At 39.3% G+C, this 576,716-nt stretch overlaps 6 protein-coding genes and 2 pseudogenes across 11 annotated transcripts; 2 read left to right on the forward strand and 6 right to left on the reverse strand.

Annotated features, from left to right (window-relative positions):
- Window positions 1-71,365: 71,365 nt before the first annotated feature.
- SIX1 (SIX homeobox 1) lies at window positions 71,366-76,854 on the reverse strand. Its single transcript, XM_080807631.1, has 2 exons — window positions 75,283-76,854; window positions 71,366-73,244 (listed from the first exon to the last, which is right to left on the reverse strand). The coding sequence occupies exons 1-2, from the start codon at window positions 75,840-75,842 to the stop codon at window positions 72,950-72,952; spliced, it is 855 nt and encodes a 284-aa protein (XP_080663757.1). The 5' UTR covers window positions 75,843-76,854; the 3' UTR covers window positions 71,366-72,949.
- Window positions 76,855-79,022: 2,168 nt separating this feature from the next.
- On the reverse strand, window positions 79,023-84,150 carry LOC308345463 (uncharacterized protein). Its single transcript, XM_080807632.1, has 3 exons — window positions 83,202-84,150; window positions 82,300-82,717; window positions 79,023-79,832 (listed from the first exon to the last, which is right to left on the reverse strand). The coding sequence occupies exons 1-3, from the start codon at window positions 83,334-83,336 to the stop codon at window positions 79,804-79,806; spliced, it is 582 nt and encodes a 193-aa protein (XP_080663758.1). The 5' UTR covers window positions 83,337-84,150; the 3' UTR covers window positions 79,023-79,803.
- Window positions 84,151-130,960: 46,810 nt separating this feature from the next.
- On the reverse strand, window positions 130,961-139,496 carry LOC308345458 (homeobox protein SIX4-like; the record flags this gene model as incomplete). Its single annotated transcript, XM_080807624.1, is given in 5 exon segments — window positions 130,961-131,762; window positions 133,942-133,982; window positions 133,984-133,994; window positions 135,241-135,929; window positions 138,628-139,496. Coding segments are annotated over 5 exon segments (2,412 nt in total).
- Window positions 139,497-147,334: 7,838 nt separating this feature from the next.
- Window positions 147,335-357,517, forward strand: MNAT1 (MNAT1 component of CDK activating kinase). 2 transcript variants are annotated; one of them, XM_080807630.1, is made up of 9 exons: window positions 147,339-147,560; window positions 210,848-211,000; window positions 213,225-213,298; window positions 225,306-225,409; window positions 232,944-233,084; window positions 238,188-238,313; window positions 280,816-280,937; window positions 346,035-346,120; window positions 357,055-357,513. In XM_080807630.1, exons 1-8 carry the CDS (start codon window positions 147,472-147,474, stop codon window positions 346,099-346,101), a joined length of 876 nt encoding a protein of 291 aa, XP_080663756.1. In that variant the 5' UTR covers window positions 147,339-147,471; the 3' UTR covers window positions 346,102-346,120; window positions 357,055-357,513. The 2 variants fall into 2 exon arrangements, with proteins under 2 accessions (XP_080663755.1, XP_080663756.1); XM_080807629.1 differs by lacking the exon at window positions 346,035-346,120 and having other exon boundaries at window positions 147,335-147,560; window positions 357,055-357,517.
- On the reverse strand, window positions 310,473-310,925 carry LOC308345465 (large ribosomal subunit protein uL15-like; annotated as a pseudogene). The gene has a single exon. The product of its transcript is annotated as a large ribosomal subunit protein uL15-like (transcript).
- A 5,848-nt stretch (window positions 357,518-363,365) lies between the features above and the next one.
- TRMT5 (tRNA methyltransferase 5) lies at window positions 363,366-372,909 on the reverse strand. Of its 3 annotated transcripts, none has more exons than XM_080807625.1 (5): window positions 372,764-372,909; window positions 370,437-371,086; window positions 368,078-368,202; window positions 364,396-365,050; window positions 363,366-364,026 (listed from the first exon to the last, which is right to left on the reverse strand). In XM_080807625.1, the coding sequence occupies exons 1-5, from the start codon at window positions 372,892-372,894 to the stop codon at window positions 363,980-363,982; spliced, it is 1,608 nt and encodes a 535-aa protein (XP_080663751.1). In that variant the 5' UTR covers window positions 372,895-372,909; the 3' UTR covers window positions 363,366-363,979. The 3 variants fall into 3 exon arrangements, with proteins under 3 accessions (XP_080663751.1, XP_080663753.1, XP_080663752.1); XM_080807627.1 differs by having other exon boundaries at window positions 372,703-372,840; XM_080807626.1 differs by lacking the exon at window positions 372,764-372,909 and adding an exon at window positions 372,198-372,332.
- A 93-nt stretch (window positions 372,910-373,002) lies between these two features.
- On the forward strand, window positions 373,003-436,368 carry SLC38A6 (solute carrier family 38 member 6). The gene is made up of 16 exons (XM_080807628.1): window positions 373,003-373,183; window positions 374,258-374,388; window positions 377,392-377,465; window positions 391,025-391,077; window positions 394,857-394,896; window positions 406,908-406,986; window positions 417,376-417,458; window positions 417,930-417,988; window positions 425,164-425,229; window positions 425,464-425,517; window positions 427,112-427,191; window positions 427,849-427,949; window positions 433,702-433,826; window positions 435,001-435,145; window positions 435,254-435,348; window positions 435,530-436,368. The coding sequence occupies exons 1-16, from the start codon at window positions 373,079-373,081 to the stop codon at window positions 435,608-435,610; spliced, it is 1,371 nt and encodes a 456-aa protein (XP_080663754.1). The 5' UTR covers window positions 373,003-373,078; the 3' UTR covers window positions 435,611-436,368.
- Window positions 422,135-424,986, reverse strand: LOC308346050 (large ribosomal subunit protein eL15-like; annotated as a pseudogene). Its single transcript has 2 exons — window positions 424,974-424,986; window positions 422,135-422,730 (listed from the first exon to the last, which is right to left on the reverse strand). The product of its transcript is annotated as a large ribosomal subunit protein eL15-like (transcript).
- Window positions 436,369-576,716: the final 140,348 nt, after the last annotated feature.

Below are 576,716 nucleotides of genomic sequence, written 5' to 3' on the forward strand. Positions count from 1 at the left end.
ACAGAGCTTGATCCCAGTACCACTGGGATCATGATCTGAGCCGAAGGCAGCCACTTAACCGACTAAGCCACCCAGGCATCCCTCTTTTCCTACTGTCCTACATAATTTTCATATTTTCTTGTTCTTTAAAAACTTAATAAAACCTTCTCATAAAAATATCAATGCTTTCTCTGTGAGAAGATTTTAACTATTGTTTCAATTACTTCAATTACTATAATAGTGTAAAATTATTCAAGCATTTTATTTCTTCTGGTAAATTTTTTTCATAGGGTTTTGTCCTCACCTATATTTGCAAAATCATTGGCATAGAGTTGGTAGTGTTTTCCTATTTGTTAATCTCTACTTTATCTTAGTTATGTTCCCCTTTTCATGCATAAAATTGTATCTTCTCCCTTTTGCTCTTGATAAATCTTGTCAGTAATTTGTTTATATTGTTAGTTGTTTTGAAAAATCAACTTTGTCTTTGTTGGCCTGTGCTGGATTTTTTTTTCCTACTTCATTTCTATTGTATTTTCATATAGATAGATAGATATATCTATATCTATATCTATAGAGATCTATCTATCTTAAAAAAGATATATCTATATCAATATAGATATATTGATATAGATATATCTTTTTTTTTAAGATTCTATTTATTTATTTGAGAGAGAGAGAAAGACAGAGAGAGCATGAGAGGGAAGAGGTCAGAGGGAGAAGCAGACTCCCCACCAAGCAGGGAGCCTGATGCAGGACTGGATCTGGAAATCCAGGATCATGACCTGAGTCCAAGGCAGTTGCTTAACCAACTGAGCCACCCAGGTGCCCTATATATATCTTGATCAGTGATGCTGAGCATCTTTTCATGTGTCTGTTGGCCATCTGTATGTCTTCTTCGGAAAAAATGTCTTTTCGTGTCTTCTGTCCATTTTTAATTGGATTATATGTTTTGGGGTGTTGAGTTTTATAAGTTCTTTATATATTTTGTATATTTATCACCTTTATCAGCTATGCCATTAGCAAATATCTTCTCCCTTTTAGTATTTAAGTTTTGTTAATTGTTTCCTTCAGTGTGTAGGAGCTTTTTATTTTGATCTAGTGCCAGTAGTTTAGTTTGTTCTTGCTTTTTTTGTTTCCCCTAAAAATGGGCAAATAACTTGAGAAATGCATCATTTCATCAGGGAAATGCAAATTAAAACCATAAAGAGGGGCACCTAGGTGGCTCTGCTGGTTAAGCATCTGCCTTCAGCTCAGGTCCTGATCCCAAGGTCCTGGAATTAAGCCTTGCTTCAGGCTCCCTGCTCAGCGGAGACCCTGCTTCTCTCTCTCCTTCTGATGCTCCCCCTGCTTGTGCTTTCACTATCTCTCTCTCTCTCTCTCTCTGTCAAATAAATAAATAAAATCTTTAAAACACACACACACACACACACACACACAGATATCACCTCATGCCTATTAGAATGTCTGTCATCAAAAAGACAAGAAATAAATGCTAGTGTGATGTGTTGAAAAGGGAACACTTGTGCACTGTTGGATTATAAACAGATATAGCCACTATAGAAAACAGCATGGAATACCCACAGAAAGTTAAAAATAGAACTACCAAATGACCGAGCAATGCCACTTCTGGAACTATGTCCAAAGGGAACAAAAACACTAACTTGGAAAAAATATATGTGTACGCATGTTTATAGCAGCATTATTTACAATAACCAAGACATGGAAGCAAACTAAGTGTCCATCAGTGGATGAATAGATAAAGAAGTTTTTATATATTTATCTATATCTATCTATATATACCCACACACACACATTTACACATATGCACAAATGAGTATTATTCAGCCATGAAAAATGAGGAAATCTTACAGTTTGTGACAACATGGATGGATCCTGAAGGCATTATGCTAAGTGAAATAAGTCAGACAAAGAAAAACAAACTGCTATATGATCTTATTTATATGTAGAATCTAAAAACAAAACAAACCCTCTAAAACCCCACCAAATGCATACAAAAAGAGATCAGATTTGTGGTTACCAGAGATGAGGGATAGAGGAGAAGGAATTGGAGGAAGGTGGTCAAAAGGTACAACTTCTTTTGACTTATAAGATAAATAAGTACTGGAGATGTAATATACAATATGATGACTATATAACACTACTGTATGATACACGGGAAAATTTTTAAAAAGTCGATTCTAGGAATTCTCATCACAAGAAAATTTTTTTTCATTTGTTTTATTGTGTCTATATGAGATGATGGATGTTAACTAAATCTAGGGTGGTAATCATTTCACAATATATATAAATCAAGCCATCATGCTGTCTACCTTAAACTTACAAAATGATGTATGTCAATTATCTCTCAACAAAATGAAAAATAATCAACATATCCATCACCTCACATATCTTTTGGTCTGTGTGTGTGAGAGCACTTAAGTTCCACTCTCTTAGCAAATTCAATTATTGGTTTAAAGAGGTTCATGGTATTCTTTTATCATCTTAATTTCTCCAGAATGTGCACTAGATATCTGTTTCATTATTAATATTGTTTATTTATTCATCTTCTCTTTTCCTCATCATCTGTCCTGCCAAAGATCTGTCTACTTTATTAGACTTTCCAAAGAACCAGCTTCTGGCTCTGTTGATCCTCTCTATTTTATCTTTATTTTTTTCTATCTTATTAATGTCTACTCTTATTTTTCTTTCCTTCTATTTCCTTTGGTCTTGCTCTGCTGATCTTTTGCTATCTAAAGTTAGATGCTTACCCCTTTAATTTTTCAGCCTTCCCTCTTTTATAATGTAAACATTCAAAAATAGACATTTCCTTCTGCTTTGGCTATATTTCATTAACTTTGATTTAGTATTTTCCTTATGGTAGTTCTAGGCATTTACAAATTTCCATTTTGACTATACTCTTATTCATAAGTTACTTCATAAATGCTTTTTAATTCCCAAATATAAGAAAGTCATATGGGTTTAATTTTAAGTTTTCATTGAAGAATAATATGCATACACAAAGTACATATTATAAATGCACAACTCAGTGAATTTTTACAAACTAAATACAGCCATGTCACCAACACCAAAATCAAGAAATAGAACTTTGCCAGTACCCCAGAGGCCACCTTTATGCTCCCTTCCCTTCACTACCTTCCCTAAGAATAAACACTACCCTGATTTCTGACAGTATAGTTCTGCCTGCTTCTGTACTTAATATAAAAGAAATCAAACAATATGTACCCTGAAGGTCTTCAACCTTAAGTTTGTGAGCTCATCCATATTGTTGTATGTAACTATAGTTTGTTAATAGTCCTTAATGTATAACACTTCATTTTAAGAATGGATCACAATTTCTTTATCCATTCTACAGTTGATGGACATTTGAGTAGTTTCTAGTTTAGGGCTCTTGTGAATAGTGCTGCTGTGAACATTCTAGTACATATTTTTAGTTGACTGTATGTATGTATGTATGTATGTAGTTCTGTTACAGGAAAAGAATTGCTGGGCCAGAGCTTATGTGTATATTCAACTGACATGGCCAAAGTGGTTGGGCCAATTTTTACCCCTCTAACAGGGTTGGTTATTTTTGGTACTTGACTTCCGACTTAAGTGCATTATGGTCACAGAGTATGATTGGTATAGTACTGACTCTTTGAACTTTATTAAGATTCCTTGATGTTTGCTTTTTCGGAACTTCCTATGTGTCCTTGAGAAAAATGTGTATTCTATATTATGAAAATCTATATACCAAAAAATTGACAACCTAGAAGAAGTGGATGCGTTCTTAGAAACATACAAATTACAAAAACTGAAACAGGAAGAAATTTAAAAACTTGAACAGACCAATAACCAGCAAAGAAATTGAATCAGGAGTCAAAAAACTTCCAAGAAACAAAAGTCCAGGACCAGGTGGCCTCACAGGCAAATTCTACCAAACATTTAAAGAAGAGTTAATACCTATTCTTCTCAAATTATTCTCCCCCCCCAAAAAAGAAGTAAAATTTCCAAATTTATTCTATGAGGACAGCATTACCCTAATACCAAAACCAGATAAAGATGCCACTAAAAGCAGAACTATAGACCAATATCTCTGATGAACATATATGCAAAAATTACTAATAAAATACTAGCAAACCAGAGTGTCTGGGTGGTTCAGTTCGTTAAGCATCTGCTTCTTGATTTTAGCTCGGGTCATGATCTCAGGGTTGTGAGAGAGAGCCCCATGTTGGGTTCCACACCAGGTGTGGAGCCTGCTTAAGATTCTCTCTCCCCTCCTCCGCCCCTCCCCCACCTTCCCCTATCTAGGGAAAAAAAATACTAGTAAAACAAATGCAACAATACATTAAAAAATCATTCACAACAATCAAGTGGGATTTATTCCTGGGTTACAAGGGTGGTTTAATATTCACAAACCAATCAATGTGATATATCACATTAATAAAGGAAAGGATAAGAACCATATGATCTTCTCAATAGATGCAGAAAATGCCATTTGACAAAGTACAATAACCATTTATGATAAAAACCCTCAATAAAAGGAACATACTGCAACATAATAAAGGTCATATATGAAAAACCCACAACTAATATCCTTAATGGGGAAAAACAGATCTTTTCCTCTATGGTCAGGAAGAAGACAGGGATATTGACTCTCACCACTTTTATTCAACACAGTGCTGGAAGTCCTAGCCACAGCAATCAGACAACAAAAAGAAATAAAAGACATCCAAATCAGCAAGAAGTAAAACTTTCACTAGTTGCAGATGTAGGATGCTATATGTAGAAAACTGAAAAAACTCCACCAAAAAAACCTATTAGAACTGATAAATAAATTCAATAAAGTCACAGGACACAAAATTAACATACAGAAATCTGTTGCATTTCTACAAACTAATAATAAGGCAGCAGAAAGAGAAATTAAGGAATCAACCCCATTTACAATTGCACAAAAAACCATAAAATACCTAGGAATAAACCTAATCAAGGAGATGAAAGACTTGGACTCTGAAAACTATAAAACACTGATGAGAGAAATTGAAGATGACACAAAGAAATGGAAAGACATCCCATGCTTGTGGATCGGAAGAAGAACTATTTTTTAAATGTCTATACTATCCAAAGCAATTTACACATTTAAAGCAATCCCTATCAAAATACTAAGAGCATTTTCCACAGAGCTAGAACAAACAATCCTAAAATTTTTATGGGACCACAAAAGACCCCAAATAGCCAAAACAAACTTGAAAAAGAAGAAGTTGGAGGCATCACAATTCGGTACTTTTAATTATATTACAAACCTATAATAATCAAAACAGTCTGGTACTGGCACAAAATAGACACACAGATCAGTGGAACAGCACAAAAAAAACCAGAAATGGACCCACAACTGTATGGTCAACTAATCTTTGACAATGCAGGAAAAAATATCCAAAGGATAAAAGACAGTCTCTTCAACAAATGGTGTTGGCAAAACTGGACAGCCACATGCAAAGGAATGAAACTAGACTACTTTCTCACAGCATACACAAAAATAAATTCAAAATGTATTAAAGACCTAAATGTAAGACCTGAAACTATAGAAATCCTAGAAAAGAACACAGGAAGTAACTTCTTTGACATCAGCAGCACCAGCTTCTTTCTAGATAAGTCTCCTGAACCAAGGGAAACAAAAGAAAAAAATAAACTATTGGGAATACATCAAAATAAAAAGCTTCTGCACACTGAAGGAAATAATCAACAAAACAAAAGGGCAACCTACAGGATGGGAGAAGATATTTGCTAATGACATAGCAAAGGTTAGTATCCAAAATATATAAAGATCTTATAAAACCCAACACCCCAAAAAACAAATAACCCAATTTAAATGAGCAGAGTATATGAAGAGACATTTTTCTAAAGACATACAAATGGCCAACAGACACATGAAAAGATGCTCAATATCACTGATTGTTGGTGAAATGCATTTCAAAATTATAATGAGATAACACCTCACACCTATCAGAATGGCTAAAATCAAAAACACAAGAAACAAAAAATGTTGGCAAGGATGTGGAGAAAGGGGAACTCTCTTACACTGTTGGTGGGAAAGCAAACTGGTGCAGTCATCCTGATAAACAGTATGGAGGTTCCTCAAAAAGTTAAAAATAGAATTACTCTATGATCCAGCAATTGTACTACTAGGTATTTACCCAAAGAATGTAAAACACTAATTCAAAGGAACACATGCCCCTCAATATTTATAGCAGCATTATCTACAACAACTAAATTAGGGAAATAGTCCAAGTGTCCATTGACTGGTGAATGGATAAAGATGTGTATATATACATATATATATAATGGAATATTACTCAGCCATAAAAAGAATGATATCTTGCCATTTGCAATGATATACATGGAGCTAGAGAGTACAATGCTAAGGGAAATAAGTCAGAGAAAGACAAATACCATATTATTTCCCTCATATGTAGGATTTAAGAAACAAAAACAAGCTAAGGAAAAAAGAGAGATAGAGAGAGACAAAGCAAGAAACAGACTCCTAACTATAGAGAACAAACTAATGGATACCAGAAGGGAGGGGTGGGGTGGGAGGATGGATGAGACAGGTGATGGGGATTAAGGAGTACACTTTATGTGATGAGCATCAGGTGATGTATGTAAGTGTTGAATCACTATATTCTATACCTGAAACTAATATTACACAATCTGTTAACTGGAATTTAAATAAAAACTTAAAAATAAGTGCATTCTGTAATCACTGAATATATGGTTTTATATTTGATCATTAGACCTATCCTTATCAATTGTTAAAAGCTCTTATGCACTAAATTATTTTTCTTTGCTTTATCTACCAATTACACAAATAGATGTGTTAAATTACCATACTGTGTATGAACAAGGTCATACTGATACCTCTGATTCCAATCCAACACCATGAAGTTCACTTTTTCCCTTACCCCTTTTCTTATTTATACTTATTCCAACAGTGAGAAATCACCCTGCTCTTATTATCTACACTCTATTTGTTCTATCTTAGTGTGTACACAATGTACTTTCAAAATTGCTTATCCAGGAGCGCCTGGGTGGCTCAGTGGGTTAAGCCTCTGCCTTTGGCTCAGGTCATGATCTCAGGGTCCTAGGATCGAGCCCCACATCGGGCTCTCTGCTCGGCGGGGAGCCTGCTTCTCCCTCTCTCTCTGCCTGCTGCTCTGCCTACTTGCAATTCTATCTCTCTCTCTGTCAAATAAATAAAATTTAAAAAAAAATTGCTTATCCAGAGCCATGTGAAAAACAAATCTAATAACCAAATAACAGTATTGTGTACAGCTTTTACAGAATCTAGTCAAAATATTATATTTCTTACATTACTTACATTAGCTCTTTTCTTCCCCACCTTTCCAATGTAGCAATATTATTTATTAGTAATATCATTCATGTTATTTATCTGTAACTATTTGTACTTTGTTTTGGATTCTCACTTATTTTTTAGAGAAGTATGTGAAACATTATTATGGTTCCATAGAGCTATAAAAAAAGGTATACTCAGAGAAGTGTTGATTTTTCCACATGCCCACTATTCTGTTCTCATTGTTACCAAACTTTTTGCACCCCTTGCCCACCATCTCTATTTTTTTTAAATTTTATTTATTTATGTATTGATTTGAGAGAAAGAGAGAGAGTGAGCAGGGTGGAGAAGGAGAGAAAATCTGGAACCAACTCCACACTGAGCACAGAGCCCAACATGGGGCTTGATGCCATGACCTTGAGGTCACGACCTGAGCCAAAAACAAGAGTCAGACGCTCAACCCACCTAGGCCACCTAGGAGCCTTCCACCAATCTCCTTAATTTCTGATTTATTCTTCCTGTATTCCCTTACACAAATTAGCAGATTCCTGTATATTTTCTAATATCTCTTTTTTCTTACATAGATGTCATGTCAATTTTCTAATACCTTTTTTCTTACATAAATGCACTTTCTAAATGTTCTTTTTCTCAGTTTTAAGAAGTTTATTATAAACAAGTAAAGGTTTATGTAATCACAAAAAGCTACATTCATTTACATTGCTGAGTAAATTATAAGAACATAAATAGAATGAGACCAAATTACAATAGCAACACAATATTTGGAAGCCCATTAAAACACAGTATTTTTACTCCTTAAAATGATCTTATTAGAGGCTCTGCTGCACAATGAATAGTGCACTGGACTTCTAAAATAGTGCATTGGACTTCTAAAATATTCTTGTTAGAGACAAGAATAATGCTAAATTAAGTTTCTTCTAACAGTAAATTTTCTTGTGAAGAAAACAACCAGAATAAAATTAGAGCAGGATAAAAACCTCCCATACATATAATAGAAATAAAAAGAAATCTCTCACAGGGGTGCCTGGGTGGCTCAGTCCCTTAAGCCTATGACTTCAGCTTGGGCCCTGGTTTCAGGATCCTGGGATTGAGCCCCACAATGACAGCCTCTTTGCTCAGGAGGGAGTCTGCATGTCCCTCTGCCCACCCCACCTTGTTCACTCTCTCTCCCTCAAATAAATAAAAAAAACAAATAAAATATTTTAAAAAAGAAATCTATAACAGTTCTAAAATAATAATACAAGAGACATGTAATACTGGTATGATTTGATGTGGGGTTTGGGAGCAAACAGTCAAGAAAGAATTCTTGAGACATTTTTGGTGCAAAAAGGTGGTTTTATTAAAACACAGGGAGAGGACCCATGGGCAAAAAGATCTGCACTGTGATTGTGAGGAAAGAGTGATTATATATTTTTAAGTTGGAAGAGGAAGAGATAAAGAAGTTTCCAAAAGGATTTTCATATGTTACAGAAAATTTACAGGATCCTGGAAGCCTGGCTATTGTCAAACTTAGGGGTTTTTTGTGGGTTTTGTTTTGTTTTGTCTCTAGCAAAGCATTAACATTAAGGCAGTTGGGAATTCCTGGAGGAATGTTTTACTTGGCTTATCTTAAATATTTGTCAATGGGCTGCAAGTTGTAAGAAAATTTAATTTTATCGACATTTCCTTTTGCCTTTGTTCTCCACATCATTACACCCTGGACAATTTTGACCCTTAAATCTTTAAGGTTGCTGAGGGTGGAAGGTCTTATCTTCTGTAACTTCTTCCAGCTGAATAGGGGCATAGAGATGTCCCTACCTATGGCTCAACATTGATCAGTTGGGGAATTTATATATAGAAGTTATGAAAGGTGGAGACAGCCAAATCCAAGGTAGACAACATATATGAATCTCCTTGAGTAGAAAGGATCATCTGTTGGTTTAAAGTTATGGCAGTGAAGGAGTCACAGCACCAGACATTGGAAAACACAGCAAAATAAGGTTGTTATTATTATTATGAGAAAGAGAAACCCAAATAAAAGACCTTTGCTAGTTGACCAAAATCTTCCTCCAGTCTAGGAATTTAACCACAGAAGGAAACAGAGGGATCCTTTAAAGTACCAATTTGAGTATTCATGTCTTTTAATAATCCTGTCACATTTTTTGTGGTAACCTGGAATATATACATAACACTCGGTTTTAATAAAATATAGGTTCCTTCTTGAGCTGCAGTCAGGATATCAAAGGCTACTCAGTTTCGAAGGGCCACCTTTTGAATTTATGGGTGACTGCATGTTGGGCTCAGTTAAAGATGGCCTCCGTATGCTTAACTAAAGCCTCTATTTACAATTTTACATCAATAGTGGCAGCTTCTAGGACAAATGTGGCTAAGGGATAAAACCATCAAGAAGCCCTCTTTGTTTTATGTCTAATCTTAACAATATCCTAATTATGAGGAATCACTGGTAAATGGGAGAAAACCAACTGTCATGTGCATGATCAATAGGAGAAAGTTAAATGTTCTATTTCTCTAAGCTTATTTTTTCATTGCTTTTACTATCTCATTTTGGACTAAGGTTTTTTTTTCCCCCTCTCACTGTGATGAGAAACGTATAACCTCTATTTCTATACTTTTAGTAGTCACCCTTAAAATTTCAACTCATGTATTTGGTTATTGTCTAAATATAATCAGTATGTCAGTTTTACTCTAAACAATCTCAGGACCTTTATAATCACAAAACTAATGTCTACTCAGTGCCTACTATTTACTATAAAAGTGCTCTTATAAGCACTTTACTTGCAAGTCATTTAAGGCCTAAGAGGTTAAGTATCTTTTCTTTGCTCACAATTCTTTATTGTATTTCAGACCTTTTATTTATTGCATTTATTTATTGTATTTTCAGACCTTCCTTTGGAGATCATTTTCCTTGTTCTTGAAGTGATCCATTTATGTATGTATGTATGTATGTATGTATGTAATCTCTGCACCCAACACAGGGCTCAGACTTGTGACACCAAGATCAAAAGTTGCTTACCTTTCTACTGAGCCAGCCAGGCATCCCTAAAGTAATCCTTTTAGAAGTGCTTTAGCATCTGCTTAAGGTAAAAGAAATTCTCAGTTTTTGTCAGAAAGTGTGTTTACTTAATGGTAACTTAGCTAAGTTGACAGTTATTTTGTCTCAGCACTCTGAGGATATTCCACTGTCTTCTAGTTTCCATGTCAAAGATGAGAAGTCTGCTGTAAATGTGATTGTCATATCCTTTGTAAGTTGTTTTTTTTTCCCTCTCTGCTTGCTTGTGTAACTTTCTTTTTGTTTTCAGTGCTCTACAATTGATCCAAGATGTATCCAACTGTGAATTCCTTATTGAATAATTGGAATTCATTGTGTATCCTGAACCTGAAAATTCATGTCTTCATATTTCTGGAAAATCATTAGATGGGATCTCTTTGAAGAATGTCTCTCCCATTCTCTCTATTCTTGCCCTCTGGGACTTCAATTAGATGGATATTAGGCCTTCCCATCTTATCCTTAGTTATTGATATTTTTACCCTCAAATTAGGTATTATTATTCATTTATTTAATGTTTGTATACCATATTTCATTCATTTCCTTATATTTTTTTAAATAAACATATAATTTATTTTTATCTCCAGGGGTACAGGTCTGTGAATCGCCAGGTTTACACATTTCACAGCACTCATCATAGCACATACCCTCCCCAATGTCCATATCCCCACCACCCTCTCCTGTCCCCCCTCCCCCCAGCAACCCTCAGTCTGTTTTTTGAGATTGAATCTTTTATGGTTTGTCTCCCTCCCAATCCCATCTTCTTTCATTTTTTCTTTTCCTACCCCCCCAACCCCCCACATTGCATCTCCATATCAGGGAGATCATATGACACTTGTCTTTCTCCAATTGACTTATTTCACTAAGCATAATACCCTCTAGCTCCATCCATGTCGTCGCAAATGGCAAGATTTCATTTCTTTTGATGGCTGCATAGTATTCCATTGTGTATATATACAACCTCTTCTTTATCCATTCATCTGTTGATGGACATCTAGGTTATTTCCATAGTTTGGCTATTGTGGAAATTGCTGCTATAAATATCCTGGTGCATGTGCCCCTTCGGAGCACCACATTTGTATCTTTAGGATATATACCCAGTAGTGCAATTGCTCGGTCATAGGGTAGCTCTATTTTCAACTTTTTGAGGAACCTCCACACTGTTTTCCAGAGTGGTTGCACCAGCTTGCATTCCCACCAACAGTGTAGGAGGGTTCCCCTCCCTCCGCATCCTCGCCAGCATCTGTCATTTTCTGACTTGTTAATTTTAGCCATTCTGACTGGTGTGAGGTGATATCTCATTGTGGTTTTGATTTGTATTTCCCTGATGCCGAGTGATGTGGAGCATTTTTTCATGTGTCTGTGGGCCCTCTGAATGTCTTCTTTGCAGAAATGTCTGTTCATGTCCTCTGCCCATTTCTTGATTGGATTATTTGTTCTTTGGGTGTTGAGTTTGATAAGCTCTTTATAGATTTTGGATACTAGCCCTTTATCTGATATGTCATTTGCAAATATCTTCTCCCATTCTGTCAGTTGTCTTTTGGTTTTGTTAACTGTTTCCTTTGCTGTGCAAAAGCTTTTGATCTTGATGAAGTCCCAATAGTTCATTTTTGCCCTTGCTTCCCTTGCCTTTGGCGATGTTCCTAGGAAGAAGTTGCTGTGACTGAGGTCGAAGAGGTTGCTGCCTGTGTTCTCCTCAAGGATTTTGATGGATTCCTTTCTCACATTGAGGTCCTTCATCCATTTTCAGTCTATTTTCATGTGTGGTGTGAGGAAATGGTCCAATTTCATTTTTCTGCATGTGGCTGTCCAACTTTCCCAACACCATTTGTTGAAGAGGCTGTCTTTTTTCCATTGGACATTCTTTCCTGCTTTGTCGAAGATTAGTTGACCATAGAGTTGAGGGTCTATTTCTGGGCTCTCTATTCTGTTCCATTGATCTATGTGTCTGTTTTTGTGCCAGTACCATACTGTCTTGAGGATGACAGCTTTGTAATAGAGCTTGATGTCCGGAATTGTGATGCCACCAACTTTGACTTTCTTTTTCAATATTCCTTTGGCTATTCGAGGTCTTTTCTGGTTCCATATAAATTTTAGGATTATTTGTTCCATTTCTTTGAAAAAAATGGATGGGATTTTGATAGGGATTGCATTAAATGTGTAGATTGCTTTAGGTAGAATAGACATTTTCACAATATTTGTTCTTCCAATCCATGAGCGTGGAACATTTTCCCATTTCTTTGTGTCTTCTTCAGTTTCTTTCATGAGTACTTTATAGTTTTCTGAGTATAGATTCTTTGCCTCTTTGGTTAGGTTTATTCCTAGGTATCTTATGGTTTTGGGTGCAACTGTAAATGGGACCGACTCCTTAATTTCTCTTTCTTCTGTCTTGTTGTTAGTGTAAAGAAATGCAACTGATTTCTGTGCCATTGACTTTATATCCTGACACTTTATTGAATTCCTGTACAAGTTCTAGCAGATTTGGAGTGGAGTCTTTTGGGTTTTCCACATATAGTATCATTTCATCTGCAAAGAGTGATAGTTTGACTTCTTCTTTGCCGATTTGGAAGCCTTTAATTTCTTTTTGTTGTCTGATTGCTGAGGCTAGGGCTTCTAGTACTATGTTGAATAGCAGTGGTGATAATGGACATCCCTGCCGTGTTCCTGACCTTAGCGGAAAAGCTTTCAGTTTTTCTCCATTGAGAATGATATTCACTGTGGGTTTTTCATAGATGGCTTTGATAATATTGAGGTATGTGCCCTCTATCCCTACACTTTGAAGAGTTTTGATCAGGAAGGGATGCTGTACTTTGTCAAATGCTTTTTCAGCATCTATTGAGAGTATCATATGGTTCTTATTCTTTCTTTTATTAATGTATTGTATCACATCGATTGATTTGCGGATGTTGAACCAACTTGCAGCCCTGGAATAAATCCCACTTGGTCGTGGTAAATAATCCTTGTAATGTACTGTTGGATCCTATTGGCCAGTATTTTGCTGAGAATTTTTGCATCTGTGTTCATCAAGGATATTGGCCTGTAATTCTCTTTTTTGATGGGATCCTTGTCTGGTTTTGGGATCAAGGTGATGCTGGCCTCATAAAATGAGTTTGGAAGTTTTCCTTCCATTTCTATTTTTTGGAACAGTTTCAGGAGAATAGGAATTAATTCTTCTTTAAATGTTTGGTAGAATTCCCCTGGGAAGCCATCTGGCCCTGGGCTTTTGTTTGTTGGGAGATTTTTGATGACTGTTTCAATCTCCTTACTGGTTATGGGTCTGTTCAGGTTTTCTGTTTCTTCCTGGTTCACTTGTGGTAGTTTATATGTCTCTAGAAATGTATCCATTTCTTCCAGATTGTCGAATTTGTTGGCATAGAGTTGCTCATAATATGTTCTTATAATTGTTTGTATTTCTTTGGTGTTGGTTGTGATCTCTCCTCTTTCATTCATGATTTTATTTATTTGGGTCCTTTCTCTTTTCTTTCTGATAAGTCTGGCCAGGGGTTTGTCAATCTTATCAATTCTTACAAAGAACCAGCTCCTAGTTTCGTTGATTTGTTCTATTGTTTTGTTGTTGTTGTTGTTGTTGTTGTTGTTGTTTTGTTTTGTTTTTGTTTTAAAGATTTTATTTATTTATTTGACAGAGAGTGAGAGAGATCACAAGTAGGCAGAGAGGCAAGCAGAGAGAGAGAGGGGGAAGCAGGCTCCCTGCAGAGCAGAGAGCCCGATGCGGGGCTCGATCCCAGGTCTTTGGGATCATGACCTGAGCCGAAGGCAGAGGCTTTAACCCACTGAGCCACTCAGGTGCCCCTATTGTTTTTGTTTCTGTTTTTGTTTTTGTTTGGTTTCTATTTCATTGATTTCTGCTCTGAACTTTATGATTTCTCTTCTCCTGCTGGGTTTAGGCTTTCTTTCTTGTTCTTTCTCCAGCTCCTTTAGGTGTAGGGTTAAGTTGTGTATTTGAGACTTTTCTTGTTTCTTGGGAAAGGCTTGAACACTATATATTTTCCTCTCAGGACTGCCTTTGTTGTGTCCCACAGATTTTGAACCGTTGTGTTTTCATTATCATTTGTTTCCATGAATTTTTTCAATTCTTCTTTAATTTCCTGGTTAACCCATTCATTTTTTAGAAGGATGCTGTTTAGTCTCCATGTATTTGGGTTCTTTCCAGATATCCTCTTGTGATTGAGTTCTAGCTTCAGATAATTGTGGTCTGAAAATATGCAGGGAATGATCCCAATCTTTTGATACCGGATGAGACCTGATTTATGACCCAGGACGTGGTCTATTCTGGAGAATGTTCCATGTGCACTAGAGAAGAATGTGTATTTTGTTGCTTTAGGATGGAATGTTCTGAATATATCTGTGATGTCCATCTGGTCCAGTGTGTCATTTAAGGCCTTTATTTCCTTGTTGATCTTTTGCTTAGATGATCTGTCCATTTCAGTGAGGTGAGTGTTAAAGTCCCCTACTATTATTGTATTATTGTCAATGTATTTCTTTGATTTTGTTATTAATTGGTTTATATAGTTGGCTGCTCCCATGTTAGGGGCATAGATATTTAAAATTGTTAGGTCTTCTTGTTGGACAGACCCTTTGAGTATGATATAGTGTCCTTCGTCATCTCTTAGTATAGTCTTTGGCTTAAAATCTAATTGATCTGATATAAGAATTGCCACCCCAGCTTTCTTCTGATGTCCATTAGCATGGTACATTGTTTTCCACCCCCTCACTTTAAATCTGGAGGTGTCTTCCGGTCTAAAATGAGTTTCTTGTAGGCAGCATATTGATGGGTTTTGTTTTTTTTATCCATTCTGATACCCTGTGTCTTTTGATTGGGACATTTAGCCCATTAACATTCAGGGTAACTATTGAGAGATATGAATTTAGTGCCATTGTATTGCCTGTAAGGTGACTGTTACTGTATATTGTCTCTGTTCCTTTCTGATCTACTTTTAGGCTCTCTCTTTGCTTAGAGGACCCCTTTCAATATTTCCTGTAGAGCTGGTTTGGTGTTTGCAAATTCTTTCAGCTTTTGTTTGTCCTGGAAGCTCTTTATCTCTCCTTCTATTTTCAATGATAGCCTAGCTGGATATAGTATTCTTGGCTGCATGTTTTTCTCGTTTAGTGCTCTGAATATATCATGCCAGTTCTTTCTGGCCTGCCAGGTCTCTTTGGATAAGCCTGCTGCCAATCTAATGTTTTTACCCTTGTATGTTACAGACTTCTTTTCCCGGGCTGCTTTCAGGATTTTCTCTTTGTCACTAAGACTTGTAAATTTTACTATTAGGTGATGGGGTGTGGACCTATTCTTGTTGATTTTGAGGGGGGTTCTCTGCACCTCCTGGATTTTGATGCTTGTTCCCTTTGCCATACTAGGGAAATTTTCTACAATAATTCTCTCCAATATACCTTCTGCTCCCCTCTCTCTTTCTTCTTCTTCTGGAATCCCAATTATTCTAATGTTGTATTGTCTTATGGTGTCACTTATCTCTCGAATTCTCTCCTCATGGTCCAGTATTTGTTTGTCTCTCTTTTGCTCAGCTTCTTTATTCTTCTTTTTGGTCTTCTATGTCACTAATTCTTTCTTCTGCCTCATTTACCCTAGCAGTAAGAGCTTCCATTTTTGATTGCACCTCAATAATAGCTTTTTTTATTTCAACTTGGTTAGATTTTAGTTCTTTTATTTCTCCAGAAAGGGCTTTTATCTCTCCGGTGAGGGTTTCTCTAATATCTTCCATACCTTTTTCGAGCCCGGCTAGAACCTTGAGAATCATCATTCTGAACTCTAGATCTGTCATATTACCAATGTCTGTATCAATTAGGTCCCCAGCCTTCGGTACTGCCTCTTGTTCTTTTTTTTGTGGTGAGTTTTTCCGCCTTGTCATTTTGTCCAGATAAGATTTGCTTTCTACTCCTCTGGAATTCCGCTGTTCTCTTGATGAGTGAAGTTGGTCTTGGCTGGGTTTCTTGTTGATCTTCTGGGGGAGGGGCCTATTGTAGTGATTCTCAAGTGTCTTTGCTGGAGGCAGAATTGCCCCGCCCTTACCAGGGGCCGGGCTAAGTAATCTGCTCGGGTTTGCTTTCGGGAGCTTTTGTTCCCTGAATGGTTTCCGTAGAGTTCCGGAGCACGGGAATAAAAATGGCAGCCTCCCAGTCTCTGGCCCGGAGAAGCCGAGAGCTCAGGGTCCCACTCCTCAGTGTGCCCTCAGAGAAAAGTGCCCAATTGCTCCCATCTCCCTGGCCTCTGGTCGCACTTGGAGAAAAGCACTCAATCGATCGCGCTTGGAAAAAAGCGCTCAGTCGCTTCCATCTCTCTGGCCTCCAGCTGCGCGCTTGGAGAAAAGTGCTTGGTCACTCTGTCTCCCTGGCCTCTGGCCGCGCTCCGAGCTCACCCAGCCTGTGCTCGGTTCAAGGTAACCCCGAGCTGAGAGCTCACTCCTCAGCTTTGTCGCTGTAGCTGGCTTCCCCGCTGTAATACCTGCGAGCTCTGCGACACTCAGACACCCCCGGTCCTTCTGTGACCCCGTGGGACCTGGGGTTATGCTGACCCCGCATGGGCTTCCCCCCGGTTTAGCCTGTGGAGCGATGTCCCTCAGTGGAGCAGACTTTTAAAAGTCCTGATTTAGTGCTCCGTTGCTCCGCCGCTTACCAGGAGCCGGCCCCTCCCCCCGCAGTCTATCTTCTCGTCGCTTTGGATTCACTTCTCTGCAGGTCCTACCTTTCAGAAAGTGATCGATTTTCTGTTTCTAGAATTGTTGGTCTTCTCTTCGATTTCCCGTTGGATTTGTAGCCGTTCACAATTCTTAGATAAGCTATCTAGCTGATCTCCTGCTACCTGATGTCATCTCAGCCTGCTACTTCTCCGCCATCTTGACTCCTCCCTCATTTCCTTATATCTTTAAAACTCATTTGTATTTATTTTCTATATATGCGTGAACATGGCTTATTGGTTTGTGTGTGTGTGTTTTTTTAAGATTCTATTTATTTATTTGAGGGAGAGAAAGAGAGCATGAATGCATGAGTGGGGGGAGAGGCAGAGGAAAAGGGAGAATCAGACTTACCACTGAGCAGGGAGCCCATCGAGAAGCCCTATCCCAGGATGCCCAGATTGTGACCAAAGGTAGAAGCGTAACCAACTAAGCCACCCAGGCACCTGGTATTTGTTAATTTTTAAGGGATTTTATATATTAAGAAAAGATCAGCCATTGTTACTCTTTTAAAACCTATTTTCTTCAGTTTATCAGTTTTTCTTTCACTTTGTTTATGTTATCTTTTGTAGTACAGTTATTTCTAATTAATATGTAGTCAGATCGAATAATTTTTTACATTATGGGTTCTAAATTTGGAATATTGCTTGAAAAGTCTTTTCTCTATCCCAACTCATTAAAAAAATTCGTCCATACTTTTGTCTCAAAATTTATGATTTAATTTGTATTTTTAAATATTAGATCCATTCAGAATTTATTTTGGTAGAGAGTGAAATTCATTTCAGAGATTATTTTTTTCAAAAAACCAAGCAATCACCTTAAAGTAATTCATTCATCAAATAAGCCATCTTTCATCCTACTTTTTTGGATTGATTTCTGGATACTTGCTTTTGCTCCACTGATCAATCCCTTCACAAGTACTAACAGTGTCAGTTCATGTAGTTTTATAATTTTTTTTGTGAGATTCATCTATGTTGTTACACATAGCTGTAGTTTATTTATTTTTGTTGCAGTGTGGTATTTTACACATTCACCATAATTTATCCATTTTTCTGTTAATTAACATTGGGTTATTTGCAGTTTTTATCTATGGATATTCTTGTACATGCATCTTGGGCATGTGAATGTAAAGATAGCAATAGAATTGTTGGATCATAGGATATACATGTTTTTAGCTTTAATAGACAGTCAAACTGTCTTCCAAAGTGGTCATACAAATTGGCATTCCTACCAAAAACATTCTGTAAGTTCCAGTAACTGTATATCCTCACTAATACTTGGTATTGCTTTTTTTATTATTATTATTATGTTCAGTTAACCAACATACAGTACATCATTATATAACATGTTTTAAATATCTGTTGGGGCTAGTTTCCCCTTACTATCACCCATTACTCTTATTTTTTCATACTTCAACTAGACTTATATATTATATGTTAGCTAGTAATCTTAGAATTAGCCTATCTTGTTTAAAAAAAATCATAGGAGGGGCACCTGAGTGGCTCAGTTGGTTAAGCGACTGCCTTCGGCTCAGGTCATAATCCCAGGGTCCTGGGATTGAGTCCCGCATCTGCAGGGGAGCCTGATTCTTCCTCTCCCTCTGTTTGCTGCTCCCCCTGATTGTGCTCTCCCTCTCTGTCAAATAAATAAATCTTTTTTAAAAATCATAGGAATTAACCACTCTACTGCAATTAATTTTTTAAATATCTTTCTCCAGTTCTGAGATTATAAAGTCTGTCATGTCAGAGACCGAGTCTATCTTGTTCACCATTGCCAGAATCTAACATAAAGTGCATAGTAAGTACTCAATGAATTTGTTGAATAAACTAATTAATGAGTGGGGCCAAAATCACTCTCTCCTGTTTTGCAACTAATAATTTCACTAATTCATCTCAATTCTCATCTAGCCCCTTTGGTTTTGGTGTTGTCCCTGGTGTGTGGGACAAGGTGTGTCCTTGGTGTGTGGGAAGCTTTTATACTTTCACTGTCTGTACAGTAAAAACTACCTGAATCTAGAAGTGGCTCATTGTACATTTATGACTAAATCAGTCAGGCCTTGGCCCTACCTTGTCTTGTGTGTACATGACAGATATTCATAAAAAAAAGGGCAAAACTTGATCCCTTCCTCACATCACACATAAAGCTGATTTGAGATGGATTGTAAACCTAAATGTGAAAGACAAAACAATTAAGCTTGTCCTTTCTCAAGACTTCTTTGACACATTGTTTATTTAGTAGTATGTTATTTAGTCTCCACATATTTTGGAATTTTCTAGCTTTCTGTTTTTTTATTTATAGTTTAATTCTATTGTGGTCTAAAGAACACACTAACGTTCTTTATATATTTTCTATTCTAAGTTTGTTCAGGTGTGTTTTCTGGTCAGAATACGGTCTATTTTGATGAATGTTTTATGTGAACTTGAAAAAAATGTGTATGCTGCTATTGGTTGAAATACTTTATAAGTGTTAATATTAGATCAAGATGATTGGTGGTGTTTTTCTTTTTTTTTTTTTTTAAAGATTTTATTTACTTATTTGACAGACAGAGATCACAAGTAAGCAGAGAGGCAGGCAGAGTGAGAGAGGAAGGGAAGCAGGCTCTGTGCTGAGCAGAGAGCCCGATGCGGGGCTCGATCCCAGGACCCTGGGATCATGACCTGAGCTGAAGGCAGAGGCTTTAACCCACTGAGCCACCCAGGTGCCCCTGGTGGTGTTTTTCAGTTCAACTATATCCTTACTGATTTTCTGCCTGCACGATCTATCAATTATTGAAAAAAGTGTTTTAAAATCTCTGACTATAGAGAAGGGTCATGATTGGGCTGTGATCTTATTTTTCCTTGTAGGTGAGACAGAAAGGCTAGAAGAGGTTGGAATTGGGTAATTTTCTTTCCCTCACTTCAGATAAAGTTCTGGTAATCTTTCTGTTGCTAATTATGCCTTCGTTAAGGAGAATACACTAGGTGTATTTCAAAATGGTTGCTTTTCCCCTTCCCCTGTCAGAAATATGAAGGGTTTTCTTGGCTCTTCACTCTAAAAAACTGGTAGAGGGTGCCTGGGTGGCTTAGTCAGTTAAGTGTCTACCTTCTGCTCAGGTTATAATCTCAGGGTCCTGGGATTGAGCCCTGCATCAGGCTCCCTGCTCAACAGGGAGTGTGTGTCTTCCTCTCCCTCTGCCCCTCACACCTGCTCATGCCCCCCCACTCTCTCATAAATACATACATATATTCATATATACATACATAAATCTATCTTTAAAAAAAAAAAACCTGGTAGAATTCCGGAAGGTGAAACTCATGAAAGTATGAGGGTTTCTTAGGACTGCATCAAACTAAAAAGTTTCTTAAAGCTTTTGAAAATAAAAAATGTGAAAAGGTAACCTGTGGAATAGAAAAAAAAAACAAATTAAATAGAAAAAAAACAATTGTAAAATTTGTTTGGAACCACAAAAGACCTCAAATAGCCAAAGCAGCCTTGAGAAAGAACAAATCTGTAAACATCACGCTTCCTGATTTCAAATTGTATTACAAAGTTGTAGTAATCAAAACAGTATGGTATTGGCATAAAAACAAGCATATTGACCCACGGAACAGAATCAAGAGCCCCCAGATAAACCCAGACATATATCATCAATTAATACTTGGACAAAGAAGCCAAGAAAATTCAATGGGGGAAAGGATAGGCTCTTCAATAAATGGTGCTAGAAAACTAGATATCTATAAGCAAAAGAATGAAATTGGACTAAGTTTAGGAAATTCTGAAAAAAGTTACTATAAACATCCATGTGCAGATTTTTTTGGTGCTTCTGTCCTTTGGGAAAATACCCAAATTCAATTGCTGGATCATATAGTAAGAATCTGTTTAGTTTTGTAAGAAACTGCCAACTGTCTTCTGAAGTAGCTGTATCCCTTTGCATTCCCACCAACAAAATAGGAGAGGTCCTATTGTTCCTCATCCTCACCAACATTTGGTGTTGTCAGCGTTTTGGGTTTGGGCCATGTTAAAAGGTATGTAATTGTACCTCATTGCTATTTTACTTTGCAATTCTCTAATGACATATGACGTTGAGCATTTTTTCATATGCTTATTTGCCATCTGTATCTCTTGTAAGGTGTCTGTTCAGATCTTTGGCCCATTTTAATCAAGTGCGTTTTGTCCTTATTGTTCAGTTTTAAGAGCTCTTCTTATGTTTTGGATAACAGTACTTTACCCATGTGTCTTTGCCAAATATTTTCTTCTAGTCTATGGCTTGTGTTCTCATCCTCTTGACAACGTACTTTGCAGAGCATGTATATTGCCTTTTTAAACTAAAATAATATAATAAGCATTCCTAATACTATTATAAGGAACTTGCAATTTGTTATTGTGATAAAATACATGTAACATAAAATTTACCATTTTAATCATTTTAGGTATACATTTCAGTGACAGTAAGTAGTCACATGGTTGTGCAACTATCATCACTGTTCCAGAACTTTCATCTTCCCAAAGATGAAAACTGAAACTGAAACTCTATACCGATTAAACAATAAACTTCCCCCCCAAAAAAAAACAAAACAAAACAATACAAAACAAAACAATAACAATAATTTCCCATTACCCATACCGTGCCCCAACCCTGGCAACAACCATTCTATTTTCTGTCTCTATAAATTTGACTGTTCTGTGGCACCTGTATGGCTCAGTCAGTTAAGCATCTGCCTTTGGCTCAGGTCACCATCCCAGGGTCCTGGGATCAAGTCCTGCATTGGGGCTCCCTGCTCTCCAGGGAGTCAGCTTCTCCCTCTCCCTCTGCTACTCCCCCCTGCTCGTCCGCTCTCCCTCTCTCAAATAAGTCTTTACCAAAACAAACAAAAAAACAAACCTGAAACTAGTACATTGCCCAGTTAAAAAAAATTTTTTTTTACTATTCTGGGTAACTCATATAAATGGAATCATGCAATATTTGTCCTTTTGACCTTGCAATTTAACATTACAATATTATTCAATGATGAGATAATATTAAATACAGTTGATCCTTGAACAACACAGAAAGGCTAAGGGTGCCAAACCCCACACACTCAAAAATCCGTATATAACTTTTGACTCCCCCAAAACTGAACTACCAATAGCCTCCTATTGACTGTAAGCCATACTAATAACATAAACACTCAATTAACACATTTTGTATGTTATATATATTTTATACTGTATTCTTACAATAAAGTAAACTAGAGAAAATGTTGTGAAGAAAACCATAGGCAAGAGAAAATACATTTACAGCACCGTACTGTACAAACCCATGTTGTTCAATGCTCAACAGTACACAGAATTTATTGACTCTTTTCCTATCATTGAATATGTCTGTTGTGGTTCTAATATTTCACTTTAGATTAGTGTATTTATGTATTATATGCTTTATGTAATATTATACTCTTAGAATAAATCCCTAGAGGTGTAATCACTGAAAATGAAGAATATGAGTATTTTTAAGAAGCTTCATAGAGTTTTCCAACTCACTTTGCAATGCAGTCTCTTATTAATTTGTGCACTCAAAAATTATGTGAGATAGTACCTATTTACTGTACTCTCACCAATATTGTAATCTTCCCAATGCCAATTTGGCCTAGGAAAAAAAAAGCATCTGTTATTGCATACCTATGAAGACTGACCAGTTTTCCATGTTTGTTAATTGAACTCTCTCTTTTGTGAATGTTTCATATTATTTGTATGATGTTCATATCCTTTCTTCATTCACCTAATCTTAAAGATTTTCTTAGAAATTTGTATAACATAAGTAGCAATCTTTTGTCTATCAAATGTTCTGTGAATACATTCTCAGCATGTTTGCTTTTAAATTTTTGTTTCTTTTTTAACATAGAGTGGTTTCTAAGAATTTTTTTAAAAATAGGAAACAGGAGAAAGAATGGTCATAATGAACTTTAGAATTCTCTTTCATACATGTGACTTCACAGGACATTAATTATTCACCCCTAAGAGAGTCAAATTCTCCAAGACTAAGTTTTCTACAACTAAGCCAATGCTTTCGCATAATATTTAAAAGCAAATTGACAATTAACCTTGGACAATAAAACAATGATGTAAAATGAGCTTTCCAATAAATACCGTTTAAGAGTCAGGTGGCTCCAGTCAGCACCAGCTGGAACTACTCTGTAGAATAAAATGTGTATTACTCTCTGCTGTTTTCAATGCCAAATACAACTAAGGTGATTACTAATTTGTACCAAAGATTTCAGAGCAACCAAGAAACCATAACCAAGATATACAATTCTTATCTTGTGAACAAAGACCTAACAATTTGAGTGATCACTGATTTCACTACGTGGAGCCTTATTTTTCTTTATCCATATTTGGAGAAAAAGCATCTTTCCTTGGAAGGCCAGATAACAGAATTTAGGGAAGGAGACCAAAAAAGACCTCAAACTAGAAAATTTAGAAATTACTACAACTTAGAACAAGCCACAGATAGTCCTAGGACATTTGTTTATGCACCTGGGCATTTATGAAAACGAGAGGAAAAGAAAAGGTGCATTTGTTGTGACAGTAACTCTCCACTTTGTTTTGCAGGAGGAGGGAGTTCTACCATAGTTTCTCTGCCTACACCTGCCATGGAAGGACATTTTGCAAAAGAAATTAGTGAGGATGAAAATCTAAGTCACTCAGGGTCTACATGACTCATAAGGCAAAATAAGTCTCAGCTTCCTCTTCTACCCAAATTGGAGTAAAGATTATAACTCTGTGGGCCTACAGAAGACAAGACTCTAATGATACTGTCACAACCATAGTCGCCACAGTTTCTGACATCATAGAATATGAACCGAGTCCAAGCTTATTTCCTGCAGTTCCATAAGCCCGGGGTTTCTAAAGGTGCAAAGTTGAAATGATTTCACCTCTATGCCAAACAAGCAATAGGAAAAGATGAATTGATTTTGGTTTTTTTTGTAACAATACTAAAATGTTTGCTTTTACTTCACAAAGCAGCTTTCATATAAACATATTATCTTATTAATTTATTTGAATCTTGCCACCACTCTGGGAGCCAGGCACCTCTGCATCTCCCATACCTCTGCAGGTGACCTGACTGTGGAAGGTACTCAGTAAATACTTTTTGAATAAATGCATATGTAGGCAAACTTCCTTCTTCAAAACTGACCACAAGAATAGGTCAGTCATCACATCTGAAATGTAAAGAAGTAGAGTGGTTTGTTTCTTGATAATTCTCATACACACAAACAAACATGAAGTAGCATGATTTATTAAGATAAAAAGGGTTAATTACATTTTACGAAATGAGTCACATCAGTTACCAAAACTTTCCTGTACTCAAACCCAACCAATTCTACTTTTTTCCAGTTTTATTGAGAAATAATTAATATATAACACTGTATAAGTCTCAAGAATACAAGATGATGGTATAATTTACATATATTGTGAAATGACTACAATAATAGGTTTAGCTAACATGTATCTCCTCATATAGATGTAATAAAAAGACAAGAAAGGATAAAAGAAAAATAATTTTCTCCTTGTGATTTACCCTCTTAACAACTTTCCTGTATATCACACGGCAGTGTTAGCAATAGTCACCATGTTGTATATTACATACCTAGTGCTTATTTATCTCATAATTGAATATTTGTATCTTTAACTATCTTCCTCTAATATTCCCTTCTGGGCACCTGCCTGGTTACTACTTTTTAATGCTATAACAAGATCTTCTGAAATAATATTTTTTTAAAAAACTAAGTAAGCATAGGGTATAGCATCTAACTGACTAGTTATCCCTGGATCAGGTGGATTATAAGGGGAAAGGGACAGCATCTGGAAGTCCAGGAGGATGACATGGTGTTCCACTGAGGTTTGCCATAGTGATGAAAGGGGAACCCAGGAAGCAGGATTCAAAAATCTACTGCAGTTCTCCCCTGCTCCAAAGTGGTAATTCTGGGTGCATAAAATTGAAAATAGGAGTTTTTCGCAACGACTTGTGGGTGAAATGTGGCTAAGAAAGGATACACATTTAAGAAAATCAAGAAATCTTATGTCAAGATGTGGGCAAAATAATAAGAAGGCACAAAAGTATGTGAATGAAAAGTAATATGAAATAATGCATAACAAATCCACTTCAAGACAAACAAATGAGAAGGTATTAGATATTTGGATTGAGAAACTGAAACCATTGACAAAAATTACTTTGTGTTATATATATATTTATTTTTTACTTTGTGTTATGTTTATTATATGCAATATGTCTTCCATGGCCCTCCTTCAATTTTTCCCCTGTACTCTAATATTTATGATTTTATCCCCCCCCCCTTTAAGTTTTTAGCTCTTGTCATGTAACCATGCTTCATACATCATTTATTCTCAGGAATGGGAACACTGAAGATTTTTTTTTATTTCTTTTTTTTCCCCCAGATTTTTCTCCATATCTTTTAATATAAAGATGTTTATTTCAAAACAAAACAAAACAGACAAACAAACAAAACACTAGATTTTAATCCCAATTAATTCTCTGTGAGATTTTGGGAAAATTACTTAACAGCATTTTTGAGCCTTGGATTTTCATTCTCACACGATGATGACAATGATGATGGCCCTAGCTATTAATTATTTAGTTGCTGGGATGCCTGGGTGGCTCAGTTGGTTAAGCATCCAACTCTTGGTTTTGGCTCAGGTCATGATCTCTTGGGTCATGGGATCAAGCCCCACATCCAGCCCCATATCCAGCCCCACATTAGGCTGTGCATTCAGCAGAGAATCTTTTGAGATTCTCTCTCCTTGCCCCTTCCCCACTCATGTGCACTCTCTCTCAAATGAATAAATAAACCTTAAAAAAAAAACTTAGTTGCAGGGTGTCTGGGTGGCTCATTCGGTAAGGGTCTGCCTTTGGCTCAGGTCATGATCCCAGAGTCCTGGGATTGAACCCTGCATAAGGCTCCTTACACAATGGGGAGCCTGCTTTTCCCTCTACCCCTCACCCTGCTTGTGCTCACTCTCTCTCTCTCAAATAAATAAATAAAATCTTTAAAAAAAATACTTAGTTGCTGCTATATACCATGTGGTATTACAATTTCATGACTGATCCTTGTAGTAACCACTGAAAGTATGTATTATTATCTGTATTTTATAGAAAATGACTCAGAGTCTCAGATAAGAAGTTAAGAAATATATGTAGTTAATAATTTGAGAACTAGCAATTGGACCACAAGTTCTGCCTTTAATGTCCATGATGCACCTTAGATTTTGCACCCTACTGCCATTTGTAATATTCCTACAGGATGCATTGCAGGTCTTCATTATTCTTCTTCTTTATGCTTTTCTAATTTGGAAGACCTTACTTCTTTTTTCTTTTTAATGCTTCTACATATGCTTATTTTTTTCTTTCTACAGATTTTTATTTAAATTCCAGTTAATTAACATACAATGTAATATTACTTTCAGGTATAGAATTTTGTGATTTCATTACTTACATTCTACACCCAGTGCTCATCACAATAAGTGCCCTCCTTAATACCCATCACCCAACTACCCCATCCTGCCACCTTCCTCCCTCCAGCACCCTTCAGTTTGTTCTCTATCATTTAGAGTCTGTTTCCTGGTTTGTCTCCCTTTTCCCCCCCTATGTTCATCTATTTTGTTTCATAAATTCCATACAAGTTAATTCATATGGTATTATCTTTCTCTAACTTACTTTTTTTGGTTAGCAGAGTACTCTCTAGCTCCAACCACGTTGTTGCAAATGGCAAGATTTCATTCTTTATTATGGCTGAGTAAAATTCCATTGTATATACATATCACGTCGTCTTTATCCCATTCATCAGATATTTGGACTATTTCCATATGGAAAAAAAATTTCTTGAAGGAATAAATAAATTCATTTTCCTTTTTATGCCCTGCCTTTTCTCCACCACCTCATTTTTTCCTTTATCCTCTTTATCTCCTTTCTTCTGTTTTCTTTTTCTCTTGTTAAAATAAAAGCAAAACACCTGTGTTCCAGCCCTAGTTCTGATATTAACTCTGTGGATCATTGTTTTCCCAAAAATGGTAATAAGAGCACCTATTCTTCTCTAACTCACTGACAGAAATATCATGTGAATTCTAATGAAATCACACATGGGACATCAATCAAGAGAAAGGAATTAGATAAATCAAAGATACTGTTTTGATAATTTTTATCTACTAACTGAACCAGAGACAGGCCTACAAAATTAAGAAACAATTAGGAAAACCTAGAAGTGAAAAAATAGGTACAAGGGAAGGGGGATAAACTCTCTTAGTGGTACGCAAGGACCCATTAGTGCACCATCAACCTGTCTTTCTCTCCCAATTAAAAATATAACATTATGAGGGGCATCGAGATGGCTCAATTGGTTAAGTGTCCAACTCTTGATTTCAGCTCATGTCATAATCTCAGAATTATGAGATCAATCCCTGAGTCAGGCTCTGCACTAGGTATGGAGCCTGCTTAAGATTCCGTTACTCAGAATGTTCTCTGGAGGTTAAGCAAAACCTACACCAAATTGGACAATTGCCCTTAGGATATATCTGAATTTACCAAAGTCTCTGAAGGAGTTTAGCCCTTTGAGAAAACGAATAATTTACAGAAGCAGCATTTTTCAACTTTGTTTAAAAATAGGATTAGAAATATCATCCCCATCATACTCAAAGGGTCTGTCCAACAAGAAGATCTAACAATTTTAAATATCTATGCCCCTAACATGGGAGCAACCAACTATACAAACCAAATTAATAACAAAATCAAAGAAACACATCAACAATAATACAATAATAATAGGGGACTTTAACACCCCCTTCACTGAAATGGACAGATCATCCAAGCAAAAGATCAACAAGGAAATAAAGGCCTTAAATGACACACTGGACAGATGGACATCACAGATATATTCAGAACATTCTACCCCAAAGCAACAAAATACACATTCTTCTCTAGTGCACATGGAACATTCTCCAGAATAGATCACATCCTGGGTCACAAATCAGGTCTCAGCTGATACCAAAAAATTAGGAACATTCCCTGCATATTTTCAGACCACAGTGCTTTGAAACTAGAACCCAACCACAAGAGGAAAGTTGGAAAGAACTCAAATACATGGAGGCTAAAGAACATCTCACTAAAGAATGAATGGGTCAACCAGGAAATTGAAGAAGAATTTTAAAAATTCATGGAAACAAATGAAAATGAAAATACAACTGTTCAAAATCTGTGGGACACAGCAAAGGCAGTCCTGAAAGAAAAATATATAGCGATATAAGCCTTTCTCAAGAAACAAGAAAGGTCTCAAATACACAACCTAACCCTACACCTAAAGGAGCTGGAGAGAGAACAACAAAGAAAGCCTAAACCCAGCAGGAGAAGAGAAATCATAAAGATCAGAACAGAAATCAATGAAATTGAAACAAACAAACAACAACAACAACAAAAAACAACAATAGAACAAATCAACGAAACTAGGAGCTGGTTCTTTGAAAGAATTAATAAGATTGATAACCCCCTGGCCAGACTTACCAAAAAGAAAAGAAAAGAGAAAGAACCCAAATAAATAAAATCATGAATGAAAGAGGAGAGGTCACAACCAACACCAAGGAAATATAAACAATTATAAGAACATATTATGAGCAACTCTACGCCAGCAAATTTGACCATCTGGAAGAAATGGATGCATTCCTGGAGACATAAACTACCAAAACTGAACCAGGAAGAAATAGAAAACCTGAACAGGCCCATAACCAGTAAGGAGATTGAAGCAGTCATCAAAAATCTCCCAACAAACAAGAGCCCAGGGCCAGACAGCTTCCCAGGGGAATTCTACCAAACATTTAAAGAAGAATTAATTCCTATTCTCCTGAAACTGTTCCAAAAAATAGAAATGGAAGGAAAACTTCCAAACTCATTTTATGAGGCCAGCATTACCTTGATCCCAAAACCAGACAAAGGCCCCATCAAAAAAGAGAATTACAGGGACACCGCGGTGGCTCAGTGGGTTAAAGCCTCTGCCTTCAGCTCAGGTCATGATCCCAGGGTCCTGAGATTGGGCCCCGCATCAGACTCCCTGCTCAAGCAGGGAGCTGCTTCTCCCTATCTCTCCCCATTGTCCCCCCTACTAGTGCTCTCTCACTCTCTCTCTCAGATAAATAAATAAAATACTTAAAAAAAAAAAAGAAAGAAAGAAAGAAAGAAAAGAGAATTACAGGCCAGTATCCTTGATGAACACAGATGCGAAAATTCTCACCAAAATAGTAGCCAATAGGATCTAACAGTACATTACAAGGATTATTCACCACAACCAAGTGGGATTTATTCCAGGGCTGCAAGTTGGTTCAACATCCGCAAATCAATCGATGTGATACAATACATTAATAAAAGAAAGAATAAGAACCGCATGATACTCTCAATAGATGCTGAAAAAGCATTTGACAAAGTACAGCATCCTTTCTTGATCAAAACTCTTCAGATTGTAGGGATTGAGGGTACATACCTCAATATCATCAAAGCCATCTATGAAAAACCCACAGTGAATATCATTCTCAATGAAGAAAAACTGAGAGCTTTTCCACTAAGGTCAGGAACATGGCAGGGATGTCCATTATCACCACTGCTATTCAACATAGTACCAGAAGTCCTAGCCTCAGCAATCAGACAACAAAAAGAAATTAAAGGCTTCCAAATCGGCAAAGAAGAAGTCAAACTATCACTCTTTGCAGATGAAATGATACTATATGTGGAAAACCCAAAAGACTCCACTCCAAATCTGCTAGAACTTGTACAGGAATTCAATAAAGTGTCAGGATATAAAGTCAATGGCACAGAAATCAGTTGCATTTCTTTACACTAACAACAAGACAGAAGAAAGAGAAATTAAGGAGTCGGTCCCATTTACAGTTGCACCCAAAACCATAAGATACCTAGGAATAAACCTAACCAAAGAGGCAAAGAATCTATACTCAGAAAACTATAAAGTACTCATGAAAGAAACTGAAGAAGACACAAAGAAATGGGAAAATGTTCCACGCTCATGGATTGGAAGAACAAATATTGTGAAAATGTCTATTCTACCTAAAGCAATCTACACATTTAATGCAATCCCTATCAAAATCCCATCCATTTTTTTCAAAGAAATGGAACAAATAATCCTAAAATTTATATGGAACCAGAAAAGACCTCGAATAGCCAAAGGAATATTGAAAAAGAAAGTCAAAGTTGGTGGCATCACAATTCCGGACATCAAGCTCTATTACAAAGCTGTCATCCTCAAGACAGTATGGTACTGGCACAAAAACAGACACATAGATCAATGGAACAGAATAGAGAGCCCAGAAATAGACCCTCAACTCTATGGTCAACTAATCTTCGACAAAGCAGGAAAGAATGTCCAATGGAAAAAAGACAGCCTCTTCAACAAATGGTGTTGGGAAAGTTGGACAGCCACATGCAGAAAAATGAAATTGGACCATTTCCTCACACCACACATGAAAATAGACTGAAAATGGATGAAGGACCTCAATGTGAGAAAGGAATCCATCAAAATCCTTGAGGAGAACACAGGCAGCAACCTCTTCGACCTCAGTCACAGCAACTTCTTCCTAGGAACATCGCCAAAGGCAAGGGAAGCAAGGGCAAAAATGAACTATTGGGACTTCATCAAGATCAAAAGCTTTTGCACAGCAAAGGAAACAGTTAACAAAACCAAAAGACAACTGACAGAATGGGAGAAGATATTTGCAAATGACATATCAGATAAAGGGCTAGTATCCAAAATCTATAAAGAGCTTATCAAACTCAACACCCAAAGAACAAATAATCCGATCAAGAAATGGGCAGAGGACATGAACAGACATTTCTGCAAAGAAGACATTCAGAGGGCCCACAGACACATGAAAAAATGCTCCACATCACTCGGCATCAGGGAAATACAAATCAAAACCACAATGAGATATCACCTCACACCAGTCAGAATGGCTAAAATTAACAAGTCAGAAAATGACAGATGCTGGCGAGGATGCGGAGGGAGGGGAACCCTCCTACACTGTTGGTGGGAATGCAAGCTGGTGCAACCATTCTGGAAAACAGTGTGGAGGTTCCTCAAAAAGTTGAAAATAGAGCTACCCTATGACCGAGCAATTGCACTACTGGGTATATATCCTAAAGATACAAATGTGGTGCTCCGAAGGGGCACATGCACCAGGATATTTATAGCAGCAATGTCCACAATAGCCAAACTATGGAAATAACCTAGATGTCCATCAACAGATGAATGGATAAAGAAGATGTGGCATATATATATATATGTTATATATGTATATACACACACACACACACACACACACACACACACACACTGGAATACCATGCAGCCATCAAAAGAAATGAAATCTTGCCACTTGCAACAACGTGGATAGAACTAGAGGGTATTATGCTGAGCGACATAAATCAATCAGAGAAAGACAATTACCATATGATCTCCCTGATATGAAGAATTTGAGAGGCAACGTAGGGGGTTTGGGGGGTAGGGAAGGAAAAAATGAAACAAGATGGGATCAGGAGGGAGACAAACCATAAGAGACTCTTAATCTCACAAAACAAACTGAGGGTTGCTGAGGGGAGGGGAACAGGGAGAGGGTGACTGGGTTATGGACATTGGGGAGGGTAATTGCTATGGTGAGTGTTGTGAAGTGTGTAAACCTGGTGATTCACAGACCTGTACCCCGGGGCTAATAATACATTATATGTTAATAAAAATTAAAAATAAAAAAATATATATCATCCCCTCCAGCCCCACCACTCCCTTCCCGCCAGTCTCATTCTATTCTACACCTACATACATTTGGGAAAATTTGTTTTGGGATCTGACTCTTCAGATAATGTTAACAGTTTTCTAATGGTTTTTTATGTTTTTATTTTTTTTAAATTTTATTTATTTATTTGACAGAGATCACAAGTAAGCAGAGAGAGAGGAGGAGAAGGAAGCAGGCTCCCTGCCAAGCAGAGAGCCCAATGTGGGTCCTGATCCCATGACTTTGAGATCATGACCTGAGCCAAAGGCAGAGGCTTAACCCACTGAGCCACCCAGGAGCTCCTCTAATGGTTTTTTTAATGGGTTGGAGAGGTATGTTCCTGTGTAGAAATTGCTATATTCTAATTCCAGAGGAATCTCCCTCAATGGAAAGTTGATCTAACCAGTAACTGGCAAAGATGCATCATGAAAAAGAGAAACCATAAATAATAGGAGAAAATTAAGGCACAGTTGGCTCAAAAAAAGTCTTAGCTACTGCCAGAATCCTTCAGTATTTGCAATAAAAAATAAAAAGCAAGGGAAAGGTAACTGCTTTCCTGTAAAAATGAACCTGCTCATTTGTGAAACAAATAAAACAAAACTTTGGTTTATATGAGTCCTTGTTTCTCACAGGTATTACAGCTGTGAAATGTTTGCATATGGTGCAGCAGTAACACAATTATATAGAAAAACCAAAAGGTGAACTACTTTTTTCCACCAAACTAATAGACGTACACTCATGTCTCCATGGGCTCCAGACTTTAATATTGAACTGCATTCTTTTTTTTTTTTTAACTGCATTCTTGACATCACTTCTTAAATGTCTCAAAGGTACCTTAAAGTCAAACTCAGTGTGCCCAAAACCAAAAATCATTATTTCTTTCACTCCTTAAAACTTGGTCCTCTTCCAGGGATTCCCAAGTGAATTAATCTACCATCCATCCAGTTCTACCACTCACATACCTTTCATGTTTGACATCATCTTCTTACTCTATCACATTCAATGGATCACCAAGTCCTGTCCATTTTACCCCTCCGGTGTCTCTCAAGATATCTACTCCCTTCTATCTCTACCACCACTACCACCCCTACCCATTGTCTCTCATATGGACACGCCATTGGCCTCTGAACACCCACTGTATTTTTTGTACATCCACTCTGGCCCCTTCCAATCTGTTCTTTACACTTTAGCCAGAGTTATCATTTCAAAATACAAAACCAATCATGTCACAATACATATTCTGTTTAAAAAGCCTCACATGTCTCCCTGTTGCTCTCATGATCAGGACAAACCTCCGTATGACAGTCTACAATGCCCTGCATGATCTGGTCTCTACTTACCTCATCAGCCCCAATTCACACCATACTCTCCCTCACTAGGGAGAAAGGGAGGGTAGTAGAGTTCCTTCCAGGACATAATCTCCAGAAGAGATAACTTTCTAACAATTTTCTTTGAGATAATTTGTTGGCAATACAGTCATTATGACTGATGACATAATTATGGCAAAAACAAGACAAAAAAGCAAAAAGAGAAAGTAAATGCTTGTTCTAAACTTGACACAGCCAGCCTCAAGTACACCAACCCCATCCCCACCCCCAAACATGCACATAGAGATGTTATAAAGCTGCCATATCTCTGCTCTTGCCATCTTTGCTCTTGCCATGTTTCTTTCTTCTCAGGACCTTGGGGTGCAGGTGAGATTCAAATCACATTTGTCTGACTTCTAAGGTAGTGCACTTTCTATCATTTCTTCTTGTCCCACAAGAAGTGTTTCTCCACATAAATTTGGATATTCTAGTGATAAAACTTAAACATACTTAAGACCCAGTGTTTTAAGAAAAAGCTGAAAATATGCTCTTTTCTCTATTTCCTTTCTAATATAAAATTTCAAATGCATGAGAACAGAATAGATAATAACCCACCATATGCATATCACCCATACTCAAAAATTGCAAATGTTTGCCATTATTTTGTCTATTCTTTTTGGTTTTGTTTTTCTTTGCTGAAGCAATTTAGATAAAATCTAAGATGATAAATAATTTTACCCCCACATGTTTCAATATGCATCTCTAAAAAATATGGACACTTTCTTATGTAACCATAAGGCTATTATTATATGTAACAAAAGATTAGTGCTCAAATATTATTATATTTAACAAAAGGCTATTATTATATTTAATAATTCTTTGGTATCATCCAGCATCCAGTCTCTAATCAAATTTCCACAACTGGCTCAGTTGGTTAAGCATCTGCCTTGGACTCAAGTCATGATCCTGGGGTCCTGGGATTGAGCCCCACACTGCGTTCTCTGCTCATCAGGGAATCTGCTTCTCTCCCTGCTTCTCCCCTACCCAACTCATTCTGGCTCTCTCTCTCTCTTTCTCTCTCAAATAAATAAATAAAATCTTTTTTTTTTTTTTAATGTAAACAGGGGGATACCTGAGTGACTCAGTCAGTTAGGTGTCTGCCTTTGGCTCAAGTCGTGATGCCGGGGTCCTGGGTCCTGGGATCCAGCTCCACATCAGGCTCCCTGATCAGTGAGGGCCTGCTTCTCCCTCACCCACTCCCTCTGCTTGTGCTCTCTCTCAATCTCTCTGCCAAATAAATAAATATTTTTTTTTAAAGGAAAGAAAAAATGTTAACAGGGCACCTGGGTGGCTCAATCGGTTAAGCTTCTGCCTTTGGCTCAGGTCATGATCCCAGGGTCCTGGGATTGAGTCCCACATCAGGCTTCCTGGGGGCCTGCTTCTCCCTTTGCTTCTAGCTCTGTTTCTCGTGAATAAATAAATAAAATCTTTTTAAAAAAAATGTAAACAGAGAGACACACAAATGGGAATAGTGGCCTGGGTTCTGATAGCTTTTCTAACTTCTGGTCATTTCCTTTCCTGAAACCTTATTTAATCTGTAACTTCTTGAATTTCATAGCCTATCTCTATGGGGGTTTTTTTGTTTTTCTTTTTTCCCTTTCCTTTTCGGCTAAGCTATTCCAAGTTATTTTCTGTTACTGGCAATCAAAAGAACTTTACAACATTGACTATAACACAGTGTGTGAGAGAGATCAGATGTCATTGTCAAATAATGTCTTTCTTTTCAAGTGAGCACTTTCTCAATGCCTTTGGACATAAGCCTTTCAGCCAGCCCTATGTGTAAATGAAGTAAGCTACTGAGCTGATTAATAGTTACTAGACTCAAGACAATACCTATCAAAAAACTGCCACCCTAGTTTGCCAGAGTGTTTCCTTTCCTCCCTATGAATTCCCATCCCTCCAATCATTCTATTTATGGAGTAATAAAGGTGGAAGAATTATCTTCAGATGCCAGCTATGTATTACCATGCAGGGGATAACAGATTCTTAGGAGGAGGACCTTAGACCTTCCCTCTTCCCTTTCATTTAACATAGCTAAATAATGTATGTATCAACTTAGCAAACTGACAACAAATTCCAGTAAAGGGTACATGAGATTAGTGCTCAACATCACTACTCATCCGGGAAATGGAAATGCAAATCAAAACCACAATGAGGTATTACCTCACGCCTCTTAAGACGGCTCTTATCAAAGGATAACAAGTGTTGGTGAGGATATGGTGAAAAGGGAACTTTGTGCGCTGTTGGTGTGAATGTAAATTGATGCAGCCACTGTGGAAAACAGTATGGTGGTTCTTTTCCATATGATCCTGTAATTCAACTTTAGGGTATATATCCACAGGAAATGAAATCAGTATCTCAAAGAGTTATCTGCACTCCCATGTTTCTCATAACATTATTCACAATAGCCAAGAAATAGGAGAAAAAACCTAAGGGTCTATCAACAGATGAATGGATAATGAAGATGTTACACACACACACACACACACACACACACGAATATTATTCACCCACAAAAAAGAAGGCAATCCTGACATTTGCATCAATATGGATGAAAGCATAGGACGATTTGCTAAGTAATATAAGTCAGGTACAAAAAGACAAATACTGCATGTTCTCACTTTTATGTGGGAATCTAAAAAAGTCAATCTCAAGGAACCAGAGAATAGATGGGTGGTTGACAGCGGCTGGGGTGAGGGAAATGTGGAGATGTTGGTCAAACGGTACAAATTCCCAGTTATAAAATGAATAAGTTCTGGAGATCTATTGTACAGAAAAGTGACTATAGTTAATAATACTGTATTGTATACTTGAAATTTGCTAAGAGAGTAAATCTTAAGTGCTCTCACCACACACACACACAATAATAACGGCAAAGTGATGGTTGTGTGAATTAACTTGATTGTCATAATCAGTTAGCAATGTATGTATATATTAAATCATTACATTGTACACCTTAAATATATGCAATTTTAATTTGTTAATTATAACTCAAAAAAGCTGGAAAAAATAAAAGAAAAAAGAAAGTGTGACAACCTCCAGTGCTGGCAAAAATGTGGAACAATTAGATCATTCATGCATTGTTGGTGGGAATGTAAAATGGTATAGCCACTATAGAAAACAGTTTGGCAGTTTATTTTAAAAAACTAAACATACAACTACTATACTACCCAGCAATTTCTCTCCTGAACATTTATTGCAGAGAAATAAAAATGTATGCTTACAGAAAACCTGTGCACAAAAGCTTATTCCAGCTTTATTTCTAATAGCCAAAACCCAGAAATAATGTAGACATCCTTCAACAGGTAAACAGTTAAACAATGGTTATAAATCCATAGCATGGAATATTGTTCAGCAATTTAAAAAAACAAACTATTTAAAAAAACTATTGATAGAACAACCTGGATGCCTCTCCAAAGAATTATGCTGAGTGAAAAAAAAGTAATCCCAGAAGTTTACATACTGTATGTTTCCATTTATATAACATTCTTGAAATGAAAAAATTATGGAGATGAAGAACAGATTAGTCATTGCCAGGGAGGGGAGCACTGAAGGGAAGAGAGTACGGTTTTTAAAAGGAAGCATGATAAATCCTTTTGGTGATGGAAATGTTCTGTACCTTGATTATATCCTAGTACTATAGTTTTGCAGGATGTTACCATTGAAGGAAACTGAGTAAAAAGTGTATGGGACCTCTCAGAATTATTTCTTATAGTTGTGTGCAAATCCAGAATTATCTAAAAATAAAAAGCTTACCAGAAGAAAAAAAAATTATTTCAGTAAAAAGAGAGAGTGAGGAAGCCATGCCAATAATTATGCCTTGAGAAGTTAGAGGGCAGGATGGGGAAGGGGTGTTTATGATTAAAGAATAGAGTATGAAATTCTTGTTTAAAAATTGCAGCTCTAGGGGCGCCTTGGTGGCTCAGTTGGTTAAGCATCTGTCTTCAGCTCAGGTCATGATCCCAGGGTCCTGGTGTTGAGCCCTGTACGAGGCTCCCTGCTCAGTAGGGAACCTGCTTCTCTCTCTCTCTTCCTCTGCCACTTCCCCTGCCACTCCCCCTGCTTGTGCTCTCTTGTTCTTTATCTCTGTCAAATAAATTTTAAAAATCTTTTTAAAAATTGCAACTCTGGGGACGCCTGGCTGCCTCAGTAAACTGAGCATCTAACTCTTGGTTTCAGCTCAGGTCATGATCTCCAGGTCAGGAAATTGAAATCAGTCTCGCTCCATGTTCAGTGGAGAGTCTGCCTGAGATCCTCTCCCTCTGCCCCTCCCTCCACTTGTATGTACTCTCGCTCTTTCTCTCTAAATAAATAAATAAATCTCTAAAAAAGTTAAAATCAAATAAAAATTAAACTCACAACACTACAAAATATGAGTGTTACCAGTATTCATCTACACCAGTGATGGTGCTTGGGTTGCCAGCCGATAGGCTGGTGACCAACTCTAAAATCCTATTTTACGTTCTGCTTGCTCAGAGAGCTCATAGTATCAACTGTCTAGGTCAGGTTTCCCAGGAACTAGACTCTGACATGGTGATTTGTGCGAAGCGTTTTACCAGAGAGCAGGCACAGGAACATACCCAAAGGGAGTGAGGGGAACAAGTTTGGGCAAAAGAAGAAATTGAGCTGTGATATCATCACAGACATCTCAGTCCTACAGGAAGCTCTAGAGTTGAAATAGTCCTCCAGAGGTGTCCTAAATGGAAGCAAGAAAACCAGACCTTCTTACTCTCTAAACACTCAGTCATTGGATGCGTGCTGTGGGTCTGACAGCTACAGGAAGGAGTACTTTGGTCATGAAGAAGCGATATGGACAGCACACCACAACCACTACGTCAAATTTCTACAAGAAGCAATGGTGTGGAAGGAAATGGAGGGGGCCTATGATGGAGCAAGAGATTTGAAAGGCGGAATGACCAAAAGTAATGTGCGGGCTTTGCTTTAATCTCCATCCACCCAAATGAACTATAAAAAAGCATCTTTGAGACAACTCGGGGAAAATCTGCATGTGGAAAGAATATTGAAGGAAATTACATAATTATTATTGATTCTGTTTCATGTGATAATGGCATGATAGTTATGTAAAAAACAAAGTCTTTACCTACTTGACATGCAGACTGAAATAAAGGTGAAATGACAGGATGTCTGGAATTCACATGAAAATATTTCAGGAAAATAGTGGAGGAGGGAGGAGCTATAACAAGATCGGTAAAATGATGATAACTATTAAAACCGAGGGATGGGTCATAAACATTCATTATGCTATTCTCCCTACATTTGCTTAAAATTTCCACAATAAAAATATTTAAGGACACTAATGGGTAGTCGTGGTATGCCACCAACCATTGCCCGCAAGCTCGAGATCTACTGTTGCCACTGGAGCCACAGGCTCCCTTCCATGGTGTTTCCTGATAGAAAACTCGCTCCAAATTTAAAATACTCAGTATGAGTTTCAGGGAGACTCTAACTCTTTAGAACACAACTATAATCCTCAAAGGCTGCTAAAGACAACACCTTTCTGTATATTGGTCATCAAATGATACCCAAAGTGTAGCTCACTTGTTGGCCCAGCATAGGTGATGAATAAATGTTTGTGGAAATAAAGATGCAAGAAATATTCCCTGGCTTCTCCTTCCTGTCACCACTCACCACTCCCTTAGCTTGTTTCCATCCTTTGGACTCTGGATTCTATTAAGAATCTATGCCCAGGGTCATGAGTTCCTGCTGTCTTGTTTTTGGCCTTATGTGAACAAGCATCAGTGCTTTGTATGCAACCCTTATTCTTATTGCTGTTATCAATAATGACCACCCCCTCTTCAAAAACATCTCCCCTTCCAAGTGGGTGTTCCACATAAGTGAAATATTGGAGAGGAGCAGTAATAGGTAAAACATGTTTCAGAGAAAGCCAAACAGCCAGAAGTCGGGGAGGGAGAAGCAGAGCTCTACTCCAACAGATAGAGAAACAGGCAGGGAAGAAAAAGAGAGTGAAATCCAGGCAGATTAAAAAAATTCTGAGGACCTGCGGGACAAAGCCTCAGTCTTCTGGCCATGAACTGAAGTGTGTGTCTGCAAAATATGTATGGCCAAACAACGAACTGCTCCAACCTCCCAATAGCCTTTCTCTAGCCTCTGTAAGAGTGGTTTTCCCCACACCTTCCACCCTCCTTTCCTCAGCAAAGTCCAAAATCAGCAGTCGGTGTTGACATCAATGTGCAAAGGGCTAGAGCCCCAGGTAAAACAAAAGACGCCTGCGAAAAGGCAAATGAGAAAGGAACTCAAGGAAAGTTCACGATGGAAAAATAAACACAGGCAAAACAAACATCCACAGAGAGTAGAGAGAGGGAAACCAAAGAGACAAAATCAGCCAGAAAAAAATAAGAACAAAAACAATGAGAAAAGCCAAGAAGGGGGGGTAAAAAAAAAAAAAAAAAAAAAAAAAGGATGGACTAAAATAAAATACAGACATAATCCTCCAAAGAAAAGTGGAGGAAAAGACAAGGACAAAATTAGCACAGCCGGGCAGTGGGAGGGGAGGGGGGACACAGTTAAAAGCTTTTACACACATCATCTCATTTAATCCTCACAGCATTTTGAAAAGTGAATGGTGGTAATACTCATTTTGCAGAGGTAAAAATAGAGGCTTAGAAGCTTAGCAAGTTATTTGTCTAAAGCTTTGCAGATAGAAAATGGTAGAGCAGAATTTGAACACAGTTCTGCTAATTTCAAATTGTACACTCTCACAGGCTATCTTAGGTTTGAAAATATGAAAAATATGACTTCTAAATTTGGTTGACTTCATTCATTAGTAGTAATAACCATATGTTCAATCATTCCTTAATTTGGGGTCATTTCTTGAAAGAGATCCCAAACGTTTTTATTCCATCAAAGACATTGTCCTTCACGCCTCACCCGAACTGCTACATTTGACGTAGAAATCTCTCCCGTCAGGCGCCTGGGTGGCTCTGTCGGTTAAGCATCTGCCTTCAGCTCAGGTCATGATCCCAGGATCTTGGGACTGAGTCTCACACGGTTCTCCCTACTCAGCAGGAGTCTGCTTCTCTGTCTGCCCTTCCCCTACTCATGCACCCTCCCCCTCTTTCTCTCTTTTGCACGTGCAAAAATAAATTTTTAGGGGCGCCTGGGTGGCTCAGTGGATTGAAGCCTCTGCCTTCGGCTCAGGTCGTGGTCTCAGGGTCCTAGGATCGAGCCCCACGTAGGGCTCTCTGCTTGGCGGGGAGCCTGCTTCCTCCTCTCTCTCCCTGCCTGCCTCTCTGACTGGTTGCAATCTCTATCAAATAAATAAATAAATATTTTTTAAAAATAAATAAATAAATAAAGTTTTAAAAATATTTTAAAAAAGAAAGAAAGAGGGGCACCTGGGTGGCTCAGTGGGTTAAGCCTCTGCCTTCGGCTCAGGTCATGATCTCAGGGTCCTGGGATCGAGCCCCACATCGGGCTCTCTGCTCAGCGGGGAGCCTGCTTCCTCCTCTCTCTCCCTGCCTGCCTCTCTGCCTACTTGTGATCTCTGTCAAATAAATAAATAAAATCTTTAAAAAGAAAGAAAGAAAGAAAGAAATCTCTCCCTCTGTTGATAAACCATCAAACTACATCCTAACAGCTAAGGTAAAAGGAGACAACACTACCCACACCTGTTTAGGTCACTCTAAAGCTGTTTTTAAAAAAGTCCTTTAAGTCTGCTCTGAGAAGGCTTAAAATTACAGAAGAGTCAAGGGCAATGAGTGACTGAAACTATCTCCCCTATGAAAATGTCTTTGAAGCTGATGAAAGAGTAGGAGCCATGGATATGTGGATCTGGTGTGCGTGTCGGCGGCCTGGATGCAAAATATCTTACATCCCGATTAGATCATAAGCTTCTAGAGGGCAAGGTCACATTCTGCACCTTTATTTTGTCCTTAAATTTTATTTTGTCCTTAAAATTCACAGGTACTCAGAGATGAGTCAAATAACTAAATGAATATTAGGTGTCACAGCCTTGTGCATTTGGGTAATATCAAGACACCCTTTTCCTTTTGAAACAAAGTTATTCTTAAATTTCATTTTTAATTCTAGATGAAGGAAGTCATGACAATGCCATGACTAAGTTTTGGAACTAACCTAGCTCCTTTTTTAGCAAAAAAGAAAGTAGTGAAGGTCTGGGGCACTTAGGAGAGATCAGGAAGAACTGCTAATCTGACAGCATTCACAAATGTTAAGTTCCCTTTATCCCTTCAATTTCTTCCCTCCCAGGTTTTCAGTATGTCCTCCCCTCCCCCACCCCCTGGAATTCTTATATTTCACATTTAGTAGGTATAGGACACATACGTAGGATACAGAGTCAGTACAGAAAAATGACTAACAAGTCTGGTCTTCCACTGGGAAGTCTTGAGTCTGTGGAAGTTTAGATCCTTCCACAAAGAACCCCTTCTCCAACATGACTTTACAAGCCCCTCAGATTTACTGGCGAAGCTCTGAATACAGTGTTGATTTTCCTGGTTCATAAAGCCAGGCAGAGTTCCTGTTGCCAGACAGGTGTATTTGTTTTTGAATGATAAGGACACTCACTTGCTCTCAGTTTAGCTAATAATAAACACTTTAGATATCCTTCTAAGTCTGAAAGAGGAAAGAATAAAAAACCCTCAGGCGGCAAAGTCTGTTAATAGACTCCCATCCCTTAGAGAACATATGGCCTCATACAAGAGGTGGGTGCTTGCTGGCAAGCACACACTCTGAATATTGCTTTTGAAAGATCTCTCCCATCAGCAGAGGACCAAGGTTAGTCTCACCCGATTAAAAAGAAAGGAGAGGGGCCCCTGGGTGGCTCAGTCATCAAGCGTCTGCCTTCGGCGCAGGTCATAATCCCATGTCCTGGGATAGAGCCCCGCATTGATCCCCACACTGAACCCCGCATAGGGCTTCCTACTGGGCAGGAAGCCTGCTTCTCCCTCTCCCACTCCTCCTGTTTGTGTTCCCTCTCTTGCTGTGTCTCTCTCTGTCAAATAAATAAATAATAAAAAAAAAAAAAAAAGAAAGGAGATTTCGGGAGTCAAGAGAAATAGAATAATTAAAACGAGTATATTGACTGCAGAGAAAAACCAGAGGATGTCAGTGCCAGTGAGGGAACCTTTTTCATCACTTTTAGCCTTGCAGCCTACAAACACGCTACCTGTGAGAGTACAGGTTTGATGAAACCAACAGTAGCAAAAGCAGACCCAAGTGGGGCGACCTGGGAAAAGTAAGTGTGACAAAGGAAAGTTCAAGAAGAAAGAAAACAATTTTGCTTGTCCTTCAAGCAGCTTAAAAAACCTAATCTCTCAAACAAGGTGGTTTTGAAAGGGATGTACACCCACATTCACAAGGGTAGTGCCTTAGCTATCAAGCTAACTTCTTGGATCAAGGGGTCCAACAACTTGAAGAGGGGTAGAACAAAGCCATCGGCATCCTGGCCACTGATGCTGTAATCCATTCCCACCTCGGGTGGACTGAGCTTGAACCACTCTTGGTTCTCAATCTACCCCACTGTGGGTTTTGTTTTTGCTTTTACCCCCACACTCACCTGAAGGGAGCTTGCTCTGGCTGGAATCTGATGGGCCCCGGCTCTACTGGCTGTAGGTTCCCTCAGAGCTCCTGATGGGCTCATGGTTTATCCCGTGAAGGAGGAGGGAACAGGTCTGCCCCCAGAAGAGGTGGGAGAGGGAGTGAGCACCCACCATCTCCTGCACTGACCGCAGCTGGCCGGCAGTGCTGGCCACGAGTGAGATTTGGGCTTTTCTGCTGAGCTCTGGAACTCTGACACCAGGGGCAGAAGGAAAGGACAGCTCTATTCATGAGGGAGGCATGAATGAGTGCCTCCCTCATGAATTTATCTTCTTTTGTCTTACTTTTATCTTCTTTTTGTCTTACCCTTTTCATGGAACTTCATTCTGAGGATTTTAAGTCTCCACAAATCACACTAACCCCTCTCTTTCTCCATTGTTCTACCTTCTTTTAATTCACAAAACATCCTTTCTCTGGAATATTTTACTTACACGTACCTCATTTCTTTCCCTCCAGTACATTTTCACTTGAAGATTAAGATTCGTTGTTCTTGGGGTGCCTGGTGGCTCAGTGGGTTGAAGCCTCTGCCTTCGGCTCAAGTCATGATCCCAGGGTCCTGGGATTGAGCTCCACATCGGGCTCTCTGCTCAGCGGGGAGCCTGCTTCCCCATCTCTCTGCCCGCCTCTGCCTACTTGTGATCTCTGTCTGTCAAATAAATAAAAAAAAAATCTTTAAAAAAAAAAAAAGGATTCGTTGTTCTCTTTTCAAAAGGCTGTTACCTTGAATTCCCATTTTAAATTCTAGGTGGCACATACATGAATATTTATGTTAGCAAATTTTCTCTAACTTTTTTTTTTTTACAGATCACTTTTTTTCTTTAAAGATTTTATTTATTTATTTGACAGACAGAGATCACAAGTAGGCAGAGAGGCAGGCAGAGGAAGAGGGGGGAAGCAGGTTCCTTGCTGAGCAGAGAGCCCGATGCGGAACTTGATCCCAGGACCCTGAGATCATGACCTGAGCCAAAGGCAGAGGCTTAACCCACTGAGCCACCCAGGTGCCCCAACTTTTCTTTAACTTTTAATGTTTTCATAATTTAAAAGGAAAGAAAAGAGTAGTAGAAGAAGTTGAAAATGTTTCACATTCTGACTTTTTTCTCTTCCTCAAAGTTAGGATACCATTAGAAAAATTACTATTTAGAAAATTCAGTTTATGTTTCTGAGCCATGCCTCTCTCTGACGTAAGCTTTGTCCACAGAGAATACAATGTGTTTGGCAGGTATTCCGAAGATAATTTCATTTTTAAGGATGAACTATGTGGACACTCCCCATTCTGTCCATACTTGTTTCATAAATTCCTCTTGCCTCAGTTTCTTTATAAATCATGTTTCTTTTTCTTCAGTCTTTTTACCTTAGCTCTGTGCTGCAATTACACATCCACAAAGAAATACATCCTTAAGAGATATACACTCAAGTATTTAGGGGTAAAGAGTCTACAACCTGGGGCGCCTGGGTGGCTCAGTGGGTTAAAGCCTCTGCCTTCGGCTCAGGTCATGATCCCAGGGTCCTGGGATCGAGCCCCACACCGGGCTCTCTGATCAGCAGGAAGCCTGCTTCCTCCTCTCTCTCTGCCTGCCTCTCTGCCTACTTGTGATCTCTGCCAAATAACTAGGTAAAATCTTAAAAAAAAAAAAAAAAAAAAAAAGAGAGTCTACAACCTGCTTAAATAGCTCCGAGGTAGGGGTGCCTGGGTGGCTCAGTTGGTTAAGCATCTGCCTTCAGCTCAGGTCATGATCTGACGGTCCTGGGATCCAGCCCCGCATCTGGCTCCCTGCTCAGGGGGAAGCCTGCTTCTCCCTCTGCCCATTCCTCCTGCTTGTATTCCCTCTCTCACTGTCTCTCTGTCAAATAAATAAATAAAATCTTAAAAAAAAAAAAACCTTGCATTAAAAAAAATAGCTCAGATGTAGATAGATATGTAGATAGAGATGTGTATACATGTGTATGTGTATAGGTGTATATGTAGGTGCACGCATGTATACACATGTACATATGTGTATATGCTCATAAACATGTGTTTAATGATATTGTATATAGAATGGAAAATAAGGTAAAATAGGTACATAATAATTTATTGAAACTTAATGGGAGGAATGTGGGGAATTCTTTTCTCTTTTTCTGTATGCTGAGATTTTTCATGATTAAAAACTTAAACATATGGGTGCCTGTGGCTCAGTCATTAAGCATCTGCATTTGCCTAAGGTCATAATCCCAGGGTCCTGGGTACAAGCCCCACATTGGGCTCCTTGCTCAGTGGGAAGCCTGTTTCTTCATCTCCCACCCCCCACCCCACTTTTGTTCCCTCTCTCACTGTGTCTCTCTCTATCAAATAAATAAAATTTTTTTAAAAACTTAAACATATGAATAGAAGGAAAGAAGAAAAATGGAAAGAAAGAAGCAGAGTGGGGGAAGGAGGGAAGGAAGGAATGAAGGAAAGAAGTCTTCCTTAAGACCCTGAAAGAGGGGCACCTGGGTGTCTCAGTGGGTTAAGGCCTCTGCCTTCGGCTCAGGTCGTGATCCCAGGGTCCTGGGATTGAGCCCCGCATCGGGCTCTCTGCTCAGCGGGAAGCCTGCTTCCCTTCCTCTCTCTCTGCCTGCCTCTCTGCCTACTTCTGATCTCTGTCTGTCAAATAAATAAATAAAAATAAAAATCTTAAAAAAAAAAAAAGACCCTGAAAGATGTGGTTTTAGCTGATTTTCTCATTCTGAAAACTTTAAGGGTCAACAATGGCTCATAAGCTTACATTTTAACCATCCCATGCCCAATTTTTTTAGTTTACACAATTGCTTTGTGATCTGCTGATACCATCTCCCCTGGACTTCTCCGTGAACTTTCACAGAGAACCTTCTCTTTGAGAATCCTCTCATGTTTAGCTGTAAGGCTCTACTGGCCTTATTCCTTGGCTCTGATTTGTAGGTGAGACCTGCCTTAGCATGTACTCAGCGTGAGTACCTCACACCTGCTCTTTTGTGCAGTTACATGGTATCCTCTTATTGTTGACCACCTGGCTTGAGATGAAGGTAGATATTGTTGACTGGATCTGCTGGCGTAGTCTTCTGGTTAAGCTCTTGTTTTCTGCATGAAATGAATCTCTTCACCATTTTGCCCTTAAGCCTTTGCCTTTTACCCTTCAGCTCCTTTTCTCCTTCTTCCTGTATGGAACACAAACATGATGTCTGAAACCACAGCAGCCATCTTAAGATCCTAAGGTGACCATAATAAGAATGTGGAACAGAAAAAAGAAAAAAGACTAGGTTCCTTATGGTATCAGTGAGCCACCATGCCAGTCTCAAAATTCCTATTGAGAAAAACAAGTAACACCCTATAAGACTGAAACCTTATAGAAGGGTTTTCCACAATTTGTAGTTGAAAACATGTCCAACTAACTTGATGGATTTGCCACTTTCTAGTACATTTGGTCCTGGCATAATAAAAGTCACTCCCAGACTCATATTACTCACTGATAATGCCCTAACCAGAACTCAGTCTGCCCACAATTTGCCGAAGGAAAGTCTGTCATGAGTCCCATTTCCCACTCTCCACTGGGGGGCAGGTCTTAGGCTCTGAGCTTGAATGTTTCTTTTGTTTTCTTTGAATTCTTATTCTGAAAGTACAACATGACTTTTTCAGATTAGTGGGCTGGGCCCAATTCTTTCAAAGTAGGCGACCTTGCTACTTTTACCCCAAGAAAATTACCTAAATATTGAAGTGAAGAAATTGAATATAGTCTATGAGTGCTGGTAAATGCAGGCATGAAATTTTTCAAAAAATCAATCTTCTTGTGGCCTAGAAACATCTGGAGACTCTGGGAGAAGAATCCTGGTCTTCTTATTAGGCAGAAAGACAGGGACAAAAGACATACTTTGGTTTTGTAAACTTCCAAAGAACAGTTTAAGTAAATAAGGCTCAGCTAGTAACTGGAGATAAAATCCCTCACCTTGTCATCGCTGAAGCACAAACCAACACGGAACAACTTTCCCTTACCCTTATTCTCTAAGTCTCAGCTTTGGACTGGGCCCCAAAATGCTTTCTGTTTTGGAAACCCCAAATCATACAAAATTCAGTAGGTCTGGGGTTTGAACATATGAATAAAACAACCCAAGTTTCCGCCTGACCTTAGCTAACCTTGAAATCGATCATTCTTCCAGGGCTGGTCTGGCTAACAGTGAAACTTGTGGTTTCATCTTGGTTTTACCACAAAACTTTGTGATGAAACACTAAGACCCGCTGAGATTTGCACTTCCCTTCCTGTCCTGTTTCAAACTCTTTTTGCAAAGTCTAATGACTTCTATAGCATATGACTTTGTAAATCTGCCATTTCTCCTCTGTTCCACAGAGGCTCAGAACCAAATTTCTGCCCAGCAACATTTTTGAAAAACTCAATGATGAAAAAGCGGAGAATACTAAAATCCATTTAGTGTAATATCAAGAAGAGTCTAAGATATAATACAAATCTACATGCTAGCTCTATTAGACCAACAATAACAACACCTCAGTTTGAAAGTCACATTTGAAAAAACTGGGGGTTGCATATCATGGGGTAGAATTGCTGGACGACAGAAACCCAAGCATAAGTAAATGTTGTCCCAGACTATAAGAGTGCAAGAAACATAGAAATGGTACAGCATCTTGAGAGGTCCAGAGAAGCCAAAAATCTGAACATGCAATCATTAGCAGGAACAAAATACCTCAGTCAAGTGAGCTGAGGGTACCATTGTAGGTCTAAGAAATAACATTTTCATTCTGTGTTCTGGCTTGCCATTGATGTAGGTACAGACAAGAGTGATAAATGTCATGTAATCTCATATACTACAGTTCTTTTTTTAGTTGAGATATATCTGCCATATAATACTATATTAGTTTCAGGTGTTCAACATAATGAACCTGTAATTGTATGTATTACAAAAATAAGTCTAGTTAATATTCACAACATAGATTCCTGTCAAGGATCCATTATTTTCCATAAAATACTGAATTCCAACACCACTGTGTTATCATGGTCCTGAGCTGCACATACCCAAAAATAAAAACAGAAAGTTCTATCTGCCTTGAGCCCCTTCCAAATCTGAATCCTATTTTGTAGTTTTAGAAATTTTAGCCACAAAAATCCATTAACCGACTTAGCAACAAAGAAAGAGAATTTTTGCTTGAGCTCAAAGACTCTTTTGTGAATTATGCATGATGTTTTTCAGTGCTAGGAAAAGGGAATCAGGGCAGGAGATATAGATGCCACCAGCTTTTGTAAAATCCTGAAAGCAGATTACTGGCCTTATGTCAAGAATACACTAAAGACAATCTTTGGGTCAGTAATAACCTAGGGACAACTCCCCCCCCCCCCCCAAGAGCTCAGCTTTTTATTGAACAGGTTACAGAAGAGGTGTGGGGCACCTAGGTGGTTTAGTCAGTTGAGTGTCTGCCTTCGGCTCAGGTCATGATTCCAGGGTCTTGGGATCCAGTCCTCACATGGGGCGGGGGGGGCGCGGGGGGTCCCGGCTCAGTGGGGGGTCTGCTCCTCCCTCTGCCTGCCACTCCCCCCTCTTCTGCGTGCTATCTCTCTCTCTCTCTCCCAAATAAATAAGTAAAATCTTAACAACAACAAAAAAAGACCAGAGCCCATGTCATCCTCAGACTGCTCTGATTCTTCTTCTTTACTTCCACTTTCTTCACCTCAGCTGGAGCAGCAGTGGTGGAAGGAGCAGGACTCCTGCTGGTGTGGCACCAGCAGCTGATCAGGTCCACCAGCCCCCACACCGCAGACGAGGTTCCTGATGTGGACATCGTCCAGGGCCTTTGCAAACAAGCCTGGCCAGAGAGACACAACATTTACACCTGCTGCTTTAATGAAGGCATTGATTTATCCCCTGTGACTGTTACCTCATCACCATGCAGGCGAGTTCCTAGACAGAGGCCGTGGCCTGGCGAGTGCTGAGCGGGCACTGTGCGGGACACCATGCTAGTCATTGGATGAAATGAGGGCCTCACCCCAATGCAGCCTGAGCTTCCTCAGAAGCACAGAGTACCTTAGTGGAAGCTGAAGAAAGGCCCAACTTAAAAACTTTCTGCAAAAACGATTAAAAATGATCCAAGGAGAAGAAGGCTAGATGATTGTCCTTTTCCCCCTACCTCCCCTGGGCAGCTACCACACAAACAATGCTTTGCAATTTTCATGTCCTTCCCAAGGATCAATCTGGCAGAAATTCATGAAGCTCTAGATAGACCAAGACATGTATTTATTTCCTCTAAAGAGCCATTTCTACCTTCTTGCCCTCCATGGAAATCGCAAGTTGTCCCAAAGCTACTATGAGCCCCCATCTATTGAGTCCATAAATCACAGATTAAGGTATTGTTGCAGAGCTCATTAAAGTGAAACAAACAGGGGTGCCTGGGTGGCTCAGTGGGTTAGAGCCTCTGCCCTTGGCTCAGGTCATGATCTCAGGGTCCTGGGATCGAGTCCCACATCAGGCTCTCTTCTCAGCAGGGAGCCTGCTTCCTCCTCTCTCTGCCTGCCTCTCTGCCTACTTATGATCTCTGTCTGTCAAATAAATAAAATTTTTTTAAAAAGTGAAACAAACAACAACAACAAAGAAAACCACTTTTCTCCTAAGCCCCAAGCGGTGGGTATGGCACCAAAACTAAAATTGATGAGATTTTGTATTCAGTATTGAAGCCAACACATAGTCATGGTCATAGTCAAGGGTTCCCTAATTTCTCACCCTTCTGCAAGATATAGGTACAGGCTCCTTAAAGTAAAAAGCCACCCACCAACTGCCTGTGTCACCTAATTTCTTACCCTTCTGCAAGATAGAGGTACAGGCTCCTTAAGGTAAAAAGCCACCCACCAACTGCCTACGTCACCAATGTATAAAACTGAGTGAGCTCATAATATAAACAGAGAACTATTTACTATATTCTTGGCACAGGCAAGCTTATAAACAATAGCTCAGTGGAATATTTTTGCATTGGATTTGTTTCCTCAGTGTGTTTTTCCTTATAAAATCTACACGTTTACTAAAAGATTACATTGCTCATTAGGCATTACAGATGTCCTTGTGACCTAAAATCAAAAGGGGTGTTGCCTGGGCATTTTCCCATTAAGAATTGAAACGATTGGGGCGCCTGGGTGGCTCAATGGGTTAAGCCTCTGCCTTCGGCTCAGGTCATGATCCCAGAGTCGTAGGATGGAGCCCCGCATCGGGCTCTCTCCTCGGTGGGGAGTCTGCTCCCCCCCCCCCCTCTGCCTGCCTCTCTGCCTACTGTGATCTCTCTCTGTCAAATTAAAAAAAAAAATTTGAACCGATTGACCCTTCTTGGGTTGAGGTAAAGGAAAGTTTTTGTGTACAGTATCCAGCAGGTGGCGCTCACATCCAAGGATACAAGGAGATTTGCCACCGGCCAGGGAAATCTTTGTTCACAAAAGATGGGTTCATTACTACTCAGTAAACAGTAGAAAGATGACTTCTTAATAAAAGACCATGAACTTCACTCCTAGTGTCTTCTTAAATGAAGTTTTGACATTGGATGTAAGCAGCCAGTCAATTTATGTGTTTTTTTGTGCGTGTTAAGTAATCCAAGACTGGAGAAATTCCATATTGAAAATATAGCTTTGTAGACATTATGGACAGAATGTTTATGGCCCCCGAATATTCATATGTTAAACTCTAAAGCCCCAGTGCGATGGTAATGAGTGGTGGGGACTTTGGGAGATAATTAGGTTACAAGAATAGAGCTTTTAGGGTGCTTGCCTGGCTCAGTGAGTGGAACAGGCAATTCTTTTTTTTTTTTTAGATTTTATTTATTTATTTGACAGAGAGACACAGAGAGAGAGGGAACACAGCAGGGAGAGTGGGAGAGGGAGAAGCAGGCTTCCCGCTGAGCAGAGAACCTGACCTGGGGCTCGATCTCGGGTTCATGACCTGAGCAGACGCTTCACCAACCCAGCCACCCAGGTGTCCCCGTCTTGGCATCCTGATCACAGCCTTCCAACCTCCACAACTGTGAGAAATAATTCTCATTGTTTGAGCCACCTAGTCTATGATAATTTGGCGTAAGATATTTCTGTTGCCCCTTTCCTGATTTGACAGTATTTGGAATAGGATTAAGGAACCTCATACCACTTTGAATATTAAAAAAGCAAGCCAAAACCATTTTGAGTAAGAATGAATTGAGCAGAGGTGGCTCAGTCAGTTGAGCATCTGTCTTCCACTGGGGTCATGGTCCCAGGGTCCCGGGATAGGGTCATCGGGCTCCTTGCTCAGTAGGGAGCCTGCTTTTCCCTCTGCCTGCCATTCTGCTTGCTCATGTGCGCATTCTCTCTCTCTCTGATAATAAATAAACAAACAAATAAATAAATATAATAATAATAAATAAATAATAATAAATAAATAAGATCTTTTTTAAAATTCTTACTGGCTGCCTAAGATTGGGTAGACTAATACTACCTAACAATGCCACTTGCTGAGCACTTATATCTACAATGAACACCTGCAACATAAAGCAATTTAGTCTACAACAACTCTATGAGGCAGGTAGGACGATTATCTCCACTTTGTAAGAAAGAAAAAATAAAGTTTATAAGCAAACATCATAACCCGTTTTTGCCTTATCTCCTTATCTGCAAAGTGAGAAAGAAAGTATAAGCTATTTCTTAGGGTTGTGAGAATCAACTAAAAGAATCCATACAAAGCACTTAGCCTTATAAGAGTAAATGCTAAATATGTGATTCCTAACACTGTTGCTGCTACTATTCTACTACTCCTGCCACTGGGATTACTACTTCTGCTACTATTATGTTATAATATGATATGTTATATTATTTTGTTATACATATAATATGGTGTCAATTACATTAATGTTCTATATTATAATTTATTATTATTATTATTATTGAAGTTATTTGTTCAGAGTCACACAGAGAAAATATGATGGTCAGAATTTGAACTCAGGTTCAAATTCTTTTTGGATTCCAGAACTTGGGTGCTTAGTATATAGAAGGCGATGCTTTTGAATGACTAAGCCAGGGTAATTCTGAGAATAAAATAAGACTTCTGGAAATATGGAAATTCCTCCCTTTAATGGAGAGAATATATAAGAACCATCACCACCTCTTCAAGTTTCTTCTTTCAGACCCAACACGCACATGAACAAGCAAATGCTTTGCCTCCCCCAATTCATCCTGTAGGTCAGGATGACCTTTTATCTTTCTGACCAAAATATGATATCTTAATGGTCACAAAATTACATCCTCCTATTAAGGGAGGAACTAAAATTTAATGAAGAACCATGACTGGTATAAACCAGAACTACCCAGCATTGAGCCAAGATGACCACACCATAGGATGCAGAGCCAAGTCTTGGCCTGGCTTATCCAGTATCAGCGACATGGCAGAGTGAGCTCTAATCCGGGCATATCAATCAGAGTGGACGATGGTGCCAAACCATGGCATTAAGGGACAGGTTCTCTGGCTAGTAACATTAATAAGCTTGGCGTGGGGTCACCTAGGTGGCTCAGTCAGTTAAGCCTCCAATTCTCGATTTCAGCTCAGGGCATGATTTCAAGGTCCTGAGATAGAGCCCCAGGACAAGCTCTGTGCTCAGTGGGGAGTCTGCTTGAGATTCTTTCCCTCCTTCTCCCTCTGCCCTTCCCCCTGGTCATGCTCTCTCTCTCTCTCTCTCTCTCTCAAATAAAATAAATAAACCTTTAAAAAAATATAAGCTTTGGCTCAGTGGGTTAAAGCCTCTGCCTTCAGCTCAGGTCATGATCTCAGGGTCCTGGGATTGAGCCCCGCATCAGGCTCTCTGCTCAGCAGGGAGCCTGCTTCCTCCTCTCTCTCTGCCTGCCTCTCTGCCTACTTGTGATCTCTGTCAAATAAATAAATAAAATCTTTTTTAAAAATTTAAAAAATATAAGTTTGGTGTAATTTTGAATATTTCTTGATATTGTTCTGGTCCATCCACCAAGTTAGTTTCAGTCATTTGCCATTCTTCTTCTTTTTTTTTTTTTTTCTTTTTTAAGATTTTATTCATGGACTGAGCTACCCAGACATCCCTTATTTGCCATTCTTTTAACTGTCTTGAACATATATGTGAAATTGTTTGGGAGTAGTATGTTTTAATACATTGCACTGAAATCCCATCCCTAGTTTATAAGGATAAAATGAATCAATTTAAATGATATTATTTTGGGTTTTATATTCCTAAGATTTCTGTGAATGTCTGTGTTTTAAGCTATCCTTTCTTCAACATCTGTCATGTACTAGGCATTATGCTTAGCACTTTACATACATTAATATGTCATTGAATCTTCAGGTGATTAGTGGAGGTCAGGAATTCTTTCCCTCTGCCCTTCCCCCCACTCATCAGCTCCTCCAGATATCTCAAAAAAAGTAAATCTTAGAAAAAAAGAAATCACAGATATCTCAACATATCACTTATACTAAACACCTGAAGAGGTCTTTGGGTGTCAAAAAACTGCCTGAGGTATACTTGGTACAGAATGGAGTGAGAACCCCAATCAAGAGATGCCTGGGTGGCTCAGTTAGTTAAACGTCTGCCTTTGGCTCAGGTCATGATCTCAGGGACCAGGAATCGAGTCCCCCGTCAGGCTCCTTGCTCAGTAGAGAGCCTGCTTCTCCCTCTGCCTGCCACTCCCCCTGCTTGTGCGCTCTCTCTCTCTCTCTCTCTCTCTCTGTCAAATAAATATATACAATCTTAACAACAACAAAAGAACCTCTGGTCAAAGGTAATCATAATAACCCCACTTCCCTCCACCAGTAATTGGCTTACAAATTAGCATATGACCCAATTCTGGCCAACAAGACAAAGAAAAATCTGTCAGGGAGAAGCTTCCTCCTTCCTGTGGGCTCCAAGAAGAGAAAGTTGGCCTGGCCCCTCCGCTTGCAGCTACGCCTAGATGAGATGGCTAGAACTGCTGGAACCATCTTGCAACCCCATCTAGGGATGGATGACATTGACATGGAGAAGATGGTCTGCCTGGCAGGACTGCTGTGAGCCAGCTGCCTGGAGGGTCCTGCTTGGGGCCTGCCCTAGTGTTTTAGCCAGTTTGGATTGTGGTTTTTTGACATTTGCAGCCATATGTACCTTAATTCCCCTGCTATACTTAGAGAAAAGACCTCTCAGAGAAGTAACACTCAAGTGGCAGGAAGGATTAGGCAGGAGAAGAGCACTCCTAATGGTTAGAGGAAACAATGTCTGCAGTCTTTGAAGAGTGAATGACTTTGGCTCCTTTAAGACACTAAAAGCTCATAGGACTGAAGTATGGTGATTAAAGGGGAGTATGAAATAAGACTAACAAAATAGATTCTGCAGGACCTTCAAGGCAACAGCGAGTTTAGACTTAATTTTTTAAAGATTTTATTTATTTATTTGAGGGGCGCCTGGGTGGCTCAGTGGTTTAAGCCTCTGCCTTTGGCTCAGGTCATGATCTCAGGGTCCTGGGATCAGCCCCACATTGGGCTCTCTGCTCAGTGGGGAGCCTGTTTCCTCCTCTCTCTTTGCCTGCCTCTCTGCCTACTTGTGATCTCTCTCTGTCAAATAAATAAAATCTCTTTAAAAAAAGATTTTATTTATTTATTTGAGAGAGCAAGACAGAGCGAGAGAGAGCACAAATGGTGAGGAGAAGGGAGGGAGAGGGAGAAACAGAATCCCCACTGAGCAGAGAGCCTGATGTGGGACTCAATCCCAGGACCCTGGGATCATGACCTGAGCCGAAGGTAGACGCTTAACCAACTGAGCCACCCTGGTGCCCCTAGACTTAATTTTAAGTATAATGGAAAGTCACTGAAGGACTTAAAGCAGTGACATAATTCAAGTTCATTCTGGCTGCTTCTGTTTGAAGAATATGCTGGAGAGGGAGTATAACTGTGGGGAGATGGAGGGCTATTATAGGAATCCAGGTAAGAGATGATGATGGCCTGGGCAATATAATGGAAGTATTATTTGGAACCATTAATCTCAAACTTTAGTTTGTGAAAGAATCACTTCTTGTAATTGTTTACAATACAAGAAAACACACCAGTGGGACAGGAATACAGAAAACATTGCATCTTTGACTCTCTAGATAAGACCACTTTCCAAAAATAACCATCTTCTATTCTTTAAATGATCCCAATATAACGGCTTACAGCTTTCCCAAATAAAGTGTTCTTGTGTCCTGAACTCCTTGGAGTCACATGGTTTTTCCTATAGTCTCATCTCAATCTTGCCCAGCAGAGCCTATCTGTTCCCTCTTGTGCTGTACATAGAAATGTTCCTATCATTCACTGAACATTATTCTTACATCCACTCAAAGTGCATCTATTAAGCATCATCTAGGTGCTTGAACCTGACCTGGGCACTGGTCATACCAAAACAAATAAAATGCACCCTCTCATATGAGAGATGTTCATCATTTTCCTTATCTTCCCTTGGATGCCATTTGTGCTCTAAAACTTAGCATTATGAAGGAGAAAAGAAAGAACACAAAGGGAAATTAGATTCAGTAGAAAATAGGAGCAGGGGAAGAGTCAAGAACAAGACTTTGGAAATGTACAGGCTGACGAGACTATCCTCAGATCCTGCATGTGGATCAGGTCTTATTATGAATACCTTACCTGAACCTTAAACAAAGAACAGGCAGCCTCTGATATCAGCTTCTGACAACCTGAGAGCACCCTAGAGACGTGGATTGAATGCTCAGAAGGAAAATGATGTGTGTAGATTGTCTTATAAATCACTAGGGTCAAGATTTTCTTGTCAAGGGGAAGAAGAAACAAAAAGGAACTCTAATGCCATCTTCTGAAGTTGTCCAAGACAAAGTCCTCAAATCACTGTATGCCAATGCCATCTGAAAGGTGGACAATTTCAGAATCCGTGAGGTATATTGGGATTTTTAGCCCCAGTCCTAGACCCTTTGATATCTAATATACTAGACTCTCTAACCCTCTCCTAATAAGACGAGAAGGGACATAATCATTGCTTCTAGAAATAATACCAGAAATTCTTTTTGAAAAGATAAATATTGAGTTATTTGGAGTAGGCATCAAAGGTGACAATAAAGCTTTAAACACCAAGAGCCTTAAAAGCAACAATCATGCTGTAAGTCATGCTTGCTCTCATGAGTTATCTAGAACCTCATATTTTTTTCCTAGTCATTCTGATCTCTTAACAAGGTGACAAACAATAGGTTAGACAATTGCAATAAAGGAAATTATGTATTATACATAAGTTACACTCTCAATAAGTTGACTCTGCCAATATGCTGGGCACAGAAAGGCATTCAGGTTGCTAGCATATCTCTTTAACATATAGAAAGAGGGCACCTGGGTGGCTCAGTTATTGTGTGTCTGCCTTCGACTCAGGTCATGATCCTAGAGTCCTGGGCTCAAGCCCCACATCTGGCTCCCTCCTGGGCGGGAAGCCTGCTTCTCCCTCTCCCACTCCCCCCTGCTTGTGTTCCCTCTCTTGCTGTGTCTTTCTCTGTCACATAAATAAATAAAATCTTTAAGAATAGAAATAAAAATAAAATAAAATATAGAAATAAATTTAAAAGTGTAGAAATATGGGGGCACCTGGCTGGCTCAGTCCAGAGAGCATGCAACTCTTGATCTTGGGGTCAAGAGTTTGAGCCCCATTTGGGGATAGGATTTATTTTAAATAAAAGGTTTTTAAAGATAAAAATAAAAGCATAAAAATAGAGAATAAAATAAATATAAAAATAAAAATAGGAATATAAAAATAAAAATAAATATAAAATATTTATTTTATATTTATTAAATATATTAAATATAAAATTTATTTTATATTTATTAAATATATTAAATATAAAAATAAAAATAAATATAAATATAAAAATAAAAATAGGAATCCTGGCAGCCTAAAACAACCTTAACACACTTACGGCTTACTGAGGGGTGGGGGAAAGAGGGCAAGGAAACTGCCTGCCTAATTTAAATTTACAAACTATTTATAAAATTGGAACAGTCAGTTTAATAAGCATTTTGCTTTCCAGACTGCCAAATGGCCAGTTTCACTGGGTCTGGAGTAGTTTTTTGTTTTGTTTTTGTTTACAGAATTGTAATGCTAGCTTTATGTAGACACAATCTTAGGCACTTGGAAGAATCTGGTTTTAAAAGTTAACTTTGGCTCATACACATACTTATACTTGTTAACCCATCCAACTACAATTGTTCCCTAAACGTACTCTGTTTACACTGGATGTATTTTCCTGGCTTAATACACAGTTTACCAATAAATTCACCAAATCTAGTTAGATAAAAATCTTTCTCTCATTAACTTATGAATATTTACTATTAACACCTTCCTGGGGTGCCCTGGTAGCATTTTTGTTTGTTTTTGTTCCTTTTTTTTTTTTTTTAATGAAAACCATTCCTAGAAAAGCCTAGAGTCACATGTAAAAACAAAGATCTTCTTTTTAAAATTTTTGGAATAAAAATGTTTATCCTCCAAACATGAGTGCTAATGTAGGTTATATGCAACTCAGTGAAACCAGTCTATACTTTCGTTATATAATATGTGATACTACCATGATGCTTTCTATGTGATTATGCTTCCCATTTCTCAGGGACAGTCTATCTCAAGGGCAGTCATTCAGCTACCTGAACAGTTTTCAGTTTCCCCCAGCACAATCTCACCAGAGAGACTGGGCAGGGAGATAAGGCTATCCTATATACAGTTGCATCCCACCGTTAGTGGTACATTTGACCCAAGAACCATTTTGTGGATTGCTCATGAATAACATTTTTAACCATAATTCTGCACTCATTGTTAGAAAGAAAAGCTTTCTTTGTATTTAACTGGTCAACTGTTTTAAGTAAATGTGACCTCAATTCTCTGAATTAGCTGGTGGCCATGGGCAGATTCTCTCTGAGACAACCACTTTAAATTACGCTAGTAGCGGGAGAAAGACCTTTCTCAATGGTGGTTTTTTAACTACTGCCGAATTCTCAAGGTAGAAAACCTTTCCTACGAGAGCTAAAGATACATCCCTCCATCCCTTAACCTTGCATCCATCATAAACAAAGACAGTACTGAGTTTGAAATTTCATGAGAAGTTTATTGTTTTAAACTTTACATTTATTATCATTTCTTGTATATACACGGCTATAAATTTCATTTTTTCTAAGATTTCATTCTAGGCAAATTTTCTAATTCAATTGTAACTGAGAGCATATCTAAATATTTGGATTCATTTCTGGTGAAAGCAAAGGGGCCAGACGACGTTTAGCCGAGATCACCGTGCTGACATGTCTGGTTTCTATATGCAAAGTGATTGGCTCAACCAAGCAGCACAAGCCCAGAAGAGTTCACTCAATCATCTAATCCCTTCTAGCATTACCTTTTTCCGTTTTTAAATCTTTGGCTAATTAGAGGCACAACCTTATCATGAAAGAAGAGAAAATATTTCCTCTTATCCTTTTTAATCCACCTTCATTACCAACTGCAATGTCTCCTCCCACCAGCCTTAATTAACTGCCCACTGTTGATGAACAAATCAATCATTCAATAAAGATAGTGCTTATTTCTATTTGTAAGGGCAAGTGCATCAAATCTACCTGCAATATTTACGAAGATGTGTGCAAAAGGAAGAAATAATGAAAAGGACACAGGTTTTAAGAGAGGAGTACATAAGTCAAATTGCTGAGAAAATAAGTAAGTTACAGTGATCGCTTACTTTCCATACATTACCACTAGAAATTCACTGCTGGTCTTGTCTATTTTCTCTAAATAGCTGATCCAGGGTCGCCTGGGTGGCTCGGTGGGTTAAGCCTCTGCCTTCAGCTCAGGTCATGGTCTCAGGGTCCTGGGATCAGCCCTGCCTTGGGCTCTCTGCTCAGCGGGGAGCCCACTTCCTCTCTCTCTCTGCCTACTTGTGGCCTCTCTTTCTCTGTCAAATAAATAAATAAAATCTTTTTAAAAAATAAAAAATAAGTTAACAGCTGACCCAGCATAAGACCTTTTTCAACACTGAGTTGAGACATGGATGTACTTTATCTGAGATGGTACTTCATTCATCCTGATGATCCATTGATTTCTATAAAATCTAATAACTGATTTTTTTTTCCTTACCAAAGAAATGTACCAATCTGGTAGTGCTTGTAGACATACATATTTACATGTAGCCATTAATATCATAATCTCAATAATTTACCCAAAATTTGGAAGTTTTTATATTTTTCTCCCATAAGAAGAATTTGAAGTTAATTAGAATTAATTTGTTTGGTCTTAAGAGGTTAAATCAATGAAATATGCCTAAACAGAAAATCTTCAAAACCTCCTCAGCCTTCAGTTTAACAGCAGTCCACACAAAAAACATAATAATAATAAATTTTTTAAAAATACCACACTGGGTGCACCTGGGTAGCTCGGTGGGTTAAAGCCTCTGCCTTGGGTTCAGGTCATGGTCCCAGGGTCCTGGGATGGAGCCCCCGCATTGGGCTTTCTGCTCAGCAGGGAGCTGCTTCCATTTCCCTCTCTCTGCCTGCCTCTCTGCCTACTTGTGATCTCTGTCTGTCAAATAAATAAATAAAATCTTAAAAAAAAAAAAAAACACACTAAAGTCTAGAACAGGAAGTAAAGAATAAATACCACTTCCAGTTATGGCTGGAACATAAAGGAGCATGGGAAGGTCTTAAACTTGAATTTTCAGCCAGGATACCAGATTGTTGATACCATTTCCAAGAGAACTAAAGAAGATTAAGGTGAATTATGTGGTCAGAACTTAAGGTTTTCTTTCTCAGCTAAGAAATGTGGCATGTTAGAACACTCTTCTCTTAATGGATGAAAGATATAATTTCAAATTTTAACCAGTTGGTATGTTTAGTCAAAGAAGGCCAGTGCTGGAATTACAAATAATAATCTGCATCAAATTAACCTTCACGATATAGACTGGCCTGTAAACCAACAAGGAGCTATAGATTAGGCTTGGGACCTTCTACCTCTGTATCCACTCTTTAGAAGGGAATGCAATCACTAAAAGAATTTCCCACGGGAAACCATAAACCCCCAAACCTCTGGTACCACCTGTCCTTTTGAACAAGGGTTGGCCCACCCCAACTCTGTTTAATTCTTGAGAACCAATGTATATTAACTGTACCAAAAACCATGAATTGGAGCACCTGGGGGGCTCAGTGAGTTAAGCCTCTGCCTTTGGCCCAAGTCATGATCTCAGGGTCCTGGGATCCACCCCCGCATCAGTCTCTCTGCTGAGCAGGGAGCCTGATTCCCTTCTCTCTCTCTGCCTGCCTCTCTGCCTACTTGTGATCTCTCTCTGTCAAATAAATAATTAAAATCTTAAAAACAACAACAACAACACTGTATTTCACAACATACCTCGAAACAAACTGAATCTGAAAGGCTATTTTATGGACATTTTACCTCTACTTTGACAGGTAATACAATCCACCGGCGTCCCCACCCCCCACTGACTAGCAGTATTTGACTCTCCTAATCCTCATTACCATACTTCCGTTGGTATACTTCTCAAGGGAAGTATGGCTGAGAGCATCAGCAAAGAAAATAAGTCTTTCTTAATCATTTGTGTTGTTGATAAGAAGTGTAATGGAAGATTAGATTCAACCTTGAGTCTTGTGAGTTTTGTTCATATCTTCACAAAAATTTGGTACTTTTGTTTTACTATACTTTATCCATCTTTTTTAGGTAATCATTCAAATTCAAGTCTTTATAAGTCCAAAGTCATGCATGGTTTGTTTTTTTTTAAAGGGGAGATGATCACAAATTATAACATTTGTCATATGCATGTTTTTACAGTAAGTTTACCACCACATAAATGCTAAAAACTTGAACTTTGAAAAGTGAATTATTTGTATTTCATTTCATTCCTTGCTTAGCTCAGCTAATGCTGAAATCTTCAAATTTCTTGGGTGGCTCAGTGGGTTAAAGCCTCTGCCTTCGGCTCAGGTCATGATCCCAGGGTCCTGGGATGGATCCCTGCATCGGGCTCTCTGCTCAGGAGGGAGCCTGCTTCCCTTCCTCTCCCTCTGCTTGCTTCTCTGCCTACTTGTGATCTCTGTCTGGCAAATAAATAAATAAATAAGTCTTTTTTTAAAAAAAGGAAATTTACTTATTTTTCCATTGTTTTTTGTCCTTAATCAAAAGGAAAATAATGCTTTTAGGAGTTAAAGGACTGGTCAAGTATTTGAAATTGACCTATAATTAAAATCATAAAATGTCATGCATAATGAAATATAGTTGAAAACATCCAGCACGTTATCTTCTGAGTACTCCATGAGGGCTAACTTATTGTAGCTATAACTAATTTCCAGTGGAAAGAAAGTTACTATACTTCTGAGCATATTGACAAATAAGTCTTTCAGCTTCGTGAAGGTTAAGTGGTTGAACAGGAAGTACTGCCTCAGCATATATATATCAATCCTTTAGAGAAATTCTAAAATCAAGGGGCCTGGATTTCCACACGTATTTTATTCCACGATGATACATCTGTAAAGCAGAAATAAGACTCCACTCTTGATCCAGCCTTCAAGTTCACTCATATATTTTTTTATTTGAAATGAACTAAAGCTGATTTAGAGCGGACATGCCTTTTGGAATGCCCTGAGGCCTTTCATTTCTTGAATGATATGCTAAAGTTTGGAATCTACCCAAACCTCCTTGAAGCACCCTCTGCGAAGTTTAATCTAATTTAAATTAACTTATTCCTCGGCATAAAATGCTCTTACTTATTTCTCTTCATTTCTTGAGCGAACACATGGACATATTTTTGTTTCTAAACATGTAGATGCTGAAAAAACTTGGAAAGAAAAAAAACCCTACATTTTTTTTCTTTCAGTCATGTTAAAAGCAGTGACAGAAAGCATAATTCTGAGAACTCCTGGCCCTGGTACTATGCAAATCATTTCATAATATGCAAATGATCTAGCACCAATATAGTCATAGTTCCTACCAAATGTTTCTCTGATCATGGGACACATTCTTAAAAGTAATGGGTCTGAACTCCCACTTTTTCTATTTGTTTCTGTGTACTGCTTACATCCAAGTCTTTACTTTGCAAATAAAAGTAATGTTAGAACATGTATTTCCCAAAAATAAGCACTTTTGTGGACAAGTGCAATTCTGCAGACATAAGATAGAGTACATGTATATAACAGACCTTTCTGGTAAATTCCTAAACACTCATCTCTCTCTTCTTCTACCTCAAGGAAATTATGAATGTAACATAGGGTTTATCACTAAACAAACAAAAAAGAGTTGAACTCTTCTTGAGTGTGTATAGTAATAGACTACAAATTGATCAACTTCTCTAAACTAAAACTTAAAATATTTACAGTCCTTAGTTGGCTAGGATACTTGAAAAAATGAAAATGCTGAAGGAGGGGCACCTGGGTGGCTCAGTGGGTTAAGGCCTCTGCCTTTGGCTCAGGTCATGATCCCAGGGTCCTGGGATCAAGCTCTGCATCGGGCTCTCTGCTTCAGCGGGGAGCCTGCTTCCCCTTCTCTCTCTGCCTGCCTCTCTGCCTACTTGTGATCTCTGTCTGTCAAATAAATAAATAAAATCTTTAAAAAAAAAAAAAAAGAAAGAAAGAAAGAAAATGCTGGAGGAAAAGTTAGTGTTAAAGAATTGAATACAAAATGCTTCTTCCAATAATGATAATGAAATCATTGTGAAGGGATTGCGGTATATATCCATCCTTAAAGACATCTACCACATGGATGCATCACCTACTCTTTGGGCTCTATTGTTATTTTTGCTGGGGTTATTCCACCTATCAGTAAAAGTAAATCTCAACATAATACCAGAAAAAAGTTCTTTCTCTCTCTCTCTCTCTCTTTCTGTCTCTCTCTCATTTACCCATGCAAATTTCAGCTATGCACTTTGCTTTCAATAATACCTGAATGAGAAAGTCTTTGAAATCAGAGAAGGATGTGCAATATGTCAAAATGAGCTATTTATCCCTGGTGATTATTAGAGAGTGTCACAAGAGAAGAAATGTACCCAAGAGGGTCCTGCACAATTCCAACTCTGGGAATTGTGTTCTATCTAAAGACTCTGTCATTTCAGCAGCCCATTCATTTACTCAAAAAATATTTATCAGGTGCTATTATATCCAGCACTGTGTTAACATCAGCAAAGCATTAAATCTTCAAAGTACTTGCTTACTCTACACTTATGTTGACACATTTAGGTGGGGCCTTAAATTCTCTACTCAGCTGAATGCTTTATTCCCCTCTAAGTAATTTGTCATTTTCAGGCACATTTAAGTGGGTTTTATTTTTCGTCAATGGAATTCTACCATATATGATGGCATCTACATAAGTGTTCAAATCATAAAGAATAGAGATGACAAAATTCAAGCATTGTAGATATAAATATCATCCCAGAATTAAATTAGTTGAGTTAAAAATAGAAGATTCTAAACTCAGAGCTTCAAGAAATAAATTTCAGCTTTGACTACTCCCAAAGGCTAATCAGACCTTAGGTCTCCATTACAGTAACTTGTGCCTCTTTCGGTGTTTCAGACAAAAGGAGGAAGGGACCATAATCCTCCCTCACTGGAAACGCTAGCATCATGGGAATTCTCCCAGGCGGCTTTGTGCAAGTCTAAGGAGGCTTCAGGCATGTTATAATTATAGCTACTATTCATTAAATGACTATTGTGCCAAGCACTTCACATTTAATACTTCCGCTCATTTAAGCTTCCCAGTACCCCTGCAGGGTAAATTATCATAGTTCGTATTTTCCCTGTTGAGGATCAGAGCAGTTAGGTAACTGGTGCAAAGTCACACAGTTTGCAAGCGTGTCTCAGTGATGGATCTGTAGACAGTGCATTACTCTGATTCCTACTTCAGTTCTCTCTGTAATGTCTTTCTACTTTAAAAAACAAAACCAAAAAACCACCTGCCTAGACTCCATGAAGGTTGGAGAGAGAGATGATAAAAGAAAATTCTGTAAGAGAACAAGCAGTCGCAGCAGTCCAGGTTAGGGAGAAAAACGCGTCTTTCCGGGCCTGGGGTTTACTTCCTTCTACCAACCCCGAGGGTGCGCGGGCACAGGGCGCGGTGATTGACAGGAGAGTACGGCCCAAGTTTGGCGGGCCGCGTGGGAGTCTGAGCGTCCACTTCTCAGCAACGTTTTCTCTCGTTACCCCCACCCTCCCCACCCCATCTCCCAACAGCGGCCGGGAAGCTTCCACTGCCAGTGCGGGTGAGGCCAGGAAGCAGATGGATGCTGCTGACTGACGGGGGCTGCCGAGCGCGAGGGCGCTGAGTGAGGCCCGCGCCTTGTCGCCGCTCGGCCTCAGGATCCCGGCAGCTCACCCTGCGCGGGCCTCGGGTGGGGTCGGAAGGGACACTTCTGCCCAAGAGCTGGAGCGGGGTGCCAAAGCCTCCGCCCAGCCAAGCCTGCGCCCAAAGCTTGGGCCGGGGCCTGCGCAGCCGCCAGCCCGAGGCTCTAGGCCCGGATGGAGAGGCCGCGCTACAAGGCAGGGGTCTGTGCTGGGCCTGAGGCCGCGGGTTTCCCTTCTTACTCAGAGTTGACCCTAAAGACAGACGGGACCGTGGCGGCGGCGGCGGCCCACGCGGTCTGGAGGCGCAGGGCGCTTGGGACGCGGCGTGGAAGTCGGCCCCGGGCGGCCCCCGGGCCTCCTGCGGCCAGCTCTCTCCCCGCTCACCTCTCCTTCCCCAGCTCAGAAAGCCGGCCCGCCTCAGCCCCAACCCTCTCCTCTCTCCTCCCCCAAGCCCGCGCCGGTCTCCGCTTTCCCTCCATCAACTCTAGGCCGAATTCAATCCGAGAAGGCTCCTTTGAGCTTTTGTGTTTGCTGGGGGAGATGTGGGCGCAGGAGGGATCGCGTTACAACTTTCATTTCCTGAAATGTTTGAGGGAACATCCAGGGTTTTTATCCCCCCAACAGGCCAGGCGATGGGCTCGGGTTTCAGGCCTTGTCACTCAGCTGTCACCAAACAAACGAAGCTCTCAGAGCCCTGGAGAGGGAGTGCTACCTGCTATTCATGACCCCTGGAGCAGGTGATCGCTCATGGGAAAAACAGGTAGAATTAATCACAGGGCTGTTCTCTGTTTCCTCTCCTTTTGGCAGACCTGCCCACAGTGTGAAACCTGTCAGAAAACAAATTAACTCTTTCTTGTCCCCCAGGGGAACTAAAAATAAATTTTCAGAAAACCCAACACACATTCACATCAAATGACCCGAATGAGAATTGGAGGGGACCTCTTTACATCTGGCTCAACTTGGCAATTTCTTCGTTTGTGGGGTTCCCATCTTAGTGGGACTTGGAGCATGAAGGAACCAGGAGAGAATGGGGCATATTCCTGTCACCTGGTTCTACCTACTGAAAGAAGCCACAGGTGTGGTCTCTGAACTTAGGTAGATTCCTCCTTCCTTCCTGATGTCAGTGTAGTTGGGTTTAACTAGTTAAAAGAAAACCTTTACCTTATCATAGGTTTCTATGAAATGTCTGTAAATGGGTGTTTTCCCTCTCCCAGACTCTTCCCTACGTCAACCTTGTTGAACATCCATGTTGGGCTCTGTATTAGAAATTCCAAATTAGGGGCTCCTGGGTTGCTCAGTGGGTTAAAGCCTCTGCCTTCGGCTCAGGTCATGATCTCAGCGTCCTGGGATCGAGCCCCGCATCGGGCTCTCTGCTCAGCAGGGAGCCTGCTTCCTCCTCTCTCTCTGCCTGCCTCTCTGCCTACTTGTGTTCTCTGTCTGTCAAATAAATAAATAAAATCTTTAAAAATAAAAAAAAGAAATTCCAAATTATCTCAAAAATTCCCCCATTTATTTTATTCCTAACATAGTTCAGAAGTAATTTTTTAAAAATTTAATTTTAAAAAATTGTCTTAGTTGCTCAAAAACAGAAAGTTAGCATACTAGTGTTCTTTGTTGTGTGTGTGGATACTGTTTAACTGCTACTTATTAAATATTATAGTACACATTTTAAATTATATCTTTATTTTCTATTCATCCTACTTTTCTTTGTCCTATTAACTCTTTCCCTTCCTGGAAAAAAAATTTTTTTAATTAGAAGGAAAAGGGAAATCCATACAGATTTGCTTCTAAGATACATTAACATTGGAAAAGTTAACAAAGACAGCTTTGGAGTCTTTAAACAGACTGATTTTTTAAAACAGAAGTTCGGTAAGGGGACGACATTGTCATTCAGGCTTTTAGTTTTTTCATAAGAGATTTTTTTTGTGTGAGAAATCTGGAGATATATTGTATGTAAAAATAATCCTTCTGGCTTTCTTTATGAAGATTTTGTATGTTTATTTTGAAATCAGCCATTGGTTCCAGATTCCCAGAACTGATTTTCTTAGATTAGCTATTTGTACTCAGAGGTAGAGCCCTGAGCAATATTATTCTTCAATTAAAATGAAGAACTTGACTTTAGGAGGAAGCATGTTATGTTTATATAGCATCAGCAATGCATAGAAAATATTCACCACACATATCTGCAGACAGACAAGGCTTCAATTGTTTAAATGTTCTTTTCACTTCGTAGATACTAAGGCACATTGACTTTCTATCTGGCTTAATTTTTTTAACTTGTTACCTACTTTCACATTCATGGCATTCTAAATAAATACGAGCTAATGCTTCTTCCATATAACTATCCCCTTGATTTAGAGGAAAAGTTGCCTTTTCCAAGGTATTGCAGACTATGCCGCCTCCTCTCAAAAATGGGCATTTTCTGCACAAGCGCTGTAAGTTTTTGCTCCCCTCCACGAACCACATCATTCCCCATCACTACCCCTGCATAACACACACAAGCTCCAAAAGTTAAGGGAGCATTACTACATACTGATGCTTCTAGTTTAAATATAATATCTGTGTGAGGGCTAACTAAAGATGTCACAGCTATGTGGTTTTGGTTTGGTTTGTTTGTTTGTTTTTTCACAGTCCCATTGCCTTTTCCTGGTATTTAGATTATTTGGATAAGTGGCAACTCAAATTAGAATCGAAGTGTTGCAAAGCAGCTAAAGTCGTGCCTGGGGTAGGGGAGCAAGAGAGAGAGTAGTTGAGTTTGTTTAAAAAAAAAAAAAGTAAAACAAAAAACACTTAATATAAAGTAAAGAACGCCTACAAAGTTGGTTTTGCAGGCTTGCTGACAAGAACCTGCAGGTTTTGTATCAGGGATGCTGACTGGCCATCTCTATGAAATGTTAAAGAAGGTTTCAGTGCTCTTTAAGAATCCTAAAGCAGTTTAATGCCCTATGTTTAGTAAAATTTTGTAGTCTAGGGTTCTTCTTTCCTTTAAGATCTCACATCCATAGCAGCTCAGGTCCTGAACCACTGCTCCCCCCAAAAACCCTTGTATCTGTTATAAACCATGATATTTTAAAAGCCATAATCAAGTTTAAATCCTAAATTAAAATAAATTATATAGCAAATTAAAATAAATTTGACTTGTGTTAATTCATGAGTGCTTCTATTTGGGTCTGCCTATACCAGTCCTATAAAAGATTTATCTCTAAGTTAGCACAGGAAGAACAGGGGACCAGATGGAGGGAGCTAGTATGCATATCTATGCCTCCTTACTAGAGTAAGTAAAGGGCCAGAATCTATCTTTCTACTTACCTGTCCTTTTAATGACAACCACTAAAGGCAGTGAAGAAAGGAGAGCAACCAGTGTCACCTAGGACTATTTTAATTACAATTGGGTAGCCACTTCAGGTAAGTTTAAGCCTGTGTTAAATCTGAAGTTAACCTTTTTCTCCAGAAAAGATTTTTTGATGTTTGATTTTCAGTTTTTTGGCTTTGTTTTTCTTTTAATTTTCCTGTTGGATCCAGGGGAAAAAAATGTGATTTTAAGCCTATTTTAACGTTATGACAAAGGAAAACAACAAATGAGCACTTCCCCAAAAGGAGAGGGAGGGGGGGAAAAGACACCCAGGTAACAAAGAGGGGAGCAAATTCTGGCTGGTTGTGCTCTACCTGCTGAGAACGGGGTCTCAGCTGTCCATTATTACCAAGTTAAAAGGAGAGAAGCTGAAACTCAAACTGGAGAGTCCGGCGTCCACGCGCCTCAAGCAGTCTCTTTCTCTTTGTTTTTAAACGCTACTGTAGTGTTGTTTTTCGCTGTCTGAAAGGACCACAGCGTCTAAAACACTGATTGTCATCCTCAGTGGGAGAACAGGTTTCCAATTTCATCAGCTGGAACGAAATTGTGAGTGTATACTCGGCTTAAAACACTAGAGAAAACGCGGCCTTCCCAGGGCAGCGCTTTTTCTGGGCGTACAGTAAGCCAACAATTCGCCCAAGAGTTTGACTCTCCTTGTTCCTGGCTGGCTCATTCATCTCTCGGGAGAATCTTCCAGGTGGAGCTACTGGAGTCCGTCAGACTGGGGGAGGGGTCACTATGTTCTTGAGGGGCTCCGAAGTTCCCAGCTAAGGCCGCAGAGCATACCTGCTGGCTAAGGGACTGAGCCCTCGGGTAGCCTCGGTGCGAATTGCCTTTTGGGGGTGAAATGGGCACAGGGACCCACCCGTTCCGCTGGCTTCCGGCGGCTGGAGGAGGGAGTTGGAGAGAGTTTTTTAGTGTTCCCCTCCTGGGGAAAGCTCAGAAAAGGGAAAAACAGCTCAGAGAGTGCACGTGGGCCACCAGCGACTCTCCTCACCTTAACCCTGACCCTGCCGTCCCTGTCAACGCCACCTAACCCACGGGAGAAGGGCAGAATGCGCGCGGCGACAGCCGGGTCCGAAGCGCAGCGCAGGCCCCAACTGGGGCCTTCCCTGCTGGGGCCCCGGGCCGCGCGTGGGGAAGAGGCTGCTGCCCAGCACAGGGCCGAGGGGAAAACGTCCGACCAGGCCCCGCCGAAGAAGGGGAGCTGCCCGCCCCGCCGGCCCGAGACTCTAGGAACCAGAGCCGCTCTCCTCGACCGTCGACGTTCTAGCGACAAGCGGGGGAAGAGACACCTTCTCTGGCCCGCACTCCTCCGCCAAGGGCGCGGGTGAAAAGCACAGATCCGAAAGCCGAGGCCAAGGCCTCAGGAAGCAAAGGAGACGGGACGAATTTGAAGCAAGAAGGGCAGTAGGGACCAGGCGGCGGGGCCTAGGCCGCCTCCCGACTGGGCTCTGAGGCCCCAGGCAGCTGCCCTGGACCCAAAGCGCGTTGTCCGAGAACCCGGGAGCCTTCACACCTGCGGCCCCGCCAGGCTCAGCGAGGGGCCAGGACCGCTTCATCCCGCCGCGCCCGGCCCGCTCCAACCCGGCAGTCGCGCGTCCGAGGTCACCTACGTGCCTCAGCCAGAATTCAGCTCCGCTCCACCACTCAAAGCGCGAGACCCGGGCTTCGGCCGGGGAGGTGGCTCTGGGGACACGAGGCGATGTCAGGTCATCGTCCCACGAAGCTCAGGCTCCCGCCTCCTTGACTGGCCCTTCGAGGACAGTCTCGCAGCCTCTGTTCTCAAGGTCTCCGCGGGCCGGGCCACCAGGCCCCGTGCCTGGAGCTGAGCTGTGATGGGGAACCCGCGCGCGACTCTCTGCGAACTGGTGGAGAAGAGGCCCGGCCAGGGCTGGGAGGAGAGAGCAGCGGCGCCCAGACTCGCCGCGCCTCGGCAGGGCAGAGCGGCAAGAACTGCCTCTGGAGTCCGCTGGTGGCGGGAGGAGCTCCCCCAGTTTTCTGCAGCCCGAGTCGCGCGACATGGAAGTCTTTGGATTCCCAGGACCTGGAGGTCTGCCTGCAGACTTGACCAAAGGCCTCCGGGCGGGGGAGGCGGTAGGAGTGAAGCCCCCTTCAGCCGCAGCCGCTGCCCGAGTCGCGGCGGCGGAGCAGAGGAAGGGCGACTCTGCGTGGGTTCAGTGCCAGGTGCCCGACTGGCCCTCAAGGTGCGGGGGAGAGAGGCGTTAACGAGGGTCACCGCACAGCAAACAGACTTCGCCCATAAAGGCCAATGCCAATGCCTCTTCCTGGAAGTTTATTTCCACTTCAGCTCGGGGTCACCACCAAGCTGTCCTTGCCTGGAGAATTGGTTCAAGACCCGCAGCGCTCTGCCCCGGCGGCGCCAGTCTCCTTGCCGGCAGCTCGTGGGGCTTTGAGCGCTAACTGCCGGCCAAGTCTCTTTGCCTCCGAATATTTAGGAAGCTTCGTTCTCAGCCAAGAGGTCAAGACGAACAGGCAGCTGGGACCCGAACAATTGTGTGTTCAGATTTAAAACGTCAGGGGGAAAAAAAATCGCCCTCGTTTTTTTTTTTTTTTTTCCATTTTATTTGGCAAAAGGCTGTAAGGTTTCGTCCTAAAAACACTATTTATAAGCCGTTGTTCATTACTTTTGGCTATCATTAAGAAAACTGCAGAGGAGAAACGAAAAGTGGCTTTTGATTCAGTTAAACTGCAACGCCGAGAAGATAAATTGGAGGTCCCTTAACAGCTGGTCCTCGAAGATTTCCTCAAGGAAAAAAAAAATGTGGTTAGTTCCCCCCAATGATCTCTCTAAAATGATTGCCAAGAAAACTCACAGCAATATCCAGCTTTCTCGCCTCTTCCTGCTTGTCCCTAGTTTAGCCAGACTGAGCCAGGGATGGCGGAGGAAGGCATATTGTGCAATTTCTTATTAAACACATCTGGAATATGCGCACTCTGAATCGAGTGCCAGGGATTTTACAAAGAGTTTATGACTGCGACAGAAAATTGTCCTTTTAACGAGTTTACAAGCAGTAATCACAGGGGTTTTTTACAGGACTGGCTCACTCTGCTCCTCGCCAGATCTGCAGACATTTCTTTCCAAGATTCACCAACCAAGGGAGCAGGAAGTGGGCCCGGGTGCCCAGGGAGACAGATCTTCCACGAGTCTAAAATTATACCAAGCAGAGCTGGAAGAGTGGGGGGTAGTCATCGGAGTAGGAAGAGAGGGCATGTAAGAAATTAAAGTAATTGGCCCTTCCTTATTTTCCAGGGAGATTTCCGCGGTGTCCTTTGAAGCCTGTCAGGGTCATTGAAAGCTATCTTTGTGCAGGGTGTTTGTTTTGGGGAGTGAATGTGAAGAATGTGTGGAGATCCCCTGTGAGAGCCCCTCCTGCAGAGGGTGGCATTTCTCCGTGGCCCAAGACATGGAGAATAAACACCCTAGTGACTTAAATAAACACCAACTTAATGATCCAAAACACTAACAAGGGAGATTGGGACCTTGAGCTCCCAATCCAAATGATGGTCTCCCAGCGGCTGTGTGCACATCTGTCCATCACTGAGGGGGAAAAATGACTTTATAAGTAAAAGTGACTACAGTTAAGTTCAGTGATCCTTTCTCCTTTGAACTCAATCAAAGCTATTTGACATTTTTAAAAACCTCATAATAAGATAGGCCTAAATTCCACTCCCCACCCCATACACACACCTCACTCTCCTAGATCAGGACAGAAAAGATAGGAAAGAGTAAGAAAGAAATGAATACATTAATAGTGATACGGATGGGGGAAAGTCAAAATTATGAAACTGTCACGTCAGAAAATAAATAGACTCTCTCTGGGGAGCAATACTTTTACAAAGCACAAGCAAGCCAATCCTGTTATCCTGAGTAGAATTTTAATAAATAATGCCATTTGTTTCACTAAATTTAAAAGCTAAATACAAAGATACATCATTTTTGCCCCAGGCAAAAATAATATGGAGCCTACATGATTACTGGGATTTTTCTGGACACTATCCGGCAGCAGTGCAAAGAGCTCCTGTCCTACTGGTCTGCTTTCTATTTATACAGATTAATTCACAATGTTGTTATCCTTGTTCAAGTGCCCCCCTTTTCTTCCCAAGCAGATAAATTATTTTACTTTCACAGTCTTGTCATAAACTCGTTAATACAAAAGAGTTGAGTTCACATATGAACGCGGTGGAGAAGAGCTAGTGGTAAACAAAACTGCATATCTAAATAATAAAAAAAATAAATACCCCAAAGCTAACTTCACTCTTTTTCTGTCACATAATCAATTCAGTCACCATTCTTGGTTCAGGTGGTGGCCTTCAAAGTACCCTGCAATTCACAACCACCATTAAGTAAGAAAGCTTTAAAAAAAGGGAGGGGGGGCCAATGACAGCAATACACAACTCACCTTTCAGAAACAGAATCGTACTCCTGGTGTTCTACTAAGTTTTAATTTAGACTGATTTAGGTACAATAGAAAAGAAACCTGAAAACACATGCTGTTTTAGTAACAAATACCAGGTTGCCAGATTTGTCATATATTTTTGCAGGCTAGAAACTAGGAACAAGGGAAACCCTTAACAGGAGTAGGCTACAGATATGAAAGCTTCAAGGGCATGAGAAGTAATGGCATTCAGGAAAGTGTTGTGTTTTTGTTTTTTGTTTTTTTCACATTGGTACATTTCTAAAGTTTGCCATTAAAAAAACCCAAGAAAACAAACAACAACCAAAAACCCTCACTAAATTTGACAAAAATAGTTGTATTACTAATGGTCACTGCTATTTCTAACTGCCTTACACAGAGAGCATTAAGACATTTAGGCACTTGTTTTTTTTCCCCCTAATACTGTTCTTTCATTTTAATCTACATAAAAGTGTTTAACACTAAATAATGAAAAATGTAAACTTAATTTTTCCCCATCAAAAAGTTGTAAAATCATATTTTTTCTATTCACCTTAAGAATGCAACCAGTTCCTCCCGGCTGGAGGGTCTTATTTTCACTATTTTGACTTCTCTCTCTCTTTCTTCATTTCCTTTTCCTCTTTCCAAAAAGACTTTTCCATAAATAAATTAAAAGGAAATATTTAAAATCCAGTTGATTTGTAATTCCCATTCACTGAAAAAAAGAAAGAAAGAAAGAAAAGCTACTGAAGCTGGCACATGGATTGCCCAGAACCGAGACTGGGTGACTGGGTGCTTTTGTTTGTTTGGGTTTTTTTGGTTTTTGGTTTTTGTTTTCCTGATCTCTGCACTGGGATGGGAAATGCAAGAGTCGGAGAGAAGAAGGCGACTAAGCTTGAGATTGCTGTTGGTTTTGAGTTTTAAAAAGATATTTGTGAAAGTCCACCATTCCTTTATGCGCAGAGAACCCCAGAAACAAGCTGCAAAAATGTTCCTGATTTCTATTTACAGGTGTCCCTAGTCACTGCTTCCAGGCCCAGTCCCTCCCCACTTAAGACCCCAAGTCCACCAGACTGGAGGTGAGGGGGCCCAGCAGGGAGTCCTGGAGCTGATGCTGGTGGGCTTGCAGGCTGTGGCTGGGCTGCGAGGCCGTTAAGCCAGGGAGAGAATAGTTTGAGCTCCTGGCGTGGCCCATATTGCCCTGCAGCAGAAGTACCGAGTTCTGGTCTGGACTTTGGGGAGGTGAGAATTCTTCTTCTGAGCTGGACATGAGCGGCTTGCCCCCTTCCAGAGGAGAGAGTTGATTCTGCTTGTTGGAGGAGGAGTTATTGTTTTCGGTGTTCTCCCTAAGAAATAGAGGACAACACCATATGGTTAAAAAAAAAAAAAAAGTAGGTTACAAAAAGTGTGAGTGGAGGGAGGGGAGCTGGAAGGAGGAAAGGGCCATTGTGCAATCAGTCATATACCCAAATGGAGGAGCTGTGCCCTCCCACCCATCCCAAGGGCCCTGGGGGAAGTAAGGAGGCAGAGGAGAAATGGGGAACTACAGACAGAGCAAGTGGGGAGCCAGGTCCTTTCCTCTTCCATATTTTAGAAAGCCAGATCAGTAGGACTTACTCGAAACACAAAAATTATTTTCAAAATTCTGTTCAAGCAGTTATTTTTGAATACCTCTAAACTAGCACCACATTTAGAAGTAATTAAGTTTGAAAGTCTTCCAACAAATGGTTGTTGGTGATAAAGAAAATGATCAGAGGACAAACAGAGCCCCACGCGCAGATGTCTAGAGTGAATCAAGTCAATTGTCCTGTTCCCATCTGAGGAAACAATTAAACGTCGAGTTTCCCTGCCCCTGCCCGGAGGCTGTGGTTTCAGAGGCACAAGACAGGTCATGGGAAGTGGTGTCCGGAGCGGCCCGGTGACCTGAGTAAACACAGGGAGCGCAGCCAGTCTCTCCGATTTCATCAGGGAGTGGGCCCTCAGGCCTGGCTTATAGGACGGCCGTTTTGTAACTAAAGTCTAACTGGAACCGTATTGTCCCTGTCCCCGTGTTAGTCGCTCAGTCCTGAGTCCGTCACAGGCCCCTCTCAACCCCCTGTCGGACATCCACAACAGCGCACCGTTTCCCAGCAGAGGAAACTTCGAGAGCCCGCACAGCCCGAGAGCCGGTGCGGCGTGCCCGGGCGTCGGTCCGGATGCCTGGTGCTGGTAAACCGGAGGATTTCGAAGCCCTGGCCGCTTCCGCCTTCAGAGTGCTGGCCCGTCCTCCTCGGCCCCAGCGCCTGCCAGTCTCCCCCTTTCTCTCCCAGCCCTGCCCTCGCAGTATCTCGCCCACTGCCGCCGAGGGGATCCAGGCTCCGTGCTGTTCCACCCAGAGGGGAAAGCAGAGGCGACATCTGCGGCCCCCTGACTCGGAAGCGAACAAAGGAAACCCAGCCCTCCCGGGCGCTCAGGCTTCCCCCAAAACTCCTCGGCTTCCCGGAGCGCCCTAGCCGCCGCCGTCGCCTCCCCGCGCTCTTCCGAATCTCGTTCGGAAACTCTACAGCAAATGGATGGAGCCGGGCCAGGTGGACGCGGGTGTTCGCGCGAGGAGGGCGGAGGCGGAGACGGGTTAAAATAAGCTCTCCTTCTGCGTGCCGGAGAAAAGTCTGCGACTGGAGACCCCTTCCCCATCCCAGGCGGCAGCGCGGACCGCCAGACAGACCCGCCGCGGCCCCGAGACACGCGCGAGGCAGCCGGAAGAGGAGCAATCCTTTCTGGGCGTTGGGCACCAGATAATGCAGCGCCAACTCTTCCAAAGCCCTCTTTTCTGTGGATTTCTTTTGAAAGACTCCTCCCTTTATACAGCTAGCGCGGAATGAAGCGGCGACCTCTCGCCCAAAAGCCTACCAGGAGAGAGCGAGTAAGGAACGCGGCGGGAGTGGGGCCAGAGCAGACGTCTCAGGCCAGCTCCACCCCTCTGGGGAGCAAGAGGACAGAGGTTCGCTACCCTCAGCCCCCACCGAACCCCTTTCCTCGAGACACCAATCAACACTTCCCTTGTAGTGGATCTCGAAACTCACTCCGCACCCCCCACCCCCGCTCGTCACCCCAGCCAACCAGGGAGGCATGAAAAACAAACCTAGCGCCAGTATTTCCTATGACACTCACACCCCAAGAAACCCACGCGCGAGCGCTCAAATCAAATGACTCCCCATCCCTAGCAAGCGATCGCAGAGTTCATGAACTTTGCTGCAGTACCGCGGAAGCCTGGGCGCCGCCCCGCGGACGGGCTCCAGCCGGCCGGGGAGGACGCGGTGGCGGGTGCCAGCGGGGGCGAGAAGGGGCGGAGGGGAAAGGAAGGCTTCCCGGGGTCGCCCGCGCAGCGGGAAGCACGCCGCGTACCTTTCCTTGGCCTCGGCGGCCCGGTCTCTTTGCCTCCGGTTCTTAAACCAGTTGCTGACCTGGGTGGTGGTGAGCCCAGTGGCCTCGGCCAGCTCCCGCTTCTCACGAGGCGAGGGGTACGGGTTGTGCGCGTACCACTCTCGCAGCACACCCCGGGACTTCTCCTTGAAGCAGTAGCTGGTCTCCTCGCCATCCCAGATGGTGCGCGGCAGCGGGAATTTTCGGCGCACCCGATATTTGCCCACCGCACCCAGCGGCCGGCCGCGCAGCTTCTCGGCCTCCACGTAGTGCGCCTTCAGCCACAGTTGCTGCAGCTTGGGATGGTTGTGTGGCGAGAACTGGTGGCTCTCCAGGATCTTGTAGAGCTCGCGGAAGTTCCCGCGGTGGAAGGCAACCACGGCCTTGGCCTTGAGCACGCTTTCGTTCTTGTGCAGGTGGTCGCAGGCGGGGAGCGACCACAGGAACCTGCCCAGACGCTCCAGGTTCCCGCCTTGCTGCAGAACTTCGCACACGCACGCCACTTGCTCCTGCGTGAAGCCGAACGACGGCAGCATCGACATGGCTGGGGCCTGCCGAGGTGCACTGCCCGGGCGCACGCGGCAGGGAGCAGCGCCGAAAAGTCAGGGGGCGGCAGCTTCAGAGAGGGGGGCGCAGCTGCTCCTAACCCCCTCCCTAGGATTTCCGCAGGCGAAAAAGCTGGTCGAAATTTAGGGCTGGGCGGCCGAGGAAGAAGGAGGAGGGGGGCGCGCTGTACACTGAGCGGCCGGCTCTCTCCGCAGCCTTTTGGGCCTCTCTGGCTCCGGCCTCCCGCCGGGTTGATGCTGCTCGTTGCCGGGGAACTTGGTTTCTGTTCTTCCCGCAGCTGCCTTAAAGCGCGCAGCGTCCCCGGCGCGCTGATTGGCTGCGGGCGGCGCCTATCCGGGGCTGGCCAGCCCGCGCGCCGCTGGGCCAGGCAGCGAGGCCGCGCCGCCCCGCGCGGGGAGGGCGCGGCAGTGGAGCCCAGGATAGGGAGTGGTGGGAGGAGAAGGACCCTGAGAGGTGGGAAGCAGGGTGAGAGGGGGGAGGAGAGATCCGCGCTGCCCAGGGGCGGGGGATGTGAGTGGGTGAGCGCGTCAGGACCCTGCAACGTGAGCCCCCTCTCCAGTGTCACCTAAGGGCAGCCGTGCACATCTCTGCACAAATCAATGAGTCCAGACCGTATAATTCCTCTCCTCTCCCTCCGTACCCCTGTCCCTGTCCCTTGCAGACTTGCCCTTTCCCGGTGAGCTCATATTTAATTACCTTAATGTTGGAATGAATAAATAATGGATTGATGAATAGCTTAGGGAACGCGATAAATAATACAAGATCAGAGCTGGGCTCCGGGCTGTAGCCTCTGGAAGAGTGGCTTCTCCCCGGCTGACTTCAGCTCTAGGAGCCTAATTTCCTCCGCAGTTCTTCCCGTCCCCACCGCCCTCCAAAGGGCACAAGTATTCCCAGTGGATAGCTCTTCCCTCATTTTCAAGAGGCCGCGACTATTTGGGACTATGCAAAGAGCTGTTTAGTGCATTGTTGCTGGGCAAATAAAGATTCTGAGGGCTCATTTGTGATTTGGTATCTTAACGTTCTGTGGTTTAAGCGGGCAGCCTTTTGGACTCAGTTTCCTCACTGGCCGTTTGCGTTTTCCAAGGCCACCTCTGCTACTGAGGAATGCCGAGAAGCTTTACTTGCTATTAGCAAAAATGCTTTGGGAACCTCCTACGAAAGGCGCTGGAAGGGGTGTAAATTAAATAAAACTGTGTCCGGCTCCAATAGCCATCTGATTGTAACCTAATCCTTGCCCTGCTCTGAGAGGGACACTGCCCTCAAAGCCAGGATGACAGCGGCTCCAGGAAGATTAAATAAAGAGGGGTGTGTGTGTGTGTGTGTGTGTGTGTGTGTGTAGGTTGCAATGCTGGCCTATTTTACTGCCAGGGAAGGAGACATGTCCTGCAATTTCAGTCCCATCATCTGTTATTTTGTGTATATGTGGAGAATGTTTAGTAAAACTGTACTAACAAATGAAGCTGTAATTATCTTAAGCCTCATTTGCACACCTTGTTCCAAAGCAATTATTAAAAAGATTTTGAAAACAATTAGCATCTCTAAACAAAGATAATCTATTGTCAGTAGCTGAGACTGGCAGCAGATAAGAACAATGCGGGAAGATAAGGGGAGCAGAATGGTAGAAGGAGAGTGACTTTATAACTATACTTATCTCTGATTAGATAAGTTCAAAACAGAATCTTAAGTACACTTCAAAAATGCTTTTGATTTAAATGCACCCTCTTAGTGAATGCGAAGAACAAACTGTAGGCTCTTTAAACTTGCTTGTCTTCTTCAAATATGTTTTGATTACATGAGCCAGAGCCCAGCTCCACAGAACCATTTATATATTAAGACATAAGTGGGAGAAGGAGCACTGCATAGGTTTCCCCTTGTATTATTTATATGGTTTCAAAATAATGTGCCCAGTTCAGTGCACCCTGAAGCATTTTAAACTCATGAAGGGCTTCACCTTCTTGGCTGTCTCTCCAGAGATTCCAAGTAGAGAGAAGCTGCTTCTCCCCTGAACTTCCACACAATGCATTTTTTTTTTTTGCATCCTTAAAATTCTGCAGTATCCTATGCAATTAGACCTTGGAAATAGATGCTGGTATTTCATTACCATTAGAGTTATTTTTTAAAATGCATTTGATGGGTGCATAGTATTTCTTTTCTTTCTTCTTTTTCTCTTCTTTTCTATTTCTTTCTTCTCTCTCTCTCTCTCTCTCTCTCTGGTGCATATTATTTCAAAAGAGCCCCTACCATATGGTGTGCCTAATGACTTACTTTCTAAACTGGAAGCCTGGCATGGCTGAGCCCAAGTCCATGTGTCTGGTAATTTTCCCTCGCTGTCTTATTTTAGTGCTCATGATGTTTCAGATGAAGTCTTAAGGAGCTGCAGTGTCCTGCCAGAAGGAACGTCTCTGCTTGGAATAGTCCTTATTGACATGGCAGCTGTGTGAAGACCAGAACGGAGGCTTAAACTCCGCTCTAAAAATTAGTTAATCCGTGCTCGCTTCGGCAGCACATATACTAAAATGAGTTCATACACTGAAGACTGGAACAAGTGCACAGAATTAAAATGTGTGTGTAGGGGGTGGAGGGTCTGTGCGTACAGCCACGTCTCTTAGAAGACAAACGGCAAGTTGTGTATGGGGTGTACTTTATAATTAACAATTTTGTATGAGGAAATGAGGCGTAACTTGGACAAATAAGGGCAGGTATAAATTTACAGGGGATGACGAGGAGCAGAAAGATGGCAATTAGACACCAATATGACCACCTTTTTTCTGCTTCCTCCAGACCTCTCTGCCCACTTTTCATCTTTCTTCAAAAGGAACAAGGACGCGAGGACGTTGGCGACAACTGGGGAGATGACCACGTGGGTGCCGCGAGTTCGGGCACCAGGTTGATGAGATGTGATGCTAGTCCTCAGAGGCCATACCGGGGCCGCCAGCCTTTCTCCTGGCATTTAATCCAATAGATCGCGGAACTAGAAAGGAGAAGTGCTATCCGCTTTGTACCAATGAGCCTACCTACTATTTCGATCCCTTGGTTAGGGAAACCAATTGTTATAAATGTTAATTGTTGGCTCGGATATATAAGGTTTCCCAAAATGGAGCCTTTCAGCGAAAACCACTAAAAGAGGTAAAATGACATGAATTTACAAACCACATAAACCAAATGATCCATTTTAAATCGCACACAGAAAGGTTTGAGTTGTTCTAGTAACTTAAAACCTTTGCTGTCAATGCAAATCACACGAAAAACAGAGATGCGTCGGAGATTTAAAGGGAACGAACAACTATAGTTGCTGCCCTCACTGCTTCCCGGCGGCTCCCGAGGGTAACGCGGCCGGTGACCGGCGCCCGACGCCAGGTTTCGGCTCTTCTGTGCCTCTTCTGTGCAGGTAACGGCCGGGTGCGCACAACTGCTTTATGGAGAAGGCCAGTGCCCTAGTTGCTGGTGGGGTTTCTCGGCTTGGTCGTTATAAGGCCTTGGTTTAAAAACCTCTGTGTGGAGCCCACTTGCTTCTCTTCTGGCTTGTAGAGAGATGCTTTGGGGCTCCCGGCCAGCTTTCCTGGCATTCCTTCGCCATCAAGAACTGCAGCGGGAATCCTACTCTATCTACAGATATTTGGAAGGGAAGAGCACCGCGAGGTGTTTCTTCAACAAATTGGCGTCGTCGTTCTAGGGCACTGCGGAGACTCCCCAAATCCTGGCTGCAGTGACAACATTCATCTTTTTCCTCTGCTTGGTTGGAAACTCCGGGTGCCCTCGACCCTTGGGATCCCGGGCTCCGACGGCCACCGCGGCGCCGGAGCAGCCGCCCACCTGCCTCCTGGGGGACCGTGCTCCCCGCGAGGTCTGAATAGGCCGAGGACTCAGGCAGGGAGATTTGCGGACCCCGGGAAGAGAAACTCAAAACCAGTCCATTAGTAAATGAGTTTTGTGTTGTCAAGGTTCTTTCCCATCCACTTGCTGTTCTGAAAAATAGATCACGTTTCGTTATCTTTAGTGGGAATCTGCAACGTGACACCGGATCCGCGCGGCCCCCGCCTCTCTCCCTCCCTCCTTTCCAACCTCGTTCAGCAAGGCCAAGGGGAGCCGGCCGGCCTCCTTGGCTTATTTCTGAACAATGAAGATTTGTCTGTTCCCCTAATATATTTATGTATGTATGGAAGGAGGGAGTTTTCTCCTGGAAGCGGGAAGCTGCGAGCAGAGCCTCCCGCTTCCTTGGTGAGAAAATCCAGCGCCAGCCCAAGACTCCGGGAGACCGCCGCCCCCCGCCCACACCTGGACAAACAGAGCGGGCTGCTCGCCGGCTCGCTGCTGAAAACCCTGCCGCCCCGCGCGACTCCTGCAAGTACAGGCTCCACATTGTCCCAGGGGCGGGGAAGGGAGAGGAAGACCAGCACTGAGAGACAACGCTACGAGGGAACTCAAAGTGGACGACAGGGCTGGGATGTGTGCTTGGAGAGCTCCTGCTCCCCTGTGTGTGTCCTTCCGCGTCTGGTCTCTATGTGTCCCTCTGACTTCTCTCTTTTCATTCTGAAAGCGGAAACTCGTTTATTTTGTGTGCGAACCTCCTCGTTTCTCATTTCTCGTTCGTTGTCTCTTATCGCTCTCACCCTCTCTCCCTCTTTCCCTCACAGCCTCAATCTCATTGTTCTGTTTCTTTCTGTCCCTGTCTTTTTCTCCGTCCCTGTCCCTCCTGACACACACACACACACACACACACACACACACACACACCTCTCCGGATCTCTGCATTTCTCTCTCTCCTGGTCCCCTCCCTTCCGCAAGGCTCTGGGCGCCTGCGCCTGCTTGTTTCTGCGGCGGACCTGAGGTTTCACAGACAGAGGGTGCTGGCGCGGGACAAGTAAACTCTGAAGTGCGGGCAGGGGCGTCTCGCTCATCGGGGAGACCAGCTAAGCGGAGCGGTGGCGTCGTCAAAACGTGGGGAAGCTGGTGGGTAGGGCGGAAGAAGGTGGGCTGGCCACCTGGAGGAAAAGGGCCCTCTTTAGCTGCATTCTGAGAAGGCTGTGGCTCGGGGATTAGCCCCTGACTGTATCTGAGCCAGAAGATGCCACTCAACATCAGCTGGCAAGCACCTTTCTAGAAAATGAAGGGGAGTATTACCAGAATCCATTCTTAAGAATTTAAGACACTCTTGTCACCTCTCTTAATATTGCCTTAGTGCAAGTTTACAAAAAATACTCAAGAGTCCTTATCTTCCATTGAATTTCCAATCAACTCTGTTCTCAACTAATGTACATCCTGAATACCGCATCTGTCTAAGCTAAGAAGAATTTCCTTTTGGGAGGTGAAAGCCTGCAGCTCCTCCTGTTCAGAGGAAAGTGCTAGTGACGGTAATGCAGGGTGACACTAAATAAACAGTTAGGGTGGACTGGAAAGATGGAGTTAATTATCCAGTGAGCTGCATTTCAGCCCAGACCATCAGGGGCTGATTTGTTTTGGCTCATAGTCCGAGGAAGGAGACAAACCACTCTCTTCTCTACATCTCTTAGGGATCCTGATCACTGGTGTCCCAAACAAAACAAAAAACAAAAGCCACTACTTAGGTATCACTATTTCAATTAAAATCTGGGTTTTTACACCTCTACAGACTCTGCAGAAAATGCCCACTCCATTACTCCCTAGCCCTGGAGAGAAGACCCAAAGTGACCCGAAATTGCACTCCTCAAATCCGGTCTTTTTTTTTTTTTTTTTTTTTTTTTTTTTTTAAGAGGCCCGCTGGTAAGGAAAGCGAACATCCAGCATCCCCACCCCATCTCTTCACTTAGATTCTCCCAATTTTATATAACTACATGTTTATAAAAACTAATAAATTGGCCTGGTTTTCACGATGGTTTCACTCCTCCCCCCCCCAAAAAAAAATCAGGCTTCGTGAAATTTAAGATGCAATTAGATTTATTGTTTGCGTGATTCACTGACTATCCGGTTTCTTCAGGTAAGCCTGCGCTTATATATAAATCCTAGTAACTTAAAACTTCTCCCTCCCCACTTTACTCTTCCCTCCCTCCGCTCAGCCCCCTCCTCCCCGGCACATTCTGATATTAATAATCCCCGGCTGCCCCTCTTTCCGGGTCATTACGGTACTGCTGGTCTCTAATCAATCCTAATGCGATGGCAATTGGAGTCCCTGATGACTGCGGCTCGGGTTTCTTGTAATGGCTCTACCACATTTTCCTGGACCTCCTCCTTTAACCTGAGATGCCAGGGGGACGAGTCCCTTCTCGGCTGCTGATTACTTCAAGATGTGGGGGCTGGTTTGAGCCGAACGAGAAAGAGACACCCGCACAGCGTGGCTACCACTGTGGGCTGGGCGGCTGGGGTGAGCAAAGGCGGCTGCACACCCGGCGCCGGCACCCGAACGCCTTTTGCTACTCTCTTTTTTCTTTACTCCCCATTTTCCAGGTCCGAACTCACCCTGGCGGACAGAGACGAAGATTCTTAAAAGCTTTTTTTCCTTTTTTTTCCTTCTCCCGGTACGGAGATGCTTCGTGGTCTCTGGGCCTCTACGGTTCTCGCAGGTTCCCAAAATGCAGCGTCCACCTGGGCTCCGAGGCCAGGCCTGACCCTTGCTCAGGAGTGAAAGCCTCTCCCCATTCTTGAGAGCCAACTCTCTTTGCTCGTAGTTATTTTCTCCCAGTGCAATTCCCTTCTCCCCAATTTTAGTGTACTTGTCCCTAAGAGGAAAAGGAGTCTTACCCATCTTTCCCGCTGACCCTCGACGTCTCTTGCCTTCGTTACTCCAGTAGTGCCTGAAGATCTCAACCGGTTGCTGATCTAAAGCCGAGGTTTCTCTCCCAACCTCTGAGGATCCATCGCTCAGAATCTTTAAACTCTAGGGACAAAGGCCCGACACTTCTTTCTGGCTGATGCCATTGGGAGAGACAACCAAGAGTTGGAACTTGCGCCGGACCTCCTTCTCCCCCATACGAAATCTCGCTAGCTTCCCCTGCCCTGGTCCAGGCCCCGCAGCGAGATGGTCAGCACCGTCTCGGCATTTGTATTCTTCCATTTCTCAGCCTAAAGCCATTTAGCGTAACCCGAGCCCAGGATAATTGCCACGTTTCTGCCGCGATACTTCTAAAACCAAGATAATGCTTCTGAATTGCGGAAGAAAGTGCTGTGGACAAATTGGGCGCTGAGCTGCATAGATGGATCGCTTTGTTAGGGCGGCCGGTGGTTTGCGACTCAATTAGTGCATTTCTGAGAGCAGCTTGCGCTCTGGAGCCGGGTCAGCTCGAGGGGAGCTACCCCTGTGGCTCCCGGGCGCAAGAAGTTTGCGGGGGGGTGGGGGGGGTGAAGGTACTTCAGTCCTGTACCTGCGTCGGTGCGAATCCACGCCATAGGAAATGGTTTTGTAGTTCCACACGAATACATTGTTTGGGTTCTAAAGGATCCAGATTTTTGCGGACAGAAGCTTGACTGCCTCTGCTCCCGAATGGGCCGAGTGGCATTTGTCTGAAGCACTAGTCCTCTGAGCTGTGCGGAAAAAAACAATGGGTGGAGGGAGCTGGAAATGTGCCCACTCAGGCCGCTCCGCGCGTCTCGCCCTCCCCCCCGCCCCCGCCTTGGGTTTGGATTTTGCAACAACTTTTCTAACACCAGGGCTATGCCCTTCTGCAAGCCCGCAGGGTGAGGCTTGCAGATCTCGCAGACCGCGAGGGACGCGTTTAGGACTTGGAACAAGGCTATAAGAAGTTTCCCTGCCTCCACTCAAGTTCACTCGCCACCCTCTCATCACCCGCCTTGCAGGCCCAGGTCCACCTTTGGCGGGCCCATCTGGGCGACCGGGATAAGACGCTCTGCCAGGTGCGCGCGCGCGCGTCCAAGTCGCGGCGCGCGCGCGGAGGAGAGCTCGCAGCCCCGCCCGCTCGCGGGCAGTGCCTTGGCCTGGGAGCCAGGCCTCCCTCCGGTACTGCCGCCTGCGCCAGGAACCCTTCCCCGGGGCCACGCGAGAGCTCTCGGGCGCCGCGTATGCGCTGGGGACAGCTCCGCCCAGTGCTGCAGCCAGAGGTCGGGTGTTCCTGCCCGGCTAAGCTCAGGCCTCGGACCCCGCCGCAGTCTTGGGTTGCTCCCCGAGGCGATTATTGGGACCGAGAGGCGCAGGGTCGTGAAGGAGGGGGCCGGGCTGAGGAGGGCAGGGGCAAAAAGCAGGCGCGCGGAGGTCAGCGGAGCAGGGAGGGGGTTGCCGGCGGACGGCGGGCGCGGCCGCAGGAGAGAGAGGGCGCTGTCTTCCTGGCAAAGGATCCCCGGGCTGGGCGGCAGGAACTGAAACAAAAAAAGAAAAGAAAAGCTGCCGACTGAGTCCCCCGGGTGAGGGACGCGCGGCGGGGAGGGGCTAGGTTGGCAGGGCGGACTCTCGGCCCACCGCCGGGGAGCCGCCTGCCTGCCGCGGACCTGCCGGCACCGACTAGCCCCGAGCCGGACTCGCAAGAAAGGGATCTTTCCTGGGTTCCTTTAGCTTTCCCCACAGTCGCCTTCCTTCAGGGCCATCCTTCCCTCGCCTTCTTCCTCAGAGAACTGGAGGTGTTGGGTAGGGTTGGTGAGGCTTCACTGACGACTGAGGTGCTCCAGTTTCCCCCGAGGCGAGCAGGGAGCGGAGCCAATCCGGATCCCCTGCCCGCAGCGGGGCCGGCTTTTCGGTTTCCAGAGTTCTCCAGAAGGAAACCCGGACGCCAAGCCATCTTCTATGGAAGCGCCATCGCAAGTGGCCTCACCTGGTCTGGCCGCGCCTTGCCCGGGAACAACGAAGACAAGACCCTTTTGTTTACTGTCACCAGTTAGCCGGGGCGCACACTCAGAGACCAGGGGCTCCGGAAGACGACTGCTATCAACCATTCCCCACCCAGACCCACAAATCTTAAAACTGAATTTATATGAATTCAAGAGAAAGTGCTATCCCTCCATTCCAAAAGTACATACTTCTCTGTCATCTACGAAGGATAATGTGTTCTTGTCTTTCCGTGCTCGTAACAAAGAAGGCAAAGCAAACCAAAAAGTTCCCAAATTCCCTCAACTTCTGTCTTGAGAGGTCCCACTGTTTTAACAGATGTAGTAGTTAAAAGGCCCTTCTGCTTTTTACATAGATGACCAGAATCGAACCTCTCCTTACACGTCCGCCACCCGTCTCAAGCTCCTGTCTCCATGTGAATTTCTCGGGGAGTGGAGACTCTTCCATAGCCCTTCCAGCAGAATTTAGGTGGCCCTGTAGTTCCGCCTTTGGCAAGAGAGCAATTTCCTAGGAGTAACTGGGTGGGCTGGCTGCAGTCCGCCTGCCTCTTCACATTGAGAAACGCTTCTCTTGTGGGAACGTCTGTTTCTATTCATCCGATTTTCTAATTTCTTTGATCAGCTTAAATATTTTCTTGGCAAACGGAAATTGACCATGCCATGAATATGATAACAACCTGCTTGGAAAAAAAGTTATTTTGTTTCCAAGCAGCAGGGAAAAAGGGGGCGGAGGGAAGGAGCTGGCTGGTTAGGAATGCCTGTAACAGATTTCTGCACAGACGTCTTTGCAGCCTGAAACAGCTTTGTGAAGCTGCCTTTTCCCCCGATATAGTTTCTTCCCTTTCTCTCCTCCCCTCAGATAAACACACACCTGGCCTCCTAAAAGTCTTTGATAGTCTTTATAAAAAAATAGAACTTCAATAGATGCCTCTGGAGAATTTCCCTTTAAAACATAGATGAAAGGCAAGGTTAATACAATGTTCTCTTAATCCCTTTGCCTTCTGAGTCAAAATAAATATTTTCTTCTGCATATGATTGTACATCCTGCCATTTGGCTGTGGCTATAAGCAAATCGACCGGTAATAAAAGTGTTTTGAGACTGTGTATTAAATGCAGCTCTCTTGAAAGCAAGGGGATTGTGAGGGAGAGAGGGAGGAGTCTTACTTCACAGGCAAGAGTTGGTGGGTTTCTGAAAAAGCTGCAAGAAAAGGACCTTTCACCTCTCATTAGTGATGGCATCAGTGCTCGGGCAGAGTGGAGCTGAGGTCATGTTACATATGGCTCACAGTCTGCTCTGCACTTGAAACGTCAGCTTTGAAATTTTAGAGAGGGGAAAGGTCATCTTTAATAAGCTAAAGTCTGGGGCTCCCATTGCCCTCCTCACAAATTGGGTGGGTGTCCATATGCTTCAAACCTTCTGCACAAGTTTTTTTTTTTATTATTATTATTAAATTTGTAGTTTTAAACTGATTTTTGTTTCACATCTTCATTTAAGTCATAATGTTTTCGGCTGTTAATACTCCAAAAGGACTTTCATTTTTATAGCAACCCTGTCATCTTTCCTTTTCTTTTTATGTAACCATAAAACCGTCTGTTCTGAGTGATAGCTTTTAGAACTCAACTTCCCAGGAGAAATGAAGTGTATCTGTCCATCTGCATACATGGATCCAGACATGTGTGCTATAGGGTTACTCTTCCCGGTGGGTAATTTAGACTTCACTCTTATACACTATATAATTTACTGAACCTTCAAAACATTAAAACTTTCGAATTATGTAAAAGCTCTAGTTTCTGAAAACTTCCTGGGTACTACCAAAATTTTTCATGTCCGTTACTGAAATTTCACATCTTATTTTTACCATGTGGGGGAAACTCTCAAATCAGAATGTATTGATTCTTCCATAAGGCTTAAAGTTAAGGCTAACTGACGTGCTATAATGGTAGATACAGTACTGAAAAAAAAAGTGCTAATATCTTACTTCCTTGTTCAGAAAATATTAGGAACATTTGTGAGTGTTTAATCCTCACATTTGTTCAAGAAGTGGTCAACCAAACCCAAGCCACTGAACTATACTCAGATCTCTTTGTGTCACTGTCAAGATGGATATAAATATTTTTCTTCCATGTAACTCTGCAAGGAACTTCTCAATAGTGACTCAGTTCCAAAACTTTTTCTCCATGTGGCCCCACTGTCCAAGAGAGTAGCCCTACCACACCAATACATGCATTCCTCACTTTCTTTTCTTTGTATCTCCCAATCTTTTGATTCTGTTTATCACAGATCCCAGATTTAGGTTGTTTTTCAGGTTTTTTTCCTTTCTTTGCATAAAACTTATATATTTTATCTTTGTAAAATAAACTTTATAAGAAGGTAAACTCTACACCTAAGGTGGGGCTCAAACTCAGGACTCCTGAGATCAAGAGTCACATGCTCTAACTGACTGAGCCCGCCTGGGATGCCCTGTCCTTATTAAATAAACTTTAAAATATAAGACAACTATGTATGGTAATCAGGATCAAATAGTAGACTCAATTTTTAGAAATTTCTTCTCCCACTCTGCAAATTGAAAACGTGAGAACTATCTTCAAACATCCTTTTGAGCAAATAAGGGGTCCTCATTACTAAGGAATTTAATGATTGTGATATGCGGATAAGTGTTAGTTTTGCTTTGTTTCTAGACGGAGTCTCAAAAATCCTTAATTTTGGATTAGCAAAAATTTAGAAGAACAATCCACAAACTAGCAACTGAAGCTATAGCTGAGTAGAATGATTTCACAGCCACGAATGACATCAAGTAAATAATTTATTTCTAATCACTTTCCTACATTAGGGTCTCCTGCTAATAAGCAAGTGGACTTTGTAATACTTCAGCTCATCCAAAGCACTTGAGGTTTGATGGCCCAAATGGTTTATTAAGTTCAATCAATCTAGTCGATAGAAAGTCAAGATAAAGATGTAAACACTATATAGTCTTAGGGAATGCATATGTATTTGGGAGGGAGGTAATGTTGCTTTTTCTGTTTGTTTGGGGGTTTTTTGACTAAACTTTAAAGCTTCTAAAAGCACTCCAGGAAAATTTAAGAGCTGATTATGTCACCCAGTAAGCCTGAAAAACAAGAAGTGAAATATTTCAATAGGCAGGTTCATCACTGACAGGTCAATAACTCATTAAAGGCCTATAAAAGGAATACTAATAATTTACATTTTTTATGGGATCCCTCACTCAAGAAACTTTAACATTTTACAAGCCTGATCTCACTCGTGTCCTCAGAACTTTGGGAGATATTATCCTTATTGCAAAGAGTAATTATCCCTATTATAAAAATATGGCAAAGAGGTTGTATAATTTGCCTGTGGAATTATAATTCAGAGGCAGTGTGAGGATAAGAGCTATGTATCTTGGTTCCTTCCCAATTTGCTTTCCCAAAAAGCAAATTTCCAGAAAAAGCTCAATGACTAACGTGGTTTAGATTTAATGAGTTCTTGGAAAATTTTATTTTCCTTAAGATAGACTCTAAAATTCAGATTCCAGACTTGTGAGAAATTTCATAAATGTCTTTAAGTTATCAAGAAAAGGAAAATATAACATGAAGTGGCCTCAGTCCACATGGACCTGGTAGTTCTTTCAATCTGTCTGGAAATAAGCAATAGTCTTAGTTGGTACAAATGTCATGTGGGAGGAGACATACAGATTACAGAACCATGAGGTAATTAATACAGCTTAACTGTCCCACAGAGAAACTATTAAGTGTTCATAAACAGGGTTACAATAGAATGCATACTCTATGACAAGATTGGCCTGTACTTTCAATGCTTATCATTTTTTTTCTTCAGCTTATTTAAGAGAATATTAGAAATTCCAGAAAATTAAGGATTTAGTTCATCTTAAGAGCAGTGTTTCACAAACTTAGTGGGCAAGCAAATTACCTGACGCACTTGTAAAAATTCAACTTATGGGACCCTACCCCCAGAGTTTTTGATTCCTTGGGTTTTGTCTTTTGGTTTTCTGTTTTTTTAAAGATTTTATTTATTTATTTGACAGACAGAGATCACAAGTAGGCAGAGAGGCAGACAGAGAGAGAGGAGGAAGCAGGCCCCCCGCTGAGCAGAGAGCCTGATGTGGGGCTCGATCCCAGGACCCTGGGATCATGACCTGAGCTGAAGGCAGAGGCTTTAACCCACTGAGCCACCCAGGTGCCCCTGATTCCTTAGGTTTTAAGTGAAACCCTGGAATCTGTATTTTAACAAGCACCCTGGGTGATTTTAACGCAACTGATTAATGGGCTTTTCTTCGAGGATAAACATTCACTCTACCTGAGGTAGGAGTATTTTTTTTTTAAAGGAAGGTTTTATCAGCATGAATAAAGTTTAAACTCCAAATTTTGACCTAGCCAGAATTTACTCTTCTCTGTACAATTTCAAAAGAGGATCTTTAGATTAGGTTTTTGCTGGTGGGAAGGATTTCTGGGTCTCTGGAGAGTTTTGTTGGCATTAAAATGTTTCCGGGTGCCTGGGTGGCTCATTTGGTTAAGCGTCTGCCTTCAGCTCAGGTCATAATCCCAGGGTCCTAGGGTTGAGCCCCACCTTGGGTTCCCTGCTCCTTGGGGAGTCTGCTTTTCCCTCTCCCTCTGCCTGCTGCTGCCTCTCCCTATGCTCCCTCTATCTCTCTCTGTCAAATAAGTAAATAAAATCTTTAAAACAGAATGTTTAAAAATTAAAAATAAAATCTAGATAGTAATTAGATAGAAATTTCTGTTTGGGCTAGTAATTTCTAGCTAGTGAGTAGATAGAAATTGTCCTCTTTAAGAGATTGCTTCTGCTGAATGTGTTAGCAGAGAAGTGGCACCAGACCAGAAGAATAAGACAAGAAGCAAAAATCTTTGAGGAAAATCTAAGCACCAGTCACAAAAATAAAGCAAATCTCATTAGCCAAAGAACAGTGCCTAGGAGTGTGACAGAGAACAAGGAGCCACTATTGCCTCCTGAATGTCATCTGAAAAACCAAAAGGCTTTTTAAAACATTTCTCAGTGTGCATGACCTCTTAGAATAGTGTAACCCAAATGGGCCCCAATCCCTTAAGATCTGCAAGAAATGAAGACGCTCTGGAGAGTTAGCACAGTATGATACAAGGAATGGAAAATAAAATTTAGGAGGAAATGAAAAATGGTTGTCTACACTTCAAATAGTGGCCATTTGTTGCTTATGAAAGTATGGAAGACTTTTAAAATAAATAACACAACCATATAAATCATGGCTTCTTGCTTGTAAGAGGGAGATTCAATATTGGAAAAGGTTCACAATAGCAATTTATTATTTTTCTCCTTTGAAGATCATTTGAAAATGAGCTCATGGAAACACAGACACTGGACTCCTTGCCACTGAAAGGGGCCAAGAGGTCATTAGCTGAACCTGACACTTGAGGAAGCAGAATCCCTCCAAAAACGTTTTTGATGGGACAACCCCAGCGCTGCTTAAACACTTGAGTAATGGAGAACTCACTGCCTCACCTCTCTTTCGGACATTTCGAGCATTGCCAAAACAAGAAAGATATGAATGGTGGTAAGAAAGTCCCTTGGAATGCATGGTCCTGTACAAAGTAGATAAAATGTGAGAGAAACATGAAGGGGATCTTCTAATTATTTATTGGCCAAGTAGAAAGAGTAAACTGTACTAGCTAAACTGCTTTCTCCAGTTTCCATTTTAGGCATTTATGCTGTTTGCCCACTGCCTAGTAGGCTGCTGGAGTTCACTATAGGAAAAGTAAATATTGTCATTTCAAATAAAGAACTGTTTATTATATAACAGAACAGAAGCTGCCTTCTATTTTTGAGACTCTGCTAAGTTAATTGGGGACAGTAGCCAAAGCAGCTGCCCAGGAGATGGTGTTTTCCAACAGCTACAGTCCTTCAAGCTAAACTGGGTTCACGTGTGTCTACAAAGTGGCAATCACATTGTTCTTGTCGTTGAATGTTCTTTGGCTCCTGTTGGGAATGAGTAAATGGGGGCACCATTTGTACTATTTTACCAGCCCTTTTGATGCCTGCAGGGAGAGCAAACTATTAGGCAAGACAGATCAAAGCCGAACCTGACGGCCTGCTACCAGGAATGGGAGTTAGCCCAGGCTCCTCTTAAGGAACGGGGAAAGGTTGACTTAATGCCTATTTCCGTCTAACTCAGTAGTTCCAAAATGTTGGTAGATTTGGGTCTGAGCTCAATTTCTTTTGATAACTTCTCCACATCCACTTTGATGATTTGTCTGCTGCCCACATTTTGAGAAACATTGGTTTAAGAGCATGATAGGGAAAAGAAATGTGGGTTGAGTGTGATTTAAGATAAACACAAAGTTTTGGTTAATGAAAGAATGTTTTTCAGGAAAAATAGTTTGCACATTTTTAATGCTTTCTGTTTTTCCAGGGGCTTCTTACATCTGATCCTCACTTGTGAGATGGACAAGGAAGCACAATATTGCTAACTCCATTTTACAAATAAAGAAACTCAGATAATGAGTGTATAAGTGATTGGATATGTGGTAGAATGGAGGCTAGATGCCTGAGTTTTCCCATTTTTTTTTTTACCCACATTGTAGTCTCATTTCTAACAGGTCAAAATATGTAGATATTCCTTAAACGTTTTAATGGATGTAAGACATTTCAGGAACTTAAAAAATTTATCTAATTGGAGGCGCCTGGGTGGCTCAGTGGGTTAAAGCCTCTGCCTTTGGCTCAGGTTATGATCCCAGGGTCCCGGGATTGAGCCCCACATTGGGCTCTCTGCCCAGCAGAGAGCCTGCTTCCCTTCCTCTCTCTCTGCCTGCTTCTCCACCTACTTGTGATCTCTCTCTGTCAAATAAATAAATAAAGTCTTCTAAAAAAAAAATCTAATTGTTCTTTTATGAACAGACATGTCTTTTTTTCCTCCAACATTTTTTCTTCCATAAGTAATGACTCTTGTGACTATCTTCACACATATCTTTGAGTATTTGTGTGAATATTTCATTAGGGTAAATGGCTAAAAGTGAAATTGCTTAGTTAAATGGTGTGAGTTTTATTTTGTTTATGTATTATTATTTAAAGATTTTATTTATTTATTTATCAGAGAGAGAGCACAAGCAGTAGGAACAGCAGGCAGAGTGAGAAGCAGGCTCCTGGCTGAGCAAGGAGAATGATGTGGGACTTGATGCCAGGACTCCAGGATCAAGACCTGAGCCAAAGACAGGTGCTTAACCAACTGAGCCACCCAGGCATCCCAAGGGTATGAATTTTAAAATTTGGGTGTATATTGCTAAATTGTCTTTCAAAATGTATACCATTTGCACTCCCTTTGACAGGATACAGTAGACTACTTTTCTTTAGATGCCTATCAATACTATTTAATCTTTGCCAATCTGGGAAAATGCGACTAATTTTTAAATTTTCATCTTGTTGTTATTAAAGTATAGCATATTTTAAATTATGCCTACTATATATATAATTAGATAAGAACGTGTACAAATCTGAATTATATGGCTCAATAACTTTTTCCATAGGTATACATCTGAGTAACCACTATCCAGATCAAGATACAAAACTTTCCCTTTACCTGAGAAAGTTCTTTTTCACCGCTTCACCTACCCATCCCAGGGATAATGACTCTCTGACTTCCATCGACACCAGTTCATTTTCCCTGCCTGTTCTTGAATTGAATATAAATGAAATCAAACAGTTTTATGATGTCTTCCTCTGCTCAGTATATCTGTGGGATTTATCCGTGTTGTTGTATGTAGCAGTAGTTCATTCCTTTTCGTTATTGTTTTATTTTTGTAATTAAAAATTTATGTATTCAAGAGAGAGAGTGGCACATGTGCATACACAGTTGTGCATACACACAGAGAGTGCAAGGTAGAGGGACAAGCAGACACCCTGCTGAGCTCTGAGCCTGGCTTAGAGCTCTATCTCATGATCCTGAGATCATGACCTGAGCTGAAACCAAGAGTCAGACACTCAACTGACTGAGTCACCTAGCCACCCCTTTTGTTATTGTTTCATATTCCATTATATGAATATACTGTAGATTAGTGATCCATTCTCCTGTTTATGGACATTTGAGTTGCTTCTAGTTTTTTACTGCAATAAATGAAGTTGCTGTGAACATTTTTGAACATGTCCTTCATTAGATATATCTACTCATTTCTCTTAATTGTATACCTACAGTAGAATTGCTGTCATAGAGTGTAGCTTTAATAGATACTGCTTAATAGTTTTCTAAAGTTACACTCCCACCATCAATTGTATGAGAATTCTACCTTCCCTATATCTTTCTCAATTCTCAGTGTTTTTATGCTTTTATATCTTAGACTTCCTGATGGATGTATAATAGTAACTTGTGTTTTTAATTTGCATTCTTCTGATGAATAATGATGTTGACCATGTTTTCATATGTTTATTGGCTACTTGGATATTCCCTTTTGTGTGGTGTTTGTTCATATCTTTGCCCCCCCCCCCTTTTTTTTTGGTCTTTTTGATTTGTATGAATTCTTTATACATTCTGGATAAAACTTTTTTGTCAGATGGATGGATAGCTAGCTAGCTAAATTATTATTTTAGTTTGTGACTTGCTCCTTTATTCTCACACTGATAATTCTAACAAACAAAAGCTCTTAATTTCAATTAAGTCCAATTATGTTTTTATTCTTCTTTGGTTATCATCTTTTGTATCTTATATAAGAAATCTTTGGGGTACCTGCCTGGCTCAGTTAAGAGAGTCTGTAATTCTTGATCTCATGGTCATGAGTTTGAGCCCTATGTGGAGGGTAGAGTTTACTTAAAAAAAAAGAATCTTGGGGGGCTGCTGGGTGGCTTAGTTCCTTAAGCTTCTGCCTTTGGTTCAAGTCATGATCCTAGAGTCCTGGGATCAAGCCCTACATTGAGCTCCCTGCTCAGTGGGAGCCTGCTTTTCCCTCTCCCTGTCCCTCTGCCCTCCCCCTGCTCATGCTCTCACTCACTCTCATTCTGTCTTTCAAATATATAAATAAAATCTTTAAAAAAATCTTTGACTACCCCAAGGTTAGAAGGATGTTCTCCTATGTTTTCTTGTACAAATTTGAATATTTTAATTTGACACTTTGGTACTTTTAATTTTGACACTTTTATATTTGTGAGCCATCTTTAATTTTTGTCTATGGTCTAAGGAAAGAATTAAGTTTGTGAAGTTTTTTTAATCCCCATATGCATATATAATAGTTTTAGCATCACATGTTAAAACAAACAAGCAAACAAATAAACAAATAATTTTCTTCTGCAGAATTACATTAGCACCTTAGAGAGAAAATATTCAGTATTTTACTAGTAAATATGTTAGACGTGGTTTTTGGCTTTTTGTAGATAGCTTTTGCCAGATTAATAAAATTTACTTCTATTCTTAATTTACTGAGAATTTTTGCCTCTAGTGCGTGTTTATTTTATCAATGCATTTTTCTGTATCTATTGAGATAATTATATGGTTTTCTCTTTTCTTCTGTTAAGTGGTGAATTACATTAATTATTTTATTTTAATTTTTAAAGATTTTATTTACTTATTTGACAGAGAGATAGAGAACACAAGTAGGCAGAGCAGCAGGCAGAGGGAGCAGGAGAAGCAGGTTCTCCACCGAGCAGAGAGCCTGATGTGTGGCTTGATCCCAGGACCCTAGGATCATGACCTGAGCCAAAGGCAGCCACTTAACCTACTGAGCCACCCAGGTGCCCCCATTAATTATTTTATAATGTTAAACCAACCTTGCATTCCTGGGATGAACATATTTGCTTATTGCATTTTTTTTAAGTCTCTGTCTTCAATTTGCTGATGTTTTTATTTAGAATTTTTGCATCCATATGCAGAAAGGATTTTGGTTTTGGCATCAGATTTATGTTAAACTCATAAAGCAAGTAGATAGATTTTCCTTTTTGTCTAAACTCTGAAAGAGCTTGAGAGAGGTTATCATTATTTCCTCCTTAATATCTGGCACAATTTATCTTGAAAGGCCTCTGGGCCTGGATTATCTTTATGAAATTTTATTTTTGTAATTTTTTAAATTTTAAATTTTAAATTATTTATTTATTTATTTGACAGAGAGTACAAGCAGGGGGAGCAACAGGCAGAGGGAGAGGGAGAAGCAGGCTCACCACTGAGCGGGGAGCCCGGTGTGGGCTTGGTCCTAGGACCCTGGGATAATGATCTGAGCCAAACGCAGATGCTTAATGGACTGAGCCACTCAGGTGCCCCACCATTTACTTCTTTTTGTATCTGTTTTGCTAAGTTGTATTTTTCAAAGAATTGTCTACATTGTCAAATTTATTGACATTAAGTTGTTCATTGTATTCTCTTAGTATCTGTAGAATGTATACTACATCACATTTTGAAACTCCTGATATTGGTCGTTTGTGTTTTCTCTCTCTCTTATTGATTTTTTAAAGACTTAATTAATTAATTAATTAATTCATTCATTCATTTATTTGTTTTTTTATAAAGAATTCTTTTTTTCTTAAGATTGTATTTATTTGACAGAGAGAAACACAGTGAGAGAGGGAACCCAAACAGGGGGATGGGACTGAGCTACCCAGGTGCCCCTAAAGAATTTATTTTTAAGTCATCTGTATACCCAAGATCAGGAGCTGGATTCTTCACTGACTGAGCCAGCCAGGTGCCCCAATTTTTGCTTCATATATGTTAGAGCTATGTTATTATGTCTATACAAACAGGATTACTGGTTTTTATGAAATATTATTTCTTATCTCTAGTAACAATTGTCTTAAAATACATTTTGTCTCATAAATACAGTCATACCAGCTTTCTTTCATTAGTGTTTTCATGCTATTTTTTTTCCAACCTTAGATTTTCAGATTGTCTGTGTCTTTATGTTTAAATGTGTTTCTAATGAACAGCATATAATTTAGTTTTTTTCTGGAAACTGACATCTACTTACTTTTAATGAGATTATTGATACAATGGGGTTTAAGTCTACCATCTTCTATTTGTTTTCCATTGGTTTTATTGTCTTTATCCTTCCTTCCTGTTTCCTTTTATATTAAGTCTCTATTTTTTAAAGATTTTATTTATTTACTTAAGAGAGAGAGTAAAAAGAGAGAGAGAGAAGGAGCAGGGGCAGGGGTAGAGGGAGAGAGAGAAGCAGACTCCCCGCTGAGCAGGGAGCCCATTGTGGGGCTCAATCCCAGGACCCTGGGATCATGACTCTAGCCGAAGGCAGCTGCTTAACTGACAGAGCCACCCAGGCGCCCCACATTTCTGTTATTTTAAACCAACCAGTTTGTGGTGATTTATTATAGACCCCAGGAAATGAATACAAAGCTTTTCAAGAAAATTAAAGAGTTTATTAAGATAAATATTGTCAAATTCTTAATACATCTATTCCTGGGTTATTGGATTCTATATTTATTTATATTAAACATTTCTTACATTATTTATAAAATTTTTCAATATTATGTTTTAAAATATTTATATATTTTATATAAAAATGTTTTTAAGATGTTATTTACTTATTTAAGAGAGAGAGAGAGCACAAGTGCGCAGAGGGACAGAGGAGAACTTCGCTGAGTCTCTCTCAATAAACAATAAAATTAAATCTTTAAATAAATAAATAAATAAAATCCTTAAAAACAAATAAAATAATAAATAAATAAATCTTATAAATAAATAAATAAGTCTTTAAAATAAATTAATTAATTAAATTTTTTAAAAAAGACCTAGGCTGAAATGGACCCCTAGGTGGCTCAGTCAATTGAGTGTCTGCCTTCAGCTCAGGTCATGATCCCAGGGTCCTGGATGGAGCCCAGAGCCCTGCATTCAACATCCTGCTTAGTGGGGAGTCTGCTTCTCCCTTTGCCCATCCTCCACCTCTCATGTACATGTGAACAAGAACTCTCCCTCTCTCGAAAAAAATAAATAAAACCTTTAAAATAAAAAGACTTAGGCTGAAATAAAGCAATACTCTTGACTTTTTATCTGTCTATCATCTTATCCATCCATTCATCTATTGTGGTTTCTTGGGCCTGCGTAGCCTGAATGGACCTGAATGTCTGGATGACCAATAGAGAAGGTTTAATGACTGTTTCTCCCAGGCAGTTTGAGGCAACAGGACCCAGAGTTCCCAGGGCATTTCAACTGTGAAAGAACAATTTCTGTTGAACTGGATGAGGACAGACTCATTATCCTCAGGAATTTCTGCTCAAATAGTGCCCAACTTCTTTCTCTCTGATGGACTCCAAATCCTGAATGAAATGGGGGAGAAACTGAGACTTCTAACTGGTCTTTAGCTAAAGATCCCCCTCTTTGTTTTCCAACATAATGGAGGAAGATAAGAAATAGCATTAAAGATTGGTTTTGTTTTATTCATAGTCATAAGGTATATGAAGTCTCCCATATTCATAAGGGTGGAAAATGTACATTTCTTTTACCTTTGAAACTAGAAAATTTGTCTTTGATCCAAGTCACAAATATCTCTCTTAATGTCTTAAAATGTCTCTGTCTTGAAAAACCAGCTATTGCTTTATCATTTTATTTATTTATCATTCCTATTGTTACTCTGTTTTTCCCTCCCTTATTAGTTTTTACTCTCATCTTTATTAATTCTGCCTAATTTCTTTGGACTTGTTTTCTTTTTCTTTTTCTGGCTTCTAGGTTGAAATCTTGGCCACCTGTTATCAATCTTTCTTATGTAATAATTATATAATTATTGCCATGGATTTTCCTCTGAAAATTTCCTATAGGTTTTCCTATGTAGAATTCTACTTTCTGTTTATGTATTAAAAAAACAAAACAAAATACCTCAACCTTCAGATTGAGCAGTGTGTAAATTGACAAGTCTAAGTCTCTCTTGCTCTCTTCCTTACAGCCTACAACCATTTGTTCTGTGCCTTGGAGTTAACCACTTTGGAACATTTCTGGGTTTGATCCTTCTTATGTATCTACCTAGAAGTCTAAAGAATCTGCTTTGTCTCTATTATTTGGTTTATCAACTATCAGGAGTACTCTTGACTCCCTTCAATGAAACGTACAGAGTGCAAGGGTGCCTTGGTGGCTCAGTCTGTTAAGCAATTGACTCTTGATCTTGGCTGGGGTCTTGACGTCAGGTTCGTGAGTTCCAGCCCCACACTTGTCCACATGGGCCTTGCATGGGCCCTGGATCCTACTTAAAAAAGAGAGGAGGGGCACCTGGGTCGCTCAGTTGGTTGGGTGCCTGACTCTTGGTTTCCGCTCAGGTCGAGCTCTCAGGGATTAAGACAATCTCGTGGGAATGAGCACCGCATAAGGCCGTGTGCTGTGTGTGGAGCCTGTTAAGGATTCTCTCCCTGTCTCTGCCCCTCCCCCACTCATGCCCATGCTCTCTCGCTCTCTCTCTCTCAAAATGAATAATTAAAGGGGTGCCTGGGTGGCTCAGTTGGTTAAGCAACCAACTCTTGATATCGGCTCAGGTCATGATCTCAGGGTCATGGGATTGAGCCCTGCTTGGGGTTCTGTGTTCAGCATGTAGTCTGGTTTTTCTTCTCCCACTCCTTCTCCCCCATTCATGCTCTCTCTCTTTCTCTCATTGTCTCTCTCTCTAAGATAGATAGATAGGTAGATTAATTAATTAATTAAAATCTTTAAAACAAACAAATAAATACATAAATCTGAAATGCAAAAAAAAAAGAGAAACATAAAGTGTAGACCACTTAACACCCCTCAGTTCCCCACCCTTTCATACAACTTTGATCATTTTATAAATTACTATAGAACTTACAAAAATATAATTAAACCTCTTTTTTCTTCATCTATCAACTACTTGTAAAACTAAATCAACTAAGATTAAGAAAAGTTTTTGATTTACCTTCACTTATTCCTTCTCAAATACTCTTCTTTTCTTTACATAGATCTGCATTTCTGACTTAAATCATTTCCTTCCCTCTGAAGAACTTCTTTTAACATTTCTTACAAAACATGTCTACTGGTAGCAAAAAAAATATATTTATATATTTATATCTCTCAAAATATTTTTTTTAAGTTTTATTTATTTAAGTAATCTCTACATCAGTGTGGGGCCTAAACTCACCACCTGGAGATCAAGAGCCACACACTCTTTTGACTGAGCCAGCCAGGTGCCCCTGTCTGAATATTTGTTTCTCTTTCACTTTTGAAGGATAGTTTCTCAGGATACAAATTTCTAGCTTGGTGGTTTTTTTTTTTTTTCTCCTAATGCTTTAAATATTTCATTTCACCCTCTTGTCTTCATGGCTTCTGAAGAGGCATCAAACGTAATTCTTTTTTTTTTTTTAAGATTTTATTTATTTATTTGACAGACAGAGATCACAAGTAGGCAGAGAGGCAGGCAGAGAGAGAGAGAGAGAGAGAGAGGAGGAAGCAGGCTCCCTGCTGAGCAGAGAGCCTGATGCCGGGCTTGATCCCAGAACCCTGGGATCATGACCTGAGCTGAAGGCAGAGGCTTTAACCCACTGAGCCACCCAGGGGACCCTCAGATGTAATTCTTATCTTTGCTCCTTATAGGTATTTTTCCCACTCTAGCCTCTTTCAAAATTTTTTCTTAATCTTTGATTTTCTGCAGTTTGAATATGATATCCCTATGTGTGATTTTGGAAGCATTTATCCAGCTTATTATTCTTTGAGCTTCCTGGATCTGTGGTTTTGTATGTTACATTAATTTCAGGAAATTCTCTTTCTGGTATTCCCATTATGCCTATGCTATAACTTTCGTTGGCCCATGGATCTTGAGTATTCTTTTTCTTTTTTTCAGTCTTTTTTGTCTTTTCCTTCAGTTTTGGAGGTTTTTATTGACATATTCTCAGGCTTCTTTCCTCAGCCACATCCAGTCTACTAATTGCCCCTCAAAACCCTTCAGAAATCATCAAACTTTTCATTTCTGTTATAGTATTTTTGATATCTAGCTATCTTTTTTATTCTTTATTTTTTTAGAATTTCCGTCTCTCTTCTTACCTATCTATTCTTTCATGCTCTCTGTTTTACCCACTACAGTTCTTACCGTATTAATCATAGCTATTTAAAATACTCAGCTTCATGTGATATGATGAACACTGGGTGTTATATACAACTGATGAATTATTGAACACTACCTCTGAAACTTATGATGTGCTATATGTTGGCTAATTGAATTTAAATTACAAAAATAAATAAAATAGTCAGCTTGATAATTCCAACATCCCTGCCATGTCTGAGAACTGTCTTCATTTCATTTTCATGATTGATAGTATGGTTGTGTATAGAATTCTATATTCAAAATATTTTTTCTCTAGCCATTTGAAAACATTACTCCATTGCTTGCTTGCTTGCTTTTCGGTGTTTTTTTGTTTATTTTTTTTCCCCATGGATAATATCTTTGTTACATTGTCTGGTTTTCCCTAGAATCTACTATCTCCATGTTCCAGTACTGCTTTAACCACCTCTTGGTGTCTCGGCTAAGAATGCCGGTTTCAATTCCATCTGGAAATCCATCTCAGGTACTTTTGGCTGCTAGATTGTTTTGGGTACAACCAACACTCTTGGTGGTTCAGTGCGGCTATACTTCAACGTGTAACTTGGACTGTCACATCTGGCGGGTGCTGGTCTGTAGTCTGTCTTGAGAGAAAGTGGCCCTGGCCTGCTCCGCTGTAACACAACCACTCCTCAACCCAGAATGTCGGGCAACCCCCATGACTGCTCCATGCCACCCCATCTCTCATGGTGGTAGGTTCCCTGAAATCATTCTTGTTTTGTAACAACCTGTTTCCTCAACCGTGCCCCAAACACTTTTTGTGTGTCTCTTTATTCATGATGTTGTGAAATTTTAGAATGTGTTCAGGCATAAATCTTTTTTTCTTTTTTTACCTATTGTGTACCTAATAAGCCCTCTCACTCTGAGGTTTTACGTCTCATATCAACTCTGGGGGATATTCTATTATTTTTACAATTTTTCCTCTGTTCTCTATTCCGGAACCCCTATTAGACAGATATTGTTTCTCTTGGTTATACTCTCTCTCTTCACCATTTTTTCCCTTGTGTGATCTGTGTTTGGTCTTTTTGCTCTATGTTTCTTGGCTTTTTCTTGCATTCCTTAGACTTATTTTTTACTTTGGTGCTTGTATTTTGAATCTCCATGAACTCTTCATTGTTTTCCAATTGCTCCTTTTTCATAGTAGTCTCTTCTGGTTTAAATGAGTACAATATCCATGACAGTATTCTACTGAGTGAAATAAGTCAGTCATAGAAAGACAAATACCATATGATTTCACTCATATGTGGAATTTGAGAAAGAAAACAAATGAACAAAATAAAAAAAGAGACCAAAAAAACCAAAAACCAAACAACAACAACAATAACAAAAAACCCCTAGACTCTTAAATACAGAGAACATACCTGTGGTTACCAGAGTGGAGGTGGCCAGGGGGATGGGTGAAATAGGTGAAGAGGATTAAGAGTACATTTATTGTGGTGAACACTGAGAAACGTATAGAATTGTTAAATCATTATATTGTACACCTGAAACTAATATAACACTACATGTTAACTGTAGTTGAATAAAAATGAATGAATGAATGAATGAATACAATATCTTCTTTTTTGGGACACTGATTGGAATTTCTTGTAGCTTATTATGTTTTATGAATTATCTATACTTCCACCATCTGGGGCAGGTCTTTTGGTGTTTGTTTTGGTTAGTCTCCCTTGAGCTACAGAATTTTCTAACCATCCATGATCTTTTACTTAACTTATCGTGAATCAAGAACAAGTTTGATTGATATAGGTGGCTTGGGATGGGTTTTTCCTGTGTCCTGCCCCTGAATTAGAGCTAGGTTTTGCGTTTGTGAGTAGGAATGTGAATGATGATTCACTTTAGGGTGCTGGGGACATGCGATCAGGCTGGTCCTCTCCCCAAAGGCCAAAGAAAAGCGAGTCCTTTCTGGTCCTCCAACTACTACTCTGAGTTGCTAGTGCACAAATACCCTTACATTCACTAACTTTCTTCAGAGATGATGTTTCCAACTTGGCTCAGGGGCAGAAGCCATTGGCACATAGAAAGGTAAGAGAAGGGGCACCTGTGGGCTCAGTGGGTTAAAGCCTCTGCCTTCAGCTCAGGTCATGATCCCAGGGTCCTGGGATCGAGCCCCGCATTGGGCTCTCTGCTCAGCGGGGATCCTGATTCCCCCTCTCTCTCTGCCTGCCTCTCTGCCTACCTGTGCTCTCTTTCTCTCTCTGTCAAATAAGTAAATAAAATCTTAAAAAGAAAGAAAGAAAGAAAAGAGAAGGGAACCAAAGACCCAGGGCAGCAGGATTCCATACTCTGGCTCCATCAGTCCTGGTATCTTTGGAGGTGGAGATGAGGCCACCAGGACTCATAACACTATGGATTGAGTAGGGAAGTTGCATTCCTCAGAGGAGACTCAAATGCTTTTATCTGAAGATTAGGACAAAAGCAATAACTGTCCACTGTAATAGACAAGTGTGATTCACTTGCCCATTTTATGAGTGCATGTGGTGAATGAATTGTGGAGGTTAGGAATGAGGAACAGCATGATGCAGTAAATGAACCTAATATAATCAACACCATCGCTGATCATGGTGCTGGTCACTGAGGGAAAAGCTAGAGAGAATGGTTAAGTATTTCCATCCACTTAAAGGCCGGGACCAGTTGGGAGTGGATAGGAAGAGACACTGGAGAGGAAGAGGCTCTGTAAATCATTAACATCACAGCAAAGATGCTGCAGGCTCCACTTGAGACCATCTTCTAGTTTCTGATACACTGAATAGCTTCCCCTTAAAATGAGCCTAGAGTAATCACGGGAGGCGAATGTGGCTGTGAAAAAGACATTTGGAATCTTACAGTTCCAAAAGCCTTGTTCAGTCCATTTGTATTCTCCCTTCATTTGTATAGTTCTTATGCATTTCAAAGGCTATTCTCAGTGCTGACAGGGAAGAGGTTCTGCCAAAATGGAAGCTTTTAAATAGATCAAGATTTTCAGCATATTCCGAACGTGGGTAGATTTGATGCAGATAAATCTCAGCTATATCATAATGTTGATGATATTGTTCATTTCCTTTCTTCTTAGCAGAGAAACTGTCATTCCCAAACAGAGACAGGCATTTAGCCCTCACAGTTGGTAAACAAAATAGAGAATGATCAGCTTATCTCGTTTCCCATCTGCCCTTCAGTTGTGATATTTAATTATCATTTCCTCCTTTCCACTGACATCCTAACCCAGCCGGGGAGGTCTGATAGCCCTTTCCAGGGGATGTTGTTACTTCCTCATTCTTACATAAGAACCGGAATTCCATTTGGAAAGAGAAATTACACTGGGCATAATCAATAACCTCAAAGAATTAAGAGAAAAAAATTACCTGTTATTTGACTTTAATATGTATTTGACGGCCATGATTTGTGCTCTTGTGTTAATTGTAGCATCCTAGAATTAGATTAACTATTGTTAACATCTAAAATTGATTTAAATGCAAAGGGAATCAATACATAAGCTAAATGTTTAAATATCATGATGCTAAGTAGAGACTGAGTCTTCCTAATTCAATAATTCTTTGCTTTCTGAATTTTTTTAAAAAGTAGACTCCACACCCAGTGTGGGGCCCCATGCATGGCTTGAACTTACAACCCTAAGATCAAGACCTGAGCTGAGATCAAAAGTCTGACGCTTAACTGATTGAGCTACCCGGGCGCCCCACCTGCATGTGGGGACAACGAACCTTTGGAAAAGAGATGAAAAATACTGACTGTTGTAAAGGACAATGTAAATAACTTGCTGTGGTCTTAGAAATGAAGGTGATGGTGCAGGTAGTGTAGCCGGGGCACTGGGTGTGAAGCGCCTGGATCCCAGGGCCCAGGATCCCAAATAGATCAGGTTTGCCACTCATTCCTGACAAAAGGCAGAGGAATGAGTGGTGGTGAAATGAGAAGGGGATTTATTTCAGTGAAGCCAACACTGGGGAAGACCGTGGACTAGCAGCTCAAAGACTGTCTCCAAAGTGCTGCACATACTTCCAGGTTTATATAAGGAAAATGTGGGGCAAAGGTGGGTGAGTACCTGCAGGTACACAGTGAAGGTCCAATTGATAGTTGTCTTGGAGTGAATCACAGACAGGGTCTTACTGGCTCAGGGTAGTTCGTAGGGCTCCAGCGGGTAGTTTCTGTTAGGGACAGGAGATGCTTTGCCCTCAGGGTCTTTTGCCTGAACCAAGACACAAGCTGGAAAGAAGAACCCAGCTAGAAAGTCTGAGGTCAAAATGGAGGCAGACCAGTCCCATTTCAGTGGGAGGAATAAGGAGTAAGTATAAAAAAGAAAAAATGTTAGCATTAAATTTGGCAAAAGATTATAGTAATTACAATTGCTGATATTTCTAAGAACTTACTGGACGCTCAACACTGTTATTTTTCTTTCTTTCTTTCTTTCTTTTTTTTAAAGATTTTATTTATTTATTTGTCAGAGAGAGTGAGCACAGGCAGACAGAGAGGCAGGCAGAGGCAGAGGGAGAAGCAGGCTCCCTGCTGAGCAAGGAGCCCGATGTGGGACTCGATCCCAGGACGCCAGGATCACGACCTGAGCCGAAGGCAGCCGCTCAACCAACTGAGCCACCCAGGCGTCCCTCTTTCTTTTTTTTTTTTAAAGATTTTATTTGAGAGAGAGAGAGAGAGGGAGAGAGCATGAATGCAGGAGAGGGGTAGAGGGAGAGGGAGAGGGAGAAGCAGACTTCCCGGTGAGCATAGAGCTTGATGTGGGGCTCAATCCTAGGACCCTGGGATCATGACCTGAGCTAAAGTCAGACACAACCGACTGAGCCACCCAAGTGCCCCACTGTTATTTTTCTTCTTCTCATTTAATTTTTGCAATGACCTTACGCAACATGTGCCAAGAAAGTCTGGAAGGATCTGCCTCCACCAAGTCACAGATTGGGTTCATTAAAAATAATAAAAGAAGACAATTTAGGTAACACAAACAAACTTTATTTAACCCTTTGTGAAGCAGCAGTCTCCATTAACAAGAGTCTAGAGAACTGCAAAATGGGGTGAAAGGCCAGGAGCTTTTATTGGGATAAAGAACAAGAAAGGGAAAGATGAAAAACAAACAAGAAACAAGGCTATAAGTATACAGCCCTGAGCTGGTATGGCACTTGGGGATTGGCTGTTGGGATACACTTCGTTTCCGTCAAGTGGAGCATTTACAAGGACACAAGAGTTATCCAAGTTTCTGTTTCCCCATGTGGCATCCTGGACCACAGTGACTCCATCTTGGGCCTAGAAATTTATTACAATAGGGTTGAAGCCCAGGTCGGCTGAGGGCAGATTCCAATCCCTTAACCTGCATGCTACATCTTAGCAATTGTAATTCTAGATATTTTAAACAAATGGAATCTTGATGGAGCTTTAAAGTGTGGAAAATCCAAAAGAATGCTGTATTCAGAAAGATATGGGAAATTTGCCAATGACTTGCTCTTTTGAAACTCTCTTGTTAAATTTGATACCCCCATAACCCTGAATTTTGTTTGTTGAAACAAATTCTACAATTAAAATAGTGACATTCACAAAATTTGTTAACATGTTTTAATCTTTACACTCTTGAAAGTTCTCTGAGAACCATTAGAATGTATCTACAGTCATAGGCCATAGAAATATTTATGGATCTGAGTTGGGAGAACTAAACCTAGCTTAGTATGTGTGATTGTGTGTGTGTGTGTGTGTGTGTGTGTGTGTGTGTGTGTGTGTGTGTGTAAACACCCACATGTGAAACTGACAGTGTGAGGTTGCTGCATTAGATGGAACTTTGGCCAAATAAATTGCATTTAAACAGTGTCTGTGTTTAAATACAGGGAGACCCTTTGGTGCAGATTCTCTTTGTTCTTTTTTTATTCTAAAGTATCACTTGTAAAGTCAAACATAGTTATGCAAATGTGTGTCAAGCAGGGCCCCTGGGTCCCTGGGGAAAGTGTATAACAGGATCTTTTGTTGCTTGACAAAGGCTACTCCTACCCAGGAGCCTGTGCATTTGTAGAATTGGACCCTGGAGAGTGAAGATGGAGTTGAAATGAGTGTGTTTTCGGAAATTCTCAAAAGCTAACATCTTCTTTTTGTCTTCTTTTATTAGAACATCTCTGTATGGTGGAGATAATCTCCATCAACAGCCCCCAACTGTAAATTATCCCAGGCAAGAAAGTCTCACCTGGCAGCTTGGTTCAGCAGCCACACTCAGGGCCTGGGTGGTCTTGGTACAGTGTGCTGGTGAGGTTGGATGGTCCTCTTGACATTGTCCCCTCGACACAGAGGATGTGTTTCGTAGCAAATGACTGAGCATGTGAGGGTAAAACAACATGGTTGGTACCCCAAACCTATAATGTTCTGGGCAGAACACAGCATTGGAAGGAGTGATTCATCCTGTCCTCATCCAATGATTTCAAAACTAGATTTGTACCTCAAGCTATTGGAGTGTAAATAGCAGCTAAATTTTAACACGCACTCCAACTTTCCCAAACTAATATTCAACTTCAGATATTTATGCTTTGACTACATTGACAATTATATTTGGAGTAAAATTTCACTTTTAGTGAATGTATGCTTTATTTGGAAGTATCTTAATAGTCTTAACATTTCTTAAAAAGATTTTATTTATTTATTTGAGAGAGAGACAACACACAACAGGCAGGGAGAGGCAGAAGGAGAGGGAGAAGCAGAGAGCCAGATATGAGGTTTGATCCCAGAACCCCCGGATCATGACCTGGGCTAAAGGCAAACGCCTAACCTACTGAGCCACCCAGGTGCCCCTTAACATTTATTTCTTTTGAACTTGATTTGCTTTGCCAAAGATTATTTCAATTTTGGAATAATTCCCACCATTTTGTCAAAAATATTTGTGTTGGATCTATTCAGAACCTCAAAACCCCCTGCCCATCTTTTTCTATCTTTCCTGCCGTGGAAAGGTCCTTCTGCAGAAGCATGTTTGCAGAAGTGTTTGGGTTGTTAAGAATCACCGAAATTGCACTGAGACAAGTGAGACAGGGATCACTCTTCTCATTTGCTGGCTGAGGAAAGTGGGATGACTTGTGAGTTGGAGAACTCACAGCTGGACAGAAGTGGCATGGGAATGGCTCTCCCTGACTTTTAAAGGAGCAGGTCCTTCCTACCCATTGTTATGTGCCGGTGGCCTTTATGAATAGTTTTCTAGACTGAAACGTGCTCTTCAAGGTGAAGGCAGATCTGGGTTCAAATCTTGAAGTTTCCACTTCTCATCTTCATTTGGGCAAAGTACCTAACTTCCATGACCCTTAGTGTCCTCATGTGTAGAATGGGGGAAAAATTATATTATAAATTTTGCATGGCTACGAGGATTACTGAGCTGTAAGTTTCAAGTGCCTGGTACTGTAGTGTCAGTATAAGAAACACCACATGGTCTCTCTTGATGGTCTCTAACCTTTGCAAGTGAGAAAATATTTTGCCACTGACTTTTTGTGTGTACACAAAGGATTTCAGCAATTTTTAGGTTAGCAGGGAGTGACACAAAAAATTCCAATCAATAGACTAGTTCTAAGTCCTGTCTACCTCTAATAAAAACAAGGGCTTAACTTGCACGCATTCATTGAACAAATATTTACTTATAAATATTTATTTATATTAAACATCTATTATATGCCAGGTATTATATATTTAGAGCACTAAGCCCTGGGGAAATAGCAATAAAGGAAAAAAGACAAAAATCTGTCCTTAGAGAGCTTATATTCTAGTGGCACTTATTACATACGAAGCATTGTTCCAGTGATCAATTGTTGTGTAATTTAATATTAAAATTAATTATGTAAAAATAATACTTGGGGAGCACTTGGCTCTCAGTTCTTTTGCTCCATGTGGTATTGACTGGGTTCACTTGTTCCTATTCAGCGGACAGCTGGTTTAGTCCGAAGGGTCCAAAGAGGCTCGCTCAGAAGCCTGACACCTTGCCAGGATGGCGGGAGAGCAGAGCTCCATGGAACCCCCCTTCCTCTCTGTGTAGTTACTGGGTCTCTCCATGGGGCCTTTGCCGTGGGATAGTGGTACTTCTTACAAGGCAGGTGATTTTCCTCAGAAGAGAGTGTTTCTGGAGCCCACGGCAAAATCTGAACGTCTTCTTCTGACCCAGAGTTGGAAGGCAAGCAGTGTCACTCCAGCTGCATTTCGTGAGTGACAGGTGAGTGCCTCTGGCCAGTGACGGTTCAAAGGGAAGGGAATCAGATTCCACCTTCCCATGGGAGGAATGTTTAGGAAATCTGTGGCCATCTTCAGGATGCACTTTAAGTGTATTATCTCATTTAGTCCTTACAACAATATCTCTATGAGGTAGGTACCCTTAAATTGTACTCACTTTACAGACAAGGAAACTGACAGAGAGAAGTTATGTAACTTGCCCAAGGTTACATCGTCAGTCAGTGGCAGAGCCACAATTAGAAAGTGTCAGTCTAACTCCAGAGTCCAATGGTTTTTTTGGTTTGTCTTTGTTTGTTTAAGATTTATTTATTTATTTGAAAGAGAGTGAGAGAAAGCACTAGAGAGAGAGAGAGCCTGAGCGAGAGCACGAGCAGGGGATGGGGGTAGGAGGGAGGGACAGGGAGAAGCAGATTCCCTGCTGGGTAGGGAGCAGAGTTGGGGCTCTATTCCAGGATCCTGGGATCATGACGCGAGTGGAAGGCAGATGCTTAACTGACTGAGCCACCCAGGCGCCCTGAAAAAAAAATTTTTTTAAATGACTGGGTCTCAGTTCCTTATGCATAATATGAGAATCTAAAAACAGATACTTTGGGCACCTGGGTGGCTCATTGGGTTAAAACCTCTGCCTTCGGCCAGGTCATGATTCCAGGGTCCTGGGATCGAGCCCCGCATGGGGCTTTCTGCTTGGCGGGGAACCTGCTTCCCCCTCTCTCTCTGCCTGCCTCTCTGCCTACTTGTGATCTCTGTCTGTCAAATAAATAAATAAAATCTTAAAAAAAAAAAAAAACAGATACATTTTCCACCTCATACCCATTAGGATGGACACTACCAAAAACCAAAAAATCAAGTATTGGTGATGATGTGGAGAAATTAGAACACTTGTGCACCGCTGGTAGGAATATAAAATGGTGCAGCCTCTATGTAAAACAGTATAGTGATTCCTCAAAAAGTTAAATATAGAATTACTATAGGGGCGCCTGGCTGGCTCAGTCAGTTTAATACGATACACTTGATCTCAGGGTTGTGAGTTCAAGCCCCACACTGGGCATGGCGCCTACTTAGAAAAAAAAAAAGAATTACTATATAAACAGCATTTCACTTCTGGGTATAAACCCCAAAGAATTTAAAGCAGAGTAAATGGGTATTTGTATACCCATTCTCCTAGCAGTATTGTTTACAATAGCCAAAAGATGGAAGCAACCCTAGCGTTCATTGTTGAATGAGTGAATGAGGAAAATGTGGCATATACATACAATGGAATAATACTCAGTTTAGAGAAGAGTGAAATTCTGACACATGCTACAACACAGATGAAACTTGAGGACATTATGCTAAGTGAAATCAGTCAGACACAAAGGGCTTATTAACAGTGTATGATTCCACTAGTATGAAGTACCTAGAGTAGTCAAATTCATAGAGTCAGAAAATAAAAGGGTAATTACAAGGAGCTATGGAACAGAAAGTTATTGTTTAATGCGTACAGAGCTTTAGTTTAGCGAGATGAAAAAAATTCTGGAAATGGTCCCACGACAATGTGAATGTTCTCAACACTACTGAACTGGACACTTAAACATGGTTACAACAGTAAATTTTATATTATGTGTCTTTTACCACAATTAAAAATAAAAGTTTCATCTTCAACTTTTTATAATTCTAGGTAATTTTTCTCTTATATCAAATATATGTATCTTAATATGTCTAATATGTATCTTTTTTTAAAAAAAGATTTATTTATTTATTTATTTATTTGACTGATAGATCACAAGTAGGCAGAGAGGCAGGCAGAGAGAGAAGGGGAAACAGGCTCCCCACTGAGCAGAGAGCCCGATGCGGGACTCAATCCCAGTACCCTGAGATCATGACCTGAGCCGAAGGCAGAGGCTTTAACCCACTGAGCCACCCAGGCGCCCCTCACGCAGGATATCTTAACTCAGAGTATGACAAGTAAGCAGAGAGGCAGGCAGAGTGAGAGAGGAAGGGAAGCAGGCTCTGTGCTGAGCAGAGAGCCCGATGCAGGGTTCGATCCCACGACCCGGGGATCATGACCTGAGCCGAAGGCAGAGGCTTAACCCACTGAGCCACCCAGGCGCCCCTCTAATATGTATCTTTTTAAAAAAGATTTTATTGATTTATTTGAGAGAGAGAGAGAGCGCATAGGCATCAGGGAAGGGCAGAGGGAGAAGCAGGCTCCAAGCTGAGCAGGGAGCCAGACAAGGGACTCGTTCCCAGGACCCCGAGATCATGACCTGAGTGGAGGGCAGCCACCCAACTGACTGAGCCACCCAGGTGCTCCTCTAATATATATCTTATATCTAATATAACAGTAGCTCCTTCTGCTAGAGTTAGAAATAAATTTGTAACAAATATTCCAACTATGGGTTGGCATAGTCTCATAATTTTACAGAAAGAAGTAAATCAAGTCATAAGAAAGTAAAGTACATTTTATAATCTCTTTTTTTCCTAAACATTGAAATAATGAGTCATTAAGAAAGGTGCCTAGTGATGTATACAGAAAGTGACAAAAACATACAATAGAATTAGCAAATCAAACAGGATTTTGGACTCCTTACTCATCCGTACAGGCCAAAGCAAACAAGGGTGTTTTGTACTGTGCTGTAAAGGTCAATAAATTCATACTTGGCCAATTCAGGAGAAGCAGAGAGATGAAGAAACCAGGGCCTTTAGAACCGAGCCCCACCCCAAAATTCAAACCACAGAATAGGACTCAGATGTACTTTGTGTTTCTGCTGACTGGAAGGTGTCTTGGGGGAAAAAAAACTCCCAACCAGGTGCTAGGTTTCAGAAAACTATTTTACCAGGCCATTTCAGGGAGAGCAAGTTTGATTTCAAGTTGTAATCGGAAGACGGATACCTTTGTTTTTTGAAAACGACCAGAAAGCCGGTAAGGAAATATTCTAGAGGCACCAGTAAACCTCAGGGCAAGAAGGAAGGAGGGGGAAAAAAAGGAAATGCTGGGGCTCTTTTCTTTTCTTTTCTTTTTAATGTTATTTATTTGACAAAAAGAGAGAGAGAGAGATAGTAAGGAGGAGAGCACAATTTGGCAAAGTAGCAGAGAGAGAGGGAAAAGCAGGCTCCCTGCTGAGCAAGGAGCTGGAGGCAGAGCTCCACCCCAGAATCCAGGGATCATGACCTGAGCGGGAGGAAAGCAGATGCTTAACTCACTGAGCCACCCAGGTACCCCTCCTTCTTTCTTTCACTTGAAAAATGTTTTTCCTGATTATCCAAGTTAAACATGCTCATTGACCACACAGCTCGACGGACAGTTCTTATTTTGATGGTCCAACAGCTTTGCTCTTTTCTGGGTACATCATACTAACCATCTGGCCCTAGTGGGTACTGATGTCTTAAAAAAAAAAAAAAAAAGAATTCTGCTACAGCATGGGGTATATAGGCTTACTAGCCTCAAATTCAAGCAGAACAGACTCTGTCATCTCCCCTTGGAGCTGTCTTCTTTCATAAGCCTGCCTCCCTTTCCACAGTGATTGGTTTAAAAATAGATAGCTGACCCAAGTTGGTCAGTTCTCTGGTTACACACATCCTGGCCACTGTGATTGGGCAATGGCTGGACATGTGATCTAAAATGGTCAATGAGAGGGGCGTCTGGGTTGCTCAGTGGGTTAAAGCCTCTGCCTTCCGCTCAGGTCATGATCTCAGGGTCTTGGGATCGAGCCCCACATCGGGCTCTCTGCTCAGCGGGGAGCCTGCTTCCCTTCCTCTCTCTCTCTGCCTGCCTCTCTGCCTACTTGTGATCTCTGTCAAATAAATAAAATCTTTAAAATGGTCAATGAGAATTTTTATTGGGATTGCTTTTGCTGAATCTGTCCCCTCCCAGTGTACACTCCCCACCCCCTGCCACCTCCGAGCACACACACACACACACACATCCAAAAACTGGGGGGGGGGGGGGATCATTCTCTAGTAGCAAAACTAGAAAATGTGAACCCAGGAACTATTGGCAGTAGAGTCATAAGGCTTATGGAAAAGGCAGATATTTGACCCCAATGTGCAGAGACGAGCAGACAGCAGAGATAAAGAGGAGTCCCTTGTTCCACTCAGCTTGCAACTGGTTCAATGAGACAGTAAGTATTCTTTTAATTAAGCTGGTTGGATTAGGGTTTCTGTCACTTATAATCAGAAGAGCCCTGACTGATACCAAACAAAAAAGTAGAAAGAAGCAGAGTAACACAGATCCATGGTAGGCTATCCCCAGTGGCAATAATTGATAATGTTCTATCAAATGTAATTTTCCCCCCCCTTTTGAGATTTTCTTTATGTCATTTCCAGTATCATTGAAAATTTTAATGAATAGTTGTAGTTTCTGCAACTGTTCCCATAATATTAGACTTTTAAGTTATTTCCAAGTTTTTGATGCATTGTGGGCATACATTTTTGTTTGTATCTCAAATTATTTCTTTGGGATATATTGCTACAAAGAGAATTACAGAATCAGAGTATGAATACGGACTTTTAAAGTTTGTTTTTTTTTTTTACTTTTGCTGAAAAAGTGATATATGATAAAAATTAAACAAGTTAAAATGTTATAAAAGTGAACAAGTTTCTGTCATATGTGAAAATATTTGCCTTATTGCATTTTTGTCAGCATTAAGCATCATCATTATTTTATTTATGTCTTAAATATTTTATTTATTTTTTAAGAATTTATTTATTTGAGCAGAGGGCAGAGGGGGAGAGAGTGAGAGTCTCAAGCAGACTTCCCACCGACCACAGAGCCTGACATGGGGCTCAATCTCACAACCCTGAGATGGTGACCTGAGCGAAAACTGAGTCAGATACCCAACCGACTGAGCCACCCAGGCCCCCCAAGATTTTATTTTTAAGTAATCTTTACACTCACCATGGGGTTTGAACTCATGACCTCAAGATCAAGAGTCACTTGCTCCACCAACTGAACCAGACAGGCATGCCAACATCATCATTATTTTAAATCTTTATTAATTTAAGGGCACCTGGGTGGCTCAGTTGGTTACACATCCAACTCCTGATTTTGGCTCAGGTCATGATCTCAGCATTGGGCTCTATGCTGGGTGTGGAGCCTGCTGGGGATTCTCTCTCTCTCTCCCTCTGCCCCTCTACCCACTCTTAAATAAAAAATAAATAAATAAATCTTCATTAATTTAATAGGAGATAATAGTATCTCATATTAAAAGCTTGCATCTTATCCATTCATGCAATCATTTGTTATTCAAGCACTCATAGTGTGCAGATAGTCTTCTGATCTTCTGACAACAGCGGTAAGTCACTTTCTTTGTCCTCACAGAGCTTTCGTTTCTTTGATTACTAGTGAATCTAAACACTAAAACAGGAGCAGTTTCAAGTTATATTTTAAACTAGGAATTGTGCATTGTCTCAAACTGTATTTATCTATTTACTAAGTAGGCTCCACAAGGAAGGTGGGGCTTGAACTCATGACCCTGAGATGAAGAGTCTCATGCTCTACTGACTGAGCCAGCCAGAGGTCCCTTATTTATTTATCTATTTGTTTATTTACATTGTCTCCAACTTTTTTTTTTTTTTAAATTTATTTATTTGACAGACAGATCACAAGTAGGCAGAGAGGCAGGCAGAGAGAGAAGGGAGGAAGCAGGCTCCCCGCTGAGCAGAGAGCCCAATGCGGGGCTCGATCCCAGGACGCCAGGATCATGACCTGAGCCGAAGGCAGTGGCTTTAACCCACTGAGCCACCCAGGTGCCCCCCTGTCTCCAACTTTTTAAGGAGACAGGAGACAATGGTAATTTAGAGATGATGTGGGGGCACCAGGGTGACCCAGTCCATTACCCATCTAACTCAGGTCATGATCTCAGGGTTGTGAGATTGAGCCCCAGGTTGGGCTCCACATTGGGCTTAGAGCCCACTTAAGATTCTCTCTCCCTCTCCCCCAATCCCTCCCCCCTTTTCCCTCTTGAAATAAGTAAGTAAATAAAAATAAATAATGAAGTTTCTTGGGCTCCTGGATGGCTCAGTCAGTTAAGGGTCTGACTCCTGATCTGGGCTCAGGTCTTGATCTCTGCTCAGGTTTTGATCTCCGGGTGGTGAGTTCAAGCTCCCTATTGGGAGCCTACTAAAAAAAAAAAAAAAGGAAATGATGTTTATCGTTCATTTCTCTCTCTCTCTCTCTCTCTTTTTCAAGTAGGCTCTGCACTCCATGTGGGGCTTGAACTCACCACCCTGAGATCAAGAGTTGCATGCTCTACTCACTGAGCCAGCCAGGTACCTGGTTGATGGTTATCATTCTGATTGCAAGTGGGATCCGTGGATCTGGAGTGGAAAAGCGACATTTCCTGACTCATGTTTATGACTACTTCCATTCTATTATCTAGGAGGGAAAGTGCATAGGCTTTAAGAAAGTGGACTAAATATAGGGGCAAGTACCACTAACTGACTGCCAGTGTCTTTTGTCACCTTTAAGGAATAGGATTATCTCATTTTTTCCTAGGACATATGACCACTCACCTAGAGACTATGTTTCCCTTGGAGAAAGGTACTAGGCATGTGACTAGCTTTGGGCCTGTTACATCTAAGAAGTGATATAAGCAATATCTTGATTGTTTCTTAGGAGGAAGCTCCTACTCCAGACTTCTTTTTTTCCTGTGAGTGGGAAATGACAGAGATTGGAAATCAATGTTGAGGGTCACAAAGACCACCTGCCGGCTGGGGATCCTGGATGACCTGATGAGGTAGAAGTGCCTTGTCAACCTCGACTGGTCATCTCTGGATTGTTACCTGAAATAAATAAACTTCTTATTGAAGTCACTGTAATGTTGGGTCTCTGGACCAGCAGACTGGCCTGTACACTAATTGGTATACTTAGATAATGGAATATAGTATAAGTGCTACAGAGGCCTGAAACATCTGTTCTAGGTGGCCTGTACAGTGCCTGAAGTTTGCTTGTTAAAGAACCCTCTTTCTGAGTTAAGTTTTCACAAAATAGCTTCTCAGATAATAAGAGATGTTGGGATAGTGCTAGAATTAAAGGGCTAGTGTCAAACTAGGATTGGGACAGGGAAGGTGCTATCACATTTCTTTACCACAAGCTTTCTCTAAGAATCTTCTATGCTTGTGTGCATTATGAAAATTCAAGAGTGGCATAAAATAATTCTTTGGAAAATACATTTCCAGAAAAAGCACTTTCAAAATATAAGTGGTCATAATAAGTGGCAAAAATTTAATCAATTTTTGTGGATTTTGTGAGGATTTCAAAGGACTGATATTCTTTGAAACACATCTTAGGAAAAGCAATTATCATACGATATTCCAAGAATCCTTTTTAAGGGTTCTTAAGGTGTGGTTAAAAAAGTAAGAGTTCCTGGGCATGAACATTTTTCTCTCCCTTCCTTCCTCTCTTTCTTTCTCTCTTTCTTTCTTTCTTTCTTTCTTTCTTTCTTTCTTTCTTTCTTTCTTTCTTTCTTTCTTTCTCTCCCTCTCTCTTTCTTTCTTTCTCAAGATTTTATTTATTTATTTGACAGAGAGAGAGTGAGCGAGCATAAGCAGAGGGAGTGACAGGGAGAGGGAGAAGCAGGCTCCCCACTGAGCAGGGAGCCTGATGCAGGGCTCAATCCCAGGACCCTGGGATCATGACCTGAGCTGAAGGCAGACACTTAACTGACTGAGACATCCACGTGCTGAGCATGAACATTTTTTGTAATAGATTTGGAAGTTTTTTAATTTGACAGTAATATTAAAAATGGAGCGAGTTTATATATGGATTTGATAGTTTGGAGGAAGGATGATAACAGGCTTGGTACTTTGAGGTTCCTGTAAACTGATTAGGTTACTGGAATATGTCCAATAAATCTGGATATCTCATCTCCCTGGGTACCATTCAGTTATAGTTACAATAATGTTGCATAACAAATAAACCATAATATCTTAATGACTTATAAAACATGTATTTTTCTGATGCCCAGATCTGAGGGTTGGCTAGGGTAGCTCTTCTTTGGACTGTGAGTTGGGTTCAGATCTGACCCACATGTTCTTCATTCCAACAGGTACCAAGGGCATGTTATTGTCATGACAAAAGTATGAGAGGGCGGAATCTCCAAGGCAACAAGTCAAACCACAATAGGCACATTTAAAATTTTGGTTGATTGTTATACCCAGTCACATTCTATATTGGCCAAAGCAAGTTACACAGCCAAACCCAATATCAGTGAAGCAGAAAGAAATACAATCACCTCAAGGACAAGATGTTGCAAAGTCGAAGAGCAAAGGATGTGGGTATATATGTATTGAAAGCTTTGGTTGTCTGCTTATCTAAGTGACTTCAGTTATAAGTATTAATTTTATTTTTATTTTTTTCTTTTTAAAAAGTTTATTTTTTTTTGTCATCTCTACACCCAAAGTGAGGCTTGAACCCACGACCCTGAGATCAAGCATTGCATGCTCTTCTGACTGAACCAGGAGAGCACCCCAGGATTAATTAATTAATTAATTAAGCAATTACGGTTGCACCCAAAGATGTATATCATGGATATACCCACAAAGATATTCTTTTTTTTTTTTAAAGAGGTTTTGTTTTTTGTTTTTAAAGATTTTATTTATCTGTTATTTGAGAGTGAGAAAGAGAGCATGAGAGGAGAGAAGTCAACGGGAAAGCAGACTCCCTGTCAAGCAGGGAGCCCAATGTGGGACTCGATCCCGGGACTCCAGGATCTTGACCCGAGCCAAAGGCAGTCGCCCAACCAACCGAGCCACCCAGGCGCCCCCCCACAAAGATATTCTTGAAAGCATTTCTCATATTAAAAAAAAAACAAAACTCGAAACAAGTAAAATTTAATAGTAGAGAATCAGTTCAACAAATTTTAACACATTCAAACAATGGAATCCTATGCAGTAAGTTAAAAGATTATTAGTAATAAGTAGCAATTATTATGTGCTTTGCTTACATCATATTGTATAATCCCTGTAAAAAAAAAAAAGTCTATGAGGCAGGTTGTATAATTATTCCGTTTATGGTTGAGGAAACAGATGCAGAGGGAGTTGGAAGTAATCTGCCCAGGGTCACTCAAATCCTAAGTGGCACTGTGTGAGGATGTTCTTTTGTTTTTTTTAAGTAGGCTCTATGCCCAGGGTGGAGCTCGAGCTCATGGCCCTGAAATCAAGAGAGTGTCATCCAGGTGCCTCTGTGATGGTTAATTTTAGATGTCAAGTCGACTGGGTCATGGGATGTCCAGGTGAAACATCATTCTGTGTGTGCCTGTGAGGTAGTTTTGGATGAGATTAATATTTAAATCAGTACACTAAGGAAAGAGGATTGCCCTCCATAATGTGTGTGGGCTTCATCCAATCAGTTGAGAGCCAGAAAACAATAAAAAGTCTGACTTTTCCTTTCAGTAAGAGAGAACTCCTGCCTGGGGCACCTGGGTGGCTCAGTCCATTAAACATCTGACTCTTGATTTTGGCTCAGATCATGTTCTAAAGGTCATGATCTCAGGGTCATAATCTTATGGTCATGAGATCAAGCCCCATGTCAGTCTGGTCTCCAAGCTCAGTGGGGAGTCTGCCTAGGATTGTCTCTCCTTCTCCCTCTGCCCTTCTCCCCCACGCTTTCTCTCTCAAATAAATAAATAAATCTTTTTAAAAAGAGAGAAAACTCTTGCCTGATGGTCTTTGAACTACGACATTGGCTTTTTTTTCTTGTTTTTGGTTTTTTTTTCTAAGATGTTATTTATTTGGCGGAGACACAGAGAGAGAGAGCACAAGCAGGGGAAGCAGAAAAGGGAGAAGCAGGCTCCCCACTGAGCAGGGAGCCTGATGTGAGGCTCAATGTGGGGTTCGATGTGGAGCTCGATCCCAGGACCCTGGGATCACGACCTGAGCCAAAGGCAGATGCTTAACCACTGAGCCACCCAGGCACCCCATTTTCTACTACTTCTATACTTAAACTGAAATATTGGCCCTTCCTGGGACCTAAATCTGCTGGCCTCCAGACTAAAACTACACCATCAATGCTTTTGGTTCTCAGGTCTTCAGACATGAGACCTAATCCATTGGCTCCTCTGGCTCTCGGCTTGCTGAGTCACCCTAACCATCTTGGGACTCGCTGATCCCATAATCAAGTGAGCCAATTCCTTATAATGCATATATATATATATATATATATATATCTTTCCCTCTATATATATAAAGGGAAAGCTTTGCTCAATGGAGAAAGGGCAGTCTCTTTATCATAGAGGGCTGAGAAAACTGGATTTCCCCTTCCAAAAAACAAAAAACCAACAAAATGTGGACTCTTATACTCTTATACAAGAAACAGTGCAATATACTGAGGACCTACATATAAGACCCCAAACTCTAAAACTCCTAAAAGAAAGCAGGAGAAAAACTTCACAATATTGCATGTGGCAATGATTTCTTGGATATGATGACAAAAGCACAGGTGACAAAGGCAAAAATAGACAGATGTGACTACATCAAACTTAAAAACTTTTGTTCATCCAAAAGGCACAACAGAGGGAATGTAGTTAATGATATTGTATAGTGTTGTATGGTGACAGGTGGTAGCTGTGCTTGTGATGAGCGTATCATAGTGTCTGGAGTTGTTGAATCACTATGTTGTACACCTGAAACTAATGTGACATAGTATGGCAACTCTAATAAAAAGAAGGAAAGAACACTGTTCATCAAGGGACATAATTAACAGAATGAAAAAGCAGTCTATGGAATGGGAGAAAATGTTTGCTTGTCATATATGTGAAAAGAGATTAATATCCAAAATATATAAAGAATTTCTACAATTCAAGGGTTGCCTGACTGTCTCAGTCAGTAGAGCATTCAATTCTTGATTTCAGGGTTGTGAGTTCAAGCCCCACATTATGTGTAGAGATTACTTTAAAATTAAAAAAAAAAAGAAAAGAATTCCTACAATTCAATAATAAATAACCAGATTAAAAAAGGGGCAAAAGACTTGAATAAACATTTCTCCAACGATGATACGCCAATGGCCAACAAGAATATGAAAAGATACTCATCATCACTAATCATCAGAGAAATGCAAATCAAAACCACAGTGAGGGGCACCTGGATGGCTCAGTGGGTTAAGCCTCTGCCTTCAGCTCAGGTCGTGATCTTGGGGTCCTGGGATCAAGCCCCACATCAGGCTCCCTGCTCAGTGGGGAGCCTGTATCCCCCTCTCTCTCCGCCTGCCTCTCTGCCTACTTGTGATCTTTGTCTGTCAAATAAATAAATAAAATCTTTAAAAAAAACACCAAAACCGCAGTGAGATAACACCTTACACCCAGTGAGATGGCTGCTACCAAAAGAGCAGAAAATAAGTTTGGCAGGGACACAGAAAAATTGGAACCCATGTGCACTGTTGATGGGATGGTACAATGGTGCAGCCACTATGAAAAATATGACCTTTCCTCAAAAAATTGAAGTTGGTAAATTTTATGTATTTTTTTACCACAATTAAAAATTTTAAAAATAAATTAATAATTTTTTTAATTAGAAAAAAGGAGGGTCATACTTTGGAGCCAGCTCAGCTACTTACTTGCTATGAACATTTAGGACAATTACTTGTGTCCTCTGTGCTTCAGTATCCTGCAAAACTGGGATTGTAATTATACCTACTTCACAGGGTTGTTTTAATGAATAAAGGAAGCAACACATGTAAGGGCACTTGGAAGCGTACTTAGCAAATAGTAAATATATATTTAATGTTAGCTATTATTATCTCCAGGTGATGGGATTATGTATAAGATTTTTGTGTCCTGTGTTTTCTAAAGGAAGTAATCTTTCTTGCAATAATAAAAAGAGAAGTTTTTTTTTTAAATAATGCTTTTCATGATGACCCATTGCCTTTGAAGTTTAAAATCCTTCTTAGAAAAGCTGTATCACCCACCTAGAACATTCTTTCTCTCTGCCCTGCCAGACTACTCTTACTAATTTTTATTTTTTATCTATTTACTAAGATTTTATTTATTTATTTGACACAGAGAGAGCACATGTAGGCAGAGTGGCAGGCAGAGAGAGTGGGAGAAGCAGGCTCCCTGCTGAGCAGGGAGACAGCATCTCAGGACTCCATCCCAGGACCTTGAGATCATGACCTGAGCTGAAGACAGATGCTTTACTGACTGAGCCACCCAGGTGCCCCTTAAAATACATTTTTTAAATGCAATATCACCCTGAATTTTGGGTCTTGTACAGTGCTTCTGGACATGTTCTACATACTTCTTTTGTAGTTCTTTAGCTGGGATAATTTGTATGTCCCTATTAGTCCACTTAACTTAGTTCTTAGCTTTTAGAGGGTGGCCTCTCCATCTTTGAGTCCCCAGTAATGAGCCTAGCACTTGACCTGTGAATGCTGAGGTTTGCTTTAAATTAAGTAAACTTCGGGCACCTAGGTGGCTTAGTCAGTTAAGCATCTGACTGGATTTCAGTTCAGGTGATGATCTCAGCGTTCTGGGATTGAACCTCACGTCAGGTTCTGTGCTCAGCAGGGAGTCTGCTTGAGAATTCTTTCTCTCCCTCTCCCTCTGCTTGTGTGCTCTCTCTCTCAAATATATAAACAAGTCTTCAAAAAAATTAAATAAACTGATTCAAGCAGAGCTTTGGGAGCTTTTCAGGGTTCCTGATGTTTCCAGAGGCTGAAAGTGGTCCTTCAGCACAACTTTGGCCTCTGGTACAGGAACTTGGGCCCAAACCACAAGTTTGGTCTTATGTTTATATACAAGTGCATTGTCATTGCCAAGATTTGTACTTCATCGAATTGGCACCCGGAAGCACAAATCTCTGCTGAATGTTGCCATATTCTCCACAACGGTGAAAACTAACGGTGGGCATCTATGACTCTGTTCCCCCAGACCTCTGGGAGGAGGGAGTATGCATGTAAGGTAACACAATCATCGGGCATGTAAAGTAGTATTTAGGGTATTATATCAAAGGTTGCACTTAACTGTTTCCTTTTCTTTATAAAAATTACTTTGGTTTACAGACACATCTAGAAGTTTTCATGGAGAAACCTAACTAACAAAGACTGAAAAGAGGTCTGCTAGTGTCAATTAATGAAAATTTTGGAGTACAGGAAAAAAAAAAACTTGAAAGGCAGCTTTATTTATAGCCCTTATAATAGCTTAGAAAATATTTTCTTGTAGGAGCCATACGGGGATCTGCTGTGATAAGCCGAAATGCTTTGTATTTAACATTTCAATAGCTAATGTATTTTAGAGTGCTTCTTAGGAATTTAAAGTGTTTGATAGTCTCTCACCTTCGATACTTTACATAGACACCCAGTCTTGTTCATTCATTTAATTTACATTGTTAATATGCACCATTAAAATAAAATAAAGGCACATTTTAACCTGATTTATTTCTCCTTGGAAAAACACAAATCCTATATTAACATAGCTTCACTCGTACTAGGAGCTCAGTGTTACAACACTATCAACTTGTTACTGATGTGAAAATCTGTGCTTGTCCTTGGGAAGAGAGATGCGTGTTTGTTAAGACAGTAGAATATGACTGTATAGTGAGACTAGAAGTAAGGGACTCTTGGAGACTGTATGTATTCTGAGAACTATTATGTGTCCATTGGAGAGATTTTGGAAAATCCATCTGGGATGATTGGGATAGGATCCTTAATCACTTTAGGATTAAGAGCACTAATGGTTATTCGTGCAGGGGCAAGATTTCAATAATCTTTTTTCCCCCATTAAATGCTAACAAAATAAATTTGCCAAGGAATGAGTAATACATTTATAGTAAGATAGTCAAGGCCATCCATCTTTTAAAGAGCACAGTAAGAATGTATTTATTAAATAAATAAAAATGAACACAAACTTGTATTAAATTCCCTTATTTCAACCAAATGTATATTTTGGGTTTTCTTTGGCACATCTCCTATATAGCTCACATCTTTTTTTTTTTAAAGATTTCTTTATTTTAGAGAGAGAGAGAGAGAGCCTGCAGGGGAAGAGGCAGAGGGAGAGAGAATCCTGAAGCAGACTCCCTAAAGAGCACAGAGTCAGTCGTGGGGTTTCAACCCAGGACCCTGAGATCATGACCTGAGCCCAAACCAGGAGTCAGTCACTCAACTGACTGAGCCACGTAGGTGCTCTCCTCTTATATTCCCAAAGCTTGCTATTTATTTATTTATTTATTTATTTATGAGAGAGCAAGCAGGGTGGGGCAAGTGGTGTGAGAGAAAAGGGGCAGAGAGAGAGGGGGAGAGAGAGAGAATCTTAAACAAGTTCCATGCTGAGTCTGGAGCTGAATTCCGGGCTTGATCAAGACCCTGAGACCATGACCTGAGCTGAAACAAGAGCTGGATGCTTAACTGACTGAGCCACCCAAGCACCCCTATAGCTCACATCTTAAAAAGCAAAACAAAACAGGAAAAACCCAGAACAACCTTTGTTTTTCTATAATTAATTTTTATGGTTTCACTACAGCTAATGACTTTTCAATGCAGGAATTCTCTTGAAGGAAATATCTCAAGCTCTGGATAAGATGGGTGTGGGGAAAACTACACTGTTTATTGTTGTCAGAGAATCTAACAGCTCAAATTCCACTCTCTAGTCCTAGATATCCAGTAGGGAAGTAAAGCACACGAAGAAGAGAAATGGAGACATTCTCTCTTTTCCTCTGCTCATCTATCCTTCTCTCCCTATTCCCAGCTTCACACACACACACACACACACACACACACACACACACACACACACACATCTACTGCTCTTAGAAAAAGGGAACACCTTGCTCAGTTTTATTAATCTGAGATTTATCATTTATGATTATAGCTTGGTTCTTTCGTGTTTTTAAAAGCCTTCGTGGGCACCTGGGTGGCTCAGTTAGTTGAGTGACCGCCTTCAGTCAGGTCATGATCCTCGAGTCCCGGCATCGAGTCCCACATTGGGCTCCCAGCTCCACGGGGAGTCTGCTTCTCCCTCTGACCTTCTCCCCTCTCATGCTCTCTCTTACTCTCTCTCTCAAATAAATAAATAAAATCTAAAAAAATAAAAAAATAAAAGCCTTCCGCAAAATGCAAATTCCCAGGAAGAGGGGAGAAGTAAAAAAAAAAAAAAAGCAAAATCGTGGGGGTGGGGGGTTGGGCTCATTTTATCTTACACTGTTAAGCACCTACACCAGGGTTATCACTTAAGGTGTTTGGGGAGGTAGGGCAGTCTGTGAGAGAAGAGCAGAACGCTTAGGGAGCAGAGTAGATACAGGTTAAGAAGGTGGAAGTGTTTAGAGCCAGACCTGCCTCCTCTCTACACCTCTAAATAATCCTAGAGGGTCAAAGGTCATTGACTTAGTAGCCATTATTTTATCTTACAATTGTAGTCCTCTGCAGGTGACAGTGTATTTTCATTCTGTAATTGAGTTGACCTTCTTAACCTGTGCAGTGGGGGAGAAAAAAATGCATTTTATTAACCTTTTTCTTCTCTTAAAGCGACGTGGATCTCAAATATAAGGATACCCAACATACCCATTTCAAAGGAAAAAAATAGGTTCCGTAGTGGTGAATTGATGTTTCCCAAATCTAAAAGCTAATTGGAATCCAGATTTCCTGATGTCTAAAACTCTACGTTCCATTTACTATTCCTCATAGACTTTTCAGACATCTACTCAGTTCACATACAAGTAATAGGAATACATCCACAGAGAGAATATTTTTAGAAAGTATATCTATACATAAGTATAAATAGCTTTTCTGTACATCATGGCTATTTTGAAACATTGATCTAAAAAGGCTTAGTGACTGTATTTTGTGCTAATGGCCCACTTGTCTGTCAAACTTTAGTCAACCTCTATCTTCTGGAACCCAGCCTCCGTTTGGAAGTAAGTGGAAAAACACCTTGGCTCAGTAAGGAAAATAATGACCATAAAGACCATCCACTAATGCTAGAAGATTCCAAGAACCACTTTCGGGCCCTACCCTCCAATGTATTGATTTTTTTTTTTTTTTTGTGCTCTAAATAGGGATAATGCTTTAACTAGTTTAGCAATGAAGTTTCTTTTTTTAAAAGATTTTATCATTTTCTAAGTAATCTCTACATCCAATGTGGGGCTTGAACTCACACCCCCAAGTTCAAGAGTCACATGCTCTACTGACTGAGCCACTCAGGGGCCCTAGCAATGCAGTTCCTTGATCCAGAGCAAGTGAAATGATTTAAAGGAAAAGATAACAGAGTCGCTGTTGATTCAACAAATATTTTTTAAATGCCTACTCTTCTCCATTATACTGAATGCCAGAGAAACAGAGATGAAAGTGCAGAGAAGCAAACTCATAATAATGTGATAGGTGTTACACTAAGGGAAGACAAATCCTCGTCAAATCACAGAATGGGCCACGCAGCATTCTGGTTATGGGGGTGAGACGGAGCTTGCTGGAGCACTAGCTCTGCTAGTGATGTCTAGTGAGTCTTGGAGATTGGGTAGAAAGGACCTTGTCCCTTTGGGCAACAGATGTGACTAGACAGAGAGGTAGGGCCTGGGTCTTGGGGGCTTTGTATCTTAAGGGATTTGTTTTTTTACTTTTTGAAAGATTTATTTATGTATTTTAGAGAGTGAGCAAGAGCAAGAAAAATCCCAAGCAGACTCCGCCCTGAGCATGGAGCCTGACACGCACCTCGATCTCATGATCCTGAGATCCCCACCTGAGCCAAAACCAAGAATCAGATGCATAACTGACTGGGCCACCCAGGTGCCTCCGTTAAGGGGTTTAAATGGTATTTCAGGGCTGCATGGGTGGCTCAGTCATTAAGCATCTGCCTTCGGCTCAGCTCATGATCCCAGGGACTCATGATTGAGTCCCGCACGGGGCTCCCAGCTCAGCACCCCTGAGCTCTCCCACTCCCTTTCCCTCTGCCTGCTGTTCCCCTGCTCATGCTCTCTCTCTCTCTCTCTCTCTCAAGTAAATAAATAAATAAAATCTTTTAAAAAAATAAATAAAATCTTTTAAAAAAATAAATAAATGTCATTTCGTAGACAGTGGAAACCATTGAAGGTTCTAAAGTGGAAAGCAAGGCTGAAATAGGTCTTGAATTCTGAAAGTTGCATCTCAGTGTAATTGTAATGTAGCCTGGAATGAGGACCAGACACTGAGATACCAGGTAGGAGGCAGTTGTAATAATTCAGTCAAGAAAAGGTAAATGGCAGCACGCCTGGCTGGCTCGGTCAGTGGAGCATGAGACTTGATCTCGGGATTGTGAGTTCAAGCCCCATGATGGGTGTAGCGATTACTTAAAAATAAAATCTTAAAAAACAAACAACAACAACAAAAGCGGTATGTGCCTAAACTATGGCAGTAACTCTAGAAATGTAGGGGAAGGAATTGATTCAAGAGACAGTAAAAGAGCAGCCATGGAGAGATGCAGTGATCTGGTGGAGGAGGTGGGAAGAAACGGAGAGAAGACTCCAGGGTGAGTCCCAGATTTTTTACTTGGCCGGTGGATAAATAAGTGCTACTATAGAATGAGGAGCACCGAGTGAGAAACAGGCTTAAGGCAAAGATAATAGTTTAAATTTTTCATATGTAGAGTCATAGATGACTGGGACATTCTGAAAATATCCATTAGGGAACTGGATCTACCAGACTGGAGTTCAGGGCACAGGTTCAGACTGGGACAATCATAGCAGGAAGCTGGCAGCTTTGGCTAACAGCAAGAGGCAGAGCAGACAGAAGGCTTCAAGAGCACAAAATTCTGGAGACATTTAGGAAAAAAACTGCCATACATGCTTCAACAGCTCCTGAAATATTTCCTGTCCAACAGCTTAGGACAACATGACATAATTTCCTAATTCCTTCCCTCACAAGAATGGCTTCTTACAATGCCATTCTCCGAAAAAATAGGCAGAGTGACATTTTAAAGTGTAAATCAGGTTATAGCAACCCTTGGTTCTCTGACTCAAAGCCAAACTATTTAGCACAGACCAGTAAAGTTCTACTTGTGATCTGGCACCTACCTGCTTATCTCTCTGACTGGATCTCCTTCTAAATGACCCCTAGCGTTCACACTGTGATCCAGCCACTCTGCACCTCCCTCAGGGCCTTTGTACCTGCTGTTCCCTGGGTCTGGAATGCTCTTTTTTTCTAAGTCTTGTGGGCTGGTTCGCTCTCATCATTCATGCCTCTTTGTTGAAAGTTTACTTCCTTGAGACTTTCCTTGACCAATGAATATAATGTGTGTCCCCACTTCCACCATTCCCCGTGCTCAATCTCATTACCTTGTTATGGACTTTGTAGTACTGGCCATTATCTGAATCTATATTTATTTGCTATCTACTTTCTGAAAATGTGATGGTGTAAAGATAAATTTCCACATTTATTATTTTTTTTTCTAAGTAAGCTCTACACCCTAGGTGGGACTTGAATTCATGACCCCAAGATCAAGACTCACATATTCTACTGAGTAAGCCAGCTGGGCACTCCACATTTATTATTTCTTCAGGGAAGCAGGAAGAGGGGGTTGAAAGTCTTGAATTCCCCTTTAAGGTTTTTATTTAGTTTCCTAGATTCTGCAGAGCCACAGATGTTTGAAGTAGGTCAGTGACCTGTCAAATGTTTTAAAATATTTGTTTGGTTAAGATGTTATAAAATGTAACCACTCCACAATACTCTGACCCTAGACTCACTGAGACACTATCCACTTCAACTGGTTCAGCTACATAGAAAATCACCAAACAAGTGAAGCAAATGACAAGAATATAAAAAAAGTTGAGACATAACTGAAATTAATTTGATGCCTTTAACTGGTTTTGTAACATGATTGTACAGTTGGTATCAATCTCCCTTATCCAAACCCCTCTCATTTCAGTGTGGGAGGCACACCTCTTCAGAGATAATGTACTTTTAAAGGTGGGATCAAACTGTAGCAGGGCTGAGTCATCAGTGGTGCAGCCCAGTCCGTAACTTCAAGTCAGTGCACTGGTGGACCCAAGTGCAGTGTGACCAGACTTCGGCTGATGGGAGTGTTTGAAAGATGCATTATATTGAGCTCATCCAGTAAGGGTAGGAATAGAAAGGCCTTTGGATCATTGAATTTAATTCCACTAAACCTTATAGAGTATGAGAATCAGATTTTGGAATATCCAGATGAATAGGAAATATTTTTTTACATTAAGGAGGATGAAATCTAATCATTTAGCTCAGGGTATGCAATACCATTAAGTGAATTGCATAATTTTGCACAAAAACCAACAGAGATTGTTCTAAAATGACTCCTGTTGTCCTTGTGCCTGCCAGCCTATGAAATGTTTGTGTGGGTTTTGTTTTTCTTTTTCCCTCCTTTTCTCTCCCCCACCCCCCCGCCCAGGGATAAATAAATTTTATTTATTTATTTATTTTATTATTTTTAAAGATTTTATTTATTTGACAGAAAGAGATCACAAGTAGGCAGAGAGGCAGGCAGAGAGAGAGAGAGAGAGAGAGGAGGAAGCAGGCTCCCCGCTGAGCAGAGAGCCTGATGTGGGGCTCAATGCCAGGACCCTGAGATCATGACCTGAGCCGAAGGCAGAGGCTTAACCCACTGAGTCACCCAGGCGCCCCAGGGATAAATAACTTTTAAACACAATGTATGTATAAATATAAAGTTTATTTAGCATAGTGTTTAGAAAAATAAGTTCACATCATTTCAGAAAACAAATAAAACACTTAATTGTCCAGGCGTAAACCCCTATTACAGTACAACATACATACTTTAGATCTCTTTGGTTGGGTAATTAAGCACAGAAATGTTCTGGGACATGCTCTGTGTGCCATCACCTAACAGTGCAGTAGAGACTCTGTTACCCCACCCCGTGATATACATTCTGTATAGATTTTCTCTTTGTGTAAGGCACAGTAAAACCATATTGAGTATATAACCAGTCTCCTCTAAACATACAGTACATGCAACAAAAGAACAAAAATTGAGAACCCTGAAAGCCAAAAGAGTCACATGCTACATAATTTTGATTAATAAAATGAATGGTTGTAATATTAAATTAACATGAAATGTATCAACTAGATACAAAATAACTCTTAGGCTCTATCATCTAAGTTCTAGGAAGACTTTGAAACATCTTTCGTAAAATGTAATTCTTTTCCCCACAAATGTCCTGAATTATTTATATTTTTATGATGAGATGATCTGTCAAAAACATTGTAAAAGAATGAAGAACTTCTGACTATGTACTAACGCACACTTGCCTAACATGTAGCAGGCAGGCTGCAACACATGCCCAATAATCCAACTTTTGACATGCAAGATGCACGGGCATATACAGGGAGATTTAAGGTCAGTGTGCAATTTAACTACACATTTTTACCTATGGCTATAACGTCTACTTGCCTTTCCTAACACAAGAAAGGCACTGAAACATGTGTACGAGTCAGTCTTTTCATTACTATAAATATACACGAGCTAGGAAACACTACAACACAGGTGTTCTTGCTTGCTTGAGGAACAAATGCACCGCCTCTTTAAATGAGATAACGGTTCTTTACTAGCTGTAACTAAGAGCTAAATGCCACATTCTGGCATAGAGTGCATCGAGAGCCTCACACCAAAAATCCTACAGCCAGCAGCAGGGGTTGGGGTTTGCAGGGAGAGTTTTTACCCCTATTCTGATTCCTCTTTGGGGATCATTTGAGGGTCATTTGCAGCATCTTCAAGCATTGGTTTATGTAAAAGAAAGTCTGCCACATGAACTCCAAGGGTTCTGAGTCTGGCCCTTGGTATTGCAAAAAAATATTTGCAATTCTGTGCAAGGAGATCATGGGGTTTATCTTATTTCATTCACATATGTATGGGCTATAAACCAACTGGCCCTTATTTTACTGAAAGAATAGAAAAGAACAGTAAGTTCTTTATGATGTGCATTGATTCTTACCTGGTATATTGTGTAGCTACCTGGAGTCATTATAGGGGTATAATTACATCATGTGGAGTATGAATGGGTTTCCTAGGTAAGTCTTAAGCTTTGTGCTATCTTTCCTTTTTCTTAAGGGAAAAAAAGAAGAAGAACTGTAAATAAAAGAGAGGCTTATTATATTTTTGGAAGACATATAAAACTTTTCCAGTTATATATATGCTATATATAACTTTTTAAACCTTCCTATTTCCCTTATTAGATTGGTATTGTAAGATAATGAACCGAAACTCTCGATATCTGCAGCCATCAACTGAAAAAACATCATTTTCATGTAAACTACACTACAGAACCATATAATCTCAGTAACATGATCAGCACACACCTACAGAAAAAAAAAATAACAACAAAAAAAAACGAAGCTGAGTAAGGAGTGATGGAGTAGAAGAGAACTCTAAAACACCTGACTTTGTTAAAAAAAAAAAAAGACGAAAACCTGTAGTTTCAGCAGTTTAAGAACATTCACTAATTCCATAAAAAAAGATGGGATCTAAGTTCTTTAACAAAACGATGGGAAGAAGTCTTGATAGGGCTCTTCATCTACGTCTGTGATTTCCATTTGGAATAACAAGAAAAGTGAAGTCCTCTATGGCCCTTATTCAACATGCTCAGCGGATGGGCCTGTTGGGATCAAGAGTATATACTCTTTGCTCTGATCTTGAAGAGAGCAAGACTGGTAACAGCTTTATGTTTGATGACTTTAAGCCGTCTTCGAAGAGATCATTTTCTCCCATTTCTTGGCTTTGCAGTCACCAAGCGACTTCACTCCCTACCTAAATGTATTTGCATTGTTCCATTTTGTGTTCAGTCCTGATAGATAGAAACTATAACCACAGCTCACATTATCAAGCAAGCTTCTCAAAGAAACCCCAAAAGATTTACTTTTAAACAAGACATGATAATATAGTGCAAATAACAGTTGTATGTCATCATGTGACAACTGATTCAAAACACCTAGAACTAAGTTTCATCATGGCAGAGTTTTGCTCCAGAGAATTTACATAATTCTTTCTGTAGTTTAAAAAGGCTGTTTTTATAGTCTACAGAATTCATTTTACATGGTAATCTATGATTGTTATTTTCGTCATAATGAAAAGCATCAACAATAATCAGTTGTTCATCCATTTACATCATAAACGTACATAATTACATAAGTGAAACTTAATTCTGCAGATTTAAAGCAATTTTGTGGTGAAAATAACCCTGTTAGATAGAAAAGAGCCATCAGTGCTTTTGTTGACACTTCTGTACCTTAAGAATAATTAAAAGGCCACAAGGTAAAAAGGCACATAGAATTCTATAGAAAACATATTTAAATGAATCAGAGAGTTACTAAATAAAGAACAAGGATGTGAAAAAAAGTACCAAAATTCCAATATTGGGAGTTAGATTGCCTGTTTCAGTGTTATTAATATTGACCATAATAGACTCCTGATAAAAATCATTACTTTTAAAATCCTACAAAAAGTAAAACTTTGTTGGAAATAACTATGTTCACTTCCTGTTCAAGCAATAAAAATAAATTAAACAGTAAGAAAACATTTTTCTTTTCAGTTCATAGTGTCTGAAGTATAAGAGAAACATATACAGCATAAATAAAATTCACTGTAATTCCTCAAATCCTGGCTTAGAGGACTAATATATTTACACTCATACTGAAGTTTGTTTCAGCGTTTTTAGTGGAGTTGCAAACTTTCTCAGCCCCACTGGACTATTAGCAAGCACATTTGGAAATGTGTAGAGACAAACCAAGACTTTCACAAAAAAGGCTGAAAAACAGAAATGCATATATTCAAAAATAAACCCTTACAATAGTGCAGAGTACCATTTATGCTTCTTAACCTCATCAATGCCCATGGAGTAAAAGTAAACAAAAGTAACTGTATTGTTTCTAATGCCAATGTCAGGTGTATACAGTTAAAATTTAAAGAACTATAGAGTTCCATTTGACCTTAGAATTATATTAAGTCAACCAAATGATGCACTTTGACTTGGTATATTTCATCTTGTTCCTTTGTCTCCATCTATTTAAAAGAGAACATACGCGAACGAAAAAGCTGCAGCAACGCAGTTCTACTCTTGTATATTTAACTGTGATCTTCATGCAGATCAATCCAGTCCCTTGAATGCATTTACTCACAAAACTAGTGTTTCCCTGTAAATGGGAAAATGCTTCATGTCCTCAGGGCTTCATGAAAAGATCTGCCTGCTGATGCCAGAAAAAAAGGGCGGGGGCGGAGGGGTGGGCGGGAACTCAAGTTTATAAGTCTTGCATATCTTCATCCAACTGGACAGTTTGGAGCTTGGCAAGCTCTTTTTTGTCTGTTTCCAGCTCTTCACAGACAGTCTCGACCATGCCCTCTAGGACATACTTGGATTTTGAGTCCAGCATCATCAAGTTGCTTGTGGCTTTGCCCTCAGAATTTGTTAAGAAATTCTCTTTTATGTTAGCTACTGATTGCAGAACCAAACGATGTTCTCTGACAAAATCCTGGTGTACTGCTGGGGAAGGGTGACCCACCTGGTCTTCAGCTGTAGGAACAATTTCCCCAAGGGCAGCCTGGGTCATGGGGACTGACAATAGATCTTGACCAGCAATGAGGGAACAGTTCTGAAGAGTTGCATAGTTAGTGTTGCTGACAGATGTCACAGTAGACTTGCTTGCCACAGGTGCAGACATTGGCTGGCTCTCAGTAATGTCAGGGTTTAGTTCAGTGGGATTTAGTAAGGTAGGGGGAGTCAGGGAAAAACTGTGAGTTGGGGATACATTAACTAATGAGGAGGCCAATGGATGGAGGCCACTCCCCGAGATATTTTCAGAAGACAGGTTTGCATTTATTTGTGCATTCTGATTGACAGGCATCAACTGAGAAAATACCAGGCTCCTCTCCAAGCCCTCCTGTTTAACAGATCCTATAGTCTGGCCTGAATTAGGAACAGTGTATACCACTGCACTGGGAGCAAGAGAGCTCAAGAAAACCTTTCCTTGCTGGACTGTGGTAGACTCACTTGTAAATGTGCTCCCATCTGAAGTGCTTGAATTTACTGAAATATTACCTAAAAAAAATAAAATACAGATTATCATTGATGAAATTGATAAGGAAAGGGAAAAAAGATACTTTTTACACACACGATTTTTCTCAGGTTCAGTAGAATCACCTTTAGCACTTAAAAGTACAGATTCCCAGGCTCTACTCCTGAAAATCTGACTCAGTAAGTCCTAGGACAGGTGTATTTTAAACTCCCAAGTCTGATGACACAGTGGGAGTGAGAACTACTGGTTTAGAAACCAAGTGTGAGAATCTCCCCCCCCCCCCTTTTTTTTCCAGGTTCTACTTTCAGTTAAGTTTCTGGTTCATTATTACCAACTTGATTTCTCTCAATCAGTTGATGGTTGTACCTAGCTCTGCCAGTTAGAACTAGAAAACACAAATGCAAAATAAAATGCCTTTGTTCAAGACAAGTTCAGTAACCGACATATATAGAAATGTAGAAAATCCCTGTAAAATGAGTTGCCCTGGGGCTTGAAGTAAACCATATAAACCTGTACAGACAAGTTTCAAACTTTCACCAAACTAACCATAAAGTAATGTCAACAAAATATTCAATAGTTTTTTCTTTTGTTGTGCCAGTTCTGGATTTTCAGGGTTGTGGTGATAGGAAAAATTAATGATAATAATAAAGTGTACTTCTAAAATTACAGATTAATGTAAATAACTAGAGCCAATGCTTCTCTAAAAGGTTCGTATTTTTTGGCTCTCATTATAATGGTCTACAGAGACCAGAAGCAGAAAAAGAAACACAAATGGAAAGCTGAGAAGATGTTCAAAAATGAGGTAACTCAGACCATGGAGATGAATTAGACCCTTCCCCTCACTCCTGTTATGAAATAAAACACTTTCCTTTTGGAGTCTTTACATAGGCACAGTAAAATGATGGCAATGATCCTGCCACTGAAAGAAAGGTGGACCTGAGGGAATTTTGTGACAGAATAATTCAGATGGGTTGTTTACTCTGATCTCAAATTAGATGTTCAGTAAACTATTATTTTGAGAAAACAGCTCAATATTAAAGGTAATTCACTTGAAACATATCCCTTCTTGAATTAGAATAACTGTTACCAAATAATTAGAACAATTTTTAATAATATATTACCACCTATATTGATAAATAAATGTCACAGGGCTGTTTATACGTCTTACAAACACTTTTTAAGCACCTTAAATTCAAAGAAATGTCTTTAAATGAAAAAAAAAAAAAGACTGCATTTAAGCTTTAAAAAAGATTTAACCACTAGAAAGTATTCTTCGTGGAAATATTGGTGTTAATAAAAACATTTCTATGTATGTCTGGGCTCTTCCCTAACATAAATGTTTGTTCCAGGCCAAACAAATGAAAAGGCTTTTATTTGACTTCAACTTAAGTATGCTTTAAAATTCCTGCTGGCTGCTAAGCTGTAGCAAAATCATCTGAAATATTTATTTTGTTATGTGTTACGCATTTGTGAAAGTATTTGCCTATGTATATGTGAACAAAATGATTAGTTATTTTTTGAGAGAACCATAAATAATATGACAGGACATTTTCCCCAACAGCTACTGAAATATATAAATAAAATAATTTTGAATGTGTAGAAATTATAACAGATCTGAATGAAGAAAAGCAGATGTGATCTAAAACTTGATATTTAAGTGTAACTGCACCTGAATTATAAATTGGACAATAATTTCAAAATCAGTTAAAAAAATCCAAATGAAAAAAGGACATAGGTGAAAAGCCTAACGTTGTAATGATAGTAAGGAAAACACCCCTTATTTTCTCAGATTATAAAGTGAGTAAAAGATGTAGATATTCTGGATTTCCATATAAATACTAATTATTGAAGGATAATCTACCTTGTCTACACATTTTAAAGCAAGCCTCAGTATCCATTTTTGAGAAAGCCTAAATCCCTAAATGCTTTATTGAGAACTGCAGTCCATAATTACTCTAAAGGAACGTTACTTCCTGGACCCATGTGGTTAAACTTATGCCTTTAATGCACACAGACAGTCTAAGGATTGACAGCTCTGTCATTTGATCTTAGATTTTTTAACTGAAAATGCTATTCTTATTCACATTAAATGATTCACATTTTAAAAATCAGCTATTAGTTTGCAATGATTTTCTATGGTAGCATATTTCTAGATTACATATGAAAACTATTTTTGCTTTTCTTCTTCCCCAATGTACATCTCTTACTTTTTGCTCAAATTTGTTGTCTTTAAAATGTTACCTACTGTTTTGGAAATTTCCTGAAGAGAGAAAAGGGGTTAGATCCACATTGAATTACTATAAAATGAAGCACTTTGACTTTCCTTGTGGTTTCCATATTTTTGCCTTAGGTTGGATAGTGACTTGACTTAATCCTTTCCAGAACTTGGAACAATGAAGAAATACATGTTGTGCTGAAAGAGTTTTGTGTTTTATTGCCCTTCTACTTGATAATTGATTCTACAGAATGAAATGTGCTCAACAACATTTTTTCCATTAATGCCTCCTATAAACTGAAGCAGATCATAGTTGTGAAAACAAAAAAAGTTGTGCATAAACGGATATTTTTTTGGATAAAGCCATTTTATAGGAAGCTGATCTTTAAGGCAAACAACTACTTATTTTGGTTTCATAGAAGTCTGGACATTCAGATTCGCTTACAGGAAGGCAAACCTGCATTGACATCACCTACTCCTAAGTTTAAGGGCCTCTGCCACCTCCACTGAGATTCTAACCATTCCTGTTTCTATACACAAAAAATGACACAGAGTCATCAGACTTGCTTAAAGTCAGTGAAGAAGTGGCCTATTGGCTTCAGGCTTCCCAAATTTCAGATCAGTGTTTTCTTTAGAATACTGCCTTTGGTAAAGTCACAAACATACATATAATAAGTCTTATAGTTGCCTTCCTAAATAAATCCACACATTTAGGGGGGTGGGCATACACGCAGAGCAACAGACTCCCAGTCACATATTCCTCTGGTTTTCCTTTAGTGAGTTTTTCTGTTAGTTTTAATTATAGGAGGAACATGATTCAAACACAATTGATTCAGTCTTTTCAGCTTGCTCTTCTAAAACACTTTTTGGTCAAACAGAAAATGCTTAGGTAAAGTGTACACATTTCATACCAATTGCTTTGACTAATTTTGTGTTCTTAGCAATAGCATTAATTTTTAATCTTAAAATGTCAAGCAATGGGTTATTCTGTAAGCACCAATTGGCTTATCATATTTCTATAATTGTAGAACTGGCAAGATTTGCTCTGAACTGTATTTTTCCATTCAGTTAGGAAAATAAAAGCCCATCTCCATGATGCCAGAGAGCCAAACAAGCAGGATATTACACTGCTGTGGCAAAGGAGGAGAGACAGACCGGGCTCTCTGCAGCTGTGGCGGCCAGTAAGGTACCTGAAGAGTAACATTAATCTATAGCTCTCACCAAACGCGTCACTTACAGCAGCTGGCTAAAACAGTCACTGGTGCATTATGGTACCGAATGAGACTTTTACCTTGTGAAGCGGCTACGGATACAGAAGGCAGCTGCAGTGGAGAGAATCCAATGCTCCCATTAAGGAACTGGCTGTTCGTTCCGGAATTGGGGATCTGGACAATGCCATACTGGTTAATTTGCACTGGTGTAGTAAAAGTCACCACAGAGCCTCCATCCTGGGAAGCCACTGTTTGAACACCTTCTCTTTTTACCTCAGTGCTGGGGATGAGCCCTGGGAATGACACAGGGGCACTGGAGCTGTAAGACGTGGTGGCTGCTGAGTTAGCTGAAGAACTCTGGAGGACTTTGAATTCCTTCACATCCTGGGAGGTAGACCCCAGTATGTCACTCATGGATATACCATTGCTCACAATGTTTGAGGCCATTTTTGGTGGGTTCAATGACACAGTCTGTGTATTCCCCACATTTAATCCATTAAGGATGACTCCATTGGGTCCCTGAATGAAAGAATTACCATTAAGAAAGACAGGTGAAGTACTAGCGGGCACCAAGCTTCCGTTCAACAAAACTCCAGAAGAGCTTAATGAGATCTTAGCATTTCCAATTTGTTGCATGTATACTGGCTCCATGTGACTGGGAAGGCTGAGGTTGGCAACACTATCCGAGGAACCGGAGAGTGGATGAGGAGACAAGTCCTCATGGCCCTTGCTGGATTCATCTTCAGTGCTGGGATTGCCATCTGACTCACTGCAGAGAGGGGGAAAACCAAGACATTCCGAAGGTCAGAGGGATGACTTCTACATAGTGCCATTTGTTTAGAAATCCAGCCTCTAACCCCATTAAAGTCAGTATTTAAGGAAAGCAGAGCAGGAAGCCTTTGGTTCTGTTTGAGCTATGAGACCCTCTAGCAGATTCGGACCATCCAGAGAATGTGGAAAGATAAACTCTCCTGTGCCAACCATTTTTACCAATAATAAATTCAGGCAAAGTCCAGAGATCTGGAAGATGTAAATTCAGCTAACAGGATTTACTATGAGAATTGTATATACATTTTTTATAGCATTGAAGTTATTCCTTCCTGTTAAACTCGCTGCTACCTACACCACAGAAAAAACTCCCTAGATGAGGTGGTGGTCAGTGGTCAGTCCTTCCTCATGAGGAACTCCTTCCCCTCCCCTCAAAACCAATTCAGATTAGTGTGATCTTGGAGGGAAATGAAACTGCCAAAGGAGCAGGAGGTGGGAAGTGTTTTGTTTGTCAGTTAGTTAACAAGAGATCATTTTCTCACCTGCTCCCAAACTTCTACTCCACCAGACTGACAACTCTCTCATTCAACAAAGTGGCTGTCCTTGATGTAGGAAAGGCACTTTCAACCCAAGAACTGTTATGTGCAGTCGCCTTTGAATCCAAAAGAAGCCATAGGGGCCTATTTAACATACACCATCCAGTGCCCTGGTGAGGTGGGAGGGAAAGGGTGTGGGTCACTCAGCAGCCTCGTAACCCCTTCCCCAGCACCCTCATTCCTTCTGCTCCAGGCGGAACTGTGTTCCTCACTCCTCCACTTAAGGGGAAACACCAAATCCGGGAAGGGTGGTGGGAGTTCCCATTTGGTCTCACGCTGGGAGGGGGAGAAAGGGTCAGTTAGTTGGCAGCTGGGAAGCGTGGTGCGACTTGGCCCCGTAGAAGATCCACGTCCCTCGCAGTGCCCGGCGGTCGGTTCGCTTTCAAGGGGAGGGGAGGGGATTACCCGGGCTTTGGGCTGCGGGGCCAGGAGCGCAGAAAGCGCTTTGATTTACGAGCTGAGGCTGAGCCGCCGTCGCCGTCTGCGAGGGTGACTCACCGGGGGTGCGGGTGGGAGGTAGATCCGGAGAGGGGCCCAAACCAGGCAACTGGGCCTGGGGGTGTGGAGTTGGGAGGGGGGACGTACAAAGCCGGCAGAGTGTGGCTAGGGAGACGCGGAACGCGCTCAGCCGGGGAGTGGGGGCTGCAGGGCAGCTGGCCTGCGTGCCACGCCCGCTCCCCACCCCCTGCCTCTGGCCCTGAGGATTCCGACGGAGCTCCGAGCGACAGGATCCGCTGCCACAAGCAGGGGCCTCCTCTGGGTCTCCCCTAAAGTCTGCGGAAGGATGCATGCAAGTCACAGTGCGCGTTTTGTTTTGGTTACCGCGAGGCCCGGCTCGGACACAGCGCCTCCCTCCCTGCCTCAGGCGAGGAGCGCCGGAGCCAGCCGGCCCCGGGAGGGGCACAGGGGCAGGAGCCGCAAGGGCGGACCGCGGCGGACTCTGGAATGCGCGGGGTGATCACCTTCGCTCGGCCCGGACGCGCTCCCCGGCTCCCAAAATCCCAACCTGCGCAGAACCTCGAGCTGTAGGGTTCTTTCTGTCCTATGCCCGCGTGGCTTGAGATACCTTCTCTTTAGGCGATCTTCTCCATAGTTCGCTCAACAATAAACAAAATACACCCTCCAGGTGTCTGACTCGAAAGGACGCACAAAAGAGGTGGAAACCCTGACATTTTCTACCAGTTGGGATCCAAAACTCTGCCAGTCCAAAAGTTCAAACCCGCCAGGGTGGGCACTCTAGGAGGTGTGGAGCTGATAGCGCCCCCACCCCCAGTCGCTGTCCTAGGAGGGAGCCACGCAGGGTTCGGGGGGCCGAGGAAGCAAGCCCTCCAGCCCCACTGCCCCGGCGGCGCTGAAATCCGATCCGAAGGAGTTCAGAATCAGGTTTCAAAACACGGCAGAGCCCAGCCGCACCATCACCCCACGTTGCCGCGGCCGCGAAGGGAACCACAGCGGGCAGGGTGAATGATTAACTCTGTCACATAAAACCTCGACGTCTCCAGCCCCCCTTCTGAAACGCTAGCCCCCACCAACACCCTCATTCCTCCAGAGCGGCCAAGGCGACCTCCAACGCAGGTTGCAGCGCGGGGGAGGGGGGGGCGGGCAGCCGAACCGGGGCGGGGGCGTGAAGGAGCTCGTGCACACGCCCGGCCGGTGTAACCCGCTGGAGGTGCAGACCCGGGCCCGCGCTGGCAACCTCCGTGGGCCTCGGGCGGCAACCAGAGCTGCCTTTCCGGCGCCTACACACGCTCCTGCGCCCCGCCAGAACCCGGGAGAGAGTGGCAACTTCAAAGCCAGCGGGATGGGGGTGGGAAACTGGGCGGCAGTGACCAGCCGAGGTGGGGGCGGGGACTGGGACCTAGGCGGGCGACGAGAAACTTCTGGGGGGAGGAGGGGGAGGGTAAGGAGGGAGGTTCCCCCGCCTCTCGCCACCGCCGCCCCCCCATCCCCCGGTCCGGGAGAGGTGGGGGGCGGGGAGAGGTGGGCAGCCGGACCAGGCTGGTGGGGAAGGTAAGCGCCATGTTTGCGAGCACTTGGAGGAAAAGAAAGCTGGGAAGGGGGTGGGGGAGAGGAAGGGGGAGGCGGAGGAAAGTTGGCGCTCACCTTTTGGACTGGGTCTCTGAGGGGTTCCGATCGCGCTGCCGGCGGTTCTTGAACCAGTTGCTGACCTGGGTGAGGGAGAGGCCGGTGATCTTGGCCAGGTGCCGCTTCTCGGCGGGCGAAGGGTAGCGATTCTGCTTGTAGAGCTCCTTGAGCGCGTTGCGCGACTTCTCCTTGAAACAATACACCGTCTCCTCGCCGTCCCAGATGGTGCGGGGCAGGGGGAATTTCCTGCGCAGCCGGTACTTGTCCACGGCGCCCAGTGGCCGGCCGCGGGCTCGCTCGGCCTCGGTGTAGCGCGCCTTGTACCAGAGCTGCTGCAGCAGCGGGTGGTTGGCCGACTCGAAGCTGTGGCTCTCGAGGATGCTGTAGAGCTCGGGGTAGATGCCCTGGTGGAAGGCCACCAGCGCCCGCGCCTTCAGCAGGCTCTCGTTGCCACGTAGCAGGTCGCTCTGGGGCAGGGACCACAGGAACCGGGCCAGACGGTCCAGGTTGCCCCCCTGCTGCAGCGCCTCGCACACGCAGGCGACATGGTCGGGCGAGAAGGCCAGTGGGGTCTGCGCGGCGGCGGCGGCGGCGGCGACGGCGGCCGCGGCGTGGTGGTGCCTGCCCAGAAGTTCCGAGTGGAGTTGTACCTGATCCGCCGCCGCTGCCGCCACTGCCCCTTCCTCTCCGCTCACCCTTGCGGCGGCGGCCGAGGCGTCCCCCGGCTCCAGGGGGAAAGGGGCTGGAGCCGGGGGGCTCAGCCCCGCCGCCGCGCCCCCCGCCACTTCTCGGGGCGCCTCCTGCCCTTCCGAGGCGCTTTCCATCCCATTCTCCTGCTTGATGTCCGCCGCACTTGCAATCTGCCCGGTGGGGGAGGAAGAGGACATTTTTTGTTGTTTATTTTCCTCCCTCCCTCACTCCCTCGCACTCTTTTCCTCTTTCTTTCCCCCTCTCTTACTCCTCCTTCTTCTTCTCCCTCCCTCCTCCTCCCCTCCGGAAAGCCCACTCCCTCCCTCCCGGTTTCGGCTGGATCTGGCCGATCAGGTTTCCCCCCGGCCACGCAGTCACCATTAAGATAGCTGCTAGAGCAAAGTAGTGTAAAAGGATAGCTGCTTTCTGCTGTTCCCCCAACGTGACTCCTCGGGTTGCTGCATACTATATGGCACTGGCGGCCGGGCCGGCCCGGCCGCGCTACCTCATTGGCTATTTCACATTCAGAGGGAGGAGGAGACACGGTTTCTATCCCTGTCGATCACCCGCCTCCCACTCCACCCCTTGCCTTTCCCTCTTCCCCTGACCCCCAGGCACCTATACCTGAAGGGAAACACCGACATTCTTTTTAGGCCATGCTCCTGGGCGGGAAATTACCTAACGTGGACTGAAAACTGGACAACAGGCTCTTTCAAAGAGAGTCCCTAGGATTCCAGCGGGAATATTAATTGTGTGGCCTTAAGGTCCAGATGCTAAACTCTTAACAAAGAGACCACCGTCAAGCATCCAGATGACAAAATTTCAAAGGAGACGATTGAGAAGCTTTTCTGTGTTCCTGTTTCCCCTTTACCTCCCTTTCCAAGATGACTTTATCAAGGATTTTGTATTCAAAAGGGTCCAGAATAGAATGTCACTAGGGAATGTTCCAAGGGGAAAACGTTTATGGTAAACTAAAAAGGGGGAAATATTTGAAAATCTTAGAATAATAGATGTATGAAGAGCCCACCGAAAGGACAAAAACAAGAAACCTTCAAAAGGCATTTAACCTTCACTCACCTGGAGGTCTGGCAACACAACAAAGTTGAACAGGGTGCAACTAAGCATATAGACTGTTTAATCAATGTGTTTATCTCAGGGAATAGGGTGGAAGAGATCTAAGCTTTAGATTATAATGAAGTATGGAAATTTAAGTCTTCCGTATGGACATTTTTCATGTAAGTGTATGAATAGTTCTCTGGAGGTGATATTCTTGGTGGAAACACCAGTTCTAAGTGCAGGTGTCTTCCAGGAGATCAATGCAGGATCAGCAGCCCTTTCAACAGCACAGACAGATGGAAGACTGCCCTCTGGTTTGAGGTGAAATGGCTGGGGGTGGAGTCTGCTGCTGTTTGCAGTCATGTCTCTTTTATGGTTTGCATGAGGTCTTAACACAGAAAAGGATGAACCCATTTCTGCTTCTGTGATTTCTTTGGGTTAGTTAGGTCCATCTGCTGGTATTCTTTCTCAAAATCCAACATTTTAATCGCATCGTCCTAACATCATCTTTCAAGGTGGCTTTGTGTTGTTTCTGCTTCCCAGTTACCTGTAACTGCCTATTTCAGCATATTATAAAGCAGCTGTTTAGGTTATCTGCTGTCATGATCAGCTTGGTGAGATTTTGTTTTTGGTGGACAGGTTCGTTTCACTGCTGTCCAACCAAGATGTCATTTGATTTTGGACTTGCTTTTTTTCTGTCCTAATGAAGACAGCATTGAAATCTCTGGCAGATTTAAAAATTCATAGTTATAGAAAAGACCACGGGTCTGCACCCCATGGAAATACGCAGTTAGGTATCCAGCTTTAGGACAATATCTGAGATTCACAACTTCCTTGAATTAAAAAAAAATTTTTTTTAGAATAATTTTGACTTACAGAAAAGTCACAAAAAGAGCTCAGAGTTTTCGCACCTACCCTTTACTTAGTTTTCTCTAATGTTGACATTTTACATTACAATGATAAATTTGTCCAAACAAATTAACATTGCTGCAATATTATTAACCAAACTGTAGACTTTATTTGCATTCACCAGTTTTTCCATTGATGTCTGTCTTCTATTTCACAATCCAGTCCAAAATATGACACTGCATTTTATTCATTGAATTTTTAAATCATATTTATCAGAGCAGAGTAGACGGGAGGTAGTATGGTTTAGTGGAAAAAATGTGGACTTGGGGATCAGCTAGCTAGATGTAGGTTTGTTTTGTTTTGTTTTGTTTTTTTAAAGATTTTATTTATTTATTTGACAGAGAGAGATCACAAATAGGCAGACAGCAGACAGAGAGAGGGGGGAAGTAGGCTCCCCACTGAGCAGAGAGCCTGATGTGGGGCTCCACCCCAGGACCCTGAAATCATGACCCAACCTGAAGGCAGAGGCTTAACCCACTGAGCCACCCAGGAACCCCTAGACGTAGTTTTAATCCTAGTTCTGCCATTTATTAGCTACTTGACTATAAAAAGTGGACAGGTTTGTTGTGAGGATTAAATGAGATAAGGTGTGCCAAAAAGCACCTGGCACGTGATTAATCTTTGTTAAATGTTTGTTACCTTCTTCCTGATAGTGCAAAGTAGGAAACTTTTTCAGTTGCATATAGCTAATGAAAACTCATTTGGCTAAATTATAGGAAGATCCAAGTTCACTTCACAGGGCTCTTCTTCAGGCTTGTTATCCATTAAATATAGTGCGTTTATTTGGAAAACCACTTATTGGGTTTCTGCATGTCTTCTGAGCATATCTTTTGCCTCCAGAGCACCAAGTTCAACAGATCATATAGAAGCAACAGTGACCTTTTGTGAATTTGCAGCCTGTAGCTACAGTGGTATTGTATAGCCCCAAGAGGAGATTCCTGTAGAACCAGAAGTGAAATGCAACACCCAGCTCTGGATTCCTTTAGCAGGCTGAGCCTCAGGCTCATTCTGGCAGCAATTCGAAGTGGGACCGGAAGTCCTCCACTTCAACAGGGTCAGCTCCTTTGGAATGGAACACCAGACTTGAGCGTCTGTGGCATCAATCTCGGAGCACTGGTTTGTAAAATCGTTGACTGCTTCTACTCCCCACGTCTGCCATGCTGTAAACACTTGAGTCTGCTGTATTGATATGCAGTCTAAAGGGGTGTTATGACTTGGGAAAACAGAGTTGAGGCTGGGGTTGCGTGAGGGTGAAAACCAACCTGCTTGCTTCTGGATCTTTTCCTTCCAGCCTGAAGATAGCAATGAGCGAATATGGAAAACTTTTGCTATTTTAGTGTATTGAAGAAAATCTGGCTTGGCACAAGTTTTTACTCTTTGCTTGAGTATATTTAACGGTGTTGCCAAGAGCAGAGATGTCCTTTCTCAAGGCTGACTTTGGCTGCCTTGGTAGAAGGATAGTTAGAGGGAAGGCCTATATAACTGTGTGGTGTTGGGCTCTTTCCATTTCTGAAGCTCATGTACTGGTACTATTAAGAAGTTAGGTTGGAAAGTAATCTCTCAGGTCGAGGGGGCGTTCTATTGTTACTTAGTGACCAATAGTTGGTGATATGCAGTCAGCATTTCTGAAGGATCATTCATTTGCCAAATATTTATTCGGTCCTGATTAAGTGCAATTTATTATATTAGGTACCAGATGATAGCAAGGTGAATATTTTGAGGTCTCTGAAGGGCTTAAAATCTGGTGGGAGAGATAAAACACATCCATTAGGAAATACAGTAGAGGGGATGGGAGTAGTGAGGATAAAGAGGTTAATTTTGGGAGGATGAGAGCAATAGGGAGTGGATTTTTTTTTTTTAGATTTTATTTATTTATTTATTTGACAGAGAGAGAGAGAGACAGTGAGAGAGGGAACACGAGCAGGGAGAGTGGGAGAGGGAGAAGCAGGCTTCCCGTGGAGCAGGGGGCCTAATGTGGGGCTTGATCCTAGGATCCTGGGATCATGACCTGAGCCAAAGGCAGATGCTTAATCACTGAGACACCCAGGTGCCCCTGGGGAGTGGATTTTTTCCCTAGGTCTTTAGAGAAGAATTTTGAGAGGACAAAGATAGAGATCGATAGAGAAAGAGGGAAGAAAATGAGTAGGGCATGAAGCCATGAAAGTATGTGTATATTTCTGAAAATATTGAGTAATTCATCCTGTCTGGGTTGTGGGGTTTATATGGTTGTGTGGTGGGAGATTAGCTTAAAAGGCATCTTGGGGACAGATTTTGAAGGCCTTTGAATGATATGCTCAGTTTGCTGCGGCATGAAGCACCCAGTGGTCCATGTTCACAGTAGTCTGTGTGTAATGTCATAGCCATGACACATAGCCAAAGTGTCCAGGGATGGACACTTTCCACAAACCAAAGCATTCAGAATCCTTTTCTGGGGTTTTTCACATTTTAATGAAGAAAAAAGTTAAGACTGGTAGAGGGAGCCTTGGATGTAATGCTTGGGAGTTCTTAGTAACCAAGCTATCTACCTGTGGAGAACATGGGTGAGCAGCAGGTAGGAGGGAAGGTGACTTAGTGAGTCTCATGGGTGATAGTTGAGGGAGAAGATCCCTGCAGAGACTGAGTGAGTGCCAGGTTCTAGTCATCTCCCAGGTGAAGCAGCATTCTTACCTTTTTGTGGTGATGCGGATTTCCCTAGGAGCCAGAAACCCCTCCTTGAGCTAGACTCGACAAAAAGATGAATTTGTTGAAATCTGATACCAAACAAGGTAAAAACCTGGAATGCAACTGGTTAAACTTAAAAGACCTGTTGTCCCATGTCACTTGCCCCTTCTCTTTTGTTGTCAAGTTAGTTTTAGCCTTTCAAAGGGCTTTACACGGAAGTTGGGAACCAGGGCTCCCAGGAGTTTTCAACTCACATTTTCCAGCTTCTTAAAGGGGTTCTCCTGCTTTTCCTTTAATGTCAGTTTGAAAAATTCCAGGGAAGATCTCTGATTGGCCCAGTAAGGGTTGTATATCAACCCCTAGGCCAGAAGGCCAGGACCATGATTGGCAAGCCCATTAGAACCGCAGAAGCCTGTTGGGGAGGAGTTGTTTTCCATTAGAAAGGGGAGGATGCTATCTTTAGTCAAGGGACAAAACAATAAATTAATGTCACCTGAAGATGAGGAAAGCCCAGTCTGGATCCATAGCCTGGGGGCTAGGAAAGGAGGGTCTGCATTAGAGAAACATTGCCCCAGGGAGACAGGATCTGCAGACATGGTAATGCTAGAAGATGAGCAGATATGGGAAGAGAAATAGTGGGCCAGTTGGCTCACTGTTGGGCTGCTGCTGTCTTAATATCCATAGGAAACCTGACAGTTTAGTAGTTTTTACAAAGGCTAAGAAGTTCCATTAGAATCAGAAGTCAGGTGCTGTGAGGGCTTTCTTCTTCAAAGCTTTCTGATCATTCTATCTTAGTGAACCCCACAAGTAATAATGGTATACATTTCAGAGTTTCTATTATGTACAAAGCATTGCAGTAGGGCCACATGTTATGTAATTTGATAATTGTAGCAACCTTGTGAAGTGTATTACGTGGAGGAAAGTAGCTGAGGTAAGGGAGGGTAAGAAATTTGGCTCAAAAACAGGTTTGGCTCATTTAAGAGGAATCTAAGTTCTTCCCATTACATTACCTCTTTTAGATACTCCTACTCTTATAGTACTGTTAATAATGGCTAACAGTTATTGAGCTCTTACTCTGTGCTAAGCATTTTAAATGAAATAACTCAATTAATCTTTACAAATACTGCCTTGATTTATAGTTAGGAAAACTGAGGCCTGAAGCCCTGCAACTAGAAAGAGATGAAGACAGCACTTGAATCCAGGTCTCTTGGAGCCAGGGGCCAGATCTCTAAGCACTACTTTCTACTGTCTCCAGCTGCATGAACGATGCTCATCCAGTAAGAGTTCCAAGTCAGCCGTTGCTACCATCCTTCTCTGATAAGTAGTTCACAACCTGGGAAAAGGATAAAGCTGGTGGCAATGTTTCCTCCCACAGTCTTCAGTGCTCTCTTCGCCTTGGTGTCAAGATTTGCACTAAAGGCAAAACAATTCACAAAGTGATTGGGGTCTCCTTTTCAAGGACATGATTAAAGGTGTCCTGGTGGTAATAATCAAGAATGCCAACTTAATGGATGATGTCTCAGTGTAGTATTGGCTTAAAAAAAAAAAAAAAGAAAAAAATTTAAGAGAAAGGGAGAGGGGCAAAGGAAGAGGGAAAGAATCTTAAGCAAGCTCCATGCCCAATGCAGAGCCTGATATGGGCATCAGTCTCACAGCCCTGAGATCATGCCCTGAGCTGAAATGCAGAGTCAGGCACTTAACTGACTGAGCCATCCAGGCACCTCTTGGCTAAAAATTTTATTTGCTCACTGACCACATTTACTCTTTAACCAGAAGTTTCCTATTCTATTAAAATATAAAGATCAAAAAACTGTCTTCATTTTAATTTTATTTATTTTTTAAGATTTTATTTATTTATTTGACAGAGAGAGAGAGATCACAAGTAGGCAGAGAGGCAGGCAGAGAAGGGGAAACAGGCTCCCTGCTGAGCAGAGAGCCTGATGCAGGGCTTGATGCAGGGCTCGATCTCAGGACCCTGAGATCATGACCTGAGCCAAAGGCAGAGACCTAATCCACTGAGCCACCAAGGCACCCAAAGTTGTGTTTATTTTTCAAGAGCTTCACTCTGAGTCATGTATCTGGTTTGGATGTGGTCTTTTTCAATAAAACAATAGCAGTACAATAAGCCTCCAGGTCAGCATAGCATTTGCATTGCCTATTTTAGTAAACTTACATTTGGTTAGCTCCTGTTAGTGAACAATACTATGATCAAGCAGATGACATGATTTGTTTATTAGGCGAATCCCTGATGTCTGCATTTTAATATAAGCCCTGTGTTGCTGTAGCTTGCTTTGGTCCACTGGTTCCTAGATGTGGTATCCAGCTGTTCGTCAGGTTCCCCCTCTGTAACCCATGGAAACCCCAACTGTATTACCACACTATGGATTTTCTACTGAGTTCACCGTTTAAAAAAGTGGGAGTTGGAATGTTCCTTTTTATGTTTTTATTGAAAAGAGCAAAAGTGCTATGAAAAGGTAAAATGACTATGTGTGTATATAGCTGATATTCTTTGTATGGGTTAATTTGAAAAACTTTGCATGCCTACTTCTGATGGAATTTGGGTCAGATTACAAGATAATGCTTGGCTTAACATTTTTTTCACAGTAAACTAGTATTTGATGCTCATTTATTCTTCACTGTATTTATTCAATAAAATATCAACAAATCCTTATTATGTTGTTAAACATGTGTCCCTTATGGAGGGAGGAGTTTATCCAATAGAGCTCTTTACAGACTTTGTTCTGCAATCTTGATAACTGCAGTGAATGTGGCTTAGAATTGCCAGAGAGATTCAGGCTCTCAGATCGTACAATTGCTGAAATAAAGTGTATATTCTTGGGGGTATTGGGAGGGGGGTGTAAGAACCAGGTGACGTGGTTAAGTATGCTTGACAGTCTTGAAGCAAGTGGCTATCCGCAGAGCAGATGCCAGATACTATGTATAGAAGTATCTGACATTTAGTGAGAATCTGTAATATTTAGGGTCGGTGTAGGGCTTTTGTTCTAGATCATTTTCCCAAACTTTTATCTGCCAATACATTGTATTTTCTGTGCTTGCATGACTGTGCAAGTATAAAGGAAAGTATAAAGCACAGGCTATCGAATTGTTCAAAAGAAAATGCCAGTCTGAATTATTGATTATGTACACAGGGCATAAATCTTTGAAATCATGGTAATGTTTCCAGACAGTACAAGATGGAATCCATGTCTTAGATTTCCTTAAAAAATACTGCTAGATGCATGGAGATGGAGCTTTGCGTACAATTTACCATTTTAATAACCCCAGCCGGAGATCTAAGGTAGTGTACTGGCCTACAGAAGCTAAGACCAGCTAAGACCGAGCACCCGCTGCAGGACCGGAAAACTTGCTGCCGGAACGTTTGTGCTGCAGTGTCTCGCCTCCGGCCGGTGCTCATTCTCAAAGGGACCGTCTCTGCCGAGTGCCTGTTGGTAGAAACCCGCTTGGCGTCGGGTCTGTGGAGGTTTGGGGGTGCTCTGTGTGTAACTGAAGCAGGCGTCGGGGAGAGTCCATAGGAGAGACGGCGCCATGGACGATCAGGGCTGCCCCCGGTGTAAGACCACTAAGTACCGGAACCCCTCCTTGAAGCTGATGGTGAATGTGTGCGGACACACGCTGTGAGTCGGGAGACAGTGGGTTCCGGGGCGGGGGTGGTGGTGAGACCCGCAGGGTGGGAGGAGGGAGCAGGGAGATGCTTGGCCTTGGCTCAGGGGAGAAAAGAGGGCGTCGTTTGTTTCGACACTGGGGAGGAAAATGGGAAAGGGAGCATTGTTTCTGTGAACAGACTCTAGCCGCCAGCCCCTGAGCCGCGCCGGCCTGCTTTGGACTGCTGGTGCCCAGATGTAGTACCCAGCGGTTTGCCAGGCTCCCCCCTTCATAGCCCATGTATTTCCATACTGTGTTGACAGCTAGGGTCCAGCCATGTCGCTGGTGAAAGGGTGGGGGATTGGAGTGTTTCATTTCACGCGCAGTATTTTTATTGACGAGGGCGAAACTGCTATGAAAACAAAATTACTGTGAGTATATACTTCTGTTTATTATGGGGGTTGATTTGAAAACCCCGTCTGCCAACCAGTTTGTCTTGACGCAGTTTGGTTAGATATTCTCATCGCTGAAAGGGAGAAAGTCTAGATTCTCGGCAGTTAATTTTGGAGAGAGAATCGTGGCTGGCATTTAAGGAGGGCACATTGTGTGCCAGGCACTCTTCTAAGCTTTACCATGAGTTGTTTCCCTTCATTCCCTCAACAGCCCCATGAGGGAAGTACTAGTATTTTTCCCATTTCACAGAGAAGGAGGCGGAGACTGCTCAAGGTCCCTTATTAAGTGGGCCCTGCTAGAATTGGAACACACCATGTTTGGCTGTGGAACGCTCATTTTGGGGAAGGGGACAGGAAAGAGGGAGGTTGAGTTTGCGTATTTTGAAGAGTAAGTGCAGGAATTGGTCAACGTATTTCTTGTCACATTTAAAAAAATATATATTTTATTTATTTATTAGAGGGAGCACGCGTGCCAGCACGATGGGGGGTAGGTAGGGGCAGAGGTAAAGGCGGCCAGTGTGGGGGGGAGCAGACTCCTTGCTCAGCAAGGAGCCCGATGTGGGACTCATTCCCTTGATTGATGGATCCTGACCTGAGCCTAAAGCAAAGACTTAACCGACTGAGACACTCAGGCGCCCCTTCTCACCACATCTTTATGGTCACATGTAGTATAGTAAAGGTGGTTTTATAAAGCACTTTGGGATTAAAGGTGATATATTATGGTGAGCATATATTCCTGTAATTTCTCTGAGGTTTCTCAGAAATAAAAATGACGTATAATCTGCAGTGTGATAGACTAAGTCTTTGGGTAAGCAAAACTTGCACGATCAGTTGTAGTTATTATAATAAGGTTTATAAACTTGCTTAATTGGTACTTTTTCTTATTTTCATTTTCTTTTGCTCTATCCAGTAAAGGGAATGCAATAGAACTGTGATTGAATGGTTTAAGATTAGAAATAAGGTAAAACTAATAAAATAGAATGCATGGAAAAGGGAAGTGAGATAAACAGTGTATAAAGACTATTAGGTTTTTAGAGAGATTTTGTTCAATTTCTCTTCATTTGCCTGTATCAGGTGTGTTGGTGCTCAAGGAAAGTGAATTTGCTTTTTTGAAAGGATACTAAATGTAATTTTCTGCCAGACGTTTCTGCCTAGTGGAAATTAGCTAGTCAGAGAAGATTATGATTTCAGTAAGATAAATGGCATTTTTATTAGACAATTATGAAATAATTTATTTTTAATTAGAGATTGTTTTTGTTGTTTCCTTAGTCCTTTTTGTTTTCTTGTAATACTTAAGAATTATCTAAGTTATTGGGGCCTGGCTGGCTCACTTGGTAGAGCCTGTGACTCTTGATCTTGGGGTTGTGAGTTTGAGCCCCACATTGGGTGTAGAGATTACTTAAAAAATAAAATCATTAAAAAAATTGTCAAAGTTATTCTTGTGTTTCATTTATTTTGGTTTAGTTGCTAACTTGTTAGATGTAGCCCACATTTTATAGTTCTTTTTTGACTTGATATATGAACAAAATGAATAAGAGAATTATAGAGTATTGGCTAAGAGAATAAACTTATGATTTTGAATTCTTTGCACAGTCCCTATATAGGGCTTTGGCTTTGGGCAAATTACTTCTTGTACTCATTTTTCTTATTTGTACAATAGAGGTAGCAGCACTACCTATATTACAGTGTTTGAGGATTAAATACTATATGTAAAATATTTGGAGGTGTTTTATAGAGTTTCTGTCTCTACTGTAAAATACAGTATTTGTTTAATACTATCTATAGTATTTGTTTAATGCTATCATATTCTTACTTGTGGGTAGTATGTGTGCTAAGCAGAAATGAAATTGAAACAGGAGTCATTTGGGCTACTATGAAGGACTTGCACAATAATGATTATATTTAAATGAATTCAAGAGACTATAATATGCTAAAATGATAGGTTTAATTATAGTGACCCTATTGTGATAGAGTGAATAGGAGTAGTGATTCATGAAAGATAAGTGTAGGAGTATGGAAAGATTAATTAGAGTGTACGGTTTATGGGAGAAAATACAGGAGCAAAAAGGAGAAAGGAGGTGAAACATTCCGAAAATACTCCTCCCTTACCTGCTAGTAGTTGAGGAAGCATATTCCCTTTTGTATCAGTTCAATCCAGCAAATACCCAAATGAATTGATTACATGTGCATGAAAGAAGTTTGGATTCCATGTTTGTTTGTTTTTCAATTCAAGGATGAGCTTTGTTTTAATTACAGAAAAGTGTGATTTTTTTTTTTTCTTTTTCAGGACCACCTGTTTTAAGAAACAGGCCTTTCATAGAAGTCTTTCATAGAATTCTGGAGCCATACTGAATTAGATCGAGTTATATCTAATTCTCATTTAACCAGGTCTTTAATAATAATTTAATTTTAATCCGAACCATTCCTGGCAAAACTCATCTTTGGAAACTAGATGTATTTGATTTTACTAAATCCACTTTTTTCATTTTAAGCATGCATAAGACACAGAGTAGTAGAATAAACAAACATGTCCTGATATATAAAAGTCAGCATTTGGCCATATTTACTTAAGACCTTTTTCTCTTCCCTTTTTCTATTCCTGCTTCTCACCTACTGATGAGTTTCTGAGAGTTACTACTATGAATTTTGCTCATTGCATTTCTGTGGTATTAATATGTTCCTCTGTATTTTCTCTAAATTTTTGTTTTATTTATTTATTTAAAAGATTTTATTTATTTATTTGACAGAAAAAGAAATCACAAGTAGGCAGAGAGGCAGGCAAAGAGAGAGGGAAGCAGACTCCTTGCTGAGCAGAGAGCCTGATGCGGGCCTCAATCCCAGGACCCTGAGATTATGACCTGAGCCAAAGGCAGAGGCTTAACCCACTGAGCCACACAGGTGCCCTATTAGTTGTTTAGAAGCTGTATCAGGTTAAAGTTCAATTTATTTATTGCTGGAAAGAATGACTCATAAGTGGCATTAATTTCTTTGTTCTAACTGATATTCTGGACTAACCTTTATGCAAATTAGGAAACAGTGTCTCCTTTGGGCAGGAAAAGTAGGAAAAGGGACTCATTCTTGGTAAAAGAACTTGAAAAAGGGGACTTTGTAGATATATTATTGTTAATTTCTAATTTTCTGTTGTGGTAGGAGAAGATTATTAAATTTCAGTCTTTTGAAATTTTCTGAAAACTTATTTATGGCCCAGCAAATGGTCTATTTTGGTGAGCAGTCAGTGTATATTTGAAAAGAATGTTCTGTGACTGCTGGTTGTATTATAAATGCCGATTAGGTCAGTTTGGTTGGTGGCGTTACTCAGATCATCTATATTTTACAAATTTAGTTTGTCTACTCATTTTATCAATTACTCCAACTAGATTGTGGATCTGTCAGTTTCTCCTTTTAGTTCTGTTATGTTTCATGTATTTTGAAGTTCTCTTATTAGGTAAATAGATATTTAGGATTCCTGTGTTTTCCTGATGACGATCTCCTTTTGTCATCATGAAATGTCTCTTTTTGTCTCTTGAAGTATTCTTTATTCTGCAGTTTTTGTCTGAATTAAATAGTCATGTCAGCTTTCTTATATTTACTGTTTGATGGTATATCTTTTTCCATCCTTTTACCTTCAACCAGTTTATATTACTAGTTAGTTAACATCTTGCTCTTTTATCTGGCCCCCAAATTTCTGCCTTTTAATTGGTGTATTTGTCCTTTTATATTTAATGTGATTATTGAACTCATTGGGTTTGGTCTACTTGTTTTCCATTTGTTCCTTTTGGTTTTTGTTCTTGTTCCTTTCTTTCCTTATTTTGATTAATTGCATATTTTAAAATATTGGCCATTAGCAATAGCTCTTTGTTGTTATTTTAATATTGTAAATAGTTTTTGAGTGGTTTCTCTATGTATAACAATGTATATCTTTATCAAAGTGTATTTAGAGTCAATATCTGACACTCCCCATTTTTCACTTCCCATTTAGTAACTTCACAAACATGAACAATATAATTCTGTTTACTCACCCATCTCATCTTTTATGCTGATAATGTATCTTTTACTTCTATATATGATTCAGTATTGTTATTTTTGCTTTAAACAGTTGTCTTTAAGGAAAAGTAGAAAATTAAAAAATAGTCTTTTTAAAAACATATTTTTTGAGATGTAATTCATATACCATAAAATTCATCCATTTTAAGTGTAGAGTTTGTGGCTTTAAGTATATTCTCCGAGATTGCTTCCATTACCGCAATCAACTTTAGAACATTTTTGTCACTTCATAAAGAAACCCCTCATCACTTAGCCATCACCCTCCAAACACTCCCTCTCCACCATTGCCCCCCCTCTAGCCTGAGGGAACCATTAATCTTTCTTTCTTTCTTTCTCTATAGATTGCCTGTTTGGGGTATTTCACATAAATGGGATCATTCAATATGTGGTCTTCTGTGATTGGCTTCTTCATTGCATTTCATTTAATTTTTAAAAAGATTTTATTTATTTGTTTGACATAAAGAGAGAGAGAGCACAGGCAGGAGGAGTGGCAGGCAGAGGAAGAGGGGGAAACAGGCTCCCTGAAGAGCAGGGGAGCCTGATGTGGGACTCGATCCCAGGACCCCAGATTCGTGACCTGAGCCGAAGGCACTTGCTTAACCAACTGAGCACTCAGGCCCCCTCTGTGATTGGCTTTTACTTAGAATTAATATTTTTATGGTTCATCTATGTTGTAGCATGTATCAGCACTTTATTTCTTTTTGTTACTGAGTAATATACCATTGCATAGATATATCACTTTTTATTTATCCTTTCATTAGTTGATGGACATTTGGGTTGTTTTCACTTTTTGGCTATTATGATAATGCTGTTAGGAACATTCATGTACAAATTTTTGTATGCACAAATGATTTTGTTTCTCTTGTACTTAGGAATATATATATATATATTAAAGATTCTATTTATTTATTTGACAGAGAGAGAGATCACAAGTAGACAGAGAGGCAGGCAGAGGGAGGGAGGGAAGCATGCTCCCTGCTGAGCAGAGAGCCTGATGTAGGGCTTGATGTGGGACCCGATCCCAAGACCCTGAGACCATGACCTGAGCCGAAGGCAGAGGCTTAACCCACTGAGCCACCCAGGCACACCAGGAGTATAATTTTTGGTTCATATGATAACTAAGTTTTACTATTTCAGGAAGCGTAAGACTGTTTTTCAAACTGGCTGCAGCATTTTACATTCCTGCTAGCAGTGTATGAAGGTTCAGTTTCTCTACATCTTTTGCCAGCACCTGTTATTTAACTTTTTTGGATTATAGCCATCCTACTGGGTATAAAGTGGTGAAAAGTAGTCTTTTATATTTACCTACTTATTTACTATCTTTGGTGTCCTCCTTCTCCCCCTCCCCTTTTTTTTAAAGATTTTATTTATTTATTTGACAGACAGAGATCACAAGTAGGCAGAGAGGCAGGCAGAGAGAGAGGAGGAAGCAGGCTCCCTGCCGAGCAGAGAGCCTGATGTGGGGCTTGATCCCAGGACCCTGGGACCATGACCTGAGCCGAAGGCAGAGGCTTTAACCCACTGAGCCACCCAGGCGCCCCCTCCTTCTTCCCTTTGCCTGAAGAATTTCCTTAGCATTTCTTGTAGGTCTGTTGGTGAACAATGCTCCTAGATTTTGTTTATCTGAAAGTGATATTATTTTGCTCTACTGTGTGAAGGATTATTTTTGCTGAATATGAAATTAGAGGTTGGCATTTCACCACAAGAAAGATACTGTTTTCTGATCTCCATTGTTTGTGATAGGAAATTGGCTGTTACTCAGGTCTTTGGTTCCATTTACCTAAAAACCTTTTGGGGCCACTTTTAAGATTTTTTTCTTTAATTTTTGTTTCTGGCAGTTTGAGTATGTTCTAGTTGTATTTTTGTTTGTTTGTATTCATCCTAGTTGAGGTTTGCTGAGCTTAGTAAGTCAGTATTTTTTATCCTATTGGAAAATTTTAGTGATTCTGAACTATTTACACTTTCTTCTTATTTTGGAACTCGAATTACATGTATGTTGGACTCTTTGATATTCTCTAAGTCCCAGTGGTATGATTTATTTTTCATCAGTCTTTTTTTTCTCTGTTCTTTAGTTACTTTCTATTGATCTATCTTCAAGTTCACTGACTCCCATAGGCCATTTCTAATCTTCTGTTAAGCTTGTTCAGCGTAATTTTGTTACTGTACATTTTGCTCTAGGGTTTTCATTTTATTCTTTTTTGTTGTAATTTTCATTGCTTTGATTGGATGTCCTATTCATACATTCATTAAGACCATATTTTCTTTTAGTTCTTTGAATGTATTTTCCTTTAATTCTTTGAACATATTTTGTGTTAATACTCTTAAAATATTTATAATAGCTGATTTTAAAGTTTCTATTTGCTAGATCCAGCATCTTGGCTATTGCAGGGTTGGTTTCTATTGACTGTTCTTTTTGACCATGGGTCACATTTTTCTTTTTCCTTTTTTGAATGTTTAGTACTTTTTTCAAATGTAAACTGGATCATGTAGCTGCTACATTTTAGAGATACCGGATTTTATCTTTCTCTGTGTGTGTTTGTGTCTGTGTGTGTGTTTTAATTTTGTAGGTAGATCATTTACTGGCTGATCACCTTGAACTTTGTAAACTTGGTTTTAATATTTGCTAAGATGGATCTGCAGAGATCCCTGTGTGTTTCCTTACTTTAGTGCAACTCAATGTCCTAACTTTTAATTCCTTGCAAAATTTGTTGTGTCCTGATTTTAAGCTTTGTTAGGGGAGTCTGAAATAAGTCTTTTTCTAGGTTTTGGTCCTTACTCTTTTTTTTTTTTTTTAAAGATTTTATTTATTTGACAGAGATCACAAGTAGGCAGAGAGGCAGACAGAGAGAGAGAGAGGGAAGCAGGCTCCCCACTGAGCAGAGAGCCCGACGTGGGACTCGATCCCAGGACCCTGAGATCATGACCTGAGCCGAAGGCAGCGGCTTAACCCACTGAGCCACCCAGGCGCCCCTTGGTCCTTACTCTTATTTGGTACCTTTTTGGTATTTCAGCTGGATGTCTAAAGTGTTAAGCTATAATGTGGTGTCTCTACTCTGACTGGGTGGGAACTTCACAGAATATCCACCACTCCCTTTTTAATTTTTTTATTTTATTTATTTATTTTTTTATTTATTTGAGAGAGGGAGATAGACAGAATGAGCTGGAGGAGGGGGAAGGAGAGAGGGATAAGTAGACTCCTTGCTGAGCAGGGAGCCTGATGCAGGGTGTGATACCAGGACCATGAGATCATGACCTGAGCCAAAATCAAGGGTCTGATGCTTAACTGACCCAGCCACCCAGGGGCACCTCATATATCCACCACTCTTAACTACCTTTTATTCCTCTCTCATCCACTGTTCTTTAAGCCTTGATTGGTTTTTCCCTGCACAGGTATAGCCTTTCTGGCCCAGGACTTGTGGGGGGTTTCCTATATAGACTTCTGGACCTTCTGCTTTGCAGTTTTCAGCCATATCAACTGCACTGAACTCTGATCTCTGACTCCTCAGTTTAGCATAACCACTGTGCCCTTCTTAAACTCTTACTTGCTGGTCATGATCATGGAAATTGTGCCAGGTAGAAAACCGAGGCAATTGTAGGGCTCGCTTTGTTAGTTTCCCATCTCTGAGGGATTATAGTGTTTGTGTTGCCTATTGTCCAATGCCTGTAAACCCGCGTCTCATACATTTGTTTGTTTTATGGTTGCTTATGGTGAGAATACTAGTCTGGCATCAGTTGACTCCATCATGTTTTTAAGGAAGAGCTGGCCTTAACTATTGTTGAGTCATTTGCTTCCTTAGTCGTAGTTCTATATGTACATGTTCATTTTCTTACCTCAAAATTGGCAATTGCTTGTACCTATTTAACATTTCTTTTCTTTTGTAGTTTCTAATTTTTTCACTACCTTAGTTTTTTCCCTAATACTTTTCTAAGCATTCCTTTTTTCTTTTTAGTGGAGTGAATATTTTCAAGCTGATTAGAATATAATATTGCAGAACAGCTTCAGAAAATTAATGTCTCATATCTTTTGAATGACAATTGCAAAAACATCTCAAGATTATTTTTGTAGGGGAGATGGTTTTTGCTTTCAATATGAGTTGATGTTCTGTATTTTCATAATCCAAATCTATTGAGTAGCAGAAAGGACACTGAGTCACAAGTTAGAAAATCTAGGTTCTTGGTGCACCTGGGTGGCAAAATCTTTTAAAGGTCTGACTCTTGGTTTTAGCTCAGGTCATGATCTTAGGGTCATGAAATTGAGCCTTACCTAGGGGCTTCTCGCTCATTGAGGAGTCAGCTGGAAATTCTCTTTCCCTCTCCCTCCCACTTGTGTGTGCACTCTCTCTTTCTCAAATAAATAAATCTTTTTTTTTTTCTTTTAAGATTTTATTTATTTATTTGACAGAGAGACACAGTGATAGAGAGAATACAAGCTGGGAGTGGGAGAGGGAGAAGCAGGCTTCCTGCTGAGCAGGGAGCCCAATGTGGGGCTCCATCCCGGGACTCTGGGATCATGACTTGAGCTGAAGGCAGTCTCTTAACCAGCTGAGCCACCCAGGCGCCCCACAAATAAATACGTCTTAAAAAAAGAAAAAGAAAAAGAATATCTGTGTTCTTGGTTTGCCATAACCAGCCAGTTTTATGCCAGCCATTTAACTTTGAATCGTTTATTTGTTTGGAATAGATAATTTTTTTCCACCTTTAATCTCTTAAAATTTGGATAGTTTAGTCAATAGTTAATTAGAAGATTATTGTGGTCAGTAGTTTTGGTCTCTGGATTCACATCATTAATAAAACTCAAGATACAAAAGATTTAGTTATTTTTGTTAGTTGTAATTATTCTTTTCCAATATGGGGGAGAGTGCTGATCATTCTATTTACAGAATGTGAGTACTTCAGTATGGATTGATTTTGTTTTATGGCTGTGATATATATTTTTTGCTTTGATGAGAAGTGATTATTAGTGTACTTCAGTCTTTAAGATGCAATGTGTGCTAATATATGTAGTTCCTTTTCTTATCTGGTGTAACCTAATGTTATAGTTCTTTAAAACTACAGTTACTAATATTTAGTAATTATGTTCTTTGTAATGTGTCTCTTTGTATCTTATCTCCATGCTGCTTCTCTTCTCTAATTCTCTTCTTACCTTATCTCTGTTCTGTTCTTTTCTAATCCTTTTCTTCTTACTGGCAGTCCTTTTTAAAGATTCATTTTACCTGGTCTGTGGCTTTTATATATGTCTCTCTCTCTCTCTCTGTTTTTTTTCCCTCCTGTTTTGGAGGAAAATTTTTGTGAAATTTTGCCTGTAGGTATCAGAAAATTGCATAGGAACCTTGGCTTCACAAATGAACGTTCTTTAGGATTTCTTTCTTTAGAAGTTGTATTATCAAATTTGTGTTGTAAGATTCAAACAGGTAATATGAAGCTGTTTTTGAGATGTTCACACTCATTTGTTAAAATACAAGTTATTTTTTTCTGCAAGAACCTGAAATAGTAGCATATTACTTTCCTTTAGGAATATAAGTATAAACAGAGATGGAATTATTTTTTTTTAAAGTAGTTCTTTTTTTTTTTTTTTAATTTTATTTAGTTATTTGACAGAGAGAGTACAAGTGGGGGGGTGACAGGCAGAGGGAGAGGAAGAAGCAGGCTCCCTGCTGAGCAAGAAGCTGGATGCCAGGCTTTATCCCAGGACCCTGGGATTGTGACCTGAGCTGAAGGCAGACACTTAACTGACTGAGCCACCCAGGCACCCCCAATTTATTTTCTCATTGCTTTTTTTCTGCTTTGGGCATAAACTATTAAGTCTAATGAATGGTCAGTGATGTCTGCCTGAGTTTGAATCCTAGGTTTGCTACTTATTAGCTGTGTGATTGAGGGAAAATTAGTCATATTCTTTAAGCACTTGATTTCTCACCTGTACAATGAGTTTACCAGTAGCCAGTACCTCACAAGATTACTGTGAGGATTAGATTACACACAGTTCAAGTAAGTTTAAGAATTCAGGTAAATTTAAGAGTAAACTTAATCTGTAATCAACTATAAGGAGTTATTTTTAGTATTCTGAATGTACATAACACAGTTTTTAGGTTAAGTGTCAATCTTTTTGGCAGTTTACTTCCTTGTTTACCTAGTAGCTGGTCGCTGAGATAGTAAATAGAATGAGAATAATTGAAAATTTAACCTGTAAATTTTAATGGTTTCATTCACATTTCAAACTTGTTAAGTCTGTTTTCAAAGAGAGAAAAGACTCAGTAGTAATTTATTACTACTTGTTGCTTACTATTAAATATAAGTTTGTAGTCTTTCTTGTGTACACTCAGTAAAATTTCCAGATGACTGTTACCCAAACTTGCCTCATCCTAAGAATCATCTCGGTTGCCTAATTAAATTACAAATTTCTGGGCTCCACATAGATCTTTGGGGGAGAGACCTTGTATTTTATGCAATCTATCTAGGAGAGTTTTGTGTTCAAGCAGTGTTGGAAAACAAGGTGTGCGTATACAACAGTGAGTGTGACAGACATGGTTCCTGCCTGAATTAGTTTTACAGTGTTTGAGCCCTTTTGAGTCATTAAAAGGAAATTAGTTTTTTTCTCTTTGCAAGGAAGACAAGGGAAGTTTAGAGTTATAAAAATATACTTTGTAATTAAGGTGTGAAAGTGAGCTTTAACAGCTATGCCCCATATTTGTTAAACTATTTGTGGAAAAAGTACTATTACAGAAACAGAAACCAGGGGCACTAGGTGGTGCAGTCTGTTAAGCATGGTACTCCTGGGTTTAGCTCAGGTTGTGATCTCAGGGTTGTGAGATGAAGCTCTGTGTTCTGCTCTGTGTGGAGTCTGCCTGAGATTCTCTCTCCTCTTTCAGCCCCTCCTGCTTGTGCTTTCTCTCTCTCAAATAAATACGTAAGATCCTTTTTTTTTTTTTTTTTAAGATTTAATTTATTTATTTGACAGAGAGACCGTGAGAGAGGGAACACAAGCAGGGTAGTCAGAGAGGGAGAAGCAGGCTTCCTGCTGAGCAGGGAGCCTGATACAGGGCTCAATCCCAGGACCCCAGGATCATGAAGGCAGATGCTTTTTTTTTTTTTTTTAAAGATTTTATTTATTTATTTGACAGACTGAGATCACAAGTAGGCAGAGAGGCAGGCAGAGAGAGAGGAGGAAGCAGGCTCCCTGCTGAGCAGAGAGCCCTATGCGGGGCTCGATCCCAGGACACTGGGATCATGACCTGACCCGAAGACAGAGGCTTTAACCCACTGAGCCACCCAGGCGCCCCTGAAGGCAGATGCTTAATGGCTGAGCCACTCAGGCACCCCAATAAATAAAATCTTAAAAAAACAAAAACAAAAACAAAAAACAGAAACCTGAAATCCTGGAACCTAATTGTCACCATTCTGCTGATTTTTAGGGGAAGCACATATTTTTTGTGGATATATCCTAAAGTTTGAGAATTTTTCAAGATTAGCATCAAGTGAACAAAAATGTTTAGATGGTTAAAAATGCATAAGTGTTTTTGTGAAGTAACCACTGAAGAGGAAAGATCTAAGTATTAGCCCCATTAGGAAGGTGGAATGTGATGTCTGATTTGGCTGTAATGCTGTAATTCTACATGGAAGCCTGTGTAAAAGTACATCCCTCAAAGTGCTATTTGTTTTGTCAAAAGGATTGATAGGAAGTTGGCAAAGTCAGTTAATTTAAAATTGGGAAGAGTCTAGTAATCATCTTTTTAGTTCTTTTATACCTCTCTCCCGTCTTGTTTTTTTTTAACAGATGGGAAAAACAAAGCCTGTTTAAGGTTAAATGGTTGCATTGCCCACCTGGTCAGCTCTACTTTTTTCTTTCTGTGTAAATCCTAGTTAAGAATCATTCAATTAAATTTTAATCACATTTGCTAAATAAAATTCTTATTGATGTAATGCAACTAGATTGCATGTCAAACCCTTTTATTTATTTTTACTTTTTAAAAAGATTTTTATTTATTTATTTATTAGAGAGAGAGAACGCGCAAGCACATTGCAAGGAGAGGGCCAGAGGGAGAGGGAGAAGCAGACTCCTCCTTGAGCAGGGAGTCTGGCACTGGGCTCCATCCCAGAACCCTGGAATTATGACCTGAACTGAAGGCAGATACTTAACTGACTGAGCCACCCAGGTGCCCCTCAAACCCTTTTAAAAAATGAAAATACAACAATATTATCAAAATCAGTTGGATACACTTAGAACAATTTTCTTTTTATATTTTAGTTTCCAGGATGTTAACATAAAAAAAAAAACTTTAAATGTTCAATAATGATTTTTCTGCCAATCCTATATTTTGTTATATCTTTATTTGAATGATAATATATAAACAGTGTCATAGTGTTTGGCTTTTGAGGTATAAATGTGCAAATTGGGAAGCCTAAATGTATTGTTTGTACAGTGAAATGATTTATTTATTTATTTGTATTAAAAAAAAAAGATTTTATTTATTTATTTGACAGAGGTCACAAGTAGGCAGAGAGGCAGGCAGAGGGAGAGCGGAGGAAGCAGGCTCCCCACTGAGCAGAGAGCCCGACGCAGGGCTCCATCCCAGAACCCTGAGATCTTGACCTGAGCCTGAAGGCAGAGGCTTAACCCACCAAGGCACTCAGGCACCCCACAATGAGATGATTTAGAGGGTAACTAATTTTATAGTATTTTTACTTTGTGTATTTCATTTTTGATTTGTATCATAGATATATGCTTGTACAAACAAGTGTATTCTCCGCAAAAAGAGAAGAAAATGTAGTATTCATGGACTTTGTTAGAACTGTTTGGAAGTATTAGGTTTTCTTACATTCACTGTTAGAATATATAGAAAAACAGAATTTTGAGATGAAGAAAAATGGTTGTATACCTCATTCTGCTTTCTTTAGAACATAAGTATGATAGTGGCTATATCATTGAAAATTAATGAAGGCTCCATCAATATGGTGCAGTGCCTCTGCATCACTGATACATATATATTTAATGAGTCTGCTGTTGTAATTTCAGGTAACTGAAGCAATCTGCATCTAACTCTGATTTACTTAAAAACAATTCATTCCAGGGGCCCCTGGTGGCTCAGTGGGTTAAGCCTCTGCCTTTGGCTCAGGTCATGATCTCAGGGTCCTGGGATTGAGCCCCGCATCGGGCTCTCTGCTCAGAGGGGAGCCTGCTTCCTCCTTTCTCTGCCTGCCTCTCTGCCTACTTGTGATCTCTATCTGTCAAATAAATAAATAAAATCTTTAAAAAAAACAATTCATTCCATTAAAATATAAATGTCTTAAAATCTTCCAATATTAAGTATAATTTCTTCATAAATAATTCTACAGTGTTTACTTTTAGGCTATAATTAAGTTGTTTCTAAAGAGGGCATCATTTTTTAGGACCGTTTCAGATAATGTAACCAAAACATGTCATTTGATCTTATTTCTTGTTACTGATCTGTGGACTTGGAATAGAAAATATGGGGGAAAAGTTTTTTAAAAGTTATAGGATTGTGGTATGACATGGAAGATGTTATATTTTTGAGATCTATTGGAGGATACATGAGGAACATTTTAAGGGTATATTTCTGTATTCTTTGATGTTAGGAATATAAGTATTTATATTTATATTCAGTCTTATTTTAAAATGCTTTTATTTAAAAATGTGTATTGTGTTAGTTTATTGAAAATATAATATTAAAAACATTTCTAAAAATTAAAACTTTGTGACAACAGAAAAATAGTTGTGAATATAATACTTCTACAGAGAATTTATTTTTATTTTTACCTTCTGATTCTTGTGAATGATTCTACTTAGAAATCAGTTTTATATAATGTGTGGTTTTTATAGAACTAGAACTTGCTGAGCTACATATTACTTTATTTTTTAGAAATGTTCATATTGCCAGTCAAATGAATACATAATTGATATCTTACAATTTAATAAAATACTGTGTTAGCAGATGAAGATTCTTTATCCATGTTTTTTTATCCATGTTTTTTTAATGCCTAATCAGATCATAGTAAAAGGAGTGAGTTTCTTTTGAAAGTTGAGGCCAATAAGCAAAGTTTTAAAGACAAAAAATTCTTACTTTTAAGGTAGTTTAAATATATTTCTAGGATCTAAACTGTAGTATGTTACAATAGATCTCTGCATTATTTGGATTATGAATGTCTTATTTCTCATAATTGTGTTTGGTATATTCATTAATATTTAATTCCTTATGGAGGTTAATTGCAAAAAGCAATCTATGTAATGTGTTGCAACTAAATGCAAAAACATACAATTTAAAGTAGGAATGGTGTCAATAATAATAAATTGCTACAGCTAGTAAAAGTTTAGTGCTTGTAATTTCCCCTTGGGAAATACATTATTTGTGCCTCCTGTTTGCTTTATGTATTTTGGGTTTATATTATTTGGAATTAGCATAGAAACATGTTACATGTAGAAGTTAGAATGTAACAAGCTAGAAATTACTGAACTCATATAGGCCAAGTGGATTGATTACTAAAATTCCTCACAGAGGATAATTAGTTACTTACGCAAATACTACCCAGGATGTTTTATTTTGTTTTCTGTCAAAAGGAAGAGCCAGAAATAAACTAGTGCTTTTTGACTGTTCTTTTTACTAGCACTGTTCCCAATTATTATGTTCATTTATGGGTTTTTGTTTTCTAGATTTTGCTTATAGAGACATTTTGGTACAGTGGTTAAAAGCATCAACTTTGAAATAGAAGAAACTAGAGTTAAATCCTTGTGCTACCACTTACTAGAGACCTGCAGCAAAGGCTTTTTTGACCCCTTGATTCCTAAATCTTAAAAATGGTGCTAAAAATAATGCTACCTGATTTACAGGCTTGTTGTGGAGATTAAGAAAAGGACAACTTGTACATTTGCTTGGCATTATTATTGCCTGACATATAGCAGCTAATATTTATTGAGCACTTACTGTTATTATTATTAAGAGCAGTAATATCAATCTTAACTGTTCTGTAACGTTTCTTTCTGAAAAATTATAAAATAGTTGTAATAATAGAGAATCTTCAGTGTGCTGAGGGTACTGGTCAACCAGATGTAATCATAGTTTCTGTGCATATGTATTTGTTTTTTTGAAAATTAAATACAAATTGGATTGTGTTACATGAATTTCTGTGCAACTTAGTTCATTCATTTATCAATATATTTTGAATAACTTATGTTTGAGTATATAAATAGGTCCTTTTCATGGTTGCATCTTTTGAGAATGCATTGATCTATGTAGCCAGTCCTATATTAATGGAAGTTTTGGTTGTTTCCAGATATTCAGTATTACAGTTTTTCAGTACACATCCTTATCTTTGTGCAAGTGTATCTGTGGAGTAAATTTCTAACTGCAAAATGTGTATTTAAAATTTTGTTAGACATTACTAATATTTTGTTTATTTGTTTTACTTATTTCAACTTTCCTGAGGTGGAATTGACATTCATTAAAATGCATATATTTAAAGTGTATAATTTAATCAGTTTTGACATATTAATAGACCCATGAAGTGATCACTGCAATTAAGATAACAAATATTCTGTCATCCCCCAGATTTGCTTATGCCTTTTTGTAATCTGTTCTTCCCTCTGCTCCTATCCCCAGGCAGCAACTGATTTGTTTTTTCTTATCTTAGAGTAGTTGGCATTTGCTATTATTTTACATAAAGTCATAGAGTCTGTTTTGTTTTCCTTTTTTTGGCTTGGCTTCTTTGACTCCATTATTCTGAGATTCATCTCTTTTATTGTATCAGTGGTTCATTCCTCTTTATTACTAAATAGCATTCTTGTGTAGATACGCAGCTTGTTTATCCATTTACTAAAGGGCTCATTACTTGTATTACAAAAGAGCTGCTATGAACTTTCATGTAAAAGTTTTTGTATGAACATGTGCTTTTGTTTCTCTTGGGTAAATACCTGAGTATTTACCATGTCTGGCTTGCATGGTAGGTGTATGTTTAACTTTTTAAGTTTTATAGTTTTAGATTTTACATTTAGATCTGTGAGCCATTTGAAGTTAACTTTTGTGAATGGTGTGAGGTAAGAGTTTTGGTTGGTTGGTTGGTTGGTTGTTTTTCCTATGAGGATATCTAGGGTATCTAGCATTATTTGTTGAAATGCCTCTCCTTTTTCATTGGATTGCCTTAGCATTTTTGTCAAGAAGCAATTGACTAAATAAGTATGGGTCCGTTTCTGAGCCCTTTATTCTGTTCCATTGATTTATACCTGTCTTTGCTAGTACAACCGAACTGTTTTAATTACTGCAGCTTCATGGTAAGTCTTGAGACTCCGAAGTGTAAGTTTTCCCACTATGTTTTTTATTTTAAAAATTGCTTGGTTATTCTAGGTCATTTACATTTCTGTATAAATTTTAGTATCAGTTTGTCAACTTTTGGTAAAAATGCCTGCTAGAATATTGATTGGGATTGTTTTAAATTGGGGGAGAATTGCCATCTTGACAATATTGAGTATTCAAATCAATGAATTTGAAATATCTCTTCATTTATACAAGTCCTTAATTTTACTCAGCAGTGTGTTATAGTTTTCAATTAGAGGTTTTAGACAAGTTTTATTATATTTATTTCTAGGTAATTTTATTTCTTGTTTCTACTATATGTGTTATTTTTTTTTAAAAACCCACTTCTCAATCATTTGCTATTAGTATGTGAGAATACAATAGATTTTTGTATATTAACTTTATATCCTGCAATCTTGCTAAATTCTTTTATTCTAATAATTGATTTGTAGGTTCTCTGAAAATTTCTTATTTATTTATATATTGTAATTTCTACACCCAATGTGGGGCTTGAACTCACAACCCCCAAGGTCAAGAGTTGAATGCTTCTCCAAATGAACTGGTCAGGCCCCTCCCCGCTAATTTTCCGTGTAAACGATCATGTCTGGAAAGGAAGGACTGTTTTACTTCCTTCATGCCAACTTTATTTATTTATTTCTTTACTTGCTTACTTGGCTGTGAGGCAATGCCAGAACTTCTATGATAATGCCAAATAGAAGTGCTGAAAATGGCATTCTTGTCTTGGTCTTGGGAGGACGAAGTTCAGTCTTTCACCATTAGATATGATATTTTATAGGTTTTCCAAATATTTCCTTTATTAGTTTTAGGAAGTTTTTATTATTCCTAGTTTGCTGAGAATTTCTCTGTTTTCCTTTTTAAATCATGAATTGGTTTTGAATTCTGCCAGTGCCTTTTATGAATCTGTTTAAATGACTGTGTGATTTTTTTTTCCTTTATTCTGATAATATGGTGAATTACATTGATTCATCCTTGAATGTTAATTCAATATTGTATTCCTGGCTTTAGCACTAACATATCATGGTATATCATTATTTATACATATACTATTAGATATGGCTTGCTAGTATTTTGATAATCATCTTTGCTTGGATATCTTATAACATTTTTTTGTAATGATCTTTGTTAGGTCTTAGTATTAGAAGTACTTTGGCCTGGGCACCTGGGTGGGCTCAGTCATTAAGCAGCTGTCTTTGGCTCAGGTCATGATCCCAGGGTCCTGGGATCAAGGCCCACATCGGGCTCCCTGCTCAGCGGGAAGCCTGCTTCTCCCCTTCCTGCTCCCCTGCTTGTGTTCCCTCTCTCTCTGTGTCTCTCTCTGTCAAAAAATAAATAAAATCTTAATAAAAAAGAATTATTATGGCCTCATAAAACCAGTTGTATTGTATATTAGCTACCTATTTCTTCGTAACAAATTATTTCAAAATTTAGTAAGTGAAAGCACAAATGATTTCTCACAATTTCTGTGAGTTAGGAGTTCTTTAGTGGCTTAGCTGTGAGATTCTGGCTTAGGATCTCTTACAAGGCAATGATCAAGGTATGGACTGTGTGCTGTAATCATTTGTAGACTACTGGAGAAAGATCAGCTTCCAAACTTCTGGCATGAGCTTGTAGTCTTCTGAAGGCACAAATGAAGCTGTGGAGGATAAGTTCTAAGCCTACTTTTGAGACTTTTATGAGAAGTCCTGATTTCTTTACTGTTTGTTGGTTAGAGGTCTCAGTTCTTTTTGTCCTAAGGATTTTAGTGTCCTCCCAACATAGTAGCTTTTAAGAGAAAGAGGCAGAAGACACAATATCATAAGCTAGCTTTGGATGTCTGACCCTGTCATTTCTATCACATTCTTTTTGTTAGAGTCCTAAGTATAGTTCATATTTAGGGTGGAGGGGAATTAGGCTTCACCTTTAGGTAAGAGAAGTATCAAAGAATTTGTGGATATATGTACAACACATCAACTATATATCTGTATGTTCATCATTGTTAGAGCCTAATAAATCCAAGAGAGCTCCTGAGGATTCTTGCCTCCTGATCTTCATGCCCTTGCAGAATTTCTTCCCAAATGGTTATCAGAGTTGCTTGGGTCATCAATTGAATACGGTAGAAGTGATGGTTTGTCATTTCCAAGGGTAGGTCTTAAAAAGACTCTGCAGCTTTCTCATGGATCATTTGTTCTTGGGAAGGACAATTTATGTGTTGTAAGCAGCCATATGGAAAGGCTTATTTGGTGAAGAACTGAGGCCTTCTGTCAACTGCCATGGTTGTAAGCGGTCTTAGATGTTCTGGCTTCAGTCATGTCTTCAGATGACTGCAGCCCTGGCTGATGTCTTGACAAATAACCTGCTGTTGGATTCTTGACATTCAGAAACTGTATGAGATAATAAATGTTTATTATTTTAAGCTTGTAGGTTTGAGGGTATTTTGTTACACAGTAACAGATAGCCAGTACAGTCACTTCACCTTTATTGAAACAAATGACACATTACCAAAAGTTGTATACTATTAGGGACTCTTTTTATGATAGTGGGGATAGAGTTCCAGAGTCCTGTGTCAGACAAGCCCTTTTTCATTATGTAGAGAAGTATTTCTTATTCAAGGACATACAAACAACTTTGGTTTAGAAGTAATCTAGGGAGAAACCAATGATACTGTTTATTGTAATTAAATTGTAAAGGTAAAAAATTTATTATCTTTAAGTTTTTAATAGTAAATCAGTGTTTTTAGTGATAACTTTGTAAACTTCCCATCATTGTCTAAGGTCTTGAATAAACTTTATTAAAATCCACAAAATAGCAATTTGAGGAGCTAATTCTTTATAAAAATAGTCCAGTTAGTTAGTTAGTTAGTTAATTAATTTATAGTACAGTCCATGCCCAGTGTGGAGCCTAACACCAGCCTTGAACTCACAACCCTGAGGTTAAGGCCTGAGCCAAAATCGAGTTGGATGCTTAACCGACTGAGCCACCCAGGCACCCATGTAGGTTTATTTTTATAAGTGATAAATACAGTAGTGTTGAATCTTGTATGAAATTTTTATTCTCAAGTTGTGTAAGTTAGAAATTATATATAGCAAAAGAATTACCTTTGATAAGACCAGAAATTGTCAGTATGGATAAACTATTTTTTTTATTTTAATAAACATATAATGTATTTTTATCCTCAGGGGTACAGGTCTGTGAATCGCCAGGTTTACACATTTCACAGCACTCATCATAGCCCATACCCTCCCCAATGTCCATTTCCCCATCACCCTCTCCCGTCCCCCCTCCCCCCAGCAGCCCTCAGTCTGCTTTTTGAGATTGAGTCTTTTATGGTTTGTCTCCCTCCCAATCCCATCTTTTCATTTTTTCTTTTCCTACCACCCCCCAACCCCTCCCCCGCGCCTTGCATCTCCACTTCCTCATATCAAAGAGATCATATGATAGTTGTCTTTCTCCGATTGACTTATTTCGCTAAGCATGATACCCTCTAGTTCCATCCACGTCGTCGCAAATGGCAAGATTTCATGTCTTTTGATGGCTGCATAGTATTCCATTGTGTATATATACCACATCTTCTTTATCCATTCATCTGTTGATGGACATCTAGGCTCTTTCCACAGTTTGGCTATTGTGGACATTGCTGCTATAAACATTTGGGTGCACGTGCCCCTTCGGAACACCACGTTTGTATCTTTAGGATATATACCCAGGAGTGCAATTGCTGGGTCATAGGGTAGCTCTATTTTCAGTTAATTGAGGAACCTCCACACTGTTTTCCAGAGTGGTTGCACCAGCTTGCATTCCCACCAGCAGTGTAGGAGGGTTCCCCTCTCCCCGCATCCTCACCAGCATCTGTCATTTCTTGACTTGTTCATTTTAGCCATTCTGACTGGTGTGAGGTGGTATCTCATTGTGGTTTTGATTTGTATTTCCCTGATGCCGAGTGATGTGGAGCATTTTTTCATGTGTCTGTTGGCCATCTGGATGTCTTCTTTGCAGAAATGTCTGTTCATGTCCTCTGCCCATTTCTTGATTGGATTATTTGTTCTTTGGGTATTGAGTTTGATAAGCTCTTTATAGATTTTGGATACTAGCCCTTTATCTGATATGTCGTTTGCAAATATCTTCTCCCATTCTGTCAGTTGTCTTTTGGTTTTGGTAACTGTTTCCTTTGCTGTGCAAAAGCTTTTGATCTTGATGAAATCCCAATAGTTCATTTTTGCCCTTGCTTCTGTTGCCTTTGGCGATGTTCCTAGGAAGAAGTTGCTGCGGTTGAGGTCGAAGAGGTTGCTGCCTGCATTCTCCTCAAGGATTTTGATAGATTCCTTTCTTACATTGAGGTCCTTCATCCATTTTGAGTCTATTTTCATGTGTGGTGTAAGGAAATGGTCCAGTTTCATTTTTCTGCATGTGGCTCTCCAATTTTGCCAACACCATTTGTTGAAGAGGCTGTCTTTTTTCCATTGGATATTCTTTCCTGCTTCGTCGAAGATTCGTTGACCATAGAGTTGAGGGTCTATTTCTGGGCTCTCTATTCTGTTCCATTGGTCTATATGTCTGTTTTTGTGCCAGTACCATACTGTCTTGATGATGACAGCTTTGTAATAGAGCTTGAAGTCTGGAATTGTGATGCCACCGACTTTGGCTTTCTTTTTCAATATTCCTTTGGCTATTCGAGGTCTTTTCTGGTTCCATATAAATTTTAGGATTATTTGTTCTATTTCTTTCAAAAAAATGGATGGGATTTTGATAGGGATTGCATTAAATGTGTAGATTGCTTTAGGTAGAATAGACATTTTCACAATATTTGTTCTTCCAATCCATGAGCATGGAATATTTTTCCATTTCTTTGTGTCTTCCTCAATTTCTTTCATGAGTACTTTATAGTTTTCTGAGTATAGATTCTTTGCCTCTTTGGTTAGATTTATTCCTAGGTATCTTATGGTTTTGGGTACGATTGTAAATGGGACTGACTCCTCAATTTCTCTTTCTTCTGTCTTGTTAGTGTAAAGAAATGCGACTGATTTCTGTGCATTGACTTTATATCCTGACACTTTACTGAATTCCTGTATAAGTTCTAGCAGTTTTGGAGTGGAGCCTTTTGGGTTTTCCACATATAGTATCATATCATCTGCAAAGAGTGATAGTTTGACTTCTTCTTTGCAGATTTGGATGCCTTTAATTTCTTTTTGTTGTCTGATTGCTGAGGCTAGGACTTCTAGTACTATATTGAACAGCAGTGGTGATAACGGACATCCCTGCCGTGTTCCTGACCTTAGCGGAAAAGCTTTCAGTTTTTCTCCATTGAGAATGATATTTGCGGTGGGTTTTTCATAGATGGCTTTGATAATATTGAGGTATGTGCCTTCTATCCCTACACTTTGAAGAGTTTTAATCAGGAAGGGATGCTGTACTTTGTCAAATGCTTTTTCAGCATCTATTGAGAGTATCATATGGTTCTTACTCTTTCTTTTATTAATGTATTGTATCACATTGATGGATTTGCGGATGTTGAACCAACCTTGCAGCCCTGGAATAAATCCCACTTGGTCGTGGTGAATAATCCTTTTAATGTACTGTTGGATCCTATTGGCCAGTATTTTGGTGAGAATTTTCGCATCTGTGTTCATCAAGGATATTGGTCTGTAATTCTCTTTTTTGGTGGGATCCTTGTCTGGTTTTGGGATCAAGGTGATGCTGGCCTCATAAAATGAGTTTGGAAGTTTTCCTTCCATTTCTATTTTTTGGAACAGTTTCAGGAGAATAGGAATTAATTCTTCTTTAAATGTTTGGTAGAATTCCCCTGGGAAGCCGTCTGGTCCTGGACTTTTGTTTGTTTGGAGATTTTTGATGACTGTTCCAATCTCCTTACTGGTTATGGGTCTGTTCAGGTTATCTATTTCTTCCTGGTTCAGTTGTGGTAGTTTATACATCTCTAGAAATGTATCCATTTCTTCCAGATTGTCAAATTTGTTGCCATAGAGTTGCTCGTAGTATGTTCTTATAATTGTTTGTATTTCTTTGGTGTTGGTTGTGATCTCTCCTCTTTCATTCATGATTTTATTTATTTGCGTCCTTTCTCTTTTCTTTTTGATAAGTCTGGCCAGGGGCTTATCAATCTTATTAATTCTTTCAAAGAACCAGCTCCTAGTTTCGTTGATTTGTTCTATTGTTTTTTTAGTTTCTATTTCATTGATTTCTGCTCTGATCTTTATGATTTCTCTTCTCCTGCTGGGTTTAGGCTTTCTTTGTTGTTCTCTCTCCAGCTCCTTTAGGTGTAGGGTTAGGTTGTGTATTTGAGACCTCTCTTGTTTCTTGAGAAAGGCTTGCACCGCTATATATTTTCCTCTCAGGACTGCCTTTGTTGTGTCCCACAGATTTTGAACTGTTGTGTTTTCATTATCATTTGTTTCCATGAATTTTTTCAATTCTTCTTTAATTTCCTGGTTGACCCATTCATTTTTTAGAAGGATGCTGTTTAGTCTCCATGTATTTGTGTTCTTTCCAAATTTCCTCTTGTGATTGAGTTCTAGCTTCAGAGCATTGTGGTCTGAAAATATGCAGGGAATGATCTCAATCTTTTGGTACCGATTGAGACCTGATTTATGACCCAGGATGTGGTCTATTCTGGAGAATGTTCCATGTGCACTAGAGAAGAATGTATATTCTGTTGCTTTGGGATGGAATGTTCTGAATATATCTGTGATGTCCATCTGGTCCAGTGTGTCATTTAAGGCCTTTATTTCCTTGTTGATCTTTTGCTTAGATGATCTGTCCATTTCAGTGAGGGGAGTGTTAAAGTCCCCTGCTATTATTGTATTACTGTCGATGTATTTCTTTGATTTTGTTATTAATTGGTTTATATAGTGGGCTGCTCCCATGTTAGGGGCATAGATATTTAAGATTGTTAGATCTTCCTGTTGGACAGACCCTTTGAGTATGATATAGTGTCCTTCCTCATCTCTTATTATAGTCTTTGGCTTAAAATCTAATTGGTCTGATATAAGGATTGCCACCCCAGCTTTCTTCTGATGTCCATTAGCATGGTACATTGTTTTCCACCCCCTCACTTTAAATCTGGAGGTGTCTTCGGGTCTAAAATGAGTTTCTTGTAGGCAGCATATTGATGGGTTTTGTTTTTTTATCCGTTCTGATACCCTGTGTCTTTTGATTGGGGCATTTAGCCCATTAACATTCAGGGTAACTATTGAGAGATATGAATTTAGTGCCATTGTATTGCCTGTAAGGTGACTGTTCCTGTATATTGTCTCTGTTTCTTTCTGATCTACTACTTTTAGGGTCTCTCTTTGCTTAGAGGACCCCTTTCAATATTTCCTGTAGAGCTGGTTTGGTGTTTGCAAATTCTTTCAGCTTTTGTTTGTCCTGGAAGCTCTTTATCTCTCCTTCTATTTTCAATGATAGCCTAGCCAGATATAGTATTCTTGGCTGCATGTTTTTCTCGTTCAGTGCTCTGAATATATCATGCCAGTTCTTTCTGGCCTGCCAGGTCTCTGTGGATAGGTCCGCTGCCAATCTAATGTTTTTACCCTTGTATGTTACAGACTTCTTTTCCCGGGCTGCTTTCGGGATTTTCTCTTTGTCGCTAAGACTTGTAAATTTTACTATCAGGTGATGAGGTGTGGACCTATTTTTATTGATTTTGAGGGGCGTTCTTAGCATTTCCTGGATTTTGATGTTTGTTCCCTTTGCCATATTAAGGAAATTCTCTCCAATAATTGTCTCCAATATACCTTCTGCTCCCCTCTCTCTTTCTTCTTCTTCTGGAATCCCAATTATTCTCTTGTTGTGTCGTCTTATGGTGTCACTTATCTCTCGAATTCTCTCCTCGTGGTCCAGTATTTGTTTGTCTCTCTTTTGCTCAGCTTCTTTATTCTCTGTCATTTGGTCTTCTATGTCACTAATTCTTTCTTCTGCCTCATTTATCCTGGCAGTGAGAGCTTCCATTTTTGATTGCACCTCATTAATAGCTTTTTTGATTTCAACTTGGTTAGATTTTAGTTCTTTTATTTCTCCAGAAAGGGCTTTTATCTCTCCGGAGCGGGTTTCTCTAATATCTTCCATGCCTTTTTCGAGCCCGGCTAGAACCTTGAGAATCGTCATTCTGAACTCTAGATCTGTCATGTTACCAATGTCCGTATTGATTAGGTCTCCAGCCTTCGGTATGGCCTCTTGTTCTTTTTTTTGAGTTGAGTTTTTCCGCCTTGTCATTTTGTCCAGATAAGATTTGCTTTCTCCTGCTGTGGAATTCCGCTGTTCTTGGTGAGCGAAGTTGGTTTTGGCTGGGTTTCTTGTTGATCTTCTGGGGGAGGGGCCTGTTGTAGTGATTCTCAAGTGTCTTTGCCGCAGGCGGAATTGCCCCGCCCTTGCCAGGGGCCCGGCTAAGTAATCTGCTCGGGTTTGCTTTCGGGAGCTTTTGTTCCCTGAATGCTTTCCGTAGAGTTCCGGAGGATGGGAATGAAGATGGCGGCCTCCCAATCTCTGGGCCCGGAGGAGCCGAGAGCTTGGGGTTCCGCTCCTCAGTGAGCCCCCAGAGAAAAGCACCCAACTGCCCCACCTCCCTGGCCTGCGGTTGCACCTTGAGGAAGGCAGTCAATTGCTGGAACCTGGAGAAAAGTGCCGGGTTGCTTCCTTCTCCGTGGCCTCCGGCCGCGCTCCGAGTCCACCCAGCCTGCAACTGGCACAAGGTAACCCCGGGCTGAGAGCTCAGTCTTCGTCTCTGTCGCTGTAGCCGGCTTCTCCGCTCCAATACCTGCGAGCTCCGCGGTCCTCAGACACCCCCGGTCCTTCTGTTACCCGCGGGACCTGGGGTTATGCTGACCCCGCCTGGGTTTCCCTCCGGTTTAGCCCCTGGATCGATGTCTCCCAGTGGATAAACTATTTTTCACTAAGCTGAGCACAGCCAGTTTTTTCTTTCAGCATAGGAATGAATCACTGTTTTTGCTGAACATCAGATGAAATATTTGACTCTTCTTTGGCATTGTGTTGAAAAGACCTATCTTTCTTTCTTTTCTTTTTTTAATATTTTATTTATTTATTTGACAGAGAGAGACGGTGCAAGCAGGGGGAATGGCAGGGAGAGGGAGAAGCAGGCTCCTGCTGAGCAGAGAGCCCAGCGTGGGGCTCAATCCCAGGAACCTGGGATCATGACCTGATCTGAAGGCAGCCGCTTGACCAACTAAGCCACCCAGGCACCCCAACACTTACCTTTCAATGCAGTCAGATACAGTCTTATTAAAATAGAAGTATTTGGAAGTGAGTGCAGGTGAAGAAACAACTGAGTAACATCTCTCATTTTATGCTCACTCTGGATTGTGGACATATTTGAGAGGAAAGGCTGGTGATACAGGCTTCTTTTAAAAAATGTCTTTTTGCTGAACACAGAAGTAAATTTATGTATATAAATGTGGGTATAATATACTGCCATTGTATAATAGAATACTTGTGAAACTTAGGCTTTTCTTTTTGAGGAAAGCATACACTATTAATTGTGATCTTTATTTGATAGACTATTTAGTGGGATGTGACACAAAAGGTTAAATTTTGTTGATTTCTGTATAGACAATATGGAAACCTGTTTATAATGAGGAGTCTCTGTCACTGAGAAGAGTTTCAGTTGTACTCAGTACACAACCAGCACACACATTTGTTGAAGACATGTATTATAGAAAGAGTAACATAAAAAAGTTTAAAATAGAACTTCTGTATTTTGGAGTGTGCTACAGTTGTCTGGAAAATTTACTGTCGGATTATTTGTCATTACTTTTGGAATATGCCTTATTATACATAAATTCTGAACTTTTATAGTAGATCAGTTAAGAAGTGATTTTTCCCATTGCTAAAGAGGCTGAATATTCAGAAATGACCACCAAGGAATTTCTTTAAATACTACATTTTTATATTTTACAATGTCTTATGGATTGCTCATCATTTAACAGTTAAGCTAAAGGATGGAAAGATCTGGATGCCAGTAGTAGGAGCTTCTTTTAATTAGAAATCAATTAAAGTAAAATTAAAGGAAGTGCAAATTTTTGGTATTACTGGGAGGATATAATTAACTTACTAAGGTGACATTCATGTTCTCTTTCAGGCTATACACCTGTGGCCTAAAGCTGTAGTCTTGTGGGGGCTTTAGTTATTAATACAGAAATGTGTTTTATAAAATACAGATGTGTTTACTTTAATACCATATAATTCCCTTTTAAAATGTGTAAATGCCTTTGCAAATTTTGGATGAAATCTGTTGTACTCTTTTGTATTTGGAGGTAGACAGTTTAAAAAGTATTATAGGGTTTCTCTTCAATTTAGTTTTGTCTTATTTAAAGCATTAGTATAACTGTTTCCAAGGGGTGCTTGGGTGGCTTAGTTGGAATTGCATGCCACTCTTAATCTTGGGGTTGTGAGTTTGAGCCTCATATTAGGTGTAGAGTTTACTAAAAAAAATTTAAAAAAATAAAGGATTAGTATAACTGTTTGACCTGGGCTGGAACTTGATTTTAAGTTGTCATCAGCTATGAATTCCCCAGTGATTGGCTCTCAAATTTCACTAAGAGATCAGGCTATGTTACCTGTCAGTTTTAAGAAATCATGTGTAGCTTTCTGCTAATGCAGAAATTTTAAGAAATCATGTGCAGCTTTCTGCTAATACAGAAATAATTCTAACATTGAGCTTCAAGAACATGAAAATTTCCTGTTTGAAACTAATGGTTTAAAAAAAAAAAGAAACTAATGGTTTAGAAGGTAGTTTATTTTGTTATCTATGGGAGAATTAATATTTGAAAGTGAAAATTCACACTGATTAGTTAATTTCTTACTCTCATTTAGCTCTTTCCTCATTTTTTGGTTATTATTCCAATTTATATCAATTTATAGACCGTATTCAAGTCAATAGGAAAATTTTATCCAAATGAAGTTCCAAATTTTGCAGTATTTTTGTGCATTTTTTTCTTTACTATCTACACATACATGCGCGCGCTAGACTGACATTTTCTAGTGGGCAGTTGAAATATGACATTGAAAGGCATTGTAGGGGGTAGGGGAGCTCCTGTGATCTCAGGGTCGTGAGTTTGAGCCCCACATTGGGCTTTATGCTGGGCTTAAGCATCTGACCCAAACAGCAGCCATGAGTTTGGGGTTTTAGGGCAAGATTTTATTTCCTAGAATATCACTTTTGTTATTCCTAAATTATGTCAGAAAAATATAGGAGATAAACTGCAATTTGATTTTATTTCATACTTGTAAGGTATTTACACCCTTGTTATCTTAGGAATTTTGGTTATGAGTCATAGAGCTTCTCTTTCTATCCTTAATCCCAGAATATATTGAGAAAAAAGTTAGGAACAGAGAATATGAAATAGGAGAAGCTGTTGATGCATTCCCTGGGTTTTAGGTTTTTTTGTGTTTTTTTTTCCTCCCTCTTCCAGGTAGTGCTCTAAGTTTGGTGCTTATTTCAAACTTTCTGTCCTTTTGGCACTTACTCCTAGTAGAGGTAATCTTTGCCTAGAGGTCTCATAGCTATGTATGGAAGGTAGACAAATAAAACAAAATGTTACAATACAGTTCAGTAATTGTTATGATAAGTATTGGAGTCATCTGAGCAGCATAATTCAGATGGTAGGGTGTGGGGAATATAGTGGCACCAGGTATACCAGAGGGTCCAAGTCAGAAATATGGAAGTCATCCAGTTTATGCTCGTGGCTTATATCCAAGCATCATAAAGTCTTGCCCATACTGTCCCTAAATAACTTTCAGATCACATGTTTTATAATCATTCTATGATTTTAAAAGATTTTTTTTGTTTACTTATAAGAACAATTTCTACTTATTTAGATATTTTGTTCTGTTAAGGGAATATACTCTCATGTGGTTGTAAGTCCTCTAGTTAGATTTTATTTAAATAATAGAAAATTGTAACCATTTGGGATAGGGAGAAGATAAATGAAACTGAAATGTGAAAGATTAAAGTTGCATACAACTTTCATGCAGTTAGATAATATATGTATTCCAAGTAGGTAATACAGATTTATACCTTAATGAAATCATATGGTCATATTAATTTGAAAATTGCACAACTGCCATCATAGTACGCTTTAACCTTGCTTTCTTCAATTAGTGGTAGGTCTTGAGTATTAGCGAATACTACTTTACCTCCTTTTTAGCACTTAATTCTTTGTATGGATGTTTTGCCTATTGATGAGTATTTAGAAATACGAAATTTTGGTAGCTTTCTAAAATTTTTTAAAATAAAGTGTACTAGTTTTTTCCCTGCAATAGTATATAAAGGTGCCTGTTCCCACCCCACCCCCCCCCCCCGCCTGCTCTTGTAACACTGAGGATTTCGTGAAGGCTAAATTGGTTTTAATATACTGTAGTTGCACTTAGACCTATTGCATTTCATATCTGTATTGAGCAGAAGGTCTCCAATATGATTGTAAGAATATAGAAATAAAGTATTTTTTTCTTGATGTTTATACTTAAATTAAAGCAAATGCACTGGGTCAAGTTGTAGTTTAAAATTGTTTGACTTAGGGACGCCTGGGTGGCTCAGTTGGTTAAGCAGCTGCCTTCGGCTCAGGTCATGATCCCAGCGTCCTGGGATCGAGTCCCACATCGGGCTCCTTGCTTGGCAGGGAGCCTGCTTCTCCCTCTGCCTCTGCCTATGCTCGCTCACTCTCTCTCCCTCTCTCTGTCTGACAAATAAATAAATAAAATCTTTAAAAAAAATTGTTTGACTTAATGAGTAATAAAAATTTGAACGAACATTTAGAAATATGGTTGTATGAAATAACTATTGTTTGTAAGCACTTTATCTACCTCTTATTTTTATAAAAGAGTCATATTACAGTTAGTATAGGATCTATTCTTTGGGCAGCTGGAAAGCAGGACAAAGAAAAATCATTCTCCTCTTGTCTAGTAGAAAGTACATTGTGCCCTCTGGTACCAGACGTGGGTTTTTTCAGAGGGTAATGGATTCCACACAGGTGAGTCAGTCTTTTGTGTTCTTACCAGGTGCCTTATTGGTTTTCATGATGGCAGTCTGGGTGTTCTCATTCATTAGCAGTTTCAGCCAATTCACCAAAAGAGCACAAAAAACAGATTCTCTCATTTTGAGTGCAAGAAGTGAATTTCCTGAACTTTTGGCTATTGTACTTTTTCTTGCTAGGAGTTTATGAACTGTGACTCCTTTGAAAAATATATGCAATATATGTAGTTTGTCCTTCCTTCCTCACTTCCTCTCTTTCTTTCTCTCTTTCTTTCCTCATGGACCCTGTGTCATGATCTGTTTATGTAATTTAGAACATGAAGCCAAGTATGTTGACTTAGAAGTTCTTTTCTTGCCCATAAACTTAGTTAAGTAGAGTGGGAAGGATCCCCTGTTAGAGAAGGTTATCCATGTCCCAGATTCTAGGAATAGGCAAGTTTAGATAGTCATCTAAGGTTACCAGTCATTTGATATTAACTTGGTCTTCTCATCACAATACTAAAATACATTTTGGATTTTAGCTAAGGAAAACATTTCAGAGTAATCTTAATTAAGAATTCTTTGAAAAGATTTCTGAGTGAAAACTATAATCTACCTGAGGGTCCTTAATAATTGAGGAAAAGAAAGTACTTGCTACTTTAAAGTTTGGGGTTATCCTTTTTTCAGGTTTGCAAGTTGTTTGTTTTTCACCAATTGTTAGCACTAAGGTATGAGTTTAAACTATCTAGCACCAAAGAGCTTATTTTATGTCCATGTTTAGTAAATATTTCAAACAGTTGCAGTGAAATGTTATTTAGGTTATATTTCTTCTTTGGGGGTACATTTCTTTTTAGGGTTATATTTTCCTTTAAAAGTTTCATTGCTTTCATTAAAAAAATACTGAGTATGTGGCAAGCATACTCATGGTTACAGAATGATACTGTCTTTTGTCATGGTCATTAAGTTTCTTCAGTTATTGAATATAACTGTAAAGGTTTTATGGGTTGCTTTTCCTTTTTTACATCTTACTTTTTGTAAATAATAGCTTAGTTTAAAAGTGTTATTTAACCTTTAGTTGTATTTTTAGTATATGTAAATAAATGGCCCAATGGCTAATTGTGGGATCAAACCATCTAGATCTGTGAGTTGATAAATACCAATTCTGGTACTTTATATTTCGTAGCATTTTTTCAAACATTCATATTTTCCTTTATTCCCCTATGTTTTATTCTGTTTTTCTTCAGTTTTTCCCTTTATGTAAATCATTTTCTTGCTTCTCACATAGCAAATTGTTGCTTCAATTTGAGTCAGTGACTTGAAGTTTGTAGTGCATCAACTGAAGACCATAATCTCCTCTTTCTTTTGGAAATCTCATGCTTAATTCTCAGGAGAAATAATCCTATAAAATTATTTGGTGTGATTACTGTACTTTCTGGGTAAGTCTCATCTTTATGAGAAAATTTTTAGTTCTTTACTCCAATACTTTGTAATGGATTATAGTTGGTTTCAAATAGATTATCAAGAAAGTGAACGTGGAAGGTATTTTAGTATATTCTCTGGTAAAATAGTTCTATGTTATGATATTTCCTTAAGTGGTTTTCTATGAGTTTTTTTATATGTTTCACTGAAAAATGTGGCTATCATTTGGCTAGAAATTTATATTGAGCACTGGTATTATATATAAGAAAAATTAAAAAAAAGAAAATGAAACAAGTTTCTTCTAGCCCACTTTGTAGTTTGGCTTATCAACTGCTGTATAGAGATAGCTTATTCTCATGTATAGACTTCTTAAAGCCAAAAATAACCTGTAAATCATCTAGTACAATTTCTTGCTTTTATTGGATGAGAGAACAGATTTTTCTTTTAAAGCTTTTCTGGCACTGAAATTTTCAGATTGGCCTCTTTCTCAATTAAACTTAAAAGTTAGTGATGTTAAAAATAATATCTAAAGAGTTGATTTATACAGTTCTCATTAGTGCTAATGAAATTTCTTACTGAGGTTCAAATGAGGTTCTTACTGTTATCTTTTGTTTTTTTTTTAAAGATTTTATTTATTCATTTAACAGAGAGATCACAAGTAGACAGAGAGGCAGGCAGAGAGAGAGGGGGAAGCAGGCTCCCTGCCAAGCAGAGAGCCTGATGCGGGACTCAATCCCAGGACCCTGAGATCATGACCTGAGCCGAAGGCAGAGGCTTAACCCACTGAGCCACCCAGGCTCCCCCTTACTGTTATCTTTATCATTCATCTTTAATTGTTAATTTATGAATGAAATGGCTGTCGCTACATTGCTGGCTACTACTTCATATTTTAGTGAATGCAGCAGCTATAGCCTCTATCATTTTATTTTTTAATTTTTTGAAATAATAAAAGATTTTATTTATTTATTTGACAGACAGAGATCACAAGTAGGCAGAGAGGTAGGCAGAGAGAGGCGGAAGCAGGCTCCCTGCTGAGCAGAGGGCCCGTTGCCGGGCTGATCCCAGGACCCTGAGATCATGACCTGAGCTGAAGGCAGAGGCTTTAACCCACTGAGCCACCCAGGTGCCCCAGCCCGTATCATTTTAAATGAATAACTAAAGAGGAATGGCTTATACTTTCCTAGAATGTACTTGTATGTTAATTTCTTAGAATCATATTGTTATGTTGGAAGAGATCTTAGAGAGTATCTAGTTCATGTTCCTATCTTATAGATTAATAAACTAAGGTACAAAGTGGTGGAATGGTTTGTCTAATCTTCCATGACCATAAAGTATTTTGTATGCTTGCCTCCACTGTGTTTTAGTAAAATTAGTGACCTTAATGCTAATTGACTTCAATTTCATTTGGTTAAATTCCAGTTTATAAATGTGTTATATCATCTGCTTTCCTATTTAGTGTCAGTTATCAAGCAGTAAAAACTCAGAATTCATGGTGAGTAGTAATTGAGCAGAATCATTTCTGTAAACCTATCATTATCTATAATTTAGAATTACAATGACCAGGAAGCAGTGTTAGGGTAAGCATAGTTTAATACATCCGTATTAATCCACCTGGCAGAATATAACATTTTAACATACCTTTTAGATCCACAGTGATGGAAAAAATGATTAAATTGCTTATTGTCAAAACAAAGAACTGTTTTAGATATGGTCATTTAATAAGCTGTTTGGCTTCATGTAAACTAGTTTTGCTTAAGCTTCAGAGATATAGTCATATGGATTTATCTTTCAATGACAGTTGTTTACTGTCTGGGTTTATGTTTAATGCAGGTGCTGGTGACAGTTTGAGATTCTTGACTCATTGCCCAGCATGGAAAATGATTGGTTTTGTTGGCTATACAAAGTACTGTCTTTTAATGTTCACTTTTTAATGCAGTTAAATCTGACTGAATTATTCTGTCTTTATAGTGTTATGAAAGTGTTATGGTAGTATTGTGATCTACCTGTTCAACTACTGTATATACGTAAAATGAAAAGTTTATACATATGTGATGTTTATTGCAGTAATGTGAAGTTTGAAAATAGAAAATAAATATATCAGATTTATACATTTATACACTTAAATTGTACAATACCATTATACCCCTCTTTTTCTGGAAGGTCTCTTTGTGTCAGTACATTCTTCCCTTTTTCTTTTCTTTTTTTTTTTTTTTTTTAAGATTTTATTTATTTAACAGACAGAGATCACAAGTAGCCAGAGAGGCAGGCAGAGAGAGAGGAGGAAGCAGGCTCCCTGCTGAGCAGAGAGCCTGATGTGGGGCTCGATCCCAGGACCCCAGGGTCATGGCCTGAGCCGAAGGCAGAGGCTTTAACCCACTGAGCCACCCAGGCGCCCCTGCCCCCTTTTTCTTGTTTATGATTTTATATCTGCAGTAACAGTGACCAACTGCTAAGGAAGCCTCTCTTTTTTATTTATTAGATAGTGAAGCTCATTGTCTTTTTTTAAAAAAAGATTTTATTTATTTATTTGATGGACAGAGATCACAAGTAGGCAGAGAAGCAAGCAGAGAGAGGAGGAAGCAGGCTCCCTGCGGAGCAGAGACCCTGATGCGGGGCTCAATCCCAGGACCCCAGGATCATGACCTGAGCCAAAGGCAGAGGCTTTAACCCACTGAGACACCCAGGCGCCCCTCATTGTCTTTTGATATTGTACTGCTTACTAACTGTCAGAGTCTCATAAATAGATAAAGCTTACCATAAACAGTTACGAGTTAATTGGTTATTTGGTTTTAGAACCTATACTTTAGCCTCTCTTCTTTTATGTTGAATTAATGAATGGGAAGAGTACCTTAACTAAGGCATTAGAGTTGAATCGAAAGTAGGGAAGATTTGGGGGGCGCCTGGGTGGCTCATTGGTTGAGTGTCTGCCTTCTGGGCAGGTCATGATCCCAGAGTCCTGGGATCGAGCCCTACATCTGGCTTCTTGCGCGACAGGGAGCCTGCTTCTTCCTTTCCCACTCCCCCTGCTTGTGTTCCCTCTCTCACTGTCTCTCTCTCTCTCTGCCAAATAAATAAAGTCTTAAAAAAAAAAAAAGTAGGGAAGATTTAAGACAGATTTAGGAGGTAGATTGAAAGGATTTGGTGATCTGTTGGCTACGAGGGTAGGAAGGAGTAGTCTAGGGGTGCCTGGGTGGCTCAGTTGGTTAAGCATCTGCCGTGGGCTCAGGCTATGATCCTGGGTCCTGGGATTGAGCCAGGAGTAGGGACTCAGTGGGAAGCCTGATTCTTCCTCTCCCTCTGCCACTCCTGCTGCTTGTGTTCTCTTGCTCTCTCGCTCTCTCTCAAATAAATAAAATCTAAAAAAAAAAAAAAAAAAGGAGTCGTCTAGGATAATTCTCACATTTAGGATATTGATGTTTAGGTGAAGAATGGAATTTTGAAGATTCAGTGCATTTCTTTCTGGAACAAGACAGGGAAATATATCAGTAAATAAACAGGCAATAAATTAACAAATGGTAATAGCTGAAATAGTGGGTTTTGGAAGCTAGGTTGGTTATGAAATGTAGTGTAACTAGGAGTTAGCTGAAATTAAGAGAAAAAGGAAGTATCAAAGTATTGGAGGTCTGGGTGAGATCAAGGAGAGCAGTGTAGGTAATGAGGGATTGAGAACTGATAATTAAGCTTATGGCCAGAGTTTATAATATTTTTTAATTAAATTAATTAATTAATTAAAATTTTATTTGTTAATTTGACATAGAGGGAGAGTACGTGCATGCAAGCGGGGAGCAGTAGGCAGAGGGAGAGGAAGAAGCAGGTTTCCTGCTGAGTAGGGAGCCCTACTCCTGGTTCGATCCTAGGTCCCCAGAATCATGACCTGAGCTGAAGACAGATGCTTAATGGACTGAGCCACCCAGGTGCTCCCAGAGTTTAGAATATAACTAAACAGGCAGATATTGCTGGAAAACTAGAGACAAGAAAGCCAAACACCGGACAAAAAAAGTTTAAGAGAGTAAAAAAATAGAGCTTCTTAAAATTACGGTAACTTTGGAAACCGGAGGCATAGCCAGAGTAGTTTATTGCTGAAGGCTTATATTTACAGTTAAACTGAACATGAAAATCTTGCCTCCTGTCCCACCCAAGACATACTGTGCTGTGTTAAAATTTTTTAAACTTCATCATGTGACTGGTTTTGGCAGAGGTTGGATATAATTTTCTTTTAAGTGTAAATACTTTTCTGCATCTATACAACTTAAACCTGCAATCTTAGAAATAATATATATTTTATGATCCATCCATATTTTATATATATATATTAAAACTTGACATACAAAAGTAGAAATATAATTTGAAAAAAAAACTTTAAATGAGGGTCTTAACTTTCCAGTATTTATTTTTAGTGATGTTCTAAGGTGAAGATTCAGTTAATGTAAAGGAATTCCATGTGTTAAATAATACAGACTACTCCCCCTCCCCTTTCTGGGTACCCATCTTGCTTTTCAAAATCTTTTTGAGAAACTTTCAGATACAGTACAAACAGATTTACTGAGCACTTAATACCACTTATTATATGACTATTTGGATTTCATTTTTGGGAGGTTTATTAACATAGTTTAATAATTTAATTATTAAAAACAAATGTATTGGGCAGATTCTTGTGAGAACTTAAAATATATTACAGTTGACATTTGAAACAAAAAAGAATAAGCATTTTTTAAGAAATAGGAAATGTTTTGAGATAATATGGAGAGAGTGTAGGGAATTACAGTTCGGTAATGAAAACTAATGTTTGTAGGTAAATCAAGTTTGAGAGTTTCTGTTTTAATAAGTTGTTAAGGTTTGGGTTCAGAGATCTGTTTCTCTTATAGTAAACATTTTTAATATAGGAACAGATCAGGGAAATGGTTTCCATATGCTTCTTGAGGTGTTAACAATGCACTTTTGGATTGGGAATGCAATATAAACCTAAACTACATTCTGGAAGGTGAGTGGAGGAACATTTCAGTGGTAATATGTACAAGAAACCCTTGTGCTTTGTGGATTTGTGACTTAAGGTTTTGTGAGTTTCTGGTACATGAAAATTACTCCCCCAGAAAACTGGAGTCTAATACACCTTAACTCTGTCTGGCCAGGTTACAGACTTAGTCTGGCCCAGTATTTCTTTTTACTACAGTTCATCCCTTTGGAATCTTTCTTGGATACACTTTCTTGGATACACTTACTTTTGAGAAAATTGAGGCCAGTTTTGGGGCATAATCTCAGGGGCATAAGATATATAAAACAATGAGGATGGCTAGGGGAAGCAAAAAAAAAAAAAAAAAATCCAAGGGTTAATTCATCTCTCAGACCCTTCTGGCATTTCTAATGATCTTGGAGGCAAGAACAGTTAAGTTTTTGAATTATGACTGACTTTATCCTGCTTGAGGTTGAGTATACAAGTATTATTACCTGTTTATTAAGAGCTCTAAAATATATCCACTTAAAAATAGGATGATTGTCCTTAATGGTATTTATAATTTTGAAGAGTTGCATGTTTAATAATTTTCTTCTTGCTTGGCTTTTAAAAGTCTTGATTAACTTTAAAAAAAAAATTTTTTTAAATCTTTGTAAGTGATGTGATCCATAAAAACACAAGGAAAAATTCTAGTGGGTTTTAGAGTTATATCTCTTAACAGGATTTTTCTAATCTTTCTTTCAGGATAACAACAAAGTCTTTCAAATGAAGGTGGGACAAGAGAAGGATTAGAATAAGCTAGGAAGTTTTTAAAAATTACTGTCACTCCTACAGAAATGCTTACTGTGTCCTGGGCATAGTACTAAATGCTCTTTATTCATTATCTCATTTAATCTTTATAATAAGTCTAATTGGTAGGTACTGTTAATATCCTCTTTTTATGGATGTGGGAATTAAGGCTTAGAGACTTTAAGTAACTTGCCTAAGGTAACAAAACTAGTAAATGGCTCAGCCTGGATTCATCTAGGTCTAATTGGTGACAAATCTGCTTCTAAATCACCATGCTATAATTTACTTCCCACAAACCCCATTTGTCTTTCTCTTCTCTATCAAAATGGGGGTCAGTGGTAATGCCATACATTTTCAAAAAGTTATCCTAGTACCCAAGGCTCTAATGTTGAGTTTACATTAAAAAACCTTTTTTGCATACAAAAATATGTGTATAACATGTTTAGCTTAATAAATAATAACACCTGGGTACTTACCACCTAGAGTAAGAAATAGGGTATTATAAAAAAAAGAAGTAGGATATTGTTGATAACTTTGAAGACTTTGTCCTTTTAAAAATTATTTTATTTTTAAAAGATTTTTAATATTTAATCTTAAAAATTAAAAAATAATTTTAATTAAGTATTTAATTTTTTATTATTTTATAAATTTTTCTAAGTGAGCCTTATGCCTCATATGGGAGTTGAACTCAAGACTCTGAGTTTGAGAGTTGAACGCTCTATGGAATTAGCCAGCCAGGAGTGTCAAGTTTTTATTTTTAATTCTGATTGTAACAAACATACAGTGTTACATTAGTTTCCAGTGTACAGTATTATGATTCAGCAATTCTGTACATTACTCAGTGTTCATCATGAGTGTACTCTTTAATCGCAGTCACCTATTTTACCCATCCCCCCATCATCTCCCCTCTGTTAACCATGTCCTTTCTTTGTCATATTTCCTTCTTCTCCCACAGAGATGTTTGCTACCCTGAATTTTGTGTTAATCATTCTTCCTTTTTTCTTTTCTTTATAGATTTGCTGCATATTGCTGGATCTCTAAGCAGTATATTATTTAGTTTTGAATTTTATGTAAGTGTATGTATTACATATATGTGATTTTTTTAAAGGGTTTTTTTTTTTTTTGGTGGTAAAAAATAACATTAAGTTTGCCACCTTTTCATTGTTAAGTGTCTAGCTTAGTGGTGTTAAGTATGTTCACATTGGTGTACCGGAGATTTCCAGAGTTTTTTCGTCTTGCAAAACTGGAACTCTTATTGATGCTCATTCTCACTTCACCCACCCCCCAGCCCTTATAGACACTTTTCTATTTTCTGTCTTTCTGATTTTGACTACTTTTGATACTTTATATAAGTGGAATCATATAGAATCTGTCCTTTTGTGACTATCTTATTTCACTTAACATACTGTCCTCAAGGCTCACCTGTTTTTAAGGCTGAGTTCCCTTATATACTACATTTTGTTTATCCATTCAATCATTGGTAGACATTAGGTTGTTTCCATATTTGGTTATTGTGACTCATACTACAATTAATGTGGTAGTCTGGTTATCTCTTTGAGATTTGGATTTCAGTTCTTTTGGATATATATATCCAGAAGTGGGATTGCTGGATCATCTGTTAATTTTTAATTTTTTGAGGAACCCCCATACTGCTTTCCATAGTGACTATACATTTTTATGTCCCTACTAGCAGTGTACAGGGTTATAGTTTATGTATGTGTTCTTTTTCAAGTTTGTTTATTTAGCATTGTTTTTGAGTTGTAATTTTGAGATTCATCCATGTTGATATATATTGTTGTAATTTGCTCATTTCCAGTGCTGTACAGTGTTCCACTACATGAGTATGCTATATCGCATTTTATTTATTCCATTCTGTTAATGGAAATATGGGTTGTTTCCAAATTTATTTTTGCTACAGGAAATATATTTCCATAACATTTTTGTACATGTCTGCTGTGTGCACATGGTTAGGATTTCTGTAGGATATACCTTGATTAGAATTATTAGGTCATAAGGCATGTGTATGTTTTATTTTACTAGGAAGTGCCAAACAGTTCTCCATAGAAGTTGTACAGTCTACCCTCTTATCAGTAGTTTGAAAATCTGGTTTTTATATCTTTGCCAGGTTTTGGAGGTAAAGAATGTGTCTGTAAAGAGACATATCTGATAGGTAAGGTCAGGTTAAGATCTTTTAAGATGGAGAGATCAGTTTCTAACAAGAATTGTGGCTATTTTATGGCACAAGTAGAGGACTTAGCCTTAGATAGGAGTAGGGACAATTTTTCAATAAGAGCCTTTCTGAACAGCTGACTTTTGGTTTGAGACTTGAGTAATGAGAGGAGATAACCATAGGAAGATTGGGAAGAAGAGAGCTTTTGGTAGAGAACACAAGTGCAGTTGTCCTAAAACTTGAATGACTGTGGCATGTTGGAAGGGCAGGAAGAAGACAAAAGTAGATTGATAGGACTTGAGGCTGGAGAGTTAGGTAGGGGTCATGTTATGTAGGGTCTTTCAAGCCTCTCATAACTGAATTTTATGCTATTTAACGTGAGGTGCCATTGGATCATGAACAGGGAATGAATGAAATGAGCCAATTTCTAATTTAAAGAGAATATTCTGGCTGTTCTGTAGAGAATAAATTTTGGAACAGAGGCAAGTGAGAGTTGGGTTGATTCAGGAGAGGAAGAAAGTCATAATGAGGGAGAAAAGAGAAAGTTGCAGAACTGAAGTATTTTGAGTAGAGATTAAAAAGTGAGATGCAGAGCGCAAGTAGAGGGGAGAGGTTGGCTCTAGAGCAGGGATGCTTTTTTCATTTTAATATAAAGGAATACAGTTAATATGGTTAAAGAAGCAGATTGATGGAATTGGTGTTCAGAAATGAGATGAGTTTTGTCTGATTATATCACATATTAATATAGTATGAGCCTAGGTCACCAGCTATGATTGAGGTGAGAACAAGAAATGTTGGAAGTCTAAGGAGAGAAGAGAAAGTATGAAATCGTTTTCTCAGAGATTGGGAAAATGAATATATTTGGAAATTGTGGAAGGAATGTCTGGTGATGTTGAATGCTCATTTGAGATCTGTGGTGATAATTTTTTTTAAAAAAGATTTTATTTGTTTATTTGACAGAGAGAGAGATCACAAGTAGGCAGAAAGGCAGGCAGAGAGAGAGGGGGAAGCAGGCTCCCTGCTGAGCAGAGAGCCTGATGCGGGGCTCGATCCCAGGACCCTGGGATCATGACCTGAGCCGAAGGCAGAGGCTTTAACCCACTGAGCCACCCAGGTGCCCCATGGTGATAATTTTTAAAGTGAATTCAGTCCATAAGGTTATGAGACGTTTTCTCCAGCAAAATTCAAAAGCTCAGATATAGGCGTGGACTAGTGGGTAGTTGGGTTCAATCACAGAGAGTGGAGAGAGTGACACGTGAGTTTAGTGTATTTCCAAAGGATTGGTTATAATACTAGATCCTGGAATGTAAGCTTATGTAGGTTTGAACCTTGAAGGGGGTGATGAATGGAAGAGTAGTAGGGCCAGTGGATGGGAAGTCTTCTTGGGGTCAAAGGATAGAGTGATGGTACTTAATACAAGTCGTCCAAAAGGAGTGGAAGAAGTGTTGGGAGAGTGGATGCTAGAAATAAAGAATTCAGAGATAGGTCTATTGATAATGACAAGATTGAGGGTTGAAGGTATGAGGTTGGGTGACATAGCGGAATGGAACAAGAGATCATTGAGGTTAAAGAAGTCAAGGAATTAGGTGCCTAGAATAATGGCTGGCTCATTTATGAGGATGTTCAAGTTGCCAAAAATGATGATAGGAACGGTGGTTAACAGGAAGATCATAAGCCAGATATAGGAAACTATATGTGGGAGAAAGAGGAGTTGATAATGTTAGGGGAGTCCATAACTGAGGGTAAAGATGGTGCGATTCACAACTAGTATGGCACTGGTTGAAGTGTGTGGACAATATGAATACATATTGGGACTACTGTGGATCTTATTCACCATTCTGTGGAGGACATGAGAATAGAGTGAGTGTGATCATGACAGGAAAAAAAGGTATACTGCATTTGAGATAGTTTAAGGGATTGCATAGTGTTTTTTTTTTTTTTTTTTTTTTTTTAAAGATTTTATTTATTTATTTGACAGACAGAGATCACAAGTAGGCAGAGAGAGGGGAAGGGAAGCAGGCTCCCTGCTGAGCAGAGAGCCAGATGTGGGGCTTGATCCCAGGACCCTGGGATCATGACCTGAGCTGAAGGCAGAGGCTTTAACCCACTGAGCCACCCAGGTGCCCCAGGGATTGCATAGTGTTTTAAAAAAAATTAATTTGGGCAATTGAGTAAGTGTGTGTGCGCTTATTTAGCTTTGGGAATTAGCTTTTTAGGTAAGATATGTGTTCATTCTCTAAATAATCCCATTCTGACACTAATGCATACAAGATTATGTTTTTGGTGGTAGGTATGCCAATTGGTTAGAGATACTTCGTTTATGTAATTTTTTTGGTGGAGTCCAGATGATCCAAATGAAAATATTTGAATTAATGTCATGTGTTTTCTATATACTTTTATTATTTATTTATTTATTTATTTTTAAAAGATTTTATTTGAGAGAGCGAGCACAAGTAGGGGGAGTGGCAGAAGGAAGGGGAGAAGACTCCCCGCTGAGCAGGGAGCCAGGCGCAGGGCTTGATCCCAGGACCCCAGGATCATGACCTGAGATGAAGGTAGACACTTAACTGACTGAGCCACCCAGGTTCCCTTTCTCCATACAAATGGTTAGATGGTTGTGCCTAGTCTGCTGAGTTTAGTGGGCTTGGTGTGGGACTATACCAAAGAAATCTGAGAGTTCATTTTTTGGCAGTTGTCCAAGGATCGCACACAGGCCTCAAGGTCTTTTCTGAACATAAACTGATGATACTGGGTCTGTTTTGATTTGTTTATAAGGTCCTTATTCACTTTTCAGCCCATTTTCTGCTTTATTCTCATTCTGCCCAGACACTTTCAGTGATTTATTTTTGGCTGCAGATCTTTTTTTTTTTTTAAGATTTATTTATTTGAAAAAGAGAGAGCACATGTGTGAGCCAGCACATAGAGGGGGAAGGGCAAAGGAAGAGGGAGAGAGAGAAAATCTCAAGTAGATTCTCCTGAGTGTGGAGCCTGATGTTGGGCTTGATCTCACAACCTTGAGATCTTAACCTGAGCCCAAGGCAGCTGCTTAACTGACTGAGCCACCCAGGTGCCCCTCCATTAGTCTTTATACCATACCTGTTGTCTGGTTATTTTGGATTCTTGGGTTCAGAGGACAACAGGGAAGAAAAGGAGTCATCATTCTGGCAAGAGTAATTGATTCTGATCATCATCATAATGAGGGTAGGGTAGAGTATATATGGCATTCAAGGGATTCACTGGGGGTGTCTCTTGGTGTTCCGAATTCCATTATTATAGTTAATGTGTAAGTACAGCAGACACAGCTTAAACAGAGAATAGTAAATAGGGGTTCAGATCTCTTAAGAGTAAGGGTCATCTTGATCAGCAGAGGTGCTGTTGGTCAGTGAGGGGAAATTAGAGTGGGATGATGAGGATCAGTTTTGGCCAGGAAATCAGTGGCAGCATTGGGGCTGCAATTTGTCCCTTTCTCTAGGAAGTTTCTCATGGAAGTAAAATAAATAGAATCCTAACGAGCAGTTTCCAGCTAGGGAACTTATCTAAGAAGCAAGTGCATTTGTATGGTATAATTTGCCTGTTCATAGGATCCATCCATTTTTCTGTAGCATTTTTTGTGTTATTGATTTATGGAACCTCTTCATATAGTCTGAATATTATCTTTAATGTGTGATGAAAAAAGTAACTTCCTCAGCTGTGCTGAGTCTTTTGGTAGTATTGTGTCTTTCTCCCCATATAGAAGTTTTTAATTTTGATAAAATGAAATTTATTGGTCTCCTTTGTATGTTAAAGATTTTTAGTCACTTTTAGGGAATTCTGCTCTGATGTCATAATATCCTCTTGAAAGTGAGTTTTCACTTTCATGTTTAGATTATTTATTCATACAGAACTTCTTTCTGTGTACAGTGTAAGAGAGAGGGATCTAGTCCCCCACCCCTTTCATCTAGCAAGTCAGTGGTGTCCCAACAATTTATTGAGTCGTCATTCCTTTCTACATTGATTTGTAATACTATTCTTTCCTATGCAGATTCTCAGGTATACACGGAATTTTTTTGGTGGGGGGAAGGGCATCCTCTCTGTTTCTTTAACTAAAGTATATTTGATTCTTGAAGTGTGCTGGTATATTATTGGTACATGAATCTATAGACATCTTTTTGGGAAATCAATTTTACCTAAAGAATATGAAAAAAATTTTGAGTAATTGAATTACTAGTAATCATTTAAGGTGGGTTTTTTTTCCCCAATGAAAATAAATAGGATTATATTATGGTGACAAATTGAACATTTCTAAATTTTTAAGATAAAATATGTAATTTGAAGAAATGTTGACTTAGTGGGAGACCATTTGAGACTCTGTCTCCAGTCTTCCAGGATATACGTTTTTCTCTGCCATTTGAGAGTACTTTGGTGGGAAAGGATAAGAACCTGCCTTGCATGCTTACATGAACTCTTTTTTTTTTTCCTCTTAAAGTGTTCTCTTTATTGATCTGTGTTTAAATTGTGAGTATTGATACCTTTGTTTTTGCTTGGTTTCTGCCTGGAATGTCATCCTTCTTTTGTACTTCGAAGCCATCGGATTTTTCATTTCCTTTGTCTTCTCAGCCTGTTTCCTGAGTCCTTTCCCCTTGGTAAACTGTGATACTGGCTTTTGGTCCTTATTGGTCATTCCTTGCATTAAGTACTAGTTTTAATAGCTAATATTTATTGAGAGTGTACTATGCCTGGTATAGTTCTAACATTTTTATCTGCATTAATGGGTATAAATCTTACTAGCTCTGTGAGTCTGGATCATCCATCCCCCTCCCCATCAATCCCAGTCCCTGGAAGGTATTATTTTTCTTTTTCACAAGGAAATTAAGGCACAGTGAGGGTTAATAATTTGTCTAGGGTTGCAGGCCTAGCAAATGACTAAAGTTAAAGGAGGCAGAATAGCTCCTGGAATCTGTGTACTTAACTGTGCCTTCCTTCTCAGTTGCACAATAATTAATTGTTCAAGGAGTGAATCTATTATTTTTACACTTAGACACAAATTTGTACTATTGTATTGTGGGCGTGTCCTCTTGCCCTACTACCTAATATATACCTGAAGATAGTGATCAAATCTTATACTTCTTTATAATGTGACTTTATGTTTTAGGTAGAACCACTACATATAGTAAGTGCCCAGTACATGTTTGTAGATAAGGGTCTGGTAGTGGATTCAGTTTGACCCTTAGACTTGGCATAGAGTAACATAAACCTTGTAAATTCATTGTCAAATTGATCTAAGAGTTTTCATGTTAAGTAGTATCTGATGGTTTGTATATTCTAGTGCCACTGATAGCACTGTGAGATATCCTGGTTTGGGCTCAGTGGGGCTTAGCTAGATCTGGAGCATTTCATTGGTAGAAAGATATGCTTAGGAATTAGGTGAGACATATTTCTGGCCCTTAAATTATGACCTTTTGAAAAAAGATCTATTTATTTATTTGGGAGAGAGAGTGAGAGAGTTTCATGAGCCAGTGAGTGTGAGTGAGAGGGCCGAGGGATAGAGGGAGAGGGAAAGAATCCTCAAGTGCACTGTGCTGACTGAGGAGCCTGACACAGGGCTGGATCCCAAGACCCTGAGATCATGACCTGAGTCAAACTCAAGAGGCACCCAGGTGCCTAAAATTATAACCTTTGACAAGTCATTTGTTTTACCGCCTGTAGAGATGGGAAAATCTAGTTTAGCCTTTATTTCTGAATCATGGTCTTTGTATAGACTTTTAAGCTTTCTGGAAGAAAAGTTGTATGCATTCAAAGTAGTATCATATTCTTATACTTTGTTTTAATAACTTACATATCGTGATGTTGGTACAAATGGAAAAGAATGTATTATCAGCATAGCTATGCTTTTATTTTTAGTATGAGAAATTTAAGACTAAGAAACTTAGTTTTTTGTTTTTTTTTTTAAGATTTTATTTATTTATTTGACAGGAAGAGACAGGGAGAGAGGGAGGCAGGAGTATGAAAGGGAGAATCAGGCTTCCTGCTGAGCAGGGCCCTGGGATCCTGACCTGAGCTGAGGGCAGACGCTTAATGACTGAGCCAGCCAGGCACCCCAAGAAATAAAGTTCTTAAAAAAAAAGTTCTTAACTAAATATCTTTTTCCTCTGTCATAGAACCTTATATATCACATCCCTATAATAGAATATCATATGTTACACTTGATGGAATTAAAGTTTTAAGGAAAAGTCTGTACCATATATAAAGTTCGTAATTATAGGTGGTAGGGACTGATAATCATCAGTTACACTGAAAGAAAATGTATGTATTCCTATTTGGAAAAAGAAAAATTAACAGCCTTTGTAACAACTCAAGGTATCTAGAATTATCAAACTTGGAAGAAACCTTTTCTATTTTATAAATGCATATTTGACTTCCTCAAAATTCCCTGTTTGATAAGAGACAGAGCTGGAACGGCAACCTAGGTTTTCTGATTGCCAGTGCAGATCTAATTATATCGTTGTGTCTTTGATAAGTGACTTTTATGTGGCTAGTCATAGCTTTACCTTTTTAAAGAAATAGATTCTAGAGTAAAGGAATTATCTTTGTAAGAAAACTAACTTTTATGTGGTAAATGTTGGATTTATCATTTAAGGAAATGCATTCTAGAATAAGAAAACGTAAGTGGCTTGATCTTAGGGCATGTAGGTAGTTTTCACAGTGCTTTCACATATGTCTCTCATTTGAATAACATTTTTGGGAGAGAGTTAATTTAGAGATTATTGCTTTTGTGGGTAAGGTAATTGAAGACAGAGTTTGTTTTTGAAAGGTCATTTAGGTAGTATATAATTTTAGATGCTTTTGTTTGTAAATAACAGGAAACTCAACTCAGGCTATCTTAAAAATTTACTGACTTATTACTGAAAAGTACAGCTGTAGATAAGGCTTGATCCAGCTCAATAATGTAACCATTATTTTGTCTTCATTCTATATCTTGGGTTCTGTTTTCTCTTCACAGTGCCGTCTTTCTAAGTTTGCATCTAGATAAACAAAATAGTTGCTTTCTCTTATAGGCTTAGAGGGAATGGCAGGAACCCAAAGAATAAGAAAATACTAATTTAAAAGGATACATGCACCCCTGTGTTTATTGCAGTGTTATTTACAATAGCCAATTTGTGAAAGCAGCCCAAGTGCCCATAGATAAAGAAGAATTAATTAATTAATTAACATGGATAAAGAAGAAGCCGCCAGCGCACGCACACATGAATGTTACTCAGACATAAAACAGAATGAATCTTGGCATTTGTAACAACATAGATAGGGCTGGAGAGTATAATGCTAAGCAAAGTTAGTCAGAGAAAGACAAATACTATATGATTTCACTTATATGTGGAATTTAAGAACCAAAACAAATGAACAAAAGAAAGAAAGAGAGAGAAACCAAAAAGCAGACTCTTAATTATAGAGAACAAACAGATGGTTACCAGAGAGGAGGTGGATAGGCGATGGTGAAGTAAGTGAAGGGGATTAAGAGTACACTTACCTTGATGAGCACTGGGTAATATACAGAATTGTTTAATCACTATATTGTACCCCTGAAACTAATATAACACTATATATTAACTTTACTGGAATTAAAATTAAAAAGAAAAAAGGAATGATGGGGAAGTTTTTTTCCCTGCTTTTTTGTCTCCTCATATCTCATAGGGGCGTATTGAGTTGCTTGCTTATCTTCAACCAACCATACTGTTAAAGAGGAACACATTCACTGCTTGGATTAAGCCAGTCAGTGATCACCTCTTGATTTAGGAGTGAGGTCAAACTCATCCAAATTGTGTGACTAGGAAATTCATAATTTTATTAGTTTATAATAGGAGAAGGTGTGCCTTGTTAACTGGAGAGGCAAACAAAAGATGCCCCCCCCCCCGCCATTCCTGCAGCAAGCTAATGTTAGAGTAAGAGTCCAGGTTTTTCATTCTTTGTTGAAAATGATAAATGAATACATAAACTTGACCTTATACTAAGAATATATAACTTTAGTTTCTAAGTTTTTTTTATTGATGTGAAATTCATATTGTGTAACATTAACCATTCTAAAGTGAGCAGTTCAGTAGCATTTTGTACATTTAAAAAGTTGTGCAACCGCTACCTCTGTCTACTTCTGAAACATTTTCATCACTATAAAAGAAAACCCTATACCCATAAAGCAGTTACTCCCCATTTTCCCCTCATTCCCAGTACCTGGTAACCAATAATCTGTTTTTCGTCTCCATGGACTTACCTATTCTGGATACTTTATGTAAATGGGATCATATAATAGGCAACCTTTTGTGTCTACCTCTTTTCATGTGGCATAATTGTTTCAAGGTTCATTCAAGTTGTAGCATTTATCAGTACTTCATTCTTTTTTATGGTTGGATAGTTCTATTGTATGTATATACCACAATTTGTTTCTCTGTTCATATGTTGGTGGACATCTGGCTTCTGTCCTCCTTTGTCAGTAGTGCTGCCACAAACATGTTTCTGTATGCATTTGTTTGAGTATCTATTTCAGTCCTTCTGAGTATATACCTAGGAGTGGAATTGCTAGGACATATGGTAATTCTATATTTAACTTTTTGAGGAACCATCAAAATGTTTTTCACGGCATCTGAACCATTTTTCGTTCCTACCAGCAATGTATGTTTCTCCAGTTTCTCCATATCCTCAGCAATGCTTGTTATTGTTCTTTTCTTTTTTTTTTCCTTTCTCTCTTCTTTTTGAATAGCCATCCTAGTGGGTATGAAGTGACATTGCGTTGTCATTTTAATTTGCATTTCCCTGATGTCTGATGATGCCCAGAATCTTTTCATGTTTTTGTTGGGCATTTGTTGTATATATCTGTTTTGGAGAAATTTTGTTCACATCTTTGTCCATTTTTTAATTGGGTTGTTGGGCTGTAATAGTTCTTTATGTGTTCTGAATATTAGACACTTAGCAACTGTAAGATAAGCAGATATTTTTCCCATTCTGTAGGTTGTCTTTTCACTTTTTTGATAATTTCTTTGATGCACTAAATTTAAAAAAAATTTTAAGAGATTTTTTAAAAAAAATGTATTTATTTGACAGACAGATCACAAGTAGGCAGAGAGGCAAGCAGAGAGAGAGGAGGAAGCAGGCTTCCCACTGAGCAGAGAGCCCGATTCAGGGCTCGATCCCATGACCCTGAGATCATGACCTGAGCCGAGGGCAGAGGCTTTAACCTACTGAGCCACCCAGGCTGCCCTAAATTTTTAAATTTTAACGAAGTCCAGTATATCTTATTTTTTCCTTTTGTTGTTCATGCATTTGGTGTTGTATCTAAGAATCTATTGCCAGATCCAAAGTCAGGAAGATTTTCTCCTAGATTTTCTTTTTTTTTTTTTTTTTTTTAAGATTTTATTTGACAGAGAGAGATCACAAGTAGGCAGAGAGGCAGGCAGAGAGAGAGAGAGGAGGAAGCAGGCTCTCCGCTGAGCAGAAAGCCCGATGCGGGACTCGATCCCAGGACCCTGAGATCATGACCTGAGCCGAAGGCAGAGGCTTAACCCACTGAGCCACCCAGGTGCCCCTCTCCTAGATTTTCTTCTTAGAATTTTTCTTCCAAGAGTTTGTTATGTTTAGGTCATTGGTCATTTTTAGTTAATTTTTCTAGATAGTGTGAGGTAGCAGTCCAGTTTCATTCTTTTGCATATGGATATAACTTTGATTTTTTAAAATAATGAATTAATATTTTTAAGGTTGTAAGTTTTTTACAAATATTTCTGTTACATACTTTGTAAACATACCATTACAATTTATAAAATTTATAATTTTTTATCTGTATAATTAGTTGTAATAGGTGAAGAGTATTGCATAAGATAGCATATTACTCACTGGTGTTTTATGTAGAATGAGTAGTGAATTTTGCTTCACCTTAAGAACGTTTCAGAAAGCTATTTTGTATTTTGTTATAAAAATAATACTTCATATTTGAAGATAAAAGGGGCATTGTTAATATATAGACTATCTTTGGAATTAATTTCAAAACAGCAATGAGCAAGTGTGAAGAAATAGGTGATTTTATCTTAAATTCTTGAAAATAAACAGTGGGTTTTTTTGTTTGTTTTGTTTTGGGTTTTTTGGTTTTTGTTTGTTTGTTTGTTTGTTTTTTAAAGATTTTGTTTATTTATTTGACAGAGAGAGATCACAAGTAGGCAGAGAGGCAGGCAGAGAGAGGTGGGGGGAAGCAGGCTCCCCGCTGAACAAGGAGCCCGATGCGGGGCTCCATCCCAGGACCCTGAGACCATGACCTGAGCCGAAGGCAGAGGCTTAACCGAGCCACCCAGGTGCCCTTGGCCTAGCTGTGGTATGTTTGAAAGAAACAAATCTTCAAAGTTTTGATAATGTAAACGCAGGCATCAGCCATAACCTTACTGAGGTTTTCTTCTTTATGCTGAGTTCTAACTACTTAGATATTTCCATCCTTAGTTTAGGCCTTTTATGAAAAAAAAAGTCTTAAATTCTGTTGGCTACATATATTTGAATAATTGGACAAATCACTAAGGTAGCTTTTATTAATGGAGTTAGATAACTTACCCTCTCCTAAAAACTCAAGAATACTTATCAAAAGTAATGCTTATTTGTATTCAATATTAAAATTTTTTTTTCAGGGGCGCCTGGGTGGCTCAGTGGGTTAAAGCCGCTGCCTTCGGCTCAGGTCATGATCCCAGCGTCCTGGGATCGAGCCCCGCATCGGGCTCTCTGCTCAGCAGGGAGCCTGCTTCCTCCCTTCTCTCTCTGCCTGCCTCTCTGCCTACTTGTGATCTGTCTGTCAAATAAATAAATAAAATCTTAAAAAAAAAATTTTTTTTTTTTCAGACAAACCACAAGAGACTCTTAATCTCACAACACAAACTGAGGGTTGCGTGGGGTGAGCAGGTAGGGAGAAGGTGGTGGGGTTATAGACATTGGGGAGGGTATGTGCTATGGTGATTACTGTGAAGTGCGTAAACCTGGCGAGTCACAGACCTGTACCCCTGGGGCTAATAATACATTATATGTTAATAAAAAATTTTAAAAAATTAATAAAAAGAAAAAAATTTAAAGAAAAAAAATTTTTTTAGATGTAATTGTTTTAATTTTACTTTTAACGGTTTTTGAGAACTACTTTCCCCATAAATCCTTGTCTTAGAATATGCTCTTGGTATCAGTGAAAATGGAAGAAATATGTACCAATTTTATAAAAATATGAGAATTCAGGATGTTGAAAATTGCTGGAAATTTAAATGATAAGTGGAGGGGTGCCTGGGTTGGTTAAGTGACTCTTGATTTCAGCTCAGGTCATGACCTCAGGGTTGTGAGATTGAGACTTGGATTGGGCTCTGTGCTGGTCATAGAGCCTGCTAAGATTCTTTCTCCCTCTCTCTCTGTGCCTGCCTCTCCACTGCTCTCATGCGCATGTGCATGCACTTTCTCTGTCTCTATCAAAAAAAAAGGTAAGTGGAAAATAATATTGTGTCTGGACAGTTTAGGAATTATTTGGTCAGATGGAAAGGACTTGATAAATGTAGAGATACAGCTAACAATTGAGTATTTACTATGTGCCAGACACTGGTTTAAGTTCTTTTATATATAATAACTGATTTCATTAAGTAGATTATTGGGTGGCCATTTGGTTTTTAAAAGGCTTGAGTTTTCTCTTTATTAGTGAAATTAAAAATAATTGTCTCTACTATTTAAAAAGTAAAAATCACTTACAAATTTAAAATATGATATGGGTTTTAAAACAATCTGAGGAATAGGTCTCAAGCTTATCTGTTATTTTATTAATTGAGTTTCTCTAGTGTTTATTGGATATTTAAAGTGATTAATTGAATGGGGCACCTGGGTGGTTCAGTGGGTTAAGCCGCTGCCTTCGGCTCAGGTCATGATCTCATAGTTCTGGGATCGAGTCCCGCATCTGGCTTTCTGCTCAACGGGGAGCCTGCTTCCCTCTCTCTCTCTCTCTGTTTACTTGTGATTTCTCTCTGTCAAATAAATAAAATCTCAAAAAAAAAAAGATTTAAAGTGATTAATTGAAAATGTTAATAAATGTTGAACAAACATTAGTGTACTTTGCTTTTCAGAAACAAAAATGTTAACATTATCATTGCTTTATAGACTTAATTTTTTAGAGCAGTTTTACATTTACAATAAGAATTGAGAAGGCAGTACCGAGATTTCTCATATACCCATTATCAACATCATTTATCAGAAATTATACTTTTTTTTTTTTAACCAAGAATGCACCTACATCGATACGTCATTATCATCCAGAGTCCATAGTTTACTTTAGGATTCACTCTTTTTTTTTTTTTTTTAAATATGTATTGCTTCAAGAATTTGTGTGTCATCCTTGCACAGGGGCCATGCTAATCTTCTCTATATCTTTCCAGTTTTAGTAGATGTGCTGCTGAATCGAGCACTAGGATTCACTCTTATTCTTACACATTCTTTGGGTTTGGACAAAAGTATAATGACATATATCCATCATTATAATGCCATATAGAGTATTTTAACTGCTGTAAAAATCTTCTGTTCCTCTTTCTCCCCGCTGCCAGCCACAATCCCTGATCTTATTGTCTTGAATTTTGCTTATTTTAGAATGTCATATAGTTGGAATCTTATACTGGGTAGGCTTTTCAGATTGACTTTTTTCAGTTAGTAACATACATTTAAGTCTTTTCATGGTTTGATAGCTCTTTTCTTTCTAGTCCTGAATAATATTTTATCATCTGGATATACTACAGTTTATGTATCCATTCAGCTACTGAAGGACATCTGGGTAGCTTCCAGGTTTTGGCAATTACGAATAAAGCTGGTATTAACACCATGTGCAATTTTTTGTGTAGACATAAGTTTCTACCTCCTTTGGGGGTAAGTACCAAGGAGCATAATTGCTGTATGGTAAGAGTATGCTTTATTTCCTTACTGATTTTCCACTTGCTGGATCTGTCAGTTTTTGACAGAAGAGTGTGAAAGTCTCAAATATAATTGTGAATCCTTTTATTTCTCTTTGCAGTTCTGTCAGTTTTTGCCTCACATTTTGACACTCTGTTGTTAGGTGCATGTACATTAAAGATTGTTCTCTTCTTAGAACATTGACCATATTATTATTATGTAATGCCCTGCTTTATTCCTGATAACTACTTACCCTGAAGTCTCCTGTGTCTGAAATTACTCCTGCTTTCTTTTGATTAGTGTTAGCATAGTATATTTTTCTCCACTTGTTTACTTTTAAAGTGTCTTTCTATTTAAAGTGGGTTTCTTGTAGATAACATATAGTTGGGCCTTGTTTTTTAATCTACTCTGACAGTCTCTTTTGTTTTTAATTAAAAAAATTTATTTATTTATTTTTTTATAGGTCATAGTATCTTTAAATTTAAATTCAGTTAATTAACATATAATTAATTAACAATCATTAATTAACATATAATGTATTGTTTCAGAGGTAGAGTTCAGTGATTTATTCATCTTATATAATGCACAGAGCTCATTACATCACAAGCCCTCCTTAATGTCCGTTACCCAGTTATCCCATCCCCTCCCCATCCCCACCCCCAGCTACCCTTGGTTTCTTTCCCGTGATTAAGAGTCATACAGTTTGTCTCCCTCTCTGATTTTGTCTTGTTTTAGTTTTCCCTTTCTTCCCCTATGTTTTATTTCTTAAAACCCACATATGGGTGATATCATATGATAGTCTTTCTCTGATTGACTTATTTTGCTTAGCATTATACCCTTTAGTTCCACCCATGTCATTGCAAATGGCAAGATTTCATATCTTTGATGGCTGAGTAGTATTCCATTACACACACACACACACACACACACACACAGTTCTTTATCTATTAATCTGTCAAAGGGTATCTGGGCTCTTTCCATAGTTGGGCTATTGTGGACATTGCTGCTATAAACATTCGGGTTCACGTGCCCCTTCAGATCACTACATTTGTGTCCTTGGGGTAGGGTAAATATCCAGTAGTGCCATTGCTGGATTGTAGGGTAGCTCTATTTTCAACTTTTTGAGGAACCTCCATACTGTTTTCCAGAGTGGCTACACCAGCTTGCATTTCTACCAACAGTGTAAGAGGTTTCCCCTTTCTCTGTATCCTCCCCAACATCTGTCTTTTCGTGACTTGTTAATTTTAGCCATTCTGACTGGTGTAAGGTGGTATCTTATTGAGGTTTTGATTTGTATTTCCCTGATGTTGAGTGACGTTGAGCATTTTTTCATGTGTCTGTTGGTTATTTGGATGTCTTCTTTGGAGAAATGTCTGTTCATGTCTTCTGCCCATTTCTTGACTGGATTATTTGTTCTTTGGGTGTTGAGTTTGATAAGTTCTTTATAGATCTTGATATTAGCCCATTATCTCATGTGTCATTTGTAAATATCTTCTCCCATTCTGTCAACTGCCTTGGTTTTGTCAACTGTTTCCTTTGCTGTGTGAAAGCTTTTTATCTTGAAGTCCCAGTAGTTCATTTTTTGCCTTTGTTTTCCTTGTCTTTGGAGAAGTGTCTAGCCAGAAATTGCTGTAGCTCAGGTCACAGGGGTTGCTGCCTGTGTTCTCCTCTAGGATTTTGATAGATTCCTGTCTCACATTTAGATCTTTCATCCATTTTGAGTCTGCTTTTATGTATGGTGTAAGGAAATGGTCCATTTTCATTCTTCTGCATGTGACTGTCTAGTTTCCCCAACACCATTTGTTGAAGAGACTGTCTTTTTTTTCCATTGGATAACCTTTCCTGCTTTGTTGAAGATTAGTTGACCATAGAGTTGAGGGTCCATTTCTGGGTTCTCTATTCTGTTCCATTAATCTGTGTGTCTGTTTTTGTGCCTGTACCATACTGTCTTGATGATCACGGCTTTGTAATAGGGCTTGATGTCCAGAATTGTGATGCCACAAGTTTTGGTTTTCTTTTTTAACATTCCTTTGGCTATTCATGGCCTTTTCTTGTTCCATACACATTTTAGGATTATTTGTTCCAGCTCTGTGAAAAAAGTTGATGGTATTTTGGTTGGGATTGCATTGAATGTGTAGATTGCTCTAGGTAGCATGGACATTTTAATGGTATTTGTTCTTCCAATTCATGAGCATGGAACGCTTTTCTATTTCTTTGTGTCTTCCTCCGTTTCTCTCATGAGCGTTTTGCCTATTTGGTTAGGTTTATGCCTAGGTATCTTATGGTTTTGTGTGTAATTGTAAGTGGGATCGACTCCTTAATTTCTCTTTTTTCTGTCTCATTGTTAGTGTATAGAAATGCAACTGATGTCTGTGCATTGATTTTGTACCTTGTGGCATCAGTTTTGTTTTGTTTTTTTTAAGATTTTTATTTATTTATTTGACAGACAGAGATCACAAGTAGGCAGAGAGGCAGGCAGAGAGAGAGGAAGGGAAGCAGGCTTCCTGCTGAGCAGAGAGCCAGATGCGGGGTTTGATCCCAGTATCTTGGGATCATGACCTGAGCCGAAGGCAGAGGCTTTAACCCACTGAGCCACCCAGGCACTCCATGTGGCATCAGTTTTAACAAGATGTATGCAGATGTGCCTGTGAAATGAGACCTGCAGCTTCTGTCATAGGCACTAAGAGCTGTGTAGGTGGGGTGTGCAATTTTAACAAGGTACAACTGAGGTTTCTGTAGGGACTGGTGCGCCACTATGGCCACCAGAACGGAGGACCCATAAAGCTGGTTGGGAGATGTTGTGATGGCAAGGTTTGCACAGGTCTTCTGGGAGAGGGAACCCAGAGCACCTGGAATGATGGAAGCATGACTGGAAAGGGCCATCTGCTGAAGCATGAGAAGGTTGGTCTTGGTGTAATCAAGTTATGTAGTGAGTGTTGGCCCACTTGTTCCTGTAGGTGGTTGTGTGTTTATGCTTAGGGGCAGCAGAGGGAAAAGGTGCTTGATAGCTCCTTTGTTCCTGGCAGGGGTCTTCCTGTGATCCCTACTCCTCCAGGATACCTCTGAGATGAGTAAATAGCTCTTCCTCCTGTATGCCACCCATTTTTCAAACTGCTTATTCTACACCATATCTCCATGAGCTCTTTGTTGTGCTGTCTTTTTTAGGGTGGCAACTCAGTTTGCTGTTCCCTCTGGTCTGTCCCAGAACCAAGCTTGCTGATTTTTGAAATTTCAGGTTTTAGGTCCCTGTGGTTTTAAGAACTCAGGTGGGGCACCTGGCTGGCTCAGTTGGAAGAACATGAGACTCCTGATCTTGGGGTCTTGAGTTTGAGCCCCATGTTGGGTGTACAGACTACTAAAAGAAATAAATAAAACTTAAAAATAGAAAAGAACATATGGAAGTTGACTCCTGTTGTTTTCAAAACCAAATATTATGGGACTTTGTCTTCCTGGTGCAGGCTCCCTGATGTGACAGTCTGTTTCTCACTTTTCTTTCTGTGGGCAGTGCCTTCTAACCCAGATGTCAGCAGTCATTTTGGCTCCCCATCATGTCTCTGTCCTTCCTATCCTCTTTGCTGTGGCCTCTTCTCTACCTTTAGTTGTGGAGTTTGTTCTGCCAGTCTTAGGGTTGTTTTCTGGGTTATTTATGTTGATATGAGTGTTACTTAGTTGTATTCATGGGAAGAGGTGACCTTAGGGTCCTCTTACTCCACCATCTTCCCAGCCTCTGCCTGTTGTGGTTCTGAATGAGTATTTTATGTGATTCCATTTTCTCTTTCTTAGCATATCAGTCTTACTTTTTTTTTTTTTTTCAATTTTTGATAGTAGCTGCCTTAGAGTTTGCAATAATACATTTACAGCTAATCCAAATCCGCTTTCACATAACACTATACTACTGGTGAGAGTCTTGTAATAACAAAATAATTCCAGTTTTTTTATATTATTGCTGTTGTTCATTACACTTATATATAATCATACATTGACACATATATATGTGTCTGCACATAATGTATATATGTAAGCTTACATAATCAAATATGTTGTTGCCATTTTTGTTTTGAACTAAATATTATTTGTTAGATTAAGAATAATGAAGTTACTATTTTACCTTGATTTATTTCTTCTTCTTCTTTTTTTTTAAGATTTTATTTATTTATTTGACAGACAGAGATTACAAGTAGGCAGAGAGGCAGGCAGTGAGAGAGAGAGGAGGAAGCAAGCTCCCTGCTGAACAGAGAGCTTGATGTGGGGCTCGATCCCAGGACCCTGGGATCATGACCTGAGCTGAAGGCAGAGCCTTTAACTCACTGAGCCACCCAGGCACCCAAGTTGAATGTAATTCTTATCTTTGTTCTTTTATAAGTGAGGTATTTTTCCCTCCTGTCTTTCATCATTTTTTTCTTTATCTCTAATTTTCTGTAATTTGGTAATGATCTGTCTGGAGTTTTTTTGTTTTGTTTTGTTTTGTTTTTTGGTATATGTCTTCCTTGGTGTTCTCTGAGCTTTTTGGATCTATGGTTTGGTGTCTGTTGTTAATACAGTGGAAATCTTCAGTTGTTTCAAATATTTCTTTGCCTTTCTTCTCCTTGTGGTATTCCAGTTGCACATACCTTACACTTTTTGTAGTTCTGTAGTCCTTGGATATTCTCTTTGTTCAATCTTTTTCTCTGGTTTTCAGATTTCGAGGATTCTGTTTGTATATTTTTTTGCTCAAAGATTATTTCCTCAGCTGTGTCCAGTCTACTAATAAGGCCGTCAAAGTCATTCTGCATCCCTGTTTACATGCTCACCTGTTCTTGCATCTTGTCTACTTCATTTGTTAGAACCCTTAACATATTAGTTATAGTTGCCTTATGTTTCTAGTTTGGTAATTCTAACATCCCTGTCATGTCTGTTCTGAATTTGCTCTGTGTCTTCCAATTGTGTTCTTTCGCCTTTTGGTATGGCTTGTAAGTTTTTCTTGATAGCTAGATGTGATATATAGTGTAAAAGGAATTTTTCTAAGTAGGCTTTTAGTAATGTTGTGGTGAGATATTATGGGGAGGGCAGTGGTCTATATTCTTGTGATTGGATTTCAGGATTTTAGTGAGACTATGCTTCTGGACTGTGCAGTTCACAAGTGTCTCAAAGTTGTTTTTTCTCCCTCCTAGTTAGGTGTACTGGATGGCTAGAATTGGCTACCTTCTCCCAGTTTAGTTAGGCTCCGGTAATAACCCAACTGGTTAGGCTTTGGTTAAGTAATTTCACCTGAGAGCAGGCCGTACTGAGAAGACTAGAGTGCACTGGTGTATTTCAAAATGGTTCATTTCTATACCTCCCTCTTCACAATCAAGTTGTCATTGTATTTCTTGATAAATAAAGCTTTATTGATCACATATAACTTGGTTCTCATTTTGGTCTCAGTACCTTAATTACTAAGGACTCCCTGAGAGCTTTTATTTATAAATATCATATGTTATTATTTACCATATTGGACATTAAAATTGAGAAAATTTGAAAATATTTATTCATCAAAAATTATAAACATATTACCTATTAATATAAGTATTTTATAAAGTACATTTTCTAAAACAAAAATTTTGGGATAGCATTTTTTACATTTTTGCAAATTCCTTTGTTTAAGGTTAAGAGAAAACAGCTAGATTGTGATATTTGCTTCTGTAGTGATCTATATTGTTACATGTTATTTCCATTGAAATACATGGAGATGATATGGCCTCCCATAGATACGTAGTTGAAAAATGGAGGAACCTGTTGATAGCTTTTCAGATAATATAAATATTCTTTGGTCTACTTAGGTAAATTTTTATTTAGTTCCTTTGAATCATTGTGAAAGTAAAGGGGATGTCTTACTTAGTGTAGGACCTGCTTTTCTGGATATTCGTAGTACTAACTGAATTTACCCTTAGCTTTCCCAAGGTAGACTTATAGTAATGGTCCCTATAAAGATACTTCCTGGCTTGGTATATGGCAAGTTGTTTTCTTTAAATTCTCCAAAGCTCTGAATGTTCTTGGTGGTCATGTTGTGTTCCTTTACTATTCATATAATTGTTTATCAGGTCTCCCAATGTACAGTATTATTTCTGAGGCCCTTCATAAAGTTAGCTAGAGGACTTTCAATTTCTAACTGACCTTCACTCTGTTTCTTCAACAGATTTGAAGGGGCATTGAGCCTCTGCAAAACTTGAATCTCAGCATCCAATACTATAACCTCCACACACTTTTTGGCTATTCTAGGTCAAAACTGTTCATCAGTGGCAACAAGAATGGGTTCAGAAGAGTAAAGTCCACATATTTTAGGAAATACTCCACTTAGGATAGTGCATTTGGAACAGTCATTGGCTTGGAGCATTTGGAGTGTGATGTGTTAATGTTTGCTGGCCTAGAATGTGCAGTATAATTTGTTGGGCTATTGCTTATTGGCTGAGAGCTTATGATAGTATTCAGAATATATCTTTATTATAGAGTTTTATTTTTTCTTTCTATTTCGATCACTGTATTATGAACCCTTATGCACAAAGTTTGTGTTATTTTCTCTGTATCCTTAATAGAGAGAAAGATACTGGTTTTGGATATATTGAGTTTGAGGTAACTTTTTTCTAAATAAAAAAATGTACCCGTGGGATATCAAAGAAGAATTGTGCAGTAGGCAGTGTCTAATAGGAAGTCAGGAAAGATATTTGGGCTGGAGGTAGATACTGGGGATTATTACTTAGGTTACTTAGGTTATGGTAAAAGTTTTGAGTAAGGATAAGATTGAAAGAGAAAATGTGGAATGTGAAGCAGACCATGGTCACTTCTTGCTAGTTATATGATTGTAAGTCAGTTATTTGACTTTGTAGTGCTCAGTGACCTTATCTGTAGGGTAAGGAAAATCATAAAGATCCCTAATACATGTTATCTTTCTGACTTCCTTCATACTTTTCCATCCTTTTTCTAGAAAATATATACAGTGTTGTTCAAGAAAGCATTTAAATTTGGGTTAGGAGTTTACGGACACGAGGGCCAAAAGGGAAATTAGATGTATTCCATGGTCCTTGCTATCTGTAAGGAGGATACAAATCCACTTTTTGCTGTGGGGGGTGGGTGCTCATGTTTTCTTGGCACAGCTATACTAAATTACTAGCTTTTTCCTTTTCCCCTGTATATAGCTCTGTTTTTCTGGCTCAAAATGGGCTTAAACATAATATTTGAATTTTTGCATTGTATTATTTGCTTTTTAGATGTAAATTGCCATGCTAAATGGTAATAGCCAACAGAAGATCAAATAGTTATTAATTTTGAGTTCTAAGACAGTGGAAAAAATGGGTTTACATAATTTCTTTCTTTTTAATTTTGAGAGTAAATTTTATTCCCCAAAGTCTATGAGGGGAAATTTATAATGTTTTATAATGTTTTAACACTTGCAGTTCCAGGCCATCCCTTCTGTTTTTATGGATGAATTCTTTGTTTGGTATCTTGAAACACTATGTTGCAGTAGTTTTTGTCCTTAAGCTTTGGAATAGATAGATTATGAATTCCCTTTTAGGTATAAAGTGATACATACCAGTGTAACCCTAGGTTACAAAAACGTTATTTACTGGTCTTAGAACATTTAGGTAGCATATTTTGAGAGAAAAAATTACCTTAATTAATATGTAGCTCCTACCCTGTAGAGTTCAGTACACATGAGTTTATGGAATAATTTATTACAGGGAAAATTTTTTCTTTAACAGAAGTTATTACTTGTTTATCTTTCAAGACCATAAACTTCTTTTAATTTAACTTAATTTAATTTAATTTATTTTTTGAGAGAGAGTGCATGCACATGAGGAGGCGGGACTAGTGGGGCTGGCAGAAGGAGAAGGCAAGGAGCCCCAAGTGGGGCTTTATCCTAGGACTCTGGGATCATGACCTGAACTGAAGGCAGACTCTAAACTGAGTACGCCAAGACCGCAGACTTCTGTTTTGAGTTGTTTCAGGAAGCCAATGAGTGAAAGAAGAATGGAAAGTCCTGATAAAACTAGATGACTTCAAAGACAGTCTTTAAATATAAAATGTGTAATTATTTACCTTTTTTAAGTCAGCTAATCTATTTTAATAGGCATTGAAATTCTGCATGAAATAATAATTCCTTTTGAAAAAGAAAAGCAAGTAAGTCAGTTAAAAAATCTTGACAAAGGAATATAAGCAGTTAAATCTTCATATAAGAAAACAAAATCTAAAAATACGTTGTTTAGAATGAGAAGAAGGTGGGCACCATTCTGGTTTTTTAAAACAAGAGAAAACCATAATGATATCTTTGAGAGTGGGTAATGACTAAGGATTTCGGCTTTTCCAGCAAATTTTCCTGTGCTCTGGAAAATACCAGATTTTGTATGAAAAACTTTCTTGCACTCTTGGAGGCCAGAGATTGTCCATATGCTGCTGTTTTGGTTGCTCTGTTGCCAGATGCAATGAATTAGCAATTATTAACTTTTTCTTTTGTTCTTTTTTTATATAACTAATCTTTGTGTAAGTACTTTATAAGTATATATTTTATAAATATGTAGAAAAATTGGTCATATAAACTCTAAAAGTAGTATGTTAGTTGTGGGAAGTGAGATAGAGAATAGAATGAAGTAGAGCTTTAAGTTTTTTTCTCTGTGTGCTTATATATTTGAGCTCAAGAAAAGAGTTATTCTTATAGCAGTTAAATCAGAAAGGCAGAAAGTTGTATAGGAAAATAAATTATTTTAAAAATTCTTAAATACTGTTGAAATCCTTATGATTTAAAGCAGATTTTTAAAAAAGTAAAGATATAGAACTGATTGTGGAAACAAATAATATATCTAATATACAGTATAACTTTTGGAAATACCTTAGTGTTCTGTATTGCCTTGTTTTAAAAAAATTTTTTTTAAAAGATTTTATTTGTTTATTTGAGAAAGAGAGAGAGAGAGAATGAGTGGTGGGGAGAGCAGGGAGAGAAAAGAGAGAAGCAGACTCCTTGCTGAGCAGGAAACTTGATCCCAGGACCTGGAGGTCATGACCTCAGCTTAACTGACTGAGCCACCCAGGTGCCCCTGTATTGCCTCGTTAAATGAATTATCAACTGAATCTACTCTCCAAGACCTTGAAATATAGAATACTATTTGTGGTTTGATATTTTTGAGTATTTTTGGTGGCTTCCTGCTTATACATACCTTTAATCAGTGTAGTTTTATTTATTTATTTTTAAAAAGATTTCTTTATTTATTTTGAAGAGACAGAAGGAGTGGAAGGAATAGAGGGAGAGGAGAGAGAAAATCCTAAGATGACTCTGGCTTAGTGCAGAGCCCAGCTTGGGGCTCAATCCCATGACCTTGAGATCATGACCTGATTTGAAACAGAGTCAGAGGTTCAACTGACTGAGGCACGCAGGCATCTCTAGTCAGTGTAGTTTTAAAGTATGCTCATTTTCAACTTCTATAGTTAGATTTCATTTTCTCTACCCACAAAGATTAGGGGAAATGCACCATTCCCAATCTTCTGAATCCTGAAATGAATTTTCTGGGGTTTTGTTGATCTTGATAATGACAACTGTGATCTGTGTTCTCTTAGGATTTTTTTTTTTCCTTTCTAATATTTGGTGGCACTGTTAAGATAGAAACATGCAGAGGTAAATGTTATTATTTTACTATAGCCAACCTTAAAAATTCTTATTTCCTTGTGTCCCCTTATTCATTAGATTTTCTCTTTTCACCTCTTATATTCATTTTAAAATTATGTATAGTTTTTTGAGTACTTACTATCTGTCAGGCACTGGGGCTAGAGAACAGATAGGCCAGATTCCTGCTCTCATGCAGTGTAAATACATCCTCCATCTTCATAAAGGTTACAGAAAATCAGCACATAAATAAATAATTTCAGGGCACCTGGGTGGCTCAGTTGGTTAAGCATCTGCCTTTGGCTCAGGTCATGATCCTGGCTGGGGTCCTGGGATCAAGTCCCCTGTTGGGCTCACTGCTCTGTGGAAAGCCTGCTTCTTCCTCAGCGCCTCTCTCTGTTTCTCATGAACGAATGAATGAATGGGTGAGTGAATGCATAAATAAAACCTTAAAAAAAATTTCAAATAATGCTAAGAAAACAGTGATTAGAACCTTGTAGCCCTCATGTATGTGGAGTTGGGGAAGATTACAACTAGAGGACTGACTGTATATCAGAATGTTTAAATATTAGTTAAGAATTAAGCTACACCCTTGGCATAGTCTTGAGTTCCCATGCTTTCTACTTACTTCCCAGGGCTGCAACCTCAAGACCCAGAGGCTGAAGGAACTGTTATTTTCTTATAGCCAGGCTTTCTACTTTTTAGTCTGATTAGTAGCATGGATATCTTGGGACAGGGCAAGGATGGTTGAGTGGTGAGGACCTATCAAAAACAGTGTGAACTGATCCTGTCAAATCCCTTGGAATCCAGTATAGAGAAGCTAACCTCTCTAGGTCCTTGTTTTTCCAACTTAAGACTTCAGGAAATTCTATACTCTTTCCCAAATTGTACTTCCCAAGAAGAAAGGAGGGAATGCAGTTCTTCTGGTGGATTTGGGGCAGCCAACTTTAACTGATTAAAACTTTCATAAGAGACCATTCCTTCTATGATTTCTCAGAGCAGAAGCTGTGGTGATTTTTTCCCTTTATCCATAGATATTGGGGTACCATCAGTTCCTTCTCCTTTGGCCTGGGGCGGGGCAGGGTAGGGAAGCCCTCTTTCAGCTAGCACCTCTCCCTTGTAATTCCTGTTTGTTCAGTTGCTTACTGTACTTTCAAAAAAAAAAACAAACCAAAAAACCTCAAGACAAAAAAACAACTTCCTTATAAGGCTGAAAGAGAAAAAAAAAAGTCTTTGTTTTAGTGATTGTAGTCTGCCGAGGGCTTTAAAGTGTAACCTTTCTTTGGTAGAGGCCTTTGGTAGAGGCCTTTCTTGCTTAGATCTAAGAGTATTGCTGGACTGAAAATGGAGGTGACCACAGACCATTATTTTACATGCCTCTTTGACTTTTCCCTATCCTGCTACCTCTGAATCTGCCTAGCCCCCAACTCAGTTGTTTTAATTTGCAAATTTATTTAATTTGTAAAATGGAACTGGCATCATTTGGATACCTGTATCTAAAAACTAAGCTCCAAATGTAAATAAATACTATCTAAAAGTTTTTTTGTGTGTGAGAATTTTATGTAGCAATGATTAATTTTCCTATCTCTGCTCCCCTGCCAGAAAAACACACCCAAACAAAAAACTACCAAAACAACAAAAATGGTAAAGTATATTCAAAATTGTTCTGGATTTGAGTATTGGCTTAAAGGTTACCTTGTATTTTCTCCTTACAGATGTGAAAGTTGTGTGGATTTACTGTTTATGAGAGGAGCTGGAAACTGTCCTGAATGTGGCACTCCACTTCGAAAGAGCAACTTCAGGGTACAACTCTTTGAAGATCCTACTGTGGACAAGGAGGTTGAGATTCGGAAAAAAGTCCTAAAAATGTAATTGTTATTGTTTGACTGATTCAGTATACAAAGAGGACTTTCAGTATTATTTCAATAATTGCTATAATTATTTACTGATGGAAAGATGGAAATATGGACAGTTAGGCAAGTGAATAATTATAAATTCATCTATGCATTTGTTAAACAGAAATTTATTAAGTATTTAGAGAATATCTAGCCTTGGTTAGAGAAGAGTAGATCATTTTGATTGATAGCTTTACAATTTGTTTATTTACTGTTTGTTTTTTAATTTAGTTAAATACATATTGAGTACTTTCTGTGTGCAAATGCTGTGTAATGCATATTAGTCACTGGGTACAAAATGAGTAAAATAGCTATGAACCTTGCCCTCATAAGGCTTTCAGTATAGTAGTATAGGATTGCATGGAGATAGATAATAAAGCAGGCAAACTAAACAACTGCGTGTTTATAAATTGAGAAGAATATTATAAAGTTAGTGACTGAGTGTTGGTTGGGTCACTGATACCAGGCAGGGCCTCTGGAGGTATTTAAGTTGAGATTTGAAGTCTGTTAGAGAAAATAATGTTACTGGGGCGCCTGGGTGGCTCAGTGGGTTAAAGCCTCTGCCTTCAGCTCAGGTTATGATCTCAGGGTCCTGGGATCGAGCCCCGCATCGGGCTCTCTGCTTGTCAGGGAGCCTGCTTCCTCCTCTCTCTCTGCCTGCCTCTCTGCCTACTTGTGATCTCTCTGCCAAATAAATAAATAAAATCTTAAAAAAAAAAAGAAAATAATGTTACCTATAATTTGTTTTCATATATGTGTGTATGTACATAATATATTTTTTATAGTATCTTTTTCATTTATAATTTAGTTTTTACTCTTTTTTAAAGATTTTGTTTATTTATTTGAGAGCGAATAAGAGAGCATACAAGCAGGGAGAGGGGCAGGGGGAAAGGGAGAGGGACAGACTCCCCACTGAGCAGGGAGCCAGATGCAGGGCTTTATCCCAAGATCGCAGGATCACAACCTGAGCCGAAGGCATTTGCTTAAGTGACTGAGCCACCCAGATGCCCCTAGTTTTTACTGTTTGTGTGAATAGTTTTGGGTTTTATTTGATCTGTCCTTTTATTAAAAGTCACCTTATTATTTTTGAAGTTTAATGAATTAATATATAAATTTAATGTATTATTATATTTTTGGTGGTATATGTTTCAACCTAGATCACCAATGTTTTAAAGATTTGTTTATTTACTTTGGAGAGAAAGAGTGAAAGAATGCTAGCAGAAGTGGGAGGGGCCGGGGGAGGGAGAGAGAATCTCATGTAGGCTCTCTGCTCAGCGAGAAGCTTGATGTGGGTCTCGATCTCACGACCCTGGGATTGTGATCTGAACCAAAAGCAAGAATTGGACCCCCAACCAACTACGCCACCCATGTGCCCTGTAGGTCGCCAGTGTTTTAGCAGCATCTTTCTAGGTATTTAACCTGTGTTACTTTATCGATGTCCCAGGCTGCTCTTTTATTATATGTATTGCTTCTGGGAAATAGTCTCTTTTGTTTTTTATTTCTTTCTTAAAGATTTTATTTATTTATTTGAGAGAGAGCGAGAGCATGAGAGAGCTAAGAGAGAGAAAGAGAAAGAAAGCACAAGCAGGGGGTGGGGTAGAGGGAGAAGCAGACTTCCTGCCCAGCAAGGAGCCTGATGTGGGACTCAGTTGCAGGTCCTGGGATCATGACCTGAGCTGAAGGCAGGTGCTTAATCGACTGAGCCACCCAGGTGCCCTAGATAGTCTCTTTTATGTTTATTTATTTTTATTGATCCCTTGTCATTTTCTTATTCTTCACAAGGACATTACAGTATTTACAGAATTTCCTGATCTGGTATTCTTCAGACCATTATTGTCATGAAAAATAGGAAGGTGTTTTTTGAATTAATTTTTAGGGTTCTGAAAATTAGCAAATCTATTTATAAGAGTAAATTGGGCCCCTCGTTTCTTTTTCTTTCTTTTCCCTAAGTTTTAGAAGGATTTAACATATTTTATCATCCTTTCTTGATTCTGTTCCTTCTCTATAATCGTAAGAATTTAAGAACAACATTCTTGGTCTAGTTATAAACATGGTGTCAAGAAAACAGTGTTTTACACAGTAAACAATAAACTATCCTTTTCTATATATCATGAATAAAATATGTAAAAAGAAATCAATTAGATAATATTGAAAGCAAGAGATATGTAATATGTTGAAATTTTTTCTTCTATTGAAGATACAATAAAAGAGAAGAAGACTTTCCTAGTCTAAGAGAATATAATGATTTCCTGGAAGAAGTGGAAGAAATTGGTATGTTTTTTGATTCTTGTGTTTTTGATATGCTACCCTGTGTGCTTTTATCTTTTACATGCCTAAAAGATAAACATCTCACACAAAATCTCTAATAAGTTTTGTTGTGATAGCTGATGTTTTACCTCTTTACTTTCTGTTGTACTTAATCATGTTTGTTAAATTGAAGCCATACTTAAGTAATAAACGTTTTGTCTCAGGAAAAATAGTATCACTTTTATTCCCCCGAGATTTTATTTATTTATTTGAGAGAGAGAGAGCACAAGTCGGGGAGTGGCAAAGAGGGAGAGGCAGGTTCCCTGCTGAGCAGAGAGCCTGACTTGGGGCTCGATCCCAGGACCTCGGGATCATGACCTGAACCAAAGGAAAACACTTAACCAACTGAGCCACCCAGGTGCCACAATAGTATCAGTTTATAGATGAGAATAAAGGCTGTATTTGTATATATCATCTATATGTTCAGGAGGTATTAGAGTAAACACAAGGAAAAAGTACACAGATTTTTTAAAAATAGGATTTCTGTTATCTGTGTATGATGACTAAAGCCATATTTTTTTTATCATTTATGTCTCTGTGCATACAGTAGTTTGAAAATAGTTAGAAGCAATTGACTATTGAAGTGGCATTCTTTTATTAGTATTGTTCTAGAATCAGAGGCTAGAGTAATCTTAGTGCCTTTTCTTTCTTTTGTGATTAGTTGGAAGGATACATTCATCAAAAGAAAGAATTATTTTTGCTTTTTTTTTTCCTTAAAGATTTTATTCATTTATTTGACAGAGAGAGACTCAGTGAAAGAGGGAACATAACAGGGGGAGTGGGAGAGGGAGAAGCAGGCTTCCCGCAGAGCAGGGAGCCTAATGCTGGGCTCGATCTCAGGACCCCGGGATCAGGACCTGAGCTGAAGGCAGATGCTTAACGACTGAGCCACCCAAGTGCCCCTATTTTCACTTTCTTATGTAAGATTTCACAGATGTTAAAAAGCCTGGAAGTTGTTATACATCAATTTAAAAAATTAATTTTTTTATAGCTGCCATAATTATTATTACTCAATACAGGTTTGGAAATGATACAGAAATTACAGATTGTGGAAATAAGAATGAGACTTAGAGAATTAAACAAATCATCTTTTTTCTTCTTCTCGAGACTTAGAGAGTTAAACAAATCATCATCTTTCTTCTTCTCTCAAACCTGGTAACCAAGCTGTATTTATGTTGTTTCATGTTTAAAATATGAATATAACAGATTGATTGTTCATTAGAAGATTTATATAGAGAAATGGAGTATTCTGATGCCTTTAACTTCTTTACTAACAGAAAAATCCAGACTTCTTTTTATTTCAACTGTTATGGAAACTTTTCTAAAATATCTAAGTTCATTTGTTATGTAATAGCAAATATCATGTACAGAATATAACTTAACCTTTTTGTGGAATCTTTTAGTGCCTTGGAGCCATTGTTTTTTCATTCTAATTGTATTGATTGCACTTTATGTGTAATCTTAGCAACCATCAGTGGCTTGGATTTTAGTTGAAAAAGTAGAATGGTAGAATTGGGAGTGCTAAGGCAAAGTAGAAAAGTTATGATCTCAACTGAGAAGATAAACTGAAAGAATTCTGTAAGAACTGGGCAAGGGTAGAATTCTGGCTGTACAGATATTAATATTAAGTATAGGACAGGCACTTGGATAGTAGCAGGAAGAAATCCAGCTCGCATTTATTCTAAAGGCAATGTGATTAGTTAAGAGTCTGGTCAGGCAACAAAGAGAAAGGAGATTATAGATGTCACAGAGCAAGGTGTACTACATGGTTACAAGTCCAAGCAGGCAGGTAGGATGGTTACCCTAAAGAAATCAATGGACAAAGAAGGTGGGGAAGGGAGGCGGGGAGCTTGATTCTAGAATAAAGTTCTGGCTGAGCCATTAGTTTTAAACATATATATTTTTGTATGGGATGAATTAGTTGGAAGGTATGAACAACTGGGGACCCATAGGTAAGACCATGTTTATGTCCAGAAGCAGGAGCCAGGATTGACAAGTAAGAGAAAGACTGGCTATTACAGCTGTACCATATGTAATTCTTCCCTTACCAGATAAGAAAACTGTCTTGGAGCATTTAATTTGAATGTGATTCTGCTGTCATGTATATTCATGGACTGTCTTCAGTTGCAGTTATGTTGAAGCTTTCTTAACCTACCTCCACTGAATTGACGTATTGGGGTAACTGACATTTCCCAGTCCTTCCATAAAATACACTGATTGAAGCCCAAAACATAATGAATACATGATGAACCTTGTTCATTAGAAGATGTCCTCAGTTCATCTCTGTACTTCTCTTCAGTTCATTTGTATACTGAGAGTTGTTTGCATTGGTAACCAGGCCTTATTTATTTATACTTGTAATTATGTAGTTTAATTAAGTAGTTTATATGGTTGGGGGAAAAAAGTACACAAGTGAAGGTTTCTGCTTTAGAAAATGGAAACTGAACAATATAGATGACAAGTATGGTTTATATAAGAAAGATGCAGTTAAAGAAACTAAAGACTGGACATTGGCTATATGTCATTTAGCCAATTAGTCAGTTAGAGAAGGACTGTATACTTACTATATATGTTTTAAGTTAAAGTATTTAAGGAGTGTGTATGTGTGTTGCCCTCCCTTAACAGACTTTTGTAAGTGATCAGCTACTAATCTTTTTTTTTTTTTTTAAAGATTTTATTTATTTATTTATTTAACAGAAAGAGAGAGAGAGAGAGAGAGAGAACACAAGCAGGGGAAGCAGGAGATGGAGAAGCAGGCTTCCCTCCAAGCAGGAAGCCTGATGTAGGGCCTGATCCCAGGACTCTGGGATCATGACCTGAGCCGAAGGCAGACATTTAACAACTGAGCCACCCAGGTGTCCCAGCTACTAATCTTGATCATGCTGGATAAAGAGCCGTTCTGATTGTATTTGAAGATATTGATGAAGTTCGGGGTCTAGCCTCTTGGACTTAGACTTTATTTTCTTTATTTTCAGCAAATATTAATTGTTCTATGTGAACTACTTTACTTGCAGGGCAGACTCTAAAGAGGAAAAATAATTATGTAAACTAATAACTATAATATAATGTGAAGGTAGTATAGGCATTTATAAAGTGTTATGGGAATACTGATAACAATTCAACATTGGGAAATAGAAGTATAGTTTGATCAGAGAAGAGGTCATATTTGAATTTGACCTTAAAAGATGAAATAGGAGTTTACCAGGTGGGAAGAGGATGGAAGAACATTTCTAGCAAAAGACAAAATTACAGAGATAGAGGGTATTGAATATATTAGAGAATGAGCAAGTAATGTTATAAGTAAGTAGAACATGGGGAATGACTAGAAATGAGGCTTGAGAAACAGACTAGATCTGAGTTAATGAGAGCTTTGCAAACTGAGCTGTCAGGGTAAGATTTTATTCTATGGTTAATAGTGAGTCAGCAGGATAGTGTGGTAGTGATGTGGATTATTGACGGGTGAGCTTTGAGTTTGGGAAACATTTTTAAGCAATTACATTACAGCAATTTGGATAAGAAATAATGAGAGCTAACTTTAGTCACAGGGATATAATGAGAGTAGGTAGTAAGGGGGTAGAGTAGATAAAGGGGATGTTTTAGACAGAATATTCAAGGACTAATTTGATATAGGTGGTGAGGTAGAGCAGGCAGGGATGAGTTAAAATTGATGATCTTACGCAGTAGTATAGTATTAATCAAGAAAATAAAAGCTGGAGAATAGGCAGTATTTTTTATTGTTTCGTTGGGTAGAGAGTGAAGCAATGATGGAAAGACTAGTTTTAGCACTTTTAACTTTTGTTAGGGTGTGGCCCCACCACTTAGTTGTGTGTATTTGTTTTAATTGTTATGGTATAAATAAAACTTCCTTTTAAAATCTTGTTTCAGTAGCTATCTGCTCTGTGTTTTAGTCATGATTTCAAAGATGATTAATTCAATGTCCGTTATATCTGTATTGGCTATCTCTGTTAATCAGAAGTATAAAATGTTAATTTAATGAGCACCTGCTAAGTGCCAGACTATGCTATATTCATATTATCTCGCATAATTTTCACAACTCTGAGAGAGGCACTTTTATTCCTTATTTTGCATATGGAGAAGAGGTAAAGGGAGCTTAGGTGTTGTACTCAGGATTACATTGCTAGTAAATAATGGAACCAAATTTTGAACATGGGTTTTTCTGACTCTCAGAGCCCATGAAAGTGCTTGCTAGTCTCAGAGTAGTTACTAGTCCGTGTCTAGAACATGGGATGGTAATTGGGGAAACAGTAGGAGATGAAGGAAAAAGAGGTAGATTGGGGCCATATTTTGAAGGACCTTAAAGAAGATTGAACTCAGTTATAAAGGTCGAAGTGTGCTATTGAAGATGCTTAGGCCTAGAGTGAGAGGAATAGAGTTGGTAGAGAGGCTAAGGAGTCAGTGTTTGAGGATTTAGAAGTTGGGGATTGGTCATTTGGTTAAATAAATTTCATTTTGAATCCTTTCGATGTCACAAATATAAAAATTTTAAGATACTGTAATTTTGAATAATGGCATAAAAATTATAATAGAAGGGGCACACATGAAGATGAACTTTCTTACAGCATTAACAGTAAGCTCCTTTCTATGGTTATGACAATCTAAACATAAAAATTCTTGTTTCCTTTTGGCCCCAGGGCTTATCTCAAAGGTTTGTTCTTAGTTTCATAATAAATAGATTATTCTTTTGGTTCAGGGTATGCTTATTTTGAAAGGGTGAGAAAGTCCTAAGGGCTCTAATTATAAATTCTGGATGTCAAAAAGACTTCAGAATTGTACTTAAATAACATTAAATCTTTCAGAAAATACAATAGGTTTTTTGTTGCCTTTTAATACTTGACTAAAGGCAGGTCAACATCTGAGCTATACCAGCAGCCAGATAAAGGGGCAGATGATTGTTACAGAAAATTATCTTGTATTCTTTTTTCTTCAAGACTATTATACGAACCTGAACCATTATGGCATGAATGAAGCTTGCTTCATCTGAAAAGTTTTTAAGATAGTACTTTACTTTTTAAAAAAACATATTTTTTCTTCTTTTTAAGGGAAGCAATTTGTATTATTTGTGATTATAAATTTTATTGTTATTACCTTGGCTTTCCAAATGGAAAAAATGAAATAAATTGGTTATTTCAGTTTTATTGGGATTGATTATAAAGTTTTTAATAAGCATGAGAGAAAATTGTATACAGATGAATTTCACTTAGGTTTCAACTTTACCTATTTCTGGGTTCTACTTAATAGAAATCTTAGATCAGTAGTACACTGTCCAGCTTGCTGATAAAACTTTGTGTTTTCTTTAACTGCTCTAAATATTCTATTAGAGTTCAATATAGGATATCAGTGTGATTACCTTTACTTCTCAGATTTATAACCAAAAGAAACCAAGATAATTTTTTTCTTGTACTTTGTATCTGTTTGCTTTGCCATTCTATAGAATTCAATTCTGTAATTATATTCAATTCTGTAATTATAAAGTCCATTTTAATCTGTAATTATAAAGGTAATTATAAACATTAGCATTGGTTTATTTTTTCCTCTTGTGGTAATTCCACAAGTATTTCTTGAGCTCTTACTAGAGCTTTTTAAAAGACTTTGTTTTTTAGAGCAGTTTTAGAGTCATAGCAAAATTAAGTGGAAAGTACAGAGTTCCATATACCTTCTACCCTACACATGCACAGACTTCCCTGCTATCAGCATCCCCCCACCAGAGTGGTAAATTTGTTGTAATTGATGAGCCTGTATTGACATATCATTATTGCTCAAAGACCATAGTTTATATGAGAGTTGTACATGTTGTACATTTTATGGGTTTGAACAAATATATAATGACACGTATCCACGCTAATGGTATTGTAAAGAATAGTTTTATTGCCCTAAAATTCCTCTGTGCTCTGCCTTTTTGTCCCTTCTTCCTCCCCTAACTTCTGGCAACCATTGATCTTTTTCTGTTTTTGTAGATTTACCTTTTTTTAGACTGTCATGTAGTTGGAATCATACAGTATGTAGCCTTCTCAAATCGGCTTCTTTGACTTAGCAGAAATAACACATTTATGGTTCCTCCTTGTCTTTTCATGATTTGATAGTTTATTTCATTTTAGTGCTGAATAATATTTCATTGTCTGGATGTACCACAGTTTATCCATTAACCTATTGAAGGACATGTTGGTTGCTTCCATGCTTTGGCAATTGTGAATAAAGCTGCTGTAAACATTTGTATACAGGTTTTGTGTGGACAGTTTTAGTTCCTTTGGATTAATACCAAGGAGTGTGATTGTTGGATAAAATGGTAAGAGTATGTTTAATTTTTTAAGTAAGACACTGTCTTCCAAAGTGTTCTGTCATTTTGCATTCCTGTTGGAATGAGCAAGAGTTCTTGTTCCTCCACATCCATGTCAGCATTTGTTGTTGTCAGTGTATTGGATTATGGTCATTTTAATGGGTATGTACTGGAAATTTTTTATTGAAGTATTGGGAGTGATAAAGATGAATCAGACCTAGAATCTGCCCTCAGCTGATACTGTTAGGTCAAATAGATACGTACATTGAAAATAATTTTATAGGGTAGAAAATGGGTAAGTGCCACCAGTGTGATATTAAACAATATATTGTGGGCATTCAGGGATGGAGAGATTGTACCTGCAAAGTGAGTTATAAAGAAGAGTTGGTGCTTAAAATGGATATAGAATGCTGAGGCAGATATGGATATCCATAGTTCTGGGTTGAGGTTGATACTAAGATATGGGTACTCTGGGAGCAATATGACCACAGTTTGGAAGTAGGTAAGTGTGGAGCCTGTGCAGGTGCAGAAGAAGAGCTGAACTGTGCTAGCGGTGTTTTTCTGGCATTGAGAGGAACAATACAACTAGTATTGTAGGTAGAAGTTCAGGCTTTGGAATCAGATAGTTTGTGTTAAAATCCTGGTTACAACATTTACTGGCTGCATAACTTGGGTGTAGGTATTTAATGTCTTTAAACCTTATCTGTAAAGTGTGAATAATAGAAGTACCTATCTCATAAGGTTATTGGGAGGATTAAGTGATGTATTTAGGCCAGATGCTGGACATAGTGCCTGTCATATGTACTTCACAGATACTTGGTACACAGTGTAGAGTGTATTCTTCAAGCAAAATTTTGAAGAGATCACTTCAAGCAGACAAATGAAGCAAAGCCTCTCTGGGTGGAATTGCTTAGTCTTTCTTCCCGTTGGTTCTTGAAGAGGCTCTGAGGAATCTGCAGAACTCAGAATAGAGAGGGAAAAGCATTAGATTTTCCTTTTTCAAGGCATTGTGGACACAGAAGCAATGAGTGAACTGAGTGACTAAATGACATAATCAGTACTTTGTTTTAGTAGGGTTAATTGGTTAAAAGGAAGGACAGTTTTTTTCTTTATTTCTTTAATAAATATTTCTTCAACAGCTAGCACAGTGCTAGATATTATTTAATGCATGAAGCAGGGTAATTTTAGTTCTGCCCTGTTGTCACTTGATCATATAGTGTCCTACATTATTACTTAAGTTTATGTGTTTTGGGGTGATCTCCCTAATGAGAGATCTTTAGTCTTTGAAAATAGGAAATTCTTTGTATGCTCACAGCACCTGTGTTGGGACCCGAATAGATAATCATTGAGTTCTTGTCTCCTTTCCTCACTTTTTTCCTTATGTCTGGATAATACAGAGATTGTATAAAATATGGACTTTGAGTGCAAGAGAAAGTGTAAGTAAAGAATGCTGTGGGGATGCTTGGGTGGCTCAGTGGGTTGGGCCTCTGCCTTTGGCTCAGGTCGTAGTCTCGGGGTCCTGGGATCGAGCCCTGCATAAGGGCTCTCTGCTCAGTGGGGAGCCTGCTTTCCCCTCTCTCTCTGCCTACTTGTGATTTCTCTCTCTGTAAAATAAATAAATAAAATCTTAAAAAAAAGAACACTGTGTATGTGTATACATATTATATGTAGTAGAAAGAGATTTTTGTATAAGCTGTAAATAATGTTTTCAGCATTTATAAGAGAAGGAAGTTCTAGTTAGGGAAGTTGGGGAGAATTTTATAGAAAAGGTAGTTTTTGGGTAGACATTTAAAGATTGGGTATAATCTCAGTAGTAAGAATGGGGATCAGGCATTCCAACAGAATGGTGTGATCAAAGGAACTGGAATAGGAAATGTAGGGGACGTTTGGGAAATGCAGACTGTCTGCTTTCAAGAGAGGTCTTTGTTTAGGAGAGAGAAAAAATAGTTATAGCTAGATTGTGAAGGGTTCTGAATTCTAAAAGTGTTTGCTTTTTTTTTTTTTTTCTAGTAAAAGGGGGAAATGCAGAAGGGAGGAGAGGACTATAGGATGGTAGAGGTGCACGATGATTAGAGGTGTGCTTCAGAAATATTAGTGTGACTCCATTGTATGTTATGAATTGGGTTAGAGTGTAGGATCAGATGCAAAGATTCTGGAGATAGGAAGTTAAGTCAGAGATTATTATAAATGATCTGGGAGAAATACCATCTGGCTTGGTATATTGTCAGGGCACTTTGAGAATAAGGGCAGCTTTAAAGAGATTTTGGTGGTAGCATCTGCTCTTTGTAGAATGCAAAGGAGAGGGGGTCAGATGAAGATGTTAAATCTTGGTGTCTTAGTATGATAATCATTATAACAGATTAAGGTTTTACAAGGAGGAACAAATTTGGAGATAATTATGTGTTTAGCTTTCGGAAATGCACTTTGAAATAGTGTCAGCGTTTCCTGGCATTTATTTGGTTGAAGCTATGGAAAGTGATGAGATTGCCCAAAGAATAGAGAGGGAAGGAAAGAGGGCAAAAGCCAGAATCATACAGATTACGTAGAGACTAAGAAGAACCAGAGATGGAAACAAGAAGGAATTGTTGGAGTAGTAGGAGACAGATCAGGGAATGTATTAAATTAGTCAAGAGAAGAAAGTGCCTAAGGAAAAATAAGTGATCGATATTGTTAAGTGGGCATAGATACTGAGGATGATAGAAGTTATAAAAGATGATTGGCAGAGAAAGACAACTATCATATGATCTCCCTGATATGAGGAAGTGGAGATGCAACGTGGGGGGTTTGGGGGGTAGGAAAAGAATAAATGAAACAAGATGGGATCAGGAGGGAGACAAACCATAAGTGACTCTTAATCTCACAAAACAAACTGAGGGTTGCTGGGGGTCAGGGGGTAGGGAGAGGGTAGTGGGGTTATGGACATTGGGGAGGGTATGTGCTATGGTGAGTGCTGTGAAGTGTGTAAACCTGGCGATTCACAGACCTGTACCCCTGGGGATAAAAATACATTATATGTTTATAAAAAAATAAAAAAATTAATAAAGTAAAAAAAAAAGATGATTGGATTTGGTGGCTCAATAGATGACCTGTTAAATATAAGGAGTCAATTGTTAGTGATTGGCAAAGATAGCAGAATCACACTCCATTTACAAGTGGGTCACAGTTGACTTTCTAAGGGCAGTTGGTAGTTTTGAGCCTCCTTCTTAGTTTTTCCTGGGGGCCAGAGTGGGATTTATGCGGAGTGCCTTACGTTGCATATGAACCAGATTCCCTGGTTTACCACAATTACTATTTTCTTTTCTACTTTGTGGTAAAAAAGCTGGAGAGGTAGCTAGAGGGCTGTTGTTTCTCAGTTTCCCTCATTTCTCCCAGAGTTTTCAAATTGCATATAATAGAATTGATGATTGGTTTTGTTTTTTTCTACACATGTAGGCGAGCCTGGGTTTTTAACAGTGATTATGATAAGTTGATGTTCTGAAGTCCTTTGGCCTTTTGAGGATCAGATTGGTCTTTAGAGTATGTTTGATGCCTTACTCAACAAAAAAAGGTAACCCTATGTTGGGTTCCCAATGTTACTTTTCAGATCTATAAGCCTCTATAATCCAAAAGTCTAGGAACTACTAGACTTTCTCTGTCTGGCTTATTTTACTTAGTGTAATACCTTCCAGGTCCATTCATGTTGTTGCAAATGCCAAGATCTCATCTTTCTTTTATGGTTAATATTCCATTGTCTGTATATACCATATCTTCTGTATCTATTCCTTTATTGATGGACATTTGAGTTGCTTCCATATCTTGGCTATTGTAAATGATGCTGCAATAAACATAGGGGTGCATATATCTTTTTGAATTAGTGTTTCGTTTTCTTTGGTAAATATCCAGTAGTGGAATTACTGGATCATATGGTATTTCTACTTTACTTTCGTGAAGAACCTTCATATTGTCTTCCATAATTACTATATTAATTTACATTCCCACCAACAGTGGATGAGGGTTCCTTTTTCTCTGTATCTTTGCCAACATTTATTATCTCTCTTTTGATTTTAGCAGGTGTAAGGTGATATCTCATTGTGGTAGTGATTTGCATTTTCCTGATGATTGGTGATATTGAGGATCTTTTCATGTATCTGTTGGCCGTTTGAATGTCTTCCTTGGAAAACTGTTTATTCAGGTCCTCTGCTTTTTAATCAGATTATTTGTGTTTTTGGTGTTGAGTTGTATCAGTTCTTTATAAATTATTTTATAAAGTAATTTATCATTTGCAGATATCTTTTTTCATTCAGCAGGTTGCCCTTTTGTTCTGTTGATGGTTTTCTTCACTGTCCAAAAAGGTTTTTGTTTTGATATAGTCCCAATGCTATATTTTGGCTTTTGTTTCCCTTGCCTTAGGAGACATACCATATGATTTCACTTGTATGTGGAATTTAAAAAACAAATAAATGAATAAACAAAGTAGAATCAGACCTATAAATATAGAGAACAAACTGATTATTGCCAGAGGGGATGTACAACATGGGTGAAGGGAAGTAGGAGATACAGTCTTTGAGTTATGGAATGAATAAGTCACAGGGATATAAGGTACAGCATAGGGAATGATACGGATTTTTCTTTAGACAGGTTGATGTAAACACTGTAAAGGATAGGGTAATGGGTTAGTACTTTATAATATGAATTTGTATATACCAATAGAGGTGCTTTTGGTTGTTATTCAAAGTATCATAGTGACTAATTTATATATGTAAACTTAGAAGGGAGTAAGGCATTATTTTGAGTCAGAATTATATAAAAGTATAAAATTATTAAAAAATTAAAAATTATAAAAAATTCTATCTCATTGAAAGTTTATCACTTTTTTGAACGTACCTCAGCGGCTTCTCTTACGAAATTATTTCAGTCTTAAGTTTGGGTGCCAGTTTATTCTTTACTAGTTAAACTATGCTAGTTAAGCTATACTCTATTCTAGACTATATGGGAAATAATTCAGGCTTGTGTCCAGCCATGTTGGAGACCATTGGAATGTGAATAAAACTTGTTTTTCTGGGGGTGCCTGGGTGGCTCAGTTGGTTAAGTATGTGCCTTTGGCTCAGGTTGTGACCCCAGGATCCTGGGATCGAGCACTGGTCAGTGGGGAGTCTCCTCCTCCCTCTGCCCCTACCCCTGCTTGTGTTCTCTCTCTCAAATAAATAAATAAAATCTTAAAAGAAACTTGTCTTTTTTGCTGTAAACTATACAAATGTATAATATTTTTTATTCTTTTGGATAATTTTTCTGCTTGTGGAGCACAGATTCTTTTCAGTATGGATTCTGACCAGTGTAGTAGATTACAGACTTACTCTTTTTACTTAAGTTTAAGTAATCTTTTATATGCTTTTAAAGTTAGACTGGGTCCTATAAAAATCAAATCTAATATGATTATAATAAGCATATATCTTAGGTTTTCTGGGGGTGATTTAAAGGTTTAGATATTCTGTGTGGTAGTCTGACAGTCTTACAGTTGGCTTTGAAAACATAGTTGCTGAACTAGAATAAGCTTTTAAAATAGCCAGTAGATAAAAGAACATAAAAAGAGCTGTAAGTAGTAATCTGAAGAATTAAGTCACTCTGATGAATTTTTTTTATCTACTCAGGATTTGTATTAAAACTGTATTTCATGTCATTGTTTCCTATCTCATGCAGTTTTCAACTTGACCAACAATGTGGATTTGGACAACACCAAAAAGAAAATGGAAATGTACCAGAAGGAAAATAAAGATGTCATTCAGAAAAATAAGTTAAAGCTGGTTGGTTGCTAAGTATTTTCTTCTTTTGTGTTAGAAATGAATGCTTCCATATGATCCCTGAAAAGCTATCTTCCTCTAAAATGAGTTAAATTTACAAAGAATTTAGCCTAAATCCAGATCAGAAATACTGTATATATATATAGGCACATGGATAGGAGGCACACTGTAGCTATAACAATTTTGATGGCATTATTAAATATATTAATATATTAAATATATAAAAATATATTCTCTAAAGGAAGAACTGTGTGTATGCAGACATTTGTCAACTTAAACAATTATTTCTTTAATACTTTAATACTCAAACAATTATTTCTTTTTAATACTTGCCTTTCTAGTTTTGGAGGAAAGCAGAAGTTCTTATTTTTGAGGTACTTCATCAGGAATTTGTGATTGTTAATCAAAATGATAAAGTCATATCTGGATCACATAGCTTGTGTTTTCATTTTGTGTTTAGAAGGACTTTCTCCTTATAGTCTTAGGAGTGTTATCATTTAGGTACTTCTTTCCTGCCATAAAGCTCTCAAGGAATTGACACTACATTCTCCTTCCATTCATACCCAGTGACTTTCTTAGAAAGGTGTCTCATTTCTTTTTTTTTTTTTTTTTTTTTTTAAAGATTTATTTATTTATTTATTTGACAGATAGAGATCACAAGTAGGCAGAGAGAGAGAGGAGGAAGCAGGCTCCCTGCTGAGCAGAGAGTCTGATGCGGGGCTCCATCCCAGAACCCTGAGATCATGACCTGAGCTGAAGGCAGAGGCTTTAACCCACTGAGCCACCCAGGCGCCCCATGGTGTCTCATTTCTGAGAGGATCAGTGTGCCATAAAAATGACCTTCTTTGCCCAGTAGCCTTCTCTGGGTATATTAGATAATACGTTCAAAGTAGATAAGAGGTAACTTGTTGCACTAGCCCCACTTAACTCATTAATAGAAGGATGTTCCTTTCAAGTGAATACTTTTTTCATTCAGCATTTTAAGCTAGGAAATACTAAGAGTTGCTGTGAAAGAATAATCTAATTTCAGGCTAGCTATTTATTTTAAGGCAGAAATTTCTAATTTCTGAAAACTATAGGTTATTGAATAAAACAAATACTATATTTCAGTGGGAATATTTGAGCTGCTTTTATTCTTTTTATTCTATTAATTATAATACCTAGCTATGTTTTAACTAAGTGATTTGGTTAGTAACTCATTAACATTTATTAACTGATCATTCTGTGCAGAATATTATACCTACTATTGATACTGACCTGGGTATTTGGTATTGGCACAAACATACAGACATAGGACCACATTTTTTAAGACAGTGCTAGTTGACCTTTATCAGTAACTGTGGTATCATTGAATAGAGCTTAGCTCTCTTGTGGCCCATGAAGCATGGACTAACTTACATGGCTGATGTCTACTAAGATAAGATAGCAACTTGCTTTTCATGTCTCTGTGAATGTTGAAGTCTCACTGTTCTAAAAACATCAAAGTTGTATCAAATAAGAAAAAAAAGTCCTTTGCATGATTAGTCATATAAAGCGATTCATTTCTGATATAGAGAAACTATTACTGAGTTTTCTGCTAAGGAGATCTTACTTGTTTCATGAAGCTGGTACCTATCATCAGTCATTGTGAGCATGGAGAAACTGAATGTGACCTAATCTTGAAATAGAGTCTTAGTGAAGATTACCTTAATGTTTAGTCTATTCTACTTATTTATTAATTGAACTACAGATGACACAAATTGTTGCCGTAGTTTCCAGTATACAGTATAACGATTCAACAAGCATATACTATATGCTGTTCTCATCACAAGTGTAGCTATCTTCTGTCACCATACAACACTATTATAATACCATTAACTGTATTCTCTATGCTGTACCTTTTATCTCTTAGTTTATTCATTCCATAACTGGAAGCTTGTATCTTCTACTCCCTTTCACCACCCATTTTGCCTGTCCCCCTGACCCCTTGCCCCACTGGCAGCCACCAGTTTGTTCGCTGTGTTTATGGGTCTGTTTCTGCTTTTTGTTTGTTTGTTTATTAATTTGTTTTGTTTTTTAGATTTCACATATAGGTGAAATCATGTGGTATTTGTCTTTCTTTGATTTCTGACTTATTTCACTTAGTATAATACCCTCTAGGTCCATCTGTGTTGTTGCAAATCACAAGATCTTATCCTTTCTTTGTGGCTGAGTAATATCCCTCTGTGTGTGTGTGTGTGTGTGTGTGTGTGTGTGTGTGTGTGTGTAGGTACACTACATCTTTTTTATCCATTCAACCTTAAGTGGGCACGTGGATTGCCTGTTTAGAATAGCCATATCTTGGCTATTCTAAATAATGCTGCAATAAATATAGGGGTGCATATATCTTTTTGAATTACTGTTTCATTTTATTTGGGTAAATATCCAGCAGTGGAATTACTGGACCATACAGTATTTCTATTTTTAAATTTTTGAGGAACTTCCATATCATTTTCCACAGTGGCGATTCCAGTTTACATTTCCACCAGTAGTGCACAAGATTTCCTTTTTCTCCACATTCTGGGAAACACTTGTTAGTTAAAATTATCTTAATTTTTATTTTCAATTTTCTAGATTCTCATGAGCAGCAGAGATTGCTGTGTAGAGTGTCTGTCAGTTTAGCTAAATAAAAAATCAGTTCAATAAATTTGTGGAACATCTGCTAAGCATATTATACAGAAAGATGAATAAGAAGCCAGGTAATTTCAATACAATGTCATAAGCATGTGGAAAGTGCTGTTGCTTGTTATTGTAGGAGTATAGAGGAGGAATACCTAATCCATTCTGAGAGTATTGGGAAAGGCATTCCAGGTGAGATGATGCCTAAATGGGAGCCTTAAAGGACAAGTAGAACTTAACAAAGTGCAGAAGATGGAACAAGGGCGGAAATATGGATGCTGCACAAGGACATTCCAGGCAGAAAGAAATCATAAGCAAAGGCAAGAAGGCATGGATAATCAGAGTTCTGAGAGGTTTTAGTAGCTTTATATTGCTGAAGTTCAGTAGAGAGAGAGAGAGTTGAAGTTGGAGAAGTAGAAAGGGCATAGGTCACATAAGGAAATTTATCATGAAAAGTAATTTTGGCTTATGTAGTTAGACCAGTTGTGTTTGTGTGTGTGTGTGTGTGTATGTGTGTGTGTGTGTGTGTATAGAGGGAAAGAGTAAAGTGGCAGGAGGGGCAGAGGAAGAGGGAGAGGGAGAATTCTAAGCAGACTCCACCATGGGGCTTGATCCCAAAACCCTGAGATGATGACTGAAATCAAGAGTCAGACACTTAACTGACTGAGTTACCCGGGTGTCCCAGTTGTTTTTATGTTTTAATAGGTGAAGCTTTTCTTCAAATGAAAGCTTGCTTGGAATACTTTTGTTAAAGTGATAATGGGAAGAGAGAAGCTGAATATCTATCTGTTCAATCTCTTCTGTAGTGTACCTTAGGCATCTTATTAAGGAGTTCCAAGATTCCTTGGAGTAATGTTATAAAAACGTGTCTGTGGATGATTGTCACTGAAGAGTTTTAAACCAAGAGGTTATAAGGTATTGTCTGTGTTAGAATAAATGTAGTGGTTTGGTGGAGGTTGAATTTGAGAGAATCAGGCTTGAGTTTGGGAAACCAGTGGGAAGTTATTGCAGTTATGTTCGTGAATTTAGATGTGACTTAGACAAGAAATGGAGAGGTGGGGATGAATTGGAGAGATAGTTTGAGTTTAAAATAGCAAGTCCTAGTGATGGAGTAGGAGTGGGAGGTGAAGGCAAGGGAGGCTGACTGGGTAAGGTAGTATCATTAGGAAGAACACACAAAGATCTTTAGTTTCCAACATGCTACCCTTCTCTCAGTCCAGTACATTCTTCATTGTCCCCACAGTGTTTGATTTTTACTGATGGCTGTTCTTCCAGTTATTCAGTCAGCTAGCTAGCTAGCTAATCAATATTTATTGAGGCCTACTATGTCCAAGATGCTCACATATTCTATTTCAGTGAGAAAATTGAGGCTACCAGTGTCTCATTGTTAAAAATGATAGACTGTTGGTCTGAATCTCATTTGGCCTGTTGGCAGTGTTTGGTGTAGTCTTCTCCCTTGATATGGAAACCCTGTACCTTAACTTCCGTGGGACCACTTGATTTTCTCATCCTGCTGCTGTCACCTTCCCCTTTCATCTTCTTAAGAGGCTTAGCTTTCCTTCCTGACTCTAAAACATGGTTCTTTTCAGGGCTTCTCTTTATGAATTACCCCTTTAAACTAATTACTCTCAAATGTTTCTGTAGCACATTGTTTTTCTCTTGAGCTCCTGGAATTATACTATGCAATATAGACATATATGTATAAATAGTTAATAGATATTTATTTCTTGATGTATTACAGGCACTTTTAGTTCAGCATTCCAGACCTGAATTTTTAAGTCTTTACCACTTGTTTTTACTATTATGTTCTTTATCCAAGTATTCAAGCCATATCTGGTCTATCTTCCTATACTGTTGATGGTCTTTCCTCATCGTTTTTCAATTCTGGTTCCCCCTGCATTTCTATTATTATTACCTTATTTAGGGCTCTCATCATTTCTTGTCTAGGTTATTGAAATGTTTTTCTAACTGGTTTTCCTGTCTTCAGTCATGACCCAATTGATCTCTATACTTTACTGCATCTAGTTGTCTTTCTAAAGTTATCCCTCAAATTTCCTTAATGTCTTCCTGATTATCTTAGTACGGCTCTAGTTGCCTTAGTATGGCATGAGGACCGTCCATGATCTGCCCTCTGCTTGCCTTTTCAGTTTTACCTAGAACTTTTCCCCACCCCATACTTCATGACTTGGCCATACCACGCATTCCAGCTTTATTCATGTCTTTGCACCTTTGTTTTCTCTGCCTGAATAGCTGTCTTCTCTCCAATGGGGGCAAATACCTACTGTTTGAAGTCTTAACTCAACCTCTTAGGTTTCCTAGGGCTGCTGTAACAAATCACTAAAAACTGGATGACTTATAACAATAGGAATTTATTATAGTTCTAGAGTCTACAAATCTGAAATTAAGGTGTCATCAAGGTCATTCTTTCTCTAAATGCTCTAGGGAAGTCTCCTTCCTTGCCTCTTCTAGTGCCTGGTGGTTGTCAGCAATCTTCAGTGCCTCTCTGATCTCTACCGTTGTCTTCACATGACCTTCTCCTTTGTATCTCTCTCCACATTTCTAGTATGATCCCTTTTTAACTTGATTACATCTGCAAAGACCCTATTTCCAAATAAGGTCACATTTATAGGTACAAGGGCTTAAGACTTCAACATGTATTTTGGGGGGATACATTTAACCCACAATACTGTCTATGAAATCTTTTCTTTCTCTGTGTGTCCTTTATCACTGCAAGGAGAGTTTACCCTCCATCAATTCTGTTTTCACTGTACCCTCTTTAACACTTGTTACACTTAATGATTATATGTCACTATTTTACTATAAGGCTTATCTTTTTCTGCTCATATGTCTCCAGTCAAGTAGTTTACTTTTCCAACTTCCATATCTCAGCCCCTAAACTTTTACATTTATTTCTACTAATTATTCTTTTTTTTTCCTCAAAATTATTTTTATTTTTATTTATTTGACAGACAGAGATCACAAGTAGGCTGACAGGCAGGCAGAGAGAGGGGAGGGGGAGAAGCAGGCTCCCTGCTGAGCAGAGAGCCCAATGCGGGGTTCGATCCCAGGACCCTGGGATCATGACCTGAGCTGAAGGCAGAGGCTTTAACCCACTGAGCCACCCAGGCGCCCCTCTACTAATTATTCTATATCAAGTTTGAATTCTCTTTTCTACTGAGTTAGAGTAGCAACCTTGCCAATAGAGAAGGAAATGTTTGTAAAATTATAGGGAGAGATGCTAATAGGATGTAGCAACTGATTTAAGGGGAATGGGGATGGGGAGCAGAGAGGGAGTAAACAGAGATGAATTTTTGGTTTTAAATGGAGTTGACTAAGATGTAGGTGTGCACTTAGTGGACATAAGGAGTATAGGAGTATGATCAGCTTTGGGAGACCAGATGCTAAACTGAATTTTGGATCTAGTAGTGAGTTTAAATTGTAGGTAAAACATCTTTTTGTTTGAGAACTTTATCTAATGTGTGAATTGAAAAAAAATCTAATAGAGGGTTTTATATATTATTTATAAAAAATATATTTTTCTTTGAGGTCTTTGTTATTCATATATTCATGATGCTCAAACCTATTATTTTGTCTTCCTCCGTTTTGTATTTTCTTGAGGTGCCATAATTTCTGTGTTCTGTCAAATTAAAAAAAAGAGCTTTAAAATAAAGCCATTTAGATTTTACTGTATTTTTCATTCATAAGAATTAAAGAGCAAAGACTAGGTATATTATTGCTTTGAAGTATGACTTAGAGTTGGAATAAATTTCAGAGCCTGGAATTATTTGATATTTCTGAGGAATTCCATAAAAGGAGAATGAGTAGAACTGTGGTTCATTCTGTTTACATATTAGGTTTGAATTTTGAGTTTTTCAGGTCACAAATTTATATGCTTATCTTAAAAAATAACTTCAGTTTCTTACAACTTCCCTTAAATCGATGCTATTTGAAACTCTAGCCTCATGAAGACTTATATTTCAGCTTGGGAAAAAGAAGTTCAGTACAGTGATAACTTTTCATTATCTGGAATGTTTTGGAAATTTTTTCTTATTAAATAAGCCAATCTTTTTGATGGAGTGTTTCAATTAGTAGCTCTGTATATAGATTGTCTCTTTGTTGTTTTGTTGGGTTTTTGGTTTTGTTTTTCTTGTTAAATCTTCTAAAATGAATGACTTGAGGGCACCTGGGTGGCTCAGTGGGTTAAGCCACTGCCTTTGGCTCAGGTCATGATCTCAGGGTCCTGGGATTGAGTCCCGCATCGGGCTCTCTGCTCGGCGGCAGGGAGCCTGCTTCTTACTCTCTCTCTCTCTGCCTGCCTCTCTGCCTACTTGTGATCTTTCTCTGTCAAATAAATAAATTCTTTAAAAAAATAAAATAAATAAAATGAATGACTTGAAACTATCTGTAATAATTATAAGTAAATAAATCCATTGTTAAGCACATTCCTGCAGTTGGGTGCAGTGTACTTGTTTAGGTGTTTGTTTAATGGTAGATGTCAGGTGCCTAGGTGGGTCAGTCCTTAAGCACCTGCCTTCAGCTCAGGGCATGATCCCAGGGTCCTGGGATTGAGCCCCGCATTGGGCTCCCTGCTTAGCAGGAAGCCTGCTTCTCCCTCTCCCACTCCCCTACTTGCATTCCCTTTCTCGCTGTGTCTCTCTCTGTCAAACAAATAAATAAAAATCTTAAAAAAAAAATAATGGTAGGTGTCATTCTCTTTGATAGTACAATGTCCACATTAAATAAAATGAACTCTAGTTCCCTCAGAGTAGAAATACTGCTCTGTTAAACTGTAAGTGACTAGATGTTTTATGCTTCCAAAAAGGAAAGTGGCAGGGTGTAGTTAGGATTGATTTTGGTTACTAAATTTATTTCATGTTGTATATAAATATTTCTGTTTTAGACTCGGGAACAGGAGGAATTGGAAGAAGCTTTAGAGGTAGAAAGACAGGAAAATGAACAAAGAAGACTGTTTATACAAAAAGAAGAACAACGGCAGCAGATTCTAAAAAGGAAGAATAAGCAGGCTTTTTTAGATGAACTGGTATGTATTAATGCTAAGTGCATTCAGAGTTTATCTTTCCTATTTATTATGCTGGATAATGGCATTTAAGTGGAATTTCTACTGGTATATTCAATGCTGGCATATTCAGCTTCTGTTCCTTCATTAAAAAAATTTTGTCAAAAAAAATATTTTGTCAATATCTGTTTTATTTTCAGATGACAGAGCAATATAACTGATGTAAGACAGTGTGCTATTAATATGTTATTTATGTGTTTTTAAGGTTACTAACTGAAACTCATTGTTTTCAGAGCAATTTTCTCCTGATTAATACTGGCTTTCTTATAACTAGCTCATTTTCAAGTGTTTTGGCTTCATGGTGAAATTTGTAGTGATTCTAGTTACTCTGTGAGAACTGTGTTTCATATTTTTGCATGAAAAAATGAAAATGCCATTTCCAAAGAAATGACAGTGTTTTGTTAGTTATTTGTGTTTACCAGTAGTTAGCTCCCTAAGTATTCACCATTGTTAGATAACAGCAGTAATACTAACTAAGGTTTATGAAGTGTGTCACAGATTCGACAATATATTACTTGATGCTTATAAGCTGGGGTGATACTGTTAAAATTACAGTAGAGAGGGATGCCTGGGTGGCTCAGTTGGTTGAGTGGCTGCCTTTGGCTCAGGTCATGATCTCAGCATCCTGGGATCGAGTCCTGCATCGGGCTCCTTGCTCAGCAGGGAAGCAGGCTCCCCCCTCCGCCTCTGCCTGCCACTCTGTCTGCCTGTGCCCGCTCTCTCTGACAAATAAATAAATAAAATCTTCAAAAAAAAAAAAATCACAGTAGAAATGGCCCTCTTCAGAAAAGTCTATTTGCATTCTTCCCTTTCCTTTTCTGTCCATGTAATTACTTTCTATGTTGTGTTAACATACAACTTCAATTCTTTGGTCTAGTTGATATGGTGTTTCTCTATGATTTACATGGGTAAATGTTTTATGTGTATATTTTTCTGTTCTTCTTTCAGCTAGAAGTTAGCTAACCAGGTATAAAAAGAGAAAGCAAGATAATGAAATTATAAGTAGGTGAGAAAGTAATGGAAAAATAAGAGGGCATTAATGAGGCTTAGGTAGAAAATGCTTATCATAAACCCTATATCTACTTTGTATAAGTGCAGTATAAATTGGTTTCTAAAAATGAAGATAGTAGCATATAAAATAGAATGCGGCAGTTTCCTTAGCAATTACCATTAATTTTTCTTGAAACTATTAAGTGTCACTTGTGGCTTTTAACAGTTGAAATGACACATGTGTTTCACGTTTTTTGTTGACTTTATCTTGTGAGAAATTAAAAACTTTAAAGAATGAATTAGTAAATATTGATGTTAAAATGATTTTATTGAAAGGTTTTTTCCCCATCATTTTATACAAAGAGGAACACACTTTCCTTGGTAACCTTCTCCTTTGTTCAATTAATTGAATTAATTGCAAATATAGAACTTAGATATGAAATGAAAATACAGTTTAACATTAAGAATATTGCATCTAATACAGTCTTTAGATTTAATTTTGAGGTTAGCTAGCTTTGCATAGCAATTGCTCTTGCATATTTTTTTTAGTCCTCAAAGTAATAAGTTTTGCTGCCTCATTGAGCTGCTGTTGGCACGAAGTTCCCCTTTAGTTCAGTGGAGCATGAAGCAAGATGTGAAACTGCCAATGTTGTATGTACATTGTGTATAATCTGGAGTTAATATTGGTTTTTGTGAGACCTCCCCCCCCACTACTTCCTGTTTTCTTCACCTGCAAGTCATTACTGCACATACTTTCTTCACCATTTAGATCATGTAACATTGTGGTTAAATAATCCTTAGCAATTTACTGTATTCATCAGAACAATTAATTACAACAGATTGCTCTAGAATATCAGCTTGTTTTGAATTTCTGGTTTCCTAATTTTAAAAATTCTGTATCTTTAATTTTTTATAATCATTGAATTTCTTTGTTAAAATATGACTATGTGTTTTAGTCCTTATTGACTAATTGAAAATATTTATTAAATTTCTTATCTTCCTGAATCCCTAATAAGTAAAAAAGCACATTCTATTTCTTTTTCTCTGTTCATCTGTTAGATTCTATAAAAAAGATAATATTGGCATTTGTAAATATGTCTAGAACGCTTAAATCCTAAAATTATTCTCTGGATCTAATTTAAGCAAAAGTATTACTTAATGGAATTTTTTCTCCTGTTTTGGGATTTGGTTTTTGTGCTAATGGTCACTTTTTAACCTTTGAAAAGCATTACATTATACTGTATGTGACAGGATTTTAATGTTATGGTCTTAATGTTTATGGTTTAGCATTTACCATAATGTTGCCTAAAAGTCCATTTATTTAATCCTAACTGTAAATTCAATTTTTTTTAACAGTTTGGGAAAAGATTTTTAAACAGGTCCTGACTTATTAAATCTTTTTATATTCCTATTTGAAAATTCTCTTCAGTTAGGTCTTAAATTTTGTTAAGGGCTAATATTGTTGTCAAATGTAGTAGCTGATTTTTATTAGAAATATTGTTTGCCAGATGGCTTGCTTAAAGTCAGTTAAAATAATCTTTAAAAACTGGTCATTATAAAGCTTTTAATGAGTATTACAGGCAGTCTTATTAAAATTTCTTTAAATATTAAACAGTATACCTTCAGGCAATTAATGTAAGTTAGAGAACCTTTCAAGATAGACTGGAAAGCAAAGAAAAATTAAATAACTTGCAAAGCTGAATCTGCATTTTATGTATTCCTGAAAGTATGTATGTTCCCATAGTTTATTTTACTCTGCAGATTTTGTTGTTAGAGCTCCGGCTTAATTCTAATTTAGCATTCACAAAGATTTTCAGACTTCGGCGTTTTGAATGCTAAAATGGAATAAAGCAGATTGAAGTAAATTGTATGCCTTAATGTCAAAATTTGTTTTAGATTCCTAGAACGTTTATTTTTTTATTAAATTTCATTTGTATTACTAAGACATTTTAATATTCAGGCCCTTTTCTATGTGAAAGCAAAACCAGGATTAAAACAGGCTGAAGTATTGATTAGCAACATTTTTGAAGTGAACGCATCATCTTGCTTTTACACAAGGACATTCACTTACTAGAGTAAATACCAGGTATGGAAGAGCATTTGAATTCACTTATACTCTAAGTTGAGAAGGAATGCTGAAGAAATTTATTTTTCTTCTGTTAGGTTTTACATATGAAAAGATAGTAATGGCTTTTAAAAAGTATTTTGGGCCACAGTCCACTTAAAATCTCTTAATTTTACATTTTATTTAAGATTCTTGAGGGGAGGAGCAGAGGGAAAGGGACAAGCAGACTTCTCACTGAGTGCAGAGCCCAATGTGGGGCTCACTGTCATGACCCTCAGATCCTGACCTGGTCTGAAATCAGGTGTTGGACACCTGGCCAACTGAGCCACCCAGGCGCCCCTTTTTTATAAAATTCTTTTTTTTTTTTAAGATCTATTTGTTTATTTATTTGACACACACACACACACACACACACACACACACACACAGAAATCACAAGTAGGCAGAGAGGCAGGCAGAGAGAGAGAGGGGGAAGCAGGCTCCTTGCCGAGCAGAGAGCCCGATGTGGGGCTCGATCCCAGGACCCTGAGATTCATGACCTGAGCTGAAGGCAGAGGTTTAACCCACTGAGCCACCCAGGTGCCCTAAAATTCTTAATGGAAATCTAGAATAGTTGCAGAAATTCACAGTATTATACTGTTACTAATGCAGAACTAGTGCTTTATTGTAGAATATGAAAGATATTCAAGTATATTTTCATAGTATCTTTCATTCATTCTTCTTTATTATTGTTAAAGGTCCTAAGGCTCTATTTTATAAATACAGTTTGTGTTCTTCCATTTAAAAAAATTTAATCTTTGTAAATTGCTCTTGCAAAGCACTTCTGTTACCAAATCTTTAGGTACAAATGTATTCTAGGACAATTCTGTTGAAATAAATTGCTTGTTACTCAAATTACTTCTGTACTGTAGCCTTAAAACAATTCCTTTAACTATGTTAATTAAGTACATTTATGCCTTAAAATATTTTTAAGTTGTAAGATTTGGAAAGAAAATTAGATTCTGCTGTATTTTTACTTTCATACTATGAAATGTTTAACAGTATAGTTTTCTTTAAGGATTAAAGTCTAGGTATTTATTATTTAGGCCATTTGAAGAATATGTGTTTTTGGTAGGTAGCCTTGGTATAGGAGATAGAAATGTGTTTGTAACCTTCATTTTTGTTTACACATATAAAGTACTGTGTTTGTATATATGATCTCTTTCTTGGCTTTCTTCTGCATGTGTTTCTGTGTTTTTATTTAACTGAAAACTCAAAAAGGAAGAGGTCTGCATACATTTAGTTTAGACCTTAGTGCTACAGCACTTTAAACATGTAGGAGAACTTCATGTTAAACAGGATAAGTAAGCCTGTGTATAAAAATTAGTAATTTGCTTGTTATTAATATGTATGTGTGCAGATTTGTGTAAATAATAGCTCTGATTTAGTATCAGTATAAGATATTAGAAATATTTACTATCATTTTGTTAATTAAGAAAATCTAGAGTTAATTTCTAAAAATAAGTCCATAAAGAAGAAAATAAATATATTTTTGGTTGTAGTTAACAATTATTCCATTGTGCAAAACAGAACAAGGATCATTTCCAAACAGCCTCAGGTGAAATCTAATAGGAAACAATTGCAGACTGGTCTGAATTCACTGGTAGAAGAATGTGTCTTAGATAAACATCTGATCTAAGTTATAGTACTTTGTATTACTCTTTTTGTGATTAGCTTTTAATTTTTTTTAGTTTAATAAATATGGTTGGCTTTGCTAGATGAAATAAGGCCCTGTTATATTGTCTTTAATGTGGATTTTATAAAAATACTTTTTTGCAGGTTATTTTGATTTATGAATCTCAAACAGCCTTTTCTTATTATGGAATGTTAAAATTTTTTGAAGTGTTCTCCATAAAGTGAATATTTAGGTTGACATCAAATGCTTATGAAAAGGTATAATTTAAAATAAAAGACTTGTTGCTCATTAGTTTTTCCTTTTTAACTTTCATATTGCACTTTTACTTTTCTTACAGGAGAGTTCTGATCTCCCTGTTGCTCTGCTTTTGGCTCAGCATAAAGATAGATCTACCCAGTTGGAAATGCAACTTGAGAAACCTAAACCTATAAAACCAGTGACATTTTCTACAGGCATCAAAATGGTAAGCTGTATTTTAATTGCTTGTTTGAAGAATATATTTCAAGGATTGCACTTTATAACTTTATATTGATTTCTACAGTTAAATTGGAAGGTTCAGATGTTTAAGAACTTTATCTGATCTAGGCTAGACATGCAGAAATGTGAATACATGCAGTGTAAAGGGAAAATGAAATGTAATAAACTTTTCAAAGTACACAACACAATTTGTTGTACATGATACTGGGTTTGTGAGTCTTATTCTACATAAACTTTTAGCTGACAGTGTAGAAAAACATTCTTTTTTTTTTTTTTTAAGATTTTATTTATTTATTTGACACAGAGATAGAGAGAGTGAACAAGCACAAGCAGGGAGAGTAGCAGGCAGAGGGAGAAGCAGGGTCCCTGCTGAGCAAGAAGCCTGATGCGGGGCTCCATTCCAGAACCCTGGGATCATGACCTGAGCCGAAGGCAGCTGCTTAACCAACTAAGCCACCCAGGCACCCTGTAGAAAAACATTCTTAAAAGAAAATGCAGACTTCTGGTTCCCGGTATGGCATGTAAGAAGCTTGGATATTGCCATCCCATTCTAACAACAAGTAAAAAGCTGAACATACTGAAAAATCCAACAACTTTTCTTAGATCCATGATTGAAGAGAGGTCACAAGGCAAACCACTGCCCTTAAAATTGGAGAGATTGGTAAAGAATACAGTGAATTACAACTTAACCAGAGTAGCAACCTCATGGGGAACTAGTGCTGGTATAGGTAAATCTATTGTAATTGTAACTGACAAATTGCTGGAGGCTCAGTGTGGACAACCCTAAGAGTTCAGACCTCTGCGGGGGAACCACTTATTGATGGCCCCTGTACTTTTGTGAATTTTTACCTCTTGCATCTTTGTCACATTCTCTCAGTGAATATTAGAGAAAAATCCCTCTTGCTTTTAGCAGAGAAAAGGAAAAAGGAACAATTTTGAAATATATCAGAGCATTTTGTTCTTCTTATTAAGGCCTACCCTCAGGAGAAACTATTTTGTCAGAGCCTAAACTACTGGAGTTTATGATAACCTGCCTGATGTAGGGGAAAGGAAATACTCATTCCAGTTGCTCAAGCCTTCTGTATGGGAGAAGGGAAACAACATAACTTCAGCCTACTCTAACCATCCTGCCCTGCTGAAGGGGAGGTGGGATGGATTGAGAAGCACTTGTGAAGTTCATAGTCTTAGAAGCACAGGCTCTCCAAAGGACTGAGACCTGATCATAGAACTATAAAATGCTCAGCCACCCCCACACATCACCACCACATTGCTAAAGGCCTGTTTATAGTGGTGCCTCTTGCCTAGCCCATTATGCTTTGGCTGTCAAGAAAAAAAATTACAAAACATACCAAAAGGCAGAAAACACAGTTGGAAGAGACAGAGCAAGCATCAAAATCAGGCTTAGATATGGCAGGGGTGTTGGAATAATCAAACTGGGAATATAAAACAATTGTTATTAATATGCTAAAGGTGCTAATGGATAAAGTAGACAACATATAAGAAAAGTGGGCAATGGTAAGGAGAAGGATGGAAATTCTGAAAAAGAACCAGAAAGAAATGCTAGAGAAAAGAACTCTAACAGAAATGTGGATTAGCTTTGATGGGCTCATTAGTAGACTAGACACCCTGATGAAAGAATCTTTGAGCAAGAGGATACATCAATACACTTCTTGAAAACTGAAAACCAAAGAGAAAAAGACTGGAAAAAACAAAAACAAAACCAGAACAGAATATCCAAGGACTGTGGGACGACTATAAAAGGTATAACACATGCATAATACCAGAAAGAGAAGAATGAGAGAAAGGCACAGAATATTTGAAACAATAATGACTGAGAATTTATCAGATACCAAACCAAAGATCCAGAATGCTCAGAGAACACTAAGTAGGATAAATGCCAAAAGAACTACACCTAGGTGTATCATTTTCAAAAATCAGAAAACTGAAGATAAAAAATCCTGAAGCCACCAGAGGGGAAAAAATACCTTTTCTATAGAAGAGCAAAGGTAATAATTATATCTAGCTTCTCCTCAGAAACCACACAAACAAGAAGAGAGTGGAATGAAATATTTAAGGTGATGAGAGAAAAAAATCACCAACCTAGAATAATGTACCATACAAAATTATCTTTTAAGAGTGAAGGAGAGGGACGCTTGTGTGGCTTGGTTGGTTAAGCGGCTGCCTTCGGCTCAGGTCATGATCCCAGGGTTCTGGGATGGAGTCCCACATCGAGCTCCTTGCTCAGCGGGGGAACCTGCTTCTCCCTCTGTGTGCCTCTCCTCCTGCTTGTGCGTTCTCTCTCTTTGACAAATAAATACGAATCTTTTTTTTTTTTTTTTTAAAGATTTTATTTATTTATTTGACAGAGAGAGAGAGAGAGATCACAAGGAAGTAGAGCAGCAAGTAGAGAAAGAGAGAGGTGAAAGCAGGCTCCCTGCTGAGCAGAGAGCCTGATTTGGGGTTCGATCCCAAGACCCTGAGATCATGACCTGAGCTTAAGGCAGAGGCTTAAACCACTGAGCCACCCAGGCACCCAATAAATACGAATCTTAAAAAAAAAAAAAAAAGAAAAAAAGTGAAGGAGAAATTGGGTTGCCTGGGTGGCTTATTTGGTAAAGCAGCCAAGTGTTGATTTTGGCTTGGGTCATGGTCTTAGGGTCCTAGGACTGAGCCCCACCTTGGGCTCCTATGTTTATGGGGGAGTCGCCTCTGCTCAAGGATTCTCTCTCCCTCTGCCTCTCCTCTGCTCATGCATGCATGCTCTCTCTTTCTGAAATTAAAAAGTGGGGGCACCTGGGTGGCTCAGTGGGTTAAAGCCTCTGCCTTCAGCTCAGGTCATGATCCCAGGGTCCTGGGATTGAGCCCCGCATCAGGCTCTCTGCTCAGCAGGGAGCCTGCTCCGCCACCCCCCACACGCTCTCCCTGCCTCTCTGCCTACTTGTGATCTCTGTCTGTCAAATAAATAAATAAAATCTTAAAAAAAAAAAAAAGAATTAAAAAGTGAAGAAGAAATAAAGGTTATCAGACAAACAAGGAGTCTTTTGCCAGTAGGTCTTCCTTGCAAGAAGTGTGAAAAGAAGTTCTTTTAGAGCTAAGGAAAATGATACAGGCAGAAACTTTGATCTAAATAAAGGAAGAATATCAGAGCAGAAAAGAGTGAAGGTAAAATAAAAACTGTTTTTTTCTTAATCTAACAGATAGCAGTTTGTTTAATAGCAATACTGTATTTGAATATGTTTGCTTATGTGTATGTGTATACACACACACTTGCTTATATATAAGTAGTGAATGACGATGATGCAAGATATAGGAGGAAGCAGTTAGAACTATCTTATTATAAGGTACTCACACACCCATTTTTTTTCTTCCTAACTGCCCATTCAGGTACTTTTTTTTTTTTTAAAGGTTTTGTTTATTTTTGCAAGAGAGAGAGAGAAAGGGAGAGAGAGAAAGCATTCACAGGCACTTGAGCAGCGGGGAGGGGCAGAGGGAGAAACAAACTTGATCCCAGGACCCTAGGATCATGACCTGAGCTGAAAGCAGATGCTTAACCGACTTAGCCACCCACGCACCAAACTATTGTGTTTTGATTTTTAAAATTGCCTATCTTGTTTGTCATATGTGTGCCGCCTATTAGATTATAACATCTTGAGGGCAGAAGCTGCATATTTAAACTTTGTTTTATACGATTATGAATATGTGAGTACCTGAATAATACAAAATATCCCTGATCAATTTTAAATTTAGAAATTTAGGAAGTATTAATACATTTTTATAATATGAAGAAAATTACTCATTAAGGAATTACGAAAGCTTTTGAATTAAGAGACAGTATAGAGAGAAGAAAATAGGCATGGAAAGACTCAGGAACAAGGGGATTAAACTTCAGCTTTACCACTTACTAGGTGTCTGTGCATGGGTAAGATATTTCTTTGTTCTTTCTGGGTTTGTTTCCTCATTGGTAAAGTTGAGGTAATTTTTACTTTCTGTAATTGTTTGGAGGATTTAAAAATGTATATACAAAATATTAACCAAATATATCTTTAATGTTATCAGTTTTTTTTTTTTTTAAAGAGAGGGAGAATTGAGGGGAGAAAGAGAGGGAGGGAGAGGGTCAGAGGGAGAGAAAGAATCTTAAGCAGGCTCCATGCCCAGTGCAGAGACTGATGCCGAGCTTGATCTCATGACTCTTGAGATCATGACCTGAGCCAAAACCAAGTGTCAGCTGCTTAACCAACTGCAACACCCAGGTGCCCATCAGTAATGTTTGTTGTTATTATTACAGTTAAATATCTAAGTGAATTACATAATGATTTTTTTTATATTGTGTAATTAGGCAATAACAGATTTCTAAGATTCCTGAATTTGAGGGAATTTTATGATAAATTTGTCATCTTGATTCTTCTATAAATCCGTGGTAGTTCTGTGACCATAGTGTTTTAAAGTTTTTTTAAATTTATTTTTAATTAGTATATATTAAAGGTCATTCTTTGTGATATTCAGGGACTTCACAAATATACAGTTGTATATCTACCACCACAGTCATAACATAGAGTAGTTCCATCCCTCCTCAAAATTCCTTTGTTCAAAATTCCTTTGTTTCATTTCGCAGTCAGCCTTTACTTCTAGCCCCCCTAGCAACCAGTGGTTTGTTCTGTGTCTCTATTGTTTTGTGTTTTCTAGAATGTCATGTAAATGGAATCATACATACAGGCCTTTTAGGTCAAGCTTTGTTAACTTAGCAACATGTATTTGAGATCATGCATGTTGTTGTTGTTCCTTTTTGTTGAGTAACCAGTTTCTTTATTAGTTGAAGGACATTTGGATTTGTGTTTTGTTTTTTAATGATTATGAGTGAAGCTGCTGTAAACATTTGCATGCAGTTTTGTGTGTACGTAAGTTTTCATGTCTATTGGCTAAATATTAAGAATGAAATTGGAGAATTATATCAAAGTGGCTGTACCAGTTTGCATTCCCACCCACCTTTTATGAGTGTTCCAATTGCTGTTTCCTTGCCAATGCACTGTATTTTGTGTTTTAAAAGTATTTTATGCGGGGTGCCGGGGTGGCTCAGTAGGTTAAGCCTCTGCCTTAGGCTCAGGTCATGATCCCAGGGTCCTGGGATCGAGCCCCGCATCAGGCTCTCTGCTCAGTGGGGAGCCTGCTTCCTCCTCTCTCTCTCTCTGCCTGCCTCTCTGCCTACTTGTGATCTCTGCCTATCAAATAAATAAATAAATCTTTAAAAAAAATTTATGCATTCTAAACAGGTGTGTAATATCATTTCCTTTATGGTTTTAATTTGGATGTCCCTGATGACTAGTGATGTTGAGCATCTTTTCATGTGCTTATTTGCTATCAGTTTTTCATTTACTCTTAGCATTTACTTTTTTTTTGCCTTGTTTTTTTAATTTAATTATTTTTATTAACATATAATCTGTTATTTACCCCAGGGGTACAGGTCTGTGAATCATCAGGCTTACACATTTCACAGCACTCACCGTCGCACATACCCTCGCCAATGTCCATAACCCAACCACCCTTAGCATTTCCTTTAATACTTCAGATATCTTTTTAGAAAAGGTTGTGACCTTATTGTTTATTTTTTTTCTTCTTCCCTCTCTTACAACTTTTTTGTTTTGTGAAATGTAGTGTATGTACACAGAAGTACACAGACCAAAATATATAGCTCAGTGAATTAAGATGTAACCATCACCGAGGTAAAAGAAAAAAGTATTGTCAATGCTCTAGAAGTCTGCCGTACGACCCCTTAGACTTGGTTAGTACCCCATTCTTTTTCCTCAAAGTAGTCACTCTTCTTATTCTTCTTCTTTTTTTAAAAGATTTTATTTATTTTCTTAAATAAATATTTAAATAAAGATTTTCTTAAATCTTTCTTAAAAGATTTTATTTATTTTCTTTTGAGAGAGAGAGTGTGTGAATGAGGGGAAGAACAGAGAGAGGGAGAAGCAGACTCCCAGCAGGGAACCTGATGCGGGACTTGATCCCAGGACCCTGGAATCATAACCTGAGCCAAAGGCAGACATTTAACTGACTGAGCCACCCAGGTGCCCCAAAGTAGTCATTCTTCTTTTGTGGCTTCTTCTTGCTCTTACAAATAGCTTTAACATCTAAGCATATATGTTTTAATCTGATTAATGTTGGGCCTGTTCATGTTATATTTGTGAGACTCATCCATGTTTTTTGCATATAGCTCTTTTTTTCCTCTTTTCATTATTGGATAATATTGGAGGAATATACTACTATTTATCTGTTCTACTGTTGCTGGATGATTGGATCCCTTTGAGTTTTTGGTATTATGAATTATGCTAACATGTTAATATATGTTTCTTGGTGCACATGTACACACATTGTTTTGGTGGCTGTTTACCTAAGAATAGAGATATCAGGTCATAGTGAATATGTCTGTTCATTTTAGGCAATGTTGCCAAATCATTTTCCAAAGTGGTTTTTGCCAATTGTACTTCTACCAGCAATGTTCTTGTTGTTCCACATTTTTGTCAACACTTAACGATTTTCTGTCTTTTGCAGTTTTACTATTCTGGTGGGTATTTAGTAGTGTTTTGTGATTCTGATCTGCATTTTATTTTGCTGATCACTGAGCATTGACTATCCTATTTTCTGAAATGCCTGCTTAAGACTTGCTAATGTGTAGAAGTTTTTTATATGTTCTGGATCTAAGCCTTTTATTAATCATATGTGTTGTAGGAATTTGAATTATTTGCTGGGTCACCTGGTTGGCTCAGTCAGTGAAACATATGACTCTTGATCTTGGGGTTGTGAGTTCAAGCCTCATTATTTGGTGTAGAGATTACCTCAAAATAAAATCTTAAAAAAAATTATTTGCTGTCTCTCAAGGGATAAGAATTCTTGGTTGTGTGATTTCAGTAGTGGCATTTCTGATCTTTTGCACAACTTCATACTTCTATTCCACCTTGTTCTGAGAGATGAAAGTGTTTTCTTTTACCTGCCCCCCCCCAAAACCCCACAAGCAATTTAGGAAAAAACGAGTTTTTTCATTCTGTGACTTACTTCTTTTCACTTTCTTGAGGCTATCTTTTGATGCCTTTATTATTTTACTTTTTTATTATCCACCTGGAATTGTTTTTTTTTTTGTTTTGATATGGTGTATGGTAGGTGATCTAATTACTTTAATGCTTGTTGAGATTCATGTAACTTAAGTGTATGATAGAGTACCTATTATTATTGTTTGCTGTAACAACTCAGCTTTTGGTTCAATGGCAGGTGAAAATTTTAAATGTTACAGTTTCTGTGTGAATTTATTAAGATTACTGAATGGGGAGACTGAACAAATTGTAGATGAGAATCCAATGTTTATGTAGTGCATGTTTTTATACTCTTTGGAAAAGTAATCCTAAATTACAGAATGAAAGTAACGTTTATTGAGCACCTATATCCCAGGGGTTGATTTCATTGAGCAAATGTTGGTAAGGATGCCAACATTGCTTAGGACTTTGTGACTTTTGATAGTTCTTTTTAATATAAATTGTCATCTTTTGTTTTTATATCTTCATGAAATGGTATTCTTATTTTTGCAGATGTGAAAACTGAGTCTCAAAGAAGTTAGATCACATTTAAAAGATGACACCAAGACTCATTCTCTTTCTGTTATACCTCTTTATTTAATTAATGAGAATATTAAGAAACAGAATTTATAAATTCTACTTCAGGTGTCTTTCTAATTTAAAGAGAGCTAGGATTTGAGTTACCGCTTCTAATAGTAGGCTAATTGTGTGGACTGGGTAATGTAAGGGACAGGAGCCAGCACAATGACTTTTTCTTTTCCTGATCTGCTCTACTTAAAGAAAGTCGAACACAACAAATGAACTCAGATATACTGAACTTGGAGAAGGTCCAAGGAAGACATACAAATGGGATAAAGGGTTTTAGAAATAGATCCTTTGAGATGTGACCGAGAAGACAAAATTTATTTATTAAACCCAGAGGAAGATAAAGGGCTAAAAATTGGTGTAATATAATGAGTAAGAAATTAGGATTTAATTATTATGTATTGAGATATGTAGTGTTGAGACAATGAAAGATTTTGGTTAGGGATGTTCACATATATTGTACATGATGAATCCTTTGAATTATATTTCCTAGGAATTAAACTCTCAGTGGGAGGGGACATATTAGGGGTAGAATCTTAGAAAATTATTTGTAAATTTGTGACTTGACTTTCTTAGAGATTTCCACTTAATCACTGTCTTATGCATGAATAGGAGAGACTTCATTTTTTTTTTAAAGATTTATTTTTTCATTTGAGAGGGAGAGAGAGAGAGACAAGAGAGCACCAACAAGGGGAGAGGTAGAGGGAGAGGGAGAAGCAGAGTTTCTACTGAGCGGGAAGTCCAAGGACCTCGACGTCATGACCTGAGCTGAAGGCAGACGCTTAACCATCTGAACCACCCAGGTGCCGCAGGGGAAACTTCGTTTTATATATATTTTGTCTTTTCTGTGGTGATAGTTTTGAGTCTTTTTTTTTTTTTTAAGATTTTATTTTTTTTTAACTAATCTCTATACCCAGTGTGGGGGCTCAAACTTACAACCCTGTGATCAAGCTTTAATTGCTTTACCAACTGAGGCAGCCAGGCGCCCCTGAACTCTTAAAATAAGAGTTCCAGTGTTGTTTCCCAGTCAAGCATTAGCTATTTTATTTTAAATCTATTTGTTTTAAATCCCAGCAATATAATTTTAGGGTCTTCTGTTTCTTCTTCATTTCATGAGTAATTCTTGTTTTTTTCCCAAAAGAACAGATATGGCTACTATTCCTGATTACATCATTCTCAGGTGAACCTATGAATAGACTTCAAAAAACCAGGGTTTTACCCCCATTTGTTGCTAGTTTGTGTAGTTAAATCTTTAAATATCCATACAGAAAATCAAGTAACTAAGTCTTAGTCTTGTCTTTTTGGTGGGGGGTGTAGAGGTAGAGGAAAGGAAAGAGAATCTTAAGCAGGCTCTGTGCCCAGCATGAAGCCAGTCACAGGGCTGTGTTTCAATACCTTGAGATCATGACTTGAGTTAAAATCAAGAGTTGGACGCTTAACTGGCTGAGCCACCCAGGCACCCCATCAATCTTTGGGAGGGAAAAAAGCCACATGGTTGGGTCATAAAATTAGGAGCCAGAATCTAAGGCTGGGAATATGGTGCTTTTTCAGATGAGATGGTGTTCTAAACATCACTGTGCTTTTGTATGCAAACTGGAAACAAACTAAGTCACAAAGGTAACCTAAGAATTACTTCTAAGTATAGCTTTTGGTCCTTTGTCGGTGATTACTGGGGAGTAGTTTAGGAGAATCTGCCATTCATTGCTAAAGGAGAAAGTTGTTTGAGTATTTTATCCCTGATGTTTAAAAAATTTTATATTATCTATGGGTAAGCCAGAATAGAGCTCATTTGTGGTATGCATTGGCTTTTCTGACCGCAACAAATACTATTTAGCTATTTATATCAAGCATTGTGTATTCTTCTGATCGCATTTGAAATTAATCTCTTTGTTAAAATGTTACAGAAAATTAATGTCCAGTTGTATCTGAAATAAAATATTGTATTGAACAGTCACTTTTTTCCTATAAAGCTATAAATTTGAGCCAAACAGCTTAAGACCATTATGCCTAAAAAATGAAAAAATACTTGACCAAATATTATTAATCCTGTTTTTTTAAAAAGATTCATTTATTTAGTTTAGAGATAGAGATAGAGAGAGAGCTCACAAGTGGAGGGACAGGGAGAGGGAGAGAAATCCTCAAGTAGACTTCCTTGCTGAGCATGGAGCTCAATACAAGGGCTCCATCCCAGGACCTTGAGGTCATGACCTGAGCTGAGAAGAACAGTCAGATGCCTAACCCTCTGAGCCACCCAGGGGCTCCATTAGTTCTGTTTTTTTTTTTTTTTTTAAAATGTTATTTTTTTTAAAGATTTTATTTATTTATTTGACAGAGAGATCACAAGTAGGCAGAGAGGCAGGCAGAGAGAGAGGGGAAGCAGGCTCCCCGCTGAGCAGAGAGCCCGATGCGGGGCTCGATCCCAGGCCCCCGAGACTGTGACTTGAGCTGAAGGCAGAGGCCCAACCCACTGAGCCACCCAGGTGCCCCTGTTTTTTTTTTTTTTTTTTTAAGATTTTATTTATTTGAGAGAGAGTGAGAGTGAGAGCATGAGCAGGGAGAAGGGCGTAGGGAGAGGGGGAAGCAAGCAGACTCTCAGCCAAGCAGGGAGCCCTATGTGGGCCCAGTCCCAGGACCCTGAGATCATGATCTGAGCTGAAAGCAGATGCTTAACTGACTGAACCACCCAGACACCCCTAATTCTGTTTTTAATAGACAGTTTGCACTTAGGTAGCAAATCAAAGTGTAGGAACCAAAGAAGTCATGTGTCCTTTATCAAGTCTTGTGAAAATGCAAGTAGTATTTTAATTCTGTTTTTATCTTTAAATGTGTTTTCAAATATTAATAAAATTAGCATTAAAATAGCCTTATCAGTTGTTACGCATTATGAAATCCATCCATACATAAGTGATTGAGTTATTTATTACTTTCTCTTAACAGATGTCTCTAGCTGGGGCACCTGGGTGGCTCAGTGGGTTAAAGCCTCTGTCCTCAGCTCAGGTCATGATCTCAGGGTCCTGGGATGGAGCCCCGCATTAGACTCTTTGCTCAGCAGGGAGCCTGCTTCCCTCTCACTCTCTGCCTGCCTCTCTGCCTACTTGTAATCTCTGTCTGTCAAATAAATAAATAAACTCTTTTAAAAAAAATGTCTCTAGCTAAAATAGGTAAATAAATAAATATCTCTAGCTATTTTGTTATTTTGACAAAATTGTAGTTTATTCTAATTTTCACCATAGATATCTTCAAAGAGTTTATAGGTAAGTATATAGAAGTTTTGTTAGTTCAGACATATTTTGAAGGAAATGAAGATTCTTATAAATTAGGATAATCCTATGCTTGAGTACTTTAATAAGTAAACCTTTTATAAAATGAGTAGTTGCTCATGATTAAAATTGTAAATTTGAATTTTATTATTTTAAAATTATTTAAAATGGGTTGTGCATATGATATTATTATAAGGGGTTCACATTGTGGCTCCTCTACTATATACATTGTAGCTGTATGACCTTGGAAAAATCACTTAACCTGATAAAGCCTTAAGTTATTCAGTTTTTTTTCTAGTTTTTTTTTTAATTAAAAATATAAAAACAAGTTTTAAATAAAATTCCAGTTAACATACAGTGTAGTATTAGTTTCATTTATACAGTGTAGTGATTCGGCACTTCCATACAACCCAGGGCTCATCTCAGCAAGTGTACTCCTTAATCCCCATCACCTATTTTACCCACCCTCCATCTCCCTCCCCTCTGGTAACTATTAGTTTGTTCTCCATAGTTAAGAGTCTGTTTCTTGATTTGCCTCTCTCTCTCTCTCTTTTTCCCATGTTTGTTTTGTTTCTTAAATTTCTTAAATTAAATTCTTAACTGCATAGAAATCATATAGTATTTGTTTTTCTCTGACACACTTATTTGGTTTAGCAGAAAATCTCTAGCTTTGTCCATGTTATTGCAAGTGGCAAGATTTCATCTTTTTTATGGCTGAGTAATACTCCATTATATGTATGTAAACATACATGTATTTTTATATATGTATGTATATATATATCCTACATCTTTTTTATTCATTTATCAGTTGATGGACACTTGGGCTGTTTCCGTAATTTGCCTATTATAAATAACGCTACTATAAACATTGGGGTACATGTATCCCTTTGAGTTAGTATAGGGTTGTTGAGTATTTTTTTTGAAATAATTATGTAAAGCTCAAAATTCCTAGCCCATTATAAGTATAAATGGATATAGATATAGGTAAAAACTATAATAGACCAGTGAATTTTATTGTAGATAGGGTTTGTGACTTTTTAAATTTATACCATATATTTTTGACTGGATATTTTACTTATAGCCCCCCAAATGCCTTTAGAAACCGTTTTTTGTACTCCATATTTCTAGATAACATTTCAGTTATCCTATGGACATATAAGAAACTGAAATATTAGTGTCCATAGTTGGTGAGACATAGAAATAACTAATTATATACTGTGAGCTTTATATTCTTTCCCATACCTTACCATGGTGAAGGGAAAAAAGCAGTTAATGCTCAAACTATTGACTATAGAATTTATTGCAGTGGTTGAATTTATTCCAAGAAACTTGTCTTATGGCCTGGACATGAGCATAGGCAGAAATAATGAATCAGGGAGCTATGAGTTATATCAGTTATTTTGATTGTAATAGGAACAAGTTAAAATCAGTAAGATATGAATAGGAAACTTTGATCCTTTAATCGTGGTCTGGAGGACTTTCTAGATATATGAAAATGTGGAAATATTCTTAGTCTGGAATGCAGAAATAATGGTTTCCTGATTGAATTAATGTAATAAAGAAGCATTTTTCTACAGTGTTTTATACACTTTATTTTGTATTGCTTAAGGTAATGAGACAAATTTTTTAGTCTTACAGATACTTTTATCGGGTACCAGTCAGCCTATCACAATAGGGTTTTATCAAGTACCTATTACATTTGCAGGGCAATGTTATCTACTGGTGTTGAAGATACGATAATTTTATAAGTGGGGAAAAAGAAGGAAGATGTGATTAAAGCAGTCCCTGAATGTTATTTCATTTAATCCTCACAAATATCCTGCAAGGTTGATAGTGATATTACTGTTTATGAGGAAACATGATGACTCAGAAAAATTAAGTCTCCCAAACTCATAATTCTGCTGAGTGGGAGAACTAGGAAAGGCTTTGGCAAGTCTGACAGATTTCAAGTGTTTCCTCCTACTTTACCTGAGTGGTCTTTGTTGATTTTCTAAGTGGGATGTAAAAACTAACATGTATAAATTAACTGAATGGTATTGTTTCTAAATACAGTGAAGTTTTCTACCAAGGGACCCACATTAAATAAATCCTTGTGGAATATGGCAAACTAGAATTAAGCCTCGAGACATGTAAACTTTAAGAAAAATGGAAGAAGAAAGGCATTTCATATTTAAAATGGATATATAGGAACATTCTGAGCAAAAGAATGGAGGGAGTGAATTTAGCTTAGTTCATTCCATGGTTCCCAGCCAAGAGTTTTCTTCTGATGAACCTGCACAGTAATTTCAAAATGCATATCTTTTCTTTGGTTGCTGAGGTTATGCTATGAAATTCAAATACCTAGAATTATTTTCACATGTCAATAAGAGCTTTTTTAGTAGTAATCAGTTGGATAAGTTAAAGGTTACTAAAATTGATACTTGGAAATGCTGAAGTAAATCCATTTTTTGTGTGTTTTCTTAGGGCTATGATACATACAGTATTTTCCTGAGAAGTCTGGCTGCCACAAATGTTTGGCAGTCTTACAAAGCTACATCTGTACATGTGCATGACCAAATAATTTCTGCAGTGCTTGTCAGTGTGATACTTTAAATTTTTAGTTAAGCAAATTTATTTTTTCTTTGTAGTTTTATCAGTGCACAAACAGTATTGTCCTGAGCTAATTATAGTATTCTTGTTACTATTCATCTAATAATATTTGTAGGAACATTACTATTTGGATTATAGTGGGAAAAATACTCTTAGGTTTTTCTTTTGTTGATCATTTTATTGTAAGTTCCTGTATAATTTTGCTTGTTATTGTTATTTTGTTCATCTCCAATTTATTTCTATTACAGACTCCTTTATGTTAGAGTATAATTTACCACACCTTCTGGGGCTGTGGCTAAGTTTGAAAACTAGAGGTTATATTCAGTTATTTTTGGAAAGTCTCTTTTAACTTTCTTAACATACGCAGTTGATGGAAAACTTACAATACACTCTCATTCTGTCAGTGCCCTTTCTCCTCACGTTTTTTGCACTAGAATCTTCTCATTTTTTGCTGAGGATGCTTCTGGCACCTCCTCACAGCCTTCACTGGGGAATGGAGAGTAGAGCTAAGAACCTATTGCTGCTGTCTTGTCTTTATCTTCATCAGAGCTTTTCCCTGGTGCCATGGCAGTCTTGAAATCTCCACCCAGCCCCTACATTGGTCTCAGGGTGGTATAGGATTCATAACTCCTAGAAGCTTGAGCTTAGAGGGGTTAACTGATTTTAAGGAAAACAAGGGCTTTCAGCTATATCATAATTTAAATAAGATTCTCTGGGTTAGCAAAGCATCATAGCGTGGCTGGTAGACTTATTAGCAAACATATGAAAGATGTTATTTATAAGTTGAGAAGTTCCTGTAGGATTTCTAGTACTGTTCCCTTTTTCATTCCTGATACTGGTAATTTATATCTTCTCACTTATTTTCTCTAGTCATTTTGAGTGGAGGTTTATCAATTTTCTTGATCTGGTCAGAGAACCAGTTGTTTACATTATTATTTATTTTCCAGTTGCTCTTCTATTTTCCATTCCAGTGATATTTACTCTTCATTATTTCTTTCATTCTCCTTAATTGGGATATAATTTGCTCTACCTTTCTAATTTCTAAATGTATAAGCTTAGATGATTGGTTTGAGACTTTCTGATTTTTTTTATTACCAACACTTAATGGTATAAATGTTCTTTTAGCCATTTCTTTAGTTGCATCTCACACATTTGACATTTTATTTTGACAGTTTGAGTCCTCTGAGAGGCAGTTACAAGATAGATTTAAATGTGCAAGAAATGTTTAGGGAAAATGCCTGTGAGAGAAAATGAGGCAGCTGTAGGAAACTGAGAAAATCATTAAATGATGATGTGGGTTTGATCCCAAGTGAAGAAAGAAAAAAGATTGAGTAGGGGCACCTGGGTGGCTCAGTCGGTTAAGCTCCTGCCTTTGGCTCAGGTCATGATCCCAGGGTCCTGCGATTGAGCCCTGTTTTGGGCTCCCTGCTCAGTGGGAGTCTGCTTCTCCCTCTCTTCCCTGCTTGTGCTCTCTCTCACTATCTCTGTCTGTCTTTCTCAAATAAATAATAAATAAATAAATAAAATCTTAAAAAAAATCTTACAAGGGAAGGAAACATTAAAAAAAAAGTTTGGGTCAAAGTATCTCAGACTGCAGTATATTTTTCTCTTTTCTTTTCTCTCTCGTTTTGTTTTTGTTTTGTTACACTATAGTATATTTCTAAGGAAAGTTTGGCAAGGCAGCTGGGGAGTTCTTGTGACAGAGATTTCTGGCACAGGTGTCTGGTATTCCTGCCTCACTCGGTCATTGGCTGGAAGATGACCTTAGTGCAAATGTGGAGCTGAATTTCAGAGTGTAGCAGCTGGGACCCTTAGTCCATTATGCTCCTGCACTTGGAAGATGAGAGGTGCATTCATGTAGCCATCATAGTTGTGTTTTCATTTTCATTTAGTTCAAATAATTGAGTAATTTTTGTTTTGATTTCTTGCTTGACCAGTGGGTTATTTAGAAATGTGTTGTTTAATTTCCAAATATTTCCAGATTTTCTAAATACCTTTTCGCTATTGATTTGTAGTTTAATTCCCTTGTAGTGAGAGAACGTGCTTTGTATGATTTTAGACATCTTTGATATATTGAGACTTGTTCTCTAGCCCACAGTATGGTCTATCTTGGTAAAGTTCTTTGTGAATTTGGAATGATTCTATTATGGTCTTGGGCAGAGTACTCTGTAAATCTGAAGTTAATTGGCATTATTAAGTCTTGTTTCCTCATTCCTTTTTTTTTCTTTTCTAACTGAGAGAGCAGTGTTGAAGTATTCTAGCATAATTGTAGATTTTCAAAAAAATCAATTTTGCATTATATATTTTCAAGCTCTGTTTTTAGTGGCATAGACATGTAGGATAGTTACATCCTTTTCATAATTTCACATCTTTATTATGAAATATCCCTCTTTATTCCTGATAATATTCTTTGTTCTAACTACTACTTTTTTTTTTTTTAAGATTTTATTTATTTGAGAGAGAGAGAGAGAGGGAGAGAGATCAAGCACAAGCAGGGGGAATGGCAGAGGGAAAAGCAGACTCCCTGCTTAGCAGGAAGCCTGAGGTGGGGCTTGATCCCAGGACCCTGAAATCATGACTGGAGCCACCCAGGTGTGCCTAACTACTTTTTTTTATGTTAATATAGCCATTCTACCTTTTTGGTTGGTGTTTTCACGTTATGAGTTGCTTTCTTAATGTGTACAGTTGGATCTTGTTATCTGTTCTCCCACACTGAATTCAATTACACATAAGTTATGGTGCTTGATATTATTACATAGTTCATCAGTGCTTTGCTGATTATTTTTCTAGTCTTATTTCTTTTGTGCTTTAGTTAACTACAGTTGCTGTGCTTTCAAGGTCACTGATTTTTACCTGGCTTAGTGCCTCATCTGCTGTTTATCCTTCTTGTTATATTTTTCTTTCTTTCTTTCTTTTTTTAAAGATTTTATTTGTTTATTTGACAGAGAGAGAGATCACAAGTAGACAGAGAGGCAGGCAGAGAGAGGGAGAAGCAGGTTCCCCGATGAGCAGAGAGCCTGATGCGGGGCTCGATCCCAGGACCCTGAGATCGTGACCTGAGGTGAATTGAAGGTAGAGGCTTAACCCACTGAGCCATCCAGGCGCCCCTTGTTATACTTTTCATTTCGGGTAGTGTGTGTTTTAAATCTCTGTATATTCCATTTGAACCTTTTTTTTCCCCCCAAGATTTTATTTATTCGTTTGAGAGAGAGAGAGAGAAAAAATGAGAAACTGCGTGCACGAGTAAGGGGGAGAGTCAGAGGGAAAGGGACAGGCAGACTCCCCACAGGGAGCCTGATGTGGGGCTCTGGGGCTTGATCCAGGACCCTGAGATGATGACCTGAGCCAAAGGCAGATGCTTGACTGCCTGAGCCACTCAGGCACCGCTGAACTACCTTTTTTTTTAAAACAAGAGATTTATTTATTCATTTTAGAAAACATGCCTGTGCTTGGGGAGGGGAGTAGTAGGGGCAGAGGGAGTCAGAGTCCTAAGCCGACTACCTGCTGAGTGCAAGCCCCAGGAGGGACGCAGTCCCATGATGCTGAGATCACGGACTAAACCAAAACCAAGAGCCAGGAGTTGGACGCTTAACTGACTGGGCCACTCAAGTGCCCCTGAGAGTCTTTTTTTTAAATCTCCATTTCTCTCATCATGTTCATGTTTTTTCTCTACCTTCTTAAGCATGTAGAGCATATTTATAATAACTCTTTTAATGTCCTTGTCTGCTAATTTAATCAGTTGTTATTTCTGTGTCTTTTGTTGACTGATTTTTTTTCTCCTAATATGGGTCATATATTTTTGCATTGTTTTTGAATACTCAGGTAGTTTTTGGTATTCCAGTAAATATTTCCATACTCTGTTTGGGATTGTAGTTAAGTCACTTATAATCTGTTAGATCCTTGCAAGGATTGTTTTTAAGCATCATTATTAGGGTATAAAGGAGAAGATTGGTAGGCTAATTTAGCTCCACTTTCAAGGTGATGCATTTAGAGGACTCTGCCTGATGCCCCATGTATTGAGACCTTTTACCTTGTTCTTTGAGAATATGAACTATTCTGATAACTGTGTGAACTTTGGAAATTGTGTGACCTGTTGGGTACCAGGTTATTTTCTTGGCCTTTTAAAGTTTACACTTTGTCATGTTCATATCAGTACCCGAGCATAAATTAGGGACTTTGTAGATTTCTAGAGCAGAATGGGCAGATTATAGCACCCAGGCCAATCCCACCTACCACCTGTTGCTCTAACGAAAGTTTTCTTGGAATATAGTCATACTCATTCATTTATATATTGTCTTTATTTGCTTTTATGTTTTAATGAGTTGAGTAGCTATGACAGAGATTGTATGGCCTGCAAAACTTAAAGTATGTGCCCTTTACAGAAAACATTTGCTGACTTCTGCTTTAGAGTTTTCTTCCTGTGCAGCATTTTCCTCTCTAGTAATCTGCCCTGGAAATTATTGCCACCCTGACAGCCGTGACATCTGATCTTAGTCTTTTTGACTCCCTGGCTTTTTTTGGGTTCCTCAGATATCATGGCCTGGAAATTGCCTCCATGCAGTAAGCTGGGGCAGTATAGGACTCACTTCATTTGCTTCCCTTCCCTTGGAGATCATAGTCCTGTACTGGCTGATAGTCAGTTTCTAAAACCATTGGTATATATATATATATATTTTTTTTTTTGGTTTTTTAGTTGCTTAAGTTGGGGAATGGGCCATTCAGTCCTTATTATTGTAAAATGGCCATATGCAAGAAAAGCAGAATAATATTTTGAGATTCATGTTGTTTTGTTTATCAGGAATTACTTTTCATTGCTATGTGGTATTTTGTTTGAATATACAGTTTAGTGATTCTCTTTAGTGAATATCTGAGCTGTTTTGTTTTGTTTTGTTTTTATCTTAACAAAAGATGAGCTGCTATGAACTTTCTTGGATAAACTCACCCAAGATTTTGTGAATCCATCTTTTGATTTCTCTTGGGTGAAATACAAGTGAAATTGCTTATTTGTAGGGTAGTTATTTGTTAATTTTAGAAGCACATGTCAGTCTTTTCCCCATTAGTGGTTACATAGTTTTATACTGTAACCCATAATATAAGAGTTTTGATTGTTCCACTTTTTGTCATCATTTAGTGCTGTGTGTTTTTAGCTATTTTGGTGAGTGTTTAATGGTATCTTATTGTAATTTTAATTTGCATTTCCTTTTGAACTAATGGTTTTGAGGACTTTTTCATTTGTTTGCCTTTTTTAAATCTCCCTTTGTGATGTCTCTTCATATCTTTTGTCCCTTTAAGTAATTGGAATGGTGTCCTTTTATTATTGATTTATAAAAGATTTAAAAATATGTCATAAAGGAGTCTTTTGGTCAGATACTGTCTAACAAATTTCTCCTAGTCTACAGCTCACTTTTTTGGTTTTTTAATCTTTGTCTTTTGATGAGCTGAAGTTTTTAATTTTAATGAAATCTAATTTATGGTACTTTTTTTTTTTAAGGTTACTTTTTGTATCTTCTGTAAGGAACCTTTATTGCCTTAAAGTCATAAAGATACCCTTTTGTTTAAAAGCCTTAGAGTTTTTGCTTTTACAGATAGGTCCCTGGTCCATCTTGGATTAATTTTTGTGTATGGTGTGAAGTACTTGTTGAGGTTCTTTTTTTGCATATGGACATCCATTTATTCTAACACTATTTGCTTACAAGACTTTCTTTTCTCCATTGGATTGTTTACATACATTTGGTACCTTTGTTTATAATCAGTTGTCTGTATGTAAATGTGGGTCTCTTTCTGTTCTCTCTATTCAGTTCTTATAATTCCCTATCTTGGTTATTGTAGCTTACTAGTAATTCTTGAAGTCAGGTAGTGTAAGTCTCCAAACTTGGTATTTTTTTTTTTTTTCAAGATTGCTTTCCATAGATTCAAAATTTTATTGTATCTTTTTCTGTAGATTCAAAATTTGAGAGTCAGTTTGTTAATTTTTACAAAAAGGGATTTTGTTGGATCTGTAGATCAATTTGGGGTGAATTGAGATCTTAATAATATTAAGCCTTGAAGTCTATGAGCTTTAATTTTTAAAATAGATATCAGCTATTTGGATTTTCTGTATTTCTTTTATAAATTACATTTTTCAAGGAATTTGAGTGTATCACGATTTATCATATGTACTGACATAAAGTTGTTTATAATATTCCCTCAAAATTCTTTTAATGCCTATATGTTATAGTGATGATCATTTAAAAATTCCTCATATTCTCGCCTGGGTGGCTCAGTCAGTTAAGTGTCTGCCTTCGCTCAGATTATGATCCCAGGATCCTGGGACTGAGTCCTGCATTGAGCTCCTTGCTCAGTGGGGAGCCTGCTTCTCCCTCTGCCTTCCTTCCGCTCCCCCTGTTTGTGCGTGTGCTCTCTCTCTCTGACAAATAAATGAATAAAATCTTAAAGAAAAAGAAATTCCAGGGCACCTGGGTGGCTCAGTGGATTAACCCTTTGCCTTCGGCTCAGGTCATGATCTCAGGGTTCTGGGATCAAGCTCCGCATCAGGTTCTCTGCTCAGCAGGGAGCCTGCTTCCCCCTCTCTCTCTGCCTGCCTGTCTGCCTACTTGTGATCACTCTCTCTCTGTCAAATAAATAAATGAAATCTTAAAAAAAATTCCTAGTATTCTCGCTTTTATTTTGATCAGTCTAGCTAGAGGTTGTTGATGTAGTCAGTGAGCCAGTTTTTTTTCTTAAACAGGATTATTGAAGTATAATTTACACACAGTAAAATTCACCTGTATTTAATGTACATTTTAATGACTTTTAGGGATATTAAAGATACATGCAGCCACAATCTAGGTTTAGAGTATTTCATCACTCCAGAAATATTTTCCTGACAGTTTGCACTTAATTCTTGTTTACACTCCCAGCCCCAGGAAACCACTCATCTGCTTTCTGTCTCTATAATGAAGTTGTCTTCTTTATACATTTTCTGTAAACGGAATTATGCAATATGTAGTCTAACTTCCTTAATTTAGCATAATATTTTTATGCTTAATCCACGTTACAGCATGGCTTTGTCTGGCTTTAGTGTCATGGCAATGTTGACCTCATATAATGACTTGGAAAATATTCTCCTCTGTTTTCTGGAAGAACTTGTAAAGGATTGGTGTTATGTCTTCGTTAAATATTTGGTGGATTTCACCAGTGAAACCATCTGACTTCGGCTTTTCTTAATGGGAGGATTTCTAAGTACTGTTTTAATTTCTTTACTTGGTATAGGTCTATTCAGACATTTTCTTTTCTTTTTTCTTTCTCTCTCTCCCTTCCTTTCTCTATCTTTCCCTCCCTTCCTCGCTCTCTCCCTCGCATCTTTTGGTAATGTCAGTTTTCCTACGAATTGGTTAATTTCATCTAAGTAGAATTTTTATAGGGTCAGGAGAGATCTCCCTTTTTCATTTCTTCTTGTGGTAGTTTGTCTCTTTTTTTCCTTTGGTCAGTCAAGCTAACAGTGTGGCAATTTTGTTGATTTTTTTCAAAGAGCAAACCTTGGTTTTATTGATTTTTTTTCTCATTGCTTTCCTGATGTCTGTTTTATTGATTTCCACTTCAGTATTAAATCCTTCCTTCTACTTTGGGTTGACTTTGCTCTTTTTTTCCCCTAGTTTCTTAAGGTAGGAACTTGGGTTGTTTGTTTGAGATCTTTCTTTCCTAATATGGACATTTAAAGATACAAATCTCTCTATATACTGCTAATATGTTGCACTAATATGTTGTATTTTCATTTTTATACAGTTGAAAATATTTTTGTCTCTTGTAAGTTTTTGTCTTTAAAACTATTTTGTTATTAGGGTAACCCCTTTGGCTCTCTCATGGTTATTGTTTCTATAGTTTATCTTGTTACATACTTTCTCTTTCAATCTATTTTATGTCTTTGATTCTAAGATGTGTTTCCTGTTGGCAGCATATAGTTGGATCTTATTTTTCCAGTTTTCCATTCTGATTGGCATGCTTAACCCATTTACACTTAATGCAGTTATCAATACGGTTTGATTTATATCACCATTTTGATATTTGTTTTCTGTATATCTCATAGTCCTTTTTGGTCCCCTCTTCCTTGTTCATTGCTTCCTTTTGTGTTAAGTAGTAGACATTTTTCTGCTGCACATTGTAATTTTCTTACTATGCGTATTTTTTGTAATGTTTTAGTGGTTACAATATGTATCTTACTGCTTCCTATTATTTAATTCAGTACCAGTAATAAGAATCTTTTATCCAGATTAGTTCTATTTCTTTTTCATCTTCTGTATGGTTATTGTCATATATAATATGTTTTGTTATAAGCCAATGATATAATCTTACATTTTTTGCAGACATTTTTAAAATCAGTTAAGAGAAGAAAAGAGGAAGAAATGTTTTCAATGAGTCTTTTATATTTACCTGTGTAATTCCCAAGAAGTGTTCATTATTTCTTTGTGAGAATTTAAGTTATTGCCTGCTGTTGTTTCTTTGTAGCCTGAAGGACTTCTTTAGGTTTTGGGGCTTTTTTTTCCTTTCTTCTTCTTCTTTTTCTTTTTCCTAAATGCATGGGTACTAGCAACAGTCTTTGTTTACTTGGAAATATCTTTTATTTTGCCTCTGTTTTGTTGGATAGTTTAATTGGAAAAACAAGTCTTGGTGGACAGTGTTTTTCTTTTAGCACTTTGAATATATTCATTCCACTATATTCTGATTTCAGGGTTTCTAATGAGAAGTCAGTTGGTAATCTTTTTGGGGTTTCCTTTTATGTAAGAAGCCATTTTTCTTTTGCTACTTTCAAGATTTTCTCTTTGTTTTTCTGCATTTATAGGCTCCCTAGGGCTTCAACTTCTCTACTTTGTCACCCTTTATTGACTTCAGAGTTAAGCTTTAAAAGAAAAATTCCATGGATTTTCATTGTGTTTTAAAAATACTTATAACCTAAACTTATTTTTTGTATGTTTGCTTTTTCCTCAAGTCTTCATAGTTTTGAAATTCAGTTATACTTGTTTGTGGAGGGGCTACTTAAGCATCTTTGCTAGTGAGAAATGGTAGTACTCTTAGTTTTCTTGTTTTATTTCATATTGTGGCATTATATATTGTTGCTTTCAGATTTTTCTCCTGCCTTATGAGATTTTATACACATAGGTCCATGTATACATATTTTCCATATATTTGACAGATAAAAATCCATATATAAAAATAAGGCTTATAAGAATAGAAGGTATTGATTTTTCTTAAGGAATATATGATCTTAATATGTTTTCCTTTTAATGAATATTAAATGATAATCTTTAAGACTACATAAAAGATACCACAGCATATTTAGTATTTGTATTGAGGCATGTGTTAGTCTCTTTAGGAGTTTATGTCCATAAATATTTAGTCTGGACTGCATCATTGTCAAGTAACATCTAGGACTAGAATTCCCAGCTGGGTACCTTAATTTTGCTGCCTTATTCTTTTAGAAGCATTACTATGAACTATAGGCAGGCAACAAAAGAAAGAAGGGGAGTGGGATAAAGGAAAAAAAAAGACTAACAGATGGCAGGGAAATAAAAATTATAAAAAAAATTCTTAAGTTTTGTTTGTTTTGGATACTTTTCTTATTTAGCACATGGAAATACTTTGCACGTTTGAGAATTACTGACTTCCTATATGCTATTTTTGAGAAACAGCAAATCATTCATGTAATATAAACATAATTATGATTATTTTGCTGGAATTTTTCATTTCTGGGCTTTATTTTTTCAAAAGATAAGTAACAGTGACTTCTTTCAAATCATGTTATAACAATATATTTGGAGGGTCATAAATATAAATTGAAATTGAATGGTGCTAATGCAAGTAAATGGTAGGCATTCATTCAGAACTTTCTGGGTCTAGTCTTATTGAGTTATATTCTGCTCTACAAATGAAAGTTATTAGTGGGAATCAACTCTTTAGGGTACATCTTAATTTAATATAGTGAATTTTGAAATGCCTTTGGTTTTAGATTTCTATATTTGTAATCATATTAAAAGTTCTTATGATTGAAGAATATTTTATATCATTTAATATACTTGCATGTAAATATGCAGCATAAATGTTACTAGTCCTAACTTCCCCTTTTTTAGCTGATATGTTCTCTCAGCCCAATAGGAAACTAGGAGTCAGAGTGAGAGTATAAGCTTTCAGATTCTAAGTTCAATTCTTTTTGTTTTCATGGTGTCTCTTGAGTTAGAATGAAAAGTAGGAGAGACGGGAAAAGGCAGAAATGAAAGTAGTAAGATAATTTGTTATAAGAAGTAATATTAGATCTGAATCAACCATATAATCAGTGGTAGGCACTCCTACATTGCCCTTGTGAATGCTTAGGTTCTTGAATGAGGATTATTGATAATGATATGGCTCTGTGAAATAGTTTTTTTATTTCTGTATTACTGATTTTAGTTTTAGAAGTTAAAGCCATAAATGTAATTATGTATTTCTGGGGCAGGGCCTCCTATCTTTGAAATGGTGAAAGAATGTTGCATACTTTTTCACTGCTGTCACCAGTTCTAGCAAAGTTCCATTATGTTTTATCAAAGGCTATCAGACTTTCCCCTGTGTTCTTTATAGTGGCAACTTACACTCTTCTGGTAGGAGCATTTGAGTTGAGAAAGTAATGGGGAGTAATTGCAGGCTCCTTTCACTCTGTTCAGTGTTACAGAATATGCCTTTTATTTCTCTGTTTTTGTTTTTTTTTTTTTTTTAACCTTTTTACAGAAGATAGGATAGCAGTGTGATTAGAATAGATAAGGGTTTTAATGTTAGTGGGTTAAAATTCTGGCTCTGTGAGTTAATGCTTATAGGACATAGGTAAATAACTTTATTCATTTGGAATAATATAAACCTTATTCACTGGAATGTACCTTGCAATGTGGCAGGTTTTTTATTTTTGGTTTTTTTATTTTTTAAGACTTTATTTGATAGAGAGAAGGAGCAGGGGGAAGGGCAGAGGGAGAGGGAGTAGCAGACTCCCATCTGAGCAGGGAGCTAGACATGGGACTCCATCTCTGGATCCTGAGAGCATGACTTAAGCCGAAGGCAGACCCTTAACTGAGCCACGCAGGAATCCCTCAGAGAAGTTTTTTTGAATGATTTTCTTAGATATTATCAATTATAAAGACAAACTCTTTTCTGGATGTAACATATTAGTTCTTTCATATATCTATGAATATGAATAGCACAGTAGTTAAATTATTTTTTAAAAGAAACTGACAATAACAAAGTAAAAGGGGAAGAGTGATTAAGTGATTAGTTCCAAATATAAGATAAGCCTTAGAATTGGATATAAAATTGCCCAAAATTTTAAGTGGTCTAAAGACAAAGGGAGAATCATCTATTCTAAGTTACAAATACTAAAAAGTATTAATAACTCTTTAAATCATTGAAGGATGACATAAGGATAATTTCATTTTGCAGACAGTAGGAACCCTAAAAGTAACTCCATTCTTTATCAGGTTCACATTTTATAAGAATTTCTATTGAGCAGATATTGTCTGCTTAATATATATATTAAAAAACCTTTGATCTTGCCATCGGTTGGAATTATTGGTATCAGAAGTCAAGAATTCAGAGTCAATCAAAGCCTTAAATCAACTCATAGTTAAGAAACAATCTGGTGCTTCCTTTATTAAAATAGCTATAGATTAAGAAGCTTCCTAAATGTGACTTTGTATTTTGTATTACTATGGTGATAATAGGTCAATGCATTTTTCTCAGTCAGAACATACCTTTCTTCAGTAAGAATCATGTATCCTAGAAAGTGGTATGAAACAAAGAAACTAAAGAGAAGTTCTGATTTAACTTTCACAAGAAATATTGTGGTTTGTGTATATTAACAGATATGTAGAGTTTTATCTGTGTTCTCTACATTTCATGTCCATTTAGTTAGGTGTGTATGTTTATGCATTTGTTTGGGCACAGAGGCATATTTAAAGACTGTTTTGGTGCTTTGGCCTATCTTGGTAAACATGAGGTGTTTAGCTAGAGACAGGGATATTGAAGAAGGGGTTAAAAAATCCAGTGGCTGCTAAGATTGGAGGTGGTCTTTAACATCCTGTCTACTTCTGAGATTGTCTGAATTTCATTTATAGACACTTAGATTTGAGCCAGGTCTTCTACCTTCCCAGTCTTTATCATGGTACTTCAGTTGAGTCTTTGTGAAAAATGTTAATGCTTTTTGAGAGTCTTTTTTATATAGGGAAATATGAAGATGAAAAAAATTGGCCTAGATAATTTATTGACACTTAATAAAAATACAAAAACGTTAAGCAAGATACAAAATGATCAGTGAATATTTCTTAGCTCATGACTTTAAAAGGTAACTGCTGGTTTGTATTTTGTTCTGGAGAAAAAAAGTTTTACAAATGTTCTTTTTAAAAGCAATAATAATCTAATAAAAACCAGATGTCCACTAAGCAAAATCATGCAATGCAATTTCTTTCTTCCTAACACCTTAGTGATATCAGGAAGTTTTGATTGCAGTGAGATGCAGGTTGGTGACTTAAGATCAGGGGAACACATTAGGAGTCAAGTCAGCAAGTTTGAGCGGAGTGTTTCCAATTAGGAGCATAGTATTACAGTGTTGTGGGCACATATAATGCCTGGGAAAGGCACTGGGTGCTGGGTAGGAATGCAAAAGGCAAAATGGGAGAAGTTAAAATTTTGGAAATTTAGGATTTTTGCGTGAGGTCAGGGTTGCTCCCAGGAAAGATGAAGTAAACTTCTTTGTTTTCTCTTCTGTATTGCTCCCAAGGCTCAAGACTAAATTTAAGAAAATTAATTTGCTTTATATATTGTTGGCCTAGGATTGTATCATCATTTACAACTTTGTTTCTGTAGAAAGATGCTTTGAGTGAGTTCTAACTTATAAGCAGACTTTTGATAGGTTACCATTCACATGTTGATTGCTTGTGGTGATTTTATCTGGTGATGGTGACTAAGAAGAGATGGTCTGTGAAGATGGTGTAAGATATTCCTCATCTTCATGAAGGTGATGATACAGTAGTAGTAGTAGTAATAATATTGGTAGGATTTTTGTAGACACTTGACTCTTTATGTCCTTTAAATACATTTTATTTGATCCTTGTAAAATAATTTTTTTACAAATGAAACTGAGGCTTGCTAAAGATAGCTGCTTAAGGTAGAGCTGGGCTTTGACTCTTTTTAGGCTCCAAAGCCTGTGTATTTAGCATTGTTTTTTATAAGGTGACACACAAAACGGGGAATTTAAAAGAATAGGATATTATAGGCAGATAATGTATATGTTTGCATTCTTGATGGAAAGATGGGCTATAGATGGGAAAGCTGTTGTAGTGTGAAGAACCACAATAAATGGAGACTGGAATTGTTCTTAAAGTTGCTTTAAGTTATTTGGAGGTTAACCTGGGGTAACCTGCTTGACGTTGCCACTATGGGTTCTTTGGATGTTATTTTTAATTATAGTTATGATTTAATCAAGAGTAGTTTTGGATATTTTGGAAATCATGAAGCATATGCATTTCAAAATGAGTTAGAGAGCTTTGGCGTTTAAAAAATACCACCAGTGTTGACATAGTATTGGAACATAGTGTAAAATCAGGTCTTGAGACTTTTTTACATATTTGATTCATACTGTATAGTTATTCTCATCGATTTTAATATTGCCTCATGTGGTATAGATTAATATAATGAATGAAACTGGTTAGTAATTTTCTTACATGCTAATTATGTCTAAAGATGTAATGCCTGCAAAAACACTTAACATTTAATACAATTCAATTTTTTCTGAAAGATCATATATTCTGAGAAAAAATGTTTTGTTTCAGCAATGAATGAAAAAATTCAAATTCATAAACTTGTACTTGTATGCTCTAGACAGAGGAAGAAGATATTAGGGATATAAACTGTTTAAAATATCCTTTCTTCGAAGTGAAACAACATGGGGCGCCTGGGTGGCTCAGTGGGTTAAAGCCCTTGCCTTCAGCTCGGATTATGGTCCTAGGGTCCTGGGATCGAGCCCTGCATCGGGCTCTCTGCTCAGCGGGGAGCCTGCTTCCTCCTCTCTGCCTACCTCTCTGCCTGCTTGTCATCTCTGTCTTCAAATAAATACATAAAATCTTAAAAAAAAAAAAAAGAGAAACAACATCAATATGTTGCTTAAAATGTTAAACTTTAATGAAAGAAATTTTTTTTAAAAAAATATTTATTATTTATTTGACAGATCACAAGTAGGCAGAGAGGCAGGCAGAGAGAGAGGAGGAAGCAGGCTCCCCGCTGAGCAGAGAGCCCGATGCTGGGCTCGATCCCAGGACCCTGGGATCATGACCTGAGCCGAAGGCAGAGGTTTTAACCCACTGAGCCACCCAGGTGCCCCCAAAATAATTTTTTAATTATAATTTGTTTATTCCAGTAAAATACACATAACATAAAACTTACCATTTTAACCATTTTTAAATGTACAGCTCAGTGGAATTAAATACATTAATATTGTGCAACAATCACTACCATCAATGTCCATAACTCTTCCTCTTGTAAAAATTTTATGCCCGTTAAACAGTACTCCCACCCCCTCCATAGCTCTACAGACATTTTTTTCAATTGTTTGTATAGTTACTAGTAATGAAAAATGAAAAGAATTTAGAGCAAGGAAATAGTCACCTGAATCAACATATTTTAGTTTCCTTTAAATTGAGCAATTAGCTGATAAACTAGTTTGAACCTGACTTCCAGGATAGAATACTTTTGAGATTATATTAGTTTCTTTGTTTTCAATAAGGCAAATCTTGATGCTATATCAATTAGCAAATTTTGAAGAATTGATGTAAATGGTGTGGTATTCCTGTTATAAGAGATTCTTCTTAGAACTCCTGAACTCCTCTTTCCCCCAGGGTATCAGATCTGCTGTTGAATCGAGGAAGTAGCCTGGTAGCTGTCTTGTGTATCTGAGCTAAGTTCAGAATTGTCTAGAATGGGAAGTGTTTCTAAAACACTATGGGAAATCTAATTAAAATTGAACTTTGGAAAAAAGAAAATAGAAAACAGTGTAGAAGTAAAGGTTAGTGTTTTCTGTCAAATGTTTTTGAAAGATCTATGTAAGAGTACTCTACTGTTTTCAATCTGTTAAAATATGGATCATTGAAGACATATTTATTAATTACATTGACCCTGCTAAAAACAGCAAGGCAGGTTGCTAAAGACAGCAAGGCAGGTAATTATCTAGGTCTGAGTATTAGAAGTATTATTATTTTTGAATAAATATTAAGAGACTAAACTTAACATCTTGGTACACATGCTTTGTGTGTTGTTAGCTTTTTCCTAATGTAGAATGAATCTCAATATGCCATATGATTGGTGACAAATAAGAAAGTCTTTGTGCAATTAAGAGAAGATCTGTTTACTTAAGAGCTCTCAAAGATTGTAAAAGATCAACTTGGCTATATATGAAGGATAAATGTTGTGCAATAATGCCCCTTAGTTCCCCTTTTATAATAAATCTCAGCTGTGTGTTCAGCACAAGGGCTCAGTGCCAAAAAGAACAGGTTCAACTTGTCTGTGAGGATTTGCACCACAGTAAAGTGCACAACTGCTTTTGTAAAGGTCATTGTAGAGGTCACAGGCACGTATAGTTGAATGAAAGCAACTTTAAAAACATGGTAGAACAGATAGCGTTATTTAAGATTTGAGAATCGATGTTAACTTAAACCATTAAAAGCATAGAAAAATCAAAAAGAACCCTCATGTACATATTCACTTTCTGTTTCTGTTTTCAAAGGGATTTAAAACAGTTTCATTGTCAACTTGGGCCAGCATATTTTAAAATAACTTCATAATTGCTTTTTTCCCAAAGATTTATTTATTTTAGAGTGACAGCTGGGGGGCAGGACAGAGAGGGAGAGAAGCAGACTCTCCGCTGAGTGCAGAGCCCGCTGTGTGAGGCTTTTGGTTCCATGGTATTGAGATCATGACCTAAGCTGAAACCAGGAGTTGGATGCTCAACTGACTGAGCCACCCAGGCGCCCCCATAATCACTTTCATAATAACTGTCCAGACTTGGAAACATTGACTAATGTTTGTAAAATTCTGAGGAGTGTTCTGAACAGAGTTCATATAATAAAGGTAGGACATGACCATGGTAAAATGAAGTGTGTGTGTGTGTGTGTGTGTGTGTGTGTGTGTGTGTGTGTGTGTTTTGGGGGTTGGGCCCAAAGGAGCATGGATAAATAAATGAAAATGCAGATGTGATCTAAAGGAGAATGTCTCCAGGGGTCATATTTCTTCTGAGGTTGTTATTGAAAAAGTTAAAATTAACAACAAGGAAAATGCTGTCTTATATTTCTATGAATCTTTTCCTCTCGATATGTCACCAATACTATATACATTTGTGGTAAGTGGAAATAACTCAGAAATAGCAGGTGGAGAGACTATAAGACCATGACTCCAGGCAATGCAAGTTTTGAGTTTAGTGTAACGAACACCAGAAAATGATAGAACTAAGTAATTGAGTAGCTACAAAGCTTACCTAGAGTTGTGTTTTACCTGGAGTTGTATCTGGTCATAGAGTGACTGTTTCTTTTTCTTTTTTCTTTTTAATGGTGATGAAAATGGCAGGCAGCCATTGTTTTCAGTATAGAGATTAATTAGTAATCTGTTAGAATATGCTTCAGCAAGTGCAGCTGATTGGCAGTAGCACCTGTCTCAGCAACTGGTAGAATGTTAGTGCTTTCATCAAGCATGTAATTTCCAGAAGGGCTTCAAAGCTGTGTTCATTAAAGTCTCCCATACTAATTACTTTCTTTGTCCTCTGGGGCACTGTTTTACTAAATGTGTACCTCTCTATTTTTATTTATTTATGTAGGTATTTATGTACATATGAAGATTATAAAATAAAGTTAATTTTTTTAGTTTAAAAAAATAAATTATGTGATAGTCTGTCTACTGTTGTATTTGTGGTACCACCATTTATGCTTACTGAACACATAATGCTCCCACATGAAAAATTTACCAGTATTGTGATTTCTGTGCATTGCTTTTGTAATTCATATCATAAATATAAAATATATCTGTAAATTTTGGAAAATGATCTGTTAAAGTATAGTAAAATGTGATTTAAAGGATGGGATATTATAGTCAACTGTCTAGAAAGGTAGTTTATTTCTGCATTATTAGAAAGTCTTCTTTCTAGTTGAAATAGTCTTTCTGGGCCATATTTCAAATTATATTCAATTTACATGGATTTATAGACAAGGCACCAATTTGTATTATTCTTTGAGGAAGGTGGTATTTTTGCTTGTTATGAAAAGAAGCCTGAACTACTAAGAAATGAAGAAAAAAATAAGGATGAAGCACATATCATGGTACAGGTAAAATTTGCATCATTCTCAATGTATTATGGAAGAATTGAATGTGAATATTTTCTGAAAGTAAAATTATATGTTTTAATGAATGAGGGTAATTTTCATTTAAAAACTACTGATATATATTTTTTAAAGATTTTATTTATTTCAGACAGACTTTTTTATGTTTCATAAATATAAAGATAAGCTGTGAAATACTTAACATAGAATCAGTTCTGGTGGTGTATCCTTTCTGTCATACCTTCACAGTGCCTATCATCCACTAAATGTTTGGATAAAAAGCTGAATTTTCATACTCCAGACCTGTAACAGAAAAGTGCTTGGTGGATTTTGACAGTACAGGCTTTAAAATCTGGGTAGGTTACTTGGCCTTGGGAAATATCAGTTTCTTTTTCCTGTAAAATAGGCAAAATAATAGTTATTTCAAATGTATGTGTAGTGCCTAGTACAGTGCACAGCATATAGCAGATGTTCAGTAAATATTTTTGTGTCCTTTGCATGGAACCCCACTGTTAATAATCACATTCTGTACATGCATGACTTAGTAAAAGACAGTTTAGACAAAACTGCAAGTGAAAAGGGAATCAGAGAATCCTAAACATTCTATTCTATTATGTATTTAGAATGTAGAGTTTGGGGTGCCTGGCTGGCTAAGTTTGTGGAACATGTGATTCTTAATCTCAGGGTTGTAGGTTTGAGACCCACGTTGGGTGTGGCGATTACATAAAAAAATAAAATCTTAGGAAAAAAAGGATGTAGCTCTAATTGCATGGTGGGTTTTGTGAAGGTGGTGGCAGTGCTGATGATGATGGTAGTGGTTGTGTGTGGTTGAAGAGAGCAGTTTGGGATGGTTACAGTATTCATACATTTGTTTCCTTTTAAGACGGAAGAAGGATAAATTCAGTTCCAGCTTGGCTTAGGTTTTTACTTATTTTCTACAATGGAAATGGCATGGGAACTGCTCATTCTGTAGTTAAATGATCTCAAATAGAATTAAGTTTGTTATATAGTTTTGGGGGAGGATAACTTTGGAGTAGGGGATTGGAGTAAGTGGGATACTGTGGGTCATTACAAAACATTTGTTCATTCATGATGCAAGCATTCCTAATATGTACCAAACAGTGTACTAGGCACAGGAAGTTTAGTTCTGAATAAAATAAGATTCCTTTAATTATTCAAGCTTTCTGCTACCTTTTCACTAAAAAATATTTCTCCTTCAGAAGACTAATAATCTTACTTTGTGGTATTTTTTGTTGTGCTAATATAATAGTAGTATTTGTAGGGAACTATATAAAGCAATTTTCTTACTTTATTACATTCAGAAATGTAGACTTATATATAAATTGTCATTATTATTGGTAACTAAAATTTCACTTAAAGTGCCAAGATAAGAATTCTTTCTGGGAACTGTTTCTGTAATTACTAAAAGCAAATTAACTAAAATGCTGTATGTCTGAAAAGTTTTAAAAATTTCCAGCAAATTCTGTTTTTCCTAAAATTAATGCGGACTCTTTTAAGGAGGCAAGTTTTGTCTCACCGAATGGTCTTCTTGATGTTTTTCTTTTCTGATCTTTTTATAGAAACAGATACGATTTGCTGGACACTCTGTCCTCTTGGCAACAAATGGTAGTTCAGTAGCAAGACAAGCATCAGAGAAAGAATGTAAAAATAATGCTTTCAACACTACCTCATTTATCACTACTTAAGGAAAAATAAAACCTAGAACCACAAAAATAAAAGAAAATAAAATAGCTTCCTTGGACCCTCTTTTTTCTTTAAGCTACTGCTGTATCTATTTTCATTTTATCTTATAATTTAATGAAAATAATAATCACGTTTGCTCAGTGGTTCTACTTCCTCAGTTCTCATTCTTCCTTCTATCATTTATATTCTGGCTCCTACTTTCACTACTGTACTGAAGCTGCCCTTAGAATTGAAATTCCCTTCACTAGAAATGATCTTTCTTCCCTTCCATTTCAGCCCCATTCATCCTTCATAGTCCATCTCAAATGTCATTTTTTCCCCAAGGATTCAGTTGAATGAATATTTAAATACCTGTCATATGTAACCAAGTCAGATCATATGTACATCTAACTTATTTGAATTCAACTAAAGTTGAAAATGCAAAACTAGGGAGAAAAGTATGATTGGCAAAAACAAGCCAACTGCTTTATCTGCTTTTGCACAGAACACACGGTCATCTATTCCAGTGCTGGAGGAAAAACTAGTTTATTTATATAAAGCAATTACAATATGTATAGAGCAATGTATAGTTTACTTTATGTGCTATTTAAGGGATTTTTGGGGGAGGTTATTTTGACCAATTTTTGCCTTACTCTGACCTTAGAACCTGTAAGATGTGACTTCACTGTTGTACTGTTGTAGCTTTGTTGAATTTAAGTCAGTCACATTACTTAGAATCCTTCTGTATAACATTTGGAGTTCTCTGATGTTTTAGGTGTAGAACTATCTGAGGTAGAGATGACTAGCTTGTCAGTTTCTTTCCTGTCTTATCTTTGCATTTTTCAGGAGATAAATTTCTATGAATACAATTTTAGTAAAAACAGTTAGAAGCATGGGGGGCAAATGCTATTCCTTTGTATTTCATGTTCATCTCTATAGTTTGAGACCCTTGGCTTTCTGAAAACTAATGGCATATGTCCACAAACATATTGTTGAATTTAGTTTTTATATGAGCCATAGTAGTTCTACACCAACACAAAGGAATTTATAGAAATGCTTTTTAAAAAATATGTAGAGCTTGGTTATGATGATATTTGAGATGCTTTATGATGATATTTGAGATGATATTAATCTTTTAAAAGATATTGTTTCCTAATTTCCCCCCATTTTAAGTATTTACATATGCTAAATTTTAAAGTTTTTTCTCAAGGAATAATTTATGTTTGTGAAACGTAAGAAACAAATATATAATAACAATACATATACAAATATATTTGTATAACATTAATAATTTTAAAACAATTATCATTAAAGGATGTTTTTCTCTGTGAATCTGAACACTAAATGTTGTATGTTGTAGTGAGGGAATTACGAATGACTTTAGTTAACAAAGCCTTAAAGTAATTCCACTGTAGTGAGTAGATTGTGATAAGGTTTCCAGAGCCAATGTGATAGAAATTGTTTTCGGAGACTTGGCTTAGGCAAGCAAGGGTATAACTCTTTTAGGACCATTTGTTTTCTAATGATGAACAAGAAGCTCAAGCCAAGCTAGATATAGAAATTCTTCTTTAATGTTTTAAAGCATAGCTTACATATTTGAATGGAACTGATCATCACTAAAGAACTAGGAAAATATGGTGCTGTTCCTAGTGTATTCAGGATGAAGCTTTTTTCATACTCTGAAAAAACCTGACTTTTTTTGAGAAGGAAAATTTTGGAGAAAAATTGGTCCTGTAACTGTTAGGCACCATATTTTAAAAGATAGGGAATGCTCATAAAGGCTGACTTATGAGAATAATTCAGCATTAGAAAGCTGAAAAGAGCAAACCATATAATTTTTATTTTTATTTTTTTTAATTTTTAGAAAAAGGTACATTCTCTTCATTACAAAACATGCATTCAGAAAGTGAATGTGGTCTCATGATTCTAGTAGAGACTTGAGAATCTGGGGATTCATGCTTTTTTTCCCACTGGCTGTTTCTCTTGTATATTTAGAATAAAATTATTCTACATTAAATTTGGGGAAAATTCTTTTTATTTTTATGACACATTATGAGGTAGTGGCTTATTTCTACTTAGTGGTCATGAAGTCATAGCAAGTTAGATCTGGAAGAACATCTAGACCAACCCCCAGTTCACTTCCTACATCCCCATTTTAGATTATGAAAATGAAGCTGAGAGTTTTATCACCTCATTCATTTTATTTTATTTTTTAAAAATAAGATTTTATTTTTAAGTAATCTCTATACCCAGTGTGGGGCTCAGACTTACAACCCTGAGACCAGGAATCACATGCTCCACCAACTAAGCCAGCCAGGCACCCCTTCCTCAGTTCATTTTAGTTTAGAGGCAGTGCCAACATAAATATAGAGTTACCTCTTACCGTGCAGGGTCTTATCCCTCATTGACCTTAATACTGTTTACTATAACTTTTTGAAAGAAATTAGAGAAAGCCATTTGTATGGGGGGAAAAATGAAATGTACTTACCATAAAATTCTGCACTATCAGGAAGTTATTACTATGCAGCTGTTGCAGCGATGACAAGCTGGTATCACCCTAGAAGGACCAGAACAGCATAGTATAAAAATTGCTCTGCTTGCTACCCAAAAAATTTAAGAACAACTGAATTACCAAGAAAATATTACTTAGAGTGAGCAGATTGAAGGCAGTGCCAGGTATGTAATTCTCTATGCCGTTGCAAAATTGTGTGAGAATACATACACATACCACACAATTTAAAAATCTATCTATATCCATATACAGATGCATACATATATATGCACAAATGAAAAACACATGTATGTGTGTGCACATGCATATTTAAATTATTAGGACACTAACCAACATAGAAATAGTATTTCAGAAAAAACCGTTGATTTTCTAAAATGCGCCCAAAGATACTTTCTTTGGAAATAATAACCAGGATTATAGTGGTTTAATGCTTCAGAAACACTGAAATATTCAGGTTTTTAGTTCCGTTTGGCAGTATGACACATCCTGTAGGATTTGATAAATTTAAGATGTGAGAGGACTTAGTTTATGAAGACAACTACCACTATCATTGTTTTCTTTTCTTTTTGGTTTGTTTTTTGTTTTTGTTTTGCATTTAGATAATTCAGAGACTTAAAAGTAGAAAGCACAATCTCATCAGAAAGTTAGTGGAATATAAGCTCCCTGAGTGCAGGGCTTGTATCTGTTTTGATCACTGCTGGAGTTTTTAGTTTTGGACATACAGTTAGTATTCAGTATTTGTTATGTGAATGGGTGATGGCAGCCATGGGATACCCCAGTATCATCTGAAATTTTGTTAAAATGAATTCGTAAGTGGCTAAAGACACCTTTCCAGCCTAGGGATAAAAAGCATCCACAGACTTTCTGTAGTGGGTAAGTGAAAGAAAACAATATTAAAGTGTGGAGAAGGTGGAGTTGTATTCCTTATGTGCCTTTATAGTACATGTGATTAACAAAATTTCAATTGTTTATGCTTAGTAAGAACATTCTTAAATTTATAGAGTATGGAAACCTGACTCTTACAGTTTTCGTAGTGTTCATATTGGTATACCTTTTGACATTCACATGCCCTTTTATATTATTCAGTGTTTTAACAAAACATCAAGTAGCTCTTTCTTGCCAGGCACTGTGCTGTACACATTGCAGTGAACATAGGGCTTTATAGTCTAATGGGAGAAATAGATGTTAAACAGGTAATTATACACAGTTTAACAAGTTTATAGGGCTTATTAGCAAATATACTAAAGATGAGACTAGCCTGGCAAGTAAGTCATTTAAGCAAGACAGAAAAATGAAAAGAGTCCTTAAAATTGTGTTGAAGGATTTTCAGAATCATTCAGTCTATCACCCTTAATTGCTAATACTTTATGAATTACAGCCTCTTCTATGGTACTTACCAAAAAATTATATACTGATTTTATGAGAGGATGTTTTCATTTTTAGTATTTTTTCAAGTTTATATTTTATTTTTTTAAAGATTTTATTTATTTATTTGACAGAGATCACAAGTAGGCAGAGAGGCAGGCAGAGAGAGAGGAGGAAGCAGGCTCCCCGCTGAGCAGAGAGCCCAATGCTGGGCTCGATCCCAGGACCCTGGGATCATGACCTGAGCCGAAAGCAGAGGCCTTTAACCCACTGAGCCACCCAGGTGCCCCTCAAGTTTCTATTTTAATTTCAATTAACATCCAGTATTATATTACTTCTAGGTGTACAATATAGTGATTGAACAATTCTGTGTATCACCCGGTGCTCATCACAAGTTCACTCCTTCATTTTTAGTATTTTTATTATTGCTTATTTCAACAACCTTATACTAATGATTACTATCATTAATATTGATATTGCTTTATTTTTATTAGAAAATAATATATTTTCTTTAGTAACGTTATTGTAAATGGTTGCTACATTCCAAAAGTGTGTGTGTGTGTCTCTTTTAACATAATGGTCAGAAGTTTTTTAAAATGAAAGTTGCTTTTAGAGTTAATTTCATTTCCTATTGAGTGGATTCCAGAAATCTAGATCTTACAATTTTTCATTTGGAATTAAATCATGATTTTAGAATCAGCACAAAAGGTAGTCTGTGCTTTTCCTTTATTTGACGAGAAAGAATAATGATAATGTTTATTATGTATGGATGCTCTAACAGTTAAGTTTTAGTAAATAATAAACTATTTTTTATAGTAGACTTGAAATTTGCTAAATAAGAGTTAAAGAATATATTTCAAATTATACTTAAAATTATAACCATGTATAATTACCTTGGTTGACATTTCAGTGTGAATGGAATCTTAACAATATGTAGTTGTTTGCCTGGTTTCTTTCACTTAGCATAATGTTTTTGAAGTTCACTTATGTTGCAGCTCATAAAAATTTTTTATTCCTTTTTGTTGCTGAATGGTATTCAGCATGTTTTATTAATATTAGATTATGAGTTAATATTCATACTATATAGAATATGCCTCGTTTTCTAACTCATTCACCAGTTGATGGACATGTAGACTGTTTCCACTATTTGGCTACTATGAATAAGTCTGTGAGGAATATCTCATACAAGTCTTTGTGTGGTAGTATGTTTTCATTTCTCTTGGCTAGACACCTATGAAGTACTAAGTCATAATACATTATTTGTACAGTTCAGAAAAACTGCTGAACTGATTTCCAAAGTGGTGGCAGCATTGTACATGCTCATTAGAATGTATAAGGGTTCTAGTTTTCCACATCCTCAGTAAAACTTTTTATTGTTTGTCCATTTGATTATAATCAATCTAGTGGGTGAGGTAGTATTTCGTTGTGGTTGTAATTTGCATTTTTCTCAAAGATGTTGAGCATCTTTTCATGTATTTATTTGCCATTTGTGTATCTTCTTTGGTGAAATGTCCATTAATTCAGCTGTGATAGATCATTAGTGCATCATGTAGTTTGATTTCCTTAATCTGATAATTTGGATAATATAATACTGTCTTGGTGGAAATATCACATTCAGTTACTAATTTGCATCCAGATTTGAGATACTCTTTTGCCTCCAGTCACTTAAAACTGGCAACACTGGGGCACCTGGGTGGCTCTGTTGGTTGGGCATCTGCCTTCAGCTCGGGTCATGATCCCAGGATCCTGGGATTGAGCCCCACGTTGGGCTTCCTGCTCAGTGGGGAGTCTGCTTCTCCCTTTTCTTCTGCTCCTCCCTCTGCATATGTGTGCACACTCTCTCTTTCCCAAATAAATAAATCTTATTAAAAGACAAAAAAACCCCAACACTTTTCCTCATAGGACTTGCATGACATTTTGTCTATTGCTGACTTAATTTTGTCAATGATTGCCCTGTAAGTTCTTTCCCAGCTTTAGATTTGAGAAATTTGGCATTTCTCTCACACCAAGTTTTTTTTGGGAAAGATCGATTGAACATTACAAAGCTAAGTTGTGCATCATTTATGAACTTTGTTTTTATCATTCTCATGGTAAACAGAATTACCACTGAGTGATGTTTACTGTTCTCTAAATGCCATAATTTAAAAAAAAATCCTTTTTGAGCCTGCGTTGTTTTGATCAAATCTAAGTTATTAGAATTTGTATAAAAATTTATCTTGATCTAGGGTTTACTTATTAAGATCAAACTTTTAAATTGAGCAACCATCATTATATTATCTAAAAATAAGATATTAAAAATTATATGGTAGAACCCATACTGGACAGGAATTAGGAGATTTGACTCTTACTACATGACTTTTGGAAAATTTATATTTTAAATGGTTCTTTTTCATAAAATAAGGAAGTTAGGGGAAAAGAACACAGGCTTTAGAATCTAACAGAATTGGCTTCTAATTTTCAACCTGCCATTAATAGAGAGTGACCTTGCCAAGTCACATATATAAACCCCTGTTCCATATCTGTAAGGTAGGAGTAATAGTATTTATCTCATAAAACTGTTATGAATACTAATGAAATAATGCATAAAAAGTCCTTAGACCAGTGCTGGGCACTGAGTAAATAATGTTAACTGTTATTATACTAGGTGATCTTTTATGTGCCCACAAACTTGCAGAAAAGATTTTGCATTATATGATTTCATAACTTTAGTAACTTGGGCTTTATTGTTGGTATTTAGTGAACGATCACTTTTAGTATGTTTCCACTGTAATGGTTTAAGAGAGCCTATCTTTTTGAATATTATTTTCTCTGGAAAGTATTCTAGCTCTTGAAAATACCCATTGTGTATCATCTTTTCTGGGCCTTGCATGATTTATAAAATGCAAATGGAGTAATTTAGTAGGATTCTAAATTTTCCTCCTTTAATTCTTGTAATTTTTCTTTTTCACACCCCCCCCCCCCCAACCTAACAATGTGACACTAATTCTGGAATTTTTATATCATATGGCAGGAGAATTTAGTACTTTGCAGCTTATGAAGAAGACACTTTGAAACAGGAATGTCAAAATGTCACTCAAAATAACCGGCTTAGGCAGTCCTTTTCTTAACCTGTGTAACCCCCTGTGCTTAGTTTCATTGTTCACAGATTGGATTTCTGTGAGATAGTATAAGATTTTGCTTGACAGTCTGATGTTTATTTAGAAAAGCTGTGAAACATATGGAGGTTAAGGGTTAAAATAATGTTAACAGAGTTTTCTAGGTATTTCACTTCTTTTTTTCCTGTGTATTACTCTAGCCAGGTAAATGAGTAAATAGAATATCTAAAACCCATTTTTAAAAAATTGTGATAAAATATGTATACTATAAATTTTACCATTTTAACCCTTTTTAAGGATATAGTTCTTTTTTTTTTTTTTTAAAGATTTATTTATTTGAGAGAGAGAGAGAGAATGAGCAAGAAGGGAAGAGCAAGTGAGAATCTCAAGCAGACTCCATGCTTAGCTGGAGCCCAACATGGGGCTCTATCTCAGGACCATGAGATCATGACCTGAGCTGAAACCAAGAGTCAAGTGATTGACTGCCTCCACCATCTAGGGCCCCCAAGTATATAGTTCTTGATATCAAATACATTCATATTGTAGCGTGTCCATCTCCAGACTTTTTCAGTCTTCTCCAACTACAACTCTATACCTATTAAATACTAACACCCCATACCCTTCTTGCCTCACCCTAGCTTCTGGCAACCACCATTCTACTTTCTGATTCTATGAGTTTGACTAGTCTAGCAACCTCAGGTAATTGGAATCATACAATGTTCGTCTTTTTGTAAGTGGCTTCTTTCACTTAGCATATTTTTAAGATTCACCTATGTTTTAACATGTGTCAAAATTTCTTCCTTTTTAAGGCTAAATAATATTCCATTGTGTGTATATGCCACACTTGGTCTATTCATTCATCCGTCCATGGACACATGGGTTGCTCCTGTGGCTACTGTGAATTATGATGCTATGAACACGGGTGTACAAATATTTGTTCTATTCTTGCTTTTACTACTTTTGTGTATGTACCCAAGAATGGAATTTTTGGCTCGAATGGTAATTCTGTAGTTAATATTTTGAGGAATCATGATCCTGTTTTCCATAGTGGCTGTGCCATTTTACATTCCCATCAGCAATGCACATTGGTTCCAATTTCTATACATCCTTGCCAAAACTTGTTATTTTCTGTGGTTTTATTTGTTTGTTTGTTTCGGATAATAGCCATCCTAAATAGTCATGGGTGTTAAGTGGCATATCATTGTGGTTTTGATTTGCATTTTCTTAATGACCAGTGTTGTTAAGCATCTTTTCATGTGCTTAATGGCAGTTTGTATATCTTTGGGGGAAATGTCTATTCAAGTCCTTTGTCAATGTTTGATGAAGGACTTTTGAGGTCACATTGTCAGGGAAGCTATTAATACATGACAGTGAACTAGCTAGGGTGATGCTAAATGGGCTTAAAACTTGTTGAAGAGAAAAACCTCAAGTCAGATGCAAACATTGTCACATTCCTCACTGCCTCAGTTGCACTTTATCACTTTTAAGTCATGGTTTTTATTTGTTCATTTTTGTAAATAAAAGAGAAAAATGTACTGTATTAGTAATTTAGGGGAAAGGAAACTAAGGGAGGTAACAACAGAAATAAACTAGAAAATGGTGGAATAAATATAAAAGCTAGTTTTTATTAAAAAGTTAGGAAATAAAGAGCTTAATGAACACTATACAAAGATAAATAACAGAACTAGAGTTAGAATCTGAAAACATGGACGATATAAAAAATAGGGATTTTTGAAAGCTAGAATCCATGCTCAGAAAAAAAAAAAAAGAATCTACTCTCACACGTATGATATAAACCTCAGTTTAATGATGTTATATGGCTGAATGGCATTTTATTTTGTATGTGTGTAATCAAATACAGTGCTTTTCTTTTGGTTATTCAGAAATTATTTGTTTTCAGAGAAATCCTAGATGTTTCATTCAATTTAGTTTATAGCACAAAATCCCCAGTGTGTGTATGTAAGTAAATATCATATACACATTTTTGGTAGGTAACCTTGATTTCATTGTAAAGACTTAAGAGAGTGGATGTTTATGTGGCAAAATTTTGTGGAGGATAATTTCATTAGTGTTTTTCCCTAATTAGGGCTTTCAAGAAAACACCGATTTTACCAAAACTCTCAAAGCTGTGTAATTAAGTAGGAAAATGTGAGGATGGACTGAGCTTTTATATTTGCTGAATTCTACCATTGATGTTGAATAGCTATATTCTTTAAGGCTAAATTTGAATTTAATGATGGATTTGGTTTTCTTCTTTTATTTTTATTTATTTATTTTTAAGATTTTATTTTCTTATTTGAGGGAGAGAGAGAGAGAGAGAGAGCACACCAGCCTGGGGAGAGACAGTAGGAGAGGGAGAAGCAGACTCCCCACTGAGCAGGGAGCCCGATGTGGGGCTCCATCCCTGAGATCATGACCTGAGCTGAAGGCAGCTGCTTAACCAACTGAGCTACCCAAGCCCCCAGTCTTCTTTCAAATTATATGTAAATTACTATAAACTATAAAATGTGGATTTCAGTAATATAATGAATTGTACCCATGAATTGGCAGACTTCATGGATAATATTTTTTATTTTTATTTCCTTTTAAAATTACTCTGTACCCAGTATGGGGCTCAAACTCAGGACCCTGAGATCAACAGTTGTATGCTGTCTGAGCCAGCAAGACCTCCCCATGGATATTATTATTTTTTATTTTAAATTTTTTTTAAAAAATTATTTATTTATTTTAGAGTAGAGGGAAGGTCAGAGGGAGAGGAAGAGTGTTCTAAGCAGACTCCACGCTGAGCAGGGAGCCGACTCAGGGCTCAGTTCCAGGATCCTGAGATCACAATGTGAGTGGAAACCAAGACTCCAATGCTTAACTGACTGTCCCACCTAGGTGTCCCAGGATAATATTTTTAAAGTGAGGAAGGAGTTTTGTCTACAAAGACGTAGTAATATGGAAGTATTATTAAAAGGTGTTGCTTTCCTTCATTTTTCTAACAGGGTCAGCATATTTCATTAGCACCTATTCAAAAGCTTGAAGAAGCTCTATATGAATACCAACCACTGCAGATAGAGACATGTGGACCACAAGTTCCTGAGCTCGAGATGTTAGGAAGACTTGGGTAAGTGTCTAGGAACTTCTCTTTGAGGAACTAATGTTTAAGGCTTATCTGTTAGTATTTAAGTTTATTTAAGTTTAACTTACACTTTAAAAAAAATTCTTAGATTTTGAAGTTTAGAACTTTACTCTTTTGTGAAAAATGAATGCCTAATAGTAAGTGTACACATTTTTTGTATGTTTTGTTAGGTCTTTTAAGATTAAGATTGGTTTATATTAGTTCTTTTTAATGATGTTGTTGGCAGCCATATTGAAGTAGCTGTTCATTTTCACCTTACTCTGTAATTTTTTAAAAATAGGTGCTTAATTTAGTCATTAGTAAGCCAGTAAAAATATGAGAGTTGTGACTTTGCCATGAAGAAGAGTAGATTTATTCATTGTCTGCTATTTACAGTATAACTATATTTCTGAGAAATGAGCCACAAAATATATTTAGTCAAACGTATAATGTATGATTGGCCCAGTGGCTCAAAAGCCATATTATATGCATCTGTTTTGGAAATGAACCTGGGATGGTGACTCTTTTGAGTGATGGAGATGATCACAGTCTGTCTCAGGGAAGCAGGTGGGTGTCTATAGTATACTTGAAAAGCGTAGTCACAGACTTCATTGGGGAACAATTCATGTCTTAGTCTGGTATCTCAAGTTAAAGTTTTGAATGAGAAGATGGTCTAGAAACCATTGCTTCTTAGCAAAGTAAAATAGTATAAAGAATATAATGTGAAAAGAAATAATGGGTACAGTGAAACAAGTGATTAAAAAGTAATTTTTAAAAAACACCCTAGAAGTTGGGGCGCCTGGGTGGCTCAGTGGGTTAAAGCCTCTGCCTTTGGCTCAGGTCATGATCTCAGGGTCCTAGGATCGAGCCCTGCATCGGGCTCTCTGCTCAGCAGGAAGCCTGCTTCCCTTCCTCTCTCTCTGCCTGCCTCTCTGCCTACTTGTGATCTCTCTCTGTCAAACAAATAAATAAAAATCTTAAAAACAAAACACCCTAGAAGCAAAAACAAGATAGATAAATAATAAAACTTACATACAAAAAAACCCCCAAAACCAAAACAACAAAAAAAAACTGTATGCATCTTCAATACCAAAATCTTGAACATGACTCTTAGTATTATACATATGAAACTGGAGGCTCCAAGTTCGTGACTATTAAAATGATAGATAATTTACTAATCTGCTATTTAATAGATCTTATTATTTTCTTTAGTTCTATATTCTCTTAAGGTCCTGCATCTTCCAAACATGAAGCTAAGGAGATGTGAAACAAAACCTAAAAACCCATTTGAGTCTGAAATAACAGATGTACTAAATAATTTGTGTTAAGTGCTAAAATTGAAGCTTGAGATAGACAATATAGAGTTTCATGATGTAAAAAGTTATTAGTGATAAAGACGTTGGTTTCTTATCTCTTATTGGGTTAGCAAGAGCCAGAATTCTAGATCTTTAAAATAAGTTTTCTTAAAATCTTTTATTTTAGTGAAGACAAAGTATTTAAAATAATATTCCTTTGTTACAGGGTTTTTCATTTTCTAATAGTTTTGTCATCAAAATTACATTTGAAAGGTTATAGAAATGGGCATGCATAATAACAGTGCCCAAGTAAAATGTGTGACAACAGTTAGTGCCAAGGATAGAAGAAGAAATAACTTGTAATGTTCTTACAGTGTACATGAAGTGGCATAGTTGTATCTGGAAATAGATTGTAGTAAGTTAAAGATGTTTAATGTTAACCCTCTAGCAACTACAAAAAATGTGAAAAAAAAAAGAGGGACAGTCAATTAGTCTGTAGCAGAGAAAAATAATGAAATCATAAAAAATATTAATGAAAAGGAGAACAGGAAGAGAGGGTGACAAAAATAAAGAAGTGAAGCAATTAAGAAATAATGTGGTAGTAGATTTAGTCTTAAGTCTGTAATTACATTGCATGGAAATGTTCTAAATCAGCACTATCCAATACAACTTTCTGAAATGATAGAAATAGTTTAGGTTTATGCTGTCATGTATAGTAGCCCTCAGTTTCATGTTTCTGCTGAGCACTTGAATATGTCTAGTGCAATTGAAGAACTGAATTTTATATTTTATTCATTTTAGTTTAAATAACCATGTATGATGAGTGGCTCCCATATTGGATAGCACAGATCTGAATTTTCTAAATAATAAGCAGAGATTGCCAGATTACACTAAAAATAAGATTTATTGTATGTTTTCTATAAGGAACTGGCATTATATTTAAAAATACAGTTTCTCTGAACTTTCCAAGTTTCTCTGTACTTGGATCTGTAATTTGTTGTTTTTATTTTGTAAATATCTCAACCATTATTTCTTCACAGATTTCTTTTTCATCAAAGGAATTCTTTTTGATCTTGCTATTTTTATATCTAGCATTTCTATATCATTCCTTTTTATAATTTCCATCTCTTTTCTGAAATTCCCTGTTTATACATGTTCTCTATCTTTTTCCCCCTGGGTCTTTTAACTTTAAAGTGTCTCTTTGATATCCAACATCTCTTGGTCTGGTTCTGTTGATTAGTTTATGTCATGATGGTAGATTTATTTTTCCTGCTTTCTTGTGTTTATTATAATTATTGTTTGAGTATTGGATATTCTGTGTGATAGAACAGCAGAAAGTGAGATTTATACCCTGAAATATTTATGTCGTTTTTTCCCATCAGGGCATTAGAATAGGGAATTGAGTATTAAGTAGATAGTTTGATTTTAGTTTGGGTTTTGTTGTTGTTCCAGTTGTTGCTCATAGGCTTCAACTTCTTCCAGATAGTCTGTTGCCACTTTGTGCCTAGTGTGAGGCTTGGAGTGCTGGAGGGATCTTTTTAGTCTTTCTCCACTCTCAGTTTTCAGCAACAGGCTCTGGCCACCTGAGCCACATAAGGGTTCTCTCTTGGTGCTCCTCCCCAGCAACAGACTGCTTTTTCCTCTTGGAGTAAGTTTTTTGATGGGAACAAGGGGATTTCTTAGTTCCCCTGTTCCAGCTTTTAGCCTTAGGAGGTCTTGCGTGCCAGAACCTCAGGGTAGTGCTTTCTTGGTGTATCTGTCTCTTTCCTAGAGGCAAACAACTTTTGTTTCTTATTTTGGAGAGCAGGTGGGTTTGCTTTTCCTCTCCCAGCCCCACAACTGAACTCTCTTATGTTGGTAGGCATGGGAAGTGTTGGCTATAAGACAGTTTTCTGTACCCCTCCCGCCCCGCCCACTTTGCATCATTGTGTTAGCACAGGTAAGAATTGGTTTCTTCCCTTTCTTCAGTAGTTGTAAGGCTTTTGTCTGTGTCAGTGTAGAGTTGAGGAGGGTGACAGAAGGTTTTCTACTTTTCCCCCAGTGGCAGCCAACCTTTGCCTTTCCCAGCAGTTGAGTCCTGGCTGTTTGTTTGTTTTTAAGTTCATTTCTTCTTGTATTTAGTGTTCTGTTCTTGCCAAATTTTATTGGGTCTTTTCAGTGGAATATCCCCCTTATCTTCCTCTTTTAATCTGCTACGGTGGTGCTGTTGCTATATATATGTGTGTGTATTTAACTAACTCTTAGAAATTTGTATGAAATAGATGTAGCTTGATTGCTTTTTTCCCAACAATTTTGAGTAAATTGTTAAATTTAATAAACTTCGGCAACTCTTCTGATTGTTTGGACCCGTTTTTGGTTTCTTTTTGCCTTTACCATTATGATTTAGATTTTAAAATGTAGGGTAAGTGTCCTTTAGATAAGATATAACCATAGCATTTGTACTTTCCCCAAGGTTTTTATACATTAAATCTTATTTGAACCTAAATAAAGGAGGCTGGATCGTGTATGTGTGTGTGTGTGTGTGTGTGTGTGTGTGTGTGTGTTGGTGGGTGGGGGACTTTCGTTAACCATTGAGTATTTAGAATACAGTTAGTTCCAGAATTTTTTTCTTTTTTAAAGATTTTATTTATTTATTTGAGAGAGAGAACACATGTGCATGTGCACTGGGGTTGGAAGGGGGCTCCCTGGCAGAGGGAGAGGGAGAGGCTGACTCCCCACCAAGTGGCAGGACTCCATCCCAGGATGTGGAGATCAGGACCTGAGCCAAAGACACACTTAACTGACTGAGCCGTGTAGGTGCCCCCAAAATTTCTCGAAGTAGACTTTTGCTTCTCTCAACAGAGACTATACGTATATTCTGTACCCATAGTAGCTACAAGGGCAAATTGTTCTGATTTCAAATAAACATGTATTTTTAAGTTAATAAACATTGATTGTAATAGTTTCTTTTAGCCATTGGTGGCTAAGTAGTGTAGGAATTCCTAGATCATCAACATTGATATCAGAGTTGCTAAAGAAACAGTGACTTTTTCCTGATTTAGAGCTATTTATCTACCGAGATAGAATCCATCCCCCATCTCTTCAGCCTTTTACCTTGAGAAAGGAATTGTATTTGATACAGACAGCTTTAGTGTTTGGAGCTGGGATCAACTCAAGCAGTCTTTTTGGTGATGTTCTCACCTCATACTGAAACACCTGCTAAAATAAATTCTAAATTGGTTTCTTATACTATTAGTTCATTTTCTCTTCTGGAATTATTATTTGAAGCTATATGCTATCTTATTTTTTCTTATTAAACTTTATAAATCTAAGGATATATCTTTACCTAATACAACTTTCAGAAACATTTAGAGAGAAACTGAAGAATTTGTTCTGTGAAGTGACTTTTTAAAGAATGATTTATATCCTCAAAGGTGCTGCTTTTAGGGTAGAAGGAATATAAATTTAAATTGACTAAAGTAATAATAATTACACATCTGTCCCAAAAGTTGTCCATGTCTTGCATTTAAATAAGCCCCATTTATCCCTTTATGGCGGGATCTCCCCCTTTCCCCAGTCCTCTAGCTTCTCTTCCTCTCTCTTTTCCTATTACAACAAAATTTCCATTTTATATTGTGTTATCCTACAGAGGGAACAAGATCAATTTTTCTAGAGGCAAACAGAATAAATTACTTATTTCTATTTTCTTATATCTGCTTTGAAATCTTTGTGACTTGGTGAAGTTAAGAAGGGTACACTGCACTTTCACTTTAGCTAATGCAAAAGTATGGGTGCAAGCACTTTCAGAATAATTTTAATTATATATTTTGGGGAGCAGGTGATTTAAGGTCTTGGGTAGCATCGTGTCTCCAAAGAACTACATTTTTTTCCATATATATAACTTTGAAAAAGGATGAAATCAAAAGTACACCGTCATGAAATTTTTGGAGTTTTTTACTAAGATCTTCTCTACAGTTAGTTAAACTTGAGAAGCAGAAGAAGAATAAATGAAAATTTTTCATTCAGGAGGGTATTATGAATGTATAATTATAGTTCACATTGGACTGGTAGTACTCTTCTGGTTTGCTTAAGGCAATATGTAAACAAGTTTATTAATTCTCTGCCAGTGGGAGAATGCTTTGGGAAAACTTAACTGCTAATTGAAATTCCCTAGACAATGGCTTTCATGGTTAGTCTAGTATTCTCGTTGATTGGCACTTTGAGACTGTCTTTTTAATAATCAACTGGATTTCTAGTTAATATTTTACTACCCTCCATCCAAAGATGAGTTATTCCCTTAACTGATATAAATTATGAGTGCTTACCAATTTTGTTCATCAATTTCACATTATTTAATCAGATACCTCTACTGTTTTAGGAAGATGGAAGTGATTTATTCAATATGAGCTTTTTACTTGTGAGCTTATTACAAAAATAAGGAAAAACTTTAGGATCTTTATGATCTCTTCTATTAACACAACTGATATAAGTGTGTGCTATCAGTTATGATAGCTTTATTTTTAAATAAATCTTAAATCTTTTTAAAGATTTAAAAAAAATTTATTTTATTAAAAGATTTTATTTATTTGGGAGGGACAGAGGGAGAGGGAGAGAGAGAATCCCAAGGAGACTCCATGCTGAGTGTGGAGCCCCATGTGTGGCTTGATCTCACTAATCATGAGATCATGACCTGAGCTGAAATCAAGAGCTAGACGTTTAACTGAGCCACCCAGGAGCACCTAGAGATTTTTTTTTTTTTTTAAAGATTTTATTTATTTATTTGACAGAGAGAGAGAGAGAGAGAGATCACAAGTAGGCAGAGAGGCAGGCAGAGAGAGGGGGAAGCAGGCTCTGCTGAGCAGAAAGCTGGATGTGGGGCTTGATCCCAGGACCCTGAGATCATGACCTGAGCCGAAGGCAGAGGCTTAACCCACTGAGCTACCCAGGCGCCCCAAGAGTTTTATTTTTAAGTAATCTCTACACCCAGTGTGGGCTCGAATTTACAACCCCGAGATCAAGGGTTGCATGCTCTACTGACTGAGCCAGCCAGGTGTCCCAAGTTATGAGAGCTTTAAAAAAAACAGATTTAAAGTCTGATGGTTTAATATCTTGAGTGCTTCCTTACCAGATGCGAAGATTAGTTAGCTATTACTACATAATCAATAGTGAAAAAATGTGTGACAGTAATAGTTGTATTGAATTGACTTAGTTAACTAGAAACTAATGGTAATTAGAAGATAGTTTTTTGTTTGATCTCTATCAGCACCTATTAATTTTGTTTTCTTGTGTGCCATAGACTGCCTTGGTAGAACCAACCAACCAAAAGTAACTAACCTATTAACAGATCCATTATTGTTGGCAAAGCAATTAGAAGTGTTCATTCTTGAGGAAATAGGATAGGGTATAGTCCCCAGAATAGAAGATCCACCTTCACAGTAACCTTGGAGATGCTTTCATGACTTTTCTTTTGTCTTAAGAACTGTATTTTTTTTTCAGTTGATAAATTAGAACTTTAAATATTAAGAATTTGAGATAAGACATTGAACCTGTTCTATCAAATTTTTTGTTATAATACTGTCTCCCTTCTTAAGGACTTCCTCATTGGTGCCGTGGAAGACTAATATATCAATCTGGTCATGTCTCTTTGTTTTTAATATATCAGTCTGCTCATGTCTGTTTGTTATTACTGTCTTTCAGTAGCTCATAATTACCTGCACAAACTGAACCCTGTCTTCATATTTCTATACCCTACCTCCTTATACTTGGTGTTTCTTAAGAACCTTATGGTTTCTCACATATTTTTGTGTTGTTAAACATGCTGTTTCCTTTCCTTAGAATTTTCGTATTGTCTTTATATTTGTGGCATAGTCCACCCAGTAATTTCTTTTCCTCTTTCCTCCTATGCATGAGTTGTCTGTTTATTCCCCTTGTCTCCTTTTTTTATTGGGATAGTATTATTTTCCTTTATTTATTTATATGAGTCAGCTGTGTAATAAGGCTATTAACTCTTGGAATTTTAAATTCTGTTTTATTCTTTTTTTTTTTTTTTTAAAGATTTATTTATTTATTTTGGGATGGGGGGTGCAGGGAGAGGCAGAATGAGAGGGAGAGAGAGAATCCCAAACCAATTCTGCACTGAGCACAGAGCCCAACACAGGGCTCTATCCTATAACCCTGCAATCATGACCTGAGCCAAAACCGAGTCAGATGCTAATTGATTGTGCCATCCAGGCACAATCAATTTAAAGAATTTAAAAATTCTTTTTAAAAAAGATTTATTTAATTATGAGAAAGAGAGAGAGAATGCATGAGTGGGAGGGGCAGAGGGAGAGGGAGAGAGAATCTCAAGCAGACTCTGCACTGAGCATGGATCCTGATGCAGGGCATTATCTCACCACCCCAAAACCACTAAAACTAAAACCAAATGTTGGGTGCTTAACAGAATGCACCACCCAGGCATCCCTTAGTTTTTAAATCTTACATTGTTTATGATATGCAGTAATTTTAATTCTGAGCAGTGGTTGTATTGATGATGTCCTATTAACTTTCCATTGTTCTTCCGCTAAGGAACTCCTAAACCAACACAGAACTTTATGTATATTTATATTCTAATTTTTGCATGGCTTCAGTTTTTGTATCTAATCACTTAATCCATATGGAATTTATTTTGTTTATAAGGAGCTATAAGTGAATATTTATTTTTCAACATGGTAAACCAGTTGGCCCAGACCAGTATGTCTAATAATACTTTTTTCTACCCATGTGTTTTACTAATATAATAAGACTTTTCCTCCACTGCCCTTTCTTTTGCATTAATCTGTTCCAGTTTTTTTAACAGTATCATATAATTACTAATTTAAATTCATGATATGTTTTAATATTAAGTGATGCATTTATTTTTCTATTGTGTATCAAATTACCACAAATTGAAGTGGCTTAAAACAACATCCATTTTTATCTCATTCATTTTCTGTGTTTGTGAGTCAGCAGTCAGGGTATGGATTACCCATATCCTTGTAACTCAAGTGTCACATGGTTGTAGTAAAAATGTCAGCAGGTGCTGTGGTTCCATGTAAGCGAGGCTTGGTGGGCGGGAGTTGTCTTCCAAGCTTTAATATTATTGGCAGAATTAGGTTTTTCACAGATGTAGAACTCATGGTAGCTTTTATCTTCAATGCCAGCAAGAGAAAATCACTTTGAATCTCTTCCTTTTAAAGGTTACTTACCTGATTAAGTTTGGCTCACCTAGATAATTTCCCTTTTTATTAACTCACAGTCAACTGATTTGAGATCTTAATTACATCTTCAAAATCCCTTTTGCCATATAATCTCAGGAGTGAAATCCATCATATCAACCCAGGGGGAAGGGATTTTTGCAAGGATGCACATAAGGAAACGTCAGAATTCTGCCTACCATGGTGGGACAAGTCTTCCTTTGCTATTTCTCTTTTTCACAGTAGTCTTAGCATTTTTATGCATTTATTATCCCAAGTAAACTTTGTTGGCCAAAGCAGCAAATTACTGTACAGTTCTTTCAAGTTTTCTATACATTTGAAAAATTTCATAATAAAGTGTTGTGAAACAGGTAAACAAACCAAAGCCCACCAACTACTTAACTAACATAGCCATTCTTCTCACTACTTAGATAATAACCAAGCACAACTCCTTTTGGAATTTTATTTGGAATTGCTTTAAACTTATAAACTGATTAGAAAAGAATGGGTATTTAAAATTCATTGAGTTTTCATATATCTCATTTAAAAATTAATTTTTTATTATAGTTTTGATACTGTTATAAAATTATTTTCATTGTGCTTTTTGATTCTTAAATATTTTTTCATTTTGTCTGTGGCTGCTTTACTGGACTCTAATTATTTTCCTCTCTTAGGTGAATTTCTGGGTTTTATTTGGAAGTGAATCATCTGAAAAAATGAATTTTTTCTTTTAAATGCTCTATGTCTGACTTCAGTTTTGTATTTTGTTGAATTGGGCTAGAACTTCTTGACCTGGTGTTATCTGGTTCTGATAGCTGCAGTTTCTTTTTTCTGATGCTTCCAAGTATTTCATCAGTGATTTTTCTTACCATTTTGGAGAAGCATTTTTTTTAAGTCACATTGAAGAAATTGCTGGTCAAGGTCTTTACCTGTTGTTATGGGTTATCTAAAAATGAAAAAAGGTGTTTGTTTTATCTTTGTTTTTGATGCTGTCCACCTAAGTTTATGTTAGTTTTATAAAAAGTGTTAGGGATACTGGAAAACCAAAGAATATGGAAAAATTAAAAAGTCACAAAAAAGACTGCAGTATGTATGTGTATATAATATATGATATATATCATATTTTGTAATTATGAATATAATTACCAAATTAACTTTTTTTCACTGGCTGTGACAGCAAAATGTCTTTAGTATCTGTTTTTCTTGGCATTTGAATTAGAAATCAACTCACACATCTAACATGAACCCTTGTGCTTAAAGTTCTAGTCTGGCTCTAGTCTGGTAAGTTTTAAATCTTTTTTATGCATTCATGGAAAAAATATGTTTCTGCTTGAAGCAGTTGTCAAACAAGCTTCTTTCATCGGCAGTCAGACACAGGGCAGCTGAATGAGGCTGTTTAGTCTAGAGTAAATGCTCACGAGATTGTAAGGTCACTGAGGAAATGTAATTATGCAGTTGTTTCCAGAATAGTTTTTTATAGTAAGAACTTTAAGACTATTAAATCATAATATTAATTAAAATACATATATTTTAAAAATTAATCTTAGAAAACAGCACTAAATAAACCAGATTATTTAGTTTAAATCATAAAATCATAACAAATTATTCCAGTGAAATAGTTTTAATTCAGATTTTTGTAGTTTACTATTGGAATTTGGTCAGTTCTTCCCAAATCATTATAAAATTCAGTAGAATACACACACACACACACACACACACATACACACAAATATATAGTTGTCTCCACTGGAAAATGAAATCTTACAGTATTTAGCTCATGCTAATTGAAAAAACAGTTGGTTATTTAACAATTCCTTTACTTTTGTTTTTCATTCAATTATGGAGTGCCTTCTGTGTAGCACTTACTCTTCTAGGTACTGAGAAAATAGCAGTGAGCAAAACAGAGAGAACATCTATTGTCATTTTGCTGGGGTGAAGCCAACAACTAAAATATACTAATGAATCTTTAGATGGTAATTAATGCTTCAAAGACAAATACAGAAGGATAAAGGGTTATGTAGTGATTGGAAGAGAGTGCTATTTTTACGTAGGTACTGATAGAATCTTTTGTAGGAAGATATTTGAACAGACATGAATTAAGCAAAGAAGCCAATCATGTGATATCATGGGGAGAGTCAGAATGAAGTGTAAGTACAAAGATCCTGAGGTGGGAGTGTGTATGAGGAGGAGAAAGCAGACCAGTGTCTGGAGCAGAGTGAATTGGGGAATGGTAGGTGATGAGATCAGAGTGGGAGCAGGTTTTTAGGTAAGGAGGCAGGCTGTGTTCAGTTAGATCACATAGGGTTTTTAAGGTAATGGCCAAGACTTGGGCTTTTACTTTGAAGGAGATGGGAAGTCATAAGAGAATTTTGAACAGTGTGTCATAGGACTTACATTTAGAAAGGTCAATTATAGGAGAATTAATAGAGTGAAAACAAGAAAACTTGCAGCAGTCCTGGTTAAGATGGTAGTGACTTATATACTAAGATGGTAGCAGTGTAGTTGCTGAGAAAATGGTCAGAGTATGGATATAATTTTGATACAGAGACCAGAGAATTTTGATGGATTAGATATAGGGAGATAGAAAAAAAGTTTTTCCCAAAGTTTTTTAATCTGAGTAACAGAGCTGCCATTTACTGTGATAAGGGAGACTAGGGGGAGGGGTTCTTTGAGGCAGCATAATTGTGCCAATTGCTTTAAGTTACTTATCAAATATCATTATTAAAAACTATTTCTAAAAAATGTTTTTAAAGAGACTGTAAGAGTTGGAGAAAAACCTTAGAGATAATCGGTAGGAAAATGAACTGTCTTGAGTCCACTATAGACAAGTGAGGCCAGAGAAGAAAACTCTTTCCTTAGTCACATCACTGGTTCATGCAAAGCTAGGACTAGATTCTTAGTCTCTTAGGCTACTTTTTCTCTGTTGCACTGCATGCCTTTGCCATGTACAGAGCTTTCAAAATCTGAATGAGCTTTTTTTTTTTTTTTTTTTAAAGATTTTATTTATTTATTTGTTGGAGAGAGAGATCACAAGTAGGCAGAGAGGCAGGCAGCTCCCTGCTGAGCAGAGAGCCCGATCCCAGGACCCTGAGATCATGACCTGAGCCGAAGGCACAGGCTTAACCCACTGAGCCACCCATGCGCCCCTGAATAAGCTTTTTAAAATTTTGCTTTTAGATTATTATAATTTCAGATAGTATATTAAGGGCAGTGAGTTCCAGTTATGTAGCACCTTTATATTCTCAAAAAATTATTCTTTTCTAAGCATAAGGCAAGTTCTCAGTTTTCATTCAGTATTTTTTTGTGCATGTGCATGTGAGCAAAATGGGATTGAGTTGGGCAAAGTGACTCACAAGCTTTTGGGGTGGAGCATAGGTAAAGGTGAGCTGATAGTGGAGGAGTTACAAGGGTAGGGCATTAGGAATAGTCTGTCCCAGGTGCAAGCAATAAGGAATTGAATATTCTGTAGAGAAATTTAAAAAATAATAAAACCAGTTGAAAGTCAGTCTGTTTTCTGTCGCCATGTACTAGCAGTTCTAAACAAACAATGTCTGTTTTCAAATACTCCTTCCTTAAAAAAATCTTTTGTTGGTCCAAATTCTAAACAATTGCTGTTGTTACTTTTGAATTTCACAGTATATATGTAAATTTTCAATTAGTACCTCTTTATTTTTTGTTTTTTAATAACACTGTATTGCACACAGAAGTTAATTCAGAGAACTCCCAGTTTTATATGGTCAGCCCTACACTCCACATCTCACCATCTCCAATACCTATGCACTCAGCTATATTTAGCCTCATTAGAGAGTGAATTTGTGAGGTTTCAGAATCCTTCCAGCTTCTTTCTGGCAAAATTTTTATTTCCAACTCCCCTATTCTACTATAAGTTCCAGAGCTTAAGTATTAGATTTGGAGTAAACTTCAAATAGATAGATATAGCTCAGTGATTTTAAATATAAAAAAATAAAACTTAAGTTCTTGGAGTATTTATTTGTGTTTAAAAGCTTTTCAACAGGGGTACATCTGGAAGGTGTTACTAGAATCAATCCTAAAGAAACAAAGACATGAATAGTACTGCGGTTTTTGTAATTTATTGTGAAACAGATATTTTATGAAACTATCAAAGTCATCCTTATCATTAAGATATTTCCTAGCTATTTGGATATCTGTTGCTTCAGGAAAGAAACTGGAAATTAAAATTAACTGAACATATTCTTCCTTGATTATGAGCAAGATAAACTTTTTAATTGAAGTATAATTAACATTTGGTATTTTACTAGTTTCAGGTATACATCATAGTGATTCAGTATTTTTATACATGACAAAATAATCCCCATGCTAAGTCTAGTTAACCATCTCTTTCCCTACAAAGTTATTACAACATTACTGACTGTATGACCTATGTTCTGCATTATATCCCCGCGACTGACTTACTTTTTAACTGGAATAAGCAAAGATAAATTGACAAATCTGGTCTTACTATGTACTGAACACGAATATGTGGAGATCAATTTTATTTTTATTTTTTAAATTTGTTTTCAAATTTTTATTTAAATTCTATTTAGTTAATGTATAGTGTAAGAGTTGGTTCAGGAGTAGAATTTAGTGATTCATCACTTACCTGTAGCACCCAGTACTTATCACAAGTGCCTTTCTTAATACCCATCACCCATTTAGCCCATCCCTCATCCCTATCCTCCATCACCCTCAGTTCTCTGTCATTGAGAGTCTTTTATGGGGGGCACGTGGGTGGTTCAGTCGGTTAAAGCACCCAACTCTTGATCTCAGTTCAGATCTTGATCTCAAGGTCATGAATTCTGTGTTGGGCTCCATGCTGGGTGTGGAGCCTACTTTTTTATAAAAAAAAGTCTCTTACGGTTTGCTTCCTTCTCTCTCTCTTTTTTTCCTTCCCATATGCTCATCTGTTTTTGTTTTTCAAAATTCCACATATGAGTGAAACCATATGATATTTGTCTTTCTCTGACTGACTTACTTGGCTTAGCATAATATACTCTAGTGCCATCTACATTGTTGTAAATGGCAAGATTTCATTCTTTTTGATGGCTGAGTAATATTCTTTTTATGTATATATATGTGTGTGTGTATATACACACACAGAGACACATACACACACACGCGCACACACACACACCCCACATCTTCTTTATCCATTCATTAGTTGATGAATATTTGGGACATTTGGGCTCTCTTCATAGTTTGGCTATTGATAATGCTGCTGTAAACATCAGGGTGCACATACCCCTTTGAATCTGTTTTTTTGTATCCTTTGGATAAATAGTTAGTACTGCAGTTGCTGGATTGTAGGGTAGTTGTATTTTTAACTTCTTCAGGAACCTCCATATTGTTTTCCAGAGTGGCTACACCAGTTTGCATTCCCACCAACAGTGTTAAGAGCGTTCCCCTTTCTCTGTTTCCTTGCTAACATCCGTTGTTTCCTTTGTTGTTAATTTTAGCCATTCTGACAGGTGTGAGGTGTTATGTCATCGTGGTTTTGATTTGTATTTCCCTGATGATGAGTGATGCTGAGCATCTTTTCATGTGTCTGTTAGTCATCTGGATTTCTTCTTTAGAAAGATGTCTATTCATGTCTTCTGCCCATTTCTTAACTGGATTATTTGTGTGTTGGTGTTGAGTTTGATAAGTTCTTTATATATTTTGGATACTAACCCTTTAGCAGGTATGTCATTTGTAAATACCTTCTTCCATTCCTTAGGCTGCCTTTTAGTTTTGTTGATTGGTTCCTTTGCCGTGCAGGAGCTTTTTATCTTGATGAAGTCCCAATAGTTTGTTTGTGTAGGTCAGTTTTAACGAACTCATCAACAAATTTGCAGAGGTCAGAGCTCAGAACAAAGTATTTTGAGTCCATTATGTACTTAGAAATATTTTCATGTTTTTGAAAATTAATATATTTAATGGGTATTTTCTTTTCTTTTTTTTTTTTTTAAGATTTTATTTACTTACTTGACAGACAGAGATCACAAGTAGGAAGAGAGGCAGGCAGAGAGAGAAGGGGAAGCAGGCTCCCTGACAAGCAGAGAGCCCGATGCGGGGCTGGATCCCAGGACCCTGGGATCATGACCTGAGCGGAAGGCAGAGGCCTTAACCCACTGAACCACCCAGGCGCCCCTAGTGGGTATTTTCATCTGTTAGTTTTTACCCTCTTTTGTGATACAACTTGTATTTTTATTTTACATTAGAAATTTTTTACTGGCATAATTACGTGTACAAAGTCCAATAAAAGAAAACTCTCTGTGTATTTTCTGCATCGTTATTCTCCTTTTATGATTATTACAGAAAATAGTTTTGTTATGTATAGGAGTAGGCATGGTAAAATATGGATCTGCTCTAGTTATCCAGTATTCTGGGTGTATAACTGATTGGTAAGAGTTGGTCCTGAGGACAGGATCCTGTGTCACATGTTTCTAGAACCAAAGCATCTTATCAGTTTAGGCTTAAAAATTAATTTTTCATATTTGGTCTTATTGCTTTGAGGAAAATGTGATGACTTTGATTTCGCTTTATTTGAGGCATATTATACTCAGAGACTGAGATTGTATTTGCCAATAATTTATTTTTTAAATAAAGGTTTATTTTGGAAATTATAATTTATAATAATATTTCACAAGTCAGTAGTATATGGGATAATGTCTCTTAATAAGCCAATAAAGAAATATTCCAAATCGGTGATAAGTTAATTACAGTATTGTTTCAGGCAAAGGAGAAGTGAAAGAAATAAGGTCCATATTTAGTTGAGGTTTACCTTTCTAAGAGTTGGTTATCAGAAGAGTCAGTCAGTCTTTCCAACTAAAATCTAGGTATCAGCTGCTGGCTTAGGTCCCTTGCTGCTGTAGCATGTAGTGAATGGCACTGGTGTTGGCAGGCAGGGTGGGCTGCTCTGAAGGTTATTATTCTAGGGACTATTTACACAGTTTGCACCACTGCCTATGATGAGTTGCCTTGCCAAGGCAGGAACAGATGACCCTTCCCTTCCTGGGAGTGCTGCATGGTTTAACACCATTGCCAACCAAGAGGAGCCTGGTCATGGCAGGAGCAAGTATCTCAAGTATCTTAAATCTTTGAAGAGTTATTTAGATCAACAAAGAGTAGCTTTGTCCAGACTGATCACTCCTCAGTAAGACCTCACAAACTCTTGGTATTTAAAGTTTAAATGTTCATTACATTATAGCTGCTCTTCCATATGTTACTATCAGTAAATCTCCAGCAGTGCCTGTCAGCAGTTGAGCTACTGAGTACTTAACCAACCACAACAGGTGTCACTGACAACACATCCCAACACTGCTTCTTCAGTGTAAACAAATTCACCCTTAGATCAAAACAACTTAAGTCATAAACAAGTGGATTTGAAATCATAACAAACCAATATACAACAGTTTTGAAAAAAAAAAAAAGTAATGGTCGGGAATTAGATCTTACTTAGGTTAAAAACTTGTGGTTGTTGAATCTGGAAAACAAATGAATATGCTTTTGGGGAGCAGAATAAACATGGCTGATTAATCATTTTTTAGCTTATGAAAGAAAGATTTTTTTTAAGGAATACTGTTTTTGAAAGGAAAATTGATAATAAGATGGTAAAATGTGGATCAGATGACCAGCAGGATTAGACTCTTCATGCTGAAATATTTTGATGTGGGGAAAAAAATGCTGATTGGTTCTCTGAAACTTTGATTATTTATTTACTGAGAACAAGGTGGTATTTCAGGTAATTTTTCAAAGCCAATGAATTGTTGTTCTTAGATTCTATATACCTCACTATACTTTTTTTTTTACTCTTCCCAGCTTCTAAATCTTAGCTTTTTGTTGTTATATTTATCTGTATATTTCTGAATAACACAGTTCTGCTGCAGTTTCTTGATTACCAATTTTAGACTTGTCTCTTCACATCGCAATGTGAGAGAGAAAGGTTTAGCCCTCTAAAACTCCTTCCTGGGGCACCTGGGTGGCTCAGTGGGTTAAGCCTCTGCCTTCAGCTCAGGTCGTGGTCTCAGGGTCCTGGGATCAGCCCCACACCGGGCTCTCTGCTCAGCCGGGAGCCTGCTTCCCCCGCCCTCTCTGCCTTCCTCTCTGCCTTCCTCTCTGCCTACTTGTGATCTCTCTCTCTGTGTCAAATAAATAAATAAAATCTTAAAAAAAAAACCAACTCCTTCCCTAGCTTTATTTCAGTCCCCCCATTTTTGTCTCAATAGAGTTATGTCATGTGTTTTAAATTGAATCAGTATTCACTATTTCCATGGTGAATATGTAAATACTATTTTCAGTTGAGCCACATATAAAAACAGTGATTTTGTTTCTTTAGCTTTCTCATAATGTTGCCTATCCTCAGTTTTTTTTTTCTTTGGACTTAATCAGCATCTTGCCTATGTCATCAAACCCTAAAATCATCTTAACTTTTCTGGGGCTAATGGATATGAAAACAAAATAGAATATCACTGTTTTTCAGTGTCTTTCCTACCTTAGCAAGCCCTAAAGCTATCTTACCCTTTCGGTGGCTAGAAAATATGGAAACAATAGAATAACCAACCATTCGTCACTTTCTTTTAACCTTCTTACTCAGTGTAGATGGCACTTCAGTGCTGTTTTTGTTAACAACTTAGTCTTTCCTGCCCTCATGTTTGCCAGTGTTACAGGCATGCAATCTATCTGCTTTGCTAATTTATGATGGGTAACATCTGGGCTTATGGGATTGCTGCTTTCTAAGTCTTTAAAAACTGTTCTGCCAAGGAGTGATGAGCTGTCTTTAGATTTAGAGAAAATTTGGTCAGCCTTTCGGTTCAGTTCAATTAATTGTTCATTTTTGCATCATCTCCTTTCTTCCAAATACCTTAGGATATGCACTAAAACTGTAGCAAGTAAATTATGGTACACGAACATCAAAGATAAAGAAATGTTGACACACATTCTTTTAGCAAAATGACAGAGTTTTCGTTCCATGTTATATATTGTGGAATGAAATCCATACCGTTAAAATAAACTAAATGGATGAGGGTATAATATTTCCTGGAGTGCCTGGGTGGCACAGTTAGCATCCAACTCTTGGTTTTGGCTCAGGTCTTGATCTCAGGGTTGTGAGATCCAGCCCGCTTTGGGCTTCGCGCTTAGTGCAGAGTCTGCTTGAGATTTTCCCTCTGCCCCTCCTGTTCATATGCTCTCTCTTTAAAATAAATGAATAAATCTTTTGTTTTTAAAAAGAGAAAGAATATAATATTTCCTTTTTGTTCCTAAAAATATACCCTTTGGTGACTCCAGCTGGGCATCAGGAATCTGTTTTGGGGTAATGAAAATGTTCTAAACTGGATTGTGTTGATGGCTTTACAACTCTGTAATTTACTAAAAATGATTGAATTGAAATTGAAATTTAGTAAATGATTAAGACTACATAGGTAACTCACTGATTTTTGGGTTTGAGAAAATTACCTAGGGTATTTTCATAATCCTCTTAAGAAATGATGCCAGTGGTGGCTCAGTCGTTAAGCGTCTGCCTTTGGCTCAGGTCGTGATCTTAGGGTCTCTGCTCAGCAGGGAGCCTGCTTCCCTTCCTCTCTCTCTGCCTGCCTCTCTTTCTACTTGTAATCTCTGTCTGTCAAATAAATAAAATCTTAAAAAGAAATGATGCCAGAAAAAGATGTAATAATTTGAACAATATAGTATAAAAACTGAAGATTGATATGATAGTTGTGTGATTTATTTAACTATTCTTCAGTTGGTTCCATCATCTTTTGTTCATTGTTTTAGGTGTTTTTTTTCTTTTCTTTTTTTTTTTTTTCTTTTAAGCATTGTAGGGAATAATTGAAACAATTTCTAGGGTTGTAAAACAATAACATACTTCTATATATAGTAAAAATAAGGTCAGTAAGATCCCATAATATGTCTTACATTAATGAAATGGTCTAGTGAGCTTACATGGTAATTTCATTATGTCAATTTAAAATTAATTTTACTCTATATTTAAGCAGTTTACTGAGGTATAGATGACATACAGTAGACAGCATATATTTAAAATACACAGTTTGACGAGCTTTGACATATGTGTACCATCAAGATACCTGTCATTCTCAAAAGATTGCTGGTGTCAGTTTGTAATTTCTCCTTCACACCTCTCAGGCAACCACCAAGAAAATTGTCATATACTTTATTGAGCTGTATGAGTTCGTTATATATTTTGAACATCTCCACTCTTTATAGGATGTATGATTTACAAATGTCTTCTATTTAATAGAAGACATTATAATTAAAAATTATAATTAATTATTAAGAAATAATCATTAATCATTATATATTATAATAATTAATTATTAGTAAATAATTATTATAATTAATAATAGATATTAAATAAAATTAATATTTTGTTTTGTTGATGATGTTGTTTTCTGTGGAGACGCTTTTCAGTTTGACACAGTCCCATTTGTTATTTTTGCTTTTGTTGCCATTGCTTCTGGAGTCAGGTCCAAAAAGATACTATTAAGACCAGCTTCACAAAGCTTACCACCCATGTCCTCTTGTAGGAATGTTATGGTTTCTGGTCTTACATTCAAGTCTTTAATCTGTTTTGAGTTAATTTTTGGGAATAGTGTAAGATAGTGGTTCAGTTTTCATTCTTTTGCATTTGGCTGTCGATTTTGCCCATTTCTTTATTAGATTTGTTTTCGTACTGAGTTTTGACATTTTGTATATATGCTATATTCAGATTTTTATATATTCTGTTTATCAGATACATGATTTGCAAATTTTCCTAGTCTGTGGCTTTTTTTTTTCTCTTAAGTGTCTTTAAAACAGAAGCTTTAGTTTTGATCAAGTGTAGTTTATCAATTTTTTTTCTTATATGGATTGCACTTTTGGTGTTACATCTAAGAAATTTTTGCTTAATACAAGTTCAAAATAAAATTTCCTGCCTTTTCTTCCATAAGTTTTGTATTTTGAAGGGTTAATATTATTTAGCTGTGTGATCTACTTATAGTTCATTTTTGTATATGGTAAGTATGATTTGAAGGATTTGTTTTTTGCATGTGAATATTGAATTGTTTCCACACTGTTGAAAGGACTATTATTTCTCCATTGAATTGACTTTTCACCTTTGTCAAAAATCTGTTGTCCATATATGTGTAGATCTGTTTTTCAACTTCATTCTGTTCCAGTGATTTGTTGATCCTGATGCCAAAACTATATTGTCTTGATTGCTATAGCTTTTTATAGTAAGTCTGAACATCAGTTCTCCAGTTTATTTATTTATTTTTTTACAAAGTTGTTTTGACTGTTCTGGGTTCTTTGCATTTCCATGTAAATTTTAGAGTTAGTTTGTCCATTCCTACAAAAAAACACTGCTAGTTTTTTTTTTTTAAATGAACTTTTTATTTTAGAACAGCTTTGTATATGTAGAAATATTGCAAAGATAATACAGAAAATTTATACCCCATATAATTTTCCTATTATTAAATACAGTTAACAGTAACATGACATGTTTGTTATAATTAATGAACCAATATTGATACAGATTTAGTAATTAATGTCTGTACTTCATTGTGATTTCCTTTGTTTTTACCTACTGTCATTTCTGTGTTCTAGGATTTCATCTAGGATACCACATTACATTTAGTAGTCATGTCTCTTTAGGCTCCTCTTAGTTCTGACAGTTTCTCAGACCTTACTGTTGCTGAGGACCTTAATAGTTTTGAGTAGTGGTCAGGTATTTTGTAGAATGTCCTATTATAATATGTTTAATGTTTTTCTCACGATTAGACTAGGGTTATATGCTCTTTCAAGGAGGACTGTAGAGATAAAATGCCGTTTTCATGACTTTATATCAAGGGTACATGCTGTCAATACGTCTTATTAGTATTGATGTTAACCATGATCATATGGCTGAGGTAGTGTTTGTCAGGTTTTTCCACTGTAAAGTCACTCTTATTCCCTTTTTCTTTCTTGCACTCTTTGGAAAAAAGTCATTATGCACTGACCATATTTAAAGTGTGGGGAGTTATGCTCGATTTTCTTGAGGGTGTTGTATCTACATAAATTATTTGGAATTCTTCTGCATCAGAGATTTGACACTTTTTCCCATCTATTTATTCAGTCTTTTCTTTTTTTTCCCCACCACTAAGGACTCGTGAATAAACATTTTACACTTTGGATTATAATCAGGTTTTGGCCACTTGAGGTGTTTTAGTTAGCTGTAGTACCTAGTTGTCATTCCCACATAATTGTGTTCCTTTTTTTTTTTTTTTTTTTAAAGTACTTCTTTACTTTCTGGCACTAAAAGATGCCTCAGGCTCATCACATACATTTCTTGACCCAGTTCTAGAATCAAACATTCTCCAAGAAGCCCTGGTCTCTTTTATTAGAGAATAGTATTAGAAACTAATGTCTGTGCTGTATGTATACTTGTGTTACTGGGGATCATTGCTTCTCAATTCTACCAGAAGTTTGACTGGGACTGTATTCAATCAGTAGATCAATTTGGAGTGAATTGGCTCTATTTTAATAATAGAGTTTTCTGATACAGGCAAAAGGCATAATTTCCCATTTATTTAGTCTTCTCTAATCTCTCCCACCAGTTTTAATGTGCATATCTTTCATATATTTTTGTCAGATTTATCTCTATTTTATGTATTTTTTAAAGTTTTTGTTTAAATTCCAGTTAGTTAACATATAGTGTAATACTAGTTTTAGGTTTACAGTATAGAGATCCAGCACTTACAAAGAACACCAAGTGCTCATTACAGTAAGTGTACTCCTTAATCCCCATCCCCTGTTTAACCCATCCATCAACTGGTGAGTGGATCAAGGAGATGTGATATATATATTTTAATGTTACTGTAAATGGCATTTAAAATTTTTTTTCAATTTATAATTGCTTTCTTCTGGAATGAAGGAATAATTACATTTTCTATGTTAATCTTACAGCTTGCAACCTTGCAGAACTCACTTAGTTCTAGTAGTTTCTTAGTTTGGAGTCCACGGAATTTTTTGTGTGTTTTACATGTCCTTTGCAAATTCGCTTTCATTAGGAACATAAACATTTAGGATTCTTAAAACCTCTCATTTATTGGCCAGAACTCACTTAGTTCTAGTAGTTTCTTAGTTCGGAGTCCACGGAGTTTTTTGTGTGTTTCACATGTCCTTTGCAAATTCGCTTTCATTAGGAACATAAACATTTAGGATTCTTATAACCTCTTCATTTATTGGCCTCTTTATCATTATGGAATTATTCTCTTTATTTCTGGTAATATTCTTTGCTATGAAATCTAATTAATTTGATATTAAAATAGCCACTACAGCTTCCTTTTGACTAGTATTACATGGTGTGTTATGTTAACATGTAATAAGCTTTAATTGTTATTTTAAAATGAATTAATAAATATTTTCTGATTTTTTAGTTTCAACTTTTCTATAAGATTTATTTATTTATTTGAGATAGGAGAGGGAAAGGCAGAGAGAGGAGGGAGAGAGTCCAACCATGCTGTGCACTGAGCTCAAAACCTGACATGGGGCTTAGTTTCACGACCTTGAGATCATGACCTGAGCTGAAATCTAGAGTCAGACGTTTTAACCAACGGCACCACCCAAGTGCTCCATTTTAATTTTGAATGTGAAAACACAGGTATGTATAACCTGCCTAAACAGAACCTCTTTAGGAGTCCTCAGTAATTTTTAAGAATGTAAAGAGGTCCTAAGGTGAAAAAGTTTGAAAATTACTGATCTTTTATATTTTTTTCATTAGATATGCAACTTTTGTTGTAATCATCTGTTCATTCATTTGTTCATCAGATGTTCATTAAACCCAGTTTATTTTTAGGAAATAAAAACAAGCATATAAGACATGGTTTTGTTCATCAAAGAACTCTTGATATAGAAGAATTAAGGGATATGATGGTATGTGAATGAATAGGATACAATGCATTATGTGAGATATATGCTCTCATAGTGTCACTGTGCCTAGCACAGGGTTAAGCAACGTAGATTTAGTGTTAAATATACCTGACTTCAAATCCAAGCTCTGTACCTTAGCTATGAGAATCTATCTGTCAGGATTGTTTTGATTATATAGCTTAATTCATAGTACTTAAGGCATAGTACTTTCAGTACTTAGAAAACATTCCATAATTTCTAACTGTTATTGTTGTTTTGATAGTAAAGGTTTTATGGAGCAAGGAAGGAGAGGTATAGGTCACATCTGGCTTTAAAGGCAAGGGAAAGTTTCATGGAGGTGGACACTTGTTGAATTGAGTCTAATTTTGGTTTACCAAGATTGTGGGCTAGTTAACATAGGCAAAAGGAATGCCCTGTAGTAGTTGGGATGATAAATTACTAGTAGGAATAATGTCATCTGTTCCTCTATTAATTTATCAAATATAGGTATAGTAATTTATCAAATATAGAGGCAGTAATTAAACCAATCTATTTAAGGTTTATTATCACATTAACCTTTTAATGTAGGGATTAAGAGAACATACTTTGGAGCTACATTGGTTGGGTTTAGTCAATACTGGGTTTTTCATTGATTAGTTCCCTTGGCAGTTTACTAATCTCTCTGTGCTTTGTTTCCCCATTTTCAAAATGAAGATAATATTAGTGCCCATGTCATAGAGTTGGGAGGATTTAATGAGTTAGTAAATTATAAATTCTTACAATAATATCTGACACATGGTAAGTACTATAGAAATACTAGCTATTTGAATGATAAATGCTACCATTGGAATTAACATTTGTTGCTGGGAATACTGTTAATATGTAGTGAGCTCTGTTAATATTGAATTGAAACTCATTTTTTAAAATTTAAGTTCAGCTGAACTTTGTTGATGGATTTTGTTTTTCTTTCTCATTGTGATTGTCATTGCATTTTCAGGCCAAAGATGCTTTAATATAAAGACACTTGTTAAATTAGGTAGACTAGGTCATTTAATTGATCTGCATGATCTGTATCATTTTTTTTTAAAGTGAAGTTGTGTTTTTAATCTCAGTACTGTTTCAGTTTCTACAATCTTCTACTATTTGTTAAGTATAATGATTTTTAAAGACCTATTAAGAATAATTATACCCTAGAGGTTTTTTTTTCTAAATTTATAGGTAAATGTTAAAATATATAATTTACACATAACATACCTATGAGAAATATTTTCTAGTCAATGGTATGTGACAGATGGTAATCAGGGAATGCTTGTTAAAGACTTAAACAGATAAGAAGTAAATGAGATGACTGTGCTAGTAGGTCTTTGTCATTTATTTTTTGCTTGTTATTTGTTATAAAGAACACTTAATGAAAACTGTTAAGTGTTTTTCATTTTTTTTTATTAACATATAATGTATTATTGCCCCAGGGGTACAGGTCTGTGAGTCGCCAGGTTTACGTACCTCACAGCACTCACCATAGCACATACCTTCCCTAATGTCCATAACCCAGCCACCTTCTCCCTATGCCCCTCCCCCCAGCAACCCTCAGTTTGTTTTGTGAGATGAAGAGTCTCTTATAGTTTGTCTCCCTCCTGATCCCATCTTGTTTCATTTATTCCCTTCCTACCCCCCAAACCTCCCATGTTGCCTCTCAACTTCCTCGTATCAGGGAGATCATATGATGATTGTCTTTCTCTGATTGACTTATTTCGCTAAGCATAATACCCTCTAGTTCCGTACATGTCATCACAAATGGCAAGATTTCATTTCTTTTGATGGCTGCATAGTATTCCATTGTATGTATATACCACTTCTTCTTTATCCATTCATCTGTTGATGGACATCCAAACTTTCCATAGTTTGGCTATTGTGGACATTGCTGCTATAAACATTCGGGTGCACGTGCCCCTTCAGATCACTACGTTTGTATCTTTAGGGTAAATACCCAGTAGTGCGATTGCTGGGTCATAGGGTAGCTCTATTTTCAACTTTTTGAGGAACCTCCATGCTGTTTTCCAGAGTGGTTGCACCAGCTTGTACACCACCAACAGTGTAGGAGGGTTCCCCTTTCTCCACATCCTCGCCCGCATCTGTCATTTCCTGACTTGTTAATTTTAGCCATTCTGACTGGTGTGAGGTAGTATCTCATTGTGGTTTTGATTTGTATTTCCCTGATGCCGAGTGATGTAGAGCACTTTTTCATGTGTCTGTTGGCCCTCTGGATGTCTTCTTTGCAGAAATGTCTGTTCATGTCCTCTGTCCATTTCTTGAATCAATTATTTGTTCTTTGGGTGTTGAGTTTGGTAAGTTCTTTATAGATTTTGGATACTAGCCCTTTATCTGTTACATCGTTTGCAAATATCTTCTCCCATTCTGTCAGTTGTCTTTTGGTTTTGTTAACTGTTTCCTTTGCTGTGCAGAAGCTTTTGATCTTGATGAAGTCCCAATAGTTCATTTTTGCCCTTGCTTCCCTTGCCTTTGGCGATGTTCCTAGGAAGAAGTTGCTGCGGCTGAGGTCGAAAAGGTTGCTGCCTGTGTTCTCCTCAAGGATTTTGATGGATTCCTTTCTCACACTGAGGTCCTTCATTTTGAGTCTTATTTTCATGTGTGGTGTAAGGAAATGGTCCAGTTTCATTTTTCTGCATGTGGCTGTCCAATTTTCCCAACATCATTTGTTAAAGAGACTGTCTTTTTTCCATTGGACATTCTTTCCTGCTTTGTCGAAGATGAGTTGACCATAGAAATATGTTAAGTGTTTTTAGAGGCAACTTTGAGTTTTGTAAATAATGACTTCAGTAATACAATGTAGAGTTTAAATTAATCACTTAAATATTTATATTCACATTGGGGATAATATTTCTGTGCCTATATGAAGTGTGGGTCTTTAAAAACATCAGCAAGAAAAGTCACTCTTTTAATTATATGTTGGTTAGACCATTAATTGAAGGTACTGTAAAGTGTGTGATCACTTACTAATCCTTCATTTTTTTGGTGGGAACTCAGGATCACAGGCTAGGATTCAGGTTAACCATTTTGAGATGTGCCCTGAAAGATTCATATTTTCTTAAAAAACACTTCTAAGTAGAGATTACTTAATTTTCTTTAGATATATAGAAATTGTATTTTCTTAAAAAAAGGAAAAATAATCTGGAGATTGAGTTAGGAAATTATTAGACATGTGTAGCTCGGTGACTCTTTTAACCTTTCAAATGTAAAACTTGTTGGTTCTTGGGTTAAAGAACCCTCGAATTTATAGTTAACATGTTCTGTGATTGTCACCTAGGTCTGTTTTCTTTTCTGTCTTTTTATTAACTAAGGTATGATTCGTGCTTTAGTTTTTCTAAATCCTTCTGCCATGAATCTTCTAACTAAATTAAGCATCAAGCATAAGAAACATTGAATTTTATAGAAGCTTTAGAAATTGTCATTCATTCTGTTTTCAGAAAGAAGAGAGATTATAAAAATTTAAATTTGAAAGAAAATATATACAATATAATATGCTAAGACAAGTAAACTTTTTATGTTCTAAGAATCTTCTCCAGTCATCTTGGAGTCACATGTAATTTTCTTAAGAGCTTGTATTAAAGTAATTAAGTTCATTAAGTTTTTTCCATTATAAAGGTAATATGTGTCCTTTATAGAAAAACTTAAAAAATGTAAGTAAACAGAAGAAAAATTGCCAGTGTTTCTACCACTGAGTGTTTTTTTTCAGTATGCAAATCATAATTTGTCAGTGGTCTCTATCCTTGGGAAAAAATTACTCAAATCTCCCATGTTGTTTTCTTATCATTTTATCATCTAAATGTTGATTCCCTTCCTCCTGGTTTATAAGAAGCCCATGTCACCACTCTTCAAACAAATATTCAACAAGTGAAAACTAGATAGTTGATTCTGCTGGTATAGACTCATAATATATTCAAGCTTTGCCTCTATTAAAGTTCAGTTATTTTTAATATGGTAAGAATGAAGTAGTCATTATTCCGATTTGAAGGTAATATTGCCATGTTTGTTGTCATTGTTGTTTCTTTGGATAACTGGTTTTAAATGTAAAAACATAAATCCTAACGAGTGGGAGTGGAAAAACAGGGATGGTTTTCATTTGCTATAATTTCCTGTGAGACATGGCTCTAAACAAGGCCCATATTTACACAAGACAGTATAGTTTTACATACAGTGGTGTATTCAGCACATTTTGAAATTCTTTAACCAGTCACCTGTATTTAATACTTTCATAGTAAATGTGTTTAATAATGCTAGGTGAAATTTGAAATAATTTTTAAATAATTTTACAGTAGAAACACCAGTTAAATCAACCTTTTGGTAGTAAATGTCGGAAAAAAAATTAATTATTTTTGCTGCCACTGCAAAATCAATTGTGTAACTGTTCTTTTTAAACTGACTTACATTACTAAATTCTAAACACTACACTCCTGTAACTTGTCAGAAGCAAGTTTGAGTTAATAGATATTTTCAGTGATGTAATGGGAACTTTTGGCAGTGAGTCAGAATATAATGGACTGTGATTAATGTTTTAATAAGTACTTTTCTATTGCTCATGATGTGGAGGAGAAATAGTTTCCTGCTTGGATTGATAGGAGAATAGCAGGTGTGCATATAGTGTTTAAAAAAAAAAAAAGAGAGAGTTGGAAATTTTTCTTAGAATAACATTCATTTTTTTTATAGTTAAACTTTATTATCATAGGAGATGCATATGTTTCCACAGAAACCTGCAGTTGATTTAGAAGAATACAATTAGGAGATGGTTACAGACCGCCTTATTAAATCTTCTAATTTGTAGCCTTTGTTTTCTTAAGAGGCTGTAACTTGGAAGTCTGTGTAGTTTGATGTTACTTCTTATTATAAGTTAAAGGAAATCAGGGATCTACTTAAATCATAGGACATGGGAGTTCTATGCTTCTTTGTTTTTAAAACATTCACATTGTTCAGAAATCAGAAAAAAAAATTAAACTTTGAAAATTTTTCTCTTAAGGCCAGGAAATACAGATTGATAGTCAAATGGAATAGTGATCATGTGAGAATTCTCCATTGCAAAGGGCACAAGTTCAACCTATAAACTCAATAAAGTTCAGAAGTTTGGAAAGTTAAACCCAGGAGATTTTGTGTCAGCCTTGGAATTTGAGTAAGTGAAGACAAACCAGAAGAAATACTGGTATGCCAGACTTGAGGATTTGGTTTACAGTTTTCTGGTTCTTTCATTTTTCTTAGTTTAATTTTGGCAACTTATATGCAGTTATGTATGGGTTTTTGTTGTAGATAGAGCCCTAGGGCTCAGTAGATATGCTCCATTGAGGATAATATTGTACCACTGCAAATACCCTCTGCTGTTTGTCTGTGAAATACACGTAAAATTGAGCATTCCAAATGTGCACTATTCTGGGAGAAAGTACATAGTTGTCATCAGAGTCTCAAAGGGATCCTGATCCCAATAAGGGATCTGGAATAATGGTTCTCAAACTTTGGTATTCATCAGAATCAGTCGGAGGATTTACTGAAACAGATTGATGGCTCCTACCTCCATGGTTTCTAATTTAATAGGACTGGAATGGAGCCCCAGAATTGTCATGTCTTTTTTTTTTTTTTAAGAGAGAGAGCGCACGTGCGTACATGCAAGAGCAGGGGGAGGAGCAGAGGAAGAGACTCTCTAGCATACACAGAACATGGAGCCAGATGTGGGCTGGATCTCATGACCGTGAGATCCTGACATGAGCCCCAGAGATCATGACCTGAGCTGAAATCAAGAGTCAAATGCTTAACCAACTGAGCCACCCATGTGCCCCCAGAATTTCATATCTAACAAGTTCCAAGTGATGCTGATGCTGTTGATTGGGGAACCCTACTTTGAGGATCACTGGTTTAGCGTTGGTAAATAGCTTCATAGACCTTTTCCTATATTCGTGTATAGCGTATATTTTATAAAAACATATGCTTGCTATGTTAGTTTGTTATCTCTTTTAACTTATTATGTTTTGACTATCTTTCCATATTTATCCATAGCATCATTTAAAGTTTTCCATATTGTAATTTAAGCAGTTCTATATTGGATAGAGATAAATCTCACTATGGTGATTTAGGTCATTTTTCACTTTTTTTTTTCCCCCCCGCATTTCAAGTGTCATTCTATTTTTTTGGCCAGGGTTGTAGACACCAACTTTATTTGGGGCCAAAGAAAATTTCACAATTTTTGGAAAGAACTAGAAAAACTGTAGCAAATTATAATTTACCCTGAGATCTGAAGGTCCTATCTGCATACAAGCACTGGTCATTGTTATGTTTTTGTAGGAGATACAAACCTTAGAAAGCCCAAGTACAGCTTCTGGCTTTTCCAAATTCTTTGCTAATTTCAGACTAGAATCTTTAGCATTTCATGATGTAGTTCTTTGAACATTAATACACAGGGATACGTACATCCTGACAAATGCTTTTTAGATTCCAAACCACTTTTATGTGTAAAAGCCCAGGTGTGTTTAAGATTAAGACTGCTGGGCGCCATCTCAAGATTCTGGAATGGTATGATAAAAGACAGAGTCAAGGAGGAAAAACCTTAGGCTCAGGAATTATATCCTTCACAATCGCTTCAATCCTATCACTTTGCCCACTCTTTAGAATGCCCCATCAAAACTGAGTTTTCCCTTTTGGAGTGCCTGACTGGCTCAGTTGGTAGAGCAAGTAACTCTTAATCTGAGTGCCTTGAGTTCAAGCCCCATGCTGGGTAAGAGCTTGCTTAAACAAAACATACCAACCAAGTCTTCCCTTTTGAGCCATGTATTACAGTTAAAGGGTGTATTCTCCCACTCATTGTAAATTCAGAATATACAATACAAATTGGCCTTTCAACTCTAAGATACATACATGTGCTATCATTCTCACTTTATAAATGAAAATGTTCTAGTTAGGTATTGGGCCAAGTCCTTTAAGTGCTGGTGCTATCTCTTCCACACTTTCTGAGGGGAGTTAACAGAGAGTCTCAGGCCCTCATACCCTTACTCCTGGAAATCAGTTAGGTGGGTTTCTGATATACAGGTTGGGAGGTAGGGGTGCTAAAGAATTTACACCCAGACCAGAAGAGAAAAGCACTTGTTAGCATTTAATGAACCTCTCCCTACGGGGCTTCAAGCTACTAGAACACAGGTGCCCCCGACACCCTTAATCTTCTCCTTTACTCTTCTACTGAAGAATTTGGCCTTCACGATGACAGGCTGTTTTGGGAGTTTCCCCTTTCCCAAAACTTTGTAGTAGTCTGATCGCACCACATCAATGATAGGAGCAGCTCCGGTCTTGTTTTTGGCGGCATTTACCCGTGTCTGCTCACTGACTAAGGTCCACAGTTTATCAAGGTTGACAGTTGGGCAGAAGCTCTGGTTCCTCTTTAACTAGTAATGTCTCATACCAACTTTTCCAAAGTAACCTGGGTAATATTTGTCGAAGTTGATCCTGTGGTGATACATGCCACCAGCATTACCCCGGCCTCCTGGGTGCTTCCAGTGCTTGCCGATGTGGCTGTTGCCATGGCTCAGGTGGCCCTGAAGTTTCTGAGTCTTCCTCAGTCTGGAAGGCATGTTGGCAGCCCAGACGGAAAAGCTCACTTGTTGTTTTTATAAATAGATTGTTGCTAAATTTTTGTGTAATCTTCCTATTATTTCATTAGTAAAAATCCCTGGATTGAAGAATAGAAGTGCTTCTGAGGCCCATCTGAGGTTAAAGGACTTTAAACATCTGGCATGTGAACTTTAATAAATATAATGACCACCGCTGTAGAAGAGAAGAAATGTTAAAAGTAAAATAAAAAAGCTTGTTTCAGGAAATACGTGTTTTACCTTTTGTTGGCTCAATCGTTTGCATCTTTTTTTTTCTTTTTCTTTTAAGGTTTTATTTATTTATTTGTCAGAGAGAGCACAAGCAAGGGGAATGGCAGGCAGAAGGAGAAGTAGGCTCCTTGCTGAGCAAGGAGCCCGATGTGGGACTTGATCCCAGGACCCCAGGATTATGACCTGAGCCAAAGGCAGACGCTTGACTGAGCCACTCAGGCGTCCCAATAGTTTGCATCTTTTTAATGGTGAAAACTTGTTTGACCAGTAGATTTTTCTAAGTTATGAGCATTTATGTCAATATTTGTAACCATAATTTCTAAGAGTAATAATAGTTATTTTTTTTAATTTGGGGAGACATAACCTTATTACATACATAAGTTCACATATACATAGAACTTACAATTTGCACAAAAAATTATATTATGAAGCTTCTGCCAGCATTACAGAGCTGTTCAAATTCAGTGCCTGATTTTTTAAAAAAATTATGTTCTGTGCCTTGAAAATAGCAAAACTGTGGTATAAAGTACTTTTTTCTATTTAGTGTTATAGTTAGAAAAATTAACAGATTGTTTTTCAATGTGAGAATTAAATGAAGTACAGTAGCAACACCCTCCTCTCCCCAGTCCACAGTCTTGCTTTCCGTGGTTTCAGTTACCTGCGGTTAACCAGAGTCTGCATGTAGCTGGTCTTCCTTCTGACTTATTATCAGAGGGTCAATAGTAGGCTAATACTATGGCACAATTCCTGTCATCTACCTCACTTCATCTCATCATGTAGGCATTTTATCTCATGTAATTAGAAGAAGGGTGAGCATGGTACAGTAAGGTATTTCTAGAGAGACCACACTGGCATAACTTTTATTATAGTATATAGTATATTACATTTGTTCTAATTTATTATTATTTATTTATTTATTAATTATTTATCTAATTTATTATTATTTTATATTATTTATTATTATTGTTGTTAATCTTTTATTGTGCCTAATTTATAAATTAAACTTTATCATATGTTTGTGTATATATAGGAAAAACATAGTACGTACAGGGTTTGGTATTATCTGTGATTCTAAGTATCCCCTGGGGGACTGGGGTGGGGGGAACAGTACTGTATTCATTCATCTAACTTAAAATGAATGAAGAAATAAGGATATATATTAAATTTCTTTGCTGTATTGTAAAGCCATCCTGATAGACACCATCCCCACCCCCAACTCTGAAAACAAAATGCTAAGTGCATAGAGAGAAAAATTATCTGAAAGGTGTTCCACAGATGTGATCACTGTATCTAGCACTGTGGATCTTGGGTAAAGCAAACTAGGGAATAGGTAAGGGGAAGTAAACAAATTGGAGAAAAGTTGAAGCAGGTAGTAGATCAAATACAGTCTGTCCTGTTAAATCACCTGTTTCTAGAACACACACGTATCTTTAACACAAATTAACTCATATGTGAATGTTAATAGAGGAATGTTAGCTATAAAATATGAGAGTCATTTTGGTTCACACATGATTTTCTCCAGTAGATAATGAGTTATGTTATCTAGTAATAGCAGCTGAACTCAGATATACAGATACATTAACACAGATGAATGCAAGCAGCAAGCCACCGAGAAATGAATAACGTACTATACAGGATGCCCATTCTCACCATGTTCTTCCTTTTGGCTTAGCTTTGCCATGTACTCTCTCTTAGAAGTGCTGTTTTTGGAGTTCTCCCCAATTTTTATGCATTTGCCCTTGTTTTCATGAGTTAGCACCCTTACCCCTTTCTTACAACTCTTTCCCATCAAATTACATTTGCTTTTTTCTTTATCCTAAAAGGTATATTTACTATATTACCCATTTATTTGGAACTTAATCCACCTTTTAAAATAAACTATGCTAGTACTTTTGGGAGGATTATTAATGTTTTTGTTAGTACTGTGATTATGAATTTTGCATAGGTTTTGTGTGAACTGCCTCAGTCCTGTTTTACCCATAATTTGGGGTATGCATTTTGGCAGAATGTGAGGTCTTTCAAGAGCACTTACGTTTTCACAACTCCAGCATAGAGGTATAGGCCTGTGGTTCATTGAGTCAGAGTAGGGTCAGGCAGAAATAATTAAGCATTTGGAATTGTCAGTGTAAGAGATCTTTTCATGGAGATTACCTCTTTTTTAAAGATTTTATTTATTTTAGAGAGTATGTGTGAGCAAGTGAGTGATGGGAGGGGTTGGGGAAGGGGGAAGCGGGCTCCATGCTGAGCACCTGGCCTGTTTCAGGGCTGAATCCCAAGACCTTGAGATCATGACCTGAGCCAAACCAAGAGTCTGAGAAACCATGAGTTGGTTGTTCAACCAACTGAGCCACCCAGGCGCCCTGATGGACTTAATCATAGACTTTGAACACAATGCTCTTCATTTGCCCTTACTCTCCCTTTAGAAACCTCTAGCATCTAAGAGGTCTTCTCCAGTCATGAGATAAACTCATTACCTCATAAGTCACCCCTGTTCTATCTACAGAGTAGTCAGTTTACATATTCAAAAAGAGAACCTTATTCTCTGACCTGATGGGAGCTTTCTGAGATAAAATTTCTTTATCATATTTATTTCTTTTTCCTGGCTCTGGTAAAGGTCCTTAGGCTGATTTACTCACTTAGGCCTAGACATAAAGGCCTAGACATCAAGTACTCGCTTATGTTGCTTTACTTCTTTGGTAAATTTGAGTATGTTGCCACCAAAGACTTAAAGTCACTTAAAAAAAAAAACAACACAAAAAACGCACAATGCTTTGTTGCCATATAATTTGCATACTGTAGAGTTCACCCATTTTAAGTGTATGATTCAGTTAATTTTGGTAAATTTGCCAAGTTGTGCAGCCATCACAATTAAGTCCTGATTCATGTATATATGACCAGTGCAGTCCCATGCTCAGAAAGGGGCCCTGTACTTGGAGTTCAGTGCTCTTTAGTCATCATCTTGAAATTCTTAATAATTTTATCTTTGAGTTCGTGTTTTGTCAGTGAAGTCTGATGGAACAGTGGAGCATACCTTAGTGGGCTTGGAGCCACATGCACCTGCCTGCCTCACTGCAACATGTTCTAGGCCATTTACTCCCTGCCCCTGCTCAGTTCCTGCTGCTATTGCCACCACCAGCAGGGTTGTGGACACACAGGTTGTGGATGTATGTGCCCTGCATGCCTGGGAGGGTCTGCACTCACTCAGTGAGTATCATCATGCTCAAAGGAGCCCAGTTTTAAGTAGCAAATAGAAAGTACTATGACAGGTCTAGAGAAATCACAGAAGAAAGAGAAAAAAAAATTCCTTTTGAGCATTTTTATTTTGTACTGAGCCTCACCACAATCCAGTGTTAGAACTCTTCCATCACCCCAAAAAGATTCATCATGTCAGTTTACAGTTATTCTCCATTTCCCATCCCTAGACATGGGCAACCATTTTCACCTCCTTTTTGTCTCTATAGATTTGCCTATCTAGACATTTCATGTAAATGTAATCATATAATATGTGGTCTTTTGTGTCTGGCTTCTTTCATGTTTTTGAGTTCATATTGTAGCATATTTCATTTCTTTTTGTTGCTGAATAATATTCCATTGATGGATATACAACCCTTTATCTATTATCTGTCTCATCCATTCATAAATTGATGGACTTCTGGGTTGTTTCTGCATTTTGGGCATTATGAATAATATTGCTATGAATATTCATATATAAGTCCTTGTATGGACTTATGTTTTCATTTTTCTTGGTTATATACCTAGGAGTAGGTATAGGAACTACTGTCCAAGGCAGCTGTAACATGTTTTAACATTGCCCCTAGTGTGAGGGTTCCTGTTTTTCCATATCCTTAGCAGTGTGTGTGTGCACGTGCACAGGGTGAGGGTAGGAGTCAGAAAGAGATGAGTGGGCTTCTGTTTGGCTTTTGAAAAGGTGCAGAATATTTCCAATCCCCAAAATAGATTAAACTTCTAAGAAACTATTACCCTTTTGTCCTGGTATGAGCATGTTCCAAAGGTATTATTACTTGTCATTTTAAAAGATTTTATTTATTTGTTTGTTTGTTTGTCTGTCTGTTTAACAGAGAGAGCACAAGTGGGAGGGATGGGAGGGAGAGGAAGACAGAGAGGCAGGCTCCCCGCTGAGCAGGAAGCCTGATGTGGGGCTTAATCCCAGGACCCTGGGATCATGACCTGAGCTGAAGACACTTGCTTAACCAACTGAGCCACCCACGTGCCCCAAGATTTCGTTTATTTGAGAGAGAGAGTGCATGCATCTGTGTTCACAAGCAAGGGGAGGGGCAGAGGGAGAGGAAGAGGGTGAACCTCAAGCAGACTCCCCACTGAGGATGGAGCCTTACTCAGGGCTGGATCTCAGGACCCTGAGATCACGACCTGAGCCAAAATCAAGAGTCCATTGCTTAACTGACTGAGCCACACAGGCGCCCAGTAATACCTGTCATTTTGATTGTAACTGTTTTAGTGGGTAAAATGTAGTATCCCAATGCATATTTAGTTTACGTTTTCCTGTTGACTAATGGTGTTAAACATCTTTTTATATCCTTATGAACCATTCAGATACCTTTTTTGTTGAGATACCTGTTCAGATCTATTGCCCATTTTAAAATTTGTCTTACTAAGTTGTAAGAGGTATTTATATATTCTGATATCAATTCTTTTTTAGAATCATAACTTGTCAATATTTTTTTCCCAGAGTGTGGTTTATTTTTTCATGTGTTAATGGTGTCTTTTGAAACATAAATGTAGTTGAATTTTTATCAAATCCAGCTTACCAGTTTTTTTCTTTCATGGATCATGCTTTTGGTGTCTTATCTAAGATGACTTTGCCTACCTGAAGGCCTTGGAAATTTCCTCCTATGTTTTTATAGGTTTAGTCTTTACATTTAGGTCTCTGATCTATGCCAAGTTAATGTTTTTGTGATGGTGTGAGATACAGGTCCAAGTTCATTTTTTTGCTTAGTTACCCAGTTGTCTCAATACCATTTGTTGAAAAAATTATCTTTTCCCCATTGAGTTTCCTTTAAAGCCACATGTTTTGCATATCATCCTCAGTAATTCTTACTGTAGGCAAAGCTATGTGACTAGAGTCTTGAACTTTTTCTTGACCTTAGGAATATTGTTTTGTCTTTGAATTATATTTTTAGCTTTGGACCTCTCTGGAATAGTAATAGTGAGTGTTAGACGAGGGGTGTATATTAAGCTTGAGGAATGTTTAATTTTAAATGTGAAAACTGTAAGGAAACATTTCACATCTTTTCTGTCAATTTATAATTAAGTCCTGAAGTAAATATTTATTATTACTGTTTTAGATCCAAGAGGGTCTCTTATTCCTAAGTCAGGAAACATTTTGACAGGAACCAGCTTCTTTCAACCTCAGACACCTAACCTTCTAATGCCAAAAGGTTTAAATTTTGTCTCAGTCTTCAAACTCAAAATATTTGTATTCACAGGTCAGAAAAATATAACATGCCTTGGTAAAGCAAAATTGGCTCCCTTAGTTGCGTTTCCAGGTTGAAAGTTAGAGGTCATTGAGGCAGTGTTTAGTTTTGGCTGTGTTACAGATACTATCATCAGTTAATTCCAGAGTATTTACTTAAGACAACTTCCTTCAAAATCCTTATTACTAGAGATTCATCTTCCTCTTTAATCTTTTTTTGTCAGTTTTTTCCCTCTAGATTGTAAGTTCTTCAAAGTCTGGGAATATCTCTTACTCATTTTTGTGTTTTCATCTCCTTGCACCCCTCTTCACCTCATCCCACACTGCCTCTTCAAGGCAGATGATTCTGAAATGGCTTTATTTTTAAAATTTTAAATTTTACTTATTTTTTATTGCTTCTTTAATATAACACTAGACTCAAATTAGTAGTGTTTTCTTGAAGATCTTCAAATCTTTAATCCTAAACACAGTTGCAGTATAGTATTTTGAAGATTTTTAAAGTCAATCTTTTGTCTGCTTCGTAAACTGTTTTCTGTGTTCTGAAACTGTCTCAATAGCATAAGAATGTTCTTGACATAACTTTCCTGTAAAATCATCTGAATTATCTTTCCCTGAAATGACTTTTTTAGACTGAAGAGAATTTGAGAGCTATAACAGAGAGGCATGATGGTGCCAAGTGCCAAGATTATTCTTCTTTTGGAAGTGTATTAAGTATAATTGTGCTGTGAGCTTAAATTATGAATACCAACCATCCATGGTTCCTTCCTCAAGAGCTAACATGTGGAGATGGAGACTGTCATGTAAACAAGTATATCATTATTTGGGAGAGGGTCAAGGAAGGCTTCAAGAGATGATGGAATTTCAGCTCCATTTGAAAGGATAAATTTGAGTCTGCCAGTAGCATGCTTACACCATTCTGTTGGAGGAGAAGGAGTGAGATTTGAAAGAACATGGTGCTTTTGACAGAAATATAAGTAGTTTAGTCTGACTAGAGCACAGGGTTTGTAACAAGGAGTGACAAGAAACTGGTTAGGATTCCAGAGTGTCAGAAGTCTTAAGTATTTTAGGTAATACACATTTTTCCTATTTACTTCCCATTTTATTCTTAAATTACTGTCTTAAATCAAGGTTGAAAGACCACTGTGTTTTTCTGTCCTCTTTAAAGGGGTTTTAGACTATGTATATGTATTTTTTCTAAGATTTTATTTTTAAGCAATCTCTACACCCAATGGGGGGCTTGAACTTGTACCCTCAAGATCAAGAATTGCATGCTGTACTGACTGAGTCAGCCAGGCCCATACATTTTTAGTAATTGGGAGCTGTTGAAGAACTTTTAATAGGTGACATATTCACATTTATATTTTAGAAAAATATTTCTCAGAGCAGCAGTGTGTATGATGTATTTGAATAGGCTGAAATAAAAAAAGAGCCCAAAATAGAGGGGTCTAAATAGTGAGGATTGAGTTAAGAAAATGAATCCAAGAGAGATTTAGGGATAGAATTAATAGGATTTGGCAACTGACTTCATGTGGAGAGTCTAGGAAAATGCCAAAGTTTTTGGCTTGGATGCCTGCCCAACTCTGTGATGACTTTCATAGAGAGAAGGACTCCTTCAGAGTTTTACATGGCCTACAGAATATGACACTTGGGCATAAGTCTTTATGGGTGAGAGCTACAAGCATCAGAATGTTAAGGCAGCTGCTTCAGGCTTTATTTCTCACTGCTTGCTCTTGTTGCCTACTGTGTCGAGGGAGGTCCAAGGAGAGAAGTCAGAGAGGGACAGGGACTGCATTATTCTGTTGCCCCAGAATATTTGCAGCTGCCACTTCCTTCTGATTCACCACTACCACTTGCCACAGCTGCTGGGCTGGATAAAAGTAGGTAGACTGTAAAAACTTCTGCCTTAACAAAGACTGTTGTAACATTGGATGTAACTTAAAATTTTGTATTCAAGTAGTTCTCCAATTGTTGTCTTAGTGTCCTTAATTTTAAAAAATCTGTGTGTAGATATTTTAGACCTAAATTTTTTATTTAATAATGCTGAAACCGTTAGTATTTATGATTTAGTCAGTGTGGGTGAGTATTGCTACCTATGTTAAAATCCATATATATGTATATATACATAAATATATATATTATGATATATATATATATGTAATTTAAAGTATATATTACAGCTGTGGAGTTCTGTTAGCATCCGAGAGGAATTGTTTACTTGACAAGGTAACAGATTTTTTATATATTCTGAAAGTTTTAAAAAATACTGGTGAATTAATTATGTACTCCTTTAGGTACACAGCTAATTTTAAATTTACACAACTATTTAAATCTTTCGTTTGGTGATTTTGGGAATAAGCATGCTATTTATCCATAGGATAGCTTGTACTTTAATGTTTGCCTTTTTTAGAATGTTCAGACTTCTTCCTATTACTAATTTTTCTCAAGTCCAAACTTCATACTCCAGGGACATTACTTTTAATCCACTTTATTTTTTTTTAAGATTTTTAAGATTTTTTTTTAAGATTTTATGTATTTGATGGAGAGAGACACAGCGAGAGAGGGAATACAAGCAGGGAGAGTGGAAGAGAGGGAGAAGCAGGCTTCCCGCTGAGCAGGGAGCCCGATGCAGGGCTTGATCCCAGGACCCTGGGATCATGACCCAAGCCGAAGATAGCCGCCCAATGGACTGAGCTCACCCAGGGGCCCTTTTAATCCACTTTTTACTTAATTACCAAGTTTTTTCTCCTTGTAGTATGTGTCTTTAATTTTGCTTTGTACAGGCGCCTTGGGCTTTCTTGTCTAGAAAGGTAAAATCTCTTTTTTTAATTTTATTTTTGTTTCTTTTTCTTTTTCTCTTCCTCTTATCTTTATTCTGCAGTTGGTAATCTGTCTAGGGAACAAAAGCTCTTTTAAAGACTGTCTTTGGGTTTATTATTCTATTTGGTTATGTTTGTAATCTAAGATACGGTTATGTCATTTTTGTAAACTCTGTAGTCAGTGGCACAAAATATTTTATTGTATCATGTTAATGTTCTTAACGTGCCCGCTACCCTTACACTTCTGCTTTCTTAATATGTGGAGAACAGCATCCTCTTCATTGGGTGACTGGAGCCAGTCCCCATCATGTTTATATGCTACATGGTCTCTTTTAGTTGTTTGATGGATTTCTACCTGTATAAGTTTACATTAGTGTTTAAAAATCACAGCTTCATTTAAAACAAGTTGCTCCTCTCCGTATAGTTACCATTATGCTAATGTTATTTTTCTGATGATCAGTGGATTGATTATTTGCCATTCATTTTTTAAACTTTTTTATTTTAATTGAGGTATAGTTGATACAAAATGTTACGTTAGTTTCAGGTATTCAACATGGTGATTGGGTGGTTCTATAGGGTATGCTATGCTCACCACAAGTGTAGCTACCTTTCATCACTATATAATGCTGTTGCAGTATCATTGACTATATTACCTATGCCGTACTTTTCATCCCTGTGACTTATTCATTCCATAACTGGAAGCCTGTACTTCTACTCCCTTCATCCATATGGCCCATCCCCCCTACTTCCTCTCTGGCAACCATTAGTTTGTTCTCTGTATTTATATCTGTTTCTTGCCTTTGATTTTTTTGTTTGTTTGTTTTTTAGAATCTACATGTAAGTGCAATCATATTTGTCTTTCTCCTTCTGACTTTTTTCATTTAGTTAATGACCTCTGGGTCCATCCATGTCGTTGCAAATGAAATTGCCATTCACTTTTAATTCCAGTTTTATTTTCCATAACTTATTTGATAGATGATACCAAACAGAAAAAGATGATAGAGAATCCTTTTCATTTTATGTACTCAACTATATTATTCATTTTGCTTCCTTCTTTTTTAGCCTTATGAAAGACAGATACTTTCAAATTGGAATGATATTGGTTCCAGTTGCACATGGGAAAAATGAGGTTTTCTTACCAAAGCATGCAGACGCTCTTTTTTAGTACTCATACTTTGCCACCCAGTGACATCAGGAATGTATTATTACTTAACAGGAAATGACTTCTCTCAAACAAGTGTTATTAAAGTCCTATTACTTTTTTTCTTATGTTAAGTGCAGTCTAAAATTAGACTGACAGGGGCGCCTGGGTGGCTCAGTGGGTTAAAGCCTCTGCCTTCGGCTCAGGTCATGATCCCAGGGTCCTGAGATCGAGCCCCGCATCGGGCTCTCTGCTCAGCAGGGAGCCTGCTTCCTCCCTTCTCTCTCTCTGCCTGCCTCTCTGCCTACTTGTGATCTGTCTGTCAAATAAATAAATAAAATCTTTAAAATAAAATAAAATTAGACTGACAAATTAGTTTCTTATTCATTCATATTTCTTAAAATGTGTTTCTTTTTTTGTATAAAAAAGCACTTTTTAAGAGAATAATATTTAGTTTTTCTTTTTCCTTGCAAAGCTACAACAACTTTAAATTATGCCATAAGTATTCAGTTTTGGTTCATCATAAATTGGTTTGCATCCCAGAAATGTAATTCCACTTAGTATAATATTTCATTTCATTTTTAGGAAGAAGTTGCCATTTTAAGAAAATTTGAAAGATTTTTTTTCCCTTAAGGATATGGTTGAATGATTAACTGTGGTTCAAAATGTCATAGGAGGAGTGTGCAAGTATTTCAGCTATTTGTTTTTTGCTTTTCATGGTTCTTAAAGTGCTAGCTACATTTTAGTTTACCCCTTTAGAACATAAGTTGTAAGGGGTTTACAGTTATATGCATATATAGTACTTATATTTAATGTCACTTACTTAAGAATCTTAGTCTACACTATTGACATTAATTCCCAAGAGAGTTAAACACACTCCACAGTTGTTATTTTACTACTTCTTATCCTGTGCTCTAGCAATTATCATTTTTAAAGCCATGTTCAGAGGTTGTGCTTATTTCTGAGTAATTAAATATTCGTGATTTTGTCTCACAATTTCAAATAGCATGTTTTCTATTTCCTGAAAATTGGATATAATAAATATAATAGTAATCTTAAAAATAAATCTTTGAAGGTACATAAATCACTTTGCAAATAATAAGATGCAGTGTAGTACAGAAGTTGTGAGAAGGATTTTTGGAGTTATATTGCCTGGGTTTAAATTTTGACTATGTTTTTGCTGATTTATTACTCTGGACATGTTGCTTAATCATTCAGTGTCTTTGTTCCCTCCTTTATGAAATGGATATAATAATAGCATCTAGCTTGTCCTGGCTAATTGAGACAATATATCTAAGACCCTAGAATACTAACTGGTAGGATATGAAAATACAATATGGAAAAGTCTAGTCCCTTGGAATCTATTTGTATTAGGTGTGCTGTTTTTAGAGCTATTGAGTTTTCCTACTTCCCCTTTCTTTTTTCTGCCACCTAATTTGATCAATTAAGTGTATCAACTCAATGGTAAATGGTTGATTGCCATTCTTCCTTATAGTTTTGGGGTTTAGTTAAATGTTAGCCTTTGTTTTCTAATTATTGAAATATGTAGTTTATTTTTGAGGAAAACTGCTATGGGTTTTTAATGTTTTAAAGTAGACAAAGTAGCAGATAAGAAGTTTTGTCCCAATGATTTTATTTTTGCTTTTAACAAAATAATGGGCAATGATAGATAAGAATTTAAGGAACCAATCATAGATAAGAATTACCACTTGATCCAGTAATTCCACTACTGGGTATTTACCCAAAGAAAACAAAGACACTAATTTGAAAGGATACATGCACCCCTGTGTGTATTTCAGCATTATTTACATTTACAATAGCCAAGATATGGAAGCAACCCAAGTGCCTATCCATAGACAAATGGGACAGAGAAGATGTGATATATATATGTGTGTGTGCGAGCGCGTGCGCGCACACACACACACACACACACACACACACAGACAGGCAATGGAGTATTATTCAGCCATAAAGAAGAATGAAATCTTGCCATTTGAAACAACATGAATGAACCTAGAGAGTATAATGCTAAATGAAATAAGTTGCTTAGAGAAAGACAAATACCATATGATTTCATTCATGTGGAATTTAAGAAACAAATCAAATGAGCAAACAAATTAAAAAAGAGATAAATAAAAGAACAGACTCTTAAATACAGACAATAAATATAGTTGCCAGAGGGTGGGTGGGAGGGCTGAAATAGATAAGAGAGGATCAAGAGCATACTTAACCTTGAATAGCATTGAGTAATGAATAGAATTGTTGAATCACTATATTGTATACCTGAAACTAATATAACACTGTATGTTAATAATACTTCAATTTTAAGAAAAGAAATTCAAATGAAAAAAAAAGTAATCATGATAATCCTGAAAAAAAAAAAAAAAGAATTTTAAGGAACAGTGTGAAGAAAAAAAGGTAGGGAGCATTATTGACAGTTCCCCACTTATTTATTTAATGACAGTTTTTGTTCTCAAAGGAGGAAATGATACACCTTCCTTTGTCATTTAAATAAAAAGCATAATTACATCTGGAACATGTATCTCAACAATTCAATAGCTGTTGACAGTCTATAGCCAACCACATAAGTTTGTCTTTCCCTTGTTTACCTCCCTGTCTAGTTCTATGCTAAGATAATCCTTTTTTTTTTTTTTTTAAGATTTTATGTATTTATTTGAGAGAGAGTGAGAGATATCATGAGCAGGGGTGATGGGTAAAGGGAAAAGCAGACTCCCTGCTAAACAGGGAGCCTGATGTGGGACTTGATCCCAGGACCCCAGGATCCTGACCTGAGCCAAAGGCAGACACTTAACTGACTGAGCCACCCATTCACCCCTGAGATAATCCATTAAGAAGCTCTGTCCTACCCTGTGATACCTTGGATATAGAAGTTTGTGGCTTCTATGAATTCCCCCCAAAAATCTCCTCATATTTTCTTAGAGACTTAAGGGTTACAAAAGGAGGGATAGTATCACCTACCTGCAGCTATAATCTTAAGTCATTTTTGTTGGATTTGCTTCTTCTCTTTTGTTTTCTTTTTCTGTTACTTACAGAAATTCCTTCCCATACCTTGTGGAAGACTTTTCTTCCACATTTCAGTGCTCATGGGAGGAGCTCAGTGTTTCATCTTTTTCTCAAGTTTATCAAGAGTTTCTCTTTAAGCAAATAAAGAGTACAAATAAATACAGATAGTGTTTTCCATGAAAGTAATTCTGGTAAAGTAGAATTTTTTGTACCTTAGTACATTTTTATTTGTGTTGTTTATTAGTTATTTTTTTCCTTTTTGTATTTTAAATGGTAAGAAAATTCAGGCATAGGTTTGGGGGAGGCAGTGGAGTTGCCCCGCTTAGTGGGTTCTAAACCTTACTGCATCATGTATTATGTTGTAAATGTTCTGTAACATTTTGCAAGTGGCTTAACCTCTCTAAGTCTCAATTTCCCCACATCTAAAATGAGAACTATAGTATCTTCTTTGTAGGGCTGTTGTGTGGAACAAATGAGATAAGAGTATTAAGGGGCTTAGTAAAATACTGTGCATATAGTAAGCCCTTAATAAATGATAACTGTTCTTGCTGTTGTCACTACCACCACCACTGCTGTCCAGTGCTACTGCTGTACCCACTGCAATTAGATAGTCATCTTCTTTAAAAACTAAAGTGTCTGGTTAAATGCTTTAAGCATCTACTTATTGATATCAGCAAAAAAATAAGTGTGCCAGATTATCTTAGGTTATGATATAATGGGACTATATAGTTCTGATTTGGGAAAACCAAATTATATACTGTTTTTTGTTTTGTTGTGTTATGTTTTGGGGGGATTTTTTTTTAAGAGAGAGTGTTTTGAGAGAGTAGGAGTGGAAGTAGGAGTAGGAGTAGAAGAAGTTGTAGCAGAGGGGTGGGAGAGAGAGAATCTTAAGCAGGCTCCACACTTAGAGCAAGCCTGATGCAGGGCTTGATGCAGGCTCACAACTCTGAGATCATGACCTGAGATGAAATCAAGAGTGGGATGGTTAACTGTCACCCAGGCACCCCTGTTTTTCTGAGTTTTCACTTGGATGTTTATTAAAGGCTTATAGTATATCATTTATATTGCAGAAAAAATATATATTTTTATATATAAATATGAATTATATTTATATATATATAATATTGAATATATATATTTTATATATATATGAATTTTATTTATTTATTTTTGTTTTTTAAAAGACTTTATTTATTTATTTGAGAGAGAGAGAGCATGAGAGGGAAGAAGACCAGAGGGAGAAGCAGACTCCCTGCCGAGAAAGGAGCCCGATGTGGGACTTGATCCTGGAACCCTGGGATCATGACCCAAGCTGAAGGCAGTCGCCCAACCAACTGAGCCACCCAGGCGCCTGAAAATTTAAGTGAATTTTAAATGAATCTCAGAAATCGCCTAGGTAGATCTTTTCCTCCACCACGCCTTCCTTTTTTTTTAGCCATTTAGGACAACTATTTCTAGCAAAAAAACTATTTCTACTAAAAAAAATTATCCCGAAGAGGAAGAATTACATGGTTACCCAGTTAATGGCCACTTTCTAGGCAGGTGCCTTTTTTTTTTTTTTAACATTGCAATTAATATTAAAACCTTTATGTAAAGTACAAAAATGTATTTACCTGCGGCATTGATGAAAAGTTGGCATTTTGGTTCTTACTGATACTCATTTTGCATTAGTTGAAGGAAATGAAAAGTATTTTGTATTAACTTCTAGATATGTTGCTGTTATTCCCTTTAATCATAAAGTAGTATCCTCTTCTATGTTCCTGTATTTTTAATTCATTTAATAAATATTGTGAGTACATTCATAGGTACATGATGTGTTTGACACTGAAAAATTCCAAGATATATTAGACCTGGTTTCTGCTCTCAGAACCTACAGACTAGTCATATAAGTAACTATAAGAAAAAGTAGGCCCGAATGTTTATAGCAGCAATGTCTACAATAGCCAAACTATGGAAAGAACCTAGATGTCCATCGACAGATGAATGGATAAAGAATATGTGGTACATATATATACAATGGAATACTATGCAGCCATCAAAAGAAATGAAATCTTACCATTTGTGATGACATGGGTGGAACTAGAGGGTATTATGCTTAGCGAAATAAGTTAATCAGAGAAAGACAGCTATCATATGATCTCCCTGATATGAGGAAGTGGAGATGCAACATGGGCGGTTTGGGGGGTAGGAAAAGGATAAATGAAACAAGATGGGATCGGGAGGGAGACAAACCATAAGAGACTCTTACTGTTACAAAACAAACTGAGGGTGACCAGGGGGAGGGGGGTAGGCAAAGGGTGGTGGGTTTATGGACATTGGGGAGGGTATGTGATATGGTGAATGCTGTGAAGTGTGTAAACCTGGCGATTCACAGACCTGTACCCCTGGGGCTAATAATACATTATATGTTTATAAAAAAATTTTAAAAATTAAAAAAAAAAGTAGGAAGTGAGGAGAGCCATAAAAAACTACACTTGATCTTAGCCAAAAGGCCGAGAAGTGATATGGCCATAAAAAACTAAATAAAGAGTACTCTTGGGGTCCAGAGGAGGGAATAAAGAGGAACTAATTTTAAGCATATATAGTCCTAATTCCTAACATGGAATACTGAATACACCTGCCGTTTGCTAGATACTATATTAAGCATTGGTATTACATTAATTTCACAGCAACCCTATAATGAAGTGTCATCACTGTTTTATAGATAAGGAGACAGGGCTTAAAGAGGCTAAATAACTTGTCAAAGTCCTAAAGCTTTGGAAATAAGATTTAAACCTAGAACTGACTCCAAAGTGTATATTCTTCCTATTCTTTGGAATAAATCCAGGTAAGCTTAAAAGTTTTTTTCAGGAATTTCAGCTGGAAATTGGTAGGATTTTGGCATGTAAAACTGAGGAAGTTAAGAGAAAGCAATACATCAGTCAGTAATGAAGCTTGGGTGCAGAACTGGTTGCAGAAAAAGGAATAGTGGAAGGTGAGGGTAGAAAAAGGTGGGAATTAGATTGTGTCAGGTTGAGGAATTTGAACTTTCTTCACTCTAAGTCTTTACTAGAATCTTATGATTAGTACTGTTGTAATTTGGAGGCGAGTCATCTTTGTATTTCATACTGCTTAGCAGAAGATTTAGAGAGTGGGGGAGGCAAAGAATGAATCATAGAGTTTTATAGAGAAAAGGGACTTCAGACATCATTTCTCTCAAAATTATTATTTTAGTCTTTGGCTTAAAATCTAATTGATCTGATATAAGGATTGCCACCCCAGCTTTCTTCTGATGTCCATTAGCATGGTACATTGTTTTCCACCCCCTCACTTTAAATCTGGAGGTGTCTTCGGGTCTAAAATGAGTTTCTTGGAGGCAGCATATGGATGGGTTTTGTTTTTTTATCCATTCTGATACCCTGTGTCTTTTGATTGGGGCATTTAGCCCATTAACATTCAGGGTAACTATTGAGAGATATGAATTTAGTGCCATTGTATTGCCTGTAAGATGATTGTTACTGTATATTGTTTCTGTTTCTTTCTGATCTACTACTTTTAGGGTCTCTCTTTGCTTAGAGGACCCCTTTCAATATTTCCTGTAGAGCTGGTTTGGTGTTTGCAAATTCTTTCAGCTTTTGTTTGTCCTGGAAGCTCTTTATCTCTCCTTCTATTTTCAATGATAGCCTAGCCGGATATAGTATTCTTGGCTGCATGTTTTTCTCGTTTAGTGCTCTGAATATATCATGCCAGTTCTTTCTGGCCTGCCAGGTCTCTGTGGATAGGTCCGCTGCCAATCTAATGTTTTTACCCTTGTATGTTACAGACTTCTTTTCCCGGGCTGCTTTCAGGATTTTCTCTTTGTCGCTAAGACTTGTAAATTTTACTATCAGGTGACGAGGTGTGGACCTATTTTTATTGATTTTGAGGGGCGTTCTTAGCATCTCCTGGATTTTGATGTTTGTTCCCTTTGCCATATTAGGGAAATTCTCTCCAATAATTGTCTCCAATATACCTTCTGCTCCCCTCTCTCTTTCTTCTTCTTCTGGAATCCCAATTATTCTAATGTTGTGTCGTCTTATGGTGTCACTTATCTCTCGAATCCTCTCCTCGTGTTCCAGTAGTTGTTTGTCTCTCTTTTGCTCAGCTTCTTTATTCTCTGTCATTTGGTCTTCTATGTCACTAATTCTTTCTTCTGCCTCATTTATCCTGGCAGTGAGAGCTTCCATTTTTGATTGCACCTCATGAATAGCTTTTTTGATTTCAACTTGGTTAGATTTTAGTTCTTTTATTTCTCCAGAAAGGGCTTTTATCTCTCCGGAGAGGGTTTCTCTAATATCTTCTATGCCTTTTTCGAGCCCGGCTAGAACCTTGAGAATTGTCATTCTGAACTCTAGATCTGTCATGCTACCTATGTCTGTATTGATTAGGTCTCCAGCCTTCGGTACGGCCTCTTGTTCTTTTTTTTGAGGTGAGTTTTTCCGCCTTGTCATTTTGTCCAGGTAGGATTTGCTTTCTCCTGCTGTGGAATTCCGCTGTTCTTGGTGACTGAAGTTGGTTTTGGATGGTTTCTTGTTGATCTTCTGGGGGAGGGGCCTGTTGTAGTGATTCTCAAGTGTCTTTGCCGCAGGCGGAATTGCACCGCCCTTGCCAGGGGCCGGGCTAAGTAATCCGCTCGGGTTCGCTTTCGGGAGCTTTTGTTCCCTGAGCGCTTTCCGTAGAGTTCCGGAGGACGGGAATGAAGATGGCGGCCTCCCAATCTCTCGGCCCGGAGGAGCCGAGAGCTTGGGGTTCCGCTCCTCAGTGCGCTCTCAGAGCAAAGCGCCCAATAGCCCCGCCTCCCTGGCTTGCGGTCGCGCCTCGAGGAAAGCAGTCAATTGTTGGAGCTGGAGAAAAGCGCCGGGTCGCTTTTGTCTCCGTGGCCTCCGGCCGCGCTCCGAGCCCACCCAGCCTGCGACCGGCACAAGGTAACCCCGGGCTTAGAGCTCACTCCTCGGCTTTGTCGCTATAGCCGGCTTCCCCGCTCTAATACCTGCGAGCTCTGCGGCACTCAGACACCCCCAGTCCTTCTGTGACCCCGGGGGTCCTGGGGTTATGCTGACCCCGCCTGGGTTTCCCCCCAGTTTAGCCTCTGGAGCGATGTCTCCCAGTGGAGCCGACTTTTAAAAGTCCCGATTTTGTGCTCCGTCGCTCCGCCGCTTGCCGGGTGCCGGCCCCTCCCCCCGGGGTCTATCTTCCCGTCGCTTTGGATTCACTTCTCCGCAGGTCCTACCTTTCAGAAAGTGATCGATTTTCTGTTTCTGGGATTGTTGCTCTTCTTCTCTTCGATTTCCCGTTGGATTTATAGGTGTTCACAATGGTTAGATAAGCTATCTAGCTGATCTCCTGCTACCCGATGTCGTCTCAGCCTGCTACTTCTCCGCCATCTTGACTCCTCCCCCTCTCTCAAAATTATTATTTTAGACACAAAGAAATTGAAGTCTCAAGGGATTAAGATATGTTGAAGTCATATGGTGCAGTGAATTAGAGTTGTAGCCAACAGTAGGAACAAAAATATGAAGAATAAGTCAAAATTCTTCGATTAAGATGAGAGAGTCTTAAAAACAACTGAGAGAGACCAAGAAAATTGTATCGTTTCAAGAAAGTGGTTAATCGAAGCAGGCATGCCATCATCTGCTTTACTTGCTAATCTGAAAAGTAATATATACTTTGATATGAGGTTTCATTGGTTATTTTCAGGAAGGACTCTAGGAAGAAGACATAAATTTGTTTACTTCAGTCCTGTATTATCACCACTAGTTCTACAATTCACATATTCCTTTTCTATACATATGTTATAGCATGGAGAAAGGGAAGCAAAACAAAAATAAAACAAAGCAAAAAAATAAAACTCTAAATGCTATTTTTTATGTTGTTTGCAACTCTGTCCATTTTGATTACTTTTTATTTTCTCTTTTTAACTCAACAGATATATAAGGTGGTCAAAAATAGGTATCAAAACAGAATAGGATGAAAAGAGACAATGACAAAGGTTGATGAAATGCCAGGAATAAGTGTAAATCAGAGGAGGAGGAGAAATGAAAAAGCATATATAATATATAATATAATCTATATAATAGATTTTGGCCCTCACAGATGCTGCTGTTTTCAAACTGTAGGATTCAGTATTAGATTTGAAAGTCACTGCAAAGGAGAAAGTTTACCATCAAGCTTTCTTAGTTATTTATATGAATTCAGTGAGTGGATAGCCTGATGAAAGGAAGCCCAAGGAAGCCCTTAAATTTAATTCTTCCTTATTCTTTCTCACGTCTCTTCAACATTACGAAATGTGAAAAAGGGTCACATTTAGAATAGATTGTCTGAGAAGCTCAAGTTTTCAAAAAAAAAATTTAATGTGAATTTTGGACTTGTAATTTATTTCTTCTATTAGATAATTTAAACTGTATGTATTATTAAGAACATAATATAATCTTCTGCCACCTAGTGTTAATATTTGAATTATTTCTTTAAAAGTCCCTAGGAAATCCTTTTGTTAAGTACTGGTAATTTTATAGTATTCCATTTAGTTTCATAATACATAGAAATTTTGTTTTATTTCCAGTTTTTATAGTGTGTAGTTCTTGGTGTGACTATTTTATGTGATTTTTAAATAATAAACAATTATGAATTTAACAAATCAAATTTTGTTCAGTTGTACAACTACTTTATAACTAATCTAAAAATACTTCTTCTGGTTCCTTTTCCCTTGGTCTCTTAGTCCTATGATTTGGGAAACTGTATTAGTGAATGGACAATACAGTTGACTAGGATACTCTCAATAAAATAGTTTAAAATGTAAAATTACTTTTTTGTAGCTAGACTGATGAAACAAAACTTTGTTTCTCGTGAAGATTTCCATTGTTAAAAAATAGATTCTGATAAAATATAGAAGCATTATGTATATTATTTAATTTCTCACTTAGTTGAGTTTGAAGAAAAGTATAGTGTTATTGAAAGTCAGTAAAATGAATGCTGCTTCTATATTCAGAGGTAGGGAATAGTTGTTCAGATCTTCTTTCCACATGCCACTAAAATGTTTTTAAGCTGATAAAGACATTTTTAGGGGAACAGACTCAGAAGTGGAGTGGTTTCTATGATTGAAATGATTTTTATTAAGTTGTCTTTCTTAAAGACTTTAGCCAAAATGGTATATCTGTTCAGCAGTTGCTTCTTATTCTTAATCCACTAATAATAGTATAGAGAAACCTGTTACTCTGGACATTTTCTATCTTGTTCTCAAGCAGTGTCCAGAAGCAAAATCCTATAACTTGTTGAGGATATTTAAACTTGTTCATCAGTACCAAAATCAGATGTTGGTCTCATCATTTGTAGAATCTTGGGGAGCAGGGCCTTGGTGTAATTCCTTGCCTTTTTTTTTTTTTCCCCCAACCTGGACTTTTTAAGTCTTATTTAAAATAGTTCAAACAGTAGTCCTGCAGTACTGGCATTTGTTTTTCTACCAGAGCAGTGTAAGACAATCTGTGACAACTATCAAAATAGTAAGATTTTTTTTCTTTGCTTGATTTTGGATGCGTAAGAGTCTCTCTAATTTTGTTATAATGATACTTATATCAAATGGAATTTTTAAAAAGTCAGCTTATTTTTATGAATAAAATGGTAGGCAAAAATTTGCATATCATAAGTAACCATTTTATGCCCATTACAATTTATTTTAGAAATTAAAGGCGTGCCTGGCTAGCCCAGTTGGAAGAGCATGTGACTCTTAATCTTGAGGTCATGAGTTTGAGTATTACATTAGGAGTAGAGATTACTTAAATAAATAAAACTTAAAAAAAAAGAAATTAAATGTAAAACATACTTTAAAAAACATATATGTAATATCAAGGGGAAAAATATATCAAAGTCAATTGAAATGAGTGTTTTGAGGCAGATAAAACTCACTATATTTAAAACATCATAAAACGTAAGTATATGCTATCCTTAAATAGAAAAATAAACCAAATAATTATTATCTGTTTATTCTTCTATGTTAATACTGGAAAGTTTTTGTCATATTATTAAAGGAACACACAGGAGAGAACCTTAGTTCTTTTCGTGAAGCCTGTGGTCAAGGCACTAGTGAGGAGCTTTTCTGCAGACAGGGACTGTGACAGCAGCAAGACATCTCTTTACCTTCTTTACTAGCAAATCTTCCCATATATGTAGGAGTCAGGGACGTGAGTAAAAATTGGTGCTTTAACCCGCAAAATAATTCCAACTAAAACTCTGTCATTGCTCTTTCAGAGCTCCGAATATTCATTAGTTTTCATAATCCCAAATAGTCCAGTTTACACTTGTTCCTGAAATTTATAATCCTGATTATCAGTATTCAACATTTATCTTTCTACTTTAAGTTATTTATATTAAAGATAATTAAATTTACAAGATTTTAATACCAGGCATAGAATATGGTTAAGAATGCCAGGAATGAGTTTTTGTTAGTAATTTTTAACTACAAATGTAATAGCCTGATTACTCCAAGATGCATTAGGTGAGAAGCCTATGATTTCAAAAAATCACAAATTCCAAGGACTGTGCTTGTTGGCTCTTGATGCCTACTATTCCAAATGGTAAGTTTAACACTTTAAAACAATGAACTTCATTTAAATATACTCTTTTCCCCACCCTGTGTTGAATATTATAAAGGATCAAAGTAAAAATTTGGTAAGATTGGGAGATACTTTCTCCAAACATACTTTTAAAAAAAGTTTTATGTAGATTCCAGTTAGTTAATATAGAGTGTAATATTAGTTTTAGGTGTACAGTGTAGTGATTCCATACATCACCCAGTGCTTATACAACAAGTGGACAAGTGTACTCTTTAATCCCCATCAGCTATTTAATGCATCGCCCCACCCACCTCCCTCTAATAGCCATTAGTTTGTTCTCTATAGTTAAGAGTCTGTTTCGTGGTTTGGTTCCCTCACTCTTTTTTTCCCTCCTTTGTTCATTTGTTTTGTTTCCCTTTTTTTTTTTTTAAGATTTTATTTATTTATTTGACAGAGAGAGAGCACAAGCAGGGGGAACAGCAGAGGGAGAGGGAGAAATAGGCTCCCCGAGGAGTAGGGAGCCCAATGGTGGGACTCGATTGCAGGACCCTCGGATCATGACCTGAGCTGAAGGCAGACGCTTAACTGACTGAGCCACCTAGGCATCCCATTTGTTTTGTTTCTTAAATTCCACATGTGAATGAAATAATATGATATTTGTCTTGCTTTGCATAATATTCTCTAGCTCTGTCTATATCATTGCAAATGTCAAGATTTCATTTTTTTGATGGCTGAGTAATATTCCTGTGTGTGTGTGTGTATATATAGCATGTCTTCTTTATCTATTCATGAGTTGATAGACATTTGGGTTCTTTCCATAATTTGGCTATTGTTGATAATGCTGCTATAAACATAGGGGTGCATGTATCCCATCAAAGTAGTATTTTTGTATTCTTTGGGTAAATAGTAGTGCAATTGCTGGATCATAGGGCAGTTGTATTTTTAACTTTCTGAGGAAATTCCATATTGTTTTGCATAGTGGTTGTGTACCAGTTTGCATTCCCACCAATAGTGCGAGAGGTTTCCCCTTTCTCCACATCTTCATCAGTACCTGTTGTGTCTCGTGTTGTTGATTGCAGTCATCCAAATGTACTATTGAAGTACTATCTGCAAAAATATCAAAGATTTTATTTTAATAGTACGTTTTAACACTTTTGTAGAGATACTAATAAAAATTCATTTTCTGGAAAGATAAAAAATGGCAACAAAAACACTAAACAGCAAGTAAATAGTGTATGTTTTAAATTGAAATTATAATTCAGAAGGGTGTATTATTTTAATTTTTTACTATATAAAAATATATCAGAAGTTTTTTTAAAAAGGATTATTATTTGACATCTGTGCTAGCCAGAGGTCAATTTATAAACACTCTCTTTGGACACATAGGAATTCCTTTCCCCTGTCTCCTTTGAAGTGGGCCACATGGGTTGCTTCCACCAATAAAATCTGAGCTTTTCAGAGCAAAAGCTTTCATGGCTGTGTTTAAGATTCTCCATATTCTCTTCCTCCTGACTTAGTAATCATGGAAGCAGTTGAGGTGGGGTCTCCCATCAGACTGGGTCCCTAAATGACTATGATGAGTGGTACTTCCCATCCTGAACTACATTAGGCAGTGTTGGCAAGCAATAAGCCTCTGTTAGATTAAACCACTGAAATTTAGGTATTATTCATTACTACTGCAGAACTGAGTCTATCCTGATTGATACAATGCTCTTTTTCAATAGAATTAAGTTGTTAGACATTTTATTACAGTGAATATTACAGAATATTAAATGATTTATTTATTTGCAGATGTGTTTTTAACCTGCTGGTAGTTTCTTATTTTGTCATTTGACTTTCCATAAATATTTTAAAATTTTATTATTTTTTAAAATGTTTACTTTTTTTTTTTTTTTAAAGATTTTATTTATTTATTTGACAGACAGAGATCACAAGTAGGCAGAGAGGCAGGCAGAGAGAGAGGAGAAAGCAGGCTCTCCACGGAGCGGAGAGCCCGATGTGGGGCTCGATCCCAGGACCCTAGGATCATGACCTGAGCCGAAGGCAGAGGCTTTAACCCACTGAGCCACCCAGGTGCCCCTAAAATGTTTACATTTTTAAAAAAGATTTTTAATTTATTTTTTTGAACCAGAGTGAGCTAGAGAGAGAGAGAGAGAGAGAGAGAGAGAGAAAGAGCATGAGGGGGCAGAGGGAGAGGGGGAATGAGAAGCAGGCTTCCCAGTGAGCAGGGAGCCTGATACGGGCTCAGTCCCAGCACCCTGGGATCATGGCCTGACCCAAATGTAGACACTTAACCAACTGAGCCACCCAGGCACTCTATTTTAAGATTTTAAAGTGATCTCACACCCAATGCAGGGCCTGAACTCATAAAACCAAGGTCAAGAGTTGCATGCTCTACTGACTGAGCCAGTCAGGCGCCCCTTTTTGACTTTCCATAAATTTATGTTAATTGAAGAAAAACCATGTGTGCTTGTAAATCAACATGTGTGATTCTTCTGATGAATGTTGAACATATAATTCACCTTTCAAGTTTAACTGCTATAGATCTGTGAGTCACTTTATAAATTGCTATTGAAAATGATTGAAAATTAACTGAGTAAATGTGCCTTCATAATACTAATAATGTGATATAATTTCAGAGCACTTCACAATTTCAAATACATCATCTCATTTGATTCATAACTACAAACCTGGGAGATAATCAGGGCAAGTTTAATTACCATCACATCCATTTTACAGGTGGGGAAGCTGCTGCAAAACCATTTGCTTTATTAGGCCATATGGCCTGTAGGCAGCAGAATTAGGATGTCACCTTCTGGCTGATCTTTCATCTGTTTGTTTTTGTTTTTCTTATCCTCTCATTAGGATCAATTATATGTCCAGCATTTGGGTAGTGGGAGGTGGGGAGGAGGGAAAGGAGTTTTCATTTACTTTATCTTTTTATTCCCAAACATTTCTGTCAGAGATACAAAATTATCCAAAGCAGATAAGTGCATCACATTCACAATTTTTGTGTTTCTAGGACTTGTTCATATCATTTAAGTGATACAGTTTGTTGTCCTATAATTACTCATAGTTTTTAGTTAATTGCATCTTATTTTTTTTGTCAGTCTGGCTAAAGGTTTGTCAGAGTTGCTAAGTTTTTCAAAGGACAGTTTGTTTTTATTGATTCTCTTTTTGTTGTTGTTCTCTCTTTTATTTATGTTCAGTCTAGTCTGTGTTTAGATGGGAGGGCTGGCGGCGATGGGGGTTTGGTGAAAGAATTTACCAAGGCAGACCAAAAGAGATAAAAGTTGATTGGATACACTGCAAGGGAGCAATAGACAGGACAGTGAGGGAGAGCCTCTGTGAGGAGATGGTGGTGAGGGGCCATAGTTACAGTGTGGAGTGAGGGTGTATGGGGATGTATGGAATTTTCCCTTTTGATAGTCTTAGGAGCTGTTCTTGGTTGTAATTGGTCAGTTAGAGCCTATGGCTATTTTGAAGTGGGTCGCTTAATGAACTTGTTTGCATTTAGTCCTGTGGTGGTCACTCTCGGCCTTTTTTGTGCCTTGCTCAAGTTTCCATTGCTCAAGCCTGTTTAAAAGCAGCCTCTACATTCTCTGTATCCTGTAAGTTTTGGATGTTGTATTTTCATTTTCATTCATCACTAAGTATTTTCATTTCTTTTCTTTTCTTTTTTAATATTTTATTTATTTATTTGAGAGACAGGGATCACAACTAGGCAGAGAAGCAGGCGGAGAGAGAGAGGAGGAAGCAGGCTCCCTGCTGAGCAGAGAGCCCGATGTGGGGCTCGATCCCAGGACCCTGGGATCATGACCTGAGCCGAAGGCAGAGGCTTTAACCCACTGAGCCACCCAGGCGCCCATCATCACTAAGTATTTTCTAATTTCCCTTTGGATATCTTATTTGACCCATTGCTTAAGTTTATATTATTTAATTTCCACTTTCCTTCTTTTATTGATTTCTAGCTTCATTCCATTGTGGTCAGAAAGGATGCTTTATATGATTCCAGTCTTTGTAAAATTTATTGAGACTAACATACGCTATGGCCTAGCATATGCACTATTCTTGAGAGTGTTCCATATGCATTAAAAAAATACCTATAGTCTCTTCTTAACTTTTCTTCCCAGGCTGTAGGTGGTCTATTGTATGTCTGAACTGTAATTTTTTCCCTTAGGTAGAGATGAGTGCCTTGTCTCAGTCCTTCAGGTAGCACTCAGACAGGATAGAGCAGACAAACACAATAGTTTGCTTATAATGTCTGCTCTGCTCCCTCTGGGACCAGGAACCATGTCTCCATACAGGAAAGGTAGGCTGCTGAGCTAGGGAGGGTGTGGGGCAAGGGCAAGTAAACAGGCCACACAGCTTTCCTGTTTTTAAGTTGCCTTTTTCTTGATTAAACATTCCCTTGGTTGCTGTAACCTTTAGCTATTTTCCAGAGTTCTGACAAGTTGGATAGGCAGTTTTAGCTTATTTTCAGTGTTTCTGTAGAGGGATGTAAGCTTGGAACTGCCTTTCCACCATTTTCCTTATGTCTGGCTTCTCATTCACTTTTACAATTCATTTATATGTCTTTGACTACCATTATGCAATCACTTTCTAGATAGTCTTAGATGGTCTTAATCATGTTTCATCCCCTTTGGATAGGGCAGTATCTATTATCTTAAGTGAACTGAAACTTCTCTGAGCCTTAACTTTTTTTTATAAATTGAGGATAGTCTTTCTTCCCCTCTTTCCTCCCTCACTGGGTTCTTACAAAGAGCAAAGAAGAAATTGAAGGTGAAAGTATCTCTGTAAAGTTAACCTAAGTTGTATAATCTGTTGATGTGGAACCATATCAATGGCTTGTTTTCTTTTGTCATTGAAATATGAATCATCAAAAACCATCAAGTAGAAATAAATTAAACAGGGAGCTCTGTGAGTCTATTCTCTGTTCAACATTTTTTGTCAGCAAATTATGGTTACTGCAGAACATGCATATTTTTTGGATCACTGCAGACTAAAATGCTTGTCCTTGAGCAGAGAAAGAACAGGAAACAAACTAAGGGAAAATTCACATCACTAAACTTCTTCCAGTTTTCTTGGATCAAATCTGAGTTTAAACATTGCCAGTATTAAAAAAAAAACATTGCCAGTATTAAAGCATAAGTTGATTAAAATGCTGTGTAGTTTTCTGCATCTTAGACATCATTCTTAGTCTTCTGTTTTCTTTATACTTGTATAAATTTCCATTTTCTTTTTTAAGATTTTATTTGTTTATTTGATAGCGAGAGAGGGAACACAAGCAAGGGGAGTGGGTTAGGGAGAAGCAGGCCTTCTGCTGAGCAGGGAGCCCCATGCATGCTTGATCCCAGGTCCCTGGTATCATGACCTGAGCCAAAGGCAGACACTTAACCACTGAGCCACCCAGGCCACCCCTAAATTTCCATTTTTTTGACACGAGACCCTAAGGTACTCTGTCAATCACTAGGAAGTATTATCCTCTTACAGGAAAACACAATAGGATTGAGGAGATGGACTGTAGACATATTTGTCCTGTCTGATTATAGTGTTATTGCTGCTTTTTTTATTAAAAGACTCCTTATATGCAAATTAAGAGCATGATGTACCTTTTGGAAAAAAGCTTGTCCTTGTATTACTTTTCTACTTGGTGTACTGTTTATTAAAATGCAGCAATGTTAAACATCTTTATTATATAACTACAATGGTATTTTAATGTTTGACACTTCATGGTCTTGATTGTTTTATACAATGTTACTTTATGTAGAAATACAGAATTATTCCATAGACATAGTTTACTGTATTCAGTCCCTGAATATTTCTAATGTATGTTAAGTGATTTGCCATCCTCGTGAAGAATTCCCCTCCTGCATTCATATATTACAGCTAATTAAGTGTTTGAGTTTTATATATATCCAGTGTAACACGTTGACAGATCTTTCAGTAGACTCCATTATATGGGAGTCCATTATATTGATTTGAGCATACTGAGCTATTTTAAAAATATTAAATGTGAGCGCTAAAGCTAAACTGAAGTTTCTTGTTTAGGTAGTATCTAAAGTGTTTGCCCAAATTAGCCAACATGTAACCATTTTTTAAGTTTGCAGGATATATTCATTTATACCAGCATAAAAGCTGATTTCTTCCTGGTTCCTTAAAAATTAAAAAATTCTAGGGGTGCCTGGGTGGCTCAGTGGGTTAAGACTCTGCATTTGGCTCAGGTCTTGGTCCCGGGGTCCTGGGATCAAGCCCCGAATCGGGCTCTCTGCTCGGCAGGGAGCTTCGCCCTCTCTCTCTCTGCCTGCCTCTCTGCCTACTTGTGATCTCTGTCAAGTAAATAACTAAAATCTTAAAAAAAAAAAAAAAAGAATTAAAAAATTCTTTTTAAGCTACAGGGGCACCTGGTGGCTCAGTGGGTTAAAGCCTCTGCCTTCGGCTCAGGTCATGATCCCAGGGTCCTGGGATCAAGCCCCGCATCAGGCTCTCTGCTCAGTGGGGAGCCTGCTTCCTCCTCTCTCTCTGCCTGCCTCTCTGTCTGCCTCTTGTGATCTCTGTCTGTCAAATAAATAAATAAAATCTTTAAAAAAAAAAAAAGAATTACAAAGCTACACATTGTCCAAGTTCTGGTAAGCCGGGCACTTCAGTTTTGGTTTTTAGAACTAATAATTTTCTGTGAGAAATTATCTCTGGTTTTCTGGCTAGTACTGGGAACCATTTTATTGTCTTAACTATTCATAGAAAAATAAATAAGGAAGACTCCTGAGTGTTCACGTAAAACATAGCTATTAAGGAGTATTAAGTCTTTGTTCAATCTGAGGGAATAAATGTTTAGAAAATTCTTACTGTAAACATGATTATAACAGTTTCCCAAAGGGTAAAATAAGTATTTGGTCAGCTAATGAAAAATTCAGTCAGCGCAATTAAGCAGCTAATGTGAAGACATGAATCAGAGTTTCAAAGCTACTAAGTACCACTTACTATCATCATGTAGGCTCAAGTGCTTTCACTCATCAAGTCTCAGCAATGTACTTTTCTTGCTCAAGGTAAACTTCATTAGGAGTAAGGATATTTCTAAAACTATAGCCTCCTCCTGTGTTCAGAAATGTTTTTTTGAAACACAGGTAGCACTTTCAATTTTATAAATCCATCTTCTGAGTCTACAATCTGTTACAGAAACCTTAATATGTAAGATAGTAGTCAGATACTTTGACCTCTGCCTAGAGCTCTTTGCCAAGAACAAGATAGTGGATCTTTAGGTGAAGGAATCCTATCAAATAAGTATATGCCTTATTTTTGTTTGGAATAAACTTGAATATGAAATGGATTTAGTCTAAGGAACACTTTACAATATGGGCCCAGACCCAAGGTTAAATGAATCTTTGGTCATTCTTCTCTGTAACCACAAGACAAGATTGGCATAGGCCATTGAGGCGCTTTCTAATATTCTTTTATAAGCATGCCCATTATCCTTAATAAATGAAGATCACATGAGTATTTTTAGTGTTTTAATTATATTGTGGCAGTTTATGACGTTAAATACACAGAGTAATTGGAAATTTAAAAAAATACGTGAGTTAATTTTTTTTCTGAGTACAGTTGAAGAAAATCTTACAGCTGAGCAGATTGGAGTCACTCAGCAATTATTTTTACGTATTGCTGGCTTCTCTCTTTTCCCAGTGGCTTTCCCAGATCACCAGTCTTTTAAATCTCACTCCCACTTGCCCTCTCTCACATTTAGTAGCTAATCTTTCCACCCAGTACATAGAGAAAATATCTCTCTCAAAAGCCACACCCTAACTATAAGCTTATCTTTGTTTGCAGCCACTGTTAAGTCCTGTCCCTCCTTAGAGGCAAGGGGCCTGTCCTGCATTTGAGGCTAACCTTGCTGTGTTCATGGCTCCTTTGCTCTTCAGCTCTGGGATATCACACCATCAATCAAGTTGGTCTCCACCAGTCTTTCAGATCTTCTCTTCTGCACTGAAACTTTAATTTACCACATGAATATATTCAGATTTCTGTCTTGAAACTTAAATTCATCACTTTGTCAATCCTGAATGTTCCTCTAACTACTGCTCCTTGTACCATATTCAACAACAAACTACTGAAGGAAGTTTTATGCTTGCTATCTCCGTCTCCACTTCCTTATTTCTGATTAATTCCCTAAACTTAATACAGCTTGACTTTTATTTAGCATCTGATTTTGCTCATTCACCATTGACTTCCCAATTACAAAATTTAGTGGAGTTCTTGCATTCTTTGCTTTGTGACATGACTGCCTTTTTTTTTCTTTCATCCTCTCTGAATTCTCCTTTTAAATCTTTTTTGTCTAACTCTTCTTCCTCTCTTAATAAAGTTGTTACTATGCAAGGTTCTTCATTGATCTTTTAGTCTCATTCAGTACTGAGTACTTACTGTGTGCTAGGCTTTGTCATAGACACTTCTTTTACATTGTTCCTTATAATTTGTAACAACTCATAACTTTCCAGAGTCCACTACTAAGGGGTAGTCATGATTTAATACCAAATCTGTTTGATTCTAAAGCTATATAATAACAGTTTTCAAACTTTAAAAAAAAATTAACATGTAATGTATTATTTGTTTCAGGGGTAACGATCATCAGTCTTACACAACATCCATACCCACCACAACACATACCCTCCCCAGAGTCTATCACCCAGCCACCTCCCCCACTCACCTCCTGCAACCCTCAGTTTTCATACTTCTTAAAGAAACAGAATGGTTTTTAAAAATCTTACTTAGAACTTCAAAATATAAACAGATGAAAGCAGAACTATTCTGTTACTGTGGAGGTGACAGATCCAGTTTGGCTCTCCTTCCCATCCTGCCCTCGATGATGCCTAAAGGCACTTACTCAGAACCCAAGGACTCTGGGAAGTTCTCTTTAAAAAGTACAGTGATTTATATGAAGTCCCAAGCCTATGTTAACTTTCCTTGTTTTAAAACTCAGGTTTCCAACTTGACCCTGGACATTTTTATCTTTCTATCTGTGTGTCTGACAAGTGCCTCTTTTATTTTTTTTGAATCCCCAGTGGAACTTAGCTTCTTTGTGAAACCTCTTCTAACTGTTGTATGTCCTGGCGTAGTGAACTTCCTAGCCTAGCCAAACTTGGGAGTTCTTAAAGATTCCTCTTGCTTCAGTCTCACATATAATTGGATCATTAAGGTCCTTAAGGACATAGGCCCTAGAGGCGCTCATAGTCATTTACTTTGCTTCCTTTTCACCCTCTTTTTCTTCCAGTCTATTTTTCATATGAAGATTTCTTTCTTTCTTTTTTTTTTAAAGATTTTTTTTTATGTTGTTTATTTGTCAGAGGAGAGAGACCATGAGCAAGGGGAGGGGCAGAGGCAGAGGGAGAGACGCAGGCTCCCTGCTGTGCAAGGAGCCTGATGTGAGCAACTTTATCCCAGGACTCTGGGATCATGACCTGAGGTGGAGTTAGATGCTTAACTGACTGAGCCACCTAGGTGTCTCTTATATGAAGATTTCTAAAATTTAGGTCAGATTTCATTACTCACCTACTAACATTTTCATGGGTGCCCATTATCTATTTAAAAAAATATTCAAGGCATATAAAGTCGCTTCATATTTGACACTCAGAATGCACCCTGTTCTCTCAGGCCTCAAGCCATTGTATACTCTTGTCCTTTCTGGAATACCTTCTTTGCCTCTTGATGGCAAATTATCATTCTCCCTTCAAATATCAACTTATATCTTCTGCAGACACTCCTTTCTTGAGGCTTCTGGTTCTTCTACATTTAAAAATTGCTCATTTTCATGTCTTTCTTCACACTAGACTTTGAGCTACTTAGGAGCAAAGACTTTCTCATTTAACACCTAGCGTAATACTGATACAAAGTAAGTTTTCAAGATTTATTAATATTCATTGAATAAGTGAATTCTTTTTTTTATTGTGTTATGTTAGTCACCATAAAATACATCATTAGTTTTTGATGCAGTGTTCTAAGATTCACTGTTTATTTACAACACCCAGTGCTCTATGCAATATGTGCCCTCCTTAGAATAAGTGAATTCTTTCCAAGAAGATCAAAATGTTTAACCATGATCTAGTATCAGCTGCTTTATCTGTTAATGAGACAGTGGGATAAAATGGTTCTAAATGTTCCCTTCCAACTTTAGGCTTCTGCATTATTAACCTTACTGTACTACCTATATTGTCTTTACTCGCTATTCTCATTTTTTTAAAAAGATTTTATTTATTTATTTGACAGACAGAGATCACAAGTAGGCAGAGAGGCAGGCAGAGAGAGAGAGGGAAGCAGGTTCCCCGCTAGGCAGAGAGCCTGATGCGGGGCTCGATCCCCGGGATCATGACCTGAGCTGAAGGCAGAGGCTTAACCCACTGAGCCACCCAGGTGCCCCACTATTCTCATTTTTTAAGTAAAACATTTAAATGTTCGGTAACCACATGTAGGATTGAATAATCTTAAATGCATCTTAAAATGATGGGATTTTATCCCCTTGGTATTTATATAATTTCAATTAAAAATTTTTCCTATCTTTAGTTCCATAATACCTTAGTTTTTACAATTGGAGGCCAGTTAGAGACAAAATATATCAGGAATAATCTTGATTTGGATTTTTCTTCCTTTTTACTTTTTGTTGATACATATCCAGAGCATAATCTAGGGATGAGAAAACTGTGTCTTACTAACTTTGGAATGACAGGTGGAAATTCATTTTTTTTTCCCAAAAGTAGAATTCAAGAAAACAGTAGGGTTCTTTTCTTCCTCTTAACCTTTTAAGGTAATAAAATAAGAAATCTAGGTTTACTGCAAAGAATTTTTAAAATATTGAAGCATATTCTGTACACTTAAACTGTTAAAACTTCTGATTTTCAGAATAAGTCATATGTAACTGATTAGAATGTGTTTTTACTTAAAATATTATACCAGCATGTGCAGAGTTATAACACATTGCCAAAAAATGTAGTCTGGAAGCAAAACAGAAAACTGAAAATAATGCTATAATTTTTTAAGTAAGAGGAAAATATTTTCTTTACACATGAAGATTTGGGTCCAAATGGTATTTAACCAACTAACTTACTAGACTGTTACAGCATTCTATTCTAGAAAAGCTTCAGTTTGGGTAAATCTGATTGCATTAGCATATTACTTAGGATAATGGGCATGGATTACTTTTTTCCCAAAGCGATGCTGTGATTTAGCTTTTGAAAGAAAGCTCAAGTTTTCTGTGGGCTTAAGTATTAAAAGTGCTTCTTAAAAACTTCAAATTGTTGTGCATTAAACCAGGATTCTTGGTGTTTTTTCAGATTTTACTGCTCATAGTCACTTCTGCCTTGAGTAGATATTTTATGAACCTGTTTTTACTTGCTAGAAAATAGAATTTTTCATAATTAAGAGAAAACATCAGTTATTTTATCCACTTGACTTGTCTTTGCTTGTTATTGTTTGCTTTAGAGATTTATCTAAGTTATTGACATGATTCAGATTCCAGTGTATGAAATAGAGCTTTTGAGAAGGTGCTTTGAATAGAAAAATAAATATCTTACAAAAAATCTTGCTTTGGGTGTGTTTAGTTCTGTTTGAATTTCTTGTTTTTCTTTGCTTTCATAGCTATATTCCATTTTATTATGTATCTTTAAGTAAAAAATTGGTTAACACACCGAAAGTTTAGGTTATGAGATAGAGGATGTTAATCTCAAACAATTTTCAAATATACCTATTTTAGAAAATGCTCGTTTATGTTTTAAATAAAGTCATTTTACACTATACATTATATCCCATCTCTCTGTTATTATAGGCATCTTCTGATTTCCAGGAAACCTTATCTTCCTCAGGGACTAATGTGCAGTCTGTCTTCCATTCAGTCCTATGCTGTCTTTCCTCTGCAGCTTCATAATTTGTGGAGATAACTCTTTTCATATCCTCTGTATTTTTAATTGCCTTTTGTTATCATGGCCATTCTTTAGGTCTGTATCTTAATTAGAAAAACCAGAATTTTTATTTAATTAAAAAAACTATATACTCTTTGCTTACAGGTTTGGATGAGTTTTTAAAAAGTGATGACTTGGGACACCTGGGTGGCTCAGTCAGTTAAGCCGCTGCCTTCTGCTCAGGTCGTGATCCCACGGTTCGGTTCTGGGATCGAGTCCCGCATCACGCTCCTTGCTTGGCAGGGAGCCTGCTTCTCTCTCTGCCTCTGCCTGTCACTCTGCCTGCTTGTGTGCTCTCTCTCTCTCTCTGACAAGTAAATAAATAAATAAAATCTTTTAAAAAAAAAAAAAGTGATGACTCTTTAGTGAGTAGATATTTATTTTGTTATCAAGAAACTTACCTGACAGGGGCACCTGGGTGGCTCAGATGGTTAAGCCTCTGCCTTCAGCTCAGGTCATGATCCAGGATCCTGGGATCGAGTCCCGCATTGGGCTCCCTGTTCAGTGGGGAGCCTTCTTCTCCCTCATGCTTTGCCTGTCACTCTGCCTACTTGTGCTCTCTCTCTCTGTCAAATAAATAAATAAAATCTTTAGGAAAAAAAAAAAAGAAATTACCTACAGGGAACTTGTAACTATAAATAGCCACAGTATGTACTTAGAGATAAAGTGCTATGCAAATTAGGAGGAGCAAAGAAGTAATTCCACCTGGGCAATCCAGAGGAGGTAGACTCTAAGAAAACTCTTAAATATTTCAAACATAGAGAAGTAGAGAGAGTAATATTATTGTTATATATATAATACATATTAAATATATAGTTCTGTCACCCAGAATTAACAAATGTTATTTTCAGAAGTTCTAAAGGTTAAATCTCTCCTTTCCTTGAACAAGACAAAGGACTTAGAATGCTTAACCTTGGAGTTCCCCTTCTACTTTCCTTGTTATTGTTAGCAGTTTGTGACAGTAGTAGTGGTAGTGGTGGTATTTTTGTCTCATCGTCTTTGTTCGTTATGTCCTGCTCTTCCCATTGGGGTTTAATTTTCTTCTTGTTGAAATATCCTTTGGTTCTTTCCTTTTTGGTTCTTTTAGCTCTAAATTCTTCATGTTTTCCTCACAGTCTTCTACTCACTAATTTTTTTCTCCATCTATCAGTAACCAACTGCTTAATCTGTCCATTGAGACTTTTATTCTAAGAATTGGCAAGAAAATGCTTGTTCTTTTCATTTTGTTGATTTCTTGTCTTACGGCATCTATTTCTTTATTCATCTTTTCTAACATGAAATATGTTTCTTTCAGTTTCTTTTATCTGGGTGTGGTAGTCCTGCCATTGATTGTGTCTTCTAACTCTTATAAATGAGGCTTCTTTCTTTCTTTTTTTTTTTTAAACTGTGCATCTCTTTTTAGTAGGTGTTGTAGTCCTGTGAACCTTGGATTGAGATTGTTTGCTTTGGCCAAACTCCTGTTAGCTTCACTGGATCTTGACATACTGTTATTCTTAATTTCTTGGGAATGGAACAGACTTGGGTATTGTGATTTTTTTTTTTTAATGTTTAATTCTTTTCCACCTATGCCCCTAGACTTTGTTGTGACTGTCCCAGGCCAGTGAGCAGAATATTCCCACAAGTTATTTTATAGATGTGATGACATTTTGTAGATCCAAGTTATATGCAGGGAGCTAACCCCAGTTCTAGCTTCCTACATCTGACAGGATTGAGGTCTGTCTCCTGTCACTGTGTGGGTATTGAATCACTGGTACCCAACACCTTCCTGAACTTCCAAGCTCTGCTTATGCTGTGATTATGAGTTCCTGTATGATTTCTAGCACCTGAGAGTTTCATTTCTTGCTTTTAAGCTTAGTTTATTTTATTGTTTTGTTATTCCATATATAACATTTCTTTGTGACATAGTTAAGCTTTTCATGTCTTTGTTCAGAATTGAGGCGTTGACATTTGAACCATGGCTTTGGAAGACAGGCAATGGTGAGGGCATTCCAAGATAATGAAATAGCTCGAGCAAAGGTATGAAACGAGTAGTTATGATGCTTTCATAGAGCATAACTGAAAACCTCATGATTGGTTTTGGCTTACATTTGGGGTACGTGGAGACGATTAATGGGAGATACATTTGGAAATGTGGGGGTTGGAATCCTGTACAGTAGACCTTGAATGGTAGGCTAAGGAACTTGGACTTTATTCTCCATACAGCAGAGAGCTAATGAATGTTTATTTGTATGAGAGTGATGCATAGCTTTGCCCTAGGAAGATTAGTATGATAACCAGGAATAGATTGGAATGGAGAGAACATCCTGGAAATAGGGAGACGGTTAAGAGAGTATTAACTGTAGAACATGAAAGAGGTAAAGAAGAGCTAAAGTTAGGTAACAGTAGCAGCTTTGAAGATGACGTGAGATGTAAATAGATGTTTCTAGAGAGAGACTATGATATAGATTTCTCATTAGTGTGCAGGGGGAAGAGGATTCCAAGATGACCTTAGGAGTATGTTGAAACTATTAAGAGAAATTAAGAAACACAGACAGAGGGCTAGGTTTGTAAAGGAAGATGAGTTCAGTTATGAAAATACTAAATTTGTGGTGCCAGTGGGACACCCAAGTATGAAAGGCCACCAAAGCTGATAAAAATGCTGGACTATAACAAAAAAGGGCGGGAGACCAAAAGATAAGATTTGCAGGTTTAGTAGAACAGAGGTAATAAATGAAGCTATACATTTCAGAGATAGTCAAGAATAGAAGATGAGAAATGCCAAGAAGAAAACTAGTAATTAGGAAGCAAGTGACAAAAGAGAAATTTGAGGAATCCTCTGTGAAAGTGGTAAGAGTGTGACCCAAATTATAGGCATCATTATAGAAATCACAGGCTAAGAGCATTTTACAGCTCGGAGCTATCTCCACATTTAGAGAGGTAGAGAAAGATGTTGAGAAGGATGAGGACAGAACAATGATCACTTAATGATGAGAGTCAAAGTACAGGACGTGAGAGAGGAAATAATATAGCAATTTAACTTTTGAAATGAAACTTACTAAGCTGAACTAGTATTTGTGAAACACAGATCTGTATATATGTCTATGTATATATAAATGTATATGTATATGTATGTATGTAAATTTTTCCCATTGCCTTTTAATATAAAAGTATTAGCATCCTTGGATTATTATTCTATTACTCTGTGATAAAAGATTAACAAGCAGGACTACTCCTTACCTTTTGTCTAATTTAAAAAATGTAAACAAAACCTCCACTTGATTTTTTATACTTAGGCTACAGCAAAATGGGGAAGAAAGAAGGCAACACTATTATTGTTGAAATAGATGTGGGACTGGACAGTAAGGTCACAGAGTTGGGAAAGGAGAGGTATATATTAATTAGCTGAAGGTAACACACTTTGAAAATTTATTCCTTGTGAGAGTGTATACTTTGTATTAATAGTATCAAAGAAAATATGTAGGGTGGTCAGGCATATATACTTTATTGAATATCTGTTCTTCACCAGATGTATTACATACATTTTCTTGTAATGTTAATCTGCATTTCTTCTAAATTCCTAGGAGGTATTATTGTCTCCCTTTTGCAGATGAGGAAATGAGGATGGATAAACTAAAGCACTTTGCAAATCATAATGTTAGTAATTGTACAAGGAGATATTCAAACCCAAATGTATCTGTTTCTAAAATCTTTGTCCTTTCTCCTAAACCATCATGTCCTTATGTACTTATGTGGGGTACAGGGAAGAAAAGGGAATGGTAGAGGGGAGAAGTCTGAAGTTGTTTATATTTAATTTAGAGAGTTTGCCCTCAGCAGAAAAACCACACCAATAGAGAGAGTCCTTCTGCAAACTTAGGAGGGTGTTTAACTACCATTGGACAGAGAGAGGAACTGGACTTGGTTTATCATCTAGGCTGTTACCTTAATATTAGTCACAGAAAGCACTGTATGTTTCCTTTTGGTAAAGAAATAGAAATCTGCAGCATTATCATGGGGGAAAACTTCAGAGTATCAGGGCTTTGTGTGAGGTCTCCTTGACCACCTAACTGATTTCATCTGCCACTTTATTTTTGCGGCTTTAGTAGATAGCTTTTTAACTACTGATCAATACTTAGGCTTGCTATTTAGATGTATATTCTTCAAAGGTTTCCCTGCAAACAAATCTGATTTTACTAATTTCTCCCATCTTAAATTAATGTATTGACCTTGCTTGTAAACCAGTACAGAGAAGAATATGAATGTAACATATTGAAGTTTTTGTTTTGTTTTGTTTTGTTTTGTTTTGTTTTAAAGAGAGCTTGTGCCCATGGGGGTTGTGGCAGGGAGAGAGAGAGAAACTCTTAAGCAGGCTCCATACCTTTGGTGGGGCTTGATCTCATGACCCTCAGATCATGACCTGAGCTGAAATAAAAGTGTGATGCTTAACTGACTGAGCCACCCAGGCGGCCCACAACATATTGCAGTATTAAACATATTTTAAGATGAATAATTGTAGTTAACATGAATTATTACAAATGAAATAAAAATAGTAACATTTTATGAAACCAAGGCCAACTAAGAATGGTTTGGTGTTTGCATGCAGATTATTTACTAGATTAATGGCAGTTAAAGCTGTGACTATGCTCTTTTGCACTACTTTTTTTTTTTAATATTTCATACATAGAAAAAATATATGATACATATTTTACAAAGAGTAATAATAAAACAATTGCTGAATTGTTCCATTCTCATTGTTTCTCCCTCCTCTACTCCTTCAAGTCCTGTATTTTGAATTCCACTCATTAACTTAAGAGATGGAGCATAACCAATGCTGTAGAAGCCCTCTCTGTGTGCATTTTTCTTCTCTTCATTGTGGTCCCACCTCACCTCATATCAGGGATTCAGTCACCCTGAATGGGCTGATTATCATTTGCTTGCTTTTTTTTTTTTTCACTCTTTGGTCATATCTATATATTCCATGTATAGTTTGCATTTCCGAATTTTATGTAAATGGACCCTGCTGTACATATTTTCTGTAACTTATTATTTGTTGTTGTTTTTACTCAGCGTTTTATGTGAGAGTCAACAGTGTTGATACATGCATGAAGCTGTATGTCCTTTGTTTTCACTGCTGTAGAGTATTTATTTGCCCGTTTTCCTCTCTGTGGACATTTGGATTGTTTCTTTTGTTCTTTTGCTATAAGAAACACTACTGCTATAAATGTCATGAAGAGAGCCTCTGGAACCTTCCTAGATGGAGAAATCTAATAGGTTTCCCATCTCTGTGTCTGCTATTATTATCTCTTCAAAATTACAAGAAGGAGTCAGGTACAAGTAGCAGGTTCTTACTCCTTTCCAAGCAGTTTACACCTTCCTTCTACCTCCTTTGCAACTCTATAGGAAGAGAGCGCATGAGGTATTGGTAGGGAATGGCAGTATTTGCATTTACCACACCTGAATACATACCCTTCACTACAAAATATCTTGCCTTCTGTATTAGTCAGTTGTCTGGAGAAACAAAACCAGTATGAGAGATAGATGGATGATGAATGGTAGATAGAGAGAGAGAGAGAGAGAGAGAAAGAGATTTATTATTAGGTATTGGCTCATGTGATTATGGAGGGTGAGAAGGCCCATGATCTGCTGTCTGTAGGCTGGAGACCCAGGAAACCCAGTGGTGTAGTGCAAAGGCCTGAGAGTGAATGGTGTAGATGCCAATCCAAGTCTAGATGCCAGTCTGGAGCACCAAAGGGCAGAGAAGATCGATGTTCCACCTCAGTCAGGCAAACTGAATTCAACCTTTCTCCAACTTTTTGTTATTCTCTGGTCCTTAACAGACTGGATAATACCCACTCACATTGGGGAGGGCCATCTGCTTTCCTCAGTTCACCAATGCTAATTTCTTCCAGAAACACCCTTACTGACTCACACAGAAATGATTTACCAGATAATCTGGGCATTCTTTGGCTCACTCAACATAATTTTATGTTTACACATAAATATTAACCACCATGGTTTCTTTTGTCGTATCAAGTATGTTTCGTTCTCTAGGCCTTTGCCTTAGGCCCTTCTCTCTCTTCTCATTCTGTCTTCTCTCCCTAAATACTAGCATCTACATGATGGTTTCAAATACCATCTAACTACTAATAACTCCCAAACAGTTGATAACTTCAACCCATAATTTTCTTCTTAGCACTTGGCCCATATACCCAGCTGCCACTCTGTATCTCTCTTCTATAATCACTTCAGACTTAAGTCCAAAATTAAACTCATGATCTTTCCGTTCTCTTCTCCTCCACCCCAGTTTGTTTCTCCTGCAGTTTTCTGTCTCTGTGAAGGCATTTTCCCTGTTCTATTTGACTAGATAGCTGGGAATTGCTTTTGCCTTTACTTTCTTCTCCCCTTCTCTTGCCCCCATATCTACTAGTTGTTTGGGTTTTTTTTGTTTTTGTTTTTTAAGATTATTTATTTATTTATTTGACAGAGAAAGAGAGAGAGAGCGCGCACAAGCAGGGGAGTGACAGGGAGAGGGAGAGGGAGAAGCAGGCTCCCCGCTGAGCAGAGAGCCCATCTGCAGGGCTACATCCCAAGACCCCGGGATCATGGCCCATGCAGCCGCTTAACCAACTGAGCCACCCCGGTGCCCCTACTCAGTTGGTTTTTAAATGTCTCTTGAAGCAGTATTTTTCTATATTTCCTCTGCTGCCACCCTAATCCAGGTACCATGATCTTAAGCTTAGAATAGAGAAACTCTAAAGGGTCTTTCAATAATTGACTCCTGCTTTTCTCCCATCCACTGTGTAGCCAAAGTAGCTTACATATCAGGTTCCTAACAGTAACTTTCCAGTGGCTTCCCATTGCCCTTTCAATAAAATTCATAATTCTTAACATTTCTTTTGAATACTTTCTGCCAACATCTCTAGCCTCATCCTGAGCCACCTTTCCTCCATATTTCCAATATGTGCTCTGGCTCCTTGCTGCTACATTCTTCCCTCCACTGGATTCCCTCCACTGGAGTTACTTAGCAAGTAACTCGTCCTCATCCTTTGGGTCTAAGCCATCCTTTGGGACTGTCATTTCCTTAGGGAGACCTTTTCTGAACTTGTTCATGTTGGCTTCCTTTTAATCTACACTGATAGGGCCCTGACTTTCTCATTCATAATATTCATTATTTAACATCTTTTTTCCTCTGCTGAATTACAAGGTCCATTAGAACATGGAGTTTGCTCTTTGTTTTATTCTCAGAGTTGCTTCAATACCTTGCACATAGGAGACACTCAGTATTTTTTTTTTTTTTTAAAGAAGGTATGAACTGCATACATACAAATTTCTATATTTGCCTTTCCCACCCTTGGGGAAAAATTACCATCCTGTCTTTATAAAGATATGATGAAACTTCTGGCATGCAGCTGTTACTAACATGGAATTTATAGTAAAAAAAATTACATTAGACAAGCCAGAATGAGGCACTAGAATTTTTAGGAACTTAGAAACTAGGATATTTATTTTTATGATCTCCATTATATTTCTACCACAGAAGTGATAGCTCTTGTCCCTCCCTGGGATATACAAAATCTATGTATGATTTGTTTTTATGTTTTTATGACTCTGATATGATTTGTTTATTTTTAGATTTTTCATGAAATTTTGCCTTCTCTCCTCTGGTTATCTTGATTAAATTCATGAGTATCATAATGTTTAAGAGTCAGTAAGTAAAAGCATTATTTATACCATTTTTCTGTTTAATCTCATTTAAGCATATAAGAACAATACTGAAATTAGTCAAACATATTATAACTGAGATAAACATCTAACTTTGAAGAATATATTTAAGACTTATTGCTACCGTGCATTATCTATTTTCATGGCTCTATTCAAGTTTATCTGATCACACCTGATTCCTGAGATACTCTTGTATTTATGTGTATTATACAGATGGAGTGTATCCTTAGGGGTCTGTCATTTGAGATATCCAGAACTATCAACAATATTGTTCATAGAATATGTTACACTTAAGTAGCTATATCTTTTATGCTTTCAATCATTTTTCTTGTATAGATCTGAAATAGCTTTAATAATTAGTTTATTCAAGTTGTGTTCTCATTTGCAGGTTAGATAATGAAGTGAAAAGTAATCCCATGACTGTGGTTTGTGATATTTTGGTTTGAGTTCATGAAGCCTTGGTTGGTATTTTATAACCAAACTGCCCATAGAATTATGGACAGTAGTTCTGACTTGAAGTGCTTTCCTGAACATTTATATTGGAGTATATGATTATCCGTTTCCCTCTGTAGACAGTTTGTCTGTTATTCTGTCATCATGATTAGGTTAGGACACCTGAGCACTAACCTCTGTTTTCAGAATATTTCTGCTTTTTAGTGATAATTGAGCATACTGTTGTTTGTTTTTAAATCTATTGAGATAGACTTCACATTGTTAATGTAAATCTTTTATAGCCTTAGCCGAATACAGTAGCTCTTGGTCTTGACATCTGAGATCAGCTGGTTCATGTCTCTTAATGGCACTTAGATTTGAATTTTATAGGCTGGGAGGCAGAACTACTTGGAACTGGTCTGTTTAATACATGGTGGCTTTAAATTCAGGCTTAAAAATGGGCCCACTTATAAAAAGAAGGTCTTAATCTCTGTAGAGTTCTCTCTAGAGCAACACTATGAAGTTAAAAACTTTTGGACTCTTTTTTTTTTCTAACCATCCATTGGTCCTGGTAATTTGAGGTGAAGGAAACTAATATGAACTTCACATTTTCATTTCAATTTGAATTCCAAGATTCTTTGATTCTCTGGAGCCAGAGTGTTTCAAGGGTTTTCATGAGGAAGTTATGACTGGAGGGGAAGAGTGCTGCCTCTCGGTCTTGAGTGACAGCCCCTGCCCTCTGCCCCTAGCTGAGAACTCAAAGCATTGTTGAATAGCACTAAAATGAGCTGAGTCCAAGACTTTAGCCAGATGGTCGATATAGGGCTTTTAAAGGAAGGGAAATAGTAAAAGAGTAATCTCAGAGGAACTCTCTTATGTTAAAGAACTGAGAAAATGAAGTCTTTCTGAAGCTAAGTGTAAATTATACCACCTTCTTTGAGAGCAAAAGCTGCTAAATGTAACAGAAGAAAATGACAGTGCAGAAAATCAAAGTTCAGGAACAAACTTTCAAGTGTGGTTTTTGAATGCTTAATCCTCTCTTACTCCTCTCTCAGGATCCATTGCCTCCTTTTCCTCCCCCTCCTCAAGTCTGTTTGAAAGGGATTTTGATGGGTAATGGCAAAGGAAGGCAACTTTAGACAGAGTATAAATTAGGGCACAAGATGCCCTTTGTAGAGGAATTATCTTAGACATGCTTTTGAAAACATACTCTTTTTTAGTCTTATTAAGAAAATAATCAAAGGTACGATTTGTAAAGCTTTGAGTTTAGTCTGCTTTCAGTAAAAATAAGGTATAGATACCAAAATAAGCAAACCTTTTTTTTTTCTTTCCTCGTTTCTGCTTATAAGATTTACAGGTATTTAAAATAAACCCATGAAAACAGAAATACTGTCCTGGGATTGGCTAAGTAGTCAGAGCAATTACCTCTAGGCTCCAAAGTCCAACTGAGCTTGACTTTTGGAAGTAAATTTGGCTAAGACTTCTTCCTCATTCTGTTCTATAAAGGTGTACATGAAATGATACTGACCTTTGCCAGAAACCCCAGGAATCCTATTCAGTGATGTACTGGTAATGGTCATGAAAGAATTAAAACAACACAGATGTGGATTAATGGGAGAAAGTAGGCAAAAATGCTAAATTCTCATTGTGTGGTTTCAATGTGGCAGATCCTTTAAAATACTTCAGTGTACCACAATAATTAAAGGGTTTAAGAACATTAAAATACCTAGAAAATAAAAGCCTACAGTTGAGTAACGAGAATGAACTGTTTTATTTTTTTAAATTGGAATTAATGTAGGTTGCCGTGGTGAACATAGATTGAAATATTTAACAGTAACCGTTTTGTGCAGCCCTAGAGATCAAAAACAGTAATGTAAATAAGTAGGTCTTTAAAGAATATACTCACAGGCATGCTTAATGTAAATGATTGCTAGAAGAGAAATGCATTTTCTTCAGTGCTACACAAAGAAATTTTAATTTACTTGATTTTGACAGCAAGAATCCACAACTTAGCATTAATAACTAAAATTTTAAAATATTTGCTCATTGCTCTGGATTATGACTGTTTAAGAATTACTACTTTCAAACACTAATTAATCATTTTAAATAAACTTTTTTTATACATTTATGGCATCAATGAGTATGACTGTTTATTACATTTTACCTATAAAAAGTTGAACTGTTTTATATACTCTTTATGGAAACAGTGCACAGTCATAAATTAAAAGATGCAACTGTTTTGGATATTTTACTGGTGGTCCTGTGTTTTCCTGCCAGCAGTGCAGCTGTTTCAGGTTTCTCAGGATAACATATAAAAAGCTGTATGTACACTGCAAGTTTATGCTTGAATTGCCAAGCCAGAGATGGTATGACTCAACTTTCCCAGAAGCAAGTTGTACCAAAATGTGATGAATCAAAACAACCAGTTGCACAGTGGTTTGTATTACAGCTATGAAAAACAATTCTGTTTATGATAGTTGGCTTCTTAAGGTTGACAGACATTTTCCTGTGGTACCCAATGGCTGTTCACCCATGAGTGAACAGCCATTGGAGCTAAGGCGGTGCTTTTGAGGGTCTGAGGAAAGGAAAAAGAGTAATATGGCTGTATCAGGTGTATGGATAAAATTTACCTGGAAACTCATACTAGGAATGGAATGTTTCATTTCTAAGATACCTATAAAAATATTACTAAATATTACTTATTTGTGTGATAGTTATGGAGTTTTCAGTGAAGAGAAATTGATTTTATCCTGTTCCAGGTTGATTTTTAGACTTCTGAGATGACTTATTTAACTTACATAATTTCTCATGCATCATAATCTTAACAGTGGACATTTTATTGTGTCCTGGGATGTAACAAGCAGATACTTTCTTTGGCCGTGTGGTAGATTTGGTGAATCCCTGTTTAAGTCCAGTGGGACCTAAGGTTCTATCAAGAGTTTGACAGTGAAATTGGGATGCATCCCACCAAGGTTTATAAGATAGGATGTAGAGAGAAAATACTAGAACTTTTGTTGAAATATTTTTATCTCCTCCTTTAAATATTTATAATATATTTTATAATATACTTCTTTATATTATATATAATTATATAATATATAACTGTTAATATAATAGGTATATGGTTTATAAATAAGTACACAAATTTTGGAGTAGCACGCTCAAATATTTTTACTGCTATAAGTATACTGTCAAAAGTTTGTGGGGAAGCCAGGGTGGCTTAGTCAGTTAAGCATCTGACTTGACTTCAGCTCAGGTCTTGATCTCCGGGTCATGAGTTTGAGCCCTGCACTAGGCTCCACACTGGGCATGGAGCCTACTTTAAAAAAAAAAAAAAAAGTTTGTAGATCATTGCTTAGTAAGTATTAATTTCCTTTCTCCTTCACTTTTCCCTTTCACCCTTGGCAGAGAAGCAAAGAATTGAGTTAACACCTTGATTTGTGGTAGTGTGAGTAAATTATAGCCAATTCTGGGAGCTTATCCTGTGTCTTACTTTGACCACTTTTTCTATTTGGCCTCTTACATTGCCATATATTTTTTAATCACACAACCTTATTAAACATGGATACAAATGAAAAACAGACTTGTTATTATGTTAGAAATAAGAAGTTGCTCATGCATCAAGACTTTGACACACAGGAAGTTTGAATGAATGAGTAGAAAAGTTTCCAAGTTATTAAAATGTTCTGGTACCTGATTTATTCATTTGCCATAACCGTAATTCTAAGGCGGATGAAGCTCCTTTACTTCCTGAGGCCTGAAGAAACAATGTGGTTTCTTAAACTAGGCATTAAAGCAGAGCTGGAAATATTTGTTTTCCAACAGTGCTGTTAGTCATGCTAACAAGTTGACCTTCTTTGGCTAAGATTGTCCCATATTTTAGGCCTCTTTGCCTTTATCAATGTAGAAAGTTTTAATTGCTAAATAATATATATATGATTGAAGAAAAATGGTACACTGTCTTTTGAGATCCATTCAGAAGACTTTTTTATTTACTAATTGGGACATTCTGTTGAACTCAGGCTGTCAGAGATTTCTTGGGCATGTAATTTTCTAAGATTTCACTTCCTGTGTGGAAGGAGACAATACATTTTTGTAATGCTGAAGTATATTTGAAGTAACTAGTATATTCTCTTCTCCCTCCTCCTCCATTGAAGTATTTATTTCAGAATATATTTATGTAAACTATTCAATATTTATGTAAAATATTAATACAATAGTATTATGATACCGGGTATTTATTTATTAAGAGTATGCCAGGAGGTGGGGCACCTGGGTGGCTTAAAGCTTCTGCCTTTGGCCCAGGTCATGATGCCAAGGTCCTGGGATCAAGCCCTGCATTCGGCTTTCTGCTCAGCAAGGAGCCTGCTTCCTCCTTTCTCTCTCTGCCTGCCTCTCTGCCTGCCTCTTGTGATCTCTGTCTGTCAAATAAATAAATAAAATCTTAAAAAAAAAAAAAAAGTATGCCAGGAGGACAATAGCAGTTAGGTACCCAAACAACAGCCAACAAAACTAAGTTCTGAAAATTGGGAACAGTGAACATTTTAATAGCAAGTATTATTTTTGAAACCTCCTTAAGAGCTGTTTTTAGATCTTAATGTAATTTGCCTTATAATTTTGTTTAACAAACTAGTTTAGGCACTCTCTATATATAGTCAGTGTGTTTCTTTTTAAAAGGTAATAATGCATTTAAGAAGTCTGAACATTTCAGTCTCAGAATTCTGCTTTAAAATGTGAATCAGTTTTATTATTGTTTTTAAAAATGTTACCAATTTATATATGCTTTCTGTGTCACTGTTACACTTTTTGTTTTGTTTTAGGTATTTAAACCATGTCAGAGCTGCCTCTCCACAGGACCTTGCTGGAGGCTATACTTCTTCTCTTGCTTGTCACAGAGCACTACAGGATGCATTCAGTGGGCTTTTCTGGCAGCCCAGTTAACCTTTATTTCTCCTTTATAAGATTTGGACCTAGGAGCCGAACCAGGGAGCTTGCAAAAGAAAAGCAGACGTGTAAAAATATAGCCATTTGCAGCTGCCCAGCAGCAGTACTCCCACTAGCAGCTGTGTTAAAGTATTTATAAGAGAAAATTTCAGAACTAAGTTGAGCAGTATGGTGGATAAATATATGTGAAAAAGATTTATTTTTTACTTATATTTTTCTGAGAGGGATTGAAGCTGTAAATTTTATCTGATGGAAGATATGAATAATTCACCTATGTATGCTTGAGGTTGACAGACTTGTAAAATCTTTTTAAAAATAAAGCTAGACTTTATATTAAGTTCTGTGGTTTTTCTCTTATTACGGTGTTTTACTTGAACACATTTTAAAATGCCATTTTGAATACGACATTTAGTGTTAATATCCAAGTCTATTATTTTCTCTCATAAAATGTTCTTTTTTTCCCCCTATGTTCTTAATACTAGTCCAGACAAGTGGATATATTTCCTTCTGCCAGCAGGTTGTGGCAAGTAAAACTTGACCTATGATAATGCCACTCTCTTGATATTAAGGACTCAGTGCCTGTTTTGAGCAGTGGAAGGTGAGACAAACCTTGATCAAGGTATTATAGTTCCCAGCTGTGAGCCACACTTAGGATAAACCAGACGAGAGTATTAATCTGCTTTTAATGATAAATTCAAAGAAGTAAGTTAATAAAATTTAATACTTAAATGGCACCTTTCACTTCAAATGTGAGCTCATTTTATGATGAAACCTTGGAGACTGGAATGGATACATTTTAAACAAAATTTCTCTGAGTAAATTGCAGACTCTGATTCAGTTTCTGTTAAAACTTCAAGGGCTTTGGGGCGCCTGGGTGGCTCAGTGGGTTAAGCCTCTGTCTTCGGCTCGGGTCATGATCTTGGGGTCCTGGGATCGAGCCCCACATTGGGCTCTCTGCTCAGCAGGGAGCCTGCTTCCCCCCTCTCTCTCTGCCTGTCTTTCTGTAAAACAAACAAACAAACAAAACAAAAACAGGGCACCTGGGTGGCTCAGTTGGTTAAGCAACTGCCTTCGGCTCAGGTCAGGATCCTGGAGTCCCAGGATCTAGTCCCACATCGGGCTCCCTGCCTGGTGGGGAGTCTACGTCTCTCTCTGCCCCTCACCCCTCTCATGCTCTTTCTCTCTCAAATAAACAAAAATCTTAAAAGAAAAAACCCAAAAAACCAAAAACAAACAAACAAAAAACCTTCAAGGGCTTTTAGTAAACCCAGGATTTTGCTTAGAGTTGGCTGTAGAGAGGATGGATATTTGTAGCATCTCAACCTTATATGAGGCTGTTACATAGACCACTGGGCATGGGACATAGTTTCTCAAGGAAATTAAGGGATTTCCTATCAAATGTCCCTTATAACAGATGTTAATTTTATGGGAGGAAAATTATGTGAAATAAAATTTGTGGTTACATTAGGGTGGAATATCCATATTTAACAACTGCAGCTTATTTGCCTAAGCAGGTATTAATTTCAGGGGTACATCTTTATCTTTACAATATGGTTGACCCTTGAACAATGCAAGTTTAAACTGTATGGATTCACTTGTACGTGGATTTTTTTTGTATGGTACCAAAAATGTGTTTTCTCTTCCTTATTATTTTAACATTTTCTTTTTTCTAGCTTATTTTAAGTATATAGTGTATAACATACAAAACATGTATACTTGACTATTACGTTTGTGTTAAGGCTTCTGGTGAACAGTAGACTATTAGCACTTACATTTTGGGAGTGTGGGAGTCAGAAGTTATATGTCGATTTTCTAGTGTGTGTGTGTTGGGGTGGGGAATTAGTGTCCCTAAACCCTGTATTAGTTAGAAGTACAGCTGACCCTTGAACAGTCTTTGATAACTAAGAAAACCAAGGCATCAAATAATTGAGTAGGCTCAGATCATATACACGTTAGTAAAAAGCCAGAATTAAAACTGTTTGTTTTTTATTCTTAAGTCTAGTTCTGTCTGTACTTTACAGGCTGCATCCTATTTTTCATATCTATTAGCATTCCCCAACTGAGGATTAGGATTTTAAGTATAGTCTATACATCTGTTCAAAGAAGTGAGAACATTGACTTAAATTTAAGACTTTGCTGTACAGTATCCAGTCTTTACAAAAGAAATACTATTATTTGTTCTCAGTACCTTGTATAATGTATTTAAGTGAATGAACTAATTAATAGAACACTTAAAAGGCTTTTAAAACATTTTTTGAGCCTACCTCATTATTGTGGAAATTGCCTGCATCTGATTTGGCAAATAAATTGAATTCCAAAACCTTTATACATTTGTAAATATTTTGCTCTTACTATTGCTGTACTTTGTTCAATAGGCCAAATAAGTTGTTAATTGACCTATTAGATGAAAGAGAATGGTGGAAGGTAACTTAATGACAGTACACTAAATAACAGAAATACTCTAAATTGATGAGGTTATCCCCTATCCCCCAGTGATTTTTCCTCTCTCAGAGACAAAAGGCTGCACAAGTCTATCATATACATCAATTAAGTCTTTTAACATCGTACAACACTAGCCCAGAAGCAATAGCTAACAACTGCTGAGCATTACGTATGCACCAAGCACTGTGCTTCATGTATTGTGTATTCTTACTTAATCTTTACAATGCTAGTATTTTTTTCCCCATTTTAACAGATGGAGAAGCTGAGGCATAGGGAGGTTAATGAACTTCCAGAAGGTTAATAGAACTTAAAAGTAGCAGAGTGGATTTGAACCGAAGTGGTGAGAGTCCATGCTTCAGAGATGAGTATCAAACTGGCAAGCTCATAAACAACAGCTCTGTAGAACCAAGTCTGAGTAATCAAACTTCCTAAGATTTCCAGGAAGTTTTACAGATCAAGTGTCTAGTTATTTTATGGCATATAAATGCCAACAACTTAATAACCTTATTTATATCCTGGAGAGAAGTTCTGAGAAATTCATTATGTGGAACCTCATTTGTCCATTAACTACCTTCCTTTTAAACAGATATTAATGGTATTGAATACATTTACATCATAGTTGGGATACACTACTAGTGTTCCTTAATTTCATTCAATAAATATTTGACCTAAGCTTCTCTTAGAAATTATCCTTAGACTGTTAACTGGTGGTAATTATTTCAAAATCCAATTAAGGTGGCAGGAAACTTGTCAAAAAGCTAAGAAAATTTAAAAAATTGTATCCGGTGAGCTCTCCAGCTCTCATTTTTTAGTGGACATCAAGAGTTCACTTACCAGGTATCATGTTAAAAACTTTAGGGTGGGCCTAGATTTAAATAATGAAATAATCGTACGTGCACTTAGCCACTCTGAAGGAAAAGGGGGAGGAGTTAAAATGTTAATAGAGAGACTAGATGTTTGACTAAATAGAGGCAAGAATCTTATCACTTTCCATGTATAAATAAAAACATCATTTGTACCCATATTTAATATTTATAACCTAGCATATCACTGTATAATACTAGGAAAAAATTCTTACTCCTATCTGAAAATTAAAATTCTCTTCACCTAGATCAGGCCAGCTGTGGACCCTTGACCAAATCCAGCTGCTGTCTTTTTCTGTATGCTTCATGAGCTAAGGTTGATGTCTACATTTTTTAAGGTTGAAGAAGCCAAAATCATATACTTTTTAACAAGTGAAAAGCATATGATATTCAAATTTCAGTATCCATAAATAAAGTTGTTTTGGCATATAGTGTTTATGTATTGTTTATGGCTCTTCTGGGGGGCTACTGCAACAGAGTTGAGCAGCAAAAGAGACCTTATGGCTTGGAAAGCCTAAAATACTATCTGGTCTTTTACCGAAAGCTTTCTGACCCTTCACCTATATACTCCTCACTCGGAGGGGTGGGAGGAGAGGAAAATTAGAAGTCCCAAACTGGTAATCCCTGGCTGAATTAGCCCCCTAGGTCTTGCAGAGGAGAGGTTTGGTTGAGTTTCAAAAACCATTTCTAAGTGCCTTTAGATAAGGGATGAGAGCTCCAATTCATTACTTTCCTACACTTCTTACCATTTATTGCCTTCACAGATTTATATTACCTGCCTCGCTTCTGAAGGCATTTGAGTTTGTAATGAATGATTTAATGAGTGGCCCTCAAACTTTTTTTGTAGGAGCAGGCAGGAAATATTTTAGGCTTTATGATAAAATAAGTTGGTACAATGTTTTTAATGAACAAAATTCAAAATATAATTGGGTATATGTAATTACATTGTTTGTAACTCCTTTTGTGGGGGAATAGCACTTGTTCCTTTAATTGGGGTTCCAAGTGTTTCCTATCATCAAAATCAGTTGTAAATGATCACCTGTTAATGGTTATCTGTAATAAGATTTTACACGTTTTCTCTCTAAAAATGTATTTTCACACAAATAGATACTGCCAAATACTGGCATCAGTCCAGAAGCATAAGATTTTAACTGGGCATATTCATCACTTGGAAGGCATTTGTAAAACCTGTTACATTCTTCCCTTGATATTTGCTTTATTGTCATTACATAGTACATTAATCACTTCCAATTTAAGGTAGAAGCTCAATTATAGGTGAATGGATTTTGAAATATGTAAATTTCCTTTCTTTGCATTTTCACCAAGGTCCCAAAAATGCTGAACACAGAAAATGTATCCACTGCTAATTTGAGGGAAATCTTTAACTTTTGATAGCATGAGAAATGTGTAACACAAGATACTGTGATTCAAATGTCAGTTGTTGAAATGACCAGTTTCACAGTGAAGTTGTTTGCCTTATATTTATAGGTTAAAATGTTTAAGAAACACTATTATGTCATTAGCAAAAGCTAATTTCCAGAGCCTTTCAGTGTTCTAGAATGTTTAAGAGTGGTTTCTCTTTGTTTTTTTAAAAGATTTTATTTATTTATCAGATAGAGATCACAAGTAGGCAGAGAGGCAGGCAGAGAGAGAGGGGAAAGTAGGCTCCCTGCTGAGCAGAGAGCCCGATTCAGGGCTCCATCCCAGGATGCTGGGATCATGACCTGAGCCCAAGGCAGAGACTCTTAAGAAAAATTTCAGTCTTGACCCTGAGCTCAAAAAACTTAAGTCAAACTTCACAATTGCTAAGAAAATCAAACTTAGGTTGAGCAGTTTCTGACAAAATTCAATCATGATTAGAATCCATGAAAGCAAATGAAATTTACCATTGACACATGACAGTTCAAATGTCTTCTGCAGGGTACTTGCTGGTGAATAATAGAATGAATAACCACAGGTTTTAAATATGCTACATTTTCACAAGCTTTATATATTTTTCCAACTAGGTCTTTTCTACTTTGCATATTTTAACCACTGGGTTGTAACACATCATAGTAGATGCCACTTTTGGTTGTGCAGAATTGTTTTCGCACCTTTAAAAATACTCCCCCTAGTTGTTCCATGCAGAGTATTCATAGAAGCTAATTCTTCAGTAACTTCAGACTAAGCACTGATGTCTCAAATGAGACCTGAGCAGTATTAGTAACATCTGTCAACTCAGCAAGAGTCAAGCTCATTTACTTTCTTAATTGACTTGACTTTGCTCACAAAGTCCTAAACTCTTTGAGCAACTGTTCTTGCCGAAAGGCCAATAGTCCTAAACAGATTTTCTCTGGATACATTTCTTTGGCTGCTGCATTCAAATACAATGAACTCAACATCAGAAATGGCTCTCCTTGCTTGGCTTATAAAAGTGTCACCTGGAGACTTACTTTCAAGTTGGGCCCTCATTTTCAGTTTTTATTTTATGAAGAAATTCTATGTTCAGGTATTTCCAGATTAAATTTCTAGTTTTTCTGACAGTTGCTTGCTTGTGAGGGAAATCTATGATGAGTGCCTCTATTGGTAATGTCAACATGTATTTGTATTTTAGCTCAGGTATATATGCTTTGTTACCTAATTCAATATCAAAATAGTTCACACTCCATTATGCTTTAAAAGTACATGATAAGTCCACTTTTCTTATTTTGAAATAATGAATATACACTAGCAATAAGATATTATAGCTTGGCGATTTACATGGCACTCAAAATGGTGCTGAGTTAGAATTATGTCCTGTGAGCAGCAGTATGAACTGCTGAGAATCACTTTGTCTGTGTTGTAACTCTGCTGTTGTTATACCATGAAAGCAGCTACAGACAGCACATAAACAAATGAGCACGGTGTGTTCCAATAAAACTGTATTTATGGACACTGAAATTCAAATTTCATGTAATTCTCATGTCACAAGATTTAATTTTTCAAGATTAGTATAAGAACCAATCTCCGGTCATTTGCCATACAAAAACCAGTGGTAGGCTAGATTTGGCCTGCCAGGCATAGTTTGCTATCCCTGATCTAATAATCTCATTTTTATGACTTATGTAGTGATAGGTTAGGGGTACTTATATAAAATTTAGGCACACTCTTCAACTGAGGATCACTGCAAAATGGTATTAGTGCTTTCTTAGCATGCAATTAACCCACCTTCAAAACCTATTTTCCCAGGAGATAGTCAATATTTAAATATAATTAATAAAGAATTAGATATAATTGATTGTAAGATTATAACAAAGTATGCTTAGTAGATTTATTTCATTTAAATTTTAATGCAACAATCTTCAACTTAAAAGACAGCAAGGGTAAAATAGAAGTGTTCAATTCTAAAGTTCATAGCTAACATTTTATGAAACCATACAAGTTATATTTCATTACGTAAGGGTCTAGTGGGGAGAGAGAGAAAACTTTCTCCAATTAAGTGACTGAGGCAATTTGAGTTTTTTCTTCTGAAAAGACTTTATTTTTCTGTCCTCTGGCGTTTAAGAGGTGGATCGTCATGATTCTCTGTAACAAATCCAGAAAACGTGTATTAGGTAAGATACTTAACATTGGAAAATACTTTCAAAAAGCAAATAATATAGGCCTTTTAAAGATTTTTAATATTCAACTTATACATGAAATAGTAACATTCCCATGGATTTATTATTTTAATGAAATTGCCTTCTACTAGACTGAACAGTGTGTATGCCATGCTAAAATTTGTAAAATTGGGAGAAAGTAGTCACAACTGAGCAGCAAGGAATCCTGAATTGAAATACCTAACTAGAATTAGTTTCACATATTTCCAAATTTAATTAATAAAATATATATGTAGACTAAAAAAGCTCCATGAAGGTATTATAGTTTATATTTAATTTCCCAGAAATTGCTCACCTAGATTTAGGGTCTGGTTCTTGTAGAGTATAGCAGCAGGAATCCGAAAGGTGATACATAACATTTCCTTGTTAGGGGCTACATTTCTTACTGGGTGAATTGAACTGCATGCCTCCAAGGAAATGCCTAACACAGCCCCAGCTTGTTGCTGAACATCCTTAGCAGGATTAGGATCTTTGGAAAAGCTGTAACAGTGCACTATGGGAAGAAGCTCAGTGCTGCATGGTGGCCCATCTAAAAGTGATTTGAAAACACTGAGAAACTCGATAGCCTTTGCTGGCAAGTTCATGACAAAGTGCACAGAGTGTTTTCTTTCTTTTGACAGTGGTCCCAGCTGCTGCATTAACTCTTCTCTCACTGGTCCTTGAAGGAAGTCTTTCCCATCCAAGTTAAAGACTTTCACCTTTTGATCCACTTTATTTAACTTACAATTGTGCAACAGCCATTTATGGGATTCAGGATTGAGATCATTAGCAAATACAGTGCAGTTTTTCTTTGCTACTGGTACGGCAAAAGGCCCAACCCCAGCAAAAACATCAAACAGTACATCCCCAGGTTTGAGAAGTTCTGTGATACGACTGTGTTCTGTAGAAAGACGAGGATTCCAATAGACTTTTGAAAAATCAAATTCATAGGTGTAGCTGTTTTCTCGAACCTGAAAAAAGTATTATACTTTGATTAACCTGATTAGTCTTAAATTCCAGCCATGAATACTGGAATGGATATACCCACACACATAATTTACATTTAATAGAAAATAACAGTGCATTTTAATTATAATTCTGGTGTTTATGCTATCCTTGAGGCCAGTTAACAACCCACATTAGACTTTGACATGAGAAAATTCATCTCTTTAAAGCCAAATGGCTCTCCATCTCATTCTAATGGGTCATAAAGTGGTTCCTAAATCACATGAGGAATTTTTCAGACAGGCCGGCTGACTGGCTTAATCATACTCTATTTTGTCACCTGATGGAGAGAGAAATAAACCTATAATTTGAAACAACACACCACACACATCTTCACAACGACTAGCTAAGTTGCAGATAGCACTTCCACTCAGCAAATAAGCTTCCTTAGTTTTCAGTTTGTAAGAGGGAGGCATGATGGATGTGTCATGCACCAGTGAATTTTGGGGTATTTTGCTATGTTTTTAGATAGTTACATGGACATTGCAAGTTTCATGACTACAAATTAGAGCCAGTGTACAGAATGAATCATTCTGCTATTTTCTCTTTTCCCAAATTGGAGTTTTCATGGATTAAACTAAATTTATACAATGAAGCTAAGTCTTGAAACACATTTAAGACTTAATGCCATTTTTGGGGGAGCTATCATAAACATGACAGAAAACAAAATTAAAATTATAGTCATGGAATATGACTTCAGCCCTTATTTTAATGGATGAAGAATTAAAGGGCAAGAAAAGTTTGTAAGTTCTATAAATCTGGTAAAGATATATATTTTCTATATTCTGCCTTCATGGAATATTCTGCCTTCAAATTTGTGTAAATATTTTTTCATCCCAACCACATCAGATGCTCTGGCCATGTTAAGGCTCCAGAGTTGGAAATGTTCCTTCATTATTCTGCCAACTAAAACCTGGAAGGTTCTGAATATGTCTTGGGAAGCTTTTCCTGAAATATCCTTTCTACTCCCCCTTTTTAATGTGAAGCACAGTACTAGTTTGAAAAAAAATAATTCTAAGTATCCTTCTGGTTTTACTCACACTGTCTCTGATACCTCACTCACCCAGTCAGCATTACTTTCAGCCCAATTAACTTTCAGGTATCTTTTTACTCACAATATACACACAAAGTACTTACATGCTGCATGAGCTCCTAAAGTCAAACTTAAATGTGATTCTATTTGGAGCAAAGAAATTATACTGGGTGAGCCTTTACGTTTATTTTATGGTATAAATGTTAAGTATTAAATATATCCTAAGAACAAACTTTAGTTGACTTAAGAAATCAGTCAGAAACCATTTTAAAAATTACATAAGTTTCTCAGAACTTTTAGAGCTCTGAGAAGAATGATGCCACCTGCTATCGTAATGGGTGGTAGTAAATGAAGAACATGTAGTATTCAATCAGTGTGTGCTGAGATAAGCAGTGATACCAGCAAAGGATTCACATTCAAATCTCACTTGCCGTAACAGACCTCATACATGTAACTACATGGATGTAATACTATGTACTACATACAAGCAGTAGGCCATGGAGGTTATATGGGGAAAGACTACTCTGGAGTCAGAAGCCTGGCTCCCAACACCCTACTCAGTCATACCTTGTTACTTCACCTGCATAAAGAGAATATTAAAAAGAATAACCATTATCTTGTGGGCTTCTTAAAATCTGTTATATTTAAAACATTAGCTAAGGCCTAATAGTAAGTGTGTAGTAAATGGTATTTTAATATTCAGCTACTATTAAATTATGGAGAAATAATATTATACCTAAAATATTCACCTAAACTTATGTGTTCCAGAACCTTAAAAAATAATTATTTTGCATAAACTCTCTCCTGAGTTTTACGAGGTCCTGTTTAAGTCAGTCAGTCAAAGAGAGACAAGTGCCATGAGTTCACTCATATGTAGAATTTAAGGGGGAAAAAAAAAAAAGATGAATGTAGGGGGAGGGGGGAAAAAGGGAAGTAGACCCAAGACACTGTTAACTATAGAGCACAAACTGAGGGTTGCTGGAGGGGAGGTGGGGAAGGGAGGGGCTAGATGGATGATGGGCATTAAGGAGGGCACTTGTGATAAGCACTGGGTATGTAATGATGAATCACTAAATTCTACTCCTGAAACCAACATTACACTATATGTTAACTAACTAGAATTTAAATAAAAACTTGAAAGAAACAAACAAAAAGACGTATCTTACATTTTAAGAGGACTTTGTTATTAAAATTTTTGTCAAGTTATGGAGAGAGTTTAACCTATTTCCTAGCTTGGGTATAAAATTTCATATAATGTTAATATATAATCATCTAAGACTTTTGGCTTAAAAAAAGTTTATATTCTCCAGCACTTCAGAGGATTTTGGGGGTAGAGGATGAGATTTTAGGGGTACCAGGTATCTGTTCCTACATACTAAAAATATTTTTTCTTTGAAATAGATTTGTTTTTCTTATAAAAGAAATATGTGCTCAGTAGCAAAGTATAAAGATGAGAACAAAGGTCACTAGTAACTACATCAAAGAAAAATATGCCCACTGTTAACATTCTAATATATGTGCATATTTACATAAATAGTTAAAATAGAGCGATGTTCTATATACTATTCTATGTACTATTTTATATGCCAGAATTTGATCAATTCACTGATGAACATTTAGATTGTTTCCATTCCTTTGTTTTGTTATTATAAAAATGATGATGAAGAACCTAGTACCTACATCATTACAATTTTGTCCAGTTCTATCCTTCAGATAACTTCCTGTAAATGCAATGATAGGTCAGAGAATGTACGTATTCAAAACAGCAATATATTACCATATATTCTTCCTGAGTATCTATCAAATTTGCACTTCCAACAAAAGGCTATATAAACGCTCACATTCTCACATACTCATCAATACTGGGTTATTATAAATATTTTTAATCTTTGTCATCTTTTAAGATTCTAAACATTAATCAATATAATATGTACCTAGGAGACAATAAAATACTCCATACCTTGGTCATCATGTTCTCCTCTCCAGATAGCACTTCCATTTGGAAATTTCGGTATGTATTATCAATATTATTGATTTTATTTACTGCTGAGGTGATTCCTGGGTTTTTGTCAATCATAACTTGGCCTGAAAGATAAGAATTCATAATAAATATTGCCAATTGGTTGCAAAATAAAACTGAATATATGAAATGGAAATAAACAATTTTCTTTTGGTTTATAGACAAAAATTGCACCTATACAGTGGCATGCAATTCTAAAAATTCAACAGATTAGTAAAGTTAATGTCACCTCCAATACAAATAAAAAAAACCATATGGATACGTTTTTAAAGAAAAATTTTCGAGGGGCGCCTGGGTGGCTCAGTCAGTTAAGCGTCTGCCTTCAGATCAGTCATGATCCCAGGGGGATCAGCTAGGTGGGGAGCCTGCTTTTCACTCTGCCTCTGCTGATCCCCCTGGTTGTGTGCTCTCACTCTCTTTCTGTCAAATAAATAAAATATTAAAAAAAAATTTTTTTTTCAAGGAGTTTGGATCTACCTAATATTTTTCCTTTTTAAAAATTTTTTTTTACTAAATCTCAAATGGACCAATACACAACAATAATCAAAAAGGGAGACCATAAGGTAAAGAGCAGAAAGAAGAGATGTAAGGACCATGGCAACAAAGATCTCAGAAATCACCAGCCTGTCCTCACTGGCCCCAAATCAAATGTTTGCTTTACTGTGTACTTGAAACAGATAGATGCCTTCGCTTTGGAAATATATAACAGGAAAATAAGTTTTCAAATAAAAGAAACATAGATTCTTAGGGTGCCTGGGTAGCTCAGTTGGTTAAACATCTGACTTCAGCTCAGGTCATGATCTCAGGGTTCCTGCTCAGTAGGAAATCTGCTTGTCCCTCTCCCTCTGCCCCTCCCACGCACTCTCTTGCACACTTTCTATCAAGTAAAAAAATAAAATATTAAAAAAAAAAGAAACATAGATCTTTAGAGTCTTATCTAAATTCAGTGTTCATTTACTTAAATTGTTTTTGTCAAATATTTGCCAGAGCCAGAAAAGCTACAAAATAATAAAACACAACAAAAATGGTATATTGATGCCCCTCAATTAAAGTCTACCTTTTTTGTCAGACTTAAATTTATAAGAATCTACATGCTAACTCACTGCATAAAGATAACTTGATTTGTAAGCTAGTAAAAAGTACTAAAAAATACAAATACACTGATATATAATAAAAATTTGCCCAGTTTCTTTCTGATAATTAGATACCTGATTTTAAATATGATAGTATCAATAAACTCCAGCCAATCATTGTTCTTATCCGGTTCCACTTCAGGTATCAGAACTCAATTTTTAAGGTACGGTAGCTTGAAATGAGGCATGAAATAAAACCAAAACCAATTCTGAAAGTCTATAGTAGAAGCTTTAAAATTGCCACTGTATGAAAATGTCTCACTTTTAATCTATGAGTGCTCCTTTATAAAATAGGGATGCCGAAAGGTATGTTTGACTTACAACAAGTAATGACTCACAGCAAAGCTTATCCTTGACATTTGTGCCCAGTTATACATATAAAGATCTGCTTAGATATTTATTGTATTATCACTATGTATTATCAGCCCCTATCTTCAATAAGAACCAAGGAAATGCATAGCAGCATATATCTGAAATTCAACCCATGCAAAATACTGAGAACTACATTTTAAAGGTGAAAATAATTCCCATAAGTTCTGACAATTACTCTACATTAAAAAAAATTTAATCTGGAGAATACATGGACATCAATATTTGCAAAGGGATACCTGCAATCGCGATTAGTCTTCTTTCTTATCCCAAAGGATAAAGGACCCAGGCTCAAACGTGAAGGCTTACAGAGGTACAACACACAAAAGCATCATTTCTAAAAAGGTTAAGGGCACTAAAAAAGTATGGTGCCTGACATACAGAAGAGACTCAATCAGTTGAATCAAAGCATGAGTAAACACTGTCTTGCACTTTTGATGGTAAAACACTCAAATTTAAGAAACCTAGAATTCAATATAGCTCTGAGGGTCTAATAAGTCCTGTGTACCAAAATGATAAGATGCCAAAGAATTCTGCCAAAGCTGAAGATGTGAGTTTAATCTATGCTTGTATGTTGTATACACAAAAGCCTGAACTGATTCTTAGAGCTTTGCTGTCACTTGGGGAAGAATATTCCAAAACTGGTCTTAAAAGAGAGGGTGTGTAGCCCAAGATCCAATTTAAAATTAAAATGATAAAATGTCCTGCTTCTGTAATTTGACATCAAATAATTTTAAGAACTAAAATTAGAACTTGCTAATTACTATTTAGTACATGAATGTTACTAAGACACATACCAATTAAATGCTTGAAAGGTAGTTGATGATCTCGAAGGTTCAGATGGGCAATATGTCCAACTCTGCTAAAACCTGAAGTCACATCTTGACCTTCAGGAAGCACAGCTTTCAAGATTTCTTCTGACTTAAAGTTTTCATAAGTTAGTTCCAAACTGTATTTAGATATCTGTGGATTGACATTAAGCTGCTTTAAAATACTGAGTTCTGCTCTCTCAAAGGAATCATCAGTAAATATTTTATAGGGATCCAACATAATGAGTCTACTTTCTTCATCTTCTGGATCTTCAATCACACGTTTTATGCCTGGGCGCTGCAGTGCTGCCCTTTTAAGGGATCGCATCAATTTATTGACTATTTCTTTCCTAACTTTAAGCACTGGGATGGTTACTGTCTTTTTAAAAGCTGTTCTATCAAGTTTTGTCATTCCTCGAACATTAGAGGGTGGTGAAAACAATTCAGAGTCTCTCTGGTCTGTTTCTATTTCAGGCATAGTTGAGAATTTTTTTCTTTGATCCAACAAGAAAGGTGCTCTGCTATGCTTCTGTATCTGTGATGTCCAAGATAGTGGAGTCAGTGATTCTGATTCAGATATTCTACAGCTTTCCACTTTGAAAAGTATTCTTGAGAATCCAAATGGCCTCCATAAGATCCTAAAAAAAAAGGATGGATTTTTTTTTTAAATACCATAAAATTACAAACTTACATGTGCACAATAGGTTAAGAATAAAAATTCTAGGGGTGCCTGGGTGGCTTAGTTAAGTGTGGGGCTCTTGATTTAGGCTCAGATCATCATCTCAGGGTCATGAGACTGAGCTTTGTATCAGACCCCTTGGTCAGCGGGAGGTCTGCTGCAGATTCTCTTCCTCTGCCCCTCCCCCCCCACTCTCTCTAAATAAATAAAATCTTGGAAAAAATCTAAAATGCTCATTTAAAAAAAAGATTTATTTATTTGACAGAGAGAGATCAAAAGTAGGCAGAGAGGCAGGCAGAGAGAGAGGGGGAAGCAGGCTCCCTGCTGAGCAGAGAGCCCTATGTGAGACTCGATTCCAGGACCCCAGGACCCTAAAACCACAACCCCAGCTGAAGGCAGAGGCTTAACCCATTGAGCCACCCAGGCGCCCCTAAAATTCTCCCGTTTTAAACAACCTGCTAAATGCTGATAATTAAAATTTCTAGTAGTGTGTGACAAGTATACTATCTTTTCCATGATACATTGTTTTTTTATTAGTAATAAATAATAAATTTGCAGCTTCAAATCACCTGCGGCCACGACAAGGGCTTAGTGATCCATTAGCCTCCCTATCCTCAATGAACCTCTCCACCCACAATCTTCTATACATGTGGGATTGGAAGGCTGTGATTTAAAAGATCATCTCTAAATGAAATGGTCATTAATTTTATGACTTTACCAATGGCAATATTTACAAGGATATTCTTAGTAGTGCTACATGCTTTACAACACACTGTCAATCTTGCAAGGTGTGTGATATCACATCCTTATTTTGTAAACGAGCACACTAAAGGTCAGAAGTAGGTTAATTCACCCAGTCTCGCTGCTGTAAGGGGCTGAGCAAGGATTCAAAGCCAGGTCGGCCTGACTTCAGAGCCTGTGGTCTTAATATATTGCTAGTATTGCTGGGTTGTCTGTCTTCAATGCTTTCCTACCACAAGTCGATGACTTGAGGTTTCGGTATTCGGAGGACTAGGATTTGCTAAGTCTTATATGCCCACTCCATTAACAGTATCAGTTATTCACTTTACCTTCTAAAATACCAAAGAACCAACCGGTAGGGAAAGGGCCCTGTCCCAGGACCCCGTAACGCAATTTGCGAACTTCACAGACAGGGTTCAAATTTGGTCTAGCAGTAAGCCAGCTGTGTGATCTCGTAATATCTTTTTTTTTTTTTTTTTAAGATTTTATTTATTTATTTGACAGAGAGAGATCACAAGTAGGCAGAGAGGCAGGCAGAGAGAGAGAGAGGGAAGCAGGCTCCCTGCTGAGCAAAGAGCCCGATGCGGGACTCGATCCCAGGACCCTGAGATCATGACCTGAGCCGAAGGCAGCGGCTTAACCCACTGAGCCACCCAGGCGCCCTGATCTCGTAATATCTTAACCCGAGTCTTGGCTTCCCACGTGTAAAATGAAAGGCTCTTTCAGAAAGCTTTTGAAAAAATTAAACTCATTCCTTCCTAGCCACTACTCGGACCTAGGCTCAACACCCAGGCGGTAGGTGACCTCACAACGTTCTTGCGGCGGAGAGCAGACCTTGGTGGCCGGGTACTGCCACCCGACCCTCAGCCTCTCCGTTCAGGGGCCTTGCGCTCACCACCTCACCAACGTCACCATCCCAATTCCCGGCGTCGCTCCGCGGCTGACTCCAAGACTACACCCCTCCCAGGCTCTGGTGCGGGTCGGAAACGGGTCACTCGTGGAAAGGCTGGCCCTCGATGACATCATCACCGTTCGCCACCAAGAGACGAACGTCATCAGGTCGCGTCGACTCCCTCCTTTCTTCGCCTCGCTGGGGTAGGTACGGGAACCCGGAAAGGCCGGTCCCACAGCCCCGCCTCCGACGCGACTAACGACTGGAGGGTTGGGGTGGTAGCTCCCAGATGGACCTGGTAGTCGGCCAGCGAACAGTATGGAGGCACCCTGGGGGATCGTCAACGCTGAGCGGAGCTGGTACGTCTCTGCCCAGCAGCCTGAAGAGGCGGAGGCGGAAGACTTGAGCCCGTTGCTAAGCAACGTAAGTGGCCCCTGCTAGCTTCCCGGTGCTGAAAGCGTCCCGGCTTCCCTGAAATGCCTGGCACATAACACCGAGGAAATAAGGAGGTGGGGGTGCGGAACGGGGAGAAGGGAGAAGCTGGAGCCTGACTCTTGGGGCATGGGGCGCTAAGGCAGCATCCAGACGCCCTTGAGACTGGGCGGAGTGCATGGATGTGCTAGCCGCGTAACAGGGCCCAGAAAGAAGGCGCAGGCACCGGTGAAAAACGATGACTGGATGAGCAGCCCTAGCGTTATGTAACTCAGTGCTGTTCCTTAGTGTCTCTGTAGACTTCCTGTTCCCTCCACCGGTCTTGTGAGGTTTTTGCCAGAGTCACAAGATTTTTCTTTTCTAGACTTAGTCATTGGGTGCCTAGAAACATCTTCATACAGAGAGCCTTAGCGGTGAAGGAATGGAGGTGGCCTGGTGTTAAGTACATAAGCACTTCCTTGACCCTAAAGCCTGTGCGATGGGTCCTTGGCCTTTTAACTCAAGTCCCTGCACTCTAACAGTTTCTAGACTTTGCTCCCAAATGCTGTTTTGGAAGAGGGTGTTTTCAAGGGTATCTTCGGTAGAACAACGTGAATTGTTTCTATTTATTATATCGTCATTGCAAGGTATTCCTGACCTTCCTTGCATTTGAGCTGACTTAATTCTTGAAATATATAGAGATTACTTTTGCAGTCCTAGTAATTGGGGAGCAACCTTGTCTACAGCAGCCCCAAGCTGACTCAGGAATTCTTCAGTAATCACATGGGCTGAGGCCATCTCCCTTCTGTCTGTCCCACTTCATTCCTATCCTATCTTCATCTTTTGCAGTCACAAGGCTAGTCATGGCTTTTCCTGAAGTCTGCCTGGGCCCTGTACTGGTGGAGATGATTTTTCTAGGAAACGGGATTCCTGGCCCTGCTCTAGTGGGTGGTGGGAAGGGAAGAAAGGAACCCACGGTGCCTGTGGTTTGTAGGAAACTTTATCCATAACTTGTCATTCATTTCATGATGAAATTGGAACTTCACCATCCAAACATTTAACACTACTAAATTTGTGTGCTTGCAGGAGATTTACAGACAGGGATCCCCAGGTGTTTCATTTGGTTTTTCTGTGTTTAATCTGACGAATGCCATCATGGGAAGTGGCATCCTTGGCTTAGCTTATGTTATGGCTCATACTGGCATCCTTGGATTTAGGTGAGTTTTTTTTTTTTTTTCCTTCTTCTTCTTTTACTGTTACATTTATTTATTTATTTATTTTCCATTTTGATAGTACACCAAGAAGCAAAGAGATAGGCTCCAGAGCTGGTGTTACATGGTGTTTAGTTAAATTATTTCTGGGGTTTTGGCATTTTCCTGCTACTCTTACATTGTTGCTAGTCTGTAGCTTGGAGGGATGCAATATAATTTGTATTTTTTATCCAGAAGTGTGGCTAATTTTAAAAAATGGAAACTTGATCCACACTTGCTTGTAATAACTTTAAGGAGTGGCTGTTTGTTTTTTTGTTTGTTTTTAAAATATTATTTATTTGACACACAGAGAGAGAAAGAGAGGGAGGGAATATAAGCAGGGGGAATAGGAGAGGGAGAAGCAGACTCCCCACTGAGCAAGAAGCCCGATGTGGGACCCAATCCCAGGACCCTGGGATCATGACCTGAGCTGAAGGCAGATGCTTAATGACTGAGCCACCCAGGCACCCCAAGGAGTGGCTATTTGTTGTGTCAAGTTGGCCAAAGTGAATTAAAGTTTATCAGCCATACAGATTACCTATAAATAGCAATTTTATGAGTGTAAAGTTCATAATCTTTTCATTTCTCTCCATCTTCTCCTGTCTTCCTGCTGTTAGGTAGTCTTGTTTCCCTGAGTCTAGGCATGTGTTCTGTGTCTATTCCTTTTCATCTAGACTCGACTCATTCCAGTTGGCCCAAAAGAGAAATCCCTGGCTTTTCTGTGTTTCCGTAATACTTTGTGTATTCATTCTGTTATTATAATGTGTTATAATGATTTGTTTGCAAGTTAGTTACCCTGCTAAACTCAAATCCTTTAGAACTAGACCTTATCCTTAGCATTTAGCATTTGTTTTCTTTATCAGTAGAAGCAGATCTATTTTACCAGGAAATTTAAAATGCATTGAGTCTCATTTAGGTTTATTTTCTGCTTTTATTTTGCATTTCTTGATAAGCAAACCAGTTTTTAAGTAAAGCAACTTGCCTTTAAAAAAAAAAAAGATTTATTTATTTGAGAGAGAGCACGTGCGCAAGCAAGAGGGGCAGAGGGAGAGAGAGAGAATTTCAAGTAGACTCCACACTGAGCCAGAAGCCTGACCTGGGGCTCCACCCCATGACCCTGAGATCATGACCCAAGCTGAAACCAAAAGTGAGATGCTCAACCAACTGTATCATCCAGGTACACCCCCCACTTGCTTTTATAATGGGTTATATGCACAACCTTTCGTAATTTAATTTCAAAAAATTTAAAAAAAATTTTAAGTAGAATCCACACTAATATGGGGCTTGAAATCACAACCCTGAGATGAAGTCTCACGCTCTACTGAGTGGTAGGTTTGCCTCATAATTTTTTACAAGCTTTAATTTAAATTCCCATTAGTTAATATACAGTGTTATATTGGTTTCAGTTGTACAGTATAGTGATTCAGCAATTCCATACATCACCTAGTGCTTATCACAGTACACGCCTTAATCCCCATCACCTATTTCTCCCATCCCCTGCTCACCTCCCCTCTGGTAACCATCAGTTTGTTCTCTATCGTTAAGAGTCTCTTTCTTGATTTGTCTTTCTCTCTCTCTCTTTTCTCCTCTTTGCTTGTTTTGTTTCCTAACAAACTCTCATAATTTTAAAACTTCAAAAGTGTATTTGATATCTTAGGCAAGACATAATCATAGGACTTATTTTTGGGTTCCCTTTTTAAAATCTGCGTGCAGATGTATACCACCGAACATGTCCTTATTGAATCATATCACATTTTCCATTTAGTGATACCAGTTATTTTGTGAGGCCTCAAGTGTACTGACAAGTGTACTTGTGTACAAATGACAGGTGTACCTCTCAGCTTTGCTACTTTGTAACAAGTGTTAAGTAGACCACAAAGAATTTCTTCAACTTCTGGGGCACTCCACTAGTGCCAGCTTTCCAAGAAGCTTGTCCTGTTAGTATCCTCCTGAGAATAAGTAGGAAATTATGCATGTTGTCTCTTTTCACACTTTTGGTACAAGGATCCTAATTATTACATTATTTGCACCTTTTGAAATTGTGTCAATAGATGTGTGTTAACTGCTTTTGTTTGGTTTGGTGAGCGTATATGTGTTTAATGAATGCTAGGAAATGTCGTTTTTTAAAAAGATTTATTTATTTTAGAGAGAAGGTGAGAATATGTGAGTGGGTGGGGAGAGAGAGGGAATCTTCAGCAGACTCCCCACTGAGTGAGGAGCCATACCTGGGCCTCCATCCCACAACCCTGTGATCGTGACCTGAGCTGAAACCAAAAGTTGGATGCTCAACCAACTGAGCCTCCCAGGTGACCCTAGGAAATGCAGTCTTAATTCAAAATTATAGATGAAGGTGTGATATGGAGGTACAGTCATTGGAAGAGGAGGGATGGAGGGAAGGAAAAAGAAGAGAATGAGATTTCACAACTAAAACTTCTGTTTGGACTTAGAATAGGAAGAAATATTTATAAAAGGGAAATATTGCAAGATCACTGAATGGCTGAGCCAGCAGTTAGCAGACAAGAGTGCTGAAGGAGAAAATTGTTTGTTTTAAATAAAGTTTGTTTCTTTTTTTTAAATCTAAAAGCAGTATATTTTCATTTAAATAAAATTTGGTGAATACAGAATAATATTTTCTTGAGTGACCATAATTCAGCTACTCAAAAGATAGTCCCTATGAACTTTTGAATGTGAAAAAAATTTGTTTTTGTAATGAAATACCTCAAAAAAGGAAACTTTGTGGGGATTTAACCATGTACTCTTTTTTTTTTTTAAGATTTTATTTATTTATTTGACAGAGAGAGAGATCACAAGTTGGCAGAGAAGGAGGGGGAAGCAGGCTCCCCGCTAAGCAGAGAGCCCGACGCAGGGCTCGATCCCAGGACCCTGAGTTCATGACCTAGGCTGAAGGCAGAGGCTTAACCCACTGAGCCACCCAGGCACCCCATGACCATGTACTCTTTTATATTTCAGTTTTTTGCTGTTGATAGTTGCTCTCCTGGCTTCTTACTCAGTTCACCTCCTGCTTAGTATGTGCATTCAGACAGGTGAGTAAAAATATTGGCCTGAGTCATTTGTTGAAGCCCCTTGAGATGATAACCACAGATAGGACTGGATGTGTCAAATTTAATTTCCAGCAGGCATATTATTATTATTAGGTAGGGTGGTTGAGCTGAAGAATTTCGAAAGGCCAGGATAGATAGACCCAATCCTAGGAGAATATTTAAGGATAGAATGGGAGGAGGAAACTTACCTGCCTTTTTCTACAGCACACAGCATAATTTTCTAGATTCGGGTAGATTAGGGGAAGCACCTGCAAGGTGTTTAAAGAATCCAAACTTTATCTTATGGGGAAGCAGTAGACAGGTGTTTATTCTGATCATATTCCTCCTAGTGTGATTATTTCCCCAAAGGAGAACACCTTCTCAGATTTATTCCTGCCTGCTCTGTAGGAGGCAAGGTCACTAAACTTTGGATTTATTTAGATAGTTTTATATTTTTAATTGCAAGTCTAGAAGAAGGTAGTTTTTTGGTAAATGACAAAATTATATGCAGTTAAAACAATATAGATGTGTAGATGCGTTTTACCATTTGGAACTTTATTATTTAATTCAGTCATGTATTCATTTCTTTTCAGTTGCAAGGAATAAAAATATATGAATTACAGAACTGCTTTAATAGAGTTTTTCAAATGGCATTAACACATGTTCTTTGTCCCTCGATCCTGATCTTTTTATCTATCTGGTCTCTTTTATGTTTGGATTAGGTCAGTTTTGATGGCAGAATCATGAGTTTAATTCTTATGTGGGTGAATTCACTTTGATCTATCAGTTTTGTAGTTTTCAGACTTTAAGAAGCAGAATAGTTACATAAAATAGATTAAAATGGGATTATTCTGGCTGGAACAGGTGAGAGAAGCCCAAAGGTATTTCTTGAGAATTTTAAGACTCTCCAGAGCATAGTTCTAAATCCTCGGCTCTACTCTATTTAATCTGTCTATGCATCAGACATACCTGCAGATCTTTTTATAAATAGAGATTTATAAATCATGGGGATTCTCATTCCAGGAATCTGAGGTGCAATTAAGATATATGTTTTTAAAAGTCCTCCTGGTGATTCTTATGCAAAACTGATTTAGGATCCACAGTTCACAGCTATATCTTGTACCAGCGCCTTTGGCCATCCAGCCTGCAAATGTGTGCCTTTGCTTTCAAGGAGCTTTGGTAACAGCGCAAACAGTGAACATACTAGGAAACAATGCAGTGATATTAATCTGAAAGTAAAAGTTGTTCACAAGAGCGTCCCAAATTCAGAAATAATAGCATTAAATAGGTGTCTATGAATCCTCCTGAAACTTGACTGGAATTTTAATGACATGTTTTGAAATTCTGCTTCTTTGTGTGACAAAATTATTTTTACCTAACTGTGGTAGTTTTAACATCTTAATAGGTTATTTTATTATGGATTCTACTGAAAGAGTAATATTTTAGTCAACCATATGGCAATTATGTCTTCATTAACTAAAATGTTATAACATGCTTTATTAACTTCAATTATTTGGGAGTAATATTCAATTTAGGAAGATTCCCAAGTAATGCTAATTTTTTTTTCTCCTTCAGTTCATCTATATTTAACTTTAAAATTCTGACACTGTCTTGGTTTCTTTTACTTTAGGGTGTCTGAACTGAAAACCTCTGTTTCTTTCTCTTTTTTCTTTTTCCTTTATTTTTGTAGCTTACTTGGTCCATGAACTAACTTCTTCATGGATCTTCATATACATTGATGCACCTGTCTTCTGTTGAATTCCTTCAGTCGTTGTAAAATTCTCTATGGAGGTAGGCTTTTAAAAAATATATATACACATATGTATATATATATATATATATACACACACACATATGCACACACATAAAAGACTAGAGACATTTTTTATTCAGTGTATTGGACTGTCATAAAGGAGTATTAGATCAAATTGATTGGTCAGAGAAAGGGCTTTCATAAGTCTTTACAATATAACTTCATTTATTTGCCTGGAGTACAAGAGGAATGTTTATCTTTATAAAAATAAAGGATTTCTTCTTGTGAAATGCTGCTGTTTTGGATTTTATATAGGAATTGAGGTCTCTTAAGACTGTTTTGGGGAACAGAGGTAGCATATAAGGTACCTTAATCTCTCTAGCCTTAGTTTGTTATCTATTAAATGGTAATAATAATCTTTCCTTTTGGAATTGTTGTGAGAATGAAATATAGTAATGTATATAAAATGCCAAGTCTTTGGTCAGTGCTAGCTTTTATTTTTTTTTTTTAAAGATTTTATTTATTTATTTGACAGAGACAGAGATCACAAGTAGGCAGAGAGGCAGGCAGAGAGAGAGGGGGAAGCAGGCTCCCTGCCAAGCAGAGAGCCCGATGCGGGGCTCGATCCCAGGACCCTGAGATCATGACCTGAGCCGAAGGCAGAGGCTTTAACCCACTGAGCCACCCAGGCGCCCCTCAGTGCTAGCTTTTACTATGAGTTCTCACTGATGCAAAACCCTTGAAGTTTGCAAGATGTTACACACTTTGCTGTCTCAGAAACAGTTGGCTTATTGTGATTCTTTGGGGAAACTTCTGTGCTTAGGGAATAAACCCATAGGGCCCCTTCTCTGGTCTCCACATTACTGTCAGTGGGAGGGAGTTCATTGATGCTACCACCTTTGTACTTTCCCTTACTCTCTTGTCCATATATCCCCCTTTTTCCGTTTGAAATTTCATGATATGTTATTACAAGCACTCCCTTGCTCCTCCCTTTTATCATCCTACTCCTCTGGCAAAACTCCAGCCATGGTTAAATGTGACTCTGCCTACTTCACACATGCACCTGTGCAACTGAATGTTCCTGAAGAAAAACACACAACCTCACAGATCGATATCACTATAATTTGGTGTCTAGTGGACCTATGACACTATCACACAATCCTCATTAATTTCCTTAGTTCATTCACATGCTTAGTCTTCTGTCTAGGAGATGATGCCTTGAACACATTCTCCTTGATTACAATCTTAGCCGATATCCTCACTTTCTATTTCACTGAGAAAATAGAAGGAATCATAAATGAACATTATAAGCTCTTGCCACCATTTACTCTGGAGGAACTCTTAGTGTTCTTATCGAAGGTCAGCTTCTCTACTTCTGCTCTGATCCCATCTGCTCTCACCTACATCCCTCCAGTCACTCTCTCGCTTCTCACTTCTTTTTTATCATCTTTGTTCCTTTGTTTTCTTCCTATCAGCTTACAGAGAATCTGTCATTTCTTCCATTTTAAGAATGACTCTGCATTCCTTCAATATGCTCCATACCTTCATAGCAAAACTCTTCAGAAGACTTGTTTATGCCAGAAAGTTTCCCTCTCTTATTCTGTCTCTATCTGTTTTCCCCCCTCTTATTCTCTTTTGAACCAACTTCTGTTAGGCTTTCCACCATCATTCCATTGGAATTATTGTACCAGTGACTTACATTTAGTTGCTAAATCCAGCAGTCAGTTGTCAGTCTTCACCTTGGTTGATCGTTCAGCAGCATTTGGTAGTTAGTTGTTCCTTCCTCTGTGTGACACTTATTTACACGCTTCTGGTTTTTGTCCTATTTCTCTGAATACTCCTCTTTTTTCTCTGCTGAATATTCTTCATCTTAACATCTTCTAAACATTGGAGTACCCCAGGACTCTTCCTCTAGTTTCTTTTCTTTTATACTCACTAGGGCTCATGGTGACCCTAAAATTTATGTCCTTAGCCTGAATCTCTTCCCCTGAATTTCAGTCTCATATCCAACCACCTCCATGACATCTCCACTTGGATACTAATATATATATATCTCAAGTTAACAGAACTGTCCAGTTTTGCACTTCCGATCTATACCTTCCACTCTTTTCTCATCTAAGTAGATGATAGCATCTCCCTTTTAGTTGCTTGGGTCAAAGATCCTGGAATTATGGTGAACTCATTTTTTCCCCTTGTACTCCAAATGCAAGCTCCAAATGTGAGGAAGTACCCATTCTATAATTTTGAAGGTAGAACATTGACACAAGATGTGAAGACCCTGATGGAAAGGTGTAGAGGCTACCATTTGATCCACTAGATGTACTACCAGATCTAGATGATACTACTAGGTATCTAAATGAGTCAAAAACTTATGTTGACACAAAAACTTGCACATGGATATTTATACCAGCTTTATTCATAATTGCCAGAACTTGGAAGTAACCAAGTTATTCTTTGGTAGGTGAATGGATAAATGGTGGTCCATCCAGACAATGAAATATTACTCAGCACTAAAAAGAAATGAGCTATCAAGCAATGAAAAGACATGGTGGAACCTTAAATGCATATTACTAAGGGAAAGAATCCAATCTGAAAGGCTACATCGTGTACAGTTCTAGCTATATGACATTCTTGGGGCACGTGGCTGGCACAGTCAGTAGAGCATGCAACTCTTGATCTCACTTTCATGAGTTCAAGCCCCATGTTAGGTGTGGAGCCTACTTTTAAAAAAATGGTTGACTCTATGACATTTTAGAAAAGAAAAAACTATGGAGACAGTAAAAAGACCAGTGGATTCCAGGGGCTAGAGGGGAAGGAGAAATGAACTGGCAGAGCACAGAGGATATTGGGGATAGTGAAACTGTTGTATATGATACTTTACTAGTGGATACATGTCATTATTCATTTGTCAAAACTCATAGAATGTATAGCACCAAAAGTGAACTCTAATGTAAACTATGGACTTTGGGTAATAATGATGTGTCAGTGTAGGTTCACTGATTGTAATAAATGTACTGCTGCAGGGGAAATGTTGACAGTAGTGGAGACTGTGCATGTTTGGGGTTAGGGGGATGTGGAAACTCTCCCTACTTTCTGCTCAATTTTGCTATGTAGTTAAAATTGCTCTTAAAAAGAAAGTTTATTAAAAAAAAAAAAATTAAAGGGGCACCTGGGTGGCTTAGCCAGTTAAGCATCAGACTCTTGGTTTACAGCCTCATGTCAGACTGTACACTGAGAATGGAGCCTGCTTAAGGTGCTCTCTCCCTCCCTCTCCCTTTGCCCCTCCCCCCAAAAAAATTTAAGAAAGAAACAAACTCAGAGGAAAAGAGGAAACAGAGATAATACAGAGACCAGATGAAAACTTTTAAAAAATACTATATTTAATAGCTTCAGAGAACTAAAAGAAGAAAACTGCATCTTTGAAACAAAGATAAGAAATTATTAAAAGGTTATAATAAGAGAACACTAGAGTCCTAGAAATTAAAAATAAAATTTAGAATTAGTAATTGGCTTGAAAGAGTTAAGGACATTTTTTAGGCAGAGGGTTGAGGGGAAGGCAAGGAGCTTGGAATGAGAGAGAAAAGATACAAAATTAGAGGACGGGTTCAGGAGATTCAACATGCAAATAATTGGAATTCCATAAAGAGAAAAGAGAAAAAATATAATGGTAGAAAATTATCAACAGAATAGTACAAGGAAAGTTTGTGTAACTGAAGGAAACTAGTTTCCAGATCGAAAGAATTCTTCTTAGTATCCCATATAATAATTGTAAAATAATTCATACCAACACACATCATTGTGAAAAATGAGAAACCCAGAGAATGTCCTAAACACTTTCAGAGGGGAGAAACAGACAGAATTCTCCTACAATGAATCAAGAACTATAATAGCAAATGACTTCCCAGGAAATACTTTAAATAAGAAGACTATAAAACAATACCTTCAAAAATTAGGGTGGGATGATTTCAGTATAGAATTCTATACCCAGCAAAACTATCATGTAAGTGTGATGGTAGAATAATAATATTTTCATACATGCAAAGACTCAAAAAATTATTTCTTGTGCATTTCTACTTAATGAGCATTAGAGGATGCCATTTACTAAAGTTATGTACTATCAAAGAAATAGGGATTTAGCACAGGGAAGAATGGGAATTCCCAGGACAATTGAGCAGCTGATCTAAAAGCCACCTCCAGATTGGAGTAGGTTTCCCTTTTCTTTTTCTTTCTTTTTTTTTTTTTTAAGTAGGTAGGCTCCATGGCGGGACTTGAACTCAAAATCCTAAAATCAAGACCTGATCTGAGATCAAGAGTCAGATGCTTAACTGACTGAACTACCCAGCCATCCCTGGAGTAGTTTTTTGTTTTGTTTTGTTTTGTTTTGTTTTGTTTTGTTTTGTTTTTCACAGAGGTTCAGTCAGCTTTCCAGGCCATGCTTGCCTTCAGGATTGTGTTATGATGACCCTTTCTTTGTCTTTTTCCTGAAAGGAATGCCTTTCTCATTTGTCAGGCTCTGCTTTGCACTAACAGTACCTGAGTAAGTCAGCAGTAAGGCCTGGTTGTCACAAAAGTCAAAGAATCAAAAACTGGAAGATTGAAACAAAGTATTAAAGGGAAATAAAGAAATGGATTAGGGAATATGGAGGTCAAGGGAGTTAGAATTGAGAGGAGCTGATGTCTGAATGTGGAGAGTAAGGGAGAAGGACATGTCTAAGGATATCTCCCAGATTTCTGTTATGAGACACTGGACTAATGATAGCATCATTAAATGGACATAAGAACATAGCAGGAGGCATTGATTCAGAGTAAAAATGAGTTCAGTTTTGGATAGGTGGACTTTGAAGAACAGTTGACTCTTGAACAACACAGGTTTGAACTATGCAGATCCACTTATATGTGGATTTTTTAAAAAAATAAATATAGTATGGAAATCGTACTTTGTCTTCTTTATGATTTCTTAATAACATTTTCATTTCTGTAGTTTCCTTCATTATAAGAAGCCAGTATATAATGTACATAACATAGAAAGTTTGTGTTAATTGACTTATGAGTAAGAGTTCTAGTTAACAGTAAGCTATTAGTAGTTAAGTTTCTGAGGAGTCAAAAGTTACACGCAGATTTTCGATTGCATGGGGGGTGGGACCATAGGCCCTGTGTTGCTCGAGGGTCAACTCTCTATATCTAGATGGATCTACTCTAGAACTAAAGCCCAGGGTAAGGTTCACTTATTTATTCAGTACTCTTTTTTATCTATTGGGAATACAGAGATGAATAAGACTTCCTTCCCTGAAAGAGTTCATAGTCTAATTGGGGAGACAAATACGTAAGTTAAAAAAATATTATAATGGCAGTTTGACGATTGTAGCTATTTGAATATGGGCTAGATATAGTGATAGCTCAGAGGAGGGAGTGATTTGCTTTGTCTGGGTTGGGGGTTGAGGGTCAGTAAATATCCTGGAGGACTGAGCTGAAACGGAATTTGACTAGTAGGAGACAAGGCAAGAGAGAATATTGTGTATACAAAGGTAGGTACTACATATGTTATTCAAGATACCAAAAATAGTTTACTGTTTGTGTATGAGTTACTAAAGAGAAAATGAAACTGAAGAGATAGACTAAGTGTCACTTAAGGAATTTGTGGCATTTTTGCTGAACCAGTGAAAAGCAACTGAGGTGGTTGAAAAGAGTCAAGGCAGATACTGGGATTCACCACTTGTTGCTTCCAAAGAGAATTTTGTTCCTTCTTAGAGCCCACCAATGAAGAGAGCATAGCCCCCTAACTTCCTCTTCCTAAAATAAGGTTATAGTTCTTTTACTAGGATTTTAATTGTTAGCAATGATGACGAAATAAATGAGAAGTAAAATGTCTCCTTTGTGCTTACCACTTGGGTAAGCACATTTTGTTGTTTTTTTGTTTTGTTTTTTTTACATAAGCCCTTTAGAGCAATGATTCTCAATACTGTCCATTGCAGCACCCTTCTTATTTGTTTGTTTGTTTATGAGAGAATATGCATGATCTGAGGGAGGTGCAGAGGCAGAGGGAGAAGCAGACTCCCTGCTGTGTGGGGAGCTGGTGTGGGCTCCATCCCAGGACCCTGGGTTCATGACCGGAGCCAAAGCCAGATGCTTAACTGACTAAGCCACCCAGGTGCCCCCATTGTAATACCCTTCTCTAAAAATATTCCAAGTGCTCCATTTACTATCTGAAATGAAATTCCTATAGGTATTGTAACCTATCTGAGGTGGGCTGATTATTTTGTAACTCTGATGCACTTAAATTTTTATTTTTGTTCCATGGACTTTACACAGCATCCCTTGATTCTCTATTATGTGATATGATGTTAGTGCTCTTATCCTTACATGTGTCCTCTCCCTATTTCCCATATTCCCCGTATTTCCCTGCTGCACCTTTATATTGTTAAGACTGACAGTATTTACTTTCTGTTTTGTAATTGTATGTATGTCATTCACGTTTTCTCTGTAAGTTGAGTCTAAAGTTGGAAACTAGTGAATAGCATTTATAGGAAAAGACTATGTAAATGTAAATAGTAGAGCCAAGCAGTATGTTGGGATCCTAGAACTTTCTCTACACATGCAATATCACAACCTCTTATCACTTGAAAGGAGAATGTTTCTAGTATTCTAGTGTCTTATTTTCTTTTCCTGCATCAGATTCTCTAAAATCATGCCACATTTGGTGGGTAAACTGACATTTAATTACATATTAAGAAAAATCAGAAGTAGTGATTACAGTTACATAGTAGACTCTCAATAAATGAATGACCTGCATGACACTATTAGGGAGAAAAAGGTGAGAGGAAAATGATGGAAAGCACAAGAGAGAAAAGAATTTCAAAATAATAAGGGTGCATTCCAAATGGCCAACTTTCTGAGAGTTGAACTGTATTTGAATAACTCATGTCCCTCAGTTCGGATCCAAAGATAATATTGCTGCTGCTGAAACTTGGGCTTTGTACTGTAACCAGAGTTTATTAATTGTCCTATTTCATTGAGGAAAAAATGCAAAGCAGACAGAACACTGGAGTAACTAGCTGGAAATATTCCACGACTTTATGGGAAGCAGCTTTCCAAATGATTCGTGTGGAGGCCAAACTCTTGGTCTAGCCAAAATAGCACTAAAGTGTGCCTTGATGGTACATTAAAGAAGAAATTTTCCCCCAATTTACTTGTTAAGATTTACAGCCTTTCTGCCTCCTGAAAACATAACATTGATTTCTCTAATATCAAAAAATAATTTCCTAAAATAGATTGCTAACGACTGCTTTCAGTTATTTATTTTAGGAGAATTGTGCCAAGTACTGCTTGTATGGTTTCCTGTAAAAGACTGAATTAATTTTATAATTTTCATAATTAATGTTATTCCTATTCTGTAGAAATATGCTTCTAATGTGACTGGTCATTACCACGTCTTATTTTGAGATCTCAACATTTTCACTTTATAAATAAGATATTAAAACATTGATCATATGAAAGAGCAGAAAAATATCCTTTATTAGTAGACCAAATGATACTTAAACTACTAAACACCAGAGAAATTTAAAGTTGCAGCTTAAATCAACCCTATCTGATATTTGGTGGAAGAAATAGAACTATTCAAGAGGTATGGTTTTTAAGTGCCACCCGCCCATTATGGACATTGTTGAATATTTGAATGCCCCCCAAGAAAGGAAGACAAAGAAAGAAGACTATGCATTCATTATTACCAGTTTATAGTTAATCCCACTCTTTTTATGTTTTCTATTTTATGGATCATATTCAAATCAACTTTTTCACTCAGTATTGGCATTTTTCATGTTATAAACATTTTTTTTAAATTAAATTTTTTATTTATTTTCAACGTAACAGTATTCATTGATAAACATTGTTTTTAATAGCTACATATTAAATATATCAGGAATACCTACTGTAATATACTTAACCACTTTATCACTATTGAACATTTAGGTGGTTTGTGTGTTTTTTTTTTCAGGGTAAATTATGCATGATAATCTTTGCATCTAATTTTAGTCTTATTTTCTAAGATACAAGCTTCTAGGGGTAAAATGTTATAAATGTTATAAATATATATTTTAGGGCTCCTGGGTGGCTCAGTGGGGTAAACCTCTGCCTTCGGCTCAGGTCGTGGTCTCGGGGTCCTGGGATCAAGCCCCACATCGGGGGGGGGGGCCCAGTGGGGAGCCTGCTTCCGTCTCTCTGCCTGCCTTTCTGCAGGCATTATTTATTTCTGTCAAATAAATAAAATTTTTTAAAAAAATTTTTTTTAAAAAAAATGCCTCTGCAGGCATTATTTATTTCTGTCAAATAAATAAAATTTTTTAAAAAAGAAAAAAATTTTTTAAATATTTTATTTATTTGAGAGAGAGGGAATGAGCGAGCTGGGGGAGGGGCAGGGAGAAGTACAAGCAGACTCCATGCTGAGTGGCAGCTTGGAGCCTGGCAAGGGGCTGATCTCATAACCCTGAGATCATGACCTGAGCCAAAATCAAGAGTCAGCCACCTAACCGACTGAGCCACCAAAGCGCCCCCGAGTGTTACAAATTTTTTTAAAGGTTCATTGTTTAAACTGTATTCCAAATGTCATACCAGTTTACACTGTATACTAGCATCTTAACTGCCCAAATGATAGAACAGAACTTTAAAAATGTTTCTCTAGGGTTGTTTTGGTTTAAATGTTGAGATGATCCAGAAAACCATTAAAAAGGGAATTTGTAGAGATAAAACATTTGGCTGACTGGGTACATATTTTAGTAAAGCCTCAGTGTTAAGCCAGAAGCCATTACTTATACTCATGATGTCTTAGACACGGGAAAATGCTTCTAATTTTTGCAACATAAAAGAAGTATGATGACAGCAACAAAACTGAATGGCTAACCAGACATGCTGATTTGAAAGATAGAGTGCAGATTTGAACATTGTACTCAGTCTCCCTTTAAAAGTCTAAAGGTTTTTTACTCTGCATATGGGAGTTTGGTGTATTTAGAGGTATTTTTATAAAACTAGAAAGTAATAGCAAGTTTGGCATTGCTAAAATGTATGCCACTACTGTCAGAAGTTGCAAGTACAGGGGCGCCTGGGTGACTTAGTCGGTTAAGCAACTGCCTCTGGCTCAGGTCATGATCCCAGGGTCCTGGGATCAAGCCCCACACTGGGCTCCCTGCTCAGCGGGAAGCCTGCTTCTCCCTCTCCCCCTGCTCATGTTCTCTTTCTCACTCAGTCTCTCTTACAAATAAATACATAAAAATTTTTAAAAAAGAAGTTGCAACTACATTTATCTTTACTAAACTGTTAGTTTGATGGTATTTTCTGTGATAATAAAGGTTGTGTTGTAATATAAAAATTAATAAATGTTTAATTTATTTAGGTAATTGAAATGCCAATCTTTTTTGGAACCCTTCAGTATTATGACTTGCTTGTGGGAAATTTATTTGCTTTTCATATTTACTAAATATACAATCTATACTTGTTTTCTGCTGTTCAAAAATAAAATAAACCTTAGTTAAATTTTTGGATCATTATCATCTTAACTTGCTCATTGACTGAGAACCTCTACATAGCAACTTGTTCAGTATATTGAGACACTGAAAAGCCCCCTCGCTTTAAGTTCTTGAAAGGAAAGTTTTTCTTTTTTTTTTTTTTTCTTATGAGAGACTGACGGAAGCCTGCATTTTATTTATTTATTTAAAAATTATTTTTACGAACATATAATGTATTATTTGCCCCAGGGATACAGGTCTGTGAATCCTCAGGCTTACACATTTCATAGCACTCACCATAGCACATACCCTCCCCAATGTCCATAACCCAACCACGCTCTCCCAACCCCCCCACCCCTCAGCCACCCTTAATTTGTTTTGCGAGATTAAGAGTCTCTTATGGTTTGTCTCCCTCCCAATCCCATCTTGTTTCATTTTTTCAGAAGGAAAGTTTTTCTTAAGAAAGAACCTAAGGAATGCCTGAATGGCTTAGTCAGTTAAGCATCTGCCTTCTGCTCAGATCGTGATCCCAGGGTCCTGGGATTGAGTCCCACATCAGGATCCTTGCTCAGCAGGGAACCTATGTCTTCCTCTGCTTGTGCTCGCTTGTGCTCTCTCTCTCTCTCTCTGGCAAATAAATAAATAAACTCTAAAAGAAAGAAAAAAAGAACAGATAATTTTCACTGTAATATTAAAGAGGGATGCTAAAATTAAACAATGATGTTCCTTTCATCTGCTTCAGTGGCAGATCAGAGATCTTCTGGCAACTTGGTTCATACACATAATATTCAGCAAACTTACCTTGTCAATGGCAAATTAGTTAGAAGCTAACATTTAGATAATTTTTCTGGTTTAATACATATACCAAGGCTTTGGAATGTCAAATTTAAGGAATTGTGCCCCTATATAATATTGTCAATTTTGTTTAGAAAATTAAAACAAACTAGGAAAGATTTATTGATTAAAATAATTATTAATTTTTGTGATGACATTCACTTTAGAGTATGTATATTTGGAAAAAAGAATTTTGGCATTTCACATAGGAGGAAAAAATTTCAGTTCTTAATTTTGTAACTCTGTTTTTTAATTTTCATCTTCTAAAATATATCCAAAATCCTCCCCTATAAGATTATTGTAGAAGTCTTTCATTATTAAAGTATAAAGGTTTCTACTTATAATCAAATTATATATCCCCAAATCATAGCTAAATTGTTTTTGTTCACTGTGTTTAGCAGTATGTAAGTACACTTCAAAAAATACCTGTGTCATCCATCAACTCTGATAATAGATTAAAGTTAAAAATTTAACTTTTGCAATGAAAAAAATGTTAAAATTTCTGTTCTTAATTAGTATTTTAGTAATTTTTTATTTTCAACATTTCTGTTTTCTTTTCAACTTTGTAGGTATAATGTGCGAAGGCCACATACAGTTTTTAAAATGCTTAACTTTACAAACTGGGTGTTCTTTGTGTACAAAAGTAGAGAGGAGCTTTTTGTTAAGTTAGTGACAGTTTAAAGAAAACCCGTGTATGTCTTGAGAGAATATATTAAAACTTGCTTTAAAAAATGATGAGCCATATCTTGGACTCAATAGGAAAAGTGTATTGCTGTACCAAGCCTTAGCATCTGCTAGTCTGCTTCTTTCTAGTTTAAGTACTATAAGGTTAAGCATTTTTTCCAAACTATAGGATTACATAAGTGTTTTTACTTCTCATTTTTACTGGTGGTGTCATTAGTTAGAACATGAAGCTATATGGGCTAAGGGCAAATTTGGTTCTTTTATGAGCCATTTAATTTTCATCTTTTCTGTGCCTGTATTTCTTAAATATGTGGAATGAAAATGTAATTCCATACTCTTATGAAAAAAGAAAGTATATGTCCTACTAATTATGAGGGTAAGGAAAAATGAATGTCTCTGGAAGTATGATACAAATTTCATACTTTATCTAACTTTAATTATATATGCAGTTTTCAGAAACTATTGCCACTGAAAACTTGCTTTTGGGTAGTGTAGTATGCAAGTACTGTTTAGGGAGAAGTGGGGTTGTTCTTGAGTAATTAGTGCATTTGATCTACTATAGCCTGGGTGGTAATTAGATAACATTGGGATTTGCTAAGCTCTACTTATTCTAAGAAGACTCTATCCTTACAGCCCATAAGGTTCCAAAAGTTTCCCCCAGAAGTGGTTACTTCTGCTTTAAATTTAATCTGACCATCCCATAGCTAAAAGGTCGTAGTAGAATAGCTTTCCTCCCTTTAAGGTTTGGCACACGAATCATTTTGTGTAAAAGTAAAAATTATAATCTCTCTTAACAGCTGTGACATCTTATGAAGATCTTGGACTCTTTGCATTTGGATTACCTGGAAAGGTAAATTTTTTTTTTCTCTTTACTGTCTCCCAAATCCATAGAGACGTTTTTTACCCTTCCATTTCTAGTTAAGAGAGATAGATATATCTAAGAGAAAGAAATTAGGAGACTAAAAGGAAACTAAAGTGAAGAAAGACAGAATGATGGGAACAGAAAGACAAAGAGAAGAAATCTCTCTATACTCCCTTCTGAAAGATGCATCAATAAATTTAATTCGGCACTTAACTCTATTAGTATTTTTCACGCTAATGAAGGAGAGCAGTGACTTGAATGATTTTAAAACTGTAACAATGGCCTGTTTTAATTTTTTTTAATTAATTTTGATTCTATTAACTGGGTAAATCCTCATAAAGGTAGGAAAAGAAGGAAGCATAGAATTAAGATTATGGCATGATTGGGCGCTTGGGTGGCTAAGTGGGTTAAGCCTCTGCCTTCAGCTCAGGTCATGATCCCAGGGTCCTGGGATTGAGCCCCACATCGGGCTCTCTGCTCCGCAGGGAGCCTGCTTCCCCCTCTCTCTCTGCCTGCCTCTCTTCCTACTTGTGATCTCTCTCTCTATCTGGCAAATAAATAAATAAATAAATAAAATTCTTTTTAAAAAAAAGATTATGGCATTACTATTTACAAAACTGTTAATTAGAAGATTATATCATTTAAGAGCTGAAGAGTGCTAAAAGATGATCGAGCTATTTCTCATTTATAGGTGAGGAAATGAAGACCCAGAAAAATGAAGGGGCCTGTTTGTCCACAGTTACTTAAAGCCAGTATTACATTGTCGAACTTCAGACTCTAAATCAACTGCTTTTCCTCCTCAGAATAATAGAAATAACAGTAATATTTATTGGGCATTCGTTTGTGATAAGCATATGAAACTAAACTGAGAGGTAGAGGAAACAATGTCTTCTTCTACAGGTAATCAGGAGTTAAATATTTTTGTGAGTGCTGTAGTACTTTATTTCTGAAGATCTGTCATACTTTTTTTTTTTTTAAGATTTTATTTATTTATTTGTCAGAGAGAGTGAGCACAGGCAGACAGAGAGGCAGGCAGAGGCAGAGGGAGAAGCAGGCTCCCTGCCGAGCAAGGTGCCCCATGTGGGACTCGATCCCAGGACCCTGGGATCATGACCTGAGCTGAAGGCAGAGGCTTTAACCCACTGAGCCACCCAGGCGTCCCTCTGTCATACTTTTAAAACCCATTTTCATGTTGTTTGCAAATAGGACTTTTTCTTCTCATTTGTAAATCTGTTGTTTGTGTTTTGTGTTTGTTTATTTTGTTTTTAATCTTAAAGGATACAGTATCTGTACCCGGCCAAACCAACTTCTAAGTAGTGAGTCTGGGAGGAAAAAGATATAGCTACATAATAGGGGGACAAACCTGTATTTACATTCAAATTCACTTTGTTTTTAGAGTACAAAAGGAAATATTTAAAACATGCTATGTAGCCTCATGGTTTGGGCCTTGTCTTAATAACCTGAAACTTGAACAAAATGGAGAATAGGTTACTTGCAGGTAAAGGGTTTCGTTAATCATCCTGATAACAGTTTTTCTTTCCTGAAGACAGGGATGTTTGGTATAATCATCATCAGTTTCCTGTATCCAGTTTAACCAAGGAAGAAGACAATGTTATTTATATGTACAAAAGAACTCTCAAATGAATTGTGTATGATCCATAAATATGACTCTAAGCATCATGACTGTTATTTCACACTAGCATTCCTGCATTCCTTGAATAGCAGAATCTAAAAGAATTAAGAGCCCCCTTTCCCTAAAACTCTGAAATAGTTGCATTATCATTCATGTATGCACTCAGTTCTTAGGAGGCAGGTACACAGACAGAGGATACTCTAAATGAGGAGTTGCTGTTCGCTTGCCTTTTTTTTTTTTTTTTTTTACTTCCTCTCCACTTCCATAATTGTGTTGAAACTTTCCTATTTCCTTCTTTCCAGTTATGATGCAGATGTGGATAGGACATGATAAGATAACATTGTTCGGAAATATGTTTAAATTTTTTGAACGTTTGAAGAAAGATTTTTAAAATTGTCTATAAATCAGTTTATTTACTCATCAAACAAATATTGAGTTAATACCATGTGCCATGCACTATAGTAGCCTCTGAACACATAGATAGGTAGATAGACATACTGGCTTTCTAGATCTTGAGCGCTTATATTCAGCACTTAAGATGGAAAGATAATCATGAATAAGTTGATCTTACTGTTTTTTGTAATATATTAGTAGAAATCCAAATTTCATGTGTGACTGACAATAGCTATCAATTGCATATGAGTGTGCAAAAGTTCAAAATAGTCTTTTCACAAGTAACTATGACATTTTGAAGATTTTATTTATTTGACAGACAGAGATCACAAGTAGGCAGAGAGGCAGGCAGAGAGAGAGGAGGAAGCAGGCAGAGAGCCTGATGTGGGGCTCGATCTCAGGACCCTGGGATCATGACCTGAGCTGAAGGCAGAGCCTTCCGTTCAGAACCCACTGAGCCACCTAGGTGCCCCAACTGTGACATTTTATACTAAACTTTAAATGAGTTGACATGCAAAGTTTATTCTGGAAAAGTTAGAGTGGCAACTACTCCCATCTTCAAAGACACCTATCATTAGCCTTGATTTGCCAACCCCAAGGCCTCCAGTGTTTCCATCATAGGCAATGATGGAATCCGGAAGGAATTCCTAATAGAGGTGAGTCTGAGAGGTGATCTGTTTCCAGTCCATGAACTGAATGATCCTAGGTAGCTAGGCCACTCCAAATATCCATTGGGGGTGTAGATCCACCAAGATTTCTGCAATTGAAAGACCTAAGTGGAAGTAGAATGTTTAGTCATTTCCTTTGAGTACATCTGATTACCAAGAATGGATAAGGTGTCTTGAGTTTCCCCGGAAGCTTATCTGAATCACAAGCCAGCAAACCTACAAGCTCAACTTAGTCCTTAGGCATACTGGTTTGGCTTACTTTTTTTTTTTTTTAACTGATTGCCAGCTAAGAGTTACGAAATTTTGAAAGAATTCCATTTCTGACTTTTCTTGAAAAGTTAGTAAAATGTAGAGGATCTAGCTACATTGGATGCACATTCTCATATGCCAGCAACTGGCCAGAGCTGAGCAGCAGCTACCCCAGTTTGAAAGGGGAGGAGTTCTCCAATAGACTACAGTCTTTACGACTTTCTTTTTTGTCTTAACACTAAGCCCACTTCATATTATTGAGTTTGAAATAGTTCTTAAAATTTCAAATTTGAGAATATGTGGGCTCTAGAGGTTTCTGCTTTAGACTTTACTAATTCCTGGGACAGGATGTTCAAAAGCTTGCTCTGTGCCACACTGACACACTCAGAAGACTATGAGTTTCTTCTATGCAAAACAGTACCCGTGCAGTATACGTCAAGCTTTAGCAGTTGACCTTCTAAAGCAATGTCTCATTCTACCTCTGAAGCAGTGAAAAAGGGAGAATGAGACCAGATAGATTTAATTTCAATTTTTCGCTACTTTGATAATCACCAGTTACTAGCTTTTTAACACTTTTAACTGCTTAAAATGATTGCCAAGAAAATTTTCCAAAGCATTCTTTATAGTAACTGTGGAACTATTAAAGAAAGGCTTTTTATGTGATGATAATTAGTTTTATGTATTACAAATGGCTGACAGTATATTTTCAATTTCTCTCCACTTCTGCATCTGTTTTTTAGTAATGGTTGTGGGATTTTAATAAAATACGGGTCCTTTTATATTATTTCTTCTTTCATCTTGTGAGTGCATTTGTTCTTTTATAGGTGGTGGTAGCCAGCACCATCCTGATTCAGAATATTGGAGGTAAGCCACTGAAGGCGCACTGCTTATGCATAAATGTGGTGGTAGCGATTTCTTCCTTTTGTTTATTGTCTTACTACCGGTCTAGCTGGGAACCTGGACCTCTGCACCCATAGGTATCTTCAGAAACCTTCAGTGTTGGTCTTATTACTCTCTCTCTCTCTCTCTCTCTCTAAGATCCTTTTTATTAACAGCCTTTGTAGGACAGTAGCTTCTAAATTTAGTTCCAGGTAAATCCTTGATTTCAATCTTGTTCTTAGGTCTGGAATATACCTCTAAAGCACTGGCTTTCTGTAGTTGTGGTAGTGTTGTAAGGTACAATTTAGAAAAACTCTCTAGGTGATTCTAAAATATTTCCCCTCTACTTTTGTCCTATTTACTGCATTGGCATATACTGCTTCAGAGGCAGTGATGTTTCCTGGGCTATGAACAATCTGGCATAGATAAGTAATATCCTGTTATAACCAAGAAATTTAAAATGACAGGGTAGTTTAAAAAATAAACAAACCTGGGGTGCCTTGGTGACTCAGTTGGTTAAGCATCTTCAGATTTCCGTGTAGGTCATGATCTGAGGGTCATGAGATTGAGCCCTGCCGTGGTCTACATGCTGGGTGTGGAACCTGTGTAAGATTCTCCCTCTTCCTCTCCCTCTTCCCCTCCCTCTCTAAAATAATAAACAAACAAACCTGAAACAAATAAGAACAGTTCTCACATGTATCTTGCATCTTGTTTTCATTAAAAAAGATCCCAATATCGAGAGCCATGTAGAAACAAAAATTACTATTAATTATAGACAGTTACTAACTAAATGTATTAAGTATTTAATATGGGAGTCATGTTTATATGTGTTGTAAAGAAACTATATAGTGCTGAACAAGGTCTTAATTTTCTTGTACCATTAACTAAGGGCTAAATAAATGCTAGTAGTTTAAAGGAAAATACACAGGGAAGGTTGACATGCATTTTGGACCTTACACAAGATTGTACGGTCAGAGGAAATTTTAATCTTATTTCTTATGTGTAACATTTCAAAATAATTTAAAGATGACAGCTTTAATAAAGTTCAACTCTGATACTCAAGAGATCTGAGCTATTTTACTTTAAGTATTGTTCAACCAAATTCCGTCTTTAATGGGTTTCTTGGTCAGGGAAAAAATGAACATTCCAACAATAAATTATACTTGCCATTGTTTTGGGAATCCTGAACATTCATGTTTTAATTCTTTGAATGCACATGGAAAAAAGAGAAGAATGCTTTCTTGGGTGTCATACCAAATAATCTCCTTCTAACACACACTACTTCATCTTCACACTAGAAGCCAGTAACTAGTCTCTTCCTTTATGAATTTGTATTATGCCATTGATTTTAAGATCTGCTTTAAAATAATTTATCTTATTTTAGTGAAAATAATTGCTTAAATATACACTTGTAATGTCTAATATGAGTGTATATATGTTTTTTAAAGATTTTATTTATTTGAGAGAGAGGGAGAGAGAGAGAGCACAAGCAGGGGGAGCAGCAGAGTGGAGAAGCACATTCCCCCACCACCCTCCCACCCCAAGCAGGGAGCCTGATGGGAGGTTCAATCCCAGGACCCCAGGACCATGATCTGAGCCGAAGGCAGATACTTAACCAACTGAGCCACCCAGGTGTCCCTAATATGAGTGTATATTTTAATATTTTCAGTCCCTCATTATTCTCTCTGTCTTATTACTAAGAACCATCATATTTTGTTTAGATTAGGTTGAACTATTGTTTGACATTTTATGTAGAATTTTTTTTAAAGATTTTATTTATTGATTTAAGAGAGTGTGAGCGCACACATGAGCAGGTGGGAGGGGCAAAGGGAGAAGCAGACTCTCCACTGAGACTCTCCACTGAGCAGGGATCCTAACTTGGGGCTGATCCCAGGACCTGAGATCATGCCCTGAGCCGAAGGCAGCCGCTTAACTGACTGAGCCACCTAGACACCCCTTATATAGTATTTTCAGTCCAGGAATTTGGATCCAAATGTGTGACCCTGCCAAAATGCCCACTGTTACATTCTTGGTATCCTTCACTCTCATCCCTTCCTTGTTTTCTAATCTTGTATCTATTATTATACGTGATCTATTTTAGCACTTTTTATTAGAATGAAGCTATTTCTCTATATGCTTTTCTCCCCTACTCTCTTGTAAGCTCTTCCAAGGCAAGGGCTTGGTCTCATTTCTTTTTGTACTCCCAGAAACTAGCACAGGGGCTTGATAAACCTTTGTTGAACTGAACGGAGCTGAATATGATCTGTATGAGCTATGTCCAAGTAAAAAAAGTTCTAGAAAAAGAATGTCCTAGAAAGGACTCCTGCATCTTATGGCAGATAAATCAGCAATTCTCTCAGCCCTAAGTATGTTGATTTGCTTGTTTGCTTTTTATTATTATAACCTTTTTTAAGAAAAAGTGACTTAAGGTCCCTGGGTGGTGGCATTGTTGGTTAAGTGGCCAACTCTTGGTTTTGGCTCAGGTCATGATCTCATGGGTTGTGAGATTGAGCCCCATAGAGGATCCCTCTCTCTCTGCCCCTACCCCCACGTGCGTGCACATTCTCCCTCCCTCCCTCTCTCTCTCTCAAATAAACAAATCTTTAAAGAAAAGAAGAAATAATTGGCTTAGAAACAGTCACAGTAATTTTTAATGTCCCTCAAATTCAGAAAAGCTGATAATGTTTAGTTTTTAGAAAAATGTCCTCATGATTTTCTTTATATTGGCTACAAGTTAATTTATTGAGAACCCACTAAGTAAAAACTGAAATATTTTCAGAGCTGCCTTCTATTGTCTTAGTCAGATATGCATAAGTCATTCCTTCATTAGAGTAGAAGTGCAAGCTTGCTCTTGTGAGCAGAACACTGGACCAGAAATCAGGTACCTTGAATTCTGTCTACTCCTGTCTCTGCCACTAGATAGCCATGTATCTTGGGGAAATCCCTCCCTTACCCTCTTGGCTTCAGTTTCCTTTTAGCTAAATTGCTGTGGGAATAGGATGGGTAACAGGGACTTCAGGTCCTTTCTTGCCCCAAAATTCTAATTCTAATTTGGCACTTTGGGAGGTGTGTTAACTCCTTCAGGGTATTGAAATATTTTTATTACAGTTAAGTTCAGTAGGAGGGTTATACTTGGCTCAAAAGATGATTTGGTCTTTTCTTAGGTAATTAACACATCAGGAACAATTGTTCTGAATGCTCTCATGGATGCTGTTCTTTGTCAGAAAAGGGGAGTCTCAGTTTTTCAAACTACCCTTTGTCGCAGCTGCTGAGCCTTTGGGGTTAAAGTGTAGAGACTCTAGCTTTAAGAAGGAGTTTTTTGATTGATACAAGTTGGTTCTGTGGAAGTTCTTAACACCTACTAGGTATGTATGCTTGAGAAGAAACAGCATACTGATTTGGGAGGCTCCTGGCTCTGTTGTGCATTTGACATGTTATTTTTCACAATGGATTTTGCCTTTTTTTCTTTATTAATTAGGAACATGTTGGGTATTTATAAGATGATAGAAGTATATAACATCACATTGAAATTTTAGGCTTCTTACATGCCCATCTGAATGTAATCTGGTTCTGATACCATTTTCTGAAATGTAGGATGATCATTATTAGTATAAATGGTCTGAGTTTTTGCCCTGATTGGTTAGAACTGAAAAATGGATATCATAGATTCTTTCTAGGTCAAACATTCTACTAGACACTTTAATTGTACTTACAACTTCTTCTTCTTTTTTGAGAGAGAGAGAGAGAGAGAGAGCGAGAGCGAACAAGCAGGGAGGGGCAGAGGGAGAGAGACCATCTTAAGCAGGCTTCTGGGCCAGCATGGAGCCTGCTATAGGGCTTGATCTCACGACCCTGAGATCATGACCTGAGATGAAATCGAGTCGGGTGCTTAACCTACTAAGCCACCCAGGTGCCCCTGTACTTAAAACTCTTCAAGGGAGATGAAATCCTCATTTTACAGAGGAAGAAGTCAGCGCATGGAGGGGATAAATAACTTGCTTGCCTTTACTAAACCCTTGATAAAGCTGGGACTCAACTTCGCTGTCTACTTCTAAAGCCTTTATCCTTCCTGCTGTGATACAGTGTTTGAAAATCTCTGAAAAGATTAAATGTTGAGGATTTAAAAACTCACTGAATATAGGGACTATGTGTTTTTATTTGTTTTCCTAACTTGACCTAATTTCTGGTAGAGGAGCTCAATAAATAATATTTGTTGAATTCTAAAATTTCTACTTAAAAGAAAAGATCTAAGATTTTGCCTCAAAGAGATAATCTTATATACTATATAAATGATAGAAAGAGACTTGAAAACCCATAGAATGATTTATAGACTGGAATTATATAAAAATTAAAAGACTGAAAGTATTGAGGAGAGTTCAATCTTATTTATATAAAATAGAATATAAAATGTTTTGAAATCTGTTTTCAGGTTAGGTAATCATGTCTTAGATTAATGCTTCCTAACTCTTCTGTTCTTTGTAACATTTAAACATTTTTCAGTTTTCTTAGGATTTTATGTCCTTGATGAATCTATGATAAAATGGAACAGAGAGACCTTTAAAGTCAAAATGATCATGGATTGCTCTTGATCAATACTTATTACATGGATGTTTCAGTGAAGACCCAGTTGTCCCCTACATCTTCTAAATACAGAAATCTAAGTAATTTGCTCAGTCATTTTATGTTCTTAGTACCTAGCACATAGTAGGCATTTAGTAATATTTATGATAGGAAGAGAGGAAGGAACAAGAGAAGGAGAGCGAGAAGGAAAAGCCAGCCGTGTGGCTCGGTTCTTCTTTAGGAGGAAGAGAATTGATCAGCTGGGAAGAGGAGACCATGGAATAGATTAGTGAGTATATAGTTTCTTTAGGAAAGAATTTACTGGGGCGCCTGGGTGGCTCAGTGGGTTAAATCCTCTGCCTTCGGCTCGGGTCATGATCCCGGGGTCCTGGGACCAAGCCCCACATCGGGCTCTCTGCTCAGCGGGGAGCCTGTTTCCTCCTCTCTGTCTGCCTGCTTCTCTGCCTACTTGTGATCTCTGTCTGTCAAATAAATAAATAAAATCTTTAAAAAAAAAAAAGAATTTACTGTCACAACTTTACAGGAAACCTTTTTCCCCCCAGCATCAATGAGGCACCAAGTATTAATCACAGGGCACTGATGTAGTCTAACAAATTGTTTGGGAAAATAAAGTGTCTTTGAAAAAAAATCTCTAAACTTTGTGATAGAAAAAAATGTGACTCACGAAATTTAGCACTCTTTTTCTAAGCTGATGGAAACCTTTTTGTCTTTGGAATATGGAGAGCCCTCAAGCAAGTATTTTATTACTTCCAAGCAATTCCTGATCTCCCCCCCATAAGAATGAATTAGGGAGCTGAAATAAGTACTAGTAATAGCCCCCGGGTGCCCATTTCCCTAGGCTCTGAGAGTCATTGCTGTTGGGACACAAAGTCAGAAAAGAGACATCTGGAAGTTTTAATATTTAATGCTGTTACAGGCAAGAGAACTCTGGCTTAGGGTTTGAATTTGGTGGGCTACTAGTAAAAGGGGTAAGAACCCTAGTAGCAAGTAAGTGTACATAGTTTCCACATAGTTCCTCTAGCTGTGTTGCATTATGAGATTCTTTCCCTAAAAACCAAAGTAAGTAGTTAGTTTCACATTCATCTGAACTCTTGAGATAGACCATTTAGTAGGCTTAAATATTCCTAGAAATCCAGCCGTAAACCCCAAATTGTTTTTAGTCAAACCAGAGAAAGTCCTGTGAACCAGAAGTGCATGATAAAGTAGAGTTAGTTGATGTTTTTTCTGGTTTTATGTCCTACTCATCTCAAAGTGTGGAAAGGTAAGTGGCTCTGAGTATGTTAAATCCTTACTTTGCTCCTTATAAAATATGAAGGACCACTATCAATAGCATATTAATTTTTTAAAGCCCCAATTTCTTAAAGGAGATTAAAGATTGAATCACTGCTATATATTTTGAAAGTAGAACCCTAAACATTATAGTCTTACTGGAACTTCCTGAAAGTGCTAGAATGATCTAGATTTTCCATTCTGGCACAGATCCCACAAACCTTATCCCAGCAGTCTTGACTAATACCTCAGTCTGGAAATCTTAAGTTTTAAGAGAAACTCTGCAGCCTTTTATTATACTGAAGCAGCATAATTTCTAAATCTCATCATCAGAAATGTATAAATAAGATCATTTTCAGTTGAGAACTATAAAAATTTCAAATTCTCAGCATTTTAAAAATTCATGACTTAATATTAAATAAATTAGAAACTATTTGGTTTTATTTTCTGCCTTTTTTTTTTTTTTTTTTGGTAGGATAGTGAAGTCATTAAAATGATGTTTTAGTTTGTACTCTCCCCTGGGAGACTGGAATTGGGCGTGCTGTTACATCGCCATCTGCTGGTCAGCTCATCTGTAAACGTATTGCAGCTTCTTTGAGCCTGAGCAGTACTGTCCAGAAATTCTAGAAATCACTGCTTTAGAGTGGGAAAGATGCAGGAAATTTGGAAGGAGATTTTTTTCACAAGCAAAAATTTATTTTCACAGGTAAAATTTACTGGTAACATGTCACTTTAAAAAGGTTTTGAGGGGCGCCAGGGTGGCTCAGTGGGTTAAGCTGTTAAGCGACTGCCTTGGGCTCAGGTCAAGATCCCAGGGTCCTGGAATGGGGACCTATGGGTTCCCTACTGAGTACTCAGAAGAAGTCCCTGCTTCTCCCTCTGCCTCTGCCTGCTGCTCCTCCTGCTTGTGCCCTCTCTTTCTCTCTCTGTGTCAAATAAATAAATAAAATCTTTCAAAAATTAAAATTTTTTTGTAAGTAATATATTTCTTAGTAATTTTAAAAATTATTTATGTGAGTGTAGTTGACACACAATGTTACATTAGTTTCAGGTGTACAACTTAGTGATTTGACATGTTTATACATTATGCTCTGTTCACCACAAGCCTAGCTGCCATCTGTCTTGTTACATTGCTATTACACTATCTTCCACTGTATTCACTATGCTGTACCATTTATTCCTGTGACTTATTGAAGTTTATTAGAGGATTTCAGAATAGTAAATATTCTCCTTTTGTGTTCAAATTTAAGATCTTGATAAATGATAAAAAACAAAGATAAACATTTTCCTAGGGTTATGGGGAAAATTTTCCTCCATATATTTTGATTTCCGTTTATGTACAAATTAAGGAAATGACATTTTGGGGGGTTTTAGAAAAGAGGTTGTCTTGTGTACTATTTTGAGCGGGGATAGACTTTCACTGGCATTTGGACATTTAAGAGGGACACCAGGTTAATAAGACAAGTTGAGTAGAATAAACCTGTTGCTATACATGACTAAAAACATCTTTGAAGTAAAACTGAGTCTCTCAGATGGAAAGGCAAACTTATTATTTCCTCCCATAGTACATCTGTTTAGGGCTGGCTGACTAATCCTTTAAGAAGTTGCTGAACTTCTTCCAAGTGCTGAAAACCTCATTCTGTTTTAAAAATAGCTGTATGTAATCTTATCTTCATACGTGTATTTTAAGAGTTTAACAAAAAGGATAATTATTTTTGCAAACTAATGATTTCTTAGGCCCAGACTCCAAATGAGGCTTTTAATTTTTTTTTAAGGAGTCCTGGGAAAAATAGTCCATGAGAGTTCAGGGTTTTGGGGAAGAGGGATTGGTTTTATGTTCTGTTTTGTTTCATTTCAGTTTGATGTTAATGTCTCAAATGTGTGAGAGTAGGAAGCTTTTCCCTCTGAATTACAATAATAGTTGCAGATGCATTAGAATCATAGTGGTGGATGAGCAGTAGAGGCCCTCAGGAAACTCCTTAGCTTATCTGAGGACTTTTGGATTAATAACTTCATCAAACCAGCTACAAAGCTGAAATAAATTACATTGAAAATATATGTCAAAGTGAAATGAATGTAGTGTTTTTAAGACTTCTCATTCATTTCTTTTATCTTACCCATTGACTTCAGCATTTGTAAGCAATTGTCATTTAAATGCCGATGAAAAAGACAAAAAATAATTCTAGAGAGTGTTCCTTTTGACAGACCTCCCTTATTTTTCTTTACGGTAGTGATTTCTTCTTCGCTTTGCTCCTGCACTTTCCCCTGATAGTTAATAGGGCACATTTCTCAAGCCAGACTGGCTGTTTCTACCATCACTACATTGGGCAGGTTACTTCTTTGTGTCTCCATTTCTATATCTGTGGAATAAATATCTACCTCACAGTTTTGTGGCAAAGGTTAATTGAGAAAATAGCTTGCAAATCACTTAGGATACTGCGAAGCATGGAATAGGCATTCAGAACCCCCAGATGTTCACTGTTCTCATGATTCTTCTCTCACAGGCGCTTTCCCTTTTCTGTTGTTTCTGACATCTCTCTCCCTTCAACCTCCATGTTCCCAGTTCATGTGTTTCTCTTCTATGATTAGATCAACCAATATTAATATTCTACTGCTTGCTATTGCCTAATCAGATTTTGCCCTATTTTAGTCATTTCTTAATATAACAGTTGCTTTTCCACATGGTTTTCAAAGAATACTTTCAGTTTCCGTGTTGTGATTAGATTGACAGATTTTATTTCCTTCCCAGGGTAGTTCCCATTAAATGCGTTCTACTAGTTATGTTTAAGATGAAGGAGAAGAGAATACTTATTTAGCTAATGTGGTAAAACTAAATGATTTGTAATGGCTTGAATACCTGTCATCAAGGTATGTCTTCTAGCACCAAGTCTTCTGGCTTGCTAGTAGGGGGTCCAGAATCACTTAACCATAATGAAGGCTAAAATGGATGACCCTGTTACAGCTGTTAATTTAGAGTACAACATGGTGAGTCTTGTATTAGGAGTCTATGCTATGTATTGATGTCAGCAAAAATCATTTACAAATTCTTGCTTATGACCTGTCTCTAAGATAAGTCTTTAAACACTTCCTTATGCCATTAATAGAAGACATGAGACAAGAGCTGTGGCAGGCAGCTGTTTGATCTAGTGAACCTTTTGGTTAAAAACAATGGCTATATGAGCCTTACTATTGATATTATATCTTTAAAACTTTTCTTATTTTATTTTATTGAGCTAATTGTCCTTTTTATGTGAATCTAAGATATATTTCCTAAGTTACTGCATGTTTGGCAATCTCTTTTATTTCTTCTCTGTATTATATATAATATGTTAAGGTGCTAGGTCCTCGAATGGAGGTTTACTTGTGGTTAAGAAAAAATGATTAAGACAATGAAAAGGATAGTGTTTTTGTTTTACCTGCTTGATTAGTGGGGCTTTTCCTCATCGGGAGTTGTGTGGTTTTGTAGCTCCTAAAACAAACACCAGCATTCACTAAGAAAGAAGCAGTATTTTGCATGTTTTATTATATCTTGTATGCTGAGATCTCTTTTTAAGAGAGAAACATATGTTTGGTGAGTTCATGTTTCTTGAAATATACATGATTCTTCAGACTGGAATCTAATGAAATAGGACTCCCATTTGAAAACCAAAGAGTTAAGGCTACAACAGAGGATAAAAGTGATCAGATGATTAGCCAGGGGCTAATAGAAATTCTGGGAAGAATGACAGATTGTATATTAGAAAGAAATATGATATCACATTCATTGAAGCTTTTACAACTAAAGATCTAAAAGAAATAATAGAAAATTACTGAAAGAGATGAATGTCTGAAACTTTAGAAATGCATGTGGTGTTGGATTAATCCAAGCAAGAAAGACTGATGGGCAGATAATAAATTACATTGTATAGGAAGTCTGCATTCCTTATGTTCAAGGTACTTTTCCCTCTTTTTTTCCTTGCAAGATACATTTAAACAGCTCTAGGCCAGTTTCAGAAAATTCAGCTCATGATTTTCATTATACCATATGTGTGTGATTCTTTGGAATAGATAAAGTATTATAAACACAGACCTCCAAATCCTTGAGTGGAGGAGGTTAATCTAAACCTTCCTTCTGTTCTGTGCCAAATTGATAGCATTTTTCCTTTTGACAGTATGAACAATACAGAACACCTTTTCATATACAATCAATTGTAATGTCCCCAAACAAAAAAAGTTTGAAGAAAGGTACTGTACTTCTTGGGGAAAAAGCTATACTTCAACAACTGCATTTTGGGGGGGAGAATAAATAGTCATAAACTGGAAAATGTATATATATGTATTTTCATTGCAGAAAAGTGAGTATTAACTGTTCTAAATTTTATTTTGCCATGGGTATGTCATTTTACTTAAAAAAATTATGTGTATCTGCTTATTGTCTATCTTCATATAAATTTATATAGCAACTACTATATTTCTTTTTTTTTTTCTTAAGTAGTCACGCAGCACTGTAATAATTGTGGAGAAATTTAGCTATGTTTACATATGTTGTTTGGAAAAAACACACTCTTCTTAAACATTCGAACCTTTTATTTTTTTTTTTTTTTTTTTTTTTTTAAAGATTTTATTTATTTATTTGACAGAGAGAGAGAGATCACAGGTAGGCAGAGAGGCAGGCAGAGAGAGTGAGAGAGGGAAGCAGGCTCCCTGCCAAGCAGAGAGCCCGATGTGGGACTCGATCCCAGGACCCTGAGATCATGACCCGAGCCGAAGGCAGCGGCTTAAACCACTGAGCCACCCAGGCGCCCCTACATTCGAACCTTTTAATCAGTTTTTACCATTCAGATTTGGCATTCATTTGTTTTCTTAATTTTTGTAGGTCCAAGGAGAAAGTGAAATGTTTCCTGAAATATAAATAAGTAATAAAATTAATGTGCGTACAGAGTACACTCTTTATTCTTCTTGGATATATTCTTGTTGGTCCTTTTTTAAGATATCCTTAATCTCTGGGGAAAGAGAGATTATTACTCTGTTAAACTGAGTTTTGATTCCAGTCATCTGGGTTTCTGTATACTTAAACATATAAGCTTAAACTCAAGTATTTACCTATAAGTGAGTTCTATATTTTGTGACCATATTAAAAAATTTCCTAATATATGATGGAAGGTTTATAGTATTTTTTTATTTTTTTATTTTTTTTTTTTAAGGATTTTATTTATTTATTTGACAGACAGATCACAAGTAGGCAGAGAGGCAGGCAGAGAGAGAAGGGAGGAAGCAGGCTCCCTGCTGAGCAGAGAGCCCGATGCGGGGCTCGATCCCAGGACGCTGGGATCATGACCTGAGCCGAAGGCAGCGGCTTTAACCCACTGAGCCACCCAGGCGCCCCTTATAGTATTTTTTTAATAGCTACATCAGAAATAGGATCATTATTAAAATGCTATAAAAGCTAGTTCTTTCTTAGATCCTGTCAGATAAAATATAAGAAGCAGTGTTAGCTTCAGGTTGTGATTGCATAATAAAGATGATCCCAACTGTTAATAAAATGGAATAAAAGTTGTAAGTTTTGTCCCTTTAATATGCATAATGGTTTCCATTGAATCTTTTCTAATCAGTTTTAGGGACAACTTAAAACATAATTCATTATACATTTCATTTTTGTTTTATAATAACATGCATAATGTTATGTGTGTTGGGGGCAAGCAGTGAAAGGAAGAGGGAGTGGGAGAGAGGGAGACTTCTGGGGGGCTGTCTCTCTCTAGTAAGAAGAAACAAGTAATCAAAATTATTAGCTGTACTTATTAAACTCTTGTTTTTTTATCAGTTATTGCTAAACTAACTTCTAGTGCCTTGAACAGGGTTGAAAACATACACAAATTTATGCAAAACTTCAAAGAAAATTTTATTTATAAATGGCCTGTAATTAAGACCATTTCTCTTACCTAGACAGTTTGTATTGGGTTTGAAATGTAAACAAAGGATACTTAATGAACTACCAGTTATTCTCTGCAAAGTTACTGGTGTGTCTATACCTTTGGGATAGTGCAGTATGAGTTAATCTTCCACATGTTGTCAAAGTCCTAATGGACATCTGTGTTTCTGTATAGATTATTCTTAAATGGCTAAAAATTATAGAATTCTAATAGGAACTATTTTTATCCTTTTTGCAGCTATGTCATCTTATCTTTTAATTATTAAAACAGAGCTTCCTGCTGCTATTTCAGAATTTTTGTCTGGAGACCATACTGGGTAAGAAAAAATATTTCATGTTGTATCCACTCATTTGTTAATTCAATAAGTATTTATTAATGATATGGTAAAATGGACAGGATAGGGAGGAACTCTCTCTTAGAGAAGAGGAAAGGAGAAATTTCTGGGAATATGAAAGACGGAGGTAGGAATGCAGGATGGTGAGAAGTATGGAGTGTAAAGGTCTTAAACAAAGGAGGGGAGGGGATCATACTGCTGTCGCTTCTCCACAAACCACGGTGGTAAAGTTATAACTGCACTTGTGAGATTTCTATTCTAAAGCATGGTTTGAAAAAATAAATGATTTGCAGGGACTTAATGATTTCATTTCCTGGTTTTTAACAATACTATAAACAATACTAAACCACATTATACTTCCTTTCTCCTTTATTATTTATAAAATACTGGGTTCTAAAGACTATTGACTCAAAAAAAAAAAGACTATTGACTCATCTCTTTCTATGGGAAAGCAAACTTATTATACGTTTCTTTTCATTGCATAGGAAAAGAAATTTTGAGAAAAATACACTTGAAAAAACAGAATAAATTTTTTTAAGTGTCATCAAGTTATTTCACACACTTTCTAAACCACAGCACAAAAACCCATCAGACTTTTGGACTTAAATATTTGGTGGTTTTGCTCTAATATTTGTACTTGTTCTGGACTGCGGGGCAAATTTTCAAAATTAACTTTTTTAGCTTTTACAACTCGACTTCCATGAAAAAGTTCTACTTAGACAACTGCAAATACATATTTATATAAAAGGCAAGTGTGGTATACTTTAGATCTGAATAGGAACTGGAAGTCTTTAATGATTTTTCATCATCAGAAGATACTGTGCCTTTCTGTAGTACTTTATTATTTGTAGGGTTTCCACGTTCATTTAAGCTTTATGCCCTTAATTTGATGAACAATTGCTATAAGAAAGAGCTATGTGAAGTTCACTTTTTCATTTGCTGTAAAAATATTCAGGACAACTTCCATTACTCAAAAAATTCTATGTGACAAATTTATAGTATAGGGCTAAGAACTCAAGGCAATGAGAAGTAGAATCAGGAATGTTAGACGAGGAGTAAGGAGACATGTGTTCTATCCATGTCAGTGACCTCAGGAAATTGATTTTACTTCTTCTGGCCATATAACTTAATTTTGAGCCTTAGGTTTCTTCACCTGTCTTAATGGACATACCAATATTGCCTTCTTAAGAAAGCTGTTGAGATGATCAAATAAGATATTATATATATACATACTCTTGTAAGCTGATAGCATAGTGTAAATGTGGAGAATTAAATTCCTGAATGTTGAATGTCAGATATATCCTCAATTAAAAGTAAAAGAAATTTCAATAATAATAATTATAGTAAAGGTCGACTTTCCCTGTTTGCTCTGCCAGGAAGGTCAGAGTCAAATTTGAATATATTACATAAACTGTTAATCCTAATAGTTGTCACGTGTTTGCCTTTTCCTTGCTCCTGAATTTGGTGACTTCTTTTTACATTTTTTTAAATTGCTATATGTCTTTGTGGAAAGAGGAGGGATAACATGCATATAAAATTTTAGAAATAATTAAGGTGGTATGAGACAGAACTGCTATTAAAACTTGGGTCTTCTTTCTCTAAATGTGATACTTTTACCATAGCTTTCACTTTGAATCAGTTACCATTTATTTTGTTGGGTTTTTTCCCTCATTTGTTTAAAAAAATAAAAATTAACCCCCATTTTACTCATATTAGTAGAAAATTGATTAAAATGATATTTTTAGGGGCGCCTGGGTGGCTCAGTGGGTTAAAGCCTCTGCCTTCGGCTCAGGTCATGATCCCAGGGTCCTGGGATCGAGCCCCACATCGGGCTCTCTGCTCAGTGGGGAGCCTGCTTCCTCCTCTCTCTCTGCCTGCTTCTCTGCCTACTTGTGATCTCTGTCTGTCAAATAAATAAATAAAATCTTTTAAAAAAAAAGATATTTTATATGTCAGAAATGAATTTTTTAAGGTTATACTTCAAAATACTATGATCAGTTTGCATCATCTGTGTTTTGTTGAAAATTGTACACCTCTCTAACAGCCTCATCTTGTTTTATACGTGAAGTACATTTGCTTGTTTTGTATTTCAGAGTTGTAAAAAACTCCAATAAGAGACTGTATTAAGTGGTTAGAATGCAGATAAATCACCAATCTTCAAAGCTTAATGCTGTAAAATAATTAAGAAACAAATATTATGGTAATTGACAACTATCTAGGGCAGTTTATTTCTAAATAAAGTTACATAGCATTATTTTTTCTGAGATAATGTGATATTGTTATGCTTTTATTTTAGGGTTTGATTGACAATAAATTGCACTTAAGGTCTTTCATGTGTGCTTATTTTCTGTGAGATTTGATGTACCTTTGTGAAATATAAACCTTTCTAAAGATGTTATCAAAAAGAAACTTTATGTTCATAATATTCTAATTTCAACAATTACTGTTAGAAGTCAGAAGCTATAATACTTATCCCAAACTTGTATGAGGCATCTGTACTTTTCAGAGAATAATTTATATTTTAAAAATCTATGGCTGTTAAAAGTTGGAAGCTCTCTGTTAACATTTAATGATCTTGTCAGTGGAATATGATTGACACAATTAAGTTGTCTTGCATTTGAGTTACATAATTGATATGGGATGTGAGTAAGATCCTAATTCAGAACATACGATACTCTTGTTCCATTCCATTCGAGAATGAAATTAAAGCAACTTATAAATAAATCTGGTTTTCATTAAAATATGGAAAAAAGCATCTGCATGCCAAAGCATTTGCAATACAGCTAAAGATTTATACTCTATATTTCATACTTGGAACATTTTTATCATATAGGATTAAATCCATAGATCAAACAAGTTTTCTAGGAAGTATAAAACTTTTTACTCTAATTCTTTTGGCTTAAAGGAATGTGTATTTAGATTACAGTAGGAAAACAGGGGTTCTGTTAGATAATTCTTTTTCTCCTCCTAGGAAAAAATTTAAGGGTAGTATATTCTTCTAAAATCTTGATTTATAAAATATACTTATTTAATATGTGCTTTTGGAGATTACTTTTTGCTGGTTTGTATTTCTCGGGCTGGGTTTAATTTTCCAAGTTTAATCATCTCTGTTCTTTGGAAAATATCCATTGCCAAACACAATTCAGTTGCCTGTGACATGCATATCAAATCTAAACTACCTTTAGTGTATGTTACTGAATTGCCCTATAGTTGAATGATAAAGAAAAGCACTGTGTTTACAATTGGCTTTATTCATCTACCTTAATAAGTAGAAGAAATAATTAATAATAACCAGTAGCCAAGCTAGGGATAGAGAAATTATATTTTGCAATAAAGTTCTTTTTATATTAGGAATTTAAAATTCAATCCTGTGACCAGGAGAGTGTAAAGGAAAGCACCATCTTGAGAAAAATGAGGCAGTAACTGAAAAATACCATAAACTCAAGAGTGACTATTCAAGAGTAAAGATCAGGAACGCCTGGGTGGCTTAGTCTGTTATGCGTCTGACTCTTAGTTTCGGCTCAGGTCATGATCTCAGGCTTGTGAAAAGGAGCCTCGTGCCTGTCTATATCCCTTTCCTCCTACGTCTCCCCTTGCTTGTGTGCATGTGCACTCACTCTCTCTCTCCCCCAAATAAATCATTTAAAAAAAGGGGAGGGTAGAGATTATTTCCATTTCTCCTGTCACTAAGATCATTCTCAACTTTTTGCTGCTTTTACAGACATATAAGATGAAGTTGTTGACTCAAAAGGTCTCTGAGGTCTCTTCTTGCGCTAACATACCGTAACGGTGACGCTGAGAGACTGCTGAGAGGAGGTGACGTTGTTTTCAATCCCACAGTTCAGTGCTCTGGGCAGTCTCGTGGCTTCTGGGCATGAGTGAATTATGGTCTGACATAGTCTAGTGATAATAGTATAAGTTGTAAAGTTCAGGATTTCAAAATGTTTATTCTTATGCAAGAGTTTTGGATCCTAAGGATCAACGTGCCCGTTGCACAACTCCACCTTCATGATGGTAGGGACAGCAGAGCTAACACATGGAATCTGCTTTGCTGCTCCATTGGGTCTTTTTCCTCCTGACACTGCAATTGTCTGGCTCTGTTATTCGGTCACTGAAGGAAGGAGATTTTAAGGGTAGAGCCCTGGGCTTTTTGCCAGCTCCAGAAATTTAGTTGCAAAGTGTTCCTCAATGAGGGATGTTTTGAGGTTCCCATTTTGATACTTAGTCAAGAGTGACTAGAAGATGAACCTGCGCAGTATCATTTTGTATTCTTACTCTCTGTGCCCTTAGGTCCTCCTCCATACAGGGATTGAGAGGCTCATGTAAATCCAGGGAGCACAGCTTCGGGTCTGTGAGTACTAGCGATACTTGTGCACAGGTTTTAGGATCTGACACAGGCATTTCCTAAAGACATGGATTAGAGTGAAAAAGGGAAAGTTGTGATCATGGTGCTATTTCTGTTGCTGCTCCCTCTTTTGTTCTGTTTAAAAGGAAGTCGTTGGCACCCACCAATACCCACTAAAGATACATTACAAAGGATTTCCTCTGAAACCAGGAATAAAAGAGACACAGTGAATCATGAAGTCCATGTTAGAAGACAGGGGCTGAAACCCGTGTGGGGGAAAACCTTTTCTTTCATTCTTTTTAAATTGAAATATAATTAACATGTAACATTGTATAAATTTATGGTGTACAACATTTTGATACACTTTTGTATTACAGTATGATTACCACAGTAGTGTTAGCTAACCCCACCATCACTGTTACATTTAAGATCTACTCTCTTAGCAACTTTCAGGTATATTATTATTGTTAACTACAATCAAAATCCCCAGAATTTACTCATCCCATAACTGCAAGTTTGTACCATTTGACCAACATTGCAGTTCCCTTGCCTCCTCTACCCCCAGTCCTGCTGGTAACCACCATTCTACTCTGTTTCCACAAGGTTGGCTTTTTCTGATTCTACATGTTAAGTGATAAACAGTAATGATGTTTTTCTGCCTGACTTCTGTCACTTAGCATAACACCCTCATAATCCAACCATGCTGTCACAAATGGCAAGATTTCCTTCTTTCTCATGGAATAATATTCCACTATTCCACATATATTATATATACATGGTATTTAAAAATAAATGCATACATACACACCTCCACATCTTTATTCATTCATCCATTGACAAACACTTAGGTTGTTTCCATATCTTACCTACTGTGAATAATGCTGCAATAAATATGGAAATGCAGATATCTTTTCAATATCCTGTTTTCATTTCCTTTGGACATATCACTCAGAAGTGGCATTGCAGGATCACTTAATTTTTTAAAAAGATGTATGTATGTATGTATGTATGTATGTATGTATGTATGTATTTAAGAGAGAGAGTGCGAGCACTTGCATGTACATGAGGGGGGAGGTAGGGAGAGGGAGAGAAATGTACAAGCAGATTCCTGGCTGAGCACTCCTGCTTGCTAAGCTCCATCCGAAGACCCTGAGATCATGACTTGAGCTGATATCAAGAGCCAGGCACTCAACCGACTGAGCCACCCAGACGCCCCTATTTTTAATTTTCTTAGGAACCTCCATACTATTTTCCATAGTGGCTGAACCAGTTCACCTTCTCACTGACAGTGCACAAGGATTGCTTTATCTCTATTTCCTCACCGACACTTGTTATTGCTTGTCTTTTTGATACCCATGCTAACAAGTGTGAGGTGGTCTCTCACTGTGGTTTTAACTTGTATTTTGTGACGATTAGTGATGTTGAGCATCTTTTCATGTACTTGGCCATTTTTATGTCTTCTTTGGAAAAATGGCCATTGTTTTCCTCTGTGCATTTTTCAATTGGATTAACCACCTATCAGTTATATGGTTTGCAAATATTTTCTTTCATTCCATAGATTGCCTCTTCACTTTGTTTATTGTTTGTTTTGCTGTGCAAAAGCTTTTTGCATGTTTGATGTAACCCCACTTATTTTTACTTTTGTTGCTTGTGCTTTTGGTATCATATCCAAAAAATTATTGCCAAGGCTAATGTCAAGGAGCTTTCCCCCTATGTTTTTGTGTTTTATGGTTTCAGGTGCTACATTTAAGTCTTTAATCCATTTAATCCTTTTTGAGTTAATTTTTGTGAGTGGTATAAGATAGGAGACCAATTTCATTTTTTTCCATGTGTTTATCTGGTTTTCCTAACACTGTTCATTGAAGACACTTTTTCCCCCATTGAGCACTCTTGGATCCCTTGTCAGTATCAGTTTGGCTGTATATGGGCACAGAGTTATTTCTGAGCTCTTTATTCATTCCATTGGCCTATGTGTCTATTTTTATGCCAGTACTATACTGCTTTGATAACTACAGCAGCTTTGTAGTACAGTTTGAGATCAGGAAGTATGATGTATTGTTTTCCCTCTCAGGATTGCTTTGGCTTTGTGGGATCTTTTGTGGTTCCATACAAATTTTTAGGATTGTTCCATTTCTATAAAAAGTGTTATTCAAATCTTGATAGAGATTGCATTAAATCTATAGATGGCTTTGGGTAGCATGGACATTTTAACAAATGAATTTTTCCTAACCATGAACATAGACAGGTTATCTTTCCATTTGTTTCTTCTTCAAATTCTGTCATTGAAGTCCTATCTTGTAGTTTTCAATGTACTCATCTTCCCCTTGCTTGGTTAAATTTATTCCTACATATTTTAATTTTTTTGATGCTATTGTAAATGGGATTGTTTTATTTCTTTTTCAGATATTTTGTTGTTAGTGTATAGAAATGTAACTGATTTCGGTATGTTGATTTTGCTAACTGCAACTTTACTGAATGTGTCCATTAGTTCTAACAGCCATTTTGGTTGAGTCTTTAGGAGAGTCTCCCTATAAGATCATATGATCTGCAAATACAGAATTACTATTTCCTTTCCAATTTGGATGTCTTTTATTTTGTTTTTTTTTTTTTAATCTTGCCTGATTTATTCTAGCTAAGATTCCCAGTACTATGTTTAATAAGAGTGGTGAGAGTGGGCACCCTGTTGTTCCTGATCTTAGAGAAAAGCTTTCAACCTTTCACTCTTGAATATGATGTTAGCTGTAGGTTTGTTGTATATGGACTTTAGAGGTATATTCCTTCTCTACCCAATTTGTTGAAGGCTTTTATTATAAACGTTTTATTGTATTTCGTCAAATGCTTTTTCTGCATCTGTTGAGATGATCGTATGATTTTTATCTTTCATCCTGTTAACATGCTGTATCATATTTATTGATTTGCATATGTTCAGCCACCCTTGCATTCCAGGGATAAATTCAACTTAATCATCGTGTATGATGTTTTTAATGTGCCATTATTTTCATTTTGCTAATATTTTGTTGAGAATTTTTGCATCTGTATTCATCAGGTATATTGATGTGTAGTTCTCTTTTTTTGTAGTGTCCTTATCTGGCTATCGTATTAGAGTATGCTGCCCTTGTCAAATGAGTTTTGGAGTATTCCCCTCTTCAGTTTTTTAGAAGAGTTTGAGAATAGCATGAATTCTTCTTTACATATTTGGTAGAATTCACCAGTAAAACTATCTGGTCCTGGGGTTTTCTTTGTTGGGAAGTTTTTGACACCGATTCATTTTCTTTACTCATTATTGCTCTGTTCATATTTTTTATTTCTCATGATTTTGATATATTATCTGTTTCCAGGAATGTATCCATTTTCTTAATTTAACATGTCAGTGGGTGACTTTAGCTACCTGGTAGAAAAAGAGGATGCATTTTCACCAGCTGGGAATTCTGAGAGTATCTGCCAAATGATTTGACCCTGATTTCATTTATTTATTTGATAGAGAGATCACAGGCAGGCAGAGAGAGAGATGGGGAAGCAGGCTCCCTACCGAGCAGAGAGCCTGATGTGGGGCTCCATCCCAGAACCCTGGGATCATGACCTGAGCCTAAGGCAGAGGCTTTAACCCACTGAGCCACCCAGGCACCCTGCCAAATGATTTGGGAAAAAAAAACCCTATTGTCTTTGATGCTCCAGCTGCCATATTGACATTAACTATACTTGGTTACTACTCTGCATGTGTGTATATGTGTATGTTTCAGTGAAAAGATGATTATAGAAAATTCAGAAAAGAAAGCAAATAAAAATCAGACATAATAACATCTCTTACCTAATCACTGTTTTATCCTTTTAATTTTTCTCAAAAAGCTTTTTAAAACATAGTTAATAATCATATATTTTATATTTTCATTGTTAGTATTTTCCATTTTACTAAATTGTCTTTTTTTTTAACTGCATAGCATTCCACTGAATATGCTTTTATTGGCCTAATATTTTCTATTGTTAAATTTATAGGACTTTCCCTCCAGCTTCTTAACGTTATAGTAATGTTGTATTCATAGCTTCATGCACATAGAATTCTTTATATTATAGATTATTTTCTTAGATTACCATGTTTTTATTGCATTTGCTACATAATGTCATTGTTTTCCCAGAAGTAGTACTAATTGACAAGATCACTAGCAATGCCTGAAGGACCAGTTGTGCCACAACCTTGAAGATTACTTTTTGAATAATTTTACTAGTTTAATTTCAACAGCCTCGTATTTATTTCTTTAATTAGCACCAGAGATTGGATTTTTCTTCATGTGTATTTACTAGTTATACTCCTTTCATGAATTGTTTGTCCTTTACATACTAAAGTGAAGTCTTTACTATTAAATTCTTGGGGAATTAACTCTAACTTTTTAAAAATTTCCACACATGTATTTTATATTGGAAAATTGAAACCATCTATATGCAAACAAGGAAAAAAATAAAAATTCCTCATATTGCTACCACACAGAAATGTCTCCTTCTGGTATTTTAAGAATATCCTTCTGACTTTTTTGTTAATGTTCATTCAGGGTTTTTTTGGTAATCAAATACATCATCATACTTTTAAGCTACCTTTTTTAAATTTAATATTCTAATGTCTTTATATGAAAAATGTAATTTTTATTTCCTGGTAATTCATGCTCTTTCTAGAAAACTTGAAAAATATAGAAATTGTGAAGAAGAAAAATTACTCATCATTCTGCCACCAAAAGATGATGGCTATCAAGATGTTGCAGCTCTTTTCCATTTTTAATCTATGCTTTTCCTCAAAATTGCTAATCATACTGTGTATATTTAGGGTGTTTTCATATCAATATATTGTTATATTATTCATTATATTATTATATGTGTAGAATTTTCTTTTTTATAATCATCCTGTAGTACCATAATTTGTTTTAAAATTGTCGTGGTCTTAGATATTTGTTTCCAATTTTCAGTATTTTAAACGTTTTCAGTAACCATCTTTTTACAAATATTTTTGTCCTTATTGTTGATTGTTTATTTATTTATTTATTTACTTACTTTTTAAGTAGGCTCCACACCTGGCATGGAGCCCAGTGCAGGGCTTTAACTCATGATCCTGAAATCAAGACCTGGGCTGAAACTCTGAAATCAAGAGTCAGACAGACACTTAACCGGCTGAGCCTCCCAGGCACCCCAACTGATTATTTATTCATTTATTTTTTTGAGAGAGAGAGAGGGTACATATGAGCAGGGAGGAGTGGGGGCAGGCAGAGGGAGATGGGGGAGAATCTGAGCAGGCTCCATACCCAGCACAGAGCCATCTGGAGGCTCCATTTCATGACCCTGAGATCATGACCTGAGCAAAAATCAAGAGTCAGACACTTAACTGACTAAGCCACCCAGGCGTCCCTGGTTGTTTATTTTTAATAATCTTTTGTAAGTATTACATATTTGAAGTTTTTCAATATCTTTTGCCAAATTGCTTTCCAGAAAGGTAATATACACGGTTTTTACCTTCACCAGTTTTAAAGATTTATCTATTTATTTTAGTGAAAGAGAGTGTGTGCACTCGAGCATGGGGGAAGGGCAGAGGAAGAGGGAGAAAATCCTCAAGCAAATACCCCCCCTGAGCACAGAAGCTGACCCTGGGGCTCAATCCCAGGACTCTGAGATCATGAGGAGCCAAAAACAACAGCCAGACTCAACCGACTGAACCATCTAGGCACCCCTACCTTCACCAGTTTGTGTACACCTTGTCACTCCTTACCGACATTGACTATTATCTTACTTTTAAATACTTGCTAATTTGGTAGTTGAAAAATGACATCTCATTGTTTTGATACCTTTTTAAATATAAATTCATTAATAAGAATAATAAGATTTCACAAGAACATATTTTAATGAAAGGAAGTAGGCTTTGCGTAATGGGTGGTTATAAGGGGTATAACTGTGTGTGTGTGTGTGTGTGTGTGTGTGTGTGTGTGTGTGTGTAAACACAAGCACTGGATTCCTGTGCCTAAGATAGGACTATTTTTTTTTTCTACTAGGTCTTGGTATCTTGATGGACAAACACTACTAATAATCATTTGTGTGGGCATTGTGTTCCCTCTTGCGCTTCTTCCTAAAATAGGTAAGTCTTTAGAGAAGAAGACAGTTTTTGTTTGGAAAGAAGGAAGAAAGAAGATAACGTTAAGAGGCTTTTAAATTTCACAGTACCACATTTTTAGCAGAAGGGTGGTAACGGTGAATAATTCTGAACTTGGACTTATTTTAGGTTGTTCAGCCTTCAGCCTTGCCTAGTTAGCCTATTACTTGGTTTGTAGTAGTATTTTGTCTGCCCCACTAAAATAAAATCTTTACAGTGGAACATTAAAGAGCAGCCTTTCCTTACAGTGTACCATTAGTGGTAAGCCAGTTCCAATTCTGCTGTACAGAGCTGCATAAATGATCTGTGACAGATAGTTGGAATGTTGTTATTCTCAGCCCTAAGCCCCAGATACCAAGCACTGTAATAGAAAACATGCCCAAGATGTATAGCTTTAGCTGTATGTTAGGATCACTTTCCTTATAAATTGCTTTTTATTTTACTGTTATTTTACAGGCTTTCTTGGCTACACAAGTAGTTTATCATTTTTCTTTATGGTGTTCTTTGCTCTTGTGGTAAGTTTAAAATACAGTATATTGCTTATCTCCTCACTAAAATTGAACTTACTGTGTTAATGTCTTCTTTTTATCTTTTAACTCTGTTTTCTGTCAGAGTTTTATTTCAGTGTGTTACTAAAAGCACTTTTATTCCACAAAATTATTGTACCTATTTTGAAGAGGCTTAGCTAGAGCAGCCTTTCAAATCCAGTATCTCTTTTGGTTAACTAGAAAGGAAAGCACACTGACTCTGTTAAAACCTTAGATGAAGTTTAATTCTTTGCATAGATGTGTGTATCTGTTTATTTCTGTATAATACTGGGTGTGTATGTGATTAAACGCTTCTTTGTTGTTGAAAATGAGTCAAAGAAAAATGGTACCCAAAGGACAACACAACACCCCAGTAGTTAAACCATATTATAGAGCCAGATTTTCAAGCTGTCACAACAATCCAGGATGCATTTAATTTAGGTTGAACTATCTGTTGGGATGCGGAGATGAAACAACTTTAGATCATTTAAATGAAGTGGAAGGAACCCTGGTGGTAGTGTTCAGAAATACTTTAATGGATGCTCTTAAAACTAAAATACTTAACAGTGTTTACAGTTAATCATTTGTTGAATTTATCAGCATTAAAAATCATTGCCGTCCCCACCTCAAATTGTCTGACTTCTATCTTAGAGGCAAATGAATTGAACATATACTTTTTCCCCTTTCAATTAATTTAGATATGATTTACATACATCACTGTATAAGCTTAAATGTGTACAGTATAAAGACTTGACTTACATATATAGCAAAATGATTACCACAGTAAGTTTAGGTAACATCCATGAACATACACTTTTTAGGTTCCACATTGAAAAGGGAGACAACAGTTATTCTCACCATAAATGGACTTTTTTTTTGCAGTGGTACTTTATTTTTTGAGTATAATTGGCACAGTGTTACATTAGTTTCAGGTGTACAACAGTGATTTGATAAGTTTATACACTATGTTTTGCTCACCATGACTATAGCTGGCATCTGTCACCATACAATGCTATTTCAGTACATTAACTATGTTCCTTATGTGGGGCCTTTTATTTCCATGACTTATTCATTCCATAACCGGGAGTCTGTTTCTTCTACTCTCCTTTATCCATTTTGCCCACCTCTCTTCCCTGCTTTCCTATGGCCACTATCGGTTTGTTCTCTGTTTTTATAGGTCTGATTCTGCTTTTTGTTTTTTATTCATTTGTTTTTTGTTTTTTGTTTTTTTTAGATTCCACAATGAGTGAAATCATATGGTATTTGTCTTTTTCAGTCTTACTTCACTTAGCAAAATACGCTCTAGGTCCGTCTATATTGTTGCAAATGGCACTACCTTACCCTTTTTTGTGGCGTTGTGATATTCCATTGTGTACACACACACACACACACACACACACCCATCTTTCTTACCTATTTGTCTATTGATGGGTATTTAGGTTGCTCCCATATCTTGGCTATTGTAAATAGTGCTACAATAAGCATAGGGGTGCATATATCTTTTTGAATTATTGTTTTTGTTTTCTTTGGGTAAATACCCAGTAATGGAATATTGAATCATATGGTATTTCTATTTTAAATATTTTGGGGTAACTCCATATTGTTTTCTATAGTAACTGTACCAATTTACATTCCCTTCAACAATGCCCAAGGGTTGTATTTTTTTAAATCTTCACCAGCACTTGTTATTTCTTGTCTTTTTTATTTTAGTCATTCTGTTATAAGGTAACATTTCATTGTGGTTTTGATTTGCATTTCCCTGATAATTAGTAAAAAGACACATCTTTTCATATGTCCTTTGGCCATCTATATATCCTGTTTGGAAAAATGTCTATTCAAGTCTTCTGCCCATTTTTTAATTGGATTGGTTTTTTTGACATTGAGTTGTATATGTTCTTTATGTATTTTGGATACCCTTTATCAGGTATATCATTTGCAAATATCTTTTCCCATTCAGTAGGTGTCCTTTTTGTTGTGCTGGTGCTTTTCCTTCACTGTGCCAAAGCTTTTTATTTTAATGTAGTCCAAATAGTTTATTTTTGCTTTCATTTCCCTTGCCTTAGGAGACATGTCTAGAAAAATGTTGCCATGGCTAATGTCAGAGAAATTACTACCTATGTTCTCTTCTAGGAATTTTATGGTTTTAGGTCTCATGTTTATTCCTAGTTAAAGGTCTTTAATCCATTTTGAGTTTATTTTTCTATATGGTGCTAGAAAGTAGTCCAGTTTCATAAACTGATGGTTGAGAAACATCTGTATGGTTAGGGATGACCTATGTATGCAAATGAACATATGGATGTGAAAGAGAATCAGTTTAGATAACACTCGGTTTTTTCCTCACAGATAATTGGCAATCCAAGCATTGCATAGGTAAGAGTAATTGGGTTTTTATAGTCAGCAGTTTGAAGTATGTGAAATATATTGATATGGCATGTCTTTTGTAGTTTTCACAATATTCATTTCTGTCCTGGCAGATACTCTTAAATTTGATGCAGATTTCTTACTGTGCAGTCATATGGAAATAAGGCCCTTATTCTGTACTTATTGTAATGCTTTACAAACCATCTGTTCAAATTTTTACTGGTGAGCACAACTTAAATTTGGTCTACAACGGGACAGTGAAGACACTGTACACTTTTTAAAAAATGCTCCTTTTAATTGGGACTTTTATTTTAGATTTTCTAAATAATTAGGTTTAGAAATACGTAATAGTTAGGGAAGGATACATGTGTATATCAACCCAGACTTTTTGGAATGGTATCAATGGCTCCATTTATTGTTTTTGTCAATATGCATTTATAAATCTATATAATATCTATATCACATTTTTAAAAATTCTTAATATAAATTTTTTTTAAAAAATCAGTCAAGAAATCTATTACTTTCTTAAATTACACTCTCCAAATAATGTAAATCGTAACTTAGTCTTTTTTTAAAATTCTGATCAAAGCCGACTTTAATTTTTTACTCTCATATTTAAAAGCTTATCTGATGGCTGCCAGTTTCCCAATCCTAGCATTGGTTACTAGCTTACAAATCTTAAGGTAAATTCTTCTCATTTACCTAATGTTCAATTTCTACTAGTTTTAATATACACTGGTGTAAATACCATTACTGGCTGCTTTGTATGAAATTCAGTATTCTATAGATCCCACAGAGTCATGGGATAGAATTAGGAGCCTCCGCCTTTTATGTGAGCCTCGGTGGTACTATGGAAATCAAGGCAATTTTGCTTAGGTTAAGGAGGATTTATTTTCATTTGTAAGAGAACCCTCTTACAATAGGTTTATTCAGTTCTTCTAAAAATGGTGGCATTCTTTAAAACTATTCTTTGAAAAGCAACAATTACTTAAGTGGGATATTGGATTAAACCTAAAGATGTGGGCCCTAGTTAACTTTATTATTCTGCATATGATCATGATAAGGGATTTGGATGTTCTTCACATTTCCAAGCAAAATCCAATTCAAAAAGCTTGTTCTTACCAAACCCCTAAAAACAACCATTTGAGAGTAAACCAGCAGAATATTACATCACCCCAGTGAAGCTGTAGGTTTCATTACATGCACCCACAAGTGACATGGCTAGCTTCTGCCATCCACTTTTACAGAATTTATTTTATACCTATTATACCAAACAGCATTTTATTTATTTTTTTTCAGATTTTATTTATTTATTTGACAGAGAGAGAGAGAGATCACAAGTAGGCAGAGAGGCAGGCAGAGAGAGAGGAGGAAGCAGGCTCCCCGCTGAGCAGAGAGCCTGATGCGGGGCTCGATCCCAGGACCCTGGGATCATGACCTGGGCGGAAGGCACAGGCTTAACCCACTGAGCCACCCAGGTGCCCCCTGAACAGCATTTTAAACACTGGCATATAAACTCCCTAATGACGTAAAGCAAAGACGAAAGTGTTTATCTTATTAGGAACAAGACACACCATCACTTACAGTCTTCAAACATTATTGCACTTTAACTTTCATAATTTGGCAATGCATTCATGAAACAATCTACAGAGAACTCATTTTGACAGACAAAGAACACTTTTAAGCAGCCATAACTGAGCTAAATTGTTGATTAGGTAAGGATTTTACAAACATTACTTATATTAGCAGAGAGTATTGTGTCTACCCCGTGCCTCATGGCAAGAACCGCTCATGGGGTGCTGGAACCCGTGGCCCTTTCTCGTGGCTCTGGTGGCCCGCAGATGTCAGCCCTTGCGTCACCCAGTGCTTGTGGGCTAATTTGGTGATCCACCCGGTGTCAGGATTTCTTCTCATGGCTTTATGGAATGGATCAATGAGGATAACCTCGAAGAATTTGTACCTGGAATCTTTGCCAACCCAGTAAGAATTCAGGACTCTTCAGAGACCCACAGTGGCATCCAGTTCGTTCCTCTGCAGGCCACTGAAGGCTTCTGGGAAACCTTAGCTGGTTAGCACCATGATGGGACGGGCTTGCTCGAGGTCTCACTGTTAGGAATGGCGTTTGGGGCCACTATGGTGAATCTGATAAATTACGTAACCTTGCTTGGCCTTGGGCCCCAGTCCATGTGCTTTATCAGCTGGCTTGGGTGGGGAATTGGGGGGAGGGGGTGCCCTACGGAGCACACAGAGCTGTGGGTACTGCCAGCAGTGCACCCTAAGAAGAAAGTGCATTTCACCATACTGCTTCTCCCTCCATAGCTCCTGGATGTACTTTAAACATCCATCTTGGCTGACCTTGGAGCGGATGCCTGCCACCAGATAGAAAGCAAAACTTAAGTCTTTAAAAAAAATTTTTTTTTTAAAGCAGGCTCCAGGCCTGGTGTGGAGCCCAACATGGGACTCAAACTCACGACCCTGAGATCAAGACCTGAGCTGAGATCAAGAGTCTGAAGCTCAACCAACTGAGCCACTCAGGTGCCCCAAAACCTAGTCTTATCTGTTGTCCCAGATCCTTATTTTGTCTAAAAATTTTAACGTAAAATTTTGCCCCCTCTGAAATATCTAAAATTTTTAAAATCCATTTTATTTTAGCAGTGACTCAGAATGACAGTAACCAGATGGACTTACCTTTTTTGGTCCATTTTAGAAAACAAGTGGATTACCATTCTTCCCAAAAGTTCTGTCTTGAATGCAGATTAGTATTTTAAGTAATATTTTAATGAGCCAGTGATCAAAATAGAAAACTTTTGGTTTATAGTTAGAATCCTTGCTTGTTCTGAGCACTGAGTGAGGCATGATCAGTGCTTCAGATAGACTGGTGGCCACTGCTCTTACGGATCTGTCAGTCTCATAGGGGAGATGAGAAAAATTGATTGGAAAAACAACAGAGAACCATGTCAATAATACGTAATTAATTATTGCTTTATTTGCTTCAGAATAAGAGTCATAGCAGTTGACAGGAGAAAAGGAAATTAAACTTGAGCTGCACCTTGAAAGATGAGAAGAACTTAGAGAGAAAGAAGGGCCTTTGATGCCAGTGAATTATTTTTCCCTCTGTCTTTCTAACCCCTGGAATTATCTTCTTACCATGTTCTGTCTACAACCTGAGCAAGCCCTCCCCATCACACTTTGTTGTTGGGTATCTTTCTATTCCCATTCTGTACTGTACTTTATAGAACAGCACATCTCACCATCCCACTGGGCAGGCTTGGGCTTGGGATAGGTGTCTGCAGGGAAATTAGCTATAGTATCTGAATTTTATGTTAATATAAAACCAAACTGCTAATGACCTTTTCATTAACTAGAAATTCATTGAAAAATGAATGAAAGAATCATTATATTGTATTTTGGAGCATGTTTGAAATATTTTGATTTCCAAGCCAAGTAATAATAATAGCTAATAAAATAAATGAGCTCACTCACATTCCGACCTTGTCAAAGTCCTTGGTACACAGGTGCTCAGTACATGGTTGCTGCCGCCCCCACACCACTGCTACTGAGGGGGAGATATGCAACACTGAATTTGGAGTAGGGCTGAGAGAGAGACCAGAAACCACCCTGCTGCTCTAGCTTCTATCCTGCCCCCTCCTCATACTTTTTTGAAAACATATCAGAAAACAGATTTGAAATTATTGCTTTTGATTTTTTTTTGCCTCTTGGTAAGTTGACCATTTAGTTTTATTTCATATTGAAAACCTACCTAGAAATATCCAAGCAACTTGCTCAGTTTACCCTTTTATTTCTTTTTCTTTTTAGTTGGTGAGGGTTTTAATTAAGAGTAATTCTTTAGTTCACTCATTAACTTAACTCTAGAAGTGTATGTTTTTCTTAGATTTGTTTTATCAGTATATAAAATTTTGTTTGAATTAGTTAAAATAAAAAACTAGATAAATACCAAACAGCAATAGGACTAGTATTTACTTACTGGTCTCCTGCTAAGGACAAATGCTTCCTTTATTCTCCCTTGCCCCTGTGGATGCTGGGTTCCAGCCTGGAGCAAATATTTGCAGAGTAATTACGTGCCCTGAAACTACTGCAACAGTGGTAATGTCCACACGACCACAAGTGTAGGTCGAGGAGGGTGGTACCCACAATCCAGAGTAAAATCCCGAGAGATTTTCATCCCTCTGGATTTCTTTGAATTTTTAAAAAATTTCTTTTTAACAGCTAGAACTCTCTAGCTATGTGCTCTTTTCTTAGCCTGCTTTATCTACATTTATTAAAAGTAATACAAGTCTGAAAAAAGCCAGCAGTGCAGTACTTCTCCATCAGAAATCCCTGAACTCCTGCTTTGCATGAGTTCCCTACTTCTTTCTGCCTCTGGCCATTTCCCAAACTGCTATTAATTTTTCTCTATCTGCTACTGATGCCAGGTCCACAAATAGCCGTAGTATACCATTGTCACTAAAAACATCATGTTCCCACTTTGAGTTGTACTTTTTTTTAATGCCTTGATGCTTTTGGGGTTTTGAAAGTTGACATGAGAAGACTCTCCATCTTTAATGGGAGAGAACCCCACTAGACAGATATACAGCATCCCCTCTCCCCTCACGATAGGTAACCATGTTAAAGGATGACCCATTCTAACTGGAAAAAAATAAAATAAGCAAAGAATCTTCTAATAGCTATTATTTGGTATGGTATTAGTTTAATCAAATTAATGCTGACCTGTTTGAAATCAATTTCTTGTCATGAATTTTACAAGAAAGAATCTTGAGTGTGGATTCTACTTATTCTTACAGGTAATAATTAAAAAGTGGTCCATTCCTTGTCCTCTGCCATTAAATTATGTAGAGCAATACTTCCAGGTAATAGTTTATATTTTGTTTCTTCCTTTTTATTTTAAGCTAAAAAAGAAATCAGACTAATAATGAATTTTTTCCTAATTAATGAAAGAGTAATGACTATATTGCAATTTGGAACTTTGTTTTGAAATATTTTTATTTGAAAGCCTACTAATAATAAATACATCATTTTTGTTGATGTATTCTGACTTTTAATGACTGCTGGTTTCTCTTTTTCCCCTCAATTCTCTTAAACAGATTTCAAATGCTACAGATGATTGTAAACCAAGGCTCTTTCATTTCTCCAAAGAGGTGTGTAAGTTATTAACAGATACTTTTGGTTGATTTTTCACATTTCAAGTTTTAAGAGATTTGTATAACAGGGTCTCTTAGGTCTTTGTACCTGTAACTAATTAATTTTCATGAAAGTGTTAAGTATAGGGTTGCCTACCAGAAGAATAATATTATTTAACACAGGGTGGCCCATTATGAAACAGCCACCTTTTTTTTTTTTTTTTTTTTTGGCATGTCTTTAAATGGAGCTTGTTTTAAATGGGCCACTGCCTAAAAGAACAGATTTACCAAATGTCTGGTCTGGCCAATAAGGTCCTCTGTGGATACAGACTTCCTGTTTCCCTCTGGACTTGTAAAGCTAAACAGCCAATTATATCAAAAACTCCTCCCCGGTGAGTAGAACCTCGGTCTGTAGCTAAACAGCCTCATCATTGGATCAGCAAGTGAGTGTTGCCAATGTATCTTCTGGCTGACATTCCAAAGTTGAAATTTATGATGCTTGGAGTAGAGACTAGAAGACCAAGTCTCCTTGCCATCTCTGGGAACCAGGATCCTGGAAATGTCTGTAAGAGCCCCTGAGCACTGGCAGAGGAGACAGGAGCTATGATATGGATGGATGTCTAATTTACTATTCCAGAAGAGCCCAGTCTTCCCATTGCCACCAGTTTCTTCTGAAACTTCTACATTTTTTGATTCTGTTGAAATCTACTAAATCCCCTTCACTCTTGCACAACTCAATTAGTGTAGCATGTTAGTGTGCTAAGTCCTCCATGAAGAATTTTCCCTTTTTATCCCCAGTTTTTCAATAAGAAATGTCTCTCTGGCTCCATAAGGGAGATTACTACATCCTTTACATGGTAAAGGCTATCTGCCTTAAAGATCTCTGTAGAGCAATTGACAAGCCAGGACATTGAGCAATATATTTAAAAGAAATTGTGAATTAAATTCTCATTCCCCTAATCAAGCCTCAGGAAATGCTACAGCTTTCCTTTGCAGCTCCCTTCAGATATTTTAGGAGGCATTATATCCCAAGTTTTTGTCGAAGAGCCTAAAGTTGTTAGAGGGAAATCTTTTTATGGTAAAAAAGAGAAAGTAAATCATCACCATTCATTATATAAAGACAGTATTTTCACTTAAATGATAACTTTTGTTTGCTTTATAACTTGCTCTGGCTCTTAAGTATTTTAATTAAGAAAACACTTATGTTTGTGTATTTCAGTGGATCTTTAAGAATTTGTCAGTCTAGAATATATCATATTCATTCCCATTGAAACATATCCTAGTTAAAAATGCTAAGATGTGATTAGTATTTTCAGTATTCGTTTAGATGTGGTTGGTGGTACCCTGAACATGGTATAGAAGCCAGCCAAGAAATATTCTGGCTAGGACAGGAGGTCTAAACAATCAAGCAAAACATTTGTTGGTGACCATACTTATGTCTCTCTTTAAAAACAAAACAAAACACCTTATTTTATAAAGAGATGATTTGTGCAAGATGAAATAAATTTGACCAAATTGATTTTGGGGGGGGGACCTGAGTTTATTATCAATTGAAGTAGTGGCTTCACTAGAACAGCATTTAATAATTTCACCTTTTTAAATTCTTTTCCAGAGTGTTTATGCCATACCTACCATGGCTTTTTCATTTCTCTGCCATACCTCCATATTGCCAATATACTGTGAACTTCAAAGGTACCATAGGATCCTGAAATATTTTAAGTACATTAAGAATTTCTTTTTACTTAGTCTTTCAGATCGAATGACATTCTCCTTTATGAATCCTTCTTTCCCATCACTGGATTCTAAGTGCTAGTATATTTATTTGTTTTGAAGATTTTGTCTTTAAGTAAATTCTGCACCCAGTGTGGGGCTTGAACTCACAACTCCGAAACATGCCCTACAAACCGAGCCAGCTGGGTGCCCTTAGTGTTAGTTTAAAACAAAACAAATGATATGCTGGCTTATTGAACATAATTTTTTTAAAAAAAGGTAAAAAAAGAACAACTCAGTATGCTAAAGATGCAAATTCTCTCCAAGTTAATATATAAATTTAGTGTGATCCCTATTAATATTATTAATAAAAATACCCTGAAGTTGGAAAAAAAATAAATATCTACAGATACAAAAAAAATAAAAACAATCGAGAGTTAGTTCTGTCCAACTTGAGAATGTTTCCTGGAAGAATAATCTTTGTGCAGTAATTTCAAATCAGAAATTCTGATATGTAGTTATTAATAAAGTATGTCTTGAGCAATTAAGGAATCCTCTTGACAACCATCTTGGGAAATATTTGTTTCTTTAGATATAATTCAGATCATAGTTTCTACTTTTGCCATTTTTGTCTTTTAGCCCTTCAAAGAAAAGAATGCAAAATGTAACCCATACAGCAATTGTTTTAAGTTTTCTCATTTATTTTGTATCTGCACTCTTTGGGTACCTCACTTTTTATGGTAAGTATATTATTTAATTACCAATGACTAAAGAAATCATTCTATAGTTGATGTCACACCTGAATATAGACTTTGTTTCTGCCTGTCATTAGTAAGTTAATTTGTTTAGGCTGCTAAAATTCAGTGCAGTACTGTAGTAGCTTTATGGGCCTTAAAAAAACTGATTTTCTTCCTTTTAATACATGTGGATCAAGTTCAAGATTAATAACTTCAGGGGCGCCTGGGTGACTCATTCGTTAAACGTCTGCCTTCAGCTCAGGTCACGATCCCGGGGTCGTGGGATCAAGCCCCGCATCGGGCTGCATTACCGGCGGGAAGCCTACTTCTCCCTCTCCCTCTGCCGCTCCCTGCTTGTGTTACCTCTCTCGCTGTGTCTCTCTCTGTCAAATAAATAAATAAAATCTTTTAAAAAAAGATTAATAACGTCATATGAAAATTTTCTTAAACACCTAAGTAAAGCTTAGGGATATTGCTGTCTTTCCACAAGAAAAAAATGTGCAATAATGATTTTATTTTTTAACTGAGAATCTAATATGTTAAACTGTAGTTCAGTTTGGGAGGTAGGGAGAATCAATCATCTTAATTACAGAAGAACAAGTTAAGAAAGGAAAGGGTTTACACTTGGTTATGGTTGTACGCTTAGGTTATGGTTGTATGCCTTCAGACTTGCTTCACACAATTTGACAATGTGCATTCCATGATGCTCCATGATCTTTTCCCATAAATTCTGTAAAGGATTCTTTTAAATTCTTACAATAACAGTAAATTTTTATTTATTTTTGGAAAATTGCCTGCATGGTATGTGTTTTTTTTCCTGTCCAAAAAGACCCTTAAGAAAAAGTAAAACTTAGAAGTCTGGAACAAGGAAAATGTTGTAGGCTCTTTAATTTGCAAACATATTTAATTTGGAAACAAAGCCCTTATAACAGATTGCACTCAGTTTGTCAATTCTTAATTACATTTTTCAGCTTCTGAGTGCTTTTATAGCAACTCTCCAAGTAAATGGCTGTTATAGCTCTGGTGATATTTAGCTGTTATGACTGATTTATTTCATGGTTGATAGCCTTGTGCACGTGCTGCAGGTGTTAAACAGCCATGATTACTTCTAATGGCACTTTGCTTCTCTCCCAGAGTTTTTCCAAGTTTGACAAGTTTTTGGACAATGTTTACTTCCACAGATACCTTTACTAAACCAACTACCTTTCCTAATCCCATTGGAAAGAGTATGATTTTGAAATCCAACAAATGTGGTACAGAAAACTAGTTTGCTCTAACTAGCTAATGTGACCTTGAACAGGAAGCTCACCTTTTAATCTCTTCATCTCCTAATCTGTGACAGGGATAATTATGTAGAGTTGTATTGATAATTATGTAGAGTTGTATTGAGGAGGAAATACAATATAGTATCTGGCACATAGCAGCCTTCCACAAAGAAGAGCTACTACTGGTAGTTACTACTATTATTATCATCAGTATTGTAGTTATTTTATAATTTCAGGTGTTGAGTTATTTAGCCCTTTACTTCTCACTATCTTTAATGGAATTTAAGTTAAATATGTTAAGTCTATAGTACTATGTTTAAGTATGGTCTTGGAGTTCTCAGCATATGAGAAAATTGTAATTGCTGTGTAGTCCCTTTCTTATTATCTCTGTGCTATTTTAATGGTAATAAAGGCTATTCATTAATTTAAATCTGTTCTTGCTTTTTATACTAATGTAGATAAGAGGAGTGTAGTAGAGCTCTGTGTACACCATCAGGAAAAGCATTATTTTCAGTATGACTATGGTACCCTGCTGGATAAACTACAAAGAAATTTAAGGCAGATGGTTAAGCTTTTTTGATCATTGCTGATGAAACAGGATTCTTGAACTACATAAGCTCTAGTTTTGGTTGTTGGATTTGTAAACTTTTGCACAGACTTGAGCTCAGTAATACTTTTCTATGTCAGTAAGATACTGTAGCAGGTTCCCTGTTGGGGTTCAGCAGAAACTTAATATGAATAAGCTGTATATTTTTCTAAGGTAAAACTGTCACCTGGCACAATACTCTTCTATTTAGAGATCTTTGACATTGAGAAAAAAATCCAAAAAATAGACCTCCTCCTCCTCATGGATGACTAGCTTTCTGGAAGAAGCCACAAATGGCCTGCCATTCTCCAGGATTCCTGAGGAATAATTATGTAAATGACCATGAGATGCTGTACTAAATTCTAAGAAAGCTTAGACTGAAGGGAAAGTAGAGAAAGGATGGCCACTAATACAATTGTTGAGCTAAAATTTATTCCGTGAGTTCCCAGTATTTTGTATACATTGCTTAATTGAACCCTTAGAGCTCTACCTGGTACAGGTTCACATAGGGTGAGTGGTTTGGCCGGCCAGATACCTGCAGCTAATGAGTAATGAGCTGCGATTTGAATCCAGTTCTGACCTTTCCAGAGTCAGTGCTTTTGTTACCGTGTTGCCTCCTAGGGAATTACACTGTAGAACCCAGATTTCCTTCATCCCTTCATCATTCCTTCATTTCATAACAAGTTTTGGTTAGTGAGCTTTTGGAAGAACCTGGTTCACTTAAGCTCCAGGCATATCTGTGTATCTTTATCTGCCTACCTACCTGCCTATCTACATACCTACCTGCCTGTCTGTATACCTACCCACCTGTTGTTACGTGAACACAGAGGCTAAACATTTTCATTATGTAAGTGAAGTATTTACCACACAGGGATTGTCCTTGTTATCAGGTAAGGCTGTTAATGTTGTCTCTGACTTAATCCACCGCGAAATCTTCAGAGTATCCACATTTTCTCTAATGGAGGAGTATTCATCTAAGAAAAATCTCATCATAGGTAGGTGATCGATAGATTAAAAAGAATGATATAAAAGTAATTCTTCTCCAGAGACACACAAAGATTCAGATAGGGTGCCTGGGTGGCTCATTCAGTTAAACATCTGCTTTCAGCTCAGGTCATGATCTCGGAATCCTGGGAACGAGTTCCACATCAGGCTCCCTGGTCAGCAGGCTGCTGAGCAGGGAGCCTGCTTCTCTCTCTCCCTCTGCTGCTCCCCCTGCTTGTGCTCTCTTGCATTCTTGCTCTGTCTCTCTCTCTCTCTCTCAAATAAATAAATAAATAAAATCTTAAAAAAAATTTTTTTTATAGGATTCAGATACTGATTTTGCTGTTTACATTAACTTTTGGGGGGTTAATTATATTTGAGGAGCATCTTTTATGGTATATTTCTATCGAGTAGCTGTCAGTCTTATGGAAAAAAATTGTTGATTGAACAATTATCAAAAGGGCTAGTAGTCATAAGTTAAGGCCTTCCAACTCATTTCGTAAATGAGCAGCTGAAGCCCAAAGAAGTGAAGTGACCTGTCAGTCACACACTTAGTGACATGTCTCCTGAATATGAATCCAGTGATCTTTCTGCTACTCTCTGGTAATCTTTATGAACTTCATATGGTTTGACAATATGTATTACACAGGACAGCCTCCTGACTTAATGGCATACATAACTTGCAGAGATCACTGTCAGATCCTTACTGAGATTTATAGAGATTTATCTGAATTCGGGGAAGTGTGTTGTACTCTATCCCTTACATATGTTAAGGCTCAGCTAAGAACACAGAATTGACTGTCTCAGACCTGGGAAAGTAGAAAGTGGATATGTAACAGATATTTTGAATTTATAATAAATCTAGTTCTTCAGGCTTCTGGAGCTGCTTGGGATCCTTTTATCCCGTGCTCCCAGGACTTGGTTAATATCTCAATTTTGTCAGACTACAGGGGCCTATACATACCTAGATTAATAATACTGGCTCTTTATGGATGTTAAGGTATTATAAGTTGAGGGAGAAGAAGTGTTCCTCTGGGGAGCCAGGCCAATGCCCAAATGTTACATCATAACCAGACCATTTTAAATGTCTACAAAATTGTTAAGCAATACGTGTTAATAGCTCATTTTCATGATTCAGAAAGTGGAAATAAAACAGTTTGCCATGTTTTTTCAAAGGCTCACAAATATCTCAGATTTGGAAACAAGAACCCAGCTTTCCTGGCTCTTCTTCATCTCTTAGTCCACTAGTCTCACATGAGTTCTTTGATACATTAGACAATTCGTTTCTCTCCCATTTTCTTTATCACTGGTCTAGTTCAGTTTCTCCTTACCTCCCAGTGATTATGACAGTATCCTCCTAACTGTTATTTCTGTTTTGGGTATCTTTTTCTTCATGCTTAGTTCAGATCATAATACACCAGTCTTTATAAGTCATTGCATTCTGTGGTCCACTTCATAGGGTTTACCTATGAAGAGCTCTGTTCCTGGGTCTTAAATGCCTTTTCTGGCCATATCACCCGCTACTGTCTTTGCTCTACAGCACGTCCTGCTTCAGCCACTGTAGTAGCATTGGGTACTCATTTTCTCAGCTGTGTATTCTCTTTGCTACATTAGGGCTTCTGCCTGTGTTCTTCTTGCTCTGAGACAAAATCTCTGTCCCCACACATATGTTATCTCATTTACTGCTCTCAATAATCCACAGGTCAAAATATTATTTTCCCCATTTTGCAGATGTAAGAACCGAGACACTCAGAGAAGTGAAGGTGATAGTAAGTAGAGGTAGTAAGTAGAGGAATTTGAACATTAGTCTGTGTAGTCCCAGAATTCAGGGCCCTCTGCCTTCCTGCTACTCTCTAGATCATGAAGATTCTCCCCAAGCCTCCCGGGATTCCCTCCTTGCTCATTCCCAAGTCACTGTTACCTTTCCCGATTTAGAATCTCCATAGCTCTTTGTTTAGAACGACTACTGCCGCTTACGCGTACATCTGTGTTTATCCATTTTCTATTCTATGGGTGTGCCCATCTTATTGCTACGTTATATTTTAGATCCTTGTTTTTTATTTCCTCCAGAACATCTTTTCTGATACCCATTACTCTCAAATTTAAAAAGCACCATTCCATTTTAAGTACAAACTGATCTTTCCCTGCAAGGTAGGATATGGAGTGGTCTTGAGAGCGCTCACTCTTCGTGCCCCTTGTCTGCTTGGGGGTGCAGAACACATTGTGAAACTGGAGGAACAGCACAGAGCAAAGCATGGTCCGTGGGTACACACTCTCTCCCTGACTACCACACTGGCTTGCCGAGTAAGCCGTTTCCCTACAACTACATTTTCTTAGGGAAGAGGAATCTACAGATGAAATGTTGGTGAAGCAGACAGCATGCAGAGAAGTGTAAGATTCTAGAAAACATTGTGGTATTGAGGAAAACGTATTGACTTTGGTGCCAAAAAAAAGTGGGGCGTATAGCTCTGAGAGCTCTTCCCCTTTGTGTGGTGTGATCTTGGACAAGTCAGTGAATATTTCTTAGCCTAGCTACCTGTCTTAATTGTTATCAGAAGGGAACACATCATGAACTTTCAGTAATACATGTGAAAGCACCTTACAAAACTTAAATGTTCAAAACCTTCAGATTATGGAAGAGTTCTAAAGAGATATTTATGTAAATATATATCCATTGTCATAATTTTAGAGGTTCTACCTATGCTGGTTTCTAGTTTAACTGAAAGAAAAGATTGTAATTTTCAAGAAGATATTTAACTCATGTCTCTGTGTTTCAGATAGGATAGGAAAAAGGCCACAGATGGATTTGGTACTGGAATCCAACATTTGTTAAGATCTGTTTGTGCAAGAAAAATAGTTTTGCTGTTACTGACATCTTAGTGGTTTATAATGTGGTCTTTATTATTTTTTTATTTTACAGACAAAGTGGCGTCAGAATTACTGCAAGGTTATAGCACATACTTGCCCCATGATGTTGTTGTCATGACTGTGAAGTTATGCATACTATTTGCTGTGCTTTTGACAGTCCCTCTAATCCACTTCCCTGTAAGTATTCTTAAAGGGCTTGTTGCTTAATGTAGCAGCTCCCTAATATGGCAACACTAATTCTTTACAGACTAGAGTGTTTGAATCACATCTAGTTCTTGTGTATCTTATTCATTTGTCAAGTAATTGATCAAAGACCTCATACTTGCATATGGCCCCATGAAAGCACAGAAATAACAGTGAACCACTAAGCTGATTTGTGCTTTTTGAGATTTAGTTTAGATTTACGCTCTCCCACAGCATTGTTTCCAATTTAGAGACTATGGTTCTTCTAAAGTTTCAGGTTTTCCCCCCCTCTTTAATTCTGTATTCTGTTTTCAAAAGAATGTGCATGAAGAGGCAAAAGTCAAGTCAGCAAAAATAAGCTCCTTCTGGTTTATTGTAGATTTGTTTTCACATAGACATTCTAATTTAATCTTAGTCAAAATATTTTATTTGCTTGAGAATTATAATTAAGGGGCAGAACAGATCTTCCTTCTGCATTTAGTTGCCATATGTAAGAATCTTAAGAATTTCTGAGAAAATGGAAACAGAGGCTTTAGGTATGAATGGTTCTGCATGAATGTCTCGAACCCCTAAATACTGAGCTCCCTAAGAACTAGGCCCTCGAGATCTTTGGCCCACTACCTGTATGGACTGCTCTGCCAGGCATGCCTCAGTGGGGGTTGGGGTGGCGAATGAACATTGGTGTGATGCGAGACTGCCTGCTGACCACTTTGGCAGTGGGGAGTGTCATGAACTAGTTTTTATATTTATATGCTGTGAAACAGATAATATAAAATAAAGTAATAAATGGTGTTTCTTTCCCATAGCATAATTTCTTTTTCTGTTTTAACCTTTTGTTCTTCTCTGTGTGAATTTAATGAAAATGATTCTCTGAGATTTCATCACATAATATTGTTGGTCATTTTGAAAACTATGCAACTTAGAGAAATTGAATGTGAACGTTTCTTCAAGAATTAAAATATTTTTCATGAAGTGCACACAGTTATATTTCTTAGTTCATGTGTCATAAATACTTTATAATAATAGTTTATGTTATATTTTTAAAATCTAAGTGGTGTAGGGAACAAGAATGTCACGGTTACCGTACTATACCGGTGTTTCCCTAAGCAAGTATTTTGGCTTTGACACTTTTTCTTTGCTTAAATCTGTTTCTTTTTCTGTTATACAGGCACGGAAAGCTTTAATGATGATATTTTTCTCCAACTTTCCATTCTCATGGATTCGCCATTCTTTGATCACTCTAGCACTCAATATTATCATTGTCTTACTTGCATTATATGTTCCTGATATTAAGAATGTATTTGGTATAGTTGGTAAGTTTTCTATTTCAAAAAATCCCATGTAACAGAGTGGATAACATTGTCATCCAGCCTCACAGCTGAATCTGGCAATAACCTATTTTTTTTCCCTCCTGTTCAAAGGTTCCAGTACATCAACATGTCTGATTTTTGTATTCCCAGGACTATTTTATCTTAAACTTAGCAGAGAGGATTTTCTCTCATGGAAAAAGCTTGGGGTAGGTTAGCTTTTATTTATTTCTTTAAAGAATTCTATTTTAAGAAATAATTCATCATTTTATAACTGACTATTTTATTTACATTAAGAAAGTTAACATATTTTGAACTGTAATATACTTTATTGGAGAAGGTAGAGGTTTAAAATACTCTTAATTGTTATTTATCTTTTTATTTCCACAGGCTTTTGTTTTGCTCATCTTTGGAATTTTGGTTGGGAATTTTAGTTTAGCACTAATCATTTTTAATTGGATTAATAAATGAAAGAAATATTTTCCTCTTCTTATGAAGAATAATTTACCTCTGTATGCAAAAAAGGAGTAATTCTGGAAGACCCCTTGGATAAATCCTTTTTATATGGATAAACATTTTTGTAAACATTATTATCAGAAAAGCAGAACAAAGTGGGAATATGTAGGGGAAAGTGGGCTTATAACAGTTTTAATTAAATTAAGAAATACAAAATGTTTTTCAGTGTATTAAGTCAATCTTTGGGGGTTTTTTTGAAATTAATAGATTTTATTTTTTGTGGTAGATTGAATGTTTACAGAACTATTGAACAGAATGTACAGAGTTCTTCTATATCCCCTCACCACCAGTACACCCATAGTTTCCTATATTATTGACATCTTGCCTTTCTGTGATACATTTGTTACACTTGAGGAGCCAATATTGATGCAGTATTATTAACTAAAGTACATAGTTTACCTTAAGAGTTCACTATTGATGCAGGTATCAGCAACCACTGATCTCTTGAGTGACTTCATAAAAGCTATGAGCCTTTTGCTGTGAGCCTTTTCTAGAATGTCATATAGTTGGAATTATATATTATCTAACCTTTCAGGCTGGCTTCTTTCTCTTAACAAAATGCAGTTAAGTTTCCTCCGTGCATTTTCATATAGCTCATTTCTTTTTATCATTGGAAAATACTCCATTTTATAGATGCGCCAGTTTGCTTTTTCATTCACCTGTTGAAGGACCTCTTGGTTGCTTTCAAAGTTCTGAATAAAGCTGCTATCAATATGTGTGTGCAGGTTTTTGCGTGAATGTAAATTTCAACTTATTTGGGTCAGTACCAAAGAGCACAATTGCTGCATCATATGGTAAGAATATGTTTAGTCTTATAAGAAACTGCCAAACTGCCTTCCAAACTGCCTGTAATATATTACATTCCTGACAGCAATGAATGAGAGTTCCTGTTCCATATCCTCGTCCGCATTTGGTGTTGTCAGTGGTTTGGAATTTTGCCATTCTACTGGCTGTATAGTTGTATCTCATTGTTGTTTCAATTTGCATTTCCCTAATGACATATGATGTTGGGAGTCTTTTCATATGCTTATTTGCCATCTGTATATTTTCTTTGGTGAGGTTCAGTTCTTTCATCCATTTTTTAAATAGGATTGTTTTCTCATTATTGAGTTTTATGCATTCTTTGTGTATTTCAGATACCAGTCCTTTAGCAGATAGTGTGTTTTGCAAAGACTCTCTCCCAGTCTGCGGGTTGTCTTTTCATTCTCTCAACAGTGTTTATGGCAGAGCAGAAGTTTTTAATGTTATTAAATATACTGGGTCAGTCTTTCATTTGTTTGTTTGTTTTTTAAGAAATCAGCATATTGAGCTTATATACAAAATTGAATGTTAGCTGTGGGTTAATGTTGTCAGCATTAATCACTAATAACAAAACTGTGGGATTATTTCATTTGGTATTTTGCCCTGTCTCCAAATCTTCTCTAAGAAACTTTTGTGATTTTCCTGTTGTTCATTATGAGATAGAACTGTGATGACTGGCTGTGGATTTGGAACTTCTCTGAGCTTTCTCATTTGTCATGAAAACATGTGACTTTCTGCTTGGCAAACAGAGACAGATAGGGATGATTTAAATCATATTTTCCGTGGAGGTTATAAATCATTGTTTCCCATTGATGTGGCTTTTTTCTGGTTGGAAACCAGAAGCTAGATCTCTCCTCCCCATGAGTGTTCTATGTAAAGGGCACCTTGTTAGCAGCCTACCAAAGCCAGGGTGTATCAGTAAAAATGTAATTCTACCTCTGTGTACATGTAAAGTAGGGAATTGCATGCAAAGTACAATTTGCATGTATGGAAATACCCACTTTTGCAGGTGCCCCCTTGCTTCTCACTGAGGAAATGGGCTAAAAAATTGACAACTGAGCTTCTCTTTTAAGTTAAGGTATTTCTTTGGCAACTTGGGATCAGCGTAATATAATGGGAAAAGTCCAGGTTTGGGGGGTTACAAAGACTTAGATTCAAATCTCAGTGAGTTTAGGCAAAGTACTTAACCTCTTTAAGCCTCCACTTTCACATACGTATTAAATAGAGTTAATACCAATTATACAGGGTTGTGTTGAGAGGATTAAATGACCTTGTATAAATTAGGTGCAGACCAAGACAGGCTCTTTTAAGAGAGCTGTTAGTTATCCCCTTTTCCCCATCCCCTCATCTGGACCAGTAAAACAAATTTGCTTTCAATCAGCGATGTGGAATTTCTTCATCTTCCATCTTGCAGAGCTAATATGTTTAGAATCTTGCTCTAGCCTTCATCCACAGGGGAACTGGCCCCACGTGCACTCTTTGTAGTGTTTCCCCCACAGTTCTGCCCCCACTGTACTCTTTTACTAATATCTTCCTGAAACTGGACACTTAGCCTGGTCCCAGGGGCTCAGCCAGGCGTGGCTTACCATGTGGCTTCAGGTCAGCCAGAGCCCATCAATCTGATAAGCTAATTCTTGTACCCTCTTTTTCTTTATGAAATTATAGATCCCAATACAAATAGGTGTTCAGCTGCTTACATAAATCTAATTCCAGTAATACCAAAATAACCCTAAATCTGCAACAGATGCAAGGATGCCCCCTGGGGCAAATGTTAAGTGTGATGACAGCTGGGCATCAGTTAATACATTTGTCACCTGCTCATGGGGTAGGATCATGAGAGGTTTGGCAAAGGGACAAGTAACCTATTGAACACCCCGCATAAAACTTAGTTAATATCAAGAGAAATTGTTTGTGGAAGAGTTTTTATTATTATTATTATTATTTCACTTTAATATTCTGCCTTATCTAGTTGCCTATTTGGAGTCACAGCTCCCCAAGAGTTTGGAGGAAACTAATAAATTGGCAGGTAAGAGCAGTGCCCCCTTCACCAGGATTACCAAAAAACTTTGTTCAAGTAATCGGCTGCATTTTTCCTGGGAAATATAGGCCCTTGCATTATGGGCTTAATGTTCATAATTTATTAGGTAAGAACTATTTAAAATAAAACTAAGCAAAGCACAAAATATATACTTTTCTAACACTTGGAGACTTGTTTGCTAAATTAAAAGACGAAGTGCTGAGAATATAAATTACTTTCATATGTTGAGGGTGAATGTTTAAATTGTACCTTTTTTTAACAGAATGTTTACTCATGAGCTTAGCATTTAAATGGTTAAAACAAGCCTTTGAAGTTAACACTCCATTAAGATGAATGGGGGTAATTCACACCTCTGCTGGTGCTGTATTATTTCAGTCTGACTGCGGAGAAAACAAGACAGGAGTAGGTTGATTTACTGTGTGAAGGGCCCTTTAAACACCCAAGGTCTGGAAATGTGTGTGTGTGTGTGTGTGTGTGTGTGTGTGTGTGTGTTTCCTTTCCATCTAGAAGCCAAATCTGAAATGCAGCACAATCTAGGTATAGAGCTGCAGTCTAGAAACTACCATAGATTCCCCACTGTGGCAATTCCTAACGGGCATTTGATGGGTAGCAAGTTACCAGATCAGCCCAAACTCTCCGGCTTTGTTTGCTCCTCTGTTTATTCTACCATGACACCTCTCAAATGTAAGTTTAGTATCCTGGTAGATTCACCAATGGAAAAGCAGAAGCATACCATCCATTTTCAGATAACCTTTACACATGCCTTTGAATGGATTATGAGCTAATCATTGGCCTTCATTTGCTTCTAGAAACTTTTTTACTTTTGCAAAATCTCATATTCTGTATTTGCCTATATATACGGCATCCACCTTTAAAAACTACCCCCCCACACACACAGTTTGGGGGGTGATGTCTGAAGTGAACAGAGATCAGTTGGGAAAGATTCATTCCTTTTCTGTGTGACCTTTGCACTGGTACTATTTTGTATTTGAAATGTGTATTCCCCCCATTTCCTGGAAGTGCTATAGCCATTTGACCCTGAAATGATTCATTTTTGGAGCCCAAGAATAAGGTTCTGTGAGCACAAATGAAATGGTAAGCATTACATGAGATGTTAATGAATTTGAAAGATCTCTTTTGAAGGTAAATGGATTTTTCTCTTCTCCATTCCTGTCCTGTGTATTTGCAGGATCAGGTTACTAGATAATCTGTGGGTAGCTGGGTGTGGAGTTTCTAGTGCTGACATTGCCAGTACGGTATGGAGAGATGAGGAGTAGATGCTAGAAACAAAAGAACTCAAAACAGTTTATTTTAACCTGATTTTCTTCTTGGCATGTTGACAGTACTCCGTGGCTATGTTAGAATTAGCCCTATTGAAAAAAAGACCTTGTTTCCTGCCAATAACTCTGCCTAGATTTTGGGTGTCATAATTTTTGGTCTTAGAACTTCTCAGAATCTTTTACAGTACTGAGAAATTTTTTTAAAATTAAACACACCATTTATTCATTTTTCTACCATTATCCTCCTGTAGAAAATAGGAAAACAAAATTTTGGTGAGAGATGAGTACAGATATTGTAGATGTGGTTTCCTTGTTGCAGTCAGAATTCTTTCTGTTTCTCACTCTTCCTGAACAATCTAATTTGTGTTTTTACGGTCATCATGATCTACTGTCCTAGCTTGTGAAGCTGTCAATCAAGGTGAGCAATTTTGAGAAGCAGGAAGACTCATCTTGGCTGATGGCCAGATGGACAGGTGGAAGTGAGAGGTTTGTTCACCTGTGGGACAAAGGAAAGGGTGGAGAGGGAAATTGAGTTGTCAGGGGGAGCAAAAAAAGATGATTAAAAGACATGGTTATATGGAATGGTATAAGGAAAAAAAGACTTGCAGAGAATTGTTTTTCACTTGTTTGAATGTATATGTGTTTTATCTTTTATCAGTTAGTGGACCGATGCACAACACAAGCAAAGGGATTGGCTAATTTACTGAACAAATGTTTATTGAGCACACAGTATGCACTAGAGTTGTACCTAGTCCTAAAGTTGTGAAGTTAAATAGGACACCTGAATTTCTTACCTGAAAAAAGCTCAGATAAAACTGGGAGTTTTCTCATTGAACCTTTTCCAGATGGACTTGATAAATGAAACTGCTTAACTCAAAGGGAAAAAATCCATATTTTCATATATTTACATACAGGTAGACTTTTTTTTTTTTTTTAAACGATTCTGGAGTCATACTTACCTGTGTTCAAATCCCAGCTCCACCTCTTTTTGTCTAATTTTGGACAAATCTTCTGAATTCTGTGAATTCTCTAAAGACCTTCATGTTTGAAAACTAAGTTTTCTCTCAGCCAGGGGAAATGCACCTTATTTCTTCAAGTTAGATTACATGATGTTTGGGAAAAGCTTGAGTATGCTTGAATTGAGCGCTGACTTGAATATAGGTGGGTTTTTTTGTTCCTCAAATCACGTATCTCTTCTCCCTTCTCTGCTTCAGTAGTCCAATGAGAAAATAATATTCTAGAAATATCTGATCAGTGCAGTTTATTTTTATGACTGATGTATTCTTCCCCCCAAAAAATAATTTTTATAGTTTTGTAATAATGCCAATAATGTCACCGTAGTCTGATTTTACCTCAGCTTTTTCACAGTGATAGGACACTTCAGCCTCGTAAAATATGTGGTCAGTAAAAACTCCAGCTCTCTTTTAAGTGAACTGCCAGATTTCTAGGTCTTGTACTTGATTTTAATTTTTTTAAGTATGAAGGAATATATCTCATATATATGTATATATACACACACATACATATATACATATACACATTTATATACATATACTTATTCATACACACACACCTGTTATCTATCCATATATGTTAAATTTGTCTAAACTTAAGCTCATCCTTTCAGCAGTTGAGATCTTTTTGGAGTTTTGATTCCAGTGCATCATCATTCCCTGCCTTTTTTTTTTTTAAGATTTTATTTATTTATTTGACATACAGAGATCACAAGTAGGCAGAGAGACAGTCAGACAGAGAAGAGGAAGCAGGCTTCCTGCTGAGCAGAGAGCCTGATGTGGGGCTCCATCCCAGGACCCTGAGCTCATGCCCTGAGCTGAAGGCAGAGGCTTTAACCCACCAAGCCACCCAGGTGCCCCGATTCCCTGCTTTTTGACATCCTTCATGATCCTGCCGTTTCTTCATCCCATTCGCAGGCAAAGATGCTCAGTGAGACAAGACCAGCTGTAGAGCCTGCAGCCCATCACTAGAGATATTTCTTCCATGTTGTTATTAATCTATTCTTTGGGTAAAAAGTTATCGTCCTATATTCCTGTATTGTCATCTAACCTGCATTTCTTCAGTCCTTCTGGAAGTGACTCCCAAGGCAGGGTACAACTCGGATTCTTACCAATTTCCCACATTTCTAGTTGTCCTGGGATATTTCTGCCTACGTGCTGCACAGTTACCTAAACTCAACATGTTCTAATCTGTTCTTCCAACTTGTTTTCTTGCTTCCATTCCCGCCACCTGCAGTTCGTGTTCACACTGCCACCAAAGTAGTTGTTTAAAAATGTAAATCAGGTCATGTCATTGCTCTGCTTAATTTCCTCCAAGGGCCTCCATCTCATGGAGAATGGAATCTGTGTCATGGCCCACAAGGCTCTGCTTGGTCTACGCCTTCTCTCTCTGACCTTGTCTCATATCTTCGACTCTTCGCTAGCTGTTCTGTGCCTTGAACACACTCAGCTTGTTCGCACATGCTTACTGTTTTTCCGAGTTAGAACATTCTCTTCAATGAGCTTTGCAGGCCCAGCTCCTCCTCATTCAAGCGACCACCCAAGTGTCACTGGCCCAGCAAGGTCTTCCCTGACCGTTTGGCCTAGACGAGTAGCCCCCAGCCCACAGTCGTGCTTTCTAGCACAGCCCATTGCTGGCAGGCTCGCCTGTTGTCGGGGCTGACTGGACTGCAGGTTTGTTAAGAACTGGGACTTGTCTGTCTTTCTCGTCACTATATCCTTAGAGCTTAGAATGGTACCTGGTACTTGGGAGTGACTTAGTAAGTATTTGTTGAGGGAATGCATAAATCCAACAGACTATATATATCTTTTCCCTCGTTACCTCTAGTCTGTTACACATCAGTTCATCCTTGGAAATGTCTCCTATATTTGCTTTTATCCTATCCCCAACCTCCTAGCCTCCTGCCAGTCCCTGCACCTTTGCCTTCATCCCTTTCTGCCTGATTATTACAGCTGTTCTCAGCCCGTGCTGCTCTTTAGAATCACTTGAGGAGCGTTCAAAAATGAGAACGTTCAGACTCCACCTCAAACCAATGAAATCAGAATCTCTGCCTGAAATTCAGGCCCCAATACATATTTTTAAAGCTTCCCAGACAATTGTAATGGGCACCCACTGGATGGCTGCATCAGTCTTCTAACAGCTGTCTCAGTTCATTTTGTCTGTTGTGTTCATTGATCTCCTTGGAATCCAGCTTTCATCAAGAGCCTACAGTGGCTCCCCACTGCCCACCACATTAATCCCACCTTCCCTTGTGTCATCTACTAAATTGTATTTCATTCTTTTCTCTCTTACCTACATTCCGTGATACACTGAAACCATCTCACTGTCTGGCACTTGATTTGCCTTTCATTACCCTGCCCTCTCCTCTTCTTCTTCCTTCCCCACTCTGACTGCTACTTACACACCCGGCCTGTCCTTACTCCTCTCCTCTGCCTACCCAGACACTTCCCATTCCTCAGGGCCCGGCTCAAATTCCATCTTGTAAATACTTCATTCTCCATTTCACCTCTCTTATTATTTAGATAAGTCTTTCGGTATGTGTCATTAGTACCTTATATTATTTTTTTTTATAAATTGCTTTGTGTTGTATTTTTTGATTGGTAAAATTTAAATGTAATTGATACCAATTCAGAAGTTACAAAATTCCCTCCTTCAGTATCTGCCCCAAGCATCCAGTTTTCCTCCTTGAAAGCAACTGCTCTTACAGCTCTCTGTATCTTTGCTAAATATACTCTAAGCTGAGCTAACTATATGTTTATATAACACACACACACACACAAACATTGGCATACTACATGCAGTCCTCTGCATCTTGACCTCTTTTTACTTAGAGATATTTAAAGATATGTATAGATACATAATTTCAGTTGCAAAAAAAAAAAAAACAGAGCAGGGAATCTATCCTCTTAATAAACCTTCAAGTGTACAATACTGTTGTTAATTATAAGTACATTATTATGCATACAGTAGATCTATAGAACTTTTTTAATGTTGCATGACTGAAACTCTATGTCCATTGAACAAAAACTCATTTTCCCCTCCTCCCAGCCCTGGCAACCATCATTTTACTTTCTGCTTATATGAGTATTACTGCTTTAGTGGAATCATGCAGTATTTGTCCTTTTGTAACTGGTTGTTTCATTTAGCATAATGTCTGCAGGTTTCATCCATGTTGTAGCATATAGCAGGTTTTCCTTCTTTTTTAAGGCTACATAATACTCCATTGTACGAATATACCACAATTTCTTTGTCCATTCATCTGGTTGTGGCCATTTAGACTGTTTCCACCTCTTAGCTCTTGTGGATAGTGCTGTAATAGACATGGTAGTATGAATACCTCATTCAGTTATTTTGGATAAATAGGCAGAAGTGGAATTGTTAGATCATACAGTAAATTCTCTTTTTAAAAATTTTTTGAGGAGCCTCCATATGGTTTTCCACAGTGGCTGCACCATTTTACATTCCCACCAACACTGCACGAGGTCCCAGTTTCTCCACATTCTCACTAGCATTTGTTGTTTTCTGATTTTTTTTTAGTGACCATCCTAACAGATGTGAGGTGATACCTCATTATGGTTTCGATTTGCATTTCCTTAACAGGGACATTGAACATCTCTTCATATGCCCAATGGCCATTTGTATGCCTTTGGAGAAATGTGTATTGAAGTCCTTTGCCCATTTTTAAATAGAGTTATTTGGGGTTATTTTTGTTGTTGTTATTAAGTTGTAGGAATTCTTGTATATTTTGGATATTAACTCCTTATCAGATAAGATATATGGTTTGCAAATATTTTCTCCCATTTGTCGGTTGACTTTTTACTCTCTTGATTGTTTCTTTTCTTGCACAGAAGCTTTTAAACTTGATGTAATCCCACTCATCTATTTTCCCTTTCACTTTTTGTTTTGGAGATTATTCTGTATCAACACATTTCAGGCTGCCTTAGGGGCATCTGGATGGCTCAATCAGTTAAGCATTGGACTTGATCTTAGCTCAGGTCTTGATCTCAGGGTTGTGTGTTACAGCCCCATGCTGGTCTCCATGCTGAATATGGAGCCTACTTTAAAAAAATAAAATAAAAAGGCAAGCAGCCTAACTCTATTTACAGCTGCATAGTATTTTGTTCCTACTCATGTAACTGGAATTCTGAGTCAAAGGGTATACATGTTTCTAATTTGTGTACCTACTACTAAATTGCCCTCCATTAAAGGTTTTACTAACTTACATTTTCACCAACAGTGTAATAATTACTCTTTACATTTTGTGGTGTTACTTAGCTTTTCACATTTAAGCACCTTCTCTCCCTGACTCAGTTGTAATTAACCCCAAAACAGAAGCCACGTCCTGCAAATATTAGCTTGTACACAACACCTAATACCATAAGTTCACTCAATTGTTGCTCAGTAAATATTTGTTAAAAATCTTACTTCATTGTGTGTTTAGGGAGTTTTCTTATGGCTCTAATGACCACCAGGTGAAAGTTGTGCCCTTTACATGTGAGCTGTTCCTGAGAGAGGAGGTGATGTGTGACTGATATTGAGGAGAGATGCTGGCCATTGCTGTTGCTCTTCTAGATTCCGTATAATCTTTGCTCAGCTCAGCCAATCTTTGGATCTGTTCTCAGGTTTGTTTAGTTTGAATGATCAGTGTGAGGACTGCAGCTGACACCAGACTTGGGTCCAGTACCCTTCATAGCCTAAAATTTCATATCCTAAAAACATGGATAACACATTTTTATACCATTTAGTACAAATTATCTAAATAAAAAGCTCTTCTCCATGAATTTTTCCCAACTTTATATTATGAACAACTTCAAATATACATCTGAGTTGGAATAATATGTCCATATACCCACCACTGAAATTTAACATTTGTTCATAGTTGTTTTGCTACATACATAAATATATAAATATATATGTGTGTAGCAAAACAACTATGAACAAATGTCAAGTTTATATGTAATATATAAAAATATATAAATGTATATATGTTTGATGAATGATTTGCAAGTAAGTTGCTGATATTCCATTGAGTAGTAAATAAAGCCAAAAATTAAATAAAGCCAAAAATACTACCCTCTGTGAACAAATCTATTTTAAATGTCTCACAACCGTGTTCCCCCCACAAATTATATCTCTTTCTCCAAAAGGATAAGCAGCTGTTTCACGGCATCTTTTCCTCAAATGCCAAAAGACTTCTATCCATGGAAGAACAAGGTTTAAGGGAGGGGAAGCAACTGGCATTCTAAATTTCTCCTCAGGGGGCACCAGGATGGCTCAGTCATTGGAGTGCAACTCTTGATCTCAGGGTTGTAGGTTCAAGCCCCACATTGGGTGTAGAGATCACTTAAAAATACATAATCTTAAAAAAATGTTTTTTCCTCTTAGTACTAGGAAATATCTTTCATGTCTTTATTTAGGCAACTGTCTTGATAAGTCATTGGGGATGCAACCTCTACTAAATGACTATGAATTGTAAAATGGTTAGTTTTATGTTATGTGAATTTTACCTCAATTTTTTAAAAAAAGGTTGAGACCTTATGAGAATGAGTTGGCAGGAGAAGAGGAAGTTGAAGAAATAGCTACAGCACTCTTTATAAAGAGAACATGGATTTAGGGGTTGAGAAGCCGAGGGAAAGAGGCCGAGGGAAGGAGGCCGAGGGAAAGAGGCCGCGGGTGCTGAGCCAGCGGTGGGAGTCTGGAGCCTGTGAGTGAAAGTGGCTGAAGGGCGTTTAACGAACAGAAACATCTACTATTCAGTTTTAATTTGCCTGCCTCTGTCTCCTGAAACCAATAAAAGCGATACACAAAAATGCCTTGTGTGAGCCAGCTTGTGCGTGCAGAACCCTTCCCTGGAGCCACACGGGGCAGAACAAGAATAATACCATCTGTGCTAGCCAGATCAGAACCCTCAGAAAAGTGGACCTCAAAGCCAGTGACGGCCAGAAAAAACGTAAGCCACTGCTTCTTCCCAGAGTACTGGGGACATCAGAAGGGCTATGAGGCCATCCCCCTGTGAAGATGCGATTGAACCAACTAGGCTTGGCTCTCAAAGTGAGGCCACTTCAGGTGCCATCTCAGGAGCACCCAAATGTCATTTCATTGACTTGAAGTCACTCATGATTAGTCTTCAGTTATCCTTGTAGGGAAATGCCTCTCTTTTATAAGACAAAAGACCAAACTTCAAAGAAGTAGATCTCAAGGGTTGGGGCAGCTGTGTGCTTCTAACACTTCCCCTTAGAAGGGTTCCATGGGTTCCAGAACCAAACATGGTAGCTCAGAGACTGGTCTCCCAGAACGTGCCTTTTATCAACCTAAGGTGTTTTGTATTTGGGATCAGAACCCATTGACCCTACTTCTAGTTGGGTGGTAAAAGTAGGAATCAAAAGGAGGGGGTCTCTAGGGAAGGGCACCCCCATGAGGAAAGAGTGAAGACTATTTTTGTAGTTCCCTCATTCTCTTACTCAGTTTTCTGTTTATATCCGAGGGAGTTTGATATTTTAAGTGAATGCGAGGTCATCAATCTCATAAAATAATATCCCAAACATGAGCCAGCCCATGTGTGGATGGACCAGGCACCAGGCCAAGCACGTGATCACATGTCATCTGAAGTAAGTACAGCTATTTTCCCCCTTTTAATAGATTAGAAATTAAAGTTTAGAGAAGTTAGGAAGTTAAATGACTTGCCCAAGGTCACCCACACAGAATGTAAACAAGTTTTTGTGTGCTTAACTATCCTGCTAATGATTAAGGATATCCAGCTAATGGTTAAGTATATCTGCTCAGAGCTGATACATAGTTAATATACATAGTTACTGTATAGAAGCTCCTTTATTCATTGAAATGTTGCACATGAGTCTAAGTTGGCTCTCCCATGCCAGCCAGACAGCACTGGGCCCACACTTTGTCCTCTGAGTCATGGTCTATTGCCACAACATTATTATTTCTTTTTTGTTAAGTATTTCAGAGGAAAATTCTCTGCAGAAGAAAGGCATGTGGGCTTTTGGTAGAGCAGGATTATTTTTCCAATATTTGTCAATCAGACTTTGCGAAAACTTAGACCCCTTGAAAAACAGTGTTAGAAATCCAATTCTGTATTCTATGACTCTCTACAAATAAAATTTGTAAAAAAAAAAAAAAAAAAAATATATATATATATATATATATATATATATATATACACATACATAGCTCAGACCATCAAGATTCTGATTCATTGTTTTCCAGACTTTGGATTTCTTTTGGATCCTTAGACCTTCAAAATAGATTTTGGGGACAGTCCTAAGATTGCCAGCTTTTTATTTTGCAAATTGATGGAGGGCATGAAGAAAAAAAACTTGCCACCTATCATCATTATCCTTTAAAAAAGGAAGGTCATAATACAGCATAAAAATATAATACAGTCCTTTAAATTCAATAGGCCTGCATTTGTTAAAAACTTGCCACATACCCCCCTCTTTTTTTAGTTGGGTTTTCCCCAAGTAATTGCTGATCCTAAACTTTGGAAGGGAAAAATATCTAAATAATTAATGGTTTACAAATTTAAAAAAATTTGGCCAACGTTTCAGCATTTAGGAAAAATAGCATTTCTACTATAAAGCTTCATAGGTTTATATGTTCTATTGAGTCAGTCAGTAATGATTATACCATGATAATATTTACATTTCACAGGGAAGCAAATACTTGGATACTCCCCATGTCTTTGTCTAAAGATTTGTCATTCATTTGCATTCAAATAAATTCTTTGCTTTCACTCATCCAGAATAGTTCTCAACTTATTAGCTAACCAGACTAAATAAATAGAGTTGTATTCATGCATTTTAATGTCAAAGTAAAAATGGTTTTCCCAGATTTTTTTTCTTTTCAATCAAATCCCCCAAAAGATATCTAATCACTCCTAGACTCAGTTACTTAAACATTTCACAATGTTGCCACTTCTCTAGTAAAACAAAAAGAAACTTGCTTTCAGTAAGTCAGAGAGCCTTACTGTAGCAGTTTAGAACTTTAATTTTAATTTAATTTTCTGATGAGAGAAAATTCTTAGACTCCATTTCAAACCTCATGTGCGAGGGGATGATTTTGTCATAGAGGTACGTGGCATTGCTCAATACACACAGTGATTAGCCTTTAGTTGCTCAATCAAATCACCCCTGGAGCTCACAGTCCAACAGAGGCAAGCCGTGTACAACTAGGATCATAATACCTGGAAGGACGGGGTTTGACCTTAGTGCACGCCATATGCACCCTGGACATCAGTGTACACTTGTTGAAAGAATGACATAGCTTGGTGAGTAATAGGAACATTAAAACCTCTGCTGGACAAGTTCATAGGAATGGAGGCTCATGGCCTGGATGAATGGGAAAGATTTGCCAAGGAAGTAACAGCTGAGTAAAATTGCAGGACAACCAAAGTAAAGATGATAATGGAAGGAATGCATTTCCACTTGGAAAAAAAAGAAATGCATAAAAAAAGAAAGGTATATTTTAGAAGTGACAAGTAAAAATTTTGTCAGGAGTAAAGATGTAATAACAGTTTGAGAAAGAAAGCCGAAGGGTAGGATCCTGGTTGTAGAGAATTCTGGAAGCCAGGCTGAATTTGGCCTTTTTTTTTTTTAGAGCGAGAGCACGCACCCATGTGAGCAGTAGGGAGTGGGGAGAGGGAGAGAGAGAATCTTAAGCAGACTTCCATGCAGAACACAAAGTGCAATGTAGGGCTCGATATTGACCTGAGCCAAAATCAAGAGTTGGATATTTAACCGAGTGAGCCACCCAGGCATCCCTGAGTTTGGGCTTTAAATCAAACAAAAGGTAGAGTCTTAGTTGAAGGCTTTTGAATGAGGCATGTTCCAAAAGTGATCTTAATTGCCTCTCTGCATTGACTGTCACCATCCTTATCTTCCAAAAGCTATATGAGAAAAAGCACATTCTGCTTTCAAGGGCTGGTCATCTAAAACCCACACTTAATTTGTTCTAAAGTCTCAGCTTTAGGGGCATGAGAAACTGTTTCTGGAGTTGTGGGAAATCCCCCATGCCCTCAGATCCTATGATAACCCTTGGCATCTCAAGGGACTCGCCATGGTTCTGCCTCCACAATTCTGCACAAAGCCATTCATGCTATGTTCTCTTTCCTCTCCAAAGTTCCTCCTCTTCCTCAAAACCTAACTCAATACTTGCCTCTTCTGGAAGGACTTCTAAGACTCTGATATGAAACTATTTGCTCCTTTATCCAGGAAACCCATCCTTAACATCTTGGTGCTACATTTAATTTCCTTACATCATGAAATATGCAAATTCTTGCATATTTACATCTAACCATACTGTAACTGGCTTTAGAAAAGATACTCTGTCTAGCAGACCCTTTATATCCTCTGTCTGGGACCTGCCTCCCATCCTGCCTCCCCACCCCCGAACTTCACAGTACAGTGCAGAGCACTTGGTGAGTTTTGGTGGTTTAAGAGCTTGCCCTCAACAACACAGGATTTCTTTGGACTGAAGACCTATAGGATATGTGGCGTGTGGGCTTTCACCCATCTTGGGCTTCACATTCTTTTCACCAGCATGTATAGAGCTTCTAGAACAGTACCCACGAAGACAGCAATTGTTTCATAAGCCTTCTTTCTATCCTCAGTGTCTCAGTTTCTACAGGCCTCCAGTTTCTAGTGATGATAGGAATGCAGGCTGCTAACATGGTCATGCACTTAATAACCTGGGATCGGACACCACAAACAGCATTAAAACAAAACAAAACAAAAAACAAAAACCCTCTTAATTGTCTTCATTTCTTCCTAACTCACTTTTACCTGCTTCATCCACTCTCTGGGACCTATGACTAACAATGGTAGGTCACATACACACCTCATTCCAGCCCTCCAGATTTTGTTTCGTGATCTCCAGAGCCTGTTTGTCATGTAACCTGCTGTGGGGAGAGGCCCAGCTCAGGAAGTCCATGATGCCGCACGGACAAAAGCACACTTTCATCTCCAGGTCCCACCCCAGTGGAAGCCATAGCACCTGAGGGTTTGGAGCTGCGGCCCTCTTCTTTGGAACTTGTGCCCTCCAAAAATGTCTCCTAGGCTGCCTGTCCCTGCATGACCAACTTTGACCGCTACCAACTACTGCTTTAGACAGAGCTTCAGAGTCCTGCCTCACGGATGCAAATCCAAACAGCCCAGAATCAAGCCTGGAAATCAAGTCAGAATGGATTGATTTGCATGGTGGAGCTTTGTCACTGAGAGAAGCCAGCCAAATTCCCAGGGCTCCCCAGCCCTCCGGAAATAAGCTTTACAGGGCCTGGGGGCCAACAGGGTGGGCGTGATTTGAATATTCACTGCCACAGCTGCTGCGCCCCAGCACTGGTCACTGCCATCGGTTTCGCTTCATTTTACTGCCTCAGAATCCCCCTGTGCATGTTAGTGGTTAATACAGCAGCCGGGAGACGCCAGACAGCTCTCGGCACCTGGTTCAAATTTAAGGCTCATTTACACATGATGTCACACACGCATTGTCAGCGCAAGGGAGGTCAGGATGGTTCATTTTGGGAAGGTTCGCATTGTTGAGTCTTTACAACACTCACTGCTATTAATGCTTTAACCATCTGACTTGGATTTCGGTTTTCTGGCATGAGGTAATCCCAGGCAGTAGATTTATATGCTGAACGGGAAGCCAGCAGTGGTGGCTAATCACACTGGTTTGCAGATCTGCACCTCTGGAGCCTTGGGATGGAATTAGAGGGCCACATGGCATGTAGCAAATCATGGAGGTTTTGAGCACAAGGGGAATTAGCCAGACCTGGAAGCAGGAGCTGTGAGCGGGCGGTTGCCTGAGGTGGGAGGCTTGACTGAGGAATAAAAACCAAAGTAAGTTGGACAAGGGTCTGAGCCCAGAGGCCGTAGGATTACTTTGGCCAGTGTTTTGGGGTCATTGCTTGACCCATCCTTTTGTTCACCATCCACAGACATTCCAAACCCACCTTCCCAGGCCCAATTCAAGTTTCTCATGTTCCGCCAAGCCTTTCCTGACCACCCAGCCCATGGCGATTTTTCTCCTGAACCCCTAAGTACTTCTGTCAGTAAAATAAGGCAACTAACAATTGCTGAGTATTTAATGTGTGCTACTTGTTCATTTTACTCTCACAGCAACCACATGCCAGACACTATTGTTTCGGTCGTACAGACGAGGAAATCGCTTCACAGAGATTAAATACTGTGTCCAGTGTCGGAGCTGGTCAGAGTCAGGATGGAGGACTGATTCCAAAGGCCAGTTCTGAAGCACTGAAGCAGGTGACAGACCCGCGGAGTTGTGCTATGTCGCCTGTGCCACTTAGCTCTGCATGGGGGAGGCCAGCTGCGCCTCAAGGAGACCCCGCAGAGGAGCACGTGGTAGTGCTGGGTCAGGCCCCATGTGCGCATGCGCCGTCTCTGTTGCCTGACTGGCAGTAGTGGCGGTGCAGGGACCACCGCTGGTGCTTTTCTGAACCCGCTGACCTCCAAGCATAGTGGCACTCAAGGGTATGCTCGGATGGATGGACGGTTAACCCCCTCCACCCTCATCTGTGCTGTGTCCTACCTATTAATATGTGTCCTCAACATATTAAAATGTTGAGATCTTTGGGCGACCACCGCTATCACTTGCTACTGTCCCCTGGCACATGGCTAAAACAAGAAAACTGGTCCGCCTATTATATCTGCAATGAGAGTCTCCCTACCTTACAGGAAGGTCAGAGTATGTCCCTCAGTCCTGCTGGCTGTCTTGATTTTGATTTTGGGCCAAGGCCTGTTGCCATGGATCCCCCCAGTGGGCTTTCTCATTCTGTGTCTGTTTTAGTCAAACAAACAAGCATTACAATGGGAATAACATTGGCTATGATGGCAGCATGCTGAGGGGCACCTACTTTGGGCGGGAGAGTCCAAGAAAGGGTTCTGGGAGTGGATGACCCTCTTGAAAAGTAAGTGAGAGACAGCCAGTGAAAAGGAGTGTGAGGGCACTCCAGGCAGAGGGAGCAGCACAGGTAAAGGCCTAGAGGCATGATCACAAGCAGCCATGAGCATACCTGAACTCTGACTGGAAGGGCTCCAACAAGAGGGTAGAAACTCAGGTCATCCCTGACCCTTCTTTACTGTCTGCTTAAGTAACGTGGATGATGCTCTTGCCCCCAACCCTAGAGAAGATATCTCTGAAGACTGTTTTCTTAGGAAATGTCTTCTCAGAATGACCCTACAGACAATAGTTGTTTTCCCAGTATTCTCTCATCATTGAACATACCTAGGGATAATTGAAAAACCAGGCAATTAAATGCCTCTCTTGTAAATCACCATCACTTCAAAGCCTTAGTGTTCAGTTTGTAAGCCGTGCTGAGTATCTCATACTTGCCCCTCAACCCTTTCCCATGCTGCTCTCAGTCAAGGAGGCAGACCCCTGTGGACTGTGTCAGCGGGTTTGCTTGCCTCTGGCTTCCCATTGGGTTCAGCCAAAGAAAGACACCCATGGAAGGTCAGAGAGGAAAGGAAAGTGATGTCAGGGTAATTACCCCTCCACACCCCCTCTCTGCCAGGCCATGTTGGCTGCACCTCTCTACCAAAGGCACAACTCCTGTCATGTGGCCCTCTCCATGTAGCCATCCTTGCTGGGGGCTTCTTCTTTGCCCCTTCAGTCATAGGGTAGTAATAACTACCTCTCCCTCATTGTTACTAGCTGTTATGGGCTAAATTGTGTCCTCTCCCAAATTCATATATTGAAGCCCTAACCCCCAATATTTCAGACTGTAACTGGACTTGGGAAATAGGGCCTTTGAAAAGGTGATTAAGTTAAAATGGGGACCTTGAATGGGCCCTTATCCAATCTGACTGGCGTCCTTACAAGAATAGGGAACTTAGACAAAGAGGCACCAGGGATGCTCATTCACAGACACCAGGAATGACCATGTGAGGACACAGCAAGAAGGCATCTGCCCATCTGCAAGTCAAGGAGAGAAGCCTCAGAGGAAACCAAACCCGCCAACACCTTGATCTTGGATTTCTAGCCTCCAGAACTATGAGCAAATACATTTTTATTGTTGAAGCCACAAGTCTGTGTTATTTTGTTACAGCTGCCCTAGCAAACTCATACAATGGCCAGGAGCATACTTCACTGTCCTTCAGTGATTTCCTTAAACCCTGCTTATTACCTTGTGTAAAGTTTCTTTACTACACTTTCCTTTTGAGCATATCACCTGTTTTCTTGCTTCCTGACTGAGAGACAAGCTTAGACTCCAACAAGAGGGCTTAGGGACAAAGGTGAGGACGTAGGTTGCAGAAAGCAGCTCCCATGTCAACTCCCTCCATTGTGTGAATGCACCCACTGCTCTAGTGCTACTCCAAGACATGTCTCCCCCTTAGGAGCCCAGTGACTGTGGTCCTTACTCCTATGAGCTTCAATTTTCCTATCTGTGAGGCGTAGATCACGACGTCTACCTCCTTATGGGGGTATTTTGAGATGAATGTGGGAGGCAAGTATGAATTCACTGAGTCTCAAACCCTACAAAAAAGCAGAGGGCTCTTCTAGAGTCTCTCTGTAAGCACTTTCATTGATAAATATGCACAGAGCATTGAAGTCTTCGAAGGCAAGAGCGTGATGGTTTTCACTTTGAAGCACAGCCCTGAGTGTGGTAGAGGAGGGGAGCTCTGCTGGCTGCTCAACTGCCCCTATTCGCTCTTCACTAAAAGGAAAGAAAGAAATCAACTCTTCCTTTTCAACACTGATACAGACCCCATACAAACAACAGGTCTCTCTCTGTCCTGTCCCTCCTGTTTGTTAGAGAGTGAAGGCAAATGAACCAGCTGGAAGCCAGAGCAGCTCAGACCCCGAAAAACGTACACAGTGTGGAGTGAGAACACATGGTGTCTCCTGAATCCTGTTTTCTATTGCCAGTTAACGTGGCTTCTCAACCACGTTATCGTCACCTGCCAAGGCTGAAACAGTCTCCACGCCCCCAGCCCCCAGCTGCGAAGAGGGCGCTCTCAGCTCTCAGCTGCTGGGATGGGGACCCGTCCCAGGCTCCTAGATGACAACCATGGGGGCGCAAACAGGCACCGGAGACTGAGATATGGTCTGGAAAGCAAAGGGCCCCAGGAGGCCGCTTGTATCCTGACTGCCCTCTCTGCAAGCTGTGTTCTCTACTGACCTTTCCCAGCGCGGGACTGAGGACCCCGGCTTCCGCCCCAGCTGGACCTCTGGCTCTCCACAGGGTAGGCTGGCTCCTGGAAGGGGGCTCCCTCCAGGCTGGTGGGAGCACATCCGTGCTCGTGTGGCTATCACGGGTATTCCTGTGAGTATGAAAAGCATATTGAGGAATGAAATGGCTGTGTGGGCTGGCCGGGTGAGAAGACAATAAAAAGCTCAAGATGTAGACGTATAGAAGAACCGTCACCTCCACTCTTATTAAAGTAAACAAACTCCGACAAGCTCCAAGGGGCCCCTCCGAGAGCTGAGGTTACAGAGCAAGCAACTAGGCTGAAATCTAAGGGTCAGTGGGGGCGGGTGGAAAAGCGCAGGCCACGAGCCCTTGCCTCCCCGGGGGCTGATGTGGCCAACAGAAGTCACCTGGAGTAGGGAGCGAGTTAGCAGTGAATTAGTGGGGGCTGGTGAGGGAGTGTGAGCTCCTGGGACCACACATACAGGGGAGTTTGCATCTGTTTTGCAGGCTTTTCTCCATGAAGCCCATCAGACACTCAGAAAAGACTGGCCAAAGTCCCGAGAAAGAATCCCTCCGTGGGGCAGCCTGGGGAGGGGAAAAATACCCACTGTGGAGGGACCTGAAACCATCCCTCCCCAGCCCTCCTCACCCCTTCTGGAACAAAAGCCTTAATCTGCAGGAGATAGGACAAAATCTCGTTTTCCTTAAAGCCCTGATAAAACTGAGGGAAGGATACAGAAAAACCAAAACCCTCCATCCTAACCGAGGGGCAAGAAATTCAGAAAATGAAAACTAAGACTTTATTGCCTTCAGAGGTAGTCTGCAAGAAATGTTGAAGTTCTTCAAGCAGGAACAGGTGCCAGAACAAAGACACGAAGAGCCCTGAGAATTGAACAATTGAAGGTAAAATACATTACAAATTTTTCAATTGTTCTGAAAAGACAAATGACAAGAGTAAAGAGTAGCAACGTGTATGTGGGTTTAAAAATGCTGTTCATATGGTGGAAGACAATTTTTAAATATTGAATTAGTTTTGCTTTCTCAGTATAAACTCCATTAGTTTCTGATGTATTATTCTTAATTTTTCCGCCCAAATTTCCACTTTTTAAATATTGACATGAGCAATTTTAGAGATTTATCATTTATTTGGTCTTTATTCCCTGTATTCTTTTTATATAGCTCTTGTTTTTTAAAGGATCTCTGCACCAATGTTCATATGGGATATTAATAGTTTTTTAAACTACCTTTGATTTGATGTCAGGGTAATGCTGGCCTCATAAAATGAGATGTGTCACCCTCTCTTTTCTGGAATATGTTGCATATAATAGGTGGTAATTTCTAAAGTTTTGATAAATTTTCCAGTGAAACCATCTGGATCTTTCTTTAGGTTTCTTTATTTTCAAACATTTGCATGTATAATCCAAACCCAGAAGTCTGAAAATAATGTATCTTGGTGTGTTGGCTTCTTTATTCATTTGTATTTATGTTGCCTGGGGTTCTCGGCATGATGTCTTTCATTAGTTTTGGAAAATTTTGACCACTATCTTTTCAAATATTTCTGTCTCATTTTTTCTTTCTTTCTTCAGCTCAATTTTTTGCTCTTTCTCTCTCTCTTTTTTTCGTCCCTCCCTCCCTTCCTCCCCTCCCCCTTTTAGAATTCCAGTTAGAGTGTTTGATATTGTTTCGCGGCTCTTGGATTCTCTGATCTTTTTTTTTTTTTTTCCTTTTTGTGTTTCAGTTTGGTTATTTCTATTGACCTTCCTTCAAGTTTACTGTTTCTATCCTCAGCTGTGTCTAATTTATTTTTGAGCCCATCAAAGGCATTCCTTATCTTTGCTATGTTTTTTTACTTCTGATACTTCTACTTTATTCTTTCTTATGGTTTTCACTTCTCTGATAAAAATTTTGATGTGTTCATTTCCACTAGGCTTCTAATATATTGATATGTTGGTTATTTTAAATTCCCTGTTTGATAATTCTATCTGGATTGTCTCGGAGTCTGGTTGCATTGATTACTTTGTCTCTTGACAGTGGGTTGTTCCCCGCCCCCCCTTTTTATGTTTCTCCCAATTTTTTATTGATGCAACATTGTATGTAGACCAGAAAGCTAAAGTAAACAGAATTTGTGCCTGCAAATAGACATTTACCTTATTCTGTTAGATTGAATGAATATAGCAGGATTTGAGCTGGGCTTGGGTCTGGTTCTGGGTTTTCTCGGTTTGTTTGTTTTTTGGATTTTTGTTGTTTTTATGTTAATATTCAGTGCATGACCAGATTCAAATTCCTTCAGCATTACCTTATGTTTTTGATCATGGCTGAAATATCAGAGGTATTTTTCTTGGTGTTTGTTCTTCAGCTGCAGATTTCAACCTTTACTTTGTATCTCTGCCTCAGAGAGGTTCTTTCTCCATGCTCTTGCACCCAGCCTGTGGGGTAGACTGCCGTTACTTGTTACTGGGTGCTGGGATGTGTGGGTGGGTCTCATCCCGGTGCAGTCCCAGACTGGCCTTGTGCATCTGGGTCTCAGGAGTGGGGCTTACTCAGAAATTTTGTCCTTTTTCCCCGTGGCGGTTGAGCTATGCCTTCTGTCTTATGTAGGAGAATGTGTCCTGTCCCTTTCCCGTTGATGAGAGACTTCTTATAGAATCTTGAGCCCAGGACTCTTTCCTGCCCCTTTCCCAAGAATAGAGGATTTTTTATCTCTTACCCTTCTCCCAGCTACAATGGGTCTTCATCTATGCCCAAGTGCAACAGAGTTCACTGCCTTTCCCCAGTGGCTTAAGGTGAAGAGTCTGGGTATAAATCTGTGCCTTTCCCTCAACAACACTGCTTCCCTTCCACAGGCCTGCACCATGGAGGGGAGCTGCTTTGGTCTCTTGCCCTACTTTCAGTCTTTTCTCAAGCAGTGGGTGGAGGCCTCTGATGAAAGCCTGCAAGTGGGTGTAAATTCCACTTGTATTTCCAACTCCCAGGGGTGCTATACTTTCAGGCTAGCCCACTTTTAGCCTTTAACAATTTATTACAATTTGTAGCTGAATTATTCTTCTTTTCTTTTTTTTCCCCTTTCTCTTCTCCTTCTCTTTCATCTTCTTCTGCTTGTATGGTAGCTGGTCTCTTTTCTTCATATACTCAACCACAAGAAGGCCCTTGCTTGTGTCCCATTTCTCCTTGGAGGGGCTGTCTTTCCATAGATTTCATGTGTTTTGATTCTATATGAGGTTAGCTTTCTGATGGGTTTAGGAAAATCTATGATTTTGTAGTTTATTTGACTTTCTGTGCTTGTGAGGATGGGAGAGGCACTATTTTCAGCTTTTGGCACACTGGACAGACATGGAACTCATGTTTTCATATCTAATCAAGCATGTATCTTCTCCTTTTCTTTTCAAAAATCTTTTCTTGGCTGTTCTCATATTTATTCTCTTAAATGCATGTTAGAATCATTTTATCAAGTTTGTCATCTCCCAAACTCTCCCAAAAAAAAAAATCTTTTCTGATTGAAAAGGTGTTAAAATATGTAGACTAATTTACGTCCCATAATGTGTTGAAACTCCCACCCCCATGATCTGAACATAGCAGCCAAAGTAGGTGTTGTGCTTGGAAGAATGCTCAAAGGCCAGCCTGCCTCGAAACTTTGCCCCTTTGCTCTGGTGCCTTGAAATTCTAGCATTAGAAGTGAAAGAAAACTCCCAGAATCTTAAGGGATTAAAATGCATGCAGTCTGCCTTGGAAGGACCAGTATAATAATGAATTTGCAACCATCACTCCACTTATAAATTAAGACCATGGAACTAGACAGAGTTTTGTGTGATTTGAGTGAGTATGTGAATGTGTGTGTAAAGAAGGGAAGGGGATTCTGTGAAGGACATGGGAGCTGGAAGAAAAATTACTAAATCTGGAACCGAGAGCCCCTGTGGTTGAAAATCAGAATGCCTAACCTCCTGAGAAGAGCAGTGGGGAGGAAAGCCCCCTCGGCCACCCTGTGGTCCTCTCTCTTCAATCTGGCCATAGAGGAAAGCCAGAGACAGGGCAGTTGAGGCTCCTGGAGCAACAGAGCATGACCAGGCAGCCCAGACTATTTAGACGGTGTGTAGAGGAAACCGTTCTCCAAGAGGATCCAGCAATTATCACACCTATTGACTTGTGCTCCCAAGGCCCTTGCAAATAGGAATCTCTTGGAATCCTCTGAAACAAATCATCAACGGTTTCAGAAAGAATTTTCCAGGAGGGGGAATAAAGGCAAAAATTTCATGAAAGAAAAAAAAAATTCTTCATGTTTTCCACAGACTGCTTTAGAAACAGAAGGAGTGGCCAACACAAGGCGATGATCCTTGGTTGACCCAGGACATTTCACAGACCGAAAGCTGAAGCCACACAGCCTGTACACACGCCCCCATGCGGGCCTGAGTTCTGATTTTTAAGGATGTACCATTTTTGTAAATTAATATTAAATTTTTAACCAATTCCAGCACCTCGTTAAGGACGGGCCTGTTCTTTGCCAAACTCTTCCGAGGGAACCTGCTGGGTTCAAGTGAAGGTGTCAGCAAACATTTCCCAGTGTGCTCTGATGGGGAAATAGTTATTTTGTAACACTCCTCCATGCCCCCAAACACAATTCTGTGACATGTTTTATATGACCATGGGGATTTGGACCAAGATTTCATATCCATAATGTACCCTAATATCGAGAAATGGAGTTTTGAATGTATTTTCTCCTTTGGCACAGAGAGGGTGCTACATTCTGGAAAAGTGGGGCTTTAGGGGAATTTCTCTTTAGCCCTGAGAAAAAATAATTTGGGAACAAATCAGACTGTATTTGGTTTGAGAGCTTGAATCCTGGAAGGTCACTGAAGGAGACGAATGGTTATGTGAAATAGTCCTTAGCTACGCAAGTGGGTTTCATGATGGCCTGTAAAAATACACATTTTCTATCTCCAAAGCTGCTATGCCTTTACTAAAGCTGCTGCTGCTGCTTTTTTTTTTTTTTTTTTTAACACAAAAGACTTTCCACAGAGTCATTTTCTACGTTGGAGGGCTAACATTTAGAGCAAGGTATAAAGGATCTTTGCCATAATAATTACCACTTAAGGCAAAGATCTCCAAGGTTTTATTTGGACCTGAAGGTGCTGGCGCAGTCCCTGCTCTGTGGACAAAGGCCACCCTCACCCAGCCACCATGGGAAAGCTGGCTGCCCTGCTAGGCGAGGCTGTAACATTAATATCAAGTACATGTTCTAAAGGGTGAGATGTGATTATCTGCTAAGAGAAGGCTGCCAGGAGAAGCCAGAGGAAAGGCAACAGCACTTTGAGCCAGAACCCAAGAAGGGGTTCCAGTCCTTTTCATTGTCCTCTTGTGTATGTTAGAATGTGTCCCTGTGGGCACCTTCATGGCTTTGGTGCCAGGATTCACTGTCCCCAGCCCAAGGTGAGTTTATGAGCAGAGGGATCATTTATTTACAGGACTCTTGCATCGGGAACGCATGGTAGCTCAGTGATCTGGGGTCGCGGGAAAGAAGGGTGGAGATGTGTTGTCGCCAAAGACAAAACTTAGGCTAATGTTCCTAAGATCAGCCAAAAGGCCTTTGCGTTAATTAATGTCCTGCCGGTAGTTCTGTTCAGAAGGACTATCATTTGGCACTAAATTAAGAACTTTCATTGGAAGATGATTGTTTTTATAGAATAGTAATGCAATGAAACTGGTCAGCAGGGGATAACTTTTATATATATTCTAGCAAAATTCAAATTCATCATCTGATACACAAACACAATAGGAAAGGTAGAAGTGTAATATTGGTACGTTGATTGGTACATTGGTACCAATATTGGTACATTGATTCATGGTCCATCCAGCATAATATTTGGTTTGAGGAAGGGCAGGTAGAGGGCAGAGTTACTGGCAACAGTGTCTGCCTCGTCAACGTAGGAAATACATCCCTCCTCCCACATACTGTTTTCTCTTCATAATTTACAAGATGCCTTAATCCATCCACCTCTAAGCTAATTAGCTTTTACTAGTCATCACTGTGTAAAAAGTTAGTACTACCTTTTTATCTTTTTTCTCAATATGTAAGCAGTAATATTTCTTGGTAGGTGCTTATATTTACATTGATCTCCAAGGTAGAAAGAAAAAAGTGATTCTGTTATTTTGGGATTTGGAAACAACTCTTCATGTTTATCTTCTTTGTGTAACTTTCACAATTTTAGAGCTTTTTATCACATTTTCTTTCATCCCTCATCTTTCCAGGAAAAAGGACACTCCCCCCTTTTTTTTTGGCTGCATAGAAATTATTCCATTTTCTTGACCATATTATTGCATTTCTTTGGATCTTCTCCAGCTCCATTTTGCCTTCCCAGCAAAGAGATGTTTTTAAAAAGCACTTATTTGGGAAATAACATCAATATGGTTTATTATTTTTCTTGCTTCATTAAACACCAGTTTGCTGTACTAACAGCTGTCCATAAAGCCAAAAGTTAGTTAAGTAAGTAAATAGTTTAGTTTAAAAATAGAAGTGTTGACACAGGCATAATGTATTAATTTGCTAATCCTTTTGGGACTCACACACACATAACTAATTCTGTACACACTCCTACAACTTCAGAAGATCCAAGGTGGTGAGAGAACTATGTACCCACCCTTAGCTATCAGTCAGTGATCAATAAATCGGTAAGTTACAAGTGTACTGATATATTTATACAAATAATATGACTATGGAGTGTGCAAGTTAATTAAGGTTCCCACAACTGAACAGCTGGAGAAAACTCTTAAACATTATCTAGACCAGCCCTATATTCCTTGGTTTGGCAACACCCGAAATAGGCAAATCCAACTGTCTTGTAACTCATGCTTCTTTCAGTAGGCATTGACTGTGGCCAACAGTGGGTCAGGCACCAGAGGCAGGAAGATCCTGGGGTCTGGTTCTAGCTATGAAAGTAGGGTTTGCTGAGCTGCTGGGTTATTAAGAGGATGGATGCGTTGATACAGTTGCTGAGAGGAGGGCCAGGCACGCAGTGAGCCTTGCCTAGGTTATTATTAAAGTTCCAACATTTTAACTTTGTTTCCCGAATCAGAAGGAAATGACCTATGTAAGAATGAGCCAGGCTGTCCTAGAAGTATGAATGGAGAGTGTTGGGGGCCCAGGAGAGGTGGGGTTTGGGGCCACCTCAGGAAGTTGGGACCTGTCTTTGGAAGAAGTTTGATTTGGGCCTTGGAAGCTGGGGGAGGTTGAGGAAGATCTTTCCTGTTCGGGGGAATAGCAAGTACTAACTATGCTTGTTCTTCATTTTGAGGCAATTTCCTTGTATTTAGGGCTTTGGAGAGATAGAGAACACTGAAGGCTGGTAAATCATCCATAAGAACAGTTCCCTTCCAGACTGTTATCTGCCCAGTTGCCCTTTTCTTTTCTTTGGGGAATTCACTTTCGTCTTTTTTGGTGGAGAGGCACCTAGGAAGAGCCTTGGCAAAATCACAAAGTAAATACAAAATGTTTGCCCAACTCCCCTCTCAGCATGACCTCTGGTTCCCTGCCCCCAGGGCCTGGCCTTCCCTGTGCCCACTGAACTCAGGAAGTCAGGCTTCCACCTTCTGGAGGAAAAGGAACTTGGCAAGCTCATTGTCACAGGACATGTCTGGACTTGCGTACTATCTGCATCCTCACGGCAAGCTTTCTGATGATGTTAATGCAGAGGTTCTCCAGACCAGTGAAATCTGTAAACATTTTGGCAACCCCTGGCAAAGGGCTAACTTCTTATTTTGCTAGTGAGAACATTAAAAAAAGAAAACAAATTCCTACCTAACATCATCAGTCCTTCCTAAAAGAAAGTCTTCTTTAACAACAACCAATAGTGGAAAAGGTAGTCTTTTCCTTGGAGCGTAATTGGTTTATAAAAAATCAACAACCTTTATTTTGCCACTGACTGTCATGGTCACTTGGGAAGCACTGTATTCACTAGAGGGGATGAATGCCGAAAGTCAGACACCTGCAGGGGCCGAGTGGGACCAGACGGAAAGCGTCTCAGTTTGCTTTGCTGATGTGCCTTCCATTTCCACCATCGGATCTGCCTGTGCCTCTGTAGCTGGGCTTCCTCAGCCTCTGGTTTGTGTCTGTTATGAGAACCCAGCCTTGGTTGCTAGAATTGACTGCCCAGACCAGCAGGTTCAGGAATTGACCTAAATGAACCTGTTGTTAACAAAGGCCATATCAAATCTCCTCAGTCATCCTCCCCATTTCGAAACATTGTTAAAACCCATGCTCGATCATGGCCTAGGCCTTGGAGAACACGGTCGTTCTCAGTGCCCACTGAAGCTTAGAAACCTTCACTGCATCAAGGGAGGTAAATGTGCTTAAAATATTAGACTGTGACGTAGATGCTGCTTGGAAGGTAACTGTCATCTTTCAGGCACCTGGCATTTCAGGCCAACTAGCGGCACATCAAGTGTCAATAAAGTTGGATTAATCACAGCAGCCATTCCGGTCCACTATGGACAAGGTCAAGGTGCTAGCATTAAGGAATGAAATATGCAAAACCTGCATTTCTATTTTTGGTCCTGCTCTGCAGCGTGGTTTCTAGAATAAACTGTCGCTGCACAGCAGGACTCAGGGAAACAGTGCTGATGGCCTCACTCTTCTTGCATTGTGATGCCCAGGGAAAGATCCGCCTGCTGCTGGAAAACAGATTCCAGGTAGAACTGTGACTCCTTAAAATTTACTGGAGCTTGCTCAAGAGAAATATCCATGCATGTTTATTTATAGCTGCTGACTCCCTTTCAGACACACTCCAAATTTATTATTCTTGAAATTGAATTGGTTGTAATCACTGATTATGGAAACATTGAGCAATTCCGAGGCAGGCCGGGAGGAAACCTTTGTCATCAGATTCTGCATTAAATCCTGCTGTGTGCCTTGGGCCACAAATTGTTCTTTGTACTTTCATGTCTATAAAATGGGGAGATACCACTTGCCATGCAGAATTGTGGAAATCAGAATAACTGTACAGTGCCAGACAAATAGTTCTGGCAGTTACTAGAAATAACTTTTTAGGATGTGTTGGGGGGAAGCTGCTTTGGCATTTCCTTCCCTATCTGGGACAGCGGTGCGGTTTGGGGGTTGCTGGGAGAATATGACCATATTCCTTCATTGCTCTTGCTTCTAAGAACGTTTCCTCCTGCTGCCATCACACAGGCAAGATGGCGACCTTCAAGGGTGGCATGAGGAAGTGGGTGAGCAGCTTCTCCTTGCCCTCAAAAGTCCGGGGCCCTTCCTCACAATGCCTGTGTTGTTAGTGGTTGCTCACAGGTTCGTGTGTCCTTCAGTTAGGTTGAAAAAATCCTAGTATGGCCCCCAGCAGGGCATGAAGCAAATGCTGGTTGGTTGACTTTGGAAGCCAGGTTAGTACAAAACAAAGAAGGCTTGGATGAGCTCAGGGACAGTGAAAGCCGTCAGATGTATAATTCCGTTTTTCATGCTCATTCCTGCCTCTTGCTTACTACATTAAAAGAATGAGTAGGATGCCTCTGCTCATCCAGACCAAGTTCAAAGACTGGGACATCCAAGTGTAATCTCCTAGTTAATATTAAAGTTTTCCTCTGCTGTTAGAATTGCACTTTGTAAACACTCGACACTCAATAGATGCGGTCAGACAGATGGAAGCACTGAGGCCAACCCGCTAGTCGGAATGTACTGACTGCCCAGCTCCCAGAGCTGCTTCTGAGTCTCGGTGTGTGGCACAACTCTGGCTAAGCCCCACACCTCCCCCCACTTAGCACCTGTCAATCTCCTGTCCTCTGTGAAAGAGCCCGTTTTCCTTCCTGCTGGGCCCCCCACTTCTCCAGGATTTCCTCAGTGCTGTCTGCCCAAGTCTCAGTGATGTGGGAGGTGTTGCTCAGGAAACCCTGGGACAGGAAAAGCTGGTTGGCTCTAGGCAGGCATGGCTACAAATTCATCACCTTCCAAGCAGCCCTGGGTGGGGGCAGAGTGGAGTTCTTCCCACCAGGACAAGAGTGAGTCTCTGAAGTCTGGTCCGCGGAGGCCTCGACCTTTCTCCCTCTGGCACAGGCTGGCTATCCTGGTGTCCCCCCACAAGGGGTAGATGGCCACGTGATCTCGAGGAGTCTGAGGAATAGGAAGGGAATGGAGGGGTGGGGGTGTTTTTGGCTGAAGCTCAAACGCCCCCTCCCACAAGTCCGTGTGCCCAGCCTGAGTCCCAGCATGAAGCTCACCCCGTCCAGTTTGCTTGTGCATAGTTCACGGCAGCTGTGGTTGCAAAATAGGATCAAATCGTCCAGGTTTTAATTCTGTGTAATGCTGCCATGAAAATGGGCTTAACTGCTTTTCAGTATGGTCGTTATGACTCTCTTAACTTCCCTTCCCCACGAAACCTTGAATGAGTCATGGCTGGAGAATCTCACTCCACCCCACTACCCCGAGAAGCAGAAAGGCTGGCTTCCTGGGGTTTCTCTTCCTGGCAGTAAACCCCGTTGTCCCTGCAGGACTGTTAGAAGTGATCCAAGGTTATGGCCGGGGAGCCCATTACCTGGCAGGAGTGGGGGTTCTCCTTACCAGCTCCCTCCCCGTCCAGGAGGGAAGACGGGTGTCTGCTCCAGACTTCCGGTTTGGGGGAGAGGGGGGACAGAGGAAGACCCTGAGGCCTACCAGACCCGGAGGGGGCTGCCCTGTGAAGTCCTCCCTGGTCAGGATCTTCCTTCCCCAAACTCAGGTCTATGTGCTCTCAGGGTCATTTAGACTGTTTTAACTGTGAAGGACAGAAACCCACTTAGGCCTCTGTGTTCATTTCTGAGGGTGGATGAAACCAAGTACCACAGAGGACTGGGGCTCAAGGAGCAGAAAATCATTGTCTCACAGCTTTGGATTCTGGAAGTCCAAAATCAAGGCGTTGGCAGTGCGCTTCCTTCTGAGCTCCATGAGGGAAGATGTGTCCCAGGCCTCTCTCCCTGGCTTCTTGGGGGCTATCTTCACACCATCTTCTCTCTTCACGTGTTTCTGGGCCCATATTTCTCCTCCTTATTGGGACACCAGTAATACTGGACTAGGACCTCATTTTAATATAATACCTCTTAAGCATCTTCTCTCCAAATACAGCCACATTCTGAAGTATTGGGGCTTAGGAGGTCAATGCCTGAATATTTGAGGGAATGCAGTTCAGCCCCTAACTCCTAAGCAAAAGTTTATTTTAAGGATGCTCACTGCCCTGAGCTGAGGTGGGCCGATGGGTGCGGCCATTCCGGGGAGTTTTTCCTTTCTCCATCTCGCTCTCTCTGGCCTTTCTGTTCACTCCAGGTGAAGTCAGGTGTTTCTGTTCTACACACTCCCAACACCGCTTTGTCTCGTACGGAATTTCCTGGTACGGGAACTAGACGGCGTGTTGTCAGGTTACCTGGTCCATGTTGGCCTCCATGCGGGACTGCAGGCAGCAGGGCCGGGAACAGCCTTGTTCTCTTCGGTGTCCCCAGCCTCCACCCAGGCAGGGCACGTGAGGGTCCTTAGCTGGTCGTTGTGGAGCTGAATGTCTCCCCCTCTCATTGTTCCTGCTCCCCTCTCTCACTCTTTACTGGTAATTCCTCAGTAGCCTCTGATCTAATTTACCGACATTTCAAACTCACATTCCGTGTATCATGTTTCACTTTGTACAATTTGTACTTTACTGTATGTTCTCCTTTGTACAAGCAAATTTATTTTATTCTTTATTTTTTTAGAAACAGAGAATGTGTGTGTGTGAGGTGAGGAGTGGAGGGTGGGGAAGGACAGGGGGCAGAGCGGGGAGAGGATCTTAAGCAGGCTCCCTGCCCAGCACTGGGCCTCCCCCCGCAAAGTTTCAATCTCATGACCCTGAGATCATGACCTGAGCCAAAATCAAGAGTTGAAAACTTAACCAACTGAGCCACCCAGGGAGCCCTAAGAAACTTTATTTTTAAAAGAAACATGGTGTCACAGGTTTGATATTCTCCTTATAGGTTTAAATGAGTAGATGATAAATATGTAACTATTAAAAGTTTGCATGCCAGTTGAAGTTCTCTCCTGAACCACTGGTGGGCTACCTGTCCTGCTCACGTCCTGGAGGGGGACTATCTACCCAACTTAGCTTATTGTCTTTCAGGTCATATCAAATAGGGTGTTCTTGGCTGTAAGTAACAGAAACCCCAGGGAAGCAGACCTAAATAATGGCATTTACCACCTCCTACAACTGGAGTACTGGGATTGTGAGCGTGGAGACCAGCTGTTTTAGGGGTTTAGTTATCTCCTCAGAGACTAAAGTTCTTGCCACCCCTATGCTAGAAGCTTTGGTGTCGGTTTAACTTCTGGCAGTAAGAAGATGGCAGCAACGTCACATCGAGACACGGCATGCAGGGAATAGGGGAGATTGTCTTTGTCACTTTCTTTTTCCTAGAAGTCCCCTAGCAGACTTTCCTATAAATTACATTGGCTAGAACTGAGTCGCATGTGCATTCCTTGGAAAGGGAAATGAACAGGTCTTCTGGGGCAGAGAGGATTTTGAGGTGAGGACCAAGTGTCCATCGGATATGTCAACGACTAGCCTATGGACAGGTTGTCATCGAGGCAGGTACTCACTGTGGGTCCATTCGGTGCCTACCTCTCACCCCAGCCCAGCCTCGGTCAAGGGCGGACAGTTTCTACCAGAAGAGGGTCTGGGGTATGGCAGGTGCCACAATAGACACATGTGTGCTCTCCCTTCACGTGACTGTCTCTGTGCCTTCAAGCTCTGCCTGGCCTGAGGCTGAGCCATCAGCTTCCAAAATGTAGCTGCCTCCTCCCTAACCACCCCCAAACTCTGGCTCGCAGCAGACCTGAGCAAACAGAGCCAGCACCCACCCCACCTTGGCCCCTGAATCTGGGAAGAGAGACTTTGCCCTGAGTCTGCTTTTGATGGGGCCAGGCCAGACCCACAGGGCTCATTTTCTCTGTCTCCTGCTCAGTTCCCTGGCTGTTCCTCAGCTGTCAGGTTGCCAAGCCCCGAGCGTCTCCTGGCTCCGTCTGCAGCAGGAAATGGGCCTGACAATTGTTCTTCCAGAGCCGGTGATTTTTCAATATGTGTTTGTGTGGATCCCACCCACACTTCATCTCTACAACCCAGCTCGTGTGCGGCTCTGATTTACTAAGCACGTACTACAAGACCAGCTTTGTATTCAGCAGCACAGGGGGGTGGGCGCGGAGGAAGCCTTGGACACGCTCTCTGCTTTGGGGCTTATCCTCCAGCCATAGCCACAGCCACACAGTGGGAAAGTGAGGTCCCCAACGAGGGGGGCTCGGTTTGGCTCTAGGTCACAGAAATGGTCCAGATGCAGAAATGCCCTGTGGGATCCGAGGAGGGCAAGAGAGATGGGGGCAGGGTGGGTGCTGATTATTCTGTCTGCCTGAGACTCACACGCAGAGACTCTCTTTTCCCTACTGGGTGTCCTGGGAGAGACTGTTGTAGACCACATCGGCCAGCCCCTTGCCCCCATCTTCTAGGTGGGCTTTGCTGGTGGAGCCACAGGCAGGAGACATGAGGGCAGGAGGAAAGGGGGGCCTGCAATGTTTCCCCCCTGCTTCCTTCCTGTCTTGTTACCAACGATTCTGGTTTGGCTGGGTTCTTTCAAGCCACAGCTCCTGGAGAGCACAGGATGGTGTGGCTTCCTGGTGCTGCTGGGTCCCTGGGTCCCTTTTTCGTTTCCCTCAGCCTCCCCCCTCCTCTGAAAATAATCCCTTTATTCTTCAGAGTTTCCTTGCATGTGCTGGGAGGCAGGCTAGTGAACCATCTTAGGAAATAGACTGGAAGGAGCAGAGCCTATAGCTGGTCTTCTGAGCAGCGGCCGAAGCGGGATATGTGGGGAAGAGAAGAAAGAGCTTTCCGGGGAGACAGGCAGAGATGCGAGGGACGGGCCGCTGACACAGGGAGTGAAGGCTGATCGTGGGAGTCCTTGACTGTGGAGCTGAGGGACTTGGCCTTCGTCTCTTGGGTTGCATAGGAGCTATTGGAAGATTTTGAGCTAATTAAACAAACATTTGACTTTTTTTTAAAAAAGATTTTATTTATTTATTTGAGAGAGAGAGAAAGAACATGAGAGGGGAGAAGTTCAGAGGGAGAAGCAGATGCCCCATGGAGCAGGGAGCCCAAATGTGGGACTCAATCTTGGGACTCCAGGATCATGACCTGAGCCAAAGACAGTGGCCCAACCAACTGAGCCACCCAGGCACCCAATATTTGACTTTATTATTAATGGTTTTGTTTTGCTTTTGTTTTCTACTTTTCCCCTGTTTTTGAGTTTACTAATAGCTAATGTTTATGAAAGACTTAACTAGGGGTTGAATTTTGTCCACTCCAAAATTCATATGTTGAAGTCCTAACCCTCAGTACCTCAGAGTGTGATCTTATTTGGAGACAGGATCTTTAGGAAGGCAATCAAGCTATAGTAACGTCGTCTGGTGGGGGGCATCACAGGTGTCCTTGTAAGGAGAAACTAGGACACAGACACGTTTGGAGGGAAGAGGGTGTGAGGAGACCTAGGAGCAGCTGCCCATCTGCACACCAAGGAGAGGGGCCTGGGACAGATCTTCCCTTACAGCCCTCAGAAGGAAGCACCCCAGTGACTTCTGGCCTCTAGAACTATGAAGGACACAATTTCTGCTGCTTAGGCCACCGAGTCTCTACCACATGCTAGAGCGGCTCCAGCAAATGACTCCATGCCCAACGTGTTGGTCAGGTGTGCATGAACAGGGCATTATGGGCCGGTTCTCCCTGCTGCCCCATCTCACAGGCCATGCCTTGGGCCCTGCTTTGTCTCCGCACACGGGCATTCTGGCCATACCACTTAGGGCTCAAGCACTTTTTTTGTGGTTATTCACATACTCATTTATTGAGCACTTATTATGTGCCAGGTGTTTTTCTAGGGTCTGGAGAGACAAACAGATGAAAATCCTGACTGTCCTGGAGTGCACTGGACGTGTCTGCATTTGTTTGTCCGTCTCTACCCAAAGTAGAGCTGCTCCGTGTAGTTGTGACTGGGTCCGCACTGTGCATGACGCTTGAGTGTCATGGAATGAAGGAGAAGGAGACTACAATGAAAACAGGGATGTTTTTGACCAAGGTCAGTATGTGAAGACCAGGCCCCAGATGCTGCAGATTAGACAAGCTGAGCCTTTGGATCGCTATGGTCAACTCAGCATCTCTTGTCAAACCAGAGGGACAAGGGACATCGAGCATGAGAAGGGACGAGCCACTTCACGGTCCTTGCTGAAGCCTGTAGCTCCCAGTTGTTTATTTGGTGAACAGATGACATGACTCAGAGGACCTGAGGGACATTTAAAAGAGAGGGACACACAGACTTTCTATAGAATCTCTATTTTGGTTTCAAGCACATCTAAATACCCAATTAGCTTGAAAGAACTCTGACCTGCCCGTAGGCCAGCAGAGCCTCCCAAGTGCTAGTTCATCCGAGGAGCTCTGGCTACTGCTTGAGGAGCAGGGCTTAGTACTGTCTGGGGTGGCAAGCTGCTGGTTTGATGTGAAATTCTGAAATACATATTTTCAGCTATATTCCTTATTGGAGACAGGAAGGAAAAAGAAACAAGTTATTAGCATGTCGGGGGCCCAAGATGTGGCACAGAGAAAGCAGATTCTAAATGCTGAGAGAATCCTTCACCCCATAGCTTGGGAATTGCCACAGATATCCCCCTCCCCCATTTTCTCCTAAGGCCTCCCTGCCAGCCCACCTTCCTCAGCTTCATCTCTCCTCAATGGCCCAGAAGCCCAGCCTCGTTTTGGGGGGTCACAAGATCATAATTATGATCATCTTGACAATGTGATTACACTTCAGTTACCCTAACCCCTGCCAGACACGGAAGTCCTAAGTCTGCAAGAATGGGCGTGCAAAATGCTACAGTATTTGCATAGTGGGTGATGCCAGCCCTGGGGCCACCACTTCTGAAAGGCTGGGGACCCTAGCCTGGAACAATGGCCAGTCCCCAACACCAGGCCCTGAAATTAAGGCAGCCAGGCCTGTTGCCCAGGGCTCGAACACCCACTGGGATTTCCATACCGCTCCAACTCTCTCCCTCGCTCTCTCTCTCTCTGTTTTTTTTGGTCTTGTTTTGTTTTTAAGATTTATTTATTTATTTACTGAAGCATGCACAAGTGAGGGGAGGGGCAGAGGAAGGAGAGAGAGAATGTCAAGCAGACTCCCTGCTGAGCGTGGACGCCCCCTCCCCACACGGGGCTGGATCTCATGACCCTGAGATCATGACCTGAGCCGAAATCAAAAGTCGGACGCTTAACCCACTGAGCCACACAGGTGCCCCTCCAGCTCTCCTTTTCAACCATCATCCCAATGAGACTACACTTAGACAAGAGTCATTTGTCCCTCCTAGTAAAATAAGTGAATGACTTGTTCACTAATGTATTTTTTGTAACTGGAGTGGTTTCTAGATTACCTCTGTTGCAATGCCCTTGTACTCACGTTCATCCTGCTGTGCTGTCATGGTTGGGAGAGGAAGGGTGGAGGGGGGCCAACATGCTGGGAATTGGGCACATGGGATGGGCCATGGGAGTGTGTTGCCTGTATGGATGTCATCATCTCGTATGTTGTGGCAGAAAAAGTTGGGACCCAAGCCTCTTTCAGGTTGTTAAGAGATGGGCTTCTGGAAGACCCATTAACAGAATGCTTTGGAAACCAGCTTGGAAAATTTGACACGTTGTCACTTTCATCTGCTAAGCAGCTTACAAACATTCTCCCAGTCCTTCCCATGACTCCCTGCAACTTCTTTGCTTCAGCCCGACCATCTGAATTTTCCAAGTGAGATCACAGACCCAGAGTGGGCTGGCTCCAGGCTCTGGGAGAGTGTCAAGGGCAGATGTGAGGTTTGGGGACAGGAGCCATCAGTCTTCCGGAAAGTCACCCATTTCACTGGATCTTTTGCGGTAGTCAAAACCAGGCCGTTGCAAGACAACAAATCCTTGAATTCCTCAGAGCTCCAACCTCTTGTGTAGGAACAGTTGCCGTCCTTGCACTGGGACACCTCCTGGCTCTCCTGGCTGGTGGAGATGCAGACTTCCCCTGGGCTGACTCCTGGTGCCTTTGGGAATGCGGATGAGCTCGGGCCCCTTTTCAAGAGCAAAATACCCCAGTGGTCAGAGCTCCTCCTCGGACGTTTTTGAATGTGCACGGCAACAGGCATAGCCCAACCCAAAGGGGCATTCTCTTTTCTAGGGGACCTCAGGAACTGCCTTGGGATTCACCTCCCCTCTGACTTTTGTTGCGATGGCCCAGAGCGAAGTCCCTGGTCTGCCCCCCTCCTGCCGTGAGCAGGACCTCTCTGCCCGAGGTTGGGGAGGAAGCCGCTGAGTTAAAGGTCTCTCTTTTTCACGTGTGTCTCAGCGCCTGCCCGGTGAGGGGCATGATGGATGCCCTGGCTCCCCAGGGGGCCAAGCCGAGGGATGACCCGAGGTGGGAAAGGAAAGCAGGTTTGTAAATAAACAAGGGCAGAGTCAGAGACCCGGAGACCCTGGGCCTGGCTCCCGCCGCGGCTTTCCGGGCTTCTGACGAGGGGAGCTCCTGAGGCTCCCTCTGGGGCGGCTGGGGAGTCCGTTATTGTTTTTGGATTTCATGAAGATGAACTCCAGATGATTTTCCAAGGGCTGATTTCACAGCACATTTGCTCCATCTGAGCAATCACTCTCTACAACAGTTGGATTTCCATTCGCGTTTACCTCGTGTGCCCGGAATCAGGACCGTCTGCCTCTTTAGGGCCGAATCATTTTATTTTCTTTGGGACCTGGCCAAACCCTTTCCGTCGGCCTTCGTTCCATCTAGGCATTTCCATTTGCGTGCGGGCAAGACCAGACCAAGTTCGCAGAGATTTCCAGGGCATGAGGACAATACCCACTCCTTCTAGAATATAAAAAGTGGGGAGAGAATCAACCAGTCTTTTCATTTCAGAGAGGGAGAGAGAGAGAGAGAGAGAGAGAGAGACTGAGCTACACTGGGAAGATGTCAAGGGCCAGAATGATACCTAACTCAGGAAAGACCATGTTCTCTTGCCAGGGCACTTCCTGAAAAGCCAGGATGGGCCTCTCGAGAATTTGGGACAGGACCTGGGTGGGCAACATTGTGTGGGGCAGAGCACCCCGGAGATGTGCGAGGGGGCGGGGAGCTAAGCATAGCCTGACTGGGCTGTTTGAGGGACGGAATGCCAGGGAGGGATGATCAGCTGATCTTGTACTGAGAGGATTCATGTCCTTGTGTGTTGAGTTGCATCAGAGGCTCATTGCTTTTATTTAATTTTGTATCTTCCAATTTTTCTGATATTTATACTTCTACAGTACAAATAAAACCAGCCCTGAAAGTCAACCTACAGGTCATTTTTTTTTTTCACTTAAGGAGAGATGCCTGTGCCTAGCCTGCACCTAAACGAAGGTTATTTATTTGAAGCCTACTAAGAATCATTAAGCATTACTAAGCTTTTGAAGAAAGCATTATTTCATGTTTTAAAATATAATGCAATGTAAATGATTTAAGTTTGTATAAAATATATACACATGAGAAATAGATATTATATATAATAGAAGTTTAGTATAAAATCATGGGTATGTGCTTATAATGTTTTTATAAAGCGAATAAAAAATTCTTGTTCCTCTGATTTTTTTTCTACAGAGTTTTGTTTATTTTCTTCTGGAAGGAGGGAACAGGCAGAGGGACACAGGCTGTGGGGACGTCTGCCAAGCCTAAGTTGGCCACAGTCAAAAACGTTTGAGGGCACAGTCCAGAAAAAGGACATTGAGAGTAATTTTCTTAGTTTCCTTCCTTTTCCCTCAAAATGGTTTGAGAATTAATAGTTGGGCAGCGAAGCATTTTCAGATCTCCACAAAGGCAATGGTAGAAAAGTTCCAAGTGTGATAGTACATATTATCATCTAAGACAGAAATACTTGCTTTGTCCACCCCAAGGTGCAATGGGCATATGGGTTGGTTGTCTTTTTTTTTTTTTTTTTAATGTAAGTAGAGTTGACACATGATGTTACATTAGTTTCAGGCATGCAGCATAGTAACTCCACAAGTGTAGCTGCCCTCCGTGACTGTTCAACACAATGACAATCTAATGACTTTCTTCCTTATGTTGTACCTTTCATCCCTGTAACTTACTCATTCCATAACTGCAAATCTGTGTCTCCCACTCCCCTTCACCCATTTTGCCCACCCCCCTCATCCCCTTCCCATCTGGTAACCATCAGTTTGTTCTCTGTATTTGTGGGTCTGATTCTGCTTTTTAGTTGTTTATTCATTTGTTTTGTTTTTTTAGATTCCATATATAATCATATGGTATTTGTCATTCCCTGTCTTATTTCACTTAGTATAATACCCTCCAGGTCCATCCATGTCGTCGCAAGTGGCACGCTTTCACTCTTTTTTTTTTTTAAAGATTTTATTTATTTGTCAGCGTTTGCACACGCACAAGCAGGGGGAGTGGCAGCCAGAGGGGAGAAACAGACTCCCTGCTGAGCACGGAGCCTGATGTGGAACTCAATCCCAGGACCCTGGGATCATGACCTGAGCTAAAGGGAGATGCTTAACCGGCTGAGCCACCCAGGCACCCCATGATCTCATTCTTTTTTATTGTTGAGTAATATTCCATTGTGTGTATATGTATGTACACACACACACACACACATCACCTTTATCCATTCGTCTATCAGTGGACCATTGGGTTGCTTCCATATCTTGGCTATTATAAATAACACTACAATAAACATAAGGGTGCACATATCTGTTTAAATTAGTGTTTTCATTTTCTTTGGGTAAATACCAAGGGGTAGAATTATTGGATCATACAATACTTCTATTTTCTCTCCCTCTCTCTCTCTCTCTTTTATTTTATTTACATTTTATTAACATATAATGTATTATTTGCCCCAGGGGTACAGGTCTGTGAATCATCAGGCTCACACATTTCACAGCACTCACCATAGCACATACCCTCCCCAGGGTCCACACGCAGCCACCCTATCCCTACCTCCCAACCCCCCAGCAACCCTCAGTTTGTTTTGTCGATACTTCTATTTTTAACATTTTGAGGAGCCTCCATTCATTTTCCACAGTGGCTGCACCAGTTTATATTCCCTCTAAGGGCGCACCAGGATTCCTTTTTCTCCACATCCTCACCAACACTTGATATTTCCTGTCTTTTTTAATTCTAGCCATTCTGACAGTTGTAAGGTCAAAAACCTCATTGTGGTTTGGATTTGCATTTCCCTCATAACGAGATGCTGAGAATCTTTTATGTGTCTGTTTGCCATCTCCCGTGTCTTCTTCAGAATAATGTCTTTGTCTTCTGCCCATTTTTTAATTGGATTGTTTGGGTTTTTTGGTGTTGAGTTGGGTAAGTAATTTATGTATTTTGGATGTAACCATTTATCAAATACAGCATTTCCAAATATCTTCCCTCATTCAGTGGGTTGCCTTTTTATTTTGTTGATAGTTTCCTTTGCTGTGCAAAAGTCTTTTGTTTCGGTGCAGTCCCAGTAGTTTGTCTTTGCTTTTGTTTCCCTTGCCTGAGGAGACATTATCTAGAAAAATGTTGCTAAGACCGATGTCAAATTACTGCCTGTTTTCTTCCCGGAGCTCTATGATTTCAGATCTCATATTTAGGTCTTTAATCTATTTTGAGTTTATTTTTGGGTATGATATAAGAAACTGGTCCAGTTTCATTCTTTTGCATGTAACTTTCCAGTTTTCCCAACACCATTTATTGAAGAGACCATTTTTTTTCACACTGTAGATGCCTGCCTCCTTTGTTGTAGATTGAACCCATATGCATGGGCTTGTTTCTGTCTCTCTATTCTGTTCCATTTATCTGTATGTGTATTTTTGTGCTAGTACCATACTGTTTTGATAGTGTAGCTTTGTAGTATATCTTGAAATTGGGGACTGGGATACCAGCTTTGTTCTTTCTCAAGATTGCTTTGAGTGTTCAGGGTTGTTTTGTTTTGTTTTGTTTTTTTTGGCTCCATACAAATTTTAGTATTATTTGCTCTAGTTCTGTGAAGGGGGTTGGTTGTCTTTTCATCTCTATTGACTATGTGCAGAATTTCTCCTCAATGAGAGAGGAAAGAGAACAAATCCAGCAGTGTAGGGTTCTGCTCGATCATAAAGAGAGGAAAGATATTTGAAGATGAAAATCAGTGTAGGATGATATTTTACTTGCAAGGTTTTGGAAGACACAAAAACAGAAGTCAAAGGAAGGCAGAGAAACCAGGAGACAGTAGTTGATTATATCCTTCCAACTGCAATTCCGCCTCAGTTTGCGGGCAAATAGTTTCCCTTTCACAGATCCAGCAATGTGAGCTGAGGACCCTCTAGGCTGCAGAAGAGACCAGAGTGTCCCAGACCTCCAGCTTCAGGGTTTCAATGTGGTCTTCGGTTGTCCATATGTGGGCAGGCCCCCTGGCCCCTCGTGCTGCACCAGGTTACATGCAGAGTCAGCATAGATGATGGGATCTGGGCCCACCAGCCTTCTCATCCACCCACAGGAAAACACAAACACTCCAGACGCCAAATGGAATGGCTGTGCTTTTTATTTGTATTTATTTATTTATTTATTTTATTTGTATTTGTTGTTTTTGAAAAATTATACAAAGTCTGTTTATTATTTGAATTGGAGATTTCTAAGCTGTATAAAAAGGAAAGTAAATATTGTCATAGACCCACTACCCAAGTAACCACTGTTGAAATCCTGGTATTGCTTCTTTCAGTGCTGTGTGTGTGCCTGCGTGTGTGCGTGCGTGCGTGCGTGTGTGTTTATACAGGCATATGGGATATTAGCAAGAATCCCCGGTGTCTTGTACTCCTGGAGAGGTTCATATACTATGGAAGTCCAAAGTCCTCCCCAGTGTTTCTGGAAATCCCAGGGAGTCTTAGGCCCTCTGAATTAACTCTGCCTATAAGCATCTATTTCTATAGCCATTTTAATTGTGTTGTTCTGCAGTTTATGAAAAGATGGATATTAGGTCTTTCTCTGGATTTCTTCCCCCAACATCCACTTACGTGAGGTGTTTACTGATGAAATGGGCTTTCCTGAAAATTTCAGGTGGGTACAGAGTTGAGGTGTTGATGGGAGCCACAAAGGCACCTTTAAATGCAACAGTGGGCATCTTCGTGCCTCATAAGCAGCTCCCCTAATGTGGACTATCTCTGGCTGCTTTACTCTGGGAAGTCTCAGAATCATGCCCCCTAGCTCCTTGCTCCTCCTCTGGTTCCATGCCCCTTTCTCTCCACAGTCAACACCATAGCCCCCCAGAGCTCTTCTGCTACTTTGCACCTGTTCAGTAACCAACCCTTAAGGTCTCCCTTCTAGAACACGTGCCTTATGAAAAGAATCTCTTTAAACTAGGACATTTCTACTCTTAGAGCTACTGTTATAATAATAAAAAAGGTGATATACTCTCTATAGTCTTCATTCTGCCTTTTTAAGTCAAGTATTACATTTTTAGCACTTTCCCATAGCATTAGTATGTATCATTATTAAATAGATGCTCTGTTGTTCATTTCACTTTTCTCCTATTGTTGGGCATTCTTTGCTTTCGGGGAAAGCAGAAATGATTAGCTTAAGGGGTGTGACTATTTTTTTTTTAAAGATTTTGTTTATTTATTTATTTGACAGAGAGATCACAAGCAGGCAGAGAGGAAGGCAGAGAGAGCGGGGGAAGCAGGCTCCCTGCCGAGCAGAGAGCCCGATGCGGGGCTGGATCTCAGGACTCCGAGATCAAGACCTGAGCCGAAGGCAGAGGCTTAACCCACTGAGCCACGCAGGCGCGCCGGGTGTGACTATTTTTAAGGTCCAATACTAATTGCCGCATTGTCCTCCAGAAAGCTTATGTCGGTTTGCACACAGCTGTAAATGAGAGTGTCAAGTGACTTTATTCTTTAAATGATTTGCTAATTTGGCATTGACTGTGGGAAAGACTATTTCAAGGGCAAGAAAGTATCTGGTCCGTTAAGCCACAGAGAGCCCAGGGCGCTGAGGGAGTTCTTGGCCCCGCTGGACTATGGAGCCCTGGGATAGTCTATAAACCTCTCAGGACCTCTGGTCCCGCTGCCCCACCCGGACACAGATGCCCATGGACTTGTGTAATTCACACAGGTCTTCACGTCCTGCCCCCTGCTCTTAGAGACATAACATTCCCTAGGGTATCTCTTATTCCACCTTGGATAGGCTGCCCTCAGCCATCCTCCCAGCTGTTCTACAACAGACCAAGGTAGGTTTGGGGAACCAGCCTGCTTCCCCATTCAGGGGTTTGCTGGGGCTCTGGTCCCAGTTCACTTGTTTCTGTCTCTGTCTTTGGAGGCTGAAAGGGATCAGAGCCTCGGCTCTTCCCCCATCCCATCCCTTCAGTAGAGCATCTCATGAGCTCTGATTTCTCCCTTCCTAAAGGCCTCAGGAGGGCACCTACACAGAGCCTCAGAGCTCTCCTTCCCAGATCCCCTCCTTTCCTCTTCAGAGATGGAAGACATCCCGGGAATCCAAGGCGGCCACCCTTCGCTCTGTCAGGACATTAGTGAGTTCTGCCATTCCCACTTCGTGAGCAGAGCACACATGTGCACCAGCAGCTGAGACTCTGGCTGTTCAGACTATTTTTAAACAGACTAAAAATACTGACTGACTTCAGAGGATTGTGCTGAAGGAGCTGGTTTAGGGTATCAGATGAACCTTTACAAACACGAAATGCTTTGTGTCACCTGCTCTTACACTACACAGGCTCCCCCTTTGGGACCTGAGCAGGAAGCTAGTTATACACTCAGGCTGGGCAAAGGAACTGGGGTGATGGGCAGACTGGGGAGCAAGGGGCCCTCATGGGTTTGGTGATGTTTGGTTTGATTTGGCCTCTCTAGTCTCTGGACAACTCCAGGGCAGACCCTGGATCCCCAGGCCCTGTCAGGGTCCAGCACGGAGATAGGGCCCTGGAAGTGTCAGCTGGTGATGGGAAGGCAGTGGGATGGGTGTCCCGGGGCTGGGAGGCTGCAGGTGATTGAGGCCAGCTGCCTGAAACCTTCTGATTTCTCATCTCCCTGTTCGGCTAAGAGAAGCCCAGGCACAGGCGCACTCTTGTCTGCCCTCCTTTCCTCCCTGCCCCCCATTGCCCAGTCCTACCATGGTGTCCCTGGGCTCCGTCCCTCCTCTGGCCACCTGCTTCCCCAGCCTAAGCCTCTGGGTGCTTTCACTGTTGCAGAGTGGAAGAAGATCAAGTGCTCTCCTGTTCCAGGTCAGGCACTTTGGATTTAACCTTGAGGCAGAGGCTCAGCTGCCCTGACAACCCACCAGCCTTCTACAGCAACACCTCCCGCCAAGGTGGCCCAGCACGTCCTTGGCCACCAGCTTCCTGGGGTGGTAAAAATAGCCAAAGCCATGCAGCTGCTGAAGGATGAGTTCTGGAAGGAGATGATTGATCCCCACAGCTGAGCCGCAGGGTCAGCGAGCGCCCGGCAAGCCGGGAGGCTGGGGGGAGGGCCCGGCCTGCCTGGGTTCCTGCTATAGATAGAGCTGTTGACAGAGTGATCCTGGGCTCTCCCCACCTAGCACAACACAAAACAAGCTAATTCAAAGAACCACAAAGGGCTCTTGCGAAATGGGGCCTACTGTGCCCCTTTTCTTTTGGGCCAGACTTGACCTTTCTTGATTCACGCAGTCACTTCCCCCTCCTTTGTCTGGGAAGAGACTCCAAGTGGGGAGAGTGATCCTTTCCAGGGACAACAACGGGGTGGGAAAGCCAGAGGAGCCTCCGCTCCCCCTAAAGCCGTGCTGAGGAGATGTCGGTGCTTATGAAACACCCCGGGGACACCGATGTCAGGCTCCTGGAATTCTTGCCGCCTCCACCCCCTGCCCCACCCCCGGGGGCTGGAGCATCGTGTCCCCCCCCACCCCCACCAGGAAACTCCGTTTGAGTGACCCCCCCACCAGGGCTGCGGGCTGAGTGGTCCCAGTGATCCAAGGTCAACCATGCACAAGACACTCCTGACAGGAACGGAGTAGCTCTTAAGCCAGCACCAGTACCGTGGGGCCGCTGGGCTGTGCGCAGGTGAACAGCGGGCCCGTGACCGCGCACAGCTGCCTTAGTTCCCGACAAGGCAGAGACCCGGCTACGGTGGCTTACTTTATGGGTGTGTTTTCTCAGGTCACCTGTCCCCCCAGTGCTCTATAAAGCAACAACAGCCAGGTTAGCGAGTGAGAGAGAGAGAGAAAGGAGGGAAAGACATTTTTGGAGGAGGGAAAAATGAAGAGACAAATAAAAAAGGATATGTTTTCAGATGAGATTATGAAAAGGTGAGGAGCTGAAGAGATGGCCAGGCAGAGAAGGTAATCAGGATGGTTGCTGCCCCCCAGGAGAAGGCGGCCTGTTGTAATCAGGGCAGAGGGGAAGGGCGAGGAGGACCCCCCCCCCCACGGCCACCACCTTGTTCGGGAAAGAGAAACAAGGAAGACTGCGGAGGGTCAGCACTTGGGCTTGAAAGTGAAGTGGACCCTCCCTTCCCTTTGTGTTTTGTGTACCTGCAGGACACGTAGGTGTAGGTGTGGCTTTGTCTCTGCTGCCGTCATTTGAGATGCATGCCCTCAGCTCCTCTTCCTCTCCGTTCTTTGCTCATTCTTTCTCTCTCTCTCTCCCCTCTAGATGACGGCCCTACAGCTCCAAACCCTTCCCTGGGTCACCACTCTCTCTCCCGCCACTAACCTAATTCCTGAGTCACCTCTACATCCGTCAGTGTCTGGGGAGGGGGTACTATATGCTGCTCTGTGTAATTGAATCTGAATTCCCTGGTGGTCCCTGATTGTAGAGTTTATGCAGCAGCGATCTGAATGTCTAGTTACACAAGACAGAGTCAATGCAGAAGAGGTGACCAAGATGATGAGGGTTGTGGAAAGGAGTCAGACCAACTGGCGGGGGGGTAGGGAGGGCTGGCAGATGTTATAACTAGTGTATAAGAGCGATTTCAGAACACCAAGAAAGTAACCCTACAGGTTACCACTAGGTCTGTCCCTAATATCTGGGAGACAAATGGCAACTCTTTTTTTTTTTTTCCCCAAACTCCTCCCCTGTCCCAGACCCCCAGAGGCCTTACCGCATGCACGTGGGCAAGGAACCCACAACCAAGCTCGGCCTCTGCACTGCCCCAAACAGCGACCGCTGGGCCACTGCCTGGGACCAAAGTGTGCCCATCAGCCACCCGTGGATGGACAGGTCTGGGAAGAGGCCACAGATGGGGGCCATTTGGGCAGGGGAGTCCCAGGTTCTAGTCACCCAGGTCAAGGTCGAGAAGGAGGTGACCCTGCATGTAGGCAGGCTCATCCCGGTGGTCCCACAGACTTCTTGTTTCATGGAAAGCGTGTGATCCAGGAAGGGCTCAAATGGGGCTGACAAGCTCAGGGTGGGCACCCAGTTGCCCAGCTACACATCTGGTACTGAGTATGTCAAACTCAAACTCTCCAAAAGGGGATGAATTTCCCCCAAATCTACTCGCCTCCAGGCTGCTGCCATCATCCACCCTGAGGGAAACTCCGAGAGTGAAAGCCCTTCTCCATCCCCAGAGCAGCTTTCTAAGGGCTACAGCTCCTCCACAGAATCGTCCCTGTTTTTCAGCCCTCGGTTTCCACCCAGCAGCAGCTCTCACTTGTGCCTTGACTAAGCTCCTGCCCCCCACCTCCCGCTGTCTTTGGGGGGGCGGTGGCCACTGTGACCTCTCCTCTCTGCTCTCTGTCCCACATAAAGCTCTTCACGGCCTCCGCATACTCACGGGATCAAGTCTAAGCTCCACAGCCCAGCCCTCAAATCTCTGTAGCCTGCCCCCCCCCCCCAGTATTGGACACTGAGCCTTGCCACATACACATACAATTCATGCCATATTCCCTTTCTGACCTTCCATTCCCCCAACCCCCTTGCTTACTCTGCTCCCTCCACCTGAAAGACATTTTCTCATCTGTCTGGTCAACACGTACTCATCCTTTCCCAAATGGAAACCTTCCCAACGTCCCCTGCTCTCCCTTTTCCCCCAGCTGCAACTGACCACCTCATCTGTAAATGGAGCTGATGTCCTAGCAACGGAAATACTTTCTAGAATTTACTTGTTTACAAGTCTTTACTTCTAACCAGACTGTAAGCTCTCTGAAGGCAGGGCCCGGCCTAGAATTGTGTGTTAAAATGAAATACAAAATTGCACCTAGGATCAATGCTTCTTGCCACAGATCAAATCATGCCATGAACATATATTACCTGAATTATGTTTACTGGATTTTTTATATGTAAACAATTCTTCAACAATGGGCAGGAATTCCTCATGAGTTCTGCCGTATATTCAAAACATGGATGAGTCCATAAAAGGTGCTCGGTCTTGCTGAGAACCCTTGGGGCTGCCAGCAGCTGGAGAAGCGCTCACAGCCTCCACCAGTTCCAGCCCTGGGGATTTTGTGTTTCAGGTGCCAGGGTTATCTCAGGACAAAGGCTAGGTCAGTTACTCTGGCCACTTGGCTCTGCCACTCCCTCGTCCAGCCAGTGCTTCTTTCTTACCTTGGAAAAGGGAGGGAAAGGGGGAGAACAGACACGTATGAAATCTACTCAGGTGGTCAGGGGTCAGTGTCCATCCCATCCATCCACAATGCACCGAATGGGCTAGCGCCAAAGATGCAGTCATAGCAAAACACAGCCTTGCCCTTGAAAGGCTCATACTCCGCTTGGAAGGTAGGGAAGTAAATCAGTGGGAACGGTGTAACAGAATGCCTGCCGGAATAAGGTAAAACACCCAATGATTGAAGGATCATGAGTGTGGATTGCCACCCAGCTCCTTCCCATGGCTACTGACCCAGAGTGATCTGAGCCTGACCGCTCTCCAAATGCGTGAGCTTCTCTGTCCTCTCACTTGGGGTCTCTCTGCACACATTGTCCCCTTTGAACTATGTACCACTGACTGCTCATATTCTAGCTTCTGAATATCTGTCCTCAGAGAGGCCTTCTGTCATCGCCCCATCTATGGTAACTTATCAACTTTCATCGTCATCACTTGCTCTCAGTTTCTTGTTGATTCCTGTTAAAGCATTTTCAAGTGTGACCACCTTATTTATTTATATTGTATTATCTCTCTAATCCACAACAGACTAAACTCCAGGAAGGCAGAGACTGTACTCATCTTGTTTTGACAGCATCTGGCACGTAGTAGGGCTCAACAATCATTTGTTAAGCAAACGAAAGAACGAAGGGTTCTTGTTGGTTTTCCTGCATGCAGTGGCATGAGGTGGGGGAGATGTCATGGAAGGCTTCCTGGAAGACACCTTGTAGCATCATTAAGTGTTCGCCAGATGGAAGGGCTGTTGCAGATGTACTAGCGGGGATGTGATTTGGAGAGTGGTGAAGCCTTGGGGAGCAAGGATCCATGTAGCTCGCCTGGGCTGGTAGGGAGGGAGACAATTGCTATCCATAATCTCTCCCTTTTTGGGTATGGCCCCTCCTCGATGGGTGCGACAGTGAGGTGAACAATTCACATCTTTGACAATCTTTGACAGCATCTTTGACATCTACCTCTTGGGCAAGCTCACCCAAGCTAAATATTCAACACAAGCTAAACAGAACTCAGCGAGCTACCTGAGGGACACAACAAGGAGATCAAGGACACTCAAGTGACCTCAGATGATTCCAAAACCTGAGGAAAATACTCCAGCAAGCCCAAGTCATCTGATCATGAGACTCATCTCCTGACTGTCTCTGCTCACAAAGAACTGGCCAAGGACATTCCAGTTCTGCCAGGTCGCTGGGCTCCGTTCCCAGGGACAGATTTCCACCCTGCTCTCAGCCCCCATCACACTCAAGGGAAAACACACAGAATGGGCTTGTGTCCAGGAGTTGGCAGACACCTGCTCCAGAGCCAGCAAAATAACCATCATCCTTGTCCTGGGCCAGTGGGCAGGGCCACAGGGATTGATGACTCCCAGGCTTGCCCTCAGGACGGTGCCAGGTAGAATCTCCAGCTTCACTGGGCAAGGTCTCTCCCTTCCAGTGATTTATGACTCCAGAGCGAGCCAGCCATTTTTTCCTTTTCTTCTTTCTGCCCCTTCTCCCTGGACAAGTGGGCTCCACACCAGCATGAGCGCTGGGGGCATGCCCATCTCCCCATGGCACCTGCTGTCGGGGGCTGGGTGGCTGCGGATCCGAGGCCACATGTGCTTTGCTGGTGCTTTCAGCTCTTTGCATCGCTCTTGGGCCGCAGCCCTGGTCATCATCCTCTCATCATGTCTTTGTCCCTTGCCAGCGTCCACTCTCCATCTACTGTGAGCCTGGCTCCAAACGATGAAGTCCAATGTTTCTCTCTGTCCTTCTCATTCTCCGACCTCCTTTATTCCTTCCTGTTCCTATAATGCACAGGTCTTTGATTTCTTGGCATGAAAACTGAGGGGATTGGAGTTTCCTTCCAGGAGAGGAGAACTGCCATGAAAGCTGCCCCAAGCTAGGGCCCTGAGCCCACTCTGTTTGTGCTGTACTACGGATGGGCCTTGAGCTTTTTCAAAACCACCCTTTGCTCCAAGAAGTCAAGGAAGGAACAAGAGAAAGGCATTCACCTCTTCATTGTACTTGGGTGCCCCCGCCTTGCTCTGGTGCTACATCAGGGCATTGGTGTCCTCGGGGTCTGGGATGTGGCAGAGGCCCAACTGAGACAGAGTAGGAGGGAGGGTGGGAAGTACCTCCTGACATTGCCCGCTTTGGAAGCCAGAGTTCCTTGGCGAAGAACCTTCCTTCGCTCACACCCACAGGGGGCACTTGGGTATTCACCTGGAGGAGGCAGGCATCTGCAGACAATCTCAAGCCAGTGGCAGGATATGGCAGGTCCCAGGGAGGCGAGGGCCATTCCTCTCAGCTCACCAGGCTCCTGCGTGTGTCTCCCCCTGCCCCTGGTCTCTACTGGCCTCCGTGGCCTCCATCAGCTGGCCTGCACCTCTTGCTTCAGCAGAGCTCAGCACGAATGTGGGCTGGAGACTCTGGAGGCTTTGGGGGCCTCATGAATTGTAGGGAAGGCACCCACCGTGCTTGTTTCAGGGGTCTCTGCTCTTGGGATGGTGCCCTTTTGTGGTGATAACTAACGAACTCACGCTACCCCTCTGGGGCGCTTACTTTCTGTCCGGCACTGTGCTCAGAACCTTACGTCATCTCACTGAGTCCTCTCAGCAACCTGTCAGGAATGCATTAGATTTCAGCTTCTACAGATGGGGAGACTGAGCTTTCTTTGAGGTTAATTATTCAAGATCAAACAACCAGTCACTGGGGGAGCCGAGAATTCTACACAGGGCTCCAACTCTCCCCTGTTTAAGACGTGAACGAACCCCTTCCACAAGGGTTATCAGAATTCAGATCACTAGGAAACACTAGGTAAATGAGTCAAAATTCCAAACAGTTAAATCCAGGCCATTCAGATCAAGTCATCAATTTCCCAGAATACGGGTGGGGGAGAAGGAGAGACGTCACCAGCCCTTCTGTGACAGGTTCCTCTGCTCCTCCTTACCTGCCTGGCTCCAAGTACCACCGCCCTAGGGACTAGGGCTTCCACAGATGGGGGGCCCACAGAAAATTCAGTCCCTAGCAATCACATAGCCAGTAAATGTCAGAGCCAGGGTTTGAAAGCAGATGGTCTGACTCTGGAATGTTCTACTGCCCCACGAGATCTTCCACGAGTGAAATTCTATATGGCTATTCAGTAGTCTATTTTCTTCAACTCTATAATGTATTTTAACCATGTTTCTATTTGAATAAATATATATCTGCTCCATCATTTTAGTGATTGTACCATTAACGGAGTGAGGATACAGAGTCCAGCTTCTTTTACTGAATACTCACATGGTCTTACTGCTTTATGCCTTTGTGATACAAGGCCAATGATAATGAGAGCTACACATAATTTGGGGGGCTTAAGTAATGCATGTAAATACATTTAAAAATCATAACATCCTATATAAGTGTAAGACATAATGATCGTTGTTATTATTAATTATATACTGGGATGGGGAGAATTCCCACAGATCAGGATACTTCAGGGAACAGAACTACTGGTTTTTTGGATATTCTCACTTGATGAAAATTCACTTGTGATTTGTGCCCCTTTTGTATATGTTATATTTTAGTGCAAAACGTACATTAAAAAACATTTCCTCCTTTTCTATGGAATTAAGTGCCATTGTCTGACTCTGGCATTAGGGATCTTCTGCGCTGTGACCTGACCTACCTTCTCAGACTAATCCCCCACCAGGGGACATATTTTCTCTTCAGTCATCCTATACTTTCTTGTTTTTGTGCCCTTAGTCTGATGGTTCTATGACCCCCCCCCCAACTTTAAGATCTCAGATATCATCTTCTCTGTGCCTTCTTCCTTAGTTTTTGTTCAGCCCCCACTTTTGAGTCTTCTGCTTCCTTGAGTTCACATTCTGTGTCCTACTCATCAGGGATATTCAGACAACAAATAGCCTTTGAGTGGAACTTTCCAGAATCCTCGGTGATGGCCTTCAGTCCTGGGAGCTCTCCTTTGTGGGTCCCTCTCCCATAGAGGACGTTGATTTCATGGAGCCCTGACCTAGGATGGCTAATGGTTGAATGCATTTCTGACTTTTTTTGAGAAAAGTCCCACAGCTTGGAATGGAAGTGCTGCTGTTTTTGCCTTGCCTGCAGGTTTTCTGTATTTTCTTTCCAGCTAAAGTGTAAGTCCCAGGAGGGCAGAGGCCATGTGTCCTATGTGTTTGTATCCGTTCCCCACTGACCCCGACCACGGGCAAGCACAGGGGTGTGTCCAGGGTAGAAGCACCGTGGGGAATGGCATGATGGCTACTGATTTTGTATATGTGGAGCATATTACTAAGTAAACACCACTGCCTACTCTACACACCATCAAGGGCCTGTTAGCAGTCAAAGGGAAAGCGGTGTGGCCATTGTTAGTCATCTTTGAGCCAAAGGAAATGGAGCCATAGAATGATTCCCAGGTTGCAAGGCTCTGATGTGGCTGGTGGGCTTTGACTTAACCCATTGGGAACCCCTCTGCTAGGGAATGGATAGGGAAAGTCTTCTCATTCCATTGGTTCTTCGACTGAATGGAATATGTTAGAGCAGGGTTGGCAAACTTTTTTCTGTAAAGGGCCAGAGAGTAAATACTTTAGGCTTTGCAGGCCATGGGATTCCTGTTGCAACTCGACTCAACTCAGCTATCATAGCTTGAGGGCAGCTGTTTTCTGTAAAACACATACGCACATGTGTGATGGTGTCGTAGGCAAACTTTATTGTGGACACTGAAATTTGCATTTCATATTACCTTAACATCACACAACAGTATATTCTTCCTTTGGGATCTAGAAATCATTTAAAAATATACAAATCGGTCTTAGCATGTGGGCTCTAGTTGACCAACCTCTGAGTTAGACCACCGTGGGGAAGGCTTCTTTTGCTGTATAGAATTTCTCTTCGGACAACTTGCATCAGAATCACAGAGGGGGCGGGGAGGAGGATGGTGCTCAAAGTGCAGCTTCCTGATCCCCTCAGCAGAGTCAGTGAACCAGACTCCGGGGGAAGCTGCCAGGAGCCTGCAGTGGTCCCAGATTTTCCTGGATGGGCATGGAACACCCTACGTGTGGAGAACCGTTTCACACAAAGGGACACCAAGAGCTTTCTTAGGAGAAGTTTTTCAATTTTGGCAGAAAAATGAAGCCAAACAACAAAACAAGCGCTTCCTACCCAAGCAGGTTCTTTTAGGATATTTTGAAAGCCACTTAGGGTTTGCCCTATACTTTTATGAGGTATTTTAATCTTGCTCAGACTCTGAGTGTTGTGTTTTCTAGAGAGAACGATCAGGCTGCTGAGCCCTTCTCAGACAGATAACGTTCAATGCTCATGTGACATCCACGTCCCTATTTTTCTTTCTAGCTAAAAGAGCCCCGGTTTGGTTCTGGCATCCAGCCTTAAGGAAGGTGATCCTAGGGGCGCCTGGGTGGCTCAGTGGGTTAAAGCCTCTGCCTTTGGCTCGGGTCATCATCCCAGGGTCCTGGATAGAGCCCAACATCGGCATCGGGCTCTCTGCTCAGCAGGGAGCTTACATCCCCCTCTCTCTCTGCCTGCCTCTCTGCCTACTTGTGATCTCTGTCATATAAATAAATAAAATTAAAAAAAAAAAGGAAAGTGATCCTACTGCAGTGATGTGCTGGGAAATACATATCAGCGGGCTCTTCAGGAAAAAACCCTGTTTGTAGTGTCTGCCAGTTCCTGTGGTATAAATCTGCCCATTGTGGTAGGTTTCAAGATACCAACACGAGGTCACTAAACGGAGGCCTTTGGTAAGAGGGTAAGAGCTGTGCGCTATGCGTGCTTGCAAACTGGCCTGAGCTGCTCCAGTCCAGCGCTGCTACAGCCACACAGAGATAGAGTCTAAGTCAATCAGGGGATCCCCTCCTTGTGTCAGTCTTTGGCTTGTGAGCAAAAGCTATTAGGGATGGGACCTGGCGCTTAAAGAAAAGTTTTCTTTGTTAATAAAGGAACGAATGGCTTCTCCCCTTCCTCTGGCTATGAATGGACTGCAGTAATTTACATCCTGCTGTGACGTAGCCTGGGCAGCCACCATGGAGGCTGTGGAGGCGGCTAGCCTGCAGACACCTGAGTCCACCACGGACAGCAGACGAGAGACAGGAAGGACTCGGGTCTTTGGTGACGTGATCAAGCTGCTGAATTAACAGGGTCTGACAGCACTGTGTACCAGGACTTCCAATTATGTGCATCCAGAAAACTTCCAGATTGTTTAAGTGGGTGGAGTGGGGGGGCGGGTTCTGTTACTTACAGCAGAGAGCTTCCCAAGTGGTGTATCTTTTCTCATCGATCACTCAGAAATTAGGCAGAGGGGACACGTGAGTTATTACCCCGCATTTAGCACCTTGCATGGGCAGAGGCGGAGCAGGACGTCAAGGACTCAGAGGCAGTAATGCTACACGTTAGCTTCTCGCAGCTCATTATCTTTCCCAAAGCCCACTTACCAAGAGAAATGTCACCGGCTCTCTGTTTCACCTATCTCACTCCAGCATGGCTAGCACGAGTGACGTGGGGCATTATCGGGACTTTGCAACAGCGTGTGTGGCTGAGGTTTAAATGAATTTCATCAGCATGATTAAATACTTATTACATGAGTCAAACATACGGGCTTCATTAAGCTAGTGAACTCCCAGGAACCTCCTGTTCTGTTTATACAGCCCATCTGGTCTCTCAGATTACTTTAAAGAAATGGGATAAATGGAGTTCGGTATGACAGCCAGGTCGTCTTTCAGCGTTATAGTCTCGGAGGAAACTCATCTTCCATTGCTAACTCTGGCTTCCATACAACTGGGTGCAGAGGTTTTTTCCATCTGCTTCTGGCCTCCGTTAAAGCCTGACATGATGCTGAAATTGAGACTTTAAGTGGAACTTGCCAGGACATGACAGACATACTTTTCTCATTGAAGCATGGAACATTGTCTAAAGTCATTTGCAAGCACAGACCTTGGGCCTTTTACAGGGAGGGTACACCTTGAAAGCAAAATAAAGGACAAGGTTTAATTAACTTACTGGGGCTCTGTTAGTCGTTATTAGAAGCTCTTTATCAAATTAAAGGCCTGCTGGGAAGGCAGCTGAGCGCCTAGAAGCAGTGACATGCGTTAAGTGCCAAAGTGGGTTTTAATTGGCTCTTTAAATGAGGAAAAGCTCCCTGCAGTGTGACCGACACATAGCGGGGGTGTGCAAATACACACACACACACACACACTCACACACGGAGCCCCAGGCAGTCTGGGAAATCACAGGAATCATGTTTTTGGAAAGCTGACATCCCTAAAGAGGGACCACAAACCTAACCTAGGACGGGAACCCGAAAACATGTGCTCTATGCTCAATAAATGCCATTTATTGTTTCTGATAAGAATAAATAACAGCATGGAGCAGTGAATCGTCCGGACGCTGCCGCATTTACATCGTATGGAAGCCAGCTGCATGGCCAGGGTCCTCTTACTCTAGGATCGAGTTCACTCAGCGTTTTGCTTTGTTCTCATGTCTGTCAGGCCATTGACACAACATGGAGTCACGTTGGCTACCTTGTAGGAATGCTGGGGGAGATTTATACACAGCTCCTGGCAGTGTCAGGCACATACTGAGAGCCCGAAAAAATGAGAGGTATTTTGGCCAAAATGCTTTTTTCTACTAAACTCTTTGAAAAGATTCTTGGGATTATTTATTCCTGACATCCCTGGTTGGGAGAGGCTCAGCAGCCCGGTGGGCTAAACTGTGGTGTCAGATTTATACAGTTTGAATACTGGTTCCACCCCATGCAGGCTCTTTTTCTACGAAATGGGACGAATCATACCTACTTCCTCGAGTGGTGGGGAAATCCTATTTCTGTGCTGGGGAAGAGCTTAGCACAGTATGTGCATATTGTAGGTGTGAGCACCGGTGTATTTATTAGGGTTGAGTTGTGCTTACCGGAGAGAGATTACAGAGTGGCTGTGGGACAGGCCCCCAGGACGCCTTTTCACAGAGACTGCCAACAGAAGTTCTTTGAGTCCAACTACTGGTGGAGTCTGTGGGATGGAGCCTTGCTGAGGTGGCAGAGACTGGAATTTCAGGGGTTGGTTGGAGGGCACATTTAGGTTATGTGGGGAGTGGGGTAGACAAAGGAAGAGGTTTGTGGTCAGCCTCCTGCCAGGGCTCATGGCATTTCTTGCTCCCTTAGATAGCTGGGGCTCCCTAGTCGTGTGGGTATGAACACATTTCGACCCAGAACAACTCCAAGGCACAGTTAGGACAAGAGGCTAGGGCCCCGGTGCCTGGTATGTGGCTTATTTTACTAAGAAAGTCTCTTGTTAGGGTGAGATTCTCCACTGGTGGGGAAGAAATTATTCCAAAACAATGGTTTTTCACAGATTTATTATCTTTTTTGGGGGGAGGGGTAAGAATTTTATTGGGAGTCTGAGCTTGCTATTTAACAGGAGCTTTCAAATGAAGCCCTTATAAAATCAAGATCTCCCATGTTCCTTTCCAGGGTGATCTGCGGTAGCCGCTGTCCCTTGGCTCCCTGCCAGCATCACAGTTCCGTGTAAAGTTATGGGGAGGGTGGGGGAAGGAGGAGGGAAGGAGTCACATGACTAGAGGGGGCTGGAGGGCCAGTGGAGTGACCATCTTTTAAAGATGTTAAAGGTGTCAAGGAGCCTCAGCCTACAGCTGTTGATGAGGAACTTAAAATACAGGACTGTGGGGCCCTGGAGCCATTTTGAATTGGGGCATGTTTTCATAAAGGCAGCAAAAACAAACACTCCCGGTGGAAAGCGTGCGATACGTGCATTTAAACACACACAGCCTCTGTTCCAATAACACCACAACGCGGAGCTACCCCTGATACCTCAGCAAGGAAGAGAACGAACTCCTTCCGTTCCCAGCAGCCTGGCTGGGGTTGGAGGGACAGCTCTCGCTCAATTTTCCAGCCCAGCAAGTCTTTGAACATGAAACAGAAGTGTCCCAGGGCTCTTACAAATGAGCCACAGCAGGGCTGGATGTCAGGGGATGGATTCATGGGCTGCTGGGTGGGGGTGGGGGTTAATATCTCTTGCAATTACAAATCGGAAAAAAGCCCGCATTCTTCTTCAATTCACCGGTTTCACACATCCTTGGCAGCTGGGCTTCCCAATGCTTCATTTAGGCCAATGTCCGTGAAGGAACGGATCAGCAGGCGCGGGCCATCAGGCGGCCATTTTAAGCCCTTGGCCTGGGTCCTCGCTCCCCACGCTCGGGTGAGACAGACAGGCCTTTGTGTGCCCGGAGCCGGCTAAGCCAGGATGTGACTGCGAGCTGGAATCTGACCTTTCATGGGCTCCAGCACCTGTCAGAAAAAACGAACAAGCTTGGGGTGTTTTTTCCGCTCCGGACTTAAATGCCAGTTTTGTGACTCCCTCACAGTGGAACGGCGCCAAAGCAGTTGTGGTCAACTGCGGCTCTCCGAGGAGCAAACCTGAGACATGAGTGATGGACGGCCCTGCGTTGCTGAGAGCTGGCCAAGCCAAGCAGAGGACTCCGGCGCTCTGAGTTGGGAAACTGGGAGCAGAACAGAACAGACACATTACTCTGGCAACCTGGGGAGAGGGGGAGTGGGAGAGGGAGCCTGCATTCAGCCTTGGAACAAAGCCCCGGTCCTAGTGACCCTGACAGGTAGCCATCAGGGGACGGTTGGGGCGCACTCCCTCCTGGCCTGCTGTGGGGGTCTGGGTAGGAATGTGTTGTTCACACCTGGGTTGGACTCTGCTACTTATGATCTGCAGGAGCTTGGGCAAATGATCTAACCTCCTTGGACCTCAGCTTCCTCAGGTATAAAATGGGGGAGAGAAAGGCCTAATTCCAAAGACTGTTGTGGATTCAATGAGGTAATATACCCAGATTCCCCCAGCGCCTCGCCTAAGCAGCTTGGCTGGAGGTGGCTAGCAGTGGTCATTTTCCCTCCCCTGCCGCAGGCCATATTTGGACTGGAGAAGCAGGGAGTATGCTGATGTCACTGGTATGTGATTGTCCCTGTGCACACATCCTACCTTGGTTATGGAAGAGGGACTGGCCTAGCCCATCAATGACTGCTTCCGCTGTGGGAAGACAACTTTCTCCTAAGCATGGCTTCAGAGGACTATTTCCAAGGCTCCCTGGTGACCTGGTCTTCTGTTGGGAGGTGGCCACAGCTTCCAGAAGGGCCTGGAAACCTTGGTATGGGCAAGTGGTCAGTGTACTTTCCCTCACTCCAAGCAGCTTCAGAACGCTACAAATGAAGGAAAGTTAATGTGTACTGATACGGCAGCCCAAGGAGCTTGCCCCTTTGAGGAGTACGTGGCCACCGTGCCTGCATTCTTGGCTCTGGGGACCCCGTTTCTGCAGAGACATCAGACTGGGGGGCCACTTCCTTTCACAGAGCGGTGGTGCGACATTAAACAGTAGCAGCTCAGGTGGAAGGAAATGTCTACAGCTCTATAGATGCCTGACCCAGAGCTTGAGACAGGCAGATGACAATGGAAAAATATCCAAAGTCTAATCATCCTGCTCAAAACTATTAGTACTTTAAATAAACAAACGTCATCCTATTAACCTGTTTTTGAATTACATGGATCATAAATGAACATAAGTGAACTTCAGTTTAGAAACGAGATTTCTGTTTCTTTGTTTGCCTTTCCTACAGGCCATGAAGATTGCTGGGTGGATTTTTCCCCAAATTTGAAGAGCATGGTAGGGTGGTGTGAAAATGTGGGCTCTGCCCAAGGGGAATCTCAGGAAGAGAAGCCATCATTCTTCAGAAGGAATGAAACAGATTTGGCGACAAGTTGCCGTGCCTGGCAGCTGAGGGGGTGCCGGCCCCAGAATTAAGATACGGGACCAAGAAAGGAAATTGCCACACAGGGGCCCTAAGTTGGAATGTGGTTGTTGGTTTGCAACAAGCTGCTTCTCATATGGGCAGTTCTCTGGAGTCAGATCCGTCTTGTCCTAAAGAACACCGGGTAGGTTAGTTAGTCTAACACACAAACAAGCTATCAAGTCCATCACCGTTTATATATTTTAATTTTAAAAAGATAGTTACTTACCTAGACTGTACATTTTGTAGCCTTCTTGTGTCTGGTGTTTGAAACACATAGTTTGCAGTGTGCCAAACACTTTGCTTTAAAGGTATCACATTTAACCCTCTCGAGGGTTTCCCTGCAAAGAAGCTTCTGCTCTCCCCCATTTCATGGATGAAGGCAAAGGTTTAGGGCATCACCTAGCTAGTAAAAGGTAAAGCTGGGACCCAAACTCAGGCCGATTTATCTCGGGGCCCAAGTTCTTTAGCAAAATGCTATGTTGCCTCTTCGTACGGTTTCTTAAAGTGTCATGACAAAGATATTCTGATGGTCGTAATTTGATTTGTTGTCTTAAAGGGTTACTTTAATCAATCAAATAGCATGCTGACAATATATTCCTCTATACCTCTCAAAAATGTCTGAGTTTTAAAAATTCAAATGAAATTTAAGAAATGCTCCAAATTAGATTTTCACTGGTAAGCATGTTATCTGATCATGTTATTATTTGATGTTTGATAAATATTCACTGCTACCGTTTGGTACTCAGTTGAACAGTTAAAAGGTAGCTTGTTTTAGTCTTAATCTGAAATACATTAAGAAGGGTCAGCCAAACCTGGGGCCGGCTTTGCTAAAGGTTTTTTGCATTGGTCACAGTTTTGACTTATAGATCACCAATTAGTTGCAGATGTCGACAGTAATATGAAGTGTAGAAGGGTCAGGAGAACACTTCGTTCTCATTTGAGAGGAATTTAGAACTTGAAAAAATACCCTGTTAATTCTGAGCTGCCAACATATACACATTCATGCGTATGTGTAACTCCCTGGAAAAACAATCAGATTTTTAGAAGCCATAGGCTATAATTCTATAGACTTTATAATTCAATTCATAAATACTTGGGTTTTTAAAACATAATCATAACAACAAGAAGAATAACAAGAATTGTTTTCATAGTTCTCTCATCTCTGTAACTCAATAAATACTTAAATTTTAATTCTAGTGATTACTCACAAAAATAATAACAGCAAGGAGAAGCACAGCTCTGTTCACGGCAAAGTGCTGAGTGCTCTGTTTGTCTGTTATTCCATCCATCCTCACGCCTAGTCTCTGAGCTCAGTTGTACCATTAGCACCACTTAGAGCTAAGGAAAACAGGACGTCAGGGAGGTCCTTGGAGCTAAGCATAGCTTGGGTGTCTCACCCCTGTGTGCTCCTGCCTTCCGCATAGGGCCATGCTTGGTGTGAGGCATCTTGCTCGTCTCTCTGAAGGATCCATGTCTGGGAAAGATGGTATCAACTTTCTAGGAGCTAATGGATTTAGGAAAGGCCGAGATGCAGAATTCAGAATGTATAGGAGAAGGGACTTGGGGAAGTCCAATCTCTTGGTGAAAGACCAGGAAGGAAAGATTACTTCTGGAGCTCAGTGATCTCCATGGGTCTGTAAGCGATGGCCCATAGGCTAAGTCTGGGGCCAAGGCCTGTTTCTATATAGCCCTGGAGCTAAGAATGGTTTTTATATTTTTAAAAGGTTGAAGGAGAAAGAAGAGGGGTTGTGGGAGGAGAAGAAGGAGAAAATACGTACCAGGCGGTATATGGGCCATAAACATTAAAATGCTGTTTGGGCCTTTAGGGAAAAGCTTTGCCAATACCTGGTCTAGACCAGTACTAATAGAAATATAACTCAGTCCTATATGTAACTGAACATTTTCTAGTAGCCCTGTTAATAAAGTCAAAATAAACAAGTAAAATTAATTTTAATAATGTATTTTACTTAACTCAGAACATCCAAAATATTGCTTCAACATGTAATTGATATAAAAATTATGAATGAAACATTTCACATTCTAATTTTCATACAAAGTCTCTGAGATCTGATGAGCATTTGACACAGTGCATCCAACTCGTACTTGCCCCATTTCCAGGGCTCAATAGCCCCAGAGGGTAAGTGACTCCTCAGTTGGGCAGTGCAGGTCTAAGTGGTGAGGGAATGGACAGCATTTTGAGGTGGACCATAGGAGGACTTCCTGGCAGAGTCTCAAGCAGGGCTCCCCAACCTTGGCCCTGTTGTCATCTGGGGACTCCGTAACCCTTTGTTGTGAGAGGCTCTCTCTGCCTTATGAGATGTTGAGCAGTATCTCTAAAACCCAGCCTTGCAATACCAGGAGCAGTTCCCCTCCCTAGTTGTGACAATCAAAAATGCCTCTAGATATTGCCGAATGTCCCCTAAGTAGCAGACTATCCTGAGTTGGGAAATATTGGTAGAAAGCATGAGAGACTGGTGTATGGGAGCACACATGGAATGGCCTAGAAAAATTCCTCTGAGTCGGTCCCTCTGAAGAAAGAAGGAGAATTGAAGGAGAGTCGTGAGAGTTTGGGTAGAAAAAGATGAGGGCAAAGCTCAGGGTAAAGCATTTGAAATTTATTTTCTCAGCAATGATAAACATCAAAGAGCTTTGAGCAGGGGAATGAAATTAGCAAAGTTACAAATTAAAAACATTTTTCTTCCATCTTTGAATAACTAGATTCTTTCTTTTTTTTTTGCTGGCACAGATAGATTTTTTTTTCCTCCCTTAAAGGAACGCATCATTTAAAGAGCCAATGCCCCCACCCTGCGTCTGGTGGGTGGTTTTTATTAAATTCCAGTAGAGGGATGGGTTTCCAAAGCAATCAGCCAGCCCCTTGGTGAGCAGGCTCCCTGCCACTCCGCTGACATTCCACCCTGCAGGAGCCGAAGAGAGGAAAATCAGCACCGAGCAGGCAAAGGGACCGTAGTAGCTTACACTGTTGGAATCCCTCATAGGGCCACTTGGTGTTACAGGTGGGATCCAAATGGGGCAGGGCCCGGGGGTTGAGGTGGCCCGGTAACAGCCTCTGTACCTTACAGCTGCTAAATTACTTACTTACTCAGCTCCTGACATCCAATCGCTATAGAGTTTTCTAATTTCCCTTTGAATAGTATTATTAATAATGGGACTATGGGTAGGTCTTTAGAGTTGATCGTGTGTTTTTGTGTACAAAGTCATATTTAACAATTACGCATCGTGATATAATGTTTGAAGTAGGAGTATACACTGTGGATTTGTATTTTGAGACTTTTCCTTTTGAGGGGACTCTGGGGCTTGTGTCCAGTTCTCTGTTTGTACTCTGTTTGCCCCTTGGATCTGCTCTCCCCCTATCTCCCCTTTCCATCCTGCTCAGGCGCCACAGGAGGCTGGCCTTTAAGGATTGCATCAGCTGGGCTTCTTTGCCCCCATTTCCTGCTGGGTTCAGCCAAAGGGAGGCACAGCAGGAGATCATGGAGGGAGGGAGGGAGGAGTGAGGTTGGGGTGTTTGCTTCCCGGTGGGGCTGTGGGTTGGCAGCAGCTCCGTCCCATCACTGAAGACCCAGCTCCTACAATGGCAGGTCTCACCAGACTCCAGGAACTGCTTTTTATCACTTTTTCCTTTCAAGCCTGAGGACGGGAAGGCACAGTATATTGTCAGCCCTGGGATGCGTCATCGTCCCTTGTACGTTGACCCATCGTCCTGCAAATTATCCATTTATAAACTCTCTCCAGTCACCCCTTTGGAGTGTGCCATCTGCTTCCTGCAGGGATCCCGACTAACATTCTAGCTCTGCTGAGGCGAGTCCCTGTCTTTCTTGACCATCCCAACTTCCAGTCAGGAAAATTCAAGCAAGACTATGCTTGGTAGTTTGGCCTTTAACGTCTCTGTGTTGAGCCCATTGTACCCCTAGAGAAGATAAGGTAGGCATGGAGTTCCTGTGACCTTTCCTGGCTTACCAAGTAACTGGGTACCCAAGAACTTTAATCATGAGTCCAAAACCCACACACCCGATTCTCATCCCGGGAGGAATGTATGTAATGCTTAATTCAGTGTTTTTCTTTCTGGAATTTCTAACAATAATAATGGAAAAGGAACTCAGGGGAAAGTGTCAAAGAAAATCATGTTGGTGTTTTCCTTTCCTTGTGTGTAGATTGTTTGAAGGAATCCAAACCCCAGCTTGAGCTACAGTGTCTAAACCAGACACGTCAGCTGTCAGCAGGCCAGCCCTGGCCATGAGCATGGGGGATGAGCGTGCTCTCCTCTCTCTGCTGTCAGCCTGTCTCTTCCTGTGGAGAGAGTCTTGGAGGTCCCATCACCTGTCCTCCCTCGTGGAATCTCACTAACTACAACAAGAACACGCCCTGCTCTAGGTTTTGTCTCAGTACGTTTAACTGGAGGAAATAATCAATGTTGACCAATTGAAAAAGGCCTGGTCTTTATTAAGATGCTTTCTAGCTATTAGTGAATACACTTTAGGCTCTTGATACCACCTAGGCTATTAAGAACCAGGAACAACAGAGATACTAATGGGAGGTACAGTACCTACAAACTAGCAAAAGAGAAGACGGGAATCCTCAGGCCACACTAGATAGAGGGCAAAGAGCTGCCTGTATGTTCATCCTCTTCAGGCAGATAGAGGTGGGGCATAGATACACGCAAGATCTTGGGGCGTTAGTCTTGCCCCATGGGGTAACTTGGGGCTAATTCTTTCAATATTTTAATCACAGTTTCCCAGGAAAGGAGATACAAGGGGCTTACATACCATTAAGTTGAATGCCTCTTAGCCCCAACTCTGTATTAAAATCACCTGGGCAGCTTTTAAAAAGGGTTTGTGAGTTTTGCAGTGCACCAATTAGATTAGAGTTGGTAGGGATGCAGTCCTGGCATTGGTGTTCACTGTTCTGTTAACGGTACTGCCCCCTCCAACCAGATGAGAGGGACAGGAAGACGGTCTGGAGAAGGGGGCAAGCGGAGAAAGGGAAGAAAGATGGGAGGGTGCTGGGTTTTGATGTAAAAATGTGTTTTCTACTGTGGGTCATGATTAAAAATTTCGAGGCAACTGTACTTTATGCCTAGTGGTACTTGATAAATGTTTAATGATGGGGAGGAAAGCAAAAGGGGCATAAGAGAAGAGGAAAAGGAGGGAAGGAAGAACGACAGAAGGACATTAGGATGGTTTTCTGTCCTCAGTGTTTGTGGAAATTGTGGGCACAGCCATGAATAACTTACATGAATTTGCAAAAAGTTTTAGAAGAAACTAAGGAAGACAAAGGAGAGAAAAAAGGAGTAACCCAAAAGTTCATGAACCAAAACCTCAAAAATCAGTCCTGACATTTCATCATCTCACATTTGAGTCATTCTGGCTTGTGAGCCTTGATATAGGAGTTTTCAATGAATTTTAATTTCCTGTTGGTTTGAGGAGATTCAAGACTGTGATATTTGAAAATAGTTTAAGGCAATCCAGTGCTTTCTTGCCAACTGGATTTCTCCTTGGCCAGGCTCTGATCTGAAGGTGATTCAAGCATTGTTTTGTAACCCCTGTCTGAGATAACTAGGATAACCCTGATCTCAGAACACTCTTTAGAGGGAAAGGCCTTCCAGAAACCTCTGGGGCTTTTAAAACAGACTATTCCATGAATGCAGCATGTTGGTGCACCACAGAACGTATAATCATAAACAGAGATAGAGAGGGATATTTATTAATGAGAGAAGAATAAATTAATCAGGAAGATGTAACAATCCTAGACGCACATGCACCTAATACAAGAACTTTAGAAACATGAAACAGAACTGGGTATTTACCCAAGGTAGATGAAAGCATATGTCCTCACAGAAAATAATATGCAAAAATGTTATAGTACCTTTATGCACAATTGCCAAAAAAGCCAAATCTTCTTTGGTGAATACAAAACCAAATGGTGGTACATCCTTACAATGGAATACTACTTAGCAATGAAAAAGAATGGGCTACTGATACATGTCTTTCTTTATAGACACCATGATTGTTGACATGGAAAAATTCTTAAACATCTACCAAAAAAGTTTTAAGAATGAGTAAGTGAGCTTAGCCAGGTTGAAACATGTAAATTGATTAAACAAAAATCAACTGTATCTTTGTTAGTCCCAAATCACTAGAAATTGAATCTTTAAAATATAACATTTAGCATGGCATCGAAAAACATGATATACTTAGGGATACATTTTTAAAAAATATTTTATTTATTTATTTGACAAAGAGAGATCACAAGTAGGTAGAGAGGCAGGCAGAGAGAGAGGGGGAAGCAGGCTCCCTTTTGAGCAGAGAGCCTGATGTGGGGCTCAGTCCCAGGACCCTGAGATCATGACCTGAGCTGAAGACAGAGGCTTAACCCACTGAGCCACCCAGGCACCCACCTAGGGATAAATTTAACAAAATATGTGCAGCATCTGTTAAAACATAAGATTCTGTTGGGAGAAATTAAAGACTTAATAGATACAGACAAAATAGAGAATCTAAAAATAGATCCACACATATGTGGTCAATCGAATTTCAAAACAAGGTGCCAGTGTAATTCAACGGAGAAAGGAGAATCTTTTCAAAAAAACAGTTGATGCCTGGGGGACTCAGCCATTTAAGTGTCTGACTTCAGCTCAGGTCATTATATCAGGGTCCTGGGATTGAGCCCTGTGTCATGTTCCCGACTTAGTGAGGAGTCTGCTTGTCCCTTTCCCTCTGCCCCTCCCATGCTCATGGTCTCCATGTCTTTCTCTCTCTCAAATAAATACATCAAATCCTTAAAAAAATTTAAAAGTAAAAACAAAAACAAAACAAAACAAAAAACACCTGACATCTGTAAGGAAATAAATGAACTTTAAACCTTACCTCATACCGTACACTCAATTTATTTTAAGTAGGTAATAGACCTAAGTGTAAGACCTAAACTATAAAACTTCCAGTAGAGGGATGCTTGGGAGGCTCAGTCAGTTAAGCCTCTGCCTTCAGCTCAGGTCATGATCTCAGGGTCCTGGGATTGAGCCCCGTATCTGGCTCCTTGCTTTCAGGGAGCCTACATCCCTCTTCCCTCCCAGCTCAGTGCTTTCTCTCACTCTCTCTCTCTCTCTCAAATAAAAACAAACAAAACAAAACAAAACTTCTAGTAGAAAGCATACCAAAAAAAAAAAAATTGAACTGGGTTAGACAAACATTTTTTAGAATACAAAAACACAAACTTTGAAAAATAAAAATAAACTGGATTTCTTCAAAATTATAAACTTCTGCTGTTCAACAGACATTATCAAGAAAATGAGAAGGCAAGCCACAGACTGGGAGAAAATATTTGGAAAACAGATATATTATAAAGGACTTATAGTCAGAATAAATGACGAACTCTTACAGCTCTGATAAATAAAAGCAAATGGACAAAAGATTTGGACAGTCTGTTCACCAAAGAAGATATACAAATGGTAAATAAGGATGTGAAAAAATGCTCAACATCAGTCGTCATTAGGGAAATGCAAGTTAAAAACAATGGGTTATTGCTACACATGTACTTAAATGACTAAAATTAAGAATGCTTACAATACCATGTGTTGGTGAGGATGTGGAATAATGTGAACTCTCTTTCATTACTGATGGAACATGGGAAATGGTACAGTCCTTTGGAAGACCGTTTCTCAGTTTTTTATAAAATTAAATGGACACTTATCATATGACCTAGCGATTCAATCCTTAGATATTTACATAAGAAAAATATCATGGGTCCACATAAAGATATGTACATATATGTTCATAGCAACTTAATTTTCACTAGCTGAAAGCTGGAACCAACCCAGATATCTATAAACTCATGAATGGATAAATAAGTTACAGTATTTCCTAACAATGGAATACATCAAGAAATGAACTACTGATACATGAAAGAACAAAGCATGATACTAAGTGAAAGAAGCCCAGAGTGGAAGACCAGGTGATTTGATGTCTGGGAGAGTCTAGAAAAAGCAAAGCTGTAGAGCGACAGACCAGATTAGTCTTTGCCTGGGGCTGGAGATGGTGACCTGGGCATAAGGGTACTTTGTGAGTGATGGAAATGTTTTATAGCTCGATCGTGGTGGTAATTATATATTGATCACACCCATCTACCAATACGTTTAAAAATGGGTATATTTTCTTGTATATAAATTATAACTCAAAAAAGCTGATTTTTTAAAAAGTTCTAGGTCTAAGGCTTCACACCAGAGTGACAAGTAGAAAGTTCCTTGGCAAATGGTGGGTACAGCGAAAGGTGAATGATTAGAGCAATTGATGAAATCCGTCTACTATACTGGGTTTGGTGATGATAGAGTGTATCTGTGATTGGAGATTTCTAACCTCACCCTTGATAAAGAGTTATTTTATACTTGTCTTTGTGTCTCCTTCCCTTCCAGCTTCCTGGCTGGTCCTCTAATGTTGTCATTTCTTATTACCTCTTGAACTAAAATCTAATGTTTTTGGGCTTGGATCTCACGTAGTTTCTAAGAGACTAAGAATTCAAAAGTTTATGGTCATCTGGTCAATTTAAAAGTGATCTTTACTTAAACTCATTGGTATTTGCAATGCCAGCACTTCACATGTTATCTTTTCCCAGTGGAAACGTTGAACAACTAAAGAAAGAAGAAATAAAGCTAATGAATTAGACACCATGGAAAACCATTTAGGGATTTTATAAACTTTCTCTTTAAATGTAACAAGGCAGTTCACACGATCACCACAGTTTATGGTAAAATAAATTATTGCTGTTCCAGGCACTGTAGTCAATGAAGAAAATCCTTCAGTATATTTCTATGAGAGTGACCTATGCTGGGACTCTTTCTTCCTTGAGAGACCTGAGCTCCAGCAAAATGAGAAAACTGGCCCAGTGCCGTGGAATCCCATGAGAAATTGAGATGGAAATCACAACAAAAAGAGCAGAAACTTTTCATGCTTTTTAAGTTTCTACTCTAGTTTAATATGAACAAAGCTTTGTATGCAAATCGAAAATACATTTAAATTTTTTTCTCCTAGGATCACTTCATGCCTTTTTGCGTGTGATAGAATGAGTCTGGTAGGGAGGCGGGGCTGTATCTGGCCAAGTTTAGAATTCATTCGGTCTCTTTGGTCTAGGCAAATCCCACCAAATGAGAACAGTTTGGTGTTTAAATTTGTTTACTCTTTGTAAAATAGAACTTCCTGGTTTTTGATTTTGTAAAAAATCTCTTGAAATGAAGTAGCATTTAAACATTTTTTTTGATGGGTTGAATGCAAACAGATCAGAAGTATATGGATAAAATTTCCCTCAAATTTCCCCAAGATTTTAATAATTAAGAACTAGCCAAACATACTTTAGGTTTGGGGCTGGATTTAAATTTCAAAACATTCAGGGAACTCAGACTACATTCCAAAAGGACAGGGTTTTGTTTTGGTGTTTTGTTTGAATTTTACATGGGGAGCAAAACACTTGGGTTTGTCTCCACAAATATGAATCTGTTTTTAGTACTTATACCTCAACTGTTACACTGATAGGGAAGTTTTCATTTTCTTTTTTTCCTGGAAATGAAATCAACTTTTAGGGAAACGAGAGATTCCATTGATACTTGAGAGTTGCCCAAATGTGTATTGGGCAGATCCCAAGCCTCATTTTTACAGGAGCCCAGTGCCCTCTGCTGTCACACCCATCGTGGTTGGGCCTCATTCATGAGAGTGGCCAATATCTCTCATTTCCAGTTTCCCTTATCCTCTGAGAGGTTCCCACCTTCAATTCCATTCTCTCTCTAGGCTCTGTTCCAATTTTGCTATGCGGCTCTTTCCACTCTTAGCCATGTCATTAGGGAAACTCCACTGCAAGTCTGGCTCTTTGGGACAAATCCCATTCACTCCCTTCATCCAACTCTCTGTTGGAGGGAACCTTACTCTGAGTCCGGGCTGTGCTGGTTATGGAAGGGAATGGAGGCCACTTGGAACTCCACTGAACTTAATGAGGAACTCAATGAATTCTGGGCCAAGGTCTCAGAAGGAGAAATTCTTACTTAATTGGAATAAGTGGTTACAGAAATTTCCAGAGTCAGTTGTCAATGGAACTAGGACAGGGAAAATTCTTTGGGGTGTCCTGGGCCAAAGACGTTTCATTTCCTGGGAAAGGTGTTGGTAGGTATGAAAATGCTCCCATCTGTCCAGCCAAGGGCAGACACATACCAGTGAAGGACAATTACTTGCAACCACAGCCATGATTAAAGCTGTCAATTAACCAGATCTTCATGGTTTTTTCTACTCTTTTCTTCTGGTTCTCTTCATAATTGTGACAAGTAGAGCCTGAAAGGGAGAAAAGATAAAGGGAAAGGGAAAAATAGACGAACTCAAGTTCCTCAGCTGTGCTACTTTTTAGTGGTTAAAAAGTTTGAATTCGTGTCTGAATCACTAGGTGAAATGAGAAGATTAGTGACTGAATAAAATGTGTGTTGAGAGGACCCGTAGTCTTTCTCCTCCGCCGGGGGGACTAAGTGTATTAACCCCTTTGTAAAGACATTTGCCTGTATCTTTGCAGCCTGTATATTAGTATTGTGGGGACCGAGGGGCAAAGTGACAAGACAGAGAGTCATCCTGCATCCTCCTCTCCAGTGGAAGTGGCAGGCAGCCCTTCGGGAGGACCAGGGCTCTGCAGAGTGCCAGATGGTAATAGGCTTCCCACAGGGACGCCCCCAGCAGGGGTGCCAGATGGTCCCTTGCCTGGGGAGGATCTCTGGAAAGAGGTTTCGTACAAGAGGGAACAAAGTCTCGGGCCCCACCAAGCAGTGTGTGCTATTAAATGTTTAACAAATGGCTGTCTGGAAAAGAAATCTCTGGTTTGTAGTGCTGGCCAATTATCATGGTGTAAACATTCTCTCCACCCCCAGTTGCAAGTTCCTGACATGAACTAGGAGTCCCTGAAAGAAGAGTTGGGAAGAAATGAGCCAAATCAGCTCTGGGAAGTGGGGGAAGAATGGGCTCAAGCATTCCACTGCCCCAGGGGTTAGGCCTGCGGAAAGCAGGGAGGGGTCCAGCAAATTCTTAGGGGAACTGCTGTAGTTTCTATAGACTTTGGCTCTGTTTGTGTTTCCTCTCTTCTTTCAATATAAACAACCAATAGTTGGCTGTGATCCTTCAAGTATGACCTCATGAGCTCAGGGTTTAAAATAAGTCATTTATCAGAACCAAAACCGGCATTTGGACTCATAGACAGAAGGCACTAAAGATTACAACTCTTATGAAATAACAAGAGCAAATAATCTTGAGTGTTCTTCAGATAGCATCCCACGGCTAGGCACGTGGGATGACCGCTGCTGTTCAGTGAACCCCTCTCTGTGCTCCAGGCCTCCAAGAAGCACTTCACATGGTCCTTCACGCATCACACCAGTATTTGTTGGGGGCCCATCATGTGCCAGGATCATTCCTATTGCGTGGCTATCTCCCTTGCTTCTTAAAGTCTGAACGGCCCCAGTGGCTCCCGTGCCTTTAACCCTGTGCCGTCCTGCGCCTCTTGTTCAGGGCTGCCTGTGCAGTCTTAGGCAAGGTTGCTCCGAGCTCCGTCGGTTTCAATCATTTTCCAACCTGCTGGAGACCTGCTGGAGACCTGAGCTGGAGTTTGGCCAGGAGCCGTCAAGATGGCCCGTAACCAGTAACATTTATCGAGAACCCACTACGTACCAAGTACTTCCCATGTATTAACTCATGAGAAGTGGTATTATTAGGAAAATTGCACCTTTTCAACAAATAACCATGGTGAATAAATAGTTTTGCATAAAACTGCATGTTATTCGAGACTGTTCACAAGGTAGTTTGAGATGTTAAAAATAGCAAACATTTATTGAGTTCCTACTACATACCTGATATTTTCCATGAACTCTGCATTGGGTTTTTATAATCTATGAGTCAGGTGTCATTATGATGCTTATTTTACAGTTAAGGAAATAGAGGACAGAAGGTGACATCCTGAAGGTCAGACAACTCATTGATGGCAGAGTCAAGAATCAGACCCAGGCAGCCTGGCACCAAAGCTCGCTCTGACAGATAGGAACCCCCACCATCTTTCCAGGCTCAAATGTTCCTAGGCAATCTCTGGCTGTCTGTGTAGATGTCTGACCTCGATTTAAAAGCAATGTATTTCTTATTGAAATGTTTCTGGGCCATCACCCTCCCAACACATGCTTCTTAGAGGCTGAAAACACTACCTTTTTCACTTTTGCGGGAGACACTGTTCAGCATTACGTTATTGTGGTCTGTAATTTAGAGCTGAAGTAGTCACACGCTAAGAGGTCAGGAGATGAATTCAGAATCATACACAATTCTCCCGATTGCTGGTCAAGTTCAATGTGATCCCCTTGAAAACCGCTATGAAACCACACGCATTTCAGCTGAAGCAAGGGGTTAAGGGAAGTCAGATTTCTGAAGAATTCTATTGATCTCCACCTTTAGACTCTAGCACTAACACAGTTTTGAAGTTTCTGCCTCGTTGGAGTGACATGATTTACACCTTTCATTCTGGGGTTGTCTTCACTGAGCTGCACAGTGGTGTTCTTATGTAGACAAAGCTACTGGAGTTTAGAAACAGGAAGGGCTCGAAACTCACTTTTAAAAGTAAAATAAAGCTAGCACAGTGGGGGATTTCCTGAAGTCTCCGATGTCTGACATATGTTAGGTAGTCAAGAAAGAATAATAAAATTCCCCAGGAAAAGCATTTCACAAATGGCAGTGGCTAAAGTATGATTTTCTAGGTGGCCGGGGGTCTGATTTCCATCCTATTCTCCTCACCTCCCGTGGGGCTGGTCTCAGCTTGCCCTTGAAGAGACAGATCTTCAGAGAGTCCTGCAAAAGAGCCAAGCCTTCCAGAACAGCCTGAGGACAGCCTGTAGGATGCCCAGCCCACAACTGAGGCTTCTCTAGAGACCATATGTCTTTGTCCCACTAAGAGCTGTGTTAGCTTTCTCTGGCCACTCCCAGGATCATCCAGGAAAGGGTAGCAGTTTTGATGAGGCCCTGACATCTCAGCCAGCACCACTTGATGCTGGGAAAGGGGAGGAGGGGCCTGTTCCGTGGAAAGCAGATAATAGCAACCACAGGGATCTATGGGGCTTCCAAGATGTGGCTGCAAGAAAGAAAGAACACGAATAATGGAGATGAAGAAGAAAGAACATGCTTCTGGAGAACAAATGAGATTTCGGGGAGTCCTTCACAAAGAAGCTGCACAGTGTAGGGTTGTCAAGACATCTGATTCAGCTCTGAGGGCCTCAAGGAATAAGGAACAGCTTGTGGGGTTCTGATCCTGGGGCCCAGCTTAATTTGGGGGTTTACACCTGTAGCCTGCAGTGGAGTGAGAAACGTATAGGAATTAAAAGATCTGGGTAATAACATCCCAGTGCATTTATATATTTCATTATAGCACAGTCGGTATTTTTTTTTTTAATATAGAAAACTCCCCTCACTGCGCAAAATCACAATAAAAACTGCGGGACTTAAAGAAACGGCAGCCACCTAAAAATTTTGTCAGTAACACTAAAAGAGAAATCTAATAGAAATAGCACAGCTTCGCCCATGTTAAATGATTGAGAGAGGGGTCAGTACTACAATAAAGATGGTGCCTTATCTTGAAAAAGACCCGAAGTTGGCTTCTGGAAGCAGGTGACACAGCTTGCAAGGCATTGTGGGGTGATATGCGGAAGGTCATCCAAGTTTGCTGGCTTGAAATCCTGGAGCTTGTTTTTCCGTCTTGGAGATACATGCCCTTGGAAGCATGTGTTTATGATAGATAATTTATCAAAATTGAAAATTTGATCCCATGTACAGTCTTTGTTGTCTGTTAACTTTTTTCCACCTTCTGGACATTCTTCTGTGGCTTTCTCATCTACACCTGGGGCTTCACCTAACAGCTGAAGGTTTTGGAAGTCAGCATGAATTTGAAACCCCCGAATCAGCCACTCGTAGTACTGACAGGTGCCACTTCTGCAGACTTTGGCATTTTGCCCTGAGCTCTTGTGTGGAGAGAGTGCCATCTCTTCGTGAGACAGCTGGCCCACCACTTTGCCTTGTTTGGTTTTCAGTCGCAACAGTGCTCATCTTTCCGTCTCTTGTGTTTCTTCAGGGGTTGTCTCATGGACGCCTGAGTCCTCAGAGTTGTTTCCTTCAGGTGTATCGTTTACGGTCTCGGCGTTTGTGGATTCCTTCATACCTGTTGCTTGGGAAATGGCACATGATCTCTTGATTCTTTCAAAATTTCTTTTTTACTTCAAGCTTCTCCTCAATACATAAAATGTTCCTTTTTCATGGCTTGTTTGGTATTTTAAAATCAGGATGGTTAGACATGTTTGAGATGTTGAATGAGTATTTTTTTTTTTAATATAGAAAAGCTCACATAATAAGAACCAAACCTAACCTTGTAGGAGCACACACTTGGATGGGATAAGGAGGACGGTACAAGGTAGGGGACAGTATGTGGAGTGTGAGCACTTGTGCATTTCGTGAATTCCTACAAGACTTGGCTCAGCGGGTGCAGTTTTCTATGTTAATGTAGTTTTAAATTTTTCAGACAGAGTTGCTGGCGAGAAATTTGCATATGCTCAAAACGTCCCATCATATATTAATCTAATTAAAATAAATTTGCATTTTCAAAACAAGTGTTATAGCAGACCGTGTATGGTACCTCTGCTCATGGGGTTTCTCAGGTGATCGTTATACTAATACTGTGAGGTAGACGGGAAAGTTAATATTCCCATTATGCAGATGAAAAAACCGCAGCCAGTAGTCTCCAAGCTTGGGATATGAGCCTGGAACAACCCAAAGATGAGACCTGACCCTGTCCTACTAGTTCCTAAAGTGAGTCCTACCCCTTCTTCTGGAAGTTTCGTTTTGTGAGTCAGGAAATTTTCTTCTTTTGCTTCAAGTAGTTGGAGGTAAGGTTTTTTGTTTTTTTGTTGTTGTTGTTTTTTTCTTTGGTAAGGTAGGGTCTTGGCTAATGCAGAGTTGCCTGAATAATGTTCAAATTCTCTCCTTGCTCTGGGAGACTTTCTGCCACATGTTGACTTGTAAATTAACCACCTTCAGGTAGAGGGCACCCTACATGTCGAGGTTTGCCCTTGAAATAAGAGGTTCTGCCTGCCTGTGCTGGGGTTACAGGACAAAAGGGATGCTTCCTTCATCCCCTGAGTGCTGGCCAAGAAAGTTCCCAGGCAGAGTGGGGGTGTGTAGGTGAGATCCTCCTTTTGGAGGGGGTCTGAGTCAGTTTGCACCCATTTAGACATTGCCCTTTCTGAAGACCGTGACCTTCGCTCACCCTGTCACGGGTATTTCTTGTTCACTGTGAGAGAACATCCCGAGTGTGGCTAAAACCCCCTTCCTCTTGGTGCTGTGGTGTCTTGACGGCTCCTGGCCAAACTCCAGCTCAGTGACGGGAAAGGGTCCCCGTCATTTCCCATCACGAGCTCAGGAATGACCGCTGCTGTTCAGTGAACCCCTCTCTGTGCTCCAGGCCTCCAAGAAGCACTTCACATGGTCCTTCACGCATCACACCAGTATTTGTTGGGGGCTCATCATGTGCCAGGATCATTCCTATTGCGTGGTCATCTCCCTTGCTTCTTAAAGTCTGAATGGCCCCAGTGGCTCCGGTGCCTTTAACCCTGTGCCATCCTGCGCCTCTTGTTCAGGGCTGCCTGTGCAATCTTAGGCAAGGTTGCTCCGAGCTCCGTCGGTTTCAATCATTTTCCAACCTGCTGGAGACCTGAAAACATGTCAGTGACCTTCCTATGACCTGAATAACAATTTCTCAACTTGTCACTGCCTTTCCCTTCCATTTGGATAGTGTCACCTTTGTGTATGTTTGGGAGCTTTAGATTTCCTTCCTTCCTTCCTCACCCCCTCCCTCCTTCCCTCCCTCCCTCCCTCTGTCCCTTTCTTCCTTCCTTTCTCCCTCCCTCCCTTCCTTCCTTCCATCCTATTTTCAAATTCGTACACCGGGACCTACTTGACAAATCTGAGAGGAAAGAGAAAGAACAAAGAAAGCAGAGCAAACTAAACATTGAAAAATACATTTTCTTAACTTCATGAATGAGGCCTTTGAACTCAGTGGCCATGGCTCCTTCCTAACCCGAACCCTTCACGTCCCGTTTCCAGCTGGAGTGGAAAGTCTGAGGTGCCCTGGCCCTGAGCCTGCACTGAAACCTGGCTGGGGGTTGCGTCTCCCTGTCCTCAATGAGCAGTGGCATCCAGGCACTTCCTGCCAAGGAGCTTAACTCCGCGTCGGCAGCCGTGGAAGTTCGCTGGGAAGGGAAGGGAGCTGGAGCCTTCACCCGATGCGGCCGAGGGCAGCAACAACAAAGAATGTCAAGGAGAAATTCCTTCAGTCAGTGGGCATGGGGCTGGGGAGGAAGGGGGGTGTCTCTAGAGGCTGGGGTTGAAACTTTCTGCCTTGACAAAAACTCAGGTTCTCAGCACAGGGGATGTGACTCATGGCTAAGAAATTCCCCATGGCCTTGGATGACATTGATGTTGATTACCTCTGAGTCACATTTCTGGGAGGAACTTTTTTTTTTTTTTTTTTTTTTTCACCAGAGGGAAACTGAAGGGAAAATGGCATGGACAGTGGTTTGGAAACAGCAGAGGAAACACGGTCACTTATGTTCTTAGTAGGGGAGGTTAAGACATGCAACGTGGAAAGAAAAACAAGGCAAAAGGAAGGACATTGAGGAAGAAGGAATCCTTTCCCAGTGGAACTGGGGGAACTGGGGTCTCTCTGTGGTGTGATGAAGGGGTGGGGGCAGCCCAGCCGGACTCCGGCCTTTTGCTTCTTACTGTGAGTACAGAAATTTAGAATGTCGAGAGATGGACCTCTCATTCGTTCCTTTATCTCACAAGTGTTTCTTGAGAAGGCTCCATGTTCCAGGCTCTGTTCTAGGTACCAGAGATACTGATCTCAGTGGCGGAGCAAGACAACAAAGAAATAGTGAATCAAATAGCATCTTTGAATCCAGCCCTTGAACTAATTAATAGAAATATGTTCTGAATGTCCAGCTTCAGGATCCGCAAACGTGCGCCCTTTGCAGGGCTCAAGGGGCAGAGACTTGAATGGACCTGTCAGGGGTGTTGTGCTTCAAAGGTTCAAAGGTTTGTGTTGAGTCCTGGCTCTTGAAGCTGCCTATCCCCATACCTGGGACTCCCATCTCCTGGCAGAACAGCAGGGCTGTGGGGCTGACCGCAGAGAGGGGGGAAAAAGGGACCTTGATGGCCCTGCCCCCTCCCTCTCACATTATGTGTGTTTGAAGCCTCATTAGAGGTTAAGAACTCTCTCTCTAGAGAGCATGAGTGCTGGGAGAGGGGCAGGGGAAGAGGGAGAATATCTCAAGCAGACTCCTGCTGAGAGCAGAGCCTGATGCTGGTTGGATCCCACAACCCGGAGACCAGGACGTGAGCGGAAATCAAGAGTTGGAGGCTTAACGAACTGAGCACCTAGGCGCCCTGGTTAAGAGCTCCCTTAATGTAAATGTTGAGTTCAATTAAATCACAGACTCTAAAAGTGTATCCGGGGACAGGAAAAACAATGTTCTAAGTCCCATAGGATTCCAAACCACCAACAGAAAATTCCAAACCAAACCAAACAAACAGAAAGCACTTCTCACAAGATCAGCTTCACTTCTGCTTGAGTTAGATGAGTGAATCTGAGGTTATTTCCTACAAAAGGACCATCTGCAGCCAGTAGGCAGCAATTTGGGAAGTAAAGGGTAGTGATAACGGAGGGAGCAGAAGGAGCTAAGGGCCTGGGATTCAAAGATCCAGGTTCCTGTCTGGGCTTGCCACTAGCTGGCCCCGGAGAGGCAGGCAGCCTGCGGGCTGTGGGAAGGGTCCCCAGTCGAGACCAGTTAGGAAGAAGGTGGGTAACTGAGAAGACTGGGCATAAACTGGGCAGGGTTACCATAAGCAGTAAGCAGGGTCCCAGCATCTCACAGAACCTTCATGAAGCCAGAGAGTGAAGGATGGAGAAACTTCCCACGCTTGAGTGACTCTGCCGAGGGAGGCTGGGCTTGGAGGATCTGGAGGAGCTATTGGACGGCTGCCTGGCTGCCCTCCTGCGGAGAGCGAGGGCACTTTTGTCTCACTGGTGCTCTGTGTTCTCTCAACCCAGGTCAGAACTCACGGACACCCCCTCCCTGACATCCCCTGGCCATCTGGCTGCTCCCTTGACCCTACCTTCTGGCCCCCACTTCAGAGCCCCTCCTTCCAACTGACCTCCGGTGACCACTGCACACCAATCCATCCAGACAGGCGGCCTTGGAGCAAAGTCTTTATTAAAGACAGGATCAAACATCACAATAAGGAGAGAGAGAAAGGAGGGGGGAGGGGAGGAAAGAAAACAAGAAACCTGGAGGGACGGAGACAACAGGGCAAAGGCTTTGGCTGGCAGCTGACAGAGGCCCCGGCAGGAGGAGACTGTGAGGGAGCCCGACCAGCCAGCACTTCCTCTCCATCTTCAGAGAAAACGAGGTGCAGCCTCACCAGCCTCTCCCGGGCCACCCCCTTGTTAATTACTGTCTTCCATACAGCTCGGTTCTCCAAGTTCTGCCTATTTTCCACCAGGCCACAGGAGACGGGGAGGGGCTGGAAGGGGGCTCAGCTCCGTTCTCTGTCCAGCTCCTGTAGATTGCCAAGAAGCTTCAGCCCGTTTGGAGCCATCTCAGTTCCTCATTCTGGGTCCTCCTTCTGGTCCCTGGCCACCCCACCTCGTCCCCAGGTCACCCATCAAGGCCAACTGAGGGACTGACCAAATCAGAGCTTTGGTGGCTGCAGAGTATGGTTTTGACCTAGAGCCCTGCCTGTGGGGGTTGGGGTGTGCATGCACATATGTGCGTGCGTGTGTGCGAGTGTATGCAGTGGGAGTGGGAAGGTTACTTATAACTGTGACAAAAAGGATTTGGGTTTCACAGATCAGAGGCTAGGAAGGATCTCTTAGCTGGGTGACAATCCGAAGGTCAGAGTTAAGCAACACCCCTCGGAATCTATGAATGAGTAAATTCCTACAGTTGACCTCCCCTTCCCCTTACTATTGCATAGCCTGCAATTCCTTACCTGGAAATAGAATAAATGAGTTGTTGTTGTTACTTTTGCTTGAAATAGGACACAGAGTGGGCGATGTGCTAAGGAGCCAGGTCAGTGAGGATGGTCACAAGGAACGTTTGGAATGAGTCTCTGGAGCTCACCGTGTTTTTGGTTCCGATGGAGAGAACCTCCGTCTGGGCTGATGGCCCAGAGATTGAGGACCTCGGATGATCGAGATGCCCTGGTGGCTGGGGTATTGCCTTACCCGGGTCCAACCCAAGCCCACTACTAACATGAATTATCTTCCTTTATCATTTAAAAAAGAATTACCTTATTACAGACATGATATTTCAATAACAACCAAAGCAAAAACTGCTTATAATTCCATCCTGAAGTCAACTCAATGAAAAAATACGCCTGCTCTCTGTCAAATACAAAATTCTCTCCGTGCTGTTACTAACACCAGCCATGCACATGGACATGGACATGGCCGACGACCCGGACTCAACACAGGTTTTCTCAGGCTCAGGCCCAACTTTTCTACCCTCCACTGAGTTTTCAGGGACTTTTCAACAAGATGATTTGGCTTAGAAACCACGGAGGAGGGAGACCCACAGCTCAGCCAAACCCCACCTACTCCCATTCTTGTTCTCCCTTGGGCCAGTCTCTCCCTTGGAAACATTGTCAGGTCTCCGTGGGAGGCAGATCTTTTGTTACATTGTGACATGGGCCCCTTGAAGCTGATGGCAGGGAATGAATGCGTCTGGGTGAACAAATGGGGGTTCATCTGCCGTGGTGGTTTGGACATGCATAGGCTCCTGTGTTTCAAGGTTTCCTTCCTTCCCTAACCAACGCGCTAAATGCAACATTTACAACCAGCCTCCCGTGCATTATTGCCAGGCTGGGGCCTGATCATGTCAAGGGAAGGCTGCCAGCTTCCGCTGCCAGAAGCAAGAGGCACTGGGAAAGATGGAAATTGGACAGTGGTCTTGTATACTCCCCGCCCTGTCATGGATGGCCTTCAGCAGGAAACCCATCGACGGAATCAAAGGTACACGGTTTCCTGTGAACAGAGAGCGATGCCAAATCCAGCAGATAATATTGCTTCTGCCCGTGCCAGTCATTGTCAAACCCAGAATAAGTAATAGCAGATGACTGGGGTTGTGGTTTCAGTGAAATATTCTTTTACTTTTGGCACGGTACCACACACCTTTGTATGCTTTATTGCCCTTTCCCAAACTTAGGAAGGGTTTTTTTCTTTCTTTCTTTCTTTCTTTCTTTCTTTCTTTCTTTCTTTCTTTCTTTCTTTCTTTCTTTCTTTCTTTCTTTTTCTTTTCTTTTCTTTTTAGATTTCTTTTCCCCCAAAGAACTATATCTGGCTGTATTGCCGCATACCAGGTCTTAAACCCAAGCCAGCTGACTCCCAATTCTCTCCAGCCTTTTCTTAAGCAACACTTTTTAAAATATATTATTATTATTATTATTGCATCACATAGGGCTAAAATAAACCCGCTGTGTATTGGCCTTCAACGATCTTGCTTTCCCTCTTTCCCTAGTTCCCTAAGACTGGCTTTAAGAGAGAAAAACCTCTCACATAATATTTTTCTTACTTTCCAGGCTGATGTTGAAGGTGATGATAGGTCATAAGCCGCAGCCTCGGCAAGGATGTCCCGGCCCCTGGAGCAGGCGGGAAGTACATGTGTGCTTGGAATGCAACAAAAGGGAAAAGTTACTAGTGTGCTTTGGACAGGACTCTGCATTTTTAACCCTTTCTTCAAGTCTAGAGAAAACGTGACTCCATTAGCTACTCAGACGTTCTCTCCCAAAATGACATGGTTGGGGTGGGGTGGGGGGTGGGGGGTCTGAGTGGTCCTCTGGATTTTTGTTTGTTTGTTTTCTTTTTCAGTTTTGCCTGATGGTTAAGAGCTTGGGTACCAGGCAGAGCTGGTGCAAACCCTAAGTCCCTCTCTTACGAGATGTGTAACTCTGGGAAAATTGATCAACTTTCCGATCCTTGTGTTCCTCCTCTAAAAAACAGGAAACACTCACCCACTCGGGATTGTCAGCAAGAATGTGAGTCAAGTGCCAGCACTTTGCTTTCTGCTTGTCACGGAAGTCTTTGGCGGGAGGGTACCTCCTAAGTGCTCAATAAATCACATAACTATTAATACTAAAGCCCTTTGGAAAGCACTGGGTTACTGCTTCAAATGTGTCTGGGAGTGACAGTAAGGGAGTGTGGGGTCGGGGTCAGGGAGGAGGTAAGGTCACAAGCACGGTGGTTTCTCCGTGATGTTTGTGTGCACTATCTCACTAAACGGTCATGAGAATTCTGGGAGAGAAATCAGGCAGTCATTATTATTCCCATTTCCCAGATAAAGAAATGGAGGCCCTTGCCCACTGCTAGAATTGGCAGAGCCATGACTGGACCCCAGGGCCCTGGGAACCTTGCTGACGCTCCATCTGTCCATCACATCTCCTCTCCGAGCTGGTTTAATTTGGTCTTGGCCTATCCTCAGCTCCTTGAGGCTCTCTCCCTCCCTGTCCTTTCCAGGAAAGGCGGAATTCCTTGCCTTTTACACACACACACTTCTGGGCCTGTGCTGTCTCCTGCAGTCTGCTAAGAGCTTGGGTGTTCACAGGTACATAGGAGGTGATTTGACTGGATTCTATCACATTTTGTTCCTTGCAGGTTCATCCCTGCAACTTTCTCTTTCTTCAGAAAACTTTTCTGAAATGCAAATTTATCACTTGCAGGCTCTTTGTAGCTAAAGTAGTTGATTCCTTGAAAACAGGACCAGGTAACTATGGATAAGAGGATGGGGTCCTTGGGCTGCGGTGGGTCTTAGTTTGGGTTCCTAGGGATACTTTCTGTGGGAGGAAAGTTCTGGAGGAAGTTTATGGAGGAAACTTCTGGAGGAAGTTTAGGGCGCTCAGGATCAACACCTTCTCAGAGTTGAACGGGGTTGGGGGGTAGGTGAGTAGGGGTTAAGGAGGTGGTGGAAAGAGGACTAGGTAGAGGAAGGATTAAACAGTAATGAGCCCTGTAAGTTGCCACTGAGACTCCGCCAATCCCATAGGAAGCTTTGGGGCTAGGATGGCCCATTGGAGTTGCCCTACCCTCAGGAAAGGGACTGGGTCATTATTCCCTGTGTGGACCTGTCTTGGGGTGTAAGAGGCCATGTGACTTTAGACCAGGTGTAGTCTAAAGGTAGTTCTTGGAAAGGGACTGGGCTGAGAGCCTTCACCGCTGTCCTCTTGGCAGCTGGGGAGCCAAGGGAATGGGGAAACACTTGGGTGAGACCCTGGAGTAGTAGGTTAGCTGGGAGCTAGATGCCTGGGGCTCTTGAGACTTTGATGAAAAGGCTTTAGGACTGAAGTGCTGGCAACGGGAGGGTCATTCTTTTGGGCCTGCAACTGAAACAGCCGAGGGAGCCTCCACAGCTGGTGGGGGGTGGCGGGGGAGGGGACTTTCTGCGGTGCCCACTCGCGCTCTCACTAGAACTGGGCCACAGTATCGAATGAGAGGCTGGGCCAGTATTTCTCAAAGTGTGTTCTGTGAACTGGATACCTCCAAATTATCCTAGGGAGGGGGCCTTCAACATGTCAATTCCTGGGGCCCAAATAGAGGAGAGCAGAATCTCTGGATTCTTGGACTGGGACGGGACCAGGAATCTGTTTTATCAACATTCTCTCCCTACACTATTTGATTCGTTTGCTCATCTACACTAGAGCTTATCAGTATCTCTGCCGCCACTGTCTCTAAAACTGGCAGTCTATGAAACCAAGAACAAGTGTTTTTCTTAATACTAGTATAGTAGGTTTATCAGATGGCTTCTGTAGTAGGCTCCAGTTCTGGCGGCTGTAACTCAAACCCATTGCACTAGTCAACACAACTACTCTACTTCCTCCTCTTTGGGGAGACCGAACTCTCCTCCCTTCTCCCTCCTCTTGACCCAGCCATGCGGCCCAAATTGGAACAGTCTTCTGCTTATAGGTTTTCACCTCTCTGGCCACAATCATGGGTTGAAGGATGGCCAGCTGACATAACCGGGTCCTGTCGCCATGCTTCATCTCTGCCCCCACTGATTGGTGCAGAGATGTTCCAGTGACTCAGGCTAAGACAACTGAAGTCCTTCCAGTGGATTTGGGAGAGTAAAGCAGACACCAAGTAAGAGAAGCAGAGATGGGAGTTGGTGCATTTTGACGGTGTTTAAGACCTCTGTTCAAGTCTTGTATGGTTTGGTACTGTGAACCAATAACCGACTTGTTAGTAATAGGTTTCCTGGTTCTCAGAAGATGATATTAAGCCTCAGAGGCTAGTGCATTAGGATGTGGGCATATGTTACTGTGGGATTATCAGACACATGAGCTCTCTAGGAGGGGAATGAGGAGGGTGCTGATGGTAAGTAATGGTGGAAAGGTTTCCACTTTTCTCCCCCTCCCCCGTGGGCCTATGGTAACAACAGATCACCGTACCTGTGATGTGTTTATATTCCTTTCTCTTGTTTAGCTTTAAATAAAACAAAACTAAAACCCTTTCAATATAGTGTCCACAGAAGCTACCACCAACAGATGGGAATTAGCCTCTGATATAAAATCTCCTTTTCATTGGTTCATTGGATCCATTGTCTTTGAGTCTCCTTCAAGGGAGATCTTTGCATGTTGGCTTCTACATGAGGCTGAAAATTTTAAGTGTTGTGTCTCTGCACCAGATGTATTAGCAGAAAATCTTATATGACTTCCCCCCTCTGAGACAGAAGGCCCTTGGCTACCATGTCATTTTGGCTTCTTCCTACCACCAACCACCCAATGTGCCAAGACACACTCCACGAAAAAGTTACTCTCCTTGAGACTCAGTTTCCTTTTGGGATGTCAGGGCCTTAGCTTAAGGATGAGAAGGATTTTTGAAAAATAGAGAAGTTAAGGTCTACGATATAACCAGTTTGGACCGAGAGGAAGAGACCAAGGAACTCTTTCGGATATGCAAGTCAACTCCAAGAGATTATGTCTTTTTCTTTGGGATGATGGTAGTAGTGATGATGGTGGTTGGTGTTGGTGATGATGAGCACACAGGAGAGGGTGGCCTTTCTCACCGCTTTCCTCCACACCCGAGGCATGATCACTGTGTGGTTTCTGTGGGTTTTTCCCAACATAATGGTCCTCTGCAAAATAAGCATTGAAAATAGGAGGATCAGTTAGATAAAAGCCCATGCAGAGGTCCAATTGTCACCTGCCCTTGAGCTAAGTAAAAAGCATCCGTCAGGTTGCCCATCCCTTTTCCTTCTTTTAAGGACAACATTTAAGTGCCCTTTTCCTCCTCCTCATCCACCCCCATTTCCTCCTCCTCTTTCTTCTTCACTGTCTCCAAATTAATCTGAGCAGGGAGTCCTGAAGCAAATGATCATGTTACAAGTCTAAATGTGATAGCCTGTCATCTTTCATTATTGTTGACATAAACAAAGCTGTCAGAATTCTCGGAGACCCAGACCTGCCTTTGGTTCAGGGTGTTTTCTTTGAGGCTGGGAGATCCGCAAGGATTAGAAAAAGGAGGCTTGCTCCAAGATAATGAAAAGAATGTAATGGAAGAATGGAAATGATCTCCAGTTCCAAACTCGTACGCAATTTTAGACCATTGCATTCTGCAGTGTGTATGTGTTGGGGGGAGGGGGTACTGATGAATGCTGTAAAATGTTTACATAATTGCAGTTTATTTTATAAAACAGAGGTCTGCGGGCATTTCATTAACCAGATTTATGTCTTTATCCCCCTGCAATTTCCTTGAATATTTAGATTTGATATGCAATTAGAGAATAATTGCCTGGCTTGTTTCCTGGAGGTGGGTGTCTTCCATGGTCTGAATCCTTGAAGACTGGGAGGGTTATGTCCTACAATGTAAGAACCATACCTAACTATTGGAGTTGCCTGTTAAGGACCCTGAGCTAATGCACCATCAGGCACGTACACGCACAAAATGTTTTGGTAAAGTTTCTTATTTTTCACACACCTTGAGCATGTATCTCCCTGCCAGTGATCCTGGGATGAGTTGAGTGTAAATGGATCCAAGTGTCTACTCATTAGAGGCTTTTTATCTTCTTCTGGCCGCACATTCAGAGCAATGGCAGCTTTCTGAAGTTGTACACCACACTCCAACAGCAGGGAATTAATTTGGTTCAGAGTGGGTAATGCTGGGGCCAACCGTCCTGGTTTGGGGGCATTTCAGAACTTTAATATTTTGGTAACCCATGCTCTATAAATCATTGAATTACATCAAGTCTATTTAAAACCCCTCTGGGCAGCTGTTTAAAATGCTGTCACTGCAGTAAGCAATGTCCTCAGAGTCACATGACAGGTTGGGGCCCAGAAGGGGATGGGTTGTGTTTGTGTTTCTTTAACTCCAGTGGGGTTTACCCTCTGACTCTCCACTTCTGTGAATAGTCCCTCCATTTCCAGTTCTTTCAGAGTTAGGATATGAAGTCCACTTAGTCCATCAGGAGAGTGAGCGTTCCCATCAGATCAAATTCTTTTTCCTTACCTTCCTCTCTTCAAACCGTTTAGAGAAACTACCACACATTGTTAACTTGAGATTACTATGTTTAATAAGTTAAACCTGGACTGTTTTAAGAAGGCAGCAGGCAGAGGATTGGTTGCAGCTGAGCAGTCCTGTGGCTTTTCCTAGGTCATTGCTGGTGGCTGAGACCACCTGTGTAGCACCTGTGGGCAGCTGGGGCCTAATTACCCCAGAGAGCCCTGCTTTACCATCTTGTTTTCTGGTCTCCAGATTTGCTCTGTGGTCTGACAGTGCAGGAGGTATTGGGAGGCTAGACTGGGTTTGCGGGGGAGGTGAATCTGGAGTGAGGCTTCGCCTTCCGAATGCTGCAGGCTTACAGGTGTCATGTCTGCCTCTGCTCCTGGAGGGGAAGGAGGCTGCCTCCACCCTGCTCACCAGCACACCCACGCCTGGATTAGCTAAGCATGTGCTTGAATGCAGGCACACACAAGAAAGAAAGGTTTAGCTTCAGTGAACTTACTTAGAATTTTTCAATCAGAACACCAGAAATTAAACATTGCATATGCTATGTTAATTTCAGCGGATTTAGAGATGTTGAAGCCTTACCAAAAAATCAAATTCCACATTGCCGGGGTGAAGATCAGGGGACACAAGGATCTTTTCAGAGTCCTGGCTCTCCAGTGGTTTTGTCTTTCCCATAAGCACATAGTAGGGGCTTTATAAATCTGTTGAATTGGTTCATGAATCCAAATTCTGAGCAGGGCTTTGGAGTTGAGGTCTGGGTTTGAATCTCAGCGTCCCACTCTCCCACTGGTTTGTTGGCTGTGTGACCCTGGGCAGGTCAGTTAACCCTTTTAAGCTTCAGTTTAAGTCTTTGGGAAGATTAAGATAAAGCATACAATATACTGTATATGTGACTTTCACTAATGACATAATGAATAGTATATATCCTAGTTATCCTCCCCATTGCATTTGTCCCAAGGGCACCCAGAGGAGACCTGTCCGAGGGAGAAGATCCGCTTGTGCCTCGGCCCTGGCCAGCTAAGGAGTGCGGGTGCTCTCCTGGCGAGGGAGGTGAGGCAGCTCAGCTTCTCTGCGGGCCTCGGGCTAGGGCTAGGCAGCCTCCGGCAGAGGGTAGGATGCGGCCTTCGCCGGGGAGAGCAGGCCCCCGGGGCAGCGGCGTCCGGGTTCCCCCGAGCCGTAGCTCGTCGGCTTTGGCCCGGCAGCGCGCCTCGGATCGGCTCCGGACGCACCGAGTCCCCGGCCCGCTGCGTCGGGGGATCGCGGGGGCTGCCGAGGCAACCCCCTCGCCCCAGCGTTTGTGTCATTTGAACAGAAACAAACAAACCAACCAACCCAACAGTTCACAAGGAAAACAACAGCAACCGGGGGAAATGTGGCTCAAAAGACGAGCTGCTTATTCTGAGCAAAACCGAGCGAGCGGCGTGGACTCGGAGCGCTTCCCCGCAGCTCCAGCGAGGCCCGCGGCCGACCCCGGTTCCCTGCGGAAGGGGAGGCGGCTGGTGTTTGGGAATCCCAGCGGGTGGTCCCAACCAGCCTGTCTCCAGGCCCTGACCTCGCTGAGATTTCTCACTAGGTCACTGTTTCTTTAAAAAACAGACTATCTGCCAAGCCCTTAATTTGCTTTTTGCAAAATTCTCAAGTTTAGGGAAAAGGCAAAGGGGAGAATGAGTTGGGGCACGTGAAGATATGCCTGTTCACCGAGTGGCCCCAAGTGCAGGGCCTTTCCCCTGTCTATACTCCAGGTGCCACCTGGATGAAGGGACTCTACACGGAAACTTTGCTTCTCTGGAGAAAAGTTTTTATTTCCTGTGGTGAGGGACCACATCTTCCTTCTTTCTTCCCTTCCTGCCTGCCTCCCTCCCTCCTTTCCTTCCTTCTTTCCTTTCTTGCTTGAGGCTTCAGTGTCTGTTGTTTGATTTTTTTTTTCTTCCTGATAATGACTATGCTCTTTAAATCCATTTGCTTTTTTAAAATAGTAATATTTGGCCTGACCTATTTTTTTCTTTTTTCCCCCCCTCAGCTAAAATTGGAAGTGTTTAAAGTTAACTTCTTAAAATAAAATCTTTAAATAAAATTAACTTCTAATATATGTCTAGAGCTCCCTCATTTCTTCCCCCATAGTCAATGATATAATTTTTATTATTTTTTAAATTGTTAAATTTTTAAATAAACATATAATGTATTATTAGCCCCAGGGGTACAGGTCTGTGAATCACCAGGTTTACACACTTCACAGCACTCACCATAGCACATACCCTCCCCAATGTCCATAACCCCACCACCCTCTCCCGACCCCCCTCCCCCCAGCAACCCTCAGTTTGTTTTCAATGATATAATTTTGATATGGTCTTTCATATCACGGGTCTATCACTTCTTTACCTGGTAACTTCTGTTTCTCTCTTTTTCTCTCTCTGTTCTCTTTTCAAGGTTTAGTTCAAATCTCATCTTTGTCATTTACTAGCTTGTGACCTTGGGCCAATCATTTAACCTTTCTAAGCCCCCATTTCTTTATCTGAAAAATGGGGTTAGTAATGCCCAATTTATAAGATTGTGGGACTGATAAAATATATTAACTGTAATAATATATTCACATAACACACACTTAATAAGGGCAGCTACAATAATAGGTGCTGCTCTCCTGAAAAAAACAAAAACAAAACAAAACTAATTTCTAAATCCCTCCTCAACCCCACCACCGCCGCTGCTGCCCCCTCTTTAAGAAAACTTGAGTTGCCAGTTTCCAGGTTCTGGGATCTTAGATCAATCAGGTCTTCAAAGTCCTTCAACTTAAATATTTGTATCCTTCCCCAAAAAGGGAGGCCAGAGATTTTTCTCCTGCCTGAACATCTGCTTCAGCTTCTCAATCTGTCTGCCTTCACTCTCTTGTCCCACTTCAGTCGTGCTCCAAACAGCAGCCACAGTGGCTTTTTAAAAACTGAAATTCGGGGCGCCTGGGTGGCTCAGTCGTTGGGTGTCTGCCTTTCAGCTCAGGTCGTGATCCCAGGGGCCTGGGATTGAGCCCCGCCCCCACCTCCCTGCTCTGCAGGAAGCCTGCTGCTCCCTCTCCCACTCCCCCTGCTTGTGTTCCCTCTCTCACTGTGTCTGCCAAACAAATAAATAAAATTTAAAAAATAACTAAAAACTGAAGTTCAAAACAAAACAAAAAAACACCCCCTGCCCCCCAATCCAAGATCATGTCTCTCCCTTTCTAGAACGCTTTCAGTGGTTTCCCCTTGTACTTAGAATAAGATCTAATTTGCATTCTCAGGAACAAGGATCCCCTGTGCCAGGCCTCCCCATCGGTCTTCCTCCTGTCTCAATCTCTTTCTCTGTGCTTCAGCGACTGGCCCCCTTCCTGACCTTTCTGCTCACTGATGGCATTCTACTCTCTACTGCCTGGAAGCTCTACTCTTACTGAGCTCTGGGCCTGAAACTCTCTTCCCCTGAACTCTTGACTCTTTCACTCAAATGTCACCTCTTCAGAGATGCCATCCTCCTACCTGATCCCCACCCCAATCAGCTCAAACCGAAAGACTAAAGACGCAGAAACAAATGCAACAAGCTTTCAAAGCAAGGCCTGAGAGTCATAGGATTAACCAACTTCTAAAATCAAAACAACAAAAAAATCATTGTTAATATGAAGCCTGGTTCAATGGCCTGTGGTCAGAGCTTGGCTGTATATAATTCTGCCCCAGGACAACTACTGAAGGGTTCACAGAAGAGTGAAAAAATTTGACTTCCCATCACCCTGAAGAAAGTAAAAAAAATTCCCCCAAGCAGCCTCAATGAAAGGGGGAAGAGAGAATGTATTTTTTATTTTAATTATGATAATTTCTTATGTATCAACACCTACACTGCCTAGGTCTGCTTAAGAGAATCAATTTTCGCCCACTTATATTTTTCTTCAGGCTCACCAATGGGCTTTGTTTTCTTAATATAAGAGAAATTTTTGTTTGTTTGTTTCTGTAGAGAAAATTATGGAAACAATATATACTTAGTAATTGGGTCTGAATTTTTTCAAGTCTTAACTCACTCTTTCTGATGTGTCTGGCCTGGATTGTTTAGAGGCCATTGGTTTTGATGGCTTTGGGAGTTTGTTGAATGGGCTGCAGATGATACATATATGATATTTTTTTTCCTAAGTAATTTGGTTTTGATCAAACCCCCAAATAAACTTTTTTCCAAGTTCTTTCCCTTTTAGTTTACAAGCTCATATGTATTTCCAAAAAAAATGTGATCCACATGGTTACATTCATTTATGCTCAAGGCATCCCAGGACCACTGGCAGAGGGATACATATTTAAAGTATGTGAAGAAGAACAAAGTTTTCCCAGAACACTTTGTGTGTGCCTGGAATGATGGCGTGTTAGCTCTGAAGTTTAAATGAGCAAACCTAATAGTTAGCTCTGTTCTTCTGTGTGAAATAGGGAGATTTTAAGTGCTAGAAGATAGTTACGTAGTATTCAGATTTCATTTTTTAAAATAAGAAATGATTTGTATTTACTTGGCATTTCGGGATTTACCCTTCTTTATTCAAATCCTGAGCAAATACTTCTCAAGTAGACTAATTTTTCTATTTTCCAACAGTCATGTCAGTAAAAGAAAATTACTGGCATGTGATTGGTAACAAGTTAACCATTCTGAGTAGGTTTCCTATACTGCGAATTAGGAAAGCAGACATCCAATCTGAAAGGTCGCAAGGATTAGGGAGAAGGCAGGTAAAGCTCCTAAGGTAATACATGGCTTGTAGTAGAGTTTTAACAAATGGTAAATGGTTCCATCTGTATAGATTTTAGTAATATTTTTGATGAAGCTGTATGTGACACTAGCATCACTACGTTGGTTAGAGTATTTGTGTGGAGAGGAGTGTGCAGAAAGGAATGTCTACAGAGTTGACAGATGGCCAAGGTGGACTGTTTTCAGAAGGACTTTTTTTTTTTTTTTAAGATTTTTTATTTATTTATTTGACAGACAGAGATCACAAGTAGGCAGAGAGACAGGCAGAGAGAGAGGAGGAAGCAGGCTCCCCGCCGAGCAGAGAGCCCGATGCCGGACTCGATTCCAGGACCTCGGGACCATGACCTGAGCCGAAGGCAGAGGCTTTAACCCACTGAGCCACCCAGGCACTCCAGAAGAAAAGCAGTGCTGGGGGCACCAGGCCCCAGGTGACGCAGTTGGTTCAGCGTCTGACTCTTGGTGACTCTTGGTTTTGACTCAGGTTGTGATCTCAGGGTTATGAGATCAAGCCCCACGCTGGGCTTAGCGTAGAGTCTGCTTGGGACTCTCCTTCTCTCCCACCACTTGCCCCCCTCTCAAAAATGAATAGATAAATCTTAAAAAAAAAAAAATAAAGAAAACTCTTTAAGAAAAGAAAAGCAGTGCTTGCTGCCATAGCTATTTTGGCAACAGAACACTACTAGGCTCAGCATCTTTACAGACCCACATCTACAGCAGATGGTCAGCTGGCCATTTGTCCAAGGCCAACCAAATGTTGATTGGGGTCATAATGGCTTTGGGTCACACTTTGGAGGCATTATCGTAAATAATGCCTGTGAGGACCTCATGATTGTTGCATACGTGATCTTTGAAGCTTCATCTTCCCTACTTCTTATAATATTAACTTTCTGCAATATGGCTCAGAGAATAGGACAATGGCTTCTCAAACTGGATATAAAGAGAGAGTCTGTTTGCCCCAGCACAAACCTGAAATGGCAGTCCCTGCATGAAGCCACCCATGAACATGAGGTGTCCCCAGGTCTTACGATGCATAGACCACAGGTATGTTGCACACTGTGAATGGTAGTATTTATAGGGAACAGTGAAAACAGCAAGGGAAGCCATAGTAGGCAATCATGGGAAAGATGGTGTCAAATGGCAGGGCAAACCACGATGGCAACCTCCAGAAGTAATTATGGACATCTGGTTTGTTGAAAAGAACTACAGGATGGCAGGCATTCTGCATTTGGTACTGGGTTTTCCCAAAGGAAGATAAATGGAAAAAACATGTTTGCTTTAACTGCTGACTCATGGTACAAAGTTTTAATTCAGAGACTTTAATTGAAAATGCAGCAAGAATGTAAAAGATTTACATAGAAAATATTTTAGCATATTGGCAAGACATTAATTTTAAAACCAGATGGTCATGGTAGAAAAATCAACCAAGAGGCCTTTGTTTTTCTTTTGTTTTCATAGCGTGAAACATTTTTGCTTTAAATTTCAGTATTCCGTTATACATAAGCAACACTACCTTTCCACTAAGGTTAATATAAAGACTGATTGCCTGGGGTTCTGGAATATTTTGAAGAAATGAGAAATCATCATTATCGAAACCTGGACTATGAAAGCATTCTTGTGATAGACGCTTCATGACCAAGACACTGGTTCTCGCTCCCCAGGGGCCAGTCTAATGAGACCATATTTCTCCGCTCCTATTAACCGTGACCGCTGTCTCAGTCAGGGGTCATTTGTTTGCAACAGAAGGTTGGAACAGAACTGCCTGAAATTAGCTCAGAAAGGAGAGTTTATTGTAAGGATATTGTGAACTTTTCTCTTTCAGAAAATTTGTTTTCAGGGGCTGTGATCAGTTAGAAAGTTCATCTGAGAGTAAATACATCCCTCCATCTTTGTCTTAAAGTCCACCACATCTTCTGTCTCCTTCTTCATACCTTCTCCACGATAACCACCTTTCCTCCCCAGGTTGGCTTCTGCTTGGTAAGCAGTAGGCCACCATGCCTGCCTATGTGAGTTTAAATCTACTGTCACCATCATCATCTTTGCTTACTATTTGTCTGATTCGGGTTTTTTTAATTCCTCTTTTCCTACATTCTTGTCTTTTTACTTACGATAATTTAGTATTTTAAAAATTATTCCATTTTCTGTGATTAGCTTCTAGATTATACTCTCTTTAATCATTTTTCTTGTGGTTACCACAGAGATTACAAACACAGGTCCCTGACTTATTAGGGTCTCCTATAAATTGATAGCGTGAATACTTCTGGGACAATAAAGGAATCTCACAACATTTAAGCTGATTTTCCTGTTTGGGCATTGTTACTGTTATCTCGTGTTTTATTTCTACATACTTTGAATCCCACAAAATATTATTATTATTGTTTGAAACAGTCAATATTCATTATGTTTTACCCACATGTTTACCTTTTCCATTTCTCTACATTCTTTTCTGTATTACCATGTTTCCATCTGGGATTATAGGCCTTCTGCCTAAATCACTTCTTTTTAGTATTTGTTCTACATAAATATCCACTGCCAGCACATTCTCTCAGTTTTTGTTTGAAAGTCTTTGTTTTGAAACTTACTCTATGATAAATGAATTTTTCTTCATTTGGGGCACTTTCTCTGACCAAATTTACACAAATAAATTAGTTTTCCCATCTTCAAGGAAAGACTACAATAATTATGAGAAATTTTTAGAATTTATTATTTAAAGGTGTGTCTTTTTGCCTAAAAGGGAGGACTCAAGGTGCATTTTATGACTCAAAATTGATAATGCTTCAGATCTTTAAGACCCAGCATAGGTCAGGCAATGGGCTCATTGCTGGGAATATAAAATCAAATAGGTGTGATGTTGTCTTCTAGCGGCTCACGGTCTTCTAGGAAAGACAGGTAAATAATTGATTACATCAAGTGTGATAACATGCATGATAGAATCATGCAGAGGTTATTTTAGGAGTCAAAGGAAGAACCTCCAAATCAGAAGTAAGAGTCAGGGAGTATTTCCCAGGAGAGACACCTTGGATTGAATTTTGAAAGAGTTAAGTTGTTAGACCTATTTTTAGTTAAGAGTCATTTGGCCCAAGTAACAGCATACCTGAATAACAGTGACTTAAATGGAAGTCCAGAAGCACTGGACATTGATTTTAGCTGGGCATTCATGTTCTTTTTTTCCTGCTCTGCCGTCCTTACAGTTATGGCTTTTTATCCTCATGGTTTATGGTCTCATGATTTCAACAAGATAGCCACAGTTCCAAAAAGAACATCCCTGTTGAAGGTGGTTAAAAGCGGGGGAAGGACAGCACCAGCCGTGTCTGTTTCTTTAGAAGTCCCACAGCAAACTTCCTCTGGCATCTCACTGGCCGTGACAGCGTCATGTGGCCACCGCTAGCTGCAAGGAAGGGGCTTGCGGGTCTCTGGAGAGGAGGTAACAGGGTGCTGGAAAGGGCTTTTGGGTTAGTCAACCCCAGTGTCTGCGTGAATCAAAGGTGGGGAAAATCCTTTCAGGGACAGGAAACAAATGTGTAAAAATTTGGAGTTGTAACATTTTAGGCACATTTGGGGGAACTGCAAGTCACTCTGGAAAAAATGGGGCCTGCCCAGGGAGTTAGAGAGGTAGCCAGGGGCCTGAACCCTAGGTGCTTTGTGGGCTAAAGATTCAGGTCCTGAAGAGCAAAAGAGGGTTTCACATAGAGGGAGGGAAGTGATCAGACTTATGTTTGTTTGGTTTTGTTGTTGTTTTTTTTTTTAGTATACTTGGTTTTATTTTATTTTTTTATTGAAGCATATTTTTATTGGAGTTTATTGAGATATAACATTATATTAGTTTCAGATGTGCAGCATAATGATTTGACATTCGTATACACTGTGAAACGGTCACGACGTTAAGTTTATCATCCATCCCCACACAAAGTTACAATTTTTTTCCTGTGATGAGAATTTTTAAGATTGACTTTCTTAACAACTTTCAAATTTGCCACACAATAGTATTGACTATAGTCCCCATGCTGTATCTGACATCCCCATGACATTTATTTTGTAGCTGGAAATTCGTACCTCTTGATCTCCTTCACTCACCCCCTCCCACCCGACTTTGGCAACCACCAATCTGTTCTTTGTATCTACAAGTTTTGTTTTGTTTGTTCATTTGTTTTATTTTTCAGATCCCAGATATAAGTGAAATCATATGATATTTGTCTTTCTTTGTCTGATGTATTTAGCTGAGCATAATACTCAGAGTTTTGTTTTCAAAAGATTGCTCTGGTGGCAATGTTGAAGTGATCTTGGAAGCAATCCAGATTGGAGCTGAGGAGAATAATCAGGAAGCTATTGCGATAATGTAAGCAAGAAGGGATGGGGAGTAACTGAAGATAGAGATGTAGCAATGAACATGAGCATATTTAAAACAACAGCTATTACAAGGTAGTATAGTTTAGTTGTTAAGAGTTTGGGTTTTGGAGGGGCGCTCGTGCAGCCTACTCAGTGAAACATCTGACTCTTGATTTTGGCTCAGGTCGTGATCTCAGAGTTGTGAGATCGAGCCCCACCTTGGGTTCCACTCTCAGCAGGGGGTTGCTTGCGATTCTCTCTCTCCCTTGCTCTCTGCGCCTGTCCCCATGTGCTCTCACTCAAATGAATAAATAAATCTTAAAAAAAAAGAAGAGTTTGGGTTTTGTGGTAACATGTAACTGGGTTCAAATCTGCTCTGCCATTTCCTAGCTGCACAACTCTGGAAACGTTATACAATCTTGAGAAATCTCTTCTCACAAAGACAGCGACAGTATCTTCTTTATAGGGCTAAATGATAAAATACAGTAGATTGTTAATGTAGACTAACATTCAGTTCTTTATATTTATATATGAATATGCTCATACATCATATAGATGCTAACAGCGAATGAAAAGAACAGATCCAGGAGGACCCCAGGTTTCAGGCTGTGGTGATTAGGTGTATAGGGGATATTAGAGGAGGAACAGGTTTGATGGCAAGATATGTAAGTTCAGTACCAGAAACATTTGGCTTTAAGGTAATTTAGGAACATTCAAATGGCCTGTGTCATTGGGTATGTACAACTTTAGCAGAAAGAATTTGACCAAAACTAGACATGTGTCATCACAGTGTAAGTTATAGTTGAAATTTGATTGTCACTCAGATGTCAGAGCTCATCTTTGGAGGATCTGGGACAGGGAGAGTAGCTGGGAAGACGACTAAAGGAACGGCCGCAAGGGTGGAAGACAGACCAGGAGAGCCCCTTGAGACAAGGGAAGGGGTGACCAAATGCACTGAATGATGCAGAAAGTTTCAATCCCGGCTTTTATCATTGCAGGCTGTAGGAGGTGTTGGTGAGAGTATTTTGCAGAGAGTTAAGTCTGAAGGTACATGACATGGGTTGGAGAGTAAATGGGAAGAGAGAACGTAGAATCAGTGAACTTAAGGAGCTCTTGGCAGAAACTTGGCCATGACCAATGTAGACCAGCTGGACAACAGCTGGAGGGAAGGCAGGTCAATAGATGGCAACTCGGTCTGCTCAGGCTGCCATAACAGAATACCAGAGACTGGGTGGCTAAAACAACAAACATTTATTTTCTCATGGTTCTAGAGGCTGGAAGACCAGGTTGCCAGAAAATTCCATTTCTGGTGAGAGCTCTCTCCCTGGCTTGTATATGGCTGCCTTCTTGGCCTTTCTTCAGTGAGTGTTAGTGGAAAGAGAAGTGAGGATCAGGACCCCACCCTTATGACTTCCTTTAGCCTTAATTACTTCCTTAGAGGTACCCCATCTCCAAGGACAGTCAGACTTGGGGTTAGGGCTTCAACATACGAATTTTAAGGGGGCACACACATTGAGTCCATGACAGATGGATTTTATGTAAAAGACAGAAAGCGTATTTGTGTATGTGTGTGTGTATATTGTGTGTGGGGGGGGGAGCGGGGCTTGGAGGTAGAAGAGCCTGTAAACAGGGCAATATTAAAAATGCAGGAGAAAAAAACATGGGCTATTGGAATGATGACCATAAGAAGCCAAAACACAGCCTTGGATCATGGAACTAAGAGGGCAAGTTTGGTGCCAGTGGAGATGATGCATCCATAGAGGTTCTGATAGGGAATTCCAGGCTGATGGAGAAGGCAGGGTCATTTGAGAATGAAGTGATTGATGGTCAGGAGGAAGGGATTTGAGGAGAAAGATGGAGGTGTGGTTGCTTTAGGAATCAATAACGGTCCAGTCTTCCCAGCTGGGTGAACTTACATAAGCATCTCATGCATCCTGAGGTTGCTAATCTGTCCAGCCATTACTACCATTTTGAATCAATGGTCATCTAGAGACGGCAAATTGAAACGAGTTGAAATTCCTGCCTTTGAGTCCAGAAGTAAAGGATGGAGAAGATACAGTAGCGAATCTCATTAAAATGGAACTTCAGTTGACAGGACTATAGGAATTAATGGTGCTCATTGTATTTTTGGCCTGTATTGGTACAATTATAATATATACACCAAAGAAGGTGAAAATCCCTCTCTGGTCTGCACCTGTCAGGCTACAGCTGGAGAATTCTGAGCACCACACATGAGAAGAACATAAACTATGTTGTAGTCACACAGAACAACAGACTGGACTCATGTCTTGCCATGTGACACATGGGTATAGCCACCGAGGGACATTTAGTCTGGAAAGAGAAGATTCAGCAGTAATAAGATAAGTGTTGGTGTAATCAGTCTATCTGTCTTGCTTTTATGTGCTCTCACTTTAAAAGAGCTTTCACACCTGCTGGTTCATTGCTTCCCTCTAACTGCCCCGGGGGAAAGGGCCATTATTTCCCAGACTTCACAGATGGGGAGATTGAGACACCTAGAGGATAAATACAGGAGGCAGCCTAGGCAACCCACGTCTAACAACTTGCTCCTTAACCATCTCATTCTTGGGGCGCCTGGGTGGCTCAGTTGGTTAAGCATCCAACCCTTGATTTTCACTCAGGTCATGATCTCAGTGTCATGAGGATCTAGCCCCGTGTTGGGATCTGTGTGGGTGTGGAGTTTGCTTAAGATTCTCTCTCTATCTCCTTCTCCCCCTCCCCGCTCTCTCCCTCTCTTAAAAAAAATCTCGTTGTCAACTTTCATAATAAATATTTCCCCCCATCTCCTCCCATTAAATATTCTCCCAATTCTTCAGAGCCCAGTTGAAGTTCTCCTCCAAAGAGGTTTCCTCTGCATCACCAAGCCTTCCCTGATTTTTATCTCCTCTGAAATTTGACAGTATTCAAAACATTTTACTAAGCATCTAAACAATATGAAAAAACAACAGCTCTTGCTAGGGACTGTCATACTGAATTATATATTATTTTGTGTTGTTCACTCTGGTTTGACATGTGTTGGTCACTTCTGTCTACACACAGTGAAAGTAGGGGTTCTTATCGCTCATAAAGCCTAGACCAGTGTTGAAGACTGAAGAGGTGTTCAATATTATGTCCTACGCTCTGTAGGGGACACTACTGCCATTTTATAAAGCTGTCTATTATACACTACATCCTTGAAAATGTAGTCTAAAACAAGGGGCAGTCAGTGTGTTTACTAGTGAGGTAAGCTGAAATGCAAGACACACACGGAGAATTATCTCCCAATGGTAGATAATTCTCAAATATTCCCAAGTGTTAATATTTTAGCAGCTAATAAGAGCTGCCCATTATCTCCTTTGACATTCTTTTGATCAACAAAGTAGATCATCAAATCTGGAACACCATGAGATTTAACGTGATTGTTTTGTTTTTTAATTATGGCCTGTAAACACTTCTATTAAACCTAAATCAATGCTTGAAAAAAGAAGTTATATGATTGATTTGAAGCATCTTTTTTCCATTTAATGTTTTACTTCTGCCCCCCCCCCTACTGTTTCTGAGACCTCCTGTATTTGAGGGCAATGCTTTTGAGTGTCTTGGCGTTAGCCATTCTACCAGCTGTTTATTCAACACCAATCCCATTGCCCTGAGTGCATGGACCTCCATGATGTAGCCTCAGCCTCATGTAAACATTCATTCACTCATGCAGACTCTGCCCCAGCCTAATTCTGGAAGCATCTCAAACCTGTCCTGTTCCTCCAGGCCTGCATGCCTCTGTGTGTCCTTTGTTTTTGCTGCTAGAAAGTTTGCCTCATCTTTTTTGCAAAGGTAAACTACATCTACTTCAAAACCAGACTATGCTTACCTCCTTGGTAGAACGTTCTCTACGTCCCCTATGCAGAATCACTGGCTTCTGCCTCTGTGATCTTTGTTTATCCATAATAGCGCCTCCTATATTACTCTGGAATTACCTATTTATGTAGCAATCTCAGTCAGTCTGAGTGTAGGTACCATGTCTCTATATTCCTGTGCCAAACAGAGTAGATGTTCAAGAAGTTTTTTCTTTGAACAAATGAATACATTAGACCTCTTGGTCACAAGCATTTGAAATAGACACTGATGATCTCAAGAAAAAATAGATTTTCTTGGATGACTACTTGGGACAAGTCATTGAGGGGTTCAAAAACTAGGTTTGGAGAATGGACTGGACGCAATGGAACCTAAGAGGGCAAATCATCAGGGACAAATAAACTTTCCTGACCATTCATATCCTTGTATCCCTCTGCTGGGATTCTCAGGCTGGGGATAGCGTCCTGTTGGCTGAGTCTGTGTCAATACACCCCTTCTATCTGCTCACTCTATGGACAGACTGGGACGGGATACACCCAACCTTGTCGGCCAGTGGGGCTGGGGTAGGTACTACTTCCCAGCAAGATTACATACATTAGGGAAAAGCAATTCCCTGAAAGGAAACTGAGATGTTATCAGAAGGGAAATTAAATGTGTCTAACCAAAAAAAAAAAAAAAAAAAGTTACAAGTGTCTGCTATGAATGAAACTTTGCAGAGAAAGAGACCATATGATTTAATAATCAATTTAATATTGGATGGTTTGATTACCAGCAAATTCACTTGTGACATTTAGCACCTTTATTTATTTTCCTTGATGAACTCAGAGCTCTTGCATAAATTTAATAATGTGTTATGTATCCCCTGGGTGTCTGATTTACTGACTTGAGCTGAATGACTGAACTCAATGCAAAAAGAGCTTGCGAACTTTGCCTATGGCTTTCCAGCCACGAAGGAACTAAGCTCTCATGCTCCCTGGAGAAGCTAAAAATTCTAAAATGAAGTGCCCTCTGCTCTGGTTTCTGCTTTTCAGCATTTCTCTTCTGCTTTCACATACTTCTGCTGTTTTAAAATTAAATCTAAGAAACTCATTCCATATTTTTCTTCATCTGCTTTTGAAAGTGAATGTTATGGATTTATGGTTTGGGGTTCTTTGATGTTAGAGTAGCAAACTATGCTTGCTTCACTTGTTTTTGTTTCTTTTTTTTATATCTATGAAGCTTTGATAATTTGATTTATTAAAACACCACAGTCAATGTAGGGGAACTGACACCATTTGCATTGATGGAAAACGTCGTGAAACATCATGCATTAGTTCCCTATGGAGAGCTTATGTCTGTTATTATGTACCCCCTCCTTTCTGGTCCTTGGGGAACTTTGGCATTGAGCAACATCTCAAACTATACCTCAAGGGTATTTATTTCTAGGACAATTCAAGATTTTAAACATTGTATCCCATGACCCTCATTTATATTTAGTAACTGCTAAGATGTACACAGTGCTCAGTTAGTTTTTCTTATCAAGAAGCAGAAATGCTCCTTCCTCTTCCTTCATAGTGGTTGTGGATCTGATGTATTAAAATGTGTGTTTTATATGGTATCTCTTTATTTATTTATTTATTTTTATTTGACAGAGAGAAATCAGAGCTAGGCAGAGAGGCAGACAGAGAGAGGGGGAAGCAGGCTCCTGCTGAGCAGAGAGCCCGATGCGGGGCTCGATCCCAGGACCCTGAGATCATGACCTGAGCCGAAGGCAGAGGCATAAACCCCTGAGCCACCCAGGCGCCCCATGGTATCTCTTTAAATGTAGCAGGGGTTTGGAACTTGCTGATGCTAGAGGGTGATTATCTTTAGCATACTGGTATACATTGTGGGTCGCTGAGGAGGAGCAATGATGACAGGGCCAAAATAATCCTTGCTACAAGGTGGGGGTGTGTCTCTGTCCTCAGTTTCTATCAGAAATGGGGGGGCAAGTGGGGAGAAGGGTAGAGGGAAAGAGAGAGAGAGAGAGAATAGGAAAGCTTTAGCCAGACTGGAAAGCCTGGATGAGCAGACTCTCCGAAGATCTTAAAACCATAGAAAAAATGTGAGAGTTGGAAGAGTGCCTAGATGTGTTCACTACAGCTCCCTCTATAACATCACTGGGTTTCAAAGAAAGTAACCCTCATGTGCTACTATTTAATGAATATGTGTGCAGATGAGGGGATATTATAAGAATAGGATAGGGCATCTTTCAGGTAGCTGAGGAATAGAAAAAAATCCAGGTCACATGGAAACCAGAACTGCGAAGTTAGAAACCAGGGGCATTCTGTCTCTTCATTTGTCAGGGATTGCATAATTTTCTTCTCAAGATTAGCTATTTGACAAACAGTATGATATAGTCTATTTTTAGTTTCCTCACTCAACAAGAAAATAGACAGTCAATTAGATGTGTGAAATACAAAAAGTCATGGTCTAAAAATGCAAATTAAGCTGTGATGTGACATTTTGAACTGTATCGAGAGAGAGAATCCACTTAACCTTGGTATTAGGAATATTCTCCTTATTGTGACAGGTTTAATAACATAAGATTTGTAATATCTTCCTAATGGATCCTTTCATACTACCTAAATGACAATATAATACTACTAATAATACAACTTTTTTTTAATTTTTGAAAGAATTGTATTTTTGAAAATAGTTATGGAAGACTTATGTTGCAACCCTAACAAAATAATAATAATAATAACAACAACAACAACAATAATGGATTTAGGTCAGTATGTAAATGTTTTTTAATTTTGTTTTGTTTTTTATTGTGTTAGTCACCATACAGTACATCATTAGTTTTTGATTAAGTGTTCTATGATTTATTATTTGCATATAGTACCCAGTGCTCCATGCAATCCATGCCCTCCTTAATACTCACCACTGGGCTCCCCCATCCCCCTACCCCCCTCCCTTCTAAAAGTTTCTGTTTGTTTCCCGGAGTCCATAGTCTTTGATGGTTCATCTCCCACTCTTATTTCTCCCCCTTCATCATAGACAAATGGAACAGAATAGAGAGCCCAGATATGGACTCTCAATAGTCAACTAATCTTCCACAAAGCAGGAAAAAATATCCAGTGGGAGACAGACAGTCTTCAATAAATGGTGCTGGGAAAATTGGACAGCTATGTATAGAAGAATGAAATGCGACCATTCTCTTAACACCGTACACAAAGATAATAATACAACTTCTATTGAAATTCTTACTACATGACAGGCACTGTGCTAAGTGCTTTAGATAGATTATTGCATTTAATCTTCAAACAATCCTACAGGGTATTATTATTATTCCATTTTTTTCAGACGAAAAGTTAAGGCACAGAGAAATTAAGTAATCAAGTCACACAACACTAAAGTGGCAGAGTTTATTCTAAGCCTCAGGCTTTCCCATTATGATATATCGTTTCCAGCTAGGCTCTATTATCCCCATCAAGAATGAATGATAGTCACATAATCATGGTAAATGCTCTTTGGATTTTTAAAAGAGTCTTTCTATAAAGCATGTAAAACTTGATTATAAATCCAAAAGACCTTGGGCACATACAGATAATATAGAAGAAAGCTAGGGGAAAGAGGGAGGAAGAGAAGGAAAAAGAGTACTTACTTCCTCATATTTCCCAAAGGAGGAGAGACTGTTTAATGTTACTGCATCAAAAGAACTATATTTTTAAAATGATAAAAATAGGGCCACCTGGGTGACTCAGTGGGTTAAAGCCTCTGTCTTCAGCTCAGGTCACGATCTCAGGGTCCTGGGATCGAGCCCCACGTCGGGCTCTCTGCTCGGCAGGGAGCCTGCTTCCCTTCCTCTCTCTCTGTCTGCCTCTCTGCCTACTTGTGATCTCTGTCTGTCAGATAAATTAAAAAAAAATCTTAAAAAATGATAAAAATAGTTAATAGAACTAAAAATAAAAAGTTAGCAAAAGTCGGAAGAGAGTTTAATATAAACAAGCCCATTTTTTTTTATTTTTCAAAACATTATTCAATAGATAAATCAGGAACAGTACGAACATGTTAGTTGAGTTACATAGATGACTACCAGAAAACACAAAACTATAAACAGATAGATGAGAAACAGTTATCTGTGAAAAGCAGGCAGACCAGGAGTGTGGATCATGGAGTGGGATTTTTACTTTTGATTTTATATGTTAAATGATTATTTCCATGTGCCCATATTATGTTTTATAATAAGAACCATGCCCATACTTCTCACTCAGTAAGTCCACATCTAGGTTTCCCTCCCAGAAGAATGCTTATGATGTACATTATAGACGTGGCTCTAAGGGAAATGAGGGAGTTCCTCCAAGTCTGGAAGGTGTGCCGGATAAATACCACACCGCAATGATCTGGGGTCTCTCTATAGCTATCTGAATGTCTTTATGCCCCCACCTATCCCAAGGTGCAGCCCAGAGATAAGAGCAAACAAGGACCCTCGTGTCTGAATTTCTCACCCTCTTTTCTCTTTTATATTTACTTCTGGATGAAAAGGCAGAGTGGGTTCCACGTCCTTTTCCAGTCTGTGTATTACCTTTCTGACCCAGGACACAATAAGCCTCACAGCTTAGCCTTAATGGCAGATGGGCTGCAGGAAGGGAAAGCAGCCTACCAAAAAGAATGCATGATGTGGGGAGATATTTCAAAAGCATTATCCTCCTTACATATATACATACACACGGAAAGGTCTGGGAGGATACAGGTCACTTCAATAGCAACGGGTACATCTAGGGAGATGAGTTCAGAGGGATGAAGTATTCATGTATGACACAGGTAATGGATTGTTTTTGTTCTTGTTGCTATGGATATTCGTTAAGTGCTGTCATTTATTTTACCCATTGTAACCATCACAATAGCCCAGAAAAAATAGTTTTTTTCTATTTTTTTTGAAATTAATAGACTTTATTTTTTAGAGCAGTTTTAGGTTTATGGAAAACTTGAACGGAAGGTACAGCGAGTTCTCACTTACCTACCCTGTCTCCCCAGTTTCTCTTATTATTAACATCTTGCCTGAGTGGGGGTACCTCTGTTACAATTGATGAGCCACTACTGTACATTATTATGAACTAAAGTCTCTAGCTGACACTAGGGTTCACTCTTACATTTGAGATCCTATGAATTTTGACAAATGTATGACCCATGTCCACCATGATAGTATCAAACAGAACAATTTCACTGTCCTATAGATCCCCTGTGCTCACCTACTCATCCCTCCCCCTAATTGATTTTTTGAAAAATCCGTGTCGTCCTGATTCTCATAGTGTTCCCACTTGCCCATGACGTGAAATCCAGTCCACTGCACCTGTTCTTCTCATTACTGATTCCGCTCTCGGTGATAATAGCATGTGAGTGGTCTTCGAGCACCTCATATCCTGCTACTACTGCCACTTGTCAGGGGAAAACCCAGACAGGATGAGATCCACATTCCCAGCTGTCCCTGTCTTCCAAGGAAGAGAAACCCTAAACCAGTAGCTAAAGAGTGAAACCAGATATCCCAGGGAAGGGGTAGGGGGTGTCAGGTCTCTGGTGGTCTGAAAGAGGCACCAAGCCAGAAGCCCGAAAGTGCTAGGAAAACCAGCAAGAGATGTAGATAGTGCTGGGTATGATCCCAGGCACTGTGGAGAAGGGACCTCAAATAACAGGACTTAGGATTTGAGACAAACTCTTACTGCAGTCAGTAAGTATGGCTTCCTGGATAAAACCCTATCCTGATTTCCAAGGTTAGCATTGGGCGGCGTGTAGGGAAGAATCTCTTGTGCGGACAGCCAAGAATGACACTGGATTTCTCTAGGCAGTGATTTTTCAAACATTTTTAGCATGACCTACGATAAAAAATCTATTTCATATCGACATCTAGTGTACACTGACAGTGCACACATTGTGCATACACAAACACACTGTCAACAGTATTGGCATCACCTGGGAACTTGCTAGAAATGTGAAATATGGAGCTCACATTTGGCCTATTAAATCAAAATTGGCGTTTTAATAAGGTTCCCAAGTAATCATGGTACATATTAAGGTTTAAGAAGCCCTGCTCCAGGGGACCTCAAGCTCAAAGACGAATAAACCCCAGATGATTTTATTCCATGGGTTTCTTCCATCTGAGACCAGAGCCCTTAGGAAATTGGCTAAATACTACAGCCTGGGATCTTGTATTCCACCCCCTCAAGACTCCATCACGTCATCACGATAATAACTGAATTGTATTACAGAGTTAGGTGTGTGCCAAGTGCCCTTCTAGTGCTGTAAGTGTAGTAACTCTTTTAATTCTCATAACAACCTAATAAAGTAGGTTCCATTATTTCACATTTTATATATGAGATAATTGAGGTACAGGAAGGTTAAATAAATTTCGCAGGTCACACAGCTAATAAATGGGGAAATAAAACTACCCAAAGTGATAGAAAACAGTCCACAGATTTTTGCAAGATGGAAAGTGGGCGGGACAAGTCTATTAAATGAAACAGGTGGAGAAAACTTGAGATCCCGTGTATTCTCCCCACTGGAGCCAGTCTACTAACAAAATCGCTGAGAGGCTCTGTGCTTAGAATCAGCAAGTATGGCCAAGGGTCAAGGTGATAACTAGAGCAAACACCGGACATCCCCCCTGTTGGTACACCCTGATCATCCCCCACCCCTTTAGGGCAGAAAGCCCACACAGCTGACACTTACCCAGGGCAAAAAAATAAGTCTGCCAGCTCTGCTCCAAAAATTTTGAACTGGTCATCTGGGGGAAGATGAAGACCTCCCATACAGATACAGTTCTTCTTCTCATTTGGACATATGGGAGCTCCCCCAGCTTAACAATTGGTCAGAATTTTATAGAGAGCCAAACTGTTAAGTGTGAGGGTAAAAACATTTCAGGTATGTAAGGATGTAGAAGATCTATCTTCCATGCCCCCTTCTGTGGACGTTACTTAAGGATATACTCCAGCAAAATAAGGGAGCAAACTAAGGAAGGAGACATGCAATCAATAAACAGCTCTGTTGTAGGAGAACAGGGGCAGACAAAAGGTTCTAGGATGAGAATAGCATAGCAGGCCCAGAGGGCAAGTCCAGAGTGGTGCAGGGGAGTTTTGGAGGGACAAAGCCGGCTCACTTGGTAGAAAGGATGGGCAAAGAAAGTTTGGGGAAAATTTGGGAATATGATAATACAAAACAAAACGAAAAGAAGAAAGGTAATAAGGAATTTCAAGGGCTCAGGGAAAGTATACAAGTGCCTCAGTCAACTAAACATGACCCAATTTAAAGCTAATTGTCAGAAAAGGGACTCCATTAGTCCTTGATGTTATGAACATTCTACTTAAGGTGGCACTAGGTTGGTTCCTCTGGGGCCCGCAGGGAGGGAATGTGATTCCAGCACCCTGTTTTTCCAGGCACTGCACAATATATAAATGGTTATAAATGTGTAAATACCTTTCACTGGAATCTGACTTTTGAGTCACCTTATGAATAAAGTAGAGAAAAGTTAACAGAGATTATACAGAATATATCAACAATATTGTCCATGTTTACCTTGCAAAATGTAGCTGACAGAAGGTAGAGTGTAGAAGAAAGGAAGGCAGACAGATTGAAATGATAATTGCCTCATTTTTATATAGTAGAGAGTCAAGGAATGCTGCTTGAAGTGAATAGAAGCTTGTGGAAATGTATTTTGGGAGAGCAATTTGGCCATATATGGAGACAAGCTGTTGAAGATGCCCTCTCCACCCCCATCCCACACCCCAGTAATTCTCCTAGAGGATCTCTCATACACCACACAGGAGAGTCACTATAGTGTTGCTTGGAAAGGTTCAAAGTAATCAGGCTATATTAAGATGCAGGACTATGTAGAAGTTAAGAGAGAGGACTCTGAAGCTAGATGTTCATGTATTAGCTGTCGAGATTTCAGGAATGTGGTTTGTCTCCCTTGCCTCAGTTTTCCCATAGAAAATGAGATCATTATGGGATCATATTAGTTAAGCAATGTAAAGGACTGAGAGCAGTGCCGGGCGGACAGTAGGCACAAAATGTTGGTGTTGCTATTGCTATCGTTATTTTCCATCAACAAGACCTGAACAAAGACAGTGTGGTACGAATTCATGGGATGGAGGTAGCAGGCAAAACGAAAGGACTATAGCTTATGCATGTTAACGGATACATTTTGAAAACATCAAATTGAATGAAAAAATCAAATCATAAAATAAAATGTTCAGAGTAGTCGTATGGCCTCTGTACATTAAAAAAGGCAATAATACATATTATTTATGAATCCATACACACATATATATAAATATTTAAGAGGTAACAGAGGTGTTACAGTCTCTATATTCTTATATTTCATAATAAACATTTAAGATACAAAATGAAGCTGCTGGAATAAGAAATAGTGAGGTAGGACTTTGTATAAAGTTTAAAATTTCAAAGTAACATTAATGAATAAGAATGTGAATATTAAATACTGAGAGGAGGAGCAGGGAAGAAGAGGTATGAGACCCTGTTCCTCTTTTGCATTAGAGGGTCAGTAAATACAATTTAAAATTGATAAATGAAGAAATGGGGGTCCAACCATACTACCTACACCAATCTCTAGGTACTGGATCACTAGTGCATTGGTGGCAAGAAAGCGCCCTTCCTTGTGACCATCGTGCACAACATCCAATGGGATGTTTCGCACATAGTAGATGCTCCACCAGTATGTTCTGTTTCGATTAAATAATCTAAATATTAGTCTTGCTAGTTTGCAGTCTCACACAAGTAAGCCAAACACAGCTGTGCAGGCTTAGGGTGCTGAGGTGACCCTCAGCTGGCCACAGTACCCCCGAGCACCCCCCCCCCGCCACTGCCTCCCCATCCCTGCGCCTAAGCTGCCAATTGCACAAATCTTTTAATATCCCTCCACACTGCACATTGCTCATGATCTGAAACCTTGTCAAAAAGATTCGAAGAAAAGTGGGAAAGAATTAAGATCCACAGAAAAAGCTCTTGAAACGTGGAGTGGAAAAACTGACACAAAATAACCCATGACAGCCCTAGCCAAGGGGGGTGGTTATTACAACCCAGCCCCACTAACCCGAGGGGCGAGAACGAGGCGTTTCTGCCCAGGTGAGGAGAGAGCCAGCAGCCCCCCGATATTCACAGTGCCAGAGATTTTTCCAAATCCCACTTCAAATCTTGTAATCCCTTCAGTCCTTAACTGCTGCAAGATGACATCATCTGTTCCTGCGTCTCAGACAGCGGCTCGCCACTTGGGCCTGAGAGCACTGTTGTGGTCTCGCAAGCATGGGGCTTTCAGGCTGACTTAGAAAATCCAGCCGCACATGGAAAAACACAATTTAAAAAATTATGATCTCTTTTTCCCCTTTATAAATGGATGTCGTTAGCTGTGGCTCTAAGCGAGGGCAGAACTGTCCTGCCTCACTGAAGGGTCCGTGGAGTGTTTTTCAATATCGTCCAAGGCCTGGCTTTTCCTCTGCGGAGAGACTGTAACTATGGTATCATCAGAAGGCTTAGGAGTGTCCATTTTCAGGGATCTGGCTCCCTGAAAAGCCATAAAAAAAAGGGAAACAAAAAATAAAAGGAAACAGTATTAGATAAGCATGCTCAAATCTAGGTATGGCTGCTACCTGTTTGAGTTATTTAAAATTCCCTAGTTCAAGGCACAGGATTTTGGGGAAATAGATTTTCCTCTTTCCATATTTCCTCTTCATTCTGTCTATGTCCGTTTGTCTCTTTACATCCACTGATGTATGTCTGTCTGTGTGGGTGGCACGGTGATTTGGAAGCTCTGGTTAATGTAGAGGGCTCATTCATTCATTCATTCATCCGGCATTTCACGAGCAGCTGCTACCTGCCAGACACTGTGCTAAATTCTGAGTATGTAAGGATACAGGAGATACAGCGCCCGTCCTTGGATATCACCAATATAGTGATGGGAACAGTCTTCTAACAGATCAATGACAACATGATAAGAGCAAAGACAGAGTCAAGTGCTCCATGAGCAGAGGAGGGAGGAACTCACTGTGCTGAGATAACATTTCCCAGTTGTTTCAGAGAACCACCCTGGTATAAATATTTTCTGAGCCATAAAATATCTTTTCAGTTCACTCTGAGTTAGTTTTGCAGTGTTGAGTTTTCAGTGGAATGAGGAGCTGTCTTTCTGTGCCAAAACTTACCCTTATGTCAGGGAGAGAGGGGTGGATAGAGAAAAGCGCAGGGAGAGAGGCGAGGGGAGGAGGACCTTGGCTTCTTGCCTGCCAAGGGACTAGCACATTTAAATTCCCTGGCGCTGTTAGTGAATCATTAGGTTGTTAAGAATTTTGGATGCATGTGCATTTGTGTGTGAGCGTATGTGTGCTTAATTGTCGACTCTGCTAAAACTCCTTCCTTAACCTTCTTTTCTCCCTCCCACTTTTTAAAACAAGAAATCACAAAGACAAGGAGGGGTCTTGCAAGCTTCAATGTCCTTTTGGTGGATGGAACCATCATATTGTGACATCCATCTGAATCGTTAGGAAATCTACATTCCAAAGTCCATAAAATCCCATCCATGCCTCAGCAGGGATGGGAGAACATACAGTTGCCAAACTTCACACTCCCCCTATCCCTGCTAAATTTGGACCTAAGTGCAAAGAACCAGGGTCCTGCACTCATTTACAGCTGGCAAAATGCAGCAGCCTGGTTTGTGAAAAAGGACTTCATGGCCATCACAAGCTCTTAGAGTGTCACGTGGTGATGAGTTTAATGTAAATGAATCTGAAACATCTGGATCAAATTTCCTCTTAAACAAACAGGGTTACGAAAATTGGTGGGCAAAGAAATATCTTCTGGCCAGAGGCATTTTGAGTTACTCCTGAACCCAAAGTGTCTGCAACGATGGTTTAAGAAGGGGACCCCTTGAGGCCGCTCTGCTGTTTCTCCCAGTACCTGAGTCTATGGCAAATAGGAGCGGAGCTAAAAGGACTGATCACATGAGCCACGATATTTGTGAAGCAAAAGTGAGAGGAATTAATTCATTTAACAACTGTTTATTGAGCACCTACTAAAAGCCAGCTCTCATACTGGGTCAATATCAGGGGATACCCAGTGTCAGGGGATATTGTGTGAAGCGAGAGGGACCCAGACCCTGCCCTCTGGGCCTTGCAGTTTAGAGACAACTTTGAGGCACACGTCACACAGGTAGCTAACGCTGAACCTGGTGGTTGTTCCAGGTGCGGTGGGAACTCAAAGCAGCCCAGTGAGTCACCAACTGAGTGTGTGTGGATTGAGGGAGTGTCTCCAGAAAAGTGGTCTTTGTGCCAAACCCTTCAGAGTGTCCAGGAGGCTGCTGATCTCCTCAGAGCCCATCTCAATGCTTGGTACCAGGCAGGGCCTCAAGAGGTATTTGTCTGATGAATGGCTTCTTCAAACAAATGCCGAGAGGAGAGTTAAACAGATGGGAGAGGGAGAGTGTTTGGGAGGAGTGAAGAGTTCATGCCCAAGGTGGGGGGGTGAACAGGAAGTTTGGTCGGCTGGGGAGTAGAGAGGAAGGAAGGAGCCTGGGGGTAAGGATGGTTGCTCATATTAGAGGGTCTTGTAAGCCCAGTTAAATGTTTAGACTTTATCTTAAAGACAGTGGGACACCCTTGAAGAATTCTAAGCAGAGAGATGACATGGTCAGATTTTTATTTGGGGGAAGATCTCTGTTGGCTACATGTGGAGAATGAACTCATGGAAAAATTCTAGTTCTAGGAGGCTGCTGTAGTGGTCTAATGGGAATGAGATGGTGGAGATGCAATGGCCCAGGGTGGGACAGTGGGGAAGAGAAATGCTGGATGGGCTGCAAAGACATTGAGGAGGCGAAATCAAGGAGACTCAGTAATATTGGAAGGTAGGGGGTGAGGGAGACTCCCTGAAGGGGCCCACCCTGACACAAAGATTTGCCTGCTAGCGCTTCATTAAGGAAGTGCTCCTGGGGGGAACAGCAGAACAGGGAAGGGAAAGAAGCTAGCAAGTATGACTTCGAGGCAAAATCCCACAGAGGGTACATTGTCCTGATCCCATGGGGAAATTCTAACATATGTCAACCCATTATAGTTCATTTACTTATTTATACCAGACTTGTTCCATATAGGATTTAAGGTACACTCTAAAGATACATAAAATACAATAAGATTGCATAAATATCTGAGAAAAGTAAAAAGAAAATTGAAGAGGAACATAAGAAAGAAGCCAGGATTAGGGCTAAAATGTGTGCTCTGATCAACATGCTTCCCCAATGTGGGCCACATGCTTGGCTATAATGTGAAAGGGAAACTCGGTCAATTACGCAATCTGGCGTTCAGAAAATAAATGCCAGCTTCACAAGTGCAATTTTTTTACACTAGCATAGGATGGGAGATTCTTCTAGAGTTTTTATAAAGAGGTATTGGTATGATTTTACAAGTAACCTTTCTTCAGGGAAAAAAAAAAAGCTTTTTCTTCAGGAAAAAAACCCCACCAAAGTTCATGACTATTTTAAAAATAAGGATCTCAAAAGAGATGGATGGCACATTGCCAAAAATGCAATTTAGCACAGTCCACCTGTTGGGGGATGGATATGTTATGTAGTAGATTCACCACCAGTTCTCATCTGCTTTTGCTTGATCCAGGGGTAGATTTTAGAATACCTTATAACCCATTGCTTGAGAAATAGTAGATGTCCCACTGTCAATGATTGGTCATAGATGTCCCCCTCCATTGTACCTGTCCCCCTCTACTTCAGATGTCCCCTCCATTGCAGATGTCCTCCTGGCTCCTTACAATTGAATGCCTGCTAAGTATTGACTCACAGTGCACTTGAATTTCCTTCTTTATTTTCAGTCTTGGTTGCAGTCACTCTCTATTTCCAATTGAAGACAGACCTTTGTGACTTAGTAGACATTTGTTCTGAGATTTGACTTAACATCTCTTTGTAAAAACTGAGGGATCAAATAAAGATGTGGACATGAATCAGCAGCCATACTACCTGTGGTTAGAGGTGAGTCAGGGGAGTACAGCTGGGGAGGCATCATGTCCTCAGACATGGCTTTGAATCTATGCTAATGCCTAAGTTGATGAGCTACCAAGGCCAAAGTCTCTACTCCCTATGGCACAATTGTCATAGTTTCAGGCTGGAAAAACATTTTCGAGGAAGTATATCTTGAAGTCCATCTCTATAAGCAATCCATGATTCGGGGTCTGGCTTGATGTGCCCTGCCTATACCATAATTATGGGTGAAGAAACTTAGACTGATCTTTAAACGGTTCTGGAGCTATAGTCTTCCCATGATCCCTCATTTAATCAGTGTTTTAAAATCATCTGTCGTGGTCCATGTAGGGAGTGACCTGTGACCCATAGATTTGGGGCTATTGTCCTTACTTTCCGAGGCTAATAGAGATGAGTCAGCCGGTATCCAGGAGTCAGCTGACATCCAGGTCTCTTCTCATATGGTTATCTTGGGGGAATGTATTTCCCGCAGTCACTTCCTAAGACAAATAACCCACTAAATGGCACAGTGCATATATTTCCCATTGATTTTGTCTATGAAAATATCTCTTGGGTTTATCCCTCCTTCTCATGTCCTCTATCTCCCAAATCCAAAATATTGTGACTTTCCCTGTTTGCTTACAGCCTGGTGTTGAGCTCTCCCATCCAATTCATTTTACACACAATAGCTAGATTTTTTCCATTTCTTTCTAAGAAATCACTTCTCTCACGTCACTTTTCTGCTCAAGAATATAGGTAGTTCTCAATTTCTGATCATGCTGAACTCAGATTTCTCTGACTTTCAGCATCCTCCATAATCTAGTTCTATCATACATTCCCACTTTATCAACTAATATCCCTTTTCTCCTCTGAATTACCATAGCATTTCATTCATTTTTCTCCTATAACACTTGTCACTTAAAAAATCATACTAGTCTGCATTTATATCATCTCAATTTTTGTTCTATATATCAAATGCATATCCAGTTTAGAATTGTCATGTCTTATATCTTATATATCTGATCTTAAAGATCTTATATATCTGATATTTTAATGTATCAAAACTTCTGTCATTGGGACACCTGGGTGGCTCAGTCGGTTAAATGTCTGCCTTTGTCTCAGGTGCTGATCCCGGGGCCCTGGGATCAAGTCCTGCACTGCACTCCCTGCTGTACAGGGAGTCTGCTTCTCTCTCTGTCTGCTGCTTCCCCTGCTTGTGCTCTCTCTCTGACAATTAAATAAATAAAATACTTAAACAAACAAACAACAAACTTTTGTTATTTTGTTATGACCCTACTTTTCACTAGTAATCTTTTTTTTTCCCCCAAGAATCTTTTTGGTATGATAGTAAAACAGACATACCAACTTTTTTTGGCTTATGTGCTCAATAGATGTTTTCTACCCATTTACTTTCAACCTTTTTATGTCTTTATGAATCTCTATGAATTGTGTGTACTTGGATTTCCTTCTTATATTTATTTTGATTACCAATATATTTACTTTTATTTTTATCACCTTATTTTGTGCCATCTATTTTTCCTGTCTTCTTTGTTACTTTATTTTCCCTCCTAATAACCTTATGTTTGGATTGTTATATCCTTTAGATTTCTCCTTGAATAGGAATTCTTTTGTATTAAACACTCCATTTTTGTTAGTCTGAGAGTGTCTTTATTTCTTCATACTTGTTCTTGGTAGATAGGTTTTCTGGGTATAAAAATTTTAGATTGACTTAAATTTTTCCTGCATATTAAAAATATTATTCCAGGGGGCGCCTGGGTGGCTCAGTGGGTTAAAGCCTCTGCCTTCAGCTCGGGTCATGATCTCAGGATCCTGGGATCGAGCCCTGCATCAGGCTTTCTGCTCCGTGGGGAGCCTGCTTCCTTCTCTCTCTCTGCCTTCTTGTGATCTCTGTCTGTCAAGTAAATAAATAAAATCTTTAAGAAAAATAAAAAAATAAAAATAAAAATATTATCCCAGTGTCTTTTGCCTTTCATTTTACCACTGAGCACTACTTGCTCCTTTTTATTTGTCCTGTCTTTTCTTTCCAGGTGTTTTGACAACTTTCTTTATATCTTTGATTTCATTATGATGTGTGTAAATACATTTTTCTGGTTATTTATCTTAATAAAGATTCCTTGGCTTCTTGGATATCAGATTTAAGATTTTTTTGGTAACTCTTGAAATAATTGGAACTCCTATTAGACTTATGGTAGACTCTCAATTTATCTCTGTTTCTTTCTTTCTTTTTTTTTTTTTAAAGATTTTATTTATTTGACAGAGAGAGATCACAAGTAGGCAGAGAGGCAGGCAGAGAGAGAGGAGGAAGCAGGCTTCCTGCTGAGCAGAGAGCCCGATGTGGGGCTCGATCCCAGGACCCTGGGATCATGACCTGAGCTGAAGACAGAGGCTTTTACCCACCGAGCCACCCAGGCGCCCCTTATATCTGTGTTTCTTAGCTACTTCTTCACGTTTTCTATTTTGTGTATGTGTGTCCTTGGGCTAATTTCTGGATGTCATCAAATCTTTTTTCCAGTTTACCAATTATCTTTTTGTGTTTTAATCTGCTAGTTAACATATGCACTGGATTTTTGACTTCTAGAAATTCCATTTTTATAATTCTCTGTACTATGCTCATATTTTCAATTCTGTTATTTCTTAAAACGTATTAAATCCCCTTTATATTCTGTATCTAGTCATTTCAGTATCTGAAGTCTCCCTAAGTCTAATTCTGCTGACCCTCCTTCATGGAGCTCTGTTTATGATTTGTCATTTGTGGCTGTAAGTTTATGTTCTCAATACTTTGTCTATAGGAATTCTTTGAAACCTGAGTTGTGGGTGATGACTCCAGAAAAGATCTGTGCTTGTTCCTGTCAGTTGCCTAGGGGAAATTACAGCTTGGAATTACTTTTAACTAAATTTGGCTCTTGCAGTTTTTAGCCATAGAGATATTATGTATTCAGGTCATAAACCTGAATGAAGACTGATTCCATCCATGCCAAATTTCCTTGATATCCCTCTCTACACAATGGGCTTACTTCTAAGTCTACTCTAATTCAGACATGTGGCTTATTGTGATCCCAGTGAAAGTCTGGGAAAACACTTCTCTTTAGTTCCTCAGGTTGTAAAATTCTTCTCTTTAGTTCCTCACCTTGGCCGGATCCTGGGCTTTATCTCCTATCTCATGTCCTGAGTAGTCATCATAATCAAAGCCCAAGGTCACCAGAGTTTGACAGATAGTCTCCCAGAGTTCTTGCTTCCCATACAGTTTTGGTATCTGCAGATTCATTACTCTCCTTTAGTTCAGAAAATCATTTAAAATCATTGTTTAAATCATAATTTTTAAGTACTTCATCAGAGGGGCTTTTCAGACAATCTAGTTGACCATATTTCTGGAAAGCGAAGGAAGGCATTTGTATATTCTCTACATTACTAGGTTTTAAGCTCCTTGAGGGAGAATTCTTTCTAATCAGCTTTTGTGTTTTATCTTCCATGAGTATCCTCCCGAGTCCCTAACACAGTGCTTAAACAATTAGATGCTCTGATAGTTAATTTTATGTGTCAGTTTCTCATGGCTACCGTGACAGGTTGTTTGGGCAAACACCAGTTTAGATGTTGTTGTGAAGGTATTTTTCAGATGTGATTAACATTTACAACCAATAGACTTTAAGTAAAACAGATTACCCTCCATAGGGTGGGATGGGCCCTATCAATCAGTTGGAGGCCTGAAGAACAAAAGATAGAGGTTTTCCAGAAAAGAGGAAATTCTGCCTCGAGACCACAACATAGTTTCCCTTCCTGAATTTCTAGCCTCTGGTGTGTCTTGTGGATTTCAGACTCGAAGTCACAACATCAGCTCTTACTTAAATTTCCATACTGCCAGCTTGCCTGGTAGATCTCAGATTCATCATCCCAACAATTATATGAGGCAGTTCTTTAAAATAAATCTCTCTCTGTATATAAATATATCCTATTGTTTCTTTTCCTCTGGAGAATCCTAACTAATACAGATGCTCAGTAAGTATTTATAAATAACTATTAAATAAGCATACTTAAGAATAAAAGATATTTAATAAGAGCTTGTGATTTCCTTGCTTGATTTATCAAAGCTTCTATGCTAAGTTTTGCTGCCCTTTTTGGGCTTGCCATTTTTTTTTTTTTTTTTAAGATTCTATTTATCCATTAGACAGAGAGAGAGACCACAAGTAGGCAGAGAGGCAGGCAGAGAGAGAGAGGGAGAAGCAGGCTCTCCGCCGAGCAGAGACCCCGACACAGGGCTTGATCCCAGGACCCTGAGATCATGACTTGAGCGGAAGGCAGAGGCTTAACCCACTGAGCCACCCAGGCGCCCCGGGCTTGCCATTTTTAATAAAAGAGTATAATTCTATTTCTGGTATGTTCCACTTTCCATTGAGCAATAACGCTTTGGGAGACACTTCTAAATTTAGAGTCCTTTCCTCAACCTGTGATCAGTTTTGTGTGACACAGGAGACCTGTGGCCAGTCTCAGAATTGAAAACACTGTTCAGAATGTGTACAGGTTTTAAGAGACATCCAGGAGAACAACCAGGGATTCTGGGACCACACAATCTACTCTGTCCAAGGTCACAGCCCCAGGTTCTTGGCAGATTTCACACTCTGTAGCTGGCTATTAAATGTATGGCTCAGGATTGGAAGCATTTCTGGGCTGTTTCTCTCCACATTTATTTTATATTCCAGATCCTAAGTACCTTTTGTTGTCAGGTTGACAAAAAACCAGATTTTAAAAAAAAAATTAGACAAAGCAAGCCTTACCCAATAAATAAGTAGCAGTGGTAAAGAGGGAGACATTTCCTCCTTCTAAAGGATGGAGAGCCTAGCAAATTCTACAGCTACTTCTCCAAGCTCATCATTGGTGTTTATACCCTCACAGGGAGAGCCCTTTGCTGCCTTCAGGCTTAGCAGAAGTTGGGCTGCTGAAGGGCTGGTTCTTGAGATGTTATCACGTGGATGGTTGGACGAGGCTCAATGGCGAGAATGAAAGCTTTCTGTTGCTTCGTGCGGCCTTGTGTTATGAAATTAAAATAATTTAAAAAATCATAATTCATTTAATATGGCTGTTTCTCCCTGGGAAAGACTGCAGGCCAGGCTAAGTAGGAAAGCTATTCTGGCATGTAAAAGTATGAAACTCTTGCACATGGAATGTTGTGGTCCAGGACGCTTCTTTCGGGAACTCCAGGCCCTTAATCTAGGAGTGGCTAGATGGGTCACATGTTTGTAAAAACTCATCAAGCTCTATGCTTATGGTTCGTGCCCTTTACTGAAAGTGAATGGTATGGCTCTAACTCCATTTAAAGAAAACAAGAAATAAGAACCTTAGAGTGTAGAGGGTGTAGTGGTGTTGAGTCCATATTTTGAGTTCCTGTGAGCACTTAGAGAAGCACAAGGGGTCTCATTCTTGAAGCTTCTCCCCTTACTGCTTCCACATGTCTTCCTGACCCCTCCACCATAGCACCCCAACCACAGCAGGAACATCATTGCCTTTTCTCTTGCCACGAACCTCTTGATGGGCATGGGAAAGGCTGGCAGCAGCCAACCATGGGCATTTAAATGTACGAAAACATTGCTCTTATACTGTGATCACAGATGTGCCCTCCGAACATACAGAGCTGACTCAGATCTAGGCGGGGATCTTCGACAAGCAACTTCTTCCAAAATCCCTCTTCTACTTTTTAAAAGAAGCCCTGTTTTACACGTTTCCAAACCTCAATCAAGCTAGAACTGATATTGTCAACCTCACGCAAAGGCAAATATAGGGCGTGCCTTGGAGCCCCATGAAGATTGAATTTCGATTTTATCTTCTCTTCATTTCTCTGGCATAACTAATGTTATGTTTATGGTCAACAGACATGAATGCAGAACCAGGACATTTCAGTCCTCAGCATGCTTACCTGGACTCTCTTTCATTTCTGTTCTCTAGTTCAATCGAGTTCATAGAAGCATTATCTACTGGAAAATGAAATTAAAACAGGCTGGATTCTCTCCAAAAAGCAAAAGTTGAAATATTTGCTAAAGGGAGGGAAAGTACAGCTAACTCACTCATCACAATCACCTTCCCATCGTTTTGCCCTCATCCGTCCTCCCCCCTCATCCTCGAACCCCCAACTCTCTTCCTCAGCCGTGCGCCGTGCAGATACGCTTCATGGAAGAAAAATAAGCAAACACGAAACAGGAAGCATGGCTGAGCTACGGACTCGCCCACGGCCAGCCCTTCATCACCTTGTAGATTTAGGTAAAACATCCTTCACCCTTGGAACGATAAGCTTTGTTAAGTAAATGAACACATTCGCCAGATTTATGGGTACCCAGTGAATGCTTTTGTACATTCCAAAATGGTCACATTCACCAGACTTCTTGTTGTCAGTATAGCTTCCAAATTCCAAATACAGTGTTTTCCTGCTCCCCCCTCCACCCACCCAAATTTCAAGGGGCGGGGGGAGGAAGAAAAGCAATAGTGGAAGCAAAGCACACACAGACATAATTTGTGGCTTAAAAAAAAGCCTTAAAAATTTTTGGTTGAAGCTTGGCTTTTGTTTCTGAGCCCTCGGGGGAATAATGTGAGCTTGTTTCCTCATTGAAAAAATATCATAGCCCTTGACAGGCTGGATTCTTTGATCCTCCAGTGTTGTAGTGATTTCTCCAGTGCCCCCTTCCACTCCATTCCTGCTCACCCCCCACCTAACTGGGGCTTTGTAACCTGATGCTCCATAAAGAGCATTTCCACAAGAGCATTAAGACATGTCCTCACTTAATATTGAACCTGTCCCCCTATCGCCCTCCCCCTGTTCCCAAGCCCTGTCCCCTCGTAAGGCTTCCACCATGAGGCTTGGCTGGCAGAAGCTGGCTCAGCTGTTTTGAATTAGGGGCAATGGGAGGCTTCCTTGTAATATATGACTTAATCAGTGTCCCTGAAGTAAACAGTCCAAACGGAGTCTGGAAATGGCCTAAAATTGGACTTTACAAACCTCCTTTGGCTTTGGGACTGAGACCGAATTTGAGTCACTCATAGGTGTGTTTTAGTTATCCAAGCAGATGGATAGCTGTCTTCGGACCCCCATAGTCAATGTGGTGGTTGGGTACTATTAGAGTTGTCCGCTAAAACACAGGATGCTCAATTCAGGATAAGTTTGAGAGAAATAACACATAATATTTTAGCATCAATATCCCAAATAATGCAAGGCAACCATATTGTTATTGGCGTTCCAGGAATAAGGGAGCCACGATGGGCTGCGTGTTACATCTCTCTCTCCACTAGGGCAAGGGCCATGAGCCTCCATCTGAAAACCTTGGGTCATTTTTGTTTCTGTTGGTCGGTGATTTGTCCAGTTTCCTGTCCCTCTCTCCTAGGTGAGGAGGTAGAGTTAGCCTCACTAGTAAGCAGGGAAGGTGCTGCTGATAAGCCCCTGTCCCAGAAGTCAGAATGCTACAATGTTTACTATATGGATCCGGGCTGTATCTCAGAGGTTCATTACCCAACTAGGTGTATTACTTGGTGTCGCTCAAAAGAATCATTACCCATCATGAAATAAAAAGTAGAAACATGCAAAATGTACATTTGAGTTGCTGTAACTTCCTCTGATCAAAATAATTGAGAGAATTGTGTCATAGTTTTTGACCTTATAACAGAGTTTCTTTGTAAGTCTTACGTGTCATTGTTGTTTACGGCCCGCATAAAAATGGCTTATGAGGAATAAGGCAGACATGGCAGAGCTCCTCTGCCGTAAGATTAAGAAAGGAGTCAGGAGACTCGTGGAGCTGGTGATGTTAGAATAGATTCACTACGATGGGGAGTGCTGTGACTTGTGTAAGCCTGATGATTCACAGACCTGTATCCCTGAAGCAAATAATACATTATATGTTAATAATAAAAAAATAGAATAGATTCACTACGTAGGACTTGGGAAGCTGCCACCTGACTTTGTTTCTCGGGAGGGTTCCGAGTACATTCTTTTCCCTAAGGGAATAAGAAATGCATCAGTGCAGGAGCATCTGTATTTTTTAAGTCAGTAGTTAGTGGTGGGAGATGCTGCCATGGTCCTAGAGAACCCTTGGAAAGGCACAGTTGTGGGTCCCCCACCATCTCTCTTTTCTCCTAAACCAAATTACTCTCACAGCAAACTCCCAACTTCTGGTCACATGGACATCACCCCCAAATGGCTATGCCAGTGATGAATGCCCCTGGTTGCCCCCTTCCCCGCACCCTCCCCCCCACTGAGAATGCCTCCTCTGTCAGGAGGCAGAGTCCTGCTAGGAGGTGTCCACCCAAGAGGGGAACATTTTGATCTCCTTAGCCAGAGATCTAGTTAGTGGACTAAACAGGAGGGAAAAAACCAATACTCAACGCTTCTTAGATCAAGTAGAGGAAAAGGACACCCCGAATGATCTCTCAGGCCAGTCAGGAAGGACAGGGCATTTGAAGATTCAAGAGATTTCTCAAGAAATACAACAGGTAATGGGGGAGGCCTTACAAACAGTGACTGGAAGCAGATGCTGTGAGGGTGACAGATCAGGTAAGATTTGCAAAAGCCAGCAACAAGAGAACCAAGAGAGAATCATGGTGGAGAACACAAAAGACAAAGAAGAGCCTGACTGGGCAGGACTAACTCACACAGAAGATATAATAAGACAAAGCAAGGGAGGAAATTGTTCAAATAGTACAGGCGACCCGCTTGCCCAGAAAGTCCATAAGGTAGGGGTGGATATATTAGCATCATCAACCCAGGAGGCAGAAACAAAGTCAGGTAAAAAGAAATACTACAAATGTCTGAGAAAAGGAGGGAAAGAAAAGGATTAAATTAAAAGGGAAAACAAAGCAGGCAAAATACAGAATTTAAAATTTTATTTTTATTTATTCCTTTTCCCACATTTTATTGTATTTCCCTGGCAGACATCCCACACTCTGGTAAGTCTGGAGGAAAGGGAGGGGTTGGCAGAATAATGTTGCTTTGGGGATTTGAATCTTATTACTTGGTGCTGTTAGTGTTGGGCAGACATTTATAAAAATTACATGCTTAGTGGCAGGTCATTTTTTAAAAAAATGAATCTTGAACTTTAAATTTAGGACAAAGGTGAGTCTTCCAGAAATGAAGGAAACTGGGACGGAAGCAAAGAAAAGGTGGGGTGCCAGGGGAGCAGCAGCTGAAAAACCCTCCAGTTACCAGTAAGAGAAACCCAGCTTCCAGATCCCTAATGGAGGGGAGACGTTTATTTCCTAGAATTTGTCTTTTGGGATGCTTACTTCTCTAGGGATTTTCCATTAAATTAACATTCTTAGCCACAAGCTTAGACAAAATCACTAGGATTGTTTGGGTGTTAGATACTGTCGTGCTTAGCTCTGCTTTTAAGTTTTTTATTATTGTTTTAAGTCTCTCTTTCTCTTTGCACTCATCTGCTCAGGAAAGCATTGGCACGTCTCACTTCCCCCAGGTGCCTGCCCGCTGTTCTCTTGCCTTCTCTTACCTTCTTTGCTAGGTGAACTGAAGCGTGTTAGAGCGCCACCTATCCGAGATCTGCGCTGCTGCCGCCCACGTTATTCCCATACGGATTCTGTGCCCAGGATTAGGACCTGAGGTTCCGCTGGAGAACCTCAGTGCCGGCTGCCGAACTCTCTGGGGCTTCTTGCTCTTCAGGAGGGCGGCATCCTTCCTCCAAACTGGGCTCTCCAGACTCCCTTCCTCTTCCTTCTTGCTGCAGCCTTGCAGGATCCTTTTTTAAAACATTCACCCTTTGGGAGAAGGAAGGATTTCAGTCAGGTTCCTATTTCCCCGAGTGACTTTTTGCTAAAAGGTAGCCTGGGAGAATATTTACAATCCAAATGGTCCACAGAGATTGTCTTCTGGTGCCCTGGCCTTATTAGCTGAGCATTCTCTGGGGTCCAAGATGGGAGGGGGAGGCAGCCCACAGTGCTCCCTCCCCAGCACTGTCTGGTCTTGCCTTCCTCTCAACAAAGTGCTGATGCTGCCTTCTGAAAAGTAGATTCTGTAAAGTGATATTTTCTCCTTTTCTAATCTCAGAAAAGTTGTCAGACTGGTTCTGAGTCTCCCCATAGGCAGTGCTCTTTGCTACACAATTTGATGTGTGGTATTGTGTTTTAATTATGAAATTGTGTATCCAGGACCATTGAAAAAGATATTCACAGGGAAGGAGCTTTGGAATGATTTTTCGTGGCTAAGCATCTCGCTTATTTCTGTTATCCTTATTAGATTGTGTGCATTCTTGGTATTTATTCAACATGGTACAGATCAGAGAAGCATTTTCACTGGCAGTATTTCTTTTAACCATGTGTATTTCTTTTATGTGTATTTCTCTTAACCATGTTTTAAGGCAATAAATGGCATTTTACTTCAAAACCCACTCATACACATGGACTTGGAGAGATACAGACTAGACTCGTATTTCCTGTATTAAAAATACTTGCACAAAAACGCTGTTCTTTCTGGTTTATCAAACAAGCTAATGTGTCTCCCGAGAATTTTGAGTTCAGACATGAACAACTCCGTGAACTTTTTGTGTGTGTGAATCATTTGAGCTTTGGATGGATTTCCTCATGCGGAGATAGGACTGCATAAAATATTCTGCTTCTACCTGAAATGTTTCATGAGATGGTCTTTTCAGCAAAGACTGTTAGTTTTACAATGGAGAAGCAGTGTTTGAGAAAATAAACTCTGCATGGACAAAAAGCTTTCAGCTTCTTGCATATATTCTGTCTTCTCAGAAGACCAAAGAGCTCTCATGAGCTCATGAAATTTGAACCTCAAAGGTTCAGCTAATTAATCCATTCCTGTTTCCACATTTTATTCCCAGTGGCCAGTTTCACACCCATAACATTTAGGAGACCTGGAAAGCCCGGGAGGTATTTTCAGCCTGTCAGGACACCCTCGTTTTTTGTGTTGTTGTTGTTTTTTTTTTCCCTTTAACTTTTAAAACAGAGCCAGGGACTCTCACTTTTTTATTTTGCACCAACCAGTCCAGTTTACTCTTCTGAGATCATCCTAGGGGAGTTAAACTCTGAAATCCAGTTCCTCTAAACAAAGATATTTTGTAGCCTTTTAGAAGTGGGAGAGACCCCAGAGGTCATTTAGTCTCACCCATTTAAACAGTTTCAAGGCAGGAAGGGATCCAGGTAGAAGGAGAAAGAATCCTACAAAACCGGGGAGAATTTACACAGAAAGAAAATAGTATTTGAATCTTCAGATTCCAGACGCTTTCCACCATCAAGCTCCCTAAAATGGCTGACATCAAAGGAACAAGAAGGAGTGTGTGTGTGTGTGTGTGTGTGTGTGTGTGTGTGTGCAGGCTAAAGCTTTGACTTTTGGTTGGATTTTATTTATTTATTTATTTATTTATTTATTTATTTATTTCGGTTTGGATTTTAAATGAAGTGACAGTGTTTCCCTGTGACCCATTTCTTTAGCTTCCAGACAGTCTAGAGTGTCTTGCCTTTGAGATCCCAGCTGAGATGAGCTTAGCACAATTTCCACTGCCTGCAGCCTACAACTTCATCTTTGGCTCCTACCATTTGGCCCAAGTTCAGCTTCTCTGCAACTGCTGCCCTCCTCCCCAGCCTCCTGGGAAGACTCTGTTGCCTGATCTTTATTGCTCTTTTCCCACACTCCATTATACAGCATGATATCTGCCTCTGAATTTATTTATTAGGACTCAGATCTGTAATATACAACCCTACACTTCCTGTCTGACACAGTATCTACACAGCAGAGCGAAAGAGAGGCACAGCCTGTCATAAACAGTCATGGAAAGTCAGCACCCAGAAAGGAAGGGCCAGAGCCTTGCAAAAGAGCTAACCCTCCCGAGGCCCCTCAGAGCCAAATTGCTTTTTCCAAACTTCACACTCACAATCCAACAGTGCAGACGGGCAGCCGCAAACAGCTCCTCGTGGGGGAGTGCCTTTGCAACTGGCAACCTTATACCCACATGTCTGGCCCTCATTTAGCACACCAGCTATATTTTTAAAAAATTAACATTTTGCCTAGTAAGCTTAATCTTTGTCATTGTTATTCAGTATCTGTAAGCAGGCTGCAGACCTAGAGCGTGTGTTTTTTTTTTTTAAAGCTAGTAAATACGTTCACATGGTCCATAACTCAGAATGATATAAAAAATCCACCGAGAAATCTAACTCCCACCCTTGACCCTGTGCTCCCACACGCTCTATGTAACCACTTTTATTAGTTTCTTATATATCCTTTCAGTGCCCCTGTTTATTTTCACTTTCCACCTATTTTTTAAATAACCTTTTAATTTTTGAATAGTTTTAGATTTGTAGAAATACTGAAAAGATAATGCCAGAAGTTCTCATAGACTCCTTATGCCAGAAGTTCTCATAGACTCCTTACCCCATTTCCTCCATTGGTATTATCTTACCGCACCAAGCTACATTCGTCACCACTAAGAAATGAACAGTGGCATGTTTCTATTAAGTAAACTCCACACTTGATCCATCTTTCGCTAGTTTTTCCACTAATGTCCTTTGCTGGTCCAGATCCCATCCAGGAAGCTGCATTAGTCATCATGTCGTCTTCGGCTCCCCTTGGCTGTGACAGTTTCACAGATTTTGCGGTTTTGATGACTTTGACAGTTGGGAGGAGCGCTGGGCCGGGTATTTTGTAGAATGTCCCTCATTTGGGGTTCGACCAGTGTTTTTCTCATGATGAGACTGGGAGGTGTACTGCTCTTCTCATCACGGCGTATCAGCAGGTACCTGTGGTGACCATGGTTACCATGACTGAGACTTATGACCTTGATTACCTAGCTCAGGAGGTGTGTGCCCCATTTCTCTAGTGTGAAGTTAACTTCTCCCCCTTTCCTCCACCCTCTGCTCTTAGGAAGCAAGTCCCTAAGTGGAGTCAGCCTCCCACGGGCCTGCTGCATATCTTACTCTGTATCTGGTATGTTGACGGGCCCCTTAGGGACACCAAACCTTGTGCTAAAACTGTTCCCCTCAGTGGATCCAAACAGGACTTCACGTCCTGACAGGACTCGAACATTCTCAGAAGTACTTGGTACACTTACCAGATTACGGGACTTTCACTCTGTCATTTAATCAGGCTGTTATAGGGAACTCCTGCCTCCAACCAGCTTTTACAAGGGTGAATACTGTAGCGCTGTATGCACTAGGAAAATGCTTTCTCCATTAAATTTCAGTGGCTTTGCATTGATTTTTTTTTTTTTCTGATCTGAGTCCTGAAAAAGCGTGTGTGGCTCCCAGGATGGCCAGCGTCTGCAGGAAAAGCACGCACCCCGACTTATAACTGCTTGTGTGTTTTGTAGTTCTAGCTCTGGAGCTTCCTGTTGGGAAATAAAAGTCTTTGAACCTAGTGCTCTTTTACCACAGCCTCCCACGCTGTAGGCTTGGGAAAGTCATTTTTGCCTCCTGAGACTTCAGAGTCACCACCTGCCAAGAGGAGAGGCCCGCTCCCCACCCCAGGAGGATATCTCGCTCACCGCGAACCGCTTTGTCACCTGGATGGGATGGACCGAAGGGGAACAGAGCTTGACACCAGAGATGTGACATAAAGACAGTAGGGCATGACACTCCCCTCTGGCATCCATGAACCCTTCACAGGGCAAGGAGCACGTGGGGTGCTAAACGGCACACACCAGCTCTCCCGGCTGCTGGGAGCCCGTGTCCTACCTACAGAGGAGCCATGAGGGTCTGCCAGTCCTGCAGCAGTAACCTGAAAAGTGTCCTCATCTTGAAAATCAGCTTGTAGGGATGCCTGGGTGGCTCAGTTGGTTAAGCAGCTGCCTTCGGCTCAAGTCATGATCCCAGCGTCCTGGGATCGAGTCCCACATCGGGCTCCTTGCTCCACGGGGAGCCTGCTTCTCCCTCTACCACTCTCTCTGCCTGTGCTCACTCTCTCTCTCTCTCTCTCTCTCTGGCAAATAAATAAATAAAATCTTTAAAAAAAATCAGCTTGTAAAAATAAAACAAAACAACCACTGTGAGGAAAAAAGTCAAGGTTTTTGAAAGAAAGAGATATAATTTCAAGAGTGGAGAATGTTTTCAATGAGAAAGAAGCCATATATCTAGGTCAACTGATAGGGTTTGCTGAACTAACAGGTAAAATGAAAATTCATTTTACAAAAGCCTGGCAGCCCTTCAAGACATTGTTAAAGATTCGTCTCCAGTGCTGTCCCAATTGTGGTGAATTCTAAGTTCTCAGGACTCACTCACTCTTTCAACCAATAAGCGTTTATTGGCTTCCACTCTGAACCAGGCTCTGTGTTATTCATCCTAAAGAACTGAAAAATATTATTCCAAGTGTCAGCACTACCTCCATGACTCATTAAACTCTTTCAAATACATTTGCCCAAGACCAAAACATACATCTTCAGGCCAAAGATTATATTATTCCTTGGCCACACCCTTCAGCAAGTCATCTTTTCTCTTCCATAAACTACTCCGGCCCCAAAGAGAGTCAGGAGAGGAAAGGTATGTGTGGGATGTTGTGGGTCAGTCAAACAAAAGGGATGTGACAAGTTGATGTGGATCTGGGGTACTTCAGTTGGTTTATACCAGGTTGAGGTGAAAGATAGATTTGTGTGGATGAAAGATAGATAGATAGATGTCATACTCTTTCTGCTTTCCTTAATCATAAAAATGTGCTGGGAAACTGGATGTTGTGGATAGACCGTGAAATTATGTGGTTCCCACAGAGCAGTGGTTGGCAGATGATGGTCATCTCTGAGACTTCTGAGTTAGATTCTGAGTCCTGTTAATCATGCAGGTAAACATCTGAGCTTTTGGTCCTTGTTGATCAAGGCTAATTATCATATCCGGGGTTTGTCTTGTCCTATAGCCTGAATGAGCCATTGACAAATGGGAAAGTCTCCCCTACCCACAAATATTCAGTCCTCTACACCCTACCTCACCCAATTACCACTGTCCTAGCATCTTTCTCAGAGACCCTTGGCTACCACCACTGGTGGCCCAGTGAATGTTCTAGTGAACTATAAATTTACCAAGATGGGTACTGTCGGCCCAGAATCAGCCATGAGCAGACTAAATTTGTCAGATTAATTTACCCACTTCAGCAAGACCTAGAAGGAATGAGAGGACAATGATTTTTTTATTTTGATGACCGAGAAGAAAAATCTAGAACAAAAATAAAATTCTAGGTCAACAGCCAGTATAGAATAGTGGTTAATCATGTGATTCTGAATCAGACTACACCATCGCTCCTTGAGTTTCAAGCTCTAGAACTTCTCACTGCTTCTGTTTCTACAACATTTGTTCTCTTTGTACAATAGGAGTGATGACAATAATGAGTACCCCCCTCATCGGATTGCAGCTGTGAGGAGTAAATGGGAATATTTTTAGGATAGTGCCTAGGAATGCCTAACATTTAAAGTGCCTAATAAATATTATGTCTTGGAGTGGGACTTGAGCACCCAGATGTCAGCATGAGAGCACTGAAAACCCTGGTGATGGGGAAGGGAAGCGTCATCTCTGAGCAAAACACAGTCAAACAGAAGGCCTGACAACCAGCTTGCTAACAACTTATTTCTATCCCTAAGTGTGGAACTCACAGGCTCTTCTTCTTAACCCTCCTTCAAATACCTTCTGGGATTCCACCCACAGCCAACAAAGGAGTTGTCTGCTCTTATTTTTGCAGGAAGTATCATTTTACCCTGAAGCCAGCAGGAGGGGGACGCCTTGCATTTTCTGCCTCCTGGGTCAGGTGTTGTCAAGTTTTTTGTTCATTTCATAGTGGAGAAGTGGCTAGAATCATGTCCGCACTCAGTTGCTATAGCAACTTGAGTGGCAAGTCATCCCACTATTGAACTTCCAGGAGAGAAGGAATGCTTGAGTCCAGTACAGATACAAGGACAGACACAAGGTTAAGAGTTGAAGTTTAGAAGACAGAGAGAAAAGTAATCTTTTCAAGTCTAGACAGCATATTAACAGCAAGGGCTTAATGTATTGCACTCTGTTTATCGGAGCTTTTTGCTGACAGCGTGGAACCTGATCCCCTTTTCTCCCACCCAAGCAAGTTCCCTTCTGCTGCGGTGTTGAGACCATCTACTCCCATCAGCCCTTGGAGGACTGGCCATCAGAAGCAATAGTTGGAGATCACAGGGCAGTGGGAAATGGAAAGGGGAAATATGAGGGTTTGTATTTTAGGGATTGAAGGTGAACCCATCACAGGAGTCCAGAAACAGCCAGCAGTTGTGTTTTAGTCCTCCCAAGGGTTCTTTTTGGAAGTTTTATAGTAGTTAAATGTGAAAATCAGTGGATCATCAAACGTTTTCTATATGTATTCTATCATCCCTAGGCAAGCAGTTTGAGAAAGATTTTTTCTTTCATTTTTAAATCATTTAAAAAATTATTAAATGACTTTGGTTAGAGTATTGGGCAGTAGCTGGTGGGAGTGAAAATTCATTTCACCTTTCTGGAAAACAATTTGGCAGTATGAAGCCATCAAAACGGACATATCCTTGAACCAGAAATTCCATTGCTAGGAACTTATACTATGGGAATAGTAGTCTAAATATAGAATGTGCCTTACAGAATTATTTATAATGGCTCCCCAAATGGAAAATACCTAAATAGTCTGAAATAGGGGATGCGTTGAATGGAGTACAATGGGACAACCAAGAAGCCGCTGAAAACCTTCCTTAGGAAAGTCTTTTAATAGCAGTGAGCTATCAGGCTGTGCTAAGACCACAGACTTCAGAGGCCTTGAATTTCAGCGGCTATGTGAGGGTCATGATACCAGCCTCACAGGGGTGTTATAAGGGTAACTGAAGGTAGGAAGATAAAGCGATTGGCACAGCCCCGGTAAGTCTCTAAAATTGAGAGGGAAGATGAGATCATTGTGATGATGATGAGGAGGAGGTTGGGCAAAAAGCATATTTCAAAAGAGAATGCTCAGTATAGTCACAATTTATTATTTATTTAAATATTATATATATGCATGTCTTCAATACGTGGATAGTTCTGTATGTTGTAGGTGTGTGTATGTATATGATATGCATAGAAAAAAGACGGGAAGGATACATACCAAATGTTAAAAAGTAACCAGTTCCGGGGAGTGGAATTAATTTTCTGATTTTTCTGAATTTTTCTAACTAGAATTCTGAATGTGTATGGCTTGTGCCATGAGAAAAAGTCATACCCCCAGGAGATAAAACCCATCAGATAAAACTCTGATATAAAAAATACTAAATCCATTTTCTATAAAGAATAAGAACCTGTAAGGGGTGGAAAGTGCATCGAACAATGGGCGCCTTGAAGCTGAAGAGAGGCTACAGGAAGGACCGACTTCTTGGCGTAAAAAAAAATCTGCCGGAACAGGGTCCTGCCTTCGTCCCTGAGCCCAGAGCTATGCAATCTGCCTGCTGCTCGCACCTGAGGCACCTGAATGATTGAGCAGATTTCTCCAAACTTGTGTACTGGCTCAGGTTACATAAGCCACTGGCTGTTTGTGTCAATGGTTATTTTGCCCTGTTCTGAATTGGAAGGCGTCTGTTTGATTAGCACAGTTTATATAACCGAAATCTGAGACTGAAGGAAGGATTTGGCTGGGACTGTTGATTGCACTGGAGGGTGGGTTGGCCAGGAAACTTCCAGAGTGAGAGGCTCTCACGTTGAGGCAGTGAATTAGAACAAATTGTTCCCCACACTCCCCCCTCAGCACATGAACACTCAGCGGAATCTAGCTCGTTGACAGAGTTGGGTTCTACTCCTCCTCCAGGGGACGGGATGGGGTTGCTTCCCTCCAAGGGCTGAACAAGGTGAACGTGCCCACGCAAAGGAGCCGATGGCAAGGCCACATTTAATGGTCATTTCATGACCTGTACCCCATCCACATTCCAACCGCCTTTTCTGTTTCTAAGCTCAAAAACATTTCATAAAGGTTTTTTGGGGTGGAATCTTATTTTTGTAAGAATGGGTGTGTTTGTTGTCTTTTTTCCCTCTTTGAAATCTATTTCAATTTTTTCCTTTTTTCCTTCCTGAATTTTAATGGGTCTGAAAGTAGGACTCTGCCAGAATTCTAACAGTCAGGGGGAAAAAAAAAAAAGGTACATGATCTTCTTCTCCAAAGCCAACCTGGGGCGCATTTTCCAGGCCTGTCTCCCACACCCACGCAGCCGAAACCATGGAGGCCATGCGGGTGGCGGCCAAGGCCTTGTGTTGTACGCCCAGACGCTTCCTGTTTTGTCTCTCACCTCATCTGGACCCTGGGGTAGACTCAGTTCTCATCTCTTAGACTCTGTTTTTTCAGTCTCTGGTCTCAGTGTCACTTAATCAGGAAAATGCTAATTCCTCAGCAGGGAGAATAAAGTCATAATGGTCTTCTTAGTTTTATACTAAAACCCTTAGGATCTCTTGAACAAGTAGCCCAACTCTCTTACCCCCATTTTTCCATCTGTAAAGGGAAAGGCTGTGAAGTGTGTTTTGTCCTCAAGCGCACTCATCCCTGAAAGCCATTTGGGAACAGTTTAGGTTGGGTCTCATTATCTCAAAAGGTGTGGAGAAAAGTATTAGATAATTCAAAGTGCATTCATCATAATCAATATATACAAGCCAGTTGTATCGTGGGCTGTAAGTGTAATGGAAGTGTGTACTCCCACGTGCACACATTACAGAGAAGGTGTACGTGAACTCTCACCACCCCCCCCCTACACAACATAGTGTTTTTTCTCAGGCTCCCCCTTGCTTCTGGTCACTTCTCCGTCCCTGCCTCCTCCAGAAGGGCCCCCTTCTAATTCAGAAGCCCAACTCCATTAGGAATTTGTCTAAATTCCATGCCAGAGGGATGACGGTTTTGTTAAAAGGTTTAACTCCCCAATATGATTAATCCTGCCAAGGAGAGTTACTAATTTCTTCTAGAATACCCTCTGTTGTAAGATCTACCACCAATTTAACTTATTAGTAGTTTTAAGGGATAGGAAGGAAAAACTACCACATGGATTATATACATTAGTGGGGAGATGCACCCCAAGTTCAGGTAGCAGAGAGCCTTGAGACATCTACAAAAGAGGCATTTATTCACTGTGGTTAAATAAAAGTGCAGGCTTGAGCACTGCCTGGATGAGATCCCTTCACCACGGGTCAGCTGTGTGACCTTGGCACATAACTGCTCTCAGTGTCTGTTTCTTTGACCATAAAATGGGGATAATAGTACCTATCCCACAGGGCTATTGTGAAGGTTTAATACATGTGAAGTGTTTAGAACAGTACTTGGTAACCGATCAACAAATATTAGTGTAATTGTTAATCCAGATGAATCTTTATTTTTCTTGTTCCAAACAAGTCTGATGAAATACAGAGAACTTCTCCCTAGAAAAAATATAAATGTGTATAGGCACACGAAATCTAATACACACTTAGGGGTCTTCAAGGCTCTGTGAAGTCTACTCCTCTTCCTAATCCACTTGGTAAAATCTGGAGAGAGCCACTTTGGGCAGCCTGATGTCGTGGCTCAGAGGCTGGCCAGCTCAGGTTTTAACCCTGACTCAGCCACTGACGAATTGCGTGGCCGTGGGCAAGTTCTGTGCCATCTCTAAGCCAGGTCTCCTTACACTTAAAATGGTGATTATAGCAGTACCTGCTTTGTGGACTTAGCCCATCAACAAAAACGGTTCTGTGGGATAAACTGTATTGGGTCATTGGGGCACAGAAGTCACACTGTTACCTGGGAGTGAGGAATCATCCAGTTGCTCCCAGTCTGTTTCCAGACACCTCCCCTTTGCAAAAGAGCTAGGAATGGACTGTTGGAACTACGATTCTGAAAAACATCCCTTATCCTATGAATTAGGGGAAGAACGATGCTAGCAGCAACAAAAACTAAACACTGAGGTGACATATTTCGAGTATTTAAGAAATTGTTCCTTTACTAAAAGGATCTAAATAGAAAATCTTAGAGTGACAGTGGAGTATAATAGGAAGACCCTGGAACTTGCTCTTGGGAGCTAGATTTTAATCCCTCGCTAGCCTTAGAGACCATGAATGGTGCTATCACTGCTCAGAGCTCTCCCCCACTGACTTCAGTTTAGAACACCAGGGTGCCTGGTGTGTTTCAAGAAGACTTTTCTAAATGGCCAGAGGACCTACCTTTCAGTAGGTAATGCTTATTTATATGCCACATACATTGCTTTTTTGTTGTTGTTGTTAAGGCCGTAAGGAAACACACCCAAATGTTAAGAGTTGTTATCCCTGAGATGTAGGGTTATAGATTATTTTTTCTTGGTATTTTTCTGCACTTTTGTAATTCATTTTGTAATAAGCATGCATTGTTTAAATAATTAATTCAACATTCACCTATATGCCATGAACTCTACTTAGGCATTGAGAGTACAGGCCCCATTATCACCTGATATCTACAGTCTAGATGGGAATGAGACACTGAATAAGTAATTATACAAATAATTAATTGCTTCCAATGACAGTAGGCTCAATAGAGAAGTCTAGGGGACTATGAAGTCAATGGGGACTTGACCTAAGCTAGAGTTTGGGAAGGCATCCCTGAAGAAATCATATTAAAGCTAAAATCTGAAGGGAGAGAGAGGGAGACAGAAGGAAAATATTCCAGATGTAGAGAATGGCATGTGCAAAGACCCTGAAGAAGGTGAACTCAAGAAGCTGAACATAGGCCAGAGGGACTGCAGCTTGGAGGAAAGAGGACATCCAGATAAGGCAAAGCACCAGAGTGAACATGGCCTTAGCATTGTGTTAATGGTTTTTGCATTTGATTTTTAAGAGGAAGAGAAAGCCAGGGTTTGAAGCAGGATAGTAACCTATAGCTATGTCCATTTTGGAATTGTTTTTTAAAGAAAGAAAACAACAAAAGTGTTTCAAATAACTTGTTACCTATGGCTCAGATTCAGATTTTTAAGGCCAATTCATAGACACACCCTCCATTAAAAAGCAACTATCATAAGTGGTTGCTCTTGAAGTGGTTCCTTGATGCAGGGAGGCTGGGGAGGGACAGGAACACAGCCCTGCAGCCCCGAATCTCTCTGTGTCAGTCTGGGGCCATGGAGCGCTCTGGGAGAGACGGCCCGTCACATGGTGGAGGGCTGAGTGGCAAGAGAGCCTTTCCTCCCACGTGCCCCGGGGAGGGAGGCAGGAGGCCGCCCCATGAGCATTCTGTCACGAAACTTCATGGGCCATGGAAACGCAAGAAGATTCCATTCCCAGACCAGCTGTGGTCAAAACACAGCTGGACAAATGACACCGTCTAGGACCTGACAAATTGTGAGTGTGTATTTCAGCTCAGGAGTGCAGAACTAGGTCATTGTCATGCCAATTAACCAAAGTTCAAGCTCAGGTGATGCTCTCAGGGGCCTCTATAAACGTATGTCCTGAAACGGTGTATTAGCAATCCACACCAATGTGAAGATCCTATGTGTTCCAATGCTTCTGAGTTTATTTAAAAAAAAAACAACAACAACTTTTTTTTAAAACCTACTGTGCTCTATCACCTTGGGAAATCACCATATCAGAAGTAATTAGCCACTTGGCTGCTGGATAACAGACGAGATATTTCCAGCAAGTGCTCGCCTCTAGCGTTCCTAAATCAACTGGGCACGTCCTAACCTCCAGCCTATTGGAATGGCAGAGGGAACTGCCAAAACACACTCCTGCTCCTGGAGTAACTCAAAAGTTTAGTGGGCTCTGGAGCCGCCGGTCACAGGCATCTGGTAGTCAACCCTTTCCTGTAATGAGGAGTTATTAAATATTCACATCAGGAACCGGGACTTTTGTCAGCCCTCCACCGGTCCTCCAACCTGTTACCTATTATGCCTCACACTTTATATACCCCTGAACACAACGTGAAGAAACTTGTGAGTGTTCTATAAAACCTGCCACTGACATCAGGGTGGGTCTTGGAGGCTTATGGTTATCCTAATAAAACCGAGGAATGTATAACAGCCTGTAGCCAGCAGACCACCAGCTAGTTTACTGTTTAAACACAAAAGGAAACCTCTGGTAAACCTACTGTACCTGAGGTACAGCATGGGGCTGTTTCTTAACCCTTGAAGGCTCTGTTAGGCGCCCAACGTAAGATGACATCTGTATGTTTCTTGTTTTCTCTCCACGTGATGAGTCTGCTAAGTTACACGCCTAGACAAGAAATGCCTCTTGATGGAGTGGTTATGAATTACAGATTGCAACATACGAATCAATTCGGATTTTTTTAAAACATAAATTCAAACCAGATCTGGGAGGCTACCTTTCCCTTAGACAGCATAAGCACGAGGCAAAGGGGGAGTCTGGCGGGTGGGCGGTCCTGCAGCCCTGTGATAGGTCCTAGGAGACTCCAGAATCTTCTTAGTCTCTTCTTTTCTCCATGGCTAGCTTCATGCTCAGGGGCTCAGTGTCGTAACCCTACCAAAGTGCAAACATAGGAAGGGATCCATATCAGAGTTGATTGAGGAGAATGAAATGAAGGAGCTGTGCAACGAGGTGTGGGCAGGGAAAGGGAATCGGTGAGAGATGCGGAGCACGAGCGACCGTAACCAGTACCCATGCCAAGGGGTCAGGGGAGGGGGAACTGGCAGGAGCTTTCGGGGTCAGAATCCTGGGGCACAGAATAGGCCATGGAAGGGCGGAGAACCCATCTAGAAGGGCAAACAGAAAATAACTGCACGGGCTCTGACATCGGATTATTCAACCTATTACAGTGCTCTGACATCAGATTATTCAACCTATTACAGTGCTCAGATTTTTTTAGCATCTCAAACCTAATAAGTATGAAAGAGATAAGCTCATGTGGGTGGTATTTTATTTTTAGTCCTAAAAGATACTAATGGTGGAAATATCAGTGAGTGGATCTGGAAGGGGTTGAGGAAGAAGGGCCTGCCTCTGTTTCCAAAATTAGACACAGTAGTTGGTGGCCTCTGGTCTTGGGATGCTCAGTGACATGAGGGAGAGCTTCCAGTAAGACTGGGTACCTGTGGGGCAGGTACTAGTCTTCCCTCTCCTAAAGTGCTTTTGTTCCCTGGACAAAAAGGAAATGCACTGCAACATATTTGTACTTAAAAGAATTTTCCCGGGGCGCCTGGGTGGCTCAGTGGTTTAAGCCTCTGCCTTTGGCTCAGGTCATGATCTCAGGGTCCTGGGATCGAGCCCCGCATCGGGCTCTCTGCTCAGCAGGAGCCTGCTTCCCCCTCTCTCTGTCTGCTTCTCTGCCTAGCTCTGATTTCTCTCTGTCAAATAAATAAAATCTTTAAAAAAAAAAAAAAGAATTTTCCCATTCAACTTGTTTGGGAGTCATGAATTCATGCCTCTCTTCTTAGCCCTGAAATTTGATAAAGCTTTCTCAATAATTTCTCTGCTTCTGGTTTTGCTCCCTCCAAGCCATGATCATCCACATAACTGTCAGAATATTCTGTCTTAAAAAAATGAATTCCTGCTTAAAAGCCTGCTGGACTCCACATTACCCACAGTGTAGAGTCCAAACCCTACGATGTATTCACAGGCACTCCCACAGCCTCCTCTCTTTCCTTCCTTCCTACTAAAATATTAATTTTAAAAATTAATATTAGTTTTAATTCAGCATAGTTAACATACAGTGTTATATTGGTCTCAGGTGTACGATGTAGTGATTCAGCCCCTCCATGCATCCCCCAGTGCTCATCACAGCAGGTGCAGCTCTTAGTCCCCATCAGCTATATCCCCCGTCTCCCCCACTCCAGTAGCCATCATTCTCTTTAGTTAAGGGTCTGCTTCTTGGTTTATCTCTCTCTTCTTTTCTTTCCTTTGCTTGTTTGTTTTGTTTCTTAAATTTCACATATGAGTGAAAACCATGTGGTATTTGTCTTTCTCTGACTGACTTAATCTTGCTCAGCGTAATACTCTCTAGCTCCATCCGTGTTGTTGCAAATGGCAAGATTCTTTCTTTTCTATGGCTGAGTAATATTCCATTGTGTGTGTGTATGTGTGTATATACTCACACACACACCTTCGTTATCCATTCGTCAGTCAGTGGACACTTGAGCTGCTTCCATAATTTGGCTATTGTAGACAATGGTGCAGTAAACATTGGGGTGCATGTATCCCTTTGACTACCATCTCTTTTCAACTCCCTTGCTTGCCCTTCAGGTAGCAGCCACATGAATACTTTGGCTCATGTCATTTGATACGTAAGATCCGTCTTCTGCCCCATTGTCAATCTGCCTGACTTCTTCTGGCTTTGAGAAGCAGCTCAGGAGGTAGATCTCCAGGCTGAGGTGGAGAGATGTTGCCTCCCTGACCATCCTCTGACACAGGACCCCTACATCACATGGAAACATCCCATCTCCCCACTGGCACTGGGAGCACCATATGGGCAGGGACGATGTCTTATTCTCCTACTGCAACATCTGGCAAGAGTGATCATTAGAAAATATTTGGTGAGGGACTTTTGGGTGGCTCAAACATTGACTCTTGATTTGGGCTCGGGTCATGATCTCAGGGTCATGAAATCCAGCCCCACATCAGGCTGGGTATAGAGGTTGCCTAAAATTCTTTCTCTCTCTCTCCCTCTGCCCCCCTCTCTCTCCCTCTCTCTGAAAAAAAAAACTGATGAACAAAACTAAATGATGTTTTGCCAGAAAGAAAGTGCCCCACCAAGGTAAAAAGTTCCCTGGGCATTAGGCATGTTTTCAAAATCCTGTAGGAACACAATGTATATAAGTTTTTAATTATCCTTAATAATCCTCTCTATATGTTCTCTGCACAGCTCAGCCCCTTAAGAATTGATTTAAATGAAAAGCCAGATAATTTTGAAAGCAAGGTGATCAAAGGAGGAAATGATTGTAAGGAAGAGAAAAATAAACCATAGGACATCTTACTTAGGGAGGCTTTAAAATACCCTCCAGTAGAAATGAAGTTACACGGTTGCCTGAGGACAACAGTAGATAGCATTTGGAGTTGCTAGCATGGATAGTCTGAACTCCATGCCCCCATAGACCTTATTTTTCTAGAATTCTAAAAAAATGTTATCAACTGCTTAGTGGAGACAATCTTTCAGTGTGTTTCACAAATGTGTGGCTACAGGACCACCTCATATAGTTTGGGGATCTGCTGCAAAGAAATGCATCAAACTTACCCCAGTCCTCATGAGGTTTATCCTCTGACAACAGGATTTCTCCCCTAAAGTCAATATCCTATAGGGGTCTTTATCTTCTCGGTGTTCTCTGGAACTCCTGGGCTGATGGGCTGGACCACACCTAGAGTATGACTTCTCCATCCAGCTGGGGGTCACCCCCTGGGAGTTACTGGGAGACTTGCATTTTTACATTCAGCATGTTACATCAACCATCAAAATAATCTGGAGTTGGTTTATTTTTTGGAAAACTATTTGCTGCAAACCAAAAATTGTCAGTCAGATGAAAAGGATGTGAATGACAGAAAGACCACAGCAGTGTAAACAAGGCAAAAATATTGGCTCAACCTGTAGAAGGTGCACATGGAGGGCTAGTGCTTAGCAGCTAACAGTTCTTAGTCTACATAGAAACCTACCAAGGCCATAGCCACAAACCTTCTAGGAGGTCTAAACTAGGAAAGCTCATATGGTGAAAAGAAACAAGGACATACCGCAGAAATTCCAACTCCTTTTGACAAGTATCCAATGCTGGGAATTAAAATTGGCATCAAATTATTCAATAAGAGCCCCCTCCTGCTCCTCCCTCTACCACCATGACCACTGCTGCAACACAATATTTTCTTTTTTCCTCCCAGAATGTAAAGTCGGAACTAATCTAATTCAGTAGCCCAATTTATATGAACAACAAACAACTGGAAATTCCAGCATTATAAGCAGTGTTTTTTTTTTTTAATCATATATGGGTTGGTCTAATTCTGGATAAACCACTCATAAAACCACTTATCCACCCTATGTCTCCAGCTGAAGAGGCATCAACAGCAACTGTGTAGTTGCTTCTCCTTTGACAACTACTGCTCAGACACAGGCCCTTCTCTAGAAGTTGGTGCTGAAATCCTGGAGCAGAAGGAACAGTTAGTCATCCACCAGAATATAAGCTCCAAATGGAAGATAACATCTGTTCTATAATTTTGAAGGTAGAATGTTTACACAACAGTTGTGAAGACCAGAATGAGAAGGTATCAGGGTCACCATTGGATCCAGAAATACTATATTTGGTATTTACCCAAATGAGTTGAAAACTTATTAACACAAAAATTTGTACATAGATGTTTCTAGCAGCTTTATTCACAATTGCCATAAGCAATCAAGATGTCCTTCAGGAGACAAATAGATAGATGAATTGTGGTGCATCCAGACAATGGAATATTATTAGGATTGAAAAGAAGTGGACTACCAGGCCATGAAAAGACATGGAGGAAGCTTAAAGGTATATTACTAAGTGAAAGAAGCGAATATGAAAAGACTATGTCCTGTGTGATTCTGACTATGTGACACCCTAGAAAATGCAAAGCTATGGAGACTGTGAAAAGATCGATGGTTGGCAAGGGTTAGAGAGGAAGGAGAGATGAGTAGGGAAAGCACGGAGGATTTTTAGGGTGGTGAAAATATTCTGTATGGCACTGTAATGGTGGATACATGTCATTATACATTTGTCAAAACCCATAAAATGTACACCAATGTAAACTATGGACTTTGGGCGATAACGATGCATTAGTGTTGGTCCACTGATTGTAACAAATGGACCACTGTAGTGGCAGATGTTGATGGTAGAAGAGGCGGTGTGTGGGTGGGGGGAGGGATAAGGGGTATTTGGGAACTCTCTGCACTTTCCACTTAATTTTGCTAAAACTAAAACTGCTCTACAGCGAAGGTCTACTGTTTCTTAAGTCTCCAGTATTAAAAGGAGATAGAGGAAGCAAATAAATATGAGTCTTTAAATATTTGATTTAAATATCAATGTTCACCCACTGACCAACTTAGAGCAATCACAAAGGGGTGCTTTATTTGTGATGTGTCCTTACTGATGGAGCTCCGTCCTCACTGAACTCCTTTGCTCAGTATCGAAACCCCACTCCTGCCCTCTGTGGTGTCAGGACGTGGCCATGCCAGGCAGTTCACTATCTCGTCTGCGCCTGTGGCCTCAAGAGAACCACCAGTGTGTGAGAAGGCAGGAAGATCAGCCTTTCCCCAACACATCTTTCACATGTACCCATAGACTCAGATCTGCCCCAGACAGCTGGTGCGAACTTGAACTTGCCCTGTGTTCCTGAAAAGGAAGCTGCCACAGCTAAGGACTAACTTCCATCCAAGACAGGAGGATCCCTGAGAACACAGAGGCTGGACACCCATTGTTCTAACAAGGTTGGAGCGATCACGGAGGCCCAAGTGAACACCAATGAGGCACTTGGCTGAGAGTGGCCTGGACACAAGGAAACACCAGCAGCTCGACTCCCCTCTCCCTATTAGCCCAGTTTGACACTGATACAGAGAAGAGAGACCCCACGTATACTCAAATTTAGGAGTAAGAATGGAACTAAGCTATATATATTCTTTTCTCTTCAATATTTTGGGGCTGATGTCCTTGCCCATACTCACGCTGCTGCTGGAAATAAAGCCCCTGGCACAGAACAGACAGACAAGCAGTGGTCTTTTGAGAGTATAGTGGGCAACAGTGACCCCTGCTGGACGAATGAGGACAAACTAGCACGACCCTGAACTAACAAAAAGGAAAATGTTTTTGAACGTTTTAATGTTCTACTCCTCCTACTCTGGAGGAGTAGGAAAAATGTTTTGTGTTGGTGGTTTTTTTAAATTTTTAGTCACCTCTTTAAATTATTGATTTAAAAACCAAACCCACAAGACTTACTCTTTTTTAGATTTCTAGAAACAACTTCTGTTGAGTGTTTGCTACTTCTACGGTAGGTACGTTGATGCTTAGGGTAAGCGAGTTTTGTAAAGAGCTCTGCCTATTCTGTGCATGGGTTCTAAAAGCAGCTTAACTGCCTGTAGCCGAACAGTTTCTTTTCCATCTAGTTGTCTGCCGGAGCTCCAACTTACTTGTGCACAGGCCGGAATTTATCTGCTTCGTGAGCAGGAGTAATTCTGAGAAACCTGAAAGCATGTGGTAGACTTCAAGACTGCCTGGGGAAAAGGGGTGTGTTTGAGATAGGTCAGAGGGGTCAAAAACATTCAAAGAGAACGTGACGCATCTTGCTAAACTTTTTCCCTGGGCTGCAGTGGAATTTGGATATTTTCAGAATCCTTAGGTCCTTAATTTGGCAGGGATGGAGCGGGGAGGGTGAGTGCTTTTCAAAAGAGTATGCTTCCTTGTATGTAACATCCATCCTGAGGCTTTAAACTATGCTTTGCTCTGCAAAGTCCTCTTTACCTCTGTTTTGGGGACATCATGAAGAGAGTTGGTGACTCAGTTCTCTGACTTTCAAAATCAAAATGCTTCATCACACTGGTTTCTAATCTGCTACTACCTCGCTGGGCAACTTTGGGCAAGTTTTCTAAGCTTCCTTAGCCTCCGTTTCCTCCTCTGTAAAATGGGATTGCTTATAGTACCCACTTCACAGTGTTATTGGGAGGACTCCTTGAGATAACGGATGCTCAGTGCTTAGATGGTACCCTGCCCCCAGTAATAGCTCAACGAATACAGGATATAATTACTGAAAGTAAACTAAACCTGTGCACAGACAGGTTCCTCTTTCCTTCCATTTCTCCCTGCTCCCTCCCTTCTTTCCTACTTTCCTCTTTCAAGAAATACTTATGGAGTCTCTATTATGTTTAGACCTCTGTGCTAGACACTGAGGCGCATAAGAAGCTGAAAAAGGCACTTTTCCTTCCCTCAGGGAGCTTTCAGTCTCTTTGATGTTTTATCACTTGGCTATTGCTTAGTGATTCTAAAACTTGTTCGCTAACACCTTGGAACAATACAAATTAGCTTAAATGACAATGTCCGATCTTAGAGTGAACACATAGAAATATCATGATTTTTTAAAAATCCAAAAGATTGACAATCATATGTCAGTTTTGGAGAGGGAGGCCACTGATAGCAGGCAAACCTTTAATTTGGGACAAGAATAACAATGAGACTATTTTAATGTTTCTCTGGCTATATGAACGTCTCTACCAAAGAACAGTCAGAAAACTCCAGGGAATCTCAAACCACTTTTCCCAAAGGGAATCTGGCCTTCTTGTTGTCGACAGGCACCCCCACCCACCACTGGTACAACATGGTTTCCTCCTTCACTAGCCCTGAACCTGCCAAGTATTGGAAAGGTTGCTGTTGACCCAGACCCATCCCTTGCCTATGAGAAATGCACAGTCTATAGGCGGAAGGGACAAAGTTTCTGAGCTCTGGGGGCTCTTGAGATTTTTACTGCTCCTTCTTCACACAGTCTTGCACATTCTCAAATGGGCCCATTGAGATCCGTGGCAACCGTTCTCGCGGCACTGACCAGAACTAAAGCTAGGTAGGGCTGAGGACCCAGAGCAGAGCAAAATCAGGTCCTCTCAACTCAGTCTAGTCAACTGGTTTAGCCAAACCAATTTCCTCCATGCTGTCCTTTAACCTCTTGGCAGGGTTAAGGGAACATCTTTCTCTTCAGGAAGCAGATTGTGAACCTCACGGACACCTAACAGCCAAGAGCTTAATTGAAAGGGTTTGGGTTGTTATTTATATGCCACATAAATACCCAACTGGCCCCAGCCTTTACATTTGGCCATATCTCGGCAGAAATCACAAGGTGAACTTGATACATTTGGGACTCCCAGAAGAGGTCTTGGGAATTGAGAATACAACCTTTTGAAGTTTGCCATCCGCTTCAATCTATTCTTTAGCCAAATCCTAATAATTACACCTGTCCTCCTTATGAGGGCTTGATTGTGGATGAGGCAATTTCTGCCTTTTCTCCCCAAAGGAGAGATCATTATCTTAAAAAAAAAAAAGATTGTCTTATAAGAGGCAAGTTCAAATACAGATGAAAATAATAATACTACTTAGCATTTCCACCCCACCTTTCATCTATAGAACTCAAAGTACTTGGCAAACATTAATTAATTTTCAAAACACCCTTGTGAGGTAAGTAAGGGTATTATCTTTATAATAATATATAAATACTGGCTGGTTCATGAAAGCAGCCACTTAAAAGGGACAATTCTACAAGATCAATTTCAAAAACAACCTTCTCACCTGGTGTAGACTTAATGCTTTTGGGTAACACATATGGAAGTGCCAAATTCACTAATAACATGATATCCTAGAATGAGCACATCCACCTTTCCAAAATAATTTCTCCAGTGGTTTTTGACAGTCTTACCTGTTTTGAGGAAGCTTTTCATGTTAAAAAGTACTAGTTGTGGCTGATTCAGTCTACATGATGTCGGTCTTCATACATGAAAAAAAAATTCTAATTGTTTTAGAGCATCAAGTTTAATGCTGAGAATCTAGGATCCTATTTCAAATGCATGTGGATTGGAGGGGGCTGTGATCATTTCAGCATCTTGTAATGTTCTCTGTAATCATCTTAAATTTTGAATGTATCATAAATCATAGTTCCCTAGCTTGTCAAAATGGGTACCAACCAGGATTTCTAGATGAGAGACACTGACAGTCGGTAAAACTGACCAGGAGTGAATTCATTCAGCTTCCCTGCCCTGCCTCGCACCGCCCCCTGCAGACCCCCCCCCCCACCTCTCTTCAGGATATTCACACTGAATGATTCATACCCAAAGGTGGTCTATTTTTATTTTGTCTTCTCTCCATCCTCTGTCTCCCTTAGCAAATAAACTAGCATTCCATTTCCCAGTTGCTAACCTGGGTCTGCTCCGTTGCTGGTCAGAGTGGGTATCAGCGTCCATCTCCCTCAGTGAAGCCCACCACGTGTGTCCCACCCTCCCTCATAATCACGGTTCAGTGTGCGCTCCCTCTTTCCCCTGACAGTGCTCATCCCTGTGAGTGGTTTTCTGATCCCGGAAAGCTAATTCTCTAGGTTAGTAGCAATTATAATTTTTTTTTCTATGTCTTTAAACTCACTCTACATCAAGAACTACATTGTATTCAGAAAGCGCTCGGTAAACATGAAGTTAGGGTTTACTTTGTTCTGCTGAAATGCAGAAATGTCCCCGGACTCTGACTGAAATCTTTGTTTATAGTCTTGGTTGGGTAAATCCTCGTCACAAGATTTTATATATGTTGATCTGAATTTTCTGCTTATGGATCCTAATAAGTGACTTGTTTCACTAAACCATGTAAGAAACTGTATACGCCACTTAACTCTGTAATATTGATCCACTAAGTCTATCTGTTGCCTCTGTTGATGGCTTCACTTAGCAGCCTCAAGAGAGAAAACCTGGTTTTGGTCTCATAACTTTGGTTGAGCTGATGGTCTCCAATCTCCAAAGTGGGATAAACCAGATTCCTTCACTGTGTTTATCTTGGCCCGCCATGTCTCTTTATGGAGAAAATGGTCCAAATAAAGTGCTTCCTCTGTGTATTTTGACAGGAAACACTACGAATATGCTTCCCTTTTGTTGTGTGCCTTGCTCTTTTCTCCCGGTGTTGTTTACATATTTTCAGTACAATGACATATTTATTAATCCACGAGTCTCTGCATGGGGCATGAAACGATTGGTTCCTCTGCAAAGCCCTCTTGGAAAAGGTGGTTTCTCCGGTGAGAGTTAATAATATTACCACTATTCATGTAAAAAACGCTGAGACAATCTCTTAAAAATGGAACACATTTATCTAAAACAGCTGGTAAAGAAAGCACACAGGCCCAGCCAGAGGCGGCGAGGCCAGAGGTCAGGGTTAACACCGATCTCGGTGGAACTTTGAAGCTGACATTTTACAGATTATATGTGTCTCAGTGCACAGTGGGCATGGCATATAAATTGGACTTAGAGGCCCCTATTTGTTCTCTGCATTTTTATGAGCCCACAGA

This window comes from Martes martes, assembly GCF_963455335.1.
Source record: "Martes martes genome assembly, chromosome: 7".
NCBI lineage: Eukaryota > Metazoa > Chordata > Mammalia > Carnivora > Mustelidae > Martes > Martes martes.

Excerpts from the sequence above, each read along its gene's own strand:
- SIX1 (XM_080807631.1), bottom strand. The coding sequence starts at position 75,842 with ATGTCGATGCTGCCGTCGTTCGGCTTCACGCAGGAGCAAGTGGCGTGC. Across the intron at positions 73,245-75,282 it reads GCCGCCGAGGCCAAGGAAAG|GGAGAACACCGAAAACAATA; the intron begins GTACGCGGCGTG and ends TCTATTTCTTAG.
- LOC308345463 (XM_080807632.1), bottom strand. The coding sequence starts at position 83,336 with ATGCCACTCGGCCCATTCGGGAGCAGAGGCAGTCAAGCTTCTGTCCGC. Across the intron at positions 82,718-83,201 it reads GTGGATTCGCACCGACGCAG|AGTTTAAAGATTCTGAGCGA; the intron begins GTACAGGACTGA and ends CTTTGTCCCTAG. Across the intron at positions 79,833-82,299 it reads CTTCGTCTCTGTCCGCCAGG|AACAGCAAGTGGATGGGAAA; the intron begins GTGAGTTCGGAC and ends TCTATTTTTCAG.
- MNAT1 (XM_080807629.1), top strand. The coding sequence starts at position 147,472 with ATGGACGATCAGGGCTGCCCCCGGTGTAAGACCACTAAGTACCGGAAC. Across the intron at positions 213,299-225,305 it reads GGAAGAAGTGGAAGAAATTG|TTTTCAACTTGACCAACAAT; the intron begins GTATGTTTTTTG and ends TATCTCATGCAG. Across the intron at positions 280,938-357,054 it reads GAGATGTTAGGAAGACTTGG|GTATTTAAACCATGTCAGAG; the intron begins GTAAGTGTCTAG and ends GTTTTGTTTTAG.
- TRMT5 (XM_080807625.1), bottom strand. The coding sequence starts at position 372,894 with ATGATGTCATCGAGGGCCAGCCTTTCCACGAGTGACCCGTTTCCGACC. Across the intron at positions 371,087-372,763 it reads ATGGTGACGTTGGTGAGGTG|GATCTTATGGAGGCCATTTG; the intron begins GTGAGCGCAAGG and ends CTTTTTTTTTAG. Across the intron at positions 364,027-364,395 it reads GAACCAGACCCTAAATCTAG|AGAATCATGACGATCCACCT; the intron begins GTGAGCAATTTC and ends GATTTGTTACAG.
- SLC38A6 (XM_080807628.1), top strand. The coding sequence starts at position 373,079 with ATGGAGGCACCCTGGGGGATCGTCAACGCTGAGCGGAGCTGGTACGTC. Across the intron at positions 417,989-425,163 it reads TGGTGTTCTTTGCTCTTGTG|GTAATAATTAAAAAGTGGTC; the intron begins GTAAGTTTAAAA and ends TTATTCTTACAG. Across the intron at positions 433,827-435,000 it reads TCCCTCTAATCCACTTCCCT|GCACGGAAAGCTTTAATGAT; the intron begins GTAAGTATTCTT and ends TCTGTTATACAG.